We start from the raw sequence: 448,908 nt of genomic DNA, 5'->3' as shown, positions 1-448,908 counted from the left end.
TAATCGCACTTAGCGCCGGGGCGCTGCTCGCCGGGGATGCACGAAGGCCTCGGAGGCGAGCCGCAGGCTCCCCCTCGGACCTTCCCCAGCCGGCAGCGAGTTGCGAGCGGCTGCCGAGCAGTTCGCAGGGCGGTGTGTGCTTCCTGGGCGGGCTGCTGCCGCCTGCCCGAGCTCATTCCCGGCCGCTGACTCCCCGCCGGGAGGTCAGGCTGGCAGCGGCGGCTCCGTGCGCGCCCGCCGATCTATTTGCGTAGCGATTTGCATTGCGGGAGGACAGGTATTTTTTCCTCCCCGCGGACGGTGGAAATGCAAAAATTAGCGCTGCTGTTTCTAGGCAGAGACGCCACGGTTACGGGAGCTCGCCGAACCTGTCTGCCGCGCTTGCTGGAGAGGAGCCGGCAAGCCGGACACCTTTATCGATGACTTGTGGAGCCGTTCTCCTGGGCGCCCGCTGCTTTTTATCACCATCTAACCCCTTCTTGCAGCCCCTGCCCTGCCCAGGGCCACCCGTGCGGCCGGCTGTGCCCCCGGGATTGCCCTGCCTCGCCGCCAAGGAGCGGGCACGTGTGGCCTCCTCCGGTGCCTCCTTTCTCTGGCGCGTACTTCATCTATTCGTTATCAGGGGACGGTGTGTGGAGTGACTGAGCCTAATAAGTTGTCCACTTGTTCATTTCAGGAGCATTGATTTCTGGTTCCAAGGCACTCTGTTCTAGCACTGGCTACAGCTGCGGGGCATTTCGCAGCTGGTCTTTCGCCTAGACAAATATCAGCGAGAATGCGAGCGTTATTAGCCACATAAATAAATCATTAACGCGCACGCAAATGTTATTTCAACCTAACTTCCAAGGAGAGGCCAGCCCGGCGGGGCAGGACGGAGCTGTGCATCGTGCAGGGACCCACCGGGGACCCCACGCAGCCCGGCCGGGGGTCGCGGGCAGGGGTCGGCACCCCCTGTGTGGGGCCAAGCAGCGAGGCCGATCTCTGCCCGCTCTCCCGCTCCGGATTGAACATTAACAGGGCCGGCGGGCCACAGGCCTCACCGCCCAGACCTTTGTCTGCTCTCTGAGGGCCACGGTGGGTGCTTTTCTCCCCGGGTATGACCATGACCACTCATCGCAGCACCGCCAGGCTGGCCGCAGCTGACTTGGCCAAGTGCCGAGCGTGCGGGCACAGCCTCCCGGAGCCGGTAGCGCCAGCAGGAGCGAGCACCCTGCGGTTCTTAAACACGGAGAAAACAGCAGGAATGACATTTGCTGGGGCTGGTGCGCCTCCCACCAGGGGCTGGTGGCTCCCGGGTGCCCGGGGCAGCGGCGGTGGGAGCGGGGACTGGGGAGCAGGGAGCAGGGAGTGGGGAGAGGCAGCCGCCGCCGCCTGGGCCGCGCTCGCCCTGCCCCGCGGAATCCCGCGGGTGCCAGTAAAGCCCTGCCTGGGAGCCCTGCCAAGGCGGCCTGGCTTTGATATTCCGCACCACGGCCGCTCCTCCGCTCGCTCCTAATCACGCAAAGGCGAGCTCGCTCCGGCGCTCTCCGCAATAAACACCGAGCGCATTTCTCCGGGCTCCCAAAGTAAATATTGTGTCGGGGAAGCGGGGCTGAGCTGGAAAGCAGAAAATCTCCCACTTTTTAGCACTTAGCAACCGCGGGGAGCGTTGTGCGCGCCCTCCCCGAGCCGGGCTCGGTGTGATTTACTTTCTGGTTGCGATGCAGATATTCGCCTGTCAGTTCAAGGGCAGGACAGAAACTGTGCAAGCGGAGTCTTGCGAACGGAAATCTCCCATTTACGAGGTTCTCCTCCAGCACCAAAAGCCACCCTCGAGCACCTTTGTTCTGCGTGCAGCTGCTTTCATCCCCCCGCCCCAGCCGCGTCTCCCTGCGACCCCTCTTCCCCCCCTCCCCGTCTCCCTTCCCAGCTGGATTCCCGGCCTCTTCCCCACTGACCCCGGGGGGAGGCGGCGGGGGCCGGGGGGAGGGGACGGGGAGAGGTCGATTATGAGTGACAAGGCGCATGATAAGAGCCGAAGCGACAGCAAAGCAAACAGGAGCGCTCCCTTTGCAGGTCCCTGCCGCGGCCGCGGGAGCCGTGCCTGCGCCGTGCCAGCCCGGCCGGCCTCCGCACGCCTCCTGCCTCCTCCGGGGCCAGATTAAACACGTGGCGAGCCCGCACGGTGCCGTGCTCCCGTTCGCCTTCCCCGGCGGCTCTGCACAACGCCGTACCGTCCACCGCTAACCTCCCCTCGCCTCCTCGGTTCCCCGCTGGCCATCCCGGGCCAAGCCGTGCGGGACGAGCCCCCGCTCCCCGGGGAGGCTGCGCCGCGCCCGGGGCTGCCCCAGGGCCGGGCTGCACCGGGCTGGCGGCTCCGGTAGGGCAGGGGCTTGGTTGCACCCCTGCTTGGGGCTGGGGCAGCCCCCCCGGCCCGGCCCTCCCCGCTCCCGAGAGCCGCCGGCGTTTTCAGCTCTAAAATGGCTGAAAACGGTGTCCCCGGGCATCCCCGCCCGGCACGGAGCGGGGCGAGCCCCAGCGCCCCCAGCACGGCGCTTATGGGAACAATGGGGCCGGCGCCGCCCGGTGTCACCGGGGGAAGTGCCCGGGGGCAGCCGGGGGGGCCGGGGGGGGCCGCGGATCTGCGAGGTGCCTCCCCGCCCGGCTGTGCGAGCCTGCCGTGCCCTTTAATCCCTTTATCCCCGCTCGCCTGCGGCGGGGCAAGCCGCGGGGCCGGGAGCCCCCGGCAGCCGCCCCGGGGAGGGGACGCGCCGCAGATGTCGCCGGGTCGGGGCGGGGACCCGCTCCCCACCGGCACCCCCCGGGGGTCCCCCCCCTGCCGTGCCCCGGGCGAGGCAAGGGGCAGCCCCCGGTGCGGTGCCCGGGTCCGCCAGCCAAACGCTCGCCCGGCCTCGCTCCGAAATCCGGCAATTATGCAAATGTCCGGGATGCTGTCCCCTTTGATCTGAACTTCCTCAGGATGAGCCCTCCTCGCTCCGGAGCACGAAAATGCCTCTCGGACACGGAAAGTGAACTGCCGAGCTCCTTTCATCCCCTTTTGTTGCCCGCTCCGGGCTTCGCCTCCCGAGCCCGCCGTTCCCCAAACGCCTCGAAACGGGAAGCGAGGGGCTCCCGGGCACGGCGGGGGGTGACGCCAGGGACCCCTGCCCCAGGGGCCCCGACCCCAGGGACCCCTGCCCCAGGGACCCCGGCCCCAGGGACCCCGGCCCCAAGGACCCCGGCCCCCAAAGACCCCGGCCCCGGGGCAGGGATGCTGCGGGATCGGGAGCAGCCGGGGCTGCGGGTTGTCATGGCGCGGCCAGGCGCGTTCCCGAGGCTTGCGCAGCCGGCGGGGTCGTGCCCCGCTCGGGGTTCACCCCCCCGAGCCCCGGCGCTGGGTCCCGCGGAGACCCCAAAATAAACCCCGCGGGCCTCCGAGGAAGAGGAGGGAGGAGATGGGGGGGGAAGGAAGGAAGGCCCCCCCCCCCCCCCCCCCCCGACGACAAGAGCTCAGTCCCCGAGGGACTTTAAACTCCATCTTTTGTTGCGCTCGTTACCACCTCTCGTTTCGTTTCTGGCAGCCGCGATTAACGAGGCACTGAGCGTACCACAGGGGCAGTACGTCCACGCAGCCGGGGATGGGGTTTTCGAGACTCCCGAGGGCCACGGCTGTTTATTTTTGTTTGTTTTGTTGCCGTTTGAGGCTGGTTGCTTTTTGTTGTTTGTTTGTTCCGTGGCGTTTCCACCCCCCCCCCCCCCCCCAAGAGATATTGAGAAAGTTCGTGCTGTCTTGGAAACTGCTCCCCCGGCGTGAGGAGAATATTCTGACCATTTGCTGGAGGCCATTTTATGAAGCCTCAAGGAGGTTAATTTCAGGAATACGAGGTGTCTCCTTAGCACCTTTTCCCTTCCCCTGCCATTCATTCCAACAAGCTACGAGCTCTGTAGGCCAAACGCTCGTCTGGATGGACAATGGAGTCCCGTCTACACGAGGGGTCTAAACGGCTGTACTCATTCCCAGCTCTGCATACGCAGGAAGAGAAAGCCTGCAACATACCTATGACTAGAAGGGATGCATTTAAAGGAGGGTACAGAATAAAGGGAATATCCGTATCCTACGTAGGCTGCCTATTCTATTTTGTTGGAATTAAGATTGCGTCTGGCCAACCGTTGGTACAGACAACGTTACTGAAACTGTGCCACTGCAAAACAAAGCTGAGCAAATGGAAGAAGAATTAGTCAAACTGCTTAAAAAATGTTGTCATGTTTGTTAACAAGCTGCTTAACTCTGGTGCCTAACAAACACTTGGAAGAGAAGTTTTTTTAATGAAAAAAAAAAAAACGGCAATACCCGTGCTTGCTTACAATTAAATGATGACAGCTTATAATGCATTTCTTCAAGACCTCCAGTAATATCAGGGCCCAGGAGACTTGAAATACCTAATTCATAGATTTTTAAACCAAGAAAGGACTGTTATGATCAGCTGCTCTGACCTGCTACATATCATGGACCAGTGAATTTCAGCCAGACATTCTTGTATCAGACTCATAAATTCTGGCTGAGCTTTTAGCCTGGCATCCAATCTTCCTCTGAAGACTTTTAAGTAACAGAAGCCCCACCGCCTGCCTCAGTCCTTCCAGTGGTTGTGTCCCCTCACTGTTTTTAGAAAAATGCCCCTGATTCTGCTCAGAATTCATAGTGCTTCATTTTCCAAAATAGGATCTCATTATGCCTTTGTCTGCCACATTAAAGAGATCTCTACTATCAGAAATCTCCCCATAGAGACACTTAGGGCACTTAAAGACTGTGATCAAACCAAGTCATAGCCTCCTCTTGGATAAATTAATAGATGGGATTTCTTTCGTCTTATGCAATAAGACGTGATTCCCAGGCCTTGAATCACTTCTGTAGCTCTTTTCTGATCCCACATTAATTCACCAATGTGCTTTTGACATGCAAACACCACAACAGAACTGGATGCAGTATTCCCGTAAAGGTCTCACTCAAATCATAAGCGTTAATAGCATCATTAAGTTTACTTGTTTAAAATCCTGTGCAGATTACCTTTATAGATGGCCTTAGCAATACCAACTTTATTAAAAGCCCATTTAAAAAGTCGCCTGTCTTCATGCAGACTAGTGTTGTTCATCAAATTCACAACGCTGAGCATCGCTTGACCAAACTGCAGAGCTGGCTTAGTTTTTCTAGCTCGGGCTTTTTCGGTGCTTCATCAGCCCTAGCCTTCAGCAGAGCCTCATATTTTTTTCTTTTGTCTGCAAGAAGCAACTGCTGCATATTCTTACAACGGCACCAACCCTGGCTATGCACTGTCAGAGAGGTGCGTGCACAGAGCTCTGCTGCACAATTCCCTCTTGTGCCTCTCGCCCTCCTGCAGTGCCAAAGCCCCACGTTAAGCTCCCACGAGGCTGGGGGTAGTTCAGTCCTTTCAAAGGCCGTGGTGGGTCTCAGTTTGGAGTTGCTCCTCCCCAAGTAGTTAGTTCACAGACAGTCTCCATTAGAGCTTCTTCAACCACAGCAGTCTGCTTTCACACCCGAGCCTATTCCCTTGCACGTGAGTGTCTACTCTGAGGGATGAACAGTGAGTAGGGTACAGCTCTCCTGCTAGATACCAGTGTAAGCATGTCCACTGATAAAGGACTAGGAGCTGTCCTTCCTCTGCCCATCCTGGTAATGCCCATCCGTTTTCCAATCTTTCTCAGCTCCTGAGATAGCCTAGCTGTGCAAATGCAGCCTGGAACGGCAGGATCGTGGAGGGACCAAGGTCCGTGTGTTACAGAAGCATTAGCTGCACTGCCTCAGTGCCTTCCTGATCTCTGATCTTCCCCAGCTATGCCTGGGGCTTCACACAAAACTCTGCATGCAAACTTCTCTGCCACCTCACCGGGTGCTGCAAGCCCAGACTCTGTTCTGCACAAGAGGTGACCTGAGCTGTGGCTGAGCTGTGTTATTTGTGTGAGAGGGGCTCCCAAAAGCCTCAGCCAGAGCTAGGACTTCATTGTCCCAGGACTCATATAAGGAGGGTAAAACAGTCTGTGCGCCAAGGATCTCTTCCCATATCATTTGTACCATCAAAAGCAGAAAATCATTTAGGACAAACATGATCTTGAAAATGGCTGGGCCTCAGCTTCATACATGATCCCTGTGCTTCCTTGTACAGGACTCATACCTGAGCAACACTCTTTTACTTATTTTTCTACCAAGTGATGGTCTTTTTCTGAAGAGATTTCATAAGCCCAGCCAGAGATTGACACCCGTCATGATGTCGTGGTCACACACCAGACCAAAAATGCTTCTCCCACTGCTGGCAGACCTGTTGGTCCACGATGTCTTCCAGCTTGGTCAGTTCCCCAGGCTGTCCCCACTGCCATCTCTGCCCTAACGGAGGTGGCAGCACATGCTGGAGCCCAGGTGAGCAGAGTGGGTCCACCTTCGAGTAGGAAGGCAGCCATGACCTGCTTAGGAAAGGCGTTTCCACACGGGAGTCGTTCTCCCTGCGCACAGAGCCGATTAAGGGACTCTTACCCCATTTATTCCGCTACTGCCTCCAGGGACATGGTGCTGATGCAGCGTAAAGCCCGCGCAGCTATGATTTTGCCCTGGGGTGAGCTATGGTGAAGTCCCTGTTACATCAGAGGGCCATGAAGCTGCTACTGCAACACCCAGAGAGGCCCAGTTTGCATAAACCACCACTGAGATGAGGGCAGCACAGGCTAAATTGAGCTGCTTTTGTGCGTGTGCCCTGACTCATGTTCTGTGCCATGCCGTTGCACCACACCTGCCCCTTTAAGCTTAAATTATCCACTATAAAATTATTTTTCCCATGACACACGGCACAGCCTCCACGTCCTACTAGTAGCAGCCCTCCCTTCGTTTATACTTCCCACGTGCCCTCGTTTTACTATGAGTCAGCCGCGCTGGCCCTCTCTTCCTATGACTTACACTTTCCTACCTCAGAGGACACGCGTGTCAGAAGATATATACGATGGCCCCGTTTATGGACATCTTCTCATGTCTAGATAGCCACCCGGTTCAGATCAAATCCCAGTTAGCCCCAAATGTGCAAAAGGGAATGCGGAGAAGTCACCTTTGCTGCAACAAAGCGCCCTTGGGTTGTACGTAATTCCGGTGAGCAGCGCGTTATCCTCACTCGGTGTACCAAAATGCGATTTATAATTTTAAAAAGCAATACTCAGCCACAGCACCAGACCCACAGCTTTGAGGCAGCGTGTAGGACACGGCAGGATTGCTTCTCTTCCCCCTAATTTACCTGCAAAGAGGACACACAGCCCAGCGGCTCGCTACGACCTGCTCTTTCTTCCAGGCTGCCGCAGCCGGCCAGGTTTTGGGTCTAAGTGCCTGTTTTGGGGTCTGCTCTCCTCTAACTCCCCGAGGATTTTGTCATTAGCTTTCATGGAGAGCAGTACGGGGCTGGATGTGGAAAACCAATATTGACATTTCCTTGTTTAAATATCATACATCAGAGGGGGGTCACGGGAGCCAAGGCCACGAGAAAGGGTTCCCCCACAAGCTATTATTTCCTTTTAAAAAGCACCAGGGACCCAGCAGTCTCAACGGGGCCTCACACCCGCACGTCTGCTCCTCTCCGCAAGCTGGCTGGCTGATGCCGGTGCCACTTAGCAAATACAGATGTTCAGGTCCTTTTCTTTCACCGCGGGTCTCACTCATTGCCGCGCGGAGGCCTGGTACTAAATGACTGCCTCATTTAAGCCCTCTTTTCAAGGCTACGTGAGGTACACATCCCATAGCACGCTCACCTCGGTCTTTGCTTGCAAAAATACACGGCACTTCCCTATCCGATTCGAAGCAGACGGCATCCAAACTTATTTTTAAAATTAATTGAACCAACAGATCAACAGCGTCTGCAGAGCCCGCGTGGCCCTCGCCTGGGAAATTAGAACCGCGGGAGAGTAATTTCGCAGTTAAATCAATAGTGGTCTCGTTCCGCACGAGGCTGCCTTCCCTTCCCTCCCTGCAAAGCCGGCGGTCCTACATGGGTCGAGAAGAAGACAGCCCGTCAGGCGTCCTGCACCTGCACCCGCCCTGCCTGACAGGGTCTGGGGGCTGTGGGGTGTACCCCCTGTCAGCAGCGCTCGGGCACGTGGCAGGGAGCAGCTCGATGCCTGCATATCCCAGTTCCCTCGTCCTTTATCTCATCCGCACAGCACCTAGCGTGCCCTGCCTTCTCCCTCTGCTCCCCCCCAGCTCCCGTGTGCGAGCGCCTTGCTCGGAGAGCGGGAGGCTCTCAAGGTGTGACGCTGAGCCAGAAAAAAGGGTTTTCGGGGACCTCTTGGAAAAAAAGGATCAGAGGAAGCAACGGAAGACATGCTCTTTCCCCGCGAGGGAATGGCTGCAGGATTTCTCTTTTTTATCTAAACCCCTGAAAGGATTTGCCACTAAAAGATAATCCACATTATGTAGGAACAAAATTACATTCACATGAACACCCGCACACAAACACACACTGTTCTCCTCTGATGGCAGGACACGGGCTCCGGGAGCAGTGGCTTCAAGGAGCCTCAGCAAACAAGCCCTCGGATGGAGCTAGGACCTCACCTGCCTCCGTGTACCACCAGAGCGTCTCTCCTTGTCATCCCCGATAGCAGTTTTTGCAGTTTTGCTTCCCTTACTTGAGCAGGCAGGAACAAGCTGCCCTCTGTGCACACATGGTTCCCAGCACAGTAAAACTGCTCTCAGGTAACTCAGTACTTGCGAACCCGGAGCGATAAAATACCGCGAAATTTGCCCCATGCCTCCAAGGTAGCATGCGTTGGTTCCCCCACTTCTGTCTGCATATCCTGAGCCTTACCCTAGCCCAAAATTTCTCCCCTCTGCCGCAGCTTGGCTACCTTGCAGGGTCCCCGCTGGCTGCTCGGAGCCATCAGGGTTCGCCCCTTCCGCTTTAGCAGCGCTCTCGGCTGTTTTGTTTCTGAGGCTTAGCAATCACCCCGTAAGAGCACTTCCAAGGAGATTTTAAAATGCCTTCGGGGCATCAAGGGACAGCAGCAGGAGGACTATCTGAACCACTTTGGTCTTAGACGTTTGGACTTAGATCCATCCAGGCATTAATTCAGTGAAAGCCAGACAGGATCAGGCTGAAACTGGCATTATGCACTGCTGGAAGCAAATCCAATTCACATAGTTTTAAGCACATGCAAACCATTTTCTATGGGGACCTGGAGTGCTTTACAAGAGTGCTCAAGGGACCAGGTGACTTTTAGCGTGCTGAATTTCAGCAGTGTAACCAAGGCTTAGTGCTGTGTCCATAGCCCTCCCCGAGGTAGGGATGACTGCAAAGGCCAAGCCACGAAGTTGGAACTGGTTTTATTTTATTTCCTTTTGCACTGCCACTGTCCTTTTTCTGCCTCTCGTTACGTATACCGCTTCAAGGGAAAAGCGCAGTATCATATCATCGTGACACAAGCCCGTGTTTTTTCTCTCTCCGAAGACACTGCAGGTACCTGGCGAGAGAACAGCTCTGTGCAGAACCGACAGGGAGGCGCGGACACCCCGGGGCCGTCCTTCGGCTACCGCTCTTCACCTTGCTCCAAGGTTTCTCTCCTAGCTCCAGCCAGGGAATGGGGAGGCCCAGGGCTAGAAAGAGCTGTGGTGTCTAACACCTGCGTGGCACCTCGCCTGTCACAGGTGCGCACCACCCCTGTGGGACACGGCAGCTCTACACAAACCCCATCAGGCCCCTGGTAAGTGTGTTCCCACACAGCTTGCCACAAACATTGCCCCAAGCAGGGAAGAACCTAACCTCAAGCCAACCCGAAACAGTTGCAGAGACACACACGTATTGACAAGCATGACCCAGACACCTTCACGCACAGACCCCTTTCTGAATGCCGCGTGCGTGCTCTTTTGCCCTCCTGCCCCCAGCAGCCCAAGGCTCAGCCCCATGCCATCAGCACCCCCGGTCCCCGCTCTCCAGCCGGGGCCTGTCCCCGTCTCCCACTCCCTGCGCAGCTCTGACACCAGCCGCGTCTGCGGCACCGGAGCAACCGCTCGAGGTGCAGCAAGGGCACATGAGTCACTTTCCTCCTCGCCGGCACTGTCTGCTCTGCTCTGCTCTGCTCTGCTCTGCCGGGGATGACACAGTGCTCGCACTCGCTGCTCCGAAGCGGCACACCGAGACACGGGGCAGGTTGCGGATTCCTGCCTCCCTCTGGCTTTTGAGCTTCAGGAGCAGTGCTTTGTGCTCGGCGGGCCTCGCCGTCCGCTCAGCTGCACGGGCTGCCAGCTCGGTGCTCCCCCCTGGCTCCCCCCAGCCCCCTGATGCATTAAACCCTCTCGGGGGCTGGAGGAGCCGAGGCAGCAGCTCTGGGGCTGGCGATCGCCCCCGGGGGCTGGTAACAAGTGTGAAAGCAGCCAGCCTGCGAGGTGACACTGGCACGAGGTGACACTGGCACGAGGTGACACTGGCACAGCACTCCCAGCCCCCGGGGCCACCCGGCGCGGCCCCCCCGCTGCTGCCACCCCGACCCCGGCCCCAGTGGTGGGGACATCCCGCGACGTCCCGCCTGGCTGAGGGCAGGGGGGCTATGGGAAGGAGGGGGGAGCGCGCTTGGGGCTGCATCAGAGCTATTTCTTTTGCTCGTCCCTTGGCCGTAAGTTCCCTCGTCCCTCTTTGTTTTATAGCTGCTCAAGTTTACTTGCAGAATTAAGACAGATTTGGGGGGGGAGGGGGAGGAAGGGGGTAGGAAGCCTTTGTTCTCCGGAGTGCGCTTGTCTTACTTTTGCATCATGTGGCCTGAGCAGCCCCCCCACCCCGCCCCGACCGTATTTACTCTATCTCGAGTGAGTCCTTTGAAGGAGAGGGCAGAGCCGTCGTTAACCCCCTGCGCGCCTCGCCGGGCCCTCAGCCTCCAGAGCCGGCCCTCGGTGGCGGCGGGGACGAGGGCCGGGGCCCCCGGGGTCGCCTCGGTGGCCGGGGTCGCCCCCCTCTTCCCTGCCCTCCCGTCCCACGCAGCCACGCGTGGACGCGGCCGGCCCACGGCAGCCGTGAGCGTGGGGATCCCCGCGGCGGGACGAGGCCGGGCTGCTGCCGGAGATGCCTCCAAACTCGAAACAGCTGCCGGGCTGCGCTTTGGCCTGCCTGCTAAAATCCGCCGATCTCCTTTTAATCTGTTTCATATTCGCAAATTAAGCACTTAGCCTAGGTAATAAATCACGAGGCAGTTTACGAGGCGAGCAGGAGACAAACAAGTGGAAAGGGAAAACAACCGCCTCGAAGTGCACGCAAAGATGTGACTGCGGAGGCGCGCTCGGAAGCCTTGCCCGAGGCCCCCCCGGGAGCCGGCAGCGCCCCGGAGGCAACCCGGGCTCCCTCCTTTGTCCGTCTGTCCGTCCGGTACCTGGCAGAGCTCGCAAATAACGAGGCAGGCCGACCGTAGCAGCCATGCCTCGCACACCCACGCCGGCCGGCGGGGAGGCGGGAGGGATGCTGGAGCACAGAAGTGCGGGGGTGCCTCCCGCAGGGGCTGCTCCCCGGGGGAAGGCAGCCGGGGCCGGGCAGAGGAGCGCCGGGGCTCCGGGGAACACGCGTGGGGCCGCTCCGCCCCGCTGCTGCCGGCCGCGGGGGGCACGGGGCGAGGAGCGCCCCGGCCCCTCTGGCGGAGGGGAGCACCCCCGGGCTGCCGAGGGAGCACGGGCCCGACCCCTGCGGCCGGGGAAGGGGCCGGCGCGGGGGGAGAGCCCCCCTAAAAGCCGTCCGGGAGCTGCCGGAGGGGCCGGAGCGGTGCCACCCGCGGCGACAGCCCGGGACTCCCCGGCACTTCCCCGGGGGCTCCTGGCCGGGGGGGGGGGGAGCACGCGAAGGCTCCAGACAAAAGAGCCGGCGCTAAGACCCCTCCTGGCAAAGCCGCAGCCTGCCCCAAGTGCTCCGGCACGGACTTTTCTCCCCCCGCGGGGCTCCGCGCCGAGCCGTGCCGAGCCGGCTGCGGGGGGGGGGGGGGGGCGCGCAGGGGTTTGGGGCAGAGGGGCCAAGGGTGGGAGATCTGGGGGCGCGGGGGGGGGGTCGGCAGCAGCCCCGGGGAGAGGCGAGGGTGAGGGTGAATTAAGGGAAGTCCCGCGGAAGGGAGCGACACCGACCTGCGACCGTGTCCGCCCGGTGCGAGGTGACGAGCCGCCGGTGCGAAGGGGCGCTGTCAGAGCCTACCTCATCCCTCGCCGGAGCCGAGGCTCCGCTCCCCGCATCGCCCGCCAGCAACAATGGCAGCGATCAGCGGCTTTTTCACGCGCCTCGCTGCATGGAGGTGCCCCGCGCCCCGCTCAGCCGCCTCGCCGCCGCGTCCCTCTCGGCCCACAGCCCTCTCGCTTCGCCGCCGCTCCGCCGACGGCTCCGGCCAGCTCTCCCCCACCCCCCCACCCCCCCCCGCCCGCCCTTCCCCAGTTTTCCATTTTCAGGGACTTTGGCTCGCCGCCAGAAAATGTCAGGAGGGGATGAAACTTGACACAGGGAGCTCAACCCGGAGCGGTTTCCTCCTCCTCCCCCCCCCCCCCTCCCCAATCCTCCCCTATCCCCCCCCCGCCATCCCCCGCCCCCGTCCCCAGCCCCCGAGTTAACTTTGAGACACTTTGGCCGTATTTCAGCTTGAAAAGAAAAAAGGGGAAATTGCGGGTCACTGGTGCGTGGTCGGACCGGGCGCTTTTTAATTTTTCACTATTATTATTATTTTTGATTTAAAAATGTAGACGCCGAGGCCTGAGGGCGCGTCTGCAGCCCGTGCGCTGCAGTGAGCCCCGGCTCCGCACCTCACCACCAGGCTGTGCCAGCCGGCAGGATGAGGCCCCGGGCTCGGGAAGGTGGCCAAGCGACACGTCGGAGGGGGGGGGTCGGGGTAAACCCGCTCCCTCCCCCGGCTCTCTTCGCTCCGACGGCCCCAGTCTGGTCCCGGGGGTCCGGGGCGGCTCCGGGGACCGGGCACCGGGGGGGGGCTGCGCGGCCCGGTGATAACGGGGTGATGGAGAAGGGGATGGGGACGGAGCCGGGGGGGAAGCTGCGAGGAGGAGCGCAGGCAGCGGAGCCCGTGCTAACTCCGGGGAGGATGCCTCAGCACTTTCTCTATTATGCATTTCCAGCACAAGGAAAGCTAATTCCTCCGCTGAGGGCCTCAATCAGGCATTTATTTGACACTCATGATGCATGAACGGCTAAACACTAGTCTAAGCGGAGGATCAGCCGCTAGTTTATAGCTCGCGAGTTTTTTGATGCAGGTGAATTATGTTGATCTCTGAATGCCTCGTATTCCTGGGGGGAGGAGAGAGGGCGGGGAGGGGGGGGATTGGGAAGAGAGAAAACGCGAACGGGGGAAGCGTGGGGGAGCTCAACTTCTCGGAGCTCCTCTCCCGCACGCCGGGAAACTCCCCGGCCGGGAGCTTTGGCCGGCACCCCTCCAGGCCCCCACGGCCCTCTGTTGCCCCCCAGCCCTTCCCTGCTGCCCTCGCCCCCCCCCCGAGTTTTGCAGAGCCCCGCACGCATCCCTCCGGGGGCCACCGTGCGTGCCCCGTCCCCGCCGCGGCGGGGAAGCGCTCCCCGGGGGCCGGCGGCGGAACATGGAGCGGGGAGAGGCACGGAGACAACATGGAGGGGGGAGCAGGGGAGGAGGAGGAGGGGAGAAACCATATGGAGCGGCGGGGAGGGAGAGAAGGAGGGAGGCAACGCGGAGAGAGCCAGCCGGGAGCGCCGGGGGTGGGAGCCCCGGGGCCGGGCGGCAGCGGCCGGGGGCGCTGGGGAGGGAGGGGGCGGCCCCGGGGGGGTCCCGGGGGGCTGGGGGTGGTCGGGGGGGAGCGGGCAGCCGGGCCCCGCCGCCGCTCTCCAGAGGCGGTTTGTGCTTTCTCCTCATCTCCTCCGCTCTTTTCCGAGCACAGCCCTTAATTCCCCCCCGGGGAGAATTTTTTTTTTTTAATTATTATTTTTTAATGTATTTTTTCTTCTTCTTCTTCCTCCTGGCCTCTTTCCAGCTGTTGTTCCAGGACCGAAAAAAAAAATAATAATAACAATTAAGTAGGAGTCATGTCTTGTGACTTGCACAATCTCTTCTAACGCCTGAGTTCAATTTTACACAACATTTAATACAAATATTAAAAATCAATATATCAAGGGGGTTGTTAATGAAATGTTACAGTGAGTCTGTGTCACCAGATAGGATTTCGGTGGGAAACGTGTCTGATTTAGCAAAAGCCGAATGCGGTCGTATCCTTAATCCTCCTGCTAAAAACAAAAGATAAAGGTGTTCATTAAATCATATCAAATCGAATTAAACTCTATCGGCGGGTCCTTCCAGCAGAACAGGAGTCTGAGAAGCAGGGGATGGAAAATGAATCTCAATGCATCTCTTGACAACGGAACAGGAATCGGAACGCATTAAAAATAAATCAGAGCGCTGCTGTAGGTCACAACACGGGGATTAGACTGCACGAGAATAATGGGACGGGAGGCTGAGAGGCAGGGACTACCCTGCAGGTACGTCCTGCCGCTGGGAGGGGGGAGCCGCAATTTTTAAGCCGTGGGTCACGCGAGGACTGTAGGACAGAGGCTTTGCCCTGTTCGGGCAGCTTCTCGGCCGGCCCTTCCCCGGCTGGCTCTCGGGACTGCAGCGTGCCCCAGCTCCTCGGCACGCCGCCAAGCCAGCGCTTTGCTGGCTGCCGCCTTCGCCCGCCTTCCCCCCCTGCTCCTTTGCACCTCTCCTTTTTCCTTTTTCCCCCCCCCGGCCTGTCCCCGCTCTCCCTGGCTCGGCGGCGATGCTTTCTCCTCTCCCCTGGCCCCTTGCGCTATTCAGCCGCTCCCCGTGACCCCTCGCAGGGCTTCTCCTTCGGCGACGCCTGCCAAAAAGCTGGCAGCTGCCAGGGCGGCGAGGAGCGGGAGCACGGCCGACAGCCGCCGCCGTCCCGCCCGCACCCGCCGTTGTCTCGGCGCCCAGCTGCGAGCCTGGCGCTCCGGGGAGGGGACGGAGGGGCTGCTCTGCTCCCTGCCGAGGTGTGGACGGGAGATAAGGGCGAGGAGAGGAGCGGGGCTCGCCTCTGGGGCCCACGGCATGCTGCCTGCCCTGTGCACTGTTGGACCGAGAAGCTACGGGCTGCGGAGCAGGGCACAGCCAGGGCCTGGAGCCACCCGGAGTGCTGGGAGCCCTGGGCACAGCCGAGCTGGGGTTTGCTCGTGGAGGTGGCCGGGTTGCAGCCCTGTCCTCTGTGGGGGTCCAGGCTGCAGCTCGTGGGTCCTTCGGGTGCATGGCTCATCCCCGTGCCTCCTCCCCGTGTGCCAAGGCCTTAGCCCAGGCCACTCTCCCCTGCTGCTCCCCTGCCCCCAGTGCCCCGGGAGAGGGCTCTGACCGCGGGCTTGGCCCCGCCATGGGGCCAAGGTTCCCGGCCTCGCCCCCAGCTCTCTCGTCCGGCTTCCTAAGGCTGGCTGAAGCCTGCACTTGGACTTCGCTCTCGGCTCTCATGCTCCGGCCCACAGATCCCAGCCACTTCGTCCTCCTCTCCTGAGGGCACGCCAGGCCAGTCCCTCTCCCCACGGCCTCCCAGCCCAGCTTGGCATGAGGCAGCCATCCCCACCGAGCCTGGCCATGGCGAGCCCTCCCTGCCGGGCTGCGGTGCTGCGCAGCCCCCTGCCCAGCTCGGGGGCCACCTCTCGCCTGCCGTGGGCCCGCAGGCAGGCAGGCAGTGGAAAGCTCTGCGAAACCCGCAGCCGGCGAGGGGAGCTGGGGGGTGGGATCCGCTGCAGGAGGCAGCGGGAGGCTGATACGCGGCACCCGGGAGAGCTCGGCACCGAGCCCGGAGCGTGCAGCGGGAGCGCGGCGCCCCCACCGTGCGGCGACCGGGGCCGTCCCCGCCGAGCCCTGCCCGGCCCCACCGAGCCCTGCCCAGCCCCGAGGCGGAGCGGGGGCCCGGGGCTCGCAGCGGGGTCCCCCCCCCGGTAACAGCTCCGTGCCGGCGCTCCTCCCCGGGGCCGCCCCGGCAGCGGTTAGGCGTGCAGCAGCGCCGGGGCGCGATAAACAACGGCGGCCAGCGGCCCTCCGCCCGCTGCCAGCACGGCGGCACGGCGCCCGGAGGCAGCTCCCCCCTCTCCCCCGGGCCCCCCCCCCGGTCTTCCCCCCGGTTCTTCTCCCGGCCCGGGGCCGCGGGGTCCCTGCGCGCTGCCCCCGGGGACCGCGGCGGCTCCGTGCGCGGCTCCGTGCGCGCCCCGCGGGCTCCTCTCGCCGGGAGCGCAACTCCTGCTCCGACCTGAACTCGCAGCCGCTCTGTTTGTTTATTTCCCGGCCGCGGTGGCCGGCTGCCAAGCACGCGGACCTTTCCTATTAAAAACCCATTTTTCTTGCCCTGCGCGGAGCGGCAGTTTGCTCGCTGCGCTCCGCTGTGCCGTTAAAAGAAAGCGCGGCCGGGTCCTCCCGGGGGCCGGGGGCGGGGGATGGAGCCGCGCCTGCCCCCCTCCCGCCTCCCTCCCGGGGCTGCCGGGGGCTCCCGGGGCGCCTCCCGCCGCCGCCGCCGCGCCCCGGGCCGGGGTGACCGCCCTCGCTCCCGGCCGAGCCATTTCCTGCCCTCCGGAGCCGCGGCCGGCAGCGCGCTCCCCTTCGCCGGCGGCCGAGCGGTGGCCGGGGCACGGATGGCAGCGGGGCTGCGGGCTGGAAACCCCAAAAGGGGGCGGGGGGCAGCGGCCGGTCCCGTTAGCCGTGGGGTCACCGCAGCCCGGGGCTCCCCGGGCCGGGGCTGGTGCGGGTCCGCTGCGAGCCTCCTGCGGCACCCTGGGGTGCCTCTCTCTCCCTTCGTCCCCCGGGAAGAGCTAGGAGCCGTCCGAAGCGAGCCGCTCGTAGGGCAGATACAACAATAAAGTATATTGAAATAAGTCTGCGGTTGGTGAGTTTCCAGCGATACTTAATGGCACTCGCAGTAAACAGTCACTCTCTGTGCTAGCGGGGAAAATCATCCAGACACAAGCACATTCCACCCTCTTTAGGGCTCCCTGGCTGTTATTATAGTTATTGCATTACTCTGGTGTAAGCCTTTTGTAACTAAGCTTCTATAAAGCCCCGCTTACAAGCACCCTGATTAGAATTTTCCTTGCCAGTAACCAAAGGCCACCCGCTTTCCAGTGCTATACAGAGGGAGCCGTCAACAGCCACCCCTCTGAATGTGCGCTTTGTTCCTGGCAACAAGGAAACGAGTGGGCTTCTATTGGGGAGAATGCAACCCTTCTTTTAAATATCACACAGCGAAAGCTGATGGGGCACCGGGCTCTGGGGGGAGAGAGACGCGCCGGGGTCACAGGAGCCCGCTGCCACTCAGCCGACAGCCGGGGGATCAGCGGGCTGATCCCGGCTCAGCGGCGGGAGGAAGGAGAGGAGGCCTGGAGAAAAGCAGGACGCCACGTAACGCATTGCCAGTGGGGCATCACGCCCCGGCCCCCAGCTCCCCAGGGGCACCCGGTGGCGATGGGGAGAGCCCCGCTCCCCAGGTGGCTGCAGCCCAGGAGCGAGCAGGCGGCGAGCAGCGACGCTGCCGGCCTCCTCCGCAGCCAGCCTGCTGCTGCAAGCGGCCCAGAGCCCGTCTGGCCGGGTGCAGGCAATTACTTTGATACGTCCAACGTGTATGTTAGTGACATTACTAAGGAGGTGAGAGCTTGGCGCTCACAGGGCCGAAATGCTGGGCTTTCGCTTTCATGCAGGATGTGTGTAACACAGAGTCTTTTCTCAGCTCGCCTGATTTTTAACTTCCTCTAAACCTCTCTCTCTTTTTTTTTTTTTTCTTCGCTCGGAGAGCAGCAACGAGAGACCGAGAGGAAACACGCTGCTGCTGTGCAAAATGTGGACCATGTGTGGGAACTATTTACTCAGAGTGCAACTGCAGGCACCAGGCGAGGGGCTGGCAGAGCCGGGGGGCGGCGGAGAGAGAGGCTACATCTCTCTCGCTTTTTTTCCTCTCCCCTAAAGCCAAACCACGTCGCTGCGTCTGTAACGGTGCGTTTTACTGACTTTCTCGCTGGGCACATGTTTTTTTTATAAGTCCAAGGCTTTTGCGATTCGCTTTTGTGTTTGCCCACCTCAAGCCTCTGCGGGCAAAGGGTTAAATCTTCGGAGCAGTGGAAGGAAGCAGCTGAGTTTCAACAACAACAAAAAAAAAAAAGGTGGGGGGAGAAGAAAGGAGCGGGAGCAGGGAAGAAGCGAGGCGAGAGGGCTGCACGGTCCCCTGATTGTCCCTTTGGCTGCTGTAGAATAATAAAAATAATTAATAACAATAGTAACCCCCAGCCTTTCTTTTCTATTTGGCTGCATCAGGAAGTGCCTCTGGCCTTGAAGGTCCCCATTACCTCTCTTCCTTCCCCCCCCCCCTCCCCAGTCCTTTCCCTGGGAAGTGAGAATAAAAAGGTCTGCAGCTGACAAATATTATCCATCCTTTTCATCGATCGGAGCATATACAGATGTGATAGCTTGATGTACCCTGCAAACCGGCTGATCCATCGCTTTCTCCCTCTCTCGCTGGCTCTGGTTCGGCCCCCTCCTCCTCCCCCTTTGTTCTCCCCCCCCACAGCCCCCCCCCACTCCGCCTTTCCCTCTCTTTAAATAGATTTCAAGGCGCTGCCTGTTGGAGAGCAGCTCTCCAGAGAGAGCGAGCTATTGCCTCCCTGCCGATAGCCTCCCCCCTTCTCCGGTTTCCAAACAGAAAACAATCCCCGGGCCGAGGGACCTGCGCTGGGGCTTCGGGAAGGAGTTAAACCGGCAGCGAGCGAGCTGCAGGAGCGGGATACGGAGGCAGCACGGTCTCTTCCCTAGCCCTGCGCACAAAAATAAATAAATAAATAAATGAAAAATAGATTAAAAAAGGCCAAGAAAGACGATCGCCCCGTGCGGGCTGCCGTAGCAGGCACCCGCCATCGGTTTTTCCAAAGGTTAGCCGAGGTCCCCGGCTCTCGCAGACGGGAGGCGTTACGAAACCGCCTTTGTATGTGCGGGCGCTTACATAAAGCGGGGGAGACGGCGACGGGGAGCGCGGAGCCTGCCCCGGGTCCGGGCTGCCCCGGGTGGGCGCCGGGCACCGGCCCCCGAGCTCGGTGCGACCCCCGCGGGCGGCCGGGCCGAGGAAGGGGCGCTCCGGGGAGCCGGCCCCCGGCCCCGCCGAGGCGAAAACGGAGCGGGAGGAGGAGGGAAAAAAAGTGCCGCTGGGAGAGATGCTGGGCTCTGCCCTCCGCGTGCCGGTGCGAGAAGGAGTTAAAGGCAAGCTGCTTTTTCGATCGAGCTGCTTCCCCGAGCGTCGGAAGGAGCGGCTTGCTAGAAAGCCGTCCATCAGCAACCAGTCCAACCTGCCCGTGATAATATGCGATCAACACCAAATCACCCCCGCCAGGCACGATCCATCATCGCTCCGATGCGATGGGCCCTTGTATGGCTGTGTCTACACGGGGGGCGGGCGGGGAGGGAAGGGGAGGGGAGGGAGCGGAAAGGGGAGAGCGAGAGCGGGCGGGGGGGCCGCGCCAGCCACCGGAATGGGGCTCGCAGCCGCCCCCCCCCCCCGGCTCTCGGCGAGCCCCAGCCGGCGGAGCCCGAAGTTGCGCGGCCGGGGCCGAGCGGGGAGCCTGGCAGCCGGCCCCGCCGCCGCCTCCGCCTGCCGTCAGCCTCCCTTCCCCCTCCCCGCTCCTCCGGGGCCAGCTTGACTGGCGTAAAATTAATAATTAATCGGGTGAAATTGATTAAAGGGCTCGGCGCGCGATGGGGGCGCTCCGAGAGCCCTTCCCCTTCCCAGCCGCTCCCGGGGACTCGCCGCCGAGCCGGGGGAGCTCCGGGGCAGAGCCCGGCCCGGGCAGGAAGGAAAAGGGGAGGAGGAGGAGGAGGAGGAGGAGGAAGGCGGCGGCTGCAGCAGCAGCAGCAGCAGCAGCAAACGCCGCCGGTGCCTGCGGGCTGCGACCGAGAGCGGCCGCGCTCGCAGCAGCAGCAGGCGGGGGCTGGCCCCGGGGCTGGCTCGGCTCAGCGCAGCTGGGTGTGCGTGCGTGTGTGTGTGTGTGTGTGTGTACAAAGCCGGGGCCCGGGAGCTGCCCGAGGGCGGTGCTCGGCACCGCAAGGCCAGCCTTCCACCCCCCCTTCCCCTTTTTTTTTTTTATTTATTTTCTTTTTTTTTTTTTCCCCTTGCCGCGCTGGGTCTCCGCCACGGAGGGAGCGGGGAAGCGCAGGGGACGCGGCCGGGCCGGCACACGCCTCAGCCTGCAGCCCCGTGGAGGTGGGAAAGGGTTAAACGTCGGAGGGGGACGGGGGATGGGAGGCGAGGGGAGGGGAGGGGGGCTGCCGAGCAGCGCTGAGCGCAGGGAAACCACAGCGCACCTGGGCTCGGCTCGGGAGCCGGAACGAGCCGCCGCCTCCTCCTCCTCCCTCCCTCCTTCCCTCCCTGCCTCTCTCCCTCCCTCCCTCCCTCCCTGCCTCCCTCCCTTCCTCCAGCTCGGTGCCTGCCCGGCCCGTATCGCGGCTCTATCTCTGCAGCAGCGGGAGCTCAGCTCCTCCGCTCCTATCAGCTGCTCCTCCTAACCCCAGTGACCCAGATAAGCGCGGCGGCCTCACCCCCCTCCCGCCCACCAGCACGACGTGGGGGGGGGGGGGCCGGGCCGGCTTCCTCCCCGCCCCCGGCACGGCTCGGCCTGGCACGGCACGGCCCGTCGCCCCCGGCCCCGGGGGGCTCCCTTCGGCCCCTCTCCCCTTGGCTCCGACCTCCGACGGGGGGACACCCCAGCTGGCCCCGCATCCACCCCCCCCCGGCCGGGCCCTTTCGCCTCCGGCTGGGGCGGCGCTGCGCCCCCCCCGCCCCCCCGGTGCCCCTCCTGGCCCGCCCGGGGTCATTGTTCGCCTGCGCTGAGCCAGCCCGCCGTCAAAATAATAATTAAAACCAAAACAAACACCCCGATCCGGTCTTTCCTGGACACGCGGGTCGGAGCCACCGCAGCCCAAGTGTTGTTATTCCTGGACTGGAAATAGCCCCGGCTCCGCCCTAGACAATCGCCTGTCAGAGGCCTCTTCTCTTCCCCTCCCTGGAGGCCCTTCCCTGCCCTGTTTTATTTACTTTTGAAGTGTCTGGATGGATGGATGGAGAACTGCGAGCGGTGCTTTCTTCCCCCGGCTCCCTGCAGCACCGGGGCTCCGGCTGAGCCTGTTACAGCAGCCGGCAGCTCCGCATGACCCCAGATAACCCGGCCCCGCGGAGCCGGGGTGGGGGGGAGCGGGGGGCACCCCACAAAACAGGAGGCATCCACCCGTCCCCAGCCCCGGGGGGGGGAAGGGGGGAAGGGGGGGGGGGGTCCCGGCTCCCCTCCGTCTTCGGGGAGGCGGAAAAAGGAGCCGGCAGCCGGGCCCGTAACGCCACGAGGGATAAACACCAAAGTTATCAGCAGCCGTGACCAAAATAAATGCCCGTGATAAAGGAGCACTGACAGGATGATCCATTATGCGGGTGTCACGGCGTACAACGAGGTTCAATCAGATCCGTCGGTTGCCGTGGACAACCGGGGAAGCGGCGGTACCGGGCTCGCTCGCTTTCCTGGTGGTGCTCGCCGGGATGGAGGTCACACAATGCCAGCTGCGCCAGGGTGGCCCGGCGCCGCGGCGAAGGGAAACACCGCGGCCCCCCCCGCCCCCCGCCCCGGGCTGCCCCCGCCTCGCCCCGACGCCCCTCCGACGGACGGAGGCTCCGGGGGGCTGCCCCCGGCCGCGGCCGCCCGCCCCGGGGAGCCGAGCATCCTCCCCACGCGTGACCGCGGAGACGCGCGGGGGCGAGCCCTCCCGTCTGGGCTCGGCACGGCCCGGCTCGGCTCGCCGTGGAAATCAATGAGCGTTTGTTCCGTGCGGCGCGACCGGCTTGCGAGCGATGCCCTGTTAGCAGCGGGGAAGGGGGAGGGATGCGGGGCTCCGCGGGCTCCTCGCCCCCGGCGGAGCAGCCTGCGGGGGTCGCCGGGGCACAGCCGGGGCCCCGGGCTGCTCACGTCGGGGCGCCCCGGGGGGGGGACTCGATTAATGAAGGTTTAGGGGCAGCGGGGCCAGGCGGCCGTCCCCGTGCCACATTCCTCCGGAACGGGCCGGGGGTGGCGGGGTCGGGGTCCCCAAGGGCCCGACGGCAGGTCCCGGGGGGAGCGAGGCCGGGGTTGTCCCCTTGGGTGCCCCCTTGGGGAACTTCCCCGGGGCCGGCGGGGGGGGTGGCCCCCCGGTCCCGAGCCTTCCTCCCGAGCACCAGCGTGTCCCCCCCCCCCGCCGCCACCCCCTTCCCGTCACGATTTAATGCTTTTCATGTTCTTCGGCAACTGCGTTTCCGCAGAGAAACCCCGGCGCGTTCCCGGCTCCGCGGCTCAGCTGTATTGTGGCGAGCTGAGGCGCAGCCGGAGTGAATCCATTACGCCTCGATCCTACAATACAGGTTTATGCGGATACCCTCTGATTTACATTTAAAACAGCGCGCAGCCATTGTCTGCCAGCCTGAAAAGAAAACACAGCCCCGTAACTTCAAATGACCTTCAAAGAAACGCAATTAACTGCCGTAATTATCGGTGCACGCCTTTTAGAAAAAAAAAAAAAGACACAGGTGCTCGCCTCGCTGCCGTTCCACCTGGCTGAGCAGCCTCGTCCTGCCCCCCCCCCCCCCCGACACCCGCACACCTTCCCCATGCCCAGCCGCGTGGCCGGCCCCGCCGTCCCTCTGTTCGGGAGCATCCCTCCGGCCTCCCCTTCCCCCGCCTGGGCTGAGGGACAGCTTGCTCAGCTCGCCGAGGCTTTGTCACACCGCCGCACACACCGCCACGGCGCTGAGCTGGTGCCGTGCTCGTTTGCCGGATCCCACAAAGCGACCCCCCCCGCCCCCCCCCCGCCCCAAGCCCACCCTCCATCGCCGGGCCGCGAGGGGACGGGATTTAGGTTAATAGGATGGGCTTTGATCCGTGGTCCCCTTCGCCCTCCCCTCACCCCGAACGACATCGATCTGCTACATTTACTCCGGAGCCTCCGTGAGACCGGAGGCCCTAAAATAGCTCCGGCACCACCGAGCTGCCCCCCCCCCAAAAAAAAAAAAAAAAAAAAGCACCTCCGAGTGAAGTGCCCGGGGCTGAATGCGCACCGTCACGGTGGCTCCGGTGGCACCGGAGACGAGGGAGGCTCGGGGGGGCTGCCGGCCCCCCCCGGGATGCTCTGCTCCCCCCTTCTCCCCTCTTTTTGCACACACACACACACGCGCGCGCACGCACGCACAAAATAAATAAATAACGAGGCGGCTGGAGCCATCTGGGGTTGGATGGCTTCTCATCTCATTACAGAGCATTAGGAGAAACAGGCAAATATACAGCTATTAAAATTAATCGCCTCGCGCTGTCAGCTGAACATAATGGAAATTATTTATAGGCTGCCTACGATGTGCCTCGCTCGTCACGGAGGCTCGGTGCGGAGCGGCGCGCTCCCGGCTCCCAGCACGGGGAGAGGCGTGCGGGGGGCGCGGGGGCTCGGCTCGGCTCGGCACGGCTCGGCACGGCCCCGGCCGGCCGGGTTTGGGAGGTCGGGCCGCTGGGGGAAGGGGAAGCAGGCGGCGGAGGCGCCGCTTCGAGCCAGTTCGTGGGTTTTTTTTTAATTTTTTTTTTTTTCAGGTGACTGGAGGGGAAGCGGCGGAGGCGCAAATAGGGCACAGCCTCCCCGCGGGGTTTGAGGGGCCTCCCCGGGTTGTTCCAGCGGGGTGTCCGCTGCGAGGGCAAGGGGCAAGCAGGAGGGTACCCCCCCGAAAAAAGAAACGCCCCCCCGCAAAGAAATCCCCTCCCAGGAGGGCTCTGAGCCCTCGGCAGCGGCCGCGGGAGGCTGGGGAGGGGACGCCACGGGAGGGGGGCGATGCGCTTCCCGACGGATCTGTCTGCAGATCTCCGCCAGCAGCTGAAATGCTAATCGGCAGCCCTTCCGCTGCTGCCTCGGGAGAGGGCTTTCGGGGAGGTTTTGCTTCTGCTCCCGGGGGAACACGGGGGTCTCTTCCGCTCGGAGCAAAATAAATAATAATAATAATAATAAAAAAAAAAAAACAACACAATCGGCCGCTCGATGCCGGCCTGTTTTTCCGACCGGGTAAGAGACAGCCTTGCGGAAGCAGGAAAACGCTGCCCGTGCGTTTCCCCCCTCCGGCCGGGGAAAATCGGGCTGTTTTCACCGCCGGGGCGAGCTTCCCCTCGGGGTCTCGGCCGCACGGGGACCGGGAGCCACCGGCGCTGGGGCCGGGTGGCAGCGGGTGGCCGGGGGGGACAAAGTCCAGCTGGGAGAGCCGTGAAACCTGCCCGGGTGGCACGGGTCGGGGGGAAGGTGCGAGAAAGCCCGAGCGAGAGGCTGGGAGCGCTGCTCCGCCAGGCTTGAGAGGTTAATAAATACACCCGTCCCCTCTCCCCTGCCCGCCCGAGGCTAAGACTCGCAGCTCAGCGGGTAATTGACAGTCTCGATCCAAAATTGAAACATGTGTTAACAACAACGCCACGCATCCGAGGAGCTACCCGGGAGATCGCCACCTCACGGTCTTTATATATTATTTGAATCCACCGGAGGAAAGTGTCACGAGGTTTTCCGAGCACGTTTCACCCCTACCTGTAAATCAACTCTTATCACCGCTGGCTGCTCGGGCAGGGGCAGCCTCCGCTTTATAAAGCAGCAGGAGGAGAGCCAGTCCTCCCTCTCGGCGCTGCTTCCATGCCGCCCCCAGGCAAAGCCCGCCCGGCCCGACCCTTCCCGACTTTCTCCCCTTCGCCCCCCCGGCGTGTTCCCACGCGTGTCCGGCAGCGGGCGGGGACGTGCCGAGCCGACGGCCGGGCTGCTCGCCTTCACGGAGACGTGGCTCGCCGGGGACGTGCTCGCACACCCGCGGCGGGTCGCCCCCTCCCCCGACACCCCTTTAACCGGCCTCCCCCCTTCAAGGGAATTCGCTGTCCCCGCAGGAGAGGCCGAGCCGGGGCAGGGAAAGCGCAAACTTGCGCCGGAGCGCTCGGACGTGCAGAGGCAGGACAGCACTGGCAGGGTTCCCCGGCGAGGGCAGGTCTCCAGGGCCCACAGCCGCCAGCTCCATCCCTCCCCCCGCGGTTGCCACCGGCCCCTCTCCCCTCCGCCAGCCCGGGCAAGGAGCGGCCCCGGCCCCGGCCTCAGCCCCGGGGAAGCACCGGCAGCCCCCCGCGGGCAGAGCCGGCTGCGAGCCCCGCTCCGGAGGTCAGGGCCAGCGGGGCAGGCAGATGGAAAATCCCAGTTCCTGCCGCACATAACAAACAAGGTGGGGACGGGCAGAGCGGGCCCCGGCGCTGCGCGGGAGGGGAAGGGCGTGGGGTCCCTCCTCCGTGGCCCGCTGCCCGCCCGGCCGCCGCTTTTGCCCCGGGAGCTCCCTCCCACGGCAGTGCGCGGACACGGGTGGGCTCGGCGCCTCGGTCCCGGGGGGTGGGGGGGAGCTGCGGGCTGCGGGAGCAGGGTTTCTCGCCCACGCGCGCACTGCCGCGCACGCACGCTGAGTCACACGGGCACGCCGTGTCACGCACGCGCTCCGCGTGCCACGCACACCGCCTCTCCCCACGCGCGGCGTGCCACGCAGCGACGGATGCCCAGGCACGCCCCCCCACACACACACCCGCCTGCCCCACGGGTGCGCGCCGGCTCTCACGCCCGGACACGCAGCGTGGGGGTCGCACGCGAGCCTTGCCACGCGCCCACTCGTGCCCACGCCGACCCGCCCCGCGTCTCCCCGCCCCGCACACGCAGCTCCCGCTCCCGCTCTCCCACGCGCGGCATCCCCACGGTGTCCCCGCCCGCCCCGGGGCGCACGCCCCCCGGGGCCCTTTCCCGTGGCCTTTTTGGCAGCGCCCTGCGGGCCCAGCTGCACGGCCCGGCTCGGGAACAGCCCGTGCTCGTTCCCACCCGCGGGGGGGACGGGGGGGGCGGCCCCGGGGGGACACCTGCCGCGGGGAGCCCCCCGCCCCCGGGGCCGCCCCCGGGCCCCTTCCCTGCGCCGTTTCCCCCCCGGGCGGCCCCGGCAGCGCCGTGCGCTCGGCGGCCGCGATGTGCGCGCTGCCGGAGCCAGCCGGGGAAAGGCCAGCAGCGCCCGAGGCGCGGGCAGAGGTAGCGGCTGATCTCTTGGCAGATCCGAGAGCGATTTGGCCGCCGCAGCCGGGAGGCCGGCCCGGATTATTCATCACGGGCGGGCGAGAGCAATCCCTCCCATCCCCCTCCGCCGGCCCCGGCTATTCCGTGCCGGCCCCGCGAGCGATATTTGGGCTCGGGAGCCGGAATTCGGGCCGGGCAGGGGCGCAGGGCAGCGGGGTCCCGTTCCCCTCCCCTCACCCCGCGGAGCCCGGCGGGGAGCGGGCGAGGGCCCCCGGCGCGCAGCCGCTGCTTTGCAAACCGCACGATCGCGGCTCTCGGCGGGCGGCCCGGTGCTCGCAGCCAGCGGGGCCGAGCCGTGCCAAACCGGCGGCCCCGGGCGCAGCGCTCCCGCCGGGAGCCAAACCGCAAGGAAAGCCACGCTCCGCAACACACCCCCGGGGCTCGCCGGGCGCCGCTTTCCCCTCTTCCCCCACCCCCCCCACCCCCCGCCCCCCCACACTTCGCCGACCCCGCTCCCGCAGGGGGCTTCCAGCGCCCGGAGCCGGGCTTTCCTCGCCCCCTGTCGGAAAGCACCGAGCGCTGCGGGGCCGGGCTGCGCCGGGGGGGCTCCGGCTCCCGGCCCCCACCCCTCCGCCGCGACCCTCCGCGGAGGGCAGCGTGTGGGGGGCGCAGCCCCAGCAGGCATCCCGGGGGGGCTTCCCTTCCCCATCCCCTTTCCCCCTTTTACTCCCTTTCCCCTTCCCCACCCCGTCCCCGCCGCCCCCGGAGCGGGGCCGACGCCGCCGAGCAGCGCATCTCGCTCTTAAATCAAGCCTGGATATTTAAAGCTTAAACTCCCGGTTTATTTTCGTAGCAGACCAAAGGCGCTCGCTGCTTATTCGGGAAGCTATTTAAATACCTCCCCCGACCTAGCCTCGGGGTTAGCAATGTTTGGCTGCTCGAGCATTTCCAAAGGCTCTTTGGGACCGTCGCCTCGCCTCTCCAGGACGCGCTCCGGGAGCGGAGGGGGGGGGGGGGCTCGCCCGGGCTTTGTTAAGGGCCAGGGGGGATGCTTTTGGGGCTCTGAAGGGAAAAGACCTTCTTTTCAGCTCGGGAATCGCGGTGCTTCGCAGTCACTTCACGGTTTATTACTACGGGAGGAATCTGTTTATAGTCAAACAGCGTTACATTGGGCCGTATCGATTTTCGAGCAGTGCTCCCCACCGCTTTAATTGTTTTTAGGAATGTCAATTGCAGCTCTCGTGTTCCCTGAATTCATCAGCGTTCAAATGATAAACCTAATCATCGCTCTAAATCACACGGCAATCTGCTGGCGGCTTGCTGTGCCCCCTCCCTCCCCCAGCCCCACACGCTCGGCGTGTCTCGGGCCGTATTAAACTCGGAGCCCAGCAGCCCGCTCGCACCTCGCCGGCTCACAGCACCCCCCCCAGCTCCCCCCCCCCAAGTCCATCCTTTAAGTTCTACCGTCTTGAAATGAATGCGCCGAAGAAATACACCCCTAAATTAGTCACGGTTCCTGCTTTCGGGTTCTACAGCTCAAAATCCCCATTGCAACGCTGAGGAGACGAAACAGAAAAGGAAGAAAAAAAAAAAAAAAAAAGGCAAACCACACAGAGAAGTCATCGAGTCTTTAAAAAATAATTAGGAAGAAAAACAAGCTGGAACTGCGGACAAGGCGCTGGAAAACCCACGCTGCTGCTAATCCCCGCAGGCAAGGAGCGAACGACAGCCTTGCCCCGGCCTCCCACGCCGTGCCGCGGGGTGCCCGGCCTCCCACGGCCGCGAACACGCGTGGGCAGCCGCGGGGACCCCCGGGCTTCCGCGGCACCCCCCCGCCGCCGCTCCCCGGGAGCCCCCCGCTTCCCCCGGCCCCAGGGGGGGGACCGGCGGCGGGGGGGGGTCGCGGCCGGGGCCAGCGGCGGTCGGCGGCACGCCGGGGCTCCCCCGCCGCCTGCTCGGCCGTCCCCTCCCGGCCGCGGCCGGCACTGCAAGCCCAGCCTCCCCCCGCAGCCCCCGGGGAGCCGCGCCGCTCCTTCCTGCCACGCGAAGGCTCCGGTGTGCGGTAATCCCCGGCTGCTGCGCGCTCAGCTGAGCTGGCGGGCACACGCCAGCGGGGCCCCCCTTGGGCACGACCCCCCCCCCGAGGGCACGACCCCCTCAAGGGAACGAACCCCCCCCCAGGCACGACCCCACCGCTTTATTCGGCAGCCCCCGGCCACCGCGGCAGCGCTCACCCGGGGGGAGCTGCCTCCCCCGGGGCCCGGCCCGGCACGGCTCGGCCCGGCTCGGCCCTCCGGGGACACCCCGCAAGCCGCCCGCCGCGGGGCCCCGACGTGTGGCCGCCCGCGGGGCGAGCGGGCAGCCCCGGGCTGCTGTTTATTTTGTTATCAAATCAATTAAGCTGCCGCTCTCGTATAAAACGGGGGCGGGGGGGCGGGGGGGGAAGGAGGGGGCTCGGAGTAAGCGTGGCCACTCCTTTGACATCGTCTCAGCAAAGCGAAGAGCTCCTCCTGTTGGAGAAAAGTTTGCCTGTCGTTTGGGAACCCCCTCCCCCGGCGCGCAAGCGATTTCATTTTACCATTTTATTCTGCGCTGTGTTGCGTTATTGTAGGTTGGACTATGATGTTTTGTTTTGTTTTATTTTATTTTGATTTATTTTGATATTTTATTTTATTTTATTTTATTCTATCCTATTCTATTCTATTATTTTATTTTATTTTATTTTATTTTATTTTATTTTGCTTCGTCCGTCCGTGCTGCCTGCACCAGCAAGCACACAACCCCTGGTTGAAATGTCCTTGTGACCTCCTTCTCCGCACCATCATGTCCAGCCCCCTGTGCAACTGGGAGGCTGCTCAAACACCCACACCGTGGGCCCCTCATGCACAATGCATAAGGGCCCAGCCCCAGAAAAGAAAAAAAAAAATATTATGATGCCCTGACAATACTCGGCACCATGTAAATAACATTTAACAGATGCAGGATTCCCTGGCCTGGTGCAAAGTCTCCTGCAATCCGCAGAAATCAGTGTCCTAGCCCGTGGGGAGATTCGTGTTGGCTCTCGGGGAATATCGAGTCAGCTCTCGTGCAGGGTAGTTCCCAACCCATGCGCTGTTAAGTCCATGTCAGTACAGGCTGGGAAGTGCAGGATTACCTCAAAGTTTTTTAAAACTTCTGTGGAATGAGCTAAGCTGAAGCGGGCAGGTAGTATGATCATAACTCTTTTGCTCCTTATGTTTAAATGAGCTCTGCTCTTGCTTCTCTACTCAGTGCCAAGAGTTTAAGGCTGTGCCGTGCTGAATAGTGCTATATCGAATCATTTGGTTCTTTTAGGGTAGTGCAGAGCACAATGCAGTGGGTGCAAGAGGAGCTATCTGCCTCTCTCCTAGCTGATGTGAGCTCGCCTGGGGAACCAGCCCCCTCCCAAAGTGCCCTATACCAAGGTGGAAGCTATAATCCTGCAAGACAGACACAAGCCTCTCTTCCCACCCTGCCCTTCCCAAGGAATAGGGCTGCTTACCCCAACAACATCCCCCTCCTTTCACCCATTCCCTGCCTGGGAGCCACAGACATTGAATATCTCTGGCATCCCTTCTGCTTCATCATCTGAGGGAAGAAAGGGTTTTCTGGAGGGGTGCACAGCTCCTGCGGCTCCCCACTACTCAGAAGGGGAAGCCAAACTGCAATGCTGGTGGATCTTATGGGAGTCTGGTGGATCTTGTGGGAGATATTTCAGAAATAGCCACTGCTTGTCAAAGCCTTCTTTTAGTGGCATGCAGCTACAACCCTGTGCACAAAATTGGGTGCACTTAGGATCAGCAAATGCTTTAAAAAAATTCCTAGCTCCAATCTGATTGGTGAAAGATGGGTAAAAATGATAAGATATGCAGGCTATGTGCTGTAATATGGGAGGATGGTGAAAACTGGGAGCAGCGAGTGCCCTTTAAGATATTTTCTATTACTTCCGCACGATGACTTTATCCATTTTAGAATAATTTACTCTGCTACCTTTGCTATGTACAGCTGAAATTTGTTGTTTAAACAATGATTGAGCTCTCTCGGGCCATCTGCTCCCCCTGCCCACTCCTGCAGCAGCCTGGTGCTCCGTGAGGTGCTACAGCCCTGCCCTGGCCAACGCACAGCATAATGGCATAAAACCTCCGCTGTGTATTCACACCAAAACGGGGAGAGAGGTGGGAGGGGGAAAAACTTAGTGAAGCCTGTCGTTGTGACACTAAGATGTTAAAAAAACAATGATTTGGAAAGAATTGCAATAATTTTGTTATGTTGTTGTGGTCGCTCCTTGCTGCTGCTCCTGTCTTCTCTCAGGATTTACTGAAAAAGAGAAAAAAGAAAAGTTTGAGAAGTTTTCACCTGCTCCATGCACTGCGGTGTGATTTAGGTGGCGTGCTGCACAAGTACGGAGCTGCGCCCTGCTCGCGTGGCAGGAGAGGTTTGTGCACAGGGTTTGGGTTGCAGGTTTAGAGCGGAAACAGAGGGAGGAAGCCTGCAGGTCCTAGAAGCTGGCAGGATGACGCACTGAGGGTGACACTGTGGCTAAGGACTTCAAAACACCAGTGAAGGCTCGACCGGGGACTTCATGGCTTTCTTATGTTTTTGTTGGTGGGATGTGCCATGAGCAACTTTGACGGATTTTTAACAATATTTTTGGCTCGGTGGGATTTCTGTGCAAACATTGACAGATGGCATGGGTAGCTCATGTATTTTCATCTCTCTGTTCCTCCCGTGGTGTCTTGCAAAACCCTAAATCTTCACATATCACCTCTCCTTCTGCATGACCTCTTTACTTGACTCTCTTTCTCCCTCTCCTTTTCCAGACCATGCCCTGGATTAATTCTACGTTCTGTTGGTCCTACAGCCCAGACTACACCTTTTCTTCTGTTTTCTGATTTTTTTGGCCAGCGCTTTCACTGCTTATTTGTACGGGATTCCTGTAGATAGCCATATGAGTTGATAGATATGGGTGCTGAGAAAAAAAAAAAAAATGTGGCAAGGGTGTAGGGAAGGCACGAGCCGAGCTCTGAGGAGCAGAAGGTGCCACGGGGAGGGCTGCTCAAGTGATCCCGAGCTGCTGCAGCACCTCAGGGCCCGGGGCCAGGCTCTGTCCTTCCCTCCTCCACTGCAGAGACACCCGAGCACCGGGGGCTTAGCGGGGCTTAGCCGCTTACACACGTCCAGCGCTCAGCCACTTGCCCGTCGCATCATGTGCGCACGCACACACACGTGCACACGCGCTTATCCCGCTCACATCACTCCCCTCTTATCCCGAAAATCCACCTCCTGGAGCTCCAGTCGCAAGCAGTCCCCTTGGCTAAACTCAGATCTGCCACCCGGCGCGGGGGGAATGACCCGTGGTGCCTGAAATCTCCAAGGTGCAAAGCGATGGGCACCTCGAGGTGCCATCAGATCTTCTGTTTGTAAAGTCTGGCATTTACAGTTATTTGGAAGTAAATGTGGAGGAAAGTGAGCAACACTTAGAAATTAGTAAATACGCCAGGAAACAATGCGTAAAAGAAACCTCTGCCTTGTGCAAGAGCTAGTCTATAAAATCTGGAGATTAAAGTCCATCAGGAAAGTTTGGTACAGAGGGATTTGATTCCCGTTTTGGCTGCAAACTCCAAAACAGCTGTAACTCTGGCCTCAGAACTGACATCCTCCCTTTTATTAGATTGAGCACAGTTTATTTTAGCAAGCATGCACAGCAGCTTCCCCTAGTACGAATCCCCACCACAAGACATCGCTGACATCCCTTAGCAATGCAATGGAAAGTGTTTGGGCAGCGCTTGAGAGCAGAGGAGGTATTTCAAATGGAGAACAGGGCACGGGAAATGAAGGATTTCAAATTGAAGCCAGGCTCTGGATTCCCTGATCGCAGAGGCACCGTGCGCGGGGCGCTGCCCTCGCCTTGCGCTGTCACACACGCCTCTGCAATCGCTGGAGACACCCTGCATTTTTTGTGGTGCAAGCCAGAACAGGAACCGATTCCTGCTTTTGAGCAACAGGCTGTACGTTATCAGCAGAATACGGTGGCCAGTTTGTTTATACAGCTCCTAATGGAGGTGATGGATTAGCCAATCTTTTTGCACTGTACTTACGCTAAAATGTTTCTGGCCTCACCTTAAAGGAGGAAACTGTGTGTTTGCCTCCATCTTCAGTGTTTTGAACCACACGACCAGAGCCAGATAAAACACAGGTCTAAGCCAAATCACAATGAATGTAAACAGTTATGACAAGTCATCGGAGTAACCTTTTTCCCTCTCTCTTGACAGCTTTAATGTTGCTGTAGACCTTAGCCTGTAAGGAACAGGTAGGAAGGCCGGCATGGCTTTGTTAAGCATCATTTTAAATGCCAGATTCAAAAAATATTAAACTTCACCAGGTCGTGGACGATGGGACTCTCCTTTGCCAGAGGTTCTTACTGAAGACAAACATTAGTGGCAATCACGTCTAAAAATACTTTAAAACCTGCTTCTTGGGGCAGAATGCAGACTGCAGGCACCTGACCACAACAGTAAATTGCTGTCAGTGACCCAGCCTATGCCATGGGACCCGGCTTTGCTCTCTCCTTGACAGGATAGCTGGTTGCCTTGGGGTTCATCTGCTCATATCACTGTCATCTGTCATGACATATTCATATGGGACCCAGCTGCTGAAGCTTACACTAAGAAAGAAAAAACGTGAAAATAATTGGTTGATGTTTATGTGGCTCCTTGGGCTACACCTGCACAGTCCTTTCCAGGGCTCTCCATTTGAAGAATCGTTAACCTTATATATACTGTCCTATATCTTAAGTCATGTGCCCTTCTGATGTTAACCTTTAAATAATGCAAGTGCAGAAAAAGCCTTCTCACTGCTGAGCACCTCCCAGTAAAATTTGGTCGCAGTCTAATGTCAATACTAAAAGCATCATAACATTTTGTTAAGCTCATTGCTGAGGTGAGATTGACTCTCCCAGATTTGCTGGGAGGTCAGAAATCTTGAGTTGAAACTCCAGATTTTCAGAAACGCTCATTGTGATCGTTGATTCGAGTATCTCTGGCAGAGCACTGGGTTTTAAATATCATCAGGAACCTGGCTGATAGCAGCTACGGGGAAAATGAAGTGTGTAACCATCATCTTTCATTTAAGAGACTGGTTAAACAGAAGGGTGTTGCTGTGGAAATAGGTACCTCAAACAACAGCAAAGTCCTCCCCTCCCAAGCACAGGCGCCTGGTATGCCCACAAGAAAAGCATGTCAGAGGTGGCTCAGGAGCTCGAGCTGTGAAGATGAAGAAGAAGCCTGTTTGTGTGATAGGCAAGAGAAACCACATGGACAGCACCAGGAAGGTCTGCAAGCAAGCAGTAAGCACAGCACCACTGGTAGCAGGACTGAGAAAATGCTCAGAGAAAGCACCCTGGGGTTAAAGTGCTTCCACAAAACATCCAAAGCTGGAGGCAAAGAAAGTGTCTCCTCTTGCTCGATCCCTCACACATCCTAGGAGTCAATTGTTTCCAGATAAACACGGCTGCCCCAAAGAAATAGCTCACTGTGTGCAATTTCTAACAGAAATGGATGATGCATTTTAGCATGTTGGACATCAAAAAGGGCAGCCATGCATTAAAAAAGATAAACACCTATTCAAGGAACGACGATTTTCCACGTAGCTTTTTGATACCTCCCGAGTTGTGCTTTCTACAATGCCTTGCTCCTGGCTCGGTCAGGAAAGAACAGTGCAAAAAAAAACCAAAAAAAACAACCTTGCAGGCTACTGAGACAGCAAAATGCTGTTATTTATGGTGTCTGAGGGCCAGGCTTGCAAATGCAGAGAGGCTGTCTGTTGCAGAGCAGCAGCCTCCGAGCAGCGCCAGCACCGGCGCGCTGCGAGCGAGCTGAGGCTCCCGCGCACGCAGGGCTCTGGCTGCTGCTGCCTGCGCTCAGCGTGGCACTGGCTCCGCTCCCTCCCGGCAGAGCTGGTACCGTCAGCAGCGCTGGCAGAGCCTCAGCCTTGGCTGTGTGCTTAGGCGACCTGCTCTGTATATAGCGATACGCGGTACGTGCATGGGATGTGCCTAGGCAGGGCGTTACTGGGATTAGCGGAGGTTTAAGGGGGAGGAGGGCAGGGGGGAGCAAGACTCCTTAGTGTAATATTCACACAGCAAAGGCGCTATAAAGGAAAGCCCCATATCCCAGAAACACAGTTTCAGACCTATTGTTAGAGGGCAAAAAGGCAGTAATTAGGATTGGAGACCGATGGTGCTTTATTGCCAGAGGAGATCATTCTCACCACGCTCGCTCTATTTTTACTCTATCATTTCTTTTTTTGAGTGTGCTGGAAACCTCAGAGAAGAACAAGGGACAAACAGGATTCAGAGGTGTACAAGTAAAGCTGCTTTTGAGCAAAACATAATCCACCAGGATACCATTTACAGTGTCTATTTCGGTAACAGCCCCCAAACTACGGTTCTTCAAAATTAAATATAAATATAAGGCATAATATAGGCAGCTGGTTTCTGGATTTCACAGTGCTATCATCTATCACGGTAAGTAGTTTTTAATGCAGAAATGAAATAGACATTCTGCAGCTGCCACTTGAGTTTTCCACCAGGTTGTTTGTTTGTTTTTAACCGTATTGTGCTAGATGGGGAACATGATTTGACTGTCAAAGGGCACCGCCGTGTATACGTCCTTTACAACCGCCGGCCCCAGCGACGATTCGTGTGAAATCGCATTAGGTCAGCCTGCATTGTGCTCGCTGCATGTAATCGGCGTGCACAGAGCCAGGCAGGACACTGCCAGGCACCGGCACCTGCTGAAGCGCCCTGCCAGAGCCCGCGGGGCTGACACGGCCCCGGGGAGCCCTGACCCGTCCCTTTCTGCACAGCGATGGGGCAGCTGGCGGGCAGGAAAGCCTGATGGCAGGTCAGGTTTTGCTTTGCTTGTTAACCCAGCCCAGGCTTCGGCAGGCTCCTCTGACTTCCCTCGGCAAACCTGGATGTGCACTGAAACGCGATGCAGAACGGGGTCACCCTAAGCACACCCAAACGTTATTTTCGAGTGAACATGCTCAGTGTACAAAGAAGAAACATCACGATGCAGAACTTAATAAAGGGGCTGAGCTAGAAATATACCAGTTACCTGAGCTGAACCTTGTATCTGTATTACCTGAGCTATCGTTTGTTTTAGAACGCAGCAGCCCTTGATCCCAGCCCAGAAATAAAGAACACCAAAGTCTGTGCTCCTGAGTGTATTTCTGTGTACCACGGCTGCTACCTGCACCTTCCAACAGAAGACAAGAGACAAAAGACCCGTTCAGAGGGAGCCCTGGATGCCTCCAGCATCAGCACCTGGAGGGCCCTGTGCCAGCCCCACATCGTCTCCAGCATCGTCGAGGTTCAGCCACGTCTCCAGAGAGTCAGGGCAGCAGCCTCAGAGGGCTGCACCACCAGCAGCATGCCCACAGAAAACTTTCAAAAACTCCAGGAGAGAGACACCGGATGCAGGATTACGTAGCTGGGAGCACCCAGGAACAGACAAGCGCTTTGAAGGGGTCATCTGTGCCACCCTGCACCTTTGGGAAAGGCTTTTTGTCCAGGCATTCAGGTCAGGAACTGCAAGGGCACCTTCACAAACCTCGGGCCCCCGGGGATTGCCCTGCTTCTCTGGCCTAAAGCAATGACATTGCTCTTAATTCACTGGATTTACTTATTTTTGAAGAGAGGAGCAGCATGCTTCTTGCTTTTCCGACTGGTACAGAAGGGCCACTTTCTCTTCTAAGCAGCTTTTGAAAAAAAAAATAAAAAGGGGAATCACAAATGACCTCTGTTTTTCTGCCATTGGGCCCGATCCTGCCTCTGCCAGCACCAGCAGGAGCTTGGCCTTTGGTTTGGGTGACCCTGCTGTTTTTTGAGCTCCTTCCATAAAGTCCATGCTGGTTTGGAGTTGTCCAATCCGTCATGACAGCCCTTCCCTGCCCACAGGCAACACACGAGCAGGTTCCTGTTTGCACAGGCTTGTGCTTTACAATTCTTCAAGGCAACTTAGTACAAATGCTCTTTAGCCAATTCATTTTTTTAAACAGGCCACTTGCGAAGGGCATTTCCTACTTGCTAGCCACGCCACATGGTTGGTCCCTGTACCCCACGGTGCTGACCCTGCTCCAGGAGAGAGAGACCCCACCTCACCCCTATAAACCAGATCCCCCTCTCTGGGGGATCCACAAATACTGAACTGTAGCCTCTGGGGAAAAAAAAAAAAAAAAAAGGAGGTTTCCAAAACAGCTGTAGAGCTACTTCTGATACAAAAGATCTCCCAGGCACAGGGTTGTGTTAGTGCATTTTATTTCCCACAGGCATCCTGGGAGAATAAAAAGCTGATGTACCTGTGCACCAGATAATAATATATGTAAATGAATAATAAATATAATAATAATAGAGAATAAACAAGTAAATACAAAACAAAAGAGATGGCAAACAGCAGCAAAACCAAATTAAGAGGCTGATTCATGGGACTGAAGTGAAAGCACTTCCACAGCGCTCACCTTGCTGGCACAGATAGGGCCGTGGAGCAATGCTAAAAACTGACAGTCCCTCCCAGGCAGCACAAACCATTTAATAGCACGTTGCGTGCGCTTCCCAAAATAGCTGCCCCCTGATTCCCCAGCCACGCTCGGGGAGGGAGCACGTACGGATGGTAAATGCCACCGCAGGCTCCCCTGCGCAGGCACCCCCATCGATGCCAATTTTTGATCCAGCAGCACAGGGCGGATTAGCAGCGGAAGATTAATTCCTTCCTGTCATCTCCCGGGGGAGGTTAAATGATCTCAGGAGCAATTTCTCTTGCTAGGAACGCCGTAATCCCGAAGCAGACTGCTAACTGCTGCAGTTTATGTGGGGCTCTAATGGTGGCAAAGAGGTTCTGAGTTTGGGGAAGGGTCATCAGCCGAAGATAAATCTATTTAATTAAACGGTGATTTCTTACGACCCTTTTCTCGTGTGAAACCTGTAGCTAAGAGAAACTGTTAGAGCCATTTTTAAAACGTCCGAGGGACAAAAAGCTTAATTAATTAAAATGGACTCCTACCACGCACGAGCAGCTGCACATGGGCTTGGCCTTAGCAGTGCGTGCTATCAGTCTGTGTCCTTGCCCTGCTTACTCAACACGGCTACTTGGGAATGAAAGCGGGGCTTCAACATTTTGGCTCACTCGTGCCACCTCCCCTTCCCCATCAATACGCTCCTCCGTAGCCGCTGCACCGGGACGCTCAGGGGCTGGTCTCCATCCTGTGCCAGAAGACAAGGCCCAGGACACCTCAGGGCCGAGGGAATCGGGCCCTCGCCCCATTTGTGCAGGGCAGTGAGCACACGGGGGACTCCCCTGCCCCGAAAAACAAAGCGGGCGACAAGGAGCGAATAATTAAGGAAGAGTTGCAGGGAGACGAGATGGGAGGAAGGCTCCTGGTAATCACGGGCTTGAAAGGGAGTCTCGAATAGAGACGGCTCTTGGCAGCAGGAAGCAGGAGACAGCTCTAAGTGGGGAGAGCCGCGTGAGCGACATACAAATGGGAGCGTGGGAGCAGCGCCCGCCGCCGCTGGAGCAGCAGGCAGGAGGGGGGAGCCGAGGGAAGGCCGCGCGGAGCCCTAGGTGGGCTTCGGATGTGCCTGGCACCCAGGGGGAGGAAGGGGAAGGGGAACCAGGGCCTCTGGGGGCTTTTATTGTGGGACATAGCAGTGTATGGATCCGTAGCACATCAACCGGGCTGAATTTATATGGCTTTAATTCCGGTCAGGCAGAGGCACGGCGCAGGCCTCCCCCAAAGGGCAGTGTTCAGGCACATCCCCGGAGCTCGTTTCACCCTGTGTGCTTCCAGGTGCAGCCCTGCTTCAGCCAGGGTGTGTTCGGCCGTGGAAATGGGCTCTTTCACCTGAGCTGACCCGCCTGCCTGCAGACACCCTGCCAAGGAGCAGCAAAAGAGGCAGGATGGAGGAGCGGGAGGCGTGCAGAGATATTTTGCAACGAAAAGCAGAATGAGAGATGGAATGGGGATTACAGAGGCAAAAAAAAAAAAAGAACATTAAAGCCAGGGATCTGATCCTGCCCCTGCCAGAAGTGCTAGGAATTAACAGTGATAATTGCATGCATCTTATGCGTGGGTATAGAACTGAGTCTGCATTGCAAAGGATGAATTTGGGGAAGGTAGCTAGCAGCAAAGAGGATAGCTTCTTTGCTGACCACGTCTTCAGTTCCAGTCACTATGCACTAATCCAGCAAAGCAGTCAAATATATGCTTGGCTGTAAGCACGTGAGTAGTTTCACTGATTGCAAAGGCACTACTCAGCTGTTTTAAAGGTAAGCATAAGCCTGAGTGCTTTGCTTCATCGTGCTTTGCAAGAGCTGGGTACATAGCCCCTAAATCAGCACCTTAAATGATGTCCCAGCACAGAAATACAGTCGCTGCAAACCAGAATAGAGGGAAATTGAATCACAGAATGGTTTGGGTTGGAAGGGACCTTAAAGATCATCTAATTCCACCCCCCCTGCCATGAGCAGGGAAATCAAAGACATGCAGGGCGGATGCTTTTTAAATAAATTGAATAGGATGAAGGTGAGCTTCCTAGGTATTAACAATTCATTGAAATGGTTTATGGGTGGATTGCTCCCAGTAAAGTTGCGAGATCGCTGCTCTCCTGTTAACCTAACAAATCAATAGTGGCACCCAGTGGCTAGAGGGGTTAATCAAAAATTTACCTTTGTCTCTCATGATTCCCTTTGCACAAAAGTTAGCGTTTAGATGCAAATACCCCTGCCTTGGTATCATGTGCATTAAATCCAGACATAGCTGATCTGGAGTAGGGTTTCATCTGGAAGGTATCTGCTGAGTAATGATCACCATTTCTGTTCACAGAGGCACGAGCCTGCAAGGTGAAATGCTTAGGCTTCTAGTACAGCACATGGCAGGCTGCAAAACCACTGCATTTTGGCGTGGTTGGAGGATAGTTAATGCTTATTTATTCTGTGAGAGCACTAAACCTGCACAAATGAAAATTATGCCTGTTGTAAGAGTTCCAGGACTTCCCTCCAGAGAACACTTTCCAAAATTTGCTGACTTTCAGTACTTATGGAATTTCAAGAGCCAAGTGATCCATAGGAAAGTTAAAACCCAGCTAGTAAATGAAATGAGCAATTAACCGAACTGATGAGAGGGAACGTGCAAACTCTGGAGCCATAGTTTCTGGATCTTTAGCCTCTACTTGGAGCATACACAAGGAAAAAATGTCTTGTAAAAGACAAGTAAAAATGACCTAGTTTATTACTGAATGATACATTCAGTGGGCTTAAAGTACATGTCCAGTGGCCGTAACAGGTCAGGACCACCTTGTCCCCACCTGACACTTTTGCCATCACACCGATGACTATTTCTGTTAAAACTTCCAACTCTAGCCACACACCATTCTCCACTCCCCCACCTCTCTGTCTGTCAAAAAGGGAGAAGATGTTAATTTCATTCTTGCCCCCCTTTAGAGGCTGTTCCCAGACTCCAGAAGCATCCTTTTGGAGATGAGGGGTGGTTGCATGCATGCGACAAGGGACAGCTGGCTTCTGCTAGGGTGTCCCCAGCCACTGACGGCTGGTTTTGCCTGCAGAGTGATGTTGTGTGGGCTGCTACAGCTTCAGGGAAGCATAGGTTTAATGCCCCGTGATCTCCATGCAGGATACCTCCCAAAAGCTTTGCTTATGGCTTGCAGACCACGCTGGACCAGGAGTAATAGGGAAGTGGCAATCTTAATTTCTGTTTCAGACATTTTTCACATTCCCTGCCATCACAAGGACACAGACCACCGGTCGTGTCCTTTCTAGCCTCTTTTTATGGCATACAACCCTTGTGGCTGCTGGTTATTGAACCTTATGGCAGCTTTCTATGAGTAGCAGGGAAGTGTTGGTGACCCCTGTACATGGGGTAGATATCTTGCAGCTCTTTCCTAGGGATCTATTTTTGGCTTTACCAATTCTGCAAATAAAAATATAAATATATATGTAGAAATGTAGGTCTTTGGGCAAGAAGCTCCTGACCATCAAGGTCAGATCTCTGCAATCACAGGTGTCATCTACCTTTCCCAGTGTAAGTTGCTTTATCCTTGCAGAAACTGGACAACCTCTCTGTGCCTCAGCATCCCTACCAGTTAAATGGGAGCAGCATCAGGCAGCATTTTGGTAGCAGGAGGGCTGTGCTGTGGGATTACACTCTTTGCCAAGCAATTTATGATCTCCAGTTGGGACATACCAGCGGAGCACATGAGCTTTCAAAACTTACGTACCCTTGCAAATGATATTGAAAAGCTTTTGCTTCTGACTCTCAGCACATTCCTTAACTGAACTGCTCAGCATTGCCTTTGTCCACCCCCTCGCCCCCGACCCTTCCCTGTCTTCTCCCAAGGTGAGCATGAAATTTGTGAGCAGCAGGGTGCTCCGCTATGGCTCATTGGTTTCTCTTGTTTGGTTGCTTTCGTTTCTTTTTCCCCAAAGAAGTGAGAGGGAATGCAATAGATGACGTAAAAAGTGCATGCCAAAGAGAGAATACATACATTCCCGTGTGCGTTGCTTAACATGAGGCAGAAAACTGTTCACTGGTTCTTCTGGTCTGTGCAAGAGCTCCTCGCCCAGCTGGTGAGCACAGAGCTTAACCCGTGTGGGCACCCTAGTACAGCAGGGTTCAGGTGTCCCTTCTGTCCTGTCAGCATGTCCTGCCTCAGCCTCAATTATACACTCTCCAGCCTTTTCATTAAGAAGTCACACTTGTGTGTGATGTCTTGTGTTTGGAGGTGGCAAAAAAAACCTGTTGGGCACTGGCTGTTTTCTTAATACAGTAATCAAATGCAAAAGTGATAAACTATTAATTCTACAGAGATTTTTTCTTTTTTTTTTTAAATTCCCAGGAGCATCAAATCCAAAGAGGACTTAATACAAGTATTCCTAGGGGATGGTGTTCATAAGCGTTGTGGCCATATGGGCATACAGCTGGCTAACCACTTCCTCTGCAGCCTTCTCTTTCAGTAGGGATCCTCAGGAGGGGCAGAAAAAGGCTACAGTGATGTGAAAACCGATCTCCCCAGCCCTGGGGGAAACATAACTCCAGCCATAAACAAGTTAGTAAGGAACAAAAGGATGTGCGGAGGGACCATCGCTGGTCTAAATCATCAGCTGAGACTAATTTACACCACAGAGAGCCTGACGTATATGTTCAAGCCAGGAAAAGCCCAATAATTTAAAAGAAAAAAAATATCCAATCTGCTCCTGCTTGCAGGAACACCTTTCTTATCAGGGCAATCCTTCAAAATCCGGTAATCACCAGCAAAGCCTGAATTCACTATCAATCCACCTTCAGCTCTCACGTACCTTCCTGCACCACTATCGTGATGCCTTCGAAGCCCCCCCAGCCCCCTCTCCCAAACAGCAGCCCCAGTCTTGATTTCGGCATGTGCAGCCCTGCATCCAACCCCTGTGTGCCGTCACAACCAGAGGGACTAGGCTTTACAGAATGTGACCTGCTGTGCAGGGCCACATCAAAAGTCCATCTAAGCCATCGTCTTGTTTCCAACAGCTGCACAGGGAGGGGTACAAGCGCAGTGAGCACCCTCGGAAGCTCCCTCTCAGCCTCAGCAGCTCCTGCCCTTACAGGTATTGTCTTTGCATATTTGGCTTTCAGATACAGAGGGAAGACATCGTAAAGGGAAGATTAGGGCCAGCGACTACCGCTGACCAAAAAGGTCAGATGATTTTAAACGAAGGAGCCCGATGGTGGCCAGCTCCACCTCCACGGCAGAGGCTGGTGGCCGGGCTGGCGGCCTGCTGGTGCTTCCAGAGCGTGGTGGGTCATGGCTACTGATGGGAAGTGTCCTGCTTGGCTGGGCATGAGGAAAGGGGAGCTTTGTGCTGCTTCTGTGTAGGGGCAGGTGTGACCTGAGCCAGGGGGACATGCAGAGGACACACCATAGGCACAGGACTCAGGGCAGCACGGGGGGAACATCCAGTGTTTGGAGCCATTTCTCCCAAGACTGGTTTCAGAAGCACTCCACTCCTCGGCTCCACGTGCAGAAGGGGGCTTTCATAGCCTATTTCAATAAAGCTTGGTTCCTCTCACCATTCATTAGAACCCTCGAAGATGTTTTCGATAACTGACGTGATGTGTTCAAATAGCTTCACATTACGACCATGCTGTAATGTTTGTGACAAACTTGCCCTCCCTTCCCTTTTCTTCCCCTCCCTCCCCCTCCCCTCCCCACAAAACCCCCGTTAACAGAGCCATCAGGCGCTCACAATTAACTTGCAAACTGTACGCCAGGAAATGCAGGAGCGAAGGCTCACAAGACAATGTTATCTCGGCCACGGGCACATCTGCGGCACTTTCCCATTTACACCTGTTAGATCCGACTCTTTCCAGCCCAGACAGCTGTCTGTCTGTCTGCCTGAGCTCCTGCATAAGGCCTGAGGCCAAAGAGCAGCACCCCACGGTTTCTGTTGTCCCTCAGGAGCACTCCTACTTCCACACATTGCTGTTCTTATCAGTAGCAGAAAAGAAAAGCAACACCCGAAACAGTGCTCCTTTCCTCTTGCATACAGCCTGACCTTATACAACTATGCACCTCGGCATTTCAGGTTTGTGCCTTCATTTGGCTGCCTGTTTGCTTATGCCAGAGGGAGTGAAGAGAGGCAAAAATCCCCCCCCTCCTTTTTTTTTTTTTTCACTTTATTCTGCTTACTTTCTATTTTCTTTCTCCATGAAGGAAATAGTCTTTGCTTCCCCCTCTTCCCCTGAGGCAGTGAGGGCCAGGGAGAGTTACAGCAGTTTCCCGCTTTGTTTTGCAGAGAGAATGGCGATGCCTCCCAGGTAAATTGTCTCATCAGCAGCCAGGCTGAGCAGAGGGGTTTGTTATTAACAAAAAAATGTAGGGAAAGTAATTTTTCATTTTTACCGAACCTAAAAGTGGTGGAACAAGATCTCTTCGCATTTTCCTTTCCAACTTTGTGCTGAACACACAGCGTTTAAACGCCAGCATAAAAGTGCTGTGCCGAAGAAAGTTAGGAGCGCTGGAAAAGAATGGTTGTGATGGAAGTGGCAGTGTGGGTAGCCCTGACGAGTGGGATAAAGCCTCCAGCCCATGGATGATTTGTTAAGCGTTTTGCAAACAGATATACATACTGCAGGTATGCGTTATGTGTGTGTGTGTCTAATCAATAACACATATGTACGGCAGACGGACAGGTAGGACAGATAATTACATGATTACGGGACTCCCGCTATATTTATGTTCACCCATTAAAGCCACTTGTGAGTTATCCCCTCTCCTTACTCCCGCAGATAAAAGTCATTAATGCCGCCAGCCAGCGGGTTGCTTTAACACAAAGCACAGAGCCACGGAGGGAGCAAGCCGGGGAACTGACACCTGCTTCAGTGGCACCAATACCTCTGTCCCACACAGCACAGAGGGTCCAGCACAGGCCTTTCTGGGCAGGCTCCAAGAGAACATGGAGAGGGACCAGCAAACCTTGGCCGCACACTGATCCCCCATCATAATTTTTACCAGCCTGGCGAGGTTGATCCCAACCCCTACCTCCAACCCAAAGTCACCAGCAGATTTTGCTGGAATGGAAAGCTGCCTTTTAGCTTGCTAATCGACGCATTTTGAGTTAAAATATTGTAAATCAAATTTGTGACATCACGCTCACATCCTGCTATGCTGTCAGCAGGATGAGATGGACCTGGAAGCCAGGGGTTGCTTTGCTGGCTGCCTTCTTACAAATCCGCGTGCAAGAGGTGGAACAACATCGGCCTGAAGTCACTGCACCTCCTCTCCTGCCTCCCTGCAGGCTGCAGCTCAGCTGGGTCCCTGGGCATCGCCCCCTGCAACCTGTCCCCCCAGGGAAATACAAAGACCGGCGATCTCTGCGCCTCCATCTCTGCGCCTCTGGGCTATTGGCAGACACAAAAGGCCAGCTTAGCACTTTCATTTCCACACTGGGAATCGGGGGATTAAAATGCCACTATCTCCTGATTGTGTTGTTTTTTATGCAGGCCCCATGTAAACACTACACCAGTCAACAAACCACTGTTAATAAAAATTGCTAATTAGATGAGGACAGTGGCTTGCTTTATTTACAGAAGTATTTATAGGCTTTCTGCTTTCTTGTATTTTTCAAGGCTCTGTGTGTTTTGCATTTGCTTTTACACTTTGTCCCTGCTTGTCCTTCTAACTATTTCTTGAGAGGGCTTTTTTTTACGTTGTTGTTTTAACCACCCTGAGTCAGACATAAGGATCTGCTTTATATTAAGCCTGTTCTATTCTTGAAAGAGCTTCTCCAACACAACACAATTTTGGAGTTCATAGAAAACCCACACATTTGTTAAATCTATCTTTTACAATGTGTTAGTAGCCAAGATAGCATGTACTCTGGGATAAGACTTGGCTTTTTAGCACACATTTGTCTATCTCCTCAAGAAACGGGGCCTTAAACCCTGACTGAAAGGAATTTTTATTCAGCTGAGCTTATCTCTGTTAATTCAGGATATGCAGTTGACTTTCAGATAAAGAAAGGCACCCAAACTGCAGCTCAGCGAGGGACTCCAATACATTCAGTCATCTTTCTGCCCGACGTGCAGACTGCCGTCCTTTAATTATTACCACATACCATTAATTCTGCGTAAAGCCACACAGGGCTGAAATGACAAAAGCAGAAGGAAGATGATGTCAGCTGGAGTGCCGCGCTGCTTTATTCCCCAGAAGGCTCCCACGTGGTAGCGAGGTCTGAGCATCGTGTCAGCAGGAGAAGTTTCCCTGGCAGAGCGTACCCCAAGGACCTGACACCGCTGCTGGTTGCCGTGGAAGTTACAGGCTTGCACTAAATCAACTTCTCCAGGTCTCCCATATGCTGTATGCTACCCAACCTGCCTTCCCGCTCAGATACGCCGAGAGGCTGACATGTGCCCTGGCTTCTGCCTGTGCAAGGTTTTATTCCAGAAGGCGCCAAAACCTGTTATCACCTCCCCATCACGGCCCTTGGGGGGCTACAAAGGGGAAACCCACGTTATCGTCAGAAGATGTGCTTTGCAGATTGATCTTGAGTAAGCACGGGATGGGAATACAGGGATATCGTTGAGCCAGCACTGTTGAGAATGTAAACAAAATTGAATGGGAGTGAATATGATGCAGAGCTTGTGTCCTTGAAAGCTAATTTAAGCTCTCTTGGCTCTGGTTAAGTTTTAAATATTTCTGGTGGGATGAGGGAGACAAGCAGCTGCAATACAGAAGATAAGGGATGGAGCCTGATTGGTATCAGTGTTTTGAAGGAAGAGTTTTTGCAGCCCATCTGGGAGTGATTTATTTGATACCACCAAACACAGAGCCATTCCAGAAATGAGCAGCCCCCAAAAAGACAGTCCCTAAACTGGAGCAAAGAGAGGGGAAAGCACTGGGAATGTTCCGAAATAGTCACTCCAGTCAGCAGGTGAAGAGCAAGAAATGCCAATTAATAATAGTAATAATAATAACAACAACAACAACAACAATAATAATAATGGCAGAGACTGCAATTCTGACCTTATTCTTAAAAATAAATAACAATAAAAAGGCATTATAAAGAGTTAAGCAGCATCTGAGGCTGAAAGCCTGGCACACTCCGAAAGACTGCAGAGCACCTTTCAGTCCTGAGGGCGATTGTGGGTTTGAACACACGGAGAACTTACTGCTGGGTAACAAATTATCAGGTGTCTGCTGATCCATGGCAACTGTCCCTGCGGATTCTTGCTGCAGCACGTGTGGGATAATACAAGCTCTCTGCGTCCTCAGTGGAAAAGGAGAGGGGTCTACGCTGATCTGGGCAGTATCACATTTACTGGCTGTGAGTAGTCATGTAGGTGGTTGTCTGCTACCAGCTGACTGGTGGCAACTGGTTCTCCTGTAGCTTCTTGTTTCTGTGGCTGAGCCTGGATGAGGGTGTCACTGACTGTATTTTGGCCATGTGTCTTTTTTTTTTTTTTTTTACTGCAATGCAGTTCTTTTTCTATTTTTCCTCCTTTCTCAGGTAATCAAGTCGCTGAGCACAGTGTTGCTCGCCAATACCAGGACTGTTCCTGTACAGAGGGTAAAGGGGTAGGCTAACAGTCCTGTGGTGAAAAGTAATTTGGGGACCTTCTGACTAATAACTACCATGGTTTTTACATTACTATTGCATCCTTTAAAAATATAGGTCGCATACAGCCGTAGATTTACCTTCTTTCTAAGGCATTCTTTAGGGCCTGGGAACACTTCTTTATTGCAAACAAGGGCCACGAAGAACATTTGTTATAAAAATGGGAACCGCACAAAGCTAACACGAATTTAGATTTTGTTATGAACATGAAACCTGGCAAAGATTAATTGAAACATTTGCCAAAGGGCCAATCTAAAATTTGATGAAATCAAAGGGGGACTCTAAGCTGACTTCGATGGTCTTGGGGTCAGGTTGTAAGGCAGATGGACAAGTTTCAAGGTCCCTAGGTCAGCGGATTTTATTTATTTATTTTTTTAAATCAAAACCATGACACACTATTAGTTTAGAAGACATTTCAGCCATCATCCATAGAAAACACTTGTTACCAGTTGAACACGAACTGGATCAGCTCCCATGTGGTGCTGTGCATAATGCCTGGCCCTTGGGCATTATTTTGCTCTGGCATGGGGGTGAGGGAGAAGCCAAGATGGGTCCAAAAGCCCCAGCCCTCACCTGGGGCTATCCATAGCAGAGCAATCTCAAGAGATGGTCCTCATGGATGGAGTTCTCCAGTGCAGAAGAAGGCAGCCCGTAGGCCTGCGGGGCGTGATGCAAAGCCTGACGCCTCTTCCCCTATGTATTTGCCTGAGGGAACGGGTGGGTGGGTTGTTTACCTTGCGGGGAGGAGCCTTTTCCTTTTGACTCTGGGAAGAAAAGGAACCACATTGTGTATGTTTACTGAAAGTCCTATGTGCTCCCTGAGACATGAAGATAGGGCATGTCCTTATAAATCAGGGTGGAGAAAAAATAAATAAGGAAAGAAACGGGCTGGGAGAGCTGCAGAGACAGCGTGTGTGCGTGTGTGCACTCAGCCAGCAAGGGGAATGACACTGACACTGTTTCAAAGGAAGGTCATTGCGTAGACCATAAATCTCAGACACTTAGAATTTGTTTCATTCATCTTCGTTAAGTCTTTTTTTTTTTTTTTTTTTTTTTTTACAAGAAGTTCAGCAACTATCGGAAAATGTTGAAATGACTATTCATGCGGCCCTGCAGCTGCTCGTGGCTACCGACTTCAAGTCTGACGTGGCCAGCCACAACACGATGGGCCTGATCCTGCCCAGTGCCACACAGCATGAGGGATCTGTCCTTACCAGGGTTGCCTCTGCCCAGGCTTAGCCAGGTGCCCACAGCATATAGAGACGGAGGAGAGAGCTCTGGGGAGGGACCTTTGCCATGTTCTTACACCTACCCCCAGGCCTCCAACTCTGGGCACTCTGGGGGCGATGGATTTGAGGTGGTAGAGCCATTCTTATGTCTGCTGCTGGTCTGGTTTTGCTGCTTTGACACTTCCACGACTCCCATAGGGCTCTGCTGAGCACCAGACATGGTTCACGAGTTCTCCAAAAACTCTTTTGCTCAAAGAAAAAGGGGTGGGGAGAGTTTTCTCTAATTGATCACAATTAATGTAATTAGTACTTTGCATTTTTTCCTTTCCATGTGCTTTACCTTCGAGACCTTTATACATCTTAATACCTATTTCCATTCTTAATTACGTTCAGTGAGCCCACAGCAAAGAACAGATATGTCATTCTCTTCTGTGATCGGCTTCATGAAAATAGTAGAAAGAGACAAACTGACCAGACTGAGCATTTAGTCAAATTCCAGTTCTCCCATTAACTTGTGTGGTGGCCATGGCAAGTCATTTAATTTTGCTCCGGGCTGGTTTATTCATATAGAAAATGGAAATAGCAAACTGATCCATATTAAAGATCTAATCCAGCCCCAAACAACTTAATAGAAGCTTGGCTTGGCCTTGCTTAGCTTAGTTTTGCTTGGTAAGTCTTTTTGAAAACGTGAGTTTTAGTGTTTTGAAAAATCCCTGTTAATCATGCAGCGAGGAGAGACAGGGAAAATCTATGGCGTTGTTTAAATAAGCGAGCTAAACAGGAAAACAAATGCAGACTCCTCAAAAACTGAGAAACAAACTTTGCAGGGACACGTTTCTAACATGTAGAGCATCCTGAGCGCAGCATGCTTTCAACCGGTGCCTCCGTTTTCATCAGACGACTTCCTTCAGAAAGTCCGGGTCCGCCAGAGGTCAGAGAGGACCTTGATTTACAAGAGGTTGAGTTGCAGTCCAAGAGCTCATTCCCAAGCAGTTGGGCACTTTGTATCAGCCCTTACTTGCTAACTAAGAGGATTAATGACCACTTTCCAATTCCAATCTAATGCTGCTAACCGCCGACTGTCACGCTTGACTGCTTCACTTTCCCAAGACCAAGGGACTAGAGACATCTAATGGCAGCTGCACGCATAGCAGAGCATCTCCTCCCGCCGTAGCAGGCTGTCCTGCAAGACACCAGCTCCGATATTCAACTCCTACAGTACCTCAGGAGCGCATGTGTTCAAGCCCACCGGAATGACAAGGACTGTTCGCAATTCATTCAGGCGGCTGCATGCTGATGGTCTCCATCTGGGCTCGGTTCTCCTCATCCTTGACGGGTGTAAGAAGGATTTGAAACGGGAGAGGTGTGTGAAGGAGTTGCTACTGAATTCTTTGCAGTATCCTCACACCGAAAAAAACACCATGGTTTTCCAAGGAGGAGAAGGGGAATCAAAGTACAGACCCCTGGAGATTAAGGGAGGGGAAACAGTCTTTGTCAAATGGACAAACGGCTCTTGTCCTGCCTTCAGGGCTTCCCATACGCTGAGTGAAATGGGCTCACCGACACAAAAGCTGCAAATCCCCGAGTTCACACCTAATATTTCCTAGCAGCCTCTGCTGAATAGAGAGAAATAGGTGCTGTTGAGCAATTCAGGTAGAATGCACAGTAATAAGTATGCCTTCAAGAGGGTGCTCAGTAGCTGTTTGTTTTTTTTCTTATGGCCTTGCCTGGGAGGATCCCAGAGGAATGACACAGTTGATGACTCAGGCAGAAAGAGATATTCAGCATGGGATTTAGAGGCGAGCCTTCGCTTAGCAAAGGCAGTGATTTTTGTACTAGCACAATGTCCAAAATCCAGAAGTCTAATTTTTGTGAAAAAATAAAATAAAATCTAGAACAGATCAGACAGATAAATGGAGACCAAACAGGGACAAGGTTCTGAAGTACTGGAGACCCCAATTTTTTTGTAAAAGAAACCTCTTTTTGTATAGACCCAGGTCCTGAGATGCAGTCGGTGTGTGAAATGCCTGGGGATTTCCAGGCACGCTGCAAGTGCTCAGCTCTTCTCCAGAGATGTGCCCTTGCTAGCAGAGGTGGGATGGGAGCTGGAGCAGTGAACTGCTGATTCTGGTCCTGGACGTGATGCTGGCCCCTTCTGCTGCAGGATTCCCATTTGTACAACCAGAAGAGCAACTCCTCATATAGTCCCCAAGGGTGCTGCGAGACTCACCCTGGCCGCTGACAGATGAACTCTGGAGGATCTCGCTCAGGACTGAAAACTATTCCCAGCTGTCCCTTCCCCTCCCACGGCTGCCCTCAGAGAATTCAAGGCCAGCAGAGAAAACTCAGCTCCTTCCATGAAAGATCCAAGGTCTCAAATTTACTGGCACCGTGGAAAGCTGTGGGCAGCTACTTCAAACCCCAGTACAGCAGGAGACATAGAGGATTGCCTGTCAGCTTCTCAGGTAATTAGTGTTGTAGAGCACTTTGTGATACGCAGCTGAAAGGCAGAGGAGCAAAGTCCACAAGCAGCTGTAGGCTCCACTACAATTTAAAGAGAGAAAAAAAAAAAAAAAGGCACCAATAAAACAAAACATAAAAACCCCAAACCTTTAAGGTTTTAATCCACAACCAGGGTGACTGAAATCAGGGTCTGGCAGAAGCACCCATCCGTCTTTTTCCTTCTGTCCCCCCAGCAAAGGGGGACCAGGAGCAGAGCCTCCCTGCTGGCAGGGGGTCCCTCTAAGCTCTTCCTCACCAGCTCTGCTCCACTGAGTGCTGCGAGGCACCGACCTGTCCCTCTGGATGTGCTTCGTGGCAGCATCCTGGCTTGCTGAGAACATGGGGACTGAATGCATGGTTTCCTTCAGAGAAGGTACTTAATGGGGTTGTAACTGTCTGAACTAGACATGAGCTAAATAATTAGTCCAACACTGCCCATCACATCTGGATTAGCAGCGTAGTTAGTGCCCAGCTCCTTCTGACACCTAACACAGCGTGTCTTCCTCGAGGGCTGGTCAGAAACCAAGTGGCAAAAAAGTAGGGTGATGAAACACAAGAACATATTGTGTTTTAGATCATTTGCAATGACTTTGGCTACATTTTATTTCTGATATCCTCTTACATACTATCTGCAGGGAATTTCATGGCTTGTCCAATGACCATTTAATTCAGTGGCAGACTTTCTGTCAAGTTCTGGGCCCTGCTTGGACTGTGGATTGGTCCTGTAATAGGTACAGCTGTGAAAACATCTCAAATACTTCTCTGTAAACCTGTTTTTCTTCTCTGCAAAAGAATGTATTTGCAGAAGAATGCAGTTTCAGATCAAAGGAAGACATTTTCAACTTCAAGTTGAATCTGGGAAATAGTTATAAACAAATAATTAAAAAAGAAAAAAAAAAGAAAAAAAAGAAAAAAAAAACAGAATTAAAAAAAAAAGAAGAGTAGGAAATGTCAAAGCTTTGACATACCCAAGCCATCTTGCTGCTGTCTGGGGAGTAGCCTTTAGTCCACCGTGGTTCAAAGGACAAAATATAATCTATATTTTAATATAGATTAATATGTATTAATTTATATATTAATATAGATTAATATATATTTTAATATAATCTATCTATTGCACTCCGTAGAAAAAGAGACTTGAGCACCCACTGAACTAGAGTGAGAGGACTTCATAGGTCAGTCACCGAGACACCCACTTGTTGGTCCCAGTGCTGGGGAGCTCAGACGTCACTCAGTACTCCGTCGGCTGCTGTGGGTAGTGCTCGTAGGGTTTGAATCGGGCAGACAGTCTGACAAATGGCTTTCTGCAGCATGGATGAGCAGACTAAGGCAAAGAGGGAAGGATATCTTTTCCTCTGTACTTTTATGTGCAATGTGTAAACTAATGTGTAAGACTTGTGATCTAGTCTTTTGTTTCTAACTGCCTCTATTCTTATTTGAAATGCTCCTATATATTTTTTTTTCATTCACTAGAAGATGCATAGGTTAATCCGGAACATTTTTCCTTCAATTTTTGAGTTCTAACACCACACAGAATACGTGACTTTTATTGCAGGCCGAGTCCCATGTTTTCCTGCTACGAGGTGCACACTACGCTTCGATACTAAGTTGTCAAATTCCACGGGACCCTGTCACCCTCCACTTACCTCCTATTGATTTTCCAGCTGGGAAGTGCGGTATGAAACTGATAGTCTGACTGGGTGTTAGCTTAGGTCTTGAGACAATTCAAGGGTAGAATGATCTGATGCGACAGTATCTGAGAACTCGGCATCCAGAGTATTACAATTCTTGACTAATTGCCAGTGCCAGGAAACTGGCCTCCTGTCAATCATAGCCAAGGAGCAGGCTGACACAGTATCGCAGTGCACACACAACTACCTAATCTGCAGCTTGCAGTAGACTTAATGACCATAAAGAAGATTTCGGAAAAGAAAAAACAAGGCAGTGTCTATGGAAAAGGATAGATAATAGTCGATTCAACCAGGCTTCATTAGTGGAGAAAGATGGCTAGCCATGGGATGAAAAGAGGCTCTGATATTTTCTTGAGCTGGAGTCCTTTTGATCTTAAGCATGTCTTGAGATTTTGGGTTGCTTTCTTAATCTTAAAACGGTTTTTTAATAAAAATCCTTTTTTAGAAACAGGCTGCCCCAGTCTGTAGCCTACTTCCTGCACCTGGACACAGCACAAAGATGTTATGGCTTTCAGGAAGCAGCACATTTGTCAGCATGCAGCCCCCAGCCGAACAAAGGGCTGGATTCATTAATGCAATATCAACCATGAAAACGTCCCTCCTCTGCCCCTCCCTGGCTTCTGACTCAATCTGCTGAAACAAAAAAATGAATTGTCATTGGATTTTGCAGCCTTTGAGGTTCCTCAGCAGATCAATGCATCTTGGACGTGTTGATGGCCCCTAATTTGAATGAAGCTGCACAAGAATCACAAGAATTTGAGCTAGATTGCGAGCCACATTTTTTTTATTATTATTCCTAATAAGGAAAAGTAATATAAAACTGCTACCAAAGAAGAGATGAGAGACGGTCTCTGCAGCAGGGAAAGGTAAGCGTGCAGTCAATTACAGTCAGTTCTGACTCGGCTCCCACACAGCAGCACAACTTCAAGACTTCCCTCGCCCCGGAGAAGCACGGTACCCTTTTGACAGGAACTCGGTGTTCGTTAGCGGTGTTTGCTCTGCCTGACATGACATTTAAAAGCCCTAGACCTGTACCACATTTATTCAACGTTGTCATATTCAGCAAAACATTTAAGCGGTTATTCAGCTTGAGGCACCTAAGTAGTCCCAGTGTCAACAACAGGACTCCTCAACTGCTTAAAATTTATGCATGTGTTGAAGTACCTTGCTGAATCAGGGCTTCAAGCCCTAATAGCCTGCTGAACTAGAGCGATCACGCCAGTCTTTACCCACAGAGCCTCACAAGCACACACGGCATGCAACATAATTTTAGTTAATTGGATGGAATTTCATAAGTACGGTCTGCGACCTCTGAGAGCTTTGAAAACTAATCATGCCGGTGCCACCCTGCGTACCTGCTTGTGTGATTAGTCACATCCACCTGTACGAGACGTGGCACTGTCATCCGGTATGCTCTGTGATCTGTCCCAGATGCTGGCACATCTTCAGCGGTGGGTGGGTGGGTTTCCCCCGTGGCTGTCACACGGCGCGGCGTCGCTACCTGTGATAACCGAGGAGCAGATAGACATCCCTTGCGCTCCCATTTTTAATGTGTTTTGCTACATCCCCCTTCCAAAGACTAATAATTTCCGCTGGGCAAGAATATTGTCAGTCTGGTATCAGATAACTTCTCAGACAGAGAGCACACATACCCTGCATTGCCTGTTTTATCTAATAAAGACTTTGCCATCTCTTGTCTATTGCTTCTAATTTAGCCTTCATAAATTGACTTGCCAACACAGTTGGTTGTACAGAAAAAAAAGTAAGACGCTGACATGCCTTCAGACTCCTTTCAGCTGACATAAACCATTCCTTGTCAAAATAGGGCAAATAGAGGGAAAACATTTTGGCAATTATAAGCTGAATTTCAACTTGCCCCATTCCTGTCCTTTCAGTACTATGACAAGAAGTAATGCTTTGGTCATTTGCATGCTGGCAGAAGATAATAGTTTGAGGATGGAGTGGAAATGAAGTTTGAGATTAACCTTTTTTTGTTGGGCAGGATGGGAGTAACACTCAACCTAGCTAAAAGAAAATTTTAGTAAAGGGCTGGGAACAGCACAAGCAGCATCAAGAGTATCACCATGGCAAGACAGCTTTTCAAAGGTGTTTATCTCCCTTCCTCTTTGCTTCTTTCATGGGCTAACATGGTGCCATGTGGACTGGTCCGTACCCCAGTCCTTCTTTGTGCCCTCTGTGCCCACCAACCTGCACGGTGGCTGCCAGCACACAGCTGGAGGGACAACAAGGTCACCAGACTTTTGAAGAGCACACAGCGAGCACCCCCTGCAGATAATATCAGCAGCGAAACAGCCAAAATTATCTAAACCAAACTGATGATGACGTCTGCCAGGTGCTGAGCTGGGAGCTCTCCCTCTGCCAGCCCATTGCATACCACAGCCCAAATCCTGCGAACACTGGGGCACACGAGAGAGACCCTGCTGAGGTGAGCAGACAGGCTGCTGGCAGCTACATTGCTTGTGGACACATTTGCATGACTGAGACACCAAATTTGTGGTGATTTGGGAAAAACAAGCAGTGGTTCCTAGCTGTCCAATAAAAGTGCACCATACCCCTACTCAGCTATATGCATTCCTTGATAATTGCTTCTAAAGTTCAGTTTAATAACAACAAAACCTTTCCAAGAGTCTCCTCAGCAGCAGAGATGTTACCTAGGCGTGCTGGAAAAGAAAATAAAATTATACGGTCCAACCTGTGGGAGAAATATCAGCTGGGGTTTGTTAATTTCGGATAACGTCTAAATTCTTCTGCTGGCAGTTTTAAACTATAACCCTATAATGGATCTCCTCATACTTTTAGGGCAATGATAAGAAAATTGGCTAAAAAATGGTAATGCCCTTATTGGCTGCTAATGTATCTTTTGAGTCTCGTCTGTTTAGCTTAATGAAAAAATAAAGTTAGTGCTGCCTTATTCCCGTCCCAATAACAATATCCCATGTTCAGATAATGAACGAATCACTTCAGGGGCAGAACGCTTCTGCTGAAGGGCAGCCAAAAAGGCAGAGCCAGGCGCTGAGGCTCTCCCCAGGTGACATGCGGTGCTGTGGGACCAGCATCCAGCGTGGGTCACTAGGCTGGTACCTGAGAGGCCAGCACATCCACATCCCTAACTCTTGCCACACCAGAAAGCCATGTGCTGAATACAGACCGCTTTACAGAAGCTTGTGGCCACCTTCCAACATCTTTTAACCCTGAAATTTGGGGGGTGAAATTCATATTTCAGTCTGAGTTTCTTCTGCACATAACACAGGCAGCAGAGAAAGTGGAGATGTTCAGATGAAAGTAAATAAATACTTTTTGTTTCTTAATCATAGCGTGTTTGCCAGGTATTTGACAACCAGATTGAGCCTTTAAAGTCATAACATGTTACCTAAAGATGTGGCTTGATTACAGCCTAGACATGAATGTATAATGCTGGTTTTCAAGGGGCCAATTAGATGCAGCATTTTATGTAGCTATTCCATGAAGACTGAAATTATGCCAGGGTATATTATATATTGATCATTTTAGTTTTTAGAAGCTATTTCTTAGTCTGATGACAGTAGCTTTCAGAGCTAAGAATGCTATCTGCAGAGACTTCTCCTCTGCCAAAAAAACCCACCCCACAGCTATTCAAAGAAAGTGAAAATTTTTATTCCGACTTTCCTGAGACAGAAAAGAAAGGGGTGATGGAAATTCTGTTATCATCCCAACTGCAGAGGCTGTGATCAAGAGCACGCTCTCGCTTGCTATGCATACAGCTGTAATTAAATCACCATGGCTTTCGGGATTTTAGCCATACTCCACGTCATGATAAAAACTCACGGTGAAAGAGATGAGGTAAGACCACGTGAAAGCAGTCAATACCAACAACCAGCTGCGGCAGCACGGCAGCTTACCTCCATCCGGAGAATTCAAGAGCAGCAGAGGACACGGCATGCCGGCTGCGCTAACGCTGCAGGCACCGGTCCTGTGCCTGGCAGCTCCACACACCAACGCTACCTATAGCATCCCAGAGCTACTGCCATGGCCTGCGGGCCACCTCTGCTGGGTCATAAAATAAAAGCCCCTCCACATCAGTGATCCGAGCTTGATAAAAGAGTTTGGGAAGTCCTCTCAGGGAATCTAGGCATTTTTATTGCTGAGTGCCTTGAAGAATCTAAGCTTGCTTCAATAGGAAAACAAAACAAAACAAAACAAAAATAACAATGGCAGGAAATCAGCAAACTCCAACTGTTCAGACGCTGCTAGTTGTGGAAGTTAAAAAAAAAAAAAAAAGTGAAGGTAAACCTCAGGGCTGGGATGTGCTATAAATGTGTGCATTGATCAAACCCCATACATGTTTGGAGACAGATTCATTGCTGCTGCTACCTGTAGTGCTCCTGCCAGAGATGCAGCCGGGCTGCTGAGGAAATCAGTGAGGTTTTGGGTAGGAGGGCAACAATACTCCAGTGCAGCACGTGATCGATCAAACAGGCTCTGCACATCCTGGAGAGCAGGCCAGCCATGAACCCGGGACACCCCCTGCTCCACCGCCTCCACCTAGCAGGGTGTTGCAGCTCTGGTCCCTGGTGGGGTTTTGGGGCTTGGGAATAGGAATTGCTGTTGTTGCTGCCACCGTCCCCACAAAAAGCACCCAAAGTGATGCCACAGCCCGTGGGAGAACAGAGGGAACAGGGGATGCAGGTGTTCAGAGAGTGTAGTGTCCTCAGGGATACAGACCTCAGCTAGCAAGGATATTTTCTCCATGGGCCAAGGCTGAGGGAAAAGTGAGAGGAGCTAGCCGGGGAAAGGATCTGACTCAGTACACTGACACACTTTGCCTTGCTTGAGGCTAATCAGCGTTTGGTGAATGTTTTGAAACCCGCCCTCCCACCTCATCCTGTGCACCTCCATGATGGCAGGAACCACACAACCCTACACATGCTCTGCTACTGCCTTGCAACAAACCCACCAAAACACTCAGGCAAGTAGGAAAGCTTCCGTGAACAATCTGTGATACTAACAGAGCGAAGGCTCCCGGCATTATCGCACACTTAAAGGCCCACTTGGAGGGGTCCTCCCTGGGCATTAATATTTACCATAAATTGCTAGGGGCTGACTCTTTCAGCACAAGAAGAAACACCGTGTAGACAAGCTACTGCATAATGTATAATATATGGGGTATGGCAGAGGTTTGAAGCATAGGTATATGAGAACACAGAAAATAACTGCAGCATGTGGTCTCTGGGGTGCAGGTAGCCCTACCCAGCTCTCTTTACAAGGCTGCATCTTGACTGTAATGTCTGGCCCCTGCTAGGGCTGGTCATCTCTCTGCCTCACAGGCAGCATCGTCCTGCAGCATTTCAGACACTTGGTCTTGTGGTTCTTGCCTGAGCAAAGCTGCCATTCAACTGCACAAGCATTCCACTTGATTCACAGCTGCTTGGTCAGCGTGGTCATCTTGGTCACTTTGGAGGTCAGGTTGAGAAACAGTGCAAAGGAAAGCAAGTTTACTGCTCTGGACCTGCAAATACACCAGACCATCCTGGTTCTACAGCCTGGCAGAGCTTAACGTTGCTTTTGTCTACATTAGGCCACATAATTATTAATTCTATTCTCAGGTGATACGCACAATTTGGAAGTTTTCTCAATGAAAGGTAGTGAGATAACACATCAAGGGAAAAATAAATAATATTTTTTTTCCAGTTCCCTAAAATTCCATGGGTAACAAAAGTCACATCAAAAAGACCTGTGCAAAACCCAAAATATTCCTTGCTGTAGGTGACACACAGCACTTTGTTCAAAGATCAGATACAAACTGACCCAGACAAAGATTAATTATGCATTGCAGGTGTTTGCATCCTTTATAACAAGTTTGGATTGTAACTGTTACATTTTAAACTGCAAATAGTTTAATTTCTCTCTTTGTACAAAAAGATCCCTGCTTTTCAGATGCTCAGCTTTCTGGCTGAGATTATTCGTGCTCAGAAGATAAGTGACTTTAGGCAGTTCTTCAGAGAAATTTCACACTTTCCACAGGTTAACTATTTTCTGCTTAAACTGAAAAGCACGACGCTTTTCTCAGTCTTATAAGAATGGTCTAATGACATTTTCTGAACCTGGCTTCTGAAGGCTAGATGAACTTCAGCAGAAACTTGGCACTAAGGTGTAGGAGCAGTCATATGCTGTAGTTTGGGAGGTGGTGAGAATTAAAAGGTAGGTGACAGGAAGAAATCCCCTGTCGAACATGTTCGCTAGGGATCATTTTCTACTCATTCTGTGGCAAAAACATCAAAGGAGATTAGGGGAAGCAAAAAATCCTCTGCAAACCCTGATGCAGGCACCTTCACATGAGCACTTGCAAGGTTTTCCACCGCGTTCTGGCAAATACAGTGACACCCCTTGTGCAAACGCTGGTGAAAAACCTCGGTAGGCAAATCTCTGGGTTTTCTCTGAATGAATGTGCATGAATACTGTTTTAGACAGCTGGTGGCTGAAACAAAACCTAGTCAGAATTTCCAGCATGGCTAGGAACGCTAGACTAAAGCAGCAGCTGAGTGGGAAAAAACACAGCCTGCATATAGAAAAGTCGTGGTGACCCTCCGTGACCCTCCCAGTGACAATGTAGCAGACATAACTAATACGTAAGCCTATAAACTGTATTGGGAATTCTCTCTCCTCTTCCTTAAAAGTGTATGCGTGGAGCATTGCCACAGACCGGGCAGCCCTAATGCATTCATTGATCAGGCGGGACGCGTCCGCTTAATACTGCAGTGCGTGCTTCCCATTTGTTTACCCTTTTCCACATTTCTAAGGTTTTTTTTTTTCATTTTTAAGCAAATTTTAGCACAATCACTGTATTTGCTTGAAGTTGTGCTTGTGCAACAAAACTGTCCTCAGCCCTTCTGTGCTGGCAGCCGCTGTCATTTACAAAAGCCACTCAGCAGAGGTGCTGGAAGCAGCAGGCGGGGTCCCTGTCCCATGTGCGCTGGGACAGAGGCAATGGGGAGCTGCTGTCACCAGGCACGAACAGGTACCTTTCTCAGGGCCAAGCTTTTACACCTCTCACATATGCATATGTATTTTACCTCATTATTGGCTTCAGCTGTACTTATTGTTACCAGCTCGCGTCCTGATGCTATTTTTCTAGCCAGTCTCAGTGGGAAAGACTTGTGTGCAGAGCAATATTTGCATCTTGGCAAGCCTTTACTGGTATACATATTGTTAATACGCACATAAACAGGATGCCATTCATATTTAAACAGCACTTTCTGAGTCTGATGGCATCACAGTTGAGGGAATGGAAATGTTCTGATTTGTATCACTTATCTCAGTGGAGGTTGTTTCCTCCGCATATTCTGACTTCTGTAGGGCCGCCGTAATAAGGTAGTTATATTCACATAGTATGAGACACTAGGCATTTAATAACACCCGCTTCCTCCCCCAAAAGCCTAATAAGCTTGCCTTTCCAGTTGATCTTTGCAGTCATTTACCCCTCTGTTTTTTCCAGACTACTGTGCTCCCTTTATACTTCAGCTCTTCTCTTCATTTTCATTTGCATATATTCAGGGCCCTAAAGAAAAACAGCTCTGCATTAAAAGGCTATCACAGAAATATATGCTCTTTAAGTAACAATAGAGCACGCTTTTCATTGGGAGGAAAAAAAAAAAAAGAAAGAAAAAAAGAGGATATTTAAATTCCTAATAAGATTTAAAAGGATGTCACATGTTGTTCAGTGTACACAGTCCCCACAGCATTTGTCCTTGCTAATGCTTGCAGTTTGTTGCAGCTTCTGCTGCAGCTGGTTTCTCTCTTGCTGTGTGTTCAGAGTTGTCACCTCTGTCTCCGTTTGGGGCTTTCCCCCCGCTGCAGAGAACCTGATGTATCCCTGTTTGCACCCCCTGCAGCTATTTGCTCTGGCACTAAGGGTGTGCGAGGCAGTGTCACTCGCGCTGGGCAGCATGCCACATGTCACGCTGACTTCTACAGCTTGCCAGGAACCCTGCTCGACAGGGCTAGCCCTGGCATCAGCTCCACCGAGCTGACCTGGGATCACATTCCCACCCAGGGGATGATACTTTTTCACCAGGTCAGCAGGACGCGGAGGTGGCAGAAGCGGGATCTCCCTTGCGGCTGCAGCCCGTCATCAGTCCAGCCAAGCTGACGGCAGAGTTGCGTGCTGGATTTACAGCTCGATGACTAGTATAAGTTGCTGTCAGGTCTTGGTTTCCTTTAACACCTGAGGCTGGCCAGGTAGTGGCCACAGATTGTGGCCGGAGCCTCTGCTAGGTGGACAAGACACCACCAGGGAGAGGAAGGCAGGGGACGGCAGTAACATCTCCACCTGCTGCAAATTCATCTTCTCTCCTCTTTCTTTGGGAGGACTATTTTTAACTGGATCATCCCGGGGACCCCAGATGTCAACGTGCAGCCTCACAAACTGTTGGGTCAGCACGCACAAGGTGGCCCGAGCAGTGAGGACATGGGGACAGGGGTTGGAGGAGGGCCAACCTCATTACAGGAGGCGCAGCGCCGTGAGGACCACCAACAGCTCCTGGGGCCTGTGAGGCCTCCCCGTAGCATTTGGGTGTGCTGAGCTGGTGTGTTAGCTGATTTCTTCTGAGACTCAAGCTTGCTTTCGGGAAGGAGCTTTGCTTTTGCTTGGGCTCTGATAAGTAGTGGGCAGTTGGTAATGCACGAAAAATCCGAATGCTTTCCCCAGTAACAGAGAAAATGACGCTCTGAGCGGAAGGACAGTCTGGCTGTATTTTCAGTACATATTTTTTAGCAGTGAGTGAAGAGGTGGCTGCTTTGTAGGTGTGAAAATGAGAGGCAAAGGCCAACAAACTATTGCTTGCATTTCTGTATTTTAGAAAGCAGTAGACAAACCAGGCGGTTTTTGAATGCAGGAAAAAAAAGGGTCCTCAGAGCAGAAATAGGCAGGGTCGTGACTTTTCAGTGTTATTCTCATGATAGAACGTGGAGGATTAAAAAAAGAAACCCTAAAACACCAGTGACATATTTGCTAAACTTGTGTGTGAAGTAGCAGGAACGACTAATTTCTCCATCCTTCTACAAGGGCTTTCATGGACCATTTTTGCAGGGCAGACTCATGGATAACTGCACTTCATCATGCTACCAGGGAGCTCATTCAGACTGAAAGTTGGACTATTGGTTTTTAATTTCAATGCAGTTTTTCATTTTGATAGCTCTTCCACCTGACGTGGAATTGCCATGGTGCAAATTGAATACAATAAAATTGCTAATCAGCCCATTAGAATATGTTGATGGTATAACAGCTATTAGTTGTTGAATAATGTCTTCCTCCAATGTATTTTGAATTAAGTCAGCAGGATAACAAAATGTGCACGTGCATGTGTAGCCTTCTCTTGGAAACCCATGCAACTTCTTAACACAGTGGCAACCCTATACAAATATCAGTGAAAGAAAATGTGTCTTCAGGTAGTGAAATAAGCAATAAAACACAGAGACAAGTAAGACAGGCTACACAAGCCATTTGCTCTGATTACATGTCTTTCATGGGAACACAAAACTTATTACAGGATCCAGTTTCTCATCATAGGGCATTTTTCTGACTTCCAGTGCTGCTTATCCCGGGAACACCTTGCACATTTTACCTCCCCAACAGTTAAAACAAACCACTCCCTGCAGCGACATCTTCTTACCCCGTTTTCTCCTGCTCTCTTTCAGCCCTTGCCTGACAGTTTCTTAGGTCTTTAATACTGTTATGCAGAGACCACAAATCTTTCTCAGCACCCCAAGAAGAAGAGCCCCTAGCCTGTTTCTTTTAAACTCTCTTTAATTTCTCTAACCCAGTCTTCCCTTGCTCCTCTATTGCAAAGACTCAAAACGCAAGCTTCTTTTCTTGGCTGCCCCTTCTTGGGGAAAGCTAATTTCCTACGCTGACACTTTCCCTCGTCTGCCTTCTCTGGTGCTAATTCCCACGGGGTTGGAGGCTGCCACACCAGGAACACCTTCGTCTGAAGATGAAAATAGGAAGAAGGTAGCAGTGAATACAAAATGTTTCCTGATTGTTTAATGTGCTCTGTTAAAAGATCCTACTCATTAAAAAATAAAAATTGTTGAAGGGGAAAATTGTCCCTATCCACAAACATGGGTTCCCTGAAGAATCACCCTTTATAGTAATCTTCTAGCAGAAACATAGCAGTCCTATCGTAATGTCCTACAATTTCTGGGACTTTATTTTCTGATAGGAATCTTGTGATTTCAAATGAGTCAGAATCCAGACTTATCCAGTAATGCATAATAAGAACGCAGTATTACTGAAACTTTCTTATAAAATGATGCAGTCCACTGTGAGAGCAACTGCAGTCAGAATGTTACCAACAATATGATTTTAATATATTGGAAATGATAATCCAGGGTTTATAACCCTAGGCATTAAAATAAAAGTAAATAAATAAATAAAAGGCTTTGTGTGTATCTCTGCATGTTTATGCGCCTTTAGGGTATAGGCTTTCAAGGCACCCAAAGCTCATACTAACTAACATCTGTGTCATTTATGCCATGGGATTGAGAGCAGCCTACCTGCAAGAAACATTAGGGCTCTCTATCATATGCTGGTAAGGAAAGGAACAATGCATTTGAAATGGGCAAAGATGATTCAGCTCAATCTGAGGAGAGTGGCTTTGTATTCCCAGTCAGTTTAACAACCCTTTCATCGTTCAAGAAAATTATAACTGTGATTCACTGGGACAAAGTTAGCAACTTCTTTTTTTATCTAAGTCCTTTTACTGGTGCTTGTCACAGCCATTCAAGGACCTCCTGGGAACCAAAATGGGCAATCGCATCCTCCTCCCTCTGTCAGCCAGAGGCTGGGTTTCATTAACAACGCTTAAATTAATAGTGAATTTTGGAGGGAGTAAATGTACACCAGCAGGAAACCGTGGATGAAGAGACAGGACGTACATTTCAGTTCAAAGTCCCACCTGCGAGTGGAGGTCTGTGACATTTTCCAGTTCAAAATTAGACATTCACGAGTTCACTGCAGCAAGGTGCGCGTTATTGTTTTCGCCTATGGAATCAATAGCTGTGAGGGAGGGTTGGAAGGTGGCTTTTTGAAAAAGGGAGCGTTTTTCACAATGGGAAGAAATCCATAATGTGTAATAAGTGACCAAAGGTGGTTCCCTGCCTTTGCTCTTTTCTGTGTGATTTAGGCCTCAGGGCTCTGAAAGGAACTGGAACACAGGATGAGGTCTTTCATCAAACTTTGCATTACCGTGGATGACATAGCATCCAAATTTTGCCAGATTATATGAACATAGGAGATGTGTAGAAGCAAAATATCTTGAGCTTAGTCTAGGTGAGGTCAAAGCAGGGCTGGTAAATGGGGGGGGAAGCCCATTTTGTAGCCAGCTTCAGCCCACCAAAGCCTTCTGTGCCCTTTATAACTCCAGGAATCCCTAATCTCAGGGCAAATGCCAGGGTTATCCCTGTACTTCTCAGACAGGATGTGCTTCTGCTCTGTGGTGTGATGGTAGCACCACGCAGAACCCACCACTGCAATGAGACTGAAGAAAGCAGTAACGGTAGTTAATGCTTTATCGCACTTAAGAATGATCAAAGCTGCTATATTCATTCCTTTCTAAGTGGACTGGACTGGTGTAATGCACATCTTTGTAATCTGGATGCTATGTAACTGTAAAACAGGCTGCCTAGTTTCAAGATCATGAGCTGAGATAAAAGAAAGCATTAGACAATCTCCTCCATCTTCTGTCCCTTGCAGAATCTCTGCCTCTTAATTCCCACAAGTGCTTTGTGTATATGTTTTAAGTGTCTGCAATGACAGACCTACTACTTTTCAGAGACCATCTTGAAACTTAGCATGACTCTCCAGTGAGATCTTTTTTGTTGTGGCTAGTTAGTCTTACATTTTGTCTCCTTAAATTAACTCCACAGCTCATGTATCACCCTAAATACACACATATATATATATTTTATTTGGCTCCTTTCACAGAAATCTATGAATTCTTACTAGTACCTTCAGAAGTAGATGAGAGTGCCCTAAGCCAGAACGAGTCTAGGAAGGCAGTGAGGAATGTGTTACAAATAACTGTCCCATTCCTTCTTGCCAAAATCCTGGAGAATTATGTCAGGTTCTCTTTTAAGTAAACTCCCAGTGAATGCCTTGAGCGTGTAAAACTGATTGCCAGGCTCGATGCCACACGAGAGCATCTTGTCCCATGGCAGATTCACCTCTTTCCAGTGGTATTTACATACTCAAGAAGCTTGTCATTGGTTAATTTGTCACCTTCCTTGTCATCACTTCATTGAAATTTATGATTTTCCTTTGTCTCCTAAGTCACTTCCTCCAGCCCCAGCTGAACAGGGCTCCATTTGAGAGACCTTCCGCCAATATCACTGTAATTATAGCCTTCTTCTCCTGACCCTCCTTTTGCACATTTTGTCACAGACTAACAATGTTTACCCTTTCTTCAGCAGCTGAGCAAGCTGATGGGCTCAAAGTGTAAAAGCAGAGGGTCTTAGTGTAACTCAGCTAATGGGGGTCTTGGAGGTAATAAGAAGGATGTAGTGAATGGCTTTGCCCCCTCTCCAAAGCAAAACCTCACTGAAAACCAGTTATTTTCATACTATCAAAGAAACGCAGTCGATAGCAGGCGAGAAATAATCCTCTTATATAACAGGTCAAATAATAATATGTCATCAAGGTGCTTTTAACTTCATTAAAATTTGTCCCTTGATAAGTGACATTTTAATTATGTGATCAGGTAATAAAATAATACATGCCTGAAAATTTACGTCCAACCTACACACTATTAATGGTCCTAAATTAACCCTGGATGAGAGTGTAGAACTTAATCTTAGACAGCAAATAATCTACTGAACCTTTGTCACACACGTTTTGGAGTTTTGAAATGATTATTCATTTTGGCAAAATAGCTGACATAGGGACATTAGTCTAGCCCATAAAAGAAACAATAAATGTAACAAATGCTTTTTAATCTACAATGTAATGGTGCCATAATCTAACAAAATGTCAGGAATTTGAGGATTAGACCTCTATATTGCTTTAGCATGAGTATTCCCCCAGGGGGCTTCGTAGTTCATCTGAACCTACAGCTGGGAGGTGGGTCCCAAAACGGTGCAGGCATCTCATGAACCAGATAAGGCAGTTAGTCCCCTGAACTGAAGCACTTTTCCTTCAAGACTAGATGAATTTGTCAATATGATTCTGTTCCCTCATCCTAGGCTAGCCAAACAGCTACTCCTCTCTTTTTGTAGTTGAAGAAGAAACATATATATATTTTCTTACCATAGTCTTGTGCTTTTTTTTTTTTTTTAACCACTGCTCAGATACATGTGGATCCTTGGAAAACATGGCGCAGTTCATGCCAAGTACACTGCCTGCCTTTGGCACTTGCCCACTTTGCATTGCAGGTGAACCTTGAGCACAGCAACCTCCATGCCCTGCTGCTTCTAGAGTAGCAATATCCAGCCAATAAATCTTTGCTGTTGGAGAAGATGCTGTAAAATTAGGGGAACTGACTCCTTAGGGAAGAGTTTGATGCAAAATAAAGACACTCATATCCCAGTAAAGGTTAAACCACTGTTGTGGTGGCGATTGAACAAGGAGTTAAAGTCCAGAGCCAAGATGTATTAGCAGAGTTGGTTGGCTCTATGAGACAGCAAAGCCAACCTGGAGTGTCTGAACAGTTCACTCAGAGGGCAAATAGCTGCGGTAGTTTCTCTCCTCATCTTCCCTGCCTCATCCAGAGAAAGAGACATCCTCGCTGGGTGGAAAAATTCAAAGAGACAGACAGGGAGGGCTTCTGCATGCTAGAGAGTATCCTGGGGCAAGCCCAGTGGGAGAAAAAGCACAAGATGTCCCTAGGGAGGTAGCAAGCACCACTCTAATCTTGGGTACACTTGGGTGAAGGATGGCATGGTCTGCGCTTCGGTATAAGTGTTCTCCAAATCTGTGAAAAAAAAATAAATCAGGAGCATTTTTCAAGCTGAGAGAGAGAGATAGATTATATAGGTTTAGGCATGAAGAGGCCGATCTAAAGGCCTCTTTACTGTGTACTTTAACTTCTGTATCAAATGTTTGAATATGCCTGTTTGATAGAAAAGTGATCTTAGTTGATTCGTATTTTTATTTACAGTGACGTTTAGAAATAAATTTTAAAAAGGATTTAAGAATTAAAAAACTGTACAAAAACAATATCTGTGAATTTTTAAGACTGCTTGTATTTAGAGCTATTTGTTGGAGCAAAATCCATTAAAAAACAGAATGAACTGTGCTAGTCAGAAAACTCAGAGCAAGTCATAAACTCCAAAGGCGCAGCTCCAGAATTCAGCCACTGTGATGTAAACAATATGAGTCTAATATAACATATAAACTTCTCCAAAGCATTTATCACTGTAGTATCTAGGCCATGTACATAGATTTCAGAATATAGTGGGATCTGTCCAGAAGGGATGATCAATTTCCCATTCATCTGCTGTGCTGCCCATTGGCTTTGCCATTACGTTTAAAATAATGGAAGTTACTCTCTGATCACGAGCATGTAATTCACAAATGGGCTGCCCTGATGTGATTTTGATGCAGGCATTCAGGTAAGATTTATTGGGTTTAGATTTGCTTTTTCTGCAGCTCTCCAGACATTTCCAAGAGTAGAGTCCCTGGCTACATCGATCCATTTACATCCTGCTGTTCCCAAAGAGCAGATTTGGGTATCAGCAACCCCAGGAGAAAAAGCTAAGTGGGAGGACAAAGGTAAACTGTTTCAAAGATATCCATGTGTATCTGCCACCTCTTTTATTCTGAAGATCTGTTTGGGAACTTCGATGTTTTATGGGGAGACATAGACCAAACAGGGATGGGACTGGCCTGGCCTGGGGGGTTACTGTTTTGTGCCTTAAGGGAGTATAAAAATCCCCACACCACACAGGAACCAAGAGAATCTGCTTTCTTCCAGCTTCCCCATCCACTGGCATTTCCTCTGACACTCAGTGTAAGCAAATACAATGTTCAAATGATGAAAAACATGGCAGTTACCCCCAAATTATACTGGTAACTTCCAAAAGATTTGGGTAAATTTAAGTATTAGAAAGACAGGTGCCCAAGAATGACTCTTGCAGCAGTGTCCCATCAAAAAGGAAAAAAAAATCCAACAAAAAAAAAAAGCAGCAAGAAGGGGAATGGTTCTGAAGTGGAAAACATATAATAAAAATCGTTATTTATTAATAGTGCTGCTGGAAACTCCCTGGAAACCGTATCTGCCAGCAGCGATATCTGCATGTCAATCTAACTCTCTCTTTTTATTCTAGAGCAAAAAAGCTGCATTATTGCTCTTGCTGCTGTGATCGCCTTTCAGGCTGCTCTGATACATGCCTCTCCGGTTCCCTCCTTTTGGGATAAATCCCCTCCCATGCCATCTGTCTTATGCTCCGGCTTCTCCTCAGCCCTCCCCACTGCTTCCCACACACAGCCTGAGCCAGAGGCTCCATAGCACCCTTCCCGAGCCCACAGCAACGAGCACTGTGCTGGTGGAGGTTTTGGAGGTCACTGGTACTTCTGTCTGTCCTGAGGGCTTCAGTGGTGTCTCTGAGACCGTGAGGCACTCTGATGGACCATGGACACGTCACCCCTGTGGGCTCAGATGTCACCAAACACAGGAATACAGTGTGGTTCCTCTCCCATGTGCAGGCCTTGCAAGGCCAGGCCAGGTGATGACCGGACCTGGTGCTGACTTAACATCATACCCCGTGTTTTTTTCTCTGCTGCTTTTGAGGATTCTGACCACCTGAGAGCTAATGAAACCACCCTGATCCCAGACGACTGGCAGAAAAAAAGGTTTAATTACGGGGAGTGGCTGCAGAGTAGTGGCATGTTTGGCAGGATGAAGGAAAATGGTAGCCTCCAAAACCATCTGGATGCACACGCAGTTAAATCAAGGAAGGTTATGGGGTGGCATCTTGACAAAACCCTTGGAGGAGGGCAGATAGGGGAGGATTTGACATATTTCCAATTGGCATCATCGGCCCAGTGGTGGGCCAACTTGGTGTCCAGCTTATTCCCTGTGTTTGAAGTTTTTGACTAGACAGCCTCTTCCAGGTGCTGTGATCCAGATACCGGTTTTGGATGCATTTCCCCAAATCAGGTTGCATGCTCAGCTCTCCCCAGACATTAACTAACAATCTGGTGTGCTCTTGCAGCCAAGGAGCAGCGCGGTGGAAGAGCAGCTTCCATCAGAGCCAGAGGGATGAGAGATGGATGCTGCAGAAAAGGAACAGGCCTCACAGAAAGCAGGCTCAAGGATCTGCAGCGTCCCAAAGCCAGCAGGTAGCTTACACTTGCAAGTGAGGAATGAAAAGGGGTAGGAAGCACGGGCCTGGCCAGTGTGATATGGCACCTGGGGGTGTTCAGGGAAAGGTTGGACGTGGTGCTTAGGGACATGGTTTAGTGGGTGACGTTGGTGGTAGGGGGATGGTTGGACCAGGTGATCTTGGAGGTCTCTTCCAACATTAACGATTCTGTGATTTCCTTCCAGACCACAGCTCTTTGCAGGATCCTGCCTACCCGTGGGCTCTGCTTGGCAGGGCTGCCTGCTGGGAGCCAGCTAGAGCAACCTCCAGCACTGCGTATTGGCAGCGTGCAGCCGGGCAGACGGCGCAGTCACCGATTAATAGCAGACAGCAATATTTAAACTAATCATTACAGGGATCGGCATAAAACAAAACTCTTATTAAAATTAACAGCACAGTCACTGAAACTGATGCTGTTTCATGCTATTCATTAGTAACAACTGAATCTAGCCAACAGCCCTTGACTGGGGCTGGTGGTGCTTTTAGTCCTGTGTCTTCTGGAGACAAGGCTGATGTGAGGTCAGATGCTGTGTGGACACATTGGCGTAACCAAATGGAGTCGTGCTAAGAGGGAAGGACTCCAGCCTCGGGCCCGTGAGGTGGGAAATGGTTCCGAGCTGCTCACTGCCATGACCAGACAGGTGCTGAGAGCAGCTGCAAGACTCCACGTAAGGACACAGGGAGAATTTACACCAAAAAAAAGAACCTCTCCAGCACACTAAATTAATTGCTAAGGTGGACATATGTTCCTGATAGCTTTTGAACTATTTGACAGAGTATGAAAGGCTTTAAAGTTAATCAGCCTCTAAAATGTTCATGAAAAGGGGTAGATAGACAGAGCCCTTATTAATGTCCCCACTGATGGAAAGGATGCTCTATGCACTCACACTTCGAGGAGCAGTGAATCCACAAAATAAAATCCTCAAAACAAAGCTGCCGAGGGACCTAATTAGCACAGCACAAGAAGTGTCTGACCTATAACGGAGGGGATTCCCGCCTCATATGAAGCTGTGATGCATCCTCCCTTAGCCCACTGCGAATGCACAATGAAACATTTTCTTGAAATGCTTTTATACTTAACCTTGCATTCACAATGGTCTAGAAGTGCATGCACAATCGTTTACTGTGTCTCTTAGGGGGGAAAAATATTAAAATGTGATTTCCAAGAGACTGAATTGGTACAAGAGCAGATGTTAAACTCATAAAAAAATACTGCCATCAGATATTTTTTAAAAAAAAATCTTTGTTTGTGTCTGTCTATCTATATCCTTCATTTGAGCTCCAACTCTCCTTCCTGTACCCCCCAAGACCCCCTTGAACTCTCCGCTTTTTAGTCCTAACCAGCACTTTTTCTGGGTGGTTTCAGACCGAGTGCTCTCCCTGCTGACCCCCAGACACCTAATTGCTCCACTCCTTAATGTTCCCAAGGTCGCAGGATGTGCCACATCCCCGTTGACCTCCGAGGCACTTTCAATATCTCATGAGCTGAAGTCAGCAGCCACCTCAGTCTAAAACATTACCATCAGCTGTATTGCAGTAGCATCAGAAGGACCCAAAGAGGATCAAGGCCCTGTTGTGCTCAGATCTGCATAAACACCCAGTGAGAGACAGCTCCTGCCCTCGCGAGGTTACGGTCTGAAAGGGAAGGCAGGCAGCGTGAAGGCAAGTGGGAGACATGGAAGAGGAGTGTTCATGGTGATGCTAGTCACACAGCATGTTCGTCTCTTGTTCTCCCCCTCCCCCTGAAATTAAAGTAAAATAAGTTGTTGGCTTGTTTTTCGGAGTTGTAAATTACTGTTTGCAAAAGTGATCATCTGTTTCCATCCACCTTGGTTCTGCGCCAGCGCTGCTCTGGGCTGCATTTCCTGAGGAGGCCCCGTGGCTCTGCAGGAACGGCGCAGCACAGGAGCACCAGGAGATGGAAGAAAAACCCTTAGTCAGCCCCCTGCCCCTGTCAGAGGTGGCTGCAGCCGTGCAACAAGCTCATCAGGGGCAGACTGCATGCAATGCAGGGTGCATCCCAGCACACGCCTGATTAAGGAAGGAGAGAGGGAAAATTCTGAGAACTGGAAAAATTACTCTCAAGTAGGGCACAACGTTGCATCAGTCTGACCCTAAGGAGAATAATGCATTCTCCTCTTTCCTAGGCAGTGGAAGTGTACCAGCATCACAGAGCTGTGCAGCAAGGACAAAGGACAGTCTGTCCTGTCCTATGCAAAAAAGTCCTACTCTTAAAGCGAGGCTTCAGAACGGTGTGCCTGAGTTTGATTTGCATCCAGAGTGGAAACATGCTTGCCAGCCATCAGGCTAATCTGATTTGAAGCAGCTGAGATATTAAATGCACTAAACCAGAATGTATAATAGCTGTGCTGGCAGACCTTTAATTATTGTCGTGCTTGTGGGCACTGATATCATTCAAATTAAAAGCTTTCCCCACTACTTGCATTTTTTTTAATATGTTGATGTACTCTGCACTGATGGATTGTCCTCTCTTGTCCTTCTCTCACAAAATGCTTGGCACCATTTGCCCCAGTGCAGAACTAAAAATTATTGGCACTTACTTGCCATATTTTTGTTCTTTTTGTTTTGCTTTAAAGCAAAGACCCCATAACTGGAAGAAAGACGTGATGAGCTTGGACAGGCAGTGTTAATTCCTCAGTCACCAATCTTCCTCAGAAAAAGCAGGAATACTCATTATTAATAGCAAGACCAAAGTGCTGGTGCAAGCTTCCCTGGAGGATCGTGCTGGCTGATGACATAGCAAAGTTTCCTAGCTTTGTGCTGCACAGATGCTCTCATTTTCTTCTCTCAGCTGGTCCGGAGACAGATATTTTAGGCCAGTTCAGTGTTCAGCTACAGAAGCAGAAAGCTTGAGCAGCTCCTCTGAAGTTTAACAGCATCTCTCAGTTTGCACTGCTGTCAGTAATACGAGAATTTGGCTCCTTGTCTAGTACTGAGATAAGGCTGCCCATTGTAATTCTGGAACAAGTGAAACTGTTAAGTGGAATGAGCACAGGACTAGCAAAAAAGTATTTATCAGAAAAGTTGCCGACATGCTCTCCAGAGATGGAAAAACCCTAAGATAGGCAGAGGAATATTCTTATTTATTCCCCTGGATGACACGCATAGCACATCACATCTTCACAGGAGAAGCAGTTCTCATATATTCCATATTGCTTCCAAATTACAGGCCCTGCCTGGCCACAGCTGCTGCAAAACTCCTTTCAGCTCCCGCTGTGTTCTGCAGCTCCCCTTGCTGTACTCGCTATGTGGCTCATTTTATCTTTGGAGCGGTGATGGAGCACAGTTAGAACGGGACCAGGGCTCAAACCAGCGGTTGTCCCTCCCTCACGTCTCCCTTCCTCTGAGCCTCTCTGCATACTCCACAGCAACTCTTGCTTGCAGGGGAAGGTCATGCCTGCAGCCTGTTTTATCCACCGGAGACTTGGTCTACCTGCCTGAATGCAGAACCAGGAGGCAGAAAACTCCTGCGTTTGTGATCTTGACTGCAACGCTAAATCTCTCACTGGCCTCGAGCAATTCACTTCACCTCTCTGCTTTACTTTCCCCACGTGCAGAAATGAGATAATGTTTACTTTCCTCTCAGGGATATTGCAAGGATTAATTAGTTAACTGAGTTTGCTTCAAAGGTGAAAAGCGTTTTACAACTGTTAAATATTGTTGTTTCCTTGGGAGGAAAAATAGACTCCACTCCACAGAATTGCTTTTAGAAGCCCAAAACGAAATAAAAGAAAAGCTGAGAATACCCGTGTTAACACCAACCAGCAGGATGTGGGAGTGCTGAAGAAGGGAGATCATGGTAACATGGCAAGGTTTGCAAACGTGCCACCTTCCAGCCCTTGGGAAGACAGATTAGGTGAGAACGAGCAGCACGTAGCGGACAGGCAGGATCTTTTCCATGGCTCCTGGCGCAAGCCCAACATAGTTAGTCAGCAGCCAGATATCCCGGCTGTCTGGTGGCCTTCGAATCCAGCCAGTCTGGCAGCAGGCATAGTGTGGGCCATGCTGTAAAACGTGCTGTCCCAGCAGGGCTCCCAGCGGGGCAAACAAGGACAGTGCTGCCTCACGTGTGCTTCTGAAACAGACCAAGGAAAGACAAAAAAAAAAAATCCAAAATCCAAAAAAAAATCCAAACTTTCCCTGCACAGGCTTGATCCAGCCTTTGGGATTAAAGGTACATATCTATTCCTTCTGCTTTCACTACCATTACATTAAGTTATTAAGTTAAAAGAATTCAAAAGTAAATGCCCAGGACCCAAAAGGAGCTGCTGTCACAGAAAGGGGATGAGAACGTGTTCAAGAGACTAATATGAACTGCAGCACTACCTCCAGACAAAATAAAAGGGAGAAGGTAAAAGGAAAGCAATAACTCTAATCTGCCACTTAGGTAAATTGAGCAGGACAAAACCAATTACGCTAGCTAGCCTTAGAAGTGCCATTCTGCAACTCCTCAAGATGCTGGCATAAAGGCAGCATTAACAGGGTATCTACGGCAATAGCCAGCCAGCTTCTGCGTTTGGTGATGTCTCTGGGAATCTGCATGACCCTCAGGTCTGCCTCCCCACCGCAGTGTGGTCCTTCCACAGGTGCTGAAAGAGTAGCCCATGTGTACATGTTCTGTCCTACAGCAGGGAAGGTCAGGCATACACAGGCTGAGCTGCCTACCTCTTTTGCCTAAAGTAAAGTGGAGGAAGTTTTTGCAAGCTAGGATGCAAGAGGGGATTTAAGTTCTACCTACAGGGTGCTAAAGCGTTCCTGTCCATTGACTCAACTGGATCTGAAAAATGGTGTCTGCTTGTAGCCTGCACGATGTGAGAGCTTGCAAAGGTGAGGCTCTGTCATTGAGAACTAGCCAAAGGCTGGTGTTTCAGTGCTGCTGCAGTTTTCTGAATGGCATAGCTGCACAGCCTTTGCGTCGCCACCGCTCAGGCTGCTCTGCCCCCCTTCTGTCCTTGCCTGTATTTGTACCTACTGGGCTTAGGCACATTTGCACCTAAATTGCTACACACATTTTGGCTCTAACTGCTCTAAGGGGTCCTGCATTTTCTCATTTTTGTATCAGTATAAGCCAGGAGTAATCCTAGAGGAGATTCACAAGGGCAAAGCCAGTGAAAAACAAGTGAAATCAAACGGAGGCCCCATTCACAGAGACTGAAAGCTGATTTTCTTGAGAATGGAGGATAATCCATTCTAAAATAGGAAGCTTCCAGATTTCAGGACTTCTAAGAAGGAAAGTTTTTAGCTATAAAGAACAGATCATTCCCGTCTGTCACAGGCAGTGCTGCTGCTGAAAGCGATGGGTGTATTGACTGGCTTCAGCTGAGGAAGCGGCCAGGTGGAGTTAACTCTTCTAAAGAACAATCCTTCATGAGTTTACAGACAGAGAAAAGTCCACATGACCGGCCTCAGCATGACCTTCCAGGGGTAGTAAGGGCCCAAGATGTGCTCCGTATTCACAAACAGGAAGGGCAGATGGGAACTGGCCATGAGGCATCTGCATGATGTCCACCCCCTTCTGGATTAGCCAAGCAAACATCAGTGCTCGTGGACTCCTGTGTCACTGATATTAGCAAATTATTCTTACTAGTGCTCAGCATGAGAGAAGGGGGAGAAATTAGGGAAAAACAAAAACAAAACGAAAAAAGCTCGTAATATTAAAATGCTGCTGGAGCCTGAAGTCAATATTGCCTGCTGTTCACAGAGCTGCTGCTTCTGTTTGAAGGACCCTACATCTCTCTTTCTTTGCCATATTCGCAATTAGTTTTCCATACACATCCACTCCTGACTTTAAAATAATTTCCCCTTCACCCCTGAAGGAAAATGATTTTGTAAAGAAATCGCTTCCAAAATCGCAGTTCTTTTCTCGCCCGGGAGTGGCTCTGGCAGGCAGTCTGACGCATCCCAGCTTACTCCTGAAAGCATTTGTGCCTTGCTGAGCATCACATTTTGTGGCCAAGATTTCAAAGAAAGCAATCAGGACCAAAACTTCAAGCACTAACACCATATTTAGGCACTTGTGCGAGCGCTGTTTTTTCAGCAATGCTTAGCGTGTGGCAGCTCCAGATGACTTCCCCAGATGACTTCTTTCCACCCCGTGCCTTGTTTTAACACCAAGTCCCAACATAACCATGGTGGTTTACTACAGTGGCAGGTATATATTCCTCCTGGTAGACTTGGATCTGCTTTTCTGCATCCCGTGATGGTATTTGGTAAGGCTGAAGGGCAGGTGAGTGAATATCACTGGATCTTACGGCCATTTAGCACAAGCAGAAAGCCTGTGCCAGACCAGAATATTTCCACAGCATGGAGTAATTTTCTTTGCAACTTCCAGAGCCATTTTCTTTCACGCCTGCTTTAGGCATATGCATTTATTGCCCTTTGCTGAAATTCTCAAGGCTGGTTGTAAAGGGGATTCGTATAAAGCAAAGGCTCTTGGTGGTGTAGCCAAGTATTTTGCCATGTAACAGCTCTGTGTTATCTCTATCATGGGTAGCTGAGCTTCTTGTCTTGCTTGCTGGATGTTTCCTCTCTGGTTTGTTTGACATCTGCCCTTGTGTTTGGGTGCCACATGTCATGGAGACAGAGGACTCAAAAAAAAAAAGGCTGGGAAGGTGAAAAATATGGAATTAACATGGAATCATGTTATCTAAAGGAAACAGAAACTACAAAACACTGATAGCAGAAGGTGCAGTGGGCTGCGGAACATCATCCCTGACGTTACATTTAGTTCAGTCACTTACACAAGGGATGGATTTGGCCTGCCCAGCAGAAATTGTTTGCTTTAGCCAGTAATGTTAACTGAAAAAAGCAAACAACATTACTTTAATTTTATAAAAGAGAGGAGAGGAAAAGATCCCATTTCAAATTTTAGAGTAAGGGTTGGGGGGGGGGGGGAATAAATATTGAACCTCCATACGGTGTTAATTAGCTTTGGCATGGTAGCCAAACAGCAATAGCCAGAGAGGCCTGCGTAAGAATAAAACTCACATGGCTTCTGTGGAAACATATTTTCCTAGCTTTTTAAAAATAAACAGAAACCCAAATCTGTCTCCTTGACTTTTTTTTCCTCCTTCTTTTTTTTTTTTAACACAAAAGTCTATCTGTTGCAGAAGTTGTTACAGCTGCAATCTGAGAATTCAAGTTCAGAGGATGCAGTGAGCCTGGCAGTGAAATCAGGGCAACGTGAGCACTTCTGCAGCACAATATCAATACTCGCTCATTGCATCTTTAAATAGCGTGATTTTTTTAAACCCTCAGATTCAGATCTGTGTACTAATTTGCCGTTTATAGCACCAGCTGTTACATTTTAGTCCCTTGTATTTTGTATTTTTCCAGATCACCTTAAGGAATTTAAAAAATGTTTCCCAGCCTGGCGTAGAAGTGGAATAGTTAATCACATACCATTATGCAACTGATAAAATAAAACTATGCTTTTCCAGATGTCAAAATCATGTATGTGTTGGTCTAAAGCCTTGTAGTAAAATTCAACCCCACAATCCTTTGAATTCCATACATTCATTTTTATTTAAGATCTGAAGCTCAGGAGTACAGGGCAAAGGAACAGCTTTTGATTTGAGACTTGCAGAGAGAAAATTATATTTTATTAAGTTAGTGAAAATGCTGACTGCAGAGAAATTTTAAATAATTTATTTTTAAGAAATGAAAGTACTCTTATGTTCTGATATGAAAGAAAAGCTAAAGCTTTGCTGTTTATATTAGGGAGCAGAGGTGAAAAGTGGTAAACTCAGTGAACTGCTAACAGTCAGTGCCTTTCTTCTATGATTTGTCCTGGATCTGCCTTCTCAAAAAACACACATCACACACTTTTAACTATTGAAGCTCTATGTCTGAAGAAAAATATAAGGTGGACTGGAAGACCCCACTATGTTGGCAGAGGGGCTGTGGACACCAAATAAGTAAACAAGATGACACCAGGCTCTCAACAAAGTGATGGATGTCACATCCCAGTGATTGCAGAAAATTTTGCACTATAGAATAGTAGCAAATTTCTTCTTTTCTTGGAGTTCACCAAGCTTGTTTTTTGTAAACACCCCCTGTAAAACCATGCTAATGAGCATGTGGCTCTGCATGTCTCATAAACAGCAATAATCTTTCAATTTGGGGGATCACTGCCCTAGACCAAAGCTGCTGGTATCTGAGACAAGTTCTGATAAGATATATCCGATATCCCTTTCATGTGAATTCAGCTTCCTTCCTGTATATGTAAGTCCTCTGGATTCACTTTCCTCCTTCTCCATCTTCCTCCTCTGCTGTAGGTTTTAGCAATACCAGAGAAATCAAATGTTGCTCCTGAAACCATCAAGAGGCTTTTAAATGGATTGGGCCGGTGGAGGTAGGAGTCTGGATCATGACACAAGTAATAATGTGTGGCCAACTCCCAAAGAGTCTGGTGGCCTGTAGCCCCTCCACAGAAGTGGCACAAGGCACTGGACAGGGAGCACTTTGTCACAGGATCTATCTGAAATGTACAGCACCCAACAGTGAGCCACGGCCAGGCTCTCAGATCCTGTCTTGGAATCTCCCAGAAAAGACAGTGAACCCTGCTGTTCTCCTAAATCAACCTCCAGGCTGAAAAAAGAAAAATTATTTGATCTGTGGGTTGTCTGCTCAGACGGGCAATTAATTGGCCTGGAGAGAACAACATTGGGCAACCATTCCCGGTGTGTTGGGAACAAGAAAGAAGAAAAAAAAAACATAAAACCAACCAACCAACTTCCAACTCCTTGTCAAAAGCATGTAGACCTGGTGTCTGCTTTTCACTCTGACTTGGCAGGTATCTGCATCACACTGCTTTCTACCCCAGCATGGGTCTTTGGAGGTGGTTCAGAACATGCCTGTGAACACTTTTTCCAGCACCCATCTGTTCATAAATAGCCTCCTCTGAACTCTTTTTGATATGCATTCGGATCGAGCTAGTCATTCAGATCAAGCTGGGCCATCTCTGGTCTGGAAGTGAGTCAGCTCTGTCTGTTTTGTTCCTTTGAGGCATGCTGTGATTTAGCTTGGGGATGAGGGGGGAGCCTGGAGACGCCACACCTAAGATGAAATAAGCAGTTGATAGCAGCCTCTGTGCAACCCACAGAACACCCAGTATGCAAATAATAATTCCATTTAGCTTTTCATAACTTTATGACCACATTTACATACGTTAGCTATAGACACAGTTGTTACATCTGCAGAAATGACTTAGCAGACCGAGGTCTGTTCTGCTGGTTGGTGGGGAAGAGGAGAATACCAGCACCAGTTATGGCCTGTAATGATAACTGCTGAAACCATCATAGGGATTATATATGCATGGGGCTAGTTGTCGATGTACATTACAATTGGTCCTGGGTTTAGAGGTGGCTGGTTGCTGAGCACATGTTGGTTGTCCAGCAGTCCCAGCCACAAAGTTTGCCAGTAAACAGTAGAGCAGAACTTCCAGGGGAATGGAGGACACACTGACTGTGAACAGCAAAAAGCCAAGCAGTGGTGCAAGTACTATGGTTAGACCCATTCCCTATACAAGGACCATGGTGGGCCTGGGGTAGGCCCTGCCATCACAGGGGGCCAGTTGCAGTTTCCCAGCAATGGGATTCTGAGATATTCCTTTCCGGTTCTACACCCAGGCAGCTGGTGGGACAACAGGGTCTGCTCATGACACGGGACAGCTGGATGTCCTGTGTGTGCTGAAGAGCTCTTGGAAACAAGTACTGCAGTTTGGGCCAAGTGGCAGCCCAAGTAGCGCTTGCAAGTCCTGTACTTGGAGGTCAGGGTATTCTGCAAGACTTGGGTAGCTCAAAATTTTTGCTCTTGTCAGTGTCATACGGCTGAGGGTGCCTAAGGTATCATAGAATCAAAGAATGGTTGAAGTCAGAAGAGACCTCTGGAAGTCACCTACTCCAATGTCCCTGGAGCAACTTGAGGCCATTCCCTCTAGTCCTATCACTAGATATCTGTGAGAAGAGGCCAACCCCCAGCTCCCCCCAACTTCCTTTCAGGTAGTTGTAGAGAGCAATAAGGTCTCCCCTGAACTTCCTTTTCTCCAGACTAAACAACCCCAGTTCCCTCAGCTGTTCCTCACAGGACTTGTGCTCCAGGCCCTTCGGCCCTTTATCATCTTTGTGGCCCTTTGCTGGACTGTCTCCAGTAAGTCCATGTCTCTCTTATCACTCTTGGTCAGGGACTTAGAAGATACTGAGTGCATCATCAGGGTACTTTTAACCTGACAGAGTAGCTCCAGCCAGAAAGTATATAATGAACAAAATATTTCAAAAGGCCATGTGTGTCTTCAGTCTAATGTACTGCTTTCCTCTCTATTCTTTGCACACACTGGTATTCTTATTTAACCAAAACCAAATGGTAAGGTATTTTGAGCTAACATGTATTTCCACTAGCAACACTCCTTTGCCATGAAATAATTCTCATTTAAAGTTGTCTAAACTGGCCCTGAAAACTGGACTTGCTAGGGCCCATTCTCATAAGAATGGGTGCAGACCCAGCTAAACCTACTTATTTATACATAACAGGGATGGACAAGAAAATTTTGATTTTGCAGCTTGCGTGGATATTATAAAATCAGAGCTCTTACATAGCAACATTATGGAATTTCATGCCATGGTAAGTCATATGCAGAATCTGTGCACGCCAAAATTAGAATATACATATGTAAGGTTTCGAATTCAGCTTACATCAGGCAGAAGGGACTGCATTTTACAGTGAAGCTTAGGACGTGTTATGTCCAACAGCTGCAATGCACAACTCCAAATTGTGATAAATAAAGAACAGGTGAAGAGCCAAAATATAAAGTTTTTCCCAATGAAGATGTACCATGTCCTTTTCTTCTACCTATATATTATCTGCTCTACACACAACTCAGGAGTGTTGATCACACCTATTCAGATCATTTCCTGGCTTGCAGCAAAGACAGTTGTGCAGAGAGGCACATCACTCCTCATCTTCTTTTTGACTTGTCTCACAAGAGTTTTCTGCTAATGCTCCAATACTTCTAGGCCTGTCCAACAGCAAAGCAGACAGATGGTGTAAGCAGTAATCTTGCTCAACAGCCCCCGTCTAGAACATAACAGTCAGCTACCGGCTAAGTGACTTCCTACTAGTTAATGTGAAGAACTGTCCATGTTCTAAAACCCACTCAGGCGGAGGCATAAAAAAACCTGCAAATGGGCTGCAGGGGATGGAAAAGCTGAAGTGAAAAGACCTTGGAGTGAACAGGTGAGACATTTTGTCTGTATCCTGCCAGCCTCTGACATCACTGTACTGATGAGGAATCCTTTTTCAGTACATTTGATCAATGTTAAGAGGGAGAACTAAAGGTTTCTGGATGCAAATACAGCAGATTTTCATAATAAAAGCACATTTATTACCTTCCATTCTTGTCTTAAATACCTAGAGCAGATGCAGAATATTGTTGATTCATACTAACCACTTAAGCAATAACAGTTGAGTCGCAGAGCATTTCCTAGGGATTAATGAGTAGCTGGGAGAGTTGATGGGCCAAAGCAAAGCAGAGGGCCATTAACCCCAGCCAGACATTAATTCCCTGGGAAATGCCCTGTGCTTCAACTCTTATGTGCCATTATGACCTCCATCCCTTCTTTACACTGTTATACAGAGGAAAAAAAAATCTTGAGGAGGGGCAATGCTAGCTCCTGCAGGAAAAAATTCCTCAGCCCCATGGATACCTGCCCATGCCAGGAGAAACTAGCAGCACACTGCTCAGCTGTGTTCATGTGCTGCAGCTGCCAATCAAAAAACATATCTGTAGATGTTTGCTGAAGAAGTGCTTATCTGTTCAAAGTGCTTGGATAGCAATGGAGAAAATTCCTCTCTTTTGAAAGATAAGTTTATGGGCCACAAGAAATGCAATGGGCAGTTTATGCAGATACATCACTTGAAAATATAAACTTATTTGAACTTATTTAAATTAAATGTAAAATCAAAACAACATCTCAAGGCCCCAAATTATATCACAATAAAGTAACATTCAGCAATATATTGTTACTGCTGAAGTTCTAGTCAGGTGAACCAGGCGAGTTCCCTGATACAAGCATTTGCTGAAGCAGCAATCCAGGTTTGGAGGCAGTAGCCTCTTTGCACATACATAATATTTCATCACTCACCTAGTATTTTACTCACCTAGTTCTATTCAGTAAGTTCATTTCAAGTTGAGAAGGCATAGAGAATTTAGGGGAAGAAAAGGAAGACCTGTTCTTCCTCCTCTAACTTATGAGTAAAAAATAGGTGTAATGGGTTCTATAATTTCTCAGATATGGCTTAGTTCAGTAACTGATAATCTAATTATTAATAGTAATAAACCAGTTACTTTTAAACTTAGAAAAACATCTTTTTTTTTTTTTTCTTTTTTTTTTTTTTCCCCCTCATGTGTCTCTTCCATTTAAGGTACTTCATTTACACAATAAGGAATACAAGGCTATTTTGAAATTTTGATTGAATTCCATCTTTCATTCAAACACAACTTAACAAAAGTAAGAAAAAAAATCTGTAAATAAATTAATCATCCTCCATTTTCCAACTTAGAAACATGACAAAATTAAGATTCTGCTAATGCAATTCTTAATTTATCATCATAATAAATATGCATAGGTAAGTACATTTGTTTAACAAGAAGAAGGACCTTATTGAGTACGATGTCTTGTTATAAATCAAGGTGTTTTAAATGTTACCAACCCATGAAAGCTAACTTTCCTTTTAAAAAATAGCTAGCATAACTTGCAACTGCAAAAAGAGATAAAATCAATGATTTGAACCAAGATTTCCTGCTTGCTGGTTTAGATCTTGATTTAAATCATTTCACTGTGGGTGTTAGAGTTGGCTTACAGCCCTCAAATAATTGTAGGGAGGAAAGGAAATTCTGCTGAGACACATGCTATAAATGTAGTATTTGCTGGTGTCTGAGGATACAGTGACGTCTTTAAATTCAGAAATTCTGGTTTGTAGGCATTGGAAGGCTGGGTAAGTGACCGTGGCTAAGAAAAACCACAGTAATTAGTATTTGAATTTTGTAATGTTGACCTAAAATGGTATGTATAGCTTCTAAACACTGTTTAGCAACCGATCTGTTGGCCAGTTACCTGACAAATTTATCTTTCAGTGTGGGACAGATCCTGTGATCCCAAAGTTTCACAGGCAGCAGATATAACCTCCAAATCATGGGACCAACACGCATGAGAATCACTGTGTGATTCTCAGCCAGGAGAAGAGAAGAGGAGCAGAACCATACACCATAAAAGAAAAGTATGACAACAGGCACAGATATCTAGAGAAACCTGCAAAATGACAGATCGTAAAGCATATACAGAGAGACTGAATTATAGAGACTGAAAACTGGCACTGGTAAAGTAAGGTGGTGTAATCTGTGCCTTCCCATTTTCTTCAGTTCCTGGTGAACTGATTCCATAGAGCAGTGCTTTCTCCTCTGCTGGTTCTGTCAGCAGTCTCCAAATCCACGCAGCACGCCTACAGCTTCTGTATACAGCTCAAAAATAGCTTCTCGATTCATCCAGCTGCTTGAGCGCTCAGCCTGAATGCTTTGGACGGTTGGTGCTACATCTGCATTTGTCTGCTTTTTGAAGACATCATGGCTGATTGTGGTTCACAAATGAATCTTGGTTAGTGGTTTAGAAGAGGCAAATGTTGCCTTTTCTAGCCAGTATGGGTACTTTCAAATCCCGTTCAAGAATGGCTGGTATCCATTTAACTTAAGCCAGCAATCACTTACATTAAAACATGTTTTGCTCTGAAACATTTTAGAAGCAATTTAAAAGTTCATCTACACTTACTTACAAGTAGTAAAAGACTAGTTGTGATTTACAGTATGGGTTTAAAAGAGATAAAATATCAGTGGTGTAGCACCTAGTATCAGCCTTGTGATGGTGATAGGCTACGCCACTGCACAAAGCTTCCTCTTGCTTCCAGTTTTTCATTTATTTTTATTTTTATCTTTTTAATACAAGAAACCTGCAAAATAGTACAACCTCCATAGAGTTGTGTTGGTATTCAGATGTAGCTTGTTGTGGCATAGGTGTTCCCTTAGGGGACAATAAATGATGCCCTATGATGATGAAACATTATATATCATTTAGATATAACTACATCCACAACCATATCTGTACAGATATAATGACACCGGTGAAATGTCACCCTCACAACTGACACAGTTACTTGTGCAACTTTTCTGCACCAACAAGGGCAAAGAATGACCACATCCATGGTAATATTAATTTAACCCAAGAAGTTAAATCAATCATTTCAGGGGAAGGTGAGAGAAAGTTTCAGGCAGCTTTGAGCAAAGTTCTTCTCACAAAGCAACCCTTGCCTCCTCCAATAGTCTCCCAATCAGCTATGAACAAACCTAGTTGTGTATGATGCTTGAAGTGTAGTTTGTGAGCAAGCATTCAATAACAACCAGGGAATACAATATCTCGGAGAGCACTCCATCTCAAAAAACTAAATCTGCTTTTCTCAGAATGAGACAGCAATCTGACTGTGGCTAGAACAGGACTGCCAGGTATACAGCAGCATTTGTATTACTCTATTCACCATAGAAGAAAAGAATAACTCTGTCAGCCTTGCCCCCATATTGAAGCTCTGACAACTGCGGTACAGAACTGCTAGCTTTTTTTGTGTGTGTAAAGAACTGGAATAATTGTTGATATTAAGTTTAAGCTTAATCAAGAAAAGAGCAAGCTTTCTTTCTAAAGATTCTGCAGTGCCTGTGGACATTTTGTCTGCCCCGCAAAGCCATTCTCTGATGTAACTAAATATCCATTTTACAAAACCAAACTCTGATGCAACTAAATACTCTCTGTTTTACAAATGAGTGTGCTGTGATACAGGAAGGGACTCGATCACGTGGTTACTGGTGCTGGATGCCCTACAAAACACTTCAGTTCTGACACATATTTATAAGCAGTAGATAAGGCTACCATCTTAGGAATGCAGACATAAATTTGCAAAGGGTTTTGGAAATACAGCACTCAGTTGACATCTTAGCTGAAGTCAGTGGGATTTCGTTAGGGTTAATACACCCCAGAGCATCTCACAGGCAGCAGCCTGCATTCATTGCTCCGGAGCTCCTCAGAAAGGCAGATGGGCTGTGCATGAGAGACAGATCTTCTTAGTTTTCAGGTTTCCAGTAGGACTCAGTGGAATGGCCAAACTCATTGCTGTTTGATGGTTTCTATTTGGCTGAAAGAGACTTGCTTTTCCCAAAGGCTTCCCTTTATAGCAATCTGACTAGGCTCTGGAGGTCTGGAGGAGGCTCCCTGTGGAGCTTACCTGTGCTGTTCCTTTGCTGCATGGTGAGGTAGGCTTTCCAAGCCTTACAGAAGCATGCTGAGCCAAGTCCTTTACCACCTCCAAGAAACTCTGAAACCAACCTTGAGAACCCAGGTGACAGCGCTAACCTTCTGGGTCAGCTCTACATTTTATCTGTTTTTAAATTTCAATCCCTCGCTGCTTGTGATGAAGTAGAAGTCAGAGGGTGGATATGCAATGAACATTTTCAAGAGCCATACTTGTGTGATAGTCTGTTCTGTAGTGGCTTAAATACAGGCCAGAATGAATGCTTAAATCAAAGCACAAACATCTTGGCCTCAGGGTAAGAAAAGCATTTTAAACATCACTGGCCTCAAGGTACAAAAACAAATATTTGCTAAACTTCCAGACTTCAAAGAGTTGGCTTTTCTAAGACAGTTCCCTATTGCTGCTTCCCTGGGAGGCTTTTCCCTTTCTCTGCTTCCCACCCTTCAGGAAGAACACAGGGAAGGACTAGGAGCACAGCACAGCTCCAGCTCCCTCTGCTCCTGTGCAACAACCATCTCAGCTCCTCAGCTGCCAGCCAACTCTGAGAAGCAAAACTGAAAGCAGGACAACAGAAACACCGTCCTCTGGTGATGGTTCAGAGATGGACTGCATTGTTCTCATGCACTTAATTCACTACATGGATCTCAGGTAAACGCTGATCTCTTCACATCTGCTGCAGGATCAGGAAGCTTGCTGCTAATATATGCTTTTCTGCGCACCCTCTTACTTGGTGAGAGGGAACGTTAAAAATACGATTAAATGAAGAAGACAATCTCTCAGCTCCTAGTTCCAGTCAAGACACTGGATGGGATTAGGCATGACACAGGGGTTGTGATTTATTAATTTTTCATTGTCTTTTAGCACTTACTCCAGCCTTTGCAAATTGTTGGATTGCTCATCAGTTCAAGTCAACTTCCCTCCATGCCCCTAAGAATTATACAAACCACCTGCTGGGAACTCACCCTGCCCATGCACTGTCAGGTCTTACTCTTGGCACCTGGGCATGGTTGTAGGCAGAAACTTGGCAGCAGACTGCCCATTAACGCATCATTTGGGCTGGTGGCTGGCAGTAAAGTCAAGGAGAAAAGGAAACCAGTGTCACAGGTGACTGTTTCCTTCAGCCTCACTGCCCAAGCAGGCAGCCCCTGCACCTTCCTGCTTGCTCCTGCACCTTGCAACTCCTTGGTTGTGCCAGTTGTTCGTGGCCCATAATGCCAACCACACTGAAGAGGTGATCTGAGTTTGAAATAATCAATGCAACAAAAATGGGTAAATTTTTAACCTAGAATGGTTCCCTGATCCAACTGGGCCACCACACACCAAACCATCCCTCCCACACTGGAGGATATGACATTGATTTTGGGCTGCATCAGGCACCGCAGCAGCACAGGGAAGTACAAACAGCCCAGCCGAGAGCCCGGTGTTGAACAAAAAATTTGCATGTCTGATACCTGAACTGTACTTCCCATGGGGCACCGCGGCTTGACAGAGGCTGAGATTAATGTCACAATGAACTAAGTGTCAATGGGTCCTCTTCCTTCACCAAGTGCGAGCCAAGCAGTTCAGACCCGAAATATCAAAACTTCAAAAGGACTTTTTGAAATGGAACACTTCAAATTGAAATATTTTAGGACATCCTGTCCCACTGAGAAACTCATTTCAGTTCAGCTTTCATCCTGAGTCCAAACAAAAACAGATTTTAAACATCTGAATAAAGTTGAACAAAAAAAACCTCGTTTTCAGTGAAGTCGGGATTATATTTAATATCAAGTATAAATGACAACAGGGACAAGAAGGGTTTGCACAATACATAATGCACAAAGAGGATGAAAATCCAAGGATCGAATAGGTATTATCGTCCTTACACAAATCTTGTGTAAATGTAGTAAAATGACACAGCAAAATATATTTAAAAATTGCTATACAATATAATATTGTCATATCATATTGTCATACAGTACACATGTAACAATTTAAAAATTTCACATCTGGATACACAATATTCACTGCTTGCTCCTCTAATATGGCTGTATAATTCTAGTATTATTTTTGTCATAAACACTCTGAAGTATCTCTAGGTAAACACTCCCAAATAACAGAAACATTGAAGCAATAACTTATTTTCAGGAAAAGTGTAGGTAGAGAGACTAGGACTTTTACAGGAAGGTAAAAGGCATTTTGTTCTTTTTATTTTTTATTTTTCAACAGACAAGTAGATTATAGTTTTGTTGCCATCTATTGAAAATCTCAAACATTGTATAGGAAAAAAATACACACGCAAAAAAAAAAAAAAAAAAAACAAAAAAAAACCAACAGAACAGAACTCTCCACCAAAAACAAAAACAAACAAACAAAAGACTTTCTTCTTTCTATAACCTATCATGTCATTGTCTTGATCAAAGATCTATTACTCACAGGTATAGATGTTTTGTAGCGGAAGTATTAGTGCTATACAAGGACTTCTAATAATAAATCTGTATGACTACATAGATGCAGTCACTATGCCACAAACACTGAATACTCAACAACGTACTGGGGAAAAGCCAGCAAAAAATAAGTTACAGCAGCTAAGAAGAGGCTAAGAAGAACTTCTGGATGAATTATGCATTACAGAAAATCAGGCTGAGGAAAAGACTACAGGAGATCTGTACTTGGACCAGAAGGCAAAATTACAGTAAGTCACTTCTGACGAGTTTGTTTATTCGCTCCTGAAGACCTATCTCTCTAACTAAGCTACTATAATACTTGCTATTCTTAGCTCTTACCATGAGGCTGGGAGGAAGTCTCTGCTGCTACGATTACATCCTGCCTGCCCCAACCCAGATTTAGTGAACAAGCTACGCCTTTTTCTCTTTGCAACAGACTTTTCCACAGGCTTCAGTGAGAGATTTAAGGCCGAAAAGAAGGAAGTCATCATGGAGAGAAAAAAGGTTAAGCAGGACAGAGCTTTGGGGGCACAATATCGGAGTACCATTTATCCAAAATAAACTAAGTGGCCTTTGAGGAAAAGCACTGTGACTTACTGAAGGAATGAGCATGGGACAGAGCAAAAAATTAAGAAGAAATAAGACCAGAGATTTCACTAACCATAACTTAAAAATTGATTGTATCAGGACAGGTGAAGCAGACACTTCCTGAACAAGAACAGACACACAATAGCATGCTGAAGCTTTGCTGGAAGTGAGCTGTCCTTTTTAACATTTTTTTTTCTCTTTGGTGTGCCCAGAATAAAAAGTCCTCGGATACATGCACAGCATCTGCTTCCCTTCATTGTGCTCTGATGCAAAGGGAGGATAAACATTAACCAAGCTCGATGCAAATGTGAGGCAAACATTTACCTTAAAAAACCTCTGTGCTTGGGCCTGGGTTTGGAAATCTCTGCATTTACTAGGTTTGTGGGAATGACTCATTTATATGTTAACTACCCCGCGATGTTTGCTACACAGTTTCTTATCTAAAACATGGGTGCCCAGAAAAATGCTTCTTAAGGAAAAAAAAAAAAAAAAAAAAAAAGCTTTATCAGAGCTTGTGATAAACAAAGTTAATGGTATACAGTCCCAGTAATAAATGCTTGCTTATGAAGAAGATGCCACACATCTTACCTTTCAAACTCTCTGAATTACGGATCTCTTCGTATTGTTCAGGGAACTCTTGGGAACCCATCCTTGCATGGGAAGGACGATGTAAGGAGCCCACACGGCAGAGCTTTTCATTTAAAGTCTTCTGCACTGGGAGCGTAATCCTTCCAAACTTGGAAACTCAAGTGTGCCTTCAGAGCCTACAGTCAATGGCTTACCACTGTTACTGAAATAAATTGCAGACCTTCTCGTGATCTGCTCCAGGAAAACAATTGTCCCTGCAGCACAGCTCCAGCAGTGCCCACGTTCACCTGCACATCACCAGGGAGTCAAATGCAGAGACTGAACCCTGTCCAGGGCACGGGATGGGTATTTTTAGTTGTCTGCTCTGTTTGCAGCAATGTGCAATTCTCGCTGGAGCTGCATAAAAGGAAGCTGAGGAAAATACACCTCCACGTTTGCCTGAATTTCTCCTCTTCCTCCCTGTGGGTGTCACAAAAGGCTTAAAATAGCTTGTGACATGTCGCATATATATCTATAGCAGATATTTGAAAGGGACAGAGGGAAGGAGGTTAAGGTTTGAGGTACTGTTTATAAGCTTAGGGAAACCACCAGCACCGTGCTTGCTTAGCTTAGGACCAGCCGTCTCTTGAAGCCAGAGGTCAGATTTTTAATTCTACAATGCCTGCCAATTTTGGTGTTTCAGAAATGAGCATTGTGTTAAGAAATTAGGACGCTGTATCTCCGTGTCTCAAGGGATTTGGCTTTGTTCACTGCTCTGGCAATTGCTAACTGTGTCCTTTGAAGAAAAAAACCCTCTTGTACCTGCCGCTATTTTTAGTGTGTGTTTTTGAAGGAAGAACTCTGTCTATAATCTTTTCATCTAAATGATCCTCGAAGACAATCTCCAGGGCAGACACATACTGGCATATGAAATGAACGTCGTGCTCTGAACATCGCGTCTCTGCTCCATGGGCTGATGCTGCAAATCACAGTTCATGATTCAAGAAAGGAAACCTTGTCCTCTGACACTCAGCTCTAATCCCTTCTTTCCTCTGTCAAGCCACTGAAAGTCTAACTCCTAAGGAATATTGTCCATTTGCTGATATAAAAGGCCCCTTGTATGAATAAAAGCAGCATTTTCTGTGCTGTCCTGCAACAGGAAGTAGACTTCGCATGGCAAGGTGATGTATTATGAGAACCAGCACAATCCCCCAAATTCCTTCATGAGATTGAAATAAATTTTGTTTTGTTTGTAACTGCGTTTGCTATTTTTGTTAAACTGCCCTCTCCCAGGTCCTATCCCAAGCAGAAATCCTGTCAAGAAGGATTATTTTTGGCCAATTCTCCTTCAAAGGGTCACAATCAATAACCTCTCTTATAGAAGACAACCTTCGGGAGCACTGTAAAGGATGTTAATGGTAGTTCCTATGGACATTTCACTTTCTCTAAAGGCAACAAATGAAATATTAAAAAACTAGGTAGCATTTAAACGAGTCACTCACCATGAAGTCTGCCTCAAAACACACAGAGTAATCAAAACCAGAGCAACACGAGGGACCCTAGCTTTATAAAAATAATCTTTCCTCCTATACCATCCATTTCATAAAAGGCCTTCAAAATCCACAAGAGAAAAATGGTTTCTCACTTAGAGAGAAGAAAAAAAAAAAAAGAACAAAAAAAGTCTGCAGGCTTTTTAAAGGAAGTAATGTGGCAAATTGTAGCCTTGTGTAATACCATTTAAGTAAGCCAAGTTAACTACATACAGCCTACAGGTTTGTGGGGTGGGAGTTTGGTAGGCTCTAGAAATTCAGAAACATTATAATCTCCTTACTATCACCTGTAAGTGGGATATCACTCCGTGTTTTTTTCAGCACTAAGTGGCTTATCAATACAGATGCTCAAAGAATAGCTTCAGATTTTGTTACATACCATGAAAATCTTCACTTTATAACAATGCCTGCTGTTTATCAGAGTCAGCACTATATATATATATGTATATATATGCACTTGTGTAGGTATTTGTAGGGAAAGCATGAACTGAAACACCTTAATATCTTTCCTGCCAATACCTGCCTATAAATTTACTACGAACCTTGTGAAGATTTGGGTAGGTCCGTGATCTGTCAGGTACTTGAAGTAATAGTTGGGGTCATTTGTCTCTGCATCTGGAAGTAGATACAAAAGGAAGTGCCGGCAATGTTGGTTCTCAGTATTTAGGCCATGCATGAGACATGTTAGGACATACATGAGACATGGGGTACCACAGATCCTCCTGTTTTCTAAGACATGTTACTGATTTTCCCTCTCCCTGTTCCCTTTTCCTCCTGGATGCCCTGTGCAAGTATCTCTGCGTATGAACTCTGTATTGTCCATGCAGCATTGAGCTTGTCTATAAAAAAACTGCAGGCAGAAAAGCAAAGAGTTATCTAAACAAGGAAAAGGGAGGCCAACTTCCAGCTGGATTCTCTCCTGTGCAGTACATCAGCAGCAAGGGCTGGAGAGTTGGTGCTGCACTGTGCTTATCAGCTAGAACAGGACTTCATATACTACAGACAGCAGACAGCCTAACTAGGGCTATGGCTAGCTACGATTTCACTATAGTGAGTATTACATATATATATGTGTGTGTGTATAGAGAGAGAATATATATATTCTGCAGTCCCATAGTTTTGAAAATCATTCTCATGCAACTGTGCTCTGGCATCTCCATTTATTTTTTAATTGTGTTTCTAGCCTTTTCATTGCAAGGGTAACCTAAAAACCTTAATCTGAATGCAAACTGATACAAGCATCACTGCCAGCATCTTGAGGGAAACACCAACACCAGTCTGAAAGGCCTGACCCACCCTGCTCCTCTCCCTGGGGACTCTAGGACTGTGTCTACACAGCCCTTGGTGGCTGTCCCTCAGAGCAGCCATGAGCTCTCCTGGCCTCTTGCTGTCCCCGTGCACAGCTGTTCCCCAGGCAAACCTCAGAAGATGTGTGGAGTGCCTGCAGGCTTCCCAAGGGCAGCCTGCTCAGGTGTGTCCACCTGGGCCCCAGCCCTCCAAGAACCTGCAGATACGGTGCTGCAGGGCATGCTCCCATCCCACCGGTGGCTACGCTTCCAGCTTCACCATCAGTGCTAGCAGATTAATGTGACCACACCAGCCCATACTGGCTCCCTTTCAAGAGGGATTTTCCTGCCTTGAGGTTACTGCAGCAGCCCTCTGCTCCCCAGAGAGCAAGGGGGACTATTTTCTAAAGATAGCTATGAGCTTTCCACTTTCCCAGAGCACGTGAGGAACATGTGGAGAACACTGATGAGACAAAATCTGAAAGTCAGGGAGATAAACTGCTGAAAACAGATACACATTCTCCCTTTTCATAGCACGCTTAGAGCAAAAGAGGCCACGTGGCTCTTCAGATGGGCGCAGAGAATGACTTCCCATCCTCTCCACTGTTCCTGAAGGAGCAAAAGGAAAGCTTTCCTCCTACCCCCAACTGGCAAATAAATCAATTTTCAGGATTCCAATGTCAGCTGGTGGAATTAGGAAACAGTTATTTGCCTAGGACATTTGGCTGCAGAACTTGCATCCTTTTTATGACCAAGCATGAAAATGGCCTGTTAATGTTCAAAGCAAAACCAACCAGCAGCAGATTCTTGACATCAGCTCCTCACTGACAAACTGTGGACCAAAAATTATTCATGGGAATCATTCTATCAGGACATTTTCAACAGAAACACTTTTCATACTTGACTTGAACAGAAGCAGACCTCATTCTTTCTATCTAACTAACTAAACAGGCCAAGAATACATCAATCATACCAAGATCATGGGAACAAGATTGGTTTGTGTTTTGTTTGTTTGTTTGTTTGTATGTTTAAATAAGCTCATCACTAGCAAGGACGTGGAAATGAAATGTCCTATTGTCACAAACATCAGAACATCAAGAAGGAAATGCAAAATTAACATATGGCAAATATTGTAGTATATCTTCCAGGTCTGGTTTGAATGAGCTTGGAGATGATACCAGATAATCTGTGTCACCAAGTGTCTGTTCATATGTTCAAAGAGTAAAGACGGAAAGCAATCTGACTACGCATTCTTTGCTGATACCACACTAACTGATCAATCATGGCAAAAACTCATTCATAATCAGACATTTAAATTGGTTTCAAGTCACTGCATGGCATAGAGAGGGGAATGGCTCTAAAGGCACGTAGACTTTACTGCATACCTAAAATCATACACGTCCTTAACTTTAAGCATGGCAATAATTTCCTTAAAATTGAGTATTTCTGTGAATATTTGCCAGGTTGGATCCTAACTCTGAGCTGGTCTTCACAAAGACACTCAGGAAAATTAATCCAAATTAACTAAAGGCTTAATTTAAAGTAGATTAGTTAAAGTGCATTTAACCCTGTAAAGACTTTAAAATTAAAGTAGTCTTAATTCCATTCTGTATAAAGCTTAATCCATTTTCAATTTATACTTTAAGTTACTTTGGATTAATTAAGTTGAATGTCCTATGTAAATGAGCCTGAGGCCCTGATTCAGAGCTGTGCTCAAGCACAGGTATAAATCCATCCCCATTCAGAACAGCACATCCTCGAAGTCAGGTGTTTTCAATGAAATGCATACAGGTACTTAAGTATTTTCCAGAATCACACTCTTAACTATTTTACATTCTGAAACCATTTGAGAATCATAGTTCAATGGTAAGGAAAAATCATAGCCTGAAGGCCTGAACGCCAGATAAATGTATCTCATGTACTGTCTTCCAAATGATACCAATTTCTCCAGTGTGTGTAAAAGAAATCTTAAATCATTGTTTTCTGTAGGAAATCTCTGATTGGCACAGAATTAAAAACCGGTTCTTCAGGCTGGAATTATTTTTTTCCTGGGAAGAGGAAAAGAAGATTAGCCCCTCATTTCCTGGGAAGACTTCACAATGGAGTGTTGTTCTCTCATCCCAAACTGGTAAATCACACTCTCCGTTCCTAAAGGAAATAAATAAAGAAATAATAATAATAAAAAAAATCAACAACTGTAGTTCTCTAGGATTTTACATCCCATATTTTTCATCTTTTCTTTCAAAACTCCCTTCCATGGAAGCGTACTCAAAATGTTTGAACCTGGATTATTATTTTGCTGGGTATGCAGCAAGAAACTGAGAAAGAAAAAGCAACAAGCTTTATAACAAGGTCTCAGTAACTACTCTACTTCATATGTAGGTTTAAATATTTGATGTTAGTTACATATATGCTTAACTACTTAATTGAAGAGAAGTAAAACTGTTATTATTGAATAATACAGTAGTATTATTGCTAACAGTGTAACATCAAAGGCATATTAAATGGCAAGTTGTCTGCTGGCTACCTAAAGTGAACTATGAAAAAAAATCTACCTTCAGAATAAAATTCACCAACTACACTATACATGGAGCCAGAAAGGTTATTTACAGAGTCACGGAGCCCAGGCAGATATCCCAAGTCTGCTTACTCAGAGTGGCTTGGAGAAGTTGCTCACACATGATACAGCTTAGCTCTGGATCCATCCAGCTTACTGTCCAAGTACAAATTCCTTCAGTTCCCCCTGGCACTTGAACGGTTGTACTCACATGGTGCAACAGAGCATAACATAGCAATCTCCAAGATACCAGACCTGAGGTGTTGCACCTGTACAGTCTGCTGTATCCTAACACAGAGAACCAGTACAGTTGTGTTTTCATGGCACTGAGCCCAAGCAAACACTCACCTTTCAGCAAGCCAGTGCAGCTTCTGCACACAAGCTGGCACAGGTACAGCTGGCTCATGCATTTTCACCTGCTCTTCCCCTACTAGAATGGGTAAAAACAAATTGAGTATGTCTGCACCACCACCTAACCACAGCCTACCTGATGCAATGAAGCCCTTTGTCACCTGACAGTGGTGAAATGGCCACAGAAAAACTGAGATTTGACAGCTCTGTACATCAGATTTGCCAAGTGCCCATATTTTGGCTAGTTTTCCCCAAAGAGGAGAGTTCAAAGAGAAGACTTTTCCATCTTTTTCTAACTCATGCAGTGAAAAAGGGAGAATTGATCTTATGTAGGTTCTTCAAATATGCTTATCACTATGCTATGTGCACACTGTCCAAAAAGAGGATGAGGAGGTATTACAAAGAGATCCAAGGGCAATGACTACCACTTGCTCAGCAATTTACCTAATTCCTGCTGCCAGGAACAGCAACTGCTTTGGCCCTCCATTCTTTTGCTGCCTTTCCTTACATTATTGTTCTACAGACTGGTGAAATTTACTACTGCCATCTTTCCCACTTTGATAGGCAAGGAGAAAAGAGATTCACAAGAAGAAATGCATAGTTGCCTTCAACAATACTTTGCAGAATGGTTGCTTTGTGAACATAGCAGTCGGTGGCATAATGTGGAGGGAGCATTGATTGTAAATGGGTATTCTTTTTAATTTCACTATCATCGTTTCCAGAATTTCCATGCCTCTCTTTTAGTTGAAGTGATGTTCCTGCCACTCAGGGCTAAAAGAGGTTTTCAGACGGGTTTGAAGGCTGTTAGCCACCATCACACACCAGCCACTCTCCTTGTGTTCTCTACATTCAAGCACCCAGTGGTCTCTCTGCTCTTGCTGGTATTTCCTCTTGAACCAAGCACCTTTACTATTTTTCAGTTTGCAGATGTGGTCTGGATGAGGACCAGTGCATAGCTGAGGTGTGAACAGTAAAATAAGCACCCCAGTCACAGGAAAGCAACTTCTCCCATGCACACTTTAGGCTGGCAGCATTTAACTGGCACTTAGATAATAAGGACATCTACTTCACTGCAAAACGCAGTCGGGACTTGCAGCCATGAAATGGACTTGATAGCCTTTAAATGCTGTTTTATGGTGCTGGCTTACAGAGATGGCTTGGAGCCGACATGGCAGCTCATTAACACTCAGTTAACACTTCTCTATATAGCACAGCATTGACTTTTACATTTTCTTATTTCCAGGGGAGCAATGTGCGTGGAATTAAAGGGAGGCATGATAGTTTAAGACACACAAAATATTATGAACAAATCAGTTATGAAAATATTGAAATAAATAATTAAAAATATTATGTCCTGAAATTACTATTTGTGAATATCGAGTCCAGGAGAAGCATTACTTTTACCCTGCCAAGTTTCCCAATGCAGGTGATTTCTGAGAGTCCCAGCTTCAGCTGCCGGGGACAGATATCTACAAAGGAGTAGTTTGTTATCTGAAACAAACAAAAACCTACAACTCACTTTTCACTTGTAGGCTGCAAAGTAGTGGGAGAGTGCAACCCGCTTTCTTTGATGCTGCACTCTTTGGCTCTGAAAGCCAGAATGGTCTGTTCTTGCAAATAAAGCAGTAAAAGAGGAAGTGAAAATGTCAGGTTGCATTTGATTTCCAGAAAACAGACTGTTTCCTATAATAAAAGAGAGCAATCCCCAGGTGAAATGAGGATCTTTCCATTTACTGGTCACCTCAGACTTCAGACAACATGGTGAGAGCATGCAGGAGATTAATAGGCAGGTTAGCTTCCAGCCCTCCCCACTGCAACATCTGCCTGTGTTAACGAACAGCCTTGCACACAGCAGGTAGAAATCCTGCTTCGGCTGCTCCCCATCAGCACAAACCCAGAGTTTAACAAAGGATCAGCAACCAACGATGTGCAAAGCTAGCCGAGGAGGAGGAGGGCATGTTGAAGGTGGCCAGCAGAAACACCAACAGCCTAACCAGCTCCCCAGAGGAACCCCCTCTCCCTGCCTCACCTACGTTTGTTGGACAGCCTCTCCTGGGGTGCTCAGCAGAAGCAAAGTCTGCTTCTTCCTGGAAAGGTGGGCATGGGTGTGCTGCACATCAGGATGCCCCGCAGAGCTATCAAGCTGGCCTTAAGAGAGGGGCAAGAGAGCTGCATCAGTGCAAAGCTCCACCTGGCCCAGGCAGCCCCACTGAAAACCCTTTGGGTGCTTCTGCGCAGCCCCGCGTTGTGCCAAGCTGGCAAACCCAGCCAGTGCATTTGCAAAGGCGGCCTTTACGCCAGAAACATTGCATGCACAGATTAAGTCATTAAGCAGATTTCAGCTGGATGTCCATGGATGAATTCTGGCTGCTGGCATGCGAAAGATGGCAGGCAGCAATTGAAGAAGTGGCTTCTGGCGTCTGAAAGGGGTTCGTCTCACAAAAAAGATGCAGTCTTAGATGTGGAAGGTAAAGGGAACTGAAGTTTCTGTTGGAAATGCGAGTGCCAATGGAGATGGAAAAGCAGTAGAAGGATCAGCTAGAGATAATATATACAGACAGAAATCCCTTTTTGGTGAAAATGCCCATGAGGAGTGTCTCCATGTAATGCAACAAATTCTCTGGTGAGTGGGCAGATGAGACAAAGGCAAGCCTGACGCAAGCTGGGTTTTTGCTCTTATTTGCAAATGAAGCAACTATGCTGTAAGATTTTTAATGACCTCCGCCACTCCTTTTTCCTTTCTCCTCAGACAGCCCTCAAGACACTCAACTGCAGTCATCTTTCTTATTGATCACTCAGTGCTGGGTGTCCTGAAGATTGTATGGGTTGGTATTTGCTAAACTGTAATTTGCCACAATGTCATAATTGGTTTTATTTTTTCAGATGTAAAATACCCCTAGTCAGAAATACAAAATATTTAAGGGCTCATAAGTTGGCCAAATATTACTGCTAATTACAGTAAAACCAAAAAGTATATCCGTTGCTATAGGAGAGGTCTCCCCATTAAATACTCTGTCCCTGCTATGGATGCAAAGATGCACTGGAGTTGTTATACAAACAGAATGTGAACTCTTTGACATGGGAAAAAACAAACAAACAAAAAAAATAAGCAAACAAAAAAACATGCAATGTTTTATAGCCAACCTCATTTTGAAAAATGGCTAAACCATTTTATCTGAAACTTCATCATCCCTATCTCCCTCCCCCCAGGTAGACACAACAAAATTATAATTATCTTAGGGTATGCAGAATGCAAAACTGCAACCCCATCAGTTGAAGTTTGGCAAAGGGTCTGAAAAAGAGTTATAGTGGGAAGTGTCAGGTGAGCTCAAGAGGAAGAGTTACTGCATGCTTCACCTGTAATGTCTTCACTATTGGGGTCTTGGATATTATAGTGGTGGCTGCTACTAAACACATCGGACTAATATCCTTACATTAGTCTCTTTTGGTGATATTGGGAAAATGCCCATAAGGTGATAAGTGCTCAGCACATGGGAGGATCAGATTTTATGTAAGTGAACTCATTTTTCTGGGGCTTTGGCACTTAGCTACATATATAAGAAGCAGAAAATAGGACAAAACCAGCAAAGTAATATTAAAACACGTGATGGTGGTTTATTAAAAGACTTACAGCTGAAAAATATGAATGCCACCTTTTTGTCTCTACACATAATGTATCAGCCCTTCTCCGAAAGCTCTTTGAAGGCAGAGAATCCAGAAGTAACAGCTGAATTCTCAAATCGAAATGCCAATGAGCTGGAATATTCCCCTCAAAAGAGATGCTGGTGGCTTTATTGAAATGACTCTCCAAGAAATGGCTGGCTCCCAGAGCATAGTGGGGGAGCCAGCCGTCTCCTGGAACTGAGTTGGCATAAATGAGCAGTAATCCAAGGCAGTGTCCATGCCAGGCCTCTTGTCATCATCTGACCACGCTGCTGGGATGTTCGGTCTCAGGACCCTTGGCTGAAGGATCCCAGGCTGCCTGTCAGCCAGAGGTTTCATTCTTTCTTATCCAGGACAAGGAATCAGCAGAAGCTCAACCAGGATTTTCAGAAAGGTACTTGGTGTGGCACTATGAAAGGGAGGCTGGGCCTCAGGGAAGGGACTACAAGGCAGCGCTGCCAACTAGTGCTGCTTGAAACAAAGCTCTTGTGATAGCATCTCCTCTGCTGGGAATGAGCAGGAGCACCAGCCAAGCTTGCGTTCCAGTAGACTGCAGGGCTATTTGAGACATCAGATATGCTGAATGGAAGATCATCACGCTCTTGCCAGTCTGCCTGATGTAGGTGAGCTGCTATATTTACAGATGCCTTGGTCTGTAAATAAATGAAATAACTATGAGTAACTGCAAAAGCACCATCACATTTACCTAGTATAAATAAACTAAAAACAAATGTATCTTGCACACAAACTGTTGGGCTTCTCTAGCAAGCAGTACTGTGACCAAAGACCTTACAGAACAAAAGGAAACAGAGCACTAGAAGAATCATATGCTTGTTTCACTATACAGTATACGTCACACAAACTTTGCATCCAAATCGAGCAATAAATCTACATTGCTTTCCATCAAGCAAATTGCCAAGTTACTTATCAACAATGGATTTAGTTTCAGTGAAAGTTGCATATAAGTGGTGGAATTATTTGCAAAGTCAGATGAAGTGTTGGTGATCATATTCTCACCATATGATAAAAGGATATTTCACTGAGCCTCAGGACACAGAGTAACAGCATGGTCCCTCCTGTGATCTTGTTCAGGGAAAGGTCAGCTAGCTACAGAAATTATATTTACTTTTGGAGCATTCAGCTACATAAGCTACCAGCTGGGAAAAAAGCGTTGAGTGACTCAGAGGAGGAAGCCTCTACACCCCCAACATGAATTGAAGTTATGAAGGGTTAACAATGAGAAACGCTGGAAGATTGTTCAATCAGCTTATCTGTGCCCACTGTTCCAAAAAGAAAGCCCAAATATTCCCAAAGTAGGGAGGATTCTCCAAAGCATTTAAAGCCATTCTCTATTTCACAGATGAAAAGGTGCATACACATCCATGTTACCATGGAGAAAACTATATCTATGCTCTCTCCTACTTGTGGATTTCAGGCTTTGAACTTTAGATTAACACAGGGAATTTTTTTACCTCCACCTAACCCTTCCCCACAATACAGATGGTCCTGAAAATGAGAAGTAAAACCATTTACTAAGGGACCCACAGGGTTAGATCCAAGCCCCAAACTTTACACTAAAACTTTCAAACCTTTGGCATATTTAAACCTATTACTGCATTTTGCACGATGGCTGTTTTTTCTAACATACTGGATCAAATTCTGAAGCCTGACCTCTTAGGACAGATTCTGATGCCCTTCAGAATGAGTTGCATTTTTTCCCATGAAGATCCCCAAAGTAAAGAATTTGTATGAAGAGAGACAAGAATGTGATGCTTTCTAGCATTTGAAAGCTGGATTCTGATCCATATTTTATAGGTTAGGTCTAGCCCACAATCAAACTCATTTGGCAACACTTTCTCTTCTAATTGAGATATATAGTTCAGCATGAATGAAATAATTCCATATTTAAAGAGGACACTAAAAAGCCTTTTTCCAACAGATATCTAAAATTCCATTTATAGTAGTAAAAGCCTGATTATAGGATGATGTCATTGCTTGGACTAACTTAATTCTAGCATCAGATGAATAAAGCTAACGAAGGAGAGAAGTGTAGCAGTGTGTTTAGCTGAAATTAATACTTTTAGCACTGTATGTTAAAACAGGTAGCATTCTCCTAATATTTACTTTGATATGTGCTTTATTTCCATATAGTGCCAGGGCACTGATTAAATAATATTCATTAAAAAATGAATAAATGAAAAGAAAAACTTCTAAGGATATATTAATATTTAAAAATTAATATATATAAAAATATATATTTAAAAATTAATATATATATATATATCACTGTTTCATTGTTATACTGTTCTCTTCAGTCTTAAGTTTTGATATTGGAAACTGAACTGACCTTCTCCAATGAATATATTGCTCAGGACCCTGTTGACGCTAATCGGACTCTATAATACTAATTCTATAGGGGTTTCACAAAAATGAGAACACTCCAAGTACAAAAGCAGTACAGAAAAGAGACTAAGTAAAATGGTACCTTCTTACTCGTCATGCATCAAAACAGCAGGGCAAGCAAGCCTCAGAGCTAAAGCACTGACTGTGATTTCCCACCTGCTCCCAAGGGATGTCACGGAGTGCACCATGAATGCCTCCCTGCCCCACCAACCATGGAAGCCAGGGCTTGTACAGAAGTTGGGGAGGGAGGTGAGCTTTCCCTCCACACATAGTCAAGATGTTGCCAGGGTGCTCATCCAGATCCAGAGTTTAGGGCTCGTTCTTGGATCCCGTGGTTTAGACGCTGCCCGTATCTCTCCACTTTATAGACAAGAACAGCTGCTCACCAACCCACCCCCAACCCGCTAGAGAAAACTCTGATCTGAGAAAATGAGCTAAATTCTATTCTGAGTCCTGCTTTATCAATAACATTTTCTGTTAATAACATTGGAGCAGGAAAGATCTCATGGGTCATTGAATTTGAGCTCCTTTATCATAAAAACTACATCACAAAATCTGTTTTATAGAATTATTGAGCTTAGTCTTATAATAAGCTAAATTGTTTGTCGCCACCACTCTTCCTGGGACACTTTTCCAGAACCCATTTCTATTTTCTATCTTTAATTTATATAGCCCTGGAGATTTTTACTACAAGCAATGATAAGCAAGCCAAAAAGAGCTTAGTTTAATTCTTGAAACCAGCATGAGCAAAGAAGGAAAGTCATTAGGAGAACGTATCTCTTGGGAAGTAAGAAAGTAAGAATTCAAAGGTATAAGAGAAAATAAGCATCAGCTGTTCTCATATTGATCACTGACAGGTGTTAATTGAATGTTCTGGACCTACATCAACTTTTATCTGATTTGGTTTTATTACCAGGAATATGACCCTGCTCTTTAGGATGGGGGGAAGTTAAACCTCCAGCTCTGTTCTCAGTACCTAGCCAAGAATAGGCACTTCAGATTTATGGGGACCAAAGAACTCAGTGATGTTTATGAGGGACATTGTTTTTAGATATAATATAATATAATAATATAATTTTAGATATAATCCAGCCTAGAAAATGTTCTAATTACAAATGTTTATTGTTTATTTACAATGGAGGTGGACACACGTTTTCATAGATGAAAACTGTAACTTCTAATTCTAGTTGCATGCCAGAAAAATCATATAAAATCTTGACTTTAGATTTAATTTCTGACTTTAGAAGTGACTCAGTCTGTGTTCTCACACCAGTCTCTTGTCCTCTTTCTGTCTCCATTTCCTCATCTTTAAAATATGGGTAATAATACTCCCGCATCCCTCGAGTGTTTCTTAAGCTTAATTAACTCAATGCTTACAAAGTGCTTTCTGATCCAGAGATGAAAGCGCGACACGTATCCAAAGGATACTATTCTAGGCCATTTGTAAATAAATAAAACTGTTCTCTCTAGGTCTTATTTTTAATACAGAATTGGAATGACCCAGCCTCAAGCGATCTTCTCTCATGGAAAAGGCATTGGGAGGCAGGTCCGTGGCCAACATTTTCTCCCAGGTCAGTAGTTCTCCTCTGCCTGGGAAATGTGAGAATGTGGCTGCAGGCCAGCCTTCTTCTGCACAGAGGGAGGGAGCCGGAGCACCAGGCCTCTGGCCAGCACTTGCCAACCGAAGCCGCGCTTTTCTCAGAGAAAGAGAATGGGAAAATGCACGCCTAAGCCAAGGGGTTGTGCTCAGCTGAGAGCTCTGCAGCTGTCCTGCTAGGAAACGAACGTGACGCAGGGGCAGCGAGCTGCACAAGAGCTCAGGGGCCCCTTGTACCTTGAAGGAAGGGGAAGCGGAGGTCAACAGCTCTGGCCAGTCTCGCGCTCCCCCAGGGCTACAGCTCTGCAGATCAGACTGCTTGAGGGAGGACACGATTTTCGGAGCTGACACTCCGCTACAAGGCCAAAGATGGGAAGCCCAATAGTGGGACCAAGGTTTTTCAGCTAGGTTAAAGCGTCTGCTATTTTCAGCATGCAAAGCAGCTCGCACGGCGTTGAGTCACCCTGCCTCAGTGTCCCGGTCTCCCCCGAGCAAAACGGGAGACATAGCAAACAAGTGTCACGGGGACTGTGAGATGCTCGGATGCTAGAGGAAGGGAGGCCATATGTGTTGTTACTAAAAAAAGTGACAGCTTGGATTAGGGCTATTTTGGGACAACAGCGCTGTGATAGCTTTCCATGCAACTGCCTCCACCACAGAAGAAATGAAACGTATACAGGTTTAAGAAAAATGTGTGTACACACATGCACACGCTGCTGTATGCTATGCTTCTCAGGCCAATGATTTTGTTTGTTACATTGCTCAGGTGATAGATAGCATTCAGAAATTCTGGCAGCTCCTGAGCTGCGTTTTTAAACAGCACAGATTATGCTGTGAGATAGCGTTGGGTAGCCCAAGAGTTACAGCATTACGGGCTGGTAGCCTTGAGGGTGAGATATAAAGAAGACGACATGGGTTTGGTGGCTATGTGGGGTGCCTGGCATACTCTCACTGCCCACACAGTCAGGGAGGGTGAGGTGAACACCGGCATCATGCCATGTACAGGATCAGAGCAGAGTGGTGAAGAAACAGTGGTAGTGACAACGCTGCCTCATTTTCATCAGCTTCTGGCTAAGGCTCTGAACACTTCACCACCACATGTGCCTTGTGGTTGCTTGTGACCTTCTGCAGGTCTAAGTTTTTATATCTACCCCTGAGCGGTGAAAGATAAAAGCTTTGAAATATATAGCTACGAAATAAAGAACATGTGGGGCACATATATAGCTTATAGCTGTTTGCCATAAAGGTCTGTACAATCTTATTTTTCCTTGTCGTGCACATCCATGCCCCAGACCATGCCATAAGCCAAGTAGTAGGGAGAAAAGAAGCCACTGGACAGGATCGCTTGAACTCGCACCCAGACTTTCAGCAACTGGAGGTGAGAGCAGGACATAAGGGTTGCTGAATAGACCTCTAGCACTCACGTAACTCTTCACCTAGGACAGTTCATGTATTTACTGAGATATGGACCTGGCATATATACAAGTGGGCTTATGGTAAACATAGTGGTTCAAATCTGACTTCATCAAGCAACCCAGAGTTTCACCTTTTAAACTAAGCTTTGATATCTACCAATATGCTTGTATTCATACATATGCCCCTATTCTACATTTCTTCTTGTTGTTTAAATTAGAAATGTTGCAGTAATGTTCACTGCCTCTTAAGTCTGTGAACAGACGCTGAAATTAAAGGATTGTGACAAATTAACCCCACTTTTCCAAATATCAAAAATATTCATGTGTGTTAAACTGCTTTATTTCTTCCAATTTATTTCCTCTTATTTATGGGTAGTTCACATGCTTCTGCACTAGCAAATACAGTGTATGTGTACATGCAAGACAAATTATTGGACTGAATTAATACAATCACCATGATTTTCACCCAGGACTTGACTCTGACAGTTGCTAAGCACCACAGCCTGATGCAAAAAGACACTGAAATATGCACAATGGCTCTGTGACAGACAGCACTGACCTGCCATGCCATAAAAAAGAGCCTATGAGAGGACTTTCTGGTTCGTCTGTAAAAACATTTCAGAAAGGGCAGCAACCACCAAGCAAGGAGGGATGCCAGAGAAGGAAGGATGCTTAGGCAGGGGCAAAGCAAGAAGAGGTGCCCAAGCAGGAGCAAGAGGGACACCTGAGCAGGGGAGATGCTGGACAAAGTGAAGGCACAAAAGGAGCCCAATGCAGGCCAAAAAGGAGACGCCCAAGCAGGATTGAGATGAGGCTCTGGAGCAGGTTCACCTCTGAGGGGACTGTGGCCCATGGAGGAACCACATCAGAGCAGCAGAGTAAGAAATGAGGAGCAGCAAAAGGGAAAAACCATGTGTTGATCCTGTCTCCTGCACTGCCTGTTGTCCCACCAAAAGGATGGAAAATAACACGCAGCGAGGGCACTGGAGGCTGGGGATGGGGAGGAGAGCTTTCACAGACACAAGTGGTGCTTCCCCTACGTGTTTGTTTTCTGTATTTCTAAATACCAGGATCAAGGACTAGAAGTTTATATTAAATGTAATAAACTAAATTCCGTGAAATTCCCTAACTTGAGACTGTTTTTCTGTCCACAACACTTGGATAACAAAAGAATCAACAGAAACCTTTACTCCAAAACTTGAAATAACTACCTCCCTCTCAGTAAAAGCTGAGTAAAAAGGGGAAACCCTCCCTTCTGCTATCTTCATGCTCTCACCATGTTTACCCCAGATACAAACAGGCCTGCACTTTATGGATTGGACAATACCCAACAACTATGGGAATTAAAAGATAATAACGTGCTAAAACACTGACTGCCAGAGCTAGACAGACACCAGGGACAAGGAGAAATGTTTTTTCCTATCCAGCTGCTTTGAATTCAGCTGAAATGCAGCGCCTTTCTGAGAATCCCAGCAAAAAATGGCTTGTACCAAGCGAGCTCGTCCCACTGCTGCCTGCTCGCTCAGGGCTCGGACAGCTGGGGGCATGGATGGGGTGGCGTGCACCTTCTGAGGAGGGGGGACACGTCATTTCCCACACCAAGAAATGTCAAGCACAGGAGAACGGGTGGGACGAGAGGGAGACTGTGATGAATTTTGGATGCTGCTGGCCCTCGCCCAGGCTCTCATCAAGGGGTGCTCGAGCCTGCATGACCTGGACAGGTTCCCTGCAGGGCTGGAGCCAGACAAGCACAGAGAGCGTGGAGTTTCTCCCCAACTCCAGCTTCATTTCCCTTAGTACAAGAAGAGATCCCTGTAGCCACACTGACCAGCCCAAATGCAATGAGAGGTCAGAGAATGAGCCCTGATCATTGTCTAGCACGAGGTTGCATAGACCTTGGAGCTTTCCACTTTTTCCATCCTATACACAGGAGTACTGCAAGTGCTAATGTTAAGGTAAACCTCTATTTTTAACCACAGCCCCTGCAATTTTTCCCTGAAATTTCCCCCATTTCTCCCAACCAGGTTTGGACTTTTGTGTTTTCTGGACAGAAGCTGGGAAGGGCTGGGAACTTCGCAGAGAACCCCTGCGGATGGTTTACAGGCAAACTCTTGCTAATTTACAAAGGGCACCCAATGTTTAAGTGTGGTTGCCTTTTCAGTTGATTCACGTAGCTCCATATAGAACAAAGACTGGGATTAGCACTTCAGGGGTGTGTAAATAATAATCAGCAAGGCTGAGGTATGCAGATACTATTTATCTCAATAACTCCCCTTTTACTTACGATGACCTGAATACACCTACATCAGCTGCACACATCAGCTGATGTGCAGTCTCCAGGTAGATTGGCTCTCAGGGCACAGAACTTACAGCACAACCAAGAGAACAACAGACTTTAACTCATCTTCTCCAAAGCACAGTAACACAAGCTCATTAATGTAATAAAACCCATTTTTTCTTCTAATATGGCCTCTTTGCTAGGCATGTTGAGTCTAGTATACTCTTGTCCTCCAAAACTTTACTGGCTTATTTGTTTTGTGCAAAGTAGCACAACACAGCTGCTCTTTATGGACTGAAACTTTTACCTGGCACTGAAATGATCCTTGGCTTCATTTTATAAAGCTGTGGAAAACCTCAACCTGTGATTATTCTGTTAGCTTTAAAAATGGCTTTTGTTTTCACATGCCTTTAGTGCTCTCTAATTGTGCTAGGGAGTTAGCTGCATAATTTCCCTGTGTTGATTTGGAAACTATTCTTTCTGCCATAAGATCCATGTGTGTGCTTGTAGCATGGAAAGTTCCAGTTTGTGATTCAAAAGCTGCCATTCAATTAGATATGGACATTTCGACTTCAGTCTGGCAAAAACACTACAGTGATTTCCCAACATCACAGATGCTTTATCTGCACACAAACCCTCCAGATGCTCGTGCTGTCACATACATACCATTGAAGGCTGTCCAGCAATGCTCCAAGATCCTAAGAGCATTTACAAAATCAAGCTCCACTGCACTCACCAGCAGAGAAATCACACTGAAACATGATGTGAGGACATTGCAGTGAAAGCAATGACCACAATGGGCAGGCACCAGCAGGAGCTGAGCACCTCTGGACCTCCAAAGGTCCCTGGTGTTTTGTTCTTCAGTCTGGCAACCAATGCATCATTAGGTTTTAAAGAAAGGCAAGAGTAGGTTCAAGGCATGTAGGGCCTGACTCAAAGCCCTCTGCAATCAGAAAGAAAATACCACTGCTGTGTGGGGTAGTGGTGTTGATCTGTGATGGAAGTGTCTTCGAGAAACATCAAGTAAAAGGAGACAACTGGAGATAAAAATATATTGCCAAATTTTATCTGGAAAACTGTTTTCTAAAGCTTTATTTTGATACTAATTTATACGAGTTTTAATTTTTCTTGTAGCCCTTTCTATTTGTTTGAAATTTTGCTGCTTATGCCCATGACCTAGACTTTACAGAATGGAGCACTGTTATGCTCAGGTGCAAGGAGTATCTATCACAGACACGCCCATAGCTTTGTCCAAATCTCATTCTATATTACTTTGGTCCTTCAGAGAAAGACCATAGCCTCACACTCTTAAGTAAAGAGGAAGAAAGTGCTCAATTGTGATGATGAGCAAGATAAAAGAAGAAAAAAATGTTGCCTGAACCTACCCATGGGGAACAGACTGTCTCTACTGGGGCTTCTCTGCAGGGAAAGACACCATCACCAAGGGGACTTCCACTGTGGCAGCAGAAATAATCCCCAGACTGTCCCCACTGAGGCTGTCCCTCCGTTAAAGTTGTCGTCCAGTGGAGGAATGGAGCAGCCTATTGCCCCACTCAATGTCAGCTAGAGTGAGAAAAAAATTTTCTTTTTCCGCTCATCATTTTCTGAGTTCTGCTTCTGGCAGGGGAAAGGGCTCAGTAGCATTCTCCAGGCTGTCAGTAAAGGAGGGTGGGGTTTGCTGTGGAAGAGAAGGGATGAGCAATCAAAATCAGTCAAATCACTTCGGAGCAGTGTTTGGAGGAGTTTGGGGAATTATGACGGGTTTGGCTCAAAATTCCTTTCAATGCAATGTGTTGAGAGAGGAACAGTATTTGATGAAAACACCAGTTCAGTAAAGCATTAAGCGGATACTTAAAGTAAAGTTATATTTAACCTTAAAATTAACTGAAGGCAACTATAATCCACAAACTTCAGAAGAGTCCTTTTGCCTATTCCTTTGCATGGATTTATTCCTTACCTGACCCAAGAAACCACTGTACTGAATGTGTTCCCATTTTTCTCTTCTAGGAATGGGCCAGAATATTTTTTTTTTCTTTCTTTCCCAGAAAAATATCTTTAGTAAAAAAGTAAATCTTCCCCACCCTCCTGCTTATGGACATGATGTTGTGGGGTTATACCATGGATTTAAAGAGGTGCTCATAGTTACACAAGTGTTTTCCTGAATCAGAATTCAGAACATAAACTGGAAATAGCAGTGGACACTGACTATAACCTACTGAAGTCCCTGAAGTTGACCAGGTACTACCTGTCATGTGACTATGTCAAGCATTTGCTTTAAAAGCACAAGGTTACAGAACTGCAAAAGAACAGAATTAGTGTACTTAGATACATTCTCATCTCAGAACACTGTGCTCAGGTTCTGCAGTAATAAGTTTGATAAAATCTCTCAGATTTATCTATACCATCCCACACTCTTTAGAGACACAGGGAAAAAATATATTCCAAAGCAAGATTAACACATTTTGGATCTGAAAAATATTTAGCTCCCAGGACAGTAGCTATGCATGCAGATATGAAGTAGAATTGAGATGAATGCTAACCTCACCAATCTCAAGTGAGCCCAAGGGTGGGAAACCTTTTCCTCGCTGATTGTCTAAGAGAGCCTTCTAGCCCCAGTAACACTCACCTCACCTAAAAATAAAGCAAAAAGAATCCCACAACGTGAAATTAAGTCACAGATCACAGCCAGCCATCAGCCAGTATTTCCCTTCCCTGACCTAGACAAGCTTTGTAGAGCATGAACCTTAACTTCTTGTCTGTAACTGTAAAGCCTAATGCACATATACATCACATTGTAAAAATTGCAGTTGCCATAGAGGAACACTACAGATTGTGAAATGGCCCACACTTTTATCTTTGTAAGTACTGTTTCGTTCATAGCCTTGTTTGTAGAATGTAATGTGCAAAGACTTTCTGCAGACTTAAAAGCAAACAAAGAAACAACAAAAAAAAACACACCACAATTTAACTAACAGAAGGAGTTCAGAATGAGAGGCAAGAATTGTTCCATTCTTCCTGATGTAATTCCTTTATTTGCTTTATTTACAAAATCGGAAAAATAATGCTCAGCCTTCCCTTCTACTTCATGAGTCTGATATGAAGCCCATACGTACAGTACACTGAATATGCAAAAGAGTATTTAACTGTGATATTTGATCTTGTATTCAGTGACTGGAAAAGCATGTTCCTTTAAATACCATCTAGTTTGATTGGAAAATTGTTTGCTTCAGAAAAATCGTCTCTGGCACTTTGAAAAAATGTATTGTGTGATAACTTTGTTTTAGTCCCATCTTTTATTGGTTTGTTAAGCCATTTCATTTAGTGTTAATGATGCAAACCATCTTGTTTAATGCTTTGATGCTGCCTAACATATTATTGCTTTGGTCTGCAGAATAAGGCACTTCTAATACCCCTCTTTTCAAAACCATTATCATTATTTAATTTTTATTACACAAGTTTGAAAAAAAACGCTGCCTCAGTACAAGTAATTTATATATTAACTAATACCACAACAGCTTTTAAAAATGACTGCAGTGTTCCACAGCATTGGCCCCAGACATCCCAGCAGGACATCACAGCAAGACTTGTATAAGCGTTTGGGACAAGTACCCGGGACAATGTCCCCCTTTAACAGCCAGAGTACACTGCCACACGGTGTCACAGCAGCATCACCACACTGGAATGCTGAATTTATTTACACAGGAGTGTTCTAGCCAGAAGTTTTTAAATGAAAGAGACGGTGTAGCTTTGGGGGCAATCCTAACTTGAACAAAGTTCCTTGTTCAGTGTCAAGAAAGTGACGTTTCTGATTCTTACAGGCCTGTTGACAGTAAAAACACAGGCTGGAGCAAGCAGCAGTGGCAAGCTTCGCTGCTTGAGGGAAACACTGCAAGATTTTCTTATGACTACGACTAACCTGCTGGTGGGGCATCTGTGGGATCACCACAAGATCCCAGCAACACTTTTGAAAACAGAATCACCAATAAATTGAGCCCTGCATTTGTTATTAGAGGTAAGACCAAGCCCTTACAACCTTACGTGAGAGAAAGAAATGGGAGTAGGTTAAAAATCCAGAATTCTGGCGCAGTGGCTTAGAGGCATACCAGAGGTATTTCACTTCATGTACTCAGACTGTAGCTCCCTAACCATCCCTCACACCACCACCGCTACCCATACACTTACTTCAACTACAGATTTCCTCTTACTTCAGTAGTCCTCCAAGTTCAGCAGGTAATTATGAAACCTCTTTGGCACCAAAACTGCTGTGACGTGCTGCGAACCTATTTATTCCTTTCAGGCAGATATCTATGCCTCAGCATAGACCCATAGTCTCAGCCCAGGTTTAACATTGCTGCTGATGTTTCTATCTTGGTCCTAATGGACGTAGCGGCTCTTTGAGCTTCATGTATGTTTTGAATGGGTTATAAGGAGGTAAATATTTTTACATTCTCCAAGAACAGACAGTATAGAGATCCAAGGGGAAAAAAGGCACTGAATTCTGCAAATGTACCCCAGACATACTCAGCTACATGATTAATATACATAGAAACAGTAAATAGTGCCTGAATAGTAGGGTCATTAAAAAGCGGCTGTCTATCAGAAAGACTCTTATTTTTATAGGTCTTACTATGTTTATTTTTTTTTAAGAAATAGAATAAGCAAAATTCTATTAATCAATCTAAAGCATCTTTTACCCAACCACAAAGTAGGGTGTTTTTTTTTTTAAATCATTTTCCCCCACTATTCCAGATTACATATTTTTCTTTTCCATTCCACCTGTTCCAGTAACCAAATTATTTACCTCAAGGCTCTGTTTCTTTCTGCATAATTCTTCACTTCTGTTATGCCTTTATACGATAAACATTTTTGTTTGACATTTCATAAAGGCTTATCTTTGTTTTGAGACACTAAAAGGTAAACTTCATTCCAGCCAGTTGAGATTATCCATCTCATCCCAAATCTACACTGGCTGGGAGCAATCTTTCACAGAACTGGTCAGGCAAAGCCCTCCCTTTTCCATTTCTAGGACTGCATCCTTACCCACAACTCAGAGCTACTTTGACCAGTCTGCTTCTTTCATGTTCTGATAAACTTTTTCTTTTTCTTTTCTTTTTTTTTTTTTTTTTTTAAACACAGAGGATCCCAACGGTGGTTATTCTGAATCTGACAACAGCTCTCCAATCACCCAGGTTGGAAAGAGAAGGAAACCAGCTGAAAAACACTATAATCAGCTTGGGAGTCCACTGGGGAAAGTACCCAAAGCAAGCACCAAAACTTACTTACAGAATAATTGTTAAATAAGACAAAGATATTGCAAGCTAGAGAGGTCTTCCCGTGGCTTGCAGATGAATTGCTGAATCCTTATTTATTTTCCCAAAGGTGTACGTAACTATGCTGTGGTTTCACATTTCATGAGGTAAGATGCAGTGGGATGCAATGTCCCAGGAGATGCAACGTCTCATATTGTATATTATCAAAACCATTTTCACTGTCTCCCTTAAGTTCTCTGTTTGTACTTACAGATGCTAACTATTATACTGCTATCCTCCAGCTCTCGAGCGTGCTATCTCCTCCCACAAGTACCCACAGAAAACAAGAACGAGGATGCAGCACAACTGTGCGTGAATAGAACTGACCTGATTTTCACAAACATTAAGTCACTACTAAAAAAAGCGTGAGAAACATTAATGAAAACAGCACACTTGTCAGTAAGTGTCTCATTTGGAAGCCCGATTTAAAGGGCACAAAGATGAAAAAGCTGTCCACGGTTACATAGTTGCTTAATTCAGGTCGGAGTCCATGCTGATGCTGATACAGCCCCATTTTCAGCCTGTGCTTCCTGCCCGCCTGCTTGCAGCAATGCTGACATTTGTACAGCCACACCACTGCCTAGCTCTGAGCTGATCCCACTGAGGAGTGACCCACCCCAGGGGAAGAAAAGCTCTCTTGGCTTAAGCTCCAGTGCAATGGAGACAGCACAAATAAGGGAAGGGAACGTGGAATTATTCTGGCAACAGCAGCAACCGAGAGATGCAATGCAGCCTGAGCTAATTGAAAGCCATCGGGTCACCAAAGTGGGAGGACCTCCCTTCCCCCATGCCCACCCATGCACGCTTGACTCTTCCCCTGCCCTAGCTTTGATGCTCATCTCGCTTCTCAACAAGTCATTTCAGCTTCCTGAAGTTTAAGAAAACCAGCTCTGCAAAAATGAATAGTTTTCTGCTGAGCTAAGAGCCGCGTTAAAATAACCATGCAGCGAACTGAGAGGAGACCCGCAGCCAATGCAGCACAGAGTGGGGAATAACCTAACTTGCGGGAAAAGAGAAACGTCATCATCCCTTTCAAAAGCAAAAAGCTGTAAGATTAGTGCTGCAGTACCCTGCAACGTCACACTAACAGTCGCAATGACTACTAAAGCACCTGGACCCTTCACATCAGCAGGAGCTTCTATTGAGCTCAGGATGGAGACAACGTAAAAGCTTAATGAGGACAAAACATATTTTAAGTCTTAACTACACTTTTGTTAACTATTTTAGTAGAAACAGCAAGCTAGGTTGTTTATCTGCTGTTACTGATTTCTCCCCTGGGTGAAATTCAATTAAATCTCTCCAGGGATGAGGCAGAGAGTATCAAATTTAAGTTTCTCTATCTCACCAAATCCTCAACCTTCTCAAACTGGAAGAAGAGATGTGTTTGCAGCCCAAGTCCCAGAAAGGCTGAGTTGTCACAACAGGATATTAGGCTTGTGGGGCTGCAAAACTATCGTGCTGATTACCACAAAAGGACAGAGCACAGAGGCCTCGTTAACCAGAAGTATAAAAGGCCGCGTTTGCCCCTTTCAGTTGGGAAAGTGAAAAAGGCAGGTTTCAGAGGCCAGCTCTTAAATCTGCTAAGAAGAAAGCGTAAATTTGCTTAACCCTTCACCTAAAGGAAGCCCTGCATTGCTGTCACGAGTGTGTACGAGTATGTGTGCAGGTACCCACTGCTGCCTTGCTGACCTGCAGGACAGCCACTGCCCAGCTCACACACCTGCACATACGAGCTCAGGCTGGGTTTTGATGTTATATTGGGTCATTGTGCCAAAGAAGGGATGATGCTCTTGGTACACTGTGCATTTAGGACAAGATGACCTTTTTACCTGTTACTAAAATGTGTAAGCTCAAACAAGCGGGACAGAGTAACTTAAATTCTCAGCTGACCTGGAAGAAAACAGTGAACAGTGATTTCACTCCAGTTCTCACCAAATTCTTGTATTCCCTTGTTCTGATTCAGTTTCTGTCATCCACTTCAGTGATGCTCTTAGCCACTGCTTATTTGCATGGCTGGGTAGTGGGACAGGACTGGGACCCTCATGAGGCTGCGTTTCATTTAACTTCTGGTTCAAGTACGGGAATACAAATCCAGAGAGGCTGCAGCTGTATTCTCGACCACAAGATGGTGCCAAAAGTGCTCACTACGTAGAGGCGCCTACTGAAACTATCTACCAAAGGCAGCTGACAAATCTACTTTGCTCAAGTCTTTACTGCTAAAATTATTAAGAAAATATGAATGAAAATGTAACGCATATAAATTTAAATTAATTTAAATATCTTTGAAAACACACTCTTCCCCTACCCTTAATGGCCTTAAAATAGCACATTAAAATGTGTTTTGATTAAGCTGACTTAATTAAAAGATAGTGAGTAATGTGACTTTGAAACTACTGAAATCATCTCTTCTGTGTTGATTACAGATGACCACCTTCCTCAGATTTAAGTGAAAATGATAGCCTTACCAGATTTCAGTGCTGTGTACAAGAACAACATGTTTGTAAAATACATTTATTGAAATCCACCACGATCACTGGAGGCAGAGAGATCACTCAGGGGCTGAGAAAGCAGCATAACCTGAAGTACAGGCAAGAGAGGCAGGGTCCTCCTCCTTGCCAGTCACCTCATGATGACTTATTCCAGCCCCTAATACTACCCAAACCACAAATTCTGCAGGATGGGGACAAAATGAGTGCACGGTGGCATGCTGACCTCCAGTGAGCCCTCAGGTGCTGGCAAAGTAATAAACAGGGTTGTGGAGAGAATCGTTATGAAAAGAATCACACACACACAAAATACAGTTATCTTTATATGAAGAACATCTAGGATCTAGCAAAAACAACCCTAAAATGGGGTTCTTATGCATATTTTGAGGCTTTAACTGTAGCTTAGTCCCACGGAAAGCTGGCAATCATCTTTAAATTGACAAAGTCATCTGCTGACCGACAGAAGAGAAAGGCACTTTTCCTTCCTTTCACAAATAGTTAGAGAAGACATCTCCGCTTTTTAGTGAGGGCAGAACTTACATTTTGCTTATAATTTCAGTCTTCATGAAATCAGCTGATTTCATTTCTGATGCAGCCTAAGCCTTAACTCAGTAACAAAGGGTGGCTGGTTTTTTGTTTGTTTGTTTACTTGTTTGTTTGTTGTTTTTGAGCCCTTTAGAAATTGAGCTGCCTTTGATTTAGTCTTGGTTTCCCCATTTGCAGGAACGCTGTTTCTGTTTACATAGACAGAATCCGCAAACAGGGACAGGATGGGAGAAACCACAAAGCCATTCAATGGCAGGGGCTGGCAGCCCTTCACATGAGACCCATCACTTGCAAGCCACGTGAATGGCCAGCCAAACTAGGCACATGTGCTTCCAAACAATCGCCTCCCCTCCTGGTCTCCCAGCATGTCAGCAGTCCCACGGCTTGCTGCCTGACAGAGGGGCTTGCAGACTTGTCCCGACCCTTCAGGACACAGGCCAGGGGATGTCCAACCATCCTGCGTTAAGCACATGTTCCACTAGCATGCCAGGATCGGAAAGCACCACAGAAGACAATGTTTCATCATCTCAGTTTTATTTTAAAAGCTTATGCTTAGCTTCTGTGAATAAATTTTCTGCGGCACCGTAAAGCCTGGTACCAAAGGGAGTTCTTCTGGACCTGGTAGGTCCAAATGGTACCCGGCGCTGGGCATTCATTCTCTCCTGCAGAATACGACTGACCTGGTGTTTGCCACAGTTATGCAAATATTCTTCAGTTACCACATGATTTTGGAAATGATGGTTGAGACGATTGCTTCTGCTAGCAACTACACTAGCTTTAGTAGTGATACATGAAACCAAACGATAAGGCATTAGTCCAGTCCAAATGGCTGGCTCTTTGACTTAGTCCTTTTCTCATATTCCCTCTTCTACCATCATTTCATCTTCAACGCTGTTAGAACAGACAGGGCTCTAGGCAAAGGCAGCATCTAAACACCACATGAGCAATTCCTGCTGCAGACGTTTTTGCACAGCACACTACTAAAAGAGCCAGTGAATCCTGATATTCTGCCTACAGCTGGCACTTTGATTTTGTGACTGCTACTACCAGTATATGGCTTAATAAAAATTATTTCTGACCTAATGTACATGTAGGCTCATATTTTTTCACTTGCCCTGAGCAGGAGCTCAAAATGAAATCAGTTTAATAGAATAATTTTACTGCGTGTAGATTTTGTCACAAATGTTGCTTACAGGATTACAAAATTCACTCTCTTCGAAGCACAGCTGGGATCTAAATTAAGCCTAGAGAAAATAGCTAGAACTCTGCCAGCCTCTAAAGTGATCGTATTATTCTCTTATACCAGGGCTTCACTGCAATGCAGATACCCAGTGGGCACTGAAAAGCAGTGCACAGAGTTAGTGAGAGCTGACTGTTTCATAATGAAATGTATTGCTTCTATTTGTTATTTTTGCAAAGAAGAAACCAAGACGAGAACAAGAACGTGTAAGATAGAAGAGAGATTTTTTTCACAAACCATCTTTCTATTGCGACTTCAAGAAGAAAAGTAATTCAAAGCAGAAAAGGAATATAAGAACAACCAAATACAATACTCTAATTTCTGTTCTATTTCTAGTATTAAGACTTAAAAAAAAAAATAAATATTTTTGTAAATATGAAAAAAGTAAGTTAAAACTCTTTGTAGCATGACTTCCATAATTAATGCTTTATGGAAAACAATCTCAAGACAATCCTAACAAAATCTGAAATGACTGCTAACATGCTTAGATTTGAAATGCAGAGATAGTAGTGGATATAAGAGAAATAACTTCATTAAAGCACTCTTATTTACCCTGTCCCCTTCTTTAATACTTCACATTTTTAAGAAATCCTTGATTTAGACAAAGGAAGAAACTTCTTCCCTCACATTCTCCTTTCTGTTCTGCACTTTCCACTACATTTCCATCTAAGACATCATCACATACACCTAATGCCCTCCAGCAGTTTCACAAACATACTGCTTTGAGGCACTATCCTGCCCTTATTTCTATCAACATTTTGGGTGTTATATCCAATCCGAATGGGGGCTGGAATAAGGGTGTCTGTGCAGCTCTGCAATAGCGCTGCTACTGCGACAAGGCAACCCAGCGCACGCCCCTGTCTGATGGCCTACGATCCTGCGATGTGGCTTTAGGCTACAGGCACGTTGCTGCAGGATCCTCATTGTCCCAGTTAAGTAAAACTTTGTGAAATTATGCTAAAACATACATGGTAAGCAAGAACGCTTTACGTTTGCAAAGTCAGGCACACAAGAGTTCGTAAATACCAAAAATGAGGTAACACACATAACCTTAAACTAGAACCCATGGACATACACGTTGCGTGAGCATTGTTAGCTTACAATACAGTTTTTAACATGCATTCCTGCCTTCCTCAGTGAACAGAACAGGCCAGGGTCATTGAAAAAGCAGTTATTCAATTTCTTTGTTGTTCAGTGATTCAGGCCTTGTCATCTGTACGTTCTCTTAACCCTGCTGTGAAGGTAGAAGGGACCATAAGGAAACAAGCAGTCTGATCACACTCTTACTACGGCATCCGGGTAATCTCACAAACAACTATTTGCATTTACTTTACAAAAGCTGTTATGTGGTGCTGGTTTTGTGATGTGCAATGCAGAGTATGGAATATGTGAGTATTCATTTGAAGTGCTCATAACTTGCGCAGGAGCCGAACTTCAGAGCCTCCTGCACACAGCATGGTTTATTAAGGTTATGGTTAGTTAAGGGAAGGCTGGACGTGGTGCTTGGGGACATGGTTCAGTGGGTGACATTAGCGGGAGGGGGGCGGCTGGACCAGATGATCCTAGAGGTCTCCTCCAGCCCTAACGGCTCTGTGACTCGCCCCACCACTAACGGTTCTCTGTGAGCACAGACGCCAACGCTACGGCTGGGTACGCCCTCAGAGCCCCCATCTGTGCCCCCGCTCACACGGCGCCGCATGGAGCCTGTGACTGGTTGGCTTGGCTGTCAATCAGAGCTCCTTCCCTCCCCTCCGCCCAACGCCGTCACGGCAGCGCTGGGGGGAGGTGGGAGGGGCGAGGCCCGGACCTCTCGCGCTTCGATTGGACAAAGCGGTTGTCAATTCAGTCCCGCTAGGCTCCGCCTCCTCATGAATTTACCGGTAGGGGGAAATGGTGCAGAGCTCCCCCCGCGATCTGATTGGCCCAGCGGAAACGCCACTCAAACTACGGCTCCGCCCCTAGCGCGGCAGCGCCTCAGCTGACGGGCCCGTCCCGTGAGCGGGCGGGGCTTTCTCCTCCGGCCCGCCCCGCCGCCGGGAACGCCGCCCTCTCATTGGCCGCGGCGGCTGCCCGTCAGCGCTCCGCAGCGGGGCCGGGCGTCTTCCCGGCTGGGCCTGGCAGTGCGGCGGCCGGCGGCGGGGGTGCCATGGGGCGGCGCGGCGCTGTGCCCGCGGCGGTGCTGCTGGCCGCGGCCTGGCTGGCCGGTGAGGGGGCGGGGGGGAGGAGGGAGGGAGGGAGGGAGGGAGGGAGGGAGCTGGGCGTTAACGGCCGTTAGTGTCCGTTAACGGCCGGTCGCGCGCCTCAACGGCCAGGCCGCAACGGTTGGGAAGGGGCGCGCGGGAGGGGGGGGGGGGGGGGGGGTTGTCTCCTCAGCCCCGGCGGGTGGTTGGGGGGCGGTTGGGGGGTGGTGGGGCGAGCGGCAGCTCAGCGGGCGCTGCCTGGGCTCTGTGGGCTGTGGGGTGTCGTGTGGGGTCACAGGCTGGCCGGGGAAGGAGGGGACCGTAAGGGCCACCTGGTTCCAACCCCCTGCCATAGGCAGGGACACCTCCCACCAGACCAGGCTGCCCAAAGCCCCATCCAGCCTGGCCTTGAGCACCTCCAGGGATGGGGCACCCACAGCTTCTCTGGGCAGCCTGTGCCAGGGCCTCACCGCCCTCCGAGTAAAGAATTTCTTCCAAATATCTAACCTAAACCTACACTCTTTTAGTTTAAACCCCTTGTCCTGTCACTATCTGATTGAGTGAGACTGTAATTGTAAATTCCTTCTTAAGCAAATTGGCATGGAAACGTTTATGTGCTTCAAGATAAGGGACTGTGGTTTCCTCTACCATTACACTTGATAGCAGGCCATCCAGAGAACAAATATCAATTTAAAACAAAAGCATTTTTGACCCTGCTCCGTATGCATCTGTTGATTTGGTCTGCTGCCTTCCTTTTGCCACCATTCCCTGACCTGCCTCACAGTACTTTGTTCCTTTAGTATGTTTATTGTAACATAGCTCAGGTTTACTGTCAACATTTGTATGCATGATCATGACCCAGGTTTAAAGCAACATCTTCAAGGGCAAATTGGTTAAACTAATTTCAAGAAAACTTAAGACTGCCCATTGCATCAGTTACTACTGGTTCTTGTTTTTTTTGTGTGTGTGTGAAGGGCCTTTAGGTTTACAGATGCCTTAGAGAGGTACTTTGTGCTGCTGAAAATTAGTTACCAGCTGCTTGGGCTGGTAACTAATTTTCAGTGATCAAGAGAGTAAATGCTTATATTCTCTTCAAAAGATTAGCACATACATGTAATTTTGAAGTACATAATCAGACTGATTGTTTAATTGGAACTGAAGCTTAGGTGGCCTGCAAATATTTGTTGCTTTCTTCCTTGATTTTCTTAAGAATTGTATCAGGTGATTTTTATGGTAGAAGCACATACAGATGCTCTTTGGGGAAGGATATTTCTGAAACTTTGCATTGTGTGTGTGACTGCTTATACACAAATTTTAACCAAATATGTTTTAGAATTGATTTAGATAGATTGTTGGGTTTGTGTACACACAGTCTTGCAGTTCTGCTGAAGTGACTAGGAAGCTAGATTAAAATAACTCTCTCTCTCATTTCTATGTAGTCCTCTCTGACTTTATTACAGCATAAATGTCATCATACTATACCTTACAAGTATGCTTAGTCAGCTTTGTTGTTGAAGGTGAGAGGGGAGAGGGATCCCAGGTAAGTGAAAACTCAGCATGAGGAGTACTGCGGATTGTGGCTCCACGCAGTCAGCCGAGGCCGAGTGCTGCATCCAAGCAAGAAGTCTTGTGACCTCCCGTGCTTGAGGAGGCAGGGCAGAGACACCGGAGCTGTTCTGCAGGAGCCAGGCTGTTCCTGGCAGTGCTCTGTTTAAACCAGCGCTGATGAGCTCAACCGATCCTGTCGGCTCTGGGCTCAGTGGCTCCGGCTGTTTACTACACAAATAGAGGGGTTACGCCGTGCAGTCCCGGAAGAAAACAGAGCCGTGTTGGTGCATAGCTGCTGCTGAGCTGGGCCTTTGGATTCTGCCTGGCTCTGCTGAGGGTTGGCTTTGCCAGGCTTGAGTTGTCACACAGCTCGTGGCCTGCTAGTGAGTAGGTAGAAGCGTACTGTGCGGTTGCTTTAGTCATCGTCCAGTCTTGTCACTGTGGATTTGTCCATGCTTAGTTTTTGCTGTATAGATACCTTGCCTCGTGTTCCAGAGCACTAAAGCGAATGTTACTTGTTACATATTCTGCATAAAGTGTAGGTATGAGAAAGACAAGAATGAATGAAAGCTCTGGTATGCTTTGCTTCTGTGATGTGAGTGAAAGAGTGTAAGAAATGTGACAGCTTGCTTGTTTGTCTGTTTTTAGGTGTGTGCGGTGATGAATTTAGTATCTTACGAACACCTCAGTCAGTTGTTTTTCGAGATGGAAGTTGGCCAATTCCTGGCGATCGGATTCCAGATGTCGCTGCATTATCCATGGGCTTTTCTGTTGAAGAGGTATGTTTGATGGCTTGTTTTTGAAACAACTCTAAAACTATGGACTTACTTGGTGAAACATGCAAATCTTTCTGTCACGTGCTGGAATATATAAAATATCATCCTGTCTTGAGGCACGTATGACTTGTCAGAGCGTGGTTTCCGAGCCCGGAGCTGTACCAGTCATATGAGCAGAAGGAGGCTGTGCTAGCTGGCTAGCTTGAATCATCAGCTATAGAAGGAAGCAAGCCTGCAGAGTCTTTAGCAGTCATGTTCATCAGTTGTTCAGATGCCCAGCTATGTGCTGTTTCCCACCCCCTGTAGTCCTGTAGCAAGAACTTGTGGAGTCCTCTCCAAATTCTTGTGAGTTATCCATAGGGATCTTTTCTTGGGTATTCTGAAGATCATGAGAAACGTCTTGGCTGAGCAGGCATTTTGTCAGGTCAGCAAGCTTGTCTGCTAAGCACAGTTAATTAGAACAAGTGAAAAGGCTGCTTAGGAAGTAATCGAAGCACTTGAAAACCTAATTTGTTTCCCAAATTAGTTTTTTGGACAAACGTAGCTTTAGTGATGTTTGAAGTGGGGCAGGCAAGTAAGAGTCCATGGACAGATTCCATGTTGCTTACTGATTTTTTTTTTGTTGCTGGGCTGCGGAAGGGACGAGTGACTATTGAAGTAGCATATGAAAGTTTTTAATGGCAAGGTGTCTAGCAGTGTCTGTGCGCAGCCAGATGCTGAAAGCTGCAAGCTGGGATATCCTCACAGTGCTGGAGGGGGAGTTCAGTTCCCATTTCTTCCATACAGCAACTGGGCAAGAGATAACTGGTTTGAATGCAGGTCTGTTTAGCCTGTATTTTGGAACTTGTTTAACATAGCATGGTGTCAATTCATTATGCTTGTAATCGTGAAACTAGTAAAATAAATTTCTACGCCTAGTGTTCACAATGAGTATATTTGTATTATTAAGAAAAAAAATACATCAGATGGTCCTGGGTGCTTTGCATGTAAAGATGCTCAACAAAATGGTGGGGTTCTAGCCCATTTTGAGCACTTGACTTTCAGCATAATGGTCATCCTGAGGAAGGACATGGTTATAAAGGAAAAAAAGTGTTTAGGTATTCACTCTGTTCCTTTAACCAAAGCTTGGAATTCATTTACTGTGATAGATCCGTAGCATCATGTAGAAATTGTTCTCAATTATTACTATGTCAAATGCTAGAAGAAGGCAGAGAAGGAAGGAAGGAAGGTCTTTAGATTGCTGTATTTAGTTAAGCACTGAAACTGGAAGTTGTTACCAGCATTGTCATTAAGGTAGAGATCACTATGTAGGCAGCTTCTGACACTGCTGTTGAGAATACTGCGGGTCCAAAACACTCATTTTGCAGTTTGCATCAAGGCTGTAGTCTAGGAAACTAATCTGACAGTGTAGTAGGTTATACTGTAAAGATTTTTAAATATGTACTGCATTAGATTGGAGATTGGCAAAAATGGTCATTAGGTTGTCTTCCCCTTTTTAAGGGAAGGCCAGACTGAACCATGTTTTCGTCCCTGTTGATGTTATAGAAGGCTTTTTCTTTTGTTTAAAGTGACACAGTTCATAATGTCAATGACACTTTACATCCAAAATCCAAATAATTTGGTTTCATAAAACTTTTTTTTTAAAAAAGCAGTTACATCTTTTACACAAATGGAGGAATTTGTTTGAATTCATGACAAACAGATGAGTTTGTATTTTTGTGCCTGAGTAAACTAGCCATGTACCAGTCACTGTGCTCTTGCCAATATGTAAATTCCTTAGTTAGTAAGTAAGGAATCCTTTAATGTCTCTATGGAAGTTTGTAGGTTTTTAGGTTGGTGGTGGTCTTTTAGTACTACTAACACCCCTCCTCCCATTTCTTTGTGGTACTGACATATCAAGATGTTAGTGTTTTAGTGTGTCTAAATATGTTCCTGTGCTGGTTTGTGAAAGGTTTTTTTTTTTTTGTTTTAAAATCAAAGCTTTACTTAATAAATACAGACTATGCTTTTACTTTTCTATGGGAAATAAATCTTGAAGCATCCAGTATGTATAATATTCTCTCAATGCAGACTTTGCTGTGAAAGTGCTGGTAGCTTTTAGAGTAGCAGTTTCTTCATGGTTAACTTCAGACAGCGTTACTCAAAATGGAAGCATTCTAGCCATACTTTTTTCCCCATGAAATTTCCAATGGGCTGTTCTGTACAGAGATATCAACAAGATAATAAATTATTTTGCTGTTATGGTCGGGGAGGTTCCTCTCTCTGTCCTCCTGTGAAATATAAGTGGTTGTTTTGTTTTGTCTTCTACTATTTTGTAACAGGACCTTTCCTGGCCTGGGCTTGCAGTGGGTGATCTGTTCCACAGACCACGAGCTACCGTGTTAGTAACGGTGAAGGGAGTAGACAAGCTGACGTTGCCTGTGAAAGGAATTTCTTACCCAATTGAGAATGTGAGTATCCGCATCTGGAGCGGTTGTTCCACTTCTGTGACTCTTTTGATCTAATTAGGAGTGCAAGGCTTTCTACTGTAGTTCTGGAAGTTCTCATAATTCTTACTTCGCTTGAAGTTCACCTGTCCCCCTGGAATGATGGATCAGGCTGTATTGATAAATAATCCAGTTTGACTCCTGTACAAGGTCAAAGGCCTTTGAAGTTAACGTAGACTCTCCTGTGTTGAGTTTGTTTGACAAAAGCACGTTTTCCTTGAAAGGCATCTAGTTGTAACATGTTTGCACCAAGAGGCAGAGAATCCACTGCTTTCTTTGTTAACTTACTGATTCACAATCAGAATTGCTAAATTTTATTTTATTTTGTTTACAACTAAGTGTATGGTAGCATTTTATATGCTGTTGATTCTTTCATGTACTGTTTCTATCTCTAAGCAATTGTTGAGTTTTCCTCAAGTACTGGACTGAAATATTGTACTATGAGACACGATTTGATTATACTATAGCAAACAAAAAACAACAAATAATGTTATGTTTACCTGTTACCAACCATCTTTGCTGAAACTTTTTTCTCATACTTGTCACAGAATCATTTTGGTTGAAAGGGAGCTCTTGAAATCACCTAGTCCAATCCCCATGATCAAGCAGGGTCAGCCAAAGCAGGTTGTCCAGGACCATCACCAGTTGGGTTTTGAGTATCCCTAGAGGTGGAGACTCCACAATCTCTCTGGGCAACCTGTGCCACTACCTGACCACCCTCTCAGTAAATAGGCATTTTCTTGTGTTCAGGTGTTATCTCCTGTATTTTAATTTATGCCCATTTTTTCTTGTCATAAAATTTTGTCTGCACACACCTTAACAGGAACACAGTAGCTGTACAAAATATTGGTAACCGTACAGTTTATAGTCGCTTCTTCAGTAATACATGGTTTGCTTTAATCAGTTCCACTGCAGGTAGTGCACAAGTTCTTCATGTTGAGCTGTTGTTTGTCCAGCATGAATCCTTAAATCCTTTTCAAAAGAGTTGTTTTTCAATTAACTTGTTTTTCAGGTTACTTTTAGTTAGTTAATTATGCTTCTGCCTGTCTCAGAAGACTATTTTGTACCAGTTTACCATGCCTTTTGGCTTTGTGGGACTGCTGCCCTCTTGTTAATAAAATTATGAATAATAATATTTCAGTCAAACTATGAGGAATCATCAGTGATTGTTGAATAGTCTTTTGTTTAATCTTGCTAACCTGTTGTGCACCCCAAGATGAGATGATGATTTCCTTATGAAATTACATCTACAGCTATCAGGAAGTATTTTAATCTATTGCAAAATATCAGTGATTAATTAGGATGTTACACGGCTTTAAATCGAGCACAGGTCAAACTCAGCTTAATGCAAATCTGCTTTCACATCAGCCTTCCAGCACAGCTCATTAGTTCAGGTAGTAACATACTAGTTTTGCTGAAATGGTATCTGGACCAAAACTGGTTGAAGATTGCCTGTACCAGACCATGTAGTACACCTGACCTGCAGAAGCCTTACCTAATAGATCGAGTAGTCTTCAGTCATATTCACACTTGTAACTTATGAAGGTTCTAAGGTGTACTTAATGCCTATTTTCTTTATTTCCCATTAAAAGAAATTAAGATTCCCAGTCTTAAGTTTTTTCACTGCTGTGGCTTCAAATGAACTGCCTCAAATGTATGCTGGCAAAGCACTGGTTCTCCAGTATTCAAGAATAATTTCAAATGATCAGGGCCACTGGATACTAATTATCGTAACCTACAGACTTACCAATATCTATTAGAAAAAAGATTTTTGTGCCCTTTAACTAGTGAATGGAAATGTCATTCTGCTTCTTTCTAGATAAAACCTAGAAATAAGCGTTTACAAAAACTTAAGAGTTTTATTTGCTTACCTGTAATGGTTCTAATGCCATCCTAGGACTTCTTTTGCTCTCAATAATTTCTATGTGGTTCTTTTCTTTGGTGTTTCAGCATTGGTCTTTCTACTGATATATTTTCATTCCACAGCTTTCTGTGGTTCATAACTTTCAATTTACTGTAACATGGGTTCAGCCTTTTGTATTGCTTTTAAATTTGTTGGTCTGGCTTCCTTGGTAAATGAGGCTATACTTTCAGCTTAAGTAAGCCTCTTAATTACACAATCATGGCCTCTTGGAGTTCTTAAAAATGTATTGTGTTCACCATATTTGCAAATAAATAGTCTATTAACAGATGTGCAGTTGTTATTTTGTACCTTGGCTCTGATTGCTATCACTTTGGAATTATTCATACTTTACTCAAAAAGAGGCTGTCTTAGTTTTTCCAGACTTAAGTCGTTTTCTCCTTTTTATATTGTCAAGTCCAGTTTTACCCAAAAATCTAACCAGACTTTGTGTTTCAGGCTGTTCCTTTCAGTCTGGACAGTGTTGCGAATGCTATTCATACTTTGTTCTCTGAGGAGACTCCTGTGGTCTTGCAGCTGGCCCCCAGCGAGGAAGTGAGTATTGCTTCAGTTCTGATTGCAAATGCTCTAAATAGTAAGAACACTTTCCACTTGTCTGGTTGGGGCAGAAGCAGTTATATGAAAATATTTTGCATTGGAGCATGATTTGCAAGTGTGGTTGATTGTTAATGTGTGATTGGAGAAACTAAAAAACGAATCTCTCTTATTAAACAATGGCTATTCCTGCAGAGAGTGTACATGGTGGGCAAGGCAAACTCTGTATTTGAAGATCTTTCTGTCACGCTGCGCCAACTGCGAAACCGCTTATTCCAGGACAACTCCATTCTCAGCTCCCTTCCTCTCAACTCCCTCAGCAGAAACAACGAGGTAAAAAAATATAATCAATGAGTACTTGTAGATTATTTTCTAATACGCTTTTCCATTTTCTTCTTCCTTTGCCTAGGAGAGTACCCTTTTCTATTTCTAATTGAATTCTAAGAACTAAGGTTAAAGTTCTTCTGTAAGTAACTTTATTAAAAGTAATTGCCTTCCAGTATGTTTTGATGCTGTAACAGACATATCCCGTTAGAAAATACAGAGGCTTGCAACAAAATAAGGTTTCTCTGACTCTGGTTTCATCAAAGGAAATGCCCATCTTTTTCTTTTTGTCTCCTTCCCCAGGTTGACTTGCTTTTTTTGTCAGAACTACAAGTCCTACATGATATTGCAAGCCTGGTAAGATTATTATTTTTTGTAAACACTTCCTACACCTGAGGTCTCAAACATGAAAGATACCGTTTAAAGGTAGAGAAGCCATAGCCAGGGTACTTGGCAAACAGTGATGTGCACTCAAGTGTATCGTTTGGTGCATCAGTTTAAATAGTGTGTTCTTAAGGTGTTTGAATCAGCCTTGTTTTTATGGAAGGAAATGAGAACTTTGGACCTCTGTAGCTGCTGCTTTTTTGTTGTGTTTGAGAGAGCAGGGGGTGTTCTGAGCTACTATTTCTCCATACCCACAGGAAGTACTCAATGAGGAATTTGCAGGGCTTTCCTAGTTTTCTTACTTGAGAAGTGTAATGGTAGTTAAGAACATGTTCTTTGCCCTGTCTACCATTTTACTTCAAAATATCATTGTTCCATTTACTTTAAAAAGATAGAGTGACTTCTGTAGCATGAATTGTGATGAATAGATGATACTCCTTAAGTAAAATACTTTTGTACATGGGCAACAGTAAGGTAGAAGTTGCAATTTACTCACTTTTGCAAGGCCCAGCTTCGGTGGAGGTAATAGTAGTATCCAGGTATTATAGTTATTTTTTTCTTCCAACTTTTATTTTTATGGCAAGTATAGAGAAAGGATTCTGACAAGAACAAAAGTATGTTTCTTTTAGTAGAGCTCTAGATTACATGTATGTCATCTCATGTTATAAATAGATGCTACATGATGATCGTCTGCCTTCTTCTGTAGCGTAAGGGGGAAAAAATACAATTGTAGACATCTTTGTGGTTAAGTTGGCCAAAAATTCCATTCTCTAATCAACATGAAATATGACTGTGGAAAGTGAGGCTGGATTAGTCCCAGCAAACTGAATTTGTGAAAATGTGTTTTTAAAGTAACCTGTTTATGAATTAAATTCTTTTTGTCCTCAATCGTGTCCCAAAGCTGTCTCGACACAAGCACTTGGCCAAAGATCACTCTCCAGACCTGTATTCTCTGGAACTGGCTGGTTTGGAAGAAGTTGGAAAACGATACGGGGAAGACTCTCAGCAGTTCAAGGATGCTTCTCAAATTCTTGTAGACTCCTTGCAAAAGGTACGCTTTCTATCTAAGGAACAAAACTCGTAACAATACTAAGGAATTTTTTTTTGTGTTAACAACATGGGATTTAGCTTTTTGATTGTGTTCTGCTGTGAACTGTCACTTCATTAGTGATGGCCTTACTGATGTTTGTTTTTTAATTGATTTTTAAAACGCATTTGTTCAGTTATAAAATTGAATATTACAATTTGTCACTGTATAGAATCATGTCAACATTTTGCATACTATGTTAGGTGTTCTGGATGAAGGAGTAGGAATATATTAAAACCTTATATAAGACATGAGCTGATATGTCTTTTTCCTAAACAAACATCTTGCATTAAAAAACCACCAGCATGTCTCACCAAGACTGGCCCAGTGAAATGTGGAAATCTTTTTTTATCCTGGGATACAGTGATTAGTTTCCCCTTGCCATGAAGTTGTATAAATCTTAATTTCCAACCATTCAGGTAAGTAATGCTTTAGCTGGTCTTACGTAATCGTTAGATAATACTTATTAAGACCTGACACCAGTAAATTTTGAGTTTCAAAAGCATGATGGAAAAGTGTAAAAGCATGAATTCACTAAGGCAAGTAACTGTTTACTCTGAGATGTTGTAAACCAGCTGGAAGTTGGCCCTTTCTTGCTGGAACTCAAAAATAGTGGGTTTTATTTTACAACTTCCTACAATCCTCTTAATCCTGAAGCCGACATGTTATGGTTTAGTACATCTTGCTTACAAGGCCCTCCTTAATTCCTGGCTACGGTTTAGGCTTTAAATTAAGTCACTTTTGCTCTTCCAGTTTGCAGATGAGATGTATAATCTGTATAGTGGGAATGCAGTAGTAGAAGTGGTGGCTGTAAAGACGTTTAATTCTCCCCTCACAAGGAAGACTCGCTCCATTCTCCAGTCTTCACAGGTAGTATACGTACATGTTTCTGTATCTCACCTATTGAGAGCACAAATGCATTCAAACTGCATCACTTCTTTACCTGAGCATAACTTTTTAAGGGCTAGGGTACTGACTTTGATGTAGGTATGGGTGTGAAGAGGTCATCTTACCTTTAATGATTTTGAATAAATCATACAGTAATTTAGTTTAAAGGCAACCTCTGGACATGGTCTAATCCAGCCCACTGCTCAAAGCAGGATTAATTTAGGAGTTTGATCAGGCTCCATAGGTCCTTGTCCAGCCAAGTTCTCAAAATGTCCAGAGAGGCTGTGGAACTTGTAGCCTTGGACAACCTGTTCCAAAATCTTACCACTTTCACTGTGAAAACTTCCCTCGTTTCTTGTTAGAATTTGTATTCCTGCACTGTTTTCCCCAGTACAGTAGTGCATGCAAGCCCTGCTTCATGGGGGTTGAGTAGAGAGAAATAATTGCCTTCTTTGACCTGCTGCAGTTTACGTGACCTGCCCAGGATGCAATTCACCTTCATCGTCGCAGGGGCAGAATGCTGGCTTTGTTCACCCTGTCCAATGGGCCCTCTTTGCAGAGCTGTTCCCCAGCTGGTCAGTGCCCAGCCTGTGCTGTCAGGCGGGGTTGAATTCTGTGCCACGTGCAGGGCTTTGCGTTTGTCGTCTTTGAATTTCACGAGGCTCTTGTCAGCCCCTTCCTTTGGATTTCATTAATGTCAGTCACATAATCACTTTTGCATTTTGTGCCCTAGCATCAGAGTTGTCTAGACAAAAATGCATCTCTCGTATTTAGATGGCTCGGATTTTTGATGTAGTCAGAATGTGTTATGTGTGCAAAATAACTTGTTAAAGTAATACACTTACTTTCTTCGTTACAGAGCGAATCAGATAATCCATATAACCTTGCCTATCCATACAACTACAACTACTCTGTAATCTTCAACATTATTCTGTGGATGATGATAGGTCTTGCTTTAGCTGTGATAGTCATCTCCTACAACCTCTGGAACATGGATCCTGGGTATGACAGCATTATTTACAGGATGACAAATCAGAAGATAAGAATGGATTGAACTGAAGTGTTCCAGCGCAGGGAAATGATGAAGAGTAAGGTCTCCTTTACATTGTGTGAAAACAAATATTCTTATATGGTTAACTGTGGAATTTTTAAAGCTGTATTTATTTCCAAGTATCTTTTTTTTTTTCCTCCTCTTAATCCTATTTTAAAAGTTAGTAGTAGCACTAGATTGGGTTTAGAAATTGAAATCTGCTTGTTTAACAAAGAAAACACTTCCCCCAAACTGATTGTTATGAAAGTAACATCATTCCATTTTTTATCATGTAACATGAGTTTCAGAAATGCCCTGTACTGCCTGTGACTGTGTGCAGAACAGACTGAAATTATGACACAGGAAGATTATAAATTATAGTTAAATTGTTGTGTTGTATATTATGAACCCGTTGTAAATGTTTGATGTAAATATTTATAATGGCTATATGTAACTTTGGAGAGGATAGTTGTTACTCTTTAGTAAAATATTAAATGCTACAAGATCAGGATTCTAGTGGCAGAAATGGCATTTTGATCTCATGATGATGGCTCAGATAGCCAGAAGGGTGCTTTACCCAGAACTGTAATGATTTGGAGATAAATAAACACTAGTGTGGCTGGTCTATACAGTGGAGAGTCTAGAAGTACTGAAGTAGCACCAGTCTGAGCATAGTCTAACATCCTGTAGTTAAAGGTTCCTATTATGATGCTTCATGTTTCTTCCATTTGTGTTGATGTTATTAAAAAAAAAATGAACAGATTTCTTTTTGATGATAAGAGTGGACCAACACTTGATTATAGTCCTGCTTCAATCGTTCAATAAAACAAAGAACAGTTCCTGAATGCATGTATTGTTTGCGGCTTCGTGGGTGGGGCCACTTCTATTTAGTCTTATTAGCTCAGCTGAACGGAGCAGCTGCGAGCAGCCTCCCGTATCTGAGAGTGGGCCCAAGTCTCTTATGGCTTAGATTTAACTGTCTTTCAAAAGTAAATGTTGGAGGATCATCTTGCATGCATTAATTTTCTTAAACCAAATAGCGGGTGTAGCTAGCACAAACTGTTGATCTGTGGCTTGGATCTTTTTTAGAACTACCCACTTCTTAGGAACTTTCAGTTGCTCTTGTGGTAGAAGAAATTCCTGTAGAATATAGCAATATGAGTGAAATCTACTTCTTTTTTTTAATCTTCTTGTCCTCTTGTGTGTTTAACTTTCCCTATTGCTAGGATAGATTTGATCCATTTCCAGAAAAGAATTAATTTGTCTTGCTTCCTGGACATGTCAGATTTGGAGGGGTTGAAGTTGTGCATGTGTTCGTGTCTTGGAGACACTGTACAATGCTTTGTGTTGACGTGAGTAACTCAGTGCAAGTGCAGCTTTGCCAAAGTCTAGAAAATCCCGCTTAATGTTTTTTCTTTTACAATTCAAAATTACCTTCAACAGGGTTTAAAATTAACATGGATGATTAAAAATAGGATAAATAGATGGAAGAGTGCAATGCCAGTTTCTCTGGACAATTTTAACCTGACAAGAGCATGCAGCCCAACTATGGAATATTCTGTAATGTATTTGTGGTGTTTGAGCATCAAATACATCTGATGAAGCTGTACAACAACTTTATTATGAAAACAGTTAAAATAATGCTCGGTCATCCTGTTTGATAGTCATGAACCCTCATGTTTAAAGTGAACTATAATGTGATAGTCTATATGTTATTTTAAACTTCGTTGACTGCTTTGAGATCACTTAATGTGGAAGACAGTATCACAGAACTTCAGTAGAAGCATGATCTAAAGTAAGAAAAGGGGGAGTACATCAATAGTAGAATCTTTCCAAATCAAGTATAATTTAATGAAAATGACTTATGTGGCAGGAGGGAAGAGTACTGTCAAGTTACTGTCAGATCACAGGAAACATTTTGCACTGAAAAGTTAACACGCACGCAAAGGTGAGACATGTAAATGCTGTGGGAATATTCAGAAGCTTTTGTTGTGTTCAACTGTCTTGGACATAAAGCAGTTGAAATAGAGTAAGCTTCTTCATGAGGTTCTGCTTGTCCTAAACAACACTAAGGGGTTTGAAATGTTAAAATACTCTCTAAAAAACGATGACATAATAGTTCCATGATATTTCAAGTCACTCTTTGAAATTTCTTGATCCTGACTTACGATTTTTGTGTCTTTTTATATTAATTTCCCATATTCCTTAAGGAGATGCTCGAGTTCCATTTCTGAGATTTTTGCTTGAACTTCCTGGTCAATTGCAACATCTTTGCCACAGCCTACAGTGATTACAAAATGCTCTGAGATGACCCTATGTACTAAAATTTTGAAATGATGAGCTCAGCTTTACCACAGGGCTGCTGTAATCCATTTAAAGTAAATGGGAAGCATTATTGTAACAGGCTTTGAAGAACCTCTGAGAGATTCTCACATGGAAGAAAAGTACCCCGGGGGTAAAAGGATATTGCATTGTGATTCTGATAGGCCAAGTACTGTTGTATCAGAAATGTTGATCTTTCACCTGCTTTTATTGGTGGTAGGTGGTTCCAATTGCAGCGTCCCAGGAGTGTTTCAGGTAGGCATATTGTAAATAAATATAAAAACGTGTATCTGTCTGGTACTAGGACTTCCAATACTTCAGCAAGATTAGGCTAGTAGCCCTGCAGGTTCCTTATTCTAAGCAAGGTGGAGTGCTGATTGCCTGAAAATTAGTCATGCTAAAGCCTTTTTAGTGAGGATTTACTTCAACTTGAGCTTTATACTGGTCTACATCCAATTAATGCAATCCTAGTTCACTTAATTCAGAAATTCAAAGGTCCTTATCAGATTAATAGTCCACTTCAGATACTGGTGAAGAGTTTCCCAGGAGCCAGTTGTTTAAAGTGACTATGTAATTAATTGTGTTTAACATCTGCATGCCAGCTAGCTGGGTAGCTATACTGTCCTCATTCTGAAGGTTGCAATATAGCTTCTTTAAATGAAGGACTGACTTGCTATTGAGATGGTCATCCTGCCACGTCTTCCACTTCGCTGCTGCTGCAGGCTCGAACTTTACTTTTTAAAGCAAGTCTTAAGACTACTGCCACTTTCCACCCTCTGTTTGAAGGACACATTCAAATTGCCACTTTCCGTGTCAGTAGCGCATTTGTTCACTTTCATGGCTGTGGGCCCCTAGCAGGTGCTGGAGATGCTTTTAAGCACTCTTGTGTGCCATTTCTTAAATAACAGCTGCTTTGTACAGGACGAGCTACTTTTAAAACCACTGTAAGGCCACTGTGCTTTTAGATTGAGCTTTTATATGTTACAGCAGTACTGATCCTTAGCTACTAATCAAATAAGCAATTAGAATACTGATTCCTGAGCCAGGAGTAGCCTTTTTGTATTTAGAATTCAATTAATTAATTAGAATGAAAGTGCTGTCAGCACCATTAGATGTGCTATTGATCATTACCTTTAGATTTAATCTCCCCAAGAATACAAACTGTAAAAAGGCTTGTGATGTGGCAGAAATTGTAGGCTTTGTGTACCACGCTACCAGGAAAGCAATGAAACTGGCACGAGAAGTTCTGTGAAGAAAGACAACAGTGAAGCCCATAATTTTGTTTTTGAAATGGGAATTATCACTGTTTCACCGTTTGCCCAAGGTATTCCTATGAGGCCAGGGGAGAGCGAGGGATGTGGAGAAAATATAAACACCCTGTCAGGATCCTGCCTGCTTGAAGTGGCAAGGGCAGGATGGTGGTCACACAGCATCTGCTATCAAGCAACTTTCAGGCAGGCAAGGAGAAGGCTTTTGCAGAGCTGTCTGATGGATTTAGGATGTAACTGCTGCAGGGAGTGGAGAGCTGGTCACCAAAGGGAAACCCTTCTGTACTGAGATAGCTGGTCTAAGGGGAGTTTGGCCTCTGGCATGATGAGTTGAATGTATTCGGTCAGGTTTGTTTCAGCCCTTGGGCGTGCATTGTCTGGTAGTTGGATGGGAGAGTACCTCTATCCTCATAGAGTGCCAGCTTCTCTGAAAAGGGAGAGGTCTGAGACAGAACTCAAGTGTTGCTTTTGATGTTTGGATTGAAAAGAGAAAGTAAAACATACAATAAAGGGTTCTTTTAAGAGTCGGTGTGATGCTTTTTCTAGATAATCCCTCAAAGCCCAAACTTGGCAGATCAGAGTTGTAATTTAGGCTTTGGGTATGCTTCAGCTCTCCAGACTGCTCTGTGGTAGACATGGCAACTTTCAAAGTCCTTCCACCCCCTACCCTGCTGGTGCGACACACAGGCAAGTAAAGCCCAAACCAGATCTGAAATATGCAAATGCTATGTTCAAATTTAATAAAAACAAAATGAACTGGAAGAGAAGAAAACATTGAAATGCAAATGTTGAACAACCTTTCACCTGACTGCTGGGATTTATAGGTCAGCTATAAGGGAGGTGACACAGCCAATGTCTATTGTAAGGAGATGAGCATCTGTCTCAAGAAACAAACAAAACCAAAAAAGTAACCACCCACAATAACAACAATCACTTCAATCCTACTACTGATGCTGTTTTATGGCTATGGTGGGGTGAATGGTTTGACCTAAACTTCATAAATGTTCTCCTGGAAAAAAATAAAAAGATTTCTTGATGGTGACTGGCATTTTTGGTTTTCTTTGCTGTGATCAGAGCTCTGGTCTTATGAATTCTCACCTTACAAAGAAATGTACCCCTTCACCCCTATCGCAGGACAGAAATTAGGGAGATCCGTGATGACTGAAGTGAAACTGTAGGCTATCAAATCTGTCAGAAGAAAAAGAAGTGGAATAAATGGGGAACTGCCAGTAATGCAAGGTGTTTCTTTGGAGGAGCTACATTTACTTGCAAGGCCCTAAATACAAAGGGCTTCTGCAGCTCACAGGGCAAAGGGTGGAAGAGGAATGAATGAAAGCTAGTACGTCTGCAGAAGCTGTGTCCCTGCAGGAACGGGGCTGGTGTGCAGTGTCACTGGTCTGAGTGCAGAGAGTGTAGCATCTCCTTTTCATGCACAGCTAGCATGGATGCTGGCACTGCTGCTGCCAAAAGCCCAGGTGAACACAGTCCTGTCAGACAAGATTGATTTTCCAGCAGTTCAGGTACAAGAGAGCACTGGAGCAGGCCAAAACAGGAACAGACATGCAGTGCCCTGACAGTGTTGTGATCCTGATGAGTGTCTAACAAAATTATTAGTAATTCTGGTCTCAGATAGGTCAATAAGGAGCACTAAGCAGCATCTATGCTTGGAGTGCCTGGGGACAGCTTTTAGAATATAAATCCCAACCTTTAATAGGGACTACAGTGTTGATGTACTTTCAGAGTTAAAAAGATTCTTCTGTTGTTGAATAACAGTTTCACAGCAGAGGCTGCTGGCAATCAAATTTAGTAATGCCATCGATGTCATCCAACATCATCAAAAATACATAGCTAAGTTCTTGGCATGAATACACATCATAAAATACCTTAGAATGCTTCATAAGGGAGACAAAATTAATGGGTGCACCAAATGTTTTTAGAAAGGCTGTCAAATTCCGCTTTAATTATGCTCCAGTGCATGAATTTATGATGACAAATTTATGTGCCCTTAATTTAGCGAGCATATGCTTTACATTAGGCAAAGGGGATATAGGCGGTGTGGCTAAGATAAATTCATAGTGAGTGAACTGGGATCATACAGCCGGCACTGTAGGGTCATGGGCTTCTGGAGGACCTGAGTGCTGCCTATCTGCCGACCTGCCTGATCATCCCCCTTGTTTTACTTCCTTGAAATGCTGTGGTCAAAGTGCCCAGGGAACTCATAAAAAGAAAAATAGTCTGTTCCAATACCCGTATAATCAATTACAGCATTTGGAACACAGCAGAGCTAAAAGGGAGCGCTAACTATGTCCTTCAGCAGGCCATCCATCAAAATCCTGACTAATGTACAAGAGCAGTATGGAAATAAAAAACCCTTTAAGTGATCAGACAGCTCTCAGCTCCTAAGAATCTATTTCTGTCACTCTTCATCTCTTTTGCAAGAAGGGGGGAAGAAAGGAGGGAAAATATACCAAAACAGCTGTAGCAATTATCGTCAATATCTCAAACATTTCAGCGAGTTGACAGAGCTGGGGAGGCAGCTGGACTCCTGCCACACTGCTCACCACAGCCAAGCTGCCACAGCTGCATGGGAGCCAGGCGGGCCTGGCTCTGCAGAGAGCACTTCTCTAAGCTGAGGTAGGGAACGTGCAGCTCTGCCTGACAGAAATCTTCAGGGAGGCGAGAGCTCGGTTGTAGGAGCTATCCTGGGGAGCAGAGAGGCTCTGCCTGGCATCTCTGAACACTGTTTTCCCAAGGAAAGCCTGGGGGCACCCAGGTGGTCACAGTAGCTTGGGGGTAACCTGAAAGGAAAATGCAGCAGAAGGAGGAGTGCAGTCGCCTGCCCATCATGCAGAGAAGTGGAGGGGTGAGGAGGCAGAACAGGAAAGGGCAAAAAGGAAGATAAACACTCCCTATGTAAATTGGTCTTGATCTCTTTGTGCATACTTGCATGTACACACACACAGGCACACACTGTTACATCAACCTTTATAAATGACACATTGGTAGAAGAGGTTTCATTCCTCTCTTAAAAACATAATTTTATTAAAAAGTGGAAATACATTCTTTCCATCTTTTAAAGGAGATTTCAAAAAACATATACACAATATTTTCTAAAAATTAGTATTAATAAACTCAGAAGGCTAATAGGAATGAATGCACCTAAAAGGACAGCCAGTAAAAGCATTTGCAGGAAAATGGTTCCCATACCACTGACATTCACAAAGGTGATGCCATCTACCAGAAACTGGCTTATTTTTGTTACCTTGTGAGAAAAAGATCTTCCTACCAGAAAGTAAACAAACAGCAGCCTCCTCTCTAGAGCATCCAGGATTATTTCAGTTGTAGTCATCTGAAACATCAATTAGAAAATATTTCTTTCAAAACTCCCTTACTTCAAGCAACGGTGCTGCTTCAAGGGTCTTCTTCCTTGGCAAAACTGTGCTATTCTGCAGTGTCTATCAGAATCACCAAATAAATGCTTGTGGATTTATTTTTTTAATTTTTTTTTTTATTTTTGTAGAGGTTATCATGCCTAAGGGGGGAAAAAAATGAGTTTCTGGCCTTTTGCAATTGGAGTCATTGTCACGGGACCAGCTTCCTCATCTTGAATGAGCAGCCTAGATGTAAACATCACAAAACTTTCTAGTTCCTCCTCCACTTCCCTTTTTCCCCCCCTTTTGTCCCAGAGGTTCCTGGGGGTTCATCCACCCAGCAGCTGCCTTTATGGAGTTCCTCCTTCCCAGCCTGCGTGTGGCCCTTACACGGCCCGGACCTGGTTCTGAGCAAATCCCACCGCTGCCGAGACGTTCTGAGTGCTGGCAGGGGTCACCAAGCCCCAGTCGTCACCATTTCCAGGGCTCTGTAGCAGGCAGTAGTCACCACAGCCTAAATTAGGCCTTTGGTGGAGGGGAAAAAATATCTAAAAAGCTCAAGTCTTTTAATCACACCTCTCTCCAAATTCCTTCACGAGGTTCCCTGTAGCATACAACACAGCTTTTAGCTAGAAAATAAATAAATTTACATTCCTACCTTCATTTTCTTTCCTGCTCAAGCTCTTCTCCTTCGGTCTCTATTAAAATTCTTTTTTTGGTTGTGTTTCTAATTTTCAAAGCCTTGTAACCTCTGCCTTTCTTTCCTTCAAGAAGTTCTTTGTAATCAGCATCTCTTGTAAGTGCCGGAGCAGCAGAAATAAACAGACAAAAATATTCTGACAGAACGAAGTATTCCCACAAGACGCGCCTCATTTTCTTGGTATCAGATGTCTCATCTGAAACTGCATTCTCTAGCCAGAAATAAACTCTCCTGAACTCATGGGCTCTTCCCCCAAACTGCCAAAAAATTACAGAGGTCGAAATGATTTTAAAAGCACAAGCTGTGACCCAGAGGAGGGATCTAGAAAAGACCAAGACACAGGGAACACCTTCAACAGGTTACCGTGATGTTTAACCCCTTTCTGTGTCAAAAGTTGCCCAGGCTGTGACCAGCTGGATCTGGGGACCTCTCCATTTTACCACACGCTGCCACAGAAGCCGAGCCTCGGGGCGGCCATTTTGTGGCTTGTTGAAGCCACCGCAACCACGGAGCCGCCTGTGCTGCCGCGCTCACCCAGCCTCCATGTCATGGGCGTTTCATGGCCTCATGCTGTGACCTGTGTTTGTGACTGAAGGTGGAGCTGCCCAAACAGGGGCCAACCCAGCTGCTCCAGCCCTGTGTCGTGCATCGGCCTCGTGTCAGCACCGTGTCCCCAGCCTGTGCCCCCTGCACCCACCCCAGCTGCTTCTGTCCAACACGAAGGCCACAGAGGCGGCCTCCGCTTGTTGCGTTCAATGTATTGGTTGAAACGGAAGATCAATGTTTAATAAGTCACCGTCCTACTTCCACGGTCAAGACAGAAAGATTTCCCGAGATTAGAGTTGTCTTTTACACCGCAGCATTGAAAAAGTGCTGGGCCACATCACCGTGCTCCCTCAGTTTGAAGGGAGGCACTCACATTTCTGCTGCTTCCAATGTGGAGCCCGCGGGAGGATTGTGCTGAGAGTACTGAGAAAATAACTCAGCTTCCACCTCAGAAACATTTATGAAGACAATCTGGGGGGCCAAATCCTTCAGATTAAAGACTACAGGAGGCCAGATGATGGCAATGGAGCACCGATGGCCAGGACTGAGATGGAGGAAGACCATGCAAAGAGCAGGCGACCTTCCTCAGCATGGACAAGGAGGAAAGAGGTGGGAAACCCCTCCAACACCAAGCCTTGGTTTGGAAATACTGTGCTGTTTTCATGTTCCATCCGAAGGGATAGGCACATGTCCCCACTGAGCGTACAGCAGAGCCAGGTAACCAATAACTGCAATATATTACATGTTAAAGGGGGAAAATAAATGTTTATTTTCATTTTCTTACTGATCCTCGCGTCCTAGGTACCCGTGAGGTCAGAAGTATTCATATAAATAGAAAACCTACTGCAAATTTTACAAAAATATGTGGACAGCAGAGAAAGCCAGGCTGAGGGATATTATTCTCCACCAAAATCAACACTTCATGTAAAAGAATATTTTCACTATCATTATAAGAATTGCTATTAAAAAAAACAACAACAACAAAAAACTACAACAAACAACAACAAGGCTTGTTGAAGGTAAAATTAGATTTGTTCTATAAAATCATCTGTGACAACAGCAGAGCAGAGGAGGAGGAAATGCCAGATTTGCTAAAAGCTTTATTTTAACTCCCGAGCTATGGAGGAGAACAACAAAGAGCTCTGCGTGGAGGAGGGCTGGAGGAAGCTGTTATCTAGACAATAGCAGAGACTGTCAAAAACAGGCTCTTTTGGAGAGCAGGAAAATGGGATTCTGACAGCTCGTTTTTTGTAAGTGCTTGTCCAAAATTAGAGGTCAGAAATCACAAAAGTGAGCACTGGTTCATGAGTGAACCATAGTCATTATTTACCTTTTGTTCCTAGGGTTCCTGCATCAGATTCTGCCCAAAGACCCGGAGGTCCAAGAACACAATAGAGGCATTAGAGGGTGTTAAAATCATGACCCAATTTCTCTGTGCAAAATATTATGGAAGCAGCCAAACTTGGGACAAAACTGCAGGGTCCCAAGGGCTAGCAGGTGGGCTCAACCTGTGATAAATTCGAGGATAAAATACAGTGAGTGAGTATACATTTTAAGCATCCTTCCACAGCCAGAACTTAAAGGGTGAAAGAAAACATTTTCCTTTCAACATGGGTTCAGAACCACGTTAGTATTAAAAAGAAAAGGGAAAAAAAGAAGCGCTGGGCACAGTGGAAGGTTCCTGGAGTTCCTCTCGCGCACAAGGGCAATGCGAGTCAATTCTCCATAGCTGGTCTCCTCGTGACAGCTCGCCTCACAGCACGCTGGTGTGAGCTCCATTTAGCCTGCCAGCCCCTGAACCAGGCAAATCCCGCATGGTTCCACATGTGGGGCAACCTAGAAAAGATTTGGGATGGGACTGGGGGCTGTGTGTGCTTACCTTTATTTATTTAAGTGTCTATGCAACTCAAAGGGGGAGGAAAAACTGGAAAATCTGAGAATCAGAGTAAGATTTTTGTCTTTCATAGAATCATTAAGGTTGGAAGAGACCTTCAAGATCATCTGGTCCAACCATCACACTTTCCTCCTTTCTTTAAGGACTAAGGTGTGAGAAGCTCTGAACTAAAACAGCGATGCAGGTTAGTCAGCATCCCTTTCTGGTGGTTGCTGTTGATTAGCCTAACGGTGCTATACGCGGATTTGCAAAAACACAACAATGTTCCTATTACAAAAAGAGCCCTGAAACAACAACAAAGGCAGCAATCCAAAAGCCAGTGCTTCCCAACTCAGCTGTCTCCATGGGAATTAGAATTTGGATGAAAGTGTAATTTTGTAATAACTCCATAGTGAATAAATGTCTTAAATTCTCCTTATGGCATTAAATCAAGCTATGCAGACAGAAATGAGCATTAAAATAACTCCATTTGCTCCAGAACCTGAAAATGACAGGTTGGCTTCATTATTTTTGTTTTCAACCATTTCCTTGTGTAAGCTTGGATAACTCATGTCCTCCAGGGCTGCGGTGCAACGCATGCAGAATCTTAACTGTAGGACAAAAAACTCCAAGAAACTGTGGAATGGGGAGAAAAAAAAAAAGGCAAAATAAATTCCTTTTTGGCTGACTGAGCACCAGCCAGCAGGCAGTGTCTGAGGTGCTATATAACCGCACCTAGGAGTGGAGCTGCTCACAAAAGCCAGCAATGGGGCAAAATGGTGCCCGCAGCCTCCTGTGGCTGACCACCTCTGGTGTGCACCACGAAGCCTGGAGCATCTCCGAGAGCCCCCCCAGGGCAATACCAAGGGGACTTGGGCGTTTAGGCAAAAGCATGCACCTTCAAGATGGAGCCTGCTAACTTTATGAACAGAATCTTAGGGCACATTTACCTGCAAAGGATCTGAGCTTAAAGACAGGATGCCACCAACAGGCCAATATTCCCCACTAAACTCAAAGCAGAGCCCCCTCATTCACCTTTTTTTATATCCGTACGAGCAGTCAACCCCCTGGCACCTTCTTCAACTCGCACAGCAAGTCTCGAGTCTTCCTCCCAGGCTCCTGAAGCCAGGAAGAAACAGCAGCAGCAGGAGCTCTCCTTTCCAAAGCTCAGTGCAGCCCCTCGCCCCCGAGGAGAAGCAGCAGTGCCACCACAGGGCCGCAGACGCCCTGTGCCCAGCTAACTGTCCCAGCAGCCTGCGGTGGCCTGCCCGGGGTCGGCATCTCAGCAGCACACGGAGAGCGGCTGCTCGTTCCCAGTGGGCTGCCGAGGTGATGCCGCTGCCCACGGACATCTCGGGCAATGCAGGGCTGCACAGCACTGTGTCATGAAAGAAAAGAGGGCTCCTTGGCAATAGTCCGGTCAGCCTCACTTCTGTGACTTTCCGAAACTGAGAGGCCTGAGGAGCGCTGCTGGGTCCCCAGGCTGCCATCTGCCCACACCGTCCTACAGAGCGCACAACCCTCACGGGTCACCTCGGGCTTCAGATGTGCGCTCTAACATCACTGCCTGCCCGCAGATACTACTGATGCTTCAAGGGCACGTCATCTAAAGTAAATGAAACAAATTGAATAATCCTCTTTTAGGATGCCTAGAAGCCCACGGGCTGTGTTTGCTCACCAACAGTGTCTCTGAATAAACAGTTTTTTCCTTCGGACTTAAATCTTTCCTTGTTTGACCAGCTGCAAGTGGCCTGTGCCATACTGTGCCCAACCTGCAGACAGCAAGAGGTGGTGGTGGGGAGCAAACCTTTTGTTCTTTAAGCACCCATCTGCAGCAGGAGACGAACACAGTAGTGGAGAGCATCTCTACATACCTGATTTTAGGCCCAAGGAGCATGATTCCAGGTCTCAGACAAACAGGAGATGAATTGATGTTTGCAGAAATTAAAGGGATTTGCCACCCCCAGAGGCCCCTTTGCAAACCCCATTCTGTGCACAGGGACACAGCTGTCTTGCGCGATGGCAGCTGTCTGCAGCTGTGCTGCTCCTCACAGCCCCCAGCACAATCCTTCCTCACTCAGCATCTCTTATCTCTCCCAGCAGCAGCCGGACGTTTCCTTTAAAATCCATTACGCGGGGTCATTTCCCAAAGACGCTAATTACTGCTCTGGAAGAACGTGCGGGGCTGGGAGTACACAGTCAGGCACCGCAGCACCGCTTCCTCAGTTCGTGGCGTTTGTGGAGACGAGCTTGAGGTCTTAAAAACACTTCCCCAAAAATTAAGCACACTGCTTAGGATCTACCCAGCCCATGAACCATCAGCTGCTCTAGGGATGTCTTAGGAAAAGACCCACGTATTTGAAGTCAATGCAATTTAACCTATGTACACGTCTCTCACTTACATTATGACAGCGTTATACAACAGTCATGGCTTTGAAACTACAGCCTAGATATTATGCAGTTAACACATTTCAATTCCACATTAATTTCTTGAAACGCATTCTTACCTTAAAAACATTTGAAATTCTGTAAGTATCTGGAAAATTTGGGCAACGAGAACAATAACCACTTGAGCTAAAATAATAGCTGGCATACCACAACTTCTGAAATGACATTGTTGACAGTTTAATCATACATCTAACGCAAACGATCCAAATTACTCTCCCAGTAGTCCATTGTACTAGCTATTTTTCCACATAGATTTTGCTTTAAAATGCCCACTAGCTGGAGTAACTTTCGACTAATAGATGAAACACATGCTTAGAGACAAACTAAAGCTCCTGAAAGAAAAACAGCTTCTGGTTTTATGAAGCTTTGTTTTGTCTCAAATACTCACCATCAGAACTTGTTTCCTGCAGTCTTTGAAAACTCAGTTAAAACATTTGCAATCTCAGAGGCAAACTGCAGGACACTCAAACATACAAGGACAACAAGCGATTTAAACTGAATTCAAACAAATCTCACCTTGATTCAGCTCCTTATCTGAACGTTTGGTTGGCTACCAGAAAACTAGACTGAACACATGAAAAATGAAAATTAAAACTACATTTGTAAACACCCAAGGTTACTTCTCTGAAAGGAACTGAGTTGTTGCTGGGCTGTGGGAAATGCTTCCTTCTTCTAGTAGTGTTTTTCTTTCAGAAATTACTTAGGATAAAGGCTTCAGATGTGGTGCACGTTAACAGAAGTGGTGTATATACAGATATACACACACACACACACACACAAAAAGCCACGAAAATTCATTAATCTCCCCACAGTCTCAGGTTGGGAATATCACCTCATAACCACCTGTCACTAGTTTACATGCGTTGTTTTCTCGCCACCCTGTGGGGACACCCCCACGTTTATTTTCAAGTGCTGAAGTTCAGTGGGGCCTTTGTCCTCCAGTACACTCAGCTGCCAACGAGCACAAACAACAGCAGACATTTCTCTGCATAGCAGAAAGCTTCGTTTTGGCCTGGGAATGCTCAGACCTCAAACCCAGCCCAAATCTCCAGCAAAATATCCAGTCTTTTTCAGACACCCACCTCTCAATCTGATGGCATTGGTTGAGTTGAGAAAGACAGAACTACAAAATCTTTCCCAACTGATTAGCAGAAACAACATTTAAAGATTGCCAGGGTTTTCACTCCAGTGGATAAGTTTTGTGTTTCAGAAACAAACTGTAATCACCTGTTAGATACAACCAAGCTAGAACAGTACTTACTGATAGAGTACCAACACTCAAAACCACGGGCTCAAGGCTGCAGTCTGAAGCAGAATCCAATGAAATGATTGTAAATAACGTAAGAGCCTTGACAGACTCATTCAAGAATAAAGAAAGAAGCCTTGTGACGGTCGTAGGGGCAATAGGAGCCTCAAATCTAGCAAGGTAAGCTAGAATACAACCCCAAAAAGATTTTTAAAATTAGTTTGAAACATCCTTCTGCTTAGTATTTGAGCATACTAATCCATGAAGACAAATGATCAAATGACAGACTAATTCTAAAGGACAGAAATTTTCTCTGATTACAACAGCAGCCGTCAGTCACCACTCACAAAGTTACCCACATCCAATTCAAAGAGTAAGCGTGAGATTGTTTCTGTGGTTATTTTCTTGGTCATCTTCAACTTTTTTGGATCGTCCTCTCCAATTTCGTGGCATACATTCAAGCTTCTACCTTACCTGCCTTTACAATAAGATTAATAACTTCTCCTATTATTATTGAGGTGTCTGAGGGCTCTATAAACAGGTGAAAAAAGGTGCTTCCTATCACTAAACATGACTTTGGGGACAGAACAAATGCAGTTCCTTACAAACGTAGGAAATGAAGCACTAAGTAATTACTGGATACTTATACAATAAGAATGAACAAGAATGAATAAACATTGTTTTCTGAAGGCTTAGAACCAACCAAAACCATAGGATAAATATATATATATATATATTAAATTAGCAGCTTGTGGGGGAAATGGGGTCACATATAGAGATAGCCATGTAGGTGAGTACAAGAGATCTGGCCAGCAACTACAGCAGAAAAGGAATAACGGTTAAGATTATACAACATCCAGTTTAAGAATATTTTTTAAATCCAGTTTATTAAATATTGCTTTTTGGGGACATGTTTACAACAAGCCCAAATAAATTGTTTAAGGATTCAAAGCAGTCATATTAAAATACAGCTTCAATATAAAGTTTGTCACAGTTTTACAGTATTCAAAAATGACAGACCTGCCTTAAAAAAAGACTATTACACCAAAACATAAGAAAAACAAAAAACAAACAAGTTTGGCATTTTCATACTCTGTATAGTATAAAACAGAATATTAAATCTATTACCAGCAAGCTGATACTTCAATCTATTACCTAGTCTGAAGTGTCTCCCATTAAAACACACTATACAACAGCACTATACAAAAGTCGTGGTGATACTCATTTTGATGAAAGTGCATCCCTGAAAGTTTGCCAGTTTATTAGTTAGCTCTTAAAAAAAGTAAAATTAGAACGTCCTCTTTTAATTGAAGGCTTAATTTCAGAGAGATTTTTTTTTTTTTGCTGTTTTGTCTCATTTTCAGCCTTCTTTTAAAAGTGTCTATGGACGCCCACCAGGGGGCAGCGTAAGATTAACCATCAAATCCCGAACGGCTGCAAATATTGTGCATTCACCTGGAACAGGGAAAAAAGACATGTTAGCATCACACGCAACAGCAGAGCAACAGGCAGGGCTTAATTCTAACAAGCAGGCAAGGAAGCGCGCTACTCGCGCTCCCTCCATGCTGGGACGTGCCCTCTGCCTGCTGGCACACTTTATAGTGTGGCTACTACCTGCTGTCGTAGCCTAATACAGGGAGGAGTTCACAATAATTTACAAGTTCAGCTAACACAACGATGATAGAAGGGGTTCACAATAACCGGTGGTTGCAACTTGCAAATTCCAGTGACCTCCAGGGAAGTCTGGATTTGAAACTATTTCAAGTGAAGAAAGTTCAGCTTCCTCCTGTTGGTCACGAAATTGCAAGAAGCCACTGACAGCAGCTCTGAACTTTTAATAGCTTTGAGCGTCATGAGTCTATGATAGAATTTATCACATATGGCACTGCAATCCATATTTGTATGTATGTTATAAATCAAGAGTGCTACATTTTATCAAGACAAAAAAACAAAACCTTTTTCAAGTTCCATTTGCATTGATTAAGAACAGAAACTAAACATTTCAGAAGACTCAAGTATGAAACAGCTGGAAAATGTTCTTTTGTCCTAAGTCTAGTTTTGAAAACACATTTAATTTCAAGACTGGGCATAAGTCTTCTTTTTTTTTTTATAATTAATTGTATTATTTTATTTTCCCACCCAACTGAATTGCTCTGGTTCTAGCCTTGGCTTCTAAGCTGCAAAATAAAACGCAGAGCAAATAAACTTTGCTTAAAACTGTTGAAAACAGAAAAAATCAGCCATAGCTGTCTCAAGTTTCAAATATTTTTTTTTAAAAAGACACACACATTCTGAAATAGCTTTAAAAATGAAAACCAACAGAATCAAGAGGATTTACATAGCCCAACAAGAGATCAAGCATTATTAGACAGAAGTAACTTTCATCTACTATTCCTGATAACAGCATACAATTAATAGCCACTATTGTACCCTGTCACCGCAGGCTGAATTGTTCCAGCATATTTCAAGAAGCATCAAGCAGAAGAGACTGCATTTTGTTGCTGAAGAAGGAGCTGTGTGAGCAAAGAGATGAGAGCAGAGCACGTGGGGATGTATTAATCCTAACTGCCAAACTAGTGACTCCCAGGATTATTTTGGGCAAGTCATCATCATATCAAAGCTACAAATCAGGGCTAAAATACCATCCACTGCATCACTGAAAACCAGACATTAGGCAATGCTCAGTGGTGAAGTGTTTTAAGAAATATCACACAAGTCCCTTGAGCTCCTCTCTACGGGTCACCTCCTGCATCAGTAGGGACTTTCCTTACCAGACATCAGTCCACTACATAACGCAGATTGTAGGCTTAGAGCTCAAGTTTAACCCTGTTATTCCAGGACATCGATTCCATCTCAGTTCACATAAAACTATTTCCCCAAAATCAAACATTTTTTCTCCATGGAGGCATTGGTAAAGTGATCTCAGAAAGACAGCGTACTTGCAACGAGCCAGCGTTTTACTGTTAAACACAGCATAACGTGCTTGTCCACAGATCTGAAAATAAAACTCTTCCAAAAGAACTCGCTTTTCAGTTACTACCATTTTATTAAGAGGAAAATTAAGCTGAATACAAAATACTTTCTCACAAAGAGAGAAAGGTAAAAAAGATACAGCCAAAATGAGGCAACACTGATTACGGGTTACAATGGAAGTGCCAATAATATCATACGTGCATGGTGGGAAGCCCTGCTCCTTCCTGACTGAAAGAGTTAAAAATTCACTTAACCATGCAGATTGCAATTAATGCAGCAGAAGAGCTAACACAGGTAGGAAAATCCTGAGCACAGCACAAAAGCATCATAAGAGAAAGGATATGCATTTTGGATCTCCCATGTACTGCTGTTAAAGAAGTCTTCCAGCTATCTACTTTCATCTGCTGGCTCTCCCATCACCTTCAATGCCAAAGAAAAGAAGGTATCTTTTCTCTTTTGTCAGATAAAATAATGTAAATTTTGACAATAAGAATACAGGAAATTGCACGTTAAGTGTCCTCAGGAAAGATCCTACTTTTGGTGGGAGAAATCAACAGAGACTCATCCTTTCTTTCAGAAATTAGAGGAAAGCCTACTAGAAACATCCTCTGCTCAGCTGGCCGCACTCTTCTTTGCCTGGGGGTAAGGTCCTTCTTGAGGCCAGAAGCTCTTTTTACATGCATTTTTTTCCCTGTCTGTACTCTGCTCCCTGTACTGCAGTCCTGCATTATTTCCAGACTTGTGTGACAAACAGAAGTTGTCTATCCTAATCTACCTAATGATCTCCAGAAGACATCTCACCTGGGATACTCAAGAGCAGCTTTGCCAATTACTTCCTATGCTGTAGCATTTTGTGAAGGGTTTACCTTAAAACACAATTTAGTGCAATAATACACAGCAAAACAAGCATCTACCCTTCCCCATTAGGGGAACTTAGTGGGGAAGCACCTTCCAAAAGAAACACTTGAAGTTTAGTCAAAGTGTTTTGAAATAAAAGTGCTATTCAACCAACAGTTCTATCCTATACAGAACTCTTACTGGGAACTCAAAGCTATTCTCTCTTATTTACCTACACTATTACTACATGTTAAACAGAAAACGTTAATTTAAATCTCATCACAGTTCTCCAAAAATGTATACATATCCATACCAATTTAAGATAAACATTACTCATGTTCTAGCAATCGAAATAAACCATCAGGCATTGTTAAAATTACCACATAACGCGATGAATAATTATACAGAAGGAGAATTCAACCTCTGGATTCACAATTTCAAACTATTCACTGGGTTACTGGAAAAACGCTTCAATCTTCAGCGTGCAACTACAGCAGAACTGAAAGATTTTGTTCTTTTGAACCACTTGGGTATTAGGTCCCCAAACCACTGCTTACAGACAACATTCTGCCCAAAGAACCTGCTACTGCTGTTCAGTGTTGTCAGATATTGAAAAAAAATAAAAAGCATGACAAACAAGAGGGAAAGCAAAGTACGATGCTGCTCACAGTGCACTACCTACAGGCCAATGAACATTCAGAACAATCTATTTAGCTCAAACACTTCACAGCACGTTTGGTGGATAGAACTGTATGCGCCTCTGCTAGTGTACACACTGACAAAGAAGCATACAATCACACCAATTACTTTTTAATCATTCACAGCACATGGACAAGTTTTGATAACTATTTTTAACATCCCTTTATATTCTACCGTTAAGCTTAATAACTTCATAGTTAACCATGAAAACTGACACTTGACCATAGCATATTTATTGTGATTCATTCTGGGCCCATTTGTAAAAACTTTAACTCCTACTGTGCAGCAAGAGTTGGGCCAACAAGAAGTGCATCCTATTACTTCGGAGTAATACTCTGATAGTGATATTCAGCCTGAATCACCAGTGTAACCTTCTGGCATAAAACTCTGCTGCATTGCCAGTACTTGCTATTACGTTACGTATTGCCTGTCATATCAGGAGTTTGTGATAGCTAAAGAAGTATAACAGGGACCAAGAAGAATTCAGACTTAAGAGAGATTTAGTTTTACACTGGAGATTTGTCACAGATGTCTGGGTGGAGAGAATATATCTACTGGACATGTACAGTACCTGGTCGTGGTGAATTCAGTTCAGCAAACCTCTTTAGAATATTGCTAACCATCATTGGAGCAGCAACAGAAGAGTTCTGTTGCCTGGGAATGTCAGCCTGTTGAGTTGTACCCGAAGCCATATCATAAATAATTGGGACAATAATACTAACAGCTTCCTGTGGGACTGTCGTTTTCTGTGTTAGCTGGAGCTGTGGGGGAAAAAAAACAAAACACAAGAACTGTGTTAAATTGAACAATGTACTTCAGCACAACTTCCCATATGGTTAAACACTCTAGACCTACACACAGTGTGCAGTTCCACACCTTCAGTTTTCACACATCAATCCTGTAACAGAGAAGTTATCGCTGAGGAGTAAACTATTTCGTTCTCGAGACCACCCTACGCTGAGCTCTGCCTCAGAGCTCACACCTGCACTTTTGCTCTAACCATCTCATTCACGCTCTCCTTTCTCAGCACAGCTAATGTACATCACTCCATCAAGGCAGTAAGTGCCTCAAAGAACAAAACAACCAAAAGTTGAGCATATGAAGATACCTGCAGCTCAGGGGAAACTGAGCTTTAGGATATATTGTCAACATCTCTTTGAAAGCACAAAACATGAAGAGATGCACGCAGATCTAGGCTTCCAGACATTAGAGCATTTTTAGCTACTACGATTGCCAGAGACAGCACATGTATGTTTTGCCCCTAACCAGTGGTGACTTCAAAGACACGCAGCCCACAAAATTTTAAAACAGATAGCTCTACTTACAAAAAACAACATTTTGGATTTCAGCACAACAGCGGGTGTTCCTGGAGGCGCAATTGGCGGTGCACTGGGAGGAATTGTTAAACAAAACTGCACGTTCCATTTCAGCTGACTTGCCTGATCAGGGAACTGTTTAGAGAGGGCATCACAGAGAAAGAACAGCAAAAGTCTCACGTCAGTGACATACATGTCTACAAACTAGGGAAGAGTTAGAAAGTGAAACATTCCTCTACAGATGTTGCCAGGTTTAGCACAAGTCAGAGTAACTGAAAGAACTGAGCGTATGGCAAACAAGAACACAGTGAGAAAGATTCCAGCCAGGCTACGTGTGCCTATTGTTCAGTAACATGCCTGCTGTTTCTCAAAATGATCAGTTTACAGGAGAAATTTTGGGAATTTCCAAGAGAGCTAATAGTAAAATGAGAACTTCTTTATTAACACTTAGTGACATATATAGAAAGTAATTCGTGTTTGGAGATAAAGATGTGGCACCTTTTTTTCCTTTCTTTTTTTTTTTGTAATACAGTAACTGGAGTCGAGTGAACTACATAGAAGTTAACTTACCAGCTCAAGTTTCATGATGTGAACGCAGTCCCTGAGGATATGCGTTGGAGCCCCTAGTAATTTTGTGAAGGCTATTAGGGTGTTTGCTTTAAAAGGTGGTCCTGCAACCTAAAGAAATACACCAATTAGTACTGCCTATTTAGATAACAGCTGTACCATTTAATATGGTAAACAGCATGCACAACTGTTAATTTTTTATTTTTTTCCCAGCCCTTAAGGACATATCCCAGTGAAACTAAGCAGAACCACTTAAAACACCACAAGATTGAAAGCAATGCACAGAAACGATAAATGTTACTGATTGAAGTACGTACTCTTGTTTCAAAGAACTTCTCCAAAACTTGTAACTCCTCCGATTTCCACTGTCCTGTATTTTCAGGTGTTACTTTTAGTTGCAAGGTCTGGTTGGTTTTGGGATTGAGAGCAACCCTGCACTTCAGTGCCTCTGTCTTAAACATAATCACACCTGGTTCGTTGGAGTTTATTAACTGTAGCTGTACAGAAAGAAGAATTACATTCAATGAGTCATTCATTAAATTGTATGAGAACACATACATTCACTTTGAAGATTCTAGTGGTCAATCTATGGTGCTTCCAAAAAGAAATGTGACATTTCTGTGACCTGTACGTATACAGGTAAAATTGCCTTGAGAACAAACCTTAGGCAAGATTTGGCTTCTTTCTCTATTACCAAATGAACGCCAATGAAGCAAAAAGGCACGCATTGTCTGTCTCACCCTAAAGCATCATTCATGACTAATTGAGTTATTGTCAATTGGTAACTAATTTCTTGGGCATTCCTGCCAAGCAGAGGCATCCATAGCAACCCTCTGGCTGTTCTAGTTCACTCACAATTGATGTGATAAACTCACAGAAGCCAGGGCATCAGAAAATTTGGTCATAGTCCTGTTATTGTATCAGTTATTTCACCCGACCAAATAGGTTTTCCACTTCTTATTTGTGTGGAAAATAAAAAGAACTAAATGTTTTCTCTATATTTAGATGCTTGAGACGACAAGTTTCAGAAGTATATCATAACAAGTCCAATAGCAAATACTTGTTATATTTGAAGCAGTTTGTGTCTGATTTGAAAGACACAGAGTACAGAAGTACTAAAAAGAACAGTTACTAAGTCAGACTTGCAAATCAGTATTAAAACAGCCTAAACCATACCGTTTCCTGTTGTATGATCCTCTGAAGATGTCTCCTCATAATAACTGATCCAAGGAATCGCTCAAGAGGGGAACAAAGATAGCTGCCAGCTAGTCCTGGCACGAGCCCAGGAGTAGGAGAGGGCAACAGCAGAATATTCAAGGCACTGTGGGTGAGGATTGTAGGTATGGATGCAGCCCAAGAGCGCTGAGGTAGTTTACGAGGTGGAGGCATGCTCGTTGGCATTGCTTGGGAACCTATTGGTAAGGAAAAAGTACTTGTAGTAAGGAAGGATTTAAGGTGAAACCTAAGACATGTATTCACTCTGTTAGCTTTAACTATACAAGCAACAAGCACCCTGGCCAAAATTTAATCTTTCTTATTTAAGAAGTTGGCTAACTAATGATAGGCAGAGCAAAGTCAAAGAATTAGAGCTTTGACCCTCCACCGATGCAAAGTCTCAGTTAAATTTAATCCTACTCCCTTTTCCCCTTTTTTCAACATGCCACCAGATACCAGCTTTGTACAACAAACTGAATGAGATCTAAAGATGTCTAGATTAGTCTTGCAAGAGCAGCATTACAGCTCTGTAGTGTGAAAAGTTACTATTTGGGAAGGTAAATATGGTTATCGTAGCTTTCATTCCAAAGATTTTTCTCTCAGTAATGGAGCTCCATAGTTTAATCTTTGTAGTTCAACAAGATGCATCAATCCTCTTGACGTTTATGCTGTATGATTCAACTCATTTTCCAATTTGTTATAAAAGACTTGAACTAGGCTGGAATAAAGGCTTCAACTCCTTAGATATTTTAATACACAAAGACAGTAAGGACTGTTAGGCTGAGACACAAACCTACCAAACTAGAAATGTTAAACATGAGTGTTTTGCAGTCTTTAACACTAATAATGTAACCTACTTGTTCCAGCTCGTGGGGAATGAGAGGCATCTGGGACAGGTGAATGAAGGGAAGGGTTGGCTGGTGACATTCCAGGCATCCGTGCTGCTGGTGATGGACCAGAGACCTGGGGAGATCCTGGCCAGTTCCCTGCACGCTGACTGGGTGACATCATGGTGTAAGGTGAGCTTGGGTCTATGGTACCTACAGATGTTACAAGACCATCATCTTTAAAAAAGATTCAAGGTTTTCTAATCTAGAAGTCTATAAATTCATAGAAACATAGAATGGTTTGGGTTGAAAGGGACCTTAAAGATCATCTAATTCCAACCCCCTGCCATGGGCAGGGACACCTCCTACTAGACCAGGTTGCTCAAAGCCCCTTTCAACCTCACCTTGAACACTTCCAAAATGCTTATCAAAATCTACAAAATATGAAAGTGCCTTAGATTCTTTTACATTTTACAACCATATAGATAAAATGTAATGGGGAGAAAAAAAATCAAGATAAAAAATTCAAAGGGTACATTAAAGCAAATCCGTGTGTTTAACATAACTGAAACAAAACTAAAAAGCTCTTGCATCTAGACTTGGGCTTCTGCTGCTCCTTAGTAAATGAAAGCCTCAGATAGACTGTTCTTAATCTATGCTGTTATCTTGTAATCATCTCTGCAAAAGTACCTTTGGTTTGGTTCTCCATTATAATGACTGATCAGATCAAGCTTCTTAAACAGTCTAATGTATATCTCTCTCAGTTTATCTCAATAATTTTATTGCTGTGCTAAAATTACTACCTGAACTTTCATTGATTGTAATCCGTGGAATGGTTTCCAATGCACTGTGATTACAACAAACACTTGTTTTGGCAGCTTTCAAAAAACATAATAAATGAAAGGACTGAGAGACATGTTGCTTCCATGTATGTATGTCAAATCAGCAAGACTTCGATAATGTTTTCAAGTTGCAAGTATTTGAATTTCTAATCTGTTCCAGTTCTATTTTGAGTAAACTTAGTGCAAATAAAGCAACTATTCTAACAAGAGAGTGCTCATTAGAAGCTGCAGCCATGGTTCAGCTACAAGTCCACATGGAATTTTCCCACATTAGTAACCAGGAAACAACAATTGATAGACAATTTTTAAAATGTTAGCAAAGACCTCAACATGCCATGCAGCTACTTTTGACTGCTGTTAACAGTTACACCCACACGTATAAAAGCAGCTGCTTAAGACAATTACAAAACTCTATTTTTTTCCCCAATTAACTTAAGTATGCCCATGAACACTTAATTTCAAGCAGCAAATGTGCTCTCCCCGTCTCTATATACAGACATGCCAGTAAGGAACTCACCATGTGGGCTGGCAAAGTTAGCTGTTTGTCCCATTGTGATTCCAAGGGAGGAAGGTGAAGGTGTTGGACCAAAGGATGCTGGTGATGGTGCTCTTAAAGCTCCACTAGGTGAGCTTGCAGCATGCAAGTTTCCTAATCAAAGATACAACATCACAACACACACATTTCCCATTTTTCTGTCAATTTTTTTTCTATCAACTGCTACAGCTCTCTGCTTTTTATGGAGACAGCAAACAAGATTCATTAGGATTTGTGCTTGCACTCAAAGGCTGTATTTTGCACATGCATGAGGATTGTATTTTCCAAACTGATTCACTACACAAAAGCTTTCCAAGATATTTGACTTGAAGAATGGCATTTCCCCTTTGCCCAGCCCTTCCCCAAACTTAAATACTTTCAGCTGTTGAACTGTAACAGCTGGGAACAGAAAGCTAGGCTTTGGTGATAAAAAGTTTTTATGAAGAAGCAGGTATTTAGAATGAACAGGTTTTGACTAAGCAAGAGGTAAGCCTTAAGAATTAAATGGTCCCAAAGACTACACAGCTCAAGATGACATCTTTGCCAAGGGTCTTTTTTTTTTTTTTTTTAAAGCTCCAAAGGTACTTTCAAAACATGCCTGGCAGGACTTGACTTTGCTATTTTTCCACGTCACAAGGTGCATTACATTGGCCAGCTTGGAGCTAAACACAGCTCAAATGACAGAAAACCATGCACACGCACAAAGCAGCATGTGTGTTGCCAGTACACAATTAGCATACACACTCTCAGCCGTCTTACCTGGTGACTGTGTGTGCATCATAGATGGAGAAGGTGTCACTGTGTTGTGATAGGAGGTGGGTGGTGAAGTAAGAGGATATGCTCCTGATGCTCCTGCCTGTTTTGCAAACGGCTGAAAGTGTCAAACAAGACAACAAAAGTCTTTGATCATTTTGAACTAAAAAAGTAAGTATATGCAAGAGAATACTAAATGAGAGTTTGGTTCCCACCTATGATTTATTCGACTCACTACACTACCTTGCTCACAGGTCACTATTTTTTCCAGGGTCTTTCTGTAGTTCTTCCGAGACATAACGTACCTGTACCTCATTCTTTTTTATCTACCACATTATAGAGAGATGCCTCCTGACTCCCGCTCTGTCCCTTCCCCACATCTTTTATCTTAAACAGTTTATTTCCCTCCCTCCGTCCTTTGCTTCTAAAGCAGCAAGTCTCATGTGACCCTCCACAGCTGCTGTTCACCTGCTGTGGGCTTTTTATACTGGAATGAGAAATGACAAAATAAATTAATGGTTTGCCCTAAGGGCAAATTCACCGCACAACACTTTTGTCGTCTCCCTTTCCATTTTTTATTGCCAGTGCGTTTGGAAGTCAAGTTCTTAAAAACCCACAGTTGTGGAAGACAAACGCTTATTTTGTCTGTAGGCTACCTGTTGTTGTGGTTGCTGTGGTGGTTGCTGGGGTTGAAGCTGTGATATCAAAGAATCCATCATGTCACCTCCAATAGGAGAAGGTGGGTTATCGTCTTCATTTACAGATCGTCTTCGTGCATCCTGATTGCTGTCAACAAACATGTTGAGGAATGTCTGTGGATAAATCAGTCTTGTTATCAAACAGTTTCTCCATTTACATCTCATTTTATAAAATGACCACAGTATTTCCTAAGGTTGTTAGCAGTAGTAGAACTACTAGCGGGCATTTAATACACACATTATGAATAGTTTACAAAATATAGCAATTCATAAAGAGTTTCTCAGGGGATATTTAAACTTAATTCCCTCCCCCCTTTTTTTTCCGTTCAAAAATAAAGGGGCCTTTCATCACCACCAAACAAGAAACCTTGCTCATTAATATGAAACATCTCTAGTTACCTGAAATACCAACATTCTTCTTTTTTGTTACAAGCAAGGAAAAGTCTACAACTGGAAATGTCTCTTCCCATTCCTATACTTGGGCAGTTCTATAGCTGTTACAGAACAACTCATCAGTAGTCAAAACCTATCGGGCTCTTGTACCACCCCTACAATTGCTCTGTTTGGTTATGAAAGCCCAGGCCATCTCCTCCATAGCATTCTCTTGTACCCAAAGCAATTCAGTGTTCAGTTGTGATTGAAGAAAAATCAGCAAACTAATCACAAAGATTCACCAAGTTCTAATAAAAAACCCTCCCTGAAAAAGCCTCAACATTATTTTGATCACCTAATTAAGAAAAGAAAATCTGATATTTGATGCTAGCTTTCTTAAAGGAAATGTTTTAATTCAAGCTAATTAACAAATTTACATACAAATCAGAAAATTCCTCCTGCGCTCAACATTTTGGAAGGACTACAGCTCTTCACAAAAGCTCTTCACATCAGATCCATGCTTCACGTTAGAAGCTCGCTTTTACATACATGTCAGAAAACATACAAATAGTCACCTTTAATCCAGGTGCAGGGTAAAATCCTTCAACTATTTTGCTGTTGTCAAAAAGACTGTATGCTCCGTCACGTATCGCTACCACACCACGACTCCGGCAGTAGATGTCAATGCAGTACATATTCCTAAAAGCCAGCCTGATATGCGTGGGTGACTGTGGCAAAATTGAGAAACACTGATAGGCAGTGTTGGTGCGTTGAGTCAGACCCAGCATGGGCACAGTTGGAAGTTTGTTGATGGCATTTAACGGAGCCTGAGTGTCAAACAGTACCTGTAAGAGAACAGATATTGAGAGACGAGGTAGCTTACCTTTAAGTACAAGTCTGCAAAAATCTGGGTGGGGGGGAAGGATAAGGGCAAGAAAGATATAATGTTCCCCAAAACACCTTCTGCCAATGAAATTCATAAGCAATCATAATACACACCTAATTTTGAAGACGAGTTTCATCAGAACCCAGCTCTTATTTACCTTGCAATTTCCTTGAGAGAAGCGTTTAAAACATTACCTGTAACAACAGCACCACATTTGGTGTTTTATTGAACATCTCCTGGAGCTGGTGCAGAATTGTGTTGTGACAGTTGCTGCAACCTGAGTTTGGGCCAACAGTTCCCAGTGAAATGTGGAACTTCTGGAGTATGGAGTTCCACTGAATGCTGATCTACAACATCAAGAACATGAAATGATCTTGGAAACCAGAATTAAAGAGGTTATAACAAGAAAGCTGGTTTGCTGTCATTTTTCCCCACTTTTCATGAAACCTCAACAGGTTCCTAACTCAACTTCCTCAAGTTGTTGAGGTTCTGAAAAGAATGCTGTTAGCTTTGACGTAGCTTATGCATTTAGCTAGCTGGAACATTGTCAACCATAGAAGTGGACAATTACTCTGTCAAGTCAATCAAAATGAACAATCTCAACAAAGGTGAGATTAAGGAAATTAAACTCGAGAGATTCACACTACAGATACTGATTAAGAGTTGCTGGAGGTAGACTGATTTTCTCAGCCATATCACACACGCTTGCTAATATGTAAGGAAGTGACACGCAACACCCACACTGCTACTCAGATTAACTGTCATAATCAAATGCATATAGAAATACTCTTAAAATTTAGCTTAGAACATGAACACAAAATCCTTTCAGGATGCAAATTTCAAGTGCGTCAACTACTTTGCATCAGGTGCACACAAAAATACATTCTTTGTCTGTAATAAACATGCAGTCACTGCCACCTCTACCCTGCATTTAATGCAAGGGTGTGAGCAAGTACACAGTCAGTTGTCAAAGTAATTAATATGCTGTAAATTCAAATACTACAGAATAAGCTAGGCTTCTGAACAAGAGAACAGTACTGCTACAAAATACTTAAGGACTGCATAATTTGAAAGCACATTACTACATTTAAAACTAAATCCTTTCTAATAAGGCAGCATTAAGCACATAAGCTATGTTCAGATGAAAAGATCGACATATCCCAGTATAACACTGAGCAGTAGCAACACATTTGTTAGAAAAAAGCTACTGTGCCAGCTTTCACCAACCAGGAGCACATTAACTGTCCTTCACGCAACCTGAAGTACATTATACAAATTCTCAAAAATTCTAGACATTTAGGAACCTAGCAAGTCAGTAATCCAGCACCCTTAATTTCTGTCTTTTCTACATTCATCAACATTAATTCCACAATAATGTAATGCAAGGAAATATTTTGTAGCACAATTCTGAGAACTCTACACCTACCCATTCTGCTTTCAAATATACATTTTTAATGCACTTAGGAATTACTTACTGAGCTCCCCTTGGTGGTTCCATAACAAAGGATAAGTTTTCGGTAATTGTAGATACGAACTTCTGAGAAAACGTTTAAGTGGTTAGGTATGTCTTTGAAGAGAGGAGGGAAAAGAGAGTGAGAAAAATTGTAGTAATCTGGTAAACACAATTTTTAAAAACGAGGGGATTATTTCTGTACCTGGTAAGGATCGTGCAAACTCCAGGACACATTCATACAGCCGAGCAATACTGTTCCAGTCATTGAGGAACATCTCAACAACTTTGCGACCTCCAACTGGTTCAGATAACTGGTTTTCGTATGTCAGGTAAACATGACGGGTTGGTCCTGCAGCATTAGGAGAACAGTAAATACTGATTAAACAAGTAGTTCCTAAACCACAGTTTACAGACTATGACTGAACTGCGACGAGCAACCAGGAAGCATACTTAAATAATCAAAGTGCATCAACTCAACAGCCAAAAAAGTCTGATTCAGGTGCACTGTGGCTCATGAGAATTCTTAAGAGCAGACGGTTATCCATATCACCACAACAGGAGAACTATACTGGAGCAGACAATGTAAAACACAAAAAAAGCAAGATTTACCTGACCTTCCTTACCTTGCTCCCTGGATGAAGTGCTATTAAGTGGACAATTTGCAAACACCAGCTCAGCCACCCACGTGCGATTATTTCTACCTTGTAATCGGAAAGTGCAATCAAGAAGAGATCGGTCCAGAGCCTTCTGCGTTTCCTCATTTACACCTTTACAGGGAGGAATTCTATTTGTGAAGAAAAGAGGTCCTCAGTTGTACACAGTATAGCCCCCAAACTGCAAAATACTACTTTTTTACAATTTCTGGAAGTCTTTTAAGTCTGGATGTGAAAGAATAAACAAACCAATGGCAAGACAGACAGCTGGACTGCGCAGATAGATATCTTATTCCTCTTCAAGGACTGTAATAACTGTGTTATAAAAGCACTCTGAGTTGAATACATATAAAAACTGGTCTTAACACCTGTGAATTAAAGACTACTAAGGGATCTGCTGAATTGTCCTGGTCTCCAGATGAAAGTAGGAGCACACTGATATAAAGGTTTTAGCCAGAGGCACCAGGCCCTACCTTTTTAAGACTGATGTCTTTATACCACTACATATTGCAGCAGCATAAAAGAAGATTATGCTTTAGAAGGTCTGTTTTTTCTTCTTTATTCTTTGGGGTTAACACAGAGACCTATACTGCTAAACAAATTCAACAACATACATGATGCAAAGGAATATAAAGTTTGCAGATGATACAGTTTGCCAAACTGAAGGAAGCACTCAGTAAGCTGGCAGACAGGGCTGCCATTCAGAGGGACCTCAGCTGGCTCAAGGATGAGTTAACAGAAACCTCATGAAGTTCAACAAAAACAAATTCTCCTGCACTGGGGAGTAGATAACTTCATGCAACAGCTCAAGGTGGGGACTGACTGGCTGGGTAGCAGCTCTGCAGAAACAGTGTGTGGGGGTCCAGGAGAGATGCTGAACAGGAGTCGGCAGCACACCCTTGCATCAGTGTCAGACCACTGCATCCCAGGCTGTATTAGTATCAGCATAGCCAGACAAATCAAGCGACCGCTCCCCTCTGGTCAGCATTTGAGATCTGTCCCACAAAACCCTTGGAGACTGGAAAATTCAGCTGATCAGCCCTGCTTTGAGCAGAAAGTTGGACCAGATGACCTCCACAGGTCCCTTTCCATGTTAAATTAGTGTATTATTCTCAGATGTTTGCTCCACAAGTTCTTAACCTTTAGTTTGTCTTTTTTTAGGATTCCTTGCATTTTCCTCTGCAGTATTACATATTGGTCAATGTTAAATAACACATGGAGTAAGTAGGCCTCTGACCTGATCTAAAATTGCAATTACATGTTCCTCAGTCACCACCATACTGTATCTTCCTTAGCACTGCCTGAATGTAAGGACTGAGAACTGTCAGAGACTGCTTTCAGAGCTCCCCAGTTTAGGCTAATGACAGAAACAAATTACAGTTGGCTCCGAATCTACTCATGCTTTCCTCTTTCTACAGCACTGCTTCACACAGGAGTGCAAGACACAATAGTTAAAATGAAATGAAACGAACTCCCTCCGCTCTACCCGCCCAACATTTTTAGCGTTACTCTCCAAACAATCCTTTTTTCTCTCAAGCTTATGTACAGTAATGAAAACAGACACATGAGCATATCCTCTTACTTTAATAAACGTATGGCATGGCTGAAGCCATCTCCTTCTACTTGTACTCCTTGGTGAGGAATGTCCATATTAGATAACTACAAATGAAAAAGAAAAACGTTATCCCATGCAAAAACAAATCAAGCAAAGTAAGTACCTTTTTCAAGTTTCTTTTTTCGTCTTTTTTTTTTCTCCTTTCTCTAGGGGTGACAGATGTTTCACACCCTCAAGCACTGGAAGGCCAAAAAACGGGCTGTGCAAATCTGGTATAAAGCTGTCTCTCACGCCCTCCCACAAGGATCTTTTTTATCCTCTCATTTTTCCTTTTCCCTAAACTTCTCAAGTGTTTTGTAGTTAGTGCTTGGTATTAGAGAACCAGCTACAGCTGGAATAGAGCAACCAGTGTAGAACATCAGCCACCCAGGGTCAGCTAGCAAGAGAGCTACAAAGTGAACGTGTCCGTAAGTTCTCCAGAAAGTCACATCTAGACAAGAGAATCAAGAGCAGTGGAAGGAAAGAAGCAAACAAAATATTTCTTAATACGTACCTCCATACGAAGCCCTATAAATGGCATATTTGTATCACACATGGCTACGATATGAGCTAGGACTTTATTGAAGGCACACATTTCTCCCGACCGTTTTGGTTTCTTAGGTTCTATGGAACATGTATCACCAGATAACTAGAATTAAAATGAAGATAAATGTACTTGCACATATGGAGTAAACATTTTAAAAAGATGTCAGAGAACAATCTCACTCATTCAAGTTTTAAACGAACCATACCCTGAGCACAAACTCCTAAAAGGATTCGTTCCACTTCAGAGCTACAGAAATTGAAGTAATTTAATAATCACCTCCTTCCTCAAAATGGTATTTACACATCACCAAGCCAGGTCAACCTGACCCGAAGTAACTCTTATCAGCCCCCGCAAGTCTTTCAGAGACTACATGGTCTACATGGTACAAAACATATCATGCAGATACAAGCACTTTGCTTATACAAGCTAATCTAGCTACCTCTGCACTGTATTCTGCCTTGGCTCTTCAGACCAACTGAGAAGGCCTGGCACCAATTAAAAGACAATAATCGTTGCAAAATAGTTTCCTGACACCTCCCCAGGGAAGCTAGCCCAGAGAAGCAAGCCTCAATGTCAGTTGTCAGCCACACAAACTTTGAAACAATACTAAAACTGGTATTAATGTTCAGAACATGTGTTTGGCTTCCACATTCTAGAACTAGCCCGAAGGCTTCTGAAGCACGTACCTTGCGCTTGACACCACTTTTCATTTGTTTCCCACTTTTTGTGTCTAGTACCAACTCTTCAATGTTTGGTTTGAACTGCTGCAAAAGAAGTGCAGTAGCAGGGCTGTCATCTCCTTCAGCGTAGCTCACAGAGAGAAAATGGTATTTGTACTCTAGTTCTGTGGGGTTGCCAGAAACGTCAAACATCTCTACAACCTATATTTAAACAAAACAACAAATCAACAAGACCCTCAATTAAGAATATGTCTACATCAGTTCCTATCCCTCCCCCTTTCAAAGAAAACATACTCTTTTTTTTTTTTTTTTTTTTTTTTTTTTTTAAGATATTTATACTTGTGGCTAAGAAAGGGATCCAAGAAGAGAAGGCAGACTAAACTTTCAGGAAGTAAGAAAACAACGCTAAAGCTGCTGAGTAATAAATATTTATGCCACCTCCTCTCTATGAACCTAACTGCTTAACAAACCCACTGAATTAGAGTAGGTAGAGAAAGGTTAGAGGCAAAAGGATTACAGCAATGACTTTGTTCCTAGTGTTAGTTACTGCTACAAACTGCCTGAGAACAAAAGATAAGAAGCATTTTTCAGTTACTTACAATGTAGTACTGTGGAAGGCGAGTGAGTTTGATAAACAATTTGTGTTTGGAAAGGTTTCCCACTGGATGGCTAGCGTAATTAGCTAGCTGAAGAGTTTCACTGCTCACTGTAGGCAGATGCTTTATAGACTGTTTGCAACGCTGCTGTCCAAGCCAGAACCTTACATTGAAATAAAGGCATTAGTACCCCAAGACTGTTTTAAATTATTCTAGTATATTGCTGTTCAAAGCATTAGTGTCAAATTAAGACCCAGTCAGATTCCAAGACAACACCTAACATTGCCACACAAGCTAAACACAGAAAATTACACAGAAAATTTCTTGAGTTTATATTTTCTTATTACTATCTTTATATATTGTCTTCAGCTTGGGTAACAGATAGCTGTTAATTTATGAAGAAAAGCTCTGAAATTATTTGCTCATGGAATATATAATCATTTTTTACAGAACACAATATAAAATTACAATATAAAAAAGAAGGGATAAGTTATAAAGCATGCAGATTACAGTCATTTTATGATTTAGCATTTTCAATTATTTTTGGTATAGAAAAGTAGATCTTGGCTCCTGTACAATGGTACACAATACAGTAAGAAAGTCACCTAGGATGGATTAACGTCACTCTAGATTATGTTATAAACAAACTCATTCACCTGAGTAAGTTTGAAAGTGAAGAGCCACAGCAAGACACCAAATTTATTCTGATGTTTGGAATTAAACTTTATTCTGCTCCGGTGGATTTTGACCATAGTGGCAAGACCAGAAAGCCTAGCTAAGCTCTAAGGGGCTCAGAAATGCGGTGCTTAATATCCCAGTGAAAATTCCACTGAGAACAGCAGCAAAAGGTGTAGGTGTTCAACATCCTTCCATCAGGACACGCCATGTTTATTCTCATAGACACATATGATATATAACTGCCCTAAAAGGCTGCCTAGCTTCCTCAAAAACAGCAGCACTACCCAAGCCATTATCTCGAGTGCGTTATCTATAACAAAGGGAGGTTGATTAGTTTCTCCAGGGTGCCAGTGCTTCATGCGTCATCATGCTTCTTTTAGAAGCAAAATTCCTCAAATAGAGGGTTCACTCTGCAATTAGCTGAGAGTACTGGGAATTTCCAAAAAGACTGAGCAGGTGGAACTCAATTTTCATGCAGATGCAAACTGTATTTGTATTAGTTGCTACAGCCTCTTACAGGGGAGCCAAATGTACCTTGTGCCTAAATCTCAGGGCTTTTATAGAGGGAAGAGGTTTAAACCAGCAAGGGCTGAAGTGTTACAATATAGACAAGATACTCTTTAAATCATTCCAGGCCAATTCCTGGTTTTCCCTCTGTATTGTGAAAAGGGAGATTGTTCTTGCTGAGAAACAAGCAGAATTCAGCTGTAGAAACAGAGTGGAATAGAGGAGATGGAAAACGAGCATGGAAACAAAATGAGAGCCCCAGGAAGCAAGTGATCTGCTACTGACAGTGAGAAGACTTCACGCAACATGCGCATGCAGCAACACCTGAGGCTACACGCAACAAGGCAAACTAAAGAAGGACTATGGAATAACCTTCCAGCAAAACCAGAACTTCCTCCATCCATTTAGAGGAGACAGCAAATACTCAAATTTGCTTAGAACAGAGATGAAGGATATTCCCTACTGTGGCAAAGCACAAAGCCAAGCAAGCATGATCATCCAAAATACAAACACGGTGATTCATTCTGTGCAAACTAAATTAATTATACAAGTCACTTACTTGAGCTGCTGGAGCCAAGGAATTATACGTTTCATGTCATCATTAACAGACTTCTCTATGTCATCCAGCGTCAGTTGATCTGTAAGAATATTAGGTGAGTAAATGATCTTAACATCTGTTCTTAAAACAGCAAACTTTTGACCTGTTAATGAAAATGTCTCATCTAATTTAACAACCACAATTAAGACACAGAATAGATGATCCATAATGCCTGTAGAACCAAAGCAGTACGTTTTTATGCAATTACGTTAAAAGAATTAACTTTTCTCTCTTTTTTTTTTTAAGGTCATCTGAAACCTCAAGTTTGACTTGAACAATATCTCAAAATACTTTACATCATATTATGCAATTCTCAGTTAAGCCCATGTGAAATGACTGCATCCATTACCAGCACTGGCCAGGGATCATGAGCCATAAAGAACAACAATTGCAAATGATGCCTAACAATGCTTAAGTCTGTCCTGCTCTTAAAAGATGCTTAACTGAACTGTGGATCTTGAACATGAAGATCCACTTCTCCATTCCTCATAAACTCAAAGACCTATCTGATTAGTCAACATGCAGTGTTTATTTGCTTAACTCTTATTTACTTACAGAACTTCACAGATTTGACAGAACTGTTCACACAAAATAACCTCATAATACAGGGTTGTTGCAAGATATCAAATACAGCCTGTTTTTTCACCTACTTACCAGCACCATAGAGCATCAGTTGAAACATTCCAGAATGAAGATCGACAAAAACATGCAGACACTCTGATCGACCACATGGTTCCAAAATTGGAATTACAAGAGTTGGAAGAGCTGTCTCAATGAATGCTAAACAAAAAAAAAAATGATGTTAATAATTTGACACAAAATTCAAGCTAATCATATTAAAACTCTGCCCATTATAAATAACACTCAAACCTGTTTGTTTTTAATAGGAACAATCTACTTCCAGCAGTCCTGAATTTAGTATGAGTATTTGCACATTATTACACTCAACATAAAGAGGGAATTGAATACAAGAATTTCTCTGTGAAAACAGTGCTAATAATAAACCAGCCAGAAGAAACAGACTAAATTTGAAGAAGATTATAAATCCTTGAATAACTTTTAACTTGCTACTTCAAGATTATAGGTTCAATTTGAATCCCAAAGGTTTCAAAAGCAGTTAAAGCAAGGTCTCACCCAAAACCCATTCAAGATAGTGGAAGATTTGCTTTCAATTCCAAAGATCGACAAGTTTCACAATAGACAACTTTTAATCATTCTACCCAAAATATAATGCTCTATCAGCTTTATCTATTATGCTACACTAAAGGTAGATATTGTTGAATATTTTAATTATCAATGCATAATCATTTAATGCTAGGTCTTATTAATTCTGAACACACTGCCTTTTATTTTTGTTCATGTATTTTGTTCAAATTAATGGAAACACGAAAAAACAAGAAAAAGGGAAAACATTCCCAGGCATAAAGGGAAACAAACTAGAAATAACGTTCAGTAGAAAACACATACAATTGTCATTAACATTGTAGCTCTTAAGAATGGCTTTCAGCTCCTGGAGTTTCTGATGAGATCTCGCATGGACACTGTCTATCAGGAGTTTTTCTATTGATAGATGGTCAATCTGGTAAAAAAAAGAAAAAAAAAAAGATACATATGTGAGCAAGTTCAAGTTTGATGCATAAGCTTTATGCACTAGCACACAAGAACAATGCTTAATAAAATGATCACTCTGGAATTAATTTGCTGAGAACTATGGTGAACCAAATACATTATTAACCTGAGTATTTGGATTGCTACAAAATACAACAAACTAACATGATGTTGCCTGTGCAGCATGTAGTGGGAGGGCTTTTGAGAGTAGAAGAAAATGTAAAAGAAAAGTTTTACAAACTATGCTGTTATCACTTCCTGTGCACACCTACTTGTTCTGGATAAAGGCTGGAATATTTTCCACCTTAGCATGTACCCATTTATAACTAGCCTAAGCTAAGGAAAAATAAACAAAACTCTGTTAGAATATGGTTGCCTCTACACACATCACAGAATCCTAGAATGGTTTGGTTGAAAGGACTTAAAGTTCATCTAGTTCCAAACTCCCCCCCCCACCATGGTCAGGGATGCTACCCACTAGACCAGGATGTCCAAGGCCCCATCCAACCTGGCCATGAACACTTCCAGGGATGGGGCATCCAGAGCTTCTCTGGGCAGCCTGTGCCAGTGCCCCACCACCCTCAGAGTACAGAATTTCCTCCTTAACATCTAACCTAAAATTCCTCTCTTTTAGTTTAAAGCTATTAGCTACCCCTTGTCCTATCGCTACACTCCCTGACAAGGAGTCCCTCCCCAGCTTTCCTGTAGGCACTGGAAGCCCACTGTAAGGTCTCCCTGGAGCCTTCTCTTCTCTAGGCCAAACAACCTCAACTCTCTCAGCCTCATTTCGTAGATCTGTTCCAGCTCCAGCCCCCTGGTCCAAATACATACATAACTACAGCATGAAATATAACATACTAGTTTTAGTTTTGCTAATAGGGGTAACAATAAAGTGAAGATGTAGTGGCAGACTGTGAAAATGAGCTACCCTACTGAATCTAGGCATAATCTACAGGCTTGTTGCACTTCCAGCACTGAAGCTCATGTCACCAGCTTATATTCACTGTAACTGACTTGTGCAATCCTAATTAAAACATTTGCATTTATATCCATTCACATTAGTTAAGTTCTTTACATATTTTGCATAAGCAAAGCCACAGCTTACTACAGACCCTTTCTCTAGTTAATATCACAGTTTTGAAAACTGTTCAAGGTGAATTAAATCCAAATTTTATTCTAGCACAGGAGATAAATGCAGAAGTTTATACCAGCACAGAATTATGAAGACTTTCAGTACCTGCCTTCAGGTATACCAGAACAACCTTTGTCTAAAAGACTAGCTTTCCAAGACAAGGTCTTAAAATCAAATGTTTATTCATTCACAAGAATATTTCAACTCAGCAGCTGCTACCAGGCAAGTCACTGTCTTCACTAACAATTGACTACAGCTTCTGCTGCTACAACAAATTTTCAGTACACTGATGTATAGTAACCTACTTAGACATATGTTCGTCCCAGCTTTGTGTATTATCTTAAACAAATGAAATGCAACATGCTATCCACATCATTAAAGCTAAGATCATTATTCAAACAGTAGAGCAGCAGCATATAAACCATAACCAATAAAATTTCTAGGCTTTGAGCAAGTAGTTAAAGGGAGCCAGCATTAACATTGATAAATCTCAAATTTACAATGGCCTCATTAGTGATAACGTAAAACCAAGCTTTGAATAACCCTTGTAACAAGCAAACCACATTAACTTTTTTGTACATTTCCAAACCATAACGTAAGACTTTCTAAACTGCTGGGGAGCCAGCTCAAGCCACATGGGGAAGCTGAGTTTCGGCAGAAGGTTACACAGCATCTCCAAGACAGGAAAGGGAAGAACTGGCTCCTTATGAAGTATTTCACAACAAGCACTAACCGTAACTGAAACTTTGCTGCTGTTCCCTCCCAGCCCCAGAATTTTGTCACCAGAGGTGGTATAAAAGGCACTGAAAAATAGGTGTAACTTTAAAGAAAGTGAAGACCACTGGTTTGTAACAACAATTTACAGTCACAACATAACACACTGTGACCTAGAGTAACATGAATGTAAATCTTAGTACTGCTCAGAATCAAAGCAGAACAAACGTTTTTAAGTTGCTGATTTATAAATCTAGATGACTATGGCAAAGCAAACTTTTACCTTCATGGCTCTTTCCATCAGTTTGGAATCACAGGCTGGCAGTGGAGGTTCATGAGATATTTGCAAGGGTTTTGAAACATCAGTCTCATCAATCTTAATAGTGACCTTATGAACAGAAGCAGTCCCTGTTTTCCTGCCAAGCACCTGTTGGCTTAAAATAAAGAGAAAAATTAAAACATGTAATTGGGAGTAGCAGGAAATATGCTTTCCAGTAGCTAATCCTTGATTCTGAGAGTTCTGCATAAATATTATGTAAGTTGAACTGAGAAAACATTTTAGTTTAACCTTTTAATGCAGAAAAGTTAGTAAACTAGACCCACATAAGTTTTAGATGGCTACAAATTCAACATAGGAATTGGAAGAGCCCTTGGATTATATATATATATATTTATTTTATCTAGTGTAAGTCAAGCAATAGCTATAGTGAAAGACTGACTAAAATTGTCCGTTTATTTATATATTCACATAAATACAAGCTGATTTTATGACTGCATCCACTGTTCTCATGTATACCACTCACTTCTTTGTAAGTACAGCAACACATTTAGGTACTTAATAACAGGAATCTCAGAGTCCCACGTCAAGGAGAAAATACAGTTCTGAAAATTCTGGCTCAAGCTGGGTAAATGAAAACACTCCTATTGCTTCATTTATTGTTAACAGCCCATTTTAGATCAACTTACTTCCAAACAGAGAGCGAGAGGCACTTTCCTGCATGGTATCGCTCCACTTGCACTAGGTCACCCCAGCGCTCTCGAATCAGCATTAGTGTTTGTGAATGCAAGACTTCCAACTGAAGCGCTAAGCAGAAGGAGTCTGAGGAATGGAGTTAAGAAAATAGAACACATCCAGAGAGTCTGTAAACTACATAAATCCATTTCTGTATGTTATCTAAATCCACTTGTCACAAAAGTCAGACGAGATGCTACCTGAAAACATACTAACAAACTAATCCGGAGATAAACACACATAAACAGAATCCAAGGTTTTTTTTGTTTGTTTTTTAACCTCTTACCTTGGACGTGTTGTTAGACAGGAGTGTCACAATAGCTTTGTTTCAGAGATTTCAATTCACCATTTTTTTTTGGAAAAGAAGATTACTAATAAAGAAATACAGTTCACCCTACAGTTACCACTAAGCCTAACCATCTACCACTAGCCATCTTCCATGGTCACCTGTAAGTAACACGACTGTTTTTGTTTCTGCAGAAACTGTTTCATTGAAAATGATTTCATATTGACAAATAATTTGTCCTTTGCATATAGAAAGGCACTGCACTATTTTCTGAACACGCTATATCCTATTTTATTTTTTGTACAGGTGCAATATAGTCAACGCACCACCATACTGTAGAACTACAGTTCTACAGGAAGAATTGTCAGCTCACACACCTTTAATGCAGCACTGTATTCCATCTCCAAAATCAGCACATGCAAACAGCTGCTGCTTCACTGACTTACTGTACAGCCTGATGTTTCAAGCACCTCACCTTTGTTAAGTGTGTAAAATAATTTTTTTTATATACGGGCAACTGAGAATAACCATCTCCAAAGCCATCACTTTTTACTCTACTTCCAGACATTTCCCCTTAGCTTAATAGGGCATCCATCTTTCTTGACTTCCAGCTACTAGAAAGGGTAAGGCTACATTACACAACTTATTCAAAATCAACTTTCAGAAGGATACGCAGACAGCTGTACATGTCCTGAAGTGGCTTTTCATCAGCAAACAGCCGTGACTGGACCAACTGATGGATGAAGTTGATCTGCATACTGTGAACCAAGGCTCGACCATCTTTCATGAGTTAAAAATAATTCATAAGACATCAGGAATGCAGGTATTTTAAATAACAGATTATTTAAAAAATAAATTAATAAATTATAAAAAGAGACACAACTGTACCAAGCAATTGCCATGCTGGAACTTCTAACAAAGTAATGCAATCCTTGGTTTACTCTGGAAATTTTACTCAGTCTACCGTAACGTCACAGACTACTACTGGTATCAAAAGCATATAGCGTATGGTGAAAAATAGACATCTATATGCAGCTTCATTATCTCAAGTTGTGATACGCAAGACAGTGTATAAACAAGATTTGCTGTACCAGAGATAAACATCACATTAAAATTAAAATGTAAATATTATTATTATTACCACCAGTTTCCTTGTCTTCAACCAAAATTTCCAGTTTGAGAAGGCGCCAGGGGATGTCAGGGTCATCACCCATCACAGTCAAGGTGGCCTCAAACTCCCCCTCAACTCGGAATTTCACACGGCCATTGGCTAAGGAAGAAAAAAATGTTTTATTTTCCTCAGTCTTACAAGATGCCTTTTACATGAGCAGACAGTGATAGGAGTGAAGGGGTAATAGCTTTAAACTAAAGGAGGGGAAATTTAGATTAGATGTTAAGGATGAAATTCTTTACTCAGAGGGTGGTGAGGCCCTGGCACAGGCTGCCCAGAGAAGCTGTGGATGCCCCATCCCTGGAGGTGCTCAAGGCCAGGCTGGATGGGGCTTTGGGCAGCCTGGTCTGGTGGGAGGTGTCCCTGCCCATGGCAGGGGGGTTGGAACTGGATGTTCTTTAAGATCCCTTCCAACCCAAGCTATTCTGTGATAATATCAATGTAGTAGCTCCTGGCACTCACATGGATTCCTGTAATCTGTAAAGATTCCCTGTAATCTTTGCTCTGCTGCATATGTTTCTGTTCCACTCTGAAGACTTGACAGCTGCTATGTAACAGGACCAGCACCAATAAGCAGCATGGACAGAAGCACCCAACTGTCTTGCACAGCAGTACGTTAGTCAGGATAATTTAACATTTGTGCTACTTTAACACAGAGTAACATTGAGCTGACTGCTAACATGTGAAGTTACGTAAACAAAATGTCTACCTTAATTTTCCAATTCTTTGCTATCTCAATAACTAATACTTGAAGCAATATCCAAAAGAGGTTCACAAACAAAAAGTCCAGGCTAGCATTGGAAACACGTTATGTCACTGCAAACCATTTACTTAACATTAAGATATTTTAACGTCATTTTTATGTAGGGAAGATACACTTTTGCACAATTTATATGTATGCAGACAAGCAAAGATTATATACGCTATTTATGCAATTGACACGTATGTCCTTACACTTTTGTAAACACTGCTATCAGTTTTAAGAGCTGGGAACAAAGATGGCCAAAACTATGTAAGTTAGGTCATAAAGGGAATGAGTAGCAAAGCAGACTATTTGGCGCAAGTCATTAATATAAACTGTGGGTAAATCTTTTTAATCACCTAACAAAATATGTCATATATACACACCTTTACAATTCTTGAAATTTAGAAAAATTCCTACTGAAATTTTAACCATTTAAACTCAAAGTTGCAGATTCTGAAGCATACCAGACATGCTCTAAAAACAAAGTAAATCCAAACCAGAAACTACTAATCATTGAAATGTTAACTAAACAATCTGAAGACTCATTTACACTACAGTTAAGACAAAAAAAGGCTTTAATATTGGTATTGCAAGTGTTTACATAGGAATCAGTGAAAACTATTACTATGATTTTTCAGAAACAGCTTCAGTCTAGATCTGTGGGGTATGATTTATATGTGGCTAATTTTGTCTTAGTAAAAAATATGGACTAAGTCCACTCCAGACCTATTTTCTGTCTGTGATTCTGTAATAATCTAGTTTATAGCCACCCTGCCTGTAAAATAAAAAAAAAAAAGACAAAAAACGTCATCATAATGTCTATCACTACTTAGGCTAAATGAAAACAGAGATCTCAAAACAGATCTCTATAATTAAGAGATCTGGAGCTGCAATGAGCCACAGAACAAAATGTGTGCAGAAATATGAACAGATTTCATGCGTGAAGATGAATATCAAAACAGACTAAAAAAAGCAACATTTGAGTAACTTATTTAAGCTAAAATTCCAAGTTTCTACAAGAAACACCTAACAGTTTAATTATATTGCATTTTCAAAGTAACTTAAGGCAAAGCCGTCACATTGTTAGGTTTAACATGGACCAGGAAATGAGCATCTCTATTTGTTACAGTATTGTCTTAAAAGAAGGGGAGAACCTTTCATAATACACTTGTTGAAAGGGCAAGACAGTGTCTACAACCTTTTGCTACCACCTGCAAAAGATTTCTGTTTGAAAGTAAATATTTCAGAAAGATTCTGGGTGTCCTCATTTTTCAATACAGGAAAAGACATAATTTGACATGCAGAGACAAAATCCCAGTTTTATAGATCAAACATGCCTGATGATTGCCTAACAATCTCACTTCAGCTTTTAGCCTTTTTTTTTTTTTTAAAAAAAAAGCAACAATTTTAAGTCAGTTGGAAACAAACTGTTCTTCAAGAAGTAATTCGAGTTCTTACCAACTGTAAGATTTGCCAACTGGGGAGGGAGATCTGTAGTCACTAGTCGATGTCGAAGAATCTGGTTTAGCTGATGAAGGGTGGTTTGCTTTTCACTCTTTGTAATTGGGTCAGGAGGGATAATTTTATCCTGTTAAAATAAACACGAAATAATCTACATATCTCAAACACATCTAATACATTACCAGAAGCAATGATGGAAACTAATCAGACCAGAAGTCTGAAAATATGAACGCTACAAGCCATTACAGCTGAGGAAAGGTGTTTCCCTCTCCCCCCCCAGTTATTTACATTTCACCCGAGACTGATCATGGAATAAAACTGATCATCTTGGATCAGTCAAAACAATTCTTGGCCTTACAACAGGCTAAACTCATTTTTAAATACTAACAGTTGAAAGCCATTCCTTATCTGTAGCTATAAGTCTAAGTCACAGATACTGCTGTTTATATTTCTTCACAAATCTTCTTATTTTGCATTTAATCAGTAAGAAAAGGCAGCAACATTAAAGAGATGAGTGAGTAGTTCAGTACATTTCCAAATACAATATGCTATAGCCAAAACAGAGAATATCAGATGATCAGAATATCTAATTTTTACACCATGTTTTTCTGGGATGGTGTCTTAGCATGTACAAATAGATAAAGAATGAAAACTTGCTGTTATACTTACCCTAGAGCAGAACTAGTTTAAACTGAAAGAATGTTTTACTGGGAAAGGAAAACTTTTTGAAATAGGAAGCGCTCTGTCAGAAACTGACACTACAGAGACTTGGCATTATGCCTGTATTAAACTACACTTCCATTTGCACGTATCAGAAAATTAGTTTCATTAGCATGCATTTGACAGGGATCCCTCTCACCCCAAAACGTATTGTAACATTATTTACCCTAATGCAGGTAGGCAGGCGTGGGTATGATCCAGTTGTCAGAACATCAATTGCATATGGGATAGCAAAACTAGGTAGACGAGCATGAACCAAAGCATCTCTAGCTAGAGATGCCAGACGATCAGCAGTATCCACAAACAGAATGGCTTGCTGATCTAAAAAACTTGATATCATCTGTAGAAGACAAGGGGGAGGAAAAAGAATGTCAAAAAATTCACAAGTCGATGGCTCTTTACATTCAGCTCATCTAGAGCACATAGGACTGAGATGGTTCTATCCCTATCCGTTACTTCCTTCCCATTCAAGTAATCACTTTGTCTGTAAAACAAAGAATGAATGCTCTGGCCATTTCTTACATTCAGATGCTGAGGACACTTTAAATCTGCATGCCATTTCTGATGCTGCGGAGGATCTGTGAAGCCTCACAGCTCTTTATCTGATGATTGCTACCGGAATGCTACCAAACTTGTTTGTCATCACTCCAGGCTTGGTGTTTGGTTTGCAACATTCTGGGCTTTACTCATATTTAACCAAGAACAGGATGAAAATGATAAGAACTAACACACTGAGATCGCCATCTTCCCCGTCCTATCACCTAACCCCCGAGCACTCTTAGAAGCTACGTGCAGACATGCCTTTTTCATTTGCTGCCACTGGGTTTTTGGGAACATGAACTGTTAAGAGACAGTATTATATATTTTTTCAGTAGAAGGAAACTGGTTGTCACTTAGCATACATTTGCCTGTGAAATACAAGTTTGGGTTTGTTTTAAACTTCCATAGCAAGGAAAAGTTAGAGTATACCAAAATCCCACAGTACTAAAAGATTATTCCATACCAAACTCTGTTGCTAACTTACCGCACATTTTTCCACCTTTCCAGCATTATTAGCCCATTTGACTAAGGCTAACAGACGAACAAACAGTTGACGAGTGCGGCTTGCAAACTGTACTATTTCTATTTTTCTGCAAAACCAATAAACAAACAGACATTAAACCAGCATTCAAATAAATAATAAAGCTACAATTCAACTCAGTACCAGTAAAAAAAAAATAAATTGCAATGATAAAGAATTATTTAGCTCACTATTTTGAGCACATATATGCTAACAACGTGCAGAGATTCTAACCAGCCAAGACTGGGGAAACAAAAAAGCATACTCATATGAATTAATTACTAATTTTAAGAGAAACAATTCTCTAGTGAACTCAACAGCATTATTTGTATACCTTTTGTGACTAAGTTTAAAGTAACAAGAGCAAGCGGACAAAAAGAACATTCCTCACCACAACGGATATTAGCCTCTACCAAACAGAACTTGTATCTCCTTCTGATCCTAACCTGTAAAATACATACTCGTAACACAGATAGAGTCTGTTCCTGCTAAGTGTTGGCGTAACGAGGTAAACCCTTTTGTGTAATACATAAAGCACAATCTGATTGTAGCAGGTGACTGTTTAGGCCAGAAGTACCACTAATACCATCTGGTTCAGTCTCTTGCATTACATACTATAAGCCTCATCCAAAAACTAGGGCATTAAGTCAATAACTTCTCTTCATTCCAGACTATGTATTTTAGAATGCCATCCAGCCCGATACGAATTTTTCATGTGATAGACAAGCTGCTGTGTAAGTATTGCTCTAATAGTACAGTAACTACAGTAATCAAAGCAAGATGTTAAAAATTTTTTAAGGTTAACAAAAACATAGTGGTATTTGGAAGATGACTACAGTGAGACTTTAGAATGTGAGAAATCTCCCCAAAAAATTAACCAGAGAAGTTGCTAAAATCTAGAAGTAGTTATGTCAACCCAACATCTGTGGTGAAAAAGCCATGACAGCAAGAAAAATTCAAACTCATGTTCCGTGGCTGGAAACCAAAGGGTATCCAAAAAAAAAAAAAAAAAAAAAAACAAACCAGAAAAAAGCACTGCAATTTAATGACAAAAAATATTTTTAAAAGTACAGTGTTCCAGTAACTGCTTCATTAATACCACTATACGAAATTATAGAAGGCTTGTTACTTCTATTTGAGATAATCCAACTTCCATAATCATGGCTATCACGCCTAAATCACAACTGCACTGGGAATTCACATCCATCTACGCCTCTACCAAGAACCCAAAGAGTTTTTCCAATTTTTCTGTGTTCTTTCATTCTTCATTACAGATACAGAACCTTATGTTGGGTTGCATAAAAAAAATGAAATTGTTCAAGGAAGATAAAACTTCAGGAAAGAATACATTAACAAGTCCTATAAATGCAAAGCAGAGCACATTAAAAAGCTTTTTAGTGACCACATTTAAGAAACCCTTCAAAATAATTCATCTTTAATATAAACAAAAATCACAAATGCTTTGTTTCTAGCAAAGTCTATTCCAATGAGCAGAAAGCTGAGCAGGTTTGGCAGAGGCCAGCTTGACTGAACAGGAAACCCCTGACCAAACAATGCAAATAGGAAGCACAAAGAAGGTGGGAGAGGGCAACACACAAGAGCTGTTCAAGCATACAGCAACAAGTTTAGGGAAATCAGAACTCAGAAGCAAAACCAGCAACAGATGGAAGTCAACAAGGACTTCTATAGACACATCAGCAGCAAAAAACTAAGGAAACAAAAATCCAGTGCTCAGCAGAGCAAGATACAATTGACATGGAAAAAGCCACGACACTGAGTACATTCTTTGCCTGGGTCTTTACTGCTAAGTTCTGATCTCAGATATTTCACATCCTTTAGCCTAGTGGCATCGTATGGGGGAGTGAAGCATTAGCTACAGTAGAAGAATACCAGGTTAAGGACCACTTAAGCAAGCCTGAAATACTGAAGTCCATTGGAGCAGACGGGCTGCATCCAAAAGTGCTGAGGGAATTGACCCGTTCCACCGTAAAGTAGCTCCATTCCACCGTAAAGTAGCTCTGTAATTTTCAAAAGGCCACAGTGATGAGGTCTTAATGACTGGAAAAAGGCAAACAACACGCCAGCCTTCAAGAAGAAGGATTCAGGGACCTATGTGCCAGTCAGCCTAAGCTCAGTTAACAAGACATATTATGTAGAAAATCTTTCCAGAAGCTACGTCCAGGTAAGCAACAATCATGAAAGCAGTTTGGGAACCGTCAGTGCAGATCTGCCAAGGACAAACCATCCCTGAACAACACAATTGCCTTCCACAGGATAGCCAGCTCCGTGATCAAGGGGAGAGCAAGAGATGTATTTACAATGCCTTTTCCACAGCTTTTGACAAGACCACCCGTAGTATCCTTGCAGCCAAGTTGGTAACACATGAAATATATAAGTGCCAGACATGAAAGCCTGACTGGCTGCCAGCTGGATTTCCTTAATGGTGGTTACTACTTATCTTCCTTAAGGGTCAACACTAGGGCCAATACAACTTCACACTTCCATCAACAACCTGTATGATGTGAAGGAAAGCACCCTTTGAGAACTTGCAGGTCATGTCAAACTGGACAGAGCAAACAAAGGGACCTCAGTTGGACAGAGGAATTGGTTGACATGAATCTGTACTGGGTTTACTTGGCAAGGAACTGGTAGCAAGGAGGGTGCAGGGGTGGCCTCTGTGAGCAGAGCCCAGCAGCTGCCCCATGTCAGAGTAGAGCCAGCTCCAGCCAGCTCCGAAAGGGACCTGCTGCTGGCCAGAGCCAGGGAGCGACGCTGGGTGGGCCTCTGGGAGAGCAGATTTAGGAAAGGGAAACAACGCCATGCAACAGCAGCTGGGGGAGGGGTGAGAAATTGTGAGGGAACCAGCCCTGCAGCCCCCCAGGTGAGTGCAGCAGGAGGGCAGGAGGTGCTCCAGGCAGGCAGCAGCAGTTCCCCTGCGGCCTGTGCAGAGGCCCCCGGTGGAGCAGGCTGTCCCCCTGCAGCCCATGGGTCCCACACGGAGCAGATCTCCACGCTGCAGCCCGTGGAGGAGCCCACGTGGAGCAGGTGGATGTGGCCTGGAGGAGGCTGCGGCCCATGGAGAGCCCCCGCAGGAGCAGGCCCCGGGCCGGAGCTGCAGCCCGTGGAGAGGAGCCCACGCAGGAGCAGGGGGTCTGGGGGGAGCTGCCGCCCGCCCGTGGGGGACCCGTGCTGGAGCAGTTTGCTCCTGGGGGATGGACGGACCCCGTGGTACGGAGCCGTGTGGGAGCAGTGCTGGAAGAGCTGCTGCCTGTGGGCAGCCCCCGCAGGCTCAGTTCGGGAAGGACGGCATCCCGTGGGAGGGACCCCGCGTGGAGCAGGGGCAGGGAGGGACCGTGAGGGAGCGGCGGAGACGAAGCATCAGGGGCTGACCGCAGCCCTAAGGAGGATGTAGGTGGGGGTAGATGGGGGGAAGGTGTCTTTATTTTGTTTTTCTTTCCACTGTAGTCTGTTAGTGGTAGGCAATAAATTCTCTAATCTCCCTGTGCTGAGTCTGTTTTGCCCGTGACAATAATCGGTGAGTGATCTCCTCATCCTTATCTCAACCTTTGAGCCCCTTCCATTGTATTTGCTCCCCTTTTTCATTTAAGGAGGGGGAGTGAGAGCATAACCATGGTGGAAGTCAGCTGCCCAGCAGGGTAAAACCACCACAGAACCTCATGAGGCAAAGAAAACATGCAAAGCCCTGTATGTGTAACCAAACAACCTCATGTAACTGCAGAGGCTGAAGACGATGCAGCAGCTGGGCAGATATGCAGAAATGGACCTGAGGGTCCTTGTGGACAGGTGAACAGGCATCAGCAACGTGCTCTTGCAACAACAGCAGGCTGTATTAGCATAAACCCAGCCTAGCTCAAGGGAAGTGATTATTTGCCTTGAGTCAGCACTTGTCAGACTGCATCTGAAGCACTATGCCCAGTTTTAACTCCCTAGCCTAGAAAAATTATCACCATACCACCATACAGAAGTAAGTTAGGGGCTAGAACACATGAGATACAAAGAGCAGCTGAGGAAACTGTGTTCGCATTTGCTGAAGAGAAGGTTACAGTGAGATACTCCTGCTGTCTTCAAATATCTAAAGGGGTGTTATAAGACGGACATAGACTCTATCAAAAGGATAAGGAAAGACAGCCACAAACTACAACATGGGAACACTAGTTATATATATTAGCAAAGCAAAAAAAATAATAAATAAAAAAAATACCAAAACCACAATGAGTTAGTCAAAGACTGAAGCAGGTTGCCCAGAAAGATTGCAGGAATTCTATCCTTGAAGATATTAAAACTCAACTGGACATGACTCTGAGCAAACTGAACCAACTTTGAAACTGTCTTTTACTTCAGGCAGAGGTTTGGGCCAGGTATCTCTGAAGCACCCTGCAAACCAAAATTACGTATGCCTACGAAACAAGTGAAAAAGCAGCCATTTTGTCATTAAGGAATGAAAAATGTTTCACAAAAAATAGGCAATTGTGCTGCTGTTGAAGTTATGAATAACCCATTTTTACAACAGTTCTGAACTTGGTTCTCTTTAAAAATCTTCTCATGTGGATGATATCCTTTCCTGCAAATTTGAAAAAGTAACAGACTGGTTCACTAACTACTGCAAAAAAAGAGGGAAAGTTCTAGGTTTTAGGAAAACTGTGTTTATATAGTTGTTGGAAGAATAGTAACAGGAACTGTTTGTTGAGAAACACAGGTACAAGGTTCTACCTTCCATTTGCCAACAAAAGAAGACAGGGCCTTGCAAAGGCATTGTAATCCAGGTTCCAGTTAAAAATCTTATACAGGCATTACTGTATTTAGAAAAACAATTTCACATGCATTACACTATTGGAGGATAAAGGAAAAGATGACAGTACTGAGCAAAACAGTTGCTAATACCAAGAAGAAACTCCCTGGATTTTCCCTAGAATTCAACATTATTTTACACCACATTATGGTTTTTAATCCAATTGCTTTCTCGACAGAAAAAGACTTCAAGGGTGATTTATTCCTATCAGTGATAATTATGCTAATAAGTGATGCTTTGCAAAGAAAAGCCGATATTATATTAATATTCATAATTTTCTATCAGTTTTTCTTTTCATAGCTTCTCTTAGCTTGGCACCGTCGTAAAGAATTTAGATTTTATGTGAACTTTATTAGAGGATAAGATCATCACATCTTCATCAAAGTATGTATGCCATGTCCCTAGGCTAGCTTCAAGAAACAGTGCTTAAAGCACAGCTACTGCTGCCATTGCAGCTCTCAAAGTTAGGAAAAAATAGAATAATTTGGGTAGTTAAGCCATCCCCCTTAAGAGATGTCCTTTGGAGCTGGAAAGCCATTTCATCAAGAAGAGCTAAATAAGTCAAAGTTAACATGGATGCAAACATTTAGTTTCAAGATGCTTTCAGCTGCAGGACATCCTCTGTGACCATTCAAGACAGTCCTAATAGAATACAGGTAAAAGAAAATAAGCCAAACATGTTACTTCAACCCTGTGTGCCCCACGCAGTAGGGAAGCCCCCACGTGAGTAAGAGGGAGCTCTGGACCCAAGCCAAATGTCATAGCTTCAGCAAATATGGTGAAATTTTCCAATACAAATAGATTGTTTTTCTTTATAAAATATTATGCATAGGAAAAGAAAAAGGAGGTGCAAGGAATCATCCCAGGTTACGATTTTCTGAAAACGGGATCAATTTCACAACAGGTTATGAGAGTTTCGGAAAATTTGAGATAATTGATTCAATAATGATCCTGGTACACGGAATTCTTTATTGGCATTCTTAGGAATATCATTGCTGTTATATGTCTCCAAAGAAAATTAGGTCAATAAGAGTGTTAATGCAAATAATAAAGGAAAGTTTATTCAAAAGAATAAATAATATTTCATAAAATTTATTCAAAGAGACAAAAAGCAAATCAAGTTCACTGATCTTTGGGAGAGGGGATGGTGGACATTCTAAAAAGGAAGGCCTGTTCTGCTCTCTTACACTTGCTTTCTAATAATCTTAATAATGCAAAACCACACAGAACAGGTAAAGAACATGGCTCTCTTAAATGGTATCTTACGATAAGAAAGACAGGTAACACAGGAAAAGGCAGAAAAGAAGTTTTTACCTTGTCTCCATTGCTGAACTGCTACTTCTGATCAAAATGTTTCTTTATCACACTAACTAGAATCTATTTAGGTTCTCCAGCTCCCTTTCACATTAGATTTACTGTCACTTCACTGCCATTAAGAGAAAAATGCCCTTAACAGATTTCACCTATTATAACAACAACAGCAGGTTACCGAACTGTGCAAAAAAAGAGCCCCAAAACCACCCTCCCCCCCCCAAAAAAAGAAAAAGTATTGTCATCGATGCTGAGGAAAATCTTGGAGCTATGCAGTGACAGCAAGACAATCAAGGCTTATTTCTTGCATAAAATCTAAAATTAGGAAAAAGATATTTTATTGAAACAGCTCTATACTGATCTTAACATCGTAAACAAAATTGTGTATTTTAACAGGCATTACAGACGGTCTTATCATAACTCACCTTTCCATATCAGTCTTTCTTGGTAATCTGCATTAAAAAAGGAAAAAAAAAAGCGTATTACCTATTGTTCCATTACATTTCATACCACTATAAAAGAAATTTTGTTAGTAACGTTCAGCTAAGTACATGAAGAACTTACACATACCTATAAAGAGCACTTCAAAGTTTCTACAATTGCAGATGTTTCCTAAATACAGTGAAATTGCATGTTTGACATCTCTAGAAAGCAGTCTAGTTTAGGCAGTGAGGGACGGGCAGCGGGGAGAATCAGGTGTGCAACGGTAGCGCTGGTACCTGCTGGAGTCCTGTACCGGTTAAGCTGGAACTGGCCAAATGAATTTAAAAGCTTGAAGAACATTTAAGTCTGAAGACTTCTGCTAAACCAGGAGAGCCACACGTACAGTATCATTACCTGCGCTTCACAATTTATGATTCTCAGTAAGCATCCGTGGCAAGCGTTAATTAATTCATAGTAGCAATCCTAGATCATCTACAGCGGGTGTTAAATTTGGCTGCTTACTGACTCGCCTGAAGTGAGTTTCTCTTTCATCAGTCTCGAAGGGAAGAAATGCTATGCTCCAGAGCTTTATCAGCTACCTGTACGACAGATACTGCTGCGGAGAGAGGACTGTATTCCCGTAAACCATAATGTTATGGAGATGTTACAGGCACCTCGTTTCAGTTAGTTTTCATTCCAGGACTAGGCTGGTGCTGGTAAAGGAGCAAGAACTCATTTTGTTGGAAGGAAGAATACTTTCCAGACAGGCTTTTTATTAGCCATATCCACACTTTATAGGGGAATACAGTAGAAAACTCTAGCTCATTCCGCTTTTGGAGCAGGCATCATGTAGCTTATAAACTACCTGGTGAACCAAAGTGCTGAAAGCATTTTCCATGTGTTCCTCACACTATCTAATTTACTTTGTACCTTAATTACACTCAAGTCAAAAGAACCAGTTCCACACCATCAAACAAGCATAGAAGACATCAGAGGCACACGCTCCTACAAGAACGCGTACAGAATCAATTGCTGTCTGCAGATACCGTAAGCATACAGGTGAGATACTGACTAACATTAGGAAGCTTTTTCCAAAGTAAACTAAAACTCCTTGTCTCTTCTAGAGTTTGAACGCTCTTAACCCCAAGTAAGCAAAACTTTGTTTGCACACTCGCCAGCTATGGTGATTTACAAGAACTATACGTGTTTTTTTGTCTCCCTTTTGCTCTGTGTGTCACATCTTAAAACATACACAAACCTCACAGGCATCTCTAAGGTTAAGCAAACTAAAAGAGAAGGAGGCTCGCTCACTGTCAGAATGCTTTCAGGAAAGTTTTCCTTGGCCCAAAAACATTCCTTTGTTTTGCCACTTCAAACACAACTACATTAGCACTACAGACTGTGAAGCAAACATAAATATTTCCTTTTCCTCCCAAACAACCAAGTGCTGTTTTAAGGAGCGCTTAAGTAACTCCAAGAGCTGCGGCACCTGAAAATGCCTCAGATAATGCCTTAGTTTCAGGTGTTTCATGTATTTTGACGTCAGTAGGAACACCACGGCTGGGCTTTCTGGCCGTCCCGTGGGGTCAAACTCGAGCATTAAGACCACGGTGTCTACTCGGATGCTCCGCATCCCCCGCGGTCCTTCCCCCTCTTTACGCCAGGGCGCTCCCCAGCTTCCCCCAGACCCCCGCACACCGCCCGGTGCGAGGCAGGGCTGCGCGAACCGGGCACCTCCGGGGGCGGCAGAGGGGCGAGGAGCCCCGGAGCCCCCCGGGGCCGGGACACAACGCGGCGGGGAAGGAGGGGGGTGTCTCGGGGGCACTCACAGGTCTGCCAGCACGGTGAGCTCGGCGTACGTGCGGTGCAGGAGGAAGTCGATGAGGGTGCTGAGCCGGTACCCGGGGCTGGCGGCGGCTGTCACGGCGCCGGGGGCCGGCGGGGCCGGTGCTGAGGCGGGGCCCCCGCCGGCCGGCACCAGCTGGTTGCTCTCCAGCTGCACCGGCGCCATGGCGGCGGCGGCGGCGCCTCGAGCCCGGGCAGAAGCGAGCTCGGCAGCCCGGGGGCCGAGGAACCGGGGGCCGGGCCGGGCCGGGGGGCGGCGGTCGGCGGGGAGCGGAGCGGGGCGGGCGGCGCTCACAGCCCGCCGGGCGCAGGGGCCGCCGCCATCTTGGCGGCACGGAACCGGAAGCGAGGGGCCGAGGCGGACCGGAAAGAGAACCGCTCCGGCACGGCCGGGGGCGGGGGGGGCGCTCCGGGGACGGGAGGGGGGAGCCTCCGCGGGGGGGGGGCGGGGCCTCGGCGAGGGGGCGGGGCCTCGGAGAGGGGGCGGGGCCTCGGAGAGGGGGCGGGGCCTCGGAGAGGGGGCGGGGCCTCGGAGAGGGGGCGGGGCTTCAGGGAGGGGTGGAGCCTCCGGGAGGGGTGGGGCCTCGGTGGGGGGCGGGGCCTGAGGGGGCGGGCGGTTGCGGCCGTTGGCGGCGGCCGTTGCGGGGAGCTCGCGACGCCGCTGAGCCGTTGGGGCGGGGCCGCCTGAGGGGAAATGGCGCCGCGCAGGGCGCGGGGGGAAGTTGTGTGGGGAGAGGGGGAGCCGGGCTGCTGGGCGCTGGGGGGGTGTCGGTGCTCAGCGGGGGGAGCCTTTCCGAGGCGCGTTGGCGTGTTTCTGGCTTCCCCAGCAACTGGTGTTTTTTGGGGTGGGGGAGAAGGAACCGTAAAGAAGTGAGCGGGGGGTGTTTGTGTGCTGGTTGCCAAAGCGCGCTGGGTAAGGAAGGGAGCGGTGTACATCCCGGGGGGGGGGGGGGGGGTTCGTTAGCGGCTCGCTCGAGTGTTAAACCGTAAATTCTTGCCGTGTGACTACAAATAGATCCCCAAAGTAGGCGTAATACAGGCAATGAATACCCAAACCTTCAACAGGTATTAAAACACTGCCACTTCTTCAAGTTTTTTAAAAGAAATTCCACTTGTTTTATAAAATGCAGACTTTTAAAAATCTCTTCTTACTGATCTCTTTTCAAGAGGACAGTAAGCAATAAAAGGCAACGTTGTTACTATTTTTTTTCCAACGTGAGAAATGTGTAATCAACAGTTTAATCAAAAAAATAAATATGCATCTAGGCCAGGAGCGAGAAGAGTCAGTTATGTTCCTGCAGGGAGTGCTCATTGCGCCAGGTTATGAGCCAGTTGCCAGCGGACAAGGAGCAGCTTCGCTGGCAGGCGAGCTCTGCCATAACCACTGTGGAATCACAGAATCATTAAGGTTGGAAAAGCCCTCCAAGATCACCTGGTCCAACCATCCCCCTACCACCACTGTCAGCCACTAAACCATGTCCCTAAGCACCACGTCCAGCCTTTCCTTGAACACCCCCAGGGATGGTGACTCCACCACCGCCCCGGGCAACCCATCCCAACGCCTGACTGCTCTTTCTGAGAAGAAATGTCTCCTCATTGCCAACCTGAACCTCCCCTGGCACAACTTGAGGCCATTCCCTCTAGCCCTATCACTAGTTACCTGTGAGAAGAGGCCAACCCCCAGCTCCCCACACCTTCATTTCAGGTAGCTGTAGGGAGCAATAAGGTCTGCCCTGAGCCTCCTCCAGACTAAAAAACCCCAGCTCCCTCGGCCACTCATCAAGGCAGTACGTTGAGCAAGGCAGGCTGGCTCTCCGTCCTGTGCATCCACCTGGAGCAGAGTGTGGTTTAGGAAGGGGCTGGATTGCTACAGGGGTGAGCTGTGCCAGCCCCATTACTTGGTGCTGTGCTCTGCAAAAGCTAATTCGGTAGACTGCTTCAGTGGAAATGAGACAGATGTACAATCCTTAGACTGGCAGGTGGGTGCTGCTGGTTGTTTGGGAATTTTTTTATTCCTAAAACCCTTAAAATATATTCAGATCTACGTTTTACTCCTCCTTTACCCCCCAATACAGGTGAAAGAAATGCCTGCTTTGTGCTGTTAAAATTATAAAGGATGGAATGATTAATACTATTGGGATTATGTTGTGATGCAAACAAGTGTGTTTTGCTTGGTGTGTATTGAAAGTTCTTGAAAAGGTGTGTTTTTCCAAATGTATGAAAAACATTTTCCCCCTCTATGTGCATGAATAAATGCCATGTACCCATTTTACGGCAAACTAGTTGCATTACTGAAGAAAATGCCAACTTCAACATGCACCGGAGTGTGATTAGGCTGTATATTATAAGACCTATAACTTAGAAATACAGGCTCTTTTTTATTGTTCTTTCTCCTTCTTCCCATCTCTTCTCTTACAATTTAGTCCAGAATAAAATTCCCATTGATTTTAGTGGTGCAGGCTGAGACTTTTTGATGAGGCAGGTGGAAAATCGTGATGGGATCTGACTTTGCCCCTGTTAGAGCTGTTCCTCTGGTCCTGGTGAATTCTCCAGCTTTTCTGGAGAGGGGCTGAAGGAGGCTGCCTTTCTCCATTCCTCTTGGAGAGGAGAAGGTTGATCAGAGCTGCTGCAGGGATCACACTGAGCTCTCCTCTCACGTGGCTGCCGAGGAAAGAAGCTCTTGGTATTGTTTTCAGGGAATTGAAGCTCAAGGCTTGTGCTTGTGGGCAGACAACAATGGTGCTGTTGGGAGACTGCAGGATTTGTTGTTTTGACAGTAAGCTGGAGATGAATATTAGGAGCTCAAAAATCGAGTGACTGGCCTACATAGTACTCATGAAAAAAGAAACATACGTATATGTGGTTTTGCTTCTTGTTGCCTTTCTGAGGTTGCCAGCACTCACACTTCTTATGCTACCACTTCTAAGAAGAACGAGCATTGTATCTAAACTCAAAACCCCACCTTAAAGAAAGTGGAAATAGGTTTCACAAGTCTTTTGGGGTGGCAAAGGCAAAACTATAGGAGGGAGAAAGCACGGGCTGTTGGGGTTACTGTAAAGAGTACCAGTTTTTGGGGGGGGAGAGAGGACTCTGCACAGCGTTCTGACAAGGACCTGATGAATTGCACAGCAGTTAGGGAGACTGTAGATAACCTGTGTATAGTCTACCGCTCTCCCTAAGGCTGATGAACAGAGTTTTGGATTTATCAAGTTCTAAAAAAGGACAACAAAGCTTCAGTTCTGACTGGGGCTGTTGGTTCCTGCAATCTCACAGATACTCAATTTCTTAACATTTAATTTCATGAATGGAAAATGGTATATCTGGTTATCGACTGCAGTTGTGGACTGCTGATCAGGCCTGCACTCATTATCTCTGCAAATTTTTTGCTTGTAGATAGCAAAATGTTTTAATATTTCAAGATAAATAACATTCTCTAGACGCAGTTCTCCAAATAAAAAAAATGGACTCCCGATACAATATAATGGTGCATTTAAGCAGAATAGTCAAGCAGAAGCAATGAAAAAGGAAAATTAATCCAAATTGTATTCTTTGGTACAGTAATATGTATCTTGGGAGATTGATTGGGAATTAAAGAATTTTGCAGTTAGCAAGTGTAAGAGGATAACTCGGCATAAGATATAATCTGATTTCATTTGACAGGTGTAGTTTATTTTTCTGTTTATAGTTAATCAACTGTAGTTGGTCTGTTTCTGTAGTGCCTTGTTACTGTGAACATGATAGTTTACTGAAACTTCTGAATCTGCTGTTGAATAATTTAAAAACAGTGAAATTTTAACAGTCCAGTATTATTGCTGTGCTTTCCTGTTGTTTTTTTTTCCTAAGAGAGAAGTAGTGCCCATTTGTGGGGAGGAGAAGGATGACTGCGTTCACGTGGGTTTTTCAGCCCAGTTAAAGACAGATTTCTATGGTATTTTCATTTGTATCCATTCTCTTAATTCAGCAGTTTTCAATTTTCTGCCATGTAAAGCCGACAACAAATTTTCTAGCAGGAATGAGATGAAACCGGACCAGGTGGGCCCACGCGTGCAGTTGTGCCTCACCTTGGGCTTTCTGCAGACAGGCAGTGCCTTACACGCTCACACAGCACACTGCTGGGACCTGTGCCCAGCTCTGCAACCTCCTGGAGTGCAGGGCAGGGCTGGACACTGTATTTAGCGTGATGCTCAGCTCTGCCTGGCTCACATGGAGCACAGGCAAGGTGTTAGTGCTGCAGGAGAGCCAGGGGACGTGCCTGGCAGGAAAGTCTGCTACGCACACAGGGAAGAAAAAGTGTATGCCCTTACAGGGCACTGCGGTCTGTCCCCTTGCGGTGGAACAGGCCAGATCAACCACTGTGATGGCTGGCACCCCACAGAAAAAGTACTTGAAAGACATGGGGAAGCATTTCCCAGCGGAGGCTTCATTCTGCTCACGTGCCTTTGTTAGGTGTGGTTTTCCTCCTACTGTCACCAGCGTAGCTGGCTTGCCTACAGCCCTTGCCTAGATGCAGCGGAGCCCTGCCGGTTCACGGCCTGACGGAAACGCGCTCAGCCAGCTGCCAGCCCGGCCAGCTGCTGCTGTGCACATCGTGTCCTCCGCTGTGTGCTACTTGTCTGTCACCAGCAGCGTGCTAGTCTACCCTGTTATAATGACTGTACCGCTGTTGTAACTGCTTAGTCTGGCTTAAAGGAGGTTTGTGCTCCAAGGAGGATCGAGCGTTCCTGCTGCCAGGAGTACACCAAGGAATCGGAACACCACATTCTCCTTCCGAGATTATTATTGATATTCCTTGTGACTCTGGGCAAACCATTTCCTCTCTCTGTGCCTTGACTTCCCCACTTGTGAAATAGCTACAGTAATGATTGCAATTAATATTTACTCAAGCGTGCAGGTAAATATTTTAAATTGGCTCCTCACTGTTACCGTAATGGTGAGCCTAGGAGCCTGACCTCAGATAGGGATTTGTTGGTCAACTAAAACCCGTTGCTATTCAGTCATGGAGCTAACTGTGACAGAGCCAAAAGGAAGGACGGCAGATGACTTTTGGTTTCCAGAAGAGGTAGACATTTAATGTTCTTTGGAGCTGTGGGATAAATGTTCAGCGGGAGGTAGGCAAACCGTATTGCTCTCTATGAGACAGCCTCCTAGCCATTCTCTGCTTGTATGCTTTGGAGTTTGGACGTTCTGTTTGTCTGTCAAACTTTTTAAATCAGAGAACTATCTAAGCATGCGTGTGATAATCACACAGTCCTCCTGGACTTGACATTTAAACATTCTTTTAATAGTAAAAAAAAGAATAGCACACAAATATTGTATAGTGCAAAGATTTTTTGTTAATCACTTGATTTATAAAATGTGACATTTCACAATATTATATCCAAATGCCTATATGAATTATGAGTAATAAAAGTTTCGTATCTTCCATCCTTTTCAGAAGACATCAGAGAATCAGATATATTGTGGGTGAGTTTGCATCTGTAGTGCTGCGTATCATGAACTTACAACGCTTCAGCCTTGCATTCAATAAAAGCTGAGGTATGTGTTTAAATTCTAATGAGATAACGTGCATCATTATACATTAAACACGTAACCAGTAGCCAAAAATATTTAGCCTTTTCCATTTTAGCTCTTGCATGAACGTAAGATTTTTTCTGTTTTGATAGAAGTCCAATTGAAAAATATTGATGACCTTGTAATCACAAAATAAGGAAGAACAAATGAATAATTTTATGGCTAATGTTTTTTATCAGTGATTGCATTGTTCTTTGACAATTCAGTACTTCATGTCAAATCACTGGTTTGTGACTGTACAGGGCTATTGTACCTACAGTAGATCACACTTTGCAAAAGTGTATTTATGTGTGTTACAGGAAGGGGGTTCATAGCTGGTTACTGCACAAGTCCTCTGCTTTTTTTCTTTATTGAAAAGGTTACAGAGGGAATGAATTTTTGAAAAAAAAAAGTTTTAAAACAATAAGTTATTTCTCTTTTTTGATCTGCTTTGTTCATATGATTGAGTTTGTCAACTATTTATGGAATGGAAGAAAATATATAGTAGCAGCTTGAAAGTTCTCTGGCAGTCATTCATGCTTTGTAAAACAGTGTGCCACTGTGAGATAGAGCATCTCTTGTACAGTGTGTAGTAAAGTACCCTACAGTTCTAGTTATATGTTGTGAACAACTTAAGAAAAGAAACATTCTCCAAGTCATAAAATAGAATCTTTGATTTTATTTGAATTTACAAAAGTCCCCTTTCTTATAATAACACAAAAATGGATTATTTTTTAAATGCTGAACATAGCCTTATTGGTCTGAGCTTCTTTTTGGACTTCTTTACTGACAACGTTGATGTACGCTGTAAATTTTAGATTGGTTTGGCTCTGTCAGACTGGTACTAAAGCTAGCTAAAGGTCTTGTTATCCTCAAAAGAGTGTATTTTCATTATTATTATAATTCAGTTAATTACAACTCAATTTACTATTTCAACCATACAAGCTGCATTTTTCTGTGGGTAAAAATGCTTTGTCCACAAGTAATTCTGAAATGGAAGCAAAACAGTAACAGCCTTTCTGGACCCCTCATCTTTGAAAAGCTAACAAAGGAGAAAGAACCCCTGATCTAACTCGTGGCAGTGAAGCGATGAATTGCACTGTTCAGTCATTGCCTTGAAAAAGTTGACAATATCATCCATAATCTGCGATTCTTCCCTGTCTAACACTTCCTGAGTGTTACTCACAGAGCTTGAAAAAATAAACATGTGAAGGAAAAATGCAAAGTGAACACTTATTTCAACATGAAAGTACTTTTGGCAAAAAGAATTTATGTGCACAAACACCTAAAGAGATGGAAAGACTATCGGGAAGTAGATCTGATTAGTCATACCCAGTGGGAGAAGGACTGCAGCTGTGAGGTATTCTGTCCTAAACTTAGAAATAGACAGCTCGATTGTATTTAACTGCTGCTGGCTAACACATTCAGACAGTGCAAACTCTTGCACTCTTCTAAGACAAGGGTGGGTATCAGAACGTACTTAATTGCAAATGCTTTGTAGATCTGCAGCTGTGGTCAGATACTGTTTAAATGCTGATCCTCACACTCACTCGAAAGTAAGGACATGCTTAGAGAATTATTCCTAAGCTGCCATCCTCCACACAGACTTTGGAGGTGAAAGGAGTTGTCTGAATTTCTAGGCTACGATGCTGTCCAAAAGGTTCTTGCACAGCTTCTAGAATGGACTTCCTTCCCTTCCCTTCCCTTCCCTTCCCTTCCCTTCCCTTCCCTTCCCTTCCCTTCCCTTCCCTTCCCTTCCCTTCCCTTCCCTTCCCTTCCCTTCCCTTCCCTTCCCTTCCCTTCCCTTCCCTTCCCTTCCCTTCCCTTCCCTTCCCTTCCCTTCCCTTCCCTTCCCTTCCCTTCCCTTCCCTTCCCTTCCCTTCCCTTCCCTTCCCTTCCCTTCCCTTCCCTTCCCTTCCCTTCCCTTCCCTTCCCTTCCCTTCCCTTCCCTTCCCTTCCCTTCCCTTCCCTTCCCTTCCCTTCCCTTCCCTTCCCTCCCTCCCCTCCCCTCCCCTCCCCTCCCCTCCCCTCCCCTCCCCTCCCCTCCCCTCCCCTCCCCTCCCCTCCCCTCCCCTCCCCTCCCCTCCCCTCCCCTCCCCTCCCCTCCCCTCCCCTCCCCTCCCCTCCCCTCCCCTCCCCTCCCCTCCCCTCCCCTCCCCTCCCCTCCCCTCCCCTCCCCTCCCCTCCCCTCCCCTCCCCTCCCCTCCCCTCCCCTCCCCTCCCCTCCCCTCCCCTCCCCTCCCCTCCCCTCCCCTCCCCTCCCCTCCCCTCCCCTCCCCTCCCCTCCCCTCCCCCTCCCCCTCCCCCTCCCCCTCCCCCTCCCCCTCCCCCTCCCCCTCCCCCTCCCCCTCCCCCTCCCCCTCCCCCTCCCCCTCCCCCTCCCCCTCCCCCTCCCCCTCCCCCTCCCCCTGCCCCTCCCCTTCCCCTTCCCCTTCCCCTTCCCCTTCCCCTTCCCCTTCCCCTTCCCCTTCCCCTTCCCCTTCCCCTTCCCCTTCCCCTTCCTTTTTTTTTTTCTTTTTCTGAAAGGATAAATTAGCACTTTTATAGAAGTTAGGAGAAACTTATCTGGGCTTTACTTCTGTCAAAAAACCTCCAAGATGTCAGCTTTGACAAAAGGGCTGCAAGAATGGGTTTGACTCTGGAGACTGAAGAGCTGTTTACATGTTTAGCTGTGAGACTGCAGACTTGGTGGACTGTTAGTGAACTCCAGGTGCTCTTCAATGTGGGGCCTGTTAAAACTGAAAGAAAAGCACAGTGAAAAGGCAGAATGTTACACCTGTAGCAGTGCAGGAGCGCTCGTCCTGTGGAGGATTATGGTATATTTTGCTTGTGGACAAGAGGAGCAGGTTCTCAGTGGTCGTTGGAGCACCTAGAAAACAATTCCAGTCAGTGCCAGTTTTGGAGGTTAATGTAGGTTAAGGGTGGAATCACCTTTGTGTAAGGATCCCAGTTCTCCAGGAAACACAAACTCCTTATACTAAACTAATTATTGCCTATTGTGCCAGAGGGATACGTGGCATGTTGTGTGGGATCGGGCAGCGCGCAGCCTAGTAGTTGTTTAGAGATTTCTGTGGGGCGCAGACCACGTGTTGAGGTTTGCATATATCCCAACACATACGCACCTTACAATTTATCTTAGAAGAAGGAGGTTCCCGGCCCTGCTGATTGCAAAGATAATCAACAGCCAGTGGCATGTTGTAGTGCTGTCCAAGCTTACAAAATGTTAAAAATTGTTGCCTTTTTGCATAGGTGAAGAATGCAGAAGATACGGTAGAATCTCACTGTATCCCAGCATTTCATTTTAAGTTGAGGTTTAGCCAGGAAGGCTGTAGCCCCTTCTGTCCTTTTGTTATTTGTGTTTTAGAAAATGATCTGAACCTGCAAATGGGTACTTGTGAAAATGCTTTCTCAACAGAAAATACAGCATTGTACAATGGCGCTGTACCACACACTGAATAAATCATGTGGGGAAATGACTGAGCTGCACCTCTGTACGTCACGCATTAAAATTGTTTCCTTCAGGCTTGAGAGCATGACTGGAAAGAAGAGCAATAGCAAAGCTATCTCTCTCCCTCTAGTGCCTACAAAGCCAGACTTTTCAGTGTGACAGCTCAAAGTAAGACTGAAAGAGATGGAAAAAAATGGTGTCTTTCTGCAGTGTATTTAGGACAAGCAAAAGAACATTCACAGCTAATTTTAAGCAGCCTTCAGAATGCAGTGTAACACCTTATTAACTCACTTGTACTTAATCCATTGCATTCTGGTATTTTTAGAAGCCATCATGCAATTCAGCAGTACTTTCAGACCATATCTTCTTTGTAGTGGATGACACTGCTCTATTTCTCATTTTAATATAGAATTAGCTTTGACAATAAGTGTAGCTCACACACAAAGTTATACTGATTTCACTAAATTAATTTAGAAACGACATTAAAAATGCCCATTTTTCCTTCCCTTCCCCATACCATGGCATTTTTAAGTTGGCCGAATGTATTTTGTTGCAAAGTAGGATGAACTGGTAAAGGCCTACCTTTCCCGCTTGCCCATGTCTAATCCTCTGCAAAGCAATGAGCGTTTTGTCTACTTGAACCTCTTGCAATCTGAAACTGTAGGAGGGTGAAGTCACCTTCACAGATTTAGGGCTCTTTGCCAGAGGGTTAGCTCCCTTGACCGGATTTGTAGTGCAAGCAGCCCTACAAGTACCTGATCACAGCAATTTGAGTGGATGCACTTTGAGTCTTTTGAAGGCGGTGCTTCTTCATTTACTATCATGTAGCTTATTTTTTTTTGATCATATGGAAACTTGGTGCATAGTTGTATCAAGTGTAAACAGTCCTATTTTGTCTGCGCGTAGTTTTATCTTGATCCACTATCTCCCAGCCAGGGGACGTACGTTAGCTTTGGGCTGCCTCTAATGGTCTGAAATGGAAAAGTCCTCTAAGCCATGGTTTCTCATTGTTATGTATTATCTAATCACAGTTCTCCGAAACAGGCCTTTGGAAACATGTTCTCTGCACCAGTATATGAACTGCACTTATCAGACCGTTTGTGTTAAGTCTACTCAGGAGCACAGAGAAACCTGCAGGGGTCTTTTTGATGACTTTTTTTTTTTTTTCTGAATCTATAATGCATTTACTTATAGACGTACAAAAAAGGTCCTCTCTCTAATGTCTCCTAGAGCAATAGTCAAAGGTACAGTACATAAAATACCACTATATCAAGATGTAAAAATTGAGAACAAGGTACAGTAATGCCCCACTGAAATTTTTGTGTAGGAAAACATGCAAAACAAAAAAACAATTCCTCTTCCTTTGGTTTGGTAGAATGTAAAGAGAGAACTCACATTTCTAGGGACAGTTTTGTGCACATAGGAAAGCTGCTGGGAAATCAGTGAACATACGTACTTAAAATATGGTTATTCCGCACCTTTCCTTGCATGGATCCCTTCATTCCACAGGAAGAATGTCCTCTTCCAGTTCAGCTTATCTGTTTCCAAAGGGTGAAAGAAAAGAGACCACATGATGATCTAATGCAGAGTATCTGCTGCAGAATAGCTGATTAGACCCATTTCTCTGCGCAAAGAAATTCTAGTTTAACTGCAGTTAGTGCAATCAGAAAGGAGCAACAGATCTCTGTGCATGAGGCATGTATCAGTCTAAAATGTGACAAGAGCACAAAACTTCCCCCAGAAGTACTGTCTCAGCCCTCGTCTGGAGTTGTCCCTTCGTTTTACCCTAAAGTTTGTCTGTTAAAGAGATTCACAATTTATATTTGTATTATATTGCTAATTTCTTCATAATATTTCAGTATATGAGGAATTCATTCCTACAACATCACTGTGCTAGTAATTGTATACCCAGCTCTTGGAAAGAGAGGCAAAAGGGCAAGTGAATGAATATGCAAATGCTTATCAATTGTAAGTATTTTACATGGCTGCTCGAGTATGGGAGAACTTAGATTCTTCACATGCTCTTGACTGTATCTAATTTTGATGGCCAAATGAGCTGATGTGAATACTGCTACTGTACAGCCACACAGACACAGGTAGTGGAAGCGTGTGTGTACACAGTACATAGCAGCAGGAAGTGCTGAGCTTGACTGGGGCCATTATTCTCTCCTATAATAACAGTCATAAATCACAATTTCAGAAAGTGCAGGGGAAGTAGCAAAGAGCAATGCAGATGGGGGCTGTTGTGTCCCCTCTCCCCCTGTGAAGAAGGAAAGCCTGTCTTCTATCCCAGAACAATTTCATTCAGTAGTCTGGTCTGTTGGCCCTCCCTTCAGAACACCATTTCATTTTCAAATACAGAGCTTACAAACTATCTTGAAGCAACTGACTGCCCAAAGCAGAGAACCCTCCACTTGGTCTTTCTTCCGTCTGACTCCAGTCTCATTGTGTCAGAAAGCTTTTAAAATGAGGCTGAAGACATGTGATCCATAACTTGTCAAGGCTGATGGGAATGAGAGCTAACTAGGATACTGATTAGGCCACTGAAGAACTCTGGTTTAAGGAGTCTTACAAAAAGGTGCTTTGTATTGAACCTATTGTTAGGGCAAGCACTTACCTCTTCAATATCTGTAGTTCAGAATGTGTGTCTGCATGCATTCTGAGTGTAAAAAGTTACCATGAAAATAGGAAATAAATATATTTCTGCTTAACCCATGAAGCAGGCACACATCCTCTGGATGTGTGCTTCCATCAGAGCTTGAGCATGAGGGACTGTGGCAGAGCACATAATTTCTCCCTGTCATATGAGAAGCAGAAATGACAAAAGCATTTCCAGTACGTTGCTAGGAGAATGCTGTGAGATGACACATGTACATTCAGAAATTACTCTTCTGAACAGAGAGAGTTTAGTTTCTGGGATTGATGGTTCTGTGTTTGTGTCCATTGATAAAAGGAAGGAAGATGGATTCAGCAGGGCCAAACTAATAATCAAAGGTGAAGGGAGTAGGGAGAAGTCCTCTTTGTTTTGAAAGAACAATGGTCAATGTGCTCAATACCCAAAAGGTCTTGCTTTTTATATCTTTGTGTAATCTTTATTTCACGGATTTACAGAGTATAAGATTATCTCCTCTGAACTTCTATACTAACTCTATTGCTGAGCCTCACATGTTCAAGTACCTTGTCTTTGACATGATGTGTCTTGAAGAAAGTGTCCTGTCGTGGTCTGAAGATACCAAAAGATGGAACAGCCAAGATTTTACCTACAGTTTTGTTTCAGAGAGGAATCGCTTTCACATTTTGAGTACCGTGCTGCTGTTAGCTTCACTTTTACAGTCCTCCAAAACAGGGTAGGTTGTATTTGATAATGCTTTTCAGTGCTTCACATATTTGGCCTAACATCCCTAGAGGCAGATTATCCTAGAGGTCTAGAGGTGCTGTGCTTGAAGGGGGACTCTATAACACTCTCATGCTCCAAATTCTAGTAGAACATGACAGAGAAGTATAGAAGGGAAAGAAAGGAAAAAAAAATCATTACTGCATAGCCAGAACAGTGAGAAACAGTTCCTCTGTTTCTAGGCATCTAGATTATACTCCCATTACAGAGATAAACTGAGCTGTTCTGGCCACTTTTTATTGCGAAAAGGGTCAGTCCTCCTTGCTCTTCACAGTCCCTCCTACGTGATCCTGAATTACCCTTGGGCTGATGTTCATATTCACTGAGCTGATTCCTCTTATTAACCCAGCAGAAAACCGTCCCCTTTTAAATTCTCTGGATTTATTTTCTGCCACTTCAGTGAAGGGTTAGGTGGGTGTAAAACATGCTACAAGGAAGTGTTGGTGAGGAACACGGGTGCAATTAGGAGAAGGAAGAGGGAAAAAGACAGGAAAAAGCAAGATGAAAGAACAGGGTTGCTTCTTTCTGTGATAAAAAGCCTTAAGATCAGCCAAATTTACTTTGTTTAATCGCATCGTTAGGAAGCTAATTTGATAGAATCATAGAATGGTTTGGGTTGGAAGGGACTTTGAAGATCATCTAGTTCCAACCCCCCTGCCATGGGCAGGGACACCTCCCACCAGACCAGGTTGGCCAAGGCCTCATCCAGCCTGGCCTTGAGCACTTCCAGGGATGGGGCATCCACAGCTTCTCTGGGCAACCTGTGGCAGTGCCTCACCACCCTCTGAGTAAAGAATTTATTCCTTATATCTCATCTAAATCTATCTTTTTTTAGTTTAAACACATTACTCCTTGTCCTTTAAGGGATGGTTAAAAAGGAAGTAGCCCAATTTGGATAGATAGGTTAGGCAATGTAAATATGCCTGTTCTTTACTGCAAGGATCACTGTGAATTAAAGATTTAAAATACAGTTAATGTCTGCATGCCCAGAAAACCAAACTAACGGTCTCTAGTTTAGATCTCTAAAAGGCAGTCCATAAAGGCCCCAACTACAATCAGAAAGACCATGTACGTCCAGACAGTAGAACAACTACAGAAGCACCAGGTAAATCAGCTATGTGAGGGTTTATCTCAGGCAAGAAGGTTTGTGAAGCTCATGTTACTTGGCATTTGCTTAGGCTCTGTCTGAGGAGAAAATCAGGAGCAATCTTCCATGATACAGCTTGCTTCCACCAGCGGAGTTTCCCCTGCCACTCCCTGCATGCCACCAACTCACTCCCTAACTTTGTTTTTCTCTTGCTCTTTCCACTTCTGCCATTATTTGTAAAAACTACTATTGAAAGTGACCTACATAAATAAATAAATTGAATGAATAAATTATGAGGGAGAGAATGAATGTGTGAGTGTGTGTAGGTGGATGACACAGAGAACCAGGCTGGTGGGAGCAGCAGGAGCTTTCAGCTCATTTGCTGTCAGCAGCAAAGCCCCAGGAAGGGTAAGGACATTAAGTACCTGATCATGCAAGGTGCTGAGTGCCTTCATCTTCTGTCAGTTTTGGTGGTAATTGAAAGCATTTCCATACCTTGTCAGTAGAGGCTTCAAGGAAGGAAGAAGAGGGCAGCAGCCTAAACCTGTGGTTTTCAGTCTTTTTTTAGTTTGCAGTTCCCTAAGGATTTCCCCCCTGTAAGGTATCTCAACTGAGTGACATAGGTTCACTTTTTATAGAAAAAACCTTTCATGGAGCCTTTTAAAATAACCAATGGGCCGTCAGTGGCCTGTGCAACTGAATCGTTGGCCTTCAGATAAAGCAGCTAAGCAACTCCAGAGAAACTTCTCTCTTGCAAGGGCAAGGCTGGAAGTGTCATTTCAGAGTTGATATCAGTTGTGCCCTCTCAGAGACGATCTCTCCGTGGAAGACACCAGCCATTATGTTCATCAAATAGCCGAGCCACTGGCCCCTTGCCACACCACCTAACCCTGGGACATTTTCGGTGCATGATCACGAGGTGAGCGCTGCAGTGCAGAGGGATGCAGTGCACCCTGCCGATGTGCCACAACTTGCCCCACAGCTGAAATGTGCCGATTTTCTGTGCTGTAGAGCCACACATGCCAGCAGGTGTGCCCTTCAGGCCAGGGCATGTACACCTGGAATTCAACTGTTTGCAGAAAGACAATTGTGTTATTAAATGGATAAATATAGGAAAAAAAGCGTTTTACTTGTCAGCAGTAAGCATTTAGTAACACTGACACTGCAGCGATCCTCTGTTTTTTTTTCTGAAGTAGTTCAAGCCTTTGTATGATATTTCCACAGTATAAGGTTATATTATTGTACCTGGTAGGCTGAGCAGCATTTTAAAGAATGCTTGAAGATGAGTGTGTACATCTATATATTTTGTATGAGTACAATTTCCTCTCACCTTTTCTAAGCATGTGGCTCTCTGACACTCTTCACAGGAGTCTAGGTATCCCTCACAATTGGTAAATAATAGGGCTAGAGCTAACAAAATAGTCTTGATTTTCCCTTCAAAACAAGTGTAGCCTGTTTCTGATCCCTTCTAAAATGTCCAGCTGTTGGCCTGACTTGAACTGCACTCTTTACGTCTGTGCCTTGGAGCTGTCGTGGGAGACCCAAATGGTACACTGTGCAACCAGCCCTTGGGTAGATTACCCACTCCCCTAGAAAGCATTGGAAAGGAAAATACGATTTTTCAATTTCTCAAAGCATTCAGGGCGGCAGCAGAGAAGATAATAGGACATAAAGGATGAAGCATCGTTTGTTGCAGGCTGTGCTTTTGAGAAGATGTGATGTTCTGAATCCATTTTCACTTTAGACTTGGCAATTCTATATGCAGGAGCAGAGAATAATAAAGCATGGGATTCATAAATACTCTGGTCAAGTCAAAATCCCTCAGATAGTAAGAAAGGGGCATGGTCTGCCTATCAGTCACAGGTAGCACAGTCTCTACAGATTGCTCTACAGTGATTGTTCTTAATCAGCACTTTATTCATCTGCGTGGCGCTGTTAACATACCAAGCAGGCCTGGCTGTTATTGACAGCCAGTCCAGTGACCGAGCCTAGGACTTGTTGCAGATGTGTGTGTAAGCTCAAGGTTACCTGTATTAACACAGGAAGAAGGAGAAAATTAAAAGGGAATTTGGGCAGTCACACCAGGGCCTCGTTAACGTGAATCTACGAGACCCCAGAATGTCTTGGAAATGTCACTGCCGAGTGAAATGCCACCAGCTTTCTGTATCCTTTCTTGTCTTGGACATTTTCTGTCATTTTTCACAGCATAATGTCTTGAAACAATGGAAGAGGAAGCAAGTCTTGGCCATAGGGTAAACTGGGCAGCAGTAAAAATGCTGCTCTCTTAGAGATCATGTATGTTATCTTCTATTTGAACTCTTTTTCAGGTGGCCAACAAAAGAAATAAAACATCTACATGACACAGAACCCCACATCCCATTTTCAGAGAGGACTGAGCCATACAAGTACTTAAGGCCTCACTGAGAGTCAGTGGGCCAGATCTTACAGAATATTTAGGTCAAAGACCAAGCACATGCTTAGCAGGATTTCTAGAAGGATTTAATTACTTAAGGATCACAATGATTTAAGAGTAGTTGCCTAACTATGTATGCACTTTTATAAATCTACCAAGTATGCACTTGTATGTGTAGATATCTAAACATATACACATATATTTGTATGACATTTAAAAACTCTGAAAAGAAGGCTTACTACCCAGCTCCAGTCCTTTTGGACTGTACAGCTGTGCTAACGTGGCACTGCCCCTCAGCAGGGGCTGGCACAACACGGAGCTAACTCAGACACATGACTTCTCAACCAGGACTGCACTTGTACGCTTTTGAAAATACTGCCTTATCTACCTAGAACAAAACAAGTGGAGTGAGCAACCCACTCTATCAGTGCCCTCTGCTCCTTCGGGTAAGGATTATCGTCCCTTCATTGCACTTAATACAGCCTCGATGGGAAACAAATGAGGTAACTGCTCAGCACTTTTGTCCAAGTATATCATTGCCAGCTTCCTGTGTTTCTCAATTCTTGAATCTAAACAAAATTAAAACAAAACCGAGGCAATTAAAAGGTGCAGAGATAACATTTACTTGCAGGCCTTTTTGAATTTAAATAATTCAAACTGCCTTAGCTACCTTGCCTGATAATCAGAACAGCAATACAGAATAGTACGTGCTTCCTTTCACCTGCATTCTTTCCATCAGTGCTGCAATCCAGTACCCAGAGTACCATCCTGAATACAGATTTTCTTTTTCCTGCTATGCTTATTTCCTTTAAGGCATTTTTTCCCTTTTTGTGTGTGTGTGTGTGTGTGCATGGATTGAAAGACTTACCAACACCAGCTAAGATTCACTTAATATGCCTAACATAAGCCAAACAGTATCCTGTCCTGTCACTCCACTCCATAGTCTTTTCTTTGAAGAAATTGTTTATAGCTGCAATTATTTGCATTATCTGCATAAATATGTAGAAAATGCAGTAGTCTGGTAGTCAGGCATTGCTGTAATCTATTTCAAATTTTAACTCGATAAGCCAGTTCTTCAGCTGCCCAGTTGGATTTTTGTTTTGTTTCTCCCTTTGTCTCTCCTGAGGTAATATCCCTGGGAAGCAGCAGCACAGCACCACCTCGGGCTGGATGCTGCACTCCCTGTGCATGCAGATCATGCAGAGGAGTCAAGGGAAATCTGCACCTACTAGGCCTGCAGAGTCAGTCCCAGGTGCCAAATGTTGAGATCAGTACCATACAGCAAGTCTTTGAATTTTCATTTTTCATTCATTAAAGGACGGTCAGAATAAAAGAAACTCCATTCTCACCCTCCTGAGGTCTGTCACACTCATCCATGTCTGCGCTCACATTGGTGCCTTTAAAGTAAGTACCATGGGATGTAACAGCACAGTAAGCAGAGAACCATACCACGTTTACCTGGATTGTGGGGTATATTTTTATGGATCCTGCAGCAGAAGGTTCCCTCCTATTTTCTTAAGGTTTTAGTATCTTGCAAAAATATGTCTTCTCCTTCTTCTGTTCAGTAAAATTCCTTGATATTAAGCAAAATGTTTCCCTTATTAATCCCCATGGGTATAGTCCCAGTTTGCTGCAGATTTGCTGCTGGGTGTCCTGGTCCCCAGATCACCAAAAACACTTATTCTGAACATGCTTATCTACCTGTAGGAGTACGGTCCTAGGCTGCCATAACCTTCCTGTGGGCAAGACTCAGTGCAGTAACCAGCCGTCATCTGTTCAGTCTGAGGTTACAGGACACTCTCAAGTGCTGGTGGAGAGACTGCAGGCAAAACTGTCAAAGGTGCCTGGTGAATGCAAAGTAGTCACGTGGATATCACCTCTTGGATGCATAAACTAATAATAGCAAAGGAAAAAATGCCTTTACTCACTGGAGAGACTGTGGCATGGCATGGCCAACTCACCCAGAGTCCTGAAATCAAATGAAGAAAAGGAAGGACTTGCATTTCTTTCCTCTTCTTGCTGTTTACAAACCCTCTTTAACGCATTCCAGTGTTATATTCCATATCTGACAGAAGCGCGAAAGCATGGAAAGCCTAGCTTTGTACAACTTCCATGCTAACAGAGGACCTCATCTGGGACATCCTGGGTTTTATGCCCACGATATTGGCACATCAGAGTGTGTGACAATGGAGTACATCCTGCCTGCAGCAAGATGTTAAAAGAACTTCAACTCATTCTTAGTATTTTTATCATTCAACAAATCTACACTTTTAAAATCGTAGTACTTGCCTAAGAGTAGCACTGGCTTTAGATTTTTTTAAATATATATATTTTTTTCTCTGTGTCTTTGGCTAGCATTTCCCAATTTGCAAACAAACTTTATTTCATTCTGGTGGGTTATGCCTAAATGTAATGAGCACCACCTGGGATTATGGGGCCATTATCAATGTATACACGCATGCACTTTATTCATGGAAAGAGTGGTGTCAGCTGCTAGGGGCAGTCCTTTCTCTGCTATTGAACAAATGGCTAGAGACAGTCCCCTCGCTCTAAGTCTCTTAGGAGTACTCCTTGAACTCTTGAACTTAAAGAAAAGCATTCACCTTCTCTGGCCAAAGTGGTCTCTGGTCTGCAAGGGAGTGTGTAGAAATTCATGCAGATCAAAAGCAATGGACAAATGTCATTCTTGCAGTTTGCATGCAGATATGTGTTCCTGTAAAAAGAGTGTTTTCGTGGTTTTGGAAACCTGTGCCAGGAATGTAAGAATAGGCAAATGCTTGAGCTGCAGACTGCTAGAGACAAGAAAATCAGGAATACGCTTGCCCTCTTTTTATAAACTTTTCTAGGCATCCGATTTTGACCATTATTGGTGAAAGGGGTGCTGGGCAAGATAGTGTATAGGTCTAGGAGGAGGATAGCCAATGTCTGCTGCAAAGCTGAGGAAGTGTGGGATAGAGGAGTGGACAGTTAGGTGGGTTGGGAACTGGCTGACTGGCTGAGCTCAGAGGGTGATGATCGGCGGCGCAGAGTCCAGCTGGAGACCTGTGACTAGTGGAGTTGCCCAGGGGTCGGTGCTGGGTCCGGTCTTGTTCAACATCTTCATCGACGACCTTGATGAGGGAATAGTGTCTGCCCTCAGCAAGTACGCCGATGACACGAAGCTGGGAGGAGTGGCTGACACGCCAGAAGGCTGTGCTGCCATTCAGCAAGACCTGGACAGGCTGGAGAGCTGGGCAGGAAGAAACCAAATGAGGTTTAATAAGAGCAAGTGTAGAGTCCTGCACCTGGGAAGGAACAACCGGACCTATCAGTACAGGCTGGGGGGCGACCTGCTGGAGAGGAGCTCTGGGGAGAAGGACCTGGGGGTCCTGGTGGACGACAGGTTGGCCATGAGCCAGCGGTGTGCCCTGGTGGCCAAGAGGGCCAGTGGGACCCTGGCGTGCATTAAAAGGAGCGTGGCCAGCAGGTCAAGGGAGGTGATCCTCCCCCTCTACTCAGCCCTGGTCAGGCCTCACCTGGAGTACTGTGTCCAGTTCTGGGCTCCCCGGTACAAAAAAGACAGGGATGTCCTGGAAAGAGTCCAGCGGAGGGCCACAAAGATGATACGGGGCCTGGAGCATCTTCCCTGTGAAGAAAAGGCTGAGAGACCTGGGTCTGTTCAGCCTGGAGAAAAGACTGAGAGGGGATCTCATCAATGTGTATAAATACCTGAGGTGTGGGAGACACAGGGATTTGGCCAACCTCTTTTCTGTGGTTTGTGGGGACAGGACAAGGGGTAATGGCCACAAGATGGAGCACGGGAAGTTCCGCACCAACATGCGAAAGAACTTCACGGTGAGGGTGACGGAGCACTGGAACAGGCTGCCCAGGGAGGTTGTGGAGGCTCCTTCTCTGGAGATATTCAAGGCCCGTCGGGACGCCTACCTGGGCAGCCTGCTCTAAGGAACCCGCTTTGGCAGGAGGGTTGGACCCGATGATCTTTCGAGGTCCCTTCCAACCCCTACAATTCTGTGATTCTGTGATTCTGTGATTCTAACTCAGTGAGATGTTTGTTATTGGATATGCAGTGGTTAATGACTGAAGAAACAATGTGATCATGAAGCAATTCATTCGTGTATTTTTGCATCTCCATTGGCTTTCAGCTGAGATGGTAGGTCTCCAACCCAAATCAGACCAACAGCTGAGAAATGTTTTTTCAGCACAAGCATTTTCTGTTCCTTTTCCAAGTTGTTTGACCCCACTGAATAGCCTCCATAATCTATTTCACAGTTAAGAGGCAAGTATAAGCCACATACCGTGGATTATATGCTCTGCTGTGGTTAAAGGGCAGCAGGTGGAAATGAAAGTTGGTTTAGCTACAAGTTAGGGGAAGGTGCTTGTCGTATAACAGAGGCGACTAATGCAATGTCCCCTTCCTTCTCCAGTCACTGCATGAATCACCTCACTTTCAAATAGAGCACTCACTCCAAGGAAAGCTCCATTCAGTTTCTTAGTTCTTGGATGAGTTTTCAATTAAAAGATATTGCAGGATAATGACATTACTTAGTGTGAAGAGTTGTACAAGCTGATACTGAGTTTTAGCATGCGGCTACAGTACAATTCTGTTAGAACCGTGTTTCAAATATGCTCAGTATGATAAACATACATCTTGACTCACTCTCGCTCACCACAGATTTTCCTCTTTTCCAGGCTCATGTGGTGCTCTCTCTTGCTCTGCCTTGTTACTTTTAGCTGTTTGCATAAGAAATGAAGAATGGTGAGATAGAGGAAATAACTTTTTTTTTTTTTCCTCAGGATTCAGACTCATTTTAAAAGGCCAAGGAATGTGAATTAATAAAATAATACTCTTCATGGTATCAGTTGTAAAGACATCCCAATTAGGCTTGGGAGAGCTTTTTTTTTTTTGCCCCCCCCCTAACATTTGGGCTATACTGACCTCTTCCTGTATCATTTAGAAGGGGAGAGTAAGTGCTGTTCTGGAAAATTTCAACTTGTCAGAAGTGATGCTGCATTGGTACCGGATGGGATTTTCATTGTATTGCCTGTCTTTTCCGTGACTCTCCTCCTGCTCCCAGCCCCATCTATTTCCATATTACAGTCTTGTTACCAGGGGCTGGAATACCACGGGAAGAAAATCATCCTAGTATGGATTTATTTCAAGGCACATTTCTTGCATGCTCATTTTGTCCTGATCTTCTGTTAACCATCATAAGATAAAATCGGGCAGTTTGACATTTTTATTGTGTTTTCCACACAACAGGCTGGGTCAACCTGTGTAGGATTCCTATATGTAACTTACCCAGCTAATTCATGTGGAGAATACCAAATCCATTGTCCACACTTGGATTGTAGTTTGAATTAGCTACCTCAGTGTACGAGCAAACCTTTGTTTCAAAATGAAGACATGCTTTTTCCTCATCTGAGGTAGTTTGTCTTCCTGCACAGATGCAATGTAAGGGAACATGTATATTTTTTCTGTTGTTTCATTTTCTTATTTCCAATTCCATACTTGAAAGGCAGGAGAATAGAAAAGAAATGTCCTGGAAAGTCTGATCACAGCTGATACCATACCTGCCACATGGATAAGGAAGAAAGCAGCGAGCCTTTTAATATAAGGTGTTTAGTTCCTATTCAAAGGATCATGCTTGATATTTTAAAACAAAATCCACCTATTTTTGTTTGCATCATGCAAGACCGCACACATCCTGGAAAAATCAATTGAAGGGTTTCTGTGTTACAAAACATAGGCACTTTTAAATTATTGCTCTTAGCTTAAGGCTACACTTCTCTGTGACTAGTTAACCTAAATCTGTTAAAACTCGTTTACAGCTCAGAATTCAGCAGCATTAGCAGTTCTGATTGCACTAAATTGTTATTGGAAATGCTAGTGCCGAGTCCGACTTCAATATAACTAAAGCAACTGGCGTGTAGCTCTTACTAGTGGTTATTTAGCCTGAATACAAATTAATGAGGATGTAATGTCTTGTCTTTATTTAAAAAAATATATATATATCATTTGCTTATTTGGAGGGGCCAGAAAGTAACTCGTGGGGAATGAAGTATAAAAATCACTTTTGCCATTGAACAAAACCATTCACAGTTTTACCAGAGGGGGTTTGAACAAGCCCATCAAAATGTCTGCACACAGACTGGCCCTGCAGCACAGGAGCAGCAGCATGCACTGCCACAAGGGAGATGTGTCGAGGTATTTATACCATGCTCATTGCTATGGTAACAGAAAGCCTTATGAAATGTAGACATTACATACAGAAGTGCTTGTGCTTTTCTGCCTCTCTCACACTCGCTCTTTCCTTCCCCCCACCACCACTGGGGCTTTTATGGATGCTTTTACAGTGAGGAGGCCTGGGGTCAGAGCGTGACTTGCACTGATCCCCAAAACCTTGGGATTCCTGACCAGACCCTCTCTGGACCGTGCCCTTCGGCGCTGCATCCTCTGGTCCCTCAGCCGTCCACCACTGACCAGCTCTCCTCAGGCCACTTGAGTGCGGCTGGGGATTTTGTTGTCCCTCAGCAATACCTGTAGGGCATAGACGTGGGGAAAGACCACCCAGACTTAACTGGTAGCTGGTCTCCTGCCTCCCCAGGGAAGAAGGACACAGCAGGCGTGGGGCGGGAAGCACCGACCTCAGGCTGCGGTGACAGAATGCCTGCCAGATGTATCGAGCGACGGCAGAGGCTTGAGTAAAAAGAGTCATGTCCTAACTCCTGTCCTCTGAGGAAACACTGCTGTAGCACCATGCTGCTCTCTGTGCCTTAAGACGGCGTAGGGGGATGTGTGCGTGTGTCCAGCCCATGCAGCAGAGCATGGTATTTAAACTGTGGACCATGGTGAATGTCTTGCTTCTTCATACAAAACATTTTCTTGTTAAGCAGATGCATCCCAGGATCATTCAAGATAGGAACTCTTCTGTCTTCATATCAGACACTGACTGTGTGAATTTAAAAAAGGTAATAATCATGCTTTTGGACCTCCAGACCTCACAGGCATGTCACGAGACTTTTTTCATTAATGTCACTGTAAAGTACCTGGGAGGTAATTGAATGAAGCCAATATCAATAAAAGTATCCTAATTCTCTTTGCAAGGAAATTAGTCTATTTCTGCTTCTGCCTATAAACAAGGCTCACCCTAAGAGCTGGGTAATTGTTAAGCTTTGGATCTCTTAACCCCTGTCTATACAATTTGCAAAGGTGGGTTTAAAGTGATGCTTCAAGTTAATATGCTGATACTAACTAATTTTCTAAAGAAAAAGGCTGACTGCAGGTCTACAGAAGGAAATATGTAGAAACACTGTGCTTAGTTTTACGGCAGTCTGTTGCACTAGCCAAGAAAAATTCAGGACCAGCTTTCGGGCATTTTGGAGCACTTAGAGTCAGGAATGCTGTGGAAGCAAAGTACGTGTTACCTCTTGCTTCACAGGGACTTCTCCACGATACAAAATAATTGCTGTGATAGATTTAAAAGAAATACACCCCACTGTCCTTGACCTTGGAGAGTTTGTGAATGACAGGGAAATGAAGGCAGGAGATTCTGAAATGGAGAACTGAGATGACTAAAGCCAATGGAAAGGTGCTTTACGGTTACAGTATACTGTTGTTTTTATGAGTTTCTTAGTCTTTTAGTCTAAAAATGGTTGTATTGTTAATGTAGCACTTCTTTTGCCATAGCTACACACTTAAGTAGGCATAATGCAACACCAGAAATTGCTTCCCAGAGATCCAGTATTTTGTACACAGTATGATTTCTAATTGCTTGAATAATACTGCACTATGGAATAACTTCTTACTCAGTGAGAGTTGTTTCTCAGTGCCTCAGATATAATAACCTCTTGGGAAGTCATGGAGCTGCAAACTATAATGATCTATATAGAGCGTTTTTGCTCAGTCTGTACTCTTAAAATGCTCAGCATTCAGAAAAAAAATGAATCAGGAGAAGCTGGTAAAGTAAGTTGCAGCAACTGAATGAGATGGCTCTTCAGAATTATATATAGAACCCTTTTTAGACGCCCACAGTCCCTATATTAACAACAGTGATTCAGAAAAACAGCCAGCAGATTCCTGAGCTGAACCGTTGTGCGTAATTTTTGCAGTCCACATTTGAAATGACAAACTGTTTACAAGAATGAAGTGAGCATTGCAAGACACTTTTTCAATAAAGCCTGTTTGCAGTGTAGTTTCTTTATGTGGATAAGAGCTCTCTTCATGTTGCTATTTTTAATATACCAGTTTGTTACATGCATTCATGCACTTATAAAAACAATTTTTCTTCTCCAAAAAATATGAAATAATTCACCCATATATTTACACATTAATATTCAAAACAAACAAAGTGAGCCTGAAAACAGGAGCAAAGCTTCTTGCAAGAAGCTATTGTGCGTAAGCCTACCAGCAAGTCAAGTACTTGCCATCCAGACACAGAAATCACATTTATGTTTTGAAAGATGTGTCCCACACTCACTGAGCAGGACTTCAGGGGCCGAGTGCAGCCCAAGCTCTGTTCATCACTCTTCCGACTCTCCTTACAGGTGAGGGGCCACTTGAAACGTTTTCGTTTGTCAGTCAAACCACAGTAGGCAAATGTTAGATGAACTCCCTAGAGGGACAAAGCCGTTTGCAGTTTTCACGTCAGTTGAGTTGAAATAAAGAGGAGGTCTCTGTAAAGGGGAGGTCTCTCTCTGGTACCATCTACTCCCCAGGCATGGAGCTACCAGGGATGGGGAAATGCCTGAAGACCTCCGTGCCAAGGACCCAGCTGGCATCAGGACCTGGTATGGGGCAGAGGCAACGTTTAGGACACAATCCGAAATAGAAACTCTAGCATTATTTAGAAAGCTGCAATTTTTCTGTATGAAGACGTTCTTGCTTCTCACCAAGCAGTGAGACAGATCAGAGTCAGGAGTCTCCTGCTGTAATAGACAACAAACCCTAATGGACAGGCGCCCCATCGGGGCAGACTCACAGACACAGTCTTTGGTGCCAGGAGTGAGACTACAACTGTTCTTTGCACAAAGAACTGAAGGGATTTTGTGTCCTTTCCGTTTCCTTCTTCCTCATTCATGGCAGTGCGAGAGGCTGCTGGTTCAGTACGAGCAACATGAGGGTGGCTGTGCACGTCACGTAGCCACTTCAGTGGGCTGGAAGCTAAGGCAGTCCCAAATGCAAGCAAATACATTTTAAATTGTGCCCTGAAATGGTGTTATTGCGCTGTATAGAGATGAAATGAGGACTATTGCTTGATAAAGCTCTCACTGCTATTGACCTACCTGTGCAGGAGGGTGACCGCAGACTGCAAAGATCCCAGAGGAGTGATTGCTCAATAACTGCTGCCGCCACCCCGCTGGCCCAGGCCGTGAAGCTGTTGTGCAAGAGCAGCCGGCCCGAGCCCTAGCTGCCCAGTGTGGGGTGAAAATTCCCCAGAGGGCCGGCTCCTCGCTCAAACAGAGCTTGAAAGCCACGAAAGAGAGGAACTACCTAACACACAAAACCTCCTTCTCCACCAGAGAAAAGGTTCTGGCATGAGGGTAAGAAAGACAGTAACTTTCCAAAGGAGGATCTGCGTATTCACACAGCACGGCAGATGACCTTCTTCAACGCCCTTGTCCAGGTGAATATTTTGGTTTTGCTCTGAATTATATTCCAGACTCATGGAGCAACACCGATGGTGGCTGTGCATATCGTACGGGCATGTAAACAGACTGCAAGTTGAGTAACAAAGAAAAAAAAAAAAAAAGACACCCTAAGGACTCTTTTAGGCAATCGGGGCTACCTGGTTGGGCTGAAGAACTGTAGCTATTTATTCCTTTCCTGGCTCCTCTGCTCTAGCAGCAGTGGAACAGTTTTCCAAAATACCAGTCAATGTTTCATCCACTGCTATCTTTCTCTGGTGTGGGCTTTTCTAGGTGGAAACTAGCAGTAACCCCAGTACTTCACAGCAACAATAAGCCTTTGTTTCTCTTCTAATGCCAGCGAGAGAGGTCTGTCATGGAGGATGAAAGTAACTAGTCAAGAATAAGGTACATATTCACCATCACTTTATTTGCTGTTTCAGACCAGAAATCAGTGCTGTGCCATCTTGTGAGCTAATACGGAGATTTCATGGGCAATTTCTGTGCCTCCATAGAGGTTAAGGAAAGCCAGAATTCGTACAGAAGGAAATTAGAGCATATTTTGAGCACAGCCCCTGGTTTATGATTTCTCCAGTGCTGTTCAAAAGGTATTGGTGCTCCCAGAAAGGGCCTGCAGCCCTCCATTCCCCTTCAGGGCCCTTCTGGCCCTGTGTTAGCAGCACAGCGCTTCCTCCTTGGTCCCCTTCTGGCCTGTGCTGGGGCAAACCTGCCTGCAGGGCTGGTGTTAGACACAGGCAGCGCTTGGCCTCTCTGCAGGAATTGCCACCAGCTGGACAGCAGCAGGGACGGTTTGACCCGGTATGTGGAGGTGACTCGGCTGGGATCTGGGGTGCTCACCCCTGTGTGAATAGTGCAGGGTGGTTTTGGAAGGCACTGGGATAAATCCCCCCGGTGATGAAGGCGGGAGTTGGCCAGTTTTATCCTATTGCTGTCAGCTGGGGAACGAAGCAACAGCCTTCAGAACAAGCTGTCTTCGAAGAGTGATCTCCTTCATAAGTCTTTCGCTTTTTCTCCGAGATTGTGTTGGCCTGCCACAAGTCAGCTTATGACAGAGGCTTCCACATGACAAGAAAATGCCTTTCTCTGAAACTCCACGTAACCCAGAACCAGGCAAATAAACAGCACTTCTACGCCAGGCAGGAGGTCCTAGTAAGCAAGGTTTTCCTCGTTCAGTGCGCATCGGAGGCATCCTGCATCTGTGTTGATTTGTGGGAAGGGCTGCCTTTAAAACGATGCTCCGACTGCAGCGGCTGACTAGTGTGGGGCATTGTGTGGGGTTGTGTAATCGCAATGAAAGGCCTTATTGTAATGTGCGCTGCTTATGGCATAGAAAATTGTTGTGAGATTTTCAGGCTAAAGTCTCCTGTTAGCACTATCCCGGCACTGTGCTAGTTGCGCATAGATTTTGCTCTGTGCCATTAAGGAGCTGTCAGAGGACAACCCAAATGAAATATGAGTACTTTGGAGAGGAAAAATGAAAAGAAAAACAGTGTATGGATTCCAAAGTGGAGGTATACAGATCTCACCACGTTTTATCTAGCCTTTCCACAACACAGGGTCACATCTACTGAGCATAGCATTTTTATTTCTTCTACTATACATTCTTACCCAGCATTTCTGTATTTAATGGTAAGTGCATGAAGAATACTAATGCATAAATAAATTAGGACAAAACCCCAAAGTTGATAAAGCCTGATGTAGACAGTCTGGAGCATTACAGAAGAAACCAGGGAAATAAACGTAAAAGATCAAGACCCGAGTTGGACTAAAAATGGTTTAAACTTATGTCTGGACTACCAAAATATCTGCAGTTACATTAGATCACATTTCAGATATTTGGAAGCAATACAAAGTTTCCTCTGTTAGCAAAGTACTCCCTTAACTGTCCACTACAGAGTTTCTTTCATTTCCCCTCTGAAACATCTGGTAGTAGATGCTGCAGAAACCCGCAGTCAGCAAGATATGCAAGCAGGGACCTAACTTTAGTTCATGAGTCACTGCAGCGGCTCCAGTGGGACAGTTCAGGTGGTTAAAGTTAAGCATGCACTTAAGTACTTTGCTGAAATGGAGCCAGAGAGAGGTTACTGGCTAGGTGGAGAACTGGTCTGCTGCCTAACAGCGTGTCCTTAGCTGTTTATAAAATGGATTCTTTCAAAACATCATTAGAGGACGCACCTCTGCCACAAGAGCAGTGATTTCTAAACACTTTCAGTAAGTGGACCACTGTCAGCCCTCGCAGCCGCCCCGTTAGGATCACGCTGCTAACTGAAGACACTGTAATAGGGTTCGGTGGAGCAGGGAGCAATGGCTTACAAGGGGCTTGCTTGTTTGCTTTCCCTCCAGCTTTAGTGCTACAAACCCAGACGCAAGTAACAGGTTTGCAGGTTACGTGGGCTTTGTGCTTTGCAGTAGGCATATCTGAGCAGAGCCGCGCTCACACAGAATACCAAACTTGTATTATTGTGCCTACACAGGAGCTGCATGATGCTTCCAAATAACACTTTCAATAAAACCAGGTAATTATTTGTAACTGAGTCATTTCAAAACTCGTTAAGAGTATCTGTATCACCAGTAATTCCCTTTTTCTGAATAAAAAAAAAAAAGAAATCAAACTTTTGCCAAATGCAAAGCAATTTTCCTAATCCCTATTATCTATATAGTATTTCTCCTTCCACATTTTTTCCCCAAACTGCCAAAATCATAAGACTGAAAGCTATAAGGCCAGCAGCTTTGCTAGAAAATGTCAGGCAGCCAAACATTTTTCAGAAGAACAACGGAGTCTATTTTATCTTGGGCAGCATTGTTTAAAATTAAGTTTCTAAAGTCCCCAGGTTTTCATTTCCAAGCCAAGGCTAACGGAGAAATTTCACTTCCAAAGGTAAGATATAGAGCAACCGAAAACAGGGATTTAGGAAGGAACTGCCATCTCAGCAATCATTTTGAACATTAGTATCTTTTGACGTTTTAATACTGGTGGCAGTGATTCACCTGGAAGAGAGACTTAACTGGGATTTGTTTATATGTCTTTCACACACTGAGCGTCAATCACCACTCTTTCATGTTTCCGCTTTTCCTCCACAGGAAAAGCTCTCAGGGTTTCTGCCTTCCATTGAATCATCATGCGGCACAGGTTTTATTATTTACTCCCCATTCAGCATTAGGCAAGCTTTTCTCTCCTCCAGCAGCTTTATTCTGTGCCGCCTGAGCAGTGCTTGAGCTGCAGGCGTGCTCCCAGGCTCTAGGTACTGAGTTTATGGTGAAAGACGGGGCCTCCATTTCCACCTGCACTGCTCGGAGGCCAAGGTCATGCACACGACGGCAGAAGGTAGCACAACTGGTTGAGAAAATGTCTATGAGTATGAGGAAACAGCATTATTGGAGACTACAGAAGAAAGCTTTGGGTTGTTGTCTGCAAGAGAATTTAGCTCAAGGGACTTTTTCTCATGCAGCGTATGGAAATGTTGCTTTGGCCAGATCCTAGGGATGGATAAAGAAGGCATTGCCACACACCGATGCTCTCCTGCTGGTAAGCAAATATCACGGCCTTTATTTGAATACACAGGCATAATAAATCTTTGGCAGATGACTCACAAACGCTACCAGGAGTTCCCTTGAAATTAGGAACATTCAAGTATTTCTCCACTTCAGGAATTTTTCAGCGCAATGTCTGTTCTGGCCAAGGAGCCTTCTCCAGTCCAGCCACACCGTGAACTGCCCACCTTCCTCTGAACCTGCTGCTTGCAAAACCTGGGTGGCAGCCTGTGCTCCCGGGCTGGGGAGGCGCCGGCTTCACCGCAAGGCTGGCAGGAGGAAGACAATGCACACCGTGGGAGAGGAGCAGCACTGAAATAACAAAATGGAAATGACCTACCGTGGCACAGAAGCAGAGCGGTGGAGTCAAGAGGCAAGGCCGTTCTCTCCGCTGGATCATCACCTGCACCATTTAAATACAGACAGACAGTCATGTAGTCCTTGCAGGCACGTTTCCTGTTTATTTCAGCTGGAGGAAGTTAGGTAGCAGAGAATACAAAAGGGTCAGGCAAAGGACCTGCCTCAAATGATGGCTTGTGCAGCTGTCCCCAGAGCAAGGCGAGGCTGCACAAAGAAGGCTGCAGAGGACAGGGAGCTTAGGCCAGTAGAAATTCTTCTTCCTGCTCCCTTTCCCCTACTGTCTGTTTTCCCTCCACATATCTTTCCCCTGACTTTTGTGTCCTGCTTCCAATCCTGTGACTTCAAAAAAGTTTTTGTAGCTCTTTACCTACCTGGTCACTGTTTCCTGCACAACCGAGTAAAGCGCACAGCCTGAGCAGGAGCGCTGAGCATCTTGCTGCACAGCCGCAGGTTGTCTGGAATGAGGTTTTACAGCCCTGATTTCCCCTCTTCTCCCCACCCTGCCCCATCCACACGCTTCAGTTCAACACAGACCAAACTGTCCACAACACGGTCCCACATGCTGCTGATGAGAGCTGTCAGAGAGCTTTTCTTCTAGTGGTTGTATATCTGTGGTCCAACAGGCATATATACTTCATGAAACTTCTTCTATAAAAGCACGTGCCTTTACAATATCCAAAGTAGTTATTTAACAATAGCCTAAATTTTCTCCCATGAAATGTATGCCCAAACTTAGGCATCTATCGCATTTACCCAGACAGGCTCATAGCAATCTGCTGAATTGCTGGTCTCTAGAGACACGGGTTATCACTCCAAACACTTGAAAATGCTTCTACAGGGCAAAGGCTTGTATCCAGACCAATTACTTATCTAATGCAAAATTTTCTGAGGATCACTTCTTCCATTTAGAGAAGAGTCAAAGAAAAAAAAAAAGAAACCTCTCAAAAAATTAATTTTCAATTGCTCTGTACTAAGGGAATGCAAGAGTACTTGTCATATTAATGTGCTCTGTAATTCTGTCTGGAATGGGAAAGGAATATAAACAAATTATTTCGTACAGTGTAGTTCTGTCTCTGACAGAGAGGAAGTGAAACTGTTCAGTGACACTATTTAACCCTTGGAGGATCAAATATTAGCAGCCCAGCTTAAATGACAGCATTGTTTTGCATGTTTTCTCTTCCCAAGTAGAAGCAGAGGCAAGGGAATACACACTCTTTTCAAAGAGAAACAAGCTTTCAGAGTGTATGCCTACTGCCTTTTTAAAATATTGCAGAGTGAGTGCATGCCTTTTTCTGAAACTAGGTAAGTATGATTTTGTGCCCCCTCACTTAAACTAAACCTCAGCTTAACCCCAAAGTTAAGGAGGATTGTTTAAGAATAAGATCTTATTCTTAAAGAATAATTCTAATTTGAATATATTGTATAATATTTTACAAAATAATATGAGGGAAATTTAGTAATCTGTGGTGAAATGTGACTCTTGACGCAACTTTCTGAATGAGAGTGTTTGTTGCCATCAATATGCTCAGTAGCCCATCACCAGCAGCCCCAGAACAAACGCATCAAAATCAGCAGTCAAAACCTGTGCTGGAAGAAATAAAATGTGCAGACATCAAGGCCAGGTACAATAGGTGCCACTTCTTGTACCAGCTGTACACGAGATGTCTAACCAGTGCACTCTGTTGACAAAATATCCCTACCGTGGGTATGGCTACACTGATCAAGCTTTCTGTGTTTCTGCTGTAGCAGAACCACCACCCCTCTGAGGAAACAATTGCTGCCAATGGAAGTGCTGTATTGCCGGTGCCACTGTGTTTGCACAAGGGGTTTCTTCTGGCAGCAGTGAGTATTTTGCCTCGTTATGCCCCTGGGAGACGTAGGTGCATTGACAGTTTCCCATCGCTGGCAAAATGCTGTGACGGAGACCTGGGCATCCACACGTAATAACAATGATCCACACAGCTTTATTTCTGAACAATTATCACCTTGAGCATTTACACAGCCCTAAATGTAGAGTACTGTTCAGAATGAAAATTGAGTAGCATCTACCTTTGGCATTTAAGTGAGCCAAATAACAGTTTTCTAAACAAGCAACAACAGAAAAATAGATCTTAAGACTCTAATGTCAAAACAAACTGCATTACAGGTGTCAAGGCTAAGCTATAAAGAAGCAGCTGTGTGGTCAGCATCACACTGCATTCATCTGACAAAGCTGAATTTATGGCAATTTTTCTTCTTCTTTCAAAAGCTTTTTGTTCTTTGTCCTTTGGAGAATGGAATGCAGTTCCTTCTTTCATCATTACCTTTCCCTCCAAGCCTGATGCAATTTTTAGTTACTGCTTTATGACAGGAATGTGTTTATGATTCTGCAAACATGCAGAAATATTTCCTCACGTTTCCTCATCCTTCGGGTCCCAGGAGAGAAATGATGGGATTCATCTGACCAAGCGTGTGCTCCCACAAGCCACAGAAGGCTCTCTGGAGTGTCAGCTGGAAAGAAACAGGCCCTTGTAGGGCACAATTCTCTCATTTAAAAAATAGCTGCCTTTGGAGAAGGCAGCCTTTTTAAAATCTCAGAGTATTTATCACCTTTACATGTGCGTATCTACATCAGGATGGGATGAATTGTGTCCTGAAAAGGCTCACTTCCCTCCAGTTGACTCCAAAGGGAGCTTTGTCAGGTGTAGCTGTCTACACCACAGAGGTCTAAAGTTAGAAGAGACCAGCCTTGCCCCAGGATGTCCTCCTACCTCAGCCTCTTCTGTAACATGGCTGCACAGGCATGCACGTTTACCTTGTGCTATAGGTACATAATTCCAGTTGAGCATCCCTGGCTGCCTCTGCCAAGAACCCACCTGCAGGTTGGCCTACGCATCGGACTTCGAGCTCTTCAGGTCCACCTCTGCAGCTGGCGGGACTCACCCCAAATGTGAGCGCTTCCTTTAGGGCTGCAGGTAATGCTGGCCTTGGACGAGAAAGCAATTGCATTAGCAGTATGACAACAAACCTGAGCTGTGGCGGATGGCCCTGTTACCGCCCGCTAGATAACTGCTGGTAACCAATGCCCCCCACACACATAGCCAGACTCCGCGGTGGTGTGGTGCAGCTCCAGGTGTGGTTTGACACGATGGCAGAGCCTGTCCAACAGCTCGCTGTGGCTGCAGAGGCAGCCCCACTCCCCCTCTGCACAGCCCCGGTCCCACCCCTCCGCCTCCTCCTCCCGGACACTGGGGCTCCTCCTTTCTACCAAAGTGGGTCGTGGTTTTCTGAGTGCCCCAAATACCAGTTTTCTGTTAATCCCTCATTTTTCTCAAGTAACTGTTGCTTCATCACCACTTTTTCATTCTTAGCATTACAACAGGAGATGTGTTTGCTTACTTGGTGTAATTTGACATGGTCCTCGGTCTCTGGTCCCTTTTCCTGTCCTGTTATTTTGGTATCTGGAACCAACGAGGGACCAGCAAAGCAGCTGGTGGGAAAATGACACACAGCGACATGAACTTAGCTGAGTCAAGCCTGAATCCCCTCCCTAGGACCTCCAATAAGGCTTCAACAAAAGGGCAGATATGGGACCAAAGCCCACGCTGAGTCAGAGAGGTTGCTGCTGCTGTCACGGTCATTTTCACGACCATCACGACTTCTCTGCCCGGGTCCAAAGAGCACTGGCACAGAGCCAGGGACTTGGGTCTTTTTTGTGTTAAACAATTCGGATGGCTCGATTTATCTTGTATCTATGTGATAAAGCCATTCTGAAAGACTTCTAACCAAAGCTGCTGTGGAAGTCATTCGCCAACACTCGGTTCTCTGGCAGCCTTGAGGAAAAGAGCACGTGGCCCCATGCTGCTTCCCGAGGGGCTGCTCTGTCTGTGCTCGGAGCAGATGGTGGTGGGGAGGCCTCGTAAGTCTCCTCTCCCTCTGGAAGGAGGCGAGGTGAGGAAGGTCCTGCCCCTCACCCCAGGAGGTTCCCCTCAGGCCCCAGGTAGCAGCTTCTGATCAACTCCAGCCTGCAGCAACATGTCCATGTCCTTCTCAGGAGCAGCCGCTATCCCCAGATCCTCCAGGCTGCCCTGATTTTCCTATACCAGTTATTAATATTTACAATTAAGTGGATCTGCTGAGTTTTTAATGAAGGCACATTTTTAAACAATGTAATCAAAGAACTCTGAACTGGATTAAGACTTCAGTGTACTACTGGTCTCATTACAGGAACATGTAAGCACAAATAAGCTTTGGTTTTACTCCCACTTTCAGATAGGCCACAGAAACCTTTCTGCTCATTCAATATCACTGAACATTTGATCCTAACAGTGGGTTGAACTCCAGTGGCTAGGGCTCCTATGTTGCATCTCAGGCACTGTGAGTCAGCCCCAGACACGCAGAGCTCCCAGGGTGAGATGCCACCAGATGCTCTCAGTCCTTGTGACAAATATCAGCAATTGTAAGGGAATCCTGAGGAGGAGGCATCACTTGAAATAAAAGGTTGAACCGAAGGGTGTGCTGTTTGACAAAGCACAGACACTGAAGGAAGTTGTGCTGCTCTCCCCTTGCCCCCAACCATCCCACCCAGCCTCGCTGAGTCTGCCAGCACAGTTGGTTCTGGGTTCACATTGCAAGATAGCATCAGGAGACTGACAAGGTTGAAAACAACCTTCTTTTCCCTTTCCCTTTCCCTTTCCCTTTCCCTTTCCCTTTCCCTTTCCCTTTCCCTTTCCCTTTCCCTTTCCCTTTCCCTTTCCCTTTCCCTTTCCCTTTCCCTTTCCCTTTCCCTTTCCCTTCCCCTTCCCCTTCCCCTTCCCCTTCCCCTTCCCCTTCCCCTTCCTTTTCCCTTTTTCCTTCTCCTTCCCCTTCCTCTTCCCATTTTCGTTTTCCTTTTTCCCCAGGGACAGGGAGAAGCTGCTGGAAATGAGCAGAACTACTCATTGTGATAGCAGTAACTATCTGCTTAAACGTCAAACAAGTTGCACGCTAAGGAGAAAGGTAAAAATGGCTGTCAGCAAAAGTTTAGAGGTGGTTGTTAAGTGTGTGTCCTATCAAGACAAATTGTTCCTAGAATGTAGCAAATGTTAATTATTTCTGCATGGCAGCTCTAGAAAGGGCAATGTATTTAAGCAGCATGAGAAAATGTGGTCTATCTACCAGCTTCAAACAGTCCCTGCTGGCAAGCCTCCTAATTTGGGGCAGGGTGAGATGTCATCCTGCAAAGGAGGTCTGAGCAATAAGCAAAACACATTGGGACGTTAGTTTCAGTTCTGCTTTGTGTTGCTTGCAGCCCAGTCATTTTCTAGTTACAGTCTTTGAACTTTTCACAAGCACACACAGTGCTCAATTTCAGGACTGGTTGGTAGGCAGGATGTGTTGCAACTGCCAGAAGAAATTAATTGAAAGAGAAGTGTAAATGAACACCAGTAGCTGCACACACACACACACACACACACTTATCAATTTAACTACTTCCATTTAGAAAAGATTGAAACAAATTGGTACAATCTTCTTTATGGACAACATTAGAATGCAGAATGCATTTTGTACCCTGTCAGGTACAAAACCAGAGTGTTTGAACTGCACCATCGCCGATAAAGGGAAGCTGTATCTGTGACTCCATACCAGTTATAAGATGCAGTTACAATAAAATAGGTGTAAAAGTAGCTATGAGCTACCCATATTTTTTGCAGAAATTACCTCCACATACATTGTACTGAATTTAGTTGGAGTTGGTGACATTTTTCCAGTAGCAAACTTATGATTTTGTTTTACTGTGGGGTTTTCATTAATCTGTCCGGGATGTATCTGCATGGATGTCCTAGCTCTAACGAAGCCACTAAAATTCTGTCAGTGATGTCAGGACGACTGGGAGTTCACGTTAAATGATTTACCGCAATGCAAAAAGAATTTAACAAATGCACCTCTGTAGCCATTGAATTCTGACTATTATGTAATTCCTGAAACTTCATGGACATCCGTATTATGTATACTCAGCACACAGGTTAAAAGGTACATGCAGAAATGTATTACTGTTTCAAAGAGGACAAAACAGCAAATAGCCTTGAGCAAAATGAAGCACAGAACCATGGAACCATAGCATGGTTTATGTTGGAAGGGACCTTAAGGATCACCTGGTTCCACCCCCCTGCCATGGGCAGGGACACCTCCCACCAGACCAGGCTGCCCAAAGCCCCATCCAGCCTGGCCTTGAGCGCCTCCAGGGATGGGACTCCCACAGCTTCTCTGGGCAGCCTGTGCCAGGGCCTCACCACCCTCTGAGTAAAGAATTTATTCCTTATATCTAATCAAAACTTACCCTTTTTTAGTTTAAAACCATTGCTCCTTGTCCTATCACTATGCTCCCTGACAGAATCCCTCTCCTGCTTTCCTGCAGGCCCCCGTTAGGTATTAGAAAGCCACTATAAGGTCTCCCCAGAGCCTTCTCTTCTCCAGGCTGAACAACCCCAACTCTCTGCCTATCTTCGTAGGAGCCCTCTGATCATCCGTGAACATACCTAAATAAAATTTATCTTGATTATAAAGACTGTATTGACTATAAAGACTGTATTGAAACAGGGGTTCTCCACTGATGAGCATACCAGAAATTATTCCAGCTCCATTTTCAGATATTAATAATTATAATTAATTATGAGTTGGAGCAAATGGAGTAAAAGATAAAGGGTTAGAGGCATCTGTCCAAACATAAATGGTACCATCCATGCCTGCTTCAGAGACCGGCCCTTTGGCTGTACTGAGGCAGTGCAGACACAAGTTTCGTGGGAGTGATTCCTCAGCCTACAGCAGACCAATATGAACTTACTTCTCCACATTTTACACTCCCAAATGTCCAAAAGGACACCTCCCGATGTTTTACTTGCTTATTCAATTTGAATAGAAATCAGACATCGATCTTTCCACGAGGAGAGAAAAACGCGGTTTTGTCAAGTGTGACTGAAAATAGGAAATTACGATGGTAACAGCTGCTCAGTCTGACCTCTGATATAAATGCTGCCATAGGCGTTTGTGAACACATTTGGGAGAAAAGGGAAAAACGGCGCTTGTTAAATTGATTTATCTGTGTTAGCTATGCTGTATGAAAGTGCTGGCAGTCAGATTACCTCTCCTGATGCTGCAGTGAGAGGCCACATCCCCTGCAGTGTTGAACCCAAATCACCAGATTAATCTGGGAGTCCCTGAGGAAAAGTGGGGAAGTTCCAAAAACATCAACAGCTGGTGGAGGGGAAGTTTCAACAAACTCAGAGCTTCCCCAGCACTTAATCCTAGTGCTCAGGAAATGCTTGCAGACTAACATCGGAGCAGATTTTTTATGGGGTTAGTTTATGTCGCTTGGAGGATTCATGTGACTGTCACTGCTGGGTTTTGCTTTCATTTTCAGTATTACTGAATTTTATGGCCTAATCACACCAACCCTTTCATTTTTAATTCAGTTTCAAGTCTTGCAAGGGGATGGTTTCTATCACTATGCCTATAGCTAGTAAAAGGCAAGTTTACCCCTGAGCTGCATAACAAACTGATATGACATCTAATACAACCTGTTTTCCATCTCACAACATTTAGTTCCTCAGACTATAAGCAAATACATCATTTGTCTAGAAAGGACTTTCATTTCCTTCTGATGTACATTACCCCAAGAATTATTAAACTCGGGGCTTATTTTGCGAAATGCAATTTCCGCTTCATCCAACAACTCCCAGTGGCTGCTGACGGGGCTGTGCACTGTAGCACCAGTGCCAGCAGAGCTGCTGGGCTGCGAGGATGCCCATGCACATCCTAAGGTGTGCAGGGAGAAATTTTCTCCTCCTTCACTGCTCAGAAGGACGTGTCAGGAAGCAGGGGGCTTGGTGCTATCCTCTTTGGAGGAGCAAGCAGGACTTCAGCCGCTCCCAGCCATCTCCCTGGGAAGCGCGCAGTTCACAGTAGCTCTGAGCATCTCTATCCCTTTCCATAAATGTTGCCTAAAAATAGAGCTGAAATGTGACTGTTTAAGATATAGCCTTGTGGTAAACAAGGAAATTGAGCACATAGCCATGCAAAGCTTTGTTTATTTTTTCTGTCAGGGTATGTAAACTGTTAAAATGTATTGACTGTAGTTTATTATTTTGGAGCCAATTCCCAATAAGTTTAAGAAAACCTTCTGCTCTTAGGCTGCTCCGGCTTGCTGCAGATCTCATTGGCTGCGTGCATGTCTATGAGCTTTTCTGCAGTAGGCATTTTGATTCATTTAGCTTACAAGGTAAAAATGTCATAGACATATGCCAAGTAGTATAAACATTTATATTATGATTGCCTAAAATTGTCCATTATAACCTAATTTTCAATTGCCTATGACTTAGGTAAACATTTTCCAGTTTTTATATCAGATTAAAAGTAGGAGTCCATTTTCAAGGCCAAAAAACCCCACTCAAGCAGCTCAGCCATTAAAAAATATAGAAACACTGCCAGCCTAGCTAATGTTAACGTATTCCTATTTAAATGTATATTGCTTAAGCATTTCTACAGATAATCAGGAATGAGCAATTTTGTCTTTTGATTTCTATAAGAAAGCCCATTGATAGAGTTGACAGACTTGTAAGTCTTTCGTAAGTCTTTTGCATGTGCACGGTGGGCATGCTCAGAGCCACAGGGAACATCACACGCTGGACCTGCCACAAAGAGCTGAGTCTCTCAAGCAGGACATACACTAGGCCTCGCCTCCAGTACTGCATGCAATTTGGGGCACCACAATGCAAAAGAAGGACACAAAACTGTTAGAGAGTGCCCAAAGGAGGGCTACAAAGATTGTGAAGGGTCTGGAGGACAAGACATATGAGGAGCAGCTGAGGCCCCTTGGTTTGCTCAGCCCAGAGCAGAGCAGGCCGAGGGGAGGCCTCATGGCGGCCTGCAGCTCCCTCACGAGGGGAGCGGAGGGGCAGGCGCTGAGCTCTGCTCTCTGGGGACAGCGACAGGACCCGAGGGAACGGCATGGGGCTGGGACAGGGGAGGGTCAGGCTGGGGGTTAGGGAAAGGGTCTGCACCCAGAGGGTGGTCGGGCACTGGGACAGGCTGCCCAGGGCAGTGGTCAGGGCACCAAGCCTGCCTCAGTTCAAGAAGCCTTTGAACAACGCTCTCAGACATAGGTTTTAATTTGAGGTAGTCCTGTGTGGAGACAGAAGCTGGACTCTATGACCCTTGTGGGTCCCTTCCAACTGGGGTTGTTCTGTGATTCTATGAAAACTGAGACTTTGCCAGGCTTGCATGGCCAAGGGCAACCATAATTCTGACATCTGCAAACCCTTGAGCATCTGAATTTGCAACCTGAATGATCCTGTAGCGCAGTTTGCAGTGTAGGCATAATGTGGTGTGCTTGCAGGCATGCCCACAGTTGTTTGCCATTTATACCTAAAGCTTTCCAGTGACTGCTTGGAGAAAGACTGACCAGGAGTGTCTGGCAGGGCAGATTCTTGAAGGCCTGGCAATAAGGGATCTCAAAATCCTAATGATCAGTCTCCCTCCTTTCCCAGCTTCCTCTGGATGCTCACAGCTGTGTCCTTCTCAGCTGCTGCATGGGAGAGAGCAGCCGTGCCAGCAGGAGTGGGAGGAGGGGTGAGACAGAGATGTGCCAGACAGTTGACCCCAGCTATCAAAAAAAAAAAAAAGCTGCTGCCCTCTCTTGTTTAGAGATGATCAGAGGCTGAACTGGCAAGCTTGCTTTAATGATGACTGCATATCCACTGTAACCTGCCTTCCCACTTGCCCATGACATATTGTGGAAGTAGCACGTTCCAAGTATGAAGGAAGACTCAAATGCAGCTGAACCTTATCTGGCGCAACTCTCCATGTCTCCTGCACACTCCTCTTAAGCCTATAATTTCTGGGAACTGGGATACTTTGCCATATGTGATCTTTAACACTGGTGGCTGTTGCTCTGTTCCCCGTGGTTCACCTGTGCTCTGACAAGCTAAAGAAGTTCCCTGACATGTGGGTAGCTGGTAAGAAGAGCATGCAGAAAGTCTCAGGAGTCTATGGAAGAAAGATGCCAAGAACCTCATTCTTTTGCCAAACCACCACAGCTGTTCACTGCTATCATGCCATTTCTGGCACCCCTGGCTATTGATAGGGCTAACTGTCAATGCTGAGAGGAGATCAAACATGCTGACCAGAAATACTTTAAGGTGGAAGCTGTTAACTGGGCTGCCTTCCTTCTCTAACACCAAAGCATCACAGACAACCCAGAAAAGATGTAAAGAGGACAAAAACAAGTGTATGGAAAGCCATGTCTATGAGGATTGTAAAAGATCATGTGAACCTTTAGAAACAAGCAATGTCTCACCCACTCTTTTCTTTTTTTTTTTTTTTTTAATAGATCCTGAATCCTGTGTCATGCTGCCCTGCCTCCTCTCAGCAAGCCTGATGTCCCTGGCATGTTTCCCACCTCATGTAGTACCTTTGGCTCCCTCACCATCGCTTCCCTTACGGGTATCTCCTGGTAGCCTTGACCCTTCCATAATGCAGGGGTTCATTCCCTAAGCCCCTCCATCGTACTCTCGTCTTTGTCTCCTTTCTTCAGCATTCTTGCTGTTTCCCCTCCCAGCCTGGGAAGATGACGCACACGCGTTTGTCATGCAGCAGGAATGTCAGTCAGTCTGTGAAGGTAGCCGAGAGGGCAAACTTGGCATTTTTTCCCCTGCAACCGACTGACCCTTCCCCTCACTGATTTGTCATGCTTTCTTCTGACTCCGAAAAATCCCGTTGGAGTATCAGAGTGACTCTACACACCAGTCTGAGATGCCTCTTCCTGTCCTTGCAGAATCTTCTCTGATTTTTGTCTTTATTGGCATGCCTGGAAAATGATCCAGTAACCTAAGCTTAAAATTAAAGCTTTGGTAGTTACCATCCAAACCCTATGATAAGGGCAGCCAACTTTGCTGTACACTTTAAAAAAAAAATCATGGTACAGAGTGCAGTAATGTTTACAGATGTCTTTTTACTAAATTTACACCTACAGTTTTTGCGCAGCTGATCTCACAAACGACAAGCACAGGCATACTAAAAATAAGCTGGAAACTGCACAGAGGAACAAGGATGGAAAAGGTTTTGTTGTTGTTAAGGACTGCATGAAAGAGGGGAGGCGATGAATGCACTGTCTTTCATTGCCTCAGCAGGACAAGAGCTGTGAAGGGGCCTAAGCGTGCTTAGTGCAACAGAAGAGAAAGCGAGAGAGCTGCAGATGACATCCTCCCCAGTACGCAAAAGAGGAACAGAGACTATGAGAAGATGCAACAAAGCAGGGAAAAGGAAACATGGAGACAGTTGGAGAGTCCCTGGAGCAGGGGAGGAGTGGAAAGGAGCAAGGCTGGGAACTCAGTGAATCCTCTGTGCAGCCGCCCTGGTCACAGCTTTGCCTCTCTTCTCCCTAGGGTGGACAGCAGGAAGCTGGGTTATGCTCCCACAGCTTCGAGCTGCAAATGCACATGCCTGGGGAGAGACTGCAGCTAGACCAGGCAGAGAACAGATGGGACCATGCAGCATGGATAAATGGGAATTTTACCCAGTTCAAACTGTTAGGACAGAAGACAAGTTATGGGCATGCAGTGTGGTTCGATGTACTCCTGACTATATACCATATCTGTGTTTAAATGCCTTACTCCTAAGAATGTAGCATTCCTAAAGCATGCTATAATGCAGGAGTCAGAGCAGCTATTATCCCTCATCCTTTCAAACGGGCAGACCTTTTCAGCAAAGTCCCTCCCTCAGCGAGAGGGGCCAGGAGGACATGAAAAACTAAAGGTCCGGGGCAGCTGGAGTGAAGAAAGGGAAACCAAAGAGAGAAAAGGGATCCCTCCAGTGAACCACATGTGGTGGAGGCAGAAGGGGGCAAGGGATGGGCAGCGGGGAGAAAGGGAGATAAAGTTATGATGAATGGCGAGGGAGATGCAATTGTGTTGTTGAAGTTTGGAAAAGAAAAGGGCAAATGCAAAAAGAAGCCAGCAGAACTAGAGGAGGGAGAGAACGTGCGAGAAGAATTGGGTGATGGAAAACCTTGGAATGGAAACTGGTATTGGGGTTTGCAGCACTATCTGTAAGAAAGTTTGATCTCCATCTCTATGGCTTGCACTTGCATCCAGTGGTTGAAACTTGCTTAGAAGTACAAATCTATGTCTCCCAAGTAGTGATCATTTCTTCTGGGCATTAAAGAAGCTCAGAAGTTGTTAATGCTCATGCTGAGGAATTTGGCACTGGCAGTAATTGTTATCGGGTGCATTTACAAAGGTCCCCATCACCAACAGTACCTGAGCACACAAGGAAGTTGACAGAGTCAGGGCAGCCAGGTACAAACCTCCCTGCAGCATGTCATGTTCATTGCTAACAATTTGGCAGCTCATTTGAGACAGCCTCTGCCCATACCGCTGTACACTATAGATTGAAAAGAAACCTTTCAACACATACATTTAATTTGTGTTCATAACAGGAGATTATAATTTTAAAATATTTGTGAAGAATTACCTAGAGCTATGCCAGATTTTTATTTTATATATATATTTTTTTGTACATCAAAAACATTTATAAAGTGGGGGAGGCTGACAAAAAAAGCTGGTTTTTAGATTGCAAATACTGTGGTATCATGACAGCTTTTAACCGAGAGTTGTAGCCTGTGTGTTAGCACTTTTATTACAAATCCTTGCTCGGCAGCCGAAGGAGCTAAACCAATTCTTAGGTTCTCTAAAAGATCTTTTTAATTCTCCGCTCTCCCTGTGGGAGACTGGAGGCCAGGTATTCTTTCTGCTTGAAGAGTAGGTACCTAGAATTTTTGACAAGCAAAGTTCTTTGCAAGCAGACAAAAGTAGACTAAAATCAAATACACTTGTTAGGAGTTATTTCACTAAATACAGAAATTAAAAGTAGTTGCTTGTTATCCTATGTCACTCAGTTTCTCACACATGTTAAAGACAGTTATTCTTGAAGAAAAGAGCTTTTTCATCAGAAAAAAAAATCACATTTCCATGCTCACAATGGAAAATGGAAAATATCACTGATAACATCACTGTAACAAAACCAAGTAACATGTTTAAGTGCACACCTACCAAAATTTAAAATATTCACTGAGTTTATGTATCAGTGGATGAAACATAATTCTTCTAAAACTCAGTCTAGAGCAATCTTTTCCTGTTTTTGTACAGAGTGTTCTCAGATGTGCTCTGGATTTGGATAGTAAATGCAACAGGCAGCATTATTCTAACTGAGAACGCAAACCTTCATCCACAAGATTTTAGCCAAAGAGAAGTCACACAATTGCAGGCAATGTCGGAGAAGAGTTGGAAAGACCTCCTAAGAAGCCTGTAGCTGACCTCCTAAGAAGCCTGTAGCTTACCTCAGTCAATGTTTCAGCGGTAAGATTCCTACAATGACTTCCAAAACATCCACCCTTCCTACAGAATTAAGAAAAAAAAAGCAGCAGCAAAGAATCATTCTTAATCCTTAATATAAGCACTATTAAACATTTAAATTTCCCTTATAAATATGTCTGTTTTTGTTTTTGTAGCCAGTGTGTGTTTCCTAATTTTATCTCAGGAGACAGTTGTCTAAATCAATATTTACTGCAATGATTCAGTATAACCACTAAATAAGACATATCTCTAGAATCATAGCGTCTTAATATTTTATTTTAAAAGACGTCAATTCTAAGAATTGGGATACAAGAAATATAACCCTGAAATTGTCCACCCTCATTTACGCGCACTGGACAAAGTTCATTACCATAAATGAGCTTCTGTAAAGCAACACCATCACCTGATTTTTATCATTCCTTTTAATCACATTAGATTAACAACAGTGCAGAAACCATTCACCACTTGTCATCTAATAGTAAGAAGAGGAAAAATACCACCAACAGTATCCACATGATGTATTCCTTATGCCACCAACTCTCCATTATCTAGGACAGCCTGGGCCTGAGATACACCATGGATGTGAAAACACAGTGGCAGTGCTGTTGCAGACCCAGCAGTCACTCTGGCATCTCTGTACCGCATTCCAGTTTCTGCAAGAGCTTGTTAGCCAAGCCGGCTCCTCACAGATAAGATACAGAAATAAGACCATACCACTGACACAGTCTGCTCACGGCCTGGGTAATCTTCCCACAGGCTACAGAGCATGAATGATCTTAGCAGTGAGACTCTCAGAAACTTAAATCTGAAGTCTTAGTGATCTTGAGAAGGTATCCTCTTTGTTGACTTGTCTTTTCTCTCTTTCTCTTCCTTCCTTCCTTCCTTCCTTCCTTCCTTCCCTTCCTTCCTTCCTTCCTTCTTTCCTTCCTTCCTTCCTTCCTTCCCTCCTTCCTTCCTTCCTTCCTTCCTTCCTTCCTCCCTTCCTTCCTTCCTTCCTTTCGTTAAGGCTGAGAAACGGCATCATCATACACACAGTAGCCATTCTGGAGGCAATTAATGAGTACAGGGTGTGATTTTCCTTATCTTAACTATTGCTTGATTTTGATTTTCACAATCTGATCATCGTACGTTCATTCTTTGGGGACCATTTAAATTACTGTTTAAGCTGGAAGGTATTCCTAACGTGGCATAGAACATTAAACATGTTTATATTTTCATTAGTACTATGAATGTCCTTTCTGAACCAGGCCCCATCTGGTAAGACAACTCCTTAGATCTTTCTAACGCACATCCTTTTCCCAGTCATGATCATGAGAGATTGCTCGTCCTATCCCAGCACGGACAGGCAGCGAGCATTTGTCTCCATGCTTTAGTGTGCGACTTGTACCATAGTCAGGGGAACTAACGTGGTTTGATTTCCTGTGGGTTTACCCCCTTCATCTTGAGCTCCTCGCTCTCACTGAGATAACCTCGGCACGTAGCCCTCTAGGCTGTTTGCCCCCTCCTACAGGCACCCCCCAGGGAGCGCCTGCTGGGCAGCAGGCCTGGTGGGGCCCTGTGCCACCTGCCTGCCCTCAGGGAAGGCCCTCTGCAACGCGGCCGCCTCCCTGCCGCACGGCCGTCAGCCCTCACCTCCTCCAGGTTCCCCCTCCTGTGTTCGGTTCAAAACGCACAAAATAATACCAGAGTTGTCTTGAAAGCCCAGAGCAATGCTTTTGTAAGGCTACACCACCAGCACATGCTGGGTGAGGCCGGCTTCGATGGAGCTGGAGGGTTACGCAGGGCTGTGTAGACACCGCTGTAACGACCTGCTCCTGTAACGACCTGCTCCTGAAACAAGCTACCACTGAGCCCCTGACATATTTTGTCTTGGCGGGAGCTCATTGGTCCACCCCCAAAAAAGAGCTTCAGAGAGGACTCATGTACTGAGCCACCAGCAGCCATCACCCATGCCATGTGTGAGAACCTGATCCCCTCTCCCACCAGGACCCTGGGTTGTGTCCCTCTCTTCTACACAGCCACCAACCATTCAGCGTACCTGCAGGAACAAGATAGCTTCATCACCTCCTTGGTCAAGAGTTTTTGGTGGGATTCAAATATATCTTAGGGAGGCAGAGAGTAACAGAGCAATTGCATGTATCCAATGTCCTAGACAAAACAAAACAAACAAAAACAAAGAACAAACAAACAAACAGAAGACCCCAACCATCTGGAAGTGCCCCATCTCACAAAATAAAACATCTTAGTGATAATAACTCAGGATTTTCTTTCTTCTAGCAGCTTTTCCTGTGTTAGTGAGAGTTGAGGAGATTTTAGAACAAATTACTCCTTTTTTGTGTGTTTGTTTGTTGTTCAGTTCCTTCCTATTGCCCTACATTTTGAGATTTTACTTTCTAAAACCTCAGAATGTAGTTTTGCCGTCTGTAAGTTCCTCACATTAGTGCTTCCGTTAGTAAAAAGGCAAAACCTGATGCGTTTCCTTTTATGTTTTTGGAGTGAATCCTCCAGGACAGAACACCCTCTTGCTGGTTGCATTAGCAATAGCTACCCTTTGCATTTGTCATTTGTTGTAACCTTTTCTCCTTCATTATCTCATTTCTTATTAGAAATGAACACTTTTTAAATGTTAGATACTGCTTCTATCATTGTGTGTTACCACTGGCAAAAATACAGCAGGAGTGCAGCTGGTGGAATTCTGTTATCTTGGAGATGCATTTAGAGTTGTTAAATCAAACCCTTAGTTTTTCTTTCATCCTTACGCAGAAATAGCTCCTTAATATAATAGGAATTATTTTGAAGAGACGCTCGAGCACTATGTGAGGATTTCCCTTTTGTTATACACTCCTGACTGTCACATACCATTTTGCCTTGGAATGTAGGGGAAAAAATTTAAAAAAAAATAATTAAGAACTTGTGTCCTGTACAGGAGAAGATTTTACTCAGAAAGAAGTCTCCTCAGAGATGTCCATCCTAGTCTTCAAACCATTCTCCAGTCCCACCAAGCATGGGATCAGAAGCAAGCTCTTCACAGCCCAAGGCATACCAATTAGATCTAGACTGCATCTAATCAGATAATGTAAAACTCAGCAACTCTTGTCCATCACAACTGCAGAGGTAATATCATCTTCAGCAAAATCACTGGTGTCCCTGGATCCTGTCCCTTCATGTCCAGGAATGTAATATACTTCATCCAGTGCATGATAGCAAGCAAAGAAAACAAAATAACCGTTGGGTCTTAGAAAGAATTCATACAAAATACCAACAGAGGGAGAAACACCTACATGCTGGTTGGTGAATGTTTCTCACAAAATAGTCCTTCCATCCTAATCCTTCCATCCTGTTCTTCGGGAGGAACCTCCTAAAGACGAGCCTGGGAACTATGGACTCACTTATAACTCTGCCCAATCCCAGAAACCAGAGACCTAACACGAAGATATTTCTAACATTTTGTAATCTCTCTTCCCCACAGTTAACCTCTCCATTTTCTACAGGGAGTAAAATACAAGTCTCTCTTTTTCCCCCAGGAGGTAGCAAACCTGAAATTTCTCTGTCTCATGCATTTTCCTCTCTCCAGCAGTATGCCCCATACTTCCCAGGTACCAGTCACCTTTATTTTTAAGCAATGATGCAATTGGTACATAATCAGCTAAACTCTGAGCAATCATTCCCAATTCATATTCATCTTTGACATTATTTGCTTTTATTTCAGTTCTGAAGAATGGCTTTGTATATCAAAGTTTGTCTAAATTTCTTAGCTATGACAGTTGGCATTAAAAAAAAATCCTCTTCCTACAAGCCTCATAGCTGCAGCAAAATAGTCTATTATTTTTATCTGATCTTTCTTAATCAATATATCAATTCATTGTTAAGGTGCTAGAAAAGACATACTACACTTTATAATTATTTTCATTTTGTAATTAAGCATGCACAGTATGTAATCACTTAACAATACACTACATACACATGTATGACAGGGAAGGACTTAGCCTGTGCATTATCCTTTCACATTTTCTCATGTGTGAGCAGCTCTGTAGCTGTAACCCTGCATTATGCAGTTGCAAATATTTATCTTTTAATACTCCTACTAAAATTGACACAACTCATATTTTGATTATGATAGATTTTTTTAACTAAAATTTACCTATGTTAAACACATCATCCATTTTTACTGTACAAAATAACAGAATTAACAGATTAGATAGTCATCTTACAGTGCTGGTGATATCTATGAAGTCAAAGTTTTCTGTATACACAGAAGGAAAAAAAACTAATTAGTCAAAGCTAATTAGTATGGTGAGAATATGGGAGAGAATTTTCTGACTGCAAGAAATGCTTTCTGACAATCTGCAAGGGCGATTACACACTTTCGTTTTGTATTTGTTTTAAATAATATTTCCATGTTTATATGCAGGAATTTCTTAAATGAATGCATAGTGCTTACTTATGTAAAAATTATACTTTTTTTTTTCCTGTCTTAAAAAACAGTTGGTTTAAAATTTTGTGTTCACAGAAGCTGAATAACACACTGAATAGTTCCTAATTTTTTGCCCTTAACCCAATAGTAGATTGCAGTTGGAGAAACTTCCTTGTGTGATATACACCAAAAGAGACAAAAATGTGCTGCTGCACTTCAGCTCTGTGGGAAACAGTTAAATAGATAATTGTAATATTTACTAAGATTAAGCTTTTATAAAAGCTAAAACTTGTACCTTGTATTTTTCTTCAATAAGATAAAGAAATATGGGATTTAGAAAAAATAACAGGGTTTTCTAGCATGTTCAGAATACAGCATGCTGTGCTCTGCTGCATGAAATTGGAATGTGAGATGAGAGAATCCAAACTGTTCATTGAAAGTAGGCAACTTACTCTTCCTTTATTTATTTTACTCTTCCTTTTTATCCAGTCCAATATCGCCAATCATAAATTTAGATGGTCTTTCATGAACTCTCAAAAGAAAGATGAGAAAGGCAACAACGCATTTTCTGTTCTCTGCTGCTGATGTTTTCTCTGTATAATATAAAGACAATATGCAGTCTCTACATGTGTTCCAAGTTAATGTCAAGTGTTACAACAGTAATCCTCAATTTCTGAGGTACCATTTTTGTCATTAACTGGGAGATTATAGTGTTAGAAAACAATATTCTTTACAGAAAATTAAAAAATAGAGTTTAAGAGAAGTGTTTTGTTGTTGTTGTTTGCTTGCTCGTTTGTTTTTCATTTTGCAATCATTTTGAAATAATTAAGTAGTTCTCCCAGATGTGCTAATGTAACTTAAAATACGTGATACTGAATTTTGCCATTGCGGACAAATGGCTTTCAAGGATGGCCTTTGACAACTATTAAAAGTAAGTGAACAAAAAAGTGTCAGCCACACATGAAAAAAAAAAAAAAGGTAAAATGTTGGGGATTTCTTCACATGTATGAGGCTGAGCTAGTGTGTCACATACTAATTCTTGTAAGCACCCTTGACATCTAAATTTAGCACCCTTAAGGCAACTACAAGATGCTACATCTGAAAAATGTTTGCAATGTGATGAGCCCCACATTCCCTAAGTCCAGTTTACATTTTGTAAAGTAATTTTAAAACAACTATTTAAAATACAGATATGTATATATGCAGTTTCCGAGAACAACTTGGACCCCAAACCTTCAAATTGCACATAAACAATGGTCATCTTGTAATTTCTACTGTCTGATACAATGAATTAAACCTTTGAAGCAGTAAAACGAGGAATAATGCTTGACTGAAGTCAAACAGTGGGTATCTTCATGTGCAGGACAGATACTCACTGAGAAGATCAGCCATTTCCTGAACAGCTGACCAAGATTCGAGTCATACAAATGTCCATGAACGCTAAGTGAAGGGCATGTATCGAGCAGCTGTTTGCTATTAGGATGAGTGTTCTCAAGTACTGTGTAGGTAATATTTGGACAGTGTGTCCCATTGTGTAGGATAAGCTAGAGAAACTGTTCTCTGGAAATAATTCTTTCTGCTCCGACTCCCAGTATCACTTCTATTTTCTCACCCTATCTTTCTCCCCCATTAGCTGCGGTGGCACCTCGTCTGTGTCTGGTAGAACAGATAAGTGGTTGTCATCAACCCCACTACATGAATTACTCATTATATCTGCTCTCTGAATACTTCAGAAGCCCTGGACAGTACATTTCTCTTCCTCTGGACTGAGCTGTTTGTAATACACTTGCTGTCCAATTGCTGACTAAGGGAAATGTGAATGCCAGGCTTCCTCCAGGCCCGACCACAGGCACTTGCTTGCTGGCGCACTCCTTGGTCAGCCTGCTTACAGCTGCAAAATTCAATTCTGTCCGGCATCCGACTTTTGGAGAACCCCAATTTCATAGCACCGAATGCTTACAGACTGAAAGCTACGCTTGTTCTCTCCCTGCAGTCAGTGGAGGGCAATGGTGGAGTGGGGTGAGTGGTGCTGGGGGGATGTCCACCTTCCCCCATGGCCTGCTGTGGGATGCCATGCGGCGCCAGGGGACCGCGTGCCTTATTTGTACATGGTTACAACTCGGTGAGATGTACTCAGCTGAAACGACTATTGTTCGACATGTTACGAGCCTAATTCTCCTTTGAAACACAAAGAGACTTATGATGGGTTTAGCCCACTATGTAGGGGTTAGATCTGTGCTGAACTGCAATCAGCTGCAGTCTTTCAGCCATATGTTTTTGATACTTCTAACATTCCTTGAAATAAGGTTCAAGGAAAACTTTGAAGTCTACTATTCCTCAGTGAAATAAATACTGCTAATGGCATTAACCCATGCACGTCGGTCAGACTCTCCACCTGAGAATGACAAGGAATTAGTCTGTCATAATGATGTATAGTCACAAATTAAAATCCCTAAGAACTGCTGGTACTTTATCGTTCACCTACTACAAATCTTATTTAGAGGGGGAAAAAAAAAAGAGCAACAACAACACCACAAAACATCTGTGATTTAAGACCTTTCTGTTATTTCAGAAAATAAAGAAGTAACTACTTTGTCTCCAGGAAGTTAAAAATACAGTTTTGGGGGCTTGTTTTAATTTGGTTTTGTTTTTTTCTGTTAAAGATTTTTATGAAAACAAAACAAAGCAACCAACCAAACAAACAAAAAAACAGAAGTACAGAAGTACCCCTAAAGGTGTATTACTACATGTGCATGTAGAAGTACAAACACAGGAAAAGACAAACAAACAAAGATTATGATCTGAAATCTGACTCTCATTTTAACATAGGAAATAACCAGTAGTGAGTTTAAAAGCAGAAGAAATGCAGAATTCCAGCAGTTAAGATTTCCAAAGGAAAATTAACTTGTTGGTGTCAGATTTGTCCATTTGGTCTCAATTTGTAATTGTGAGCAGTGCAAAAGAGAGACGTAGTGACAAATCAATTGGAATTTTAAAGTGTGTCAAACTTAATATTCAAAAAGGCAATATGCAGAAATAAACTATTCTTTACAACATAAACTCTGGGTTTTCACTTGAGGTTATTTCCATATATATAGATCCTGAATTATACATACCTTCCCAAAATAGAATGTTAAAAAAAAAAAAATAATGGAAAAGAATTAGTGCTCTGAGAAAAAACAGATTGCCTGTGGATGATAAAGGATCTACTTATGTTTTGTTTCAATAGGCCAGCTGATACATCTAGTAAAAACAGACAAGCTTTGATGCGTACAAGGCTGTTTTCAGATCTAATAAAAGATACTACCCCTTCTTACAAGTTTTGGCTTGCTTATAGCCTTATACCATTTTGGCTACAAGGACAGTGTTACTGCTCAGACAACACTATTGCTGCCACTAACCTCCCAGGTAAAACAACACTACAGAAGTCTTAGTAAGAGCCACTTCATATTTATCACACATTTTAAAAGTATGTAATCTCTCAGAAATGCTATAGGGCTACATGAAATACAATATGGCATAAAGTTAATCTGCATTGTGTTCTGAAACGACCCGTCACAGTGAGATAACGGAATAGCACTACAGTTGCAGTCACCAAAACTCAGTCTTTACAAATCAGCAATGTAAACTGAAATTTCCTTACTATTATCGTTTCATGGAAAGACAAATAATGCTGTTTTAGAGAAGTTTTTGACAATGGGAATTATTTTTGTGGCTAACTGACAAAAAGATACAGATAGCTGAGAAAAAACTTCTGACAAAGAAGAAAAGCGTGGAGGGACAAACACGTAACTAAAGGTTCCAAAATCCTATCAACCCTGCACACTGAACTGTTAAATTCCTCTTTAGACTGAAACAACAACAACAACAACAAAACTTTAATTCCAGGAAAGGAAAACTGATTTTACAAAATTACTAACTTCCTTAATGTACGTATTTTGGGGCTTAAACTTTTCTGACAAACTATTTCATAAAGCTTGGATAAAACTGTTGATCGAAGATGTGAGACAACGGGGCCATGCTTTGGTTTGAATAATGTTAGTGGGTTTGTTTCAAATTTTGTGGTTTACTCTTGAATAAGCTTTTTCTATTGTTTCTTTCTCGCTGATAAAGGTCACACCTCTGCCTTGTTTTTCCCTTCCAAAACTGCAGTAGCAAGCTTTGTCCTATCAGACTGGCCTGTTTTGAAACTTTTAATGGTTTCTTAATGACACTGGGTTCACATGATCCGGTTGTTTCTCTGTACCCCTGCCTATCAGTTCCCCTTGAGCCTTTCAGTCAGTCCCAATAAACTTTGAACGAGGGACAAAGGCTTTCAAAGAGAAGTTAATTCCTACAAATTTTAGGAAGACGGTTAGCAAGGGGAGGGAGAGGCACAAAAGAAGCATGCACTGGTGGAAAGGCAAGTAGGATTTAGCTATTATACACCCTTCTTGCTGTGAGCCAATTAAGCTACCAACTAGTCCAGCATATTTAACACGAAGCAGACACTTTAGCATGGCAGGGATGTAATTCAAGGCTGGAAGGAGCTCAGGGCTGGAAGGGTGTAAGACGCTCTTGCACGAAAACAAGCTTCCTTAGTTCTGCTGCTCACGTGGCAAGCCTTGTGTTTAGAAACCCTGTGTAAGTGAAAATGAGCGTGATGTGCAAGGGATGCCATTTTGTGGACAGCAGTCCCCCTCGAGTTCATGCTGGTGCAATGACAAACAGTGTGCAGAGACGCATTCAGAAAAAGTGAGGAAATTGCAGTAGTTCAGGAATCTACGAAATTCCTAGCGTTTTGTTGACAGTGTCCTCATCTAGCAAACTTAGGAATAACATTGACAAGCTTTAAGAACGATTCCTGTCTTCCCTCACTCTACTCATCAGGCTGGAAGGAAGTCAGACTTTCTTCAAGGTTCATGTGGATGAAGAGGACCATATGGTTGTCAAATCAATTTGCTGAACTCTGTCCAAATCCTGTGAGACTGATACTTTTCACATGGACACCACATGGTTTATCCGAGGACAGTTCGGCTAGGAACCAGCTAGGCAGGAACAACCAAGTACACTGAATTGCTTCCTTTCCAAAAGATGGACAAGATGCAGTTTGGGGTCTGCAAATCAAGGTTTTCACAACCAGTCTCTGTGATATCTTCTCAGAGTCTCTGTTTATGCCATTCATTTAACCCTTATTTGAACAACTAAACAAATAACAGAAAAATATCATGACACATTTTTCTTATCATAAGAATGATTCATAATCAGGGACCATTCTTCCTTCAACTGAAGGGACCAAGGCTCCCTACGGAATCTTTTTCTTATCAAATTTCTACTATTTTTACCTAAATGTGCATTCTTTTCTAGCCGTAAGTATGGAGCAGAAGCTGTGTTTAATTGCTTCAACAGTGACATTATGGGCTCCCTGCAACATGACTGTTAACATCTCATGCAACCAGAGATCAAAAGCAGAAAGATGGAAAGTTATGAGTATGAAAAGAAGTCATATATCGATGCGAGGAACAGCAGTTACAGCAGCCATCTCAGTAGAAACTGAAAGTAAATGCCCATACTTGACCTTTATTCATAAAAGAAAAGGGATACAGCTTCACTCCAGAACAGTTTTTACAACTTCTTGATATATCACTCCTACAGGATTATTTTTTTTTCTAATTTTGAGCGTTAATTAGTATGTGCACCGAGTACTGTCTGATACCCCGGGGTGACTCCCCAGACCACGAGTTTATTAAACACAGGGCAGTATGGAGGGCACAAATTCCAGAGGAGGCCTGGAATATATAAACAATAGCTAAATTTCTAAATTTACTGCTTTTCGAGTCCAGCTTTTTTCCATACTGAAAAGCCTAAATATATAGTGTCTAGATACATTAATTACATGTTAAACACTTTAAACCCATCTTAAATTTTATTATTAGGGTAACTTCATTAGTTTTTGCTTGCCAACGTATTGGCTACAGAAGGCAAAGTTCTCACTGAGCCGCATGGCATTTTCCTGTCCAATACACCGATCGCATCTCCCGCTGTTGGCTGGGAAATGCAAACGTGCCCAGGCCCTGAGGGCATCATGGGCCCCTTGGCCCATCATTGGCCCCACAGCCCTGCTTGCGACCCCATTTCATCCCAGCCTGGCCAAGCAGGCAGACACCTAGCACCTGGAGCTGCCCCCCCGGTGCCCTGTCAGTGGTGCACAACACCAGGCGACTAGAGCGTGGGTGTGAAAACATCAAACACCGCCTGCCCTTACTGTGCTGCACGCGGGCTTTGCTGTTTTACCCAAGCTGAAAATATCCCTTCATCGTCTACGTAGTGTTCTGTTACCTCTGTGATATGATAACGTTTTTACATTGGAAATGGTACTTGTGAAAAATAGAAGTTCTTTTCCGAAAGGGGAGATAGCCTACAATTCTCCGTCGTACCAAATGACACACATCCACACGTCATTAGTGCCAAAATACTACACAAAATATATGCTGCATAAACCAAAGACTTGGGCAAGCGCGAGCTATTATTTTCCTTACTGGCACTTTCATGCAGGCTTAAATAAGTCAATGAAAAATTATGTAAACCAACAGCGCTACTCATGTGCTTAAGTGATTTGTTGGATTGGGCCCAAAAATACCGAAAATGTTGCAAAGATTGATCCTTGATGCGATCCCTTAAAACAGATCTTAATGTCCAGGCAGTGACTTGTTTGGTTTTCAAGCGGCATTTTACTTCCTTGTCTGCTGCACTGCCTATTTTGTTTTCTGAACGTCAGTAGATATTACATAGTGCAGTGCCTAGGGGGCTGAACCGGAAGAAAAAAAATGATCTTTTATTGGTCTGTGGTAAAAATCTGCTTTCTCTTGTAGGTTTTCATTCTTTTATGCTCCTGGGTTGCAAAGCTGCGTAGCATTACTCTGGGTGAACAACTTTTTTTCCGTATATTTAGATCCTGAATTTTATTTTTGGCTGTGGAGCAGCGCAGTGTTAACCAGAGTTTAAGAAATGGGGATAAATGCACCTATTAACAGAGACATTTCTGACTCATTCCTTCTCTGTTTCCTTTTACATTTCTTTTGGTTTAGTCAATGATGAACACAATCAGCTTGCCTGCGACCAGTTTCACTTTTTATTTGATAAGGCTGACTGCAATGCCTGAGCTGGAAAGCCTGCAGGGAAATGCTTCAATTCCCCATGTTCACCCACTGAACTAAAAATGTTGCAAAAGCATTTCTAACCATACCGAAGGTTGTGTACATAGGGAAAGTAACCAGAGCGACTACTGAGGGATGCATTTTTCTGGCATAGTTGTCTGCGTGGACACCTCTTTGAAAACAATCAGTGAGTTTTGCACGTGCCTACTGACTTCTGCCTTCATACCATGGATTCTCTAATCAGCAATTTCCTCTAAAGCATATCTTTTTGTTTCCATAGCTGCTGCAGAGATAAAATTGTAACATGTATTTGCAGTTCCAGGAAGAAAGAAAAAAAAAAAAGAGAGAGAGAAAAAGTGAGAATTTTTTCCAGAGGCCAAACAGTGTCATACAAGCTGAGCCAAGGCGATCCCCTTGGAGAGCCCTGGGAGCCAGCACGAGGAGGGACAGGCACAAATTCTGGTTCAGGAGAATGGAGAGGATTCCCCAGCCAGAGGTCTGGTGCACACTTTGCTTGTTTAACAACCACAAAGTGCCATCGCCATCCCAATATCTTCTTTTATTTGGTGCCATAAATAGCTGTCTACTTCAGCCTATCGTGACCTTTGACTAGCACGGCTACAAGCAACTGCTGCTCTGTCAGAGCACTTTAGAATGTACTTTTAAAACAGGAAGGAGGTCAAATATAAAAGTTAAGAGAATAAACATAGCATAATGCGTGTTTTATTTTTTTCCCCGCACATAAATGCAACATTTCTCTTATATCTCGTTACAGGACAGTAATGCTGTTCTGCAAACTGTACATAAAGTAGAATCTAAAATAAGAAGAATACCTCCAAAGGTCCCAAAAAGCTGAAAAGGAATCAATTCTTAAGTTTGTTCCAGACCGAAGGTTTCAATTAAATTAAACAAAGCTTCTACTCTCTCTTGGCTGAAAAAAAAAAAAAAAAAAAACTTCTTTACAAGAGGGAATACTTGCTACAAGTTGTACCAGTATTGTTTCTAGAAGTGTTGTTCATCTCCCTCTCCCTTTTTGTTGACTTTTATGTGAACCGACAGTCAATTTCTTGGTGGACAATTGCCCACATTATAAAACTCCACTGATGTGTCACTATTTGGCTCTGCCAAAAAAGCCATAATAGTGAGAAGGCACATAATATTTGGCATGCCATTAAAAAATGGGGTCTAACTAACAATAAAAAGAAAGGAACATCAATAAACACAGCGGTTTATTTTTTAAGGATCAAGAACCCTCAAACAATATACAACTAAAATTGTCTGAGGTGCACTCATGCCCCTGTAAGTCATCAGAAAGAGTCAAGTGCTCCAGGGAGAGAGTACTGAGACAGGCAAGAAAGTTATATGCATTATGGCCGCAGTAACTTTTAAACATTTCCCAGGAGGATAAACTGGATAAATTGGAAATAGGAGGGAAAGCCCAAAGTAACTGGTAAGGCACAAAAAAAGGAGCGAGGAGGCCAGACTAATACGCTCATAGGCACGAAAATCGCTGAGATAAAAGGGCTGCTATTTCTATGATTTAATGTATTTCTAAAATGAATAGGCTTACACAGATTTTCACCAGTTATGGCTTGTTTTAGTGTTGGTGAGGAAAATGCACAAAAAAAATGTTCTGTAAGAAAACTGTTGCGTTTGTACAGTGATGAAGCAGCTGCACCCTTTGTTTTGTTTACCGAGCGGTTAATGCAAAGATGTACTTCAGTTTTCCTTCCCGAATAATCCCAGCGATTAGCAAAACGCCTGCTAACTGTAACTTTGTTAGAATAGGGAATAACAGGAGGCATCACTGCCTGGTTTTGGGTTATAGCTTTTTTAAACGAAAACGGAGAACGGCCATCCGCGGCTCCCGCAGCGGGCCACCGGCATTTCAGCCTGTCACGGCGCGGCGCAGCCGATGAAACATCTCGCACAGGAGCTCGGGCAGCTCGCCCCGCGCCTCTCGAGCGGCTTCCGACCCGGGCGACCTAAATTCCTCCTGCGTTTTCAGCGGGAGGCCGCGTCCTTCGCTTCCCGCCCTGAAACTCTTGGGCGACGGCGTTAGGGCGAGACTTTGACCTGGGAACCGAGAAGAAAAAAAAAAGGGGGGGGAGGAACGAAATAAGACGTTAAGCGCCGTTTCACGTAGGGTACAACCGAGCGTACCCGGGGCCGGCTGCCCGCCCCCCGGGGCTGCCCGGCGGCCATTTCCTCACGCCCGTGAGCCCCCGGTGCCGGGGGGCGGGGCGGCACCTCCCCCCCCCCCCTCCCGCCCGCCTCCCCCGGGGCCGTGGCGGAGCCCTGAGGAGGAGGAGGCGGAGGAGCGGCCGCGTGACGTCACTCCCCGGGCCCCGCGCGCGGCCCGCCCGGCGGGTCACAATGGAACCCGCGCGAGCCCAGCCGGCGTGAAACGGCCGCGCGCGTGACACGGCCCCCCCCCCCCCCCGCCACACACACACACGCACACACACACTGCCGTTACACGCGTGTCTCTCCCTCGCGTGTGAGGGTTGCGAGCGGGCCGCGCCGCCGCCGCCGGGGCCCCTCAGCGCGGCGGGGTTCGCGCCGGCGCCGCCATCTTGTCCAGGGCCCCGCGAGACTGAGGAGCCGCCGCCGCGTCTCGCCTCCTCCCCCCCTCCTTCCCTCCCTCCCCGCCTCCCTCCCCGTCTCCTCTCCTCGCCGCCGCCGCCGCCTTCCCCCACGCACGGAGCCGTCAGCGCCCAGCGCTCCCCGCCGCCCGGGCCGGCCCCTCCGCCGCCGCCTTCCTTCCTGCCCGCCCCCGCCCAGCCGAGCCCCGGGCCCCCGAGGCGAGCGGCGCGGGGTGCCGTGTGTGTGCGCGCAGCCCCCCCCCTCCTCCTCCTCCTCCTCCTCCTTCCCCTCCAGCCCCCCCCAACCGCGGTGCCCGGACGGGGCGGAGCGGAGCGCGCAGGCCCCGGCCGAGCCCCGTCGGCAGCCGGAGCCCAGGGCCGCCGGGCAGGAGCTGGTGACGCAGGAAAAACGCCCCGGCCGAGCCGCCGGCGACGGGGACGGAGCGGAGCGGGGCAGCGCCGGGATCCCCAGCGAGAGCGGCGGCGGCTTCGCCCTCCTTCCTTCCTCGCCCTCCTTCCTCGCTCTCCCTCCCTCCCTCCCGTCGGCCGCCCGGCGAAGCGGAGCCGCCCCCTCGTCGCCCGAGCCGGGAGCGCGGGGCCTGCCATGAGCCCCTGCCCCGCCGGCCGCCGGGGATGAGGCAGCCCCCGGCCGCGCTCCTCGGGCAGCACCCGGCAGGGCTCCGGGCCGTCGCAGCGGCAGCCGCGGGACAAGGGGACGCCGTGCGGGGGTGAGTGGCGGGGAGCCGGGGCCGGGCGGGGCCGGGAGGCGAAGCGAAGGAGCCGAGAGGCTGCGTGGAGGCGGCTCGGCGGTGCCGCAAGCCGGGGCCGAGGCGCTCCCCGGGGACGGGGCGCAGCGGGGAGGAAGAGGAGGAGGAGGAGGAAGGGGGCAGCGAGCCGGGCCTTTGGGGAGGGGGGGCGATAACGGGCGGCAGCCGCCGGCGTGCGGCCCCGCACCGCCGGTGTTTTGGAGGGCAAGGGAAAATGGCTGACGGCTCCTCAGCCTCGGCCCGGCTGCCGGCGGGCGGCGGCGGCGCCCCCCGCCCCGCTTCCCCCCCTCAGGGGGGCTCGGCCGGCCGGGCCCCCACAGCCCCACCGCCGCCCCCTCGGCCGCTGGAGGGCCGGGGGCTGCCCGCAGCGCTGCGCCCCGCTTGGCAGCCCCCGGTTCTCGCCTCCCTCCGCACCGAACGCCATTACTGAGGTGGAGTGATTGGAGCCGCCTAGGCCCGGGCGACGCCTGGAAATCAGGCCCTGCCGAGGCGCTTTTGCTCCGGTCTCAATGAAAAGCACCACCACCAGCAGCAGCAGCTCATTCACGCCCGCTGTAAACATTATTAACACGTAGGCCACTCCTCTAGCCTGGGCTTCCAGCTAGCCTATTTTGATGCACGAAAAAGCCTTCGTGGCTTTTTTGCGTCGCCTCCCTCCAGTTCGCTCCGCTGCTTCTCCTCCGAGTTAGGGCTCGGCTGTCGCGATTTATTTTGGGGGACGCCATCCTCTTCCCCCCCGTCCGAGGTGTGAGGCAGGGGTGGCTGCGCGCAGGTTGGCCACGGCCAGTCGCTGTTATTGTCCTCGAGAAAACCGAGGATTTCGCCGGTAGGATGGGTTGCCGGTTTTTGCGTGTGTTGGTAGTCGCCCCGTTAACGTGTGCCGACCCGCTTCATGCACCATTGTTTGGATACCAAGAGAATAGTCTCGCAAAATTATTCGTTTCAGTCTCAAGTGATTTTGTTCGTAAAAGAGTTGAGGTGGACTTTTAAGATGCCATATTTGATTTTCAGCTTGCTCCTTCGGAAGTTCAGTAGAGTGTTTTGAAGACGTACAACGATATGCAACGTGCACAACTGTGCAGGAAAAAAAATCTTTCAAAAAAGAATTCGTCTAATTAAATATTCAAGGGACTCCTAGGCTCAGCTGTCCTCGTGTTGTCTGTACAACCTGATTTACATTCACAATTCTGCAGTTGTATTCGTATCGGACATTTGTATCGGTCCAAAGACCTCTCTGAAGTCACAGGATCAAAGCTAGCACAAGGCCCACTTTTGCTGACCTAGTTACAGAACTGGGGCCTGTTTTTTTGAAAAGCTTTTGAATTTAGATATTAAGATGGTTTCTTAAGTATACAAGTAGCAATACTTGTTATGACAGCTGGCCCAGGTAATCTGCATTTTCCAGCAGGCTTCTCAAATGCTCAAAAAATGGACGTTGAAGTTGTTATGTTTAGGAAGGGCCTAGTGATGGGTTTTTGGAGGCTTGACCTGTATCAGTTATGGAATTTAAGTGACAGTAAGGAATATTAGGGGTGACTGAAATCTGTAGGCAGCTAACTTTGTTCTTGATCTTTTAAGGTTCTACTTTGAGAAATTGCCTGGACTCGCCAACATAAATGTTCCTGTTCAAGTAACACACTTATTTCAGCAAAATCTAAGTCATGTATGAGTGGGGGTTTGTTTGTTTCATTTTTTATTTTTTTTTAAAGTAATGCCTTTTATTCTGAGTCAAAGTAACGTTTTTTTTTTTCTGGAACCAACAGTACAATAGCTAATATCAAGAATTTTGGAGAAGCACGTCGAGTACATGCATTGATTGTTCTGTTACAATACCCTGCACCACAGTGATGTCTAATGACAGATTTGAACAAAAACATAAACATAATCATAAAGCTGCAGTGGAAGAAACTCACGGATCAGCATGATTGTTTTGGGGGGGGGGGAATATAGCTAAAAATAAACATGTAAGATTGTAGCATAGTAACTTTCCTCTCTTCAATATCTTCGGTACTTTTCTTCTTGCCCTTTGTGTAGATTATCTTCATGGTATTTCTCTTGGGTAGTCTCTGTTTTAATCTTCCCAGGCTGCTGTTTCATGTCTTGCTGAATTTGCCCTTGTGGTGATACTTCTGCCCATTGAATTGACAGGAAGACTACATCTGGAGGTGGTAATCAATGAGGATAGCGGTACCAAAACTGTTTACTGTTTCTATATCTGTAGAACACCATCACCCTTATGTAAACATTTTCTTTCCCACATTGTGGTGCATTTGTATTCAGAAGTAGGCCAGTGCAACTTCTCTCTCTTCAAATGCACTTTTAGGTTTATCGGTTTTATTTAACATGCTGGAATTCTTATGAGTGAGACTCAGGATAAATGAAAATATTGGATTGGTGCACAGACGTTTAAGAAAGTAAAGGTACCTTTCTTCCAAGACATCTTTAAAGACATCTTTCAATTTAAAATTGAAATTAGTTTAGGAGTTTGCAGTATGAATACAACTTTGAATAAAACTAAGGAGTTCAGTCACTTGTTAGTTATAACAACTTATTTTTAAATGGCTATAAAGTTGCATTTCTGTCAGGTATGTATTGGTATTTTTATTTTTTAAGTTTCTTGGGAAATACTTCTGGTCTTCCCTCTCCAGTTTAGAAGTACGTTTTGAACTTATTTCTGGTATTTGAATAGTGAGTGGTATTGTGTTTGGCAGTACTTTGTGGGCTTGCTTTTGTTTCAGAGATGCTCTTTTATATATCCTAATAGATCTAAAGACTGTGGATATATTTTTAAAACATCCTGAACAGGTTAGCCCCATCTGTAAAGGAATTGAATCAAAGTTGTCCCTTACTGTTCTTCCCTTAAAGCATGGTTAAAACAGAACAGAAACCCAAACCCGCACCCCCCAGCACAAACAATTACATTTACCTTAATTCATTTCCTTGTCAGCACAAACATTGCTTAATCAAACCAGTAGTCTTGCTTACCCAGCACTTGCAGAGACCAGTGTTAGGTGGTCATCTGAAGATACAAAAAACTTCACTGGGATTCTGATCACTTAGGAAGTTGTACGCGTGAAGGCTTTTGTGTCCTTTAGAAAATTATTTCCTGGACGTTAGTGTTCGTATTAATTTGAACATGCGGACGTAGTTTCTCTTGTTCAGGAATCCATGTTTTTCTTAGCCATGGATGCATCTCTGCTTGAAGCTCTGTGTGGGTGCATCCAGTTCTACTATCCACATTATCCTCATTTAAAAACAGAGTTCAACATTTTATTCAAAACACTTGAGGGTATGTTATGGGAACTTAGCTTGATAATGTCCCCTTTTTGCTGTAGTACCTTGCCTTTTGCAAAACTAGCAGTGCTATGTGCATTGCTGTGGACTTCCCTTATTTCATACATAACATTTGTGGTGTATAAATATGCAACATCATCTTTTTTTTTTCTTTCTAACTAAACTTTGTTATGCATACTTTCACCCTGACACAAACTAATGAGAAAAGAGATAAAAATTAACCTACAGTGTTGTACCTGCCCTGTCCCATCAGTGTAGAACATTGATCACAGTCTTTATTCTGCTCTGTTTTGAACACTTAAGAGGTGGTTTTTCTGCAATATCCAGTAGTGGCAGATGTCCCTTGGTTAGCGGGCTGGTTGGGCAGTTATGTTTAGGAAGGGGAATGCGGTAAACCTTCGCATTGCAGAATGGTAGTTACAAGAAGTGATTTTTTTCATAGAGCAGCAAGGGATGGGAAGAAAGTCTTTTCATAAGCGTATGCTTGCATGCAACGAGACTGAAATTTTTGTACAAATGACCTGGGAAGTTTGAGCTACTTTGAACTCACAAGTTATAAAAATGCAGTAACATCTTTCATATATTAAATCTAGTTTTTGTTCTCTTATTCCTGGAGGGCCATCTTAAAGTTCTTACGCTGTTATAAGGAATTACAGTTTCATAATGAGTCGAGCTGTCATTTTAAAACTGTTCTTTTATATTGGCTGTCTCTTAAAGTTCTGCTATGTTCAAGGCTGTAGCTTGACTTGGGAATAGGATTAACAAAGATTCCCTCTGCACTTCCTGACAAGACTGTGTTTTGACTTAGGTCCTCTTGTTTAGAGTTGTGAAGAGATCGTGGCAGAAAGCCATTTCGTTGTGACTTTGCTCCTGCAAAGTGTCAATTGTTGCATTTCCTAGACATTCCAGTGTCCCCTGGGCCCCACTCTGCGTGTTGAGCACTTTCTGTGCAATAGGTCTGGTTTGGTAAAAATTGTTAAAAACATAAGTATTGGTGAGGCTACAGGAGAGCTGTTAGTAACTTTCCCCACAATAGAAGAGGGGAGGAAGGTAAATAAGATCTTCAAGTAGACAGTTGTGACTTAGTGTAGTGTTTTTTTGTTTGTTTGTTTTTTGTTTTGTTTTTGAGAAAGAGCTTGACAGCACAGACAGTTCCTTTTGCATTTTCTGTTGTGAACTTTCTGGTATTTTCTCTTTATATGAGCCCATTAGTCTTGTTTTATTTGAGAGTTGAAGTCAGTCGGCTCGGTATCAAAACTTTTTGGCTACTAGCTGTTGTCGATGTGTTTTCAAATAAAAATTGGAATGCTGGGAGTTAAATGCGTGTGTGTGTGTGTGTTTGTGTATTGCTTGCTTTCTAAAGGAAACATCACTGCACTGTGGTTTTCTTCAAGGATAAGTTATCATTAATTGTGAGACTGATTAATTGCTTTTGTTTTACTTCTTTGTTATTACACCTCTAAAAGAGATCCGTGAGATACCTTTTGTTTTAAAATCTAGTAATGTTTTCAATGCTAGTACTTTCAACTTTTTTCATGAAGTTAAAATGTAAACTGCTTAACAGTAATGCATAGCTATCAGGAATGTTGCTGTGGAATACTTTTGTTTGTGGCATCCTTGGTCTGTTTACAAAACAGTCTGTAAGCCTATTTTGTGATTTCATTTTCGTAACACGTGTAACTGCCAATAGAAAAATGTGGGTTTCTTGCATGTAAAAAAAAAAAAAAAAGTTAAATTTAACCTTACTTGACATCTTAGCAAATAATACTGTCTGGTAGCTAGCATTTAGCCATGATTTTACTCATAGGAGGGGAATTCCACATTACATCATTTCTTAAAGTTGTACATCTATGAATGGAGAGCTCAACTTTTTTTCTAAAATTTTTTTAAGCTGATACTCAAGAATATGTTGAAGGCAAGACACAAACATATGACTCTTTAATATTTGCTCATGTCTTCTCTTACTCTCTGCTATAACCTCTAAAATATTTCCTAGATACAAACTCTGCTATAAACTAGAGTTTTTGTTGTTTGTTTTGTTTGTTGTTTGTTTTTTTTAAAGATGAACGCTTCAAGATAATGAAAAGTTCATGGAGGGAATTTCGTTGCCAACTTTTCATTAGGCTTTCATGTAAATATCCCAAATTTAAATAGTAGAAAATATTCCCGAGAAGAGGCTTTCTTTTACAGAAGTAACACTTTGTAACAGCTAAATGCGGAAGTGAAAAGGCATGGAAATGTGCATTGTAAATTCTGTAGGCCTCAGTCCTTAAGACAGTTAGATGCTGCTCAGCGTTTTGCCTAGCTTCAATGGGACTAGACTGACATAAAGGTGTTATTTTGTGGTAGAGTGGTCTTAGCTCTAGCACTCTGAAATGACAAAGGAGTGTTAAGATGTGTTCCCTAAAGAGCAAAGTCGTGATGTGTGCCAGCTAGGATCCCTCTGTTACCAGATGGGCTTTTTTGGTTAGAGGGGAGTGCCTTTGACAGCATTGTGGTGTAGGACAGTGGTGACAGATTTGTATTGGCTGTGGGTGGAAGTTCGCTTTTTGTTCACTTTTGCTAGAAATGAACATTTACGGTGAAGGGGGGAAGTCCCTTATTTTTCTAACTCAATATGAGAGTGAACGCTATTGTCAAAATATACTGGCATCTCAGTAGATGAGCCTTTTTGTCTTTTGGTGTTTAATTTTTCTGCTGTTGTAGCAATGAAATACTTCAATTTTTAATAAATTTCGGCAGAACAAGACCATAAATTTGAATCTTAAATAAGGAGCGTGGATCTGCTTGGCTTATTATTAGGTGAATAAGGGGATGAGAGACCGCAATTCCAATCAGCTAAAAAAGCGTAAGCTACAGTTTTGTTTGCTAGAAGGCTTTGTATATTTCTGATTTAGAAATAGAATGTTAATTGGTTGGTGATTGCTGACCTTTCTGTTTTGTGCGTGTTCCCAAATCCTTTAACTGTGACAATCTCCACAATATTTTTACTTATTTATTTTACAAATTATGACACAAACCCTCTGGAGCTTGAAGGTGAAAACTCCGGTGATTTATTCTATAGTTTCAGGCTCTACTTTTGCACAGCCCTCCATATGCCCAGACCCGTCTTCCAGACAGTGCTTTATTAATCACAGTGGGACCTTAAAATCCCAGGTGCTTTTCCTTGCTGCATGTAGTTGTTTATACAGACGTACACACGTATACCATCAGATATTTTTAAGGTGATGCACAGACTTCTTTCTCTAGGTAAGGTGGTAGTGTCAGATTTCTTCAGTGCTTTAGAGCTCTCTCGCTCTCTTTGAGTTTCTTCATGATAGTTCTGGTAATTAGAGAGGAAGATAACCTCCAGATTGTCTGAAAACTCTTTCTGTTTTTATTCCTACTGCAGTTTAGCCAGATTGCTGTGGTTGACAGTTTGTAACGCGTCTAGTGAAGATGTAACTTGAAACATGGATTCCCCTTATGGCATTTGAGAAGCCGTTAATTCCTTTACCTCTCCTTCGTTGTCTTAGGATTGGGAAAACACCTAGATTTCTTTTCATAAAATTAAAAGGTGAGAAGTAAAAATGAAAAGCTTAGTTTTCCTCAGTGGCAATGGATGCAGCAAGGCCAGCAAAGTGGGAAGGAAACCTTGCTGTGGTAAGGAAAATTATTATGATTCGTGTTTTCAGCCATGGGGAAAAAATGTGCTTGGTATCAGCCTCTGGTTAGCAGGTATGCCACTGAAGTTTTTCAGTTATGTGCCCATCCTAAGATTTTTGACTGGATGAAGTAGATTTTGGTAATGCACCCTGTCATGATATTTCCTTTTTCATCATGTTTTCCTGATAATGCAACAGGTATTTAGAGAACCAGTAACAACTTCTGGATACAGTACCTGGAGGCAGCTGAGTAGCAATAGCGGATGACCAACCTGTTAGTTTTGTTTTGTTTTTGGCAAGCAGTAGCCAAAATCAGTTTGATTTGCAGATTTGTTTGTACTTCTGAAAGTTGTCTTTGAAACCGTGTTGCTGTAGAAAATTCAGTGTAAATAAAGCTGATGTCTTCAGGTTTCTGAAGACTTTTTGCAGTAGTTGGGCACAAAGGAAGGAGATAAAAGATGAGGTAAAACATTTCTAAAATTGAAATCATACTCAGTACCTGATGTGCTGTTTGCTTAAATGCTAGGTGTTTGCTTGGTGCGTGTATCACCTGGGAAGACTGAGATGTTGTAGAAGTTGTATACATTATTGAGTCCAGCAGCAAGTAACTAGCAGTTGGGAGCAGAGAAGCAAAGTCTCCACTGTGAGAGTTGCTTCAAGGTTGTGAGTATGTTCTTATACTCTCTTACATGTAAAACAATTTGAGGGTTTTAATGTTGATAAGCCCAGGTGGTTCCTCACGAGTCTGAAAATACAATACAAAGTAGTCGTTCACACTTATAATGAAAACTGTCTCTTTACTTCTATTTTCTGTTACTCTGAGTTCAAATTTTTGCTTTAAATATGACTATCGCATATTATTTAACTTCTAAACGACAGTTGTACACTAGGATTCTTTATTGTACCATATCTGCTTAAGCTTCTCTAGTGTATTTGACACACGTAATTTCTCAGAACTTCTGCACCTGAGGCAGGAAAAAAAGCCTTAACAACCATGTTAAACAGTTCAGTTGCAAGTTTTTCTATATATCTGTGGGAATTATGAAGAAATTAATTTGGGAGTATGTTTCTGTAGACCGGTACAGTAGATATAAAAAAGACTTCAGTGTTTCTTTCACAACCTCTGGGAATGTTTGTTTTTTATTAAGATATCTTAAACATCATGAAAAAGAGTTTTAATAAGAAATGAACTTTTTTTTTGTTTAAAGTTTTGGAGTTTGATCTTATTCGCCTGCATGGTCTAGTGTTATTTACCTGCTCCATGGTGAGATTTTATTTATCTCATAAAACTACTAGCTATGTCTTTTCCTTTTTTTCTTTTCCTTCCTGAATATCTTCTGTTTAGCCCATTCTATGTTTCTCATGCCATTTTTTTCCTTGGCAATGTTACTTGTGAATTTGGGGTGCCTGTTTTAATGTCCATCTTCCTTTGGAGGTTTTTTATCTTTCTCCCTGTCATACGTGCATACTGCTAGGTAGCTAATATTTTGTTTTCCCAAAATTGGTGGGGTTGGGTGCATACTTTGGACAGATTTCCTTGCTTGGATGTAAGTATCTTATTTACAGACAACAACTTGTCACAGGTATATGTAGTTTGTGGCTGTTTTGTCATTGCTGAGCTTGTAAATATGAGGTACCGTTTTTTTGGTCTGATACTTGATAAATGCAAGTGAAAAGTTTAATTTCTCCCACTGCCTACTCCCAAGTTAAGACTTAAGTGGAATTCAGATAGGAGTATTACTTTTTTTCCCCTGTCTGTTGTGCGTATTATTTCATCAGGGCTTGTGGTTTGTAATACTTCAGTAAAACTCAAAGCTTGATTTTTATAGTGCTTCCATCATGCATTTTTCGGTTGAGTTATCAGGTGGCTCAGGGAAGTCTCTTGAAAATTGTGTGCTATGTAAAGCAAATGAAGCAGAGAGCCTTGCAAAAGTGCAAAGGTCATGAATGATGTAAGCACTTTATGATTTAAGGGTGAAATTTTCACTTAGCTACAGGTGAATTAAGAAGATTTCTCTAAGCGAAGATGGAAAATTCAGCAATCTGAGAATTACATTTGTCATTAACCGCTGTTTCCCCCAGTTAATTATGAGCTCGTCTTCCCATTGAATCCCTGACTCCATCAGTTTGGAAGATTGATTGAGTGGGATTGTCATTCAGTATTTTATCTTTTGACTTAATTCTGCAAATGCATGTCTTACATCGGTCTAACTCCCATACAGATTAGATTTATTAATCCATTAATAACCTTTATAGGAGCTTTTCACTCTCAACCTTTAAATTTCCCAAACATTACTGTATTACTTCTCACCTCACTCTGTAAATTAAAAGGCATGTATTGTCTCTTGTTTTATTGATGAGGAATTATGACACAGTGGCCATAAGCTTCAAAAAGAGCCTCCTATCGTAACGTTTCTACAGATTTTTGTTAGATGTTCTGTCATTACAGACACAGCTTATGTTGGCTTAAGTTGCTGTTCTGCTTCTTCGCTTTTCTTCAGTTTTGCCCGTGTAGCTCAATACCCAGAAAAATGGGAAGAAGATGAAGAGATTAATCTGAAAAAAATAGTTCCTCCAGCAACGTGTATGAACAAGACACAGGCAGAATTCAGTTCTCAGGGGTTCTGTATAGCTGCCTTGAAACCTTGAAGCTTCCTTTTGACTCTGAAGTCCTGTTTCTTTTCTTGTGAAAACCATTTCTGCAACAAATAAGGTATAGGCAATTGTTCTTCCTTGTCCCTCAGTTGGTAACTGTCCACACAGGGGACTTAGTTTGATGAAAGCAAACTTTATTTTGATGGAAATTAAATTACAGTGGAAACTAGTGCACTCTGAAAATCCCAAATTGTGCAGGAGAAAAATGGCACGTTGAGCCTTTGACCAGTTTAGAGAGCGTTTGTCCGTCTGTCTGTTTCTCACACACAGCGTTGTTATATGAAAATTCCTTTTGCTGAAAGGTGGTGAGACTTTGGCTGTCATGGTGGGTACAGCTGTTGTACTCAGTTGCTCACGCTCTCAACTCCAATTCCAGTTTTTTTAACCTGTGTCTGCAGACAATAACTGGATGATGCAGTCCTGTTTACAGGTTTATAACTGGCCATTTTCTTTGTCGACAGAAGTAAAACTTTTGCCTGCTTCCGTGTGATACATCTTGTACCTTGCCTCCTGCTTTGTCACAGTTTTATGAGGTTGTGGTGAGGCTATTCAAAGTGTTGCTGCTAAATCAATTTTCCTGACTCGCTGGAGTCTGCGTGTCATTTTCTATTGTTCATTCCAGTGGCGTTACCATAATGTCCAGGGCAAAGAGGATTTTTTGCCTATACCTTCGTAATCTTCTCACCCTTTGCCCTGTTTGCTCTGGCTAGTTAATGTGACTTTCATGACTGAACTTGTGCTATTTATGAATTGACATTCCTGGCATTTATTGTATACTAATCAGCTTTCTCTGTGCGCTTTTTCCTGTGTACTCATTATGCTTGAGAAGAGTATCGGTCTTCACGATGCTTCTGCATTGTCAAGACTCACCTCTTGCTCTGGTGTATGTGAGCCTTGGTTGCTATCGTCGCTAAATAATTATCCATGTAGTGTTGCATTTCTTTTCCTCCTCTCTCAGATGTATTTCATGATGGATTTGCACCGATGCTAAAAGAGTCAGTTCTATCCGTGGAGATATATGTATTTATATATATATTCTGCCTGCTTCTTGTGCCATTGTTAGTGTTCACATGGCGTGTGATCCAGACGAAAACTAAAATAATTTTCATTCCTTTCCCCCAGTTACCTTTCAGCCAGAACGGTTTCTTGATGTGGCTGACTATGCGATGATGCAAGGGCTAATACTAGCAGTGAGGAGGTGGTTGGGATGAAAGCAAACAACATCACTCTCCTCCTCTTCTCCTGACAGTTGAGACTTACCTGATTTCAAACAGACTGTGAAACCATACCTTCAGCTAAGGCTTGTCCGCATGCAGAAATGCAGTGAAATTTCTGTTTGAAAATGTACCGGGGTGTAATACTATAACTGGGGAATAAGGTTGCCTTTTCTCACTGAGAGTCCAACAATACAAGCTGAGGAGTTTAATTTATGCACTGTGACGGTAAAGCTCTGTCACTGTCGCGTTGTGCTACTGTAGGCACTGTGTGTTAAATGAACAGTTGGATGCTCTTGTTCTCTCCTGGCCCGTTCATGGATTCAGCTGAAAACTGGTATCTTTATTAGTCTGTTTTGTGTACTGGGGGGAGGTGATGCTTGTTAGCCAGGGGGATTATGTGATTTAGTGTTTAACCATTTTCTATGCAGGGAGAGGAGTAGTTGTATGGTTTTGTTTTGGTTTTGTGTGTTTGGGAGGGGGGTTGTTATGTGTGTGTTTGTTTGTTCGTTTGTTTTTTAATAGAATAAGTTTTGGGGTTTTAGTCACAACTGCAATGGAATTTTAAAAACCCCAGGTCAGTCCTTGGGATATAGTAGTAGTAGATGGTTATCTCCTGCATTTCCCAAAAAGAAAGGTTATGATACGCTTTCTGATAGGTTTTACAGCTACAGGAATATTAAGTTTCTGGAACAGAGGATCCTCTGGGCTGTGGGTATGAAAATAACTCTCCTGTTTTCAGCCCTGCTTGGCTCTTCATATGCTTTCGGGGGGCTTCCTTACTTGTTTGTATCCAACTGCCTCTGCTACTACCTTTTGGCATTTAAATCAACAACCACCTTCATTGTGCTGGCAGAAGGAGCAAGAAGACAAAACTGTTGCTCCTGCTGCCACTTCTTATTTCCCTTCAGAGAGGCCAGGATTTTTAAGGGGATTTGTTATACAAGTCCTCTGGAGCAGATAGATCATTTTCAGTGATTCTTGGAGCATTCAGCCTGTTTGGGCAGATGGCTTGTATGAGTTTAATTGGAATAGAGCATGTTTCAGGCAGACAGTCTTCAAAAAAATTCTCTCTGCAAAGTCTCCAGGCTGAGATACGCAGTTGGTACACTGATAACTAGTTGGAAGTTTGGCTAAGCTTGTTAAGCAATTATGAAGAAGCAGCGTTTAACCGAAAGATCAATTTTAATGCTGGTAACACTTTCATCTGTATTAGAGGTATTTTAATTTATTCTTGATGATGATGGTAATGTCTGAGTGCCTGTGCTTAGTCTGTGTTTTCTAATTCAATATTACATGAAAAGCAAAGTTAAAAATTTTAGTGAAATGAAGGCTGGTACAATACTGGGAACACTTAAAGTATTTAAATATAGGGATTTTTAAATATGTACGAATTTCATAAGGTTAACTTTGTCATGATTCAGGAGTATAAAATGCTTCCAACTTAATATCTGGCTTAGATGCTGTACCATGCTTTAACTCCTTGCATTAAACCAAGCAGTAGGTTTTCTGAATTCTGTTGTTTAAGGGAGAACTTGTAAAAGGTATTGATAATGTCGCGGGATATTATGGGTATAGACTTTGGATAATTCTCTTAAATGTAATGTTTAAAGTAGTTTGGAGAAGCCCTTGAGTTCTGCATAGAACATGAAAACAGGAAGGGAGTCAGAAGGGTCTAGTCTGATTTGGCAGGCTAACTTCAAACTTCACTTTTCTAACAGAATTCCTACAGTGTAATTTATACTGTTGAGTTTCTCGGAGTCTTAAGTGCGCTATACTATAAATACTTTCATGTTCTAAAGCCATAGTTGAAATGAACCTGAAAGATGCCATTAAGCTTCCCTTCCACTACTTGAGAAAGAATGAAGGTAGGAGAGGCCATGCACCTGTAGCCTGGTAGAACACACAAACCACAGCAGAAATAACAGCAGCCATGACGTATTTACGTCTTTCTGGCAGAAACCAAGCACGGGGATGGCGCAGAGCATGAGGAATCATAACGTGAACATTTGTACAGCTCTGCATTGAGCGGGATCTCCGAAGGGTGGAATGGTGAAGTGCTACTACCTTTTTCATTCTATCCCCCAGCAAGAAGTTGTTAAAATACATGAAACTGCTCTGGTGTAGCAGATCAAAGGGAGTACTTTCGATTCAAACTTTTTTTTTCCATCAACTTTTCTTCTATTTTTGTCTGCAGTTGTAGATGTGTGAATTCTCTGTAACTCTTTTCTTAGAGGAGGAGCTGTATGCTTCTTGGTTTCAGCTTCATTCCCCTTGCTTACAAAAAGATGCTAAAAATCCCTGAGATTTCTTTGTGAGCCCTGCAGCAAAGGAAGAACACAGTTTTCAAGGAAGTTCTGAAGGTCACTAGAGCTGGAGGATAAAGGGCCTTAACAGTCATTAAGGGCTTGAGCCCAGTTCCGTAATAATAATTTTATATTTGTGGACACTTCTTGGAATTCACAAAACTCATGCTGTTCTCTGGTTAACAGTAAGACCTGATTTAGAAGGAAACTATAGAACTTAATGCAACCTGAAATAACAAGAAAAGCTGCCTACATAAGTTGCAGAACTAAAGTTATGGATAATGATATAACGTTCAAAGAAAACAAGATCAAATTGGGCTTAAGCTACTCAAGTTAGGCTTAAGCTACTGAAAAATGTAGTGATGACATTCATCTCTCAAAGGCAAAACAAAAGTGAGACTGGCAGTTCTTTTACAAACAGAGTTTTTGGCCGCCTTTTTCTTGAGCACTTGCTTTAATGCTTTAAGAATGGAAATTCCTCAACACAGAAGAATGCAAAGGCAATAAACCATTTTCTTTTTAGTTGAGTTGCTTAGGAGGTTACATGTTAATGAAAGCAGTTTTTGTTTGTTTTAACATTACCTTGTAGTTTCTTTCTGAGTACTTGCTTAAAAAAAAACCACCACCACCACTCCCAATAAAACCAATCAACCACCTAGATTTTGGGGGTAAAAATTAAAAAAATAAGTACTGCACCTTTTCTGGCATGATTCGACTCCTTTTAAGAGCTTTGTGATGAGGTGCTTTTTTGGTTTTGTTTTTCAACAATGAAGGCTTACCAGTATTCTTTCCTGTTTATAGCCGGTAGTAATTTTTTTACACCCTGTTATTACTCATTTTGTTTCAAGCATATTAAGCCTGATTGACCCCCATTTAACTTTGTATTTTGTCTGTATTTGCTGGCTGCTAAAATTTCCAATGTAAAACCATGACAATGTCAGAGTACTTAGTTCCTCCTGTGTCAGAAGATACAATTCCTAACCCCTTCCAGTGTGTTATCCCTGGGAGAATGGCACTGGATGGAAATATTACCCGGTGTGCTGTGCAGGCATTCAGTATCCTCCTTCCTCACCTGGTATGGAGAATAGTGTTACTGAATTTATTATTCTTCATCATATACAGTTTCAGAGTTATGTTTAAAGATGTTTTCTGTGTCTGGGCGTTAGTTCTTAATCGAAAATGTGTCCTGTAGCTGGGAGGGGTATCAGCTGGTCTCCTTAGCTTTGTGTACTTTTTCAAACATCCAAGAAATGTTTTTGTGCCTAACTAGCCAAACTTTTGCAAAACACACATTTCAGGTGTTGTTTCTGTTCTTGCAGTCTGCAGCTTAAAATCTCTTAGCATGAAATAATACCTTACTGTATTTATAACTTGGGTCTTCCACACTGTAAAGGACATATGTTGTGTGGAAAACTACGCCTCTCCTCAAAAGTTGTAGGGTGACAGCAGGTCCTCTCTGTTCTTTATGACTTTGTTTACGTGCCTGATTGGCAATGATTTTTTCTTTGAAAAGAAAATGTCAGTTATAAATGCAGCTCATACAGTACTTGCCTGCTGAATTCTCAGTTCTTTTTCTCCTCTGATAGGTTCACAAGTTGAGCGAGAGAGTAGAAGTAACAGTCTGAAAAGGACATCTTTATTCCCTTACTGTGAGGGAGTGAGATAAACAGCAGTTCAAAACCCCAGAACAACTAGGCTGTCTCAGAAGTGGATGCTGTGTCCTGTGGCCAGTCTTGTAATCGCTTCAGATATTTAATTCAGCATGTAACACTCTCTTCTGACTGGGCAACTAATTCATGTGGAGGGTATCTTTGTTGCCACTTGTTGTTTTTTTTCTAGATGTAAAAGGTTGTAATTCACAAGTTTCTTACCAGTTCTGCAACCAAAATGATATGCTTCTTTTAAAAAGATAACGATCCAGAGATTTATACTTGCTAAAAACATGCAATTGTGGTGTTCACGTTTGGTTGCTTTTCTAGAATAAGTATTCTTCCAGTCATGTTTCCCAATATACACAAAAAAGTTTTGTACCTTTTTTTTTCTAGTCAAATGACCTGACACTTGGCTATGTCAGTGCACATTTTATTGTGCCAGGCTTACCAGATGATAATGAGAACTCGTCACAGAGTAATCGCCCCGTTAGTTTGTATGCCACGTGTGGAATTTATGACAGATTTTATAGCTTTTTCTGAATTATCAGTAATAATGAGTAATACGGGATTGAGAATTGATAACCTGTAGGGTTTGGCTAGGAGTGTTTGTCCCTGTTTGTTAAAACCTTGTTAGTAGCTTCAAATTTAATCACTGGATATATATTTTTCATTTTATTTGAGAAAAACCTGTTTTGTTTACTGTAAACATAATCAAAAAAGCATGTAAGAATGCAGGTAACTTTTAACACCTTTCACGTTCATGATAAAATATTAAACTGATCGTACTTACTAGACTGTAGGAAGTTGCATTAGTGACAACTAACAGGTTTATGTCCAGAGATGGTAATTTGATTTCCTCTCTCTGTTCCCCCCACTTCTCCCCCTCTTCCGTTCTGTGCTATTTTGGACTATATCCTGTTTTCAAAGATCTAGTAGAAGTCACATCTATGGATTTCTTAGGGTTCTTGATTATCTCATACTAAATATTTTAGTATAAATACTAAATACTCAGGTCAGCTTCACACGAGAGTTTTTGTAAGTTGTTTTAATGTATTACATGAAAAATATTGGAAACAGTTTTTTGTCTTGTGTTCAATATCATAACACAAAGTGCATCCGATTCAGAGCAGAAATATTACTTAATATGGCAGAAAAGGTTGAATTGTTTAATGATTTCTATAATGATTGCTAGGACATTTTAAATATATTTCTTAATTATGTATGATGATAATATGCCTGTGCTGGGAAATACGTAAGCGTAGATAAGGATTAAAAATTAAAATAAATTTGTGGACTGTACATTAAAATGAATTGGGGGGGGGGGGCATGTGATTTAGGAAAACCTCATTCTGTTTTGTTAGTGTTTTCTAATATGTTTACCTAAAAATTAATCTTATTTAGAAGTGCAGGAAAAACAAAGTGTTACTTACTACCTGCATTGGTATACAAAGCTTTGTATTCCACTGAAAGTTTTAAAGACTCAATGTGCCAAAAAACTATCTCTGTTACCATTGCTGACCAGTTATTGTTTCCTGATCCACTGCTACATGTTGTCACAATGAAGAACAAGAACAAAACTTTCAATGCCATTACAGACTTACATAATTTGTGTCTGCTCTTAAAAAACGTATTAATTGGCAAGAATTGGAGGCTGTGTTGTGCGCATCCTCATGCAGAGAAGACACGAAGATGAGTACTGCTCTGTAAACATAAGTGTCTGGTCTGCTGTCTCTTTCAGACTCTGTAATGCATCCCATTCCCCAAACCTTTCATTCTCCTTTTGTAGTGTGCTTGGGCAACTCACAGGAGGTCACTGATATCTCAGTGTTAGGAATTTTTTAAATTTCCTTTGTTCCCTAGTGCATTGCTGTAGGAATTCATGCCTTGCTGAGAAAAACCTTTCATTTTTAGGTGGAATTAAGTCTTTATTTTTTGCTACCCATAATAATGAGAATGTATTGTGATTTTTCCCATTGACTTTTGAGCATCCAATAATAATGCTCTTTGTAGCAAAAAGGCAGAGCAGTCAAGTCAAATGCAAAGTAACATTAAAAGTTAATTATACCTTTTCAAAATCAAGCAAAATGAAATCTTTTCAAAAAGCCTAATAGCGTAACATCTTGTAATTATTAACATTTGGATTAATGTTTTAAGGAGCAAACAGGGTTCTTAAGGTATTACGGACTATAAACTTCACTATATAGCTTTGAGACTTGTAACTACTACATCCATTTTAGAATTGGATAAACAATGTGAAGTACTTAATATGGCCATGACCGAACAACAAATATAAGAAGGAACTGAAAGCATTTTATCCATCCTTGTTGCAAACATTAGACATATTCTTTACTTTCTTGCTCTAGCAATAAGTAGACATAATGTAGTATCTCCATAGATGGTAGAGTATCAATTGCAAATGTGTATATTCCTTTTAATAAATCTAGAGCACTGTCTAAATATAAACATGAAACCAAGATTTGTCCTTGCTTATAGTGTTCCACTGCGGCCTGTAAAGGACTAAGATTGCAGTTGGACCCACGATATCAACTCGATCCTAATTGGCTCTATTGCCAGGAATACATTTTTGGAATGCAGAAGGGCAGCTTCCTAAGTAAATAAACTGTAGCATAATTGGAAAAAAAGTGTAGCATTGTGTTGCTTAGCTGGGAAAGATTGAATCTGACTCTGAAGCAAATGTACGTAACAGAATTCTTAGAACTGGTTTTTAATTATTTTTTTAGTTTTGAGGTTGTTTCCTGTTGAAGCTTGTTCTTTTAATATAAGGTGGAAGGAAATCTTAGCCACTTTTTTTGCATATTCATTGTGAATTCAAGGTCTGTATAGTAAATGGAAGTTGTAGCTCAAAACATTTAAACAGTTTTTAAAACAGATGTTAGCATTTTCTAGATAGAATTGACTCTGAGTTACTAAGTGTGGTATTCTGAGGCTATAGTGCATGCACCAGTGTTTTGCTTTATTTATTTGACTTCTTGATGTGCCTGCAAAGTCTGGTTTGTTTTACTGTTGTGACCAAAATCATCCTCTCCCAGCATAAAACACACGTCATCTCGCTACTTACCAGTGGCTTGAATGTAGTTTGTTGATCACCTGTAAGTGTTTAAGTACTTAAGAAACAGAATTGCAGGGTCTGTAAATTTTACATCCCTCTTTCATCCGTCATTCAGCTGTATTAAGTGTCACTGAGGGCACAGTTTGATACCAGTTGAGTCATGGGAGCTCGCATTGAGAGCTCCTGTGAACAAAGGAACAGTCGTGCTCAGTGAGAGGCCGTCCCACTCCAGGCCCTGTCTAGGGCAGAGTCCTGAACATGTGCCTGCAGAAGCGCATAGCAAGGCCATGGCTGAAGGGAGCCTGGTTAATTGTCACACTATTTGCTGGTTTTGTGTGTACGGCATTGACTGTTGTTTCTTGGTGCTGTCTTTGGCATTCTACTTGATCTACGGTCACGTGAGCAAAACACTTTTTCTTCTTCAGAACAGGAACTAAAATTGACTTTTCTGTTTGGTAGCCAGGGGAATGATGTGTATGATCTGAACACTTGACCTCTTGCTGATGTGCTCTGTGGGGAAAAAGCATCCTGTACCTTAAGTACCCACTGGTATACTGGGACTGAACTTCATTGATTCTTGCCTTTAAGTAAGACAATCCTTCTTATGTTCTAAAGGATATCCTTGTTTGTGTTGTTTTTGTGTTGTTGGTTTTTTTTTCCTCAAGTCCTTTGGGATGTTATTCCATGTGGAAACAAGATGTCAGTTTTACTGTCCTGATGTGCAGGGCCAAACTGGGTTCTCAGCCTTAACTTGAATACAGTTCGCTTTAATTAAAATTTCTTGGGCTTTAACCTTGGCATTTAAATGAGATCAAGACTCATGGGGCAACTTCAGCCATGGAAATGTGAGAAGAGGCTTTACTTCTGATCATCTGATGAGCCTTTCCATGTGAACCACAAGCTTAGGCTTACTGTTACACCTGGAAGAGTTAAATGTAGCCAGATTCTGCTCTTCATCAGTATGTCTCACATCTGTTTACATGGGAAACCCGTCCCATTTGCTGTTGAGAAGACTTCTCAAAAGGTGAAATAATCCACATTGTTTTTGCAGTAACAAAGCTATCAAAAAATTTTGCTCTTTACATCATCAATACTACTAGGCCTAGTTGTGTTTTTTAAGTGACTGAAAAAATGCTGATTTCTATATCCCCATTCTTGAATTACGCCACACATAATCATTATTATAATTCTTGTAACACATGAATTAGACACTTTCATTTCTCTCACATTATTGAACTTTGTTTTCCCCAGATCTTGATTCACATTAAGGCTTCAATCTTTGAATGTCCCTACAACTTTAAATTTTCCACAAGACTTCTGCATAAAGTCCAGAGTTACTTAAAACACAGGTGGAGGACAGTAGGATCAGGCTGTCACATCTCTAAATGTGTAATGCAAATTGTATTTGTTGATCAAGCAGCATGACACATCATTGCTTAAAAACTGGCATTTTCTGCAGCATTCCTGTGCAGTCTCTTCAGCATAGAATGCTGCATAGCTGGTACTGGACAATCTGAATGCATTTAGGCAACTCCTCCTTTGAGAATGCATTTAGGCAACTCCTTTTTTGAGACTATACTTACGCAGTTGAGAGCTGCGGTCCTTTTGCTTTCCCCTTGACCTGGCAGTAAAAAGGTGATGCTTTGTTCCAGTAGTTCATTCTCTGTGCTTTTACAGTTCGCTCAGTTCATGTGAGTGGTAGATGTAGGAGCTTCTGGCAAGTGAAGTTGCATACCAATAAGTAGATGTAGATTAGTCTTCACCTGTCTCAACATTATTTTGAAATTAAATGTATGTGTTTGTTCATTCTGAAGAAACTGAAGTATGTTTGAGGATATTCCTCTTTATTTTCTCATCTGATGTTGAAGACAAATAGAAGTATACGCTTCCATGGATGTTCCCAACGTTCCAGAAACTTGTGCTGCTGACTATCTTAATTTCAGACATGGCATGGAAAGATCAGTGAAAAAGGTTACTTGGCTAACCTGATTCTTAATGGCAGTAGTTTTAATTCCTGTTTGTTACAGTTGCTCAAAATCAGTCTGTGTCTTGAAAACTTGCATGATAAGGCATCAGTTACTTAAGAATTTATTATTTTGACATAATGTATTGTTACCTGATGCAGTTGTCTAAGTTCCAAATGCACTTACTTCTTTACTGGGAGAATAAATTAATTGTCTTTAATATAAATTATTTAAAATAAATAACAGTTTCTCCAATTGCAGCTGATGGGGTATATTTTAAACACCGTTGTATGTTAGGCACCTCTTGCTCTTCAGTAGTAGCTTACTGATGAGTTTGTATGAATCATGAATACGTTTCAATTTTAGTGCCTGTCAGTGTTAATGAGCAAGTTGCTGGGACCACCGGTTTTATTTTCTGATTACATAAATCATTTCCTCCTTCCTGAAAGATACAAGGCACAGAGAAGGAGGATAATGATAAATCTGTGGGGGTGTGTATGGAATGTAACTGCTGAATTAGGTCAGTGTTACACTTTTGGGAACGTGTTTCTAGATGAGAAGGTGTTCTGATTGAAATGAAGGAATAGGGCAGAAGGTCGGATTCCGAAGCCTAGAATTTTTAAACGAGAAGCACGTCACAACCCGTGTGATGAGTCAGTATTTATTAGGACTTGAAGAAGGCAGTTCCCAGAATCCTCTATGAAGCGAGGCTGCGATACCTTTCAATCTGAAGTTTGTACTGCCTCAGTTCTTGAACTTATGGTTCAAAAGCTCATCTTCTGTGAGATCCTGTTAAGATAGGAATGTATCTGCAAACGCTGGAAAAAATTCATTGTATTCGTTGTAAATTCTTAATACAGTTGTATGATTTTTAGAAAGCTGTGGTCTTACCTGTTGGGTAGGTTAGTATGCTGGGGTACATTGTTACCACACATCCAGTGGGTTTAGTACTGGGGCACATATTCTTGCTCATACAGCTAATCAGATCCATTTAAATAAAAGGTAGGGCTTTGGTAACGCACATGAATGATGAACTGTATTTTGAGGTCTGCTGCTGTCATCTGTCCCCGTGTACTTGCTTTTTTCTGGGATTCAAGAGTACAGGGAGCTCACCTGGGAGGAAGGCTCTCTGTTTTGGGGCATTTCAGCGACGTCTGAGGGAGCAAGCAGCCAAGGCATAGGTGTGCCACCACACTGAGCTGCTTCTCACACCTTGGCACAGAGGCCCCAGTGCAGGCAGAGCGGTGCCTGCAGTGGCCACATGGGCAGCGTGTGGAGTCAAAGCTGCGGTCGTCTTTTCCCGGTGTGACTAACGTGGCAGGGAGCCAGCAGAAGCAGAACTTCACCTGGAATTTTATGGCGGCTCAGCATGACGTAAAGAAACGGGAAGAAGCACGGCAAATCAGGATTTGCTTAGCTGGCAACCCAAACGGAATGTCAACGGGGTTTATTTGACTGAGTCTTCATAGCCTCACACATTGCTTGATTAACAGTGCACTAGTTAGTGTGGCAGTTAATAGGTGCCTGTCTCCATCCTGACACCGTATCAAGGCATCCATTCTCAAAGCCTTTGGATGAGGATGGTAATTTTTTTAACCACTGCTTAGTATGTTGAATCCTAGATCAAATATAGTAGAAATGAGGCAAAAACTAACGCAAAGTCTCCACAGGATTCAGCTGAATACAGGCAGTTAGAATTGTTTCTGTTGGGCTACGTGTGTGCTCAAAATGGGATGCCACTGAATCAGTTTACATGTGAATATGGACAGGTTAATTATAACTAGGTGTAAAGGTTAATCTCGGGCTGAGCCAAACTATATGCCTTGGTGAGTTTTAACTCTTTAACGTTTGAAATTGAATAATCTGAATTAAAGAAATGATTGGAATTCAGAATTTCACGGTTAATCGGTTCTACGGAATTGTAATTAATAAAACGTAATGCAGAGATTAAAGTAGTACTGTGTTCTGTGAGGGTGTGCAGTTCGATGCTTTCTCTACATCATAAATGGCTAAATTGGTGGCTAAAAGCAGGAGTGGTAAATGACTCCCTTCTACTACTGTTTAAAATACCTAAATTGATAATGATTTGTGCTTACAAAAACATGTTTTCTTTTGTAATTAGAAGGAAAATACCTCAACAAGGATATCTTTGAAATTTAAAATGTGTGGATACTGTAAGAAGCAATCAGACTGTTTATCGGAGGTGCAGGGGTTTTAGTTAGTAACTTCAAGCTTTGCAGCAGCTTTTGTATCTCTGAGTACATCTAGAAAATATTGGGGGGAAGAGGAGAGGGAAGTGGACAACCCTCACAGTTGTCCTTGTCTTAAGTATTCTGATGTGGCCAAACCAGGTGAACTTCTCTGAGGGTCCTGAAATACGCTTCTGTGAAGAATGGGAATATAATATCAGTAGTATGCATAAACTATCATGATTAGTGTGTAAAGTCACTAAATAGAAGGAAGAAGACACATCAGAAAGTCATTTTTGTAAATGTTCTGTATTTACTAGTGTCTACAGAATTCTGGGTATTTTTACTACACAGATCTTGTTTTAATCTGTGAATTTGCAAGACTGTGAATAAGTTGGTCAATGCAGCACTCGTTTTTTTCTGTCTCCTAGTTAAATTACATCATGTGCCTTGGGCAGAAATGAATTTACAAGAATGCTTTGCCCAGACTTTTCAACAAAGCACAGAGGCAAAATCTGAGTGTAAATCCATGCTTGCTGTAAGGTCAGTGTAACGGGAGAGCTGCAGGTTTGTCCTGGCTTAGCACTAGGGTGAGTATTCTGTGGTTTTGCAGTGTGCCAGTTCAGGTAATTACAGAAACTGAAAAATAATCAGTGTTTGTTTCTTCTCATACTCTGCAGTGGTTCCCTTGAGGATGAGTTGAGCAAAAGAATTAGAATCAGAAGGAGATGAGACGGAAGCAGCTTGCATGTCACGCAAGTTGTAGGGGAATCCCAGGTGTCAGAGGTCACTTCCTTGTGCAGTTTAGGGGCAACCTGGACCAGGATTCCACCCTTTTCTCCCGGCCGCTTTGCTACCTCAGTCAGTGTGCCAGCGCAAGTTTTTGTGTGGCCAAATTGCAGACCAGACCTGTTGAGGAAGGAGAGAGGTGTTTATTGTGGTCATAGAGTTGGCTTAGGGCTGTTGAAAAATACAATGTAAGTTGGCAGAAGTTTGATTTCATCGGTTTAAGCAGACACTTGGAAGCCTCAGTCAGGTAACGCAGGGGAACTGAGTGCACTGAACTGTGGTACAGCGTGTATTCACATGGTCGGAAACTTAGTCATGCTGATATTTTCTACCTAGCAATCTTTCTAAACTTCATCGGAAGAAAAATACTCGGAGGAGGGCACTTAAAAAAAGAACACCAATTAAAGCAAGTTAGTTTTTAAAGTTGCATTTTAAAAGTCAGTTTCATCCTGAAGAAAACTTGAGTTGGTAATGCCTTTTGCTCTAGATTTTAGCAGGCTTAGTAAATTCTGTAAATGTAAGTCCTGAAGGGTGGGGATGGATTACAATTGACTGTATTCCAAGGACACAGTTTTGTTCAGATGCAAGCATTAGTTTAGTGGCAATACTAGAGTTTTCTAAATTTGTTGGTGATAATAAGATCGGGGGCTGGGTAGAGGAGGAGTATTATATATGATCCAAATTTTCACTGTATTTGTAACCGGCCTTGCAAATTGGCACAATTTAGGAAAGAATTTTAAAGTGTCTTAGAGAAAGACAGCAACAGCATTGAAAAGGAATTGGCATGAGATGTTGTAATAAAACAATTACTAATATGCATAGTGTTACAGCAGAAACTTTAACTTGTTAACCTGAATAGAATAGAATAGTTCAGTTGGAAGAGACCTACCAAGATCTTCAAGTCCAACTGGCTGACCCAAAGTTAAAACTTACCAGCAGGGGCCTCATCCACATGCCTCAAATGTGAACAGGCATGGGGCATCAACCACCTCACCAGGCAGCCTGTTGCAATGTTTGACCACCCTCACAGTAAAGAAATCTTTACTGATGTCCGCTCTGAACGTCCCCTGGTGCAGCTTTGTGCCATTCCTGCACGTCCTCTTGTTGGTTACCATGCAAAGAGACCGGTGCCTCTCTTCTGTTCACTTTCCCTCCTCAGGAGGTTGCAGAGAGCAATGAGGTCTCTCTTGGCCTCCTCTTCTCCAGACTGGGCAACCCAAGTGTTCTCAGCCTCTCTTCACAGGACATGCCTTCCAGCCTTTTGACAACTTTGCTGCTCTCCTTTGGATGCTGTCAAGGACCTTAACATCCTTTTTATTATAGTGGAGCCCAGAACTGCATGTAATATTCATAGTGAGGCTAGTGAGGCCACACCAACACTAGAGATGGAGAATCTCTATTCCTGGCCTCTTTTGACCGGCCACCTGTGCTGTGTTTAGTGCACCCCAAAACTTGGTTTGCCCTCTTGACTTGCCAGGGCACACTGCTGGCTCATGTTGAAGCTCTTTTCTGAATATCTGCAACCAAGCTTCAATACCTGAAGGGAGGGTGCAAAGAGGATAGAGCCAGGCCCTTTTCAGCGGTGCCCAGCACCAGGACCAGAGGCAGTGGGCACAAACTGGAGCCCAGGAGGCTCCCTCTGAGCACCGGGCAGCCCTTCTGTGCTGTGCGGTGAGGAGCCCTGGCACAGGCTGCCCAGAGAGCTGTGGGGGCTCCTCCTTGTGGATCTCCAAAAGCCGCCTGGGCACGGCCCTGGGCAGCCTGCGCTGGGTGGCCCTGCTTGGGCAGGGCTTGGAGCGGGTGGCCTCCAGGGGTCCCTGCCAGCCTCACACATCCTGTGATGCTGTGAATCAGGAGCTTAGTAGCACCAAATCACTCTTACTGAAAGCTTACAGAATTCTTTCTACCACCCTACGTTTTTATTTTATTTTTTTTAACTTTTGAGTACTCTTGTTAGTTTCTGTAGCACTTAGAAGCCTGACTTGGTCTGGAAGATAACATGGTTATATAGTGCCCTGTGGTAGAGTGTGTAATTGTTTGTGTAACTTAGTACTTTTATTTTTGTTAAATTACTATATAGTAAATTAAATACTGAGTCTAAAATAAAATAATAGGTGTAAAATAAAACTTTTTTATTTACATGATAAATAATGAAGTTTAAATATGTAGCAATTATTGAATTGTTGGTATATCATTATTACAACATCAGTAAGTAAATCTAATGTCCCCGGTTTCGTATAATCTCCTAAAAAACTTGGTGGGGGTGAGATGAGCTTTGTAGTGGGCTTGAAAAGTCAACAGATCCAGGTTTCCATAGGCAAGTGCTGGAAGAAGGGAATACAGGTCAGATGCCCAGAATGAATACTGGCGTGCTTACAGAAGTTTGGCTGCAGACTCTCTGTTAGTCTTAACTGAGGTAGAAACAATCTCCCCTAACTCCCCTCAGACATCTGCAATTGGACACTGTTGGGAAGAGAATATTGGAAAAGATGACAAATGTGCTGGTTTATGCTCTTAATCAGGTCATGAGGTACACTTCTTTGTGGGCCTAGATCAGCACCTTGAATTCAAATTGAAAATCTACTGTAGCAGTTTAAGCACGATTGTGTCAGAGTAAACAGCTGCATGTGTTTGGATGTGTGTCAGTTTCTCAGTGGTGTAACAGTAATTATCAGTATAATTTTTGCTTAGAGTGTTAAAGTATGTTAAATATTTCAACTGTTACCTTTCGATGTCAGTTGTACTCAGTAAAAAGAAATACTAAGTCTAAAATAAAAGATCCTTTATAGCAGTATATTTCTTTTATGCATGTAGCAATATAGAATATCATCTTTTTTTTTCAGGTTATGCAATGGTCTCTGCAAGATGGCATGTTCTTGAGTTGGAGCTTTTTAAGGCAAGCATATGCTGGTACTTCAACTTTACTAAGTGGACTATAATTTCTTCTCTCACAACAACTACTTAAGCAGACAAAATTGCAAAGATCTGCCCTGTGTCGAGTATGACAGCCACGACTCGTGGCTCTCCGGTAGGAGGCAATGATAGCCAGGGCCAGGCTCCTGATGGACAGTCCCAGCCTCCCCTCCAGCAGAATCAGGTATGTTACTATCAAGTTATCTAGCAATAAACGAGTCGTTTCTTTACAAATGGCATTTATGACTTATTTGAACTGTGAGTTTGTATAGTCCTGGAGATGTCTAGTTAAATTAGCTATTCTTTTTTTCTTTACAGAAGTACACAAGAAATTTCAGGGATGAAGGCAGTGCTGTTGGCACATTAGGTACTGTTAGGGAGCATGCAAAAAATGCTCCCTTTTCAGGCAGTGGCATAGCTTTTTCAAGCATATTTATTTTGAAAAATAAGTGTTCTTGGAATTATATTGGAAGATTGCTCAGAACCGCATTGTTGTTGTGTCTGCCACAGACTGGTAAAGCTACTCTGTGACTTCAGTTCTGCAAAAGCACTTTTTGGATAAAAGAGCTTACGGGCATAGGTATCTCTTTATTATCAGCATCATCTGAGTCTGTGTTCATTGTACTTGACTACCTCAACCACATAGTGTTGGGGTTTTTTTTTGAACATGGTATCCTGCTTTGAAAAGAAAATTAAAAACTTTCAGATACGCTACATGATAATGTGATGATTCTTTTTTTTTTTGTCAGGGAAAAAAAAAAAGATGCATTTAAACATTGTGACCAAACCTGGTTAAAAGAAAAGCCACACCTTTTCATTTAATGCACTGTGAAGGTGATGTTTGTTTAATAGCAACCCAGTTGCTTGCTCTCTCCATCTAAGTGGAATGGGAGAGAGAATTGCAAGGGGAAAGTGAGAGAATTTGCAGGTTGTGATGAAGACAGTTTTAATAAGTAAAGGGGTGGAGGAGCAGGAAGTGATGCAAAAGCCGTCACACACCACCAGTCAACGGATGCCCAGCTAGTCCCCAGCCTGTTGCTCCCCTGGGGGGAAAACTGCCCTCAGTCTTATTGCCAAACATGACGCTGTATGGTATGGAATATCTCTTTGGTCACTTCAGGTCAGCTGTCCCAGCTGTGTCCCCTCCCAGCCTCTTGTTCACTCACAAGCTGCCCACTGTGGGGACAGAGTGAATATGGAGAAGGCCTTGACGCTGTAAGCGGTGTTCAGCAATATCTAAAACATTGGTGTGTTATCAATGCTGTTGTGGTCGCACATCCAAAACCCAGCACCATGTGGTCTGCTGTGAAGAAAATTAACTCCATGCCAGCCAAATCCAGTATAACGTGTTTAAAAAAAAAATCTTGAGGTTTTGGTCTTTTTGGTCCTCATTTGTCTTCTGATCTTGCTCTTCTGATCTGAACCTTTATTTTCAATTTGTTGACAATCCATACCGTTTCTGTGCACAAATAAATGTGCATCTACAAAATACATTGTAGTTTGCACAGCCCATCAAAATGGGCTTAACTAATTGTGTGCTTGGAGGTTGGTTATTAGTCAGCTGCAGTAGTATTCATTTTAAACATTTTCAGAAAATGTTTTCATGATCCTTCTGTGCTGTTGCTGAAGGTTTTCTACCTAAATTATTCATATTTTCTTCAGAAGATATGTAAAAACAGAGCATCCATGTAGTCTGTGTTCATCTTCTAGATGGGTGACTGAAAGTAAGTCTCAAAAAAAAAATCCTCTATGGGAAAGTACATAAATTCTTAAAACGTTAAGATAAAACAATAAACATGCTGTATGCTTTCTATTATTTTTTGTTAATAGATCTAAAATCAAATTATTTTATTATACTGTATGATAATAGGTGTATAGTTCAAGTGATTCTTTGAAATGTAATGTGAAGCAAAAAGGCAAATAAGTGGCACAGAAGTACAGATGGTACTTAAAAAGTGTTTTCTACATCAATTTTAGACGTCTTCACCTGATTCTTCCAATGAGAACTCCCCAGCTACCCCGCCTGATGAGCAGGGACAAGGAGATGCTCCACCCCAGCTTGAAGATGAGGAGCCTGCATTTCCACACACAGACCTGGCAAAGTTGGATGACATGATCAACAGGTACTTTCATACTTCATGCCTTTTTTTTTTCCAGTGTGTGCAGATTACTTGTGCAACTATCTTGACAGCAGAAGTAGGATTTGTGCATTTTTGTTTAACTGGATTTCTTGAATTTCCTTATTGTATTGGATTAGAGCTATAAAGAGAGGGTCAATATTTTTTTGAAAAGTAGAGTCTTCATCAGGGCTTTTAAAAATGCTTATTTTTACCCTATATTACAAGCTTTACAAAGGATTGAGGATTCCTGATTTTTAAGGAGAACAATTGAATTATGTGGGTTTGTTTTATTTTGCTTTTGAATATAGGCCTCGATGGGTTGTTCCTGTATTGCCGAAAGGGGAATTAGAAGTTCTTCTAGAAGCTGCTATTGACCTGAGTAAAAAAGGTAAGCTGAAAAAACAATGAATGATTATTGGACCACTCAAAGTCTTTGCTTGTGAGAGTTCTTTTGAGCTCCTGGTGGAGGCTTAAAAGTTCTTAATTATTACCATTACAGCCCTGGTGTGAGTGGTATGCAGAACCCTCATAAATCAGAAACTTTAAAAAAAAAAAAAAAAAAGACATCAGTGTAGGTAGAAATTAGGTACTTCATGCAGTATGAGTAGCGAGGTTGAAGAAGCTGACAGCAATAAAAATCTTGTCATTCCTGTCCTACCTGTTTTCTGTATTCGGTTAGATATCAGACCTACTGGGTTTGGTCTTCATAACAGATACTAAAACTCAAAGATTTTTTTTTTGTTTCTAAAACCAAGTTTCTTATCTAGCTTTCCAGACATCTTGCCATGCATTTTTGTTCAACTTTGGCATATACATGCTTTTGAGAATATTAGAGGAAAAGTTAGAATATTAAACAGCATGACTTAGTAGTAATTCTACCATACTGCTTGCTGTAGCTAACTTACTTGGAATTAGGATGGTTCCCTGTCAGGATTGTGTATATATTTGCTAAACTGACAAATTTGACCCATGTTGTGGAAAGTTGTGTTTCTGGAAGGTTGTTTTGGACTCTTGTTCTGGACAATATTTGTAGCTCCAGTGTTTGTGTAATACCTCAAGTCAGATAAAAATACTTTTCTCGGGTATCTATACTTACCAGCCAGTCGTGTTTTAAATATAGTGACATACAAAGTGCTTGTTCCTTACTCTGACATAGCTAGACCAGGATGACTTCATTTCTATGATGATAAAGGTTATTCTTAGGCAGTTTCAAGAATAAAAAGCTGGCTGTGGTCATGAAATTCTTGGTTATCCTGATTTATTTTCTATGTCTTTTTTTGCTTTGGAGTTCTCTCTGGAGAAACAAAAGATAGGCTGCACCCAGGTGATCCAAAATAAGTTAATTATACACTGTTGCTAACACTGATTTATCAGCTGGAGTTGCATTTGGAATTGGCTTTCATTGCATGTAGTGAGATCTGGCAGGGATTTTAAGGAGAGTGTAGAATTTTTAAGAGATCGCACCTGTTCAGGAACAAAAGAAATGGCAACTTGCAGAAAGAAAATGCACCCTTTACCAGTGCCTTACAATTTCTTTTGCTTGTGATTTATGAGAGAGGAGATGTATGTATTGCGAGCTGTTAAGTCATGAAAACAAAACAACAACAACAAAAAAACATAAAAACATGTCAGTGCAATGCAACGAAGTAATCTGAGCAGAATGAGATTCTTGGCTACTCTTAACATCATAGTACTTCACAAAAGCATCATACATAGCTGAAAGTTCCTGGTCATCTGTTTCTTTCCTCTTGAAGCTGTGAAAAACAGTGGAAATCTAAGCATACACTTTATGCAGTATGATTTTATTAAGTCAGTGTCCAATTTTGAAAAGTGCTTCTGCATTGCTGTGTAACTATTGTTCTTCTTGCCCTCTAAATTCCTTTGTGTGGTCATTCCATGAAGGCTGTTAGAAATAGTTGCTCTTTAACTGTTACAGTGTTGGTTACATCACAGATTTTATTTTTCCCCTGATACTTGAAGTTATACAGTGGCGAAGATGGCACTTTCTTTTTAAAACAAGTTTCAGTTCTCAAGGCATATGGTAGGTTGCTCACTTGCTGTAACAGACACTGCTTTTCTAGTTCAGAACTTGGCTGACACTGTCTGTTTCCAGAAGTAATAAAAGCGATTATTATGTAAATTTCTTAACTTGAAAATGTGTTTTGCTATCTCAGTAAGATCAGAAATTGGACATCTTGCTACCTATCTATGAACGTTTTTTTTTTTAACCTGAGGAGTTCTGTTTCAAAAGAACTGAAAGCAGAAATTGAAAATTAACTAGCTGCTAAACCACATACATTTTTATTGTGATCTGTAACTCATTAGAGCCCACTGATTTTATTTTTTTAATCAAGCACCTTTTTCTGGTGGTTAGAGTTCTTAAGTAGCTTTTATTCCTGATGTTGCCAGTGGCCATCGGCATTGACTTTCTGGAGTGACTCTGGAGTAAGTTCTTTCATTGTGACCCTGTCTTTAGGGTGATGTTTGCATCCTCTTTAAATTGTTTCAGGAACTAAAATGAAAGGAACTTATCAGAATTGAAAGTATTTATTAAGAATAAAATTTCATCGTTGTTATGTTCAAGTGCGAGGAGCAAATTTGACAGAGTAGTATGAATCCTGTCTAGACTGTGACTTGCATTATTCCTGGCAGATGCGTTTATTTATGGAAGATTATCTTTTTATGTGTAGACATCAATGGGTTATTCTTCATTAAGCAAATCATAAGACTATCAAGTGATAGTCTGGAGTTTCTATTTGAAAAACAGCATTGAACAGCAAGACTGATGTTTATTTTCACATAATTCTGGAATACTTGCAAAGTGTTTTGAATATTGGGCCTTGCTCCAGAAATAAATGTCATAATGATTTGGATGCTATAAATTTATAAGGGAAAAAATGGTTCTTGTTAGTTTTTTTGTAGGCTAGAATATTCTTCATTCTTTCTTTTAAAATCTCATTGACTCTATACTGCTGTCTTTGTTGTGGATTTTGTTCTTCGTAATGTTTACATTCGGTTTTTAACATGCTGCCAAAACTTCTCTGTACAACACGCACAAGCAAGGTGCAATGCAACTTAACAATTTGTAGCTTATTGAAACTGAAATGAGATTTCACCACATAACTTAAGCCTTCAATTTTTATCCCAAATCTTTGGCTTTAATGAATTGCAAAGGCTTACAGAGGGTGAAGAGTAGAGGGGCAGGCCCTAGAACCTATGAAGGGAAAAAAAAAAAGCTTTTTCTAAAGATCATCTCTTTCTGGATTGTCATTTGCATTTCTGTGGGACTACCCTTGAGTTCATTACTGAAATTATTTTCTGTGTTTTCTTGAACTGTATATTTTCAGCCATCTTTCTTAAAGCAAGGACAGCAGATTTTTGTTGCTTCATGTTCAGAAATTTCTTAGCTAAGTTTGTTGGGATAGAACTAATTCAGTGAAATGAATTACAGCAAGGTCAATGTGGTATCTGGGTATAGAAGAACTTAAATACTTCAGGTAATTAAGAGTTCTTGGAAGTGCCAGAATCCGAGTGCCATGTGTAACTACTGCATCCGTGGGCAAGTGTGTGTTCCTCAAGGCTTACCAGCTCCAGGTCACCTTCTGTTCTGCAGTGTCTGAGCCAGCCCTTGCCAAGCCACTGAAAAGTTTCTGTGCTGTACTGCCCGAGGCTTCAGGTTTAGGGGGGCGCTTCACAGGCCCAGTGTCATAACAAGGCATGGAGCCAGCTCAGGTTTTGGGGTTCCAGCTGCAAAGTTATGAAATCCAGAGCCCTAGAGAGGAGCTGGGTGATTCTGCTTGGGGCTTTGGTGCTCCACCTTTTCCTTTTCCAATCCCCGTAATGGCAGCTTGCATTTACTGTATGTTGCACATCGCCTTTTTAATTCATGTTTACTTTTTTTCTCATTGCATAATCCATTTCCACAACCCTTCTGTGAATATGCAGCTCAGAGCTGCACGCATGCAGTTCTGTCTTGTCTTCCTCATTCTCTGCCCTTAGAATTTGGAAAATGAGCAAAAAAGGGCTGCTTGTGGTCTTACCTAAGAGTCACTGATACTGAATCTGATTCAAGCAGTAGATACCAGGTGGCTAATACAACTGCTGCTTCTCTTCTCACTGCCTTTGGATTGCTGCTGCTTCCTCTCCCACCCTGCTGTCTTCCTGTACCCTGCTTTTGATGATTCTCCTGTCTTTGTAGATACCCAGTCTTGGCTCCTTCCATGAGTAGCATATGTTGTTTCAGAAATACAGAGCATCGTGGGAGAAGGTAGAAGGTCATTATATATCTAGAAGTTAGTTATACAGGCACCTTTTAAGGTTCTCCATCTTTCCTTTCTTCCCAAGTTCAGTGAAACACAGAAAGGACGATGCATTTTGAAACAAAATCTGTTTTGGTGTTCCTAAACTTCATTTGAAAAGTCTTGCTGACTGAAGCTGGCCGACCATTGTGGGAGGAGGTGGTGCTAGAAGTACTTCGAAGTTTTAGAGAGTTTTTAGTGCAGTTCACTGGTACTCAAAGGAACATTAAAATCACTTGAGGGCATGCTTTAAATTTGTATTTGAGAATTAAGTTCATTGTTAAATTTGAAAGGAGCATTTCTTCTAGGTCAAGTTGAGTGGGTTTGGATGCCTTCTATTGTCCTCTTCTTCGTATATAGGCTGAAGTTGTCATCTTTACACTCTTGGGGAGTTAACTTAGAGTCCTTTGTTTACTACCAATGCAGAAGTTTTAGGCAGTGTCTATCTCTCTTGCTCTCTTTTGTCATTTTGTTATTGTGCTTTGTAGCCTTTACTTTATAATGTGCAGATGTCAGGCACCCAGACTGAGCTAGATGGGAAGCTAAGGTAGAATTTTTGATACTTGGCTACACAGTGTATATCATGTACCTCTGGTAGTGATAAAAGAGGGAATGCTGGTGTAGTTCTCAAGGTGGGGCCTTCCAAAGGGGCCTTCCAAAGATTCTTGCTTTACTGAAGCTGCTTGAGAGCTGCACCCCCTGTAAACATATAGACTGCCAAGCCTTGTTGTGAGAGTTTGGAAAGTCTTTATGGTGTAATAATACCATGGAGGACAGATGTTATGTGATCACTTTTGAAAGGAACCTCTATTGTACAGTTGTTCATGACTATGAGAAATTCAATTTGATAAACCAAATCAGGCCTTCAAAAGCCAGGGAACTGACTGTCAGGAGGTCTCATTAATGAATTGGGGGGGGTGGGGGCAGGACTGGTGACTTCCAGAGCTCCCTTCCCACCTCAACCATTTTGTAGTTTTGTGAAATGCAGGTGTACTGGAAGAGTGAAAAATAATGACTGTACTTATTTTTGCTACTATACCTTCAGTTTTACAAGCATGGCAAAAAAACTATCATGTTTTCAAAATAATTGAAAAATAAGCTAGAGGAGTGCAGTTGTTCAGGTGTCTTTACTTGAACATTAATTCACCATTTATTTTGTCCATTCAGTCTTACGTAAGTTTGGCTTCATACAAAGTATCTCTTTAAAAAATAACTCTGGAACTTTGAACACCAAACTCTTGATGTCTAAGTCACTACTTCTAGTATTTAAAAGTTTGTGTAACAACTAATGAAATTACATATGTAATAGTTGTGGCTGGTTTTCCTTTTTTTTTTTTTCTTTTAAAATAGGCCTTGATGTCAAAAGTGAAGCATGCCAGCGATTTTTTCGAGATGGGTTAACAATATCTTTCACAAAAATCCTTACTGATGAGGCAGTGAGTGGCTGGAAGTTTGAAATCCATGTAAGTGGTTTTGTTTGTTTTAAGTTGTTTCTGAAAAACATAGTAATTTAAATGAGAATGGAGACTGCATTTGTGACTGAGGAGACTTTAGAGACTGAATGTCAGAAATCATCACAAGAGGGAAATGGAAACGTTCTCATATACGTGGCTCTTGGGAGGAAAAATCACCCTTCTTTCATCATTATTTCATCTTAGTGCCTCTGGTGTTTTTGGAAGGAAATAAAACACGAGATGATAATGGACAGGAACTGAACTTTGAATGTTCAGTAGGGCAGTTCTTGTTTGCGAGACTGTCTTTGGTCAGATGTATAGAGACCTGCTTATTTTTATGTGCGTGGTATGAAAACTTCATTTTTTAATAAAAACTTTCATCAGCCTTCTAAATTCTGAATGTTAGTAGCAGCTACTTGAATATTAAAAGCTGTCTCTTGGACAGCTGGGCACGTGCCAAATGAGAAACTGTAAATATCTTGATAAGCAAATTGAAATCTGTGAGAGAGATGGGTGAAAGAAGGAAAAGTCAATAGTTCAGTGTTGAATTGTGAGTGTTTCAAATAACCAAAAATATTTGGGTCTTTTTCCCAAACTATTTTTTTAGCTGCAGATACAAGTTTGTTTAAACCCTTTATTGGAGGAAGTACAAAGTTGTAAGTACAGCATTGTAAAACTCCTATGCAACTCTGCATGCTAGGTGCAAATGGTTCAGAGTCTATAGTTCGTGTTGGAGTAGTCACCTGCCATATTGTTTGTTTTTTTTTTTTCTTAATAGAGATGTATTATTAACAACACTCATCGACTAGTTGAACTCTGTGTGGCCAAGCTGTCCCAGGATTGGTTTCCCCTTCTTGAACTTCTTGCCATGGCCTTAAATCCTCACTGCAAATTCCATCTATACAATGGTACACGTCCCTCTGAAACAGTTCCTGCAGGAGTACAGCTTGCTGAAGATGAACTTTATGCCCGTCCTCCTGACCCACGATCACCAAAGGTATCAGCTTTTTCAGACCTGAATATTGAAACGCTTATTTTATTACCTACTGTTACCTAGCTACCCAGTAGCAATAGAGAATTGTTTCGGGGAGTGGTTGTACTTGATTTTTGTATATCTATTAAAATGTTTTGCTGCTTTTCACTCTTCGATCAATCATGATTTAATACATGCTCGCTCTTCTGACTCTTTCAGTCTTTGGTCTACAATGAAACTGAGTTGGGTTTCTGTGGTAAACTGGCACAACTCTATTGGAATGCTATTCCTACTGTGTTAATGTGCTTGCTTGTATTTGCCAGGTGATGGATTTAACTTCTCATTCAATGAGATTTTGTTGGTGACACATTTTAAGGAGGGGATTATGTGATAACACAGGAATTTGCCCTCCCTTTTCTTGCAGTTCCAGAAGATGGGAACTAGGGATTTTTTTTTCCAACTGGCAGTTCAGATCGGTAATTTGTTTCAGTTCTCAGGTCTGAATTTTTCAGCGTTGTTTGCCCACTGGTATTGGTATAAACTCAGGAGATACATGAATTAAATTTTTGTTGCTTTTTTTTTTTTTTTTAGTAGAACTGGTAGCTATTGATATGTGAGAACAGAAGATAAAGAACTCTGTGTCCTTGGACTTCCTTGCATTGCTATCCTTGTTTGTAAGAATGTTATTTTGTGTTCTTGCTGCATTTTTATGCAGCATTATCACATCCAGGACCAGAAAAGAGTATCAGAATCATCCTGTTTTCCGTAGAAATTTAGCAGCCAAGCCCGAAGTACAGGCATTTAAATTCTTATCTATTTGATAAATTTCCTTGAATATCTAACATACAGTATCTGTTTGCCATGATAATGGGAAAAAGAGTTGTCTATTCCTAAGCATTTCCATAAAACTGAATATTTAAACTATATAGGCTCATTCCCTGATAATTGTTACCTTTTAATAGTTTATTCTGTAAATAGTTTTTTTAAGTAATTTTGTTAGCGATAGGTACTTAAAAGTACTTCTAGATCATTATTTGTAAAAGTCAGATAATAACTGATTATTATATTTCAGGGTTGGCTAGTAGATCTTATCAACAAGTTTGGCACATTAAATGGATTTCAGATCTTGCACGATCGCTTCATGAGTGGATCAGCATTGAATGTTCAGATAATTGCAGCTCTCATTAAGTAAGTTTTTAAAGAATATTTTACATAGTTCAAGTTTTCCAAATATGTTTAATAGAATATGGAGTTAGTACGAAACTTAGTCTTTTGTTGAAGCACTCCCATTGCCACATTTCTTAACTAGTTGCCTTTAACTTCAATGTTTCATGTGCTTGTAAATAGACTTAAATTTCTAGAATAAATTGCTCCTTACTGTCTTAATATTACACAACTATGGGTTATGACACTTTGTTCACTTTTTTTCTTTCTCTTTAGGCCATTTGGACAATGTTATGAATTTCTAACATTACATACAGTGAAGAAATATTTCCTTCCAATTATAGAAATGGTTCCACAATTTTTAGAAAATTTAACAGATGATGAACTGAAAAAAGAAGCAAAGAATGAAGCCAAAAACGATGCTCTGTCAATGATAATCAAATCTCTAAAGAACTTAGCTTCAAGAGTTCCAGGACAAGAAGAAACTGTAAAAAACTTAGAAATATTTAGGTTGAAAATGATACTTAGGTAAGATGCTATTCCTAATATGATACGATCCATCAATATTTATTTCACACTTCTTACATTTAATTTCTCTTACAGGTTGTTACAAATTTCTTCTTTCAATGGTAAAATGAACGCACTAAATGAAGTTAACAAAGTAATAACCAGTGTGTCGTATTATACCCATCGGCATGGTAATCCTGAAGAGGAAGAATGGCTTACAGCTGAAAGAATGGCAGTAAGTTCTCCTCTTCGTCATAATTCATTCAATAGGTTGTCTTCCTTCTTATCACTTAAATTGTAGAAGGAGGTATATACGATGTATCCTGCACAGTACTCGTTTTCATATGTAATGTTGTAAACAGTAGGTATTACATCATAGTAATGTCATTTTAATAGTAATCTTTCAGTGAAAAATTGCTGTATTTGTTTCAAAGCTTCCATTAAGAAATATTTTCAGTGCTGCTAAAAACGTGCTCTAAAAAGGGATCCTCAAATAGCACGTTTTTTATACAGGGTTTAAAAAGGAAAAAAAAAATAGATGAAACAGGTGTTATTTGAAACGTAAGTGACACAGTACCTAAAAATTGAATGTTCGTTTAAATGAGAGTGTAGTCCACTTTTTATACTTCAAATTATTTTCTTCTAATGAGAATTCCGAATGATTACACTGCATTCCACCGTTCAGAAGCAGAAGTGTGTAGAAAAGTAAAATGTTCATCTGTATTCTTCGGTACAGAAAGTTCTAGACATCACATTTTGTGATTTTATTTAACGTTCACAAACTTTGGATACTGTTCTACGCTTGAAAGCATATGTGGCTAACAAATAACGTGAGCATATATAAAGTTAAAGCAATTTTGCTCTTTTCTCTTGATCTTTGCAGAACTTAATTTTGTTGTTTTTGCACTATTCTGCCTCAGCATTGTAACTAGCTAATGGTTTATAATCTGCAGGACTGCTGGCAAAATGAAGTTGTTGCTAAGTTTGACCTTTTCAAGCAATAGGGAGAAATAGCTCTCTTTTCTTATGCACTCTTTATAGTTTGGCATCTCAGACAAGACCTCTGTTTTTAAATGAAAATATCTAGGTTTATGTATTTTGCAAGACTAGATTGAACGTTTTAAGTCTGTGATCACGGACACTGCATTGGACAGTTTGCTGTATATGTTTTTCTTTTGTGATGCTCAAAGTGCACACTGCTTTGTTTCAGTTGGAACAAAAAAATAAGTGTATGAAGCTATTTTCAGTCAATGACACCACTGAAAAAAGTTGTATATACTTAAATACTGCTTGAATATTTGCCTCTAATTCAATTAGAAGCATAAAAAAAATGCAAGTGGAAATACATAAATAATTAACCTTTTTACACATCAGTTTTTGCTTATGCTCTTCTTGTGCCCTATACTGTAGGGCATACCAGTAAAACTAGAAGTGTCTTAAAATGGTTTTGATATTTAATGATTTTGAATTAGAAAAGTTTCGTTCCTTGAATAGAAGACTTAACTGTTCTTCTCATCGGCTTTTTGTTTGAGTTTGTCTGAACTTTTTTTATGCTTAGAGTTCATGATTTTAATATGCCAGGAAAAAATATTTTCCTTAAGGTATCACAATGACTGGCACATTGGATTATTTAAAACACTGATATTTTTAAAAGAGGAAAGTAAAGACAAAATACCTTCCTCTTGTTCTCAATCTTTCTGGCTTCTCCCAATTAGAATATTGTATATAAAAACAGTCCTTAACAGTCTGATTTATTTTTTTTATTTGCTTAAATATTATTGATAGCACTTCAGTAATTTGAGATGGCACTACTTTCTTTTTATATTCAGGAATGGATCCAGCAGAATAATATTTTATCGATTGTGTTGAGAGATAGTCTTCATCAACCTCAGTATGTAGAGAAATTAGAGAAGATTCTTCGTTTTGTCATCAAAGAGAAAGCCCTCACTTTGCAAGATCTTGACAACATTTGGGCTGCACAGGTAAAGAATTAAGCTGCTAGTCTGCTTCTGAGCAGGAAGGAGCTTATTCTATGTCATGTACTGAGAAGAGGAAGACTTGTGCTTCTTATGATTGGTATTAGACAAAGCTGAAGAAAAATCTGAAACCAAGTGGCGGTCTTTTTCAGGATTCTGTGTCTGAGAATTGTCTTCTCAAATGTGGTCAGTAAAGGAGGTTAAATACCTATGTATGCGAAGTCTTAAAGAACAGCATCCCCTGGGAATCTGCTTTTAAGGGCTTAAGCGTCCACAAGAGCTGATTACTTTTCAAGAACCACCTTATAAAAGCACAGGAGCAAGCAATTCCGGTGTATCATAAGTCAAGTAAGCCAGGTGGGAGACCAGCTTGGCTGAACGGGGAATTCCTTTTGGAACTCAAGCAGTGAAAAAAAACATACAATCTCTCTAAGGTCGCACAGGAAGATTACAGAGCTGCAGTTTGCATTTACAGAAAAAAACACAAAGACCAAAGCTCAACTGGAGTTAAAGCTATCCAGTGATGTTTCAGATAACAAGCAAAGCTTTTTAAAAGTATGTTAATATCAAGAGGAGGTCTAAGGAAAATACTGGACCATTACTGGATGGTGCTGGTCACTGTGTAGGGGCAGCCCCACCTGGAGTGTTCTGTGTAGTTCTGGGCTCAACAACTTAAACAACTTAAATGTTAAGATACTTGACTGTGTCCAGGGGAGGACAACAAAACTGGTAAAAGGGCTGGAAGGCATGTCCTGTGAGGAGAGGCTAAGGACACTGGGTTTGATAAGCTTGGAGAAAAGGAGGTTATGGGGTAACCTCGTTGATCTCCACAATGTTGTGATTAGAGGAAATGGAGAGGGAGGTGCTCATCTTTTCTCCTTGGTATCTAAGTGACAGGTTGCATGGGAATGGGGCAAAGGTACATCAGGGGAGGTTCAGACTAGACATTAGGAAAAGCTTTCTTACTGTGAGAGTGGTCAAATGTTGGAACCTGCTGCCTAGTGAGGTGGTTGATGCCCCATGCTTGTCCGTGTTTGAGGCATTTGGATAAGGCCCTTAATGATATGTTTTAACTTTGGGTCAGCCCCGAAATACTCTGACAGTTGGACTCGGTCTTTGTAGGTCTGCTTCAGCTAAAACTATTTTATTCTATGATTTAACTTTATTCTATGATCCAACATTATGGTTGGTAAGTCTTCAGGAAACCCCAAAGTTGAGGAAAGTCTGAATTATGAAAAATCTAATAATTATGATTTAATGTTTTAAAATACAGTAAAAATATATATTGTTATTCTCTAAATTCAGTACAGTTTCTCATCACTTTTTTTTTTTTTAACTCACTATAATTCTTTTCCTGAGCAGGGAGCTATTAAAAAGGCTTACAATAGCGACTGTTCTGGAAGTTGTTTAACAGCAAATGCTTTCGTTTGTAAGTTTTTGAATATTCACTTGATTACTTAAATGATCAGTGAGACTGGGCTACCTAGTTACGGACTGCATGAGTTTAGATCACACAAAGGGCAGTTGAAGAGACATAATGATTATTAAATATTGAGTATACAGAAAGTGAAGGGTAGTTTTAGGATAGAAATAAGCATGAGGGCACATATCCTTGTTCATAAATAATTGGTAGTAAAACTGTTAATGTAATTGTACAAGCCCTTAGGTCAGTTAAAGTGTGGGAAGGCTAAATCTTGTTTTCAAGATAGAGGGCTAATACAGCAATTGGGTACTACTGTACCCCTTGTTAGTATGTGTTTGCAGTCTTCTGAACTGTAACAGGTTGACTTAAACAGATTTATATAGGTATCCCTATTCAGGCACCCCTTGTTCAGGTTTGTTTAAAGCACTTGGGACTGCAGGCAGTGTAGTGGAGGCTTGACTTGAGATCTCTGATGTTTCAGCTTCATAATCTCTAGACTTCAGTTCCAGCATGATAGTAACTACACAGGCTGAAACTCAAGACAATGTTTTTTTCCTAGTTATCCTCAAATCCCATGTAGAAAACTACATCTCGTAACTTAAAGCAATCATGGATCACTTGAATTAAGGTGATCATACTGTTTGTTTTCAGCTTGTCTGTGGAGCTTTCCAGACTGTCTTTGTAAGAAATCTGGGCAGTGGGGAAAGGTTTAGAAAAGTAATTATGCTACTTGTAGGCTTGTATTAGTTATCACCTTCTATAGGAAGCCTCACCTTCTATAGGAAAAAGTGACCAAAATTTGGGCGGGGGGGGGAAATCTTCCAGGCAGTTAAGTATATTACTCAGAGGCCCTGAAAACAGGGATGTGTGGATAAGTTAGTTTAAGCCATACTTCTACTGTTCCAGAAATGCATGAACAAGTTGTGCAACCCCTAAAAGATACGGATAGCCCACCGCAACAGTTATAAAATCAGTTTGGGAATAAATCTTCCATGCTTTCAAATACCTGCTTTACTCTGTTCACTTTTTTTTTTTTCTTGCTTTCAGTTAGATTGTTGCCATGGTGCACTTGCAGGTTTGTTTTGCATTTTTGTGTTTGTTTTTTTTTCCACTGAAAATTGGATTCAGTAGGCCTTACTCAGGTAGATGTTTTCACCGTGGCTTTGGCCATGAAATTAAAACAGACTTAAATAAAAAAAAAAAAAGGTAAGAATACCAAAGTCTGCTAATATAGAATATTATTTTTCCATATTCACTACTCAGCATGTTTAGTAGTTTTTAGAAGTTCTTATTAAATGATTGCCTCTAAGAGCAGCTGGAGCATGAAATTTCGGTAGCGGGAGTTGATTTACTGTGTAGCTTTATATAACAGGCAGGCTATTTTAGCTCTGACTCAGTGCAGTACTGATGTGGTTTTGCTTTCAGACTGGAGCCATTATGTTTTTGCCTGGGTTTAGAGGGTGAGCATGCACAGATTTACAGTTAATGATATAGTAGTGCCCTGAGAATCTCAATATACAACTAGAATAAAAATAAGTAGTCCATGAGAAGTAATAAAAATATGCTACTTTTGGCTTTAGAAGGCAACATAAGCTTTAAGTTTTACTGATCTTACAAAGACAGCATTTACAAAATAAAAGTATGTTTGATTCAAGGAATAACGTTGAAGACTCTAAAGGCAAGAATTAAGTTGCAACCTGTTGAGTTACAGGAATTCATCCAGATGGACAAGAAATAAAATTGCAGAGAATAGTGTTGGGATTTTATTACTTACATTCTAGAGCATTTAACTAGGACTCTAAATGGGCTTCCCTGTTTCCATACAGTAAGCTTACAGTTCACACACTAGGTTTTGTATCTCCTCGTGCTGTGTTATACAGCTCCAGTACATGCTTCTCCTTTCATATGTTACACTAGAGATGATCTTTCTGTCCTGTATGCTCTCAGTTTTTCTTTCTATCCAGAAAATGGACTACTAAGAGAATAAAAGGAGGAGATATTTTGCAAAATTGAGTGGTATAACTGGTTCAGTAATTCCTTCTCTCATAATTTGACTGATAACATGAAAATGAATGTTGCTACTTTTTTTTTTTTTTAAGTAAATTTAGGGCCCACAATTAAGAATTCTACAGCACAGCATATTAGGGGCTGTTTTTGTTGTTTTTAAGTGAACTACTGATGCAAGCTTTTAGAAGGAAATGATTTCCAAAACTGCTCAAGCATGTATTTTTAATACTCTAAAAGATTAATTACATCAGAGATTTTTTTCTCTCTTGCATATTTTATTCTACACTTGGGGGAAATTTTTCAATAGTAGACTAGCTACTGATACATATAGTCCAAAACTGTTGTTTTTCATGAGTGCAGATTTAAAGTACGGGATGTGCTATCCTGCTGGGAATTATAAGAAGGAAACGTTCTTCTCACCCAGAGTCAAAATTCAGTTAGCTGTTTTTACTGTGTTGTCTTGGTCCTTAAATGTCAAAATTGTGATATATGCCAAACTCTAATTTAAAATATTATCTAGTATATAACTCAAGACTTTGCCATTAGTTGTTTGGTTGATAGATTTTATAAGGTTATAAGCTGCTGTTGGCTAACAAGTCGTTCATGAATCTGCTAGCACAAAAGAAATATTTCAGCCTAAGAAATTACGTGTAAATATGTGAAAATACTAAAAATTGTCTTGCAGCTTAAATGAAATTCAGTGAAATTCACTGAAGAAGGGGATTTTGAGTCCTTAAAAAAAAAAAAAAAAAGAGAAAATACTGATTTGTATTTACTGATTTGTAAATTTAAATGCTGGTGTAGACTACATTTTACCATCCTAGTATGATATAAAATATAAAAAGATATAAAAATAAAATATATATTTTATTCTATAAAAAAGATATAAAAATATTGTGACAGCAGCATTCATAATTCTAAATAAATACTTGTGTACATGCACAATGCACTCACTTTTTGAATAGTTACACATACAAGACAAACCTAAATAATATGATTTCCCAGTGAAATGGATACTAGTTTGACGCTGCTCCCACAACATCAGCTATTCTTGCTGAGCACTTCAGACAGCCTTCTTGTAAAACCAATAGAGGATGTCTTACTACTTGAGTTAATATTGATTGTTACAAACGTTGGTCAATTCTTTTTGTCTTCTTGACAGGCAGGAAAACATGAAGCCATTGTAAAGAATGTACATGACCTCCTTGCAAAATTAGCTTGGGATTTCTCTCCTGAACAGCTTGATCATCTGTTCGATTGTTTTAAGGTAATTATGCGTGTTTTGACTGTACTCAGGAAACGGATTGTGAAGTTGGCTACAGATTTGTGACTCTTTTAACATGTACTTTACGTGGGCAGTTTTCTTGTGTTAAAAGACTTTCCTGTATATAGCAACAATTTGTAATGTGTACTATTAAAACTAGATAGATCGTGTTATACTTCATTGAGCATCCACTGTGAGTTTTGTTTACTTCCTGTCTAAAGCAGAGGCTCATTATCCTAGATTAATTGATGATCACTTCTGGATAATGCACATATGTTGAGGACTGTAGGATTGCTAAATGTCACTTCAATGCTATGCATATTGACCTTTTCAAATAAATTACTTACCTTTAATACCTTATTGTGTCTATTCTAAATTATTAATTGTTGGTGGTTTGATAAATAATGTTTTTCTCTTAGTGTTAGAGTACCTTTCATGAAATTTATCAGGTATTGCTACTTACCATCTTCAAGGAGAGGAGGAGGTGAAGGAGTCCTTTCCCCACTTCATCTTTATCATGTAATAATTTTGCCCTGGTTAACATACACATAGGAGGAAACAGGAAGATAAAGTAAAATGTTTATAAACATAGAATGATTTGATTGTAGCCATTACACAAAACAACTTGTTTCTGAAAGATTGTGTTATTCACTGGGTTTTTATGTATGCTAACATTTACATTTTTAGCTTCTAGTAGTAGTCATATGGACTGTTCTCCTGTTGCACTTTCAGGAGGTGAGAAAATGCAAGCGAGCTTTGTAGACTCAGTTTTCTGTTTTTAGATAAATGCCTGACAGTAACATTTTGGCTTGCATGCAATTTGTGCTCCAATTAATGGGTGACTTCTGATTTGGTAAATATGAGCTGAATCCTCCGTAATTTAGATATTGACTTAAATGCTCAGAATTCTATGGGTAAGCCGTCATGTCTGACTCTGAGAGATGGATATGAAGCAATGTTATACTGATAACTCACTCAGAAAAAAGGTTAACTTGATAGAGAGAACATTTGTTTCTGTCAGATTCAGAGGCACCAGGAATACTGAATTTTTACTCATTTAGCGATTGTAAGTTAATTAGGAGTGTTTAAGTATAAGCACAGGAGTTTTGAGAGAGCATTTGTAAGAAACAGCTGAGTCCAGTCTGTTTTGACTACTCGTGAACTGGTCGGTGTTGTTAACTTTTACAAACATATCTGTGGTGTTTATTTAAAGATCCTTAATTTTTAAGTCTCAAAGTTAAATCCATTTAAACTGTAAATGCTAGAACTGTTCAGTTTTGACTTAGGTATTGCTATAATGTGGTATTTTTAATGAAAAAATGTGAATACTATTTTTTGTGAATACTATATTTTTGCATCAATTTAATGGTTCATGCTGTAGCATGTGAGATTGGAAAAGCGTAACTTTCATATTGAATAAAATCTTTCTTTAGGCAAGTTGGACAAATGCAAGCAAGAAACAACGTGAGAAGCTACTTGAGTTAATCCGTCGTCTTGCAGAGGATGACAAGGATGGTGTGATGGCACACAAAGTGCTGAACCTTTTATGGAATTTGGCTCATAGCGATGATGTACCAGTTGATATCATGGACCAGGCTCTTAGTGCTCATATTAAAATCTTAGATTACAGCTGTTCACAGGTGTGTAATCTGGTATGATTCTGTTGTGAAATCAGTCACTAAAAGTTTCACTCTCCAACACCCCCTCCACACCCCACCCCACCCCACCCAAAAAAAAAATAATAAAGGGTGATGGTAATATAGCAAATGTCAGCCAAAATATTTAATTCGTCGTGCTTCAAAATTAATCTGTTATCCACCTTTACAGCCATTGGCAGGTTTTGTTTCATAGTTGAGAAACTGCTCCTCATTGTTTCTTGATATTTTATAGCAGTTTAGTCTGACCAATGGGTAGAAATAATTGAAAGGAGAAAAAGCAAATGAGTTTAAGACTAATGATCTTATCTAGCTATATTTTTTTTCTTAAATATGTACTGAATTCTTCAGTGGTTGTTGCAGGCAGAGTTTGTATCATACTGTTAGCTTCTGCTAGGATGCAGTGCTGTTCAGATAATCTTACGAATGTATGCTTCAGAACTAAGTTGGTCTAGTAGTTGTGTGGCTTTGTGTGTTCTGTTATGTTGTGGAAGCAAATAAAGTAGGGGAATGATTATTGTTTCTAAAATATACTTGATTGTAAACACTTGTTCTTTAAGGATCGAGATACACAAAAGATCCAGTGGATAGATCGTTTTATAGAAGAGCTTCGCACAAATGACAAATGGGTCATTCCTGCACTGAAACAAATTAGAGAAATTTGCAGTTTGTTTGGTGAAGCACCACAGAATATGAGGTAAGAATGGAATGCAAATACAGTGTCTCTTATAAGTTGAGAGGGTTGGAATGAAGCAATTTCTTGCCTTTTTTTATTTTAAACGAGAGGCAGGGAGACCTTAGTTAAATCTTTACCTGTGTTTGAAGATGCTCTTTAGTGTTTTAACGTGTATAGACAGCATCTAAAAATTAAAACACAGTGTTTTGTAAAAAAGCATTAATGTGAACTCTTTTTCTGAAACATGCTTTTACTCATTTTTAGAAGAATAGTAGTCTGATTTGCAGAGAATCTGGGTTTGTTTTCTGTTGTGTATGGACTTTAGTGCTTAACAGTAAAATTAGCTTACAAGGTATAAATAAGATATGTTATCTTTTGTGTAATTAAAAATATATATATGAAAATCCAAAACAGGACTTGTTAAAATCTAGAAACTTGATTTCATTAACATACTTTCTCACTACAGAAATTGTTTGCCAAAAAAATTTTGTATCCACATGAGAAGTTTTACAAACTTCAGGAAAAAGTTGTTAATTTAACAGTGCTATATAATTGCTTTGTTTTCATTCTTTGTATTCAAATCAATATTGCTGTTAGTCTGCTTACAAGATCAAGGCAGGGAAAGTTGAAGAAAACAAGCCTTCAGTTTACCCAACACTGCCTTCTTACTGTACTGGTTTAAGGAGCTGTGATATTGCGTTCCTGGCTCTTGGAGGCTTCTTTATTCATTTAGTTTGCAACCGATTTCTCAGTTTTCATGCCACTTTAATCCATTACAATTTTTCATTAATGATTGATTGAGTTTTTTGCAGCAAGGTCACAAAGATACTAACTTATTAGCACATATGTCTGTTTTCTGTGTCTTAGTTCTTAACCTTTTACAGGCTCTAAGATCTAGGGGAATGTAGCTACCTGGTTACTTTTGGTACTTGTTCAAGTTGGACACTTATTAGCATAGTGCCGGAACAAAAAAGTTTTGCTTTCAATTCTTGAAGCAGAGCTCATTCAAGGCACTGATTGGGTTTCTGCTCTGAACTAATCTTGGAAGGAACCTAACTTTTCTTTTGACTATAGAAATTTAGTTTTGCTCTAAGGCAAGCATATGTACAGTTGGATGGCTTGAATCTCTCTCCCTATTTTTGGTCAGATTGTCTCTTCCATTTGTCAAACTTCACTGAAGTCTGCATTGCAGTATGTGGTAATACATCAGTTTTATGCAGAATTTGAAAACATGTGAAGTAGGAAAGAAAACTTTGGATTAAAGGTTTTACTCAGGGGACTCTTGTGAAGAAGCCTTTATTAGGTAGATGCATTTGAGGGAGTTCTTTAATCAGAAATTATTGCACAGGTGACTGGGACACCATAGTGAGTTAAAACATGATTTTGAAGTAATTAGTGACTTTCCAGTCCTCCGAGCTTCCAGATAATTTGTAATATTGATACAGTTGGGAAACTGTAATGCATGCATCTAACACATACCGACTTAAATCTGTACTGTCCTTCAAGAATTTGGGTTGAAAATAGGTTGAAACAGTTGTTCATTGTGACAGTTGTCTCAAAACATCACACAGAGCTTTCTGTGTGTGACGTTAATTCCATAATTGTTATACTACTCTTTTTGGGTGTTTAAATTCATTTGCAATTATAAGTTTAGTCCAGAACGAGTAAGGCTGTTGATGTTTGGCAAACATAAGTATAAATTATGTTATGTCATTAGCACTGTAGAGATTCTTTTGGGGAGGAGAATCTAATTGGTGACAGTTATTCCTGAAGTTGAGCAAAGTGACAAATAGTTTATATAGTTGCTTTGGCAACATTTAACTTCTTAACTACAGGGAAACACTATATGTTTTGGGAGTTTAGTTTAACCAGAATTGCAATAGCATTAGAAAGTAATTCTTGGATGGGTGCAAGGATACCAGTTAATGTTAAGAAATAGTCAACTTCGTTACTCAAGGATTCTTAGGGTACAGAAAATTATTCATTTTTCTGTGTTGAAAGGGAGAATGTCTCCTGTAGACCACTCTCAAGTGCTTAGGTTTGACCTGTGTCTACCCTAGCAGTACAAGGTTGGTCTCCAAAATTGCTTGCCTAGAAGAATTAATTGAACATTGATAGGACCTTCTGTAAGAGTTTGAATTTTGTAACTGCTTTAAGACAATGATGAACTTAGTCTCAAGTCACTTTTTTTTTTTTTTTTTTTAACCTAAAAGAACAATTTGCTGGTTTATGACTCTGGACCTTTAATGTCTGCTTTTAATGGTAGATAGCATTTACTGGCTTAATAGATGATCTCTAGACTGAGTCATATGCAGTATTATGTGAGGCAAGTTATATGCACAGATAAATAATCTTACCTTTTTTTGAAAATTACATTTAAATTAAGTTGGTTGGGACTTCGGCTTTGTCACTGCAAATATTTTTTGAAGAAAATAAATACAGTCTAATTACTGTATGTTCTTCTTAGCATTTCTAAAGTACTTGGGCATTCATTTCAAAATGATACCTTCTCTTCCTATACGTTGGCTTTTGATATCCATTTAGCAGAAGAGTAATGGAAAGATAAGTTTTTCTCTTAACATCCATTTTTCATGTTTCTCAGTTAATTAGTAAAGCAGTATATTATAATGGAAACGTAATCAATTAACTCAACCTTAGAGGCTTATGGGATAATTTTGTAGTTTTATGTGGAGTTTGCTTTAACTGTAGAAAGCAAACTTGAAAAGTCTTGTCAAATTATCTTTTTCTTCTGTGCATATGTACAGTCATCTTGCCTTTGACTCCATCCTAGCAGATGATTAAAATAACAGTTTACATGTTGCTCACAAATACTATGCAACAACTCCTAGCTCATAACTCTAGTTCTTAAAATTATCAGCTTTTCGAACTGGTTGCTAACCCAGGTGAATCCACGTGTCCAAATTGTCCGTTTGTGCATGTGATTGAGGGGTGTGAGGGGCAAAATGTAAAGTGTATCTTGGAAGATTTACTTAGTCTTCTGCAGATAAAGTTTCCCTTTGCTATATTTGGTGAGATTGATACAAATGCCTAATATTATGAGTGTATGAACCAAGCTATTGGCATCTAGATCCAACAAAATACACCTTGCTTATGCTCGTTCCCTTAAGTGTTTCACCATCTGTATTTCCTAAATCATCAATGTTCTTATTTAATGTTACCTTTTGTCAATACATCCTTCTATCTAGAGCTAGTGTCTCAGGTAGCCACTAAAACAGACGCAATGTTTTGTTGTTTTTACTTCTAGCTTATGCTGAGCCAGGGGGTTGACAGGGCTGGAATGAAGTGTACTTGGAAAGTTTCTTATGGTGAAAACAAAGGACATTCTTTCTGTATATATGAAGTCCTGTGTGTTTTCTGGCTTCATGCTTCTATGTGTTTCGTTTTCTCTACTGCAGACTTCGTTTTCTTTTTTTTTTTTTTTTAACACAATTTGTGCTTTAAATGCCTTTTCCAAGCTGTTCTGGAAAACTCTGCATATTATGAAACAGTCTTTTGAAGATGTCTCTGCTCAGTAGGCCATATTCTGTTGGTAGCAGATAACAAAATTACTGGATATCTGGGAAGAAAGTCGATGGCTTCTGTCTTTTAAACCCAAATTGACAGTGATCTTTGTTCTGATGAATCAATTGAGCTGTTGTCATTACATCTACAGTGCAGCGTGGTTATCATCTGCAAGATCATTAGCAGCTGATTATGGAACTAGGATTTCTTGCCTCCCCTACTGTTCTCACAAGGTGTGGTGATACTGTCGAGTGTTGTAGCTCATGTGGTACCGAGACCAGGTTTCCCAGGAAGGATAAGAGTTCCTACCAGCAATCTAGTCAGCTAGCTCTGGAGTGTACTCTGAGAGTTGGAGGAAAGGAGAACAGTTCTGAAATCTCATTTATATTTCTTCTGGGCAGGCTATTGGGAGCAGCAGAGAGGCAGTACAACAAATAGCTCCTTTTTCCCCCTCTTTCTCTTGGAAGAGCCATGCAAATTTGCATTGGTTATGCAGCCAAGACGTGAGTGCTGTGCTATAGAGGGGTTGAAGCATTTTAAGGTTATTCTGTAGGGGCGATTAGTAGTCCCACGTTCTAGAATTTGATAGTGCTCATGGCATGTGGGTGTTGTGCTCAAGCTATGTATTTGCTCTTGCAGTTTACTTTTGCAAACTAAATATGACTAATATCCTTTAAGAGTAGCATTTTGGTGAGATTTTTTATAGTAGACATAAATTATCATTTAATTATTTATTTGTGGTGTTTCTTCTTTTTAACTTCTGTTTTTTTCTTACACTGTACGTTGCATGTAACTGCTTTTTTGTCTGCACCAACTTTTTTTAGATATTGTTAGGGAAGGAAAAAGGTAATGTAGAGCTGTGTAGTTTTTTGAAGTATTGAAAAAAATACAAGACAGCTTTCATTCCGAAAGTTGATAGTTTTAGTTTATTTTAATATTAAATTAAGAAAATAATATGGGATGTGGAGGAAACTGTGGTTATGCATGTTGTAGCTATACTACAGCCGAGAGTCTCCATCTTTACTGTGCGGTTTGCAGGCAGGTATTTCTATTCCTGACTTGCTGCAGATATTCTGCCTCCAGCATACTTAACTGCTCAGATTGCTTCAATACTTTTCATACGTACTACAACTGTATAATCCTCATTATGTAACTGCTTTTAATAACTGGTAAAAACTATTGGTGCATCAGAAGAAAAAAATAAAAGCATTGTCAGAGACCTAGTATGCTTTTTATTTTAGATCTTTTAGCAAAGTTTAGAACTTGCATTGAAGACATTAGTTTCTTAAATTGGTTTATGGACTGTTAGGTGCAAGACTTCTCTGCTTTTCTTACAACACTTATATTTTAATTTCAGTCAAACTCAACGAAGTCCCCATGTGTTTTACCGACATGACTTAATCAATCAACTTCAGCACAATCATGCCCTAGTTACATTGGTTGCAGAAAATCTCTCTGCCTATATGGAAAGCATGAGGCAGTATGCTAAAGGTAAGTTATTAAATAAAAATTGGCCTCATAAATAGTGTGTAAAAACTCCAGTTGAAAATGGAGTTGAAAGCCAATTCTCATAATGAAATAACTGTTATTGTTTGTTCACTCAATTTTAGAGCATTTGAGGGTTTGATAGCCTTTGTGGTGTCAGACTGGGCAAGAAAAGCTTAAAATGCAAATGGTTTGTTGGTTCATGATTGAAAACATGGTGGTCTACAGCACAATATGGGGAAGTGACTGCACTTGTTTATCTGTGGGTTGATAAGCATCATCTTGCCCTACTTAGATTAGGGTGGTGGTTTTTGTGGAAAGTCCTAATAATAATCTTGGATATTGTCCCACTCCTAGTTTTGAATTTTTGTAGGGTCCTTTGAGAAGTGTTTTAATCAATTCTGTTTGAAGCCATTGCTTGGAAATTGTCAGGGAGAAGGACTTAAGACCACAGTGGTACCATTTTATTTTATTTTTACCATGCAGTTCTGTTTCTGTTTAGCTGCTTTCTCACTGTGTTTGTTACCAGCAATACTTTGGCAGCATATTGTGTTAGTATTTATAAATTTCAGTTTAAACTCAGCCCTGCACTGATGAGTTTACATTCTTATCCTTGAAGGAAGCTAGCTTTCTAGCTGCTGAAGTAGGAGTAGGGAGTTGAAGGAGAATGTTGGACAATGACTGTCCCTGTAACACTGGACCAACAGTACTCTATGTATTGAACTAAGCCAGCAAAACTGAGAGGAGTAAATTTACCCCCACACATGTACTTTATTGACTGCAACCAGGGACCATTCCACCCTATGCATACATATGCGTACCCTACATAGCATCCTACCAACCTGTTAGTTACATCTCAAAAATGGTACTACAATATGTAGGAATTCAATTCTGACTGTTTGGAGAGAACAGGATATGTGCATTTTGTAAAGTCTGTCTGTGTGGGGTTGTGTCTTCCTATGCTTAGGTAAGTTGCCTATAAACCTTTAATTCTGTAATTATTTTAATCTTGGAGTGCTTGATACAGATACCTAAAATGTTCTATTAAAACAAGATTTCAAAGTGGTGCAATGTGAAAATGGTAGTTTCATCCTGGTGTAGGTTAATGAGTACTACATTTAAGCTAAATCTGCATACCGTAGCTATATTTTTTTTATTCAGAGGTACATGGGAGAGTTTACCCTAATCTAAGTGTTTTCATTAATGATAACATTGTACTAATTAATATTAAAATGGTACTAGATGGTTTGTTGTGTTCTCAAGCAATAGTGTCTTAAGTTTAGTCTTGCCTGGGAAGGTAGAATAGTGTGTGTTTTACTTCATGTAACTTCTATAAGCTATTGGAGTGCTGTTTAACTTTGCAAAAGTGATGCAAAAACACAATTCCATTTATAGTGAGCTTTGCATTTTAACTCTATGGATAGCTCTCTTTTTCTTGGACTTTGGCCAGTGATGAAAATCTGGGGTTTGGCCTCAAGGTTTTGAAGGAAACATAATCAGCAACTATATTCTAATGCATTTGTGTTTGTACAAAAATAGCCTACACATGCTATTCATATATGAACTGTTATTCATTAATTTAAATTAATTTTTAACTCAGAAGCCAAAAAGTCATTTTTGCGAATATTTACCTATCAAATTGTCAATGACTTTAGCCCAAAAGTTAGGCTAATGTCTTGCATGTTTTTTTTTCTTAAGCAAAAAACTGCATCCCATTCCCCTATTCTTTCCAGCTCCCCCTACACACGCACGCACAATGACTCAATAAAGCAGTAATACAAACATTTTTGGCACAGTAGAAATTAAAAATTTGCAAAGAGGATAACTTTAATCTACTCAGTGATTAAATTGTGCTTTCTTGAAATGAAGCTGCTTCAAAATTTCTTCCCATTTGTATAAGAGTGCAAAAACAAAGGAACACTAGTGCAGCTTTTTTTTTTCTTCCTGGATACTTTGTCTGCCCTTAATTATGTATTACACCATCTACTAATCTTCTAGTTACTATACTGAGACAGTATTACACAATTCCTACCTATACAACTTCAGGTTTTGTAGAATAAGTAGAGCAGAATACAGAGAAAACAGCATCAAGTTTGCACTCATCCCAGTATTTCCACGCCTTTCTGGAGGAGGAGAGAAGATAACGGGGGAGGGACGGGAATGAATGAAAGGAGAAGGAAGTTTATCATGATTGTACAGACAGATGGTAAGAACTGGACAGCTGTAGAATCAAACCAAGTTGGTGAAAGTGAATGAGATGGGGAGAAGATTAAAGGCAAAAACCCAGACAGCCCAGGACAGAGAAATGTCATATTAAAAAAAAAAAAAAAAAAAAAGTTCTGTTGCCCATAGATCTTTTTGATTAACTCCAAAATCACTATGTATTTTGTGATTTTTTTGTTTTGAACTTGCAATATTTTTATTTTCTGAAGGAAAAGGCTCCTATAACTGTATTCTGTGAAGAAGTGAACAGATGATTCTATTCTGTTATTCATTAGTATGTCATGGGATAGCGGAATTGAGTACACCCTCAGTAAGTTCATGGATAACACCAAGCTGAGCAGTGCAGTTGATAAGATAGTAAGGAATGCCATCCAGGGGGACCTGGATAGGCTTTAGAAGTGGGCCCACGTGAACCTCATCAAGTTCAGCAAGGCCAAGCACAAGGAGGACCTGCACCTGGGACAGGGCAACCCCTGCTCTCCATACAGACTGGGAGGTGATTCTTCGATTGAGGGAGGAGTGTAGGTAGCAGTAAGACAAGGGGTAATGGTTTTAAACTGAAAGAGGGTAGATTTAGATTAGATGTTAGGAAGAAATTCTTCACTGTGAGTGTGGTGAGGTACTGGAACAGGTTGTCCAGAGCAGCTGTGGATGCCCCATCCCTGGAGGTGTTCAAGGCCAGGTTGGATGGGGCTTTGGGCAACCTGCTCTAGTAAGAGGTGTCTTTGCTTGTGGCAGGGGGTTGGACTAGGTCATCTTTAAAGGTCCCTTTTAACCCAAAACCATTCTGTGTTTTCTATGATTCTATGGTTTTCTATCATATCCCCTTTTATATTTTCGCCTTTTTAAGGATAAAGAAGAACCTAATCCATGTTTCAGAATTCTCCTGATTACTGACACTCTCTTTACTTTCTATTGAACTCACTTCCCCCCTATTCTTCAGAGTCCTCTGTGAGATGAGGTGACTGGTATTGCATTGTAATATTGAAAGAGGGTAGTTTTTTTAAAGTAACTATATATTATATTATTTTTATATGTCTGTCCTTATTCCATCTCCTTTTAATGTAGATATTTTCAGTTCTTCCTTTGCACTGGTTAATAATGTCTTTGTGTGTATTTTAACAATACTGTTCAGATCTTGAGTTGATATAAATGGTAGAGTATCCTTAATTCTAAGTACTTGAAATTTTTGTCCCTAACTTTGCAAACACCAGACTTGACACAGTGTAATTTATTGACTACAGTAGGTTAGATTTTCTTAATTTTACAGTTCTCTTAGGTTTCTTGATTGTTTCTTGATTTCTTTTGCTGTTCAGCTCTCATCATCTTTGCAGATCATGTTTCAGTCCATTAAGTTCTAGACGTAGTGTAGAAGCCTAAGGTGTAAAGCTTGCCACCTGTATTTTTTTCTCCTTTCTGCTGCTTTTTTGTTTAGTGATAAGTTGTATCTTAGCTCATAGTTCCATCTTTTTGACTGTTGATCAAAAATCTTTTCAAATCTTGAATGGATTGATAGCCAGTTCTCCTTCATCTTCTATTTCCTAATAAAATTAAAAAATCCAAATCTATTAATGTAATTATTTAGAGAGATTTTGCCATATAATCTCCTATATGTGTTTATCACTAATTATACATAAATTTTCAACCATTTTTTGATCTGTAGTTTCTCTGGTCATTCCTTTGGTTCCTTTATGTACAAAAAAAAAAAATTGAAGGTTATGGTTGGGCTTGCTGTGAGGTGCACAGTGTAGAAAGTGAATGGGAGAGATACAGACAGTAGCTGAGATAGAGAATAGACTGAATTTTTGTAGTTCAGCATTTTTCAGAATTTTTAAGTACTCTTATATTGGCTTTGGACAACTGACTGATCTTTAATAACTTGAATTCTTCTATCACTGCCATTCTTGGTACTTGTGTCTGTGAATTAATCTATATTCACCAAAAAAAAAAAAAAAAGCCCAGACAGTTGGCCTCCATCCCCAAATAAAAATAAAATAACCACCAAAAAACTACCCGACATTTGAAGGTGACTAGTTACATTTTCTCTGCAATTTACTTACCTGCTGTCATAGTTTCCTCTGCTGGTCCCACAGCTTATTCTTTAAGTTTCCTACATCTAACACTTGCTAATTTTATATACTTTCTTAAGGAATCTCTTTGTAATTGCCCATTTATGCTGACTTCATTAGGATTAAGATTTAAATTTCTGAAGGATTTCTGGTGGCTGTCTCCACTTTTCTAGAAATTATCAATTAACTATTAGTCTTCTGATTTGCCTCTTATAAAAATTCGTAAGCTAATGTACTTTTAGCCTATTGTATGTAGAGTGTAGTATTTGGGACAATTATTTTCCCTTAATTTTGAAACACCGTTGGTGCACTTCAGTTGTTAGACTTGTATCAAGAAAATAAATAAATACAATAGGAAATACTGATTTATTTTTCAGTTCTGAAGATCAGTTTTATGAGTGGATGCTATCGTGATACAGTCCCCCACAACCGGGTCATCTTAGCTGAAAGTAATCTATATAACTCTTGCAAATAAGTAATACAGTAATAATTAGTTTATAATGGAGCTGTAATGCGACGCATGTCACAATGAAATATTTCCTACTAGTACATGTCAAGTACCAGAGTCCTGCTTATAATAAAAATACATAACAAAGAAGTGTTTCCTGTTGTGAAGAATTCCAAAATGCATCAAGGTCCAATGATGCCTAATTTATTGCTAGCAATCGTTATTTTAATTGCTGAACAAAAGGAATATTTTTCTGAATTTGAATTGATTTAATGGTTTTGAAAATCCTTCCTCTGAAAGAGGTTACTTTCATATACAGTAGTGTTTCAACAATAAATCCAGATGAGGATCCTCAAGCTCTGGAAATAAAACTAGTTCTTGATGTAGCTGTTTTCTTCTGTTTTCACAAGGAATTAAAGAAGATCATTACAGTAACAAGTTATTTGAGAGACACCTAGATTGTGTCTTTTGGGGGGAGGTGTTAGAAACCAAAACAACGTGTTTGTGTGAAGCAAACAACAGTTTGCTAAACAGTATTATGCATAGATTTGACAAATTATAGATAAAAGTTTGATTTATTGCCTTATTTTTATATTGCACAACATTTGCTGTTTCAAGCTTGTCAGTATTACAGGAGTTAGTTTTTGTACTTGCAAGCTTGCAGTAAGCTTGTCATATACTTTCTTCCTCTCTGTGTTATCATGTATATCGCTACTTAGAAAGGTGTTAAGGAGCTGGAGTTGTGGGTTCCTCTGGAGAGAAAAAACCCTAAAAATGTAAAAACAAGTTATGGAGAAGATGTTCTGTAATGAAATTAGAGCATCCTTAGGAAAAAAAACTGAATAATCTGAGTGATATGCTTGATATGCTTTTATTTTAACTGACTTACTTCCCAAAGAAAATGTGTTTAACTGAGGAAGAATTAATTTGAATAAGTAGAATGAAGTTTCTTGATTATTCTGTAATAGTTTCATTATACTGAATGATGAACACATGTATCTGTACGTAAGTATTCGTTGATGTGATAAGAGCCCTCAGCAATCTTTGCCTATACCCATTTTAATTTAGAATGTAGTATTAACTGTTAGGAGGCTGCTGAAAGTGATTTTCATAATCCTTCCTGAAAATTTATTGTCCCTTGGTATTAATTATATTTTGGCTATCAAGTTTTCAAATACATCCTGTCCTTTACAGTTAGCATGTCTTCTCAGCATGTATTGTCTAATAAAACTTTTTATATTTACAGAGCATGGTGAGTATGATCCACAAACTGTAAGACCAGGAAGCAGATACAGTCATGTGCAAGAAGTACAAGAGCGACTTAATTTCTTACGGTTAGTTTTGACTTGATCTTTTTTTTCTACTTCTGTAGAAATATCTTAAATACTTGAAAGAAAAAAAGTCATGCTAGCTGCTTTTCTTGTTTAGCTTTAAGCTGTTGTATTAACTTCTTTCAAAACTCAGATGCAAAAATGCACCAAGTGGGTGGGTTTTATTTGTTTTTTTTGTTTGTTTGTTTTTCCAGAAAGTTCCTATGCTAGTATAGGAATAATCAGTTGAAGTTCATTAGCATCTTTGTAATCCATAATTGTGATTCTGCCCTAAGATATCTATGGGTTTTTTCTGTCTGTGTGCAGAACCCTACTGACTTGAATACAATATGCATGAGGATACAGCTACACGCATATTAGGATAACATAGCTGAAACTTTGAAATACTCCAAGTAAAGATATGCCCACGTGTCCTTACTTGTAGCACCATGCCAAATCTAAGTCCACGTTCATAAATAGATATGTACTGGTGTCATACGCTGATAGTAGGTTGTCAGCCTTAGAAGGAGGTTGGAAAAGATACACACGCAAAAAAAAATAAAAATAAAAAATAACGGGATGACTTTTTAATACTAGCTGTTTGAATAAAATAAAAAAGCAAAGGATCTCTGCTCAAAACAGAGCTGCAGTATGTTGATGCTATTCAGGTTCACACTCACAGCTTTTTCTTGCTTGGTTTTAACTTTTTTTTAGACTTGTAAAAATATTTTTAAGAACTTTCATTATCCTTTGTTTTTCTTGAAACATTCTTAGTGTTAACCTTCATAATTAAAGTTTTTAATAGTTCTTTCATAATAATTTACCACAAGTCAAAAACTTACAACTAGATTTTTTTCTTTTTATTTTTGACTTACACTTCTATTCTATAAAATCAATCCCTTATTTTGTGGTTTTGCTAAAGCATAATTGTGAATGACTGCAGAAGTGATTTAATCTCGTATGTTGTGACCTGACTTCAAAATGAATTGTTTACCTTAGGAGATGTGCATTTATATATATTATGTATACAGTGCTTGGTGTTTTAGTGTAACGCATCTTTTGCCTAATTTTATTTCTTTCTTGTTTGAAATATAATGTTCTGTTGGCTGCAAACTTTTACCAGGAAATCATGGGGCTAACTATGAGAGGACTGATGATGTAAATATAGTTTTCAGGATTGTACTTAGATGATTGTGTGTGTTTGTGGGTGTGTGTATATATACATATATAAAATGCATATTCAACTTTTTGCTTGTATTTCTTGCTGAATTGTAACAGTAGATGTCAACTAGACAGTGCTGTTAATTGTCTCTTTGTTTTGCTCAAGATTTTTATTGAAGGATGGTCAGCTGTGGCTGTGTGCCCCTCAGGCGAAGCAAATATGGAAGTGTTTAGCTGAAAATGCGGTTTATCTTTGTGATCGCGAAGCCTGTTTTAAATGGTATTCCAAACTAATGGGGGATGAACCAGACTTAGACCCTGACATTAATAAGGACTTCTTTGAAAATAATGTGCTTCAGCTGGATCCTTCCCTATTAACAGAAAATGGAATGAAATGTTTTGAACGTTTCTTCAAAGCTGTGAACTGTCGAGAAGGGAAGCTAGTAGCAAAGAGACGAGCCTATATGATGGATGATCTGGAATTAATAGGATTAGACTACCTTTGGAGGGTAAGTTAATGGGAGGAAATAGCTGAAAGGTTAACTATTAAGTCCTTCTCAATCTTCTTCTTTAAATATTTTAAGAATGTGTAATTTATTACTTGTAGACTAGAATTACAAAAAGCTTCCTTTTCTATTTAAGTACATAGGCGTTGATTCCGCTGTCTTTCCAGCAGGTAAGTTGGTAGTCTTGCAGACTGGTCTGTGGACTTGAGAATTTAATGGGAATTTATTTGAAACATCAAGTATATTTATGTGTGCATATGAGAATAAAAATTTGTCTGTATTGTTTAGGAAGAATCATTCGTGGTGTATCGTCTGTAGGTCTTTCTCTCTCCTTGTGTACACACACAATTCATTTTATGGACTTCATAAGCTTACTCATGTTATTCCTTCCAGTATGGTAAACTGGAGTGATTCCAGGTTAGACCAAGTGATGACTGGTTTGATTCTTCTTGTATCCGCAGCCTTTTGCCTAAACATGGTTATAGCTTTTCAATGGAAGCATTATAGCTTCTTTTTAAAAGCATTCTGAAGCTTGCCAAATCCAGTAGTGAAAAACATCAGTATCCAATTTAATACTTTAGTTTTTCAGTCTTTCTAGTTTTGAAGAGCTGCGTAGAACCCACAGTAGCACTCTGTGGCATGGTTGTTGTGACTGTTTTTTCGACAACGTGCTGTGTGTAAAGCAGGAGTCTTCAGTAGTTTTGGTTGTGGCTTGTTGAAGGGTTAGGTGTTTTAATCATCATGTTAAAACCAAATCAGTTAAAACCAATCAGTTAAAACCAAAGTAGATTGGGATTTTTATACAAGTTTTCACGCAGTGGTTGAGTACAAAGTGCCCACGTAATGCTAGACACAATGCTAGTGTATGTTAGTTGTGGGAATCAACTTAATTGGATTTGCCCTGCCGTTTGGCAGCATGACAACTCATGACACATCAGCCCAGTATGCTGCAGAGGTTGCCTGTAGGCTCTGCTTTCAGTGTCCATGAAGATATGGTAGATATTAATGGAAATCTAGATTATCAGAAAAATAACTCATTCCCCTATACCTCTCCCACCCAGCCCTGGTCATTTAAAATACTTGAAAATTCTGGTTTTAGATCTTTTAATATGGATTGTTTAACCATCTCAAAGGTACATGTTTTATAATGCTGTTCTTAATATCGTAGTTAAAATGCCCAGATACCCTAAAGGAATACTAACACAGAGTTTGCAAGTTTGGTATGTCTAGCTCGTTCAAGAATACAGTCAAGAATGCATTCAAGAATACAGAATACATATGTTACTTGAAGACAGACTTCAATGCTAATATTTTAACAAATTGTCTTATTTTCTTACATAAAAATGGAAATGTAATGTGAAGGTGAATATATAAACATTATTTTCATTCCGTTTATAAAACATCAGCTTTTTTCTAGTTCTAAACTCCCTTTAAATACTTAATTTTTAATTGTGACTCTTACACAGTTAACTAGTATAATTTGTATTGGTTGTATGTAACTAAGCATTTTTGCTACTTCCACCTTATAAATTAGACTTATTATTGTGCCAAGGTATTTCTATGTAGTTGTTTTTAAATTTTATACCATAAAGTTATAACATGTTCTAATACATTTTTTGTTTGTTTTTTAATTACACAAGGTTGTGATTCAGGGAAATGATGACATCGCAAACAGAGCAATAGATCTTCTTAAAGAGATCTATACCAATCTTGGCCCAAGGTTACAAGTTAATCAGGTAAAAATAACAAATTATAATGTGATAGAAAAACAGTAGTAAAATTCAGTTCAGTGTTATTTTGATACTTGAAAGCATTGAAATTGGGGGTGGTTTCCTTGATAAAGAGTATACTTCTGAGTCCAGCTGTCAGATGTGGAATTAAGAGTATTTTCTGATATGTATGGGCTGAGCTCTCATAAATCTTTTGCATTCAATTGATCTGGTGTATTTGCTCTTTCTACTCGCAAAACAGCTGATATCATATACTTAAGAAAACCGTCTGTTGAACTTGCAGTTGTGGTACTTGTACCAGTATGGCTGTATCTGTTGAGTGTTGTCACAAGCTAATGTAATATTTTTTGTCTTGTCCCTTATAAAGGATCACAATGTTCTGTATAATTGTCAGGCTGAACTCCAGCAAATCAGATATTTTCTCCCTACATTAATTTTTGCAGGGAGATGCACTTTAGTGAATAGAGAGAGAAGGTAATGAGTTTTTGAAAGGTCAGGGGAAGTAAACTGTTGGGATTTCTCAAATTTGGGGGCGGAATATTGTCCTTCAGACAATCTCCAGTTGATATCTTGTCAGTTTTATTTCTTAAGACTCTCATGTTCTTAGTTATTTTCAAAAAAAAATAATATTTTTATAGACTTCCAAACTGCCAGTTTGGTAGATAGATCACAGCTGCAGTAGGTGGTACACTTACAGCCATGCAAGCTACATCTTGCTGTTGTGGCTGGACTCAGTAAGCATGCATAGATCTGTTTTGCAAGTGGTTACATCTGACACTTCCAGGAAGTGTTAGATTTGCTTAACATACGTGCAAGTATTGGGCTTCAGTGTGCTGGTAGTTCCTCTGCTTCTGAGTTACTATCAAGAAAAGTGGCTAGTGGGTTGGGTATCTTGCCATAGAATAAAGACCACCTGGTTCTACCCCCCTGCCATGGGCAGGGACACCTCCCACCAGACCAGGTTGCCCAACGCCCCATCCAGCCTGGCCTCGAGCACTTTCAGGGATGGGGCATTCCTTCTATCTAATCTAAATCTACCCTCTTTCTGTTTAAAGCCATTACCCCTTGTCCTATCACTACACTCCCTGACCAAGAGTCCCTCCTCAGCTTTCCTGTAGGTCCCCTTCAGGTACTGGAAGGATACTATAAGTCTCCCTGGAGCCTTCTCTTCTCTGGACTGAACAACCTCAGCTCCCTCAGCCTGTCTTCGTAGGAGAGGTGCTCCAGACTTTTGATCAACCTCGTGGTCCTCCTGTAGCTATGACTTAATATAGTCCGCAGTGGAAGCATTTTCTTATACCTGGAGACTTCAGACCTTTTACGATGATACTATAGGTTGTATGTCAGTCTAGGTCAGGCACAAGGTGATGCTAGGAATCAGGCAGAAGGAAGAGATGTGCTGCAGCTGCCGCTATACTTACTGTAGCTTGAAGTCCATTTATGCAGAAAAATAGGCTATTTGGAACTAGGTTGCGAGATTTAAACAATAAATAAAAATCTGGTGTTCTCTAGCTCTGTGTTCACTCTTAGTGTAAAGAAAGTTAACCTATCCTGGATTGTCAGCTTGGGATTCTTTAATTAAGTCTGAGTTACTGAATAAGAGGAAGTCCAATTTAGAATTCTCTGTGCAAACTTCCACTTTTTCTATTGAAGTGCAGGTTTACGCTCTACAGTTACAGCTACTGATGACTCGTGCAAGGTTTTTGAAGTGCATGCTAAATTAGAGCTCATTTGCTATGCAAGTGTATTCTAACACGGAATAAAACTGTTTTATAGAGCAACTTACCTGTTTTTTATTTCTACCATTTGATTATGAATGTTGTTATTTAGCATTTGTTGTAAATACGCCAATTTTTTAATGTAAATAGGTAGTGATTCATGAAGACTTCATTCAGTCCTGTTTTGATCGTCTCAAAGCCTCCTATGATACATTATGTGTGTTGGATGGAGATAAAGACAGTATTAATTGTGCAAGACAAGAAGCAATACGAATGGTCAGAGTGTTGACTGTTTTAAGAGAGTATATAAATGAATGTGACAGTGATTACCATGAAGAGAGAACTATCCTACCTATGTCAAGGTATGTGTGAAAATGCACCGTTATGATTTTAATTTCTGTTAACTAAAGTATTATTAACATCCTGGATTTCATATTGTGAAGGGTTTCTGTTCATAGATTGTATTTATGGAATTTCAAAATTCTGTTTTCCCTGTATCTGTCTTATCCCTGTATTCTCTGATCTGTAGCTTTAATATTTTTTTTAAAGGAACAGGCATTCTGCTGTACATGAAAGGGAGAAGAGACCTGAGAATAACCTTGTTTCTGGTCTTTTGCTCTAGAACTGGCACTGTGTACCTTGTGGCTAGGTTGTTTTGGGTGTATTTCCTTTTTTCAAATAGTTACTTAAAAGTAATACCATTCTTTACGTTAGCATGGGCAAATCCTCTTTGTTTTTCATAGCCATTTCATACTAAAAACATGTTGCCAGTGTGTGTCTTATTCCTCAGGAGTTGTTTAGAGATGCTGATCTTACTTGGCAAGCTTAAATTTAGTACTATCTCTAAATGAAATATTCTTTACGTTCCCCATAAAAGGGGGAAGAGGAGAAATGACACTTCAAAGTGCATTTATTTTCTGTATACCTTCACTCTTCTGTTTGTAATGTTAAGCCTTGGGTAAAAACTTCAATTCTAGCTGCTCCTTCTTTAACTCTGTCTTCAGTACAAAGAAAAGGGAAGCGCTTAAATCCAATGTTGTGTAGATGTTTTTCATAAAGAACATAATGTATCTCATCAGAGAGGAAAGCAGAAGAGAAGAAAACTATCTGTTGCAGCATTAGTAGCTGCTACATGTGGGGAGAAATTCCCAAAAAGAAATAAGGAATATACTGAGTATATGGATTTATGATGCAGTTAATGTATATTTTTAGTAATGGCTGGGGGTTGCTGCCCCCTTCTTATATTAAATGCACCCTTTGTCAAGAAAACTGAAGAGTTTCTGTTTCTTCATGATGTGGCAGTAATTGTAGTGCTCCTACAGCATTTTTATTGTATATATTGATTGCAAGTGCATCTTGTTTATGTCGCCACTTAGTTATTTGGACTTTTTCACAGGTGTTGTTAGCAAGAAGCTAAGTATTTTTTGCCTTGTTTTGTTGTATGGGATTAGTTTGTTGGGGTTATCTAGACACACCTTTCCTAGTAGGTGCCCTGCCAATGTGCAAAGTGTAGTCACTGCTAGTGTGAAAATGTTTCTTCCTTTTTTTTTTTTTACTTTGTTTTAATTTTCAATAGCATTGGGATTTTAAAAGTGGAATTCTAATATAAAACTTTTAGCAACTTTTGACAGAAGGCGTTAGTGACCTGATGGCTTTTTCTCATCATGGTATATTTTAAAACTGTGTTATGTTACTAAAAGAGCAAAACATAGTTGGCAGTTTGATTGAGCTTTATTTCCTTTTGATCAGAAAATTACAAGCAAGAGAAATGATCTAAAACTTTAAAAAAGACTTCTTACAGTTCTGTTAGTGTTTATAACCTGACTGTAAAGTTGACTGTTTTAATGCAGTTGTGCAGCTCTTGAAACTTACCGTGTATGTTTAGTTTGCATGATTGCTGGTGCCTTCACAAAATAATCTTATGCTGGAGTATACCACCATATGTAAAGATTTGATGAAATACAAAATAACAGCAGGAAAAATTAACGTATTTCATGAGGGCAAAAGAAACTTTATCTGGTTTGTTTATTTTCAGAGCTTTCCGTGGTAAACATATCACACTGGTAGTTCGTTTTCCAAATCAAGGCCGACAGGTAGAAGATTTGGATATTTGGTCTCACACAAATGACACAATTGGCCAAGTACGACGTTGTATTCTCAATCGTATTAAAGCCAACAGTGCACACACAAAAGTAGAACTGTTCATTGGTGGTGAGCTGGTGGATCCTGCAGATGATAGAAAATTAATTGGCCAATTGAATCTCAAAGATAAAACGGTAAGTGTTGCACGTTGATTATTTATTTTGCTTGTCTTTTGTAAATACTTAAAAATACCATTAATGGAGATCACTTATTCTTTTGCAGCAGTTCCCTTCCTCCTTGTAATGTGCCACTAACATTCTATCAGATGTTTATTTAGTAAAGAATATTCATTTTTGTGTAATCTTAATAAAACTGTGATTATGTTTTGCAGCTAATTACAGCTAAGCTCACACAGATAAATTCTAATATGCCTTCAAGTCCTGATAGTTCTTCTGACTCTTCAACTGGCTCTCCGGGCAACCATGGCAATCACTACAGTGATGGTCCAAACCCAGAGGTTGAAAGCTGTTTGCCTGGAGTGGTAAGCATGTACTGAAATGATAGTTCAGAAACATTTCTTCTATACTTTGTCTTTAACCAATTATTTTTGTGTGTTTTTCTGTTTGTTTTTAATTTGCTTGTTTCAAGATCATGTCACTGCATCCTCGATACATTTCTTTCCTTTGGCAAGTTGCAGACTTGGGCAGTAGCCTAAATATGCCACCTCTTAGAGATGGAGCACGTGTTCTTATGAAGCTCATGCCACCAGGTAAAACTGAATTTCATCCTGTTTTCTCTTGGTGACTATATTTCTCACTTGTTACATAAAAATGTAATCAGGGAAACGTTTTCTGCTTCCTGCTAATTTATTGGTATTGTAATTCATGACTGTTATACTAATTAGGGTTGTAAGTGTACTTGCCAAATCAGTTATTTTTTGCCTGTCATATAAATGTACATAGTTTGTAATTGATGCTGGGATTCAGTCCCACAGTGCAGTTCAGTGCAGTGAAAATAAAGAGAAGCATATTTTGAAGTGATTTTGTGGCACTATTTTAGCAGGATCGTGTTTGTACTGACAGAAATAAACAATGCACAACACTTTATAGTCTGATGTCTGTCAGTCACATTGGTAATTGTGAATGGTATTGGGTTGTTCTGAAGTAGCTGTATTACAAAATGTTTATACATTGTGTTTTTATTGCAGATAACACTACGGTTGAGAAACTAAGAGCTATTTGTTTAGATCATGCAAAACTTGGGGAAAGCAGCCTTAGTCCATCCCTTGACTCTCTATTCTTTGGTCCTTCTGCCTCACAAGTGCTATATCTAACAGAGGTTTGTGATGCTTTGCCTTTTCTTTGAAAAATACAAATCTTCAACTATTTTTTTTTTCTTAGTCTTTTCTGTAACGTTGTGGAAACCTAAGATCATACACTGTTTAGTAATGAGCAATACCTAATAGTTTACTGGAGTAAACTGGTGCATGGCCAGTACTGTCAAAGCATTGTTTAAGAAATACATCAGCATAGTCTCATGTTTTAATCATCCATATTCGAGCTAGTGCTCCTCTGTTAACTCTTCATGTTTCGTTCTACAGGTAGTTTATGCCTTGTTAATGCCTGCCAGTGCACCTCTGGGGGAAGATGCCAGTGACTTCCAATACAACTTCTTAAAAAGTGGTGGTTTGCCTCTTGTATTGAGCATGCTGACTAGAAATAACTTCCTGCCAAATGCAGATATGGAAACTCGGAGGGGTGCTTACCTTAATGCTCTAAAAATAGCCAAGTTACTGCTAACAGCAATTGGATATGGCCACGTTCGAGCTGTGGCAGAAGCTTGTCAGCCAGTTGTGGAAGGCACAAGTACAGTTTCACCGGTAATATAAATCTTCCTTGATGCAAATAGCAGCGTACTGTGAATTTATATTTTCTGACATGACATCTGTCTGTACTCTCCGTTGACAGTCTCTTAAAGCAAGTTGCATGTCAAGAACTCAGAGTGCTTTCAGATAAAGTTGTGTGAGAAATCTAAAAAGTAGAGAACAAATCCTGTTTCTTTCTGACTGTAGAAAGTCAGGTGTGAGTTTCACCTGGCTTTATATATGCTTTTCAGAAGTTCGCATGGTTGTCAGTACAGGTAACCTCCAGTTTTGAGGTACATCTATCCCATAGATGTGAACTCAGATTCTTTTGGTCTGCTGAGTCTTTAGAAGGGCTTGTGGCTTCCTTTTCAGATCACCTCCATTACATGTCTAAAGTAATAGATTTTGTGCTTGTTCAATATGTTAGTTTTTCTACATCCGAACAAATATGGTGTAGGTCAATATTTTATTTCTGTCCTCTAATAGTAGGCCCCTGGCATAGAGCCCAAAGCTTAAAATTTGCTTGCAGTCCTTCTTGGACAGTTGCTTTCATGTATTCCACCTTTCTTTTTTCTTCGAAGTTCTTTCCCAAGTAGTTGCTTCCAAGCAATTGTTCCTTCCAAGATCTTAGCTACTATTACCAAACCCTTCCGAGTAACTTTGTTTTCATATCTTTTTTTTTTCCCCATGTAAAAATAAAATAATTTCTTACAGGTAAACCAGGCTACACATGACCAGGCAGTGGTGCTACAAAATGCCCTACAAAACATTCCTAACCCAACTTCAGAATGCATGCTAAGAAATGTAGCAATACGTCTTGCACAGCAAATATCTGATGAGGTTAGTAAATTCCTTTGTGTATCTTTTTTTTTTTCCAGGACTATCGTGTTTTTTTTTTTTTTTTAAGTATTATTAAATTTATAACTTTGTAACAAATGGAATTTCCTCCTTCAATGTCATGAAATGTTTTAAGTAATGTTTGTATATGGTTAATAAGCTGTTAACTAATTAAAAGTATTTCATGAATTGTTTCCATATGGAATTATGAAATTCTGAGTCTAATAGCATGAAGAGACTTAAGTGAGCTAGGTCTCACACAAGCTCTTTAATGGGTTGTGAATAATTATTGAACTTATATCAGAACTTTGGAAACTCAATGTAATAGATTTAAAGAAGCTAGTAGCGTTGAGGTTTGTTTGTTTTCAAAAATGTTTTTGTATTATTTTGTTCTTTTCTTGATTTTCTTTTATGTTTGGGTTCGAAGTAATACTCTCTTCTTGAAAAGAAACACTGAAAAGGGAGGAAATTTTAAATATTGAGCATGATTTTAAATAGTAGAACATAAGTCTAAAATCCTTACTAGTGTATCTTTATATATTGAAACCACTTTAATGATGGAAGTGGAAAAATGAATTGTGGAAAAATGAATTGTGGAGATGGGCAAGGTTAAACAGCGTGCTTTGCAAATACAGTGCTATGGTACTATATGGTGTGACCAACCACATTTGGATTTGGTATTGAGTCATGTTAGTGAAAACATTAGTTAATTCTGCTAAATTCTGAAGGTGAAGCTAAAATCAGATTTTCTGTAGCTTACTCTGTCAACTTGAATTGAGATCTCTCTGTTTCCAGTGTAGAAGCAGTGAATGTTATTGTTCGATACTGTACAGAATCTCTGCAAAGCTATCTCCAGAACATTTCTGAGACACCTAAATAAAAGCAGTCATATTATCATCTTAATGCTGAAAAGTAGACAACAACTCTTTTATGAACAAAGAGAATTGTCTGAAGAAAGAACAATGTACTAAACTGCAAGTCTGAATCATCTGTCTTCCATTAGTAGTGGTGTTGCCCCTATAGGTGATTTTATATGTAAAATCAGCCAGTTAAACTCTGATTTAATTAAATTTCTTCCATAGAAGAAGATTCTTTTGAGATGAGGTATGAATAAATAGTCCTTCATTTAAAATGGTCCATTTTGGAGGACTTCTAATAAATACATAATTTTTTTTCTTTCAACAGGCCCATCAAAGCAGCAAAACCTGAATATCTTTTACAAGTGGCTAATCAGTGTTGCTGTTTTTGTCTCTTTTCTGAAATTATTAAAACCACTCTAGATCTAGATTTCACATATGTTCTAGTTTGTTCTTTGAACAATTTTTTTCTTTTGCTTTTTTGATGGTCAAAGACTCTTCCCTCCTGGCCTCACAATCAAAAAAACAGAAATGTACAAAAAAAAAAAAAAAGCCATAGTTTTAAAACTATGATGATATTAAATTTGAAAATGTTCTTTCTTTGACAAATTTTTCTTGTAATGCTGCTACTGTAAGATTTCTTTGCTTGTGACAAAGGTGAAATACCTATTTTCTTCTAGCTACTGTTAATGTTTAAAAGCAAGAATGCACACTGTTCAGGTCTTCTGATGAGGTTGGCTTATTTGTTAAGCTTCTAGAGTCTCATTATTAAATGTGACCATTAGAAAAATGAAATTTGAAATTTTTGAGAACTGCCTACCGTTTGTTTTTAAAGATTGTCCAATCTTTTGACTGTTCCACTTTCAATATGGACTTGAGTCAATGCAAACTACAAATAATGGCAGTAGTGTTTTGGCATTAATTTTGGTGTTGAAATGTGCCGTGGCTTAAGTACATCAGCAGAAACTACTGGATGTTAACTCAGACCACATCCAAAATACCAGAGTAGTTTTACATTCATAAAATGTGTGATCTGTGTTCTTACTCATTTTAAACCCTGTATAATTTGAATTCAGAAGAATCGCTTTATATATTAATGAGGCACGTGATAGGCTTTAGTTTGTCTACCTGTCAGCTAGTGTGGTAATTAATATCACAGCAAGGGCCGAATCCTAAAATAACTTAAACGTGTTACATTACTTTACAAGCCTGCTGCCTTCCAGATGCATGCTTGTTTTTGTTTTCAACTCAAGGAATTTTTAGCACTGAAGTAAAAAAGCAACAAATGAAATGTGTTCCAGTCATCGCTCAAGTAGCCAATAGCCTATTCTCAGAATCTAGACTTAAATTCGTAGCTTCTGCTAGTTAGTTATTTATCAAAAATATTCATTTGTAGCATTATGATTTAACATTGTGATACATCTAAAATACGTGCTACATTATACCAACAAAAAAATAAAATATTAACTAAGTGAAGTACAAATGCTTTTCTAGGTGCAAAATCTTTTTTCATATTTAAGGAAAAAATCAGAATGTTATAAAAATTTTAATTTTAAACTTTCTATAAAGTTCGTTATTTAGAGAAAGTAGAATCCATGGTAACATTATCTGTAACTGCTTTATGTTACTTATATTTTTGTTTACTTTGGCTTATTTCTGTTTTTGTGTGTGTGTGTGTGGTTTTTTTCAGGCTTCAAAATACATACCTGATATCTGTGTTATTAGAGCAGTACAAAAAATTGTCTGGGCGTCAGGTTGTGGGTCAGTTCAGCTGGTGTTCAGCTCTAATGAGGAAATCAGTAAAATTTATGAAAAGGTAAGAAACTCTTTTCATTGTGGCTTGATTATAGTGACAGCTCAAAAATGCATCTGTTCTGTAAATTGCTGTGACATGTTTCCAGTACACTTATGTTCCATACCTATATAAGCAACACTAATTTTTCTAGTCTTCGAATTTAAAAGGTCTGTTGTACAAAAGTTGATTTAAAGAATATATGCAGTCTGTAACAAGAACTAATTCATCTGAAATTGACACTGAAGCACTGGTAAAACTATGTAAATGCTAATTACATAATTTTTTTCATTTCATTATGTAGGTAGGTAAACCATGGTTTCACACATGGTTTACATAAATAGTTTGGAGTTGGGATGTTTCGTGACGTTATCACATGTTGTGTTTAACCAGTGTTGCTTATAGTTATGAGAAATATTAAACTATTTTGAGAGTAATTTAATTTTTTGTTGCTGTTCTCTGAACATCTTGTTTGTCTTACAAAATCAAATTTACTACTCATTAATACCTTCCTGAGAGTAAAAGGGAAAGGAATGTGTAGGGGGATCTAATTTTTGGCATTACGAGTGGTTGTGTTTAGATGATCTGTTAGAGTACTTGAGCAAAATGCAACACCTTTCAATTTAGTTTATGTAGTGGTATGATAGCATTTGCTTCTGTTGTTACTAGAATGACCATGAAACAAGTTGCCCTCCACACACACTTTTTATTTTGAGGTGATAACTTGCATTTAAAATGTGGTTTGATTAGTATGACAGTCCAGATGTGCTCTTACATCTGTACATTTGATGTGTATATTAAGAGCAGTAGAGTAGCAGAGAAAATATACCTGGCTAAAAGTAAATAAAATCACGTACACACTTCTTATCCTCCCAACATGCTGACTTATATTACAACTCTTGGTACAGCTGAGAGTATATGTTATGTTGTAGATTATTTAAATATGGTAGAGTTTATTTCCTGCTTGGGTCAGTGATCAAGTTGCTTGAGGATAATGCAGAAGGATATTGTCTTATTAAGGCTTAATAATACTCTGGTAAGTCATGACTGCTCCTCCTTCACTGACTAACACTATGTTGTAGCAGTTGCTTCTGTTGTTAACATTTTGGACATTCTTGTGTCAGATGTGCCTTATTTACTGTGTGATCTTAGAATCAGGTGATGAGGCATTAGAGAAACAGATTAGGTTTCCCTTCATTTCAGTATCTTGCTTTTTTTTTTTTTTACATTTTTTTTGTGTGAAAAATTTACAGTTAAATTTTGTAAAAATATTTTCCAGCAGCTGAAGTCTTAAATGAAATTTATCTGTGCATAGGTCTCAGGAAAGGCTTTTTAGAGTTTCATAATACCATTGTTACTGGTCATACTTCAAAGGGTTTTTTTGTTATTGGTTTGTGTTGTGGTTTTTTTTTTTTTCAATTCTTGATGCTTATATGGACATTTGTAGTAAAAGGCAGGTGCATTTGGTTTATGCTAAGCGAAGCGGAAATAAAAATTGAAGGGGAAAATTGGAAAAAAAAGAGATTGCAGAAGTAGTAAGTAGCTGGATTAGAGTACTTTTAGTTAACTTTTTCTCTCAATGTTATTTTATCACAGAAATAGATGAATATGATGCAAGAAAAGAATATTAATCTAATATATTGCATTTGCTTACAGAGCAGGAAAAATAACTGCTACAGTAGTTTTATAAAGACTGAATATTTAAGTGACTGGTGGACACTGGCTTATACTGAGAGCAAGCGATTTAAGAAAAATGCTTTCTGTTTCTTAAGTCAATCACTGAACTAGATTTTTTTATTTATTTTTTTAACCCTTAAATCATAAGAGCACTTTAAGTCTGTGGGGGAGAGATTTATCATTAAATGCTAGATCAAGAAAAAAAGTGGGCTGAACTTTGTGGAATTGTGAATAAGCAGCACTTCAGACTGGTTATGTTAACTATAACTTCTGAAGAATGTTCTTGAGCAATTTAAGAGTATTCTGAACTTCACTGGTGAATTCAGTTCAACTTGAAAGTCAAGATAAATTATTTTGAGAGCATAGATTTTACAGAATTTCTTCTGACTACTGCCTCAGAAAATACGGAATGGCAGTCCTCTTATTAATGGATTGAGAAGACTGCGTGCAACTTTCTGTCTGTCAGACTGCCATTTCATTATTAGCTTAGAGAAGGCCTATAACTTTCTGAAGTACTACTCCAAGTATGCTGTTATACAGACCAGTCAGCTCCTGTTGTCAGAATATAGAGGAGCACTTTGAGTACAAAATTCACTTTACCTTGCTACTAGATCTGCACCCATGCAGAAATAACTTTTTCTAAACAAGACATCAGTGTTAAGCAGGCACAGTTCTGAACTTGTTGAAGCATTCTGCTTTTACCTTTGTGTCATGAGACATCTAAGAATTGCTATATCCTCCCACTGTAGTGGTAGGGACCTTACTGATATTTTAATTGCACAACTAAAACCAGTGTTTCTGGCTGGTCTGAGACATACTTGTCTTCTGCTGCTACTGTTTATGTTTAGTCCTGTCTTTTGTATTGTTATCCTTTCTTTCTGCCTACTTAATCCTTCAGTGTATAAAACATACACTTACTTTCTTCCTCTGGTTAATGTTGCTAACCTGTAGGCATGATTACCAATGAATTAAGATGGAAACCTACTCAGGTTTATTTTCTTCAGAATTTCTTCAAGCTAATTCATTTTGACTTAGATGGAGAAGGGGGCTTGCTTCTATTCGTAAAGCAGTTATTTTCGTTAATAGGCCCCAAATCACCTCATTTAAGTGTTTAATTGAAAGATTAACCTATGCACAGAAGCTATGTTACGTTATGAAACAGCTGAACCAAATTTCAATTTCGTCAAAATAGTGACAAGCTGAATTAATTCTAGCAGTGCTAAGAAGCTGTTGGTCAAGTTAATTGTGAGATTCAGAGCTTTGTAAAACTGAACTTCTTGATGACTTGCACAGCACTACAGCTTTTCTCTGTTTTAGTAGTAACTGTTTTCAAAGCTTTAAACTCCAGGATTCTAAGTAGTGCAGAAAAACATCTTATTAAATAATTAATTGCTGCAACTTCTGCCTACAAACTTTCTATTTAACTTCTGACTTAAGTTTGTGCTTTCAATCCTCCTTTAAGAATCTCAGTACTGGAAGTTCAAGACATCCTGAATAGTGCTTTGAATCACATCTGAGTAAAGTGCATAAAATATATGGCATTAATAATCCCTTAGTAAACAAGTTCATGGTTTGGGTTTGTATTTAGTATGTACACCTGGAAGCTGGTTGGATTTCTCCAGATTTTTTTCCATCCTACGTTGTGCTCTCTTGTTTATTTTCACAGACAAATGCAGGAAACGAACCAGACATGGAAGATGAACAAGTTTGCTGTGAAGCATTGGAGGTGATGACCCTGTGTTTTGCTTTGATTCCAACAGCACTGGATGCACTCAGTAAAGAAAAGGCATGGCAGACGTTTATCATTGATTTACTATTGCACTGTCACAGCAAGTAAGTTTTGTTGGTCTTTTTTGATCACAAGTATTATTTTCCAATTCAGAATGAATAGGTAGCCTAAACACAGAGAAGTGACTTACTTTAATAATTTTTCCTAATTTACTGTTTAACAATATAAATCTGTAACTTTGATACCTATCATAAGGTGATAGTGTCCAAACGAGGGCAACAAAGGGCTGGAAAGCATGTCCTATGAGGAGAGGCTGAGGACGCTTGGTTTGTCTAGTCTGGAGGAAAGGAGGCTGAGAAGTGACCTTGTTGCTCTCTGCAACTTTCTGAGGAGGGGAAAAGGAGAGGGAGGTGCTGGTCTCTTCTCACTGGTAGCCGATGACAGGATGCTCAGGAACGGCACGAAACTGCATCAAGGGAGGTTCAAAGTGGACATTGGGTTAAAATTCTTTACTGTGAGGTTGGTCAAACACTGGAACAGGCTTCCTAGAGAGGTGGTTGATGCCCTAAACCTGTCGGTGTTCAAGAGACATTTAAATAAGGACCTTAATTCTAAGTTTTAACTTTGGGTTAGCCCTGAAGTGGTCAGGCAGTTGGACTCTGTGATCTTTGTAGGTCCCTTCAAACTGAACTGTTCTCTTTTATCAGTCCTATCTTCCATGTACTCTTAAGGAGAATATTGTCAAGCCTGACAATGTTCTGCTGGTAGCTTTTGAATAATTAATTTATATTTTGAATAAAATATTATGTGCTTTACATTTTTTCAGAAATCGTGAACACTCACTACATCAGAACACTGAAGTGACTTAGATGCAGTAGAACTTTTCAATAAATACTTTCTTTCCGTTATGTACAGACAAGATACAGTCCTGGCAGTTTGAGGAGGTGGAGAAAGTTTAAATTTAATCCTTTGGCTTTCTTGCATCAGAGTGGTAACACTTGTGACTCATCACATGACTTGCAAACATTTATATAAAGCTGTCACATTGGAGCTGTCATGTGGCACAGTGGCAGCATCTTTGTGGAACTAGTCAAGTTGTAGCTCTCTAAGCCTCTCAATATGTTTTACGTGGAGTCAGATTGTGGTACTCATAGGTGACTGGCATCAGAATTTGGGTACATGTAGGTGAAACTGTGGAGTGTTACAGTGAAAATCCCACAAGCTTTATTAGCACATTTTATTACAGCCTGTGATACAGGATGTTGCATTTTTGTCTGAGAAGTTTTATGAAAACATTGGCTCAGCAGTCAGATCCCATAAAGAGTTACCAATCATTAAGAACAAAACCGACCCCCACCATCCCATGGTCCTTCTGCAACTCAGAGCAATGCAGTAGAACTTGCAAAGATCAGAGAATGGTGACAAGGAAGATCAAAGCTCTGAAATAACTTCCATCTGAGGAACAGCTGAATAGCTTGGGGCACTTTGTATTGGAGAAAAGATAAATGGTGGGAGGAAAATACCACAGAGACCTTTAAAATCAGAAGTAGCAAAGAGAATAAATAGGAATAAATAGGGAACAGTGTTTCTTTCCCTTTCATAGTTGTAAAAATTTCTTGAGCGTAACATTTAAGCCATGTAAACCTTCAGAAATGGTTTGAGGGGTTCTTTCATGAATTTGCCCAGTGGGGGCTATAAAATACTACTTTTGGTATTCTTGCTGAACCACAAGCTGCTAGAAGCTGAGAGAACGTTCTGGGGAAGTATTACTGCTTGCTTTCCGAAGTGTATACCAGAGACAGCGTCTTAGCCTAGGTGCTTCTTTGCTCTGACCTCATGGTCATTCTTGCATGTCTCTGAAGCACAGTTAACCATCCATAGGAGAACTCTGGAAGAAATAGAATACTTCTGTGCGCTTTCCATAGTCACCCTAAGGGCTGAAAGCAATGACAGCCACACCAAAAAGACATTAAAATGTAGTTTCTTACATGTTGAGATACTTTCATAGAGCATAACATTGATTTTTTTCTCTCTTCCCACCCAAGCAGAGTTATGTTTCTAGGTTTTACAAGACATGATACTAAGGCGATCTTAAAATTTTGAATTTTTAAAACTTACAATAGGTTTTATCTTTTTTTCTTTAAGTTTATCCCTTCCCCACTGCAATATAACTGGTTAGATTAAGTTCTAAGAAGGAAAGTTTATTTTAATGTCAGCCATTTGAATTTTCAGGGGTCCTCTTTTCTTTAATCTTCTGATGATAAATTTTGATCTCATTATAGATGCTTAGCATACTGCTGTAGTAAAAGGTAAAAGTGTTTTTACGAGGATTGTTTTGTTTTGTCTTTTAGGCACATCTTATGCTTGATTAGAAAGAAATGTAAGGCAACATTTATTTAGGGTTGCAAACTGCTTGATGAGCTATCCAATATTTGCTGGTAGATGCGCAGGTTTGGTGGTTAGTTGGTGATAGTTTCTTTTACTTTGAAATATTTGATTTGTGGATCAGATTTTGTAATAGTAACTCATGTCTGAAATATTACTTGGAGAAACAAAGTGAATAGCCAATGAATAATTGAGGTATTCTTTTTTTCTTTTCTTACATGCAGTTTTAGGAAAATGGCATTAAGCAGTGTGACAGATGAGCACACTTTTTTTTGGACTGTTCTTTTTGGATAGAGAGATTGTATTCAGTGTTTTTTATTAAATGATTTTCAGAACTGTTCGTCAGATGGCACAGGAGCAATTCTTTTTAATGGCTACCAGGTGTTGCATGGGACAGAGACCTCTCCTTTTCTTCATTACCCTGCTGTTTACTGTTCTAGGGGTAAGTTGCCAGAGGTAAAGGCTTAAGTACAATGTGATTCTCTGTAAAAGTAGTAAGACAAAATATGTGCAAAAGAATGTAAATTGCTATGAATGTAAATTGCTGTTAACAAGTCATTAAAATATAAATTCCTTTTGACCTGTAGATAAGCAGCAAAGTGAGTTTCAGTTTGATGGGGGAGTGTGTATTCATTTTCTGATAAGAATTTCAACAATAAACTTTATATATTTATATATATATATATATATATATTCAGTCTTCAGTGAATGTTAACCTTCAAGTAAAAATCATTAGCAGATTAGATACGTACAGATACTGCCTTATTTTACTGGGTCTGGTAGGGCTTTTAAATTCTGCATGCTTGTGGCACTCTTCAACATTTGATCATTTCCCTGTTTCTTCCCAGTGAAGTATAGAAGGTGGTGCTAAACAGTCCAGAAACAAATTATTAGCAGCTAAACACAATTGTAAACTCCTAAAAGGTTAAAAATTCTCTTGTTTTTCTTTCATATTTACTGCCAGTTTTACAGAAAACATTAGTGTTGCACTATAAACGGAAACATGTATGAATTATAAATCATTCATTTTTGGTTTACGTAGAGTACTGCAAGAGAAAGAGCTAAGCATTCTGGAGACTACTTCACTCTCTTAAGACATCTTCTGAACTATGCTTACAACAGTAATATTAATGTACCTAATGCTGAAGTTCTTCTCAATAATGAAATTGACTGGCTGAAAAGGATTAGGGTAAGTTTTAGGATCAATTTGTGTCTAATAATCAGCTTTTTTATGTTTTGCTGTGAAGTATAGTTTTATGCTTTGCTTAGATGTATGCTATTTTACAGTATCTTAACTTTCTCTTAAATGGCAGGATGAAGTAAAAAGAACAGGGGAAACAGGTGTCGAAGAAACTATCTTAGAGGGTCACCTTGGAGTAACAAAAGAGTTGCTAGCATTCCAGACACCTGAGAAGAAATACCATATTGGTTGTGAAAAAGGAGGTGCTAATCTCATTAAAGTAAGCTTTCTGACGTGTAGTTTCTTGATTGTTACTTCTAAATCAATAAGAGAAGCTTTGTTTCTTGTGGTCTATAAACACAAAAGGTCCCAATTTAACTGTTTGATGAGGGCTTCTTATTGGAGTTCAGTGTTTTCTTTAAAATATATATATATATATATTTCATTTGTAGGAGTACTTGAGATTCTCATTCTTCAGAATCACCGTGTGAGATGTTCCAAGACTCAGCAAACATCACACAAGGATAGTGAGCTAGATACAGGATAGACCTGTATAGGACTACTCTCTTTCACTGCCTCTGTATTTTCTTTTTCCACGTGTTCTTAACTAGTGCTGTTAATGTTTTTGGTAGGTTTGAACAAATGCACAACATCTGGCCATCTCTTCAATCAGACATTTTCTTTATGTATCTGACATAATACAGCAGCAATGTTTTTTCAGCAGTAACGGATAAAGAGCTTTATATAATACTGATTCGGAAAAAAAAATTACCAATCAAGAATAATATAGGTTTATTTTTAACTTGGGGAAGGAGGTTCCACTGAACCACTTTAGAGTAGAGTTATTCTGTTCTAAATGTAAAAGCTTGCTAGGTTATCGATCTCAATTTTAACTCTTATTTTTATGTACTCCAGTTCTTATTCATTTATGTAATAAATTCTGATCTGTTACAAAGTAGTGTGTATTTTTATGTTAATAAGTGATTTATTTTCTTCTGTCTCTTTCAGGAGTTGATAGATGATTTCATCTTTCCAGCATCCAATGTTTATTTACAGTACATGAGAAATGGAGAATTGCCTGCTGAGCAGGCCATACCAGTCTGTAGTTCACCAGCTACTATCAATGCTGGCTTTGAGCTACTAGTTGCACTAGCAGTTGGATGTGTCCGAAATCTCAAACAGATAGTAGACACCTTGACTGAAATGTATTACATAGGTACAGCTATCACTAGTATGTAATATTTTAAACTATTTTCTATTTTTTATATATATAATGTATTTTTGTTTGTGTTATCAAGTGAACTAGATTTTTTTTATGTTGTGGTTTGTAGCTGCTTTTAATGTTGCAAAATCAGGCCATCAAAAGTTAGAAAAGTCTGTTAGTGTAACCTATATTTACTCTTCTTTATTCATTAACGTACTGACTACATTACATGGTTGTGTATCCGTTACAGCCCCCGTCTCGTAGGAAGAGACTCTTCCTACTCTGATCTCTGCCTATCCGCCTTTGTTCCTACCAGCTCTTGAGAACCTCATTCTGTCCATCTTCTACATTTGTCTAATTGTTTCAGGCTCTGCCTAACCAACCCCAGCACCTCATCAAATACTTTCTGCCTAGTTTTAATGCCAGTGTCTTGGTTGCTCATCTTATTTGTCATCTTTGTCTGTACACAGACACGGCTCCACTGTTCTGTTCTGCTTTTTAGCACCACACTAATTCTTTGCTTGTCATAGTCCTTTCTCTAACATTTTTGTCTCATTTTTGGCTTTGCCTCAGCACAGCTCTACACTTAAAGAACTTTTTCCTTCTTAGTGGAGAAAGATTATAGCAAATGTATGTACAAAAATATAGGCAAGTTAGTGTTTTAAAAGCTTACAGTCATGAAAAATGGGCAAATTTTCACAGGGATGGCAAAAAGTTTGTAATTAACACACCATTTTTTATCAGTAAAAAACATATGAAAGATTTTCTTAAAAACGAACAAACAAGACAATATTTTGTGCAACCCTGTATAGGATAGCTAAACTATTTAGGATGTAATACTAACAGGGGTAAAACGGGCTGATATTTCACAGAATTTTAAAACTTCTAGAGTTTAGCAAAACTATAAGCAACTAGAAATAGTTGCAACTAGAAACTTTGTTTCCCATTATTTCTAGTTGCAACTTTGCAACTAGAAATAGTGGGAATTGTCGGCTGCCTCTCACAGTAGCAGTGCTGCTTGCCAAGTTGGTGGTATCAGTGAGTCTCTTGAGTAGTTAGTTGCCTGTGAGGTTTTTGCAGTCTCTTGCTGTTTGGTTCCATCTCAAATGAACAAATGAAAATGGCAGCTTTATGGTTTTCCCCCTTGCCCCATCCATTTTCCTTCACTTTTTTCTATTGTATTCCTTATCTTGGCACAATTAGAAGAATTTTATGGCTTTTCCTTCTATTTGAATATATGATAAGCATGCTAGAAGGCCAGTCTCCATAGTACATCAGACAGAAGACAGTGCATATGTATGAATTGTATATGCTGTGTGTTTCATACAGCAAGTAAAGCTTGCCTGTAAATGCATGCATGCTTGCATACCTGTCCATATCAGAGTTGCTTGTGTTTAAAAACCACAGGACAGCAGGTTAGTGTAGGAAACCTGTGATTGTAAATGCATTATGAAGAGATGTAAGAAGTCTGAAGGAGAAGACTGGGGGGGAAAAAGAAATCTATTACAAGTCATACATTTAAAACTGTTTTCCATCCAAAAGCGAGCCTTAAGTGAAATATTCTAACATTAAGAATATTATAAATATATGAAAGACTTGTAAGTTGGTTATATGTTCTAGTTTAATTTCTTTCTTCTAATGAATCTTTAATGCTTCAACTAAGAAATTTGCTAGTACAGAGGGGAAGACTTATGTTTGTTACGTAGACTGATTTTTTGTCTAGCCACTGTTTTAGTTGCAGAGTAGAAGAAAGTGGTGTAACCTTAAGATTAAAGAGAGTTCTATGATTTATAAAAAGTGTGTTAATTTTAACAATTAATGTTCAGGTGAAATATTTGTTCTGTTAAATGGCAGCATGATGCAGACTAATACTAATTTTATACAACTGTCCTCTACTGCAACTGATAGTCTAATACTTCTATAACTAAGTAATTTTTCTAATCACGTTTTGCTGTTTTTTCTTAGCTTGTGAAGCGCTTACAGAATGGGAATATCTACCACCTGTAGGGCCTCGACCGCCAAAGGGATTTGTAGGATTAAAAAACGCTGGTGCCACTTGTTACATGAATTCTGTCATTCAGCAGCTGTACATGATTCCAGCCATCAGAAATGGGATTCTTGCAATTGAGGGCACAGGCAGTGATGTAGACGATGATATGTCCGGGGATGAAAAGCAGGACAATGAGGTAAATTTAATTACATACAACTTGCTAACATCTTTAAAATAAAAAAATATTTTTCATGAAAAACTTGTAATAAATCTAAGTGACTAATCATTTTGCTTTCCATTGCTAGCAGTGGGGACAATAGCATGATATTTCTTACTTGAGTAGGCTTGCCGTCAGAGAGGCAGTTGAACAGATCCAAGGAGCAGGGTTTGCACAATTCCTTCTCATAGATAAGTACTTGAAAGCACCATACACTGCTTCTGTCACCAGAGCTCCACTAATGCATACAAACATATTGTTTACTTCTTCATTGTGGGTATATGAAACACCTTAGATTGTTAAAAATAAAAAAGGGATATAACCAGCTATGAAATAGCTACATATCAAAACTAATTGCACAGATTTTTTTTCTGCTTTTCAGAGCAATGTTGATCCACGAGATGATGTGTTTGGCTATCCACATCAGTATGAAGACAAACCAGCACTGAGTAAAACAGAAGATAGAAAAGAGTATAATATTGGGGTTCTGAGGCATCTCCAAGTAATTTTTGGTCACTTAGCAGCATCCAGGCTACAGTACTATGTACCAAGAGGGTTTTGGAAACAATTTAGGTAAATAGAAAATTTATTATTGTTGTCTGTTTGCTGGAACACTGAAATAACACACAACAAATTGTAGTAGAAGAAATGTTAAAAGTGTAAATTAGTAGAATTTCTGCAACTTTATATCTGTTACCCTACCTTTTCACTATTTGGTAGAAGTCTGTTAATAAGCCAAAATGTACAGCAAGATAATTTTAATTCTGTCAGTTCTTGAGCTTGATATTTAATCTTTGAATTAAGTATTGAAGTTTGTACACACAAGCTGTTTTCTGCTTATCAGTGAATGAGTGTCAGGAACAGAGTGACAGTTGACATACTACCTCACAAACCAGTAGTTTTACTCAGTCAGGAGGAAGGATTAGTATCTTAAGTAATTCTTTGTAAAGAAATTGTTGAGGAACAGAATAAAAAGTGTTTGACGATAATATGCTTTTGCTTTCAGACTTTGGGGTGAACCTGTAAATCTGCGTGAACAACATGATGCTTTAGAATTTTTTAATTCCTTGGTGGACAGTTTAGATGAAGCTTTAAAAGCTTTGGGCCATCCAGCAATGTTAAGTAAAGTTTTAGGAGGGTCCTTCGCCGATCAGAAGATTTGTCAAGGATGCCCACATCGGTAAGTGTTTTCAGATTCGTTCGTATAGAAAAATAACCTATGTTTTTGTATGAAAACTATAATGAAGATGCTGTAAAGCAGACAACATTATAAAAGCGAGTGGAGAATCAAAATTGGTTTGTTGTTTTTTTTTAAGCTCATAGAAATTGCTATCTTGTTTTTCCACAGCCTTAAAATTAATTTAATTGTCTTGAAATGATTTGAAATAACTATTATTGCTTCTACTTAACCAGTTTGTATGTGAAGCATTGTGTATTGATTAGGGGAGGAAAAGATACAGCTTTTTCATATTAAAAGTGAAAACACCTTAGGGACCAAATGCAATGTATAAAATTCTGTGACATGGCCAACAGCTGTTGCTCTTTTCTATCTTCTATAGTGTGCAGATAGAGCTGACCCAAGTATGAACTTTTTTTTCCAATGAGTAAAACTCCATTTGTACTCAGTGTGTAAGGTATAGTTAAGCAGAGCGATTTAGAAAGTTTCCCTTCTGATTTCTGTTGTATTTTTTTAATAAAATTTGAATATGGAAATACTGGAAGTTCAGTTTCATGTAGAGTATGTATTAAAACACAGAGCAGACTGAATATCTCTAGCCTGCTATCTTGTTGATGATGGTGATAAATGACAAATGATCGGGCATTGTAGGCATCATAATGTTTTACTTCTCTAGACTTTTTCTTCTGTATCCTACGGAGATAGGTGATCAGAATCATATGCAAAATTCAAGACAGTCTGATGGATTTGTTCTTTCAACAGTTGGCTTTATTATTGAGTTATATTTGGCATTGCTAACAGTTGGCCTTCTTACTGTTCACTAGCTCTTTCAGATCATTTGTGACTTTTACACAAGATAAATCTCTATATGCATTACTATTGCAAGTTCTCTTCTTTGTGAAAATTGACCATCTAGCCTTGTCCTTCAATTAGCAAATAAAAACCAGTGAAGAACACTGATACAAACTGATTTTGTTGTGATAATCTTTCGACTTCAGTTGAGCTTGTATGTGAATTAAAAAAACTTCTAAATGGAATCTCTTTAAAAATGGAATCTCTTTAAGTTTCATGGTTTAAAATATATGACTAGAAATAAGTCGAATACCGTGAGATAAAAATGTGGATTTCATTTTGTGTGTAATGACTAATAAATAGAAGATAAATATGTGAAGCATCCCGAGTAACCATTCGTTCCTGATGTTATGTACTCTCTCTGTTATGTACTAATTTTCTTTTTGGAACTCTACTGAATTTGCATAACTACTTCTTAATAAAAATGTAGCCTGATGGTAGTTTTGGAAGGGGAAAACTGATGATTAATTTAACCAGTGGAGTATGGCAGATTAACAGCTTCTCTTTTTTTTTGAGAGTTACTTAGCAGTGAATGAACATTACTGTTTTGTTTGGTCGAAGTGTTTATAAATATTAATTTGTTCACTGTTATAAAACCCTTTGTATGTTTGATTGTTTATCAAAGAAACAGGCCCTGTAGAGTTATGTTTGAATAGACACGACCTTTTTAATTTTTCATTGCTTGTTTCTCTGTTTAAAAAACAAATAAATCCATTCATGTCCAAGATGCCTTAACTAGTTGTCTCTCAGGCATTTCTGGTTCATTGTTTTGAGCTTGTTAAAAGGTTGTATCAGAACACAGTAAAAAGTTAGACATAAGTATTCAAAGTGGTGTTTATGAAGACAGCTATTTAGTTTTGTTCAGTTAGAAAAATTAAAAGGCATGTTTAAAATCTGTTTCAAACTGTTGTGTTTAGATGTGATACGATATTTGTGTTTATTAGTCTAATTCCTGACAGCAAAGGTCAGCAATTGAAACCAGTATCGCTAGATTTGTATTACAGTACTCTACTTTGCTCTCTGTACTTCTCTACTGGCTCAAGGATGCTGAGAGTCTGTCATGATACTTCAGCTGCTTTAAAAACAAGATGTGCTAAAAGATTCAACTTCCACAGTCTTTTCATCAAACTTAGAAGACAAGCAAGCAATTGCAGTCTTCATATAGTAGCTACGGTTAATGTAGATTTAAAAATACAATGTGCAGATACAATAATGTAATTGTAGGAAGACAGCAATTTAAAAAAAAAAAAGTTCGGGTCTTTTTTTACTGTTTAACCCCTTTTGCCAGAGGTTGACATCAAATGCTGAATAACCCATTTTCAGTAGGGTACTATGTAGCAGCATCAGCGTAAGTTGAATATGTTTTCTCTTATTGAGAATATGCCTTATTAATAAGTTGAACATGGATATGAATATGGATAAGAATAAGTTGAATATGCCTTTCTCTTATATCTGCCTATTCATTGGTAGGTATGAATGTGAGGAATCCTTCACAACTCTGAATGTAGATATAAGAAATCACCAAAACCTTCTTGATTCTTTGGAACAGTATGTCAAAGGAGACTTATTGGAAGGTGCAAATGCATATCATTGTGAAAAATGCAACAAAAAGGTAATGATTCCTTATATATTAAACTTGTATACAAATGTATGGCTACAGCTGTTCCAGGTTCAGTTGTGGTTTGTGTTCAGGAAAAAGTTATCCTTTAATTTACCAAATTTAGTTGTTGATAAAAGCATATGAATGGGAACTAAAGAGCTGATAACTGCTAATGCTTTGTATTTTTTAGGTTGATACAGTCAAACGCTTGTTGATTAAGAAGTTGCCTCCTGTTCTTGCGATCCAGTTGAAACGATTTGATTATGACTGGGAAAGGGAATGTGCAATCAAGTTCAATGACTATTTTGAATTTCCAAGAGAGCTGGACATGGAGCCTTACACAGTGGCAGGTGTAGCTAAATTGGAAGGGGATGATGTAAATCCTGAAAATCAAATAATACAAAATGAACAGTCGGAAAATGAACACTCTGGGAGCACAAAATACAGGCTTGTTGGTGTACTTGTACACAGTGGCCAGGCCAGTGGTGGACATTATTACTCTTACATTATCCAGAGGAATGGTGGAGATGGTGAGAAAAATCGGTGGTACAAATTTGATGATGGAGATGTGACAGAGTGTAAAATGGATGATGATGAAGAAATGAAAAATCAGTGTTTTGGTGGAGAATACATGGGAGAAGTATTTGATCACATGATGAAGCGTATGTCCTACCGACGCCAGAAGAGGTGGTGGAATGCTTATATCCTTTTTTATGAACGTATGGACACGATAGACAAAGACAATGAACTAATAAAATACATTTCGGAACTTGCTATCACCACTAAACCCCATCAGATTAAAATGCCATCAGCCATTGAGCGAAGTGTCCGGAAGCAGAACGTGCAGTTCATGCATAATCGTATGCAGTACAGCCTAGAATATTTCCAGTTCATAAAGAAGTTGCTCACTTGTAATAGTGTCTACTTAAATCCTCCTCCAGGTTAGTATGTGAGTGCCGTAATTACGAATTAATTTCTTGCAAGGAGAGTTTTGATTACATTGTCAAGAATTTGTCTAGTCAATGAAAATTTTACACATTCTGCTTTGAATACCTTCTGGATTTCTGCAGTTAGACATCTGTTGCTGGTTGGTCATCAGTGATAGCATGTATGAATATTGAGCAAAAAATACTCCGATAAACTGGCAACCGTTGGTCAGTTTATGTACTAAGTTACATTAAAGTACTTACGTTTATGAGGGGTTCTGCTGAAGACAGTTCTTGCAGGTGAGATGCTGAAAGATTTCTAAACATCAATAACATGTAACAGAAGGTTTGCGTATGCCTGTCTTAAAGCTTACGTTTTCAAATGATACGTTATAGAGCTAAGGCAGTTTTGATGTTTCCTATTAAAATTTGAACACCGTGCCAGACAAAATATTAATCTGGAATCTGTTAAATTATTAAAACTAAATCACTTTTACTTTGTCTACATGTGAGCATTTTGTTTTTTCTTTAGGACAAGATCATCTGTTGCCTGAAGCAGAAGAAATAACTATGATTAGTATTCAGCTTGCTGCTAGATTTCTCTTCACCACAGGATTTCATACAAAGAAAATAGTCCGTGGCCCTGCTAGTGATTGGTATCTTATCTTTTTAACAACAATTATAGTTTTTGGACGTTCAGTGTCTGTTAAAAGATCCTAGTTGTATATATATGACAATAAAAGGTGTTAGTGGTCCGTCCCGTCTTCCACCCCTCCCCCAAATGTGTGGTCAAGCTAAGCTTCACATGAAAAAGGGGGAAAATGCTGGGAAGAAAATGAGCCTTAAAATAAGCTGCTGAGCTGAGCAACTTTGATTTTTTTTTTATTTTTTTAATAGAGCTTAAATCTGCTTTTTCGTCTGTGACAATAGAGTCTACATTTTTAGAGCAAAATAATAGGTTGTGTATTTTGACTTCAATTCAAAATGGTTTGTTCATAGTTCAGTTAGTTTTAAACAAAGCTCTTTTCAACCCAGTTATGCAGCTTAAATTTGTGTTCTGTTTCTGAAAGTCTGTTACTTTCATACTCTGCTAAAAGAGTCTAAAGTTTCAGAGTGCTTATAAATGTTGCTAAGGGGCCTGTGATTCAAATCTGTGTGGGCTATAACAAACTGCAATAGTCTTACAGCACCACAGCATTTTCACCACAGTCATTCTTTGAACTGTTACTAGGTTCAGGGGAGAGGAGAGCGGGTTACTACTGGCAGAGCTAGGGAGAAAATTTAGTATTCGTGATCGGTAATTTTATCAGAAACTAGGAAGTAGTTCTGTAATACGTGGCAAATGTGTGCCTCGCTTTCTTCTCAAACAGCAATTTTCAAAGCAGCTGTTACCCCTGTTATTTTAAGAGATCAAGAGGTGTTCATATATTTCTGCAGAGAGGACAGAAGTCACACAAGACCTCTCCAAGACAGATATTTTACTCTTCTTTTTTTTAATGATCTGTAAATGAGAATATAAATTCCTGATAGGAATAACATGCTTGGTTACGAGTCTTACATACGGCTTGTGAAGTCCACCTCAAACATTCTCTGCCATTCACTCTCCCCTGTTTCCAATCCAGAGGGAATAAGGGCTGCCTGTTTAGGACTGTGTTGAGTAGTAGTTTGGAGGTTAGGGAACGTAATCCTTTCTTCATTCTTATGGATGGTAGAAGTGAAATGCTACAGTTCAATACCTTTTTTATTGATTTTTTGTGTGACTGTAAAAAAGTATTACTATAAGAACTACAGTTTATCTGATTGTAAACATTTTGTGAGCAAAAATGTTTGGAGGTCACCTTTAATGTGTATTTTCAAATTCTGCAAAAAGAATACATCTTTCAATTTATTAGTGTCATGATCTCTTAAGTTGTATCATTTATTTTCAGGTATGATGCATTATGCATCCTTCTTCGTCACAGCAAGAATGTACGCTTTTGGTTTGCACACAATGTCCTTTTTAATGTTTCAAACCGCTTCTCTGAGTATCTTTTGGAATGCCCTAGTGCTGAAGTTAGGGGTGCATTTGCAAAACTTATAGTATTTATTGCACATTTTTCGTTGCAAGATGGACCATGTCCTTCACCTTTTGCCTCTCCTGGACCTTCCAGTCAGGTATTTAATTTTCTAATGAAAAGCTTTTGAAACTTGTTCTTATTTCTTCATTGTAAGTGTTTAATATAAGCTAATTCTGGAATAGTTGCATTAATGTTTACAGGAAGATTGTTCTACGTACCGTTATGCAACTCAACCAGTTTATGTGAGAGGTGCTGTCAGAGGGGTTCAGTGTCACCTCATTTGTAAATCTCTGTCAAGACTAAGTAGCGAGAACTTTGAGTTTAGTTGGAAACATGAAATTACAAAATAAAAGGAATGGCTTATAATTAGGTAATGAGAAGGAAAGCGAACCCTTGTTTTCCATTTAGATTTTTTTTAAAAAGAGGAGTTACCTAGAGTACTTTCCCTGTATTCTGCAACACTGAAATAATCAAAAGTTTTAACTTTGCATAGGAGTAGAAAGTGAATTGCCTACTTTTATACGCCTAGAACTGCCAAACAAAACACAAAAAAAAGCCAAAATCTTAGTGTTGTAATTGGCATAACAGTGTTCTTGTTTGCACTGTATTGAAATTGAACGGTATTAAAATCTACGGGAAAAAAATAAACTTTGATGAGCCTTTGCTTCGTCATATTTTTAAGGGTTTTAATGTCTACAGTAAGACACTTACTTCATTTGTATTGTTCCTTTTTTTTCAGAGTATTTTCACTACTGTATCCAGCAAAAGAATTAGTTTTATGTTAAGGTTACATATATTTTGATAGTGGGTTGTTTGGAGTTTTTTGTTTTGTTTTGCGGGAGACATTTGAGATAAACCTGTAGGTATGATTTGGTTGTTTATTTTATTCTGTGAAGCTCACAGTGCATGTGCTTCTTCAGTTAAAAAGTTCTATACGTGCATAATTTCTCAGACTTGTATGATACTTAGGGATGCAAGTCTTATTCCTTGTATATCTATCTTACTAGTATATTATCATATTGCTGTGTTCAGGACTTTCTGTGTGAGGTACAGAAGACGAGCTGCTAGTATTTTAAGTCCTTTCTGTTTGGCAGCAGCCCATGCCTTTTAACTCTTGCTTTCTGCCGTAGTAGAAAGTATAAACTAAATAAAGATTTTACAGGTTCAACTGCTAATAATAAAACTTTTTTTATAGGCTTATGATAACTTAAGTTTAAGTGATCACTTACTGAGAGCGGTACTAAATCTTCTTAGAAGGGAAGTATCTGAACATGGACGCCATTTGCAGCAGTATTTCAATCTGTTTGTGATGTATGCCAATCTAGGTAAGCAAGTCACACACGCTTTTTCTGATGTACTGTAATAAACTGTTTTTTTATTAATTTCTCAGTTTCCCAGGTAATTGCATGAGGATCCAGTTTCTCAGCTTTGGGTAGGTTGTTATCATGAGGTGTCTCATAAATTCTCTCTAGAGAATCTGTGCTCTTCCAGTTTAGGATTTGGAGCTTTTGTCTTCCTGCCAACTTTGGAAGACTAACACAAGAAGCTTGGAGCTATGAGAGTGTGTCCTTCTAAAAGATTGTGGGGGTGAAAATACATGGCAAGAGAGATTATGCTTCATTCAGGTTTCTTTGCAGGGAGGTCATGAGATCCAAGAAGCATGTGGGACTGTCTTAACTTTTGGAACTGAAGAAGTTGAGAGAGGTGAAAGTTCAGGAAAGAGAGGGATGATTTTTCCATAAAGAAAATGTAGTGCAGCTGGTCATGCTTTATCTGTGTGCTTCAGTTGTGCCCCTTTGATACTAATTTCTTTAGTTAACCAAGGAACTTCACAGCTACAAATGCAAAACTCTAGCTCTGCAACTGTCTTCCCTTTAAAACCTCTTTGTGAGACTGAGGAAATAGTTTAGTCTGTGCTTGTTCTTAGACATCATTGCTTGCCAGAATGCTTTCAACATAGACATCAGATGAGGTAAAAGAATGCAACAATCAGGAAATTCCACTCTAAGTTTATCAAGTATTGCAGTTCATCCAAAATAAACACAGGCAAGAAAAGCCAGTGTTTTTGCAATATAGGAAGGCTTAAGTAGAGTTCTCCCAGGCTTGGGAAGGTGTTTCTTTTCTTAAATGCTAGTGTCCTACATTTTCTGATGAAAGATTAAATTAGAAATTTTGTATTGTATGATTGCATATTAATATATGTTTGATTAGCATCTTTGAATGCAAGGCTAGTAGGACGGCCAGTATTTGCAGATGCTGCATTGAAGACCCATTACACGCAAGCTGAAATATAACTGACGTGAGATGATTATCAGTTTTGTAGTGATGGATGTGAAATACTTGCTGTGACCCTTACAGCATCAATCATTTCTGCTGTGGGTCTTAATTATATCCAGCACTACAGAAATAGTAATAGGTATGGATTTAAAAGTATAAAAAACTTGTAACAAATTCTGGATTGTGTAGGTTCTTTGCATAGAAAGTCGCTAGCCCATATGCTAAGAGTAGGATAAAATAATATCCAAAGTAATTATTCAAAACAAAGATAATTTTTGCTTTTAAACTGAGATCGGTGTTATTCACATTGAAATGAACGGCTGTATCACTTTTTCATATAGCATTACCAGCACACTGAAAAATAATGCTAAGCTGTTTCTCAGGTGGGTTAAAACATTGCTGCTTTATATATTTGCTCTCAGGAAGAGCAATTAAGAGGATTAAAATGTTAGTCAAATGAATAAAGGATTGTTTCTGCACTCCAAGATGGATGAGAGTAGCCACAGGTTCAGACCTAGTGAATTGTCACCAACCTCTACATTTTACTCTTCCCAGTTATGAGGGTCTTCTATCAGGGCCGTTTTTCTTTCTCTTGTGATAACATAAGTAACAAAGTGTCTTTCTCTACATCAAGTTCTACCCAAGATACAGTGTTATTTATAGTGATAGTCTATTAGACTCTCTCTCTTATTCTCATACAAGATATTCTCATCCTTTTATGTCAAGTAGCGTGAAGTGAGAAAATCTGTTTCCCTGGAAAGTCTACAGAATTTTTTGATACGTATTGAACAGCTCATCCATTGCTGGTTATCACCTCATGCAGGCTATAAATCTGAGGTTCTGTTGGATTCCTTTGTGGCTAAAGTGTTAAGTGTATCAATCCAAACGGTTATTTCAGTATTCCCACATAGGATTGCCACAAACATACACACAGAGTTTTGGAAGTTCTTCAAAATTGTCTACCCACACAAAAGGAATTTAATATTTTAAAATAACCCTAGGTAATCATGTTAATTAAATTTCATCTATGATGTATGATGTTTTGATATAGCTTGTCTATCAAAGCGTTCTCTGTCAGGCAGTGTTCCATCCTGACCCCCAGAATGGACTTAATGTCACTATAGAAAAGAGGTGCAATTCTTCTGCTGTAACTTACTTTTTCTGAATTCTCCATGTCATTCAGTGCATTTTGTGTTATTTGGTGCATTTGAAGGCTCTGACTAGGAAAGCACTCAGAATCCAGATGGGAAAGCATAAGCTAATTTTATTTCTGGGGCTGATTGTTATCCCAATCTACTCTGCAAAGACAAACACAGAAATACTAAGCGGTTTAAGGCAGCCAGTTGTGCTTGTCTTACTACTGTTAACTGAAAGCGTCTGTATGGATGTGGAGTGCTCATTCAGCAAAATCTACAATACATCCTTTCTGCAACACCCCAGGTTGTGTGAATAAGAGTAAATTGTCTGACATTTTGAGAAATCAAGTAATTCATGGCAATGCGAGAGAGAGAGAGAAGTCAGTTCTATGGAGAATGTGACTACAAAACTATCTAGCATAACCAAAAATACTGTAAAACAGCTCTAATGTACTATCTGGATTCCTTCCTCTTACTAGAAAGATGGTATGTAAGGTTCAGTTGCATTTCAGATTAAGAAAAAACTTTGCAAATGTATGAGAAAGCATGACTTTTTAACCAAACTGAGACACAGAATATAAGATCAGAAGGGTCATTTCTGGTTTAATGGTAAGTATGTGCAAGGTACTTTTGCAGTGAAACCAACTGATTGTTTGAATTGGTTGGATTGTTGGTTGGCTTTGCAGGTTTTTTCATTTTGTTTTTTCTCTCCTTGAATTGATTTTTGTCACTCTTATTTACACTTACTGCATAGTATGGCACAGTTGGAAGCATCTTAAATTTGTAACTGATGTATCTAGGTTATGATGGGCAAATCATGAAATATACAGTGTAGGGTGTTCATCCTCTCCTGGGCCTCACTATAAACACTTATTTTAAAAAAAAAAGAATTAATTTTTGTCCCAGAAGACTTCTCTGAAACTGTGCTATTAACACAAATGCTAATTACTTAAGTGTTAATGAGCGCTGTTAAAAAATTGTATTCATTTACTGCTCTTCTTCATTGTGATTTTTTTCAGCTGAACATAATTTCCTTGTGCATCTTACTGATTTTCTTTTTTCAGAAAGCATAACAATGATAACAAAGACCAGCAACTGAGAAGTTATCAGTTGTGTAGTTATTTTTCTGAAAAAATGTATTGTCAGTGCTAAAAATAGTTTTTTTTCTTAATTATTTTTTTCCCCTGTAAAGGTGTAGCAGAGAAGACACAACTTCTGAAACTAAATGTTCCTGCAACCTTCATGCTTGTGGCTCTGGACGAAGGTCCAGGCCCTCCAATTAAATACCAGTATGCTGAACTGGGGAAGCTATACACTGTTGTGTCACAACTGATCCGTTGTTGCAATGTGTCATCACGGATGCAGTCTTCTATCAATGGTACGGTAAATTTTACGTTTTCCTTAAGTTAATTGAGTATATCAATAAATGTCTTTTGTGCATATTTTGTTAACTGTGTATGAAAAGGATCAGCTGGAAAAATGTTTGACTTTCATGTGTAGTAAAACCTTGTTTAAAGGCAGAAATGTTTGTTCTAGACAAAACTGATTTTATATACTGACAAACTGAAAAAGCAGATGAGACAAACCTTGGCTTACTACTTTAAGATATGGAAAAACATCTAAATAGTGAAGTAGATTTTTGCTGATGCAAAATACTAATGATTTAGTTTAATAGTTTAAACTCATTGCAAGGACTTGCATAAAGGTATTTTGATTCTGAATAGAAAATAATAAATTACTTTCATGTTACCAGGACAAAGTAATCTGTACAGGAAAAAAATATACCAGGTTCTGAAGTACCTAATAGCAGTTACGGGTAAAGAGATATTGCTTTGGATAGCTCTTGAAAATATCCACTTGGTGCTCATTTGCAGTCAGAAAGACAAACAGAAGCCACCACTTTCATTTATAAAAGATTAAGAATCAGCTAGAAATTAGTCTACCACAGTATAAATCATTAATATCCCCACAAGGTGAAGAGAATGCACAGTTACTTTTGAGAAATGGTGACAGAATATTCGGCTATGTGAATTTTATAGCCTGTGTATGTATGTGTTCTATATTAAGCATAGTTTAGAAAACCTAATTAGGAGTCCATAGAGAAGCTATTTAATGGTAAAGTCATTACAGCTCAATGTGTCAGGCTGTAAAGTCAATAGGCTAGAATGTGCTATAGCAAGATTAATGAACTGAAAAATTTACTGTGCTATAATAAGCTGCAGAATCATTTGGTGACTTTGATTTGGTTTTGTTTCCAGTTTATTATTTGAGGATCTGAGGAAAAGATACTCTACCTATGAAAATGAGTCATATATTCACTGTATTCTTAATGTTGTACTTTAAAGAAACAAAAGTTTTGTATGAACATTACTATGTTTATTAATTATCATTACTGTTTTCAGAGTAAATTTATTTTATGCTTTAGCATTGTAAGCTGGGAAAGTTCTTCCTTGGATTTCTAAGCATCCTCCTATAATAAGTGAAAATACAACACTATTAAATCAAGAAACATCAGGAGCAAATCAACAGTCTCTCTACACAAAATGAAGCTTACTAAATAAGCTATATTAATTTTGATTCTTTCATTAGTACTTTTTTATCTATGCTTTAGAGATTCGAACTGGAGTGTTTTATTATAGACATTCCCATTGCCTAGTGAAGTAAATAGACTTAATGTGTCTTAAAATTTGATAGGGTTGGGCCGTGTTACACAAGGTTTGAAGCAGATTCTGGAGATAAGAGGATTCCACCAAGGAAACTCCCAATAATTCCTCCTCTTGCAAGTGAATGTGTTTCCAGTTGTTCTGCACTGATTGTCACTGCATACTCTTTTCTGAGAGGAACTAGTAGTTCTCTTGGGCAGCAAGAGCTGAGCTTCACAATCAGAAAATAGAGTTATTTCATATCATAGTATTTTTCAAAGCAAATTGACTGCTAAATGTACTTTTCCTGTTTTGTTTTTTTTTTTTTATTGATTAGTTACAGCAACTTATATTTTGTTGTCTCTACACACCGAAAGTGTTTTGGTACCTTTTCATCTGGAATAACTGCTTGTTCCAGGTAATCCTCCACTTGCCAACCCTTACGGTGATCCTAATTTATCTCAACCTATAATGGCACTTCAGCAGAACGTAGCAGACATTTTGTTCGTGAGAACCAGTTATGTGAAGAAAATTATTGAAGATTGCAGCAATTCTGAAGAGACCATCAAGTTGCTTCGTTTCTGCTGTTGGGAGAATCCTCAGTTCTCTTCCACTGTCCTCAGTGAACTTCTCTGGCAGGTAAAAATAACTGTTAGGAGGAAGATGGGCATATGAATGTGTATGATGCAAGATCTATATGCATAGGAATGTAATACTATTAAATATTGAGTTCCATAGGATAGTATCTTCTGTCACTATATTTTACTCTTCGGTATACATCATAGTGGAATATTAAAATAAATCCTTTTATAAGTCTAGGAAAGCAGTCAACCGTTTTTGAGTTAGGAACACAGTGTTAAGTCCCTCAGGGCTCCATATTTGTTCCTCAGGGATCTGCATTAGGACTGGTACTGTTTAATATTTTGGTACTGTTTAGTGTTTTCATTTGTGACGTGGACAGTGAGATTGAGTGCACCCCCAGCAAGTTTGTGGATGACACCAAGCTGAGTGGTGCAGTTGACACTTCAGAGGGGAAATGATGTCAGAGGGACCTGAACAGGCTTGAAAGGTGGGCCTTTGTGAATCTCATGAAGTTCAGCAAAACCAATTTAAGGTCCTGGGTCAGGACAATCCCAAACATCAGTACAGGCTGGGTGAAGAATGGATTGAGAGCAGTTCTGTAGAGAAGCACTTGCGAGTACTGGTGGATAAAAAGCTCAACATGAGCCAGCAGTGCATGCCTGCAGCCCAGAAGGCCAACTGCGTCCTGGGCTGAATCAAAAAAACCATGGCCAGCAGGTCAAGGGAGGTGATGCTCCCCCTCTACTCCACTTGTGAAACCCCTCCTGGAGTGCTGAATCTGGGTCTGAGGCTCCCAGCATAGGAGGGAGACGTGGACTTGTTTGGAGCAGGTCCAGAGGAGGGCCACAGAAATGTTCAGAGGACTGGAGCACCTTTTTATGGAGAGGCTGAGAGAGTTGGAGTTGTTTGGCTTAAGGAGAAGTCTCTGGGGGAAGACCTTATAGCAGACTTCCAGTACTTAAAGGGTATCTGCAAGAATGATGGGGGAGGGATTTATTATCAGGGCCTGTAGTGATAGGACAAGGTGTAATGATTTTAAACTAGAAGAGGGGAGATTTATATTAGATACCAGAAATAAATTCTTCACGGTAAGGATGGTGAGGTGCTGGAACAGGTCACCCAGAGAAGCTGTGGATGCCCTATCCCTGGGAGTATTAAAGGCCAGGTTGGATGGGGTTTTGGGCAGCCTGGTCAGGTGGGAGGTGTCCGTGCCCATGGCAGAGGGGGGTTAAAACTAGGTTATCTTTAAAGGTCCTTTCCAAATCAAACCATTCTGTGATTCTAAATAAGTAGGCTGGGGTGTAATGTAAGTGCATTTCATTCAGCTTTTCTCTCATTATTGATAAAATGTCTTCTTTCAATAGAATCAAAATTTAGCATTATTTCTTAAGATCTCCCTTGTATTTATTTTGAGTATGTATGTAAGGTGCTTTTTTTTTTTTTACAAGTCTGCAAAACATACTTGGCTTCAGGCTCAGGAAAGAATCATTATTTGGGGCTGTTTTGTTTTTCCTTTGTAATCTCTGTAGGATTAATCACACTCTTCCACTCCAAATAAGGTTTGTTTATAACTTTCATTAGCTAGTCTTAGATTAGTGCATTTTTTTTCTATGTAAACATAAAGTTTTGTGTGTCTGTTTGGCACTTGAAAAATCATAATAAAATCACTTTACTAATATTTTACTTAGCCATATATTTTGTGGTTTAGTATGGACTTGAACATACTGTCTAAAAGTAGCAATATTAGTGGAAAATACTGTTTTATAATTTTGTGTTTCTAAAAGTATTTTTCAAGGTAGCTTCTCTGGCATCTCATGATTGGTCCAGATGCTTCAGATCAATTGTGTTGGAAACTCATGATAAAAAACTTGTCCTTTACAAAACCTGCTATGTATTAAAGAAAAAAACACCTACCAGCATTTAAACTAATAATAAAGTATGCATTGTATCTTGAAATATTCCTTAAGTTACAGTAAACTTCACATAAATTGTGTTCTTGTATTGCACCATGTAATCTACACGCTTCAAAGAATGCTTTCTTGTGTTCTCTGCATTTTTACTTTTTAAGGTTGCATATTCATACACATATGAGCTTCGACCTTACTTGGATCTGCTTCTGCAAATCCTATTAATTGAGGATTCTTGGCAAACTCACAGGTTTGTAGTTACCTGTCTTTTTATAATTCATTATTATGTTTGATACAGACTGTTTTCCCAGTATTTCTGTTGCTAATCTTTTTCAGAGGTTTGTTTTAAATGTATATGAACCAAAATACAGGGATAAAGCATTTTTTTTCCATTTATCTCAAATGTTGAGACAACTTGAATCTACATTTTAACCTGTATCTTCCTTACTATTGAGAAATTTCCTACTCAGTCCTATAAATGCAAGGTTGTTCACATTCAGGAGATGCTTACTAATGTGCCAGTCAAGCTAAACACATTGGTATTTTCTGTGAGTTGTTTAGATTGATCCTTGGAAACTTGTCATCTAAGAGGGTTCGATGATGTTCTGATCTTATTACTAACAAGCACAACAATCACAGGAGTGATACTGAGACATGGATGAAGTGTGAGCCTGGGAGAAAAGCAGATTTCATAGACAAAAATATTTTCTACGGTCATATTTCAATAGAATTTTCACTAAAATATTAAATACTCACGCAGTTTCAAACCTTGTTTTTGTATGTCTAGAGAATAAAGGTTTTGAAAGCTGAGATTAGAAAAGTGAGATTACTACAAATAATGACTATCCAAGAGAATGCATGCAAGTCAGTTACTTAGAAGTTTTATACAGTAGTAGTAGTAGGTGAGGTAACACAAAGTAAATGCTACTTGTCAATATTTTGAAATATCTCTGTTTCATAATTAGTGAATTTAGATAATACTGGAATTACTAAATCATTTGCAACCATGTCCCATATGGCATTTAAAATATTTTAAGTAAGAGCACACTTAAAAAACTGACAGTAACAGCAAGGGTATTGGAGTCAACTCATATATACTTGTAGACTACACTCTTAGGACTATATTCAATTCATTAGTTGCCTAGCCTTACTTCAGAAGATATTCAGAGAGAAGATGGTGATCTGGCTTAGCACACTCCAAAACCTCAAGACTAGGCTGGAGAGATTTCTTCATCTTCTGTGTAGGAATTACTGCTTAGGTAAGGGATGAGAATGCATTTTATATATATGCACACTTGCATATATATGTATAAGTAATGCATATATAATATAGTTTGTTTATATTTTCTTCCTGCTAAGCAAATACTTCCATAAGAAGTCCTGAGTTCACAGGACGCTGGAGGATGGGCATATTTTAAGAGGTGGGAAGTAAATATATATATATATATATATTAGGGTGGAAATGTAGGTGAGAAGTGTTTGTTTAGGATAGTGCTATGTTAGAAACAATGGAGTATGGAGGAGGTTAAATGTTGCAGTATGACTCGCTATACTTAAAGATGTACATCACTGTTATTCTTGAGACTGCCATCTTAAATATAGTGTTCCTTGAAATTGTGCTAGGCCTCAGCAGAGGGGAGTATAAAGTTGCCAACTGCAATCACCCTCTGATTTTTTGCTGCCACTTCTGGCAGTAGCTTGGAGCACTGGTCTCTGTCCTGTTCTTAGTTTTCCTCTGATAATCATAGTTTAATAAGTAGTGTAACTACTACATAATTAAATAGCGTGACTGTCCATAGTAAATAGTAATCTCTTCCAACTTATAGAAAATAAGAATCATCTGGTCTTAAACAGCACGCATCCTTCAGTTGCTCCTTGTATTGTCTTACTGAGATGTCTGCTGCTGTTCTTTGGTATCAGACCCTCTCATAGATTTCTCTTGATTTGAGAAGTTAACGTTCCAGGACACTCTCCTTGTTGCAACCTCTTTACAGGTAGTTGAAGAGAGCAATGAGGTCTCCCCTCAGTCTCTGTCAGACTAAACAACCCCAGTTTCCTCAGCTGCTCTTCATGACTCTTGTTTTCTAGTCCCATCACCAGCTTCGTTGCTCTTCTCTGCACACACTCAAGCAACTCAATATCTTTCTCGTAGTGAGGCCTAGGATGTCTGCTGCCTGGGGACTATTTGCTGATTATTGACAAAGATGAAACAAAAAGAGGTCTACTACTTTTCCTGCAATGAACATAGCTCTTAGAGATGCTGACAGTGTAGGTTCCGTGTCTCCCTCCAATGGTTTTTCAAAGCCAAAAAGTGTGTGAATTTGGAAACCCTGCAAGAAGTGAAGATGGAGATTAATTCCCCTACCCATTGTTCAAGAGCAGAAGGCACTTTTACCAAAGTCAGAATATTTAGAATGAGTTATCCCTTTTATAATTGCACTGTAAGTGAAGCCTGAATTTTAACCCTTGATTTTTGTGTTTTGGTTGTTGTTTTTTTTTTGTAGGATTCACAATGCACTTAAGGGTATCCCAGATGATAGGGATGGACTGTTTGACACCATTCAGCGCTCTAAGAACCATTATCAGAAAAGAGCTTACCAGTGTATAAAGTGCATGGTAGCCCTCTTCAGCAACTGTCCTGTAGCCTACCAGATTCTTCAGGTAATAACTTTTTCTGTCTCTTCCTGCTTTTTCTCCAGTTCTGTGTAAAAATAAAATAAAATATAAAATAAATTCAATTCATTGACTTAATGAAATTTTGACTTTCAAGTGAAACTCATGCAGACTTTCTAATATCATAAGGTCAGTATTTTGAATTGAGAGCAGTTTGATTAAACTTGCATTCATGTGATGCAGCTGCAAACTGCTCAGATTTCATTTCAAATTGGAAGTTTCTTTGTGCAAAAAAGAATGTTTGAGGGAGTCTTATAAGCAGCATAGTGGTGGCCTGGTGATGTCGGTGGTCTGTTCTCTTGAGCTGATGTATAGGAAGAGAAATACATTTCTCTTCTGAAATAAAATAATTCTGAAGTATTAACTTTTCATCTGCAGAGCAATGGAGATTTGAAGAGAAAGTGGACCTGGGCAGTAGAATGGCTTGGAGATGAGCTTGAGCGTAGACCATACACTGGCAATCCCCAATACACCTATAATAATTGGTCTCCACCAATACAAAGCAATGAAACATCGAACGGCTACTTCCTAGAGAGATCACACAGTGCTAGAATGACTCTTGCAAAAGCTTGTGAACTCTGCCCAGAGGAGGTAAAGAACTAATTTGACATCTGTTAAAAACTTTGAGTAAAACATTTCTGTAAATAAGCAATCAATAAGGAGTTACACTTTTGTTGGCTTTACTTACATACTCCTGTGTTTTTTTCACTTCTTGTACTGTTTTTACGCAAATTTGTCCTGTAAAAATTAGCAATATAGAATTAAAATTGACCATTTAAAGTAGATTATGAATTATTAAAAAAAATCTAATTTTTTCCCAATAATATGTTAATAGTGGGAATTTTTATACAATTAAGCATTATATGTAATAAATACAGTTTCTATACAATACAACAGGACTTGACGCTCTTAAAGGTCTTTTCTAACCTAAATGATTCTGTGATTCTGTAAGTTATAAGTGATACTGGGGACAGGGGGCATGTCTTTTCTTTGAGCATGCCTGAAATGATCAATTGCACATTGGATTGGTTCTGGATAGAATAATCATAGTATGTTTTACCTAAGTAGATAAAATGTTTTTTCAAACTTTAGGAACCAGACGATCCTGATGCCCCAGATGAACATGAGTCTTCTCCACCTGAAGATGCCCCATTGTATCCCCATTCACCTGGTTCCCAGTATCAACAGGTAAAAGCTAGAGAGTTTGACCCTTTATTTAGAGTCCCAGGATAGCTTTTTTAGTTAGCATTCATGATAGCTCAAATTACAGGCATTTAGCCAGAAGCATGTTACTATGAAATATCACCCTTGGAGAAATAAAGATTCAGCTCCATTTTGCCAGGAATGGTTTCGTCACCAGTTTCACGTGAGAATTTTTGTGTTACCAGATCAGAGATTAATCATCCATAGAAACAGCAGGGGGACAGACATCATCCTAGGCTCATGCATACTAAATCTGATTCTGTCATATTTGTTCATGTTGATATTTTGTGAGTAGTTCTCTTTTTTTTCTTTAATTTAAAATCAAGTCCCAACACCTAATTTTCAGTTTGAGTAATTGGAAGGCTTTCATAAAAAATGGGTGTCTTTGTGATGTGTAACTTGATATGAACACTGACCTGCAAATCTCAAGTACATGCGAAATCTAAATCTGTTTTAGGCTAAGTGGCTGCTTTGTTAATCTACCAGTGGAAAGCCAAATCTGAAAGAAATCCTAACAAGATTTTTTTTTTTAATGGATTTGACTAAATTAGTAGATCCCCTCCTTAGATGCCATTTTTTCTTTGTTCCAATTAATTTTATATATTCTGAATCTGCTAATTTAATTTCCTCTCCTGCCCAAACCTATTTTCCCTCCATCTTGCTTTCCTTACTTGGTGTTCTCAGCAGAGCAGTTGGTAAGTCATGCAGATTTTCCCACTCCTTTCTGAGCTCCTGAGTTCAGACACATACTGTAACCTCACCATTATCTGTGTGATGTGTTCACTTTCTTGCAATAGACAGCATTTCTCACTAACACGCACAATCCTCATGTTCCTAATTTCTCCACAGTTGTTTAAACTCTGCAAAACAATAGGTAGATAAGATGTATTTTCATTTTCCAGCTGTGTGTAGACTGTTTTAAATTGGGACAGAGCATCTGGAGAAAACAGCTGGTCTAGATTTCATTCAGTTCTGTAACACTGAAGTTTGCCCTCTTAAAGATTGAAGTATGCTACACAGATACAGATACGGTTTTTCTATCGTCTTAGGAAAAACATTCACGCTAGTTGAATGTGTCAGTAAGATGTGCACAGGTTAATGCCCAGACCACATAAGCAGCCTCTTCTAGTCTCCTTTTTTTTCTGCTTTTGCTTTGCATGTAAATGTTTTTTACTCAAAGGCTGACATTACTATTTAATCCTTTTAACTTTACAAATTGAAAGTCTGTTTACGTTCTGTGTAAGTTAAAGGTAAGTGAGGGATGTGATTCAGAGGAATGAAGGAACTGATGTATGTCCATACAGATACTACTACAGAAGTTCAGTGTGCTCGATGATACTTTTCAGTAGTTTGAATGTAGAGGCGAAAACCAAGGAACTGGTTAGGAAACAGTCCACAGGTTTAATGTCTTTTTAAAATGTTTATGCTTTATTACAGAATAACCATGTGCATGGACAGCCATATACAGGCCCGGCAGCACATCATATGAACAACCCTCAGCGAACTGGCCAACGAGCACAAGAAAATTTTGAAGGCAGTGAAGAAGTTTCCCCGCCTCAGACAAAAGATTAGTGAAATGCACATAATCAATTAACTCGCTCCATCAAGACTGTGCACCCAGGCCTTACAGTCCAACCTTTCTCTGTGTCTGGCTAATATTTAAAACTAGAAAAACTATTCCTAATCAACATGGAGTGGAGAGTCTATTCACTGTCTTATCTGCAGAAAATTGCTGTCAATATATAACCCGCCTGCAGTGGAAAGTGTATAGTGTTTTGTAATAAATGGCCTGATGCTAATGTGTAAATGGCAAAGGTGTATATAGTATATTAATGTTTGACTGTTAATTCTTAAGCAAGAAACATTTTTTTTGTCTTGATGAGACTCACAGATCTACAAAAAAAAAATCTTGATATATCTGCTGCGCTCTGCAACCAGTGTTGCCTGCCTCATGGCAGTTGGATCAACTCCTTTACGAAAAAGCCTATCCATGTCAACCACAAAAATAGTTTCATGTTAATTCTTTGCCACTGGAGTCGATTTTACTATGAGCAACCGTAATGGCTGGTAACCTTTTAATTATTTGGTTGATGTGGAAAATTGGTGATGTAACATTGTTTCTAGATCTTTTTTCATTGCCTTTTTCATTCTGGTATTAGGTTAATCACTTTTGAAGCTATAGTTATGCTGTAACATTTAGCATGGCTTCACACCAAGTTAGTGTAGCCAATGAGGGGGAAAAAAAAGTGACAGCAGTTGTCCCAATGTGACAACTGTATCGCTCAGAACTTTTTCTTCTTACACCTAGACTATAAAATGGGGAGGGAAAACGTGACAAACAAGTGGTTTTCAGTTTCACATGTGTTCCTCACATCTCTGATGTTTGACAGTTCTGTCTCTGGGTGGGATAAAGAACACTTAGTTTTCAGTAATAGGAATTTAAAAGATTTAAAACAAATATGCAAAAATTTGCTATGCCAGGATGCCTGGAGCATAATAGACTGTATTTGGTGTGCTTGTTTTGTTTCTTTGGTAGAGCTTATTAGATAAACTTCTAACACTTTCCTTCTACTGCATCCCAGTGAAGTGGAAGTCAACAAAATCACACAGTACTTGTGAGTGCCACTGCACCAAGTTAACTTGCTGGTTTTCTGCTCGTTCACAGTTCTACTTGAAAGCAAGAATTGTCTTAGCTCTTTATCCATATACAGGAAATCTTAACATTAGAAGCAGGGTTTAATTATAAAAGAAACTACTGGTTAGTCAACTGCAATTCTGAGGTATCTCTATTCCAGAATAAACATTTGTTTAAAGACTTCAAGAAACGCATCAGTAAATACTGTATTTAAATGAAAATTGGTAACTTGAATGTGTGTAATTTTTTTGGAACCTGTCTAAAAACCAAATACCCCTGCAAAACAGATACAGCCCACCCTATACTATTTAAATATTTTGCTGTTTTATTTTATAGAAATTATTTTGCTGAATTCACAAATAGAATTTGATTTAAGAAGAATGTTTTGTCCTGTGGTGTGTGTGTTTGTTTTTTGTTTTTCTTTTTTTGGTGTTTTTTTTTGGTTGTTTTTGTTTTTTAATGGACTGCACAGAAAGATGAATTCTGTGCAGTGGCACTATGCTGAATTCTGGAACAACAGTCACATTGAGATTTCTGTGCACACAAAAAAAAAATTGGCCCTTAAGAATAAAAGTAATCAGGACAATTACACTGTAAAAGTTTCTTAATGTGATTTATCTTGTACTTTTTGTATGTTTTTATATATACATATATATATTTAATGAGCACAAGCTTGATGGTGTTTTTTACAAATGAGTTGATAGAAACAAAGCTGCTTATCAAATTAAAGATCTGTAGTTTTGAAACGAACAAAGGAAAATTCAGTTGCAAGTGCATTCTTATGCATTTAGTATAAGGAAGGGACACAGGTTTAAGAGTATGCTATGTAGCGATGATCACTTTTACGCTTCCATGTTTTCTCTAGTGCTCGAGTTAATTCAGATTTTTTCATAGTTTTTTAGTAATACTATTTTACCTGGACTCAGTAAATCTGGGGAAAGTTTTCCCATTTATGTTTGGGAACGCTTGTTGAAGGTTTTAACTCAAACAATTGCTAGCCTCAGTACACGAGTTGAAATAGTTCATATTTATTTGGACCAGTAATTGTTAAACAGGCTATCTCAGAGGTGATTATTATGTATTTTTTACTCTCTAGGTAAAATATGTAACGTGCTAGTTCAGCCTTGCCAAATGTGTTCACTTTTAATAGTGCAATGATTGTAGAGACATGTTAAAACCTGTGACATTTTAAGGCTGTGATTTTTTTCAGTCTTACACACCCCTGCCCCTGAATTGAGGGTGACTGCAGTGGCAATTATTTTTCAGGTGGAAAATTGAGAATATTGTGCATTTTTGTGACTTCGAAGACGGATAGTCTATGTTGTTTGTTGCAGCTGCTACTTTTAAACAGCTACAGTTAAAGGTGCAATGTTTCTTTCACTCTGCGCAGAATTTTAAATTGTATTTAACAAATATTGTACAAACAAAAAGTTTCATGTACATGTTAAACTGTCGCAGCATTTTGGCAGTGGTCATTTTCAGGCGATACACAGTACCTCGTTGTTGATGGCACACTTAAAAACAGTAGTCCTTAAAGTGCCTACGGATTTAATTCCCCCATCACTAATTTCAGTCCTGTTTTCTGTTTAGAACAATTATTAGGGAATCTTTGGTCTTCCATAAAAAAAAAAAAGAAGCCAATAAACGGTAGAGCAATTACTCATGTTCCTGGCAATGTAAAATGCATAGAAATTGAACATTTATAAGTGGTTTTATATGGTGGTTAATGTGTAGTTTGACCTAGGGGGAAATCTATAATCTTACTAAACAGAATCTCTCCCTCTGTACGTTTTGGATTGTGGTTTTGTAGTGATGAGGTTTTAACACTTCCTACTTTTAGTGTTTAAACAAAAACAGTACAGCCATATGCAAAAGGAACTTTGTTACTGCTTGTGTATCAGTAAAGGTACTAATCTTCAGTCACAAAATGGGTTGCCCACAACTCTGTTACCCCATTGACAAAAATGATATTGCCCAGGGTTCAGTGGAAGTTTGACACACACAACTTCATTTGGCGGTGCAAGCAGGAAAAGGTGCAGCTTGACTTGGATTTTTTTTTGGTTATTTTCCCTGCTAACTACCAGCTCTGAAAATTCAAGTCATCTCTTTGTAGAACCAGTATATCTTGCTGAAATTGAGCCAGAAAGAAATGAATTTCCACAATGCCATGTCATATTAATTTTCAGAGTAGAACTCTGGGACATGAGAAAATTGTCTTGAGGTAATTGTTATTACTATGCCTTGTCAGCCATTTTGTTGTGCCTAGCTTGTGTGTTTTAGCATGTATTTCATGAAAAAGCATTCAAGGTTCCAAAACTTTCTATATATTTCTTAAATTTTCCAGGAGAGAATTAGAAGAGCCATTCTGCCACAACTAAATGGGCAAAAATTGGCTGCTGTAGCAATTCACTTCATTCTTAGTTTCAATAAATTTTTGTCTACCTCCCGAGTCTTTTGCCAGAAATGAATAGATAACAGATAGATAATAATGAATCACAGGTGATAAACTGTCAAGGCAAAATGACTCATTGTGTTTGCTGGCATGTATTTCAGTTAATACCCATTGCAGTGAGGCTTTCAGTGGTGGTTTACGGTGAAACAAATGAAAGTTAAAGATAAGCTATACAAATTACAGAAAGAAGTGATAATAGGAAATTTGCAGAGTTAAGCATTTAAATATATTTAGTTAAACTTCTAATCCACACTTGCAAATCCACAATGAAAGCAAAGTCACTCCTGTGCTGAAAGATGCGTACCTTGTTTTTTGGGAGGCTGAGACCCTGGTACTGACCTCACATTTCTTTAGACAGTGTAGGAGTTTTTCTGTCACTCGTGGTCCTGCTCCAGCATGGTGTAACGCCTTGAGTCAGGACAGCAGTAATTTTGGCTCCCTGTCTTCTCACCTTCTGGGCTCTGCGTCTCATGCCATCGCTTTTCTCACAGCAATGAGGTCTTGGGAATAAAGTTTAAACTTGCCATCTATCTAGAGTGAAACCAAACATGTTTTCTGGGGGACAAGTAGTAAATATTTTGTAAATACTGCATGCTGCCAAATGGTACTGCAATAAACAAAGTAAGGTGAAAGAAATCCAGCTGTATCCTGCATGATTGCTGTTCCTCTTGCAAGTAATCCCTCAAGCGAGATGACAGCAAAAGCAGAGCTCTTGAAAGCTCAGTGCATTTTCTTTGACATGCTGGAATCGGGATGCTATTGCAGTAAAGATCGCTCTGCAGCAGCAGCACAAACAACCCGCCCTATATATGCCCTCGATACTGTTTGAGGGTGTTCATTATGCCCTCCTTACCTTGTTCTTTGGGGATCGTCATGTTAATGCGTTAATTTACACTGAGACCAGCCCTCTGTTGCAGATTAAAAGGTCCTGCTGTACTAGAAGGGCTTTAACCCGGTCTGAGCACTGTCACTTTTTACACTATGTATCTTCTTAAGGTTCGTACTATAAATGTCCTTTTATTTCTAAGATAAAAAGTGTTGTGGACTTAAAAGTTTAAAATGTCAAATAGCCTTTTTTATCCCTTTTTTTTTAAAACAATAGGAAGTGTTCAGTCCTACTCTCGTAGCGTCTGTTAGGGTCAGCTGTTCGGAGGGGTGTTGGCATAGATTCCAGCACTTAAATTCAGAGAGCCTTGTCCTGTAATCAGATTTTCCAGTGCAAGTTGGGGTGACTTTCGCATCTAAGGGTTTCAGTGGGATTTGTATGAGTCCTGTTATGTTGGCACCATAGAGTTGGTGTGCTGCAGGGATCAACCCACTTTATGTTGGTATGGGACAAAATCTTGATCCTTTATTTACATTTACTTGTAGACAAGCACAGAACTTGTTGCTGGAGGAGAAAAACACTCCCCTCAGTAAGGGCTAACTTTTTGTTAGATTTTAGATACCCAACTTTTTAGCCTTGGAATTCCTTAAAGCCGCTATTTGAGAATGAAACTGACCTGCAGGCTGTTTCGTTTGATTAATTTTATATAGCCTTAATTGCATCAGCACAACTCTAAAATGACAAGTGTCATTCTTAAATGGTTGAAATAATGTACAAATGTCTTCTAGTATTACTAATGAGGTAGCCGTGAATAATGAAAACAAGATTTAAAAAAAAATATATGAATTCATCCAAAATCTAACCATGGGTAAATATTCAGTGCAGGAAGATAAGATCGTTCACTCCTTATCTGTATACGATTTTTAATGTCTGATAATGTCATTTTTTATTAACTTACCACTTGCTATTCCAATAACTTTGTTTATGTAGCCCCCAGCTGTCACCTGCAGAGTTTGCAGCTTCCTGATGCGTGTGCAGTTACACCCCCCTTTAGTCCTCATCGGAGCAAAATCTTCCAATGTCTGTCCCCCCCCCCCAGCCCCATATAAGCCAATTCTTCAAACCTCATTTCTGTTTTCTTCGTTACGATGTGCTGTTTGTTTTTATAAAAACACCAAGACCGAATGAGTGCTTTACAGGTGTGGTTTCACCCGAGCCATTAAGAGCAGTTAGGGTCCTCTTCTGTAACGATACCTCTGTGGATGCAGCTTTTAAAGGTGTTGGCCTTTTTTGTAGCTTTATTCATTAAAGTGCTGCTCAGTTCTCATCCATCGCTTCCAAATTCCTGTCCATAATTTCTTACAGCTCTTTCTTAACAAGTTTCTCATTCTGGGTTTCCAGGGTCACTTCCCAGTTAATATTTTTCTATTTTCTTAGAATCAAATCCCATTCCTCACTGTGTCGATTTCTACCACCATCTACTAATAGTTGCTACAGAAGAACAACGTTCACCAGGCGGCTACCTGGCTCCCCGAATCGGAGCCTCTTGCAGTGCAGTAGCAGTCTGAGAGCCAGGTGGGCTTTGTCATCTCTTAAATCTCTTCAAAACTTATCTGGGATATAATAGTTTCATGCTACTGGTGGTCATCTTGAATTCAAATAGCTCGTAGCTTACTGTTGTTGGGGTTTTTTGTTTGTTTTGTTCTGCTTCATTTTCTGTCTTGAACAGTTGGTTTCTACGGGTGGATAGAAATGTTAGGTAGGTCTAGCTAGAATCTGTAAAAAGAAGGCTGATTGAAAACTTGGACACTTCTTAGTATGCTTGACTGTATTTAAATATGTGGTAAGTGCTTTAGAGTCCTCTGAGTCTTCTGGAAGTAAATTCAAAAGCTGAGAAACATCAGGACCAAGTCCTCAGAACGAGACAGAGTTTATGACTATCATATTGCATCTAACCTTCCTGCCGAGTGACTGAGAGCAGGTGGAAGAGCAGAAACACAATCTTCTCACGGGAGGGAGGGCGGTCATGCTATTTCGAATCCCTCGGGAACTGGAAGTGCTGGGTGTGCTTTGCCTGGTCCCACTCCGCTGGAAGCAGCAGAGGCTGAGCCCTCCTGGCGCAGACTCCTGTGAGCCACGGGATTCACCAGGCTGTAAAATTAGTTTCTAGGTCCTTTACCCACAAGAAGATGGTAAGTAGCATATAAGGCCTTTTCTATTTTCTATTACTTACTCTGAGACAACTTGAATCCTTTGAGTAAATAAAGACCAGTAGTAGTGGACTGAGCGAGAGTCTCCACGAGCTTTTTCTATTAATACTTTCTACCTCTTGACATTTATCGCAAAGCCGCTACAGGCTGATAACGCTGCTGTAAGGGGCTCGAACAGCACGGCAGCAGGTCCTTCAGTGTCAGGCCAGTACAGGCACAGAAATACCCGGTCAGGCGGGGGGCAGTGCCTGCCTCCTGCTAGCGAGGTTGTCTGAAACCAGTTGAAGCACAGTTCCAGGAGCGGGGAGGTACGTACGTGTTGAAACGAAGGAATTTGCATCTTCCCAGTGGCACCACGGGGACTCGTGAACACTTCCACCCAGTCTGTCGTGCTACCTCCCTACCCATCTGAAGTAGCGCAAGGTCCTTTGCAACCAATAGTGTTTAAACAGTGCAATTACAGGGAGGTGTACCGGTTTCTAGCTATTTTGATGTGTTGAGTGGCTAGAAAGGGAGGGTGTTCCTAAGGCAAGCGGCCGCTATTCCGCGCATTGGCCTGAGTGCTTGTTTAGAAAGACCTGTTACTAACTGCTACCTTGGTTGTGTGTAAGTCCGAAATACCGAAAGAGAACTGTGTAACCCTTCCGCTTCCAGTCTGTGAGGAGCCTGGCACCGGCTTTCTGAACACTTCTGCAATCTGAACCAAAAAACTGCTATTGGAATGTAGACTTACTGTAGAGCTGTGGAAGAAAACTTCAATCGTGTCTCTTCTCTCGGTCTTCAGAGCAGTCAAAATTATTTTAATGTAGGTTTTAGATTATGTATATAAATCTGATTGAAGTACCAACAGCAAAGCGTAAATAAAATGTGGACTTAAGAATGGGCTAGATGAGAAGTTTTGTGTTGAATTTATTGAAATACAATATGATGAAGCTGGTGGTGGAAGAGACTCGCTGTGATGAAGACAGGGAAATAAAGTTTGGGTCCCCTCAACTCAGCAGAGGAGCCAGGCTCTCTGTTGCCTTTAAATCTATCGTGGCATCAAAAGACTTGACGTGGTCGCTGTAGTCACCGGAGGATTTTGCTGCATGAAAACACTCCTGGGTGTTACCAGGTCTTCACGGCTGCTGAGGAGCTGAGGTAGGCGGCTGGGGAGCTGGCGTGGTCGGTGTGCTGTCGGTGTGCTCCCTGACCTGCCGCAGGGGCTATCGCAAAAAATGAGCTTGCGGTGGGTGTCATGGAGAGCTGATGGAAACCTCTGCTCTGCTCTGTTTGCTAGTGGCACTCACTTCAAAGACGTATGACCGAAAATACAAGCCAATGGCAAATGGTTGAGAATTTGTAGTATTAATATTAAATTAAAAAATATATATATACACATATATACCACATCTGTGGAAGCAGGTAAACCACCCAAGTTTATCACAGCTCTCCATTCCTTTGATGCGACCCACTGCAGTGGGCGTGCATGTGAACTCCCTGCGCATTGGCATGGCAGTAGAAAGAAGAATTCAAGAGTTTTGCATGGATCCCAACAGATCATTACCACGGGGGGGTTGTTCTCAGCTGGGAGAAGAAAGCTTTTGATGCAGACAGCACAAAAAGTGGTGACTCCTATAAATGTTTTCTGTTCTCATATTTCTCTCTGAGAATTCATTAACGCCACAGGACAAAAAAAGCCAATTTTTAATTTGACCTATATAGAAACTGTAAAATATATAATGGTTTATTGATCACCTAGCTCCCTGAAACCTTCCAAAATTTGGGCTCCTGTGGTTTTTACATTAGCTGAAAATACAGCCCAAAGCATTTCTCTTGTTTTTGATACTTGCTTACCTAGTAATTTTAACACCACAAAGTCAGCATTATACTTTCTGTTGCTGAAGTTTGTTTCACGCTGTTCTTTTCCCAGAACTCTCTGGATGGGGTTTTTCTGACCTTTTTCTACCTTGCACAGTTTTCTCGCATCTCCTTGGTATTCCCTCCTTCCCCATCGCTGGTGTGCTGTGGATCCTCCAGAAACGCACCGACCCCTGGGGTTTATCGAAGGCAGGCGGTTAATTCGCAGGCATCCTGGTGGCACGGGGAGGTGGTGGCGTAGAAAGCCCTGGAGGTCTGAGCCTGCCGTGTGTGTCTCAGCACAATTTGGAGCTGTGTGCTGTCTGCCGAGGTGCTGGTGAAGTGGTGCTTCAGAGAGGGGTCATAACATTAACGAGGTGTTGCATCATGGCGAAAGAGTTCGTGGTACTTGTTGATGCTTAGGGCTTAGTGTTTCACTGTATAGCCTCAGAAAAATATAGAGACAACGCTGTTTGGTCTTTCAGGAGATGGAAAGGAGAAGCACCTTGAAACAAAGATTGTTAGTGCTTCACTGCTATGGTTTTTGTTTTGTTTTGGTTGGTTGTTTTGCAAAGCTGTATACTGGAAATAACCATTGAAATTCTTGCAAGAATACTTGAAATCTTTTAACAGTGTTTACTTCAATTCAGGACTTCTTCCAAAATAAGATGTCTTTGTAGCCCTGTCGATCATTACTGGAGGTTACCTTCCTTTTTCCCCCACCCCCTTTTATTTTTTTTTTTCATTTTAATAATCAGGGCTGTAGTTTTTGATGTTTGACTATATGTATAGTAGTTCATGTCCTCTGTGCTGCGTTAGGGCTGGGAATTGAGACATTCATCCACAAAGTATCCTGGATATAAGCTAAATGAGCTGATCAGACGTGTAATCTGTCACACTGATAGTAACGGCTGGTTTGAGCAAGAGGCTGCTGAATATGATGTACATTTAAAATATAATTACTAGGTGTGAATATAAAAGCATATGGTGAGTCATGGGGATTGGAGAAGCACAAGAAAATGCAAGGGTGCTGTGTGTTTTCTATTGAACAAGGTTCGTGTTTGTTTTGCTAATTTACATTCCAAAGTGTTTTTGTATTAAAGCTTCTTCAATAAAGCCAGGAGCAAAGACGTCGTCCCTTTCGCCACCAGGCTAGCGCTTCTCTCTCCTACTGCCCGTGGCCAGGAACTTCTCAGCGCAGAGGGGGCTTTGGAGCTGGGGCGGAGGGATCACCCTGCTGGTGGCCAGCCAGCACACGGAGAGGAAGGAGGGTAGATGGGGTTGCATGAGGCTTCACTGTGTCCCTGCCTGTGGCAGGGGGTTGGAACTAGATGATCTTTAAGGGCCCTTCCAACCCCAACCGTTCTCTGATTCACTTCTTCTATTAGCATCTTCAGCTTTGGCAGCACTGGATCTGGGTGGCACCTGTGTGCCATGCATGAGGGAGCTAATACCAAACAAGGCTGGAAATTGGGGTCAGAGTCCCACTCAGTGCTGCTATGTTTACACTTTGTTGTTGTTGTTTGAAAGCAACGAGCCTACACTGAGGATCTTTCCAGCCATGGTGGTTGAACGGAGGAGCTCTTCTGTGCAGTGATGCCTTAACTGCAGATTTCTGCAGCATGCATCCAGGAGGAGACCCTACCCCGCTCAGCTGCACCTCCTGCCTGCCACCGGTTCCCCCTCTGCTCTGCCCTTGTGAGGCCCCACTTGGAGTGCTGCGTCCAGTTCTGGGGCCCCCAGCACAAGAAAGGTGTGGGGCTGCTAGAGCGGGTCCAGAGGAGGGCTACAGAGGTGATCAGAGGGCTGGAGCACCTCTCCTGTGATAAAAGGCTGAGGGAGCTGGGGCTGTTCAGCCTGGAGAAGGGAAGGTTCTGGGGAGACCTTACGGTGGCCTTCCTGTACCTAAAGGGGGCTTATAAAAAAGATGGAGAGCAACTTCTTGCTCAGGCAGACAATGATAGGACAAGGCCGGGGGGGGGGGGGGGGGGGGGGGGGGAGGTGGCTTTAAACTAAAAGAGGGGAGATTTTAGACTAGACATTAGGAGGAAATTCTTCACTCAGAGGGTGGTGAGGCCCTGGCACAGGCTGCCCAGAGAAGCTGTGGGTGCCCCATCCCTGGAGGTGCTCAAGGCCAGGCTGGGTGGGGCTTTGGGCAGCCGGGTCTGGTGGGAGGTAAATTACACATTACCGGACCGAAAATCTCTGGAGTGATTTCCCCTCTGAAAGAATTAAGTTCTGAGATTGTGCTTTCATATTTTGTCCTGTCGCATCTCCGGCAGCCTGCATGTAGGTACCTACTGCATCCCTAAAAGGCCGCTCTGTTTGTGCCTCTCCATTGTGTGCCAAGGGGCTTGGCCCAAAGCCCTTGGGGCTGAGGGCTCCCGGTTGACTCTGTGACCTCTGCGCTATCTTCAGCATCCCTGTGGCACGCTACTGCTGATGGGGGGCTTCCTGCAGCCTGGCACTTGTGGCTGTGATAAACTCTGCCCTGTGTGCACGTGCACACGGGCTTCCCACAGGTTTTTTTTACAAGCACGTCACATAAAATTTCACCTCTGATTTTTATCTGCTCTTCTAGTTCAGTTTGGGGATTCCTGTCCTGTGTTTTTGAAATATGTGTTGCCCCAAGAACCGCTTTATTACTTGTTTAAGTGCATGCACTCCCTGCTTAGCACGATTAACAAAGTTTTGAAACAGCTTCCTGAGGACTTTTCACAACCCCGGCTTTTGTTTCCAGGCAGGCGTCTCGCCAAAGCAGTTGGAATGCAAAGCAGTTTGTGCGTACTGAAGCCCATAAGATGCAAACAGTAAAGAAGTTTGCTGCACGTTGGAGGCTTATAAATACTATTGAAGTCCAATTTTGTTATGTGCGGCCAGAGCAATTGCTCCTGTTTGGAGCGAGAATGGACTCGATCCAAGGGTGTGGCTGGAAGCTGTGGCTGCTGAGGGGCCCCTAGGTGCACGTAAGGCGGTTGGTGCTGGCAGGTCGTTGCACCGACAGCCTTAACGGCCTGCTCTCTCACAAGCTAACTCCTGATGCATTTGAAGCACCGTGACCTCTCAGCTTGGCTCTTGCCCAGTCGGTCATTTGACCGCTAAATACTGTAACTGCTTTTCTTCCGATTTTGTTTGGGAGATTGTGTCTTGAATTTAGCTCCGTGTCAGAACGCAGACATAAGCAAGGGCTTCTGACCTCATGGTAGAAACATGAAGCAATCAGCTTTCACAAACCGTGACGTTAGTTGGATTATAAAAATAAACAATTATCAGTTTGCTTTCTCAATTTTCCCAAATGTGCTCTAGTGTCATTCTTCAAGGTGTGAGGTTGTGCCTTTTTTTAAACTCACCTTATACTCTCAAGTCATGTGGCCAGGTATTGGTGGTGGATATTAAAAATATTTCTCTTCTTGCCTTCTATTGGATGTCCGTCAACGTAAGCCCATACTCGCATATCGAGGTCTGGCTCTGGCATTTCAGGATCACTGGAATTACAGGTGAAGTGCCCTGAACCTCTGGGGGAAAGAACATTTTGCTCTGAGGAGCAAATGTGTTTGGATTCCCTCTATCGTGGGTCTTTCAAAGGATCACCACCTCATTTTGGGAACGTCTAGCCCTCGGAGGAATCCCTGTCCGTTCTGGTAGCACCTCCAGCCACCCCGGAGCTGATACAGCACAGGGAAAGATGTGACTGGAGGAAGCCTGCAAGTGAGTCAGTGTCAGGTAACCTGGATGCGATGCCAACGTAGCAGGCAGGCAGGGAACACACACCCCTGAATGTTGCTTTCCTTTGCTGCAGTAGCTTTGTAGGGATTTCTTGAAGAGCCTGTAGTGTTTTGTCAGGCATAAGCAACCAGGACAAGGAGGGCAGCATTAACAGTGCAGGCCTCAGAGGCATCCAGGCACACGAGCACCTACAGAAAGCACCCTTCCAGCCTGCAGAACCAGCTTACAGACTGAAAGCGACGGCTGAAAGAATACGTGGCCTGTTTTTTGTGCACACGTCTGTATAGAGGTGGTAGTGTAGAGAAAGCTACCTTGCCTCTGCTCGCACCTTGCCCTGTTGCACGTTACCCCTCTTTTAGCAGCACTTTAACAACAGATAACTTGGACTTCACACAAGCCGTGTTTTAAAAATTTATTCTTTGAACTCCACAGTGGGTCTTTAGTTCTCCTTTTCCTGCACAGTCTTTGTTCCACGCAGCCTACCCGTACGGCGGGCAGCAATGAGACCAACTTTGCGCCCGGCAGGAGCATCTCTCCTGATGGTTGAAGGCTTGCCAATGTGCTGATGGTTACCACCACCAAAGGGATGCTCTACAGGCTGTGGAAAGAGAAATTGAGCCATGAATATAACAAACAACGAAAGTGACATTCAGCAGCAATAAACCAAACAAGAAATTTAACTGCTTGTTTTGATACAATGCAGAAGCTATCGAGTGCTGGTAACTACCCTAATTACAAGTGCAATCACAGGACGGGCAGTGAGGCTTTCTTTCTAGATGTATGCCCAACTCCTCCCCACACCAAACAAATCCTTCCTAAGCAGTAAGAAGTTGAAGTGAAAACTGATTGGAAGTCGACTTACGTTCATGGCCACACCACGGACACGCGGCCAGCAGTTCCTCTTTGCCTTGTACTTATGGTAGGCACGGCCAGCCTTTAGGATCGGCTTGTCAATACGACCTCCACCAGCAACGATTCCTGAAATACACCACAGAAATGGTAACATGCGAATACAACAAGCAGGATGTGGTAGAAAACGCTTAAGAACAACTCTAAATTCCTAGTAATATTCAGTTCTAAGAATAAGCTTCAGAAGACCAGCCTCAAATAATCCCAACTGTATTTTCAAATGAATGTTTTCCAGCCAACCCAGACAAAATCAATATGTAACAGCAGCTGCACGTTAAGTGATCTCCAATCTTTAATTACCACGTTTCCATCCATACACGCAGCACTGAGTTTAACACTTTTTCTGAAGCATTTCCAGCTTTATTGCTCTAATTTCTTGGGTCACAATAACCACAGCTTTTCAACTAAAGAAAGCGTGAACTGGAAGAGCTCAGTGGGCTTGCAAGTCCTTTGAGGTTTAATAGCCTGTTATTTCAGCGTTTATTTAGTCAATTTTATTAGAGTAACAGACCACAGACGATGCATTTTGATGTCTCCTATGTGGAGTCAGGGACGCTGCTAGCTTCTGTCTCACCAGTACAGAATCTAATGGTTTTCTCACCTTGTACCTGCCCAGGACTACATCGGGTGTCATCTGCTGACCAAGTTCAGCAGCCATCTCTCAGCTGCCTGTCAAGTGCAGAACAAACCTCTTAAACCTCTGCTTCCTAACAGCGGTACTTCTGTTCGCTGTCAGGCTTTGCAGAGCGTTTCACCAGACTGACGGCACCGACAGCAGCTTCAGCACACTCAGCACTACCCCTGCAGGCTGTCAGCGCATCAAGATCAGGAAGCCACCAACGCCATTTTCTGCCTAACTTCTTCCCAGAGAACTGCAGGTTTCACAGGCTGAGAAGCTCCGTTATAGCTTAATGGCAATCAGCATCTACTTCTCTGCTCTCTTACTAGCTCAAAGAATCCCCCAATTTCAGAAGTTCCCATTAGCAGAAGTAATGCAGTCATGGCGCACACGTTAGGCACCTGTGCTCAGACCAGATCTGTGCATAACCCTGGGTCCAGTCACATACACCTCTAAATTCTGCTGTTCTGCAGCTAGTGTAGGGAAGGTGGCCCCATCTGACAGCTTGCTTGGCAGTACGTAAGCTCAGGGAAAAGACAAGTTCCTAGTTGTCACTGCTTACCAACAACAGCTCTGTTTGCAGAAGAAATCACCTTCTTGGAGCCGGAGGGCAGCTTCACTCTGGTTTTCTTCGTTTCGGGGTTGTGAGAGATAACGGTAGCGTAGTTGCCGGAAGCGCGGGCCAGCTTTCCACGGTCGCCGGGCTTCTCCTCGAGGCAGCAGACGATGGTGCCCTCGGGCATGGTGCCGACGGGCAGAACATTGCCGATGTTCAGCTGAGCTGCAAGGAGAAACCACAGAGCAGCGACAGCTTCACTCGGGCTGCCAGGCAGCACTCAGACTACAGCGCTATTTAACGTGGGGCCCTGCGCCACGAACCACCACAGCAACAGGCAGCGGCACTTCCCGTTATCTGAGTTAAAACCCACGTTTCAACATTCAGCGTAACCCAAAGGCAGGCAGAACGTGCCCGTAAGCACCATAACAATCCGAACACTTGACAGAACTGCCAGTAATAAGGAAAAAAACTACGTGAGGAGACTTCAATCTCCACGAGTGAAATGTTTGGTTAAAGCAACTGGCATCTATTGCTTTGTAAAGGCTCACAACTGCACTTAAGCATCCTGAATTTTCTGTGTTCACTTGACACCTGCTTCATGCTTCTTGAAACCTCTCAGGCAAGGCGATTTCAGCCTTAACTCACCCTTCTTGCCGCAGTAAACGAACTGCCCGGTGTGAATCCCCTCAGCAGCGATGAACAGCTCGGTTCTCTTCTTAAACCTGTACGGGTCACGGAATGCAATCTTGGCAAGGGGAGCACCTCGGCCAGGATCATGAATGATGTCCTGTTGGAACAGACACCTGCTTTAGGGCAGCTCACAGCATTTGCCACGGGTTCTGCAGAAACCAAAGCGTTACAAAAACTGAAGATGATCGCTATTAAGGTAATTCTCACGAGGAGACCCCTTTCTCAGAGGAGCCTTGATTTCTCCTGGGGTGAGTAAGTTGAAAACAAATTCACATTCATAAGAACGCCCCCTCGAGTATCCGCGGCGCAGAATAATGACTCCGGCCAGGTGTGCTGCTTCAAAGTGACCAGATCCGAACTGGTTTGTTCCTGACGTTCTGCAGGTATCAGGCCTATCCACAGGATGTTACCGAACTGCCCAACATCACTATGAACTGCCCAAACGCTAGCATTTGTCAGCGGAGACAGAGCTAGACAAACACAGTGATTTCTCTAAGTCTTTTTTAGCACAGAAGTGTTTCTGAACTGCTGATATTAAGTATACTAAATTATCTAAGCCCCCAAATGAGGAAGCAGAGACTTATTGCTGCTTCTTTGCTCTGAGAAGTGTCAAGTCTGTCCATCTAGAACAAATCTTTGTACATTCAGATTCCATCACACAACCATGCACAGGCTACAGAGAAGTGATGAAACCCCTCAGACGTGTAGATTATCTTGGAAAGCCTCAGTTTCCATTAGTGTCAATTAACATGTTTCCTGCTTTTTTCAGTCCTGCTGGGCAAAACCTTCACGTGTTTTAAGTTTAAATCAAAGCTACCTACCTACTTCTTTCATCAAACTCAATTACTTTAAGTGTAAAATCCACCCTTCCTGCACTCCGAAGATGACTGTGCTCTGAAAAGATGACGAAATGGCGAGGTTTTGGGGCATCTAGCTAGGTACCCAGTGCCACTGCTTGGGGCCTCAGTCACTGACAACTGAAAAACAGCTACAGCACGCTGCTTGAAACACTGGGTCACTGCCCAAGTGGAAGTACCGCTTTGCTTCAATTGGTTGTGCTTATAATTGCTTTTTTTTATTTTTTTACGATGCAACCTGCTATCAGGGCAACTCCCCTCTCATGCTTCACGCATTCCACAGAAGTCTTTAGGTGACACAGAAGCATGCTTATATTCCTACATTAGCAAAGCTCTAACAGAAAACCGTGCTGCTGCCTACATGCTATCCACTTTCCTATTGATACGCAGCCATAGATTTGTAGTTTCATGTTTCAAGGAACAGATTTAATGAAGCACCAGAAAGCTATACAACAAGGAACCCGCTTTAAGCACAACCTACAGAACCGCAGATCCCTTACAGTGAGGTTTGGGGGGGCCGCAGGCCACCCAACGCCGCTGCCCGCAGGCCCCTTTAGCCGCGCACCGCCTCCCCGCGGGCAGCCCTCCCCCGGCCGTACCTTGACGATGCCCTTGATGTAGCCGTGCCTCTCGGCGAAGTCGACGGCGCGGAGCTTGGCCGGGCCCTTCCTGTGCTTGACGTGGGCGCGGAACACGGACCCGGCGCCCTTCCTCTGGCCTCGGATGACGCGGCCCATGGCGCCCTGCGGGCAGAGGCGGCGGGACGGTGCCGGCCGTTAGCGCCTGGCAGGACAGGGCAGCGCCCCTCCCTCCCCCCCCACATCCCCCCTCGGCCCTCCCGGCGCCATTAACGCCCGGCTAGGCCGCAGCGCGGCCCGCGGCCATCCGCGGCGCAGCCCGGCCCGCCCGCGCGGGGAGATGGATGGGGCAGGGCCCGGGCAGTGCCGGGGCGGGCGGCCGAGGGCCCGATGGCGCCGGACGGGGCCGGACGGCGATGGATGGCGGCGGATGATGGCGGCCGCGCTCCTACCTGCGCTGCGGCCTCGCTGGGAAAGGAGGAGGCGCTGACGTCACCGCGGCGCCAAGGCCCTTCCGGCGCGCGGCTGTGACGTCACTGCCTGGCAACCGGGCGGTCCCGGCTGCGGCTGGGGGGGGAGGGGGGAGGGGCCAAGAGTCATCGCTGCTGAACCTGCTGCGTGCAGGAGGGGGCTGGTGGCTGATTTTTATTTTTTTTATTTTATTTTATTTTATTTTATTTTATTTTATTTTATTTTATTTTATTTTATTTTATTTTATTTTATTTTATTTTATTTTATTTTATTTTATTTTATTTTATTTTATTTTTATTTATTATTATTTATTTATTTATTCTTTTTTAAGGTTTCTGTACTGTGCTGTTCACGCTAGGAAGTGACTTAAAATAAAAACCCTCCAGCCACTTCACGCTGCCTGTGTCAGATTTTTACCAATACTAGTTAGGGCGTAATTGGGAGATAGCGCAAAGCAGAGGCGACTGTCTTAGTGCTCCTCACCTGTTTGTGCCATGCCCTGAAAGGTGCGATGGAAAGTGCCTTAACTCCTTTAACACCCCATTAGGTCTTCAGCATCACAAGCCCTTCTCCTTCCCAAAAACATCGCCACTGCTGACCCAATTCACCTTTTCACTACAGATGCTCTATTTTACTGCTATTTTGCATGAGATTGGGTCATGGCAAATCTGCAGTGTAGGCTCACATAAGCAATCACTTTAAACTGAACCTAAGCATCCAATTTCTTGACAGCGAAGCTTTCCCACATCAGTATCGTCAGGACAAACGTGAGTTACACCCCCAGTTACAGGCAGGATGTCCACATACTGAGGGCTCCAACTCAAGATCGCTGTCAGATTTAACCGCGGTGGCTGAAGACAGCACAGCCCGTTGTCTGCCTGCTGTCTGCGGGAGGTTGCCATTCCCCCAGCACACAGCCAGCGTGCCAGCTGCTCAGCCGAAGCCCCGTTTGACAGATTACAGCTTGACATACTACCACAAACTGCTGCTGATTTTGGTTTACATTGACGCACAGAGTGTGACTAACTTGAGATTTTGATTTACGGTTCCTGTTGGCCTTAGATGTGGGGGCAGTAGTGTTGTTAGCTTTTGCTACTAAATCTGACAGGAGTCCAAGCCTTAAGGAACTACCTGAATTTCCAAATAATACCCATAAATCCAGCAGATTGCATTGGTCACTCCCCTTTCACATTCTGTGTAGCAAATTAATTAAGGACTTAGTAATCAATTACACAAGAAGAGACATGGTTGTGTAATGATTTAGTACACTCATTAATTTTATTATCCTGCACCAACTATACCCTGTATTCATTTTATTATTATTTAATTCATGGTGCAGTCTTGCACTGCTATCACCAGGAAGTTGCAATCTTTCAATTATATCACGGGCTTGGTCAGACATATAGCAGCTAAGGCAGTGCTGCAACATGGACAGTGAGTCCGAAACCAGAACAGTCCCTTGTTTCTCCCCACCACCTTTTTGAATACTCTGAATATTTTTAGAGATGCCCATACCACAACGGTGTGAAGAGTTCTGGGCTCACCATCTCAAGGGATGCAGTTTTAGCCCTTCCTCCTGGTAATGCTGAACTGTTACTACTCGTGTGTATCACTGCAACTCCTCAGGCTGTGTTGCCACGTGTTTTTTTTCTGGGTCGGAGCATGCTGCATGCCCAGGGTTGCAGTTCCACTATCGCTCAAAACAGCTCTTAGTGTTTTTTTGTCGGAGAAAACCAGGAGGCGGCTGGGAACGGTACGCATCTGGACCTCACCTCTGCATGGGCTCACGTTTTCCTTAGGGTGCATAGCTGGATGCAAAACTGAAAGCCTCCCCCATTTTCTAGCCTCAACAGAGTTTGGGCATCCCAGGGAGGAAATGTAAATAGACGTCAGAACTGCATCAGTGACAGTGTAATTTTGTAATTGATTTCTCCTGCTGTAAGAGACATCTTTGACCAAACACTGATTATCAAGGAGTGAGAGGATTATATTACCTGACCCAGCCAAGTATGGACTGAATTCACAGTAAAGTTAAATATTTTGTTTAACTTGCATTAACTTCAAATACGGACAGATCTGAAGAAATGCAAGGAAGTAGTTTACACCTATTTGCGATCAAAAACACTGTCCAAACAGGGTTTGTCTCAACAAGGTCACTATGTGTGATACTGTTTGAATCTTGGTGCTGAAGGAAAAGAAACCCTGGACACTACCAATGATTACTGTGCTGCTCAAGTGACAAGGAGGCAGTGGAGGTGCTGTGTTTTGAAATGAGGCTGTTTCCCTCCTCACAAAACCCTGTTCCCTGGGCCGATGTTGTCTCCCCATAACCCATCCTTTGGAGATTTTGCTGCACGAGGAGGATGTGGCAGTGGCAGAGGCACAGCGCGACAAGCCCACACCAGACAGCACAGCGTGAGACGTGGGGCTTCTCAAAGCATGGAGAAACATCACCTACCCGTGTGGGTGCCACCTGGCTTTGTCCACCAGCAGTGCTGCTGTGCCGTCACCATTCCCTGCTGCAGCCTCGAGGCCTGAGGTTTTGGGCTTTGGGACGTCAGCTCTGGCGCATTGGCTAAAGATGTTACTGCCTTTACTGTCTGCCCTGCCTCTCTGCCAGGAGTTACAGCTGTGTGGCAAGAGGAGCAGAGGCCGGGCCAGCATGCTGGATTTCCCTGGAGAAGGCCTCTTTTTCCACCAGAGTTCTCTGTTGGAATTTGAGGAACTTGCTCGTTTCCCTGAGAGCTCTCAGAGGCCTGGCAGCAAGCAGAAAGCTGTCCACATAACTCGGGCACGTCCAGCACATCTGCACAGATCAACTCGGCTATGCAAAGGCCAGAGGTCCAAGGCTTTCCAGAAGCCTTGGCCTCTGTGTGCATGCATCATTCCTCCTAGACACGCGTATGGGAAGCTGGATCGAATCTGACAGCACTAGGCAAAATAGGCTACATGTCCATACCACAGCTGCTGTGCATCACAGCCTGATATTTTGGCAGCAACTTCCTTCTTTGGCTGCTTACGCTACAACATCAAGTTGAGGTGGCTGAGGCACGGCCCCCCCATCCTTGCTACCAGGGCAGCAGAGGTGAAGCACACACGTCAGGGAAGGCCAGGTCGTCTGTCACCACAGCTGCTTCCCCTGGCCTGTGTCTGTCAGAGCCCCTCCTCATGCATCTCCCTGTGGTTGGCCAATTTGTCAGTATAACGTAAAATGGAAAAAAAAAAAAATACGGGCTCCATTGTGGAAGGTTTTTGGCAGAGTCATGGGTATGCTGCTGCAAATTCAGCACACCGCTTGCATGGTGGGAACAAGTCAAGGGTGTGCTGTCTTAATTAATCCTTTCGTGACACTCACTGGCTAATTTGCTAAAGGTTAATCTCACTGTAAATAGCAAAAGGGGCGGTGTTCTGTTTGTTACAGATGACAACAAGAGAAATTTTGATGAGACTGCTGTTTGGAGAGGGGGAAGAGGAAGCAAGGGTTCTGCAGGACCCCACCTGGAAAAGGGAACTGAGAAGAAGGGAAGCCCCTAACTCTATCCACGCATCTCTCTCAAGTGAAAGGCAAGAACATAAAGCATAGCCGTAAGACTCTTAGGAGCATTTCCTCTTTGGGAGTGGAATGCCACGATGAAAATAATCCTGGTTTCCTTCAGGTGGGCACATTCCTCTGTTTATGGTCTGGCTGACCTCTGCAGGGCTTTGCATGAGATTAGGAACCGACACGCAGAGTCCAGCCAGGCTGCGGCGTCACAGTTCCAGTCTGCAAAAATAACATGCGTGCTAATCTTGGCGAGCACGCTCAGGGCAATCCTGTTACTGCCAGCTGCTGCTCCCGGAGCAGGACACAATGGGTGCAAGCCACCTGCTGCCACTGAGGCAAAGGGAGGACCACTGACAGAAAGGTGGAAGTGACTGCAGACAGTTAACGGGGCACCTCCTCACTTCCTGCTGCATAGCCTGAAAAACTTCCCTGCCCTGGGCCGGCAGTATCCTGCATCGAACAGCGAAGGCGTTCTGTGTGAGGATCCCCTCCCAGTAGCCTTCCACACCACTCGTAGTGACCCTGTGAGGTATGGGTCACTTGGCTGTATTCAACTCTTCTGGCTTTTCAGAGACAAAAATGCCTCTGGAGAGACACCACAGGCCTCCATTCCAGTGACTGCTCCCAAAACAAATACCTTTGCTCTTTCCAGAGGAACTTCTCCTGAAAGGACCGGCTTCTGTTTGCTGTCTTGTAATAAATATTTCTCCTCAGCTGTACCCGGCTCCCTTCTCCCCAGCCTGCCTCATTCCTCAACCCTGGAGAGAGCTCCAAGAAAATTACTTGAGCTTTTCCTTCTGCGCTTACACGAAGCAGATGAGGTCTCTGGCCTCACGGCAACCACTTAATCATAATTAAATTGTAGATCCTCTATAAACCTCCTCTGTAGAAATACCACTGGGTGACCTGGAAGGCAACTTTACTCTTTACAGGGATTCCTGCCTTTTCAGATCATAACTCGCAGGGTAAAAATATACATAGGAAAGTCTTTACCAATTACCTAATATGTACACACAGCCAGCGCTCTCTTTTGAGTCATTGCTTTTGTGCATTAGCACTAGGGAACGAACTGGCATCCCTCACGGTTTGGTGACACTTAAGGCATTTACTGGGCTTACACATGTGTGGCGTCACCCGTGGGAGGCGAGGGAGCCCAGACTCCAGCTGTGCGGGGCAGGTTTTGTCACAGAAGTGTGCAGGTGAGATTCTGATGAGAGATGCCAAGCTGGGGGCTCTGCTTTCTTACACAAAAGGGACCTGGCTTCTCTGTAGTGAAACCTCTCCAGGAGGTTACGGCTTTGCCGGCATTTGATGTTATTCGCAATCTAATGATGGCTGGATTCCTTGCAAGAGGGGAGACCCAAAGGTGTGAAGTCTCAATCAAAACAAAGCCATTTACGCTTCCCATTTGGGCTTCGCTCTGCCTTATTAATTAGGTTCTGGTGACCTCTAGAGGCCTTTACACAAAAGCACCTGATTTCTGACGATCAGAAATCTTCAGAATTTGTTGTTCTGGAACAGCAGGCACGACAAGACTTCTGCATTATTTTAGTTTCAAATCGAGATTAATTCTAGTCTTAACGCTGAAGGTACTGGGGAATAATAATTTATGGTTATTTTTTTCACAGAACATCCCGAGTATTTCATAGAATATCCCGAGTTGGAAGGAACCCACAAGGATCATCGAGTCCAACTCCTGGCTCCACACAGGACCGCCCAAAAATCAGACCATATGTCTGAGAGCCTTGTCCAAACGCTTCCTGAACTCCATCAGCCTTGGTTTTAGTTTCACATCTGGGTAAGCTTTTTTCTTAATGAGGTTAAATAATAGGGGCAGCTGATGGAGAAGAGGAGAAATCCGCTAAGCTAATTTTCTTTCCTCTTGAGCAGCTGAGATATGGGATTGAAGCGGTACCGAGGAACTAAGAGAACTGGAAGGGGAGGCAGAGGAGCACCGAGGCACTGCCCAGAGAGACATTGGGGAGTTAATTGACAGAGGCTTACAGCCATCGAGAAGCTTAGCAAGAAACGAATAGAAAAGCTGGAGGATGTGAAGCGTATCTGGAGCACTGCACAGCTCAAAAAATTCTTTAGCAAGCTTGCAATCTTACAGTGATGTGTGGGAGACCTCCTAAAGATTTCTAATTTAAGAGTACCCAAGCTATACTTCCAGATTTATGTTAGCTACTTTTCCTACCCGCCTCCCCACCCCCCTCCCCAAATTGTTTTTCTCCTTTCATTTCCTAATGGACCTCCTACCAACACTTTAATGGCAGCATTTGTTTGGTGACAACATCCCTGGAGGCTACATCCAGGGTAGTTTGTTCATCCACCTCAGAAACCAAATACAATAGCACAGGATTTTCTCTTGCTTGATAGATGTGACCCATAAGAGGGGAAAAAATGTATGTTCTGGAATTTTTTGTTTTCTCGTGGCATAGTGCTGGATGATGGATTTATCTTAATTCCACCTCAACCCCACCCCCCAATCCTTGTTCATGCTCTTTTTGCTGTGTAGGTAATAGAGCTGCAGAGATTTCACACCTCAAAACAGAAAGGAATCCGGAGCCACTGAGGAGAATTTTAAAAATGGAGTAAAGGGGAGAGATTTAAAGAAAGGATTTTAGAAGAAATTTTATTCAGACTGTGTGAAAGCTCTTCTGAGATTGAGCCAAAACTCCTGAACAATATAGGGGAGAAAAGCTCAGTTTGGTAAAGATTTGCATTCTCCTCTATCTTCTGCCTACAAAATTCATGTCACTTCTTTGGTCCCCAGAGAAGTCCTCTAGCAAATGAAGGGTGGGGGGAACCTTAATTTTTGATATTTGTGAGATAAAAATAAAAAGAAGCTCTAAAACACCTACATAACCATTGTAAAGCACTATGAAGTAAATATATATATATATTTGTAGTCACTGATGAATGCCAGATACAGTGCACATGCATTTTTATTTTACACAGATCTGCTGGTTGGATGCTGTTGATCAACAGCACAACAATGCTAACCTGGAAATGACAGGTACTTTTTGTGGTGGATGTTTTCTGTGCTAAATCTTTTGATTTTTTTCCAATTTCTTAATGAAAGAATGAGGAAAAAAAAATGTTCCTGCCTTTTCTCCAGATACTGCTTTTCCTTCCATTTTCAGAGATAAAGTAGGAGAAAGGGTAAAAGGAAAGATGGGAGAGAAAAAAAAAAAAGGAAAACAGAGAAGTGAAACTCCTCCTTCCTCCAAGTACTTTTTTTTTTTTCATCTAACATGCCATTAGATTTAAGATTTCCATTTCCAAATGGGAAAAAAAATGTGATCAGCTCCAAACATAAAAACAATGCTTGAGGGCAGGTCTAAAGAGAGCAATAAATCAGAGCAGAAAATATTTCGCTCAGGGAACACATAATGATTAGAACATAAATAATCTTATTTTCTTCTATATACAACATAAAACAAACACAGCTGTGTGCACAGAGGCGCACGCACATGCTCGCACACAGACGTCTCGGCCCCGTGTCCCCAGGGCGGTTCTCTGATGGCACAAGAGACGAAAGTTATGACAGAGGGGTCTGCCACACGGTGTCCGCTGCAAATCTCCGTAAAGTGGAGTGGCAGCACAGAGAGCACTCAGGGATGTTTGTTACCTGGAGGAAGCAAGCTCCTGGCTGCTGGCCAGCAGGAAACTGTGCACCAGTCCCTGCAATAAAACTCTGCTTCTGTGTTAGCAGTCACGACAGGGGCGAGATGCTTGCTTCTCAGTGTCTTCAGGGATGCTTTCAAAATCCAGGTCAAGTAGACCTGCAGTGGGCCATGCAGGTGCAATGCTGGGGCAACAGCTTTCCAAGGTGAAAACAATTCAATTCAAAGCAAGTCTGGGGCATCCAGGTGGATCCTGGGTGGGATAAAGCTCTTTTGCAGGGAAAAACAATTTCATATATCTTCCAGCAGAACTTCCTGGCATCTGTGTGACAATTTCCTCCCTCCTCTGTGTCCCGGTGAATTTTTCCATGACAGGGATAAGACAACGTAATCACTTCCATTTAACCCAGTTTAATCATCCATCACCTTCCTGCAACGGAGTTAATAGGTGCTTAATGCTAACCAACAAGCAAAGAAGATAGGTTCATAAACAATCTTGGAAAATCTCTCCATAGTTCTTAACACACTCCATTCCTTTTCTTTTAGTTCACTAATTAGAGTTGGTAACTTCTGGGGCCTAAACCAAAATACATCTTGGGCTTGCTAAGATAAAAATACGGAGCAGCCAAGGACATGATACTAATCACTGAAAAACTAATCTGGCACTTCTCTCTCCACAGAAACACATACAAGCGGTTAAACATTCAGAGATTTTGTACAGCCTCTCTCCCTGGAGCATTGTACGCTGAGATATTGATCCAGGTACCGTAGGCATTTATTTTCCTTCCTTCGAGATTTGTTTTTGGCTTATTATTCAGCATCTGTCAACCTGCAATAGAATTAACTTTAATTCTGCTTTGCGGATAATGGTGTTCATAAACAGAGTCTACGTTTTTGAGGGAGCAGCAGGAGCGAGGCTGCTCCACGTGGTGGGAAGAGCTGGGAGCCCAGGGTCGCTCTGGGATGGACAGTGCCCTCACCAGCCATGGGGCTGGCCCAGGCACGGTGCTCCCAGGCTGGCTGTGCTGGCGTCAAGAATTAGTGCTAAGAACATGAAGGGGAGCATGCGCTGAGTTCATTGTGGCTCCTCTCCATAATTCTTAACTTGGGATAGAGTTTACTGCTGCAGCAAAAACATCACTTTTTGGCAACATTATGTATTTGTCACCAGTTAGATCAAAAGTGTGGGTTTTTTTTCCCTTCTCTGCTACCTGTTGGTGCCCTTGTTTTTTGGCTTGTGTATTATATATTCCATTCCATTAATGTTTTTGTTTTATTACATTATTTGTTTAGGTTTCAAACACTGACCTTTGAAACGGGAAACACACTTAATGTCTTCACTGTCTGGAAGAACCTCACTTCTCAGGCTTGGGGCCCTACAACAATCTCAACTGCCTGTTGTCGACTCATATCTCACTGATGATACCACCACACTCAGCCTCCAATGCCAAGCTCACTTGACCTTCTTCTGCTGAGGAGAGGGCCTTGGCATTGTCTGTGGGTAGCGTGCATTTGCTCAGCTCAACATTGTTGTGACCATCGGTGAGCAAGATTTGGTGTTCACACAGATACTCTACCAGGGGGACTTCCTCTCATGTCCCAACCAGAGGTGAGCGTCAGGGAGCTGGCAGTCTTCCTACCTGGTACAGTTTCTGACTCCTTGGGATCAGAAACTTACTAATTCGTGGCAATGTGGTTGTTCAAGGTGGGGGCTCAAAGAGCAGATGCTTCTCTTACCACCCTAAGGTCCCCAAACCAGTGAGTCTGAAGGTGAGGAGAGGCATCAGGGGCAGCTGGAGGACTCGTGCTGCCTGTGCATTCTTGCTGGGGGAACAGTTGCCAAAGAATGAGAGGCAGTGGAGGTGAACGGCTGGGCTCTGATAGGTGTCAATCCTGGAAAATGACTATTTATAAATAACCAAACAAGACATTACTTCTCCAGAAGCACTGCTGGCAGAGAAGGAGGTTGCTTGTGGTGCTTGACTGCCATCTAGAATGTGAGGACGGTCTGCATTTAATCCTTTGAAACTTTCCAAATAAGAATTCTTTCAGTATGAACTGAAACCTCTGACCACCAGAAAACACATGGTAAGGTTATATGTCCCCGCTTCCTCCCTGTTGCCGCAATATGGCCTTCATACTTCTGTGACTGAATCATCAGGTTTCCAGTGCTAACACCCAGCCTCCAGCGGCGTTACTACACAGTAGGGAAACAGAACACACGTTGGACAAAACCTGACAAAGCAAAACTTGGATTTAGGTCAGGCACAGCAAACAGGAGTTACTTGTACACTATACCTGGCTCCTGTTCAAACACGGAGCCTGATGAATTCACACTAGCCCAGACATGCAGAATGGTATCTCCCTTTATGCTTTCCATAGAGATTTCTTTCGAGACAGTACCTTCAGCTCCTCGTTTCTGTGCTCCCACAACAACTATTTTTGCAGGCTGCCTAGCTGCTGCCCACCCCCATGGCAAGCAGACAACTCGCATGCTCCTCTGATTAACACAAACTGCAGAATTCACGGCTGACACAGGGCATGCCTGAACCATCTAGATACATGTGTACCTCTCTTCTTACTGCAGCCAGGGCTCTGCCAGCGTGCTGCTACTCACTCACCCATTTACCATTCAATACTGCTACAACTACTGTCACAGAACAAGCAGCAGAGTGCTGAAACTCAAGCTACTTATTGTAAACCATCCAGATTGTCTGGCTTGGCCTCCTACATAACTCTGATCAAGAAACCCCCTGCTGAATCTAGTAGCTTATGTTGAACTATCAAGGCTCATAGGGCATGCAGCCTTCATTTGATGATGCCTAAGGTGGGAAATTCACCCCTCATCCTGATGGTCTTTTAGCTTCTGTCTTCCACCCTGCTGTTTCTTGATCCTTTCGCATTTCCCCCTGGCTGCTACTGCTTCTGGGAGAGCAGACTTTAGTTTGTGTCCCAGAGTTGGCAGAGGCTTTCAACTCAATATTTAAGTCTGGTTTTGCAGTTTGTAGTACCTTAACTCCTTTTTCAGTGATTTCTGGAGTTTTGAATGTTGTCCTTTCCTGTCTTCTGGAACAGCTCAGGACTCCTCAGCGTAACTCAATCTGCAGTAATGAAGTTCTGGACATACGCTACGAATTTTGATTCCTACAAGTATTATTATTCCATGATAAGTGCATATTGAGTTTACATATTTATTCTGCACTCATACATTCAAAACAGAAAAGTACAAATGTCACAAACATTTAAATATGCTGACTTCAGTCATAAAGTATTTCTCAGCTTTGCCAATTCCTGATGGAAAAGGGATTGAATCAGACCGAGAATTTAGCAACCTCACCTACAAATTTAAGATTGATTTGGTGGTTTGATTTGATTTGGAGATTGCATGTATTTTTTTTTTTTTTATGGGAGCACTTGGAATTAGGTTGCATCTTGAGTATTTTGTCTGGCTGTACCAGAAACCAATTTAGTATGGTTCTATGTGTTCTTCAGCTTATACTCAAAGTTTTACATGTACACGCCTCAACCCTGAAACAATTTTGATGTTTCTATTGAAAACATGTGCAAGCTAAGCACATTCAACTGCGGCATGATTTTTCTGAGGCATATTTTAAGCGCTGGGATTCCTGAAAAGCTTTCAGGCTGTTCTGAAAGGAATCCCACGGCTTCTCTCTACAGCACATGTTCTCCCTCAGCTTCTGCACCTGCAGGTGGGCCTGGAAGGCCAGCTTTGTAGAATGCAATAACACTTGTCCTCCCAATTTCTCTCTGCTTGGTACTTTAAAATAGTTAACTAAGATGGGTTTTCTTCACATCACTAATTCCATATTGGCTCTCACATGCTTGGGCACCCCCTCCAGTGCAGGCAAAGTAATTGTATTTTCAGAGCACATCTAGAAGTCTGGAACAGGGCATAGAAATTGGACCCTAATGGTTCCTTTGTGCTGTAATTGTTGCTTTGGATGTATTCACCGCTTTCTGTTTCTACCTTGACTGTGTACTTGTATAAAAATTAAGAATTCTTGTGGATATTTTTAATGAGGGCTCCAGAGACTTTGGATTTTTATTAAAGTTTTTGTGGTGGGTTAATCTTGGCTGCTCGCTACGTTCTCACCAAGCGGCTCTCTCACTCCCCCTTCTCAACAAGATGGGGGAGAAAATGCGATGGAATAGCTCATGGGTTGAGATAAGGACAGGGAGACTTCTCACCAATTACCGTCATGGGCAAAACAGAAAACTTGGGGAAGGTTAATTTAATTTATTTCAAGTTAACAACAGAGTAGGGCAGTGAGAAACTAAAAAACTAAAAACACCTCCCCTCCACTCCCTTTTTTTCAGGCTTAGCTTCCCTCCTGACTTTTCTGTATCCTCCCCCCACGTGGCACAGGGGAATGGGCAATGGGGGCTGCGGTCAGCCCCTGACGCTTCATCTCCGCCGCTCGCTCACGGTCCCTCTCTGCCCCTGCTCCACGCGGGGTCCCTCCCATGGGATGCCGTCCTTCCCGAACTGAGCCTGCGGGGGCTGCCCACAGGCAGCAGCTCTTCCAGCACTGCTCCCACACGGCTCCGTACCACGGGCTCCATCCATCCCCCAGGAGCAAACTGCTCCAGCACGGGTCCCCCACGGGCGGGCGGCAGCTCCCCCCAGACCCCCTGCTCCTGCGTGGGCTCCTCTCCACGGGCTGCAGCTCCGGCCCGGGGCCTGCTCCTGCGGGGGCTCTCCATGGGCCGCAGCCTCCTCCAGGCCACATCCACCTGCTCCACGTGGGCTCCTCCACGGGCTGCAGCGTGGAGATCTGCTCCGTGTGGGACCCATGGGCTGCAGGGGGACAGCCTGCTCCACCGGGGGCCTCTCCCTGCACAGGCCGCAGGGGAACTGCTGCTGCCTGCCTGGAGCACCTCCTGCCCTCCTGCTGCACTCACCTGGGGGGCTGCAGGGCTGCTTCCCTCATATGTTCTCGCTCCTCTCTCTCACAGCTGCTGTACAGTATTTTGTAGCCTTTCTTAAATATGTTTTCACAGACACCTACCTTGGCTGGTGGGATCAGCTCTGGCCACCTGCAAATCCCTTTCAGAGTTGACTGGAACCGACTGTGTCTGACATGGGGGCAGCTCTTGGATTCTTCTCGCAGAGGCCACCCCTGCAGCCCCCAGCTGCCAAAACCTTGCCATGGAAACCCAGTGGGAGACTATGAGTTCTTTGTCAGCCAATGCACTGTCTGTACTGGTGCCATACATTAAAGGAGCTAGGATAAAATTGGCGCAATATCCAGTTTCACCCGACTGATGTTGTTGAGCAGGATCCAGAAGATTTCTATCCTCAGATGGCAAACATAGTATTTAACAGAAACAAAGCCTGTGATTTATTTCATTATTTACTAAGTGCCGTCATGGTGCTCAGTACTATATAAACATTGTCTGCCCCAGGTTATTAATACTACTAGACACAAGCAGGTTCAAGAGTCAAATATCTTACATGAACTGTTCCCAAAACAAAACCTTTAAGGACAAGTTAAAAGTTTTTGCATGGCAGAAATCTACCCGTAGAAGAATCATGCCAAAAATCTTTATACATCAAAAGTGTTCCAGTACGAAGAAATTCCCATTTGAGGAGCTAACTTTCTACTTATCCCCTATAATTACTCTCTCAATGACTATTGCTAAAACGCATGGTCAGCCCTGATGAATGTATGAGTGATAGCAGTCTGGTCTTTTTGTTGCATGATAAGGAACATCCATCCTTCCAACAAAATACGGAGAACAAGCAAGATAACAGATTTTAGGGGTCACACTACAGAATGATCCCATATTTAAGAGGAACAATAAGGTTTTGGTCTGTAGTCTGCCCAGCTCTGGAAATGCTGTGGAGTCACTGCAGGGTCCCCAGTGAGTGTAAAAAATGTGCCTACATGCTTAGGTCAGTGAAGATTGTATCTTAGGTAAGGCCACTTAAAAGACAGAGCTCTCCCAAGAATTACAAATTATTCTAGACCCATGAAAATTATCCTGCTTTTAATTATAGCATTAAAGACAAAGCCACAAAGTTTTAAGTTCTGCTGGCACGGCAAGTAATCATTATAAATCTAGACAAGGGATCACATAGAAATTGTAAATAATGACTGTGAGATATTTCAGTACTAGCTATTTTTGTCTTTAGAAATGTTTTTCATTTCAAAAAAGTCATTAGCACTTGTGCTCAGCCAAAACTTGGTCATGGGATCTCTCAATATAAACTATTCTTAAAAGGACACTGTCAACTCACAAGCAGTCTCTTTTTCAGAAGAATTTTAAAGATCTTTCAGTTTATGAATCCCTGGGGCAATGCCTGTCCTTTTGTCACAATACTTTACTTTTTTTTTTTTTTTTTTCAGTGATTTACCTTGCCTTGTTGCAGCATCAGAGGCTCCATACAAGCTCAGGGGACCAGGAAATGGGGAAGAAACAGGGAAGCCAACATCCTGAAAAGCACCGTCAAAAGCTGAAAACAAACCAAGGGAAGTACACAAAGAGCTGAAAAGGTATATTTTCTTTTATTAATTCTCAGTGCAAAGAACTGTTCAGAAAAAGAGAGAACAATGTCAGGTAATGATGTCCCTGTCATTTCACATTTAATTATAGCAAATACTCTAATAAAAGGAGGAAAGACAGACAGAATAAAAATTCTCTTCCAAAGATTTTTTTTTTTTAATTAAAAAGATGAAAATTCAGCCAAAACAAGAGCGCAGCATGTTGTGGAACAGTTGTACACTGTGGTCTCTCTGTCTTCTTGGCACTTAGAAACCGAAGTTTGTTATGACTATTGTGATCCTATGCCAGGATAAGTTGTTGGAGATAGTTACGCTGAGTTCAGTGGGTACTGCAGGCCAAACAGGGAATGGATTCCCTCAGGCCACCAGACAAGCGTCATACAACTTTGTCGTGCATTTTATTATGTTACATTTGTTTCAGCAAGCCCACCTTGCCAGTAGATTTTGTATAGCTGTGCCCTTCTTTTTGCAGGGACCCTAAATGATAATCTCAAATCTTCCAGTAAAAGTGATGCTACAAGGCTGTGACCTGAGATGATGGAACAGGATGGAAAGCCCTCCAAACCTCAATCTCCTAGAGTTTAGACTACATTGCTTCTGCCAGGTTTATCTCAACACTAGTCACATAGTCAGTATCACGTCAGGAAAAAAAAAAAAGGCTCTTACTGATTCTAGCTGTGCTGTCACTTTGCCTGGAGTTTGACAAGGATGACTGTGTGTTCATCCAACTGTTGCTGATGACTTTCTTGTAAAGGTATTTGCAAATTTGCAAAGATGGAAAAAAACCTAACTCTTCCTGTTTATTGAAGTAGAGTCTAGATGCTTAGAAATTTGTGACTGACAGGACAAAACTTGTACATCTAGACCTGTGTAAACAAGGAGCCTGAACAATTACTGTGTTCTGGTAAGTGGGAATTCACTCCATTAAAATACCAGCCAGGAATCAGTCTCTATGCAAGTGAAAGGCAGAGGTGGGCAAAGAGGTAGAATTGCTGACAGAGGGGTGGATACATCTGCTGTGCAATCCTTTCCCTTGTCCCAGCCTCTTTTTAGCAACTTCCTTGACAGAATTCAGACTCTGATGTCTCGTTTCTACCACTAGATTTGCATGAACACAAATCCTGCTGTGACTTTCGTTTGACCTTTTCCCACCTTCTGCATTTGTTTGAGAAGGGCAGCAAGGAGAGCCCTAAAACAGCCGCTGCAGACCCCTGCCCAGCCCCTCACAGAGTTTACTCCAGACGAAAAGATTTTGATCTGGCAATCCAGATCACCCATGCAAGATGAATTCCGTGCATAAATGAGCATTGCTCATATGAGCCTATCATTATAACTTTAGCTGTCTAACTTTAGACGACAAGTAGGCAGAGGCACCCTTGGAGGTGCTTGTGTCTCCTGTTGACTCAGCAGGATGACTAACCTCCACGCTGGTGCCTACAGGCAGGCTGGGCGTGTTCCCCCTCACTGTGCCAGACCCCCACTGTGCAGTTCTCCATGCACAGCAGGCAACTCACAAGCTACATGTACATCACACATAGTGTCTGCTGAGATCTTAAGACATAATTACAAAATAGTTGTTTGGAAATGGCACCGTTTCTTAAAATGACAGACGAAGTAAAAGCTTGGGACGCAGCTCTTTTCCTCTGCCTTCTTTTTTCCATTCGTCTTCCCAGCTGCTCTTGTTGTCTAGTATTTGGCAGTGCAGTAAAAGTTGAAGTTGCCAGAGTGTTTGAAAAAATAAGATAACCTTCTGGTGTGTTTTATACTGGGTCCGTTCACGAAGACCAGAACTTTCTGTCCTGCAATGGCAGTGAGTTAATATTCCTGAGATGCTCTACTATTCCACAGCCGTGAAAAAGAAGACAAATCAAACCTAAAAGCACTTATTGTGGAAAACATTTTCCAGCTTTAATGGCACACTAGGATTTTGTTTTGGTTTCTTTATCACAATGATTTATAGTATGTAAACTTCACATGTGGTTACTGAAGTCATGTGTCTTCCTTATTTTAACTTTGGAAATAGCAGTAATGTCAGTATCCTTTGCCGCCTTACTGGGCAACTTGAGAAGGCCTGAAAGGCAACAACCTTATGGTACCATACAAAGTGATGTGTTGCTTTTCCACCCTTTGGCTGGGGAATAAAGTGGTAGGTTCCCCAGAAGGATCCTCTACACATTAAGTCATCCTATAAAACACCTTGACATTGCTAATGCTGGCACAGCTCCACAGTTGACAGCAAAGGCTGGATTCCTATTTGGGATGATCTGACAATAGGATGTCTCATTCTGTATCTGTCTGGCCTGCCTTAAGCAGAAGTGAACCATACACAGGTAAGAACACCAAAGCTCTCTTAGTGTTGGTAGCTCCACTCCTACTTTCATTATTGGAGCTGTACTGATAAGGAATTCCTTCAAAACAAACATAAATGGAATCTAAAACCAAAATCCCCACCCTTCTCCTTACCTTTCAGCTAGGCCCTGAAGGGGACTTAAACTAAGCACTCTTCCACTGTTCTCATCTGAGTTTCCTGCAATGCTCCTCTGCAGTCCTGCAAAGAGTCAGAGGGAGAGGGAGGGGTAGAAAGGCAGGCAGAAGACTTCCCCGGTTCGGTAAATGCAATGCCTATTCATTCTTGCAGGTATAAAAGGGCAGCATGCAGTCATCTATATAAAGAATGTTCTTCAGATGGGTTATGTATAACTCCCTGATGGCAAGGGTATCAAATGAAGGTCGAACATCAGAGACCTTTAGGCTATTACGAAATGTGACTCATGGATTAGTTAACTGCCTGTCAGATTTTCCATTATGAAACTTTAACCACGTTCCGTATCTGCACAGGACCAACACCTGTAAAAGTACAAACAAACAAGTGGTTATGTATGTATCTGCACTGAAGTGGGTCAGGAGATGTGCTGTGGTATCACAAGAACCTTTTTTTCTTAATTACAAACCAATAACTAAGTAATAAAAATGAAGGGAAGAAAATGAAGACAATTCTATGGTAGGAAAAAAAGATTATTTTGAAGCACACATTTTCAAAAGATTCTGCAAGATAAATCTTTGGAATTCAACTGTATCAGATGAATCCAACCTAAAAATCACTTTCCGCAGAATATCATTATTTTAGCCATGGTGAACATCAGTGCTTCCTAATCTAAACATTGCTTTACCAACTCCACATGCTGGCATGAACATAAGTGAAAAAGCAACTACTTCTGTTCTGAAAAATGATTATTATTAAAAATGAAGGGGTTTATTATTATTATTTTGAAAATCAGCATGAAGATTCAGCCATTTGGTGGAAGACTCTGCTATGTCTCTCAACAGTCGCTGCATCTCACTTTTCTGAGGTGGCTGTAAATTCAAAAAGGCAAAAGGTGTGCTCTGAAAATTCCCCACAGGAAGCGCTGCTTTTGACCTGTGCGTCACCAGTTTAATAGGTGAGATTCAGCTCACCTAATTTTAGATGTCTACAGTGTCTATCTCTACATCTGTTGCCCCATAGGCACTTTAAAGGTATGTCTTATCTGATCTGGTTTAGATATCTACCTGAGGATGAGATGATTCATCACCTCAGAGTGCCTTTTTCTCCCAAGGGGCTTTAAGAGTGGCGTGAGGTGACTAGCTTGGCTGGACCGTCTTCCCTATAGGCATCTACAGCTGATTAAATGAGCCCTACCTGAGTGATCTGCCCCCACAACGCTGGCAATTTGTGTGAAATGAGTTGGTTAGCACTGCTTGTTGCTATTGGGATGTTTTGTCTGTATCACAGAAACACTACCACATCTGCACAAACAAATCCTAGTAGGCTGAAACAGCCTAGAGGCTATTGATTAAAGAGGAAATCTGAACCACTTAGGTAAGTTTCAGCAATACTTTATCTTCTTGCCTCTAGAGATGTTCCACATCAGGAGTTTGGTATGGAGCTCTCACTACACCCACATTGTAGCATCTAATCTGTGAAGACAGAAGTCTCAGTTTCCATGCCTGCTAGTCCAGGTCATTTCTGCTCTGCCAGAAGTTCAGAAAACGTGAACTGTGAGGACCTATGAAGAACAATTTAATCGCAAGAAGAGAAATCTGAGGAGAGGAAAGATAGCAGTGTGCAAATACATAAAAAGAAGCTGCAAAGAGGAAGGAAAAAACCTACTCTTCCTGTTTACTGTGAGTAGTCTAAAAAGTGATGAGTTTATAGTAGAAGGAGAATTAAGTTAGTCTAAAGCAAAGTGCCACACAGCAACAACCCGTGCAGCCACTTCTTTGAGTTGAACAGCACCACCATGCCATCTTTTAGACAAAGGGCTGTGTAGATGGGAAGTCAACAGGTGCTGTTGTCCAACAAGAGAGGCGGCAGCTCCTGCTCCCCTGCAGGCGCTGAGCCTGCTGCCTCTGGAAGGGGTGGGAGGGTTACTGCTCCAGCTGGGAGCCCTCGGCTTGCGATGCAGCTTTGCAGTCCTGGCATGAAGCAGGGGTTCCTGGCTTCTGCAGCTCTCCCCCAGAGTGGATGGATATATCTAAAGCAGTGTGATGGACTAGGTGTCTCAAAATGCCTTTGCCTGATACGATTTGTTAACTGCAAAGGGTGCAACGTGCAAACTGAAGCCTGAGCTAACCCTCTAACAAGGGAGGGGGCCAGAAGTCTAGTTACGTGAACTGCACAGCTGGCCAATGTGAGCAAAGGGGACATGGTGGTCTTTGAAGAAGCCATCTAGGAAAAAAAAAAGTTTTGTCCTGACATAAAAAAATTATGATTTTTTTCTCTTCTGCCATCACAAGAGAGATGACTGAAATAAAGATTATGCAGCTGAATGCTCCTATTTAATGCTCTTTTTTCCTCTGTATATTTTCCTCTAAATACTGTTGCAACACTGTACCTACACTGTAGAAAATATCCAGGGTGGAAGGGACCTTAAGGAAGAGAAAGTGATCTTATTTAAAACAAAAACTGAAACAAAACAGGTTTCGCTCACCCGCATTCACAGCTTAACGCTCATAAGTGTGTGGTCCCCAAGACCACATCCAGCCACCAGCCACTAGGCCAGCGTACTCAACCCAAAATCCATCCAGATGTGTCCAGATGGTAGGTCCAGGATCTGTTGTGAGGGAGGACAAAGGATGCCGTCTGTCAAGTTGTCCTCATGTCTCCTGGGTTAATTCTTAGGTCGGTGGTGCACAGGGTTTGGATGTCCTTTTGTATCCTTTTAGAGCTGACAGTGATTCCATCCTGCCTCAGCTCCGGGAGTCATCAGGACTAATCGCTTTTCTTTGTCTCCAGATCTGAGTGTCTTGTGAAACACCAAGCAGATGCCCTGGGGTCTTGATGACCTGCTAATCTGGTGTCACTGACACAGCCTTCCCCTCCTGAGTGCTCCTCCTGCTGTCTCCACCCCCGGGCTTTCCCACTCCTCCCTTCACACCGATCTGAACCTTTCAAATTATTATTATGAACCTCTGCACCACTTTTATTCCCTTGCAGTTGCTGGGAATCCTTCACAGGCCAAGGGATAGGCCTCGTATACAACAATAGCAGTGAGGAACTAGGAAGACGGGCTTTCTTCACCCCTTCTCTTGCGAACCAGGATTGGGTTTGGCTCCTGTGCCCTTGAGGCTGGGCCCATGGCGGGGCAGGGCCCATGGTGGGGCAGGTCTGTGGGGAGCTGGAGCCTGGCCCTGCTGCGGCCTCACTGGGGAAGGGGCTGGCAGCCCCGGGCTGATGTGGGGGCCTGGGCCTGGGCAGGTGGGGGAGCCTCAAGGGGATGCCGAGGCAGTCAGGGCTGGGGTGCCCTCAGGGCCCTGATCATCCCATGGGCGTTTTTGAGCTGCCATCAGCCTAATATTTGGTCATGACCCTCTAGAGGGGCTGTGTTTTTCAAAGAAGACACTTAACGTGACATGAAAGTTGCATTTGGTATTTAGAAATTGTAATTGGAAGAGAAAGAAGTTTACAGAAACCATGCAGAGAAGCATTAGTGCCTTCTTCAATTATAATATTAATGCTGCTGAATATAGGAGCCATCCTGACTAGGTGCCTATTTGGATTTAGATAATTGCTAGCTTACCAGTTCAAACCAGTTCAAAACGAGAATGCACAGCATCCAAGTTTTACTGATGCGCCTCCATTATTTTTTCTCCTGCTGTAAGTCTCTATTCTTTTATCTTCATCTTCTGTTACTTTGAGCTTGCCTACAAGAGAAAGACACACTTGTAAACTTGCAATCTGCTTGCAGACCACTACAGTTAAGTCCAGGACATGGAGTATTCAAAGCGGGGCAGTAGACAGATACTCATTACTTTTTTATATATATATATATATATTGAGCAAGCCCATACTATTATATATATACATATACATACATACAAATAGAGAGCTACATTTTTAAGTATTCTACCTCTGTTCAGCAGATTGTGTCTCCTGCTGATTACAAGACCATGCCCTACCCTTTCTTTCCATTTGGAGGACAGAATCCACAGAAAAGGCTGCTGGACTCTCTTCGTTTTGGTGTAGGAAAATGTATTGCTTTGCAAGTTCTTCCTGTTCCTGATTGACCTGATCTAACCTGAAATAAGGCATTTGTATTCCTGCAAAGGAATACCAGGTTATCCACATGGCCTTTTGCCCAGGTTTAATATAATTCCTTTAAAGCATACTGCAAATTAATAGTAGTGCAGCTTTCCTGTGCAGGCAAGCCCTTAATCTAATTGGAACATGGAAAGCATTATTTGGGAAGGCAAAGCAGCGTGCAGACTTGGGGAATAAGAGAGGGAGGTAATATTATGTAGAGTCCATTGGGGGTGATGCAGAGATCTGAATGCAGAAAGCTAGAAGTGATTAAGGTTTTTAAAATCTAAGCTAGCAAGGATTCCAGGGATGTGAAAAACAGACCCCAAGTCAGAACTTTTCAATGTTCAGAGAACTTCCATCTTTCTTCCCTTTGTTCTTCCACTCAGGACAACAACCCTTGACATTTAAGTTAGAAACCACCCTCCCTTCTATCCCTATGACCCCAAACAACAGAAAAACAAACAACAAAAAAACCACCACCACCACCAAAAAAAACAAACCCCAAGATGGTTTCGACAGGGCTAAATCTACAGCATATAGTTAGTGCTGCCTTTCAGCAAAAACATTCACTACTTCCAAACGCAGCTCTCATTTAATAAGGAGTACTAGCAACCCTGGGCATTCCTGAGATAGTTGAGGCCATGGCTGCTTAACCTGAACACTTCTGGCAGCCGCACCATGTTGCACAACCACCACCTGCAAAGGTCAAAGCTTGTCAGGTGTTCACACCTGGCAGCAGGAGTCAAACCTGTTCACACCAGAGGGGAGAGCAGCGGCGAGGCGCCTCCTCAAAATGCCAGGAAATATCTGCCTCAGCCCATGTGTGCAGCATAACCAGGGCACATCCTCCACAGCCATGAGACGTGCACAGCAGAGTAAGAGATTCACGGGTGCAGCAGGGACATTTAGCTGGGACGTGGGCCTGAGGCCGCGAGCAAGGGACTGGACATTTCATCAGGCTCTGGTCTGGGTACTAGCCAGCAGCAGCAATCCCTGCTAGGCTGGGCTGAGCACAGCCTTCTTCAGACCACCCAGCAGACACATCAGGAGCCTGCTGAGCTCAAACTAACGATTTATTTTCTTCTTTCCACTCCGTTTGCCCATACTCTTTTTCTCCTCTTCTGCCATTTCAGTGGCAGCCTTGTGCAGCACTCAGGTCACCAGTTCCTGGGCCCTGACCCCAGCTCAAGAAGTATCTGCTGTCGGCCTGAGCTGCAAGGAGCTCTTCTCAGAGCAATGCCCTAGGGAAGCACTCAGCATGGGGATGGAACTAAAAGCTGTGTGAAATTCATGGATTATTCTTCCCCATGTCTGATCTGAGTGTAACGGAGGAAATAAGGACAAAACTGTGCTTGTACTTCCCCAGTTCCCACAGGGGCTGGTGACTACTTGATCTTGTCTTTAAACTGTTGAAGAAAAGAAAAAGAGTACTCCAACAAAGAAAGCATCGAGTGCTGCTTCAGATGAGGACTAGCACGTGCCTGAACTGGTGAAATACTCTTTGTAGGGTCATAGTTTATAGAACTTTTCTGATTCTGTGTCTTCTTTCTGTAAAGTTTCTGCTTTCTGTAAACAGTCTTTTGCGGCTTTTCAGGACAAGATGCGAAACTCTTTGAAGTTTTCAAACATGCTCCAGGCATCTTTTCAGAGGATCACCCTGAATCTGCTCTTCATCAAGGCTTCCCCAGGCCATTACGTACATTCTATCGGCCTCTACTGGTCTGGGAGCGTAGGGAGACAAGGTAAGGGGAGACAGCAAAGCTTGGGTGGCAATACGCTAACAAAAGAACAGAGGAGCTCTTAATCAGGTTGTAAATTAAATACATAATGTTCATCCTAAGAAGTAGGTTGAGGTGTACTCAGCATAGGCAGCAACAAACAAAGCACAACGTGGAGGATTTTGTAAATATGCTGTCAAATCCTGTCCAGTTTAATGATCCCATTTTTATTTCTAGCAACTTCTTTTATTCCTTAGAGTAAGATTTTGTATAAAAACAGAGAGGAAAGACTCAAACCAGAAAACCAACTGTGCATATTTTGGCTAAAACACAAGATGCAGCTCTACAGGCAACAGAAAACTCTGCCCAGATGTTCCTGAAATTCCCTGCTGACTCCCCTAGGTTTGTGTAATGTGCACTCCAGTGCATTCCTTCCCTGAGAAAATGTGGATGAGCATCCTTCGCTCTCCTGTCTGTCCCTGCCTACCCGGAGAATGGGGCTGCGGCTCCGCACAGGCTTCTTTAGCCCCAGCGCTGGCTGCAGGAGCTCCAGGTCCCTGTGCTACTTGGCTGGGGCTAGTAGCCCCTGCTCATGTTGGATTGGCATGGGTGTTTGTGTAGCCTTCCCAGCCAGGTGGAAAGTAAAACCCCCTTCCTGATGGTCTATTTGAGAGGCTGAAATGAGCTGGGGGTGCAGAGTGAGGTAGGGACAAAACGGGTAATGCCAGTGAAAGAAACACTTGGATTAGGCATACAAGCTTTGCCCTGTGCACTGGGTTAAGACATGTATGGCAGGAAATATGCATTAATCTGAGGAAAGCCATTGACTACAAAACAGCGTCCCACAGGCATTTCTCTGGGCAGCAAAGTTGACAGTTTTTTTTCCTCTAGCTCTACAAACAGGCAGTTATTTTAAGTTCAGATCAGCTCCTTCATTCACTGCACTGCCTAGCATCACTAAGAGCTACAGTGGGACAGCCACAGGGACACCTCAAGGGCAGGAACAAACGGCAAGTGCTGGGAACCGCCTTCACCAGTACTGCTGCTGCTGCGAGAAATATCTGAAGAACAGCCTCCAAAATGAAAGGAACTAGGGAAGGCCATCTAATCCAATAGGCCTGGGCTTGTTTTGAAGTTAGAGGAGTGGTGCCAGTTTTAAAAATGCTTTTAATCTTTATTCTGCCATGAAAATTGCCTTTACATACATTATTTAAAACTTTTCCATTCATCCAAAGTTGTGCATGCTGCTGTAGGGAAATGCAGACTTTGTAGTGAAGGCTTCACTAACAGCATATCAACAGTTGCATGTGCTTCTTCTTTTCCTGGTCCTCCTCCAAATCGGTAAGGCTCTGCTCTTTGATACCTAAAAATGTCGCTAGAAAGCTGGGAACTGATCAGCTGCAACATTCAAAAATTATGCTGTTAAAGACAGATCTCTGGTATTACTGAGAGGGATACAGCATTGACTAAAGACTGTTTCTCAGTTGTTCTATTAATTTGTAGCTGGACAACATTAGCTTTGCATTTTTTATTGCCCTACGTGCTTTTGAAAATCACCCTAGCTGGCCAAAGTTGTTCAAAACCTTTTGAAGCCAAAAAAAAATTTGACAGAATTGATGCTAGATCAGGTAGTCAAAGTCAAACAGAGTATTCTGCCCATTCTCTATTTAAGGGTTCTCATTGCTAGCCCCTCTCCCTTGTCTTGAAGAGCACTGCTGACAATGTCTGTGTCTGTGTGCTTCAGGCCGGGGATGTCTCTGGCCAAGGCTAGTCCTGAAGACTGGGAAGAAATACGGTATAAGAGAAAGGCAATGGGGGTGGTCTACTGTGGATGGGATGGTGGGCAAGCACTTAACGCATGTGGGCGGGAGAGAAGAGCCTACAGAGATCAGATGAGACTTGGCAAGATGGATGTAACAGCTATAGCATGAGCAGAGCAAGCCAAAACAAGCTTGAAGTATGGCCAGATGTCAATGGACTGCCCAGTGGAACAGATAAACATGTTTATACTGTCCAGTGAGGAGAGGGATGGAAGTTCACGGAGATGACAGCTGTGGTAGAGAAGTCAATAGAGATCAATAGCACCTATCTGAAGCGTCACGTGTCTTTGACTAGGAAAAGGATGGGTGAAATACCTCGTGCATCCTGCCAGACTAGCTGACAACAACCAAAAGGAGACATTCATGATGATACACAATGCACAACAGATAATTCTGGTTGACTGAGAAGTAGGAGAAGCTGAAGGGGGGTGTAGGGCAGAGAATGTCTACGTGTTGATAGTTTCAAAACAGATACGGAAACTCATGTGCAAGGTCAGTGTCCATTAGCTTAGGGGAAGAATACTCTAAAAGGCAGCTACAGCTTCCTAAATGGTGCTGACTTTACAACCCCAACTGATTGGTGGTGACCAGGGATACCACTCCTGTAGTGCACAGCAACTATCTCCTCAGTCCTCAGAAAGTGGCATCTCTACCTGTTCCGAGGCTAACAGCACAGCCTTTGAGAGCAGATACCAGATGAGGGTCTGCAGGTGGGGGAAGAGAAAATCTGGAAATCCTGCTAGGATTTAAGAACTGAGTGTCCAAGCACCTGGTAGTGTCATGTTTTAAGCATTTTTGTTTGCGTGCACCATCAAAAACTTGCTGAGTTTAACAGACACGGAACACTATTCATGAGGACTCCAGTGTTAGCTAAGTGCTTGGCTCAGGTACTCGTTAGCTGCTCAACTTCCTCTAACAAATTGTCTCTGAGTCAGCTGCAGAAGAATAAAAAGTGAAACTGAGAATACATAGTTCCACCTAAAGGAAACGGTAAAACTTACTAAGAAATAAAGGGAAAACTGACTTTCCTAAGCAATAGGAGCACTTGCGTGCTTGCAGAACAGGACTCCAACTTTGTAATTTGCTCTGCCTTGGGCGGACTACATCGAGGCACACCTCCAGCACGACACAGCGTGACACATGCACACGGGCCCCTCTACAAACCTATTGCTCTATCGCTTTTTGAGGATGACAGATGCACGTGGGCGCACCTGCTTTCCTGACCTCAGGCCTGGGAATTGAATTACCATGATACTTCTAAAACTTGCACAGTGACAAAGGATTAATTAATGCCGTTTTCTAGGGTGTATGAATTATATCAAACAGTGCTATTGTTTACAAAAGCTTTGCAAACATGGTAGGGATGTAGACATTGCAGGATTGTTGAGACTTTAGAATTGTCCATAAAGCTATAAGAACAAAAGGAATTAAAAGTTTTATTTGAAATTTGCTTTTAATCAGCCAAACAAACCAACAAACAAATTTGGGCCTAAGTCCAACAGCAGCTTTGTTTACAATATAGATTTTTTTTTTCCTTCTAACTGATCTCAGGTAACCTTGGTGACCACACCTGCAAGCATTTAAATGATATAAATAGGTGCACCTGGGGAAGAAGTGCAGCTATAACGCTTTAACTCAAGAGTTGTAGCTAGCTAAGGAAGCATCATGGAAGACCTAAGCAGAAGAATGGTAAATGATTTGTTTAAAGATGGAACTTGTCTTGTACAGTATTTTTCTTCCCTTTTTCCATAATGTGTGTGCGTGCTTCTTTAAGGAGTTGTTCATTGGTGTTTAAATTCTGTAGGATTTAATTTTTGGAATGGAAGGATTTTGATTCTAGAGCTCCAATCTTAAGCACAGCTATTTAGAAGAACTGTGTATTCAGGAAAAACTAAGTAAAGAAATATAAATATACATATACTACGTTGTAAGTGTTGTGGAAATGTTTTGTTTTGCTTTTAAATTTCATAGTGAATTTAGCCATGCTTCTGGAGTAGGTGTCTTCCTTATAAGCTCTTGTTGAAAGAGGCAGAAACCCAAGGAGGAGAGAAATGGAGGAATAATTGCTATGTGTGCATCAAGAACAAACAAAGCTCATTTCCTTTTCCTGATGACCTAATAGCCTCTAAGTATCTTGATCCTGTCAGCGTGTTTGTCGGTACTTTTACTGACCCAAATGCAAGGCAACAGCTCTAGTATTTTCTGTGCCACTAGGCTGTGATGCAGTGGAAGGGGAATAGGGGTATTTTTTTTTTTAAGAGTGAAAAGTATCCTGATGCTTATTTCAGTGGTGTTTTACAGACTCTCAGTAGACATGAGTCTTGATGAGTTCAAGGTGGGGCCTTTTGCGTCTACAATGGAATAGCTTGATAAAAGTTACTACCTGGTCACAGGGGACCTTTGGCATCTCAGTGGATTTGATGGCTAAACAAGGCTTCGGGGGGGAAAAGATGAGATTTGTAGTTAACTATTGTTGACTGCCAACCCCAGCGTACTGGGGCAAGTGGCTCAGTTATGTGCCAGTGGACAGAAACGTAGCAGAGCTGCATGTAGCCCTGAAGGCGCAAGTGAATGTGTTCCTGACTTGTGTTGAGGGCAGCTGAGCTGTGACAGGACCTCTCACGAAGCATGCACGGGGGGTCTACAAAGGAGCTCAGCTTCCTGCCGTGCCCCGCACGGGCTGCAAGAGCACCGTGTGGAAGCTTAATACCAGGGGGACACGAGGCTGCGAGAAGAAGCCCTTCCCCCGCCGACTGATGCCCCGGCTCCGGGTCTAGGTAATGCTATAACCGAGAAAAGCCCTCAGCGTGCCACTACTGGGGCCCTTCTCCTCCGCACACAGCGGTCGGGGCGCGCACGACGGGCCCGCTGCGCCTCCATTAGGAGCTGCGCCACAGCGCCGGCTGAGGCGCACAAGATGGCGGCGGGCGCCGGCCGGGCCGCCCACGTGACCTGGGCTCCTGCTCCTTCTAGAGACATCGCGGCGCGGGGCTGGCGGGCTGCTCTCGCGAGAGCGTCGAACAAAGCCGGGGGCTGGGGGGGGGGGGCGCTGTAATCTCGCGAGCACTCGGGGCCGCCGGGCTGGGGAGTAGAGCGGGCCGCCGGCAGGAAACCTCGCGGTGCTCCCCGGGGGAGACCGCGCGGGCCCGGCACGCCAAGTCTCGCGATACTTCCGGAGCGCCCTTCATCGAAGCCTGAGCTGCGGTGGTGGTGTGTGTGCGGAGGGGGGACGCAGATCTCGCGATATCTCCCCCCGCCCCTTTCCCCCACCGCCCGCCGGCGCACCGCTGTCGGTTTCACTCGCGAGAGCCAGGCGGAGAGGGGGGGAGGGGGGAAGCGCAGCGTGCGCGTTGACGTCAGCGCGCGGCGGCGGGCGGGCGGGCGGGGACTATATAAGGGCCGGGCCCACGGCGGGGGGGGTTCAGTCAGGAAAGCGTTTCGTGGCGGGCGTGTGCGCAAGCGGCAGCGAGCTCCCGGCCCGGCGGATTTGTTTCTCGAGGCGGAGCGGGGCATCCCGAGACGATCTCTCGTTATGAGTCATGTGGCGGTCGAAAATGCCCTCAGTCTAGACCAGCAGGTGGGGGACAACGGGGCCTGGAACGTGACGGGAACGGGGGGGGGGGGGCGGGGGGGCAGGGCGCTCCGTTAACCGGACCGCGGCCTACTGGGGGGGGGGGGGCTGGGTGCGTGTGTGAGGCCCGGGGCTCGCCTCGCTTCTCGATCCGCGGTGCTTGCGTCGTGATTTTTTTCCCCTCCCCCTCCCTTTTTATTTTTTTTAATTACTTTATATTTTTATTGTTTTAGTTCCCGGTAGGCCCAGCCTCGTCGCCTCCCCCCCCCCCCGCACCGGGGCGGGTTTGTGGCGCATTCGGTTGTTGCGCAGTTACCGGCGTGCCGCGCCTCCCCTCCGTCCTGCCGGGGGGGCCGCCCCGGGGAACTGGGGGCTTGGGGAAGGGGGGGAGGAGGGTGGGTGGAAAAGGGGCTCCTCGGTGCGGCCCCGCCGGGCTCCACGCGTTGCCCCCTGTGGCCTCTTCCTCCTGGCCACGCTCCGGGCCCGGCTTTTGTGTGGCGGGGGAAGCGACGATGGTAAACGCTGGGCGCCGGGACCCCTGGCGGCGGCGGCGGGGAGCGGCTGGGAGTTTAAGGGGGGGGGGGGAGGCGGGGGGGGGAGGAGGAGGAGGAGGAGGGAGGCCGGGGGAGGGGGGCAGGGAGAAAGGCCCGATAAATGGCGGCCATTGTGCGCCTGACGAGCGGGGCGGGGGGCGGGCGCCGCCGCCGCTTTGTGTCGGCAGCCCCCCTCCCCCGGCCGAGGGGCGGGGGCGCTGGCGGCCGCCTTTGTTCGCGCTGCGTCAGCGGGGCCCGGCGGCCGCCTCGCCGTGCCCGATCCGATTCCCCCCCCCCCTTCCCCCCGGCCGGGCCGGCGGGACTCGGTGACGCAGCTGGGCTCGGAGCAGCTCCCGGCCCCTCGGTGGTGTTGTTCCCTCGTCCCCCCACCTTTTTTTTTTTTTATCCCCCTTCACTCCCCCCCCCCCCCCGCGGGGCGGAGCTAAGAGCCCCACTGCGGGGGGGGCTGTTATCTAATCTTATTTTTCATTTTTTTAATATGCGGGGGAGCGGCGGCCCGCAGGCTTCGTGCAGCCGCTGCCCCGCAGCCTTGGGCGAAGTAGGTCAGGGAGCCGGTGCCGTGTGTCCCCCCCCCCCCCCCAAATCTCATCGCCCCCCCCCCCGTGTGTATCGCCCCCCTCCCCCGGCGGCACGTGACGGGTGCCGGCCGCAGGATTAGCTGGGCGGCTGCGGCTGCTCCCTGCTGCGCCCAAATCCCAGCCCGCAGTGCCGGCTGCACCGCCGCACTGAGATGGCGGCCGCGCCGGGCTGAGCCGCGGCGCCATCTCCGAGAGGAGCGCCTGGCGGCCGCTGTAGGCCGGGGGGGGGGAGACCCGGGCGGCATTTCTGTTCTCTGCCCGGGGAGAGACGCTTGTCCACGGTGCCTAACGTCTGCTTCTGTTTACTGTCCAAACGCGTTTTTTTTTTTTAAACCTCTTTTTTGATGCTCAGGTGAACCGAACAGGTTGGGTTTTAACTCCTATCTTTAAAGAGGGTGATGCAAGTCCCCTCCCTATCGCGATTTTTCAGACATCTTGAAGGAATAATGCATTGGGATCTTCGGTTTGGATTCATTCAGGTCATGTTGGGAGATGCTCCTTGCAATTGGCCTTGCATAAAATTTAGTTGCATATAAACATGTTTTTGTTTTTATCCAAGTCGGTTTCTCATCCTGCCGTGTTGGTAAACAACTGCACTAAATCCATACCCAAGTTTTGCGAGTCGCCTACAGCCTTCTGCTTAAATGAGCCTGTATTGTGCTTGACTGAAAACATTTGGGTTACATACCAGGGCATGACTTGAAATACCTTTCAGTAAACTGAAGGTTGCACGCAAAACTTAAGAAAAGCAAACCAAAAATGGTATTTGCTGGGGTGTTTGTGGGAAGAGGTCATCTGATGTTTTGGGAACAGAAGCTGCCTCTAAAATGAAGGTGCTGATCTCTAGGTGTTAATGCAGTCTAAAAAAGATGGTTGAGTCTCTGCCAATGAAGTAATACCAATTAAGTGGAGCACCTGAGCTGCAGTCTGTGTGTTTCAAAAAATTGTTTAATTGATCTCAGGATGCATTTTAATGGGATGAAAGACCATTTTAGGTTGGTGCTTAGCCTAAATACAGTGCATTAAGCATAAGTCAGCAGTACTTGATTTGGCGGATATAGGAGTCTTCTGGCCTTGCTATGAAGACACCTGAAGGTGTAGCCTTTGGTTTTACTGCTAATGTGGTATCAAAAGACTACAGTCTTGGTTCTTTGTCTTTACAGGAGATGCAGTAGACATAAAGCAATTTCTCTGCAGCAGTAACTTGTCAGAGTTCTGCTTACCCTTGATCAGCAGAGCTTTTTTTTATCTGATTATAAATGCATGATGCAACATGTTGATACTTACTTAGCTATCTTATTCTTTCCAGTTTTCTGGTCTAGACTTGAATTCCTCAGACTCTCAGAGCGAAGGAAGCTCTACAAGCAGTAAGTACATACAAGTTCTCAAGCTTGCAGTCACCTAGGCAGTTTCTAAAAACAAGTCAGGCTTTTGTAGCTGCGAAAGTAACTTTTGAAGCCATCATTCACAGACTTACAGGAAAATATAAGGCAATTGCTAGATACGCGCCTGCTTTAAAATTACATACTTGAGGTAGGCACGCTTAATTTGCAATGATTGTGTAAATTGAATGTTCTGGTAGTGCTTTTACTTAATTATTGTGCCAACTTGAGAGAATCTGGTTTCCCAGGTTTTCTGTGGCCTCTGGTCAAACAACCGAGGCCAGTGTTTGTAGTAGTAATGTGATGACCTCTCTTCTCATAACATCCAGCTGAAGTGGGAATGTTTGAAGGGAACATTTTAATAGCTAACTGTAGTAGTCCTACTATCTAACTGTATTAATTTCAATTCACTGAGTAGCAACTGTGTTCTGACATGCCAGGCTGAGGTATGTTAGAAGAGGGGATCTTCCAGGAACTCCTGTTCAGCTTGTGCCTGGTACATTCTGCTTTGTGTGCTGCTTAGCAGACAGATGCTTCTGGATTGTAACTGAAGAATGCTATTCAGAGGCAATTACATGTGGCTTCTGGTTAGATCTAAGCTGAACTGATTGGGATGATTACATTCAAGGGGAGGGAAAAATACTGGTAGTAATACCATGAGTGCCAGTATTGGAATGACATAGTGAAAATCTTAAGCTGCTCAAATAACCTGGCACCAGATTAAGTCTTAATCAGTTCCAGGAAGACAGGCTTTCATCACAGATACTGTAACATCCATAAAAGGCGTGTGTGACTTGGTCAAAGAAATAGCACACACGAAGGTCTTTTTTTAGAGGGCAGCTAAGCAAATGAATGCAAGAACTTTGTGTTCACTGCTCCGGTCCTCTGTGAGATGTGTTAAGTGTTAATGGATTCTTGTTCAAAGATACTGTTAAAGGCCTTAAAATTTGTGGGGCAGACTTAACTGTTCTATGCAAAAGGCATTGTTGTTGCAGAGGCTGATGTCTGTAAGGTGCCAGTGCCACAATTTTGTAATGCTGTCTTTCTTTTGTCCTCTAGAAGGCAGATACATTCCTCCTCACTTACGGAACAGGGAAGCTTCAAAACAGGGTATGTATCAGAAACGGTGGCAACACATGTAACTGGTTCTTTGCCTACTTCTGAACTGCTATGAGCAGGCTGTTAAAGGCTTGGACACTGCTGTTAAAAGTGACTATGCAGACTGCTTAACTGTTCTGCACAAAACATTGCAAACTCATCTGTTTTTAGCACGCTGTTGTTGGTTTCTTTTCCAGGTTACATTTTAAGCTTGAATTCAGTATCTGATTGCCAAAGTGTCTTCCATATCTCACTAAGCAATTAACTGAGTAAAGCATGATGAAGTCTCCTTAATTTGTCTAGCTATTTGATCTTGTGTATCAGTTTGAACGGATTTTGGGAGTATCCGTCTTTCTGAGGGTGACTGCAGTGTGGAAAGTGTAGGAACTAGCATAGTTTCACTTCATAGATGGATGTTTTATGCAGACTTGCTCTCAACTGGGGAGCACCTCAACCAGAACAGTTACAGGTGTTGCCTTCTCCATACAAGCTATCAGAAGCTAGACAATCTAAAAGAGTAATTGCAGAAGGCAAGACTTGATGCTGTAGCCTGAAACACAGACGCATGGTTGTACACTTGCACAGAGGGGTTGTACTGAGAAAAACAACCTATATATAACGTGCACTTTTAGAACAAAAGATTTAAAAAATGTTCTGTGGAATGCTTCAGTGAAGTAAATGATGAATTTTACTGCAACATCTGCAGCCTTTCAGAAATAGTTACTAGACATGATGACAATGCATTGTGTAGATAAAAGGGAAACAGTTCATCTAACAATTACTGAACTGCTAGCATGGAGAAACTAAAGCTTCAAGCTGTAGCAGAGTGGTAAGGAATTAAAGCTTTATAGTATGGCATGACTTTTATCTCGTGCTTCTAAAGCAGTGCTCTGGACTTTGAAGGATTCTGTTTCATATAGTGCAGGAGGACTCTTATTTTCATTAGCATGTATTTCAGTGCTCTCCTCCTACGTACACCTAATGTTTCGTTTTTCTTCTGGAGCTACTTAATGACTAAAACAAATGTTCCACTCCGGTTTTATGCCACTTGAAGAAACAGCTCAGTCTTTTGTCTTCACATGCTTCTGAGCTGTTTTCTTTATATTTAACAAAGATGTGGCCTAAAGCACCAAATGATGCCGAGCAACCTGAGAGCTGAATCTATTGGGGAAAGTGCAGGAGCTGTTTGGCAGCTGTGTGCTCCTGAAGTTCCCAGTAATTTTAACATCAAAAGTGAAAAGCCTAACAGGAAATCTCCTAGATAAACCCAGAAGGAACATGCTGGTTTCTTAAAGCAGTGCAGGAAGTAAGAATTAAAAACTGGAGTTTGGTACAAGTTACAAGCCAACTTCTGGCCACATTGGATACAATGGTATTTTAACCTTACATTGAGTTTCATGCCCTGTATATATAGGAATGTCACTCAAATTTAGCTTTGCACAGAATAGAAAAAACGTTAAATGTGTGTCCTTGTGTTTTTTTTCTGGGGACTTGAAGTGTTGGACAGCTTCCAGCTGAAAAGTCTGAGAGATGGTTTAAATGTCCATATTAGAGGCTGCCCTCCAGAAAACATGCTTTTGTACTGGAGGCCATCTTGCCTCACTTGATACTTGAATTCTGCTCAGTGGGTGGCGTGGTTTACCTTTAAAGTGGAAGTTAGGTAGGCGTTTGAGGTGTTCCTTTGAAACAAGAGGGGTGAATGTTGCCTTTTGTACTTGATCAACTTGGAGATAATACTAGGATCTATTCACGATGTCACTCCGGATTCTTCATTCACGACATTTCTTTTAATAACTGATGTTAGGTGCTTAAATATCACCATGCAAAAAGGCAAACAAGTTACGTAATTTATTTGAACAGGCCATGTGCCAAATTTAGTTGGTTGTAGGCTGTCAGCTTCTGTTGGTTGGCACGCTTGGTGTTTGAACTTCCTTGAAACCTTTTTTGAAAACTTTATCGCTGGATTCCTCCTGACTCCCTGTGATAAAAGCTCATGATCGCTATGTGGAGAAAGCCATCCAGTTCAGGGATGCACCCTGGATTCAAGGATTCACCTTGCAGCAAAATGTGTATCAGCACGGTGATGTGAAACGGAGCTATTTTCTAGGATGATGTAAAGTATGTAACAGTTGTATACGTTGTTTACAACTAAATAGTCAGTACCTTTTTGCTGGCTGTTCTGTATATTGGCTGTACCTTGAAACCCTTGAGAACAGATTGTTCAAGGTGTATGTGTTGGAAAGCAACCAGCAAAATAGACTTTGGATAGTAGTGGTTCTGTAATGGAGCTCTTGAAGTGGTGTTACAAGCCTAGTCACCTGATAAAATTTATGGATCTAAAAATGAAACTACATGACAGAATTGTATTTCAGTAATCCAGCAGGATTGTCTCACAAACTAGGTCCTCCTTGACTTCCATGAAGGTGTTAGTTAAGTATGGCTGCATTCAAATGGTAAAGGAGACTTGAAAATAAATAGTTTCTCCTGTCTGTTGTTTCCTTAGACATATTCTGGAAACAACTAGTGTGTAGTTTCTAGCTTGGGGTTCTCAATTTCCTCTGTAGCTGATGATGGCTTAGTAATGCAGAGACACTATTAAAGTTGCACAATGGACTTGTGGCTAAGTAAGAAATTACTTAAGGCAGTGGACTTAGTTATTTAAAAACAGCTGTTTGTTCTACCTGAAAAGTTGAGTATCCTCATGATTACATAAGTGTTGGCTGAGGAAGCAGGCTAAAGGGTCTAGAATACTTAAAACATCCTGAATATTTCTGTTTAAAAAACCTTACAGTGCTTTCATGATCTGTTACGTAAGCTTAAGGTTTTTCCATACACCTAGATATCTGCCTCTATCATAATACTAATAATGTCAGTTTTATACCTGGGAGCAGGACAACACAACCGCAGGAAATGAGAATGCATTAAAAACATTCATTTAAACTGCTGAAAAGCAAAATAGCCATTAAGTAGTCCAAGCTACAGTATACGGAGCTCAGTATGCAAGGCTGCCTGCTCTGAAGTGTTTTTCCTTCCCTAAGCTTCACTTGGTAATACTACAGTGCCTTGTCTCACTGCTTTCTCATTGCACTTCTGGAAACTGCTCTTGGATATTTAGTCTGACCTGATCAAGGAGTAAATGTTAAGAGTTATTTTTCCTTTATTAAAACAATCTATTGCTTCTGCGTGTGGCAGCTTTTCAAGTAAGCTGACAGTGATTGGTGTTAGAGCATTATAAATGTGACCTAAAATGCTGACTGAATAGCGTGGCAACTACCACTTCTCATAGGTGCAAGAACTACAAAAATTGACTGGGAGTTCATTAACTTACTGAACTCCAAAATTACCTCCTTGGGGAGGAATAAGTACTGAATGGAATCTGTGCACATCTTTGATAAAAATCAAACTAAGCACAACAATCTGGAAGTGGAATACGTGTCCCTAACTGTTAAGAATGGTACATGTGTGTGTTTACAACTTGGGTCTAGACATTGCTGTGCGAGCTTAAGGAAAACTACGGTGAGTTACCAGCTTACGCTGCTGCAGATTCAGAAAACTAGGAAGGTAAATAAATAAACCTACTTGGTATGCTGTTGGGAGTATAAAATGGACTCCTTTCTGAAACTTCAGGCTTGGAAGGTCTTTGTATAGTGTAGTGCGGAGTCAGCCCAATTTTCTGGATCCAGGCACTAACAAAAAACATCTAGATCTTTCTTAAGATTGCTCTGTCAGTACCAGTACTGTTAAGCTTGCTCAGCTAGAAGATACACTCCCAGATTTTTAGTATGTTTTGGAAGTAACTCATGCTAAAGCTTGCATTAATGGATTATTATTTTATTCCTTACCTTCTGTCTCTAAATAAGAAGTTTTTCTAGTCCTTAAGGGTAAACTCTCTTTGGAATCATTTTATGTTCCTCGCTTTTGTTTTGTCTGGCACAAAAATCTTCGTTGGCTTTGTTTTGCAGAGCTTGCGAAAAAGCATGCTCACTGATAAGAGTGATAACTACATGAAACTTCACTTATTCTCTCTGCATCCCACAGTTGAGACTTTAGGTCTTACTTTTAAATTTGTGAGGGTTGAACTGTGGATCAAATTTTGTAAGTCGAGGTCCTTAGTCTAGTGCCAAAACACTTCTCAATGTTCTACAGTTCCATTAATCTCTTCATTTGTATTGAAGTTGCAGAGAAAAATGTAGAGCTAGGGTTCTGAATGCTTGGGAGAGTCTTTTTTCTTCTGATACACTTGAGGTCCTGGTTGCGTGTTATTTCAATTATTGCTATCAGAATGCAGCCATGAATGTAATGGGTTCAGTTTGTACCTATTTAATGTAAATAGAAACATGGTATAATTAGAACAAGAAAGTGTGTGAGGCTTTACACAATTCAGAATCAATCCCCCAGCGATATTAGCGATTTGGCTAAATCAGTATTGGCAATGAGTAATGTTTAGTGTCTGTCTAAGTCTTCTACTTGTATGTCTTCCTTTTTTAATCATATAGATAAAAAGTCCAGTGAAGACTTACTGGGTGGACTTAGTTCTTGTAAAAGCCTGGACTGTGTAATGTATGGCTAAAATATGTTTTTCCCCACTAGGTTTTGATAGTGGTGGCTGGAGTTCTAGCAGAGACAAGGATGCATACAGCAGCTTTGGCGTACGGTCTGATCGTGGAGCAAAATCAAGCTTCTTTGACCGTGGAAATGGATCAAGAGGAGGAAGGCAAGTGCCCATTTGTATGGGCTGTGCATTCTAAGTCTGTCTCTGTTCCAGTAGCACACCTGTGATCTTGCTGGAAAAAGCAGAGTTTTAAGTGTGGTTCTAGGATAAGGTACAAGGAACCTGGGGGGGGGGGGAAAGAGTGCGAGAACCATGTTTAAAGCTACAGGAATTCAAGGAGGGTGAGCTTGCATGTGTCGGAAGATGTGCCCTGTAGCTTACCACCAGCCACTTACTGCAGCTGTAATGACTTGCTGACTTCCCATTTCACCAAAAAGGGCTACATGGGTGGATACTATCAGGAAACAATTTGAGATGTTGGGAGCACAGGATACATCAGAACTGATTTTTATTTCAATATTTTTTTTCCATGTTGAAAAGTGTAGTTAATAAAACTGGGTGAGACTCTTGCAGGTTCTCTGCCTTATTTGATCAGTCTTACACACATCATGCGTTGTATGCACAAGTGTGGTGAGAGTGACCTTTATCGACTAGTAAGGCTGATGCTAGTATCCAGACTTTTCTCAAACATGATTTACCAGACCAAAAACTAAACAGTTGAGGTAAGGACGTTTTTCACCTTCTTTCTGAGCTAGCGATACAGGTGAGCTCCCTCTTCATAAAATCAGTAATGTGACTTGTAATTGAGGGATTTAGTTTGATCATGTATGTGGTGGGGGAGTAGAAGAACAAATTCAAGCACTTCAGGGTTTTGTCTGGACTTGGGAGGCAAATGTAATGTGAGGCACAGAGAAGGGGGGTGGTACCAAACAATATCTTACAAGAGGCTCCCTACAAAAAAGACTGAGAAACTTCAATTACAGCTTTATAGGCAGATGATGACTACTTTAAAGTTACACTTAAAAAAAAAAAAACAACCATCAAGCCCTGGTTTATTTTGATACGTGTTTCAGTGTGTTAAGCTAAAACCCAACTGTTAAACTATAACAGCAACAAACTTCCCTATCTAACACAGAATGGATATGATCTAGTCTGATATCCATACATAGTCCTCATTTCAGTTCACAGGTCAGTGTATGAGTACAGATGACCTGATCACTTACATTGTTCTATGGTCATGTATCTAATATACAGACCATACTCCACTAGATTACAGTAGCTCTGACTTTCCTTGCATGTCATAAAAACCCTGGTGTCCAGGAACAGTGGTCTAATACTCTTGCTATACGTAGATATGAAGAGCGTGGAAGAGGCAGCGACTATGACAGGAGTGGCTTTGGTAGATTTGACCGTGGTGGAAATAGCCGCTGGTCTGACAAATCCGATGAAGATGACTGGTCAAAGCCTCTTCCCCCAAGTGAACGCCTGGAACAGTAAGTACTGGAATGGTGTAAATCCACATGATGGGGGGCTGGTTGATGTATCTAATAAGTAAAACACCATCTCTTCTGCTTTTAGGGAGCTCTTTTCAGGAAGCAATACTGGCATTAACTTTGAGAAGTATGATGACATTCCTGTTGAAGCAACAGGCAGCAACTGTCCTCCACATATTGAAAGTGTAAGTGCTTTGTTTAATGTATTTAATCTGCACTGTTCTGAACATGAAACATGTCATGCTGCCTTAAGTTCAGGAAGCAAGAGAAACCTTGTCTTGACCCTCTACAGCTAAAGTCTCTTTCAGAAATTCAGATTAGGTATAATGAACAAGACAAAGGAGAAGTTGTATAAGCTTGTTTGGTTAACGCTTCTAGTTCATTTAACTGTGTGATGTGCCTTTAAACAGCAAGTGTGTAAAGAAGTAGAAGTGCTTGGAGGTGATAGGGTGTTGCAGCAATGGCCTAAGCATGGACACTGTCCTGTCTTAAGCATGTAGGCTTGTGTTGCCTGTACTCAAGGCTTGGCTGGCTTTTTAAGAATTACTTACATGATAATGGCACTAAGTAGATATCTTATGTCTTGTAACTAACTCCTGAGTATTTGTGACCTTAAGTTCTGTAGTAAGAAATACAAACAGAAGCTACTTTATGAAAGACTGGATGGAATGACCTCTTCATTCAGGGAAGGATCCCATACTTAAATCTTTGAAAATATCTTACAGTTCAGCGATGTTGACATGGGAGAAATTATTATGGGAAACATTGAGCTTACACGTTACACCCGTCCTACTCCAGTCCAGAAACATGCAATACCTATTATTAAAGAAAAGAGAGACTTGATGGCCTGTGCTCAGACAGGTAAGTTTGTAAATTCTTACTGTTCAGTCTCCATAGGTTCAATAGCTTTTGTATTCCTTGAGCTGTTGGTGAGAGATCTGGTCTGTAAGGTAGTAAACTTCAGAATGCACCTGTTGTATTGGAAACTATTGGCTTAGTCTTGCTAATGCATTAGATGTGGCTTGACTGGTTTTACATTTTATCCTTGGAGAGATGTTAATAGCTTAAATCCCATTCACTTCAGAGTGTTGCAATGCTGAATGAGTCTTGTAAATGACTTCCTCTGGGTGAATAGTGCACTCCAGTAGCACGGGCAGTATCCCTACATCTAATGTAGATATTGCTGGGAATGTTAATGATGCAGGATTAGGTGCAGTATATGGCAGTAGTTTTGAAAATAACTCATTAATAATACTAAATTGTATCTAATAGGGTCTGGGAAAACGGCTGCGTTTCTTCTACCAATATTGAGCCAGATCTATGCAGATGGACCTGGTGATGCTTTGAGAGCTATGAAGGCAAGTATTCTAGTAATCCTGGAGAAGCTAAGACCAATATATTTTTGTCATACGCTGTTGTCTGCTATTGAACACAGCAGCTGGGCTATAATCATTTTGGTTACATTAAGCAAGTTTCTCACTTCCAGTGTTCTCCTTTGCAAAGTATGGGCTGTGGAGCAACCTGTTGCTTTTTTCCCTACCTAAGGAGTTCTAAACGTTTTTGCCTACGTAATAATGTGCATCAAGATGCTTTGTTGCTTAAGCTTTAGGAGCACTTCCTTGCTGCACAAAACTATTTGGTCACGCATCACATGTCTATGCTGTAGTGACTTCAGGATAGGAAGAAGTAGGCTTTTTGGTGTTCTGTGGCTAGAATTTCTCTTACATAAGTTACGGATGACAGTGCAGGTTGTAGAGAACAAGCTTTTGCAGCTGTGTTGCTGTTAACATATTAACCAACAGTTTAATCTTGGGCCCTGCAGCAGGGCAGAGTCTTGAGAGGCAGTGCTTTTAAAACAGTTGACTCTCAGCCATGCATAATTCCCTGTTAAGAGAAGCTCAGTAACTTTAGATAGCTATTACAAAAGCAGTGTTGTGATTCCATTTGTAGCTGGGGTACTAATTGCAGTTTGTTTCAGGAGAATGGAAGGTATGGACGCCGTAAGCAATATCCAATCTCACTGGTCTTGGCCCCAACTAGAGAACTGGCTGTGCAGATTTATGAGGAAGCCAGAAAGGTATGTCTAGGAGCTCATCATTAAAGTATAGAGTAAAATGTAGTTTTTCTTAGAGCTAACTTACTTGTTTTTATAGTTTGCATACCGTTCCAGAGTTCGTCCCTGTGTTGTGTATGGTGGTGCAGACATCGGTCAGCAGATACGTGACTTAGAACGTGGATGTCACTTGCTTGTGGCAACTCCAGGACGACTGGTTGATATGATGGAGAGGGGAAAGATTGGACTGGATTTCTGCAAGTAAGTGAAGAGATTTTGTCCATATCCTCATGCGTTGCCAACAGGAAACTCTCCAAGTGAGATCTGGAAAAGATAACACTTAATATCTAGCTTTCAAACTGTAAATACCTAGTTGAGACATGTAGTCCAATGTCCGTATTTGGTTACAGCTTAAAACTCACCTGAAAAACCCTCTTATTTTTTAGATACCTAGTGCTTGATGAAGCTGACAGAATGCTTGACATGGGTTTCGAACCTCAAATTCGTCGAATCGTTGAACAAGATACTATGCCGCCGAAGGGGGTGCGTCATACCATGATGTTCAGTGCGACTTTCCCCAAGGAAATCCAGGTACTTCACAAGTTCAAATATCTTAAGACTAATTTCACCTCTGTAAGGGGGAAAAAAAATACTGATATCTTTTTCCTTCCCTTTCTTTAGATGCTTGCTCGTGACTTCCTTGATGAATATATCTTTCTGGCTGTTGGCAGAGTAGGTTCTACATCTGAGAATATCACACAGAAAGTAGTGTGGGTGGAAGAGTCAGACAAACGATCATTTCTGCTTGACCTGCTAAATGCCACAGGTAAAGACTGGTTCCAAATAAGCAAATACTGGAATATTAAGATGAGGCAAATCTGACAGTGCAGGTAATGAGAACTTCCATTGAGTAGGGGAAGGAAGAGATTACCTTTTTTTGCATTTGTTTTGTGCAAGGCACTCATTGTATGATGACTGAGTGGCAGTTAAGTAGATGCAAACTCTCTGGAAGATCTCATTTTATATTACCAGTTTAGAACAAAGAACAAATGAGAGCAGACAACTGAAATTGCCTTTTTCTAGTTAGTGAAGCTAAGTATTTGTACTGCCTTTCTTTTGTTAACTTGTGGTTGTTTTATTGTTAGGCAAGGATTCCTTGACTCTGGTGTTCGTGGAAACTAAAAAGGGAGCAGATGCTCTTGAGGACTTCCTCTACCATGAAGGATATGCCTGTACAAGTATACATGGAGATCGCTCTCAAAGAGACCGAGAGGAAGCACTGCACCAGTTCCGTTCGGGCAAGAGCCCAATTCTTGTTGCCACAGCTGTAAGTGAAAACCCTGAAGCTTGAGCCAGTAGGCATGTTACGTCACTTCTGGAATTTTTGATCAATTTGATTTAATCTCTTTAACCACTAGGTAGCAGCAAGAGGACTGGATATATCAAATGTAAAGCATGTCATAAACTTTGACTTGCCAAGTGACATTGAAGAATATGTACATCGTATTGGTCGTACAGGCCGTGTAGGAAATCTTGGTAAGTATGGACAAGGTTTCATACCTAACTTGCTAGGTGTAGTACTACTGGTCAAGTGGCACACTGAAACTACAGAGTGCTTGAGAAAAGCCTGTGTGCCTTCTGTGACCAGGCAATATTGCTAGTAAACTGTACAGTACCGGGTACAGCTTTCCTTCATAGGAAGTCTGGAGGTGTTTCGCTATTGAAGTGCTACTGAAATGTAGTGTTTTTGAAGTGGTGACATCAGTAAGTAGTATCTTGGTGTCACTTGTATCTGTTAAATCAAGCAACACTTCTAAGTTATGTGGATGGACTTCAACCATTGTCCATACGGTGTGGAAAGTAACCGGTTCTTTCAGCTAGGGACTCTGCTGTTCAGTAAAGTTTTGATGCCACATGTAAGCTTGATATCTTCTGTGTCCATCAGTAGGTAGCAAGGGCTTGTGCGAGTGTCTAGGGTGGAGTAATGGTATTAAACAGCTTTCTCTTCAGATAATTCTCATGTTCTCAAGCTTGACTATGATGAGCATACTGTACTTGCCACAGCCACAAGTGGGATATGGAATGGGATTAAGTGCTGTAGTGTATCTGCTTTGTGTGGGGTTAAAACTGAATATTTACTTTAGGTCTTGCCACCTCGTTCTTCAATGAGAGAAATATAAACATCACCAAGGACTTACTCGATCTTCTCGTTGAGGCTAAGCAGGAAGTACCATCTTGGCTGGAAAACATGGCTTATGAACAGCATCACAAAGGGGGTGGCAGCCGCGGGCGATCTAAGAGGTAATGATCAGAACTGATTTGGCTAAATGTATTCTTCCCCTGTTGTGAGAGGCAGTTCTGTGACTTGTTTTCAGTGTAAAAGTACAGTTAATGTCTGAGGAAAGACAAGCCAGTGCTGTATAAATAGAAGTCAGGTGCATCATCAGAAGGTGACAGTTTAATATCTGTCTTAATTTAGCTAGTGTGATTTGACCTCATGGATTTTTTGCTGTGTTTTCTTCAGAAGCATGCTTTTAGGATGGTTTTTCTTGTCTACGTTATTAGAAGATGGTCATAAGTGCATCCTTGAACTAACTATAGATGACCTAATTATAGGCTCAGGAATTCTGTGGAACAGAGGAGTTTGCATCAAACCTCATGAGGACCTGAGAAAGTAACTCTTGTTGTGTAACATGTCAAGTTCAACATGACCTTGTTTGAACAGTAAATTTCCCTTAGCTATATAGAATGCCATTTCCCAGATAGCGTTGGGATGCTCGCTAAGAAGCGCACTGAACTCAGCAGTGGTTGGCCAGCTTTAATGTGAATTGGAGAAATGTTTGTACTTTGATCTCAATGTCTGCAGTGCTTAAAACGTGACAAACTTTTACTCAAGTGTCTTTCTTTTCCTCTATACAGCAGTAGATTCAGCGGAGGATTTGGTGCCAGAGACTATCGAACAAGTAGTGGTTCTGGTAGCAGTAGCTTTAGCAGCAGTCGATCAACCAGCAGCCGCAGTGGAGGAAGTGGGAGCAGAGGATTTGGAGGTAAGAAAAAGAACAGGGTAGTCACGGCTGGCAGCTATAAAAACAGATGTAAAATCTTGATAGTAAAACTTCTGGAGGTAATAAAGTAAAAATTGCAGTAAATACTAGGTCACTTGGTGCTTGCTATGCAAAGCTTCAGTATCTATTGGGTCTGTTAGCACAACTTAACCTGTATGTGATTAGTTTGATAGGACCTCTCTTTCCTGTGGTTTGGTTTGCATTTGACAGTGCTTTTGGGTGGGCTTTCTTCTATAGGTCATAGATGTCTAATTTGTGCCCCGGGCTTTTTCTTGTGTGAAGGCTCAAGTCCTCAGCAGGTTAATTAAGCGTCACTTTCTCTTGCCTTTCGTAGGTGGTGGTTATGGAGGCTTCTACAACAGTGATGGATATGGAGGCAACTATAACTCCCAGGGGGTTGACTGGTGGGGCAACTGAATCTGCTTGCAGCAGATAACCTACCAAACAAGCTAATATGGAAACCACATGTAACTTAGCCAGACTATACCTTGTGTAGCTTCAAGAACTCGCAGTACATTACCAGCTGTGATTCTCCACTGAAATTTTTTTTAAGGGAGCTCAAGGTCACAAGATGGAAACAAAGGAACAAGTAGCCCTATCTTGAAGGTGGTTTTGAAGACTCTATTGCTGTAGTCAGGATTAACTCCCCTCCCACCCATCCCCACCCAGAAACTGCATTTATGATTTTGTGACTGAGGATCATTTGTTTGTTAATGTACTGTGCCTTTAACTTTAGACAACTTTTATTTTGATGTCCTGTTGGCTCAGTAATGCTCAAGATATCAATTGTTTTGACAAAATAAAAATTACTGAACTTGGGCTAAAATCAAACCTTGGCACACAGGTGTGATACAACTTAAACAGGAATCACTGATTCATCCATAATATTACAAAGAAAAACTTATGCGGTAGCCTGCATTAGGGCTTTTGGTATCTGCAGATTTGAAAAATAAAACATCTTGAAGCATATCAATGCAATTAGTTTCTAATGTGGCAAAACTGTACTAAGTTAAAGTTCTGATTTGCTCACTCTATCCTGGATAGGTACTTAGAACCTGATAGCCTTTAATAAAGCCATTCCAGTCATGATGAGATGATGTATGGATACATGCATACATTAAAAGCACTGTTTTTGAAGTTAATGCAAGTAAATACAGCAATTCCTTTTTCAATATTTAGGCAGATCATTAATGTGAGCTAGCCAAATGTGGGCAGAATATTACAGGGAACGTTTAAAGGTCTGATAACTTGAAATAGTTTTTAGGAGAATTCATCTATTTAGACTTTTTAAAATGCCTGCCATATGAAATTGAAATGGTAGAATGGCTGACCATGGCAGTGATTGGTCCTCCTTAAGGGCCTGACTGAATTTTTGGTCTAATAACGCATGCTAGTGTTGATGTTTTTTGGTCAAGAGGGTATGAACAGGAAGAATTATGCAGCAGGCTTTATTTTAATGCAGATTCACATTACTCTGTTCAAGCTGCGTGGAGATGTTAAACTGGCTTACTGTAGACTTTGTAAAATGGCTCCAGAAGAGTAACAAACAAACCTGAGATCACAGAGGTTGGAAATGTACATAAACTGCACAAGGTTTCAATTCTGCTATTAAAGTGCAGTTTTAGTCAGTTTTAGTTGCATAGGTTTCCATTGTATTTATAGTCTGTTTATGCTAAATCTGGCCAAAGATAAGTATTGTCCACCAGAAAAATGCCTCTGCCACTTGGAATTTCTGTGCTGACTTGGTGGCCAGAGCAGTTAACAACTCTAATCTACAGTGGCATAGGAAAATGGCAAAAATCTCCTAAAGTGCAATAGATTTTTTCAAGTGTATTGTGCCTTGTTCTAAAACTTTTATTAAGTAGGTGCACTTGACAGTATTGAGGTCATTTGTTATGGTGCTATTTCAAGTCTAGGTTTAGGCCCTTGTACATTTTGCCCATAACTTTTTACAAAATACTTCTTTTATTGCACATTCAGAGAATTTTATATATGTCTTGTGTGCGTGTCCTTAACTTCCAATCTTATTTTGTCTCTTGGAGATTGAACGCAGCTTGTTTAAGGAGAAGGAAATAGATTCTAAAACTTATTTGGGACCATGGGAATGATAGCTGGGAAGAAAACTATTTGCACACGACAGATTTCTAGATACTTTTTGCTGCTAGTTTTGTGTAATATTTATTGAACATTTTTGACAAATATTTATTTTTGTAAGCCTAAAAGTGATTCTTTGAAAGTTTAAAGAAACTTGACCAAAAGACAGTACAAAAACACTGGCACTTGAATGTTGAATGTCACCGTATGCGTGAAATTATATATTTCGGGGTAGTGTGAGCTTTTAATGTTTAAGTCATATTAAACTCTTAAGTCAAATTAAGCAGACCCGGCATTGGCAGTGTAGCCATAACTTTCTGATAGTAAAACAAAAATTGGCAACTTAAAATTAAACATGCCAAGGTTTTGATACACTTGTCTTAAGATATTAATGAAACACTTCTAAACACTGATGTGAAGTGTCCAGATTCTCAGATGTTTGTTGCGTGAGTTTTGTTTAGTTGTGTGTTTTTTTTTCAGTGAATGTCTGGCACATTGCAATCCTCAAACATGTGGTTATCTTTGTTGTATTGGCATAATCAGTGACTTGTGCATTTTAGCAAGTTTTATCAGCCAGCAATATTTTCAGTTCAGATACAAGGATTCAAAACAATATGCAAGAATGGATTTAAACTTGCTGAATGTGAAAATTGAATTTCAAGTCACTGTAGGTTTAGAATTGCTTATTGTATTAGTTTAGATGCTAGCACTGCATGTGCTGTGCATATTCTTGATTTTATTAAAATAAAAAAGTTGAACTGCACAGTCTACTCATTTGTGAAGCGTCACTCTTCTGGTTTATGAGATCTGTAGCCTGAGTAATCTCATTCGCAGGCAACTCTGGAAGCAGGTGAACATAGTGTGGTACACATCAGTGTGCTTAGAAAATGGCAGCTAAACCTAGGTTACAGCTGTAGCAAGCAGAGATTAGCTTCCACCCAGCATGTAGGACACTCGCACAAGTCTTCTAGAGAAGCTAACACAGCAGGTAGAGGACAGATGAGAAGATAGGCTTATACCCCAAAGGGGGGGGAAAAAAAGGCTAATTGAGCATGAGTTCAGTTTCAGGCTCCTGATTCCTTCAGCCACTCTAATATTACAGGTCTAATCTCACAGTTGTGCCTCAGTTTAGTGTAGAGATTGAAAAGCCATGTAGAGGGCACGCATCTTTCTTACCTGTTGGTGGTTGCTAGGTAGCCATGTTGAAAATAAGTATGCATTTCTGGGGGAAAGCTGTGGATTTCTGGGGAAAAGCTGTGGGATACACTGTATGTACAGTTGGAGGGTGGTAGCTTTTCTGTTCTTCCCTCCTCTGTCACAAAAGTCAATCTGCCCTCAAAAGCTGGCAAATCTATACCAGTAGTTGTAGGTTTGAGTGGGTTTTAGAAAACGAGTTACAAGCTGTGGGTAGTCTGGAATGAGCTTGAGTACTGGACTACCCATGGGCACCAAATTTAGATGTTTTGAGTCTTTTACATGGAGGTGTGCAAAAGTGCCCCGTACTTCTTGCAAAAGAAGTGGGATATAAAGTTCTCTACTGAAATTACTTCAAACAAATGAATTCTTGGTGAGTAAGAGGGGAGAGGAGAGAGAAAGTAATGCCTGAGACTTCTCTACACAAGCATCCTGCAGATAGATGCATTGTGTAGGTTGACTGGTCCCTCACCTGGTGAAGATGCAGTGTGGACTCGCAGTCCTGGATCCATATAAATCCACATTTGCAAGTCTTCCCTAGTTGAGTTGGTTCCCTACTAGTCAGTAAGTAGTGCGTGTGCGCTTTCAAGTGCCATGGAGAGGAGGAAATAGCTACACTTACCAGGATAACTTTCTGGAGGTTCGCTCTGTTTTGAGCACACTGAGTGTGGACCACACTATAAATTTACCTGCTTTAGACTTGTGCTAATTACCAACCTCATCCTGCAGGGCTTTATGTTGTCACGCTATGTCCCTGGATGTGCAGCATGCACTTAAATATCTTTCAAAAGCTCTAACCTGGCAGCTACTTCATCCTCTCGTTTATCAGGTAGCTTAAAGTCATAGAAATTATGAACCGCAGCTGGGATGTAACCTGGTGAAACACTGTGCAGTGTGGAGGAGGCCTGTGGGATCCAGCCGTTGAACCTCAAGCACAAGGATTTGCGTTTGTTGCTTGAGAATGAGGCTTGTTCCTGGTGAAAGCCATTGCAGGTAGCACAGGTGTGGCAGAAGTCATAGGGCAGCTGAAGATACAGGAACAAGGAAGCAGCTCTAGGCCAGACCTGTAGGCAACACTGGTACTAGGAACATACAGGTTTTTGTGGTAATGGTTAGCATAAAGGAGGGAGAACTCTGCTAACTAAGCGAAAACTGAAAGAGGAAGTCTGCTGTATTTTGGCAGAAATACTTGAGAGAAAAAATCCTATGAAACCCTGTTTGCTGGAACAATTTCCCTCTAGTGGTGTGAGGTTCAAACTAGGCCACAGACAAAATGGCATACAGTGTTAGGACACGAGTTAAAGCAACTCAGAGCATCTTCTCAGAGGGGAAGTCGTGCTTTATTAGGTCTTGATGTACTGGGCAGTGCACTTTTGAAGCTTTTGCCTAAGAAATGGAAATGAGGGTGGGTGGAGAAATAGTGAGATAAAGAGAAGAGCTAGGGAAAGGAGACAATTACTCATTTGAGTGTTGTTTCTGCCAGTGTGATTACTGTGACCAGTGCATATAAGCCATGGTCTTGAAACCATCTACTTGACTGGGGATGGGAGGGAGTTAGAGTAATGTGATGTGGATTTTCACGTAGTGGGTTTTGGTTTTGTTAGGTGCTAGCATGAGATCTAGGCAATGACCGAGTGCAGGAAAGGCTTGAGCAAGCAGTACGCAGCTGAGGCTCTCATCATGGCAATCAAGTTGCGCTGTATATCTCATTAAAATTGTGTGTCTGTAGCCTGCTGAGTTTGTGAATCCTCCCATCAAGTGCAGTGTTCACTGTTGCTCATACTGATCAGTGTGTTCATGACAATAACCTGTGGCTAGTTACTGCGGTCTATTAAACTACAAGTCTTGAGTATTAGCTTATTCTCTGGGAGGGAGAGCAAGTGAGAAATCTATAGTTTCACTCTATGCTGTTGTGAGCTCATCCGCTTCTGTTGTAGAATCACACAAGTCAACCTCACCGGACAGTCATAACTGGACAATCATAACTGGATAACTGGAGTGAAATCTGGCTGGTGACCGGTCACCAGTGGTGTTCCCCAGGGGTTGGTGTTGGGGCCCATCCTCTTCAATATCTTTCTTGATGACTTGGATGAGGGAGTTGAGTGCAACCTCAGTAAGTTTGCAGATGACACCAAGTTGGGGGGAAGTGTAGATCTGCCGGAGGGTAGGAAGGCCCTGCAGAGGGACCTGGACTGTTTGGATCGATGGGCAGAGGCCACTGGGATGAAGTTCAACATGGCCAAGTGCTGGGTCCTGCACTTTGGCCACAACAACCCCATGCAGTGCTACAGGCTTGGGGGAAGAGTGGCTCGAAAGCTGTGCAGAAGGATCTGGGGATGTTGGTTGATGCTTGCCTGAATGTGACTCGGCAGAGTGCCCAGGTGGCCAAGAAGGCCAACGGCATACTGGCTTGTGTCAGGAATAATGTAGCCAGCAGGAGCAGGGATGTGATCATCCCCCTATACTCTGCTCTGGTGAGGCCGCACCGCAAGCACTGTGTTCAGTTTTGGGCCCCTCACTACAAGAAGGACATTGAGGCCCTGGAGCATGTCCAGGGAAGGGCCACGAAACTGTTGAAGGGCCTGGAGCACAAGTCTTGTGAGGAGCGGCTGAGGGAACTGGGGTTGTTTAGTCTGGAGAAGAGAAGGCTCAGGGCAGACCTTATTGCTCTCTACAGCTACCTGAAAGGAAGGTGTGGGGAGCTGGGGGTTGGCCTCTTCTCACGGATAGCTAATGATAGGATTTGAGGAAATGGCCTCAAGTTGCTTCAGGGGAGGTTCAGGTTGGAAATGAGGAGACATTTCTTCTCAGAAAGAGCAGTCAGGCGTTGGGATGGGTTGCCCGGGGCGGTGGTGGAGTCACCGTCCCTGGGGGTGTTCAAGGAAAGGTTGGACGTGGTGCTTAGGGACAGGGTTTAGTGGCTGACATTGGCAGTAAGGTGATGGTTGGCCAAAAGATCTTGAAGGTCTCTTCCAACCTTAATGATCCTATGATGATTCTATGATTCTTGTTGAGGGAAAGATTGCTAAGGCTGTAGAGATGACAAAAACATTGCATGAAACTCAACATTTTTGTCAGGAAACATACCAGCTTGGATTCTTTTTGTGGTCGTGCCAGCCTCCTAGTTGTTTGCTTGCTTTTGTGGAATTATTTTCCTCATATGTAGCACTGCTCATATGCAGTGCTCATGTAAGTAGTCTCCAGAAAGTCATTAGTGTAACTATCCCCAGTTCACAGGAATATTACTCAGTAAGCTGGAGTAACTTGATGATGATTAACAAAGCAGACCTGGACCAGAGCCAAGGCTAGGAAAAGCCTGAGTGGTGGCAGAGTCTTCATCCACTTGTTCATCTGCCAGAACCTGGTTCTCTACTGATAAACTTAGTTCTTTCTTGCCACTATCTAGGGAAGACTGGGAAGACTTAAAAGATCCACAACACTGACAGCCTTGGCTATCTGTTTAGGATAAGCTTGGAAGGAAATTCTATTGCATATTTAGTCATAAGGCATGCTGCATCTCAGCAAAGACTGTTTGTAAGCAATTAAAATCCTGCTCTCAACTGCATTTTGTCAAGAACAGATCCACTGTTAATCCTGCCATTTCAGGGGAGATTTACCATGTGTATCATCTGGGTTTGTTAGCGGAAAAATATTGCTGCTAAGTGAGTTACATTGTTCAAATTAATGTTCAAGCAATATGTTCAGAGCACAGATTACACGGTGCTGAATCTGGTTAATGATCTGTACAGGTTTCAGTACAGTGGCAGTGTCAACATATTTGATATGGTGGAAGCTTTGTTCTCGCTGTTTTGTACAAACTAAATTTTCCAGGGGAGGCGTTTATCATTTCTTCAAGGGAGAAGCTCTGATAGACGAGGAATGTAGACTTTGCAGGGAAGGCTTAGGTACAATCTGGAGTAAATTGACAGAAATCTTTTGGCATTATGTACTTAAAGATATTCAGCACAGAAACTGTTTGTTTGCGAGTACTAGTGTTTTCTTCAGTAGCCAGGGAGTTGATCTCATCTCCTTCAGTAGATGTCTCGGTGTGGAAGACGTAGCAATAAGCTTGAGGAGGAAGCAGTGAGAATCAGGGTTAGGCAAAGACATGAAACAGCTGACATCTCTTCCGAGGCGTACCTTGGGTCAGTTGCATCATTGTGCTGCAACTGTTCCTGTCCTGTTCATCCTCACAGTGTAAGATGTGAACTTTCTCAAGCGTGGACTGTGGCACCCCACCCTATCTCATCTGTCATCTCAGCTGGGACTTCTAGTTTCTACTTGAAAGCAATCTACGTGTGGATTCAGCTTGAAAAAAATCTGCCTAGTAAGAGCATGGGACTTTTTAGCATATTCCTTGAGATAGTGTAACAAGACAAGTAAATGAGATTTCAGATAGCATTTCTTAAATAATTACTTCTTATTTCCAATTCAATTCCCATTGCTTGCTTTGTTTTTTGTCTCCTTCTTGTAAATTCTTCTTGCACTCTAAGCAAAAGCAAATATTGCTTCTCAGAGTGCTTGAGATCTCAGATGTTCATGTAATTTGAAAGCATTTCTTTGAAGCAAGGGAAGCAGGCAATTAGAAAGGGCTATTTACAAAGAAGGAATGGCCAGAAACTAAGGGGACCAGGAGCTGCAACCAAAGTTGTTTACCACTTTTGTGCTGAGCCTAGTCAGAGATAAGATTCAAGTTATGGGAAATGTTCTCAGAACAAATGTAAAAGCACTTCCAAGCTGAGGACTAGCTCGTGGAAAGAGAGTACCTCATCGTTGAGCTTTCCCAGCTCTCTTCTATTCATCTGTGTTTGGAGAAGGTAAGCTGTGGATTCTCTGTGTGAATCGACTCCGCGTGTTCGTATGTTTTCAGTTGTGTGGGTCTACTATATTGGGAATCACGTACTTGAAAGCTGGTTTGACTTTCCTATCAGCCATTCCAAAGAAGGATACATCCTCTCCTCCCTGCTCCTTAAACTGCTGAGAAGTCTGATAATTAGACTTCTGTGGAATTGCAACATAGTTTAGGGACAAAATGGAGCAATTCCCAAGGGGACTCAAGTACATGCCTATTTTATAGAGATAATTTAGATGATGGCCCCATCCCAACCACTGGAGCTTCTGCGGTGCTTCTCACAAGTCTCAGCATGCTTTAAAAAAAAAGCCAAGGTTGCCAGGGAACAGACACAAAGCAGCCAAGCAAGAGGCCAGTGGTCGAGTTAGAAATAGAACCCAGAAGCCCATAGTGTCAGTGCATTCTCTCCTCTGTGAGTGACCCCGCGTTGCTCTTGTTGCACAAACATCAGCTTCCTTTCATGATAACCTGGGGAGCTGGGAGCAGCGTGAGGCCCTCTGTCTTAGCATGGGAGCCAACAGGCTGCAGCCATCGTGCTGTCCTTTGAAATGTAGTCAGTCCTGTAGCAGCAGCTCCCTGGGAATCAAAAGTTCCCCACACAAGATGAGCTTTGTGTGATCGTCAAGGTTTTAGGAGGTGTTCTCTGCTACTGCTGGTCTGGTCTTCAGTGGTACGTCCTTCCTTGACAAGATAGGTCCCTTGCTGTAAAACTCTGGGGGATTCTGAAAGGAGTTAATCATGATTTTGAGATATGCTCAAAACCACTTGTGAAATGGAGGCGGGTTCACACTGTATGCTGCGGTACAAGACAGCAGTCCCACGACTAGTAGCACATAAAGAGCTGTACCCTGCAGCACTGCTGAACTTTCTGGCATAAGCTGTGCTATAGCATCGTGACTGTCTTAAGATGGAAGCATCAGGACAGCAGTGTCCTTGTTGATGTCTGCTTGATTAAGGGTGCTTCAAGACCATCTACCACACCATCCGTCGCTTCTCTGGGGGCTTTTGCTAACTCAGTGGAGCCAAGACTCTCTCCCTAGGACGCACTAGAGGCCGAGTAACTTCATGTTTTTTAGTTCCAATACCAGAATCTCACTCCCATATTAGAAAGGCATCATACTGTTTTGACCAATTCGGCTTCTGATGTTAAAGGTGCAGCTGTTTAGAAATCTGATTGTTCTCAATTCAAGCCCATGTGGACAGACTGGGACACCGTATACATGTTCACCCCTACCTTAGGTTCAGTTCCTTCAGCTACTGGCATTGGATCGGAGATGAAACACATCAGTGGAAACCTTTAAGAGCAGGTTAGATAAAGACTTATTAAGAATTACATAGATATATTGTGCTCAGGGATAAGGGATGTGTTTCCAGGTGGATGATTCAATTAGAGATCCACATTTTTGTGTGGTACATAGTCTTCTAGCTTCCCTGGCTGTTGAGTGATTTTCCTTCTGCAATCACCAGATGCTCTGTGTTGAGGGATTAATTCTGTGCTAGGTTTAACCTCCACCAGTGTTTACGTGGGATGTTATATCGCCAGCCGTGAAGTTAGGGATCAGTAACCATTTATTGCCATTTTGTGCCATTACACTGTCTTAAATCTGTTTTGTTTTCCTTTGGTCTTCCTACTAAGCCCAGAAGCCTGTGCCTTCCTTAGAGTCCCAAAGATCTGCCCTCATCCTTCTGAACCAGGGAAGCCTTATTTTTTCCCCAAGCTCTTCAGCCACCATTTGCAACCTCCACTTGGTTTGGATATTTTTGTACATCCACCTGCTTTCTCTAAAGCCAGAAACTTCCTATTGTTTCTCTTGGTGTAGTTGCAGGGCACTTGCCAGGGGCAAATCCGTGCCTCCAGATGAGGAGTTAGCAAGGCTAAGGTAGGATCTCATAAGTAATAGGTTCTGTCTGAGCTACAGGAAGATTGCTGTTCAAGGCTTTTTTTCCCTACAGAATTATTACTGTAGGTTATTTAAACATAGCTCCTCCAGGTTGTTGAGCTCTTTTTACTCAGAGCAGTTATCTGGTGGAACCGTAATGGATATGGCTGTAAAAATTTGCACGTAGTCCTCAAAAATAGCTTTATGAGCGATTCAGCGTCTGAATTCTTAGCAGTTCAGGAGAAGATGTATGTTGAGAGATGCTTTTTTTTGCGCTTTTTTCAGTAGTATAAAAATACCAGAATGCAATGACTAAATAACCTCCAAAATAAGGAAGAAGCTAGTTTGTATGCTATGTTTAATTTTCTTTACCAGAGCATGCTGTATTTTTAAAATTAGACCTGGATGGGATACATTTTTCCTTTTACATGGAAGCTTTCAACTTTTATTTTTTTTCCTCCATACCAATTCAAAACATAGGATTTAGATGGCAGCATCTTTCATTTAATATTAAGTTTGGGTTGTTTGTTAACTTCAGGCTATTTTTTGTTCACTGTATTAGAAATCCCATTAACGTGTCTTTCTTTCTAAATCCAATTCTCAAAATACACTATTTTCAAAATAAACTATTCTCAAAATACACTATTTTATTCTCAAAATACACAATTTTTAAATGCCCGAGGTTGACATTTTGACATTTCTGAACCACCTCATACAATGGCATCATCTTACACTTATTTTTTTTTTTAAGAATCAGCATATTCTTTCAGCCACAAAACAGTTTTGTTGAAGAATTCCTGAGCTGCTCTATCATCGTTTCATATCAATGTGCCACCCCATTTTCTTCGTCATATCATAACCAGAAATTTCAGTATGGGGGTGACATCGATTCAGACTCGGATGCTCTAACTTCAGAGCTCATGAGTGGGCGTTCTCTGACAACAGGAACGGGGTGAGCTGCTGTACTCCAGCAAGCAGCAGGTGCAGCTGTGCTGCCAGCAGTTTTACCTTGTTCACTGTATTATTTTGTATGTTCATTTTACAAAGTTAGCACCAATTTAGGAAAGTACAGCCTCAGCAGCCCCCGTGTTCAGTGTATGGATTGTAGAGGATATCGAATTTATAGCCCTGACCTGCTCTCAGAAATATAGTTAGAATTTCTACTGGATTTTTAAAAACTGAAGTGGACTTTTCTACTTTGGACTTTTCTTTTGTGGTTTTGTGTACTATACAGAGCTGATTTTGCTGAGGCCTTTGAGGCCTTTGCTAGAGTTATAACATCTTGGTTAATGCTCTAGCAAAGCAATTTTCCAAGCATGGAGGAGATGCATGGAGGCAGCGTTTCCAAAGCATCCTAGCTCTTGACATACCTTTGCTGTTTTCTTGAAGGGAAATTTTCCTACTGGTGTTAACTGTGAAAAAAATCAGTTCAAAGTGCACTTCTTGAAGCAACTTTTATGATTAGGTGTTCCCATAGGGCAGCTGAGAACAGTCTTTCCTCTGTTGCTTATGGGGCTGAGTTAAAGGATGGGACTTCTTTAAGTCTTGAATTGAAGGCAGCAGGTGTTTGGTAGTACCATTGTTATCTGCTGCTGTGAGAAGCAGGCTTTTCTGTAAGACCCAGGCTTTTTTTGGGTCTGCTACGGTGGGGGAAATTTATGCCTTGGAAAAAAAAGGCAGCTCAACCTTCCTCCAGCAAGCTGTGGCATAGGCTTTGTTCCTTGACATCAGTAGCAAAATGGGAATAAGATCAAAGCTTTGGCTCTGCCTGCTTTTAGGATGTGGGAAGAACATGACAGATCCCAGTGGCGCATCCTGATCTGTGAGGATGTGAGTTGTGGTGGGTGAGGCAGGGAATGCTGGAGACACTAACTCGTGGGGGAGGTAGTAGGGATGGCAGCTGTGTCCATTGGCGCTGGTACAAGCTGGCTGCTGACACTCATGGGCTAGCGGGAGGATGTGCTCGATCAGCTTTGTGGGTAGAGAAAATGTCCTGGATTAGTGCTGACAAGAGCTGGGGACAGAAATACTGTGAGAATGGAGTGATGGATGAGAGTCCCTCCTGGGATTTCTGTGCAGAGTACCCCCTTCTCATGAGCAACATACCACATTTTTGCTTTAAACATCCTTATGTATCACTTCCCACTTCAGACGTTTCTTGGTTTGCTTCCCAACATGAGGGTTATTTAAGCCATTTTGAGTCATTTAACTTGGGATAATTCAGTTTGCCTTGGACAAGGCTTCTGCACATTCAAATGCTTTCAAAACTTTCTTCAGTTCCAGTGTTCATGTTTTTATGTGGAGGCATGTGTCACATGTACTGCAGCTACTCATGTTCCTGTGTATTTTGGTGGAATGAAGCAAGGTCAGAGGAAACCGGAGGCCTCAGAGTGCACAGGGGTGTAAGTCACAGGACTGCATGAGTCCCAGCCTCCAAATTTCTTGTTTCACCATCTCTCTCTCACCTTGTTCTGAGTTTTAACACCCACAGGGCTGCTGTCTTAAATTCTTCCAGACCATCTTTTTATCCCTTGTCCTACCTTGTCACTTGTGGGATATACCTCTTTTCCATCACTGTATTGAGTTTATGTGGCAAGGTTTTGGCAGTGGGGGGCTGCAGGGGTGGCCTCTGTGAGCAGAGCCCAGCAGCTGCCCCATGTCAGAGCAGAGCCAGCTCCAGCCGGCTCCAAAAGGGACCTGCTGCTGGCCAGAGCCAGGGAGCGACGCTGGGTGGGCCTCTGGGAGAGCAGAGTTAAGGAAGGGGAAATAACACCATGCAACAGCAGCTGGGAAAGAGGGATCAGAAATTATGAGGGAAGCAGCCCTGCAGCCCCCCAGGTGAGTGCAGCAGGAGGGCAGGAGGTGCTCCAGGCAGGCAGCAGCAGTTCCCCTGCGGCCTGTGCAGGGAGAGGCCCCCGGTGGAGCAGGCTGTCCCCCTGCAGCCCATGGGTCCCACACGGAGCAGATCTCCACGCTGCAGCCCGTGGAGGAGCCCACGTGGAGCAGGTGGATGTGGCCTGGAGGAGGCTGCGGCCCATGGAGAGCCCCCGCAGGAGCAGGCCCCGGGCCGGAGCTGCAGCCCGTGGAGAGGAGCCCACGCAGGAGCAGGGGGTCTGGGGGGAGCTGCCGCCCGCCCGTGGGGGACCCGTGCTGGAGCAGTTTGCTCCTGGGGGATGGACGGACCCCGTGGTACGGAGCCGTGTGGGAGCAGTGCTGGAAGAGCTGCTGCCTGTGGGCAGCCCCCGCAGGCTCAGTTCGGGAAGGACGGCATCCCGTGGGAGGGACCCCACAAAGCGTCAGGGACTGACCCCAGCCCCCATTGCCCGTTCCCCTGTGCTGCTCGGGGGGAGGAGGTGGAAGGTGGTGAATGGAGGGGGAAGGTGGTTTTGTTTTGCTTTTAGTTTCTCTCTGTTTTAGTCTGCTAGTGATAGGCAATAAATTGTGTTCATCTCCCTATGCTGAGTCTGTTTTGCCTGTGACAATAATTGGTGAGTGATCTCCCTGTCCTTATCTCAACCCTTGAGCCCTTTGCATCATATTTTCTCCCTCTTTTCTTTGAGGACGGGGAGCGAGACAGTGTTGTGGAGTTCAGCTGCCCAGCAGGTTAAAACCACCACAGTCATTTATTTCCTTTACCCAAGTGGACAGTCCCTCTTGTCATGCTGTGGTGCTCCACTTGCCTGCCATCTGTAGCAATGGAGTAGTGAGCCACCAAGAAATCCATGTGGCATGCAATAAAACACTGAGGTCCTGCAGCCTCTTGTTCCATGTTTGTATAGCGTCCAGTGGAGTAGTGTCTTATCTGAAGTGCTATACAAATACATAGGATTGCTCATGAGTATGGAGGATTAACTCTATGATTCATACAGATTGATGCTAATGAGAGAGCTTCTTAGGGAGGATGCTTCACAGCACTTTGTTAGGCCTGCTTTTCCTCTTGTTAGTAATAGAAGAAGAAATAATACAACATTGTTTAGTATGTTACATTTGCGATGTACTGTTCCGAGGCTGCGCTTGGAAGATACAAAATATATGTGCAAGGGTAACATGAGAATGCACCAATTCATGATGAGGAGTAAGGAGGATTAAAAGAATGCTCAATTTGCAAGACATCTAGATAACTGGGGCTTCTTGGACTCTGGGAACTGGGTCAAACCAACCTTGCGGTTTGGACTGAGACCAAGGGCTCAGAGAGCATGCGTGAAAAGGAAAGGTTAAAAAGTTCAACTCTGATGAAGACATCTTACTTCATCCCAACGACCACCCGGACGACCACCAGAGAGTAGTACGCAAGTGCAGAAGGACTGATAAGATAATTAGCATACGAAGCGAGGCTAGGTGGAGCTAGGAAATGAATATGCATAGATGAGTTGTGAAACCTAATGCATATGTAGTATCTTAGGAGATAAAAGAGAACTAAGAAAACACATCAGACGAAGTTAGATTTGGGCAGGCATGCCCCTAACTTCCGGCGCCTAATAAAGCACCTTCATATAATCACTTTGTGGATTATGTGTCTTCATGAACGCTAACATTTTGGCGACCCAGATGGGACCTCGTGGGCACTGCTGAGGCGGCTCGCGAACTGATCACGCTCCAGCCGGCACCGAGGAGTTTCTCGGGGAGCCATCGGCCGCGACCGACCCCCGCTGCTCACAACGTACCTCTGAAAGGGTAAGAAAAAGGTGCTTTCTGGTAATCGGTACCGATCTGGTCTGGGAGCCTGCCGGTCAGACGCGGCGAAAGCCACGCACGGTTGGGCTAGGGAATTCCCGTGGTAAGCCTAGGCGCCGTCCGTCAGACAGTCGCGAAAGCGCTGCAGGTTCGGCATCAGTGGTCTGGTTTTGCTGCAGGCTCAGCATCTGGTTCGGTTCGGTAAAAGCTATAGCTGATAATGGAAAAACTTAAAAGTATTCTGGGCGGTAATGCTTCGGTACCGCGATCCTCCCCTTTGGGCTGTTTACTAGCACACTGGAAGGAGGGGTGTTTCGGGCAGGAGTTACGAAAGGGTAAACTGGTTGATTACTGTAATGTTTGGTGGCCACAGTATGAACTAGAAGATCAAGAAAGTTGGCCAGAAAACGGAACCTTACAGTACAATACTATCTTACAATTAATGTTATTTTGTGAGCGAGAGTGCAAGGGGCCTCTCTGTGTGATTGCGTGATTGTGTTGTGAGTGAGACGCAGCATCGCTGCGAAGCGAGTGCGGAGTTCCGATCCGCGGTTCCGTATTCTCCGCGAGGGGAGCGGCCGGAGATGAACGAAGCGCATGACAGACCGAAAAGAAGTGCTGCTTTATCCAAATGTTGATTGGTGGTGCCCAATACACGGGCCCGGCGGTGCATCTTGCAATCCTATTTCGTTCTTAAATGTTTTGAGTGTGACAAGGAGGAAGGTGGGAGCATTATCTAAGTAACAGTTTAAAAGTTTCGGTATATTTGCGGTGGTGTTTGGTCGGTTTCCCAAGTATCGGGGGAGGGGGGCTGACTGATTATCAAAGCGGTAGAACAGAGAGCCACTTCTTTGGTGGTTCGGGCCTGAGCCCTGGGAATTTGGTAAGAAGGGGGAGAGCGAATTTATTTAGGCCTCAGTACCTTTTAAACCCCCGTCTTGATGGATAGACAGGAGTGATTCCTTGTTTTGTGTAGGCTTACTAACAAAGTGCATGAGAAAAATTAGCATTCGGCTTGAAATTCGGCCTTGTTGAAATGTAAATTTTGTGGAAAAGGTGGTATTGTTTGTCTAGAAGACGGAAGGCTGAGTGCTTCAGGTGTTTTTCCGAAGTCCTGTGGATTTACGATTGGAACGGGGGTCATTAATAATCTGAAATAGTGAAGTTTGTATGTGGAGTTTAATCCCAGAGAATTGGGACATTTGAGAAGACTAGGAAAACATAGTAAAAACCTGCAATAAAAAGGTTTGCGTGGAAATTGAAACAAGGGACAGTAATTAATATAAATAAATAAAAGGGAATGGGAAATCAAGGAAATGGGTAATATCCAAAACAAAGACGTTTTAAAGAAAGCCTCCTTGGGTGTATATTGGCACATTGCAAGGATATTGTCGGAAGGGGGAGTGGGGGGGGCGCGGAAAGCAAGAGGATTTCCACTAAGTATTGCAATCAATTGTGGCCAATATATAAACTAAATAAATAAACTAAATGGCCGCTTTATGGATCAATCGACTATAACAGTGTCTTGCAATTAATGTTGTTTTTGAGGAGAGAAGGAAAATAGGATGAAATGTTGTATACTGATATGTTGTTTCAGCATCTTGGAGGGAAAAGGTATGGAATTAAGTTGGCCCCTGACTGAGCCTTTGGTGTTGGCATTAGAAAAGTACGGGCTGGAGGAAGATAAAGGAAGTGTTAAAAGGATTGTTGAAGGTGTTAAAGGTTTTGTGGCATGTAGTATTTAACAGAGCTGTTTGAAGTTGAATGAGCAGGGAAAGAGGATGTAGGAATGTTAATAGTTCTGCCTCAACCCGAGGCTGAGATCTCAAAATCGCGGTGTGAGCCCTCTGGGGCAGGGGGACCGTGATGGGTCCGGGAGAGTTGTCGTGGAAACAGAAAAGCAGCTAACTCTTGAAACAACCTGAGTTCCTGTGTGAGCTCAGATTGCCAATGGGACCGCTCAGGGAACTTTCAACCATTGCATTCCCCTGACCGACCCCTTCCCCCCCCCCCCCCCCCGAGACCCTTACCACCCCGGAAATTATGTAAATACCAAAATCTGGTTAAATTGGGAATTGAGAATCTGTTCCAACAAGGTCCAAAAGAAAACCCTATGGAATTTTTGAATTTTTGGACCAACTTTGAAATGCAACGAAAAAAAAAAAAAAAAAAAAGACAGAAAATTTGGACCTGGCTTCAGAAAACAAACAGAGGCAATTGGCTAGCCTCTTTCTAGGGCAATCAGCCCCTGATATCAGAAAGAATTTGTCTTAGGCTGCAGGATAAACTTACAACAGTCAGAAATGACGGGGACCTGGGGCATCTACCCTAGCAGGTCCACTAGTTGAAATAAAGCTAGGAAACGAAGAGAGAGGCTTGAATTTTTTGTTGTTGTTGGTTACAGGAGCTTCTTTCTCTGTGTTAATTAGTCTGTAAATGTAATAGGAGCAACATATTCAGTGTTAAATAGTTTAAAAGGACGATTGGGAACTAAGACAACTACAATAATTGGAGCCACAGGGAAGGAGGAGGAACGGCCATTCTTACAACCCCTTGATTTGCGTTTTGGGGGTAAGGAACTAACCCATGAATTTTTGTATGTACCAGAATGCCCGATTCCACTCTTGGGACGGGATCTATTAGCTAAATTAGATGCAACAATAACCTTTGAGGATGGAGAATTAATAATGAAGGTACCTGAGTCCAAAGTAGGACAAATCCTAATGATCAAAGATAAACCCTTTGTTAATATTCCAAGAGAAGTAGAAAATGCAGTTATACCAACAGTATGGGAAACAGATATACCAGGGAAGTTGAAACTGGCACAACCGGTAAAGGTGGAATTAAAGGAAGGAGCCAAACCTGTTCGAATCAAACAATATCCACTTAAGATAGAAGCTAGGCAGGGGACAGTGAAAATTATTGACAGATTTCTCAAACATCAGATTCTGGAAGAATGTAAATCGGAATATAATACTCCAATTTTTCCAGTAAAGAAGCCGAATGGTGAGTATAGATTGGTACAAGATCTTAGAGCAATAAATGAAATAACAAAGGACATTCACCCGGTAGTGGCTAATCCTTACACATTGTTAACATCTGTGAGAGAGATATATAAATGGTTTACTGTGATAGATTTAAAGGATGCCTTCTTTTGCATACCTCTTGATAAAGATAGTAGAAAATTATTTGCCTTCAAATGGGAAAACATATTGAAGTTTTTGTACCACATATGGTAACAACTGTTTTAGAACAAAAGGGGGGCCACTGGTTATCACCCAGCCGAATGATGAAATATCAGGCAATACTAACTGAACAAGATGACGTAACCTTGAAAACAACTAACCTGTTAAATTCAGCAGTATTTCTAGGAACTGTTCCAGAAGAAGGACCGTTGGAACACAATAGTGTGGAAATAATCGAACATACCCATGCCAGCCGCGAGGATTTGAAGGATGTACCCCTTGAAAGGTATGACTGGGAACTTTTTACTGATGGTAGTAGTTTTGCGGAGAATGGAACACGATATGCAGGGTATGCAGTAACAACCCTGAAGACAGTAATTGAAGCAAAACCTTTACCACCTGAAACATCAGCACAGCGAGTGGAACTGATAGCCCTACCTCGAGCACTGGAACTGAGTAAAGGAAAGATGGTAAATATTTGGACAGATTCAAAGTATGCTTTTGGAGTAGTCCATGTTCATGGAGCATTATGGAAAGAAAGAGGGCTGTTGTCCTCACAAGGAGCCAATATAAGCTATCAAGAGGAGGTGTTAAATTTGATAAATGCGGTACAAAAACCAAAACAAGTGGCTATTATGCACTGTAAAGCTGATCAAGGAGGAACCTCAAAAATATCAGAAGGGAATCGGCTGGCAGATCGAGCAGCTCGACAAATTGCTCGGGAGGTGTGGAATGTAATGGCTTTGGTACCACTCAAGGTAGGCCCCACTTGTCTTAATCTTCCCAAGGAACCAAGATATTCACCAGAGGATGAGAAATTAGCACATCTCCTAAAGGCCCGAAAGAACTCTGATGGACGGTATGTAACCGCTACGGGCCAGGTAGTAATACCCCCCTTGGTGATGCGAGAAATACTTCAGACAAGACATAATGAGTGTCACTGGGGTGCAGAGGCAATGGTAACATTTTAAAACGTAGCATTATCTCTACACATATGTTAACAATGGCAAAATCAGTAATGTCAAAGTGTGAGATTTGTCTGAAAAATAATCCAGTAGCAAGAAAACATGCTGAAATGGGAAGAGTTAGAGTAGGAATAGAACCAGGAGATTACTGGCAAGTTGATTTTGTAGAGTTACCTAGGACTAGGGGATATAGGTATTTGTTAGTAGGGGTTGACACCTTTTTCAGATGGCCAGAAGCCCTTCCCTGTCGCACCAATCAAGCTAAAGAGACAGTAAAATGGTTACATAATGGAAAACTATTCCGAGGTTTGGGGTACCATTAGGAATATCCTCGGATAGGGGGCCGCACTTTGTTTCATCTGTGGTTAAAGACGTAAGTCGGCTATTAGGAATTTCTTGGAATTTACATACTGCATGGAGACCCCAATCTAGTGGACAGGTAGAAAGGATGAACCAAACTCTAAAGGGACAGATCAGTAAAATCTGCCAGGAAGCCAAAATACAATGGCCACAAGCTTTGCCTATAGCTTTACTGAGAATAAGGATAAAGCCAAGGAGTGGAATGTCAGTAAGCCCATACGAGATTACGTATGGAAAGCCTTATGAATCCCCAGAACCAAATCCTAATATGCATATAACAGGGAACCAGGATGTTTATAATTATGTATTGTCTCTTGGTAAAAGTTTAGCTCAACTTCGAAGTGTTCTGGTGTGGAACCGACCGTTGGCACTGGAAAATCCTGTCCACAACATTCAGCCAGGTGACCAAGTGTACATTAAAAACTGGAATGAAGAACCCCTGAGAGAACGGTGGGCTGGACCTTATCAAGTATTATTGACTACTTTTAAAGGTAGAAGGGGTGGATGCTTGGATTCATTATACTCGGGTGAAAAAGGTTCCCGAATTTTGGTCAGTGCGAGCAATCGGAGATACAAAACTACAGATGAAGCACGTATAACCATACAATGTTGGGGTTCTTAACAACAGTAACGATAACAGTAATTGTTTTGTGTAAATACCTTGTAACTGGGTTCCTAGAAATACCAGAAAAATATAAGAAAGAGGAAATATTCAGAGGAGAAAATGTTACTTTGGAATGTGGAATGCACAACGATAAACCAATAACAATTAGCTCTCTACAGGTGGTCTGGGAAAAAAATAAGTGACTCCGGACAGAGCCAGGAAATATACGTAGACACAACCAGGGACAATACAGGATTGAAGGCTGGATGGAAGGGGAAGGCGTACGTAAGTAAAACCATAGAATTGGGCCAACAACTGAGAGGAGCTACCACCTGAACCCTGTTTAGTGTTACTAAAGTCAACAAAGGAAATTACCGGTGCGTGGTAACACATGAAAATAGCACAGATTACGGGATAAGAGAGATATTGGTATATCCGAAATTGGATAAAGGAATATTGGTAGCCCACTGAAAAGGATCTAGAAGAAAAAGAGAGGGCCAGGCACCATGGACACAAGTGGTACAGATCCCACCTAGGCAACCATCAGAGAATTTACTGGTAGGATTGATTAAAGATTTTGCCATAATGAAAGGAACTGATAGAATTACTGCTTGTTTGCCCATTCCAAAAGCAACAGGGGACCCGCTTGAGTGGGGTATAATAACCTCCCCACTGCCCCAAGTAAAAGGAAATGAAACAATTCAATGTAAAGAAGTGAAAGTTTTAGAGAGGATAAATGTTACACAATACTATAGGAAACTGAGCCCCCAACATCAAGGTCTGAATGTGAAAAGAAGGAGAACTACCATTTCATAATGATAGGCAGATTTAAGAATGTGGAACAGTGTTATTACGATGAACTACGTGTAGTAGAAGGAGTTAGAGAAAAGATTGTTTGGGAATGTCAAGAGAAAAATGAGCCAAAAGGAATGAAAGGGTGAGATAGTGATTGGACAGTAAGTTTATTGCAGAAATTCCAGTATGGAGGGAATACATCATGGTGTATTAAATGGCAGGGAAAGCAGAATGGAACTGATCAGTTTTATACAGTAAGCCGGGTTGATAGTAGTGGTAGACAAGAGTCAACAAAGGTAGCTTGGTGGACTTGTGAGAAGAAATATACTTGCGACAGTAATAATGAAGATATCGAGCACTTACTTCCGGTATTGATAGCTCTTAGGGCAGGATGTGCTTGCCGAGGAATTAAGTACAATTCGGAAAGAAATAGCCAGGCTAGTCAAGTCGCAGTGGATTGTAGCTATAGTACCATACAAAGTCCAGGACAATTTGTATGGGCAGCCAGTGATGGAACTTGGACTACACACCCGCCAATAGATGGGGAAGTAAAAGAAATAACTCTAGGACTCCCTCCCCACACTGCGTCCAATATGGAAAAAGTCTCCTTTTAAGGGAAAGTTGGAAACCCTACAAATTAGTAGGGCAAAAAGAAGTTTAGAAGAAGGGGCAGATGAAGATATATGGCATGAACCCTCGGATGGAGTAAAATTCAATTGGGCATTAGAATCTCTATTTGCAAAGGTAGCTACTTATCGAAATAGGGAAATGATTTATAAACTTACAGGACAAGTGAGTAGGCTTGCGAGAGCCACAAAAGAAGGCTTTAGAGACCTTAATATCCAACTACAATCTACAACTAAAATGGTGCTACAAAATCGATTGGCATTAGATACACTGTTATTAAAGGAACATGGAGTATGTGGATTTCTAAAAGATCGTATTGATCATTGCTGCATCCACATTCCAAATGTGACTATTGATGTAGAACATGACATAGAACAACTGGCTCGAGTGGAACAAGATGCAGAACAGGAAGAGAAAGATATGACAACAAGCTGGTTGGATAAAATTTTTAGTGGATGGAATATTAGTAACTGGGTTAAGTCCTTACTGGAGACAATAATTATATTGGTGATTGTAGGGGTACTAATTTGGTTAACATTTATAATGCTGAAAAGTCTGATTCTAAGGAAGACAACCTGGAACCGGACAGTGATGCAAACTATTGCTCGGTAAATGGAACCACATCCTCAATATCCTCCACCGGCATCTAACAACTTTGGATTTCAGAGAAAGAATCTGAGGAACCCAGGAGGTGAAATGGAATGAAAACCAAATAGACAAGATCAGTTTCAGATCAAGTGAACCCAACCAGAAGAGCGAATGTAACATAAAGCAGAAGTGGTGGACTTATGAAATGTTGTGACAATCCTAATCTTTGTAATTTCCTTGATTCTTAATGATGTAATTTTCCGTGGTTATATTATTGGTGAGCACTGAGTGTAAAATATTTTAGTTAGTTAGTGAAAGCATTTGCCCTCCTTGAAAGGAGTGAAATGCTTTCAAAGGGGGGAAATGTTAGTAATAGAAGAAGAAATAATACAACATTGTTTAGTATGTTACATTTGCGATGTACTGTTCCGAGGCTGCGCTTGGAAGATACAAAATATATGTGCAAGGGTAACATGAGAATGCACCAATTCATGATGAGGAGTAAGGAGGATTAAAAGAATGCTCAATTTGCAAGACATCTAGATAACTGGGGCTTCTTGGACTCTGGGAACTGGGTCAAACCAACCTTGCGGTTTGGACTGAGACCAAGGGCTCAGAGAGCATGCGTGAAAAGGAAAGGTTAAAAAGTTCAACTCTGATGAAGACATCTTACTTCATCCCAACGACCACCCGGACGACCACCAGAGAGTAGTACGCAAGTGCAGAAGGACTGATAAGATAATTAGCATACGAAGCGAGGCTAGGTGGAGCTAGGAAATGAATATGCATAGATGAGTTGTGAAACCTAATGCATATGTAGTATCTTAGGAGATAAAAGAGAACTAAGAAAACACATCAGACGAAGTTAGATTTGGGCAGGCATGCCCCTAACTTCCGGCGCCTAATAAAGCACCTTCATATAATCACTTTGTGGATTATGTGTCTTCATGAACGCTAACACTCTGATCTCGCTGAAGTATCACCTGTGAGCTTTGACAGTGTCATTTGCTTTAGGAAATTCCAGGACTATCTAAATCTGTGTTTTAAACCTCCTCCACACACAGAATCCAGCTGTGACAGCCTTGGGATCTGTACCCTCTTGCTCCAAGCTGCTGTGCCAAAATAGAAACAGGCTTTTCCCTGGACAGGCTTTGTCCTGAGATGATCTCTCAGTTTGTGAATGTGTTCTGACTTGGCAAAAAAACAGCCATTTGAAATATTCAGCGTGACAGCTGTGAAACTGTGTGCACTGTGGTCTGGTGACTGACCGGAGGAGTAACAAGTGCCCTCTGCAGAATGACGCGGTCGGTGCCGGAGTCAGCCCTGGCAGCGCCAGCCTCGCTGGTTTGTGAACACATCACCGCTCTTCTTCTGTAGCTCAGACATGGAAATGCTGCTTTTGATGTGAGTTAGAGAAGCGGGAGTTGTGAGATGAAAAGCAAAGGTCATAAAATCCATCAGTGGCCCGGGAATGGACTGGTGTTTACATGGCACCTTAGATTTGTATAGCCTTAGGCGTGCAAGGCTAAAATAGGATTTGGCTGCATTTGTCTTTATAGGGGCAAAGTGCTCCAGTGACCTTCCTGGTCTGTAAACTTCATGTTTGATTCTTATCGATTTACAGGTGAAGAACCAAGTATTTGAGCTGCAAAGGCATGTTACCCATTTGCCACAAAAAACATTTGTATATATCTCAATTAAGTCATTCTTCTTAGTGAAAAAGAAAAGCCAGCACTTACCACAAATCCCATGACAGTGCATTTATGACAGTGTAAGTTAGATGAATAAAGGTATTTGGAGGAAATTTCTGTTAGCTCCTTGGCAGTTACCGTAGTGAGTACTGTATTGTAGAAATATATATGTGATTTGTCTAAGTTGGAGTTACTGCTGGGCCCCCAGTTTAAGCTCATATACAGCACTACAGAAAATATATTGGGATGGTTTGGTATGAACAATGCCCTTCTCTTGTTTAGAGATGTTTACTTATTTTTTTGCTTGGATTCTTAATGTCCCAGGTGAAAGCACTGAGTTTTCCAGGCTTATCAGTAGGTTAAATTTGGTGAGAAAGCAGAAAACTCAGTCATTTCTTTTTAGCTAGTTTATGATATATAAGGGAACACTGAAGTGTTTCTTTTTCTCTGCAACTGAGGAGTGTCAGGTAGACTATTTCCTGCCTTTTTCATCTCTCTTAAGAATACGGCATGGGAGGCCTCAGAAGTGTAACACTGCTTTTTCTTAATCAAAAAGACGAGAGTCATGGAGCTTTAATAGTCTTTTTTTTTTTTTCAACAGTTCTCAAACATTTGTGCTACATTAATTTTGATGATACAGGGGCTTTAAAGGGGCTGAGTTAATCACTTTTTTTTTTGTTAATCAAGCGACACGCAGGTGACGATGTGTCCTCTGTCAGAGATCTGGTAGATCCTTCTGGAAAGCATTAAAACCAGACCGAATTGATGGTGTTTAAAAAACAGAAGTGGAAAACATGCCTCAAGTCCGTAAATGTTACTGTCAAACACAAAAATGTAAAATGTGTGTTTGGTCTCTTGTGTTCTTGGAGACCTCAGCTGCGTTCAGTAAATATATTCAGTTACTAGTGGTAACTTGGATGATGCTTAAGCGTGGGGAAGAGAGGGAAGGAGGGCTGCTCAAACAGAAGGCCGACACGTGGGTGCAGCTGGGCGAGCGTGCGTAAGCTGGCTGAAGCTGCAGCCTCGCAGGGAAGGGATGAGTTAAAGCGCTGGTGGGTCACGGCACAGCTCGTTCCTTCTGGATTATGAATACCAAATGCAGAGCGTCCTTGCTTTGCTATGTTAATGGCTTCAGTACCCAGGAGCGCCTCCGCGCCTTAAGCGGGCACATGTGTTTTGTACAGGTGTTGGCCATCGGGCAGTGACAACACACAGGAAAACCGTGACCTTCTTGCCGACTAGAAGAGGCTTGGCTTTGTGAAATGTAAAGCCAGGGGTACGCCACTCTGTCTCCCAAACCAGACCCTAAAGAGGTGCAGTTCTTAATACCTAGTAAGGGCACAAACGGCTCATACTTGATTTATATTTAAATCAAGCTGTCGTGCATTACCATGAGAACATTACAACCTGTATTTCCAGCATAGTCACTCAGCTGTCACGCATAGATGCTGTCAAGTCAGGGAGAAGGAAAATCGAGGACGCCCAAAATAAATAAAACAATATGCTCGCACAGACTGCAGATGTATTGCATCTTGTTTATTATGTGCAGCTCTTCTTCCGCGGCTCCTCCCACCCTGTTAAGAAAATGTTCTGAAGGTTTCAACGTGGAAAGCTCAGCAGTTGCTGATGCAAAATGACAGCAGTAAAGTGGTTGTGATTTGCACCACCTACAGACCAGGTCTGAAGGCTTTGTTTACAAGCTGCAGGACTCTTTGCACAAGGCTGCGCCCAATTTGGTGCACAGGAAATCTGGTGGTGAAACAGTATATTTAGTTGTATTAGGAAATTGAAACACATCCTAAAGGCTTAGAGCACTAAGTGCTCTTTGCATAATGCTGTATTACATTTATAAGATATCCAAGCCTGGCCCTGACTGGCTGCAAAGAGACTTTTGGTGAAAAATGAAATAAAAATACAGATGGCCTGGGAGAATGTCTTCCAGATTCCTCGTAAAGACTTCATACCAATTAGCAAAGTTAATCCCAACGTGGGTGCAGCAGGCTTTACATTAGACCACGCAGATACTGGGACAGGACTTTGGTGTTTACAATACCAATACCAATATTTACACAGGCTATAGGCTTGAGTGATAGGAAACAAGACTTGCCACGAGAGCAAGGGAGGTGGTATTGCTTAGAAGCGGAAGATAAACAAAGTTATTACTACCAAGAAAGTGGGAAGACAGGGCTGTGTGGGCTGAATTTTGTCCTTATTTGGCTTGGGGGCATTATGTGATTTTATTCTATGACTCAGAGTTGTTTTTACAGCATTTGCGTCACCAAGAGAAGTTGAATCTGCATAAGGCCCAGCGTGTTCCAGGAGGGAATATTTTGTTCTGTAATGTGAACTCGCTAACACAGACTGGCAGCTTTCTTGTTTTGCTTTTTTTATTATCACCACCACTCGGGCACAAACTGCAAAATTTCTCCGAGCCGTCAGGTTGTGTTACCACAGGCAAGCAGGGAAAATCCTGACACTTGGAGAGTCATTTTATAATTCAGCAAGAGTCCTTTTCAGTTACTGAGGGGGCTGTAAGCTTTTGGTTTGCCTCCTTCAGCCTCCGTTCGCATGTGGAAAAACACAAGCCTGTGCGCTGGTTAGGTAATTTAACTGCTTTCCTCAGTTCCACCCGGATCTGGCCTTATTTCACTTTCAGAGCCTCTCCCATTATAAGTCATCCCATTAGAGGTGCCACAAGTTAGTCACTGCCCTGGAGTGCCTGGGGTTTTTCCATCCAGGAGGGTTGTTGTGGGGTTTGGCACGCAGCGGCGTAAGGGGATGTCAGAGCTGAAAGGTGAGCTCTGGCACCGGTTTGAAGATACAGCAAATCCAAGCAAATCCAAATTTAGGGCTCTTCAGGCCGGCTCGCAGGCGCTGCAGCCCTGTGATGCAAAGTGCTGATCCAGTCCTGGCACGCGCTGCTTGTTCGGACGTGTCCGAGTGTTTCTGAGAAGTTATTTTTGTGCTGGCAGGCTCCGCGGCAGGTCAGGCGGTGTCTGTCCGTGCGGCTCTGCGTTTCTGCGGGGCTGGATGGCGCTTCCCTTCCTGCAGCTGGCACGGAGCTGTCAGAGAAGTATGACGCCGACATAAACACCCTGCTGGCTAATTTGACAGAAATGAGCTGCCGTGCCCGCACCCGGCGGCACTGGGCAGGTGGGATTTTATTAGGGGCTGCGGGAGAACCTCGGCCTCCCTCCCGTGGCTTGGGAGCGAGCAACAGCTCGGTCAGGGCTGAAACCCTGAGCAAAACCAGGTTGTTCTTGCTGGCTTTTGTCCTTCAGGTGGTCGGGATTTGCCAAGGAAAAGTCCCAAGACTGAGCATAAGGTGCAGGCGTCTCAGACCGCGTCATGGCAGGGGAGGCACTGCTCGATCCCCTGCTCTCTGTCTCCTGTGTCCAGAGGAGAAGGAAACACAGCCAATGCGATTATCGGCTCATTAGCCAAATCCCATCAGAACCGGCCACTCCGCACATTCTTGGTGATTTAATTCCCCCATTTAATTAAGTCCTCCCCTAGACATGATTAGCTCACATTAGAGACTAATTACCTGTTAATTTTCAATTTGGCCCTGACTGAGCTTTCTTGCCTCATGTCAGATTTGCTCAAAACCAGCCTCTTTCATCTCTTGGTTGGGGTTTCTGTTGATCTTGCTGCCTCCCATGACATGTGCATGATGGCAGCGTGCTGGGGGGCTCCTGGAGGTGCTGTCCCTTCCCCATCCTGCTTGGTTCTTCCCACCCACCTGGGAGCTGCCAAAGGGATGTGAGTACCCAAACCAGAAATTATTTACTGCACAAAACTTTCACCTTTGCAGCTCCTGCTCTGCTGGTGCCCACCGACTGTGGGCCTTGAGTTTTTTTTTGTTGTTGTTGTTGCTTTGTTTTTTTTTATCTGTTTGAGTGTCTGTCATGCCAGGGGCAGGCTGGACCTGAGGGGGCTGCATGTGGCCAGGGCTGGCTGCAAGGCGAACTTTTGGTGCATGGTGCATGGGGAACATTTCCTGGGGTCTGGTCTCTGTTCCAGAGGGTGCTTCTGCATTTTATTCATAGGATGGTACAATGCGAAATGCAGAAGCTGTCCAGGAAACAGAAGGCAATGCTTCCCCCACCGCCACACTCCCTGGATGTGTTTGCAAGAGCCGGCCTGCTATTTCGGTGTGTTTCTGCCACGCAAAAACCTCCTGGCATTATCTGTTAATCGTGCAGCACAGTGTCACGGTTTCGACAGGAGGGGGTGACAGTCCTCTTCTGATCCATGCCAGCCTGCAGCTGTCTGCTGTTAGGGCACTTCTTCAGAGGAAGGCGGGCTGTGGGTTTGCCTCTCCCCACGCCGCAGAAAGCAAAAACCTCGCTTCTGCCGCTGGCCAGGCGAGCGCTGCAAAGGCTGGGCGATGCCGGTACCTACAGCTGTTCCCAGGAAAGTGAGCGCAGGTTTTGATGGGAAGCTTCACCCCGCAGAGGAGCTCTGGGGTGTGTGGCTGCCTCAGTAAGAGGCTGGCAGTCACAAAGCCCAGGGCTGCTTGGAGCCTAGTTTTAATTTTTTTTTTAAATTCATCAATTCCACAAGCTACTCGTTAATTTGCAATTTTTAAAATGCACCACTAAAAATCATGGCAGCGGCCCCAGGCAGCAAGATTTCCTATCCCGCTTTCCTCTGTCACACCCATTGCTCTGAGAGCGGAGAGTGTGGGTGGGCTGCCACCAAATGCACCCAAGCAGCTGCTGGCAGTGCTCACCAAGCACCAAGGAGGGTGAGGATGTGTTCTGGGTGTCCTGCAGGATGGAGGGATGTGTGGCCAGGGCCGTGAGCTGAGCTGCTTCAGGAGCTTGGGACACGGCTGCTGCCTCAAACCCTGCAGTGGTGAGCTGGAAAAGCGTGCTGTCACCTGCCAAGTGGGCAAGGAGACAAATTATGAGTTTAGGGGATGTGGGAATATCATGGGAGATTAAATGACCCTGGCTTTCCTAGGTGCACGAGGTGACCCCAGGGCAGGACCAGGCTCCCTGATCTCCTGGGTTTCCTCCACCCATCTGTGCCATAGGAGCGGGGACCGGAAGGAGATGGCCTTTGGTGGCCCTTGGTGGTCCTTCAGTCTGCTGTTCTGCCCTGCCTGTCCTGCTGTGGGGCACCAGGGTGAAGGTAGGTGCAGCCATGCAGAGCCAGGCACGGTGGCACTTCCCCATCCCACACCTGCACCCGCACACGCTGAATGTGTGTCCCCGGCACAGCTTCTCAGAGGAGAAGTGTGAAAGCTCTGCTGAAATCAAAAGGAACCAATAACCATAGTAAAAAATTCTGTGTAGAATCACATTTTTTTTTTTGAGGGCTGCGGTGTCTTGCAGAGCCCTGGTGTGATTTATTTTTAATGCTGCATGTCTAGCGCTCCTTCACCTTTCTCACAGCCCAGCTTGAGCAATGCGGTTCTGCAGCCTCGTACGTTCCCCCGCCTCTTACGTGTGGTGTTCACCTCCTCGTTGTTTTCTGCTTCTCACCGTACTCGCAGAGCAGATGTTCTCTGTTATAACTCAGATTGGGCACGGTAGCTCAAGCAACTTGTTGCAACACACTTGTTGCTAAAGCGCAGCTGTTGCTAGCACAGCTTTTCTGACAAGAGCAAGGAGAAGTTTCCCCGCTGTTATCAGGCTCGTGCAAACCCGATGCAACGTGCACAGCATCAGCAGGCAGCCCCAGCATAACCTAGAAATGGTGAAGTGGTTTGCAGGCTGCAGCTTTGCTGCTCTCGAGCTAGTGGGAGACTAAATTTCTCTGAGCTGCCAGGTGCTAGGCTTGGGGCTCGGCACCAATCTTTTCCAAGAGCGCAGCGCTCGTGTAGGAGTTACTTCCTCTGTCACTGTTGGTTCGGTGCCTCAGAAAAAGCTATTGTGCCTCTTCTCCATCACGTACCATACTGTCCTACCACTGGCAGGAGGCAGGGGCTTTTGCACGAGCAGTAGTGCTTGTCCTCATGTCAGCAGCCCAGAAAATCACGGCCTTTCCCCTGCCTCCCCCAGTCCCCAACGACTTTCTTCATCTTAGCCCAGTGTGAAACCTGCACACGTGTCAGGCAGCAGACATTTGAGCAGCTGCACTACTGGAGGACATAAACCATTGCAGACAAGCTCTGTCGAGGTTTGGAGGAAGCTGCGTGCACCGGGGACTGCACCAGCTCGCTTCCTGCAGCAGCGCTGGGTTTCCCACCGAGTCCCACGCACCCCACATTTGGGCTGCCCGAGTTTCTCTGTCCCGTGCCCTCGGCCCATCCTTTCTCAGTGGTTCTGCATGCAGCTTACCTGCTCAGCACCACCGCAGGAAGCTGTCACTGCTGCAGGCTTCCTCATGCCCAGTTCCTTGGCTAGGAGGGGTGAAAGGTGTGTGTGTGGCTGCTTGTAGCCCGTGTTAGCTGGAGCGAGGACTCGGCCACAATGAAAAGCTTTTAGTGAGTTCTCCTGCTGTGCTTTCAGCCAAGTTCTTGATCTGGGGCTCGATTATTCAGTGAATGCATTTCCATTTTGATTATATGCTCGGGAAGGCATGGTTAGTTCATTTAACAAATCTTCCAGATCATCTGTAAGTATAAACTGTTCTCACCTTCTGCTTAGTGTGCTGATTATTATGCTGTTGAAGTTCATTTCCGCATAGATGATTGGCTTCTTTCCTATCTGCCGGCACCTAGGTTAGACAACAGAATCATCCTTGTGTGTCAATTAACAGGTAATGATGAGTGCTTGGTGTGATGGGGTGCTCTGTGTCACCTGGGGCTCAGAAGCAGTAGTCAGGTGGGGAAGCACGACAGCGAGCAGAGCACAAATTACCTTGCAGCATGGTGTCATGGCCCAGGAGAGCTTCTGCTTTGCTCCCACCAAGCACCTGAGCTGGCTCCAGAGCAGGCCCCTGATGCGGGGCCAGGTAAGTGGTGAACAAGCCCCAAATGTCTGTGCTGTACAAGGGGGAGAAGTAGCACTGATCCTGCCACGTTGGTGGGAGATGTTAATCACCAGGAGGTAAATAACCTGCCTGCCGAGGCCTAGGGGGGCCGTTGGCTTTGATAACATATTGCATGCTGTGGGTTTGTTGTAGAGAGGCTATTTCAAAAGGCGTTTGCAGGGCTGTGCAAGTGGCTTTATTAAGATGAATGGACTCGCCAGCCGCGAGGGAATTATGCAGCGTTTCCATCGGCTAACAAGGAACTGAAAGCAGTCACTGCCGGCAGCCTGGGGAAAGCGCAGCACAAGGAGCTGGGCAGGAGAAAAGCATCTCTGGGCTTGTCACACAGGACAGAAATGACCCCGCAGACACCACGGGGCTGGGGCAGGGCAGCCAGGACAAGCTGCATGAGCCCAGGCCCCGCATCCCTACACGCCATCCCTACGCAGCAGGGAGGGCAGGCTGGCTGGATCCGGCACTGCTGGCCGTGGGTTGCCTCCCCGTCTGCCGGTGGGACACAAGCAGCAGCTGCTCGAAGGCAGAAGCGAGAGCAGGGGAAGACGGCAGCGGCCCAGCCCCAGGTCAGGTTTCACCAGCGACCATTTGTCCCTGAAATTAAACATCTGAGCATGGCCAGCCAGTTTCAGGAAAAAGAAATGTAGTAGAGGCCAAGACTCAGAGTGGAGAGGTGGGAGATGCAGATTCAAGTCCTCCTCAGCTTTGGTTAACAGAGAGCCAGATTCCCTCTCTCTCCACAGGGCTGCTCTGGGAATTGCAGGGATTGTCCCCATAACCCCAGCAATGTTCTCCCTACTGCAACAGGAGGTGGGAACTTGCTTTGAGGGCGGGTGCCTGTCACTGCTCCTTCCTCGCTAGGAAGTGCCATGATCGATGAGCACGAGCGGGACGTGAAACTGGGTCAGATGAACGGGCTGAACCCCATGAGCTGCTGTGGCCAGGATGCTATCAGAAAGCCCTCGCACCAGGCGGTGTGGGGGTGTTGACCTTGATGGAGCCACGATCCGTCCCCGGGGTAAGAAAAGCTCTTCACTTTGTCTGCGGTCGGCCTGAGGTGTCGCTGAGCTGTAGGCAGGGGTTTGGGCTGTCTGATGAGTGCTCTAGCCTGTGGTTTGCGGTGCTCTGCGTTTGCTTCAAACTCCCTACTCTAGAGTGTGCTGTTCCCTTTCAGAAGACGCTCGTGCTGCTGGCTCCAGGTTCCTGGGTCTCTGCTCCCACCACAGGGTATGGCTGTGGTGCAGCACTGCCAATGTGGGGACGCAAGTTGGGGCGCAGCTTGGAAGCCCAGGCCAGCACAGTGAAGGCGAAACCATGCAGCGGGCCGTGCTTCGGCCTGTAATGCCTGCCCAGGGGCTGGACAGGGCTTGGGCAGGGTTATGCACTCCCAGCAGTGAGATGTGGTCACTCAGCAGAGGCTGCCGGTGGGAATTAGGGGCTAAAAGCACCTAATTAGTCTTTGAGGTGAGGCGGGTTTATGTCTGAAACGGATAAAGTTCTCCACACAAGTCCCTCAGCCCCAGCAGTGGTAGGGAGGATTGGTAGGGCTGCAGCGGCACGAATGGTTCCCTGAAGGACCTCAGGAAGCACCAGCAGGGATTAAACAATCAGGGATTTCCTCCTAAGGCTGTCGGTGTGTGCAGGACAGGGCTCTGCACGCGATGCAGCTGCTGCCGTGGGAAGAGGGAAGCGGGCACCCAGCTGCGCAGGAAACCGAGGCCGGGGTCGGGTGAGGGGACACAGGGCCCTGGTGCCACCAGTGGGGACACAGGGGACACAGGGACCACAGGTGGTGGCCAGCGGCCTGTGTAACCAGCAGCAGTGCTTGTTGGTGGGGAGCACGGCTAGACCCTTAACCCACGTGAAGTTTTCAAGTGAAACGCGTGGAGGAGTGAGGGGGTTGGCCCTGCGAGGTGCGCCCACGGAGCTGAGCCAGGGCGTATGGCACTGGCATGTGCTGCCTGAGTGGACTCCTCTGGGTCATGCTCTGAATTCTTTTATTCTCCAAATTCTTTCATTCTTTCACCGGAAGATCAGATGAAAACATTTAGTTACTTTTTTTTTTTTTTTCTTTCTCCTAGTGGCAGCACATCCCTGGCCTCAGATAACAGGGGCAGCACAGCTCGTGAGGAGGAGCGCTTGGCGGCAAAGCATTGGCAGGGCAGAGGGACAGCGGTGAGGGCTGCTCCCAGCCCCAAGCCCTCACCAACCAGCCCTGAGTCATGCTCTGACAAATGTCAAGGTGTGGTTTAAAGCCCGAGTTGTTTTCTTTTTTTTTTCTTTTTTCAAACACAAGCCTCTTTTATCTACCCCTCTGTAGTCAAGCTTTTCTACCCAAGCAGACTGGAAACTTCTCCTCACCAGACCTCTTTCTCACGTTGCCATCTCATTTCGGCACCAAGGGTGGTCAGAAAATGAAGCTAGAGCTGCAAGGGCTGGCAGAAGGCACCGTGGTGGTGAGCTTGATGCTTCTCCAGGGCCCTGCCCGAGGCGCTCGCAGAGCGATGCTCGCTGGCCAGCTGGCTGCCCACAGCCAGAGAGTTTCCCAGAAATGGAGACCTCAGTGCTCCCCGCAGCAGCCTCCCCACCATACTTGTGCTGAGGCAGTCGCATCTTCTCAGTGCTGTGGTCGGGAGGCATGCGTGGGCTCGTGCGGGTCGGTGACACATGGAAACGTGCTGCTGCGAACCTCGGAGCTGCTGCTGTGAGCGTGGGGCAGCTGGTGGGCTGTGGGTGAGAGGGCTCGTGATGGGGCAGCACGTGGGCTGCTGCAGGTGCTCCTGCCTCCAGACACTGTAGCAAAGGTGTTGAGGATGGGTTTTGTCACGAGGCCGGTTGCAGCTGCTGAGCTTCATAGGTTGGGTGCTGATGGCAGTGCAGGTGTCAGAAGCACGTGCTGCGATGCTGCTGCGGGAGCCAGCAATACCTGTGCCGGGCTGCGTGAGGCTGCCTGCAGCAGCAGCCCTCTGAGGGATGCTCCCTGCCAGCCTTCCTCCAGCTCAGCCCTGCATGCCTGCTGGAAGGTGCTTCTGGGGCTGCTGATTTTGCAAGAGGCACATCCTGCCACCATCACCTCCAGATGTGACTGCTGAGGTGCATGCAGCTCTCCGTTTAACAGCCCTCTCAAGCCCCCAGGACCTGCTAGCCCCCACTGCCTGTTGTACATGGTGGAGATTCCCAGTGTCCTGCTGTCTCCCCAGGAGCTGAGCATCTCACCAGCTGGCTTCAGTGAGGGAGGGGCAGCCAACAAGCCACCATCTCCTGCAGAAGGAAGTTAGGGAATGTGTTTTGCCAGGTTCCTCATGATGCCCATGTCGGCGAGGGAGCTCTGCAGATCACAGAAGCTCAGCAGTCCTTCCTGTCCCAGCCTCATCGATCCGATGCAGCGGCTATGGAAGAAGAGCAGGGAGGCACAGGAGAGCCTGCACATCGCAGCAAAACTCTGGTTACCTGGTTCAGATCAGCCCCTCCTTGCTTCTGGCAAGCAGATTTGTTGCTATTTTGCAAACCAAACAGCAGGTCCAGCCCCTGGGGAGCTGCTGATGGATCACACACCAGGTTGTCCCTGAGCCCAGCATACCCTCCTTGCTGACCCACTGCCTCCACTGCTTGTCTGCATCATGGGGAAAAAGGAGACAGGACTAAAGCTTCCCCCCTACCAGATTCCTTCATGGCCCCTAAGGCTCACAGTCTGCTTTCTGCAAGCAGACAGGTTGTGATTTCCTGCTATTCTCATGGGAACCAGGGCCTAAAGGGAATACACCAGCTGGCGAGTGCCCAGCCCGTGGCACTTTTGTCCCCACGAGGTCTCCAGCAGCTTCAGCTCAGTGGCGGTGACTGCAATGCACCCAGGTGGGCTTTGCAGATCTCTTTCCTCCGGAGTGCAGTCAGCGGGGTGCAGAGCAAGTGGACAGGATGGGGGGTGGCCTGGCAGGTGGTGGGGAGAGGCGCACGAGCCCCAGCTCAGCACCCCCAGGCATGCTTTCTTTGGATAAACTCAGTGCTGTGTGGGTCAGCCCCTTCCCTCCACCCTGCCCTGCAGCACCTGCCTGTTTGGATGCTGGTTGGATGCAGGTCACTTTACAGAGGTGCCAGCCAGATGCCTTAAGACTGAGGGAAAGCCAAGACAAAGCCAAAATAATGCAGCTGGCTGCTTTAATTTGCAGGAAGAGCCAGGCAGCAGCAGACTGGTTCACGGGTGAATCTTTCCTGCTGTATCAAGCATAAATTAATCAGGTATTCCATTTCCTGAGGGAAGAAAAAAAAAGAGCAGAATAATTCACTTAGAAATAAAGACTAGAGCCATTTTTCCCTTTGACATGTTGAACGCAATTACCTGAGGCATGGGAGGCTGAGATAACTCACTCATTCAGCCCCCACTCTCCACAGAGACTGTCATCATTCTGCCAGAAAAGGCTTTAAAAAACAATTCACCGCCTGAATGCTAAAACGGTGCCACGTACCAAACCTGTCCTCACGATTTCCACGCACCAGCTGCAACGTCACAAGCAAAACTGCTCCCTTCGACAGGGCAGTGTTTGTTATTCTCAGGGCCATATATACCGTGCAAGCTCCCTGGTTTTGCTGTCCCTTTTCCCAGCACTGTTGGTGTCTCCTCCTTTAGGAGCAAAGCTCACCGACATCCTATTTGGAAAGCTCAATTAATTGCAACCATAAGCCTGTGCTTGCCCCCAAATATAATCATGTTTAGGCTGCACCCTCCACTCCCACCCCCTTGGCCATTATCTAATAGGCAGTGGAGTAATGGCTTTGGGTAATGCTGTTTGAATGGCAGGCATCCAGTTCTGGGCTGTTTAATTTTATTTTTTTTTTATGGTGGGGGGAGTGTAGTTGGGCGGGGGGAGAAAGCACCAGTTTGGTTTGTCTGCAATCCCTGTTTTGCTTTTGGAGCTTTAGAGGACAGACATATTCTTCCATCTCCACTAATCCCCCTCTGATACTGAGGATTTTCCTGCCATTAAATGATAGCTTGCGAGAAAAAAAAATGCCAACTTTCCAGAGGCAGACCCGTGCAGCTAATGGCAGCCTTGTGAGCAGGAGGGAGGACACAACCACTGCCTGGCCAGGTAAGTGAGGTATCTAGATGCTTTCTGCTGGGAATTTCAGTTTGGGCTGCTCAGTGCTAACCTGGTGATGCTCTGCGCCAGCACCTATTGCCTGGGGAGGCGGCCAGTCCCTGATCATTGGTGATCTTTTCCCACCTCAGATAGGAGCACACCATCGGCACAGCTGGTGGGCAGGATGTGGACCAGCTCGTGAAAAAGATCAGCAAAAAGCTGCAGGATTCGCTGAGAAGCTCGGTGGTGGAAGGAAGGCGCTCAGCAGGAAGGCGCGGATTGCTGGGGACTGCATCAGTTCAAAACCGTGTGTGAGAGGATCTTCTTTCTTAACATAGACCTTGCTATGGGAAAATGATGCAGGCAAATGACAGAGGCTGAAACCTGCCTCAGCTCTTCCTGTGTGCTTTTAGATCCCTCAAGTTTGCCTGCCAGACCTGAAATGCCACTAGTGAATAATCAAGGTAATGTTTGCCATCATTTTAAATGGTGAGTAGTACTCTTATTCTGCATTACCCAGTAGTGGGTTAGACAGATTGTTCTGAAAGGTGTAGGTTAGATACTCAATTATTGCAATCATTGACTCTTCATCCTTCTAAAATCTATGCAATTATTATTTTTTTTAGTTATCTCACTCTTCCTTTCAAATACTGAATTAGTGTATTATGTAAAAGAGCAAGAGAGATCATCCCTGGGTGGAATTTTGTTTATTCCTTAATCTCACTAATATTTTTTACCTTAATGCTGTATTTCACCTTTTTTTTTTTTTAACACACACCTCATCTGCACATCTCTGTGCCAATGAATTGGAGGCACTGTCCAGCTGCTGCCCTCTCTGCCATGGTGTTAAAAGCAAAGAGCATCCTTTTGGGGGAAAGAATAAGAAAGGCAAGGCAGGAATGTTTCATGCTGTGGTGGTCAGAGGAGATCCGACCAACAGTGGAGACCTGGTCTCCTGTGCTCTGAGCAGCAGCCTTGCCCGAGGGTTTGGTGGGGTTCAGGCAGAGGATTTGGGTAGACTGTCTTTGCAAGAGAAAGAGGGAGAATGCCACAAAAAGTCGCTGCCAAGGGGCTCCTCTGAGCTCCTGTTGCCAGGGGGGTGTTTTCTAGTTAGCTGGTCCTCGAGGGCTTGCTTTTCACGTACTGCACAGTGCAAGGAGTTACATTTGTAGATAGAGATCTTAAACCTGTGCTGTGAAGTGCCACTAGAAGGCCTAGGTTTGGCTCTAATATACCTTGTGCATAAAGAGAACAGGCTGGAAAATGGCTTGGATGCACACTTTTTCTTTATCAATCTATTAGAGAGCAAACAGGGAGTGGAAGGAGAGGATTTTGCTCATTTCTACACCGCACACAGTGCATGCAGCTGCTGGGGGAGGTCTGCTCCAAAGGCCAGAGACACGACCGAGGTTGGGGCAGATGTAGCTAAACACTGAGCTTGCCTCACCTATAGGACAGCCTATGCACATAAGTCCCGCTGGATGTCATCCTGAGCCTGTGAAAGGCTCTCGTTCCAGAAGCAGTACTTCCACCAGTCCTTTCCAGACAGCCACCTGCGGCCAAACATTTGTGAACAGGCAAATCCTTAATCTGTCTGGACCTCAGTTTATGTAACTGCGTATCAAAAACAACACATGCCCCTGTTTGCACGCAACGGCATGGAATGGTGCAAAGGGCAGCCAAAGACAAGGCCTCTGTGCAAATACAGAGCCATCTGACGTTTGTTGTCCCCTCTCTTAGCCTTAGGATCTTCATCTATTGCCTACCTAGGGCCCTGCATGAAGGGAACTTTCCTTTAGCTGCAGCTCAGGAATAAGTAGAATGGGTCAGGGGAAAGGAAAAGAGCATATAAACAAACAATCAAACAATGACAACCTGCATAAAATCCTTTCCACCTCTCAAAGTCCTTCACTGTTGTTTATTCTCGAGAGTCACTGTTTTGCTAATTCTCCGGTCACGATAGCATCGCCAGGCTTGGTGAGACCTGAATTTCAACAGAGGCCAGAGCTAAAGTCCTTCCGGGTTGCTCCCTCCACATATTTAGATCTGCTTTCCACACTCAGTGCCCAGGACAGTTCGACCAGACCCAGGCTGGGAGGCTGCTGTGTTGATATGCCGTCAGCAGGGACCCGCGAGGCAGCTGGTTTCACAGGTCTCATGCTTGAAGAAGCCACAGGCACTGCAAACTCACAGATACCATACCGCGCACGTTGCTTTCAAAAAGGATGGAGGAAGGGCAGAGCAAATGTGGTTCAAACTGTCATTTGGTCTGTGCATTAAAGCCCTAGGTGCTGCGAAAATAATAGATCGATGTTTGCTGAGCCTTCCCGTCACATCGCCTCACAAGTCTGTCTTAATAAAAATCCCCTCAGGAATACAGCTGTAGTGAGCAATCACTGTGCTGCACAGCAGCGGGGAGAGGCGGTCCTGCTGCTGGGAGCATCCCTCCAGACAGCAAGCCAGAGCATGAGGGAAAGCCCCTTCCTTGCCCTTCGGCCCCTGGGGCTCGCCAAGCACTGGCAGAGCTCTTCTGGTCCCAGCAATGCTGTTAATAAAGCTGGCTGGTGGTAAAGATGGTAAAAAATATGAAAGGATTGTGCTTGTGTGGGAGCCAGCGAACAGCAGCAGCACAAAAATCGTGCAGTAGCTGTACCACTGTTTCCTGCTAATGACTGCATGGAGAGGTTGCTGGTGTGACTTCATTTCAGCGAGAAGCAGGTAGGATGTGCCTTTGAGAGCAGTTACAAAATGAGAGCTGTATTCTGTTCCTGCTCTCTAACGAGTTTATTTCTTAGGCATCTGGTTGCCTAGGTGTTTTTTTTTTCTTTTCCACCACACAAAAAATGTATGTCTATGCAGGCTGGTGTCTCCTATTCCTCTCGTTCTTCTCTGATTTGTCCCCAAGAGCTTTCACCTTCTCTTCCTTGTTGGACATCTGCCTGCTTGGGACTAACTTGAAAAGAAACCACAGTACCCACACACCTACCAGGTGTCAGGCTGATAAAATGACAAAGTGGCTGATCCCATCAAGCCTAAGACACTGTGGTGACTGTCTTGAGAATTGGCAAAACAGTAGAAGCTGTGCTGGAGGGTGCAGAGTATCTCATTTGTGATGAGATCGCTAAGAAAGCATCTGAACACTACTCCTGAATTTGTCTTTCCTCATGTCTGTCTACTTAAACATAGCAAGAATGTGTTTTTAAATGCTGTACACATCCTTAGCAGCTGACAGTTCCCCTTACAGTGCTGCACCAACTCGTGGTTTTGGTGGAAAAATGCTACACTTTATGAACAAAGAAAAGGAAGAAGCAAAAAGCGTGAATATTGACTTGCCCCAGGGAACTATCTGACCTCCCCTGCCCGCTGCTGGGACAAGAACACACTGCCCTCCTCTCTTCCCCACACAGAAATGCTGCAACCCACACACATCTGATGGTCATCACACCATCTCCCCTGGCCAAACCCTGTCCCGTCAGCTTTTGGAGACCAGTCATGGGGATGCTGAGAAATGACAGAATCACAGAGTGGCTGAGGTTGGAAGAGACCCTCAGAAGTCATCTGCTCCAAGCCCTCAAGCAGGGCCAGCCAGAACAGGTTGCCCAGGACCATGTCCAAGTGGCTTTTGAAGATCTCCAAGGAGGAGACCTCACAACCCGTCTGAGCAGCCTGTTCTACCTAGTCTAGATGATTTCTGCCCTTAGGGAGAGAAACTCTTCAGAAAGAATGGTGTAGGGACCTGACACTTTCTCAGAGGGTTTATAAAACACCAGCAGAAGGTGTCTAGGAATTGCTTACAATGGATTCTTGGTCAGCATGGACATATGAGTAGCGGGTGACAATTAGCCTGGCTAGAAAGGAGGCAGAGACAGCACAATCTTTCTTCTCTCACGACTAACACATTTACTAATGACGTATCCCGTTTCTCTCCTCCCACACCTCCATGGGGTCGGTGTGATCCTCTCTGGCAGTGATCCTCTGGGTGCCCCGTGCCCATGCGGTGTGGGCCTGCATGCGGTCCTGCCCGGCCAGCTGTGTGTGCACCCAGGAGCGGAGCTGCTCCGTCCTCTGTGACCGTGCCGGCCTGGGGCAGATCCCCAGCGAGTTCCCGTGCGAAGCCTCCTCGATCAACCTGGATAAAAACAGCATCAAGTTCCTCGCCGAGAGGGCCTTCGGGACTTTGCCTTCCCTCAAGTCCCTGTCCCTCAACCACAACAACATCTCCTTCATCACCCCGGGAGCTTTCAAGGGGCTGCCCAGCCTGACCGAGCTGAAGATGGCCCACAACGAGTACATCCGCTACCTCCACACGCGGACTTTCACCGCCCTCAGGCGGCTGGTCAAGCTGGACCTGGCGGACTGCAACCTGTTCAACATCCCGGACAGGATCTTCATCGAGCTGCCTGCCCTGCAGGAGCTCCTCTGCTTCCAGAACAACTTCCGAAGGATCCCAGGTGCCATCAGGGGCATGGAGAATCTGACCCACGTCTACCTGGAGAGAAACAGGATCGAAGCGGTAGCCTACAACTCCCTGCAGGGCCTGATCAAGCTGAAATACCTGAATCTGCAGGACAACAGGATAAATGTCATCCACGAGCGAGCTTTTCAGGGCTGCAGGAAGATGGAGTACCTGTACCTGAATGACAACTTGATCAGTGAGCTTCCAGAAAATTCCTTTGATGGCCTGAGGTGCCTGAAAATGCTCAACCTGGGGGGGAATTTCCTCAGGAACGTTTCCAACACCTGGTTCCGGGACCTGGTGGAGCTGGAGGTCCTGTACCTGGACCGCAACAGGATCAACTACATCGAGGAGGGGGCTTTCGAGAACCTCACCAGCCTGGTCTCCTTGCACTTGAACAGCAACAACCTGACGACCCTGCCCTTTTCTGTCTTCCAGCCGGTGTACTTCCTGGGGCGGCTGTACCTCTTCCGCAACCCCTGGGAGTGCGACTGCCGCATCGAGTGGCTGAAGGAGTGGATGGAGAGCTACGGGCTCGTCAGGGATATCCCCTGTGCCTCCCCGTCCTCGGTAGCTGGGATTGACCTGATGGACGTGCTCTATGACAGATCACCAGAAGGTTACTGTCTCGACCCGGTGGAGCTAAACGTCACGTCCGACAGCCCGACCCCAAGCGGAGAGCCCTTCTCTACCACGGAGAGCAAGTTCAACAGCCTTATCTCTAAACTCTTGCTCCAGATGGGCCTTCCTGAAGAGGTGTCAAACACCACCGAGGTCTTCAGTAACGTTACGCAGCTGGATGGACTGGCTGATGGGGTTTCTTCTGGGGCAGGGGAAGATGGCCGCAAAGCCGCCGCCTTCTCTTTTCATCTCCCAGCACTTCTTACAGTGGTTGTTTTGCAGAGCAAGTAGTCCAAGGGCTGCCTGGAGCATGGGTCCTGCTTAAACATTTAGTCCCTGTCCCTACCCTGTCCCTGGGCACCACCCGGGGCTGCTACGCCAGCTCTTGCAAAAAGGAGAACGGCACCTGGGGAGGGTCTGGGGGAAAGACAGCATGTTGACTGAGACCTCAGACGGGGTTTTTATCCTTTCTCCCCCTGCTATCCTGGCATATCTACAGGAAAACCAGAGAGACCCCTTTTCATCAAAAGTCTTCTCAGAGGAAAAGCTATTTCAACACAACAGCATACTCATTAATGACTGTTTCAAATGTGTTCTTATTTTTCAACAAATATATTGTTTCAGGGAGTATGTTGTTTTTATTTATAGATTATTTCATGGCCTGACAGCTGGAGCAGAATATGGTGAATGCGGCCAGGCTGTACTAAATATTTTACGTTTCTACCACCAATGTATATCACATGGCATGCCATATTATACAGTGCTAACCAACCATACTGTCATTTTCTTTTATATGACATCTTATATGTTTTGTCGTTGAAGTCTTTAATGAAAGCTGCTACTCTGACCAGAAGGATTTATATTTTCTGTATTAGAACACATTAACAAAACAATTTGATATTTTCCTCTCAAAAATAAATTAGTTGCTCAAAAAGATTTTATTTTGAGATCCTTGAATTACTCCAGTATTCTTTTTGAAGGCTCAGTGGGTACACACGAACACCCCTTTAATAGTCTAGAGCAAATGGCAAGGTGTTTATTACAGCACAAAGAACAGAAATTTTGACTTAGAAAGTGACAGTGCTTACATCTGTGTTAAGTAGCAATGCTTTAAAAACAAAGTGACTATATAGAAACACACCTGTGTGATATTTTAATTAAATCCTTATACATAGCTTACCATACTGTGGTGTACATGTTCATATGAAATTATATGACATATACAATCCTCTATTACTGCTAAAATGTCATAAAATGAGAATAAAACTGGAAATGAATTAAAACAACCCTTTCAAACATTTCCTTAACACCCCCCCCACATTTTTTTTTTCCCCCCCATCCTCACCTTTTCATGAACAATTCAACATGAACATGAGCTCCAGAGATGTTGAAAGCCCCCATGGTCTGGCAGTCCTAGGCAATCAGCCACTTCTGACTCACAGCAAGTTTTATTTGCCTGCTGAGAACAAAAAGGGCCACAGCAAGCCCGTGAATGCTATTTAACCCAGTGTCTGTGGGTGAGAAGCTCGTGCATGGCGGGTCCAGCCTGGACCTCCTCAGCCCCTGTCCCTTCCCCAGTCACACCCCGGTGACTGCCAAAAACGTGTGCACAGGAGAGGGCAGCTGAACGTAGACTTTGGGCTTTGAACAGCTGAAAAGTGTTGGGTAACAGATGTTCAGTGCTTCTGTGCTGCCTTAAATCTGTGATATTCTGGCGAAAAGGGCTCAGTGCTGCAGCAAGGATGCCTTGGGTCAGGTCTGAACCTCCTGCCAGGCCAGAGCAGCCGTGACCAGGAGTCGATGCCCTCAGCCTCAGGCAGAGCCAGCATCTGAGCATGTTGGGTGAACAACCCCACAAAATGTCCCGCAGCCTCTGCAGCAAACTGCGATGGTGAAAGCTAACACAAGCCCTCACAAAATGACCACACATTCCTAATCTGCTGGAGCAGCTGCTTCGTGAAACATGGAACTCCTTCCCCCCACCCCCCCGCCCCCCACCAAGCTGTGCCTGTGCATTTTGCCAGCAAAAAGGCAGCATCTCCATGGCTTCAGGACACATTTGTGTGAGCAGCCTGGTTTGGTGGGCAGCACCCTGTCCAAAAAGATCTACTGCTTTATAATTAGCACCAGGAAGTTCTAAGTACAGAGAAAAACACCCATTCCTTGCTGTGATGGCTCCCCAAGCTATCTGTAGCTAGACTGCATTTTTTCCTCCAGTGAAGAAAGATGCCAGATGGTTTGATAAATGCCTATTTGACCTGTTCCATGAACTAAATTCAATGAGTTTGGATTTCCAGGCTATTTATGAATCCATTAATCTTCTTAAATGCTAAATTCATCTGTGTATTATAAAAGGTTGTTTTTCAAACCCAATGCAGCCAAATGCTGTAGAAGCGCATTATGTTAAGGATGCCTTTACAGGAGCAGTATTTCATCCTGTCAGGAAAGGTTTATCAATAGGTCTGACACAGATGGTAGGACACTGGGCACGAAAGGTCATATTTCACTTCCCATAGCACGGATGCCTAACGAGTTTTTATAACCCACGCTTTCATTCTCTGTGCTGAAATACATCAAAGCTGAAGATTGTTTCACTGAGTAATGGCTACAGCATGGCCTTCAAGTTAATTATTGCTTCAAAGACACTGCTTCTTTATCCACAAGAATGGCAGATTAGATCTTAAAGTGAAACATCTCAAAATGTGGGTTTTAGCAGAGATTGCGCTGTGAGGCGAAGGACAGGGAGACTGTGCGTGATACTTTGCTTCACAACAACCAGGTCTAGAACCGTACAGTTCTGGGACAATGGCCTCGGGCATCAATAAATTGACCATATCATGCAGTCAAATACCCTGAGTGCTTGCCCCCGAAAGCTTCTCCCTGTGGTGCTGTAATACAGCTGTGACTGCTGAGGAACTGTGTGTTGCATGTAATGGGCTTTCAGTTTCCCCCCAGCAATGGAGGCAGACCTCGCTCCCTCCTGCTCTGAAACCCCATTCTTACCTCTGAGCCCTGGAAAGATCAGCAGTGTGTGGTCCTAACGGTACGGAGCATCTGGCACGTGAGTGCTCCAGCTCCATCAGCAGAAGTGTGTGCATCTCTGCCTAATGATGGCTTTCCTCCCCTCTCCTCCATCTCGCTCCTTCCCCATGGCTCTCTGTGCCCAGCTCGGGCAGGACAGCAAAATATTATTGCTCAAAACACTGAGAGGACTTCCAGCGCCCTGAAAGCTTGGGTCAGACTGCAAGTGCCCACTTCGTTCTTTCACGAGCCCCGTTTCACAGCTCTGGAAGTGTTTCACCTCTCAGGTGCCCATATCCATACCCAGGAGCAGAAGGGAGAAATCAGAAGCGCAAGGAGTGCTTCATCCCTGCTCAGGACCACATCATCTGGCATACACCCTGATGCTACTCCTACAGAAGTGCATGGGCATAGAAGGGACATGACATAGTTGCCCTCGCATCCTACCAATGGCCTGACAGCTACAGGGTAAGCATTTTGTGATGGGACTCAGCACGTCAGTTGAGGGTTGGACTCGGTAATCTTGAAGGTCTTTTTGTACCTAGATGACTCTATGATTCGTTGGTATTTGCTCAGATGTCTTCCAGCTGTACAGTTCTGTACTGAAAAGCACCACAGGGAGTCTTATTGCATTCCTTTCAGCAAGCAATTGAAATGTATGGCTTCATTGGGGAAGGGAGAGGGCAACCTCTGGCTGCAACAAAGCTGGTATTTTCCTGCAACCTACCTGAAGTGAAGAAGGACCTGTTGCAAACACGTCACCTGTTTGCCTTTTACTGAAACATTTGAGAAATTGTCTTATATGTGAGATGGCGTGGTTCTGTGCAGATAAGGAAGGACACTGTTGAAGCTCTCACCCATGACATCCTTTCAGCAGGGTCCCAGTTTACAAAATCATTGGCCTGCACAGAATCTGCATCCCTGTCCCAGGCAGGAAGAGGAATACTTTCTCCGGGCAGAAGCTAGGGAAGGAGTTGGTAGGAAATCTTCAAAGAATTTTTGCCTGGTATTGGGATGCACCTCCTGAATGAGGCTTCTTCAGAGAGTTCCTAGTCTAAAGCGTCTGGTATCCTGGAAGAACGCAATTTGTTTTAATGCACAGTACTTGTTAATTAATACAGTGTTTATCACTGGTGCAACTGTTTTTATACTCTGCAGCCAGTTGTTATTAAATTAGAAGGGAGAAGTGGTCAAAGTAAACACACAAAAAAAGAAATGACCTGGTTTTGGATATTATCTCTCGGTCTTGATATTTTGTAGTTTCTACCTCTATGTTGCATTCTCTGGGATGAAGCTAGGTCTTTAGCATTAACACTGGCTTTGTGTCATGAATTCATTATCTATTCTGCTTATCATGTGGAGTCTTACCACGCTTTCCTGCTTTGGAAGTAGATATGAAGTCCAGGACAAGCAGAATCACTGTAAATAAAGGTAACTGTTGCTAGAATGGCAGAAAATGCCATCCAGCTGAGACTGGAGCTTCATAGCCAATTTTGAAGTGGGTGTTTAGCTAATTGGGTATTTAATGAAGTGGGTATTTAGCTAATTTTTGTCTTTATGACATTTCGCTGTTAGCTCTTAAAAAATTAAATCTTGAAATTGTTGAGTTTTCCTTTGATAGTTTTTGCGGTCACAGACTCAGGGGGAACCAAATCAACTGAGATAAAGCTTTTTACTCCAGAAAATTGCTGTTCCTCCTTTGCAGGATGTGAAATCTTGCAAGAAAATAGCCTGTCATGATCACCACTGCTCTAGTATGAACCTCATGTGACAGGGCTGGTTTGGGCAAGAAAAAAATACTTTCTACTTGCATCAAGCATACCTTTCTAAATGCCCGTTTTTTTTTTTATTTTTTTTTTATTTTTTTAGAGACAAGTTATGGGTTTATTGCACTGACATAATATCAATTCCTCCTCTCTCCCTGCCTGCTGCCCAAATCTGATAGAGACTGAGGGAGGTCAAAGAACATGCTGTAGTGAATGTAAACTCCCAAACCTCCAAAACAGCTTTCAAAGAGCTTTATAGAAAATATTAACAATGGACTAAAGACCATGAATTAAGAAAACAAAACAAAACAACAAAAGCATAACAAGAATTATTTTAAATATATGCATGTTTTTAATTTTTAAGCACAACAAAATAAATAATCTCAATATATAAAATAAGGAAGATCTAAAAGAAACTGTTTCAAGGGACACTACCGAGTGGCTAGCTGTTGGAAAAAGTCTGGTGTTTGCTTTAGATTTTACATTGCAAAGAAGCAACTGGGGGTGAGAATCTAAACGTACAGAAGACCAGCATCAGAAATCCTTGTCTTGGGGCAAAGCTGGTCTTCTAAATTCCCATCTCTAATATAAAGAGCAACACAAATATGACAAATATTAACTGTTTCTGGACAGAGTAGATCTTGCCCAAAGCCTGATTTTCTTGACCCCGTGGTTAGTTGAACCAGTCAGATCTTGTACTCTGTGGTTAGTTTTAGCCTTTAATGTGAAAAGTTCATTACTTCTGCAGTTTTTCTTACCTTTGACCTTCACCACATCCTTTGATTTTTGTTATACTTCCCTCTTCATTTCTCTCTCTTTTAAAGACTGATATAAAGTCTTATTTTGTACAGTATAAAGCTTATATTCCTTACGAAGAAACCCAAGGCATTTTAAGAAGGCTTAAAACTTCCATTAGTTTTACTATACTTACCCATGGCACAGTTTACTTTGTCTGCACATCCCATTTCTTTGCTTTTTGGATGAAGAGCTAATTTCATTTAGTGCTTGTTCAGCTTCTAAGACTGGGGCGGGGGAAGTTCACCTGCGCTGGGAACCTTGTGATGTGGCTACAGGTTTGCACTGAGACTAGCTTAAGCCGCCCTTCTTCTGCCCCCCACAAGCCATCTCTTACTCCCGTTGCAACTGCTTGTTCCTCTTCTGAGCCAAAACTTGCTGGTGCCTTTGTTGTGCTGCTGCAGTAGGGCTGTGCTTGAAGCTGGATCACTGAAATGTTGCACTTAAAAGCCACATCCGCCCCCTCAGCCTTGTTTTGATGGCTAGGAGACCAGCTGTTTCCCCTAAACTTTTATGAGTCACGTTGGAAAGAAATGGGTTAAACTAAGGGTAATAATCAGAAAATTTAACTGTTGTAATTGTTGAATTTAAAAGGGGTACAATCTAAATGGGAAAGACTGTACTGAATGGCTGGTTTACACCGGGTGATCTACTCAAGCCAGCATGGGTCTGGTGTAAAGGTGCAGGGAGAGGTATTTTTTTTCAGGACACAAATTAACAGTTGAATTTAAGTAGCACTTCAGTAAAATAGGCCCTATGCCCTAGTTTAAGACACCGTAAAAATGCTCTTATTCTAGGACTTTTATTATTAGCTCTACTTACTGCAACCAGATTGTTTTGAAGATTACATTTTTACAGCTCTTCTACCTCCTCCTGCATCTTCCCTGCAACAGTATGTTGGGGGGTCTTTGGGTTGGTTAAAGCACTTACGTGCTCTCATTAAAATGATGAGCAAGAAGTAAACAGCTAACAACTGACTATGGGCAGTTATCTGGCTTCAGCTGGAACAGGGTCGAGTTTTTAAACCATGCCCTGGTCTGATAAAAAGGGAGAGGGCACTTCTGCACAAGGACATAGAGGGCACAGACTGTGGTCCTGCAGAGGCACTGATTTTTGTTACTGTGAGAACATGAGCTTGTAATTCATGAAGAGCCATTGGCGCTGCATGGTTTACAATACACTCTTACACGCAGGAGAGGAGGAAGCTAGGACCACACTTACCCCTCTTTTACATGCTGTTCCCTCTGATGTAAGGGGCTTTCAAGCTGGCAAGACCATGAAAGAGATCTCAAGAAACTTCTGTTTACTGGTGAGACTCCAGGGCCAGCAGTGGCTTTTTGTGCCACAGTGTCAGCAAGTGAAGTGTGCTTCTGAAAGGAGGAAAATAATAGTGATGCCTGTTGGTACACAAGGAAACGCCATTTGTACAGCAGCTGCCACAGTGATGAAGTGTCTGTTGTATTCTGCATAGGTATGCTGCAAACAAGGAAACACTGAGTGCCTGGTGGGGCGAGGATCTGCTGAACTTTCAGCAAGCTATGTCATGCAGGCAGGTGTGAAAATGCACATAGAGAGCTCCCTGGGGTGTTAGTTCTCAACATTTAATTATGAAAACAAAGCTGAGTGCACAGTGCCAGGAATAAACAAATGGGCAAATGTGATAAATAGGTGATAAAGGACAACTAGCTCTGTGCATATAAATTGAGATGAAGTTGGCTGCAGCATTTCCTCACCGTGCAGAATGATCTCAATGTGGTGTGCTGTGACAATGAGATATTTATCACACCCTGTGTGGACAGGAGCTTTCTTGGTGTGAGGCCTGGCAGAGAGGCAGCAAGCAGAGTACAGAAATAGATGCTAAACTTGTAATCAAATAAAGTTTGTTGCAAATACCTGTGCTGAAGCAGATGATGGATTATTTTGATAGGCAAAAAGTAATGGTGAAATTTGCATTTGCAGAACTTTCTTAGGCCAGCAGAGCTTAAAGTAGGCTGTGATGAATTCCAAATTACTTGAAAGTCAGGTAATTTGGAACAATATGATATGTAAAATAGATGTTGACATATGTAAGCTAATACATATCAGAAGATAGAACATATGCTGCTCACAGGCATGGCTGTGTTGCTGAGGAAAGAAACCTCCTGTTTCTGTATTGCTGTAAAGGACTGGCATATCAACAGTCAAGAACCAAACAAAACGCTGTAACTGATAAGGTCTGGAAAAGGAAATATGACAAGTTATAATGCAATAACATTTGTACCATTTAGTAAAATATCCTCATCTGGAGTGTGTCCAGCTTAGGTCTTAACTAAGAAAGACATAGCAGAAATAATGTTTGGAGACAAAATAAAATGTCAAAGAACTAGCACTTCTCATTAGACTATATTGAAAAGACTGACTTAGTTTAGAAGGAGACATCTAGAATGTGCTAAGTTGTGCTGATGCTATGAAACTCGTTTGAAAGTGGCTGTGAGCAAGCCAATGCCCCACAGCTCATGGGTGGTGTGGGACACAAACGATTGTAAATACTGACTGGATTTAAGCTATGTTTTAGAGACTGAGACAGATCTCTGTGCCACTGCATGCAATGAACTTTCATCAGATGATCACCTGGGGATGTGGGGGTTTACTTCAATATGAATGCTGAGGGAGCCGGCTGATGTTACTGTGAGGCCACTCTTGATAATCCCTGATTGATCCTGGTTACTGGGAGAAGTGCATGAAGACTAGAGGCAGGAAAATGTCACTCCTATCTTCAAAAAGGGCAAGAAATAGGACCTGGGAACCACAGGCTGGTCAGCCTTACCTCCATTCTTGTGAAGGTGATGGAGCAGCTCATCCTAGAAGCCATTTCCAGGTGCATGAAAGACAAGAAAGTCATGAGAAGTAGTCAGCATGGATTCACCAATGTGGAGTCATGCTTGACCAACCTGACAACCTTCTGCGATGAAATGACTGGCTTGGTAGACAAGGGGAGAACAGTGGATGATGTCTACCTTAACTCCAGTGAGAATTTAGTTGGAGGCCAGTAACTAGTGGTGTATACCAGAGTCAATACTGAGTCTAATGCTGTTCAACTGATTCATTAATGAGCTGGATGACAGGGCAGAGTGTGCCTTCAGAAAGTTGACTGATGCCACAAAAACAGGAGGAGTGGCTAAAACATTAGAGGGTGGTGCTGCCATCCAGAGGGACCTCTGCATGTGGTTTATGTGGCAAGGTTTTGGCAGTGGGGGGGGGGCTGCAGGGGTGGCCTCTGTGAGCAGAGCCCAGCAGCTGCCCCATGTCAGAGCAGAGCCAGCTCCAGCCGGCTCCAAAAGGGACCTGCTGCTGGCCAGAGCTGAGCCAGGGAGCGATGCTGGGTGGGACTCTGGGAGAGCAGATTTAGGAAAGGGAAACAACGCCATGCAACAGCAGCTGGGAGAGAGGTGAGAACATGTGAGGGAAGCAGCCCTGCAGCCCCCCAGGTGAGTGCAGCAGGAGGGCAGGAGGTGCTCCAGGCAGGCAGCAGCAGTTCCCCTGCGGCCTGTGCAGGGAGAGGCCCCCGGTGGAGCAGGCTGTCCCCCTGCAGCCCATGGGTCCCACACGGAGCAGATCTCCACGCTGCAGCCCGTGGAGGAGCCCACGTGGAGCAGGTGGATGTGGCCTGGAGGAGGCTGCGGCCCATGGAGAGCCCCCGCAGGAGCAGGCCCCGGGCCGGAGCTGCAGCCCGTGGAGAGGAGCCCACGCAGGAGCAGGGGGTCTGGGGGGAGCTGCCGCCCGCCCGTGGGGGACCCGTGCTGGAGCAGTTTGCTCCTGGGGGATGGACGGAGCCCGTGGTACGGAGCCGTGTGGGAGCAGTGCTGGAAGAGCTGCTGCCTGTGGGCAGCCCCCGCAGGCTCAGTTCGGGAAGGACGGCATCCCGTGGGAGGGACCCCGCGTGGAGCAGGGGCACAGAGGGACCGTGAGGGAGCGGCGGGGACGAAGCGTCAGGGGCTGATGCCCTGTTCTTCCCCTGAACAGGGCAAATAGGGGGGAAGGTGGTTTTGGTTTGCTTTTAGTTTCTCACTGCTCTAGTCTGTTAGTGATAGGCAATAAATTACATTAATCTCCCTATGTGAGTCTGTTTACCCATGATGGTAAGTGGTGAGCAATCTTCCTGTCTCCACCTCAGCTCTTCAGTTCTATTTTTCATATTTTCTCCCCCGTTCTGTTGAGGGGTTGCGGGGAGGTGAGAACAGCACAGTGGTGCTCAGCTAGCCTCAGTTTGAAACCATCACAAGAGGCTGGAAAAAAGGCTGACAAGAACCTTTTGAAGCTGAACAAGGGGAAGTGCAAAGTCCTGCTGGGGCGGGGGAGGAACAAACCCAGGTACCAGCACCTGCTGGGGGCCACCAAGCTGGAAAGCAGCTCTGCAGAAAAGGCCCTGGGGGTCCGGGTGGACACCAAGCTGAACATGAGCCATCAATGTGCCCCTGTGAAGGCTAATGGTATCCTGGGCTGTGTTAGTACTGCCAGCAGGTGGAGGGAAGTGATCCTTCCCCTCTGCTCAGCCCTGGTGAGACCACCCCTGGAGTGCTGGGTCCAGTCCTGGGCCCCCCAGTACAAGACAAACATGGTCATACTGGAGAGAATGCAATGCAGGGCCACCACAAAGATGGTGAAGGGACTGGAGCACCTCTCCTGTGAGGAGAGGCTGAGAGAGCTGGGGCTGTTCAGCCTGGAGAAGAGGAGGCTCAGGGGGATCTCATCATTGTCCATAAATACCTGAAGGGAGGGTGCAAAGAGGACAGAACTAGGCTCTTTTCAGTGGTGCCCAGTGCCAGGACAAGAGGCAATGTCCCTCTTAACACCAGGCAACACTTCTGTGCTGTGTGGGTGATGAGGCATGGGCACAGGCTGCCCATTGAGTTGTGGAGTATCCTCCTGGGAAATCTTCAAAAGCCACCTGGGCATGGTCTTGGGCATCCAGCTCTAGGTGGTCTTGCTTGGGTAGAGAGCTGGACCAGGTGTCCTCCGGAGTTCCCTTTCAACCTCAGCCATTTGGTGATTCTGTGATTCACAGAGCTATTAGACTTTCTTCCTCCTAGTTGTCACTTTTACTCAGGGAGCTGAGTTTCCCTCTTCTTGGCTTGAGTCTTGCCTACAGAAGGCCTTCCAGGGACTGCTGACCTTCATTACAAGTCACTCCTCTGGACACCATGACACCTGAGGTTGAGGTCAGGACACATCTGGGCAAAGCTTAGTGGAGCACAGAAGGCAATCTTGCATCGCACTTAGAGGGGCCTTTGTCAACTCCTTGTCCATCAGGACTGTAATATATGCCAATCTAATCAGTGTATCTAAGCCTAATGTAACTGGCTAATATTGTTCAATCCTCCCTGAGAAAGTAAACAGCTGCAACAGACCTCCACTATTTTTAGTCAGGTAACAACACACGAAATGTCTGCTCTTACTACACTAGTACAAACAAGTGTCCTTATACATCACTGTGACAGCTAAAATGGTGTCAGGAGTACAGATTAGAAAAAGACACTGTTCAAACCGAAATAAACTTTGTGGCTCCATTCAAAAAAACTGGAACTGTTTCTTTGAACAAGCACCCTTTGGGGGGATAAGCAGGTGCCAGGAGAGCAGGGATGACTTTTCTGGTGCACTGCTCTCAAAATGAGTTAAAAATGCTGTACAGTAGGAGTCCAGCTGAAGTTTGGCAGCAATGAGAAGCTCAGATGTGCAGACAGCTAGCCTCGGCACAGGCCCTCCTCAGCCCTGCTGAAACTTTGCATGTAATGCACATACATGCCTTGCACTGCCTGCTGGCACAGGACTGAATTTCACATTACACAACCAGTCCATAGGATAAGGATCAGCATTTTTTTTTTTTTTAATAAACCCCATCTTTGTGGATTTCCAGGCACTCTATCTTCATTCACATCTTCTCTTATGTAGTGCAGGTGGGTGTTTTGATCATTTACTTGCTTCTCATTTCACCTAGACATCTCATCTTCTCTTTCTAGACGACCTTCTAATTCCTTTCAGTTGCTTCCTACTTACTGGATCATGACTAAATGCAGGAACACAAGATAGCAGCCCCCATGATATTATGCTATAAAAGTATAATTCTATTATTTTATTATGAAATCCAATATAAAATGATTATTAAAATTTTAATTAAAAATTTATCATAAACCTACAATGTGGATATGTATTGGTGGTGATGCTACAGCTTGAGCAATCTGAACTCGAAAGTAATTCTTAGAAAAGGGGATGGGGACTTCCCAGGTTGGCCTTTAAAAAATAAATGCTGTTGGAATGAGCCAGTAGCCACCAACAGGCCAAATGTTTTGGGTTAGGCATGTTTCCAAAATGATGTCGGGTTATGTTAAATCTGTAAAGTCTGATAGCAATAAACACATTTAGTTGTATCTGACTTCACGCACTTTTATGTCATAGTGCATCAAGAGGCTCCCAAGCTTTATAAACATTACTTAAATATTTTAAACTCTGGACTTAAGATTTAAATGTAAGGTTTCAGCAGGCTGGTGTTCATGGCAAATCAACAAATTAAAAACCACAACACAGCCTTTTGTTGATCATACATGGAACTGACCCTTTTGGAGAGGAAGATTTTCTTCGTTAAACCACTACAGTGAGACAAAGCGTTTGTCACAAACACCTCAGGAGATTGTGACAGGTCAGCCAGGATGCATGACTGCAGGAGAAGGAGTGCTGTAACTGTCATCACAACCCCGGGGAAGGCAAGACTGTTTAAAAAACAAACCTCCAAACCTTCAAAACTGAAATAGGAATTTCACAGCAAAGAGCTGTGAAGTTACCCACATCCCACAGGCTGCAAGAGGCAAAAAAAATAAATTGATAATTAGTTTTAGTTTGAAGTGCTTTGCTCTGTGGATTGAATGCAGTTAACTCACAGTCACCTTGTTTCTGATCTTAAGACTAATGCTCAGTTTTGTTTTAGCAAAATATTTTCTGTTGCATTTTAAAGTATGGACTTTTGTTGGGATGCAACAGTGCCTGTGACCATTGGGTGACTGCTGCTGTAGACTGAGGCTCTCCAAGTTCTTCTCTGCTCCCGCAGCTTTGTGACTAGGGTCTCGGGGGGGGAACTCTGTGCTCAGACTCATGGGTTTCCCCAGAGCATTCTCCATTAAATGCAAACTTCCCTCTGCAGCAGCTACTGAGATCTGTCCATCCTGGAGAAGGCCAGGTTCTCCTTCAGGAGACAACGTACACCACTCACTGAGTCCTGACCTCTGAATCTGCAGGATTTAGTCCTATTTAGTCCATTCTGAGCAGCAATGTGGACCTTCCCTCATGCCTGGTTTCTGCACAGAACCAAGAGTAGAGTTCCAAGCTAACTTGTGAACTTTTGAGACAAATCTGATTTTTATGCATTACAGAGCTTATGAGCCTGCATCTTTTTTCTAATGTTAAATGAAAAAAGACAAACAGTTTTGGAATTTTTCATATTCAACAGAAAACAATACCATGGGCTTTATCATCTTTTGCCCACTTGAAAATTTCAGAAATCTTTACTGATTTCTTAGATAATAATCTTTACCG

The 448,908-nt window shown here is 43.7% G+C and overlaps 8 protein-coding genes and 6 long non-coding RNA genes across 30 annotated transcripts in view; 7 read left to right on the top strand and 7 right to left on the bottom strand.

Moving 5' to 3' along the window:
• BCOR (BCL6 corepressor) overlaps positions 1-12,364 on the bottom strand; it is a 64,537-nt gene extending 52,173 nt beyond the window's left edge. For both annotated transcript variants that reach the window (XM_083821167.1, XM_083821169.1), the window contains exon 1: positions 12,113-12,364. The gene's annotated coding sequence lies outside the window, so the exon portion shown is untranslated. The remainder of the gene's footprint in view (positions 1-12,112) is intronic.
• Positions 12,365-18,550: 6,186 nt separating this feature from the next.
• On the top strand, positions 18,551-41,644 carry LOC310892904 (uncharacterized protein). The gene is made up of 2 exons (XM_083821173.1): positions 18,551-20,227; positions 41,012-41,644. The coding sequence occupies exons 1-2, from the start codon at positions 19,331-19,333 to the stop codon at positions 41,066-41,068; spliced, it is 954 nt and encodes a 317-aa protein (XP_083677299.1). The 5' UTR covers positions 18,551-19,330; the 3' UTR covers positions 41,069-41,644.
• A 41,477-nt stretch (positions 41,645-83,121) lies between these two features.
• Positions 83,122-109,196, bottom strand: LOC310892902. The gene is made up of 3 exons (XR_014578585.1): positions 94,758-109,196; positions 92,726-92,807; positions 83,122-91,968 (listed from the first exon to the last, which is right to left on the bottom strand). It is a non-coding gene; the product is annotated as an uncharacterized lncRNA (long non-coding RNA).
• Positions 109,197-115,594: 6,398 nt separating this feature from the next.
• On the top strand, positions 115,595-127,668 carry ATP6AP2 (ATPase H+ transporting accessory protein 2). Its single transcript, XM_083821166.1, has 9 exons — positions 115,595-115,869; positions 118,042-118,172; positions 120,491-120,619; positions 123,015-123,110; positions 123,306-123,443; positions 123,738-123,791; positions 124,720-124,869; positions 125,659-125,775; positions 126,653-127,668. The coding sequence occupies exons 1-9, from the start codon at positions 115,812-115,814 to the stop codon at positions 126,845-126,847; spliced, it is 1,068 nt and encodes a 355-aa protein (XP_083677292.1). The 5' UTR covers positions 115,595-115,811; the 3' UTR covers positions 126,848-127,668.
• Positions 117,280-179,070, bottom strand: MED14 (mediator complex subunit 14). Of its 3 annotated transcripts, none has more exons than XM_083821164.1 (34): positions 178,706-179,070; positions 176,879-176,905; positions 170,297-170,402; positions 169,439-169,612; positions 168,550-168,679; positions 166,317-166,445; positions 165,848-165,955; positions 164,844-164,976; positions 164,161-164,311; positions 161,891-162,002; positions 161,078-161,203; positions 160,385-160,463; positions 158,644-158,803; positions 158,051-158,245; positions 157,332-157,466; positions 156,806-156,882; positions 155,194-155,354; positions 154,773-154,919; positions 154,593-154,684; positions 153,312-153,464; positions 152,807-153,076; positions 151,818-151,973; positions 151,168-151,279; positions 150,391-150,522; positions 149,062-149,244; positions 148,166-148,401; positions 147,307-147,486; positions 146,993-147,100; positions 146,432-146,557; positions 145,678-145,867; positions 138,778-142,052; positions 134,443-136,866; positions 133,700-133,762; positions 117,280-118,958 (listed from the first exon to the last, which is right to left on the bottom strand). In XM_083821164.1, exons 1-31 carry the CDS (start codon positions 178,885-178,887, stop codon positions 141,979-141,981), a joined length of 4,344 nt encoding a protein of 1,447 aa, XP_083677290.1. In that variant the 5' UTR covers positions 178,888-179,070; the 3' UTR covers positions 117,280-118,958; positions 133,700-133,762; positions 134,443-136,866; positions 138,778-141,978. The 3 variants fall into 3 exon arrangements, with proteins under 3 accessions (XP_083677290.1, XP_083677291.1, XP_083677289.1); XM_083821165.1 differs by having other exon boundaries at positions 134,443-134,805; XM_083821163.1 differs by having other exon boundaries at positions 134,443-142,052.
• Positions 179,071-180,772: 1,702 nt separating this feature from the next.
• LOC310892898 lies at positions 180,773-227,805 on the top strand. Of its 7 annotated transcripts, none has more exons than XR_014578577.1 (5): positions 180,773-184,256; positions 200,968-201,582; positions 213,030-213,126; positions 218,495-221,519; positions 224,443-227,805. It is a non-coding gene; the product is annotated as an uncharacterized lncRNA (long non-coding RNA). The 7 variants fall into 7 exon arrangements; XR_014578578.1 differs by lacking the exons at positions 200,968-201,582; positions 224,443-227,805 and adding an exon at positions 210,956-211,103 and having other exon boundaries at positions 180,773-183,780; positions 184,156-184,256; positions 218,495-221,847; XR_014578579.1 differs by lacking the exons at positions 200,968-201,582; positions 224,443-227,805 and adding an exon at positions 210,956-211,103 and having other exon boundaries at positions 180,773-183,829; positions 184,156-184,256; positions 218,495-221,847.
• Positions 186,822-210,931, bottom strand: LOC310892899. The gene is made up of 3 exons (XR_014578584.1): positions 208,130-210,931; positions 189,198-189,257; positions 186,822-187,009 (listed from the first exon to the last, which is right to left on the bottom strand). It is a non-coding gene; the product is annotated as an uncharacterized lncRNA (long non-coding RNA).
• Positions 227,806-234,278: 6,473 nt separating the features above from the next.
• On the bottom strand, positions 234,279-235,904 carry LOC310892897. 2 transcript variants are annotated; one of them, XR_014578575.1, is made up of 2 exons: positions 235,770-235,904; positions 234,279-235,142 (listed from the first exon to the last, which is right to left on the bottom strand). It is a non-coding gene; the product is annotated as an uncharacterized lncRNA (long non-coding RNA). The 2 variants fall into 2 exon arrangements; XR_014578576.1 differs by lacking the exon at positions 235,770-235,904 and adding an exon at positions 235,535-235,757.
• USP9X (ubiquitin specific peptidase 9 X-linked) lies at positions 235,764-337,869 on the top strand. Of its 4 annotated transcripts, none has more exons than XM_083821160.1 (45): positions 235,764-236,379; positions 262,039-262,292; positions 264,086-264,231; positions 264,537-264,616; positions 269,877-269,989; positions 270,759-270,977; positions 272,026-272,141; positions 272,394-272,645; positions 272,721-272,859; positions 274,454-274,606; positions 279,193-279,297; positions 280,728-280,934; positions 281,510-281,646; positions 286,505-286,638; positions 292,619-292,706; positions 294,010-294,352; positions 295,990-296,085; positions 297,948-298,159; positions 299,833-300,073; positions 300,271-300,420; positions 300,528-300,648; positions 301,087-301,217; positions 301,480-301,758; positions 302,458-302,583; positions 305,128-305,253; positions 308,573-308,739; positions 311,354-311,462; positions 312,063-312,209; positions 312,334-312,480; positions 313,209-313,416; positions 315,370-315,590; positions 315,994-316,184; positions 316,618-316,791; positions 319,111-319,252; positions 319,431-320,181; positions 320,699-320,822; positions 322,095-322,320; positions 323,419-323,548; positions 326,829-327,014; positions 328,697-328,917; positions 330,929-331,017; positions 333,272-333,428; positions 333,819-334,031; positions 334,533-334,628; positions 336,081-337,869. In XM_083821160.1, exons 2-45 carry the CDS (start codon positions 262,197-262,199, stop codon positions 336,213-336,215), a joined length of 7,644 nt encoding a protein of 2,547 aa, XP_083677286.1. In that variant the 5' UTR covers positions 235,764-236,379; positions 262,039-262,196; the 3' UTR covers positions 336,216-337,869. The 4 variants fall into 4 exon arrangements, with proteins under 4 accessions (XP_083677286.1, XP_083677284.1, XP_083677287.1 ...); XM_083821158.1 differs by having other exon boundaries at positions 313,209-313,431; XM_083821161.1 differs by having other exon boundaries at positions 301,087-301,221; positions 301,484-301,758.
• A 10,860-nt stretch (positions 337,870-348,729) lies between these two features.
• On the bottom strand, positions 348,730-353,116 carry RPL8 (ribosomal protein L8). Its single transcript, XM_083821162.1, has 6 exons — positions 352,996-353,116; positions 352,565-352,708; positions 351,064-351,205; positions 350,422-350,640; positions 349,194-349,309; positions 348,730-348,929 (listed from the first exon to the last, which is right to left on the bottom strand). Exons 2-6 carry the CDS (start codon positions 352,700-352,702, stop codon positions 348,771-348,773), a joined length of 774 nt encoding a protein of 257 aa, XP_083677288.1. The 5' UTR covers positions 352,703-352,708; positions 352,996-353,116; the 3' UTR covers positions 348,730-348,770.
• Positions 353,117-366,698: 13,582 nt separating this feature from the next.
• LOC310892894 lies at positions 366,699-378,453 on the bottom strand. Its single transcript, XR_014578574.1, has 2 exons — positions 369,178-378,453; positions 366,699-368,513 (listed from the first exon to the last, which is right to left on the bottom strand). It is a non-coding gene; the product is annotated as an uncharacterized lncRNA (long non-coding RNA).
• On the top strand, positions 378,442-398,017 carry DDX3X (DEAD-box helicase 3 X-linked). Of its 2 annotated transcripts, none has more exons than XM_083821157.1 (17): positions 378,442-378,503; positions 382,827-382,884; positions 383,959-384,009; positions 388,588-388,711; positions 389,902-390,042; positions 390,128-390,227; positions 390,768-390,903; positions 391,315-391,400; positions 392,021-392,119; positions 392,196-392,356; positions 392,542-392,686; positions 392,777-392,921; positions 393,241-393,422; positions 393,514-393,631; positions 394,240-394,396; positions 395,015-395,142; positions 395,495-398,017. In XM_083821157.1, exons 1-17 carry the CDS (start codon positions 378,480-378,482, stop codon positions 395,575-395,577), a joined length of 1,938 nt encoding a protein of 645 aa, XP_083677283.1. In that variant the 5' UTR covers positions 378,442-378,479; the 3' UTR covers positions 395,578-398,017. The 2 variants fall into 2 exon arrangements, with proteins under 2 accessions (XP_083677283.1, XP_083677282.1); XM_083821156.1 differs by lacking the exon at positions 378,442-378,503 and adding an exon at positions 380,227-380,391.
• An 11,108-nt stretch (positions 398,018-409,125) lies between these two features.
• Positions 409,126-417,901, top strand: LOC310892888. Its single transcript, XR_014578566.1, has 2 exons — positions 409,126-409,854; positions 413,217-417,901. It is a non-coding gene; the product is annotated as an uncharacterized lncRNA (long non-coding RNA).
• Positions 417,902-429,855: 11,954 nt separating this feature from the next.
• NYX (nyctalopin) lies at positions 429,856-437,029 on the top strand. Of its 3 annotated transcripts, XM_083821122.1 has the most exons (4): positions 429,856-430,695; positions 430,836-430,997; positions 431,100-431,150; positions 434,655-437,029. In XM_083821122.1, exons 3-4 carry the CDS (start codon positions 431,129-431,131, stop codon positions 436,052-436,054), a joined length of 1,422 nt encoding a protein of 473 aa, XP_083677248.1. In that variant the 5' UTR covers positions 429,856-430,695; positions 430,836-430,997; positions 431,100-431,128; the 3' UTR covers positions 436,055-437,029. The 3 variants fall into 3 exon arrangements, with proteins under 3 accessions (XP_083677248.1, XP_083677247.1, XP_083677249.1); XM_083821121.1 differs by having other exon boundaries at positions 430,836-431,150; XM_083821123.1 differs by lacking the exons at positions 429,856-430,695; positions 430,836-430,997 and having other exon boundaries at positions 431,139-431,175.
• The last annotated feature ends 11,879 nt before the right edge of the window (positions 437,030-448,908 follow it).

This window comes from Anser anser (assembly GCF_964211835.1).
Source record: "Anser anser genome assembly, chromosome: 1".
Taxonomy (NCBI): Eukaryota; Metazoa; Chordata; class Aves; order Anseriformes; family Anatidae; genus Anser; species Anser anser.
The sequence above is the reverse complement of the archived record's forward strand: the minus strand, read 5'-3'. Positions and strand labels throughout refer to the sequence as shown.

What these genes read in the sequence shown, in the direction of transcription:
- LOC310892904 (XM_083821173.1), top strand. Translation starts at nt 19,331, where the DNA reads ATGCGATCAACACCAAATCACCCCCGCCAGGCACGATCCATCATCGCT. An exon ending in CAGCCTGCAGCCCCGTGGAG is followed by an intron (nt 20,228 to 41,011) that starts GTGGGAAAGGGT and finishes TTAAATTCCCAG; the next exon opens with GAGCATCAAATCCAAAGAGG.
- ATP6AP2 (XM_083821166.1), top strand. Translation starts at nt 115,812, where the DNA reads ATGGGGCGGCGCGGCGCTGTGCCCGCGGCGGTGCTGCTGGCCGCGGCC. An exon ending in GGCCGCGGCCTGGCTGGCCG is followed by an intron (nt 115,870 to 118,041) that starts GTGAGGGGGCGG and finishes GTCTGTTTTTAG; the next exon opens with GTGTGTGCGGTGATGAATTT. An exon ending in TGGGCTTTTCTGTTGAAGAG is followed by an intron (nt 118,173 to 120,490) that starts GTATGTTTGATG and finishes ATTTTGTAACAG; the next exon opens with GACCTTTCCTGGCCTGGGCT.
- MED14 (XM_083821163.1), bottom strand. Translation starts at nt 178,887, where the DNA reads ATGGCGCCGGTGCAGCTGGAGAGCAACCAGCTGGTGCCGGCCGGCGGG. An exon ending in TGATGGAAAGAGCCATGAAG is followed by an intron (nt 162,003 to 164,160) that starts GTAAAAGTTTGC and finishes TTTTTTTACCAG; the next exon opens with ATTGACCATCTATCAATAGA. An exon ending in ACATCATGAAACTTGAGCTG is followed by an intron (nt 146,558 to 146,992) that starts GTAAGTTAACTT and finishes CTCTCTAAACAG; the next exon opens with TTCCCTGATCAGGCAAGTCA.
- USP9X (XM_083821158.1), top strand. Translation starts at nt 262,197, where the DNA reads ATGACAGCCACGACTCGTGGCTCTCCGGTAGGAGGCAATGATAGCCAG. An exon ending in ATAATTGCAGCTCTCATTAA is followed by an intron (nt 272,142 to 272,393) that starts GTAAGTTTTTAA and finishes CTTTCTCTTTAG; the next exon opens with GCCATTTGGACAATGTTATG. An exon ending in TTACAGCTGAAAGAATGGCA is followed by an intron (nt 272,860 to 274,453) that starts GTAAGTTCTCCT and finishes TTTTATATTCAG; the next exon opens with GAATGGATCCAGCAGAATAA.
- RPL8 (XM_083821162.1), bottom strand. Translation starts at nt 352,702, where the DNA reads ATGGGCCGCGTCATCCGAGGCCAGAGGAAGGGCGCCGGGTCCGTGTTC. An exon ending in ACATCAAGGGCATCGTCAAG is followed by an intron (nt 351,206 to 352,564) that starts GTACGGCCGGGG and finishes CTGTTCCAACAG; the next exon opens with GACATCATTCATGATCCTGG. An exon ending in TGCAAACAGAGCTGTTGTTG is followed by an intron (nt 349,310 to 350,421) that starts GTAAGCAGTGAC and finishes GGTGTATTTCAG; the next exon opens with GAATCGTTGCTGGTGGAGGT.
- DDX3X (XM_083821156.1), top strand. Translation starts at nt 380,347, where the DNA reads ATGAGTCATGTGGCGGTCGAAAATGCCCTCAGTCTAGACCAGCAG. An exon ending in CGAAGGAAGCTCTACAAGCA is followed by an intron (nt 382,885 to 383,958) that starts GTAAGTACATAC and finishes TTTGTCCTCTAG; the next exon opens with AAGGCAGATACATTCCTCCT. An exon ending in AATGGATCAAGAGGAGGAAG is followed by an intron (nt 388,712 to 389,901) that starts GCAAGTGCCCAT and finishes TGCTATACGTAG; the next exon opens with ATATGAAGAGCGTGGAAGAG.
- NYX (XM_083821121.1), top strand. Translation starts at nt 431,054, where the DNA reads ATGACAGAGGCTGAAACCTGCCTCAGCTCTTCCTGTGTGCTTTTAGAT. An exon ending in GCCACTAGTGAATAATCAAG is followed by an intron (nt 431,151 to 434,654) that starts GTAATGTTTGCC and finishes CCTCTCTGGCAG; the next exon opens with TGATCCTCTGGGTGCCCCGT.